This window comes from Mobula birostris, chromosome 17 (assembly GCF_030028105.1).
Source record: "Mobula birostris isolate sMobBir1 chromosome 17, sMobBir1.hap1, whole genome shotgun sequence".
NCBI classification, from domain to species: domain Eukaryota; kingdom Metazoa; phylum Chordata; class Chondrichthyes; order Myliobatiformes; family Myliobatidae; genus Mobula; species Mobula birostris.
In genome coordinates, this window is record NC_092386.1 from 42,675,397 (window position 1) to 43,252,112 (window position 576,716).

Consider the following 576,716-nt stretch of genomic DNA (forward strand, 5'->3'; position numbering starts at 1 on the left):
CCAGGTATTTGTAATCCTCCATCATGTCCACACTAACCCCCTGGATGGAAACAGGGGTCACCGGTACCTTAGTTCTCCTCAGGTCTACCACCAGCTCCTTAGTCTTTTTCACATTAAGCTGCAGATAATTCTGCTCACACCATGTGACAAAGTTTCCTACCGTAGCCCTGTACACAGCCTCATCTCTCTTGCTGATGCATCCAACTATGGCAGAGTCATTCGAAAACTTCTGAAGATGACAAGACTCTGTGCAGTAGTTGAAGTCCGAGGTGTAAATGGCGAAGAGAAAGGGAGACAAGACAGTCCCCTATGGAGCCCCAGAGCTGCTGATCACTCTGTCGGACACACAGTGTTGCAAGCACACGTACTGTGGTCTGCCAGTCAGGTAATCAAAAATCCATGACACCAGGAAAGCATCCACCTGCATCGCTGTCAGCTTCTCGCCCAGCAGAGGAGGGCAGATGGTGCTGAATGCACTGGAGACGTCAAAAAACATGACCCTCACAGTGCACGCTGACTTGTCCAGGTGGGCGTAGACACGGTTCAGCAGATAGACAAAGGCATCCTCAACTCCTAGTCGGGGCTGGTAGGCGAACTGGAGGGGGTCTAAGTGTGACCTGACCATAGGCCGAAGCAACTCCGGAACAAGTCTCTCCAGGGTTTCCATGGCAGTAGTGAGAAGAGGTGGTAGGTGTTCCTGATGATGGATGCTGTCTTTCTGCAGTAATGTTTCATGTAGATGTCAGAAGGGCTTTACCCATGATAGACTGGGTTATATCCATTACATTTTGCAGGATTTTCCATTCAAGGGCATTGGTGTTTGCATTCCAGCCTGTGATGCATTCAATATGCTTTTTATTCCACATAACAGTCTTCCTTGCAAGGGACCATAGGGCAGAACTAGCAAGCATCTTTACCAGGCTTTGCAATAGAGCACGGTGCTACTGGCTGAGCTTGCATCACACTGTGGAGGTCAAATATGTAGCAGTGATATATTGCTGAATGTTCCTGTCATGTTTTTACAACTTATCATGTTGGCCCAGGTAGCAGTAACCACCTGCCTGGTACTCCTTCCCCTCCCCCATCTTGGCCTGACGCATGAGACTGCATATTTCCCTTCACAGTTGCTCTCTGATGTGCCAACTTCCTCCAGCATTTTGTGCATGGTTCTCTAGATTGACATCATCTGCAGAACCTCTTGTGTTGTGGTCCAAGCAGCAGTCATGACGGGCTAATTTTCTGGCAGTTTGCAAGACCACCAAGCACATGTGACCAAACAAAAGGTAGTCACGGGCAACAATGCTGTCCTTTAATAACATAACTCAAATCAAGAACACTTACACACACTTCACAGGTACCTTCAATTCAGATTAAAGTGAAACACTTGTCCATTAAATTAGAAAACAGTAGGAAAAGGCTTTTTTCCTATTAACTGACAGGCTATTGCAATTTCAGAGCACAGATTCCAGCCAGTTAGGACAATAAGGGCAACAGTAGGTTTACACTCAGTGGCCACTTTACTAGGTACACCAGCTCATTAATGCAAATATCTAATCAGACAATCATGTCGCAGCAACTCAATGCATAAAACATGGTCAGGAGGTTTAGTTGTTGTTCAGACCAAGCATACAATGGAGAAGAAATGTGACCGAAGTGAATTTGACTGTGGAATGATGGTGCCAGATAAACTGGTTTGAGTATCTCAGAATCTGCTGATCGCCTGGGATTGTCATGCATAACAGTCGCTAGAGTTGACAGAGAATGGCACAAAAAACAAAACAACATCCAGTGACTGGCAGCGCTACGGGCTGACACACTGTGATGATAAGGAAGACTGGAGGAGAATGGCCAGACAGGTTCAAGCTGACAGGAAGGTGATGATATCTCAAATAACCATTACAACAGTAGTGTGCATTAGAATATTTGTGAGTGCACGGCACATCAAACTTTGAAGTCGATGGGCTACGGCTGAGGAATTATATGCAGAATTAAAAGGGATAAAACCTAACTGACTTATTTGCAGCTTGGCTAATAATATTACAAAGATAACTAATGAACAAAGGAGTGCTTGTGCATGAGGAAGCTGGTCTGTGTAACCACTTATCAAGGATACCTAGCAACAATCAGAGTATGTATGTGATAACAAATGTTTAACAAGCAGCCCCAGACAGTAATTGGTGTTCACTTAATTTGCAGATTTGCTCAGGCTCTGTGAGTGGGGTCCCTGTTTTGTCAACTGAGATGCAAGCTTGTTAATAAACAATATGTAATTTTAAGTAAACTGTGATTGACAATTATTCCCTGGGTCTGAACCTAAGGTCCTCTGGTAGAGAGGCAGATTGATAGAGTAGCAGAAGCCAGGAGGTAACATCTAGTTTCCTCTTATCTCTTTATGAATGCTTGCCACAGTAAAACTGGAAGTAGAGTACTTCTTTGTTGGGAGCCAGTAGATGCCAGTACAAACAATAGAAGGAACACACCACCATGCATACCACATACATCAAGCAACTGCAACTCCACCACCTGCAGATGCTACACAAACCTCCCGAACACCTCAGAGCCCAGAGACCTGGAGTGTCATAATCAACAGGGACTGCTGATTAAAGTCCACATTAACTGCAGTTAATGGGATGACAGGAGGTGGCTCGACGAAGTGACAATTCATAACTATTATCATTGGAGTTTTATGCAAATACACTTTACCCACTAACACTGAGATCAGCACAAGCTGGGAATTTAATTACAAATCATTCCAAAGTAAACAGATGCTGTACTGCTCATCTTCTCTTCAAGATGGTGTTAATAGTAGTTATTGACCACTCTTCATCAGTCAATGAGTTGACGTGGAAGAGGTCACGTGGCATACAGCAATTTGTAGGTTTTACAGCGACAAATTATTTAAGTTGGGTACATAGAAGTAGTACTCCCTCCTAGTGGTGGGAAAATCTTTCTCTTTAGGGGCGAGATGTTCTTGATGTTACTGTATGTGGTCCTATGCCCTGCTTCTGCGCCACAGTTTGTGTCTCTATGGATGCGGTGTACAGGTCTCCAGAGAAAAGGGATGGGGCAACTGAGTGTGCCTCAGGAGTACTTGCTAGTTCAGTAAGCTCTGACCTGAAATGTTAGATCTTGCCCAAACTACCAAGCGTTTCCACCTCTTTCTCCCGTTAGTTGACCTCATTCGGGATTCCGCAGCCACCCGGTCACGGTCGCCACTGGTCGAATGGAGAAGCCCGCAGAGCGACCCACTGGCAGGTCTCCTCTTTGGCTCTCTGCTTCAGGTGGCGGAGCACAAACGCTGACGTCACGGGCAGGGGAGCGGCTGAAATTTCCAGAAGGAGCCGCCCGAGTGCTGGCGAAAATGGCAAACAGGGTCTGGCGAAGCCTTTTGGATTCAACGCGAGGTAGTGTCGAGCACCTGGAACAGGACGTATTTCCAGCTTTTTCGGTTGTCACCATCACCGGGCAGGGGTGGGGAGCAGGAAACTCTGGAAATTAATATTCGGTTGCTGCTCCTGGGATTCAGGAGTGAACTTATGATTTGTTGTGCTGGTTTCTCCCTTGTTTAATCACCCGGACTCACACCGACTGCCTGCTCGAAACGACAGGCCTCGTGGAAACTCTGCATTAAGTTTAATCTCAGGCTGGGCTGTATCTGGAATCTCCTTTGACAAAACCCCTTTAACTAGTGGGCCGGTTACAACTATCAGGCGGTCAGTTACACCAGAGTCACAGTCAATGTCTTGAATCACCCCTGCTCCCATCTGGAACCAAATTGAAATGTCTTCTTTAAAAAAAGGAGTAGCATGGGGGAATAACTGTGCAAACCGAATTATGTAGCAACTCTTCCCACACCCCACCCCCCATTGCCATAGAGTGAAAATAGCTAACAAGGCCTGAAGATGCTAGGTTCCTTGTTTTCCAGTTAAGAAGAATGAGAGAAGAGAGCATTAAAATTTACTGGACTTGGTAAGTTGGATGCACTAGTGATGTTTTGCCTATATTGAGGAGTCTAAATTCAGGGTCAGAGTCTCAGAATTTCTTAGGGTGGGATGAAGAGCCATTTGCTCATGCTTTTCTTTGGAAATAATTATCCAAAATGGAGTCCGATGGAATTTTGGATATCAGAAGAATTGAGGAATCCAGGGATAGGGCAGATAATTGGTGTTGAGGTAGAAGATCAGCCATACACTGGATGAGTGGTGAAGCAGGTTCAAAGAGCCAAATGTTCCACACCTCTTCCTATTTCCTAGATTCTTGTGGCTTATCTGAAATAAAAGGAGAATGCTAGGAATGTTCAAGTCAGGCAGCAGTTGGAAAACAGATTACCAGTGTAGTTCAGGATGCATACACCCACATGTACTTATCATCTCCAGCTTCCAGCTCATCTCCTGGCTTTTCAAGCAAAATCCTCAACTCTTACAGACTACCCAGCCTATATCAGCAGTGCTCGCCAAATATCCTCCCCACATCTTTAAACTTCCTCCCAGTCCTCCCTGGTTCACACACAATTGTGGCCCCTCCCCACTTGTAGTCTTTCATCCACCCTCTTAACATCCTCAAATGAACTTAGCCTTTTGAGGCCATCAATCTATCACACTCAACACTCCTCTCTCTGCCAGATACATAAACTTTGCCTTAACAAATCCCTTCTTCTCCTGTAGTAGTACTGTGGTGGAATTTGAACACTTCTTACTTGGGTGGTCAGTCCAGGTCTCCAGGTTACTAGTTCAGTAATTTATCCACTGTGTCACTGTTCCCTGCTTGAGCCACACTTCCGAATAGGCAGAGGTACACAGGTGTTTCCAAGGAGTGGACAGCCTCTGGCTGCAGGACCGAACGGCATCCCAACATGGGTACTCAGAGTGTGCGTGGCACAACTGGCTGGTGTGTTTGCAGACATTTTTAATCTCCCCCTCTCCCAGTGTGGGGGCCCTCCTGCTTCAAAACATCCACCTTGTCTCAGTACCCAAAAAGACCAAGGTAACATGTCTGAACGACTGGTGTCCTGGCCCGCTCACCTCAATAATAAGCAACACACACAAAATGCTGGTGGAACGCAGCAGGCCGGGCAGCATCTATAGGAAGAAGTACAGTTGCGTTTTGGGCTGAGACCCTTCGCCTACCGACACAACCGATTGGCAGATAATGCAATAGACACAGCTCTACACACCGTCATTACACACCTGGAGAGGAGGGATGCTTATGTGAGAATGCTGTTCTTGGACTACTGTTCAGCATTCAACACCATAATTCTCTCCAGGCTTGACAAGAAGCTCAGACACCTCTGCCTTCACTCTGCCTTGTGCAGCTGGATCCTGGACTTCCTGTCAGATCACCGACAGGTGGTAAATATGGGCACCCTCACATCTGCACCTCTGACCCTCAACACAGGATCCCCCAGGGCTGTGTCCTAAGCCCCGTCTTTTATTCTCTGTACACTCATGTGTAGCTACCCACAGCTCCAATCTGCTGATTAAATTTGCAGATGATACTACATTGATTGGTCTCTTCTCAAATAATAATAAGGCAGCCTACAGAGAAGAAGTCATCACCCTGACACAGTGGTGTCAAGAAAACAACCTCTCCTTCAATGTCGCAAAAACAAAGGAGCTGGTTGTGGACTACAGGAGAAACGGACAGTGGCTCACCCCCATTGAAATCAATGGATCTCGGGTTGAGAGGGTGAACAGCTTTAAGTTCCTCGGCATACACATCACCAAGAACCTCACTTAGTCTGTACATACTGGCTGTGTGGTGAAAAAAAGCACAGCAGTGCCTCTTGCACCCCAGACGGTTGAAATTCAGCATGAGTCCCTGAATCCTAAGGACTTTATACAGGGGCACAATTGAGAGCATCCTGACTGGCTGCATCACTGCCTGCTATGGGAACTGTGCTTCTCTTAATTGCAGGGCTCTGCAGAGAGTGGTGTGGACAGCCCAGCGCATCTGTGGATGTGAACTTCCCACTATTCAGGACATTTCCAGTGACAGTTGTGTAAAAAAAGGCCCGAAAGATCATTGGGACTCCAGTCACCCCAACCACAAACTGTTCCAGCTGTTACCATCTGGGAAACAGTACAGCAGTATTAAAGTCAGGACCAGCAGGGTCCGGGACAGCTTCTTCCACCAGGCCATCAGACTGATTAATTCACACTGACACAATTGTATTTCTAAGTTATATTGACTGTTCTGTTGTATATCTTAATATATTATTAAAAATACTGTTCTATTTGTTATACTATTTATTATAAATTACTAATTTGCACATTGTACATTCAGATGGAGACGTAACAAAGTTTTTTATTCATGTATGTGAAGAATGTAAGAAATAAAGGCAATTCAATTCAGAGGAAAAGTGCTTCTGCTTTAATCTGAATTCAAGGGAGATCATATAAGTATGAGAACATTTGAACTTAATTATTTAGAAAGCTCCGTTACCTTGGTTTAGACAGGTAAAGGCATACAATCCCCATAAAGATGGCATTTCAATCTTTCCTGTACAAAATTTTGTCAAATGAGGGTGTTGTACAAGAGGGAGAAGTTTTGGTGGGTCCAGAAATCTGCTTATTTCTAAATTTTCATTGGTATACCAGGAAACACTTATTCAGAGTACATTATTGAAGCAGAATGAAGAAAAAACTTACTTTCTGCAACAACATCAGAATGGCAATAACATTCGTTTCTACATTTCAAACTTTCAAAACTTGGAACAAAATTGCTGAAGTGGGAACATTTCATTGGTATTGGTCAATTGTCATGTATACTGAGATACAGTTAAAAGCTTTTGTGTGCCATCCAGACACATCATGCCATATATCCTGTAGTTACATCAAGGTTGTAGAAAGTAAACAGAATGCATAACATAGTGTTGCAGTTCTAGAGATAGTGAAAGTGTGTAATGTGCAAGGGCCACAGTGAGATGAATTAGGAGATCGATAATTCAGAATTCAATTTTTTTACCATATGAAAAGTCAGCTCAAGAGTCTGATAACAGTGGAATAGAAACATAGAAACATAGAAAGTAGGTGCAGGAGTAGGCCATTCGGCCCTTCGAGCCTGCACCGCCATTCTGTATGATCATGGCTGATCATCCAACTCAGAACCTGGTACCAGCCTTCCCTCCATACCCTCTGATCCCTTTAGCCACAAGGGCCATATCTAACTCCCTCTTAAATATAGCCAATGAACTGGCCTCAACTGTTTCCTGTGGCAGAGGATTCCACAGATTCACCACTCTCTGTGTGATGAATGTGTACAGAATAGAAGCTATCCTTGACACTGGTGATACATACTCTCAAGCTTTTATTTCTTTTACCAGACAGGAGAGGGGAAAAAGAGAGAATGGCCAGGTTGGGATGCTTTCTATGGTGCATCTATAAAAATCCAAGTCATTGGAGACATACTAAATTTGCTTAGCCTTCTGATGAAGCAGAGGTTTGGTGTATTTTCTTGGCCATAGTGTCAATGTTAAGAAAATTTGCACAAAGAATTTGTTAAATTATTCATTTTCAAATATTATGTAAGAACTATATCACGTTTTATGTCAAAATCTCAAAAAGCAGTATTTTTGTTTCTAATTTGATGTTTATTGTCGGTACTTAAAGTGGTGAGCAGATGAAGGAGGAATTGGTTCCAAAAATGTTGCACAAATCATTTCAGAAAGTTAATGATATAATTTCAAATTTGAAATTGACCTACTTAAATTCTTACAAGTGTTGTTACAGTTAATTTGTATATAGCCTGCAAGTAATGATTTGAAAATATCTTTTTGAATCTTTGTGGAAAATTTATAATAGTTTGAAAAAAACCCACTACAGCTGACTTGAAAGTTGTTAGACTATTTCACTTGAACTTATAGCTTAGCAAAGTTGAAAATAAAAATTGCAACTATTTCTTTTTCTGTTTCAACCAAAATCACTGTAGTGAACTTCTTTTTTTATTTGCATTGAATTACGTTAATAAAACAAATTTTCCTCATTATAGATCAAGAAAGACATGATAGATTCCAGATGACTGATTATTATTTTTCAGGGTTCAATTCCTGAAGGACAGAGTGAACTTAAGCAAACGATTTCTTTTCTTTTTCAAAAGAACTACAGTGAAGATACTTAACTCACATAATTTGCAAATTACAACTGAAGACAAAATCCCAAAACTTGCTGGTAAATGTTGGTATTCTGCAGCAAAGTAAGAATTCAATTGTAATTGGAAGGTGTTCAGTGTTTCTGAATGCAGTTCAGAACTTGCTGACGTATACTTGCTGGAGAATATGCCATAGCATTTTATAAGTGGACATCTATGGAGTCCTGCAGCTGAGCATGTACTTTCTGGAATTGTTTCAGTTTGTATTAGTGTCTTTAATTAAATAAAATGATTTTAGGTTATTTTGTGTATTTTCAATAATTTTTGTACATTTCTGCTTGTCAAATAGTAAAGATGTATATTTGGCTTTGCTGGCAAATGTAGTTTAATCAGATGCATTGTGAGCAAAACACGCCCATTTTATCCATTTTACGTTACACGAGGCACTATTTTTACACAGACCTTGCCTGACAGACCCGGAAGGTATTTGTCCTATGACTTCCTTGAGAATTTGCATGAGAAAAGCGAGCGACAGTTACTTATGCCAGAGACAAGTGCAGGCTGAGGTCAATCCATGATTCATGTTCCCATATTCTGTATCTTGATTAGTAGAGCAAGTACCCTTTATACTTCCTCAAGCACATTAGTCCAGCTCCCTTTAGAGATCCATGTACATGTGATGTATAATCCTATTGATACACTTCTCAGTGTTGTACTATGTATTGTATATTCCTTTGTGCAGTTTCCATGAAATGTATTATCTCCCATATTTTCAGATTGAGTGCTGATCTAACAAGTCATCCTACCATGGAACAGGCCCCCATGATAATATGATAGTACAGTACGATGGACTCCCAAACTAACAATCTATGCTGCTTTGACCTTACACCTTATTGTGTGTCTGCACGTTCTCTGTAACTGTACTGCTTAACACTGCTTCATTTTGTACTACCTCAGTGCATTGTTGTAATGAAATGATCTTTATGGATGGCATGCAAAACAGTTTTTAAACTAGACCTTGGTACCTATGACAATAATAAACCAATTTGATTTAGTAATTTATCTTGTTGCACCCAAGAACTTTCTTCCTCATTATTAACGTTATTGTCAATTTTGGTCTCATTGGCAAACTTCTTAATCATGGTTTTACATTTAAGTCCAAATCATTAGCTCATGTATTAAAAGGTTGGGGACTTTGCATTGAACATTACATATCCTTTTTCAGACAGCCTAAAATACTCATTACTCTTTATCCATTCTTTTCTCTCAATTAGCCAACTTCTAATCCAAATTTTACATTCATTTGGTTCTCACAAGCTATTAATTCCTTGATCTGTCTGACAGAAGGAACTTTGTCAAGCACCTCATTAAGGTCCACGTGAGCTGCATTATGTTGGCTGTTCTCATTGACCTCTTCAAAAAATTCAGTTGAGCTGGTTAGGCACAACTGTCCCATATCCCAGTGATTCCTAACGGGGGCGGTTACATGTCCTAAGGGGGTATTAGGGGAAATAGAAGTCGTGGGAGAGGGGGGGCATTCAAAATTCTTTGGAGGTGCCGGGGCAGTAATTTGCCCCTTAAATTGAGGCATGAGACCTGACCGACAATTAGTAGAGCAGGTACTTCCAAAAAGAAAGATGAGACACTGGAACACAGGAAGAACCAAACTCTGCAGGTGGCGAGCACGCGTCGTCATGATGCGTCTCAAACTTGGTAATAGCAATCAACCTTATCAATCAAACAGACATTATTGGGGATGCATAAATTAGCAACCAGGCTGCTCAACAGTTCCTCTTGACTTGAGGCACAGAACGAGTTCATGCAATTTAACAGTTGGTAGGTCAAGTACACCCTCTCAACTTTCTCTACGGATCTACGGAAAACAGGTTGTGTAATGTTACTGTACTGGCTGGAACCAAGCAGTGAAATGGAGCCAATCAGTGAACCTGACAATCCCGACAATTCCTTGAGGCATTCAAAGTGACCTTGGCATCATAAGTGTGCTCAAGAACCACATGTGGGAATCATGACTAACTAGAATAGTATAAAAGTAGATTGCTGAACACCTGCTCTATCCCGACTAACATTCAGGTTCCTATCTGAATCCTTGTCAATGTAATTTTTGCTGTGTGATCATCTTCATCTTCACCTTGCCATTCCTTTATGTGCTGCCACTATCATTCCATCTATGTCAAATTGCTGCCATCATTAACATCTGATAGGCATTCCCAGTTCATGTTAATTTTTTATTTTAATTTGGCACATTAATGATGGATAAATACATACGGCATGATCTCTATGAGTCTGAAGGTGGTGAAGCCTCTAATCCCATTAAGAAACAGAAACTCCAGGAAGTGTGTCAATACAATGTTACATACCTGGAATATGGATTTATTCCATTCCCATCAGAGCAGCAACTCCCCAGGCATCTTATTTGTAATACTGTATTGTGTAGTGATACCATCAAGATTGCGGGAACATTTCTGTAAGAGACACCCTGAAAAGACAACTTATGGTATTACTCAGTTCCAGGAGATGAAAGAAGCATTTGAAAAGTGCTGCACGCTCGAGTTATTTGCCAAGAAAGCTAAAAATGACCTTGATAGTGGTCTCATTGCTTCTTATAACATTTCCAAAATGATAGCAAAGTGTGGAAAATCTCATACAATCGGTGAAAGATTAATACTGTAATGCTTTTTGTATCAGAAGTGCTCACCACTGTTCTCAAAATGGATACTACTTTTTTAAAAAAACAATTCCTCAGAGTAATAACTCTAGCTCATCTTATTGATGAAATGAGTGAAAACATTGAGTATCAATAGAGCATCTTAAAAAAAAAACAGAATTTGGGATACAGCTGGATGAGTCAACTGTGCATGACAATGAGGCTTTGCTAATGGCATGTATATGGTTCATCAAATATGGAAAAGATTGTAAAAAGTTAAAAACAACTATCAATGGAGAATCAATCTATGATGAGCTCAGTGTATATTGAGGGTAAAAGTATTCTGATTGGGAACATGCTTTCTTGTGCAATAGATGGAGCACCATATATGACAGGTCACTATGCTGGTTTAATGGTATTTACGAAAAAAGAAATTCAAAGTCTGTTTGCAATCTATCGTGTAATTCATCATTAACATCGCACAGCCAAAAATCTCAGCCAGTGACTTTTTTCAAGCATGACTCTTGTAATATTTGCTATCAACAAAATTAAAGCTCATCCATTCAATAGCAGAATTGCCATTGGCCAGTTATGCCAAGATAACAATGAAGAGTTTGAATGCTTGCTTCTTCACACTGAAGTATGTTGGCTGTCAAAAGGCTGCTGCTTAAAATGTTTCTTTCATCTTTTTGACTTTGGTCGAATTTTTGCACAACAAGAGCTTGGGAAACAGATAGAACTTCTACATGGAGATGTAGCATGCCTAGCCAATCTGTATGGCAAAATGAGCATTCTAAATATGAAACCTCAAGGTAAGAATTTAGGAAAATAGTAATAACCCAGGGAAAAAGTGCAGTGTCTACTTTTATCGGAAAATTGGAAATACAGTACGTAAGCAAAACATTGGGAGAAGAATGATTCCCGTGGTTTTTCTGTATTTCATGGCTATCTGGAGTTTGTATTTTACATGCAAATTTTGACAATGAAATGAACTTTTTACCCTTCGTCAGAATTGGATGTGTGGATTAAATTTCTAAGTTGGTTTGTTATATTGCATGTACTGAGATACAGTGAAAACACCTAATCATTTCATCACATCAGTGCATCAAAGTAGTATAAGGGAAATGCACTAACAAACAGCAAAACATAGTGTTGCAATAACAGAAAGTGCAGGCAGACAAAGTGCAAGACCATGAAGTGAGGTCAAGAGTGCATCTTATCATACAACAGGTCCATTCAATATCCTTATAAGCTGTCCTTGAATTTGGTGGTATGTACTATACATGATTTCAGACTTTTATATCTTCATCCTGGGGGGGGGGAAGAAGAAAGAATGTTTAGGTTGAGAGAGGTCTTTGATTATGTTGGCTGCTTTACCAAGGCAGTAGCATGTAAGAGTCCATCTAGCAGTTGCTGGTTTTCATGATGTCCAGAGTGGTGTATACAGCTTTCTGCAGTTTCTTCACGTGTGTTTGAAATTACAGATGGGAAATAGGCAAGAACAACCGAAGTGTCTATTACTGTTTTTGTTACTCTCTAAGAGTGGGAAATGAATGCTTGTTAATTATAATTAGTGTTTCTAGAGTAGTGTAAATAAAGGAAGATGAATGAGGGCAGTTAGAGAATGGAAACCGTCAGTGAAGAGGGAAAAGAGTGTATTAATAGAAATCTGAAGTAAAAGAAACTGCTGCAAAACTCAGCAGACCAGATAATAAATCAAGAGAGAGAAAAACTGAGTTAGTATTGCAGGTAGATGATCTTACTGACATAAGCAGGAAATGCCAGTTATCCGAAACTTCTGAATTCAATATTGTGGCTAAGGGCTGCATAGTGCATACCCTTTCGTTGTATGGCCGTAATGACTTAGCTGTTACTGTGAATACAAACTAACAGCAACATAACTCTTCAGTGCATAGGAATTACAATGAAAGGGCTATTTCCAGTAGATAAATGAGTCTAGGACCGATATGGTTCGGATAACCAAAAAACATAAAAATTTGAATGTTTCTTCTAAGGAAACATTTGCTGTCATGAAATGTCCTGTTATCTTTCTAGTTTAAGCTAGTTTTTAATATAAGACAGTCACATTCATTCTTTGTTCTTACAGCACTTAATAAGCGGCTGTAACTACCAAGTTTTCTTGACTTCCAAAAAAACCATTGGATCACAAAATCACTGGAATCCAATAAACTATTCTACAAAATTGGCAAATTTTGAAAATCCAGTTAGCATCCTCCTTTATGATTTTAAAGAAAATAATGAAAAGAGATCCAGTTTGGACATAAGGAATCCTTTTCATTCATATGATGTGGATGTTACCAGCAATTAATATCCATCTTTTTTTGCTGCTAAACTGAGCAACTAAACAATTATGTTGGAGGATCCAGAGTCACATAAAGGTCAAACTGGTTAAGGATAGCAGATCTCCTTTTCCAAAGGGCATCACTGAAATAGGAAGCTTTTTAGTTTCATGGTCTCAGGAACCAGGTGGCTTGAAATTCTCAAATTCATTGTTGAGTTATGAAGAGTAGTTGGAAGATAACAGGTTAGAATGTGTTTGTATCATTAAGAAGAAACTATGTTGTACATGAAATTCTTAACCTGCATTAGAGCACTTTTGGTCCCATTTCTGTGTGTTTTAGTGCCACATAGGAAACTAAAATTTTGTTTATCTTGGTCCTTTATTCCCCCAGAGTAAAATATTTCAAAGGGCATCAACATGTGATATACAAATTAATGCAATTAATTAATAAAATTATCAGTCCCATTGCTCTGAAATTCAGTAGTTTTAAAATTATACACACAACTAACAGGCTTCAAAGGGGCTGTTCCCTTTTTGTCTCCTTTGTCCACTCTTCAGTCTCTATCATTCTATCATTGTTTCCTTTGTCCACTCTATCATTCTCTTTGAGAAAATTTCCAATGCAACTGCAGAAGATGAAGCATATATACTTTTACTTCTTCCCTTCCCACTATCCAAAGACTCTAAAACAATCTCCCACTCTGTGAAACAGCAATTTATTTATTTATTCATTGAGATATAGCACAGAATATGCCCTTCCGACTCTTTGCGTCATGCCACCCAACAACCATTGATTTAACCCAGTCCTAATCACTGGGCAATTTACAATGACCAATTAACTTAGCAACTGGTACATCCTTTGACTATGTGAGGAAACCGTAGCACATGAAGGAAGCACATGTGGTCACCGAGAAAACGTATAAACTCCTTACAGACAGCGGTGGGAATTGAACCTGGGTCGCTCATACTTTAAAGTGGGTTGCTACCATAGTGGTTTCAACACGAACTTCTCTCAATATATTGCTTTTGGAGTAGGTGCAGACCAGATTTGTTTTCACAAGGGGGAAAGAAATGGTATTCAAAGCTGGAATTCCTTGAATGTTCAAAGATGGACAAGCCAAAAACCAGGAAAACAGGAAAGTAAATTAATTGCTCTAGGATTTCCTTACTGTGATCTAGGAAAATTTTGAACCATAACATTGCTGAATTCCACCAGTGTTTCTTCTTCATTCTTGTGAAGGACTAAAAGGAGCAACATTTGATATCCATGCTTACTTGTTCTTCCAGTAGGCTCTCATGGTTATAGGGTGTTCCTTCCCCTTTTTTGGATCCTCTGGTATATGTGACTTGATATGAAGCACTCATTTTAGGAGGTTCCTTAGTCACGCATAGCCTCTGTGTTTCCTAGGTCTCTACACATGACCTCCAAAAACAATTCTTTGCTCCTTGCAAAAAATAGTGATAGCTTGAGGTGGTTAAGATTCTTGCAGTCTAGAAGTACTCTCACAATCATGTTGGGTAGAAATTTCCAGGGTTTTGAGTTGGAAACAATGAGGAAATAACGGTTAATATTCAAATTGGCATAGTGCACACCTTAGATGGAAACCTGGACATAATGTTATCATATAACTGCTGTCTTTCATTTATCAGCAGGTCTGGATAGTGTGAACAAAGCCTCAGTAATATGTTTTACTGCCTGCAATAGATAACATACACTGAAGCAACAATTTCCCTGGTGGTGATGGTATATTTTTTGGCTAGGGGTTGATATTTTCCGCAGTTTTATTTATGCAGGCAGATGGAAGATTCTTGGTTGGCATGGTAGCTTAGGACTTTGCATAATGTTTTACAGTGCCAGTGATCAGGTTTCAATTCTTGGCACTCTATGTAAGGAGTTTGGATGTTCTCCCTGTGACTAAGTAGGTTTCCTCCAGGCGCTCTGGTTTTTTCCCACCTTTTACAAAAAAAAAATGAATGGGACATAGAGGGACTTAATGCAGAAAGAGATTTCCTGGAGACAGTTGTTTGTGCTGTTTAAATGCCAGAGTTTAAAAGCGAGCAGGGCTCTCAGGACCTTCTATGGAGATTGCAATTGTTTGGGTTAATAGGCATTTGGCAATGGGCCTATTAAAAGAAGTTAGGTTTAAGCAGAGCGGTGATTGTGGGAGCGGCCATTGTTGGAACGGGACAGTGTTAGAGTGGGAACTAGAGACTTTAGCTCAAGGGACCTCAGCAAGGGAGGTAGAGGCTTGGGTGAAGTTTCTGTCAGGTTTCTCTTTCTTTGTCTACTAGTGCACAGGTAGAGTAGTGAGAATGGATCCCAGCTCATCATCAGTGATGCGCTCCTCATGCAAGCTATGGGGAAATCTGGGAAACCTCCAGGTGAGGCTGCCAGATGGTATATTGTCTCCCAGGTGCCAGGGTAGTGTCCTCTCAGATCAGGTCCACAGCATTCTTAAGGGAGGAGGGTGAGCAACAAGAAGGCACAATACATATTCGTATGACGGACATACAGTAGTTAGAAAAGGATGTAGTGGCAAAACGAATCCTAAACCAAAACAATTGCCTCTGCCTGCAACCCTATGGACTTGTTATAGTGGCACAATAATGTCCCCGGCTCCAATGATTGCTCCAAAAGTCAAATATTTTATTCAATTCTCTATTAGCAATTAGCAAACATACAATGCTGAAGCGATGAAACTTGAGCATACCCAAAGTGTAAGCAAAAGATACTACAAACTGTGACGAACAAAGCAAGAACATGTGACTTATTTCCTTCGCTTTTACCACGCCCACACTCATGCGACTAGTTACTATAATAAACATAATGAACATGCAACACAGAATACAATGTAGATGGAGAACAGATGCAAAGCTCCTGTATTCCAGCCCCCTAATTATTATACTAGAATAACTACAACTACAGGAGACATGAAATCTCAACATTTACATAAATGTCCTCTTTTGGTAAGCAGTCTATCCTGGATGGTGATCTTCTGACCAACCAGGTTGTTCCTCTTGACTGTATTCAAGAAAACCTGTCTAATTGCTGCTGCCAAAGTTTGCTTAAGTGCATAACTGAAGCCCCATTAATTGTCAGCTCTGGCGAATGTTGTCTCTTCCACCTCCAAGGTCTCCTTTCTGTAGTCCATGAACAGTCCAGCCTAACATTAACACTGCAAATCATTTGCAATGGCTCTGATGCCTTAAGCGCATTCACCTCTATCAGTAGCTCAGTTTCTGACTTGTCTTTAACACTTTCCTTACCACAACTTCCACATTTTAGGTCAATGAACTTGTATAAATGTTGGCCAAATACTGCAATGTAAAAAGCTGCGGATACTGGAAAATTGAAGCAAAAACAAAGTGCTGGAAAAACCCAGCATTCATTATCTATGGGAAGAAAAACAGTGCCTGTCCTCCAGGTTGGTGAAATTAGAACAGGAGGAACTAGAAGCACAAGCAGACCACTCAGTCCATCAATTCTGCCTTGTCATTCAATATCACCATGGCTGATCTATGCCTGGTCCCCTCTTTGGTATCAGTTCTATGTACCTCAATCTTCCCAAAATTGTATGCAGCTACTCTTTAGACACCTGCAGAGATCTGGTTGCCATAATCCTTTGAAGTAAAGAACTCCAATGCTGCTTCATCCTTGTGAGAAGAAATTCAAAAGCTTTAAATGATTGCCCTCTTATTCTGGTGGCCCAATCAGCAGCAGGAACTGACCACAGCGACGAGGTTTCTCTCACATCGGTGACGCTTGTTTAGAAGTACAGAAGGGACAAGCTGGGCAGCCATTGTCAGGTCAGCCATTGTTGGGAGTAGGCCAGTAGTGAGAGTAGGACTGTCAGGCTTTGGCTCAAAAGAGGTATTGGCTCTGGGTAAGTTTGTGTTAAGATTCCATTTTTTCCCTCTTACTGTATCCAGTGTAGTAAATGGCTGTTGAGTGTTGTTTATGATGGATGTTGGAATCCTGAGAGATCTAGAGTCTCCCAGGGAACTACATCTGTGTGGAGTGCACCCAGCGGCAGCTCCTTGAAGACCATGTTAGGGATCTGGAGCAGCATCTGGATGACCTTCAGCTTGTACGGGAGAGTGAGGAGATTATTGATCGGAGTTACAAGGAAATAGTCACAAAGTTTCAGGAGGCGAGTAGCTGGGTGACTGTCAGGAAAAATGGAAATGTGAATAGGCAGTTAGCGCAGAACACCCCTGGGGCCATTCCTCTCAAAAATGGTATACCACTTTGGAGACCGTTGTGGGGGATGACCCAGGTTACTGACACTTAGAGTAGGTCCATGCAGAAGAAAGGAAAGAGGGAGAAGAAGTGAGCGGTAGTGATACGCGACTCAATAGTCAGTGGACGTCTTGGATTGAGTCCACAACATTTTGGAGTTGGGAGGGTGAGCAGTCAGGTGTCTTGGTACATATTGGTACCAATGACATAGGAAGGAAAAGCAAAGAGGTCCTGAAAAGAGAAGTTAGAGAGCTAGGTAGAAAGCTGAGAAGCAGTACCTCCAGGGCAGTAATTTCTGGATTGTTGCCTGTGCCACATGCCAGTGAGGATAGAAACAGGATGATCTGGCAGATTAATGTGTGGCTGAGAAGCTGGTGCTTGGGGCAGGACTTCAGGTTCTTGGATCATTGGGATCTCTTCAGAGGGAGGTATGACCTGTTCAAAAGTGATGGGTTGCACCTGAACCCAAGGGGGTCCAATGTTCTCGTGGGTAGGTTTGCTAGAGCTGTTGGGGAGGGTTTAAACTAATTTGGCAAGGTGGTGGGAACCAGAGTGAAGGGATTCAGGATGGGATGGATTGTAGAGAAGTAAAGATAGCATGTATCGGACAGCTAGGGAGATAGGCAGAGGGTGTGGCTTGGCTCCGCTGGTAAAGAATACCATCAAATCATTGGAAAGATGTGACATAGGATCAGAAGATGTTGAATCCTTGTGAGTTGAGTTAAGAAACTGGAAGGGTAAAAGGACCCTGATGGCAGTTATATGCAGGCCCTTGAAAATAGCTGAGATGTGGACCACAGATTACAATGGGAAATGGAAAAGGCATATCTAAAGGGCAATGTTATGATAGTAAAGGGAGATTTCAACAGGCAGGTCAATTCAGGAAATCAGGTTGGTAATGGAACTCAAGAGAGTGAGATTGTTGAATACATATGAGATAGTTTTTATTTTTAGAGAAATTTGTCATAAAGCCTACCAGGGGACCAGCTACACTGGATTGGATGATATGTAATGAACTGGAGGTGATTAGGGAGCTTAAGGTAAAAGAATATTTAGGAGGCAGTAATCACAATGTGATTGAATTCAACCTGAAATTTGATAAGGGAGAAAGTAAAATCTGACGTAGCAGTATTTCAGTGAAGTAAAGGAAATTATAGTGGTATGAGAGAGGAGTTGACTAAAATAAATTGGAAGGAGACACTGGCAGGGATGACGGCAGAGATGACAGCAGAGATGCAATGATGAGAGTTTCTGGGAAAAACGAGGAAGGTGCAGGATAGATGTATTCCAAAAAAAGAAATACACAAAAAGCAAAGTTGTACAATGTGGCTGAAAAGGGAAGTCAAAGCTAATGTAAAAACAAAAGAGAAGGCATACAACAATGCAAAAATTAGTGGTAAGACAAGGATTGGGAAGCTTTTTAAACCCTAGAGAGTACAACTAAAAGAATCATTAGCAGCGAAAAGATTAAATACGAAAGCAAGCTAGCAAATAATATCAAAATGGATAGTAAAAGCTTTTTCAAGTATGTAAAAAATAAAAGAGAGATGAGAGTGGATATAGGATCACCAGAAAATGAGGCTGGTGAAATAATAACAGGGGACAAGGGGATGTTAGATGAACAAAATGAGTATTTTGCATCAGTCTTCACCGTGGAAGACACTAGCAGTGTACCAGATCTTGAAGGACGCAAGGGAAGAGAAGTGAGTGCATTTACTATTACAATGGAGAAGCTGCTCAAAAAGCTGGAAGACCTAAGGGTACATAAGTCACCCGGACCAGATAAACTGCACCACAGGGTTCTGAAAGAGGCAGAGGTAAAGATTGTGGAGGCATTAGTAGTAATCTTTCAAGAATCATTGGACTCTGGCATGGTGCCAGAGGACTGGAAAATTGCAAATGTCACTCCACTCTTTAAGAAAGGAGGAAAGCAGCGGAAAGGAAATTATAGACCAGTTAACCTGACCTCAGAGGCTGGGAAGATGTTGGAGTCAATTGTTAAGGATGAGGTTATGGAGCACTTGGTGACACAGGACAAGATAGGACAAAGTCAGCATGGTTTCCTTAAGGGAAAATGTTACCTGACAAACCTTTTGGAATTCTTTGATGAGATTGCAAGTAGGATAGATAAAGGGGATGCAGTTGATGTTGTACATTTGGACTTTCAGAAGGCCTTTGACAAGTTAAGAGCCCATGGTATTATAGGAAGGTTACTGGCATGGTTAGAGTATTGGCTGATTGGTAGGAGGCAGCGAGTGGGAATAAAAGGATCTTTTCTGGTTGCCTACCAGTGACTAGTGGTGTTCCGCAGGGGTCGGTGTTGGGACCGCTTCTTTTTATGCTGTTATCAATGAGTTAGATGAAGGAATGGATGGCTTTCTTGCCAAGTTTGCAGATGAAATGAAGATTGATGGAGGGGCAGGTACTGTTGAGGAAACAGGTAGGATGCAGAAGTTCTTAGACAGATTAGGACGATGGGCAAGAAGGTGGCAAATGAAATACAATGTTGGAAAATGCATGGTCATGCACTTTGGTAGAAGAAATAAAAGTACAGACTATTTTCTAAATGGGGAGAAAATCCAAAAATCTGAGATGCAAGGGGATTTGGGAGTCCTTGTGCAGAACACCCTAAAAGTTAACTTGCAGGTAGAGTCAGTGGTGAGGAAGGCAAATGCAAAGTTTGTGTTCATTTCAAGAGGTCTAGAATACAAAAGCAGGGATCTGATGCTGGGGCTTTATAAGGCACTGGTGATGCCTCACCATGAGTATTGTGAACAGTTTTGGGCCCCTCGTCCAAGAAAAGATGTGCTGACATTAGAGAACGTTCGGAGGAGGTTCACAAGGATGATACCGGGAATGAAGGGGTTATCATACGAAGAATGTTTGATAGCTCTAGATCTGTACTCACTGGAATTTAGAAGGATGAGGGGAGATTTCATTAAAACCTTTTGAATGTGGAAAGGCCTAGACAGAGTAGATGCAAAAAGGATGTTTCCCATGGTGAGGGAGTCTAGGACAAGAAGGCACAGTCTCAAAAGGGTGTCCATTTAAAATAGAGATGTGGAGAAATGTCTTTAGCCAAAGGGTGCTGAAGTTGTGGAATTTATTACCACAGGCAGCTGTGGAGGCCAGGTTGTTGGGTACATTTAATGCAGAGCTTGATAGGTTCTTGATTGGACATGGCATCAAAGGGTGCCTGGAGGAGGTTGGGGAGTGGGGCTGAGGAGGGAAAGGAAAGGATCAGCCTTGATTGAATGGTGGAACAGACTCAATAGGCCACAAGGCCAAATGCTATTCCTATATCTTATGGTCTTGTAATAGTGTCCCTTTCTTCTATACTCTTGTAAAGCTATATTTTAGCTTTACCAGCACTCTGTTTGATAATTCTCCATTATGACACTAATAGCCTAGCAATTAAAGACCAGTATGTCAAATGCCACCTTAATTACTGGCTTGACCTTTATGTAAGCATTTTGTTTTTCACAAAAATTCTTCTATACATCACTCACTTACTGTTATTCCCTAGTTAGATCATGATTTGCCTTTTGATTCTTTCCATTTAAATACATGACATCACCCTTTCCTATATTAAATTCCCTTTGCCGAGTCACTTAACTTGTATATCCTTTTCAAAATCCATTGCAGTATATACTCCTACTTAGTTTCTGCCTCTGAAATTTTTCATAAATATAAATAATTTAGGGCCAAGGACTGATCTTTGGGCACTCTACCATAATCTCATTCCAGTCTGAAAAAGATGCATTTACTCACACCATCCTTTGTGATAATCACAATTAAATCCATGTTAATACACTGCTTATTTTTATGAGCTTCTGTCCAGTGCACTGGAAACAATGATCTTCTATTATCGGCATTGTGAACAGCCAACTAACTAATCTGCCAACTGTGCCACTAAAATACATATCTTTTAACATTCTGAAGGACTTATTCCTTCCACAACTCCCTGGCTCATTATCCCATCTTCACCAACACCCACTCACTTTCTCGCGGCACCTTCCAGTGAAATGAAAGGAGATGTAATGTTTGCCCTTTTATTTCTTTCCTTCCCAGTGTTCAGAGAGCCAAACACTCCTTGCGGGTGAAGCAGACTTCTTCTAATTTAGTGTACTGTATTTGGTCTGCTTGATGTCAGATCCTCTTCATTGAGTGATTGCTTTGCACGACATCTTTCGATGTGAAAGCCTAACTCTGAGCTTTCAATTGCCAATCTTAATTCTCCAACCCTCTCTCAATCTGACAACTTTTTAAGAACTGTTACAATAAAGCTCAAGGCTGGAATTTATCTCCCATCCCTGAACATGATGTCTTGATTGAATATTTTAGAAGACATTCTAGGAATCAATCATATTACTTTGAGTTCCAGAATCACAGGTAGATTTTCTCCCTTGTGAGATATTAGTGCACAAGAAGTGGAATATCAGACCATAGAACTCGTTCTGCCATCCAAAAAGGTTAAAACAGAGCTTTTCTTGGTCTCAATGTCATTTTCTTGCCAGGTTCCCATTGTCCTTAATTCTTAAAATCTGAAAATTCATACATCTTAGCACTAAATATGCTTATTGCTCAGCTTCTGCAGCAATCTGTAGCACTTTATAAAGAATTGCAAAGATTAACAACTCTCTCAGAAAAGTTCTTCCTCTTTTCTGCCTTCAATAGGCAAAGCCCCTATTTTGAGGTTTGTATTAGACATATCTGTCACATGAACAATGCTCTCATTCCTTCAAGCCCCTTTATGATCCTTTTTGTTTCAAGAAAAAGCTCTTATTCTTCTGAACTCCAGAGAGCACAGAGCCAATTTTTACAAATCTTTAAATATCATCATTTAATTGTCCTGCACCATTTAAATAATACTTCACTTTTTCATTCTTCCTTCCAAGTAGATTTTTTTTTAGCAGCTGGAATCAGTCTGGTAATCCTCAGTGTAGTTCCTTCATGGCAAAGTTATAGTTCATTAAGTAAGGAGATCTGAACTGTATACAATTCCCCAAATACTTTGAACTCCAAAGTGCTGTGAAGTTGCAACCAAATTTCCTTATTTTGTACTCCATCTCCCTGACCTAGAGGCTAACATCCTAATTTCTTTCCTAATTATTTCCTGTACTTGCATGCCAACTGTATGTTTCTTGTATTGGAACATTAGATCTTTGGGAACACTGGCACTTATTTGTTTTAGACCATTTAAGCAATATCCTATGTTTTTAGTTTTCCTTCCATGTAGATACTTCTCTGTTATATTCCATCAACTGAAGAATTGACCATTCTATGCCTTTCATATGCCCTTATTGATATCTTATATCCTTCTCATATTCCAGTTTCTTTGTATCTTTGGCAAATTTGATAGAGTGATCTCTTCATCTGTTTCATTAATGTTGATTATAAATAGCTGATTATATACAGCTGAGTGAGTGTTAATCTCCGTGGCACCATAGTATTTACTAGCACCATTTAGGTGCTAGTGAGGAAGATGCTCTGTGTATAGCTAGATAGAAAATGTATCGTAATATTTGGTGGAAAATTGATGTCTAAATACACACTGTACACTGTTTTGGCACCTGGCAGCAAACTATCTGCAGTTCACTGCTGTAAGTGCATATTTTTAGTGTGACTTTAACATATCAGAACAATGAATTGCACGATTGCTTGTGGACATTATGTACATGAAGGAAATATGCAGAATAGGAAACAATTGGAAACATTTTACACAGGTATGCTGAAACCACGTGATAAAGGCCATCATAAGAATGGAGAATTGATGCCAGCCTGGCTGGTTAGAGCACATCCATCCAGCTAAAGCACGGTGTAAAGCATGTATGGAAAATCAGAACATCTAGCAACTGAAACACTTGCTTAAAAAAAACAAGAAAAAATCTGCAGAAGCTGGAAAACTGAAATAAAAATAGAAAATACTGGAGATGTTTTTCAGATTTGGCAGCAACTACAAAGAAACAAACAGAGTTCAGTTTTCAGGTTGCTTGGAAAAGTTAGAAAACAAAGATGATTCAGGTTACATTGGAGTGAATTGGTTTGTTATTGTTACATATTCTGAGGTACGGTGAAAAGCTTGCCTTGCATATGGTTCATACAGATCTATTTATTGCACAGTTCATTGAAGTAAAACAAGGTAAAACAATAAAGGGATGCAGAAAAAAATGTAACAGGTAAAGAAAAAGTAAACTTCAGGTAGACAATAAGATGCAAGATTATAATGAGGGAGATGGTGAGATCTATAGTGCATCTTGTTGTATGAAGGAACCATTCAGCATTCTTATAACAGCAAGGTAGAAGCTGTCCTTAAGCCTAGCAGTCTGTGCTTTCAGGGTTTTGTATTTCCTGCTCAATGAAGAAGGGAGAAGAGACAATGTCTGGGGTAGGTGGGGTCTTTGATTATTCTGGCTGCTTTAGAGATAACAAGAAGTAAAGATAGAGTTCAAGACGAGGAGGCTGGTTTCTGTGACGTGCTGAGCTGTGTTCACAGCTCTCTGGGGGGTTGGGGGGGAGGAGGGAGAGGGGCAGTGGGTGGAGATAACAGAAGGATTGTCTTGTGATAAAGGGAAGAATTTGAACAACTGAATTATGCAAGTGGTAGCATAAGCAGAGAGAGGTGAGTGAAGGGTGTGCTTTGCCACCTGGCCTCATCAGCTGTTGATAAATGACTTGGAACTTCCAACTTTTCAAACAAAAAGTTTGCTTTTGATATTTTGCATTTTTATGAGGTGGAGATGGTCTAGCTTCTGACTTTTTGTGCCATCTACAGTACAGTAACTGTATTCCCTTACAAAAATAACTGCTTACTGTATCGCACGCCATACTAACGGTAGTACATCAAGGGATTATTTCATGGCAGTGGAAAGTACTCAAAGGATAAATAGAAAAGTTCAGGATGAACATGTTGCCGTAAGGGTGAAAGCCAAAGGTAACGTTACAGAAAAAAAAGCATGTTGCGGAATATTGAATGTTGGATAGAGAATATAAAACATTTGGTAGGAAAAAGCAGCTAAAAGTGTGAGAGGCCTGTCAAAAGTATATGAAGGTAGTGATAACTGAAAAAGGAAATTAGGAAGGTGAAGAGGTGTCACGAACAGACAGGACTGAAGTAAATCTAAAGGAGTTTTACAAATATAATAATGGCAAACAGACAAAAGGGACGTCAGTCACCAGAAGGTACAGATGATGTCCTTTAGCATTCACGGAGAAAAGAGATTTTATACTTGGGTATCATAAACAGGGGAAAGTCTGCAGATGCTGGAGATCCAAATCAACACCCAAAAAAATGCTGGAGGAACTCAACAGGCCGGGCAGCATCTAGGAAAATAAATAAACTGTTCATGTTTCTGGCTGAGGCCCTTCTTCAGGGTAGTTGGATATTCAGCAAAGAGGAAGGTGAAATTCTAATGCAAGATTCCATAAGTAAAACAAAAGGAGTTACTTAATGCTTTAGTGGGTTTAAAAGAGGATAAGTCCTTGAGGTCAGATGAAGTTTATGCTGGCTGCCATGGGAGACAAGGGAAGAGAATGCTGGGGCTCTAAAAATTTTAAATCTTCACTTGCCACATGTGAGCTACTAATCGAATGGAGGAAACAAATATCCTTATTTTCAAGCAGGGCAGCTGGGAAAGCCAAGTAAATTTTACAAGAGTGAGCCTGGTATTAGTAGTAATGAAGTTAGATCATAAGACCGTAAGTCACAGGAGTAGAATTAGGCGCCCAGGGGGTGGAGCCTTGGAGATGATGGCACCTAACAGCAACTCCTTTGCTTGCATTTTCGGAAACAGCTCTATTTCTATCTTTGATATCTCTATTTTTCCCTTTCAGGGGTCTTTTTAAGACCCTGGCTTGGAGTTACACACTGACTTTGGTTCTTTGCGGGAATGAGACCCCCTCTCGTGGTCTCAAGACTGACCACTATTCGATATACCGAGGATGTTGCCTAGAAGACTAGCACGCCTTCGGAGTTTCGGGATTTCGTGGCTCTGGAAGCAGGCGGACCCAAGGTCAGTGCCTCCGCATGAATCTGGTGTATTGTCGGAGTACATGGAAGGTAAAAAGCAGCTAGCTGGCTGCTGGCTGTGTGCCCAGAGACCCGAGTTCTTTTGGCACAGAGCTCAGAAAAAGTGACGCAACAGACATTTAACATCGTAAATCAACGAGTTGTTTGTTATGTCTCCCCTCTCGCTGTGAAACAGGGACACCTCCTTTTCCCTTATTAGGGAGAGAGAAAACCTGTGGTATGTCGAATTACCAGGTGAATGAGTAGTCTTTGGAGTACTACAAGTCTGTGTCTTTATTGATGCTTTGGGGCACACTTGAGTGCTCAGCGGGAGGAGCCGATGCTTTTTTTTGCTGGTAGGGGAGGGGGGATTGTTGTTTTGCTGCTGCTTACGCGTGGGAGGGGGAGCTGGGGGGGGTCTTTGGGGTTCTAACGTTTAACTGTCATTCATTCTTTGGGGCACTCCTCTGTTTTCATGGATGGTTGTGAAGAAAAAGAATTTCAGGATGTATATTGTATACATTTCTCTGACATTAAGTGCACCTTTGAAACTGTCAAAGATCTTCTGAAAGTCCAAATATGCAATATCCACGGTATCCTCTTTATCTATCCCACTTGTAATCTCCTCAAAGAATTCCGACGGGTTTGACAGGCAAGATTTTCCCTTAAGGAAACCAGCTGATTTTCTCCTGTCTTGTCCTGTGTCACCGAGTACTCCATAACCTCATTCTTAACAGTTGACTCCAACATCTTCCCAATCACTGAGGTCAGGCTAAGTGGTCTAAAATTCCTTTCTGCTGCTTTCCTCCTTTCTTAAAGAATGGACTGTCATTTGCAATTTTCCAGTCCTCTAGCACCTCTAGTTCAATGATTTTTAAAATGTAATTACTAATGCCTACACAATCTCTACTGCTACCTCTTTCTGAACTCCAGGGTGCAGTTCATCTAGTCCAGGTGACTTATGTACCCTTCCAGCATTTTGAGCACCTTCTTCCTTGTAGTAGTAACTGCACTCAGTTCTCTTCCCTCACACCCTTGAACATTTGGCACACTGCTAGTGTCCTCCACAGTGAAGACTGGTGAAAAATACTCATTTAGTTCATCTGCCATCTCCTTGTCCCCCATTATTATTTCTCCAGCCTCATTTTCTAGCGGTCCTATATCTACTCTCATCTCTCTTTTATTTTTTACATACTTGAAAAAGCTTTTACTATCCATTTTGATATTGTTTGTTAGCTTGCTTTCGTATTTAATCTTTTCCCTCCTAATGATTCTTTTAGTTGCACTCTCTAGGGTTTAAGAAGCTTCCCAATCCTCTGTCTTACCATTAATTTTTGCATTGTTGTATGCCTTTGCTTTTGCTTTTACATTAGCTTTGACTTCTCTTTTCAGCCACGGTTGTACTATTTTGCCATTTGAGTATTTCTTTGTTTTTGGAATACATCTATCCTGCACCACAAGAATATTGAACAGGTCATACCTCCCCCAGAAGAGACTTCAATGATCCAGGAACCTGAAGCACTGCCCCTTGCACCAGCTTCTCAGCCACGCATTAATTTGCCAGATCATCCTGTTTCTACCTTCAGTGGCAGGTGGCACAGGCAGCAATCCAGAAATTACCACCCTGGAGGTCCTGTTTCTCAGCTTTCTACCTAGCTCTCTAAACTCTCCTTTCAGGACCTTTTTGCTTTTCCTTCCTGTGTCATTGGTACCAATATGTACCAAGACAGCTGGCTGCTCTCCCTCCCCCTCCAAGATGTTGTGGATGCGATCCAAGACGTCCCTGACCCTGGTACTAGGCAGGCAACACACCATTTGTGTGTCCAGCTCACAGCCACAGGATGTCCTGTCTGTTCCCCTGACTACTGTGTCCCCCCTTCTTCCTCTTACCCTTCTGCACCACGGACCTATGCTCAGTGCCACTAGCCTGGTCTCCATTGCATTCCCATGGGAAATGTTATTGGAGAATATTCTCAGGAACAGTATTAATAATCACTTGGAATTCTTGAGATGAATATCAATATTTATGCAAATTATTCCACCATGATGAATTCCTTTACAACCTCTCCCCATCTTCCTGATGTTATGGAACTTCTTTATTTATCACTATGAGTCAGTATATAATAATGTTTTTGTGATTAGTCAATTTGTTTTATCAGCTCCACCAGATGTTCTGTTAATGGTGGATTATCATATCTGTATCATTCAACATAATGATGTAATTTAACTCTGTTGTAACTACAGTTACTCAACTCATGTAAATATAGTTTAAAACAAACCTGAGTCCTACGTCTTACAGGTTGAACTAGTGAAAAACAGAAAGTTTGCAATGCAACAGGTCAGGTCAGTTACTTGAAGAAGGAAAACTGAAGGTATTGTGAATTTGATTAAGCACATGGAAACTTGAGCAATTGGTGTTAGAGGTCTTGATTCAGCAAATTCAGACATGCAGAGGAGTCCTGGTGTCAGAGTATGCTGAACTCAAATATGTTGAGCTTTTATACCTTTAAGTACAGAGATAACAGCAGTTGATCAAATGCAATTTTAATAATTACATTGCATTGTTAAGATACATTGTTAGCAATAAATAATTGTTACTGTAGAATTAGAAATTTACTGTGAAAATGTCCTTTAAGTGCAAAAACTATCAAACACCTATGTTGAGATGAGGTAGTTCACATCAATATTGTAAAAGGTTCTGAAGTTAAAATCTAGGCATCCAAAATATCCTTCCTTTATGAGAGTTTTGTGAGAGCTGACTCTGTGCTAAATGGCAAAACAACCAGTCTGGGATTTTCCTTTAACTCTGTCACAACGGTGCAAAATATTTAAGCTCAAGATGTCTGATGCCTGGTTTGTTGTGGTCCAATTATGCAAGGCAGTCTGGCATTTGGCCAACACATATAAGCATGTCTTGTGTTCAAGTCAGTTTTCAAAGCATATCTGTAAAATAGTCTCCTGCTGTAAACCAGTAGCCTTCTGCTTCCCAGAGGCAGTATATATTTATGCAGCTCTCCTTGTGATTTCAAGACCAATTACTGCTTGTAGATCATGTTTGAAAGACGTTTAATGTTTATATTAACCTTTACTGCACTATTCTCTTTGATCATAACTGCTACTCCCTACAGAGGATATTTAAGAGGTGCTTAAAATATTGCAAGATCTAAGCTCCACGGACAGGAAGAATGTATTTTTCTAGACTGAGGTTGATAACTGGAGGATGTTTAAGGTAATTGCTATTTAGGGGAATTGATAGGAAGTATTTTCACCCAGTGAGTACCAGGAGTCAAGAACCTGCTGCTTGAAAGGGTAGTGCAGGCATAAACCCTCAATGGATTTATGTTATCACCTAACGGGGACAGATCAAGAGCCAGGAGTGGGAGTAACCTATATGTGATTCTATTTATTGATCAGTATGGATTCTATCAGGCAAATTTCCTCTTCTGTGCGATACATTTTAGAGATTCTACTTATTGTCAAATATCTGGGATAGAGAAAGTCAAAGTTTTGAAAAACTGTCAGTGTAACCAAAGCCATTAAGGTCCCTCATCACCAATATCCTTGTCATTCTGTCAGACTGTACTAGACTGATCTTAATTTCACTACTTTCTTTGAAACTGCGCTGAACAGCTGACCCCATATTCTATCCAATGCAAATGCTGCCTTTCCTCCCCCATAATATTGTATGTTTCTCTCCATTAGTACATCTATTGTTAAAACCGTCATGCCTATCTTTATCATCTTGGAGTTAATTAAATCAAATTCTTTTTTGGGACTTTCAGGTGGTTCAAGCAGGCATGTATCTGCTTTGTCAAAAGAAAGGTTCATTAAATTCCCCTCATTATTCTTTTCACAGCTGCCTAATTTATTTATTTATTTTGATACAGTGCGGAATTTAAGCTGCACCGCCCAGCAATCCCCTCATATAACTCTAGCCTAACGGCGGGGCAATTTATAATGAACAATTAACCTACCAACTGGTATGTTTTTGGTCTGTGGGAGGTGTTACGTACCCCGTAACTGGGTTGCCAAACCAGCAGAAATGGACCACTTAGTTGGAGTCTGGATTACTGAAACTAAGAAAGTTTTATTAAAGAAGTAAGTAACACCGTACTCTAAACGTAAGGATATAAATGCAACGGGTTAGCAATGATAAAACACACATGTACACAGAACTAGGGTAATAGGAATCAATCAAGCTCTATCGCAGTCTAGGGGTAAAATGATCAGTCTCAAGTGACGCAGAGTTCAGTTCAGCTGAGTACAGTTCGCAGTAATCGCTGTTGTGCCATTGGAGAGAGAGAGAGTGAATATGCAAATTGAGTTCAAACAGACCTTCGTTCTTCGCAGTTAGCTTTCGGGCGAGCCCTTTTACTGTCTTCGGAGGTCACCGACTGTGACCCCTCTGTTCCGGATATGATCGTTCTTCCGCGGTGAACCTGGCACCCAGGCAAGGGCGGACACACGCACCAGGTTCCCGCCGATCGTACCTTTTCACCCTGTGCGTCTATGGTCGGTCCCGCGACTAGACCTCCAAAACTCTCACCAACTTGTGGGGACACACCGCACTTCCAGGATGAATGTAATTCTCTCTTGTGAGAATCTAGAATTAAAATCCATTGCTCAAATCTGTTGAACTTTTACGATAACAGTGAGATAAAATTCATCGCTTGGAGTTTCATAAGACTCCAACAATCTTTTCCTAAAAATACAGTGAAAACAGAATTTTTGAATATGTTTAAGGCAGAGATGCATATGATAAGCAAGGGGTTGAAAGGTTACTAAAGGTAGACCAGACTGCAAAGCTGAGCTTACAATTAGCTCAGTCAATTTTTTTATTAAATCGCAAAGTAGGCTTCAGTGGCCAAGTGACCTATTTTAAATTTCTTTGTAACAATATTCCATGAATCAAAGGTACTTTGATAATAGATTTATTCTGAACTTTGAAGTAGCTTAGACTCTTATACATTGTTCAGATTGGCTGGATAATGCAAATTACGATGGGTATATCTCCCATCGGGTTACTGGTGGCAGCAAGCAATATACTGTGTGATAGGTGAGTACAATTCAGTTGAATAAGATGCTGTCATATTTCGACATTGCAGGTTCAGATTTCTTTGACTTTTCTAGGGCACCAGGCAGATAAACTTCAACCAAGTACAGCCCAATCTGCAATTTCCTGAAACCTGTAGCTCTAGTTTAAATCATTGTCATCTCAAAGCTCTTAGTGCAGGCTGGCCTGGCAGAATTTTAATTGAGAAACAGATCCGGAAATTACTCGCTCAGTTCGTGTTTCTCTTCAGATGTTTAAGTCTGTCCCACATCTGAAAATATCCTGGCACAAAATAAATGGCTTACATTTTCCACTGACTTTAATTTGCTCAATCCAATGGCTTATTAAAACTGAGATATCCTATTAGACCCTTAGTACTTGCAATTGTCACTCCTACCCAATCACCACTTTCTATGCTATGCTAGCTGAACTTGGCTTAAAGTTTTATGCGCTAATTTCATTGATGCATGTGAAACCATTTTTCTGTTTAGGTTTGAGGGTCTAACTTGGTTTTCAGCACCCAGAGAGTGGCATGGCATGGAAACCATACCCCTTGGCCCAACTGGTCCATGTTGAGCAAGATGTCCCAAACAGGCCAGTGTTTGACCCATGGCCTTTTAAACCTTTCCAATCCATGCACCTATTGAACTGTCTTTTACAATTTGTTATTGTACCTGCCTCAGCCACTTTTTCCGGCAGTTCACTCTATCTATGCCCTCCATGATTTTTATATATACCTCTGTTTCCTAGGCTTCAGGAGAGTGTCACAGCTATAACAGCTTTTAGCTCTTGGGTAGAATAATCCACAAAATTCTAGATCATTTAGATCTGAATTGGTCAAATTTGTCAAGGTACATTGAGATATTAGGAAATTCATTGAAATATTTTTCCTGGCAGCAGTGTTTCCATTGTTGTTGAAATAAATAATGAGCTGATTTCAGTCAGTCCTCTAGCCTTTTCCCAAACCTAAGATATGATACCCTGGTCCCTTCTTTGTCACCATGGAGTAACACTCAGATCAATAGCATTACCATTTAGTTACTTTACTTCCAGGTTTTGTTTTCCCCACTTGCTTCCTTTTCCTATTTGTACTCCTCTATAACTCCCATACCAATCATCTGTGCACTTCAACCCTTTCCCAAAGGTTCTTTTTTTCTAGTATTTCAATCCTTCTGATGGAACAATTGCACTCTTTGGGGTGGCAATGTGGTGGTGGTGCAGTAACATCTTTTATGGTGTTATTTGTGGAATTTGACAACTTTCTTCCAGGGAAAGAAAATTTGGTTGATTTTTATAATGACATGCAATCTAACTCGTCTGACTTCCTGATATTTTTTGTGTCTGTTCTCCCTTGGGTCCAGTAAAAATTCTTCTCAGTCATTATTCCTAAGAAATATTGTATTCATCGAGTTTTGTCAAAGAAGCAGGTCCTTTGGCCCAGTCAAGTCCAATGCTGACCAACAATGATCTATTTACACTAATCTTATTTTTTCAATTCTCCCTTCTTTCTTATATCAGCTCCCCCAGATTCTACCATCCATCAACACACTAGAGCTAATTAACCCACCATTCTACATATCTTTGAGCCATGGGAAGAAATCGAAGAAACTGGAAAAACCCACATAGTCACAGAGAAATTGTGAACTCGACGCACACATAACCGGATGGCACGACTGAGCCCCAGCTGTGAGGCTTTCAGGCAGCAGTTTCACCAGTGTGCCATCCCATTTGTGTTCTGCAGTTCATAAAACTTTTATTACTCCACATTAAGGTGGCTTTTGACTCTGTCTTAAGGAACTTGATATTCTGCCCGCTTCTAACAACAGCCCTTCTTTGTCTTTCATATGAATAGCTAGATGACACTATGTGAATCGAGACAGGAGTTACTTTTTTGATTCTGTTCAGGAGTTTCAACTTACAATATAACTTTAAGGTTTTTTCACTATGCATCACCTGACGTCTGTTTATTAAGCTGTCTGTATTTGCCAGCTTATAGACTGCATCCTTCTGGGGTGAAGAGTGAGAAAAGATCTTTTGTGGCACAAATGTTGGGGAAGGCTCCTGGTATCCTACCCTTGCACTCTATTCCAATAATTTCCTTGTAGTGTCTACAGAGGTAAAATAAATCTCTAAGTTACTGATATATAAAGTTTCCCAAATTTCCATTTTTTGATACTTCAGCTTGTTGTTGCAGATTCAAGTATCTGCAGTCTTCTTGTGTCTCCTCATAATATTGCTTGTATAATGGCTTCCATGTATGACTTGATCATGCTTTTGCCTATGCCTCTGTGATGTGATATTAATACAATGTGATTTAATAAAAATTGTGTACAATCTCTTGCTTCATGGAACCTTTATCTTAAGTTGCTTTCATCTGAAAACCACATTCTTCACATTTTTTGCACTTTGTGTTTTGACAGTAAAGTTTAGAAACCTCTTGTCACTTTGCCATAAAATGATGTCTGTTCTCTCATTCAAGCGCTACCTCACTATCGTTAACATTTTCTTCTCATTTCTTTCCCTTCACATGGAAAGTTTCTATTTTGTAATTGTGCTTTGCATTAACCATAATTCTGACTTCTTCAATATTGCTAACCAGTAAATTTGCCTTATGATGAGACAAAATTCTTTTATAATGCTGCATAAGAAATGCTGTTTCCATGACAGCAGGATATTTTGGTAAAAATGCTGTGTTGGTGACTGGTTCGTAAACATTTTTTTGATATGTTCTGCATAGACTGAATCTCTATTGATGATTCATCCACATATGAAGGATCTCACACTACCTGTAATGTTCAGTGGATTTTCTACCGTTATAGGATCTGTCCTAAGAGCCTTTATTTTGTTTGTGGTGAATGATTGATTTGGATTTTATTACCTGTGATACGAGTAGAAGTTTTGTTGCTGTATTAAAAATGTGTGTATTTTTAATAGTTAGGAAATTAGAAATAAAGCGACTTAAATTTAACTTGGCTCAAATATTCCAAAAGTTGAACTATTTTTCTCAAATCTAACCAGTTTTATAGAGCTGCAACATTACTTTGTGGCTCTTGAACTCAATTCCCCAGACTGAAAAAGGCCAGCACATATGCCTTCTTAACCAGCCTATCAACTTGTACAGCAACTTTGAGGGTTCTATGGATGTGGACCCTAAGATCCCTCTGTTCCTCCAAACTGCTAAGAACCCTGCCATTAACCCTGTACTCTACCTTCAGGTTTGAAGTATATTCCTTCACATTTTTCCAGGTTGAACTCCATCTGCCACTTCTCAGTTGAGCTTTGCATCCTAACAATGTTCCATTGTAACCTTCAACAACCCTCTACACTATCCGCAGCACCACCACCCTCCATATCATCTGTAAACTTACTAACCCAACCTTCCATTTCCTCATTCAAGAGATTTATAAAAATCACGAAGAGCAGGCGTCCCAGACCACTTCCTTACGGAGCACCATTGGTCACTGACCTCCAGGCAGAATATTCTCCATCTACTACCACCCTCTGCCTTTTGTGGGCAAGCCAGTTCTGAATCCAGGCATCCAACTTTCCCTGGATCCCATGCTCCTGACCTTCTGAATGAGCCTACCACAGGGGATCTTGTCAAATGCCTTACTAAAATACATACATACCAGGTTCACTGCTCTATCTTTATCGATTTGTTTTGTCATATCCTTGAAGAATTCAGTCAGGCTTATGAGGCACAGCCTTCCTGTTTCAAAGCCAGGCTAACTATCCCTAATCAGACTAAGCTTCTTCAAATGCTCACAAATCCTGTCTCTTAGAATCTCCTCTAATAGTTTACCTACCAACTGATGTAAGTCTCACTGGTCCATAATTCCCAGGAGTATCCTTATTACCTTTCTTGAACAAAGTAATAGCATTTGCCAATCCAGTCTTCCGGTACCACTCCTGTAGCCAATGATGATGGAAAGATCATTGTCAAAGGTGCAGAAATCTCTTCCCTCACTTTCTATAGTAATCTGGGGTATATCCCATCCCAGGTATCAGGGGCAGAGTACTGACATGGATTGAAAATTGGCTGGCTGACAGAAAACAAAGAGTAGCGATTAATGGGTCCCTTTCGGAATGGCAGGCGGTGACCAGTGGGGTACCGCAGGGTTCAGTGCTGGGACCGCAGCTGTTTACAATATATGTTAATGATTTAGATGAGGGAATTAAAAGTAACATTAGCAAATTTGCCGATGATGCAAAGCTGGGTGGCAGTGTGAAATGTGAGGAGGATGTTATGAGAATGCAGGGTAACTTGGACAGACGGGGTGAGTGGGCAGATGCATGGCAGATGCAGTTTAATGTGGATAAATGTAAAGTTATCCACTTTGGTGGTAAGAACGGGAAGGCAGATTATTATCTAAATGGAGTCAAATTAGGAAAAGGGGAAGCACAACGAGATCTAGGTGTTCTTGTACATCAGTCACTGAAAGCAAGCATGCAAATGCAGCAGGCAGTGAAGAAAGTTAATGGCATGCTGGCCTTCATAACAAGGGGAATTGAGTAGAAGAGCAAAGAGGTCCTTCTGCAGCTGTACAGGGCCCTGGTGAGACCACACCTGGAGTACTGTACGCAGTTTTGGTCTCCAAATTTGAGGAAGGACATTCTTGCCATTGAGGGAGTGCAGAGTAGGTTCACAAGGTTAATTCCCGGGATGGCGGGACTGTCATATGTTGAAAGGTTGGAGCAACTGGGCTTGTATACTCTGGAATTTAGAAGGCTGAGAGGGGATCTTATTGAAACATAGATTATTAAGGGATTAGACACGTTGGAGGCAGGAAGCATGTTCCCGCTGATGGGTGAGTCCAGAACCAGAGGCCACAGTTTAAGAATAAGGGGTAGGCCATTTAGAACGGAGCTGAGGAAAAACTTTTTCACCCAGAGAGTGGTGGATATATGGAATGCTCTGCCCCAGAAGGTTGTGGAGGCCAAGTCTCTGGATGCTTTCAAGAAAGAGATGGATAGAGCTCTTAAAGATAGGGGAATCAAAGGTTATGGGGATAAGGCAGGAACTGGATACTGATTGTGGATGATCAGCCATGATCACAGTGAATGGTGGTGCTGGCTCGAAGGGCCAAATGGCCTACTCCTGCACCTATTGTCTATTGTCAGCCCCGGGGACTTATCTATCCCAATGTTTTTCAAAAGTTCCAGCACATCCTCTTTATAAATGTTGGCATGTTCTAGAAAATCAACCTGTTTTAAGCTGCCCTCAGATTTGTCACGGTTGCCCTCACTGGTGAATACTGAAGCAAAGTATTCATTAACGGCTGCCCCTACCTACAATTCCACTTACATATCTCCTCTTTTATACCTGATCAGTTGTATCCTCACACCAGTCATTCTTCTTTTCTTCATGTATATATGTAGAGCGCCTTGAGGTTTTCCTTAATCCCAATTACCAAGGTCTTCTCATGCCCTTTTCTAGCTCTGCTAAATCCATTCTTGAGCTCCTTCCCGGCTACCTTGTAGCTCTCTGGAATCCTGTCATGTCCTTGCTTCCTAAATCTTAAGTATACTTCTTTTTCCCTCTAGACAAAAGAAAGAAAGACATGAAAAAAGGCATCTCTTGATTCTTAGGGAGGTGGATTGGCTAAGACAAGAAAGGGTAGATAGAGCAAAATAGATTTATATCTTGAATGATCACAAGTAAGAGAGGCTGCTGTTAAAGAGAACAGATTAACTTCAAAGAATGAAGGAAAACCTTAAATGATAGTGACAAACTAGGTGGACGCTTTCAGGCAGATGTTATCAGAGTATTCTGGGTGAATAGTGGTGGTGTCTATTGTACATGGTATCCACTTCAGCTAATGTTTGGTGGCTGAGGGAATTAATGCTTATGATGGTTAATGGCCCACTAATCAAGCAAGCTGCTTGGTTCTGGCTATAATCAAGATTTTTAGAGTAACTGTTAGAACATTCTTAGAGACAAGTTTCCTTTTGACATCAAGGTACCATTTAACCAAATGTAGCGCCAAGGCATCTTGGTAAAACTTAACTCCAGTCATATTTCACACAAAGAAAAATGTTATTGTTGTTAGGAGTCATTAATCTCAGCCCTGCAATATCACTGCTGGAGTTTCATATGACAATTTCATTGCTTCATCAATTAGCACTTTTTCATTATAAGGTCAGAAGTAAGGATGTTCACATATAAGGTTCATATCTCTGTCAGTGCAAGAGAAGCCGCTGGAGAGGATTCTTACAGATTAGATTTATGACCGTTTGGAGAATCATGGCCTAATTAGAGACAGTCAGCGTGGCTTTGTGTGGTGTTTACTAACTTGATTTAGTTTTTTGAGGAGCTGATGAAGGTAGTCGAAGATAAATGTGGATGTGGTCTGCGTGGATTTTAGTAGTGCTTGACAGGATCCCTTGTAAGATCATAAAATATAGGAGCAGAATTGGGCTATTTGGTCCATCAAGTCTGCTCCACCATTTCATCATGGCTGAAGAAATATGGGAGGTTCATCTAGAAGATTAAGATGCATGGGATCTATGGAAATTTGACTGTGTGGATTCAAAATTGCCTAACCCATATAAAACTGAATGTAGTGGTCAATGGGACTTACTCTGGCTGGAGCTCTGGGACTTGTGGTATTCTACACTAGGACAGGATACTGTTGCTGAAGACCCTTGGTATGAATATAGAATTCTTCAACTTCTGGTAATTCCCTCCCCCTCCCGTCCCCTATCCCTATTTCACTCTGCCTCCTCCCCCAGCTGCCTATCACCCCCCTCATGGTTCTGCCTCCTTCTACTACCCATTGTGTTTTCCCCTATTCCTTCTTCACCTTTCCTGCCTATCACCTCCCTGCTTCTCCTCCCCCACCCCTTTGTCTTTCCCCTTACTGGTTTTTCACCTGGAACCTACCAGCCTTCTCCCTCCCATCATCCCCCACCTACTTTATAGGGCCTCTGCCCCTTCCCTCTTCAGTCCTGACGAAGGGTTGCGGCCCGAAATGTTGATTGATCGTTTCTACTGATGCTGCCCGACCTGCTGAGTTTCTCCAGTGTTGCTCTAACTAGAGTCTGTTGCGTGTGCTTGTGTGGCACTGTGATTCGAGCAAACATTTTTTAAATACAGTCAGTTTCATGTGTTTGTGTTCGAGTCGCAGTGATTTTTGTCACTGATAGTTGGTGAGAAATAAGCGGTAAGAGAATTTAGAAATGTTTTGCTCGCTACAGTTTCAAGTATTCAGGCTTGGAAATGCCAGAAATGGCCAGGAGGGAAAATCAAACAATTTCACTACTTCACCAAGTTCAACATCCTGGCATACCATTTCAACAGGCGGGCTAGACCGGGTGGCAGGTTCCATACCCTGGTAAGATAGGGACGTGCCTGTCTCACCACGCGAAGTCAGCTGCGGCATACTGGGCAGATGAATGAGATCCAGTGGCCAGGAAGGCAGTTCTGCAATGCTTCATGGAGAACAAAGGGTGTGACGAGGCACAGAAGAAGTCATGGTCATCCACTACAACCACAGAAAACCCAGGTGTGACGACTACTTGCACCACTGGACCTGGACTTCTGATGTTAAGAGAGTTTAACTGCCCTGGTGCAACTGCTTTTCCACTTTAAAAACTCTCCCACACAGGTTTCCTATGATCGTTGGATATGCCGGCCAACCACATTGGTAGTGTTTTGATAGTGTTCTAATTTGTTCCGTATTTCATTTAAGTACATAATTTGTTACTCGGTTAAATGATGGTTTGTCTTTTTTTATATACCTTTTAAACTATTTCATTGAAACTTCAGCTAATTGGGGCAGCTGCTTAACTGGGCCAAAATGTACTGGTCCCAATGTGTCCCAATTAACTGGAATCCACTTTATCTGAGAAGCTAAAATCAACATTGCATAATAATAATGAAATTACTGAAATTAACTTGGATAAGGAAAATATAACTACTTGCTTTTCTCTTGAAAGCCAGGTTCTGCTATTTCAGTGGAGTGATTATGGTGAATTTAACCTGGTTCAGCTCAAGATACAGGTTTCTCAATCTGCGGACTCTGTAACCTGTAGAATCACTATCCAGTTGGCTTCCTTAAGGTGACCTGAATTCCAAAACATTCCGATTCTCTAGAACGCAGCGGCATCTATTCTTGTATTAAAGACCCTCATCCTTCAAATGGTCCACCTCTGCTCCATCCATTCCATCATAATGTGACTAACGGTTAGGGAGATCGGTACCAGTTCTGGATATGATGACTAGTGCTTTTTGTTAAGAGTTTAAACTAGAATGGCAGGGAGATGAGAACCTGAGTAGAGCAGTTAGGGAGACAGGGAAAACAAGTGCAGAAGCAGGAAAATCAAGAATGAAAGGCAGGTAAAGTGAATAAAAATGAAAAAGCCAAGTCTTAAAATTGAGTATATTAATGTGCAAAACATTTGTAACAGGGTAGATAGGCAAGTGGCATAAACTTATTATCTGATAGCCATTGGCAACACATGGTTTAAAATGATCAAATTTTCAGTGTTATTGAACCTTTAGGATAAGCAGGTGGAAAGGAAAAGATGGACTTGGTTTAATCTCAGAAGATGTTGAGGCCATTTTGGTTAAGTTTAAAAAAAAGCAAAGAAAATTGGTAATAGTGTGTAGGTCCCCAAATAATAGTTGAAGAGGGTACTGCGTATGTTAACAAGTGGAGGCATATAAAAAGAGCGGTGAAATAATTATGGGAGACTTTAATCTTTATGTAGATTGAATTGGTAAAATTCAGAGTGGTGGAGCTATGCGAACAAATTCATTCAGCATATTCAGGATAGCTTCCCTGAGTAATGGAATGAACAGAGACCCCTGAGTGGATGAAACTTGGGAAAGTATGAGGAACAATGTAAAGGCAAGAGAATTAAGTGTAGCCCCCCTGACCAGCCTCAGGGTCGCTCGGCTCGCTGTCGTCTAGGGAAACAGCCCTCAGCCCCACCAAACTGGGTAATTAGTTTGTGTGGGTGCTGTGTGATGTACCCCACCCCGCCCAAATAACAGACAATACACCAGATACAATTGACTGATTTACAGTTTATAGATATTACTGGAACTATATAATTAATAGAGAATAAAATATAAAAGGAAAATAAAAGGCGCCACACTTATCACAGTTCAATCTCCTTGTGCACAAACAGTTGGAGTTCAGGACCCTTCTTCTTCACCCTGCGACCTCTCGGACCACCTCGACTGGCCACCTGGGACCAACAATGGTGGTCAACCAGATGCTGCACACGAGCCCGTCTCCGTCTCCTCTCCTTGCCGAACACCCTGCTCGGGGTCCGACCCCGTTAGCGGACTCACGGCACCTGGTCCAGCCTCTGTCTCTCTCTCTCTCCCGCCTTCTGCCCCAAAACCCCGCGCATACAATATCTTGCAGATACACCAAAAACATAACAACTATTGCAATTTGTTCATAACATCTTCTTATCAGTAACGTGATTCAAACAAACTGCTAGGGGGAAGGACTTTCTCAGCAGTTAACATAACAAAGAAGCCCTTTCAATTATAACATAACAAAGAAGCCATTTTAATTAGACTACGCAGTGACATAAAAAAAAGAAACCCTTACATAAGCAAATATTATGAAGAAATACAGCATGCAAACATGATAACCACCAAAACCCTTTTACATCAGTTCTGCACCTATTCCAATTTTATTCGACTAACGCTCCTCTACGTCAATCCTACAGTATACCCCATTTTAATTGCTCCCTTCCCCATCTTCTTCCAGATTCTACCATTCACCTACACACTAAGAACAATTAATATTGACCAATTAATGTATCAAACTATGCAATTTTAGTGACGTGGGAGGATAGCTGCATACCTGGAGGAAACTCATACAGGCCACAGGTAAAACATTCATTCTTCATATAGTCAGCATCAGTGGTTAGGGTTGAACCTGGATCACTGGCAGACTGTGAGACAGTGGCTCTATCTGCCACACCGCTATGCCACCTTAATATGTTTTGCATCAGTCTTTATAGTGAAAAAGTACCACAAATATCCAAAAAACAAGGAGAAATTAAATATGAAAACACTGGAGAAATGATATTAGGCATACTAATGGAGCCTGGTTGATAAATCCCCTCAAGCAGATGGATGTAGGTTAAGATCCTAAAAAAGAGTTGCTGGAATAGTTCTGGAGCAAAAAAAAATCTGCTGGAGGAATCCAATGGGCCAAGCAGAATCTGTGGGTGGTGGTGGTGAGAAGAGGGGAGGAATTGTAGACGTTCTGGCTTGCAACCCTGTATTAAGGCCTGTGTTTAGCTTAAAAAAAAAAGAAATTATATAACGAGTTTCCTCAAAATGGATTGATTAGATTAGCTGCTATCATTAGCAGAAAGAGTGGTCATTTTAGTAATTTCAGTGTTACTATTTCATTCTAATCTCTCACATTAGTATACTCTGCAACCTTATTTACATAGCAGGAGCATATCTCAGTTATATAAAAGATCCAACCTGATACAGTAGGACACATCTCCGTATTCATGGAGTTTGCATGTACTCCCAGTGACCTTATTGATCTTCTCTGAGTGCTCTGGTTTCCTTCCTTATCCCAAAGTCTTGCTGGTAAGTTAGCTAGCTACTGTAAATTATCCCAATTTGTAAACGGTACATGATCCTTTACTGCAAAAGAATTGATAGGCATTTGAGAGAGTGGAGTGTAGCACTACAAGGACATTGGAGGATGGGAATGGGATTGATGTGATTGCTCTGTTCAGAACTGTCATGGCTCTATTGGGCTGGATGGCCTCTCATGTGTAATTTACATCTATTTTGTGTTTTAATGCAAATGAAGTGTAATATGTTCATTCTATCCCCTTTGTTAACTGCTTCCGTAATGTTGGCCCATGCTGTTCTGGATGTTACTAAACTGTTCTGGCCTGAAACAGAAGAAGTCAAGGTAACAATTGAGCAAAATCAAATTGGAAGGAATGCAAGTCTCGTTTTTATTTGCAATGATTTTTGAAGCTGAAATGCAAAAAAATAATCACCAGGATGAAACTTTACTGCAATATGTCATCATTCAACATTTTTCTTGTACCCTTCAGCTCAAATATAGTTTGCATTTTAGTTTGCTGGTTGTGTGAACTGATAATGGAGAGCAAGAGTAATGAGATACATGGCCCTTTGTGCAGGAAAAGGGGCGCTAGATATAGCTCATGACTTTTTATGGCATTTTAAGATTAAGAAAGGTACAACAAAACAATTATGAGGAGAATAAATGTAATCAAGTTTTGCAGAATGAGAGAAAACAATGAGGAAAAGATAGATTGGATAAAGAGATAAAACTGAAACTGAATAGTGAGGTACCTGTAAGTATTTGGTTCCTAATTAACAGTTTGCTCAGTGTTGATAGAGACTCAAAACTTTGATATGTTTTGTATCTGGGCTGACATTACATTAATAGTTACCATGCTATTAAATTGGCACTTGCCTTGTTACTTATGACTTTCTGCACTGAGTTTTAACAGGCATAATGTACAATTCCACAAATAATAGAGAGATTGAAAATGAAAAACCATTTGTCAACAACATATGGCAGAGCAATGTAAATCAGTGTACAAGTTCTGGAGATTCATGTATACTACTTTTCATGCATATTACTTTTTTCCTGTGAATTGGTAGTTGATTTGTGTTAGTAGAGATAGATTATATGATGAACAAACAATCTTTTTCTTGGGGGGGATATGGTTTATACAAATTTTTAACTGTTGTGATGCATAATGGATTGTCTTACATGTGTTTTTTAATCTGTAGTGAAGTAAATAACTTTATAGAGGCTGCCTGCATAGGGGCTGCTGCTTCAATCTTTTTGGTGGCAAACATTGCTGTTCATCTTACTGTGTTTCTGTCACTCCTAGCTTTTGTTGGCACTGCACTTTCTTGGGTAAGAAACATAATGATGAGCCTGACTTCAGTTTTGAAGTAATTTTCATTTTTATTCTTATGCCTTTCTTAAGCTTGTATCTTGAGGTACTGGATTGTTTACATAGAAATGATTAATTACAGAAAAGGTAATGTTGGTTTAGGAGTAAATGAATATGCAAATGTTTAATTAAATGTCACCATTCCAAATATATATGTACTTTAGATATGAACTTCTCATAGAGTCTTCTGATAGACAGATTACCCAAAAATTTAACAGGTATTTAGGTTATTATGGGTTTGAGCATTCTAATCATAAATCTGGAAATTTGCTTTTACAATTTGATTCCATTGATGCCTCTACTTAGCATTACTGACTGAGGATGGATTTCCAACCCCTCATAGAATATACTCCTAAAATAATGCCCTATTTGATTTTCTTCTGGAAAGTACTGCAGTAGTCTGGGATCTGATTGTTAATAAATCTTGATGGTCTATATTTAGTCCCGAATGTGAGGCAAGAATCCTGGATGCAAGCAGGATGTGTGGCCTGAGCTAGTGGTGTAGAGTGTGGTCAGGATGTGTGGCCTGAGCTAGTGGTGTAGAGTGTGGTCAGGATGTGTGGCCTGAGCTAGTGGTGTGGAGTGTGGTCAGGACCGTGGGCCAAGTGTGTGGCTCATGAAGACTCCCTACATCTTATGTAATTTAATTTACAGAGCAGCCTATCATGTGGAATCTTGTCAAAAGGCTTGCTGAAGCCCAAATGTATTACATGTACTGCCTTTCCCCCATTAATTTTAGTTACTTCTCCAAAAAACTCAGTCAAATCGGTGAGGTGATCTCTCATGTAGAAAGCCTTGCTACTCCCGAATCAATCCCTGTGTTTTCAAATGCATGTGTTCCTTATCCCTCAGACTCCCTCAACAAACCTGAGGTTTATTGGTCTGTGGTTTTTCTTGCAACCATTCTTAAATAAGGGCAGAACATTAGCCATCCTCCAGTTTTCTGCTACTTCACCCATTGTTAACAAAGATACAAATATCTCTGCAAGTGACCATGTAATTTCTTCTCTAGCTTCTCAGAAAGTTTTTGGATATACCTGATCAGGCCCTGAAGATTTATCCACCCATTTGCATTTTAAGATTCCAGCACCTCACCCACTGTAATGTAGGCTATTCTCAAGAGATTTCCATTAACTTTTCCAAGTTCTCTAATCTTCAATTACTTATCCACAGTAAAAACAGAGGAAATATTTTCACTGAGGACTTAGCTGATCTCCTACTGATCCACACATAGATTTCCACTTCAGTTCTTGAGGAGCCCTAATCTCTCCCTAGTAACTCACTTTTGCTTAAAATACTTACAAAATTCTCTTTGGATCTTCCTTAATCATCTCTTTCAAAACTATCTTAGTCCCCCTTTTCGCCTGTCTGATTTCCTTAAGTGTACTCCTACATCCCCTGTACTCTTCCAGGGATTCACTTGATCCCAGCTACTTTTACCTCACCTGTACCTCCTATTCCCTAACTTTATTTCCTTGGCTACTGTTGAGGTTTGGAACAACACGGATCAGGAATGTGGGTCGCTTTATGGCTTGAGCTGGGATTTGGGGTACATTAACATTTACTGCTCCTTTAAATTCCCTGAGTTCACTGGAAAATTTATTATACTCTATGTAACATATAGAAGAAGTGCATCTTGGTGTTAATTGGAGGGACATCTTAAGGAGTCCAGAAAATGGGCAAGCCTGGTATTTCCAAGTCCCAAGAATATTGGATTGTCAGAGTTTTACTATGCTACTAAAATGACTAGTTTTGTTAGAGTAGCCATAAAGATGAGGTAGAGGGCCTGTAAAAACAAAAGTAGTTTGCTTTTCAAATACTTAAAGGGGGCTATGTTTTAGCAAAGACCATATTAGAATGGTAATTAAAAGACTGCTGGAAGAGCTCAGCAGGTCAAGCAGCACCTGGAGGCAGAGGGACAGTTGACATTTCCATTCGGGACCCTGCATCAGCACTGAGTATGTAGAGAGAAAATGGCCAGTCTACAGAGTGAAGTTGGTGAAACCAGATGAGAGGAGGATGACGGGTAGATGGGGTCAGGTGAGGGAGGGGTGAGAGTTGAGGCAGGCTCGTTGAGAAAAGTGGAAACAAGTAAGGAAAACAAATAGGCAGATGCAGCCAGGAGGAGAAAGGAAATACAGCAACAGAGAGCTGAGGGTGATAAGACTATAAGACATAGGAACCGAATTAAACCATTTGGCCCTTCGAATCTTCTCTGCCTTTTGATCATGATTTATTTATTTTCCCTCTTGCCCCCATTCAAGGAGGAGGAGGAGAAGATGGCGGCGCGACACAGCACGCGTGGCCTCTCTGGTGAATGATATCTGTAATCTGTCAAGTAGGGACCGTGCACAATTCTGATCTGATGGAGACAGATGTGAGAGTACGGAGGAACATCTGGAGAAACTTCTGAAATGCCCGCTTCGCTGCCGCTGCTACTGTGTGGTAACCGGAATCTCCGGAGCAGAAGGCCCTGAAATCCTCGGCTTTGCTTGTTTCAGCGGCCGGGGCTAGGTCGAAGGCTCTTGGCAGAGGATGGCGCTCGGGATGCTGTATTGAAGGCTCGAAGTTTTACAATAGACAATAGACAATAGGTGCAGGAGTAGGCCATTCAGCCCTTCGAGCCAGCACCGCTATTCGCTGTGATCATGGCTGATCATCCACAATCAGTATCCAGTTCCTGCCTTATCCCCATAACCTTTGATTCCCCTATCTTTAAGAGCTCTATCCATCTCTTTCTTGAAAGCATCCAGAGACTTGGCCTCCACAGCCTTCTGGAGCAGTGTGTTCTATACATCCACCACTCACTGGGTGAAAAAGTTTTTCTTCAACTCCGTTCTAAATGGCCTACCCCTTATTCTTAAACTGAGGCCTCTGGTTCTGGACTCACCCATCAGCGGGAACATGCTTCCTGCCTCCAGCGTGTCCAATCCCTTAATAATCTTATACGTTTCAATAAGATCCCCTCTCAGCCTTCTAAATTCCAGAGTATACAAGCCCAGTTGCTCCAATCTTTCGACATATGACAGTCCCATCATCCCGGGAATTAACCTTGTGAACCTACGCTGCACTCCCTCAATAGCAAGAATGTCCTTCCTCAAATTTGGAGACCAAAACTGCACACAGTACTCCAGGTGTGGTCTCACCAGGGCCCTGTACAGCTGCAGAAGGACCTCTTTTCTCTTATACTCAATTCCCCTTGTTAAGAAGGCCAGCTTGCCATTAGCTTTCTTCACAGCCTGCTGTACTTGCATGCTTGCTTTCAGTGACTGATGTACAAGAACACCTAGATCTTGTTGTACTTCCCCTTTTCCTGACTTGACTCCATTTAGATAATAATCTGCCTTCCTGTTCTTACCACCAAAGTGGATAACCTCACATTTATCCACATTAAACTGCATCTGCCATGCATCTGCCTACTCACCCAGCCTGTCCAATTCACCCTGCATTCTCATAACATCCTCCTCACTTTTCACACTGCCACCCAGCTTTGTGTCATCGGCAAATTTGCTGATGGTACTTTTAATTCCCTCATCTAAATCATTAATATATACTGTAAACAGCTGCAGTCCCAGCACTGAACCCTACGGTACCCCACTGGTCACTGCCTGCCATTCCGAAAGGGACCCATTAATCGCTACTCTTTGTTTTCTGTCAGCCAGCCAATTTTCAGTCCATGTCAGTACTCTGCCCCCAATACCATGTGCCCTAATTTTGGCCACTAATCTCCTATGTGGGACTTTATCAAAGGCTTTCTGAAAGTCCAGGTACACCACGTCCACTGGCTCTCCCTTGTCCATTTTCATAGCTACATCTTCAAAAAATTCTAGAAGATTAGTCAAGCACGATTTCCCCTTCGTAAATCCATGCTGACTCAGACCGATCCTGTTACTGCTATCCAGATGTGTCATAATTTTATCTTTTATAATTGACTCCAGCATCTTTCCCACCACCGACGTCAGGCTAACTGGTCTATAATTCCCTGTTCTCACTCTTCCTCCCTTCTTGAAGAGATGGACGACATTAGCCACCCTCCAATCCACTGGAACTGATCCTGAATCTATAGAACATTGGAAAATGATTACCAATGCATCCATGATTTCTAAAGCCACCTCTTTAAGTACCCTGGGATGCAGACCATCGGGTCCCGGAGACTTATCAGCCTTCAGACCCAACAGTCTATCCAACACCATTTCCTGCCTAATATAAGTTTCCTTCAGTTCATCCATTACCCTAGGTCCTTTGGCCACTATTATATCTGGGAGATTGTTTGTGTCTTCCCTAGTGAAGACAGATCCAAAGTACCTGTTCAACTCGTCTGCCATTTCCTTTTTCCCCATAATAAATTCACCCATTTCTGTCTTCAAGGGCCCAATTTTGGTCTTAACTATTTTTTTCCTTTTCACATACCTAAAGAAGCTTTTACTATTCTCCTTTATATTCTTAGCTAGTTTACCTTTGTACCTCATTTTTTTCTCCGAGTATTGCCTTTTTAGTTGCCTTCTATTGCTCTTTAAAAGCTTCCCAATCCTCCGGCTTCCCACTTGTCTTTGCTATGTTATACTTCTTCTCTTGTATTTTTATACTGTCCATTACTTCCCTTGTCAGACACGGCCTCCCCTTACTCCCCTTAGGATCTTTCTTCCTCTTTGGAAGTTTTCAGATGGACAGACTCGGTGTCAGCTGCTTCCAAGGCATCGGCAGTTGTCAGTGCCTTGGAGGTTTATGGCAAGAAATTTCTCCCCTTTGCTGCCTGCTATCAGGGACTCGGGAGTCGATCGGTACTTGAGAATTTTTTTTGACCGTGCCCATGGTCTGTTCTTTATCAAATTATGGTATTGCTTTGGTACTGCTGTAACTATATGTTATAATTATGTGGTTCTGTCAGCGTTAGTCTTTGGTTTGTCCTGTTTTCTGTGATATCACTCTGGAGGAACATTGTATCATTTCTTAATGCATGTATGCATTTCTAAATGACAACAGAAGAGGACTGAGTGTTCTCATAATCTAAAAAAACTGCCTTTCCCCATAACATTTGACGCCTTTACTAATTAAGAACCTATCAGCCTCTGCTTTAATACACCCAATGATTTGTGGTTGAGTCCACTAGGGGCTCAGCTATTCTGGATTGGGTGTTGTGTAATGAACCTCATTTGATTAGGGAGCTTAAGGTAAAGGAACCCTGAGGAGGCAGTGATCATAATATGATAGAATTCACCTTACAATTTGAGAGGGAGAAGCTAAAGTCAGATGTATCAGTTTCCCAAGCATCTTCTCCCTAGTAGTGGCAACTTCACTCACTTCTGCTCCAACACTCTCAAATTTCAAGCATGCTGCTAGTGTCTTCCACAGTGGAGTAAAGGGAATTACAGAGACATGAGACAGGAGCTAGCCAAAGTTGATTGGAAGGGGACGCTAGTAGGGATGACAGCAGAGCATCAATGGCTGGAGTTTTTGGGAACAATCTGGAAGTCACAGGTTAGATACAACCCAAAGATGAAGAGTATTCTAAAGGCAGGATAAAGCAACTGTGGCTGACAAGAGAAGTCAAAGCCAGCATGAAGCCAAAGAGAGGGCATACAATAGAGCAAAAATTAGTGGGATACTGGTGGATTGGAAAGCTTCTAAAAGCCAACAGAAGGCAACTAAAAATGTCATAGAACCATAGAACATTACAGCACAGAAACAGGCCTTTTGGCCCCTCTTGGCTGTACCGAATCATTTTTCTGCCTAGTCCCACTGACCTGCACCTGGACCATATCCCTCCATACACCTCTCATCTATGTACCTGTCCAAGTTTTTCTTAAATGTTAAAAGTGAACCCGCATTTACCACTTCATCTGGCAGCTCATTCCACACTTCCACCACTCCCTGTATGAAGAAGCCCCCCACCCCCAATGTTCCCTTTAAACTTTTCCCCCTTCACCCTTAACCCATGTCCTCTGTTTTTTTCTCCCCTAGCCTCAATGAAAAAAGCCTGCTTGCATTCACTCTATCTATACCCATCATAATTTTATATACCTCTATCAAATCTCCCCTCATTCTTCTACCTCCAGGGAATAAAGTCCTAACCTGTTCAACCTTTTTCTGTAAATTAGTTTCTCAAATCCCGGCAACATCCTTGTAAACCTTCTCTGCACTCTTTCAACCTTATTAATATCCTTCCTGTAATTTGGTGACCAAAACTGAACACAATACTCCGAATCTGGCCTCACCAATGCCTTATACAACCTCTCCATAACATTCCAACTCTTATACTCAATACTTTGATTTATAAAGGCCAATGTACCAAAAGTTCTCTTTACGACCCTATCTACCTGAGATGCCACTTTCAGGGAATTTTGTATCCGTATTCCCAAATCCCTCTGTTCTACTGCACTCCTCAGTGCCCTACTACTTACCTTGTATATTCTACCTTGGTTAGTCATTCCAAAGTGCAATACCTCACACTTGTCTGTATTAAACTCCATCTGCCATTTTTCAGCCCATTTTTCCAGCTGGTCCAAATCCCCCCGCAAGCTTTGAAAACCTTCCTCACTGTCCACTACACTTCCAATCTTTGTATCATCAGCAAATTTGCTGATCCAATTTACCACATTATCATCCACATTTTTGATATAGATGACAAATAACAATGGACCCAGCACTGATCCCTGTGGCACACCACTAGTCACAGGCCTCCACTCAGAGAAGCAATCCTCCCCTACCACTCTCTGGCTTCTTCCATCGAGCCAATGTCTAATCCAATTTACTACCTCTCCATGTATACCTAGCGACTGAATCTTCTTAACTAACCTCCCATGCAGGACCTTGTCAAAGGCCTTACTGAAGTCCATGTAGACAACATCCACTGCCTTCCCTTCATCCACTTTCCTGGTAACCTCCTCGAAAAACTCTAGCAGATTGGTTAAACATGACCTCCCATGCACAAAGCCATGTTGACTCTCCCTAATAAGTCCCTGTCTATCCAAATACTTGTAGGTCCTATCTCTTAGTACTCCTTCCAATAATTTACCTACTACCGACATCAAACTTACCAGCCTATAACTTCACAGATTACTTTTAGAGCCTTTTTTAAACAACGGAACAACATGAGCTATCCTCCAATCCTCCGGCACCTCACCTGTAGATACCGACATTTTAAATATATCTGCCAGGGCCCCTGCAACTTCAACACTAGTCTCCTTCAAGGTCCGAGGGAATACCCTGTCAGGTCCTGGGGATTTATCTACTCTGATTTGCCTCAAGATAGCAAGCACATCCTCCTCTTCAATCTGTATAGGTTCCATGACCACACTACTTGTTTGCCTTATTTCTGTAGACTCCATGCCAGTTTCCTTAGTAAATACAGACTTAGTAAATACATAATGAAGGGAAAGATGGAATACGAAGGTAAACTAGCCAATAATATTAAAGGTGATACCAAATGTTTCTTCAGATATATGAAGATTTAAAGAGAGGTGAGATAGATATTGGACCACTGGAAATTGATGCTGGAGAGGTAGTAATGAGGGGCAAGGAAATGGTGGAGGAACTGAATAAGTATCTTGCATCAATCTTCACTGTGGAAGACACTGGCAATATGCTTGAAATTTGAGAGTGTCGGTGCAGAAGTGAAATACGTTGCCACTAAAGAAGGAGAAGGTGCTGGGGAAACTGAAAAGGGCTGAAGTTAGGTAAATCACCTGGACCAGATGGCCATAGTAATGATCTTTCAAGAATCAATAGATTCTGGCATGGTTTTTGAAGATGAAAAGTTGCAAATATTACTCCACTCTTCAAGGGAAAGAGGCAGAAGAAAAGATATTATAAGCTAGTTACTCTGACCTCAATGGTTAGGAAGATGCTGGGGTTGATTGTCAAGTGTGTCGTTTTTTTTTAAAGGAAAAATCTTGCCTGACAAATCTGTTGGAATTCTTTGAAGAAATAACAAGCAGAATAGACAAAGGAGAGTCGGTGATTTTCAGCAAACCTTTGACAAGGTGCAACACATGAGGCTGCTTAACAAGTCAAGAACCCAAGGTATTACAGGAAAGATACTAGTATGGATAGAACATTGGCTGATTGCTAGGAAGCAAAGAGCGGGAAAGGGAGCCTTTTCTGGTTGACTGCTGGTGATTAGTGGTGGTGTTCCACAGGGTCTGTGTTGGGACTGCTTCTTTTTGTGTTATACGTCAATGATTTGGATGAAGAAATTGATGGCTCTGTGGCCAAGTTTGTGGACAATATGAGGACAGCTGGAGGGGCAGGTAGTGTTGAGGAAGTAGAGAGGCTGCAGATGGACTTAGACAGATTAGGAGAATGGGCAAAGAAGTGGCAGATAGAAAACATTGTCGGGAAGTGTATGGTCATGCACTTTGGTAGAAGAAATAAAAGTGTAAGCTATTTTCTAAATGGAGGAAAGTTCAAAACTCTGAGGTATTTTCAGCCACAATTCAGTGATGCCCACTGCGTCATACATTTGACAAAATCGAACTGTGCTACAAGTTCATCTGCCTTATTTCACATGCTGTGTGCATTTAAATATAACAGTTTCAGTCCTGTATTCATCACCCCTTACAGTTTTGTTCCCCTTTTACATAGCAACTCATCCCGTTAACTGAAATTTTGCCTTATCATCAGCCAATCCTTGCTAGCAGTCTCACTACACACTGTCTCTGTTTGGAGACCGACTGTCCAATCTTCAGCCCTATCACTCTGGTTCCCATCCCTCTGTTTAATTGTTTTTAACCCTCCCAAACAGCACCAGCAAATCTATCCGCAAGGATATTGCTTCTCCACAGGTTCAGATGTAACTATTCCCTTTTGTACATGTCGTACCTTCCCCAGAAGAGATCTCAATGATCCAGAAATCCGAATTCTTGTCCCCATCACCAGCTTCTCAGCCATGCATTATCTGCCAAATGCTCCTATTCTTACCCTCAGTGGGGTGTGGCACAGGCAGCAAGCCAGAGATTACTACCCTGATGGTCCTGCTTTTCAACTTTCTACTTAACTCCCTAAAATCTCTCTTCAGGACCTCCCCACCTTTCCCACTAACGTCATTGGTGCCAATACGTACCCAGACTTCTGGCTGCTCCCCCACCCCCTTTGGAATGCCATGGACCAGATTTGAGACATCCCTGACCCTAGCATCTGAGGGCAACATATAATATCTGGATGTCTCTTTCACATCCAGATAATCTTGTCTCTATTCCTCTAACTATGGAATCTCCTCTCACTACTTGAGTCCTCATCATCTCTGTCTTTCTGAGCCATAGTGCTAGAGACCTGGTTGCTGTGGCTCCCACCCAGTAGGTCATCCTCTCAACAGTATCCAAAATGATATACGTACTATTGAGGGGAATGGCCATATGGGTAGTCTGTACTGGCTGCTCATTCTCACTGCTCTAAATGTGCCCTAACAGATGAGGAATGAAGAATAAAGATGGAGAAGAAGAAACTTACCAGATATTTACCTCACTGAAGCCCGATGAGCAAAAGCTAAAGCCTCCCCATTCAAACACTGGTCCATTCACACAATGGCCATGCTGCTTGCCCCTGCCTTATTTTTATTTGCCCCTGCTAATGAAGGCTGTTCACCGATTGGGCACAGACCAAACTCCAAAAACTGCCATGAAACACTGCCTTTTTAATCTTCAATTGCGGACTTATGTGAAGTTATCTCTCCTTCTCACGCCTTCTCCATTCTACTTTCCCCATGTACCTCGCCTTCCTATGAACAGTTTATAACGATTAAAGTAACCTTCTGAAAACATTTGGTATAACCACCCCAATCGATATAACTCTGGTGCGAATCACTGCCTGACTCAATATTCACATGAGTGTGATCCCACAGAACTGTAACCTTACCATGGCCATCATTACCTTAAGGGAGTTCAATAATTGGACCTAAAGACTGACCTATGATTATTCTCTTTGGATACTAGATAATGTCACCTTTAGAATTTTATTGCATAGGAACTGTACCTTTCCTGACCATGTTCATCCTCTACATACACCCTGCACTCAGTCTTTCTCTCACAGTCCTGTACTGATGAGGACCCATCTACAAAAATGTTTGAATAGGATTCTTCATTTGTTTGTCTTTGTTTTTGGATATTGCTTTCTGATCTCCTTCCAACTTCTGACTTATTCTTTTGATACAAGTGGTCCCTTGGGATCATTTGCTATCATATCCTGACGCCTATGCATTTCTCCAGTACAATGAATACTATCTGTAAGAAAGGTAGAAACTATAATATCCTTCACAACTACATCCCAACCTGCCGTGCCAAGGCTGACTGACCAAGACATTTTAATATAAGCTAGATACATGTGTGCTTTCATTTGTAATTTACATTACATACTCTATGATTGCAACAAAAGTTATTTTTCCAAAGAAACTCAATCTCAAAATCAATAAGCCAAAAGTCTTGAGCAACCTGTTTTATGTTCTGTAAAAAGAAAGCAGTCTTGTTAGTAAAGGCAACTTTTAGGATTGCTTCCCAAATACTGCAATCTTCCAAAATGTTAATTTCAAATTTCCAATTGTCCACCAGTGAACAGTTTCCCAGAATGCCCGTTTCCCTCTGAAATGTGATATCCAGATGAGAGATGCACAGATTTCCATCTCCTTTACCTATATCCAATATGGCCTGTGTGGCGTCTGAGTCTCTCTCTAAACCCAATTCCACAGAGAGCAGATAAAAAAACAAACTAAAAACAGACAAGACAAACAATAATCCATGCTTGTACTTTTCTTCCTTCAGAGCCTTCGCATGTAACTACAAAACTTAAAATAAATAGTTAAATCCCACTTTGAAACATTTTTCAAAAACAAAGGAAAAAGCAATTCAGCTAGGTGGGGGCCCCAACACATTAACACATTCACACAGCCTCTTAAAAACCAAGAGCTCCTGCAAATTCACTTCAGAGTAGCAAAATATTTCAATTCATCACCTTTTCCCTCTGAAACACAGGATTAATTCAAACTTCCTCTCAATATTGATTGAGCAAACACAGAACAGCCTTTGAGCAACAGACATCAAAGTTGCTGGTGAACGCACCAGGCCAGGTAGCATCTCTAGGAAGAGGTACAGTCAACGTTTCAGGCCGAGACCCTTCGTCAGTCCTGATGAAGGGTCTCAGCCCGAAACATCGACTGTACCTCTTCCTAGAGATGTTGCCTGGCCTGCTGTGTTCACCAGCAACTTTGATGTGTGTTGCTTGAATTTCCAGCATCTGCAGAATTCCTCGTGTTTACAGAACAACCTTTGCTCACACTCTCACATGCACATACACACTCTCGCATGCACATACACACCCTCTCTCAAGTGAACTCACAAGTGGCCGCACTTCACACAATTGAAGCATACAAAGCATTCATGCTTTAAACTATCTCAGAAAACAACTTGCCCTTAAGGGTTAAACCATTCCTAAAATATTAATTTACAAATCAGACAAAATTGAGGAACCAAGTTATTTTAAGATTTTAAAACAAAGTGTAGTTGAAAGTTATTCATCATGCACAAATAAACATTCAGCAAGTTTAAAGCATGACATCCCCAAATCAACCAAAATTCCAACATATTCTGACTGTCTGTAACTCCAATCTCTGATCTATGTTTGGAATTGGATTACATGAACTGTTTGCTTTACAGTCCGGGCACAATGACCCACATTACTGCAGTGGAAACAGCAGATTTGAGCTCTGTACTGAGATGTTCGACCCCCACAACAGCTTCCCGGACTGGGTGAAGGTACACACCAGCGCTGTTACTTCTCTTCTACAATCTCCCTGCTGGTTTTTTCCTGACCTACATTTCTCCACATGATACCCTGTGAGGCTTCTTGAAGGGAAAACAATTTTGTTGCCTCTGAAATATTCCTAAAGTTAAAATCTAACTCCTGCACTTCCTTCTCCCATGCTCTAACCATTTCCTAAGTACCCACGCCTCCGTATGTGCTGGGTCACTGGGATTCCAACAGTTCCAACATCTTTCTAGATTCATCAGTGCCATGAAATAGTACTGTTCTTAATGATCTATTTGTGGGTTCTGGTTCTAAATGGTCTCAAACTAATGTTAATCCATATACCCCTTACGATTATCCATAGTTGGGACGCAAATGCAGTGGGGTGTTCTTCCTTCCTCTGGTAACATTTACTGAACTCATCTATTGGATCACCACTGTTATTACACTTAACAGTCAGTATTGCATTCTTTATCTCCTCATTTGTTACTTCAGCATGTCGCTGTGCTTTTGGCAAAGCTGAGTGTATGTCTGGATGCAAACACATTGTAATCAATTTCCTTTCCTTGGCATCATCTAGACCTTGTTTTGCTCTAGTACCTAATTGCCTGGAACAGCTCCTTAGGATTGTCCCAAGGCATATATGTCCTGATATCCTTAGCAATATCCCTCAGCTGCTCTACTCCAAACAAGGTAGTATATGTTATATTTTGGTTTTGATTTCCTGTCCCGGATCCTCCCTCTCTGATTTAAAGGGAGCTAATCGTGAAGACAGTAGCACCAGCTCCCTTTGGTTGTGTGCTGGTGGGGGATCATGACTATATCTGGTCGCCTTATCTGCCAAATCATTCCAATCCATGTTTCCATGTTCATCCTCCTCCCCTCTTTCACATCCGAAAGCACGTCCTCTCTGTGCAGCAAATTGACCCGGCAGACTTTGTATCTACTTTAAACACTTCATGTGGTCTCCAGCATTGCTTTCTTTTCATGTACCGCACTGATTTCTATATCACATTCATAGCCATCTTTAAATCACTGCACTGTTTCCTCAATCCCTCCACTTCATTCTTTGCTACTTGGGCTTCTTATTGTTTACTCTTTTCTTTAACCAGCTTATCACTGTAACTGAAACTGGTACATATGTGTCAAACCTACGCTTCTCTGCTCCTGAAAATCAGTAATCTTTTTTTAAGGTTTTCTACCTCCTCTTAGAGCCTTTTGTTTTGCTCATCTTATTTTTCCCACTTTAGTTGAACTTTCTGCTGATATTCTAAGTTTACCTTTATTGATCTTTCTTGCGCTATTTTAGCTTTCTGCTGACATTCTATCCAATCCTCAATTAAACAGCCATTTGCTACTATCTTCTGCAATCATTTAAATTTTTTCTCTGACAATTTCCCCTGAGCTGTCTTCCAAAGGGCTTCACTGGCAGTTTTCCCTTCACTGTAGGTGTGTCCAGCATACTCCCCGTAATGTGTCCATTTCTGGAGGAGTCACCTCCAATCAAAACAATGTAAGTCCTCTGGACTCGGAAACGTCCCTGAATTATTCATCCTGCGTTAGTAACTGCTAACTACCCCGTCCTAGATCTCTCTGTACCTCACCCACATGGTCCAACTTGAATCTCCCACTGACTCAACAAAGAGATTTACCACGCGCATCCAACAGGGACACCAATTCTGTTACAAGGATTACCCCTTAGTAATAATGATCAGTTAGGCACAGAGAGAATCTATGTTTACTGACAAGTACCTTTATGGTCTCAGCTAGAAAGCATGTGAATTTACACAGTGGAATGTGCACACCTACTAAGATTCCCTGACCCTCCATGAAAAGTGAAAGAATAGAAAAGGTAATACCCAGGAACAGGGTTTATGCTGGCCAGGTGTCCCGTGTCGTCCTGATCTAATTTCCATGTGCCTGACGAGGAGTTATTTGCTTCAGTGATCTGTGATGGTTCATCTCTGGAGAGTTGTCACTGCCTGTGCTCCCAAAATCTTTTATTTTTTATGTCATCATTTAGCAGATAAATCTGATATTTCAAACACAAGCAAGAGTCCCTGGAAGAGGTTTCAGTTTTGTTGGCACAAGGTCATCTGACTGACTTGTGTCAGTTCTTATTGGATGTAGTGCAGGGTTACAAGCAGTATTGTTTCATGGCCTTCACCTTCAACTTCATGCATTAGGTGACTTCTTTTGTTCTATACAATTCTGACTGGTTCAAAGCAGGTCACCCAGACACTGGGCCTAACAAGATCAAAGATTATTTCTTCGAACCTCTAGTTTTACATAATAAGCAGTTTATCTGAGAGTAGTCTTAGGTTTAACAGGTCATTAGATGAAACTCTTTGTGTCCACGTATAATTGCTCCGTTTAAACTATCCCAGAGCAAGAATCAGTTCATCAAACAGTTCACAAAATGGCGACTGCAAGGACAGTCTCACAAAATCACTCCATTCCTGTTCACTGAGTGTCATTCTTTTTGGCCAACAAATAAATTTATAGCTTATCAAAGATGATCTGTGCTGTTATCAAAACTAATTGAAGACCAGTCTGAATACATTTAAGGATCAAAACAATATTTGTCAGTAAGTAAACATAATAGTTTCTACATGAACAAGATTAATGTAATACTTATAATGCAAAAATTATTTTACACATGTTTATCAAATAAATCAAAGAACTGTCTTTCTCAATATTATACAAGTGTTATTTAATTTAAATTGCACATTACTTAATAAACTACAGATCTTTACTCCCTCAGTAATCAATTACAAAATACATTGAAATGAATGAATGATAGGCCAGGATCTTATATTTTATGGTGGTACCTCTTTATGCTGGAAATGCGTGTGATTAATATGCAGAATAATTGACAACAGTGTTGGCTAAAGTATTTCAATTGCCCACTTCTAAACATAAAGGAATAAACTCAAAATATTTCAACTTTTTAAATATTAAATCTTTTCAATAATTTTCTTTTCTTTTGATAACTCAAATTTAGGTTAGATTAGATTATGAGGACACTCAGTCCTCATTTATTGTCATTTAGAAAAGCATGCATTAAAAAATGATACAATGTTCCTCTAGAATGATATCACAAAAAAAACAGGACAAACCAAGACTAAAACTGACAAAACCACATAATTATAACATATAGTTACAACAATGCAAAGCAATGCCATAATTTGATAAAGAGCAGACTATAGGCATGGTAAAAAAAGGTCTCAAAGTCTTCGATCGACTCATCGTCAAACGCAGGTGGCAGAAGGGAGAAACTCTCCCTGCCATGAACCTCCAAACGCCGACAACTTGCCGATGCGTTGGAAGCACCTGACCGCAGCCGACTCTGAGTCCGTCTGAAAACTTCGGGCCTCTGACCAGCCCCTCTGATACAGCCTCTCCGAACACCATCCTCTGCCGAGCACTTCAACCCCGCCCCAGCCACCGAGCAACAAGCAAAGCCAAGGACTCAGGGCCTTCTCCTCCGGAGCTTCTGGACCACACAGTAGCAGCAGCAGCGAAGCAGGCACAACAGAAGTTTCACCAGATGTTCCTCCATGCTCTCAAGTCCGTCTCTATCAAATCAGGATTGTGCACGGCACACTAGTTGACAAATAACAGACATCAACACCGGAGTGGCCGCTGCGAGCTGCATCACGCCGCCATCTTCTCCTCCCACCTTGACTTCATTTTGCATTCATGTACTCAAAAGAAAAATATTGTCCTTTCACAGGATAATGAAATGATTAGTTTTGTTGGATCCTGGTGTTTTTGTTCCAAGGCTTTTTGTAAGTCAAGAATGAGGCATAAAACTTGTTTGCTTATGATCGTTTATTAAGTGTTATAAGAACAAAGAAGGTGAAGGAAAAGAAGCATGAGGAAAGAGAATGAATGAAGAGAAAGAACTAATGTGCTCCTGATGCAGCCTCCTCTATTTTGGTAAAACCTGACGTAAGCTGGGGGCCTGCTTTGTTGAGCACCTCTGTTCCATCCACTAAAAGTGTAAATTACCAGTGGCCAACCATTTTATTTCTATTCCCATTCTTGTTCTGACATGCCAGCCCATAGCCTCTTCTTCTGTCACAATGAGAGCACTCTGAAGGCTGATTTATACTTGTAAGTTAAATGTACGCCATAGGTACGGCGTAGCTACGAACCCTATGCTGTATCTACGCTGAACCCTACGCCGTAGCCTAACGCGCACCTCTCCCAAAATGTAACTACGCATCACGGCGTCGCAGATGGCAACAACTGTGATTGGTCCGCTTGGTAGCATCGCATTTCCTCCTACGCTGCGATAGCTTCCCATTGGGCGACTGAAGGGCAAGGAAGAAACTCTGGCTGCAATGCTTTCCATAAAGCTTTACAGACCTCCAAAATTATGGAGGACCCTGTGCTTGATGCTAGTTTGTAGCTAGCTGCTACAGCCTGTTGACTTCCACCTGAAGTTAAAAGTCGAATGGTTATTGCCAGTCTCTGAGTATACTGTGCATACACTGACGCGAAATAAATGGTTGGAGACAATGAACCAAATCGTCAAATCTACCTGCCAACATCCGAAAATATTTGAAACACATTTCCTCGTCCATGTCTCTTAGTGGCCGGACAAGCACAGAAAATTCACCCTCCTTCAGATTCAGTCGCCATTGTTTGAAGTTTGAGTTTCTTCGTGTTGAGTTTCAACACGAAAAAGCTCAACATAGTGGCATAGAAACCCCACTGCCAACTAGCCTTTTGGCGGTGAATTGCAAAGCAATGCAGACACACCAACGCACAAGTATAAATGCTCACAACGGCATAGTCCACCGGTGTAGGCTGTGGCATAAGCTAGTACGCACAAGTATAAATCAGCCTTTAGGGTGGAGGAGCAACACCTTATATTCCGTCTAGGTAGTTTCCAACCTGATGGCATGAATATCTATTTCTCCAGCTTCTGGTAATCTTCTCCCCCTCCCTAGTGCACATGCGCGGGTCATGCATGCAGCCTGGTACAGCCGTTCCGATCGGATTCTTACTTTCTTCTTCTTACTTTTAACTTACGTTATTTTTTGTATTTTTTTTTCACGGTAACACATCGAAGCGGCGCTCTCTCTAACATGCTGGTAGAGAGAGTTTTATTTGGTTTTTAGCGCTGGAAATGGTTACATCCCGACACGTGGGACAGAAGCAAGGTTGCATTGTGTATTCCAGGGACCAGCTGTTTGTGCTAATGCCGGCCAGTTTAGCGAGCGGAGCAGCGGACACCCCTGCTGAAATCTGGAGGAAAACACACAGAGGATGCAGAGGGGGATCACAAAGTTGAGGAAAGAGGACCAGGTCGAGACAACAGAGACTTATGGAGAAGAGGAATTCGGTGGGTAACAAAATGGATGAGTTCACGGCGCTAGCCAGGTGTCAGAGAACATTTCCGGAGTGCAGTGTTATGTGCTTCACTGGAACGGGGCTGCACGAGGACATTCCCGATCAAAACTTCTCCATGGACGGCTTCCAGACCGTTCTGGCTGACCGGAAGTGCACTGGGAGCGTAAGCATAAAGGAGTTGGATGCTTACTGTTCTGGCTAACAACAGATGGTGCAACCTGGGTCATATTACGATTGAGGAATGTGTTTGCAGACCGGATATTGAAATTTTTACTGTTGGACTTCGGCCACATTCCACCGAGATACAACACTGGGCGGCACGGGAGGTCGTTCCTGCCTGTGGCCATCGAACGTGCAGCTCCTCCCGTGGAGGGTCAGACACCCTGAGCCAATAGACTGGTCCTGGACTTATTTTCCATCTGGCATAGTTTGCATTTTGTTGTTTGATTGTTTGTGGTTTTTGTATTGCTATATTTACGCTCTATTCTTGGTTGGTGCAGCTGTAACGAAACCCAATTTCCCTTGGGATTAATAAAGTATGTCTATCTATCTATCTATCTCCCCTTTCCCTCTTCTTCTATTCCCCACTCTGGCCTCTTACCTCTTCTCTTCACCTGCCTGTCACCTCACCTTGGTGTGTGCTGCTACTCCTTCTTCCTCTTCTCCCATGGTCCACTCTCCTCTCCCATCAGATCCCTTCTTTTCCAGCTCTTTACCTTTCGCACGCACCTGTCTTCTTCTTCTATTGCTCTTTATTGACAGTTGACAGGCCAACTAAAGAGGTGCATTACTGCCACCTACTGAGATATGTGGAGGATTCATGAGAGTGATCCTAACACTTAACACCACCACTCCCAAGAAGAAATAATGCTAATAATATGGATAATAATAATAAAATAATTAACTAAATAATATAAGCACCCAACGTTATTGACTTAAATCGTATAAAACAAACCAACAAGTTGCAAAAATGTAAGTACTTGCTTATGCTTCTCTTGTGCTTGTTGACCATACTCCAGCACACTATCGAAAGTAACAATATTGCTTCCCTGGGTTTGCTTTCTCTCCCACTTGTATAGATCTATTTCTTCAGAGCAACGACTTCACTTAGCACTAGATATGGACTGATAACTTATCTATGCGTATTGATCTGTTGTCAACGCATGCGTATTGATCTGCTCTCTCTCTCTCTCTCGCTCTCTTTCTTACTCGCTGCAATGTGAATACACCAGTTAAGGTTCATCTCCTGTCTGCATGCTTTTATTTAATTGATACATAGCTGCACAGACACAACAAGTTGGTGACGAGAATGGGATTCTGAATGTCATAGAATATCACCAGCTGCAGGACGATTACAGGATGAGACAGTGAGAGGAAAGGGTTAAACAGTACAGAGAAGGGTGTCACGGATGCTTACAAAGGGACATGTGAATAACTGCATAGTACGAGGTGAAAGATGCATAACTAGTAATGTTAAAGTGAAAATAATGTGGCAATGTCTTTAGTCAGGAAAGTTGCTGAAGTTGATAGTGCTAATGAAGATTGAAAGTAGTATACCAAGAGGGTTGAACTGTATTGTGAGATAAACTACGTGGATGAGGAAAAGAAAGTCTCCACGTTTCTAAGCATAATGGGTACTAGAACGTACAGTCCCTTACACAACTTAGTAACTCCTGAAAAGCCAGCAAGTAAATTTGATGAAATTAGTACAATTTTACAAAATCATTTGAGTTCTAAACCGCTGGTAATAGCTGCGATATTTAGATTTTCCAAATGGAACAGTCAAAGGATGAAAGCATTTCTTTTAGAGCAATGACCACCCCCCCCCCCCCAGCACTACTCATGGTCTGATAACTTACCTATGTGCATTGATCTGTTGTCTATGCATGCGTATCGATCTGCCCTCTCTCTCTCTCTCTTTCTTACTGCAATGTGAGTACACCAGTTAAAGCTCATCTTCCACGTGCATGCTTCTATTTAGTTGATATGTAGATGCACAGACACAACATGATTCATATGCCCTCTGTTCCAATAACATGTGTGAGACTGTCTCTCGAAATTGACACTGTCTAAATTCACCTGAAATATGTTTACCGAGACTAAAGAATGTGGAATTTAAAGCAATATGGCCAAGTCTAAGCCAAGTAATTATAACTTCCTCCCTTTTGGGCCCTCCTATCTTCCGAAGTGAAGTAACCTTTTTCTGAATTCCATATAAATCTCTCTCCTTCAATTGTATGTTCCACAGTCATCGCCAGATTAAGAGAACATAGTCCTTAATTAAAACCTTTGCCTCCCACTTACTTTGCAGAATATCAATATCTATAGCACTGACCTTTGTAGATTGTTTAGTCAACCCCTACATGAGCTGGGTCTACAAAAAACAGGCATGCACTCATAAATACTGCAGTAGTAATAATGTTTGTCTAACTTCTAGTAAAACATCTGGGTGACCAGTGGACACACCCACCTTAAGACTACACAATACAGAGAAGGAATCAGAACAGACAACTCAGTTAGGCTGTACTTCCTTATTCCAATGCAATGCAAGAACAATTGCCACCATTTCAATAAAACTCAAAGTAAGTTTTATTATGGAAGTACATATTTGTCACCATATACAACCCTGAGTTTCATTTTCCTGTGGACATACTCAGCAAATCTATAGAAAGGTAACTGTAACAGGATCAATGAAAGATCAGCCTAGTGCAGAAGACAACAAGCTGCAAATGCAAATATAAATGAGTAACGAGAACATGAGATAAAAAGTCCTTAATTTGAGATCATGGTTGTAGGAACATCTCAATGATGGGGCAAGTGAGTGTAGTTATCCCTTTTATTCAAGAGCCTGATGTTTGAGGGGTAGTAGCCGTTCTTGAACCTCGTGGTGTGAGTCCTGAGGCTCTTGTACCTGCTGCCTGATGGCAGCCGTGAAAAGAGAGCATGGTCTGGGCGGTGAGGGTCCCTGGTGATTCATGCCGCTTTACTATGACATGTGCTTAATGGTTGGGAGGGCTTTACCCATGATATACTGGGCCTAATCCACTACGTTTTATAGGATTTTCTGCTCAAAGGCGTTGGTGTTTGCATACCAGGCCAGCCATGATGCAGCCAGTCAATGCACTCTTCATTACACATCTGTAGAAGTTGGTCAAAGTTTTAAATGTCATGTTGACTGCGAAAGAAGTAGAGGCACTGTCATGCTTTCTTCACAATTGAACTTGTGTGCTGGATCCAGGACATAGTAACATCCAGGGATTTAAAGTTGCTAACCCCGCCTACCTCTGATCCTTTGATCGAGACTGGCTCCTGGACCTTTGGTTTCTCTCTCCTGAAGTCGACAATCAGTTCCTTGGTCTTGCTGACATTGAGTGAGAGGTTGTTATGACACCACTCAGCTAAATTTTCAATCTCTCTCCTGTATGCTGATTTATCACCACCTTTGAATCGGCCCACAGCAGACTTGAATATGTCATTGGAACTATGCTTAGCCACACAGTCATAGCTCTTATTGAGTAGAGCAGGGAGCTGAGCACACAACCCTGTGGTGCACCTGTGCTGATGGAAATTGTGGAGGAGATGTTGTTGCCAATCCAAACTGACTGGGGTCTACAAGTGATGAAATCCAGGACCCAGATGCACAAAAAGGTATCGAGGACAAGAACTTGGAACTTATTAATTAATTTTGAGGGGATGATGGTGTTGAATACTGAGCTGTAGTCGATAAAGAGCATCCTGATGTATGCATCTTTGCTGTCCAGATGTTCCAGGATTGAGTGAAGAGCCAATGAGATGGCATCTGCTTGGACCTGTTGCTCCAGGAGGCAAGTTGGAGCAAATTCAAGTCACCTTTCAGTCAGCAGCTGATATGTTTCATTACCAGCCTCTCAAAACACTTGATCGCTGTGGATGTGAGTGGAACTGGGTGATAGTCTTTGCGGCAGGTCATCATGCTCTTCTTGGGCACTGGTATAATTGAAGCCTGCTTGAAGTAGGTGGGTACTACATACTGCTGAGCAAGAAGTTAAAGATCTCAGTGAACTGTAGTATAAACTGAAAGTTTATTAGATAACATATTTCTAATTGACTCTGCTGCACCGGTGTTATGAGACACTGGATCCATAGAGCCATTTATAAAACTGGAACCATTCCATAATATCAATGATGTTATGGAATGTTATGTTGATATATAATGTCACCACTACCTCTTTAAGCAAAGGAAGTAATCAGGGAGGAATAAACACCCACCTTCTAGCATATCCTCCTTCTTCTCTCCCTATATTTTTATTCTGACATCTTCCCCTTCCTTGCCAGTTCTGAAGGGTCTCGGCACCAAACTTCGACTCTTCACCCTACAGAGTATGCTCTGTCTACAAATAGCAAGGCAATGCAACCATGTTGATCATTATCCCCGTTAGCTTACTCTCCATTATCACAAAAGTGATAAAATGTGTTATTTATCGTACGAGTAAATGGCATTTAACTTCTAATAACGTAATCATTCTAAGATCTCCCAAGACCATTTGCTACCTGCTCTCAATTTGGTTTGAGTTTGTACATAAACAAAAGCTGGTTTCCAGGATTAAAATTGGATGGAGATCTACAATGAGTAGGTTTTGTGCTGTGGCTAATTATCATAGAATCCTTAATGACTATCATCCAGTCACACTCACATCTACAGTGATGAACTGCTTTGAGAGGTTGGTCATGGCTAGAATCACACCTGTCTCAGGAAGAACCTGGACCCATTGCAATCTGATTTATCGCCAAAGTAGGTTGACAGCAGATGCAATCTCAATGGCTCTCCATTCAGCCTTGGATCACCTGGACAATGCAGGATGCTATCTATCGAATACAGCTCAGCATTTAACAACATCATTTCTACAGCCCTGAATGAAAAGCTACAGAACCAGGACTCTGTACCTCCTTCTGCAGCTGGATCCTCGATGTCCTAACCGGAAGACCCGAATCTGTGTGGATTGGAAATAACATTTCCTCCGTGCTGACAATCAGTACAGGTGCACCACAGTGATGTGTGCTTAGTCCACTGCTCTACTCTCTCTACACCAATGACTGTGTGGCTAGGCACAGCTCAAATGCCATCTACAAATTCACTGATAATACAACCATTGTTGGCAGAATTTTGGATGTTGACAAAGGGGCGTACAGGAGCGAGATGTACCAGTTAGTTGAATGGTGTCGCAGCAACAGCCTTGTACTCAACGTCAGCAAGACCAAAGAGCTGATTGTGGATTTCAGAAAAGGGTAAGATGAGGGAACACAAATCAAATCCTCATAGAAGGATCAGAAGTGGAGAGAATGTACAATTACAAGTTCCTGGGTGTCAGTATCTCTGAGGAGCTAACCTGGATGCAACATATTGATGCAGCAATAAAGAAAGCAAGACAGCAGCTATATTAGAAGTTTAATGAGATTTGGTTTGTCAACTAAAACATCTGAAAACATTTGCAATTGTACTGTGGAGAGCACTCTGACGGTTTCATCACCATCTGCTGTGGGGTGGTGGGGGGCAGCTCCTGCACAAAATTGAAGTAAGTTGCAGAAACTTGTAAAATTAGTCAGGTCCATCATGGGTGCTAGCCTCTGTAGTATCCAAGACATCTTCAAGGAGCAGTGCCTTAGGAAGGTGGCGCCCATCATTAAGGATCCCCATCACCCAGAACATGGCCTTTACTCATTGTTACCATCAGGAAGGAGGTACAGAAGCCTGGAGGTACACACTCAGTGATTCAGGAACAGCTTCTTCCCTTCTGCCATCCAATTTCTAAATGGATATTGAACCCATGAACGCTACCTTACTACTTTTTATTTCTGTTCTTGCAGGGCAATCAGAATACCGGGGAATCAATGTAATGGAGTGTTTGTGGAGTTGGACAGGTGGACGAGGATCTAGGCTCATGCTGGTCCAAGGATAAAGTCAAGGGAAGAAGCTATGTTGTATTGTAACAGTCTCCTGAAGAATGAAGTGGATTATGGTTAGCTTAGGTTTTGATAAAGATTTTAAGTACCTGAGTTTGGGGTTTATTTCGGAAAGACCATGGTTAGATTAGATTTCATCCTTATATAGAGGAGACTGAGGGGAGATTTAATTGAAATGTGTTATGAGCTGCCTAGTTAAAGTAAGTGGGATGGCTGCACATGTATTCCCTTACTAGAGGAGTCAAAAATCAGAGGGATTTAATTTTTAATGGATTGTCTAGAAAACAATGATAATTTTCATATCTATAGATTGTTTGGGAAATTGGAAACAAAAACACTAACCAAATTCAAAGTATACTTGGTTGTCTTCTAAAAGAGTTGTAAATTGCCAGAATACAGGTGATGCTGGAGGATGAGATTAGACTTAGTAGCTTCAACTTAACTGGTATAAGACCATATGATATCGGAGCAGAATCGGGCTATTTGGCCCATCAAGGCTGCTCCACCATTTGCCTTCCTCACCACAGACACAACCTTCAAATTAACTTTTAGGGAATCCTGCACAAGGACTCCCAAGTCCCTTTGCACCTCAGTTTTTTGTATTTTCTGTCCATTTAGAAAATAGTCATCCCTTTCATTTCTTCTACCAAAGTGCATTGCCATACACTTCCCATCACTGTATTCCATCTGCCACTTCTTTGCCTATTTTCCTAATCTGTCTCAGTCGTGTAGCCTCTATACTTGCTCAAAACTACCTGCCCCTCCACCTATGTTCATATCATCTGCAAACTTTGCAACAAAGCCATCAATTCCATCATCCAAATCATTGACCTATAACAAAAAGAATTGGTCCCAACACAGACCCATGTAGAACACCGCTAGTCACTGCAGCCTACCAGAAGAAGCTCCCTTTTTTCCCCACTCTTTGCCTCCTGCCAATCAGCCACTGCTTTATCCATGCTAATTCTTTCCTGTAATACCATGGGCTCGCAGTTTGTTAAGCAGCCTCATGTGTGGCATCTAGTCAAAGGCCTTATGAACATCCAAGTACACAAGATCAACCAATTCTCCTTTGTCTATACTGCTTGTTATTTTTTCTAATAATTTTAACTGATTTGTCAGGCAAGATTTTCGCTTGAGGAAACCATGCTGACTACAGTCTATTTTATCATGCGCCTCCAAGTACCCTGAGACCTTATCCCTAATAATCGACTTCAACATCTTCCCAACCCTTGAAGTCAGACTAACTGGCCTATAGTTTCCTTTCTTTTGCCTCTCTCCTTTCTTGAAGAATGGAGTGACATTTGCAATTTTCCAGTCTTCCAGAACCATTCCACAATTTAGTTGTTCTTGAAAGATCATTACTAATGCCTCCACAATCTTTTCAGCCACTCTTTCGGAACCCTGGGTGACTTCACACACTTCATGACCTCTGACATCTGGAACTTCAACCATATCGCTAGTGTCTTCCACAGTGAACGTTGATGCAAATGCTTATTTAGTTCGTCCGTCATAGAGACACAGTGGACTGATAGGTCACCTTTGGTGTTGTGTATCTTTTATGATTCTAAAATGCATTTCTCAGATGCACTTCTTAAAGGCCAGTTATGAAGTTGACTTTATTGTTGCATTTATTGGAAAGCTCTTATAAGACCTTAATTGAGCTGAACACTTCAGAGGGTTCCAGGACAGAGTTATGTGATGATGTCACCAATTTGGTGAAGGATCTTTGTCCTGAGCTCTTTCCCATGAACTCTTTCCTGTTCTACAGATGATGACTGACCTACTGAACATTTTCAGCATTTTCCCATTTTATTGCAGAATTCCAGCATTTTCGGCTTTTGATTTTCTATCTTTGATTATGATTAATCCACTTGGCCCTGGAAGGAAAAAAAAACAATGATTTCCAGAATTGGTAGTAACTACTGATGAATCGTGTGCTTATGACAGGAGGATTGTCCTTGCTTTTAATATTATAATTCACTGCACTAACAACATTAGCCGTTAGTAGCTAAAATTTAAGCATATGTATAGTCACAGTGAGCTAGTAAGGTCTCCTGAATAGAAATTCTGTATTAAGATCATATGAACAAAGATTTTTTAAAAAACCAGAAAATAATTAAGGAATCAATGAACGAAAACATTTTAAAATGAAATGAACAGAAACATTTTAAAACAAGATTTTAAGAAATTGATTGAATTGCAAAATACTTATTGGAAATGACAATACTACAATTACAGGTAACTACTTCTTCCATTCTGGCTTTACAAATTTTGTTTGTTTTCACAACAGCAATAGCTCCATCAAGTTTTCATGACATAGCAGCTGTCAGTATGAGGGCTGTCATTTCCAGGCTTGTTGCCTCCTTCATGACTGCTTGTGTGGCAGGTATGATTATCAAAATGCTATTATCCATAACCTGCTGTAGGAGAGGTAAGATTGACAACCGGTATTGTTTCTACTTACCTTCTCCAGATAATCTTAACAATATTTGTGGCTCGTGTTGCTGAAAGTATGAGCTGATAGTCTTGCAGTGAAGGAATTCAGCTGAGAGCTACTGCCAATCTTCTTCATCAATCAGATAACAATTGGTGGATTCTGCAAGGACTGAGAAGAAAGTATAAATTAAAATGGTGAATTCAAAGCTCAGCCTGATGAAGAAAAAGAAATAAAGTGACTAACAGAAGATTTGAGCAAAGCAAGGACAAAAAAATAAGAAAAAATTTTAAAAAATCAACAATTAAATATTGTAGAGACCAGTTCACAGATATACAGTTGTTCATTTTCAGATGCAAGAAAACAATGTTCAGTTGTAATGTTGAACCAAGGAAGGAGGATCCCTTCCTGTGCTATGGTGGAGTGGCACAGCAATTTTTATATGCTCTCCTCACTCAAAGTGATGGTTGCATTCATGCATAATTTGTCTGGTTATTACTCTAATAGCAAATTACAGACCATTCAAATACATATCTATTATAATTAGTTTAGTTTTATACTATTTTAAAATGATTACCACAAATTCAACTTGTCTGCAATTACTCTTTGGGTTGAGTGATATCAATTGATTCTGTAAGCTTTTTGTCCTTACATTTGCCTGTATTTATTTATTTTGAAGTACTGCACAGTAACAAGCCATTCCAGCCCAATGAGCCTACATCAGCCAGTTATAAACATGACTAATTGACCTACCAACCCATATGTCTTTGGAATGTCGGACGAAGCAGGAAAGTAAAGGACTACGTTAACACATAAAAGAAGAAGAATGTTTAAATCATAATCTTCTTTTTCTTAGAAAGATAAATTATGTATAGACTTGGCAGAATTTAATCTTTAAGAATAATTTCATTTGATAATATTAATTATTCTTAAGTATCTATGTTGAATTTTAGCTATTTGAATTTTAAGGATTATGAAAAATTAGTGGGCTTGGGGGACAAATAATTTATTAGTGATAGTACTAATAAAAGCTTTAATATAACCAGTAAATTTGCAGAGTAACATAAATCTTACCTGCTTAACCATTGACTTCTTTTAGACATACCAATACCCTACTCATTAATGCTGCTGTTTTCCAGGGACAATTCCTGATGTCGTAAACACAAAATATTCTGCAGATGCTGGGGTCAAAGCAACACGCACAAAACGCTGGAGGAACTCAGCAGGCCGGGCAGCATCTATGGAAACGAACAGTCAATGTTTCGGGCCAAGTCCTGACGAAGGGTCTCAGCCTGAAACGTTGACTGTTCATTTCGATGGATGCTGCCTGACCCGCTGAGTTCCTGATGTCATTCCTATCCCCCTTCTGATTGTAGAATCCATGCTGTTTCTCATAGATTTTTACATGCTACCAGCCAGAAGTATAGAATTGGATACTTCCAACAGGTCTGAGGCCACCTAAACCCATAGAATCGAGTACAGCTCAATCTGTCTGTCTGTGAGGATGTCACTGAGCTGTTCTCCTGAAACTATGGATTGGAAATGTAAATCTACCTGGGACCAGGCTAGCCATCTGATCTTGATCAGTTAGTTTGCTGGCATACTCCACCTTCAGGGTTCCTGAATGGTTCTTTAACCATTTCCATCAAGAGATGGACAAGCCCTTAAAGTCCAAAGCTGGTTAAAGTCAAAGCTGAGTTTATTGTCATATGCAGAGGTACGTGTATGCATATACAGTTGCAAAAACTTGCTTAGAGCAGCATCACAGTTATATAGTATTAGAGACTTTGCATTCACAAGAAAAATATAAATTAAAATAAATTACACAAAGTATGCAGAAAATAATTCAATTAGAATAAAAGTACAAGGTCCATTGTAGTGTGAAGTGGTCAGTATGTTGGGGGAACGTCGACTCAGACCATGAGAGGCCTGCATCGGGCATTTTCATGCCTTACAAGGCGCAGATTGGAAGTCTGTGTGGGGCGCCACTCCTCGCACAGACTCTAGAGCCATGTGTGGTTAAGTGCCTTGCACAAGGACACAAACATACTGCCACAGCTGAGGCTTGGACTAGCGACCTTCAGATCACTAGACATACAGCTTAACTTGGCCACGTGTCCAACACATATGTCAGTATGTTGCTATATTGAAATAATGGTTAGGGCTGTGCAAGTTGGTTCAAGAATGGAATGATTAAAGGGACGTAGCTGTTACTGAAACTTATGATGTAGGACTTCAGGCTTCTGTATCTCCTGCCCAATGGTAGCAGTGAGAAGATGACATGGCCTGGATTTACAATAGATGTTGCCTTCTTGAGGCAATGGTGGGGAGGAAAGTGCCTGTCATGTATTGGGTTCAGTCCATTCTTCTCTGCGGCTTCTTACATTCCTGAGCATTTGAATTACCGTACCAGCCCATAATTTATCCAGTTGGGATAATTTCAACAGTCCATCTATGGAGGTTTGGTGACATCCAAGAACTGCTAGATATGTCAAATCTTCCTCGACTGCAATAGCATTGTCTTCAGAAGGTGTAGCTGACTGTAGGACATATGTTAGGGCTTCTGCATTATTGTTAATTATTCATTTATCATATTTGGATATTACAAGTGACGGCAGCATTTATTGCCCATTCCTATCACCTTTGAATAAATGATGGTGAAACACCTTCAATCACTGCATTTTTCTGATGGAAGTGCTCCCACAGTATCGTTTGGCAGGATTTAGAACCAGTAATTTTGAAGGGACAGTGAAATACTGTATTTCTAAGTCAGGCTGGTACAGGACTTGAAGAGGAAGCTTGAGGTGATAGAGTCCAAGTGCACTTGCTGTCTTTATCTTGGTAATAGAGGTTGTGGGTTTGGAAGGTGCTATCAACGAAAATTAGGTGAAAGACTGCATTGTATATTGTAGATGCTAGATTATGTCCTGTTCCGAGTGATGGGAGGAGAATGAACACCATTTTCTAGCTCTTCTGACACTCTTCCAGAAGGTGACATACATCAGGCTGACATGATCCAGGTTGCTTCCTAATACAGGGTTTAAAAGCAAGCAATAAAAGCAAGAAAGATTGGCGTATCATTGGAATAGCATTGTAATTAGATAATCAAGTTGATATCATCTTATCATAACTGGTAAGAAAATAATATATTCTAATTTGCAGATAATGAGGCGGAGGTTGAGATCAAGAGAGATTACATAACACAAGTGGTGAAATCAGCTGAAATACCAGAGTAAAGGCTACAGTGAACAACCAAAGGTATGCCTGAGTGAGATGTGAAAGAAAGGAGTCAAACATATTGAATCATCTGTCAGTGAGTTATGGGGCTGATATGAAATCCTCTATTGGTTGAGGTTGACCATGTTGTGCCCTAGCTGTCTACATGTACGTAAGCCAGAGCAGTGAGATATGGAGAGCAAGCTGTTGCTCATGCAGCAGGCTTCATCTCTCCATGCAACTGACGAATCCAAAGGAATGGCAGAGACCGATACAGTTTGGCACCAGCGGTGCTGCAGGAGTGCCAGTCAGTGTTGCACTCAACATAGGACTGTCTTAGGGACTGCAGCTCTGGACTTCACCCATGGTTTCTTCCCTAAGCCTTCCCCATGCGTGGGTATAGCCGCAAGGCAGCAGAGGTGATATGAGCCTGAAATGGCTGAAATTGCCAAATTTTTGATTCCAGAAGGTACTAAGCTGGATGATGAGGTAACGTTCCTTGAGCTTATGTTGAATTTCATTGGCACAGTGTCGCAGAACAAAGATAGAGAGCAAAAGTGAGATGGAAATTAAAAGTGACAGACATACCCATCTGCTTCCCTGCATTCTTTCCATCCTTTCTCTGCAATTGAAAATTCATTTAATTTCTAACTCCTCCCAATTCTGTTGGAAGGTGAGCATTCAATGTGATGAGAAGGCACAGTGGCACGGCACTTGCCAAAGGTCCTTTGCAGTTCTTCCTCCTCAAGTTCAGCCCTGACCTCCGATGCTGTCTGTGGAATTTGCACTTTCTTTCTATAATTGTGTGCTCTAGCTTTTGCCCATATTCCAAAGATATATTTGTAAGTTAATTTGCTACTGTAATTGGCAATAGCAGTCAATTTTGGAATGCTTTGCCTCACAGAGCTGTGGAGGCCAACTCATTAGAAGTACTTAGTGAGGTAGATAATTGTTTGGAAGACTCAGGCGATTGAGAGCTATGGGAAACTGGCACAGTGTGACAGAGTAGTCGTCGAGGCCTTGTGTAGATCAGTCATGATCATATTGAATGGCAGGCCAGGCTTGAGGGTCCTATTCCTGTTCCTAATTTCTTGTGTTCTTATGTAAATTAACCCTACTGAAAATGAAAGGGAAGTTGACAGGTTTGGAAGGAGAATAAGTTGCAGGTTTTCAGAAGAACAAGAGGGGGAATTAGGCTAATGAAGGCCAGATAAACTCAATGAGCTGAATGGCATTCTACACTTTAATTCTGTTTTTCCACAGGTAGGTTCTATGTTCTCGTGAGTACTTCCAGCACTTCTTATTTATTTTGCAATTTTGAGTGTCGGTAGTATTTGCTTTCTCTTCCTGGTGGCACCAGTCTGTTTTCTGATGGGAGCAATATGTAACTGATTGGCATTTCTTTGGTGCTCAAGGACAGCAGTTAGTCTGGGCAACAGTCCTCTCTTATCATGAATATTACTCTAACTGACTGGTTTATTAAAGCACCCTATCACCTCTTTGCCTTAAGAAAAGAGGTTGGAAAATTCCTCATCTTGTTGAGATCTCTTTAAATAATAATCAATCTCAGAATATTAAATATATTTAAATATTTCTGTGGAAGATGTCAAAAAATTTCAAAGTGTTATACCACCCAGTTTTCAATTAAATGATTACATGTGATTGTAATAACTAAACCTTTCAGTATTTCACATGCTGCCATGTAGTTTTCCAATGACTGGAGAGTCACAGTGGAAATCAATATTAGCCCTCTGAATTTCATGGCCACAATTAGACTATCCCTGCTTAATTTCCAGCCCATGGGCTGAAATTGGAAGTGGTTACCAGTATCAGATGTCAGCTATACCTGTTTCAAATGTGGATTTTTTGTTGAGCGAAACCACAATCATGTTCTTGACCTGCATGATAAAGGTCAAATATCAACAATGCATTTACAGAACGTGATTTCAGTGACCCTCTTCATGTGATTGTTTATAAAACGGAGAGGGCCAACTGCAAACTTGCAACTTTACTGCAGGTGCCTGTAGGAAATTCATAAGCAGAAACTCATCCCGCATTGTCATATCTCTGGATATTAGTTCCAATATTTCTGCACACGAGGGTTTTTTTCTTGCTGCCCTTGATGGTAGATACTAGGGATCTATACACAAAATGAAGGAATTCAATTATTCTTTCAAAGTTCCATGCCCTCATGCTGTGCCCAACTTCAAACTAGCTGCAGGACGAAATCATAGCATTTGTTAGAAAAGTCTATTGACCATTTATTGTGTAGACTCAACCCTCTAAACATGATTGTAGTACTTACTATTTAGGTGCCTGAATAGAGAGAACAATGGCTTTCGCAGCAGAGTAAATTTCTCCTCATCTCTGTTCCAAAAGGACGCCCCATGTAGAGCCCAAACAAGGAAGTTTTAGAACTTAATTTTAGCTTTTATTTGTGTATTGAAAGTAATGTTCTCCTGGATGTTGTGATAAAACTTTTGACCTTTGTTCTGCAGTTCCACTTTACAATGGCATTTTATACTTTTGTTTGAAAACTAATATAAAGATACTTTTTTTTAGGCATCCATTAGTCTCGTGAGACCATGGATTTGCGCCTTGGAAGGTTTCCAGGGTGTAGGCCTGGGCAAGGTTGTATGGAAGGCCGGCAGTTGCCCATGCTGCAAGTCTCCCCTCTCCGCGCCACCGATGTTGTCCGAGGGAAGGGCATTAGGGCCGTTACAACTTGGCACCGGTGTCGTCGCAGAGCAATGTGTGGTTAAGTACCTTGCTCAAGGACACAACAAGATACTACGGATAGTTTATCGTAGATCTCTTGCAAATGAGAGTTTTCCGAATAAAAAGAAGTGGCAAAATTCAAATTTAGAAATTGCATTTTAAGGCTATTTTTTAAAAATACCTGGGTTTTTGTTTGGAATATATTCTGTACCTCAGTATTACTTTGCATTGTATTAAACCACGAGAGTGGAAATTGATTGTGGTTAGCAGTGCACTAGATCTTCCCAGGAGAGCAGAGGTATCTTTAAAATTAATGTGTAGGTCTCGTTAACAAATCACACGATCTACTGAAATAAATATCTGGTCGTTTGTGGACATTTAAAGTCTATTTTAACTTCAACTTCTTAATGAGGCAAGTTGCTTTTTTAGCTTGGAGTGATTGCTGAAGAATTCTAGATGGACTAGGACTTATTGTTGTTCCCCACATTAGACAGGACAAAGAATCTTGGGTCTCGGAGATAAACTATTTCTCTTTTTATAGATGTTGCCTGACCTGCTGAGTATTTCTAGCATTTTTCTTTTCTTTTCAGGCGATATGCCTCCTTAACTGGGTGTAATGCACACAAACTTTTATGTATTATGCCTTGATTAACATTAATATTTATTAATATTATTAATTGTATTTCGTATATTTGTATATAATGCCATAAGATATAGGAGTAGAATTAGGCCATTTGGCCCAGCGAGTCCGCTCCGCCATTTCACCATGGTTGATCCAATTTTCCTCTCAGCCCCAATCTCTGGTCTTCTCTCCATATCCCTTCATGCCCTGACCAGTCAAGAATCTATCAACTAGAAATATCAACTGAAATATACATAAAGACTTGGCCTCCACAGCTGCCTGTGGCAAAGAATTCCATTGATTCACCACTTTCCGGCTAAAGAAATTCATCCCTATCTCTGTCTAAAAGGATACTTCTTTACTCTGAAGCTGTGTCCTCTGGTCTTAGACTCTCCCACCATAGGAAACATCCTCTCCATGAAGGCCTTTCACCATTCAATAGGTTTCATTGAGGTCACCCTTCATTAACCATATAACCACATAACAATTACAACACTGAAACAGGCCATCTCAGCCCTTCTAGTCTGTGCTTACTCTCACCTAGTCCCACCGACCTGCACACAGCCCATAACCCTCCATTCCTTTCCTGTCCATATAGCTATCCAATTTTACTTTAAATGACAATATCGAACCTGGCTCTACCACTTCTGCTGGAAGCTTGTTCCACACAGCTACCACTTTCTGAATAAAGAAGTTCCCCCTCATGTTACCCCCAAACTTTTGCCCTTTAACTCTCAACTCATGTCCTCTTGTTTGAATCTCCCCCACTCTCAATGGAAAAAGCCTATCCACGTCAACTCTATCTATTCCCCTCATAATTTTAAATACCTCTATTAAGTCCCCCCTCAACCTTCTACGCTCCAAAGAATAAAGACTCAACTTGTTCAACCTTTCTCTGTAACTTAGGTGCTGAAATCCAGGTAACGTTCCAGTAAATCTTCTCTGTACTCTCTCTATTTTGTTGACATCTTTCCTATAATTCAGTGACTAAAACTGTACAAAATACTCCAAATTTGGCCTTACCAATGCCTTGTACAATTCTAACAATACTTCCCAACTCCTATACTCAATGCTCTGATTTATAAAGACCAGCATACTAAAAGCTTTCTTCACCACCCTATCCACATGAGATTCCACCTTCAGGGAACTATGTACCATTATTCCTAGATCCCTCTGTTCTGCTGCATTCTTCAATGCCCTACCATTACCATGTATGTCCTATTTTGATTAGTCCTACCAAAATTTAGCACCTCACATTTATCAGCATTATACTCCATCTGCCATCTTTCAGCCAACTCTTCTAACTGGCCTAAATCTCTCTGCAAGCTTTGAAAACCTACTTCGTTATCCACAACGCCACTTATCTTAGTATCATCTGCATACTTACTAATCCAATTTACCACCCCATCATCCAGATCATTAATGTATATGACAAACAACATTGGACCCAGTCAGATCCCTGAGGCACACCACTAGTCTCCGGCCTCCAATCTGACAAACAGTTATCCACCACTACCCTCTGGCGTCTCCCATCCAGCCACTGCTGAATCCATTTTACTACTTCAATATTAATACCTAACGATTGAACCTTCCTAACTAACTTTCCATGTGGAACCTTGTCAAAGGCCTTACTGAAGTCCATATAGACAACATCCACCACTTTACCCCCATCAACTTTCCTAGTAACCTCTTCAAAAAATTTAACAAGATTTGTCAAACATGACCTTCCACACACAAATCCATGTTGACTGTTTCTAATCAAACTCTGTCTATCGAGATGATTATATATACCATCTCTAAGAATACATTCCATCAATTTACCTACCACTGACGTCAAACTCACAGGCCGATATTTGCTAGGTTTACTCTTAGAACCCTTTTTAAACAATGGAACAACATGAGTAATATGCCAATCCTCCGGCACCATCCCCGTTTCTAATGACATTTGAAATATTTCTGTCAGAGTCCCTGTTATTTCTACATTAATTTCCCTCAAGGTCCTAGGGAATATCCTGTCAGGACCCAGAGACTTATCCACTTTTATATTCCTTAAATGCGCCAGTACCTCCTCTTCTTTAATCATCATAGTTTCCATAAATTCCCAACCTGTTTCCCTTACCTTACACAATTCAATATCGTTCTCCTTAGTGAATACCGAAGAAAAGAAATTGTTCAAAATCTCCCCCATCTCTTTTGGTTCCACACATAGCTGTCCATTCTGATTCTCTAAGGGACCAATTTTATCCCTCACTATCCGTTTGCTATTAATATAACTGTAGAAACCCTTTGGATTTATTTTCACCTTACTTGCCAAAGCAACCTCGTATCTTCTTTTAGCTTTTCTAATTTCTTTCTTAAGATTCTTTTTACATTCTTTTTATTCCTTGAGCACCTCATGTACTCCATGCTGCCTATATTTATTGTAGATATCTCTCTTTTTCCAAACCAAGTTTCCAATATCCTTTGAAAACCATTCTTTTGAATTCTAGTGAATACAGGCCCAGAGCCATTAGACACTCTTCATATGACAAGCCATTCAATCCTGGAATAATTTTTGTGACCCTCCTTTGAACCCTCTCCAGTTTCAACATATCTTTTCTAAGATAATGTGCCCAAACCTGCTCACAATACCCCAAGTGAAGCCTCACCAGTGCTTTATAAAGTTTCAACATTACATCCTTATTCTAGTCCTCTTGAAATGAATGCTTACATTCCTCACCTCAGACTCAACCTGCAAAGTAACCTATAGGGAATCCTACACAAAGACTCCCAAGTCCCCCATGCATCTCTGTTTTTTTGTATTTTCTGTCCATTTAGAAAATAGTCAACACTTTCACTTCTACCAAAGTGCATGAACATACACTTTCCGTCACTGTATTCCATTTACCATTTCTTTGCCCATTTTCCTCATCTGGCTAAATCATTCTGTAGCCTCTCTACTTCTAATATTTGTATATCTGTGCATTTGCTACTGTGACACTGTAATTTCCTCTGGGATCAATAAAGTATCTATCTATCTACTTCCTCAAAACTACATGCTACTCCACCTAACTTCATATCGGTAGCAAACTTTACAATGAAACCATCAATTCCATCATCCAAATCATTGATATATAATGTAAAAAGAAACGCTCCCAACACAGATCCTTGTGAAACACCACTAGTCACTGGCAGCCAGCTAGAGAAGGTTCCCTTTACTCCCATTCTTTGTCACCTGGCAATCATCCAGTGCTTTATCCGTGCTAGAGTCTTTACTGTAATACCATGGTCTCCTGTGTGGCACCTTGTCAAAAGCCTTCTGATAACACAACATCAACCAATTCTTCTTTGTCTATCCTGCTTGTTACTTCTTCAAAGAATTCCAAGAGATTTGTCAGGCAAGGTTTTCCCTTGAAGAAACCATGCTGACTACGGCCTATTTTATCATGCGCTTCCAAGTACCATGTGACCTCATCCTTAATAATCAACTCCAACACCTTCCCAATCAGTGATGTTAGGCTAATTGGCCTATAGCTTCCTTTCTTCTGCCTCTTTCTCCCTTGAAGCTTGGAATGACATTTGCAAATTTCCAGTCTTCTGGAACCATTCCAGAATCTAGTGATTCTTGAAAGATCATTACTAATGCCTCCACGATTTCTTCAGCCACCTCTTTCGGTAGTCTGGGGTGTGCACTATCTGGTCCAGGTAACAGACCTTTCAGTTTCCCAAGAACTTTCTCTTAGATAGTCATATATATTATCATACAGATACTGCATATAACAAAATATCAATATAACATTGTATTATTATTTAATAATAATAACATTTTAAAAATATAAAATAATAATTAAAGGACCATGACTTACAAATTTTATTTATTTTAACAGGAATATTATACGATCCTCCTAAAAACCTTTTGTCGGTTTGCCCTGTATTTCTGGAGAATTCTTTCAATACATCAATGCTTCCAATGAAGATGATACTTCTCAAAGAATGCTGCTTGGATCTTTTCCTCAAGTATATGCTGTAAGCGACGTATTTATCGGTTCCTTCAAGCTGAAAGTCTGAATATATATATAAAACAATTTCTAATCAACCAGTTAATTGTGTAAACTTTTTCAGTTAACAACACTGGGAGATAGTTTATGTTTTGGAGAATCAAAATGAGGGAATATCAGTAGAGATACAGGAGGCAGCAAATGCTAGAAGTCTGTAACAACACACAAAAAGCTGGAGGAACTCAGCAGGTCAGGCAGCATCTGTAGACGTGTTGATGAGGGAACATCAGTGCTGGCAGATTCAGGTGCTTTAAAAGCCCTGCTCGGCTGGGTGCATGTATTGAGGAAATCTTAAGCAACAAACTGAGATTGTAGGACTTGGTCTCAAGCATGAGTAGAATGAATTTACAAGACTTCATAATTTTGTTTTTTTTCATGAAATAAGTGGATAAATGTTTGGGGCATCCAAAGTGACAGTCATATGTGTGCATTCAAACAGTCATCAGCAACTTGCATTCTCAGAGTTCTGCTTTAAATACAGTGAATGATGGTATAGCCTTGGCTCTTTATTTCCCTGTTAACACTGTGTTCAGGGTAGTGCAGATGGATGAATGAGGCAGAGAATGATCAACATACTTGTGAAAGTGGGGAGTGGTGTATAACACTTCTGCTGTCTGCCTACTCAGATTCTACTTCAAATCACAATCGTCAAGTGTACTCTTAACAGATATGGGTAGAATATTCTTTGCTGGGGACTCAGGGCTCCAAAAACCAGAAGATGTTGGCCAAGGGCATCTAGGGCGACATAAATCGCAGAACATGAGAACGTATGATATGGGAGAAGCAGTAAGCCATATTGCTCCTTAAACCTCCTATTCATGCTTTTTTTTAATACAAGTACTTCGCTGTGAGTATATATGTCCCTTCTCCATCGGTATCCAATGGTACCCCTGGCACTGCCAGGCATACAGCTATGCCTATCCAGTTGTGTGCTTGCCAAAAAGTATATGCCCCCAACCTCCCCTTATGTCTCAAAAGTGAGTGACCGCAGCTCATGCCCATAACCCACACTATTCAGTATTGTCTAGTAGCTGGCTCCTTTATGCAATAACAAATTACATCTCCCTCTCCAGTTTTCTTTTCTCTGCGATTATCACTGAAACAGATCTAACTAAAGGTGGTGAATTTAAAATTCTCACCCACTTAGCTTGACCAGTCACTTAATGGGCTTTTGCTGGCTTATCCAATTATTGTGGTTGTAGAGCTACTCAAAGTCTGTAGTCATAGATATGACAAGCCTTTATTTAGTCATTCTCAAACAAGCAAGAGAGATCAGGTCATATTTTTGTCACAGATGGAAGTAATGTTGGGATGTTTCTGATAATGAGAGAATCTCGAATGAAGGGCATTAGTTACAGACTAACAGAGCAGTCATTTAAAACTGACATCTTCTTGCAAGAGGGTGGTGAGTCTCTGAAGGGTTGTAAAGGCTCCAGTATCGGTCTTTAAAGAAGAGGGTGATAAACATTTGAACAATCAAGAAATTACATGATATGAGCACTGGCACAAAAGAACACATAGGTCATAGGGGTGCTATATTGTGACAAGACAAATTCTGCAGATGCTGGAAATCCAAAGCAACACATACAAAATGCTGGAGGAACTCAGCAGGCCAGGCAGCATCTATGGAAATGAATAAACATTTGAGGTTTCGGGCTGAGACCCTTCTTCAGGAAAGACATTGTGTTTCAGTGGTGCAAAAAAAAAAACAATTACAGTATATGTATGCAGAAAATACAATCAGTACACATATTTCCACTCACAAAATTTTCCCATATAAATAGATGGTGGTTGCTTCTTCGCTTTACAACATTTTGGCTTACAAGCCATTTCATAGGAACGCTCTACCTTCGGTTGGCGGGGGAAACCTGTATTTTAATTTTCAGAGTGCTAGGCAGCTGCTTAGAGGAGCCCATGGCTGCTGATTGTTGGGACAAGGTTTGAGGAGTCAGGGTATTTATAAAACTTTGAAATTTGCATTGCTTGGCTGTTTCTTTTTATAATCTTCAGAAGATCGAGGGGGGATCTTATTGAAACGTATAAAATTCTAAAGGGATTGGACAGGCTCGATGGAAGAAGATTGTTGCCGATGTTGGGGAAGTCCAGAACAAGGGGTCACAGTTTAAGGATAAAGGGGAAGCCTTTTAGGACCGAGATGAGGAAAAACTTCTTCACACAGAGAGTGGTGAATCTGTTGAATTCTCTGCCACAGGAAACAGTTGAGGCTAGTTCATTGGCTATATTTAAGAGGGAGTTAGATATGGCCCTTGTGACTAAAGAGATCGGGGGTATGGAGAGAAAGCAGGTACAGGGTTCTGAGTTGGATGATCAGCCAAGATCATACTGAATCGCGGTGCCGGCTCGAAGGGCCGAATGGCCTACTCCTGAACCCATTTTCTATGTTTCTATGTTTCTGCTCATTCATTGTAGCTTCAATTCAAAATACAGAGAATTCCTGTTCACTGGCCCACCAGTTAATCAGGGCAGCCGCTTATTTGGGACAACTCTTAAAGAACAAAAACTAATCAAGAAAATAGCTAGGATTCCCTTCATATATTTGTGACAATATGCTGCCTAGTTGGTGCAGGAGAGTGTGGCCAAATAGTACACTGTGCTTAGAACAAACAGTTTTTAAATAGTGTCACGTACCCCATGACGGGGATAAAGAACCAGCAGAAATAGAAACCACTTTGGGGTCTCGTATTGCTATAAACTACTAATATTTATTAGTAACTATGCAATACAGTAATATAAATGTAGATAAATCAAACAGGTTAGCAATGAATATATATATATGTACGTAAATCAGTAAGTGTGGAAATATATGTATGAAAACCAAGCTTCTTTAAGTCTAGGGGTAAAAAGATACAGTCTTACGATGTTGAGTAAAGTTCAGTTCAGTTTAGTTCGTGGTATTTAGTTGAGTAGTGATGGAGAGAGAGAGAGAGTGAGTTGAGTCTTCAGGTGAGCTGATGCTGTCGATCTTCTCATCGTCCTTTGAAATCCTTTACAAGTCAAGTGACTTTAACCAGGGGGACCGGTTTTCCTGTGGCGGAGCTATCACCCTGGCAAGGGTAGACACATAGACAACTCCCCACCATTCAACCCCTTCTTCAGCGGTAGAATGGCAATTTGGATCAATCCTCCAAAACCCACTTTCTCTGCGGGCACAACAATGCTCATTCAGTGTCCCGATCATGTGTCTGAGGACTGTATCATCTGACTTCCCACTTATTTCACCAGGCTGAGCATCACCTGTCATTCAAAGAGTCCCTCCTTCCTTTGTCTGTGAAGAAATGCACAAGCAGGCAACAAGTCCTTGAAAGTAGCATCAATAATGTCCTGTCGGTCACCATAGCAACTTTCAAGCCGCTCGGTGCTGTCTCCAACTCCAAACTCAGTAGAAATCCAAAGTTACTTCCAATGCCTTACAGTCCAACCATTAATCTTCGCCTCTCTCTCTCTTTTTAAAACAAACCATCAATGATAAATAACTCTCTCTCTCTGTCTCTCTTCAAACAGTTAATAGGGGCACTCCTGGATCCCCTCAGAATAATGTCAGTTGTGTGCGCTCGTGTTAAAAAAGCAGTGATTTTTGTCACTGATAGTTGGTGAGAAATAAGCAGTAAGACAACTCAGAACTGTTTTGCTCACTGCAGTTTCAAGCATTCAGGCTTAGAAATACCAGCAATGTCCGGGAGTGAAAATGAAATTATTTCATTACTTCAACAAGTTAGGAACTATGAAGAAATTGAAAGTATTGACAATCATCTTGAATGTTACAATGAAAATGAAGATTTGGAGGATGCAATAGTCGAAAATTGTATGAAGGCAGTCAATTATCTATACTAGGAGTCTGCACCGATCTTGTTCATTTGCAATCAATCGAAATAACATTGCAGTGTAATTCCTCCATTGTTATCTATTGGGTACTAATACACAATTTAAGAGTTCTGTAGTAGTATTGATAGTGTTCTAATTTGTTCTTTACTTCATTTAAATAATTTGTTACTCAGTTAAATAGTAGTTTGTCTCTTTTATGCCTTTTTCATTACTTTCACAAAGATTTGGCTAATTAGGCACCATGGTAGTGTAGTGGTTAGTGCGATGCTGTGACAGCACAAGGTGTCGGAGTTGAGAGCTCTATTCTGGCATCCTCTGTTAGGAGTCTCTGTACGTCCTCCCCAGTGGAATGCGTGGGTTTTCCCTGGTGCTCCAGTTTCCTCCCACAGTCCAAACTCATAGCAGGTCAGTTAATTGGTCTTTGTAAATTGCTGCATGATTAGTTTAAGGTCAAATCAGGGTCGTCGGGGATTGCTGTGGTGGCACAGCTCAAAGGGACGGATGGGCCTACTTCATGCTGTATGCCTAAATAACAATAAGAAAATTATAAATAATTGAGGCAGCTGTTTAATTGGGCCGAAATGTGCAGATCCTGATGTGTCCCAATTAACCAAAGTGCACCGTATTTACTTCCAGTGCAGCAACAGCTTTCATGTTTACTCCTTAAACAGTGTATCTGTGAAGTGTTAGAGAGAGTGTAATGCAGGGCCAATTCCACCAGTGCTAGTGGTGGCAGGACTCTGAACTGTGGCTCTCTCCCACAAAGTCTTTGAGGTGATTATGACAAGATTCAGAGTAACCCTACATTTTGGAATGTGCCAACTGGCAGTGCCTACTTATGGATTCTCCTAACACTGAAAAGCTAACATGTTTCTAGAAAGACGAAAGTCTGTCCCAAGTTGATACCCTCACCGCAGCAGTTGATGTTTGCCTTGGTATGCAGCCTTGGTATCAGAGTTCTGTCTTGTACACCTGCTCATGGAGAGCCTCCACAAAGCTCATTGAACCTTTTTCCAAACATTCTTGGCAAACAGTTGTGACGCCAAACCAAGTTATCAGATGACTGATGCTAATGAGAGAGATAAGGGAGACAATGGAGAAACGTTCAAAATGTTAATGAGAGAGGAGAGAGAGATTAACGAAAAGAGACACAATTCAGAATATTGACAGACCGGTTGCTTTGAACCTGAATTGTTTGAAGTTTGACGGATAGGCGATACCCCAGCAGGGGGATAAAAAGAACAGGTTCGCTAAGGCACGACACACTACGAGATCACGAGATAACGAGACCCCGGAAGAGCGGTGTGCCCCCACAAGTTGGTGGAAGTTTGGAGGTCCGGTTCGCGGGAACCGACCATAGACTCACAGGGTGAAAAGGTATGATTGGTGGGAACCTGGTGTGTGTGTCCGCCCTTGCCTGGGTGCCGGGTTCACCGCGGAAGAACGGTCGTATCTGGAACGGAGGGGTCACAGTCGGTGACCATAGCGGGATAGGAGACATAAAAGGTTCCGCCCAAAAGCGGATAGAAGACATAAAAGGGTCCGCCCGAAAGCCAACTGCGAAGAACATCAAAGGTCTGCTTGAATCAAATTTGCATTCCCCCCCCCTCTCCAACTGCACAACAGCGATTACTGCGAACTGCACTAAGCTGAACTGAACTCTCCGTCACTTAGGACTGATCATTTTACCCCTAGACTGCGACAGAGCTTGGTTGATTCCTATTACCCTAGTTCTGTGTACATATCTGTTTTATCATTGCTAACTTGTTGCATTTATATCCTTACGATTAGAGTACTGTGTTACTTATTTCTTTAATAAAACTTCATTAGTTTCTAGTAATCCAGACTCCAACTAGTGGTCCATTTCTGCTGGTTTGGCAACCCAGTTATGGGATATGTAACACAGTCTACAAGGTTTTTGCTGGGTTGTCTTAACCACACCACAGCAATCATGAATGCAGCTTAGGTGGCAATGTAACTCTGGCTGTGTAGGAAGCATCTGATGAGGAGGCCTCTCTCATTGTCAGCCATGGGAGGTCTTGGGGCTTGTGTTTTGATTTTTAGCAATGAGATGTTCTGCTAAATGACTTTAACAATCTACTCAGGAAACTATCCCTCAGGGTCCACCTTTCCGCATAGCATCCTGGTCACTCAGTGCTGACCATTGTTTGATGGTCCTGTGGTTAAAGGTGTTATCCTGCAGAAATTCATCAATGAAGGATGTTAGTTTACTTGGTAGAACATGAGCTGCTTAATCTCAGGGTTATGCATTGAGCTCAATGTTGAGCACTGAATTCAATGGAATCACATTTTATACCTTTCAATGGTACATTGTCCTTCTTTATCCTGATCTCATCAGTGTCTGTGGCTTGGGATTTTGATGTGTGTCTCACAGAATGCAGCTGAGGCAGCCCTTTATCTCATCAGTTTTGACCGGGCTCACCATGTCTCCAGCCAAAGCAGAATACCTATTTGTCATATTGTATTTGCTCTGTCCTAATGTTGAACAAATGTATTTATATTTGTACATGTTGTGGAACCAATCATCATGTGTAAAAATACATTGGTCATTTCCAAACCATTTGTGTCACACATGCCTTTATTTATTCAAAGATTCAAAGCACATTTATTATCAAAACATGTACAAATTATACACCTTGAGATTTATGTAGCTGCACCTTATGATTTCAAACTTAATTGCTGCTTGTAAGTATCAGCACATCAATGGAAATAGCTTGAAAACTGGGTCTAGCTGATGTCAGTGTTTCCTACGCTAACTGTCTACCCTCAGACTATCTCTTTACTCTTCAAAGGAGACTTGACAGCTTGAAGAATGTTTCCTTTTGTGGGAGAGTCTAGGACAAAAGTGAAAAGCCTCCCAAAAGGGGGCAGCCAATTAAGGGTGGGAAGGTTGCTCTATTCCAAAAGATTATGAGCTTTGGTACAAAATTCTGAAGCATCTTCATAAAGGTTTCAGTATGCACTGGGCATGCCATATGTTATTGTAGCATCATGTCAGGATTTTTGGCTGTGTGCATGTTTAGTACTGAACAGATGTAATTCTGTGCAGGTGAAAATGTACCAGCTGAGTCCAAGATGAGGAGTCGGGGAGAGAAACCTGGTAGTCATTGACCTGATTGGAGCTTAGGCTGGTGTCACTGGATTGGAATTTAGATAATGGGAGTGGGTGGTGCAGTCCAGGTCCCATTCAGAACTTTGGAGAAATCAGTGAATTGAGGGAAAGAAGGGAATTAAGGGTGGGTGGTCAATACCCATGGTGAAGTTTATGTCTGAAGGATAAAGGATGAAGGATTGTTGCTGTTATTTTTGGTAGGGAACGAGTTGGGGATCTTATGTTATTGTTGCTGTGTTTTTTGCAAGGTGAGGATTGAGGGTTTGATGTTACCGTCACTGTGCAAGGGAGGGGCTGGCTGTCTTTTTCTTTTTCATGCTGGAGAGGGGGACTTGATGTCTTTTCTTTCAACAACTCCCATAGTTTTTCTGTATTTCATGGCTATCTTGAGAAGATGAATATCAGTGATATTGTGCATGCATACTTTGACAATAAAATGAACTCTTGGACAGTTGAACCTTTTGAAAAATGTAGGTATAGGATTGACTTCATGGGATCCAGCCCCAGTTGTGAAATGCCCAATGATGATTGGCTTCCTACAGCGTTCCTTAAGGAATTGTTGAAGGAAATGATATAATCTTTTGGGCATCTGATGAGCACTGATCCCAGCAAATAGTGCCTGGTTGGATTTTCATAGTGACACAAGAGAACAGTTGCTCATTTGGAGTCAGTCCACTGTATGTGCATTTTAATCAAATTAACAACATAATGCCATCTAATTGATCCTCTGGTATCAATAAAGTATCTATCTATATAATTTCTAGACCCCAATAGGCAGAAAATGTTTTCACTAACGCAAACAAAATTTGTTGAAAAGAATCAAGGAAGAGATGAGAATTTTTTTACAAAGCAAATTTTATGATTTAAAATGCAGTGCCAGAGGGATGGCAAGAGCAAGATTCCCTGGTAACTTTGAGAAAGTAAAAGGAATAAAGTGGAAATCTAAGAGTAAACTGTGTACATACATCTATTGATGCTTCTGGACACATCTTCAGTGATGTTCCTGGAATCATCGTGTGTTTCGGGTCTTTCAACATCATACAACCTCCTCCAGGTGACCCAGCCGGGGCTGATCAGACCCCAGCTTGTGTCCAGATGGCTAGCTACTTATGACTCCATGGCTCCCCTCTTTTGAGCCACAGCCATCTTGAGGCCCTCTCTGCCACATCGGTGGTACTGCGGATGGCTCTCCTCTTCCTCTCTCCCTCGATGCCGAAAATGCTGAAGGCTCTAACTAAAGAACGGGCTACGAATCCCCTACAACCAACCTCCGCTGGGAGACACCTCGCTCTCTATCCAGCTTGTTGACAGTTGCTGACCAGTACTGCATACTTGGAAAAATAATAGTAAAATCTTTTTTTCATCATTCATTATTCTTTCATCTTTTCTTATTAGCACTGTTGTCCTAAAATTCATAGACTTCGCCTCAGGAGTATAATATAATACCTCATCCCTTGCCAACTGTTGTGAAATAATGAATTTGCCTACCTTCAATTGCCAGATATCTTTTTAATACAAAAAATACTTTCTGAGAGAAAATTAAGCCACCTTTTATTTACAACCGCATTACTAATTTGATTTGATTAATTGCAGTCACCTGAATAATCTGCCTCTAGCCAACTTATTGTCTATTACCATTCACCTACAAGATATACTTTAGGAGAGGCATCACGCCCAAAAGTTTGTTCTATGTATTGAAACGTGCATTTTGTATGCCTTGTGAAAAGCAACAGTGATGTTAATAATCTTGAAAAACAGACAAACACTACATGTAGCATATTTTCCCACATTTTTTAAAGAGATTGTGCCATCTCTTCCAGGTTGAAAATGGAATTGTGCAAAAATGTGTTTAAAATGCTTAACTGGATTTTTCTTTATCATCTTCTGTTCCATGATGTTTTTGATAGAAGCCCTCTTCACATGTGTAAAGGTGCTTTCTGAAGATTTTTTGCTAAAATTATTTTAATCTGAATGGGCAACCTTTTGACCTTTCCATCACGAAGAGCAGGATTAACAATGGGCAATTTTTCAAAAATATAATAAGATTCTGAAGGTATTTTATTAACAATATTCTCACTATTTTTAGCACTACAAACAAAAACCTCTTTTATCAAGTTCGACGCAGCTGTAACCAAAACACTTGAAAGTTCTAATACATTTTCACTTTGGTAGGTTTATGATGAAAGAACTTGAAAATTAGTTGGAACTTAGATGTGGAAGGTGAAATTCAGGTTAAAACACATTTACAGTTTGTTTTGCCCTGCCCATTTTTCACTCTTAGTGGAAAAGAGCATCTGGTAATAACATTAGACAGGCGGCTTATTGGCTTAATGCTGCGTGGCACGACAAAATTGCTATCCACAAAGTCCCTGACCTAAAGTAAGCACACATGCTGGAGGACAGCTGAGTGTGCCAAAACTGTGGTACTTTTGGTGTCATTATATTGCTCCTCATTGACTCCAGAAATTCTATTACGCATACTTCCTGAATCAGTTGTGTTTACAACTCAGAGAGAGTAACTTCAGGGTGATGTAACTCCTGTGTTCCTTCCACATGGAGAATGAAAATTGGATATCCAGGGATTTTTTCTTTTATTTTCTTGCAAAGTGTATCTTTTAGGTCAGCACTCTTGGCATGAAGTACTGAAAATCATAGGATATATGAGATACTTTACAGAGGTAGGTATCTATTCAGCTGCTCCTCCATCCTGCAAACATCCAAGGAAAAAAGTATTCCCAGAAGACAAGGGCCAGAAAAAAAGTCTGACTGTGTGAAAATTAATCAGATCTCCAGACCCTTCTAAAATTTATTTCCTTCTCTCCCAAAGATTCCCCTTTCATGCAAATGCATAAGGCAGATTTTCCATGTCTGCCTCATTCTGAGATATTTTCCAATCATAAATGCACATTGCAGAATTATTGGTTCAGTACCCAATTTTGTTTCAAAATTTTGAGTGTTGTGTAAAGTTTCTTTATGTAGGTGAGGATTCAGAATCCTGTAGTATACACTGATGATAAGAATTTTCAACTCAATTTATTTCAATATTTGATAACACTTTGAGCAATTCTGAATATATATTTATAATATTTTGAAATTTAAAATAGTGGAGAGGATGGTTTACAGAGCTGTACTATCACCTGTGTCCTTTAGTTTTCATATTAATAAGACTTTCTTAATTTATCTGTTCTCACTTATTAGTTGCAATTTAGGGGAAGCACCATATAAACTAGGGAACAATTTTCTAAGCAACAATTATACAGACCAATCAGAATAGGGAACTGTTTTCCTTAACCATTTAAAAACAAAACAAGATAAGGGAGGATGGTGTCCCATATAATGTATCCAGATTTACTGATGATACTAACCTAAGTGGTTGTGAGGACTCTCAGAATGATCTAGGGATACTTAAGACAATTATGAATAAGTAAGATCATGGCAGATGGGATATAATGTTGAAAAATGTGACATCAATAACTAGAAGAAAGATGTAGAGAATTGGTCATTGGTTCACTATGAGCATGGGTTTTGAGATTCATTGAAAATCTGTTTTGCATGCCATCCACACAGGTCACAGCAAAAAGAGATAGCACAAAGGGAAAAGAAGTAACAGAATGCAGAATATAATATCACAATTACAGAGGAAGTACACTACAGGTAGATGATAATAAGGTGCAAGGGGCACGATGTGATGGAATGATCTATGTGGGAGGAGTCTTTGATCATGTTGACTGTTCTTCCAAGCAGCAGGAATTGTAGACTGAGTTGATGAAGGAGATGCTGGTTTTTGTGGTGGACTGAACTGTGTCCACACCCCACTGCAATTTTGTGGTCTTGGGCAAAGCAATTGACATACTGGACAGGCGGTTTTCTATTGTGCATCTATTAAAATTGGTGAAGGTTATAGGAACATGACCAATTTTTTTAGCCTTTGGGACTAGTAGAGTTGCCACTATGCTTTTTTGCCCAAACTGTCTATGTGGTTGGACTAGGAGGTTTATACCTAGAAACTCGGCTATTTCCACTACCATTCATACACACAAGGGGGTGTATGCTCTCCTGTGCTCTGAAGCCAATAACCAGCTCTTTTGTTTTGCTGATATTGAAGGAAAAGCTCTCTATCTCCATCCTGCACTCTGTGTCTTTGTACACTACAGTGGCGTTATCCATACACCTGTGGATGGAGTTAGAGTAGAATTTGGCCAGACAGTCGTGAGTGTATAGAGTGGAAGGTAAGAGGAGGCAGTCTTTCTGGGAACCAGTGTAGAGGATAATTGTGGCAGAGGTGTTGTGGCCTATCTGATTGCAATCTATTGGTCAGGAAGTCAAGGATCCACTTACAGGCAAGATACTGAGTCCTGTGTCGGGGAGTTTGGGGATGAGTTTGTTTGGAATTATGGTATTAGTGTTGGAGCTGTAGTCGATACATAGAAGTCTGACACAGGTATTTTGTTATCCAGGTATTTCAGAGACCAGTGCAGGGCCAGGGAGATGGGGGTTTCCATGGACCTATGTTGGCAGTAGGCAAGTTGCAGTGGGTCAAGGTTGTCTGGGAAGCTGGGACTGATGTGAGTCATTACCAACCTCACAAAGCACTTCAGGAGCCAGCCAGTTTATTGCTCATGGATACATAAGAGAATCAAGACATTTGGCACTGATTCCAGATCTTACTGAATGTTAGAATAGGTGTGAGAGATTGAATGATCTACTTCTTGTTCTTACGTTCTTTTTTTCAGTTGCTATTCATGTGACCACAGCTTGAATTTCGTGAACTTTTAAGTACTTGGAGAATGAGATCGATTGAGTGGTGTCGCAACAATGGCCTCACTCTTAATGTCAGCAAGTAAGGAATTGATTGTGGACTTCAGGAAGGGAAAGTCAGGATCACACACACCAGTCCTGATTGAAGGGTCAACAGTGGCATCTTCAAGTTCCTGTGAGCCAACACCTCAGAGGATCTAACTTGAGCTCAACACGTTGATACGGTCACAAAGAAGGCACACCAGTGGCTTTACTTTATGAGGAGCTTGAGGAGATTTGGTATGTCACAAAAGATGTACTCTAGAGAGAGTTCTGACTGACTGAATCACAGCCTGGTATGGAGCCTCCAATACACACGATCACAAGAGGCTGCAGAGGTTTGTAGACTCAGCGATTCCATCTCAGGCACAACCATCCCTACCATTGAGCACATCTTCAAGAGGCAGTGGGTCTGGAAGGCACCATCCATCATTAAAGGCCCTCACCATCCAACACATGCCCTTTTCACGTTACTCATTGGGGAAGAGGCACAGGAGCCTAAAGACTCAAACTCAACTTCCACCATCAGATTTCTGAATGGTCTGTGGACCCAGGAACACTACATCACTACTCATCTTTTGCACTATTCACTTTGTAACTTATAGTATTTTTTATGTATTGCACTGTTCTGATGCTGCAAAGCAACACATTTTGCAACGTATGTTTCTGATAATATACCTGATTCTGATTCTGACCAGGTTAAAGGCTGATTTATACTTGTGCATAGGGGCTATGCTGTAGGCCTGATTTATACTCTTGCGTAGCCCTACTCCGTAGCGAGCATGCGTAGTTGTGTCTGCATCGCTCTGCAATTCACCGCCAAAACGCTGGTTGGCGGTGGGGTTTCTATGCCACTGTGTTGAGTTTCTTTGCGAGAGATATGGACAAGGAAATGCATTTCAAATAGTGTCGGATGACGGCACGTAGATTTGACAATTTGGTTCATCATCTCCAACCACTTATTTCGCATCAGTGTACAGACATGACGGAGAAAAGCAACCGGAAATGTGTGTGAGGAAATGCGATGCTACCAAGCGGACCAATCACAGTTGTTGCAGTCTGCGTCGCAGCGACGTGTGAGTTACATTTTTGGGGAGGTGCACGTCACCCTACGGCGTAGGGTACAGTGTAGGGTATGCGGTAGCTACGGCGTACATTTGACGCACAAGTATAAATCAGCCTTAACAGTGGAACACCCACTCTCCTCCCTCCCCCACTCCACATGATTCTCTTCTGTTCCTCCCATTTTTCTTCCCTTTCCCTCAAGCATATTGCAGGATTTTGTATCTCCTCTTAACTGCGGAAATGTGTTGATTCAGTTCATTAGCTGCGCAGAAATGTACACTCAGTGGCCACTTTATTTTAGGTGTGTCATGTACCTAATAAAGTGTCCTCTGAGTGTATATTCATGGTCTTCTGCAGCTGTACCCATCCACTTCAAGGTTCGACTGGTGACAGGGATGCTGTACTGCACACCACTGTTGTAATGCATGGTTATTTGAGTTACTGTCGCCTTTCTGTTGCTTGAACTTGTCTGGCCATTCCATTCTCCTTTGCCCACTCATTAACAAGGCGTTTTCACTCACAGAGATGCTGCTCATTGGATTTTCTATTGTTGTTTCTTGCACCATTCTCTGTCGTTCATGAAAACCGCAGGAGATCAGCAGTTTCTGAGATGCACAAAGAGATATTAATAAGGTTGAAAGAGTACAGAAAAAAAATTACAAGGATGTTGCCGGGTCTGGAGGACCTCAGTTATAAGGAAAGTTTGAATGGATTAGAACTTTAGTCCTTGGAAATTAGAAGACAGAGAAGAGAGTTGATAGAGCTATACAAAATTATGAGGGTTATAGATAGGGTAAAAGGTGAAAAGTTTAAGGGAAACATGAGGCTTCTTCACTCAGAGGGTTGTGTGAGTGTGAAGCAACATGCTGGTACAAGTAGTGCATGCAAGCTCAATTTCAACATTTAACAGAAGTTTGGATAGGTAGATGGGTGGTAGGGGTATTGTCCTGGTGCAGGTCGAAGGGAGTAGACAGTTTAAATTGTTTGACATGGACTAGATGGGCTGAAGGGCCTGTTTCTGTTCTATGACTCTATGATTCTGTCTGAGACCAACAATCATTCCACAATAAAGTCATTTAGATCACGTTGCTTCCCCATTCTGGTGTTTGGTCTGAGCAACAACCTAACCTCTTGACTATGTCCGCTTACTTTCATGTATTAAGTTGTTGCCTCGTGATTGGCTGATTAGATATTTGCATTAACAAGCAGGTGTGCAGGCATACCTAATAAACTGGCCACTGAGTGTGAGGTGAGAGGTGCAACATATGTTATAATTTACTTCCATGAAGGATGACTACAACAAAGGCGGCATTTACTAGATAGTCTGGTGACCTCACCATCCTTTCTTCTATTTGTTCTCAACAAATAGAAGAAAACCACATTCCGTTCATATGCTACTGGTCTGTGACAATAGACAGAGGACTGTACAAACTCCTGCTGCTCTGTGTTTTGTGGCACAGTACGCTATTTATCCTACGGCTGGGTGAACGCAGTCTGAAACGGGTACAATGGCTAATTTCCTTCTCCCTGACTTAACAATCAGTTGCATGAAGCAATTCCACAGTAAACCTCACTCTGCAATCCGTCATTCAGTATAGTTCACAGTGACAGTCTAAGAGGAATTCAGTTGCCTGCTAAGAATCAAACCTGTCTTTTTCATATAAAACATGGATGGCTAGTCTCAGATCCAAGTAAATGGGACTGCCTGTCCAATGAAGAAAAGATTAGTACAGCTAAGTTACTATTCATTTTACTTGATTATAATAATTTTATTATTTTCAAGCATTTTAAGTTTTTTAAAAAATATTTTAAATACTTAAATGCAATTGCTTCTAGATGTCTCTTGGCTTTCAGTATTTGGTATCAGTTAGTGTGGGAGTGCAAGTTAAAATGAAAGATTGGGTCCACAGTGATCTTTGTTGGAGGTCAATAAAATTGCCATATTTTGGGGTGACATTTCAAGATGCTTGAAGTATGGGTCTCGGTTTTTAGATTAACCACATGGTTCCCCATTTAGGATTAGTGATGGCAGCTTTTTATTTTAATTAATGACATTTAAATTCTTCATAAGCATGGTGGTATTTGCATGCATATTATTTGTCGAGGCCTCTGGATTTTATACTTCAAAAACGTAGTTAAGCACAAAGTATGGAGCAATGGAGGACCCCACTCTTTAGACATGTCTCCCTGCAATCCTACTCTTTCGCCACCTGGACCCAGATCAAGATCCTCTGGTTTTCCTTTCTATGCTTTAGTGTTAGGGTATGTGGTGGAAAGATATTGGTTTATTATTGTCACATGTACTGAGTTACAGTGAAAAACTTGTCTTCCATACAATGCATTACACAGTGCATTCAGATAGAATACGGTAAAACAATAACAATGCAGAATAACGCTACGGAAACAGTGCAATGGTGGTAAACAATAAAGCGCACTATCATAATGAAGTTATTGGTGAGGCCAAGAGTCTACCTTATTGTACAAGAGGTCGGTTCAAAAGTCTGATAACACAAACTGTCCTTGAGCCTGGTGGGACATGCTTTCAGGCTTTTGTATCTCCTGTGAGACGGTGAAGGAAGAAGAGAGAACGTCTTTGGTGTGGTGGGGTCCTTGATGATGCTGGCTGTTTAACTGAGGCAACAAGAAGTATAAGAAGGGTACACAGAGGGAAAGCTAGTTCCTGTGATGTGCTGGGCTGTGTCCACAACTCTCTGCAGTTTCCTATGGTCATGTGCAGAGTAGTTGCCACACCAAGCCATATCCGGCCAGAATACTTTCAGTCATTGGGGACATTATAATTTCTTTAGCTTCCTGAGGAAGTAGAGGTGTTGGTGAGCTTTCTTGCCCACGACATCAATATGGTTGGTCAGGACAGGCTATTAGTGTTTTCACACATAGGGACTTGAGTTCTCAACCCTTTTAACCTCAACACTATTGATGTAGGCAGGAGCATGTGCACTGCCCTCCTTTCTGAAGTCAACAAGCAGCTCTTTTGTTGACATTGAGGGAAAGGTTGTTGACATAAAACCATGTCACTAAGTTCTCTATCTCCTTTCTGTACTGCGCCTTATCATTATTTGAGACATAGCCCGCTACGACAGGATCATCTGCAATTCGTAGATGAAGTTAGAGCATAATCTGTTCACACAGTCATGAGTGCGCAGAGAGTGAAGTAGGGGTTGAGGACACAGCCTTGTGGAACACCAGTGTTTAGAATAATCGTAGCAGAAATATTGCTGTTTATCCTTACTGAGTTCAGTTTGTTGGTCAAAAAGTCAAGGGCTCTGTTGCAAAGGGATGCATTATCTCCCAGCATCCAGAGTTTGATGATGAGTTTGCTTGGTATAATAGTATTGAAGGCAGAATTATTGTCAATAAACCATAGTCTGATGTAGGTGTCTTTACTGTCCAGATGCTCCAGAGGTGTGTGTAGGGCCAGGGAGATTGCATCTACACAGTCCTCTTTCAACAGTAATCAAATTACATCAGGTTGAGGTTACCTGGAAAGCTGGAGCTGATATGTGCTATGAACAGCCTCTCAAAGAACTTCAAGATGGTAAATGATAGTCAGTGGACAGTAGTCATTAAGGTACATTATCTTGTTTTTCTTGGACGCCGGGATGATAGTGGTCTTTTTAAAGTAGGAAGGAACCACAGCCTGAATCAGAGAGTGATTAAAAATGTCTGCAAATACCTCTGCCAGCTGATCTGCACAGGATCTGACGACGTGGCCAAGAATACCATCTGTACCTGATGCTTCTGTGGATTCACCTACCAGAAGATTGATCTGACATCTAGGTTTCCCAAATTTCTTACTCCCAAATAAGGGACAAAAGTAGCAGTCACATATGGGCACTTGTGTTTACCCTGAGAAAGACTACCATGACCATGAAGCCTTGCGCGGGCACCTGTGTGCGCATGCGTATACGTGCCAATTTTTTTCTACAAATCGGTTTTGGTGATTCTGTTCAGTGAAACTACACTGTACATACATTATTTCTACTTTATATAGGCTGTGTATTTATCATATCGTTCCTGCTTTTACTATATATTAGTGTTATTTTAGGTTTTATGTGTTACTTGGTATGATTTGGTAGGTTATTTTTTGGGTCTGGGAACGCTCAAAAATTTTTCCCATATAAATTAATGGTAATTGCTTCTTGGCTTTACGCCATTTGGGCGCGAAAGGTTTCATCGGAACGCTCTGCCTTAGCGGGGGAAATACGGAACAAGGGCGGTCCCCTATGGGACAAACCAATTTAGCCCAATATACGGGATGTCCCAGCTAATATGGGACAGCTGGCAACCCTACTTACATCCACGACAGTGTCTGTGGATTCAAATGAACATATGAGGCCTACACAGTTTGTGTGAATCATGGTAACATTTTCAACATATTTCCTTGAACAAAACATTCGTAAGTATCATGTGCCATATATTTACCATGATTTTGCTTTTATTTGTAATTTGTAGGTCAAATATTATTTAGTTTTTACCACATACATTTCTTGTTATTTTGTACAATTTTTGCCACCTTGTGTTGCTATGGAGCTGCCTTAGGTTACAAGTTCCAAAGAGAGCCTTGTTTGTTGCAAGCAATTAAAATTAGCATGGTGAATTTTAAAAAAAGACATGAAGACCACGGTCCTCCCAACCCACATAGGCATCCTGCATCACTGGCAATACATATATTGCTTATTAAAATTATTCAAAGAATTCTGACCTGCAAAAAATGGCCAGAATGTGGGTTGAAGTGTGGATTGAAAATAAATTCTGTCTGATCAAATTTACACTGCTATTACAGCCATACAGGGAATCAAATTGTAAAGACAGAATTACTGTGCTTACTGTGTGTTATGACACTCATTTAAAATACCACTGATTCAATAGATGAACATTGCTACCATCAGGCATCGAGTAACATTGCAACAATTTATAATATTCACATTAAAATCCAAAGACTACAGTTTTATTTTAAATTTAAAGTTAATTTTTATGATGCAAAATCTCAAAACAAATGCTTGCTGTTTTGTAATGTCATAGGTATGGTGGTGCAATTCTCTCCAATGACATGGCAGTTCACTTTGTGAAAAAGCAGTATGTCTATATTGCAAGATTGTTTTCATCGTTGGTTTGAGCAGATAATAAAACAAGTACATTACCGGCTTGTAAAAGACCAGAAAATAAAGCTTGTTGTGACATTGGTAGGGTGGAAATACCATGAATTTAATAGTCCCTCATTTTCCTTAAACTAAATACTTTGGCAATAGAAATTGAGCCAGATATATTGTACTTGTCCCTGAGACAGCAGGCACTGACTCGGCCTCTTCCCAAGAACCAGTTCTTGAGATGTAGGACTATCTAAATAAATAAATAGCAGAAAAAGTAAAATTGTTAAAAGGGGTGGAACAATAGTGTAGCCATTAGCGTAACACTATGACAAATGCCAGTGACCTGGTTTCAATTCCCACCGTTATTTGTGAGGGATTTGTACATTCTCCCTGTGACTGTGTGTGTTTTCTCTGGTGCTCTGGATCTCTATCACATTCCAAAGTCATTCAGGTTAGTAGGATATTCGGTCTCATGTGTGTTATTGCACAGCGGGCTCGTGGACTGACTGTTACTCTAAATAAATAAATAAAATCTACAAAGTCTTTTGCAGAGACCTGTCTAAACCCTCTGAACTTCATAAGGATACCTATTCAAAATTCTTTAGTGAACTTCCAGCAGGTCTACCATAAGTATCACAGCCCAAACGCTGCAAATATTATCAATAGATTACTGCAGAGAAATTTACCTATACCTTTACTGGTAAACTAAAGGCTGATTGCTGGGCATTAACAACCATTTTTGTTATGGGCACATCCCAGTCAAATCCAGAGGCTTATCTGAATCAATGTACTGTCTGCCCATTACACACATTGCTTCAGAAGTTCTCACACACTGATGAGAATATGGTGCCTCTAGGATTAGTAAGGCTAATTTTTCTCCAGTCCTGCCAAGGGACCCGAAACATCGACTGCACTTTTTTCCACAGATGCGGCCTGGCCTGCTGAGTTCCTCCAGCATTTTGTGTGTGTTCCTCCAGGATTAGTGTTGTGTTTGACGGTTGTGGTAGGATGAGGTGGAGGCAGCAGAGTAAAAATGTGAGCAACTAAGAGCTCAGTCCAGGCTGAGAAGGGATGTTTGTCAAGGATTGGGGTTGAGGAGGAATTCTGAAGATTTGAAATGGTGCAAGATGACAGATCGAGCTCTAGGATCGGGTTTGTGGACTGCCATTGTGAGATTCTAGGTGATGAGTGTTGGCTGAACCATGGAAGCTTAAGTAAAGCAGTTAAGTTTTAAAAAAACTTTAATGGGAGTATTCTGGGCCATGTTTATAGCAATGGGCTGGGGCCTACACCAAAAGGATGCCTTTAAATAGTGCAACATAGTGTGGTGCAGCTATGAACTTGTAGTTTTTCCAAGACTGTACCTTGGAACTATTTGATCTATTTCCTAGAACACTGTAAAGGAACCTATCAGAGGGAAACATGCGAGTCTGAGGTGGAAATCCTGTTAGATGTGCAATTTGTGGTCAGGAGTGCCAGCTGAATTTCCAGATAATTTCTGCATAATTTAATTCAGAATTTAATCAATTACATCGATGAAATGTGATTGATGAAATTCTGAATCAAATTATTGCACAACTAAGTGATCCTCGGAGGCATTGGTGCTGAAATAAACAGCAGTCGCTGAATAAATATCTGTGCCTACATTTTCTTGTGCATGTGCTTCTGTCTGCATATTGAATAGGCAGCCAACTGTAAACTGTTTTGTTCCTTGTTCCAGTTAATTTTGTAATTCTGTTTGATTTTATGGAACAGGGAGAGAGATGGAAGTATTGGTGCGAGAAATTTAGAAGTAAGAGTTCCTTCCGTCTTCTGGTAGGAGTGACCATCTCCTGGAGACTTTGCTCACAGAGTGGAACTGGCAATCCTGATACCATAGTCTAATTATAGGATCACAGGGAAGAATGTTTGGAAAGAAGGAAATAAACTGCCTGGGAAGCCCAGCTCTTCCAGTAATAGGCAGGACTTTATATGAATGTTTCCTCACTTTCCACTACTTCCTATGGATTTGAAAATTAATTTTCTGCCACTTTCCTCACAGAGGTAGCACCTTCACTGATGTGTTCAGTTGTGATTCCTTTGGCACTAATTAAGTAGTATTTGATTTAATAAGGATAAAAACTGTTAAAATGACACTCTCAGGTATTACTGCAAAAACAAAACAAGCAGCTGTTGGACCTCAATGGCACAGAAAGAACCTGTAGAGGCAAAGGGATGGTCAAAGTTCAGGTCAAGGTACTGTATCAGAAGTGAGAGTAAAGAGGGGGAATAAGCAGTGTAAAGAGGTGACAAGGAGGACATGAAGCCGATGCTGGAAGGCAATACGTGGAAACTGGTGAAGAGTTGGATGATGGACAGAAGGAGACAGGTGGGTGGAGGAGAAGGAGTCGAGTTCAGAGACAGTGGGAGAGAGAATAGAAATAGATAAGAAGAGAAGAAAAAAGGGGTAGATGGAGACAAGACAGCTGGAGGAAGGTGAGAGTGCAGGTGGAAAGAGAGAGAGAGACTTGAAGGTGATGTGGAGACACAGAGGCTGCAGATGCTAGAATCTGATAAGTGAGTGAGGTGATCAGTTAGACTTCAGGAGGTAGAATCTGGAGCAACAAGATGCTAGAGAAGCTCAACAGCCCAAGCAGCAAATGCGGAAGAAAATGGACAATTGACGTTTGGGTCGAGATGTTTAATCTGAAGGTGATTATTGGAACTGGATAAGGGAGGGATGCTGGACAGGGTCACGTGCAGCACCTCCTTTGATTGCAGGAGAAAGTGTGAAGGGGGGAGCTGGGGAGGGATGACTGAACCAGGATGTCTCAGAGAGAGTGGTCTCTATGGAAAATGGAAGGGTTGGAGAGGAGATTGGACTGGTGGTGGGATCATGTTGCAGTTGGTGGAAATGAAGGATGATAGGCTGGGTGTGGTAGCTGTTAGGATGAAAGATAAGATTCACACGCACTTCCTCCGACCTCAATTATTGCATTTGGTGGTCTCAGTGACCTTCTCTACATCAGTGAGACCAAGAGTCGATGAGATGATCTTTAGTGGGTCAGCTGGGTTATGCCTTAGTTGAATGCTACTTCACCTTGCCTTTTCAACCACAAACTTAGAGAGCATTCTGACTGTTTGCATCACAGCCTGGTATGGAGGCTCCAATGCAAGGATTGAAAAGGCTTGTAGAGAGTTGTAAGTTCAGCCAGCTCCATCAAGGACACAACCCTCTCCACCATCAAGGTCATGTTCAAAGTGAGTGCCTCAAGAAGGTGGCATCCATCACTAAAAACCATCACCGTCTGAGACATACCAACTTCGAAGGTTAATTTACTATCAAAGTATGTACCCATGTACAACTCTGAGATTTGTCTTCTCCAGATAGCCATGAAAAAAAGAAAAAACAGAGAACTTGTGCAGCGAGAAACATCAAATCCCTCCTGCACAAAAAAAAACAACATCCCAATTACAACAGCCAAACCCCTCTCCTCTTGCAAAGTGAAATGGAAAGGAACAGGCAAGAAACACAGAATATAAAAACATATCTGAAAAAGTCCACAGTCCATATATAAATGCAATAGTCCAATCCATAAACATAGAACCACAATATCATCCGACGTCACTGAAATTCATTGAAAGAGAGGGTGCCACATGAACAAAGAGAGGCCTACCTGCCTGCCACAGTGATAGGCCGCTCACAGACTCCTTCTCCAGCAGTGATCAAAAGGAAGGCAGTCGACGTTGAACTCTCGCATGCCTTCTGCATTTGCCTCGATGTCTCTATCTTCCTCAATGATTTAATCTGCAATTAGTAGACGCTTTAATTGGTGCAATGGAGTCAAACATCTGCTCACACCCCATCTCCCAAGTTTCTCTGTATCGAGGCTGTTCGAGTACACGCTCACTTCCTGGAGTCTTCTCTGAGACAGTGAAGTGCTGGATCATTCAATCAATCACGAAACTCTGAATCACAGGCTCAAAAAGATCCAGAAACACATCTAAAACGAAAAACAGATGTAAAAGAAGTAAAATAGATATTTTCATGGGCGATCTGGAAGAGGTAGACTGAGGGAGTGTTGTACTCTGGTGCTGATGTCTCATTGTTAGCATCAGGGAGGTAGTACAGTAACCTGAAAATCCACATTCAATGATTCAAAAAAAGCTCTTCCCCTCTGCGTCCTGCTTCTGACCAGTTCATGAATTCACAAACAATACCTCATTATTCCTTTATTTCTGCATTATTTTATTTTGTAATTTATAGTAAATTTATCTATTTGCACTGTACTGTTGCTGCAAAACAACAAATTTCACAACATGTAACACACATAAAAGTTGCTGGTGAACACAGCAGGCCAGGCAGCATCTCTAGGTAGAGGTACAGTTGATGTTTCGGGCCGAGACCCTTCGTCAGGACTAACTGAAAGAAGAGCTAGTAAGAGATTTGAAAGTGGGAGGGGGAGGGGGAGATCCGAACTGATAGGAGAAGACAGGAGGGGGAGGGATGGAGCCAAAAGCTGGACAGTTGATTGGAAAAAGGGATATGAGAGGATCATGGGACAGGAAGCCTAGGGAGAAAGAAAAGGGGGAGGGGGGAAGCCCAGAGGATGGGCAAGGGGTATAGTGAGAGGGACAGAGGGAGAAAAAGGAGAGAGGGAAAAAGAATGTGTGTATATTTTCTCTTCCCTTATATGCTTCTACCTATCACCCACCAGATGTCGTCTCTCCACTCCACCTCACACTGACGTTCCCCACCCACCTGGCTCCTTTTGCCCATTATACTACTCCTCACTTAGTTTCTCCTTTTGCCTCATTACTCCCTCTCACCTCTTTATACTGCTTATCTCCCCTCTACGTTGTAGATCCTGATTCAGGCTCCTGATCTGAAACATCAAGCATCCCTCTGTCTCCACAGATTCTGCCTGATGCACTGAATTCCCCCCGCAGTTTAGTTTTTAATTGCTACAGATTACAACATCTGCAATCTCTTTTATCTCCTTATATGAGATAATCTCCTTATATCTCCTTATTTCCTTATATCTCCTTATCTCCTTATATCTCCTTATCTCCTTATCTCCTTATATCTCCTTATCTCCTTAATGGCTTAACCATTACCATAGTTAAACCCCTAGATGGCAGTCCATTTTGTTAAAATCTGATAAAGATACTGACTCTAAGCACTTAGATTCAAAGTGCAGGACGTCCTATTTTGTAAATGACCATTTTTCAATTGTTAACTAGTTGGAAAAGGTGGTTTATTTTCTCTCAATGTGTTTGGTAGCCAAGGATTCTTTAGGCACAATGCACAAACAGGTATCTAATGTGAAAAGACAATAATACTGAAATAACATAGGAACAAATAGTCTGCTGGAGTGGGTTGAGAAGCATCTGTAGGAGGGAATGAATTGTCAAAAATCTGGACCATCAGGGTTGGGAGTGGCGAGGGACCACAGCCAGTATGAAAAGGAGAGGGGATGCAATGCGACAGGGCCAGATAGGTGCTGGCAGACAGAGGAGGGGTGAAGGATGACAGGCAGGTGGAACTGGATAAGGGAGAAGACGGGGAGTCGGGAGACAGAGGCAGGTGGGTAACAGGCAACCAATTCTCGCACACTCAACACCAATGATGTAACAGCAAGTATAAAACCTTAAGGTCAGCCACTCAGCCTGGTACAGTCCCGAAAGTTACAATATTTCTAACCAAGCTTGCATCATTAGATTTAAGCACAAAGCTGGGGAGTGAGGAAATACATCAGCAAAAGCTGTACAACCTGTGTAAGGAAGAACTCAATATGAAATCCTGTTTTGCGCATGACACCACTGGTTGTACCCTAAGACTTGCTTGCAATGTGTGTAGCTATGAAGCTGGAGCAGTGATAGACTGCGGTATGATTGCTTGTTCATTTCACATGCTGACCGAAAGTAATAGAGCTATACTCAGAACGAGAAGTGGGCAATTATTTTTGGTACAGCTGCTTTCACCAATTCTTGTCAGGAAGATTTGTTTTCTGGGGAATATGGGTTTGCTAGATTATGGAATATGTCCCACTGTAGTTTTTTAGGTAACCCCTCCTTGAGTATTATGGATGACTTTAGTTAATTTTAGGTTGCATGATTTAATGAAGTCCAAGGATGCTGATATGCCTGAGGGTCTGCTGGTTCATCAATATGTTAAGGAAAATCATTGTGGTGTGCTAACCATTTTTACTGATGAATCAAAAGATAATTTCACTGGCAATGCTGGTGTGGCTGTTTTTGGACCACAGATTACAATGGGTAATAGAAAAGACGTATCAAAAGGGCAATGTTATGATAATCATGGAAGATTTTAATACGCAGGTTGATTGGGAAAATTAGGTTTGTAATGGTTCTCAAGAGAGTGAGTTTGTTGAATGCCTACGAGATGGCTTTTTAGAGCAGTTTGTCATTGGGTGTTATGTAATGAACTGGAGGTGATTAGGGAGCTTAAGGTAAAAGAACCCTCAGGAGGCAATGATCACAATATGATTGAGTTCAACTTGAAATATGATAGAGAGAAAGTCTGACATAGCAGTATTTCAGTGGAGTAAATGAAATTACAGTGGTCTGAAAGAGGAGTTAGCCAAAGTAAATTGGAAGGAGTTGCTGGCAAGGATGACAGCAGAGCAGCAATGGCGTGAGCTTCTGGGAAAAATGAGGAACGTGCAGGATAGATGGATTCCAAAAACAAAGAAATACTCAAATGGCAAAATAGTGCAACCATGGCTGACAAGGAAAGTCAAAGCTAATATAAAAGCAAAAGAGAGGGCATGCAACAAAGCAAAAATTAGCAGGAAGATAGAGGATTGAGAAGCTTTTAAAACTACAGAGAGCAATTAAAAGAATCATTAGGAGGGAAAAGTTGAAATATGAAAGCAAGCTAGCAAACAATGTCGAAGTGGATGTAAAAAATAAAAGAGAGATGACAATGTATATAGGACCACTAAAAATGAGGCCGAAGAAATAATAATGGGGAACAAGGAGATGGCAGATAAACTAAATGAGTATTTTGCATCAGTCTTCTCTGTGGAAGACATGAGCAGTGTGGCAGATGTTGAAGGGTGTGAGGGAAGAGAAGTGAGTGCAGTTACTATTACAAGGGAGAAGGTGCTCAAAAAGATGAAAGACCAAAGGATACAATAGTCACCCGGACAAGATGAATTGCACTCTAGGGTTCTGAAAGAGGTAGCAGTAGATGGTGGAGGAACTAGTAATGATCTTACAGAAATCCATGGGCTCTGGCATGGTGCCAGAGGACTGGAAAATTGCAAATGTCACTCCACTCTTTAAGAAAGGAGGAAGGCAGCAGAAAGGAAAGTATAGACCAGTTAGCCTGACCTCAGTGGTTAGGAAAATTTTGGGGTTAATTGTTAAGGATGAGGCTATGGAGTACTTGGTGACACAGGATAAGATATGAAACGTCAGTGTGGTTTCATCTTGCCTGACAATCTTGTTGGAATTCTTTGAGGAGATTACAAGCAGTAGATGTTGTATATTTGGACTTTCAGAAGGCCTTTAACAAGCTGCCACACATGAGGCTGCTTACCAAGTTAAGAGCCCATGGTATTATAGAAAAGTTACTGGCATTGTTAGAAATTCAGCTGATTGGTAGGAGGCAACGGGTGGGAATAAAAGGATCCTTTTCTGGTTGGCAGCCTCAGACTAGTGGAGATCCTTAGTGGTCAGTGTTGGGACCACTCCCCTTTATGCTGAATATTAATGCCAGGTGATGGAATAGATGGCTTTGTTGCCAAGTTTGCAGATGGTATGAAGATTGATGGAGGGGCGGGTTCTGTTGAGGAAACAGGTAGGCTGCAGAAGGACTTAGACAGATTAGGAGAATAGGTAAGAAAGTGGCAAATTAAATACAATGTTGGAAAATGCATTTTGGTAGTAGGAATAAATGTGCAGATTATTTTCTAAACGGGGAGTAAATCCAAAAATCTGAAATGCAAGGGGACTTGGGAGTCCTTGTGCAGAACCCTCTAAAGGTTAGCTTGCAGGTTGAGTCTGTGGTGGGGAAGGCAAATGCAATGTTAGCATTCATTCCAAGAGGTTTAGAATGCAAGAGTTGGGATGTGATGTTGAGACTTTATAAGGCACTGGTGAGGCTTTACCTTGAATATTGTGAACAGTTTTGAGATCCTCATCTAAGAAAAGATGTAGTGGCATTGGAGAGGGTCAGAGGAGGTTCAGAAGGATGATCCGGGAATAAAAGGGTTATCATATGAGGAACGTTTGATGGCTCTGGCTCTGTATACATTGGAATTTAAAAGGATATGAGGGGAGATCTCATTGAAATCTCTCTAATGTTGAAAGGCCTAGATAGCGTAGATGTGGAAAGGATGTTTCACATGGGGGGGCAGTCTAGGACATGAGGGCACAGTCTCATGATAGAGGGTGTCCATTTAAGACAGAGATACAGAGAAATTTCTTCAGCCAGTGAGTGGTGAGTTTGTTGAACTTGTTACCACAGGCAGCTGTGAAGACCAGGTCATTAGTGTACTTAGTGTTACCGATGTTGGGGAAGTCCAGAACGAGGGGTCACAGTTTGAGGATAAAGGGGAAGACTTTTAGGACCAAGATGAGGAAAAACTTCTTCACACAGAGAGTGGTGAATCTGTGGCATTCTCTGCCACAGGAAACAGTTGAGGCCAGTTCACTGGCTATATTTAAGAGGGAGTTAGATATGGCCCTTGTGGCTAAAGGGATCGGGGGTATGGAGAGAAGGCAGGTACAGGGTTCTGAGTTGGATGATCAGCCATGATCGTACTGAATGGCGGTGCAGGCTTGAAGGGCTGAATGGCCTACTCCTGCACCTAATTCCTCTGTTTCTATGTTTAAGGCAGAGATTGATAGGTTCTTGATTGGACATGGCATCAAAGGTTAAAGTTTGAAGGCCATGGAGTGGTCCTGAAGAGTGGGAAAAAGGATCAGCCATGATTGAATGGCAAAGCAGACTAAATGGGCCAAGTGGCCTAATTCTGCTCCTATGTCTATGGTCTTACTAACCATTTATCAGTAGATACAGCAGAATTGGTTGTCATCATTTTGGGCTTACAGTGGGTGGAGGAAATTTGTCTTTGCAAAGTTTGAATTTGTCCTGATTATTTTTTGGTTTTGACTAGCCTTAAAAGAAGTCATTCTCGTAGTAGGTCAGATTTATTGCTGGAAACTCTTCAAACTTTATTTCATATTCAGGTATTGGTTTACATGCCCTTCTCTCATGGGTCCCTGCACATGGAGAAGGAGAAGTATTTTCCTCGGTTATGTTAGCCATTCTGAGATGACAGTCTCCTTTTCACAATAACAATGGTCTTCAAGAATATAAAGGTAGTCCATCTGATTGTCTTAATACACTACAACAATGCAAACAGAGCAGCTAAACTCAATTCTACACTGGATACCTTATGGAGACTACATGGTAAAAGAGTCACAATAAGTGTAGAAAATGTGCAGGCATTTGAGGATTATTCCTCTATCAATGGAAGTTGCAAGAACTGTACAAAAAAAACAATTTTGAGTCAAGTATATGGATACACATTATATGGATGGATTGATTGGGACTTTGATCTGAATGAAGACATGAAGCTGCTTTGTGCTCTGTGAATGGACTCCTTCAAAATTGTGTATAGGGTATTATAAGAAAGCAAAGACCAAACAAGATTTTGGGAATAGCTCCATGCACAACACTTGGGCATGGTGAATATGAAAGTGGTGGATAGACCATTTCTGCTTAGCCTGGCATAGGCAAAGGTATAGAAGACCCTGATAACAGATGTTCAGAATGTTAGTGCAAAACCTAAATCATCAGATTAGGTGAGAAAGTGGCCCACAAGACTACTCCATTCAGATCATATTATGCAACACCTTTTAGCAACAACTGACAGCAGGGAGTTTCTCCTTGAGAAATGGCAGGAAGGAAATCATGTGGATTCATGGACCTCTACAGAATGCATGATAAAGAAGTTAATAGCTATCTTTACCACACTCAGTCTTCTGGAAAAGTTTGACTCAAGTAATGACCCTCAGTATAAATGATTTAGTTTAAACAATTTATGAAGCATACTGCAATAAATCTTTCCCCATCAGCATCAAATGGTACAGTAGAAAGCTCAGATTGCATGGTAAAAAACATTGAAGGAACATGTTGCAAAAGGTTGATTGATCAGCACAATGAAATGAAAACTTACACAGTTTCTTTTATGTTATAGAATCATTCCACAACAGGATATAGTCCTGCAGAAATACAGATATACAGAGGATTTAGGATGTTGTTGAATCTAGTTCAGTCCCATTAGGAACAAAGTTGTGGAAAAGTTGAGCATTCATATAAACCACTTGATCCTCATTCCTAATACCAGGGAGAATGCTAGCAATTGATGTCCCTGATGTGAACCCTTTAATTGTTCATGAAGAATCAAGGCACAATATCTCTGAGAAAATTCACGATGACACACCACCATTGGTATGATGCACCAACTGCATTGGGTGGAACTAGGACTTCAAAACAAGTAATATCAATGCTGCTGAAAATTAGCATCAGTACTATTGCAAAGGTCACAGTGTCCAAAAAAAGCTGACTTAGTTTGAAATGTGATCCTGACGACTTTGACTGTGGAATAATAGTTGGTGCCAGCCTGGGTGGTTTGAGTATATCAGAAACTGCTGATCCCCTGGGATTTTCATGCACAACAGTGCCTAGAGTTAACAGAGAATGGTGCAAGAAACAGAAAACGTCCAGTGAGCGGCAGTCGGGTGGGCAAAAACACCTTGTAAATGAGACGTCAGAAGGAGAATAGCCGTTTTGGTTCAAGCTGACAGAAAGGCAATAGTAACTCAAATAACCACATGTTACAACAATGGTGTGCAGGACAGCATCTCTGAATGCACAAAACAATTTGATCCTTGAAGTGGATGGGCTACAGCAGCAGAAAACCACACCGGTGGCCACTTTAGTAGATACTGTCATGTACCTCATAAAGTGGCCACTGAGTATATGTTAATGCAATTTTACTTTCCTTTTATTTAAAAAGGGTATCCATAGCATATGCAGTATTTACTATGCAAAAGTGTATGTGACATTATGCATTGCTCTGAGGTTATCACACCTTTAAGGATTGTTCATTTGACTAATGGCTTTCCGTCCTCCAACCATAACAATGTGCCTAGAAACTTCCAGAGGTGTTCTGTGGATAAACTACAAATATCTTGTTTGACCTCCTTGTATGTATCAGTCTGTGAATGTTGAAGCCTAAGAAGCTACTGTGCATTACATATGTTACAGGAGCTGTCCAGAAGTTTGGTTATTTCCTGATTGAGTTGATGTCCTAATGTGTAGAAAGAATCATTACCATGTCAGAAGCAGTCAGAGTCAGAATCAGGTTTGAAATCACCCACATATGTTGTGAGATTGTTAACTCTATGGCAGCAGTACAATGCACTACATGATAATAGAGAGGAAAAATCTGTGAATTACAGTAAGTACATATATATAAAATAGTTGAATTAAATAAGTACTGCAAAATATAGAAATAAAAAAGTAGTGAGGTAGTGTTCATGGTTTCAATGTCCATTCAGAAATCAGATGGCAGAGGGGAAGAAGCTGTTTCTGAATTGTTGAGTGTGTGCCTTCAGGCTTCTGTACCTTCTTCCTGGTGGTGGCAATGAGAAGAGGGCATGTCCTGGGTGATGAGGGTCCTTAATGAAGAATGCCGCTTTTTTGAGGCACTGCTCCTTGAAAATGTCCTGGATACTACAGAGGATAGTGCCCATGATGGAGCTGACTAATTTAACAACTCTCTGCAGCATACTTCGATCCTGTGCAGTAGTACCTCCCTCCCCACCTCGCCACCCCATTACCAGACGATGATGTAGCCAGTTAGAATGCTCTCCACAGTACATCTCTAGAAGTTTTGAACATTTCAGTGGACAAACCAAATCTCCTCAAACTCCTAATAAAATATAGCCGCTCTCTTGACTTGTTATGGCTGCATCAAAATGTTGGGTCCAGGTTAGATCTTCAGAGATATTGACACCTAGGAACTTGAAATTGCTCACTCTCTGCACTTTTGATCCCCCTATGAGAATTGGTGTGTATTCTTCGTCTAACTGTTTCTGAAGTCCTCAATCAGTTCTTCGGTCTTACTGACATTGAGTGCAAGGTAGTTGCTGCGACACCACTCAACCAGCTGGTATATCTCACTCCTATATGCCCTCTCAACAAAGCAATCCACATAGCCAGAAAATACAGAGCAGTTGTAACACTTGTGATTTGGGAAGTGAATATGCAATTGATGTGGGAAAAGGTGTGAGGGGGCTGTGGGGAAGAGAATTGGAGCACAACAATGAGAACAGCCCTCCGTGCCCATATCCACTCTTCACTACAATTGGTTTCTGTGTTACAGAATATGGTTCTACAGAGAATATACCATCTCCCTCAATGACATCATCCCACATAACTAATGAAGACCTTTATAAACTTAAAATGAGCAAAAGTCAAAATAGGTTCGGGGAGACAATGAACTAAATGAGCTTAATGAGCTTAATGAGGTCATTTTAGCTTAATGAGCTAAAATCACGTAGGTAATCAGACATCTCTAGTCTCATGGAAGCTGCCATGATAGCAGTATTGCACTTGGGAAAAATTGGCAGTGATGGAGAAAGTATAAATGAATACTGAGGCTTGGGGTCTTGTCTGGAAGCAACAGGGGAATCAAAGCTTGGAGAAAACATAAACACAAGAAGGGTCTGAGCCTGAAATGTTGACTCTTTATTCCTCACCATAGATGCTGCCTGATGTGCTCAATTCATCAAGCATTTTGTGTATACTACTTGAGAAAACAAAACCTATTGTCACAGAGAATAATGTAACTTCCTTTCACATCCTTCATTAAAGCTGTAATCTAAATTAAAGAACTTGAAGCATAATACTAATTGAAGTCCAGATGAAGGGTCTCACCTGTCCACTTTCCTCACGGATGCTGCCTGATCCACTGAGTTCCTCCAACGGCTGGGTTTTGTTTGGCTACGGCTGGAGAATTTTAATTGGGGAGGACAAAACATTTATGTCGATACCATATTCTATGGAACAATGTTTTGCAAAGAAAAAGCATTTCAGGACGTATATTGTATACATCTCTCTGACATTATATAGGACCTTTGAACCTTTGAATTAAGAATGAAAAGTGAAATAAAACTGTAAGAGGCCTAAAGGATGGGCAGAAATGACCTCTGGCTCCTAGTAAAAAAGTCAATAAATTGGGATAATGGATTTCTGGAGCTCACTGCCTGGAAGAATGAACGAGCAAGAACTGTGAAGTGAACTTAGCCTAAAAAGGTCCTCATTGACACCAAGGATGTGATGATTTTGTGACTCACTATTTACACTTCTAGTAATAGTCTACTTTCTATCTCTACTTGAAAAGTTTTTTTAGATCTTGTTTTAGTCATTTTCTGATGAAACAAAGCAATAGTTCTTTGTGGCTTTCTTTGTTTCATTAATCATTTGCTCTTTGTATCCTTTTCTGTCATAAGAAATTTCAAATTAAAGCCCTAGAAACATTATGTATTTATGGACATGCCATTTGTTTCTTAAAAGCCTAGGAGGCTGCCTTCAAGTCCGATGACAGAACAGCTCTCAGAGCAGCTTGGAGAAGCCGCATCTTAGGCATCAAAAGGTCTACGCACAAAAAATCGAGGAACACCTGTCTGAAATGATCCCCGGTATATGTGGCTGGGCATCGAGGGCATTACTGACTACACAAGCAAAAACAGCTCCCTCCTTGATGCTCTAAACAACTTTTATCCACGCCTCAAGGCATGTAACACAACACCAGGCACGGAAGCTAACCCCCTCCCAGGTGAACAGCCACTGTCTGTTGCAGCAACAGACATGAGAAGGACTCTGCAGAGGCTCCATCCCCATCATGCAGCCAGGTCAGATGACATCCCAGGCCAAGTACTCATTGAGTGAGCACACCAGCTCGCTGATGTCTTCACGGACATCTTCAACACTTCACTCATCCAGACTGCTGTCTTCAACTGCTTCATATCAGCCACCAACAACCCTGTACCAGAGAACTCTACACATTCACAACTAAATTACGACTGCCACTGGCACAGATGGCAATCATCTGGAAATGCTTTGAATGGCTGATAATGGTATGAGAGGTAATGGATAAGTTTATGGTCTAAGGTAGAAGGAGTCAATTTTAGAAAACCTAGCACATTTATTTTTCAACATAGTCCCCTCCTACATGTACACAATTAGTCCAGCGGTTGTGGAGCATGCGGATCCCTTCTTTGTAGAAGTGGTCCACAGCGGGGTGATTGATAAGTTCGTGGCCTAACATAGAACAGTACGGCACATTACAGGCCCTTTGGCCCACAATGTTGTGCCGACCCTCAAACCCTGCCTCCCATGTAGCCCCCCACCTTAAATTCCTCCATATACCTGTCTAGTAGTCTCTTAAACTTCACTAGTGTATCTGCCTCCACCACTGACTCAGGCAGTGCATTCCACGCACCAACCACTCTCTGAGTAAAAAACCTTCCTCTAATATCCCCCTTGAACTTCCCACCCCCTTACCTTAAAGCCACATCCTCTTGTATTGAGCAGTGGTGCCCTGGGGAAGAAGTGATGGCTATCCACTCCATCTATTCCTCTTATTATCTTGTACACCTCTATCATGTCTCCTCTCATCCTCGTTCTCTCCAAAGAGCAAAGCCCTAGCTCCCTTAATCTCTGATCATAATGCATACTCTCTAAACCAGGCAGCATCCTGGTAAATCTTCTCTATACCCTTTCCAATGTTTCCACATCCTTCCTATAGTGAGGTGACCAGAACTGGACACAGTACTCCAAGTGTGGCCTAACAAGAGTTTTATAGAGCTGCATCATTACCTCGTGACTCTTAAACTCTATCCCTCGACTTATGAAAGCTGACACCCCATAAGCTTTCTTAACTACCCTATCCACCTGTGAGGCAACTTTCTGGGATCTGTGGACATGTACCCCGAGATCCCTCTGCTCCTCCACACTACCAAGTATCCTGCCATTTACTTTGTACTCTGCCTTGGAGTTTGTCCTTCCAAAGTGTACCACCTCACACTTCTCTGGGTTGAACTCCATCTGCCACTTCTCAGCCCACTTCTGCATCCTATCAATGTCCCTCTGCAATCTTTGACAATCCTCTACACTATCTACAACACCACCAACCTTTGTGTCGTCTGCAAACTTGCCAACCCACCCTTCTACCCCCACATCCAGGTCGTTAATAAAAATCACTAAAAGTTGAGGTCCCAGAACAGATCCTTGTGGGACACCACTAGTCACAATCCTCCTACCTGAATGTACTCCCTCCACCACAACACTCTGCCTTCTGCAGGCAAGCCAATTCTGAATCCACCAGGCCAAACTTCCCTGGATCCCATGCCTTCTGACTTTCTGAATAAGCCTACCATGTGGAACCTTGTCAAATGCCTTACTAAAATCCATATAGATCACATCCACTGCACTACCATCATCTATATGCCTGGTCACCTCCTCAAGGAACTCTATCAGGCTTGTTAAACACGATCTGCCCTTCACAAAGCCATGCTGACTGTCCCTGATCAGACCATGATTCTCTAAATGCCCATAGATCCTATCTCTAAGAATCTTTTCCAACAGCTTTTCCACCACAGACGTAAGGCTCACTGGTCTATAATTACCCGGGCTATCCCTACTACCTTTTTTGAACAAGGGGACAACATTCACCTCCTTTCAATCCTCCAGTACCATTCCCATGGACAACAAGGACGTAAAGATCCTAACCAGAGGCTCAGCAATCTCTTCCCTCACCTCGTGGAGCAGCCTGGGGAATATTCCATCAGGCCCCAGGGACTTATCCATCCTAATGTATTTTGACAACTCCAACACCTCCTCTCCCTTAGTGTCAACATGCTCCAGAACACCAAACTCATTCATATTGTCCTCACCGTCATCAAGTTCCCTCTCACTGGTGAATACCGAAGAGAAGTATTCATGAGGACCTCGCTCACTTCCACAGCCTCCAGACACATCTTCTCACCTTTATCTCTAACCAGTCCTACCTTCACTCCTGTCATCCTTTTGTTCTTCACATAATTGAAGAATGCCTTGGGGTTTTCCTTTACCCGACTCACCAAGGCCTTCTCATGCCCCCTTCTTGCTGTCATCAGCCTCTTCTTAAGGTCCTTTCTTGCTACCCTATATTCCTCAATAGACCCATCTGATCCTTGCTTCCTAAACCTCATGTACACTGCCTTCTTCCACCTGACTAGATTTTCCACCTCACTTGTCACCCATGGTTCCTTCACCCTACCATTCTTTATCTTCCTCACCGGGACAAATTTATCCCTTACATCCCGCAAGAGATCTCTAAACATCAACCACATGTCCATAGTACATTTCCCTGCAAAAACATCATCCCAATTCACACCCGCAAGTTCTAGCCTTATAGCCTCATAATTTGCCCTTCCCCAATCAAAAATTTTCCTGTCCTCTCTGATTCTATCCTTTTCCATGATAATGCTAAAGGCCAGGGAGCGGTGGTCACTGTCCCCCAGATGCTCACCCACTGAGAGATCTGTGACCTGACCCGGTTCATTACGTAGTACTAGATCTAGTATGGCACTCCCCCCAGTCGGCCTGTCCACATACTGTGACAGGAATCCGTCCTGGACACACTTAACAAACTCTGCCCCATCTGAACCCTTGGAACTAATCAGGTGCCAATCAATATTAGGGAAATTACAGTCACCCATGATAACAACCCTATTATTTTTGCACCTTTCCAAAATCTGCCTCCTAATCTGCTCCTCTGTATCCCTGCTGCTACCAGGGGGCCTATAGAATACCCCCAATAGAGTAACTGCCCTCTTCTTGCTCCTGACTTCCACCCATACTGACTCAAAAGAGGATCCTGCTACATTACCCACTCTTTCTGTAGCTGTAATAGTATCCCTGACCAGTAATGCCACCCCTCCTCCCCTTTCCCCCGCTCTCTATCCCTTTTAAAGCACTGAAATCCAGGAATATTGAGAATCCATTCCTGCCCTGGTGCCAGCCAAGTCTCTGTAATGGCCACTACATCATAATTCCATGTATGTATCCAAGCTCTCAGTTCATCATCTTTGTTCCTGATGCTTCTTGCATTGAGGTACACACACTTCAGCCCTTCTGCCTTACTACCTTTACACCCTTTATTCTGCTTTTCTTTCCTCAAAGCCTCTTTATATGTTAGATCTGGCTTTACTCCATGCACTTCTTTCACTGTTCTATCGCTCTGGGTCCCATCCCCCTTGCAAATTATTTTAAACCCTCCCGAACCATGCTAGCAAACCTACCTGCAAGGATATTGCTCCCCCTCGAGTTCAGGTGCAACCCATCCAATCTGTACAGGTCGCACCTTCCCCAGAAGAGATCCCAATGATCCAAAAATCTAAAACCCTGCTCCCTGCACCAACTCCTCAGCCACGCATTCAACTGCCATCTCCTCCAATTCTTACCATCACTGTCACGTAGCACTGGCAGCAATCCTGAGAACACCACCCTTGAGGTCCTGTTCTTCAGCCTTCTGCCTAGTTCCCGAAACTCACACTTCAGGACCTCATCCCTCTTCCTGCCTATGTCATTGGTGCCAACATGTATCACAACTTCTGGTTGCTTTGCCTCTCGTACCAGGATGTCGTGCACCCGGTCAGAGACATCCCGGACCCTGGCACCCGGGAGGCAACAAACCATGCGGTTGTCCTTCTCACGTCCACAAAATATCCTGTCTGCTCCCCTGACTATAGAGTCTCCAATGACAACAGCTCTCCTCTTCTCCGTCCCACCCTTCTGCACCACAGGGTCAGACTCAGTGCCGGAGGCCCTGCCACTGTGGCTCACATCTGGTCGGTCGTCCCCGCCAACAGTATCCAGGACAGTAAACTTATTATTCAGGGGAGTGGCTACAGGGGTGCTCTGCACTACCTGTCTACTCACCTTCACTTTCCCCCCTCTGACTGTCACCCAACGACCTGCTTCCGACAGCCTAGGTGTGACTACCTCCCTGTAGCTCTCATCTATGACTGCCTCATTCTCCCTTATGAGTCGAAGGTCATCCAGCTGCTGCTCCAGAATCCTTACACGGTCTTCCAGATCGCCCAGCCGTATGCACTTCTGGCAGATGTGACTCTAAGGTAGAAGGAGATGAGTTATACCACTCTTGTTACATGCACATGCAGTTCAACTCTTTAAGTGAAAATGCAGAAGGTTTGAAGTTAATAACTCATCTTCTTCTACCTTAGGCTACGAACTTATTAATCATCCCTGTCGTAGACCACTTTCTGGAGGTCCAAGATGCCGACTTCTACAAAGAAGGGATCTGTTGTCACATATTGGATACTCACTAACACGCTTGCTGACAGAACTGCTCTACGATAGATGCTGTATCATCTCTCATGAACCTGGCCTGGACACAACAAGAAAACAAGGACTACTTATGTCTGGATGTTGTTTCTGGATTTCAGTTTGGCATTCAACACCTGTGCTGCAGAACTTGGTGAATAAATGTTTACTCCTTGGTCTAAATAGACCACTGTGCAACAAGGTGTCGGACTTCCTGATGAAAAAACCACAGGCAGTCAGGATGCACATCAGCTCTTCCCTCCTCATCGTCCTCAACACGGGTGCCCCTCCTCACCCCCGGGCTGTGTTCTGAGTAATCACATGGTCAAGTTTGCTGTTGCCATGACAGTGCTGGGGTTCATCACCAACAATAATGAGATGGCCTACAGAGTGGAGGTGCCAGGCAAATAACCTCTTCCTTAATGCCAACAAGGCAAAGGAGATGGTTATCAAATTCAGGAGAACTCACACCATTCACACCTCTCTTTAAATCAGGCACAGAAGTGGAAACCACATGCAGTTTCAAGCTCCTGGGAATGCGCATCACACACAATCTCTCGTGGTCCTGCATGGTCAGGAAAGCTCACTAATTCCTCCACTTTCTGGTGAGACTGAAGAGATCTGGACCTTGCACATCCTTATTCAAGTCATTCTACAGATGTGCTGTAGAGAGCATCCTAATATGCTGCCTCACTGCTTGGTACGGAAACTGCACTACAGCGAACAGGAAGGCTCTACAACAGGTAATCAAAACTGCCCAACACATCACTGGCACCAGCTTACCCACCTTCAAGGACATCTCTACAGAAACGTGCCAAAAATGGCACAGTAACATCATGAAGGATCGCTAATGTCCCTGCTCATGGACTGTTTGTCCTACTACCATCAAGGAGGAGGCTATGTAGTATTCACACCAAGACCACCAGACTGAAAAACAATTACTTTTCTCAAACAATAAGGCTGATCAACACCTCCACCCACTAACTCCTCCATTAATTTATTATTTCCCATCAGTCACCGTATGTACAGCCTAGGGTCACTTTATGGACATATCATCAATCCATGTATTTTTATCTTATGTATTTACATTTAGATGTATCTTATGCATTTATATTTATTGTGGTTATTATGTTCTTTATCTTTTGTGTTCTTTTTGTGCTGCATCAGATCTGGAGTAAAAATTATTTAGTTTTCCTTACACTTGTATAGAGGAAATGACATTAAACAATCTTGAATCTTTGAATCGTGAATCAATGAATCATTGAATCATTGTACCTTAAAAACACAATGATAACTTCAGTTTTATTATTGAACATTTCATTTCTTACAGTATGTATTTTTTCTGTGAGCTCAGTTATATTCCATATCATAATAAAGCTTATCCTGAATATCTCTTTTGGCTCTTCTCACTACCTACAAATCAAATCAGAGGTGTAGCCACAAGCACTCAGATGGGCCCTAGCTATGCCTGTATTTTCATAGGTTATGTGGTTATGTTCCAAACCTTCTCTGGCACCACTCCCCAGATACATTGATAACTGCATTGGTGCTGCTTCCTGCACCTTCGTGGAACTTATCATTTTTATAACCTTGACTTCTACCTTCCGTTCTGCTCTCAAATTCAGGTGGACCATTTCTGATACCTCCCTCCCTTTTCCAGATCCCTGCCTCCATCTCAGAAGGCAAACTATAAACTGATATTTACAGTGAACTCACTGACTCCAGTCCATAGACTACATGTCTTCCCAAACTCTCTCCTGTGAAGATGTCTCCCCTTTCTCTGCAAGAACCATTCCCTTCATTACTTCCTGCTCCATTCATCACTCTCCACCCTCTGCCTCCTGACACTTTTCCCTGCAATTGCAGGAGATGCAACACAGGTTCATATACCTCCTTACAAACCACCATCTAGGGAACTAATCAGCCATTCCAGGCCAGATAATGATTCAGGTGTATCTCCTCCAAGCTTCAGTGTGCTCAATGAGGTTTCCTCTACATCAATGACTAGGTGCAGGGCTCTGCGATTAATTTGTAGAGCACTTTCACTTTGTCCACTATGACCATCCTAACCTTCCAGTTGCATGCTTTTTCAAGTCCCCTTCACATCTCCCACCGACCTCTTCATGCATGGTATTATCCACTGCCAAGACAAAGCAGAAGAACACCTCATATTCTGCCCTGATAGTCAACAGTCCACTGGTATGAACATTGAATTTTTGATTTTCAGGAAACCATCGCATCCTCTGTCAACCTCTCCCCCCCACACTGCTGTTCCCTTTTGTCCCTTTTTCCATTCTCCCCCCTCTAGCCATCCAATTAGCTTTTTTTTATCCCTTTCCCCTCCTGCTTCCATCCACCTGCTACCCACCGGATTCTCACTTCCTCCCTCTCCCCACCTGGTTCTACCTATCCTTTACCTCTTCACTGGTGGTTCCGATTATCACCTTCCTTATTTATCAGACTCCAGCACTGGTTGACCTTATACTCCTGCTTTGCACCCTCCAGGCTGTCTCCACCTTCACACTTCCCTTCCCTACCTGGCTTCATCTGCCCTGCATCCTTCGCTTTGCAATGGTCCACTAGTCTCCTGCTGTTCGAACACCGCCTGCCTTCTCTCTCTACCAGCTGCTTTCCCCTTCCACATTCAGTCCCGATGCGGAGTTTGACCTGAAACATTGACATTTCCTTTCTTACTACAGATGCTACTCAACCCACTGAGTTCTTCAAGCAGGTTGTATATTGTTCCAGAGTCCAACATTTACACTCTCTTCAGTCTCCATAATAAAGCAGCTGTTAGCAGAATATCCAGTATGTGCTGTTAGTGAAAACTGCTGATAATTGTTTCTGCCAGATTTCATTTTTATTTTCCACCATTTTACTGTTTAGATCTTTAAATCTCATACATCTAATAAATTAACTAGAGCGACCATATTAAAATACTCTTTATTTTATTTCTGTCACTTTCCCCCAACTTTCATTTTAGTTTGGATTTACATATTATCTTCTTTTCTTCAAGTCCATTTGGAATGATCTGTTGGTATTTTTTCAGTGTAATGGTAGGGTGTGGTGGGATTGGGGAGGTGGACAGCTTAATTTTCCCTGGAAAATTTTCAGTGATAAAGGTGTCTGAGATGGCTAAGGTGACACTGACAGATTAGTTTGAGTTTAATGCTAGCCTCATTGCAGGTAAAGTGGTGAAGCTTGCATAAACAATGGCCATTCAGTAGATTCAGGACCTTTCCCAATTAAAATTTGCTAACAAGTGATGAATGAGTGAGTGGTGTGTTGTTTAACCTCCTCCCAACAACATCATTCGAGGCTGATCTAATCCTTTAAGAGGATTTTGAGCACTGTGTAACAGTATGTAACTCTTTGCTTTTGACATCCTACTGAAGGTTTGATGGGCATGTTTAAGGTAGCACAATAATGCAGCTAGTAGACTTCCAGACTCACGACTCCAGTGACCTGAGTTCAACTCTGACCTACTCGATGTCCATATGGAGTTTGCAAAATAGAAATTTTCTTAGGCATGCCCTTTACACAAAAGGAACAAGTCCACTGGCAGAACACGTCTGTATGTAAACGGTGTAGAAAGTGGTACCAAGGCTTCCATGAGAACATTTTCAAACCTTGACCTCTGCCATGTTGAAGGGCAGGGTCCCAGGTACACGGGAACTTCCGCCCCTCAGATCACACACCATCCTAATCGGAAACATAGAAACATAGAAAACCTGCAGCACAATTCAGGCCCTCCAGCCCACAAAGCTGTGCCGAACAAGTACTTACTTTAGAAGTAAATACATGTGCCGAACAATTTCTCATTTTTTAAAATTGCTGCTATGTCAAAATCCCAATGCTCCCTCTCTGCGAGCTTATACCAGTCAGATTACAATTTATCAAGAATACACCAAGAATTTCTCAGACGAAATTGACATATCAGATCTGTCTGATGGTGGTTTTCTGCTTGGACTGGGAGCCCAATGTCCGTGTTTGGTTTCTTTTTGACAAAGTTGATTGGTAAGATATCATGCATGAGAGTTCCTTCTCCAGGAGGAACATGTGGAGGCTATTGTATTCTTCAGAAGGATAGGCAATAAATGATGAACTTGCTTGTGATGGCTGCATGCCATTAATGATTAACTACAAAATATCAGCACACCCTGAACATTATCCAATCACAAGTCCTTGCATTTTTTCAAGAAAAGATGAATTGGTCACTACATTCTGAAGCAGGTAGTCCTACTAGAGAAGGTCACTTGACATTCAGCATGAAGTAGTAATTGGATTGGAAATGGGCTTTATGAGAGAAGCCAGAGAGTGTAGTAGATGGTTGCCTGTCTGACTAGTGGTGTGCCACAGGAATCGGTGCTAAATCCAGTGTTGTTTCTCATCTATATCAATGATCTGGATGGTAATGTGCTAACTGGATCAGCAAATTTGCAGATGACACCAAGATTAGTGGCATAGTGGACAGCGAGGAAGGATATCAAAGCTTGCAGCAGGATCTGGACCAGCTGGGAAAACGAGCTGAGAAATGGCAGATGGAATTTAATGCAGACAAGTGTGAGGTGTTGCACTTTGGGGGGTATAAACCAGGGTAGGACTTACATGGTGAGCAGTCGAGCACTGAGGGGTGTGGTCATCATCATAGCTTGTCACACCAGACAGCCAGCCACTCCAGTGTAGTTTGGTTGATGTTGAGCAGGTCAGTGTCAGCTAAATCAGGTGAGAGCGGGCAGTTGCGCAGAATGTGTTCAATGTTCTGCACCCTTTCGCCACACTCACAGGATTTGCTGGTCTTTAAACCCCACTTCACCATATTGTCTCCCGTCCTACAAACTCCCGCTCTCGCTCTGTTGAGAGTGCACCACTTCCGTCTGTCAAGCAGTGCCCCGTCTGGTAACATTTCTGTGGGGTCTTGCACTGTATTGTTTGGTGGGGTTCTGGCTTCTGTTTGTTGCCGGAGGTCAATCCTGTATGTCTGGGGGGGATGTTCCGTGCGGTAGTTCCTCCACTGTAGCAAAGCTTTTCCTCGATTTTAGGTGGTTGGAAACTGGCACGTGGTGATGTAGTGGGTGCCGTGGATCCGAGTTCTGTTTACCTTTTTCAATTTTTGTTGTAGTGTGTCTTCAGATCTCTGGGGGAGCAATGCCAGCAAAATGTTAAAGAATGAAACCACAGTCAAAGTGATAAGAAGCCTCCTAGAAAATCACAGATTTTATGTAGAAATGAATGGAATTAAGAGTAGGTGGATCCACAAAAGAATGGACTACCACAAGGATCAGTCCTGGCACCTCTACTATTTAATGTTTACGCAAATGACCAACCAACCTTTCCTAACACACGCAGGTTTATCTATGCAGACGACCTATGCATAGCAACACAAGTTAACTCCTTCCAAGAAGTTGAAGTACTACTAACAGCAGTCCTCAAAGCAGTGAAGCAGTATTATGAAAAATGTTCTCTGAACCCAAATCCATCAAAAACTCAAGTGTGTGCATTCCACCCAAGGAATCGAGAAGCAGCTCGGAAACTCATGATCTTCTGGTGTGGAAGGAGCTCGAACACCATCCGACTCCAATTTACCTGGGCGTGACACTGGATAGGACACTTTCATTTGCCACCCACATCCCAAAACTTTGAGGGAAAGTTGGCTCTCGCAATTCTCTCTTGAAAAAACTAGCAGGCACGAAACGGGGAGCTAATGCTCGCACACTTAGATCAACTGCCCTAGCACTCTGCTATGCACCTGCAGAATACTGTGCACCTGTGTGGGGCAGATCAGCCTATGCAAAGAAAATAGACCTATTGCTTAACGAAGCCTGCCGAATAATCACGGGCACACTGCGCCCCACACCCACTAAAATCATTTACAGACTTGCAGGAGTGTGGAAGAACAGGGGGATCTGGAAATATAAATCTATAATTCCTTTGAAGTAGCATCACAGGTAGATAGGGTCATAATGGCAGCTTTTGGCACATTGGCCTTCATAAATCAGAGTATTGAGTACAGGACTTGGGATGTTATGTTGAAGTTATGTAAGTGATTGATGAGGCCTAATTTGGAGTATTGCGTGCAGTTTTGGTCATCTTCCTACAAGAAAGATATCAATAAGACTGAAAGAGGCAGAGAAAATTTACAATGATGTTGCCAGGCCTTGAGGACCAGAGTTATAGAGAGAGGTTGAACATGTTAGGACTTTATTCCCTAGAGTGTTTGGATAGAGATATACAAAATTATGAGGAGTATAGAAGGGTAAATGTAAACAGGCTTTTCCCACTGAGTTTGGATGAGACTAGAACTAGAGGTCACGGGTTAAGGGTGAAAGGTGAAATTTTTAAGGGAACTTGAGGGGGAACTTCTTTGCTCAGAGGATGGTGAGAGTGTGGAACAAGCTGCCATTAAGTGATGGATGCAGGTTCAATTTTACCACTTAAGAGGAATTCAGATAGGTACGTGGACTGGAGGTGTATGGAGGGCTATGGTTCAGGTGCAGGTTGATGGGACTAGGCAGATTAATAGGCATGGACTAGATGGGCTGAAGGGCCTGTTTCTGTTCTGCAGTGTTCTGTGACTCTCTGAATACAAGGTAGCTTAATCTGGTTTGAGCATCATGGGATGGTTGTATATATTACATTTAATATAGAGTGTTGCTAAACAGCATTATGATAATACAATGGTTCACATAATCTAATTCTGCTCTGTCTGTATATCAACAATGAACATATATTGCTTGTGCTTATGAGGGGAACATGAGCCTTGGTGACTGGGATCAAAGTAACGTTCGGTTGCTGGGCAGGCCTCGGGCAGTATTAGCTGCATATTTTTAGCCTTCTGTGTTGCAAATGAAAGATTAGCAATGCAACTGATCTGAAAAGAGTTATAACAGGATCTTATTTTGACAGTGGCGTAGAATTGGCAGCTAGTGGTAATCCATCCCTGTGAATCTGCATGTACATGAAGTCAAAAGGTTACATACACCTTAGCCAAATACAATTAAACTCAGTTTTTCGCAATTCCTGACATTTAATCCCAGAAAACATCCCCTGTCTTAGGTCAGTTAGGATCACTACTTTATTTTAAGAATGTGAAATGTCAGAATAATAGTAGAGAGAATGATTTATTTCAGCTTTTATTTCTTTCATCACTTTCCCAGTGGGTCAGAAGTTTACATGCACTTTGTTAGTATTTGGTAGCATTGCCTTTAAATTGTTTAACTTGGGTCAAACGTTTTGGGTATTCTTCCATAAGCTTCTCACAGTAAGTTGCTGGAATTTTGTTCCATTCCTCTGAACAGAACTGGTGCAACTGAGTCAGGTTTGTAGGCCTCCTTGCTCGCACATGCTTTTTCAGTTCTGCCCATAAATCTTCTATTGGATTGAGGTCAGAAAATGATGTCATCTAGTTCATCCTTGGGAGCAATTTCCAAATGCCTGAAGGTACCACGTTCATCTGTACAAACAATTGTACTCAAGTATAAACAACATGGGACCACGCAGCCGTCATACCGCTCAGGAGAGAGACGCATTCTGTCTCCTAGAGATGAATGTACTTTGGCACAAAAAGTGCAAATCAATCCCAGAACAACAACAAAGGACCCTGTGAAGATGCTGGAGGAAACAGGTAGACAAGTATCTATATCCACAGTAGGACGAGTCCTAGATCGACATAACCTGAAAGGCTGCTCAGCAAGGAAGAAGCCACTGCTCCAAAACTGCCATAAAAAAGCCAGACTATAGTTTGCAAGTGCACGTGGGGACAAAGATCTTACTTTTTGGAGAAATGTCCACTGGTCTGATGAAACAAAAATTGAACTGTTTGGCCATAATGACCATCGTTATGTTCGGAGGAAAAAGGGTGAGGCTTGCAAGCCGAAGAACACCATCCCAACCGTGAAGTATGGGGGTGGCAGCATGTATGTATTGACCAAATGACACTAAGAATGCAGAAAGTTTTTGTGTATGTTGATATATATATATACACACACACACACACACACACACACACACATACACACACAACAGATTTCATTTATTTCATTTAATTGGGACACATCAGGACCAGTACATTTTGGCCCAACTAATTGGCTGTTCAATTAGCCATGGTTTCATGGAAATAATTGAAAAGGTATAAAAAAGATAAACTGAGTAACAAGTTCTGTATTTAAATGAAATACAGAACAAATTAGAACACTATCAATGCTACTACAGTACTGTAAAACTGGTATTAGTTCCTCATAGCTATTGACAGAGGATTTCATCCAGTGTATGCTGCTATGAATGGGGTGTCCAGGGAGGGTAGCACCTTAGGTGAAGGGGCTTTTTGTGTCCACTTTGGGGCAGCTTGCTTACTTTTCGTTCCCAGCAGACACTCAGCTGTCACTTGTGGCTCCTAGTAGCTGTTTGCATGCAACAGCAGACACATCCTGGTATGTTGTTTCGACAGGTGGGCCAAACCAGGTGAGGGTAGCTGGTGGGCCTCGTACCTCAGTGAAATAAGGACATGCCTGTCCTAGCATGTGAAGAATCTCTGTCAGATTGGGTGGATGAAATCAACAGTGAGATCCAACGGCCAAGAAAACGCTTCATGGAGAGCGAAGGGCATGATACGGCATAGAAAGAGCCATGTTTATCCACTACAACCAAGGGAGACCCCAGTCCGTGACAACGGCTAATATCACCGGACCCAGACTTCCGTGGTCGAGGGAGTGGAACTGTCCCAGTGCAATGGCTTTTTCATTTTAAAAACTCTCCCGCACAGATTTCATGGTTAATGTCCAATACAATGGACAACCAACACGCTGCTGTCTTCTTTTGATTGACTATAAATTAACAAAATTTGTGCAGACACCTAGAACAGATAATGAACTGCCTTCACATAATGCTTTTGATGATTGCAGCCTCCAAACCTTCATCTTCATTGTAACATTCAAGATGATTGTCGATACCTTCAAATTTTTTGTAGCCCTAACTTATTGAAGTAGTGAAATTATTTCATTTTCACTCCCAATCATTTCTGGCATCTCCAACCCTGAATTCTTGAAATTGCAGTGACCAAAACAATTCTAAATTGTCTTACTGCTTATTTCTCACCAACTACAAGTGAAAAAATTCACTGCTTTTCAAACACAAACACGCACAACTGATGCAATTTAAAAACTATTTGCCTTAAGCACAGTGTAGTATCTAATGATCACACACACGTTCACGCAACTGACACTAATTGGAAACAGTTCAGCAACAGTCTGCGGCCCCAGCTAAGCAGCCTAGTGTCCCAAGTAATTGAAGGGAACCCTGGCTATTTTCTCATTTTATTCTTTAAGAGTTGTCCCAAGTAAGCAGCTTCCCCAATTAACTGATGGACTAATTAACCAGAATCCTTTATATTATAATATATATTTTATATTGTATTATAATATTATATATAATAATAATGCATTATCCAACATTAACAGAAGAACTATAGCAATGGTTACATTTTGCATTCATTGTTGTAAACTGCCCTTTTATTGCAGATGCTAAACACAATTTAATTATTTATGATTATCCTATCAGAGTGTTGTGAAACAGCCTTGTATTTAAAAGATGTAGACAATAGACAATAGGCAATAGACAATAGGTGCAGAAGTAGACCATTCGGCCCTTCGAGCCATTACAAATCACAAATGTACAAAGGTACATTTGTGATATCACAGGCTTATTAAAATTAAGTGGTTTACAGCAAGTATTTAAATACCTTGCCACCCTTTTTGTTTATGAAGACAGATACTCATAGTAGGAGAAACAAATGGGAAATACAGATTTTAGTCTATGAGAAGTGTGGTATAGATCTATTCATATTCATCTTTGATGGAGACAACCAGGAGCCAAGGAGAGGTGATGCCATTATTTCACGACTTAATTATTCATCAGACAAGCTGAAGCTTCATGGTTTAGCTGGAATGTTTTGTGCTTTAGTTCTTAGTAAAGATATTATTGCATGTGTTATGATTTTTGGTTGCTGGATTTCATTTTAATTTATTAATATAAGTAGTGTTGATGAAGAGCGAAAATGTGATATAAAAGAAAATCAGATAAAGCTGAAAATGCCTATCATTGCGTATTAGCATTTGAAAGAAGAAAAGATAAAAAAAAGTATCTCCACAGTGTGTGTTTGTTTTTACGTAATGCAACTGCTAAATAAGATCCAAAGCATAGTTTAGTACATACATGTATAGTACATTTATAATTAAGCTCATGATGGCCACCATACCAGTATGTGCATTGGCATATGCACACCTACCATAATGGGAGTAGGTAGATCACGATGCCAGTAAGTTAGAAATGCTGAATTGACTACAGCATTGTCATAATGGAGTCCAGCTAACATCTCTTGTTCTTGCGCAGCTGAATTCAGCAGCGGGAAGGAATTCAAATAGCTTAAGGACTCATCCTATTTTCTAGGTTAGTTGTTGCTTGATTTTTATGGGTATTGCTTTCCAGGGAGCTTTAAATTTATTTGGCCTTCAGTATTTAATATGTGAGGTGCTGAAGGATGTTGACTCATCTTCAGGACTCCAACACAAACAGCTTGAATGCACATACAAGTGGAATTCAGCAGGACTAAGATGATGAGGAGAGACGACACTGTTTTGGATGAGCTACCAGAGGAAGGGGGAGGATGATATTCTCACTGCAGAGGACCACATATACTCACATTATTCAAGGATTAAGTTTTCTACTTGAGGTCCATGAAGTACTTGCAGCATTTCATTTAAGGATGATGGTGTTCGACTCCTGCTTTGAAAGTTCTGATAAAGGACCTCCAGTCTGAACTGTTAGTTCTTGTTTTTCTTCTCACAAATGCTGCCCGAGCTGATAGCGTTTGCATCATTTTCTGCTTTTCGTTTCAGATGGGGACTTGCTTTGATTAAATCAGATGATTAAAGAGACTGCTGTGTTGTACCTTGAATACCAGACATTGGTTGCGTGTGTACTGGATATAGTCACAAATCAGTCATTGATTGAGACAATGGAATCTCCTTTAGTTACAGTGTACCTGCATGTAGTCAATCATCCTCAATTATAGGTTTTACATATTTTCAGAATAAATAGAGAACTGTAAAGCTAGGTGTAAGTGCTCTGTTTCGTGCTTCTACTGTATCACTCACTGAGGCACCATCTTCTGTTCAAGGAGAAGACATCAGAGCAAATGACATAAGATTGAATAAACAGGCTACTGAGACAATATCTTAGTCTGCATGTCTAATTAAACAGGGCTGTGGAAAATAGCTAAGACATAACAATGGGGAAGTGTCAATTCTTCCAAAGTCACATCTTCACTTTGCTTGCTGCTCTCTGGTAGGGAGAACAAAACGTTGTCGGCTTGCTTTTATCAAGAGCGTTAGCAAACGCACTTTTTGTTAGACAGTCCTGTGGAATGTGTTGATTTTCCTTCACTCTAGACTTGTGGGTTTTAAAGTGACTGCTGTGGCAATTCTATGCAAACTCTTCCATGGAATATACAGAAAATGGTTCTTCGGCAAATGAGTTCAGTTTGTGAGTTGGAGCACTCCTTCAGTCATATGGTTTCTCTGTGATCCCAGAGCAAGACCTTAGGCTTCTCAATGCCATCCTAAATGCAATTTTTTCACTTTGAGTGGGTCATGAGTCAGTTGCCAGAATCAACTGGACTGTTACAGTTCTTCAAAGCACTTTGAGCACATCCTTAAGTCTTTTTCTCTGTCTACTCGGTAAACTTCTCCCACAAAAGAGCTTGAAACAAAGTTTCTGTATTGAAAGTTCAGTGTCAAGCATGCAGATGAAGAAGCTTCCTCAATGGCGCCAACTGTGTGTAACTAGCAACTCAGGGCATGAAGTTTTTAGCCTAGGAGCAGGCAGTGATGTTGACTTGCCTCCAGTGAAGTTGGAAGATTTTGCACGGACAGCTTCGGTCTACTTCTTCAGTGTTTTGAGGTGTTGCTTTAGAAGCATGAAGACTATAAGACTATAAGATATAGGAGCAGAATTAGGCCATTTGGTCCATTGGGTCTGCTCCGCCATTTCATCATGGTTGATCCATTTCCCTCTTAGTCCCAATCTCATGCCTCCTCTCCGTATCCCTTCACGCCCTGATTAATCAAGTATCTATCAACCTCTTCCTTAAATATACCCAATGACTTGGCCTCCACATCTACCTGTGGCAACGAATTCCACAGATTCATCACTTTCTGGCTAAAGAAATTCTCCTCATCTCTGTTCTAAATGGACATCCCTTGATTCTGAGGATGTGTCCTCAGGTCTTAGACTCCCCCACCATAAGAAGCATCCTCTCCATATCCACTCTATTGAGGCCTTCCAACATTCGATAGGTTTCAATGAGATCCCCCCCCCCTCATTCTTTTGAGTTCCAATGAGTACGGACTCAGAGCCATCAGACACTCTTCATATGATAAGCCTTTCAACTCTAGAATCATTTTTGTGAACATGCTTTGGGCTTTCTCCAATTTCAGCACATCCTTTCTTAGATAAGGGACCCAAAACTCCAAGTGAGGCCTCACCAGAGCTTTATAAAGCCTCAGCATTATATCCTTGCTTTTATATTCTAGTCCTCTCAAAATGAATGCTAACATTGCAATTGTCTTCCTTACTACTGATTTAACTTGTAAATTAACATTTAGGGAATCCTGCACAAGGACTCCCAAGACACTTTGCACCTCAGACTTCTGAATTTTCTCTCCATTTAGAAAATAGTCCACACTTCTATTTTTTCTGCCGAAGTGCATGAACATATGCTTCCTGACACTATTCCATCTGCCGCTTCTTTGCCCATCTCCTAATCTGTCTAAGTCCTTCTGTAGCCTCTCTGCTTCCTCAATATTATCTGCCCCTCCATCTATCTTTGTGTTGTCCACAAACTTGGCTACAAAGCCATCAATTCTGCCATTCAAATCATTGACATATAACATGAAAAGGAATTGCGTCAACAGAGACTCCTGTGGAACACCACTAGCCACTGTCAGCGAACCAGAAAAGACTCCCTTTATTCCCATTCTTTGCCTCCTGCCAATCAGCCAATGCTCTATACATGCTAGTATCTTTCCTGTAATACCATGGGCTTCTAACTTGTTAAGCAGTCTCGTGTGTGGCACCTGGTCAAAGTCCTTCAGAAAATCCAAACACAACATCCACTGATTCTCCTTTATATATCCTGCTTCTTATTTTATTCAAAGAATTTGAATAGATTTGTCAGGAAAGATTTTCCCTTGAGAAAAACAGCTGACTTTGACCTAGTTTATCATCTCCCTCCAAATACCCTGAAACCACACCCTTAACAATCAATTCCAACATCTTCCCAACCACTGAGTTCAGACTAACTGTAGCACAGTTATTCTTTTCCTTTTCTTTACTTTCTTCTGCCTTTCTGCCTTCTTGAAGAGTGGAGTGACATTTTCAATCTTCTGGTCCTCCAGAACCATGCCAGGATCTACTTATTCTTGAAAGATTGTTACTAGTTTCTTCACAATCTCCTCAGCCACCTCTTTCAGAACGCTGGGGTATAGACCATCTGATCCGGGTGACTTATCTACCATCTGACCTTTCAATTTCCCAAGCACATTTTTCATAGTAATGACAACTTCACTCACTTCTGACTCTGACACTCTTGAACTTCTGACATACTGCTAGTGTCTTCCACAGCTATTTCTTTGTACCCTATTACTACTTCTCCGGCATCATTTTCCAGTGGACAGGTATCTACTCTAGCCTCCCTTTTACAATTTATTCTGTATATCTGAAGAAATGTTTGGTATCCTCTTTAATATTATTGGCTAGCTTACCTTCAAATTCCATCTGTTCCTTCTTTATCACTTTTTTAGTTGCCTTCTGTTGGTTTTTAAAAGCTTCCCAATGCTCTAACTTCCCTCTAAATTTTGCTCTATTATATTCCCTCTCTGGCTTTTATGTTGGCATTGACTTCTTTTGTCAGCCATGATTGTGTCATCCTGCCTTTAGAATACTTCTTCTTTGGTATGTATCTATCTTGCACCTTCCACATTTCTCCCAGAAACTCCAGCCATTGATGGCTTTTAGAGTAGCTCATGGTTGAGCCCACTAGGGAATCAGCTATTTGTAGCAATGCCTAGGGAATCAGCTATTCTGGATTGGGTGTTGTGCATTGATAAGAGAGCTTAAGGTGCAGAGGTTATTATCCGGAAGGCTGGAGATTTCCCAAAATTCCCACATTTCACACACAGAACAAAACACTGCCCCTGCATTCTCACTGCACTAACGGTGCCCTAAGGCCCCTGAGGAATGAAGGATAAAGAAGAAACTTACCAGATACTTCCCTCACCCAAGACTGATCTTGCTGAAGCCTGATGAGGCAAAGACACTCCAATACTGGCCCACTCACACAATGGCTGCTCTGCTTGCCCCTGCCTTATTTTTATTTACTCTTTCTAATGAACCCTGTTCACTGATTGGGTGCAGTCCAACTTCAAAAGCTGCTGCAAAGTGCTTCCTTTTTTAATCTTCAACCACAAACCTAAGTGAGATCTTTTCACACTCTTGTTCACTGATTGTGTGCCGTCCAACTCCAAAGAAGAGCAGAGGTCATTCTTGTGTAGCAAACATTTTATGTATTGTAAGACCGTAAGACACAGGAGCAGGAGTAGGCCATTCAGCCAGTTGAGTTTGCTGCACCATTCGAATATGGCTGATTTATTTCCCATCTCAATTCCATACACCTGCCTTCTCCCTGTAACCTTTGCTGCCTTTACCCTCACTTTAAATATACTCAAATGACTTGTCCTCCACAGACATCTAAGGCAATGAATTCCTCAGATTCACCACCCTCTGGTCCAAGACTCCACCACTATTGGAAACATCCTCTCAACAATATTAGTGCTGCTGAATCTGAGGCCTTGATCTTCAAGCAGCAATTTTCTCAACTGACCAAAGGTTGTGCTGCTGCATTGAAGATGTCTACCTTAGTCGAGGGATAACTCCTGAGATTTGTCTAAGGTGTCCATATTTTCCTGAGCATTGTCATAAACCTTTATTTCTGCAGGGAACTATTGTTCAGTGGGGCAGGTAAGTGGAGTGCACTTATCTTGTCATGATTGAGTTGCAGATGTTCAGGGATTACATCATGCAGTGAAATCTTGAATACAACCCCGGAGGTCAAACCAAGAGATGCATAAAGCCCTGTGTTGAAAGAAGAACCATGGTGTTGTTGCATTCTGAGAAAACCTCTTAAACTGATGGTACAATAAACGTAGAAAAAGAAGAGTCTCAATTGTACTTATTGTGTATATTATTCATAAAGTATGTTTTTGGGAAAGGATGTTGCAAATCGCTCTGGGTCATTCCTAGAAGCAACTTCAGGGTCAAATTAGCAATGATTTGTATTTATAGAGAGTAAAGAGTGAAACTGATGAAGGGTCTTGGCCTGAAATGTTGACTGTTTATTCCTTTCCCTAGATGCTGCCTGACTGCTGAGTTCCTCCAGCATTTTGTGCGTTGCTCTGAAAATCCAGCATCTGCAGTACCTCTTGTGTTGAAAAGTGAAACTACTTAGCCTTGTGGTGTAACAAGATTAGAGTGAAATAAGAAAGCATTTTTACACACAAAAGCAATGCAAGTCCAGAATTCTGTCCCCCAAAAGCTGATATTGACACCAACCCTACCATTTGGAGCTCCCTTCTCCAGATATCACATTGGCTTAACCTCACAAGGCTAAACAGACATTCAGCAGCAAGAAAGACCACCCACCAGTGTTACTTATATGACTCATCAGCTCTTACAGTTTAGCTGCTGATTGATTTACAATAGCTGTTGCCAGCACCCGGCATGAGTTTTGTGCTTTCTTGAGTTCTGGAAAATTGCTAAGGTCAACTTTATTCTAACCAGGGCAAGCTAATTGTTCATGGCAATACAGCTTGTTTTGGGGAATGAGAAGAGAATGGACAGAGCAGAACAGAGTATAGAATACAACAGGTGGAAGGATGAGGAAAAGAAAAGCTTCCAGCATTAGGCAATATCCAGAGCAACTGCCCACCCTCACCTTAGCAAAGAATGATATGTGAAAGTTCTGACTTCAGGAAGGATATCTTTGCTGCATCTGCCATTGGCTACAACCAAGGTAAAAACTAACTGTCCATTAATTTTTAGGGTCAGTGTGGTGTTTAAGCATGTCCAAACTCCCTCCTGTATGCTGATTCATCACCAAATTTGATACGGCCCACAGCAGTAATGTCACCAGCAAACTTGAATATGGTGTTGGAGCTGTGCTTGGCCATACAGTCATAGGTGTAACGTGAGTAGAGAAGGGAATAAGCACACATTCCTGTGGTGTACCTGTGCTGATGGAGATCGTGGAGGAGATGTTTTTGCCAATGCAAACTGACTGGGATCTACAGGTCATTGTAAACTAGTGCACTAAAATAAGTTATTTGATGGCTTTTATCTCAAAAGGTTAGAATAATAAAATGAGAAAGAGAAGCTTTAAAGGTATATTTCTGAACTCAGACTCATTTGCAGCATTCAGTTTCAGGAACTGGTCCTTGAGGAAAATATATTGGTTTTGGGTCAGTCGTAGACCAGATTCAGAAAAATTATATCAAGATATTAAAGGACCACATTTGGTGAAAACATAAGAGGAATAATTCCTGCAATATTCATCTCCGTGTTTAAGGAAGGAAGTAAATACTTTGGAAGCAGCTCAGATAAGGTTTACTACTCCAACAACTAGAAAGGGTGGGTTGTTTTATGAGTTCCTGGATGTTACTGTTTCAGAGGACCTGTCCCGGACCCAGCATGTAAGTGCAATTGCGAAGAAAGCACGGCAGCACCTCTACTTCCTTAGGAGTCTGCGGAGATTTGGCACAACATCAAAAACTTTGACAAACTTCTATAGATGTGCTTGTTTTTACTGGAGTTTTGAAGAGTGAGAAGGGATTTGATTGAAACATGTATGATCCTGAGGGGTCTTGACAGAACAGATGTGGACAAGATGTGCCCTCTCCTATCAGTCAAAAGATACAAAAGCTTGGAAGTATGTACTATCAGGCTCAAGGACAGCTTCTATCCTTCGGACTCTTGTACAATAAGGTGGATGCGTGATCTCACAATCTACCTCGTTATGATCTTGCACTTTATTGTTTACCTGCACTGCCCTTTCTCTGAAGCTTTTACACACTGTTTTGCATTGTTGATGTTACACCTTGTTCCACTGCAGAACACTATGCAATGACTATATCAGTGTCAACACTATGCAAGACAAGATTTTCACTGTACTTTGGTACATGTGCCAATAATAAACCAAAGCCAACACCGATACTAATACCAATACCAGTAGAAAATTTAGAATTTGTTTAGAAGTAAAAGAGTCATCCATTTAGGACAAGAAGTGAGTGAATACTTTCTCTCAAAAGGCTGTGACTGTTTGGAATTCTCTTTCTCAAAGGGCAATGGAATCAGAGTCCTTGGATATTTTTAAGGCAGAGTTAAATAAATTCTTGATAAACAAAGGTTGGGAAGATTACCAGAAATGCACAATTGAGGTTATAATTAGCTCAGCCATGACCGTATTGAACAGCAGATCGAACTTGAAGTGAAGAGTGATCTACTCCTGCTCCGAATTTGCATGTGTAATTTTAAGTTATGACTACTGATTACATAAATCTCATTTGCATTTCCTTGACTTGACATTTGGCTAAGTGGTGTCATAACAACAACCTCTCTCTCAATGTCAGCAAGACCATGGAACGGATTACATACTTCAGGAGAGGGAATCCAGAGGTACATGAGCTAGTCCTCATCAGAAGATCCGAAATGGAGAGGGTCAGCAACTTTAAGGTCCTGGATGTTACTATTTCAGAGGACCTGTCCTGGACCCAGCATGTAAGGGCAAATGCAAAGAAAGCATGGCAGCATCTCCACTTCCTTAGGAGTCTGCGGAGATCTGGCACAACATCAAAAACTTTGACAAACTTCTATAGATGTGCAGTGAAGAGAGTATTGACTGGCTGTATTATGGCCTGGTATGGAAACACCAATGCCTTTGAATGGAAAATTCAGCAAAAGGTAGTGGTTTTGGCCCAGTACATCATGGGTAAAGCTCTCCCAACCATCAAGCACATCTACATGAAACGTTGTTGCAGGAAATTGGCATCCATAATCAGAGATTATCATTATCCATGCCATGCTCTTTTCACGCTCCCGACATCAGATAGATGGTACAAGAGCCTCAGGACTCACACCACCAGGTTCAAGAAGAGTTACTACCCCTCAACCATCAGGCTCTTGAACTAAAGAGGACAACTACACTCACTTGCCCATCCATTGAGATGTTCCCACAGCCAATGATCTCACCTTAAGCACTCATTATCTTGTTATTTCATGTTCTCTTTATTTATATTTGTATTTGCACAGTTTGTTGTCTTCTACATGCTACTTGTTTATTCATTATCCAGTTATAGTTATAATTCTATAGATTTGCTGAGTATGCCTGCAGGAAAATAAACCTCAGGATTGTGAGTGGTGACATATACGTATTCTGATAATAAAACTTACCTTGAACTTTGAACTTGAACATATGGGTACCTAAATTCCCTTGTTTCTCTCTAATTCCTATTCTTTTATCATTAAGAAAGTATTATTATTTGTCACTTTTGCCTTTTTCTTTACTAAAGTGGTTGACTCTGTTCTCCAACAAAATGGTATGCATTTTTGTGTATTTTGCTTAAGATAATCCTGCTCCTAATTCAACACCACACTGTACCTTCTACTCTTATATCATCTGAAAATTTGCAAAGGCAAATCTCTATCCTTTCAACCAAGCAATTAATAGAGTGAAAATGTAAGGATTCAGGAAAGAACCCTGGCTGCACCATTAGATACTTTCTGCTAATCAGAGAACACTATTCTTTATCCTTATACTCCGTCTCCTTTCCTCCGTCCAATTAATAATGTGCATCATAAGTGTCCATCGAGCTCTGATTGCTTTTGTTCTTCATTTTAAACTCTTATGTGACACACTATCAGCAGCTTTTTGAAGACTAAACAGACGATGTCCATGATGAACAGGTCACCGTCCTAGTGACCTATTCAAGGATTTCAACTTGATTGGACATCCACGCTGATTCCCTTTGATGAGCTCAGAATTGCCCTACTCAGCTGTTCTAGCTCTTTAGATAGATCTCCTGTTTTTCTCCCAGCCAAAGGTAAATTGATAAATGTGTTCGTTCTCACTCTACCCCTTCCTACATAAAGGAGTGATCTATGGAAGTTACAGATCTGAAGGATTAATTTCTAAATTTGGAGAGATTGATAATGTTTTGACAAATAACTTCCCCACTTGGAAATGTAGTAAATAATGATGAAAATAGTGACAGACTGTAAAGGCATGGACTGGCTTAATAGATGGGGAGCTTAAATTCAATTCATAAACGTGTGGTATATATTTTGAAGAAGATTTTAGGAGAATCGCTGGGTGTAGAAATGTGTTCTTATTATAAATGCTGAATGTGTGATATAGTAGCAACCATGAGTTATGTTCATCCGCTGAACTTTGCTTCTATTAAACATAACATACAAGGGTGCCAGCCTAAGCCTGAGAGGGGCTAATTAATCTCCTTCTACATTCAATTACTTAATGATATTTTATGATAATGACAATTCATAATACTTACTGGTATTACTAGTAAAACAAATTGTTTGGAATGGAAAAGTAACAAAAACTCACTAGAAAAAACATGAGGAAGAAAAGTGCTAACACACGTGTATGAATACAATACTTAAACAAAGCAAGAAATAACTGATCCAGAACTATGTCTTTGAAAGTCTGTTTAAATCCACTTTAAATATAAAGATATGATGAAAGGAAACTAAAGATATAGTGAGCATATTTGTTAAGAAGTGATAGAAAGCCCTATCATTTGGCTCTTTGGTTGCTATTCATCCTATGGGCATGAAAAACTGTAAATTTGGATAGGATGGAAAGCTACCCAGGAGGATGTACAACCTGAGTCAAGTCCACTTTATGGGGATACTGTTCATTTGTAATTCTCAAAACCACAAAATCAGGAGTCCTTCCTGGAAGAGTTATAATTCTAAAAATGAAAAAAAGGAGTCAGATCATTTATATTCTGTTCAAATTGCCTACAGTTTTTGCTATCATACAGTTCAAACTCATTTGGTAGTAATTGTTTTGGATAAATATGAAATCAGGAAAGAAGCTACACAAATAGCTTTCCCTGTTTTAATTGGAAATTCTACAAGTTTAGACCCTTACAAGACAAAAGTGAATGATTGCATTCTCAAAAGCAATTGCCTTCTCTTATTCCTTCTAAGGTAAAAACAAAGATTGGGAAAATCAGATTGGTGCTGGATCCCAAGAGAAGGAATTTGTAGAATGCTAGGTTCTGGAAGAAGATTGTACCAGTGAACAATGTGACCAAGGGCAACATCCCCAGATGGTTCACAAAGGACTTCTTTCATGTTTTTCTTTCAAATATGGTTCCCACCACACAAGGCATGCCCTCTTCTCACTGTTACCGTCAGGAAGGAGGTACAGCTGTCTGAAGGAACTTACTCAGCGATTCAGGTACAGCTTCTTCCCCTCTACCATCCAATTTCTAAATGGATATTGAGCCCAGAAACACTATCTCAATACTTTGTTTTATTTCAGTTTTTACACTACTTATTTTAATTTAACTATTTATTACTGTAATTCTTTTTTTCTATATTTATTATGTGTTGCATTGTACTACTGCCACAATGTTAACAAATTTCACACATATGCTGGTGATATTAAACCTGCTTCTGCCACAGTTGGAGCCTGTGATCTACATTTTGGTGGTATGTATTCAGGCCGATTGAGTGATCCAGCACTTTGCTGTCTCCGACTGAATTCGGTGAGGTATCGAGTGAAGTGTGGGGCCCGGAGACAGGGCATGAGCCCATGATTTCTTGCCAATCTCACTAATTAAAGCATTGGGGAAGATTCAAACCAATGAGAATGAGAGCAGAAGGCAGGCAGGTGTTCAGTGCCATCTACCTTTGGGTGACTGGTCTCTCTCTCCTTCGCAATTTAGATCTGGACAAACTGGACCTGCAGATATCGAAGACACAGTGCTGGGTTAGGTTGCCCAGTTTCCAACATCATAATTCCGCTCCGTAGGAGTGAGGCAGTGAGAGAAGGCGGCGCAGGGGTGTACCTTCTCATCCTTGGCCGAGTGCTGAGAGAGAACAAACAGTTACTACACCAATGTCGGACGCATCGACCTCCACAATGAACTGCCAGTTGGTGTCGGGTTGAAGCAGGATGGGGGCAGAGGTGAAACGTTCTTTCAAGTCAGAGACTGCTTTCTCAGCAGCAGGGGACCAGGAGGATCTGACAGCAGATGAGGTAAGAGCAGTGAGTGGTGCAGCCAGTGTACTGTAATTTCTGGTGAAGCGGCGATAGAAGTTAGCGAAGCCCAAGAAGCGTTGCAACTCCCGACGAGTCGAAGGTTGGGGCCATTTGACCACCACCTTGACCTTCTGTTGGTCCATCTGAATGGAACCACCTGAAATTACACTTCCCAGGAATGAGACTGCTTTGTGATGAAACTCATATCTCTCAGCCTTCACAAAGAGCCGGTTCTCCAGAAGGCACTGGAGAACTCTGCGGACATGACCTGTGTGTTCAGCAAGGGACTTAGAAAAAGAAAAATCAAAATGTTGTTGAGATACACTAAAACAAAATTGGTTCAGCATGTCCCTGAGAATGTCATTTACCAGGGCTTGGAAGACGGCGGGAGCATTGGTGAGACCGAATGGTACGACCAGATACTTGTAATGGCCTGAGGTGGTGTTGAAGGCCGTCTTCCACTCATCCCCTTCACAGATGCGGACAAAATGGTAGCCGTTATGGAGATCAAGCTTGGTGAAAACTGAGGCTTCTTGTAGGAGTTCAAATGCCGAGGTCATGAGCAGAAGAGGGTAACGGTTCTTAACAGTGACTTCATTCAGTCCCCAGTAATCAATGCATGGATGCAAGGAGCTGTCCTTCTTTTCAACAAAGAGAAGACTGGCACCAGCAGGGGAGGAAGACGGTCGGACGATACCTGCAGCCAGGGACTCTCGAATGTACTTATTCATGGATTCTGTTTCAGGTACGGACAGGGAATACAGGCAGCCCCTTGGGGGAGATGTGCCAGGCAAGAGGTCAATGGCGCAATCATGTGGACAATGAGGCAGCAGGAAAGTGGCCCGGTACTTGAACACAGCCTTGAGGTCTATGTATTCAGGAGTGGTGGCACTAAGGTCCAGAAATTCCTCGGGGGGGATCTGGGCTTGGAGACAAGGGAATCTGAGCATAGCAGAGGCAGTGGGAGTGACAGAATGGGCTCCAGCCTATAACCTTGCAACTGAGCCAGTCAATGTGGGGGTTGTGTTTAACTAACCAGGGATGGCCCAGGACAATGGGAGCTTGAGGAGAGTCAGTAACAAAGGGTTAACTGTTCGTGATGGTTGCCAGATAAACTGAGACTCACTGGGGCCGTGACGTGGGTGATATTAGCCAGCCTCTGACCGTTCAAGGCATTGGCCATCAATGGAGACTGGAGAGCAGACGTGAGTAATCTCCACTGGGCAGCCAAGCTGGAATCAATAAAACATCCCTCTGCACCAGAATCGACCAAGACGGAGACTGCTTGGCGTTGAATGTCCTACTCCAGAGAAACGGGTATGAAAGTAAGTGGTGTCGAGGAGGGCAGGACAGGGATCACACTCACTAGTACTCCTCATCCTACTGGTGAGCGCTGGCTTTTACTGGGCAGGTGGAGATAAAATGGCCTGGTTGGCTACGGTACAGACAGGAATGGGTGCTGATTCTCCTTTGTCTTTCAGTCATCGTCAGGCGGGTACGGTCAACATGCATAGCCTCAGGCTCTGGAACAAGAATTGTAGATGGAGGCAAACAGCAGCGCAATATAGACTAACAAGGAGCTTGGAACTCACCCAGTGCCCCCAGAACCCTCTGGAACCCCTCCCTCAGCAGTGCTGCTGAAGGTGAACATCAATCCGGACGGCCAAATCCACCAGGGCTTCGAGGGTGGCAGGAAGGTCCTGGGTAACCAGCTCATCTTTGATGTCTTCAGAGAGGCCATTCAGGAAGGTGCCATACTGGGCCTCCGAGTACCAGCCACTGGAGGTGGCTATGGTCTGGAACTCTATGGTGTAATCCGACACAGATCTGTGCCCCTGGTGCTTGTGCAGCATTTCACAGGCAGCCTCTCTCCCATGTTTGGTGCAATCAAACACTTTTCTCACCTCCTCCCAAAATAACTGAAAACTACTGCAGAAAGGCAGCCTGCCTCCCACACGGCTGTTTCCCATTCTCTCGCCCAACCAGACAGTCCGGTGATAGACAATAGGTGCAGGAGTAGGCCATTCAGCCCTTCCAGCCAGCACCACCATTCACTGTGATCATGGCTGATCATCCACTATCAGTATCCAGTTCCTACCTTATCCTCATAACCTATCTTTAAGAGCTCTATCCATGACGTAGACTACCTTAGCTCGATCAGTCAGAGATGCTGTTGGTTGCTCTGGGACAGCTGGAGTGACTGAGTCTAGGCCACAAGATCAGCTACATTGGCAGAAAGCATCTCCACTGCCCTGAGTCCAGCTGGTTCTGATGTCTCTCCAGCATCACTCCTTGTTGTCCCAGGGTAGCTCTCAGACAACCGGGGTCTGGTGGGTCCATTCTGGCCAGATTGTACTGTCAGGACGCTAGAGCAGGGATCCAATCACAGACCCAGTACAGTACACACAGTGATATTAATGGAGTAACAAATCCCAAGGTGCAAACAAAGTCAGCGTCAAAGTTCAGGCAGAGAACAAAGCATCCAGAGAAATCCAAAAACCAGAATCAGGAAACAGGCAGAGTTGATATTCAGACATACAGAGTACAGATACAACTGCTGGAAAGACTCAGGAAAACTCACTGGCACAATCTGGCAACAAACAGGTGAAAACACAGGACTGAAATACACTGAGCAATAAACAGAGAGGCAGATGATAGGTGGAGCACAATGAGACACAGATGGCAGCAATACAGGTAATAATGAGAAACAGGTGAGAGACGGAGTACTCAGTAATACAGGGGCCGGAGTAGAGTAGGAGCGGGGACAGGAGCACATGATAATACAAAACCACAGACTGACAGCTAGGGGGAAAACACACAAAAAGACAGAGTTCAACTGGAGGTGCTGACAGAAGGCAAAGAAGCAAAAGACATGAAATTGTAGGTCAGTTTGCCTGACTTCAGTTGTTGGGAAGAAGTTTGAGTCTATTTGTAAGGATGAGGTTTCGGGTGTTTGGAGGCAGGTGGTAAAATAGGCTGTAATCAGCATGATTTCCTTAATGGGAAATCTTGCCTGAAAAATATATTGAAATTCTTTGAGGAAATAACAGGCAGGATTGACAAAGGAGCATCAATGGATGTTGTTTACTGAATTTTCATAAGGCCTTTGACAAGGTGTCACACATTAAGCTGCCAAACAAAAACCCATAATATTAGAGGAAAGATATTAATATGGATTGAAGATTGGCTGACTGGCAAGAGGCAAAGAGTAGGAATGAAGGGGGCTTTTTCTGATGGATTTCTAGTGACTAGTGGCATTCCACAGGGGTCGGTGTTGGGACTGCTTCTCTTCATGACATATGTCAATAATCTGGACCATGGAATTGATGGCTTTGTGGCCAAATTGGCAGATGATAAAAAGATAGGTGGAGGGGTAGGTGGTGCTGAGGAAGCAGGGAGTCTGCAGAAGGGCTTAGACTGGTTAGGAGAATGGGCAAAGAAGTAGCAAATGGAATGCAGTGTGGCGAAGTGTATAGTCATGCACTTTGGTAGAAGGAATAATGGTGTAGATTATTTTCGAAATCAGGAACAAATTCTGAAAAGAGAGCTGCAAAGGGACTTGAGAGTCCTTGTGCAGGAGTCCCTAAAGGTTAACTTGCAGGTTGAGTTGGTATAAGAAAGACAAATGCAATGTTATCATTCAGTTTGAGAAGCCTAGAATATAAAAGCAAAGACTTAATACTGAGGCGTCTTAAGAAATATGGTGAGGATGTGGTGAGCAGTTTTGGGTCCCTTATCTAAGAAAGGATGTGCTAGCTATTGGAGAGGGTCCAGAGAAGGTTCAGGAGAATGATTCTGGAATTAGAAGATTAATGTATGAGGGGTGTTTGATGAGTCTAGGCATGTACAATTGGAGTTTAGGAGAATGAAGGGGGATTTCTATCAAAAATTGAGAAGTCTAGATAGAATGGATGTGGAGAGGATGTTTCCTATGATGGAGGAGTATAGCACCAGAAGTCACAGCCTCAGAATGCAAGGACATGCCTTTAGAACAGCGATATCAAGAAATCTCTTTCGCCTGGGGTTGGTGAATCTGTGGAATTCCTTGCCATGGACAGCTGTGAATGCCAAGTTATTGGGTATGTTTAAAGTGGAGGTTCATATGTTCTTGATTAGTAGGGTTGTCAAGGGTTAAGGGAAGAAGGTAAGCAAATGTGGCTGAGGGGTATAATAAATCAGCTATGATAAGATGGGGGAACAGACTCGATGGGGCAAATGGCCTAATTCTGCTCATTTGTCTTATGGTCTTTTGGAAGATTTGATCTTGTCCTTCTGTCTAGAGATACAGGATGGGAGTCATCCTGCTTCACCAAAAATTATCAGAATTGAAAAGGCTGCAGGTATTCAGATAGTGCTTTATAAAGATCCTTATTTGTAAATATTATCAAATTGTACATTGTATGATTTTACTGTTGTCTGCGCCTTTATTTGAAATAAGTATTATGTTTCAGACTGACTCATAAAAAGAATACTAAAAAGTTCCAGTTAGCTTACTGGAAGCAATTTGAATATTACTGCATCATGGCGAGAAACTGCAATGCCAACATTAATTTAGATGAATCATAATTTTATTGGGATGTCCTTGTTTTAAGCCTTTGCATCTTTTTAATTTGGTAAGTGTTCTCTTACCTCAGCTATAAGTCAGATTTTTGGCTGTGTTCCATTCTCTCCATTCCCATGAACACAATGAGCCTGAAGTTCAAAACTGTAAGACTGAATATGACAAGCTGTAGATGTGGTAGCAAAATTACTACAGCCTTTTACACTAACATTGCTATTAGTCAGTGAATACTTTCCCTCTCCGGGATTTATTTGCTCGATCTTAACTTGATCAAAACAAATAGACAAATTATTAAAGTAGTGAAACGCACATTCATACCATACAAAGCATAGTTCTGGTGTTTATTTCTAATGGATGGAACTGACAACCAGAAAGGCTATGTTAACCTTGAATATAATCTCAGTTAAATCTGAAAAGGATTAATCTTTGGCAGTAACTGTTGTGTTAGTTTGTAAAGACATCCAAACTTAATAATTAGCATTGTTTTTTTCAGTACTGTGAACAGTTCTGGTCTCCATATTACACAAAAAAACAACTTTATTGGAGAAGGTGAAAATGAAACTGTTTACCAGAACTATACAAGATCAGGAAAGGCTAGCTTTAAGATAAGTAGAGAAGTTAGCTCCACTTCTTGCTTGAGCGTGATTAGTACTGCTATTAAATTTCCCCACTGTCATGTTGTGATTTGAAGCTCTGCCTCTGGATCCATTAACCACCACTAGATAATGTCTTCATATTATGGTAGTCATTAGGAACTTTTTATTTAGGAGTTTGTCTTAAATTTGGTATATGATACCTGTGAGTAACTTCATCACAGAATCCTGACAGTACATGACAACTTTAAGTGGAACAATGAAGTCAGTCCCAAACCCTTGCTCCTCCCCTGGAGCCCCGCAAATTGCTTTCCCACAAATGCCTGTCTAATTCCCATCTGAAAGCCCTGATTTTGTTGTGATTCACTTGCAGGTGATGAGTTCCAGATCTTAATAACTTTCTGACAGTGAAGCATGGCATCACTAAGAGCCTCAGCACCATCTGACTTGTCAAGGACAAAATTACCTGACGGTTAGAGATGCCACAGATATTGTGGTGGGACTGGAGTTGTCCTTCTGTGCTCACCAGTAAGGGTCTGCAGAATCATGGAAATGTCAAGTCTGTACACACTAAGAAGCCAGAAAGGATTGTTGGTGGAAGAGGATTTAGGAGCACTTGACTCTTTTTATGAGAAGAGCATGGAAGTGCAAAAAGAGGAGGAGGAAAAGAGGAAAATAAAGATCTGCATCCATTATTAGAAAAAGCAGCAGCCATTATTGTCAGGATACAAAGATTGTAGCCACTTTGGAAAGATTTTTTTCAGTGCAAAACATACAAATTAAAGTTCTACGGTTGACTCCAATTATCGGAACAACTTCCTTTCCTTTGCTTTGTTTGTTTAACCATTCAGACATTCTTTACATATCCACTCCATGGCTCCTTTGCCAAACTTGCCACAGAACAAGTAAAAGAATCAGTTGGTTTTTTAGGCAGTAATGGGAAAAGAAGCTCTAATGAATAAAATTTTATAAACACATGATATTCTGCATGTGCTGGAAATCCAGAGTAACACACATAAATAATACTGGAGGAACTCAGCAGAACAGGCAGCATCGATGGGGAGGAATAGAGTTATCATTTCAGGCTGACATCCTTCATCAATGAATCTTTAGGTGGCATAGAAATTACTTGGGGCCATAATGTTATTTTAATGAAGAGTGACACCAATAAGTTCTTTGGATGTGTTGCTTCATGTAAATTAGATTAGACTCCCCCACCATAGGAAGCATCCTCTCCACATCCACTCTATCAAAGCCTTTCAACATTCGATAGGTTTCAATGAGGTCAACGCTCCTTCTTCTGAATTCCAGTGAGCAGAAGCCCAGAGCTATCAAATGTTCTTCATATATGACAAGCCTTTGAGTCCCAGAATGATTATCATCAACCTCCTTTGAACCCTCTCCAACATCAGCATGTCCTTTCTTAGATAAGGGGCCCAAAACTGCTCACAATACCCTGTGTACTTTCCTTTGTATACTCTGCTAAAAAAAACATACATTTTCATGTAGTTCTGAGGCCAGTGCTTGAACAGGGTCTTGGGGCCATGGAAGAAAGTGCCTCAGGAGTGGAAGGTGGATTATAGATTAGAACAAAGAAGGTCAGGACAACGGTTGACTGCTGGTTATTGGTAGGAATGGAGTCTATGATATCTGGTGGTTGTGGCTGAGTTGACTTGTCAATGAAGTGCTAATCATTACCTTGATGAAGTGAGTAGAGGGTTCAGATAATCAGCAAGGTCTGATAGTTGAGGCAGCAATAAGTTACTGGGGAATTGTACAGGTTTAGACAATGACTGTATTAGGAATTGACTGAAACAATTGATGCTGAACATGTCAGGTGACCTGAAACTAAACAGGGGAATAGATTGTTTCTCCCAATCTCCCTCTCCATTATCTCTGCCTTGCCCCCTTCCCTGCCCTTCCCCTTTATAATATCTCTCCCCTCTCTCCCTCCCTCACCCTCTCCTTCCTCTCCATTTCCCTTTTCCTCTTCCTTTTCTTCTCTCTCATTCTAACCTCCCCCCACATTGAGTCCACAGCTCTGCCCGGGTTTGAATCTATAGCTGACCATGTGGTTAGTCACATCCTTATCATTCCTCTGGAACCAACCATACTGGCCTTGGACCTAACACCTGGCCCCCAGCTCTCCTTGGACACGCTATTCCTTTCCCCTTGCAATATTTCATCCAAAACAATAATATTCCTGTTGTGTAAACTTAGGAATGCAACCAAGCTGTCACAGCATCACTATTGGTGGGGGCGGGGTGGGGGGAGAGGTGAAAGAAATCGAGGGCATTCATGAAGCAAGAATTAGAAGAATTTAGAGGTATGGGATGAGGTTACAGAAGAAATCTTTATGTTGCTGCTCTGTCTTGCAATAGTGTCAGGTAAACTGCTTAAAATGTCAGATACATGACAGATTAAAAAAAAAAGTTGACAAGAATTGTATTGGCATAAATACAGAGTAGACTCTAAATGGGACTTAGAGAATGTAAAGAATTGTTGCACCATGAAATGTATAGCCCCACTGTTACATTCACTTGGCTTACTTTAACATCAATATCAAAACAGATGTTATCTGCATTATCTTGGTCATTGAAGGTTGTTAATCTAATAAAACGTCTTTTTTTTTACACTCCAAGTTTTTGAAAAGATGGGAAGATTGCATAGCAGCTTTTGTTTCATAAATGAGTGGGATAACAGATATGGGGTAGCATTCTAAGAGAGACTGTGAAATGAAGGAAGGAATTTGTGTTTATAACTGACAATAGCTCACACTTAAACAGTTTCTCAACCAATACTTTCAAGATCTGATTTGGATATATGGTCAATGTATTCAGTGAGTTCAATTAAATTAACCTTCCTTTGTAAGGAAAAGCTGCTATGCCTTCATTATACAAACAAGGTACAGAGTATTGCCCAAACTTTCTCTTTGGTGTTGGTGTATTATCCAATGCAATGCAGTTTTTATTCCTGATAGTATTGTTCACGGAGTATATTGGAATGTCAGTTCTAGAAGTTAAAGCTGTGATAATGGAGCATTTGTCATCACAGTGCAAACGATGTAAGATGAAGAGATAGAAAATGGTAAAGAAGGGACATAAAAACATAGAATTTTTGCAGATGCTTTAATTCTTAAACAAAACTAATAATAGTCTGTCAGCATATGGACCATCCACGGAGATTGGACAGGACCACTTTGATTATAAACTTTTCTCCAAAATTGTGAAACATCTGCAAACTGAAATTACTCATCTGTTCTTCCATTGATTCTTATGATTGTTTCCAGTTTTTACAGTGTTTTTCATTAAAGTTGCTAGAAGATGATAGTGGGTAAACAAGACCTTAGGCTTTAGGTTCTGGAGAATGCCAGCCATTTGGCTAGCCCATTTTTGTAAATGAGGTTGTAAATAGTTAAGCCATGTTTTGAATTGCCTAGAGTGTGAAATGTTTAAACATTTTTCTCTTCTGGCAACCACCAGAAGAACACATCTGGAAATTGCTTCATGGTGAATGTACACATGTAAACATAGCTTAACCTCATCTTGGCAAATTTTCTGAAATGAACAATGAATCTGGTCTTTCTTGCAGCTAATTGCAGTTCATGTTGTTCAGTAGTTCAATTGGTAGCACCTTGCTCAGAAGCCTTTCAGCTCAAAGCACATTACAAAACAAAGAGGCCATGAGAGGGATGCCAAGACACTTAAGAAGATATGGATAGACATAATGAATGGGAAAGGATATGAGGGTAATAATTATATGTGGAAGTACTTGAGGTTATCACCTTGAGGTGGAGTTATTTTTAAATGCTAAGATATTGAACGAAGGACCTGGCTGTCCTTGTACATGAGTCACTGAAAGTTAATGAGCAAACACAGCAAGCAGTTAGAAAGAAATGGTTTGCTAAAATGTTTTGGCTAAGAATTTGAATATAAGAATAGAGTCTTGAATATAAAAGTATAAGACACATTTATATAGGGTTTTGATGAGATTGTGTCTGGAATATTATGTACAGGTCTGGTCATCCTAACCAAAGAAGAATTTACTTGCAATAGAGAGTGTGCAGCAAAGATTCGCCAGTTAATTCCAGGACTGTAGATATTAAACAAGCCTACACTCTTCTGATATTAAAAGAACAAGAGGTAATCTCACTCAAATGAACAAAATTCTTCAGGGGCTTAAGAGGGTGACTGAGGATTTGTGTAGAACCATGGATCACTGTAAGATAATGCAGATAGGGGTACGTCCATTCGGAACAGAAACGGTAAGACATTTCTAAACATAGGAGTTGTGAAGCTCTACAATTCAATTCCTTTGAGGGCAATGGAGGCTCTGATGCTGAGTATTTTTGAGATGTACGGCTATAGAGTTTTAGATGTGAAGAGAAAATTATAATTACAGCAGGAAAGTGTTGTTGAGTAAAAGATAAATTATAACCTTATTGGTTGGTGGGCCATAAGTAAGGGGCTGAAATCCTCTATTTGCTTCTATTTTTTATATACTTGTGTTTTGATAAGAATTACACTGCCATCTCAATGCATTGCTGAGACTTTTGGATGACACATTCAAATGAACGCAGAGTCTAGAGAGGGTGCACACAGACAGATGTGACTTCCCTTATCTGTCTGTAAATATTGAATGTATTAGGCAGAAATATGAAATTATTGCAGTTCAATGGCTTACCGGATTTGGCTCAGGATCTCTGCTACATGGAGCTGCTGTATTTTCTTTGCATGAATCTTTCTGAATTCTTCACTGACTCATTTCTGATAAATTCTGGAACCAAATATGTCTTGTTCCTCATTTCTCTTCTACAACCTGCCTGCTGGTCTCAGCACATAAACTTTATCATGTAATGTTAACCTTTTCCCTTTCACCCTGTCCTCAAGTTTACCTGGTCCATTTCCGACACCTCCCTCCCCTTTCTAGATCTTTCTGTCTCTATCTCCGGAGACAGCTTGTCTACTATCAGCCTTTCACCCTGCCCTCAAGTTTACCTGGTCCATTTCAGACACCTCCCTTCCCTTTCTAGATCTTTCTGTCTCTGTCTCTGGAGACAGCCTATCTATTGATGTCTACTATAAACCTACTGACTCTCACAGCTATCTGGACTTTTCCTCTTCTCACCCTGTCTCTTGCAAAAATGCCATCCCCTTCTCGCAATTCCTCTGTCTCCGCTGCATCTGCTCTCAGGATGAGGCTTTTCATTCCAGGATGAGGGAGATGTCCTCCTTTTTTAAAGAAAGGGGCTTCCCTTCCTCCACTATCAACTCTGCTCTCAAACGCATCTCCCCCATTTCACGTACATCCTCCCGCCACCCCACTAGGAATAGGGTTCCCCTTGTCCTCACCTACTACCCCACCAGCCTCCGGGTCCAACATATTATTCTGCGTAACTTCCACCTCCTCCAACGGGTTCCCACCACTAAGCACATCTTTCCCTTCCCCACTTTCTCTGCTTTCCGCAGGGATCACTCCCTACGCAACTCCCTTGTCCATTTGTAACCCCCATCCCTCCCTACCGATCTCCCTCCTGGCACTTATCCTTGTAAGCGGAACAAGTGCTACACACGCCCTTACACTTCCTCCCTTACCACCATTCAGGGCCCCAAACAGTCCTTCCAGTTGAGGCGACACTTCATCTGTGAGTCGGCTGGGGTGATATACTGCGTCCGCTGCTCCCAATGTGGCCTTCTATATATATGGCGAGACCCGATGCAGGCTGGGAGACCGTTTCACTGAACACTTACGCTCTGTCTGCCAGCGAAAGCAGGATCTCCCAGTGGCCACACATTTTAATTCCACGTCCCATTCCCATTCTGATATGCCTATCCACGGCCTCTTCTACTGTAAAGATGAAGCCACACTCAGGTTGCAGGAACAACCCCTTGTATTCCGTCTGGGTAGCCTCCAACCTGTTGGCATGAACATTGACTTCTCAAACTTCCGCTAATGCCCCACTTCCCCCTCATACCCCACCCGTTATTTATTTATATACACATATTCTTTTTCTCTCTATTCTTTTTCTCCCTCTGTCCATCTCACTATACCCCTTGCCCATCCTCTGGCCTTTCCCCCTCCCCCTTTCTTTCTCCCTGGGCCTCCTGTCCCATGATCCTCTCATATCCCCTTTGCCAATCACCTGTCCAGCTCTTGGCTCCATCCCTCCCCCTCCTGTCTTCTCCTATCTTCTCCTATCATTCTGGATCTCCCCCTCCCCCTCCAACTTTCAAATCCCTTACTCACTCTTCCTTCAGTTAGTCCTGAAGAAGGGTCTTGGCCTAAAACGTCGACTGTACCTCTTCCTAGAGATGCTGCATTCACTAGCAACTTTGATGTGTGTTGCTTGAATTTCCAGCATCTGCAGATTTCCTCGTGTTTGCGTTTTTCCCTTTATATTGTGTCTGGTGATGATTGCTTAGTCTTTGACTGTCGTCCTTCCACTTTCCTTTCTAGGTTTGGCTGAACCAGAACGAGATGCATCTTGTTCATCAGAGTTTCTGCAGGAATGTATCCTGTTGCAGTGTGGCAGTGACCCGTAGCTCAGAAGAAAATCTGCAAGTCAATGTTTGATGGTGAGATCTGATCTGCCTTGCATCCTTTTTTGATTAGCGCCTCATCCACAGATCTCTTAACTTTTCCATTTGAGATGATAAGGAGAGTTGAAGTGTTTTGATACCATTTTACTTTATAAACATTTTACATCAAATTGACGTCAATTGTACACCTGCATCCAATATAATCTTCTCAGGAAGGCGATGTGGATCTAAAACTCTTCTATGATACATTTGGTGATGATATAAGAACTTGTATGCATTTTAAATAACTGACTCCCAACCAAAGTTTTCGATACCTTCTTCCAGAAACCAATGTGGACGTGCGGAATGTGCTATGTAGCTTGTAAGGAAAGCATATGTGAGCCTCAGTTTCATATAAATCCCTCAAGTTCTTCACAATACACAATACCAGTTTATTGGTGTAACACCCTGGTGAAGGTTTTACTGCTAATGCTGTAGGGTATTTCATGTAATGGTTTTTCTGTAGAAGCAGTGTATTTTGCTGCCAGTGTTTGGGTTACCATTAAAAATAAGGAATGCTTAGGAATATGCGTGTCATTCAATCAGGGAGAGGGTTCTTGAGAACGCTGGGACAGCGGATTTTGTGATGGACACTGAGGTGGGTAGAGGTCTTTTTCGGCGGGAGATGAAGAGAGAAGGAACTGGAAAGAACCAGCCATATGATTCGATCCAGAAGGAATGCATGATCTGATAGAGTCCAAGAGGGGAACACTTACTAGCAAGTGGCGAATAGGAGTTGCTGCAATTAGTACATCAGAAACAACGGCTTTTGGAAGATTTGAGCGCCACCTGTGCACATTTGACTGTTAAATTATAATGGGCCCTTTTTGTTTTTTCTCTCTTTTCTTTAATAATTCTTTTGTTAAGTTAACATTCAAAAATATACATTCTTTATAATTGTATGCAGAGTACAATCTGTTATTTCTTGCTGACGTGTTGTTGCAGGGGTCAGTAAATCACACAGCATTCACACAAACTGGGTTTTGGGTGGCAAGACATCCCAACCTCACAGTTTTGGTGGCACCAAAGTCATATACACCCTAGATATACTGAGACTGAGAAAGGTAGTTTCTTCGCCGTGGAGTCCAGTGGCTGTTAGCGAGGGACAAACAAGCTGTACTTCCAGAGGCATTAAGTAAAAAGGGTACCGCCTGCACACCTGCCAATATCCAATCAGTCAACCATAACACAGAAAAGCAAGCTGACATGATCAAGATGTTCATTTTTTGTTCAGACCAAACATCAGAATGGGGAAGAAATGTGATCTGAGTGACTTTGATTGTGTCATGATTGTTAAGGCCAAACGGGGTGGTTTGATTATCTCAGAAACTGCTGATCTCCTGACATTTTCACGCACAACAGTCTCTAGAGTTTACAGAGAATGGTGTGAAAAACAAAAGAAAACAGCCAATAAGTGGCCGTTCTATTGATGAAAATGCCCTGTTAATAAGATGGATTTCAGAGGAGAATGGCCAGACTGGTTCAAGCTGACAGGAAGAGGACAGTAACTCAAATAACTATGCCATACAACAATGGTGTGCAGAAGAGTGTCTCTGAATGCACAACCCATCAAACCTTGAAGTGGCTGGGCTACAGCAGCGGACGACTATGTGCATACACTCAGTGGCCACTTTATTAGGTATAGGAGGTAACTAATTAAGTGGCTATTGAGTGCATACGTGTACATAAATTTAAATTTATTCTTCACTGTGCTATTGAAGGCCAGTGAGAGTGAAGGAGGAGGGTTTCATATTGGCTCTAGTGCCACAAACCAGAAAAGAGATCCCCACCGAAGGTATATTCAAGTCTCTTTTAAATCCATTTTGAGTACGTAAGGTAGTCCTGGGATTGCAGTTTACTTTAATGTGTCCATCTTTCAGATGAGTTGAGACATTAGTCACCAGTTCCTGCAAAATATAGAAGACCCTTATGAATCATCTGATGAAAACAGGAAGGGCTATTTGTTTTCTAGCATAATCGATTAAGCAACTAACATTACTAACATGGATTGCCTAGTTATCTCTTCCTTTGCTCTACACTGATTGGCTGCAGTGTTCATAGAAGCTGCAATAAATTCTTCATCAGCTGGCAGATGAGATGGGATATATAATGCTGTATACTAAATCAGAAAAGTACAAGATAATAGTTGCTTAACCTGGAAGGAGCGCTTTGTCCCTGGATGACAGAAAGGAAGTAAGTAAAAGTGCAGATGTTCCATCCTCATCCGTGAGAATCAGTTCTATCAGAATGTTATCAGACTTTTAGATGGATCTCTTGTATGATAAGATAGACACCTGACAGCACGATTGACTTTGTTATGATATTGCACTCCATTATTCATCTGCACATCACTTTTTTCGGTAGCTTTTACACTTTGTTCTGCATTGTTATCATTTTACACCAATGCACTGTGTAAAGATTTAATCTGTGTGAACAGTATGCAAGACAAGCTTTTCATTGTATTTTGGTACATGTGACAATAATAAACCAAAACCAATACCAATACAGGAATTGAACAGTTCCAAGTAATTTAACCATTCTGGTCTTGTTTATTTTATGTTTTTGTGTTCAGTTTTCTTTTATGCTGTCTTGGTATTTCAGGTTGTATTTGTCTCCTCCTATTTACAGCACTCCATACATTTACTGCCGCACCTCCTATCTCTCTTTGTCTCCATTTTTTCATTGATATATCATTATAACAACAATCTTTCCCTCAATGTCAACAAAACTGGTTATTGATTTCAGGAACGGAGGTCATGCACATGATCCTGTTTACATCAATGGTGCCGAGGTCAAGAGGTTTGGGGCGTCAGGTACCTAGGTGTGAACATCACCATTAGGCCTGTTCTGGTTCACATTGACACCACCGCCAAAAAAAACCCACCGATGCCTCTAATTTCTCAGCAGGCTGAAGATATTTGCATGTCCCTTTTGATCTGGATTAAAACCAGGATATAATTTCAGGTTTAACAAGGAATATAAAAAGGTAAGTCAGGCTCAGAATTGGTGGACCATAGACTGAATCACCACCCCAGAAGGCTACTACATGATACCAAAATGCCAAATTTAGGCAGGGAGAAGTTTCATAAACAGTAGATTGAGTGGAGTTATGAAGATTCACCACATCCAGTCAAGCACGGCACTGAGCAACCAGGCAGACAGCAGGAACAGTCAACACAAAATATTTTGGTTCAGAATCAGACTCAGATTTATCATCACTGACCTAATTGATGTGAAGTTTGTTGTCTTGTAACAGGTCATGTCCTGGATGGTGAAGGTCTGTAGTGATGGATGCTGCCTTCTCGAGGCACCACTTCTTGAAGATGTTCTCGATGCTGGGGAGGGCATTGCCCATGACGGAACTGACAGAGTCTACAAGATGAAACTGGACTGCAAAGACCAGATTTAGTTGGCTTATTGCCTTCAGCTGTGTAGAGGCTGGATGAAAAGTCATCATCAATGTCAAGTGGATGATCTTCTACTCCATCCATGAGTATTTCCCATTTTCCAACACATAACCCAGGATATCCTGCTAAGCTTATGAAATCCTTCCATGGTACTTGATTTGTACTAAATGGGTCAGTAACCAAAGTACATAGCTGCAGCGGCAAGATCAAGAAACAATTATTTGAGGCAATAGTAAGTGCACCCTATTTATGACATAAATTGACACCTAGTTAGCAATTTGACGACACTTAGAAAGTCCACGAAGAGGGCCAGTGTAGGAGAAAGGTTTGCACATGTTGGCAAAAGATGTTCTAAGGACTGAGATGTGTTGTTGAATCAGACAAGAGAAGTGAGACAGACATCTGCACATTTATCACCATTGGTTTTGTGATAAACCAGCACTGGGCATTTGTAGAGTAGGGATGAAGAGAAAAGACTGCTGGAAGTCCAAAATTTGAAATAAAATAGAAACAAAAAACAATTGCAAGAGAACAAAGATTGGTTAATGTTTTACACCACCATCCTTCAATCTACATGCTGATGAGTGTTAGAAACATAGAAAACCTACAGCACAATACAGGCCCTTCAGCCCACAAAGCTGTGCCAAACGTGTCCTTACCTTAGAAACTCCTTAGGGTTACCCATAGCCCTCTATTTTTCTGAGCTCCATGTACCTGTCCAGGACTCTCTTAAAAGACCCTATCATATCTGCCTCCACTATCGTTGCTGGCAACCCATTCCACGCACTCACCATTCACTGCGTAAAAAACTTACCCCTGACATCTCCTCTGTACCTACTTCCAAGCACCTTAAAACTCTGCCCTCTTGTGCTAGCCATTTCATTCCTGGGAAAAAGGTCAATGCTTCTCATCATCTTATACACCTCTATCAGGTCACCTCTCATCCTCCATCACTCCAAGGAAAAAAGGCCAATCTCACTCAACTTATTCTCATAAGGCATGCTCCATAATCCAGGCAACATCCTTGTAAATCTCCTCTGCACCCTTTCTATGGTTTCCACGTTCTTCCTATAGTGAGGCAAACAGAACTGAGCACAGCACTCCAAGCAGGGTCTGACCAGGGTTCTATATAGCTGCAACATTACCTCTCAGCTCCTAAACTCAATCCCACAATTGTTGAAGGCCAATGTAATGTATGCTTTCTTAACCATAGAGTCAACCTGCACAGCAGCTTTGAGTGTCCTATGGACTCAGACCCCAAGATCCCTCTGATCCTCCATACTGCCAAGAGTCTTACAATTAATACTATATTCTGTCATCATATTAGACCTACCAAAATGAATCACCTCACACTTATCTGGGTTGAACCCCATCTGCCACTTCTCAGCCCAGTTTTGCATCCTATCAATGTCCCACTGTAACCTCTGATAGCCCCCCAAACTATCCACAACACCTCCAACCTTTGTGTCATCAGCAAATTTACTAACCCATCCCTCCACTTCTTCATCCAGGTCATTTATAAAAATCACAAAGAGTAAGAGTCCCAGAACAGATCCCTGAGGCACACCACTGGTGACTGACCTCCGTGCAGAATTTGACCTGTCTTCAACCACACTTTGCCTTCTCTAGGCAAGCCAATTCTGGATCCACAAAGCAATGTCCCCTTGTATCCCATGCCTCCTTACTTTCTCAATAAGCCTTGCGTGGTGTACCTTGTTAAATGCCTTGCTGGAATCCATATACACTACATCTACTGCTCTACCTTCATCAATGTGTTTAGTCACATCCTTAAAAAATTCAATCAGGCTTGTAAGGCACGACTTGCCTTTGACAAAGCTATGCTGACTATTCCTAATCATATTATACCTGTCCAAATGTTCATAAATCCTGCCTCTCAGGATCTTCTCCATCAGCATGCAAACCACTGAAGTAAGACTCACTGGTCTATAATTTCCTGGGCTATCTCTACTCCCTTTTTTGAATAAGGGAACAACATCCTCAACCCTCCAATCCCCTGGAACTTCTCCCCTCCTCATTGATGATGCAAAGTTCATCGCCGGAGGCTCAGCAATCTCCTCCCTCCCCTCCCACAGTAGCCTGGGGTACATCTCCTCCAGTCCCGGTGACTTATCCAACTTGATGCTTTCCAAAAGTTATCAAGAGAGTCATCTTATTTCAATAGCTCTGCCGTGTATTTGTAACATTTTCTGTTTTCAAGTGATACTTAATTTTTCTCTCATCCATCCCTTTATTAATAGGAAATAACCAAATCATCTGGCATGCCAAATCCTGACCAAAACAGTAGCATTGTGGTTAGCATGATGCTATTGCAGCCCAGGGCATTCCGAAGTTGGGAGTTCAGTTTTGTCACTGTTCTGTAAGGAGACTCTGTACGTCCCCCCCCCCATGGAATTCATGTGCTTTCTCAGAGCTCTGGTTTCCTCCCACAGTCCAAAGATGTACTGGGTAGGTTAATTCATCATTGTAAATTGTCCCGTGACTAGTGTAGGGTAAAATTGGAGTTGTGGGATTGCTGGGACGGTGTGGCTCCTGGAAGGGACTACACCACACTGCATCACTAAATAAATAAATAAAATTAATTTATATAAGTGTTTTCAAAGATGAGAGAAAAATAGAACTTTTATATCAGATGCTAACAATCTCATCGATCCCTAGGTATTTTAAGCATGTGGTCTCCCTGTTAAACCAGTTCCTTAATGATAATAAACTATTTCCAGTTCTTTCCAGTTCTGTTTCCCTTCATTTTCTCTTTTCCAGTGTCTATCAAAATCACTTCAAACATCATCAGTGGGATGCAAATATCCACTGGGATACATTTGTTGACAAACGAAAGAAAGATGAAACACAGGAACGTGATGTTACTGCAGTCTGGAATGCTCATGATTGACAACATTAACTTCTTGTCATCTCTTTCCTGGTGGCCTGTTTCAGAAGCTCTCATCAGTTGTTTATGTCTTTAGGGCTATCAGGAACAAGGTGAACCAGCTTAAGAAAACAACATGGCAGAAATGGATGAATTATATACGAATTAGGCATGTAACATTTTGACCTTGAAGCATTAGTTTCATTTCATCTCACTTGGCACTATTTCAATGCCAGCTAAAAGTGTGTACTGTAGAGACTGTCTTATCCACCAGTCAAATGCAAATGCTACTTGAAAGGACATTATACCCATACACGAGATTTTCTTTGTTCCATTTACATTGCATTAAATTTTGATCAGGTGCAATCAGGTTTTCCATGGGGTAACTTAATTACTTCCAGCTCAGTGACTTGATATGAATTCTAACATGTCTCTGTTACACCTATTTCCACTAACCACAATCAATGACTCATGGTTATATCAAAATAAAATCCTATTGGCCAAAAGTACATTTACTGCTATGGCACAGTTTCTCAGAGTGAAAAAAGAGACCAGAAGTTCCTAATGTGGCAAAAGTTCTGGGATATTCTTACTGGGAATATTCATTGCTAGTTGTCTCTACCATCCAAGGAAAGTTCTCAAATCAATACTTTCCAGTGAATATCTGAACCACTACGTGTACACTTTGGACACCTATATACTTGCTTTTAACACAAAACAGGACCAATAAAAGATCAAATGACCCATAATTTCTATGGTGGCTCATAGCAAACTTATTTCTCTACTAATTACCAATATATGTTAAAGGACAAGGATACTGCTTCTGCATTTACTATGGAGAGAAGTTCCTGCCAGAAGGCTAATAATTTTGGAATTGAAAAACCTGGATAAAGACCTTTTTTGGGTGGAGAACCCAATCTTCCAGGACTGTGACATTAATTATTGACTCCATCCTGCTCCACCCCCACCCTGGTTCCTCCTATACCTTCCACTCTATTAACTCACACTGCTGTCAAACATAAAAAAAATGACATAACCCCATCTTCTCCCAGCACCAACTTCACCCTCCTCCATTAACTCACACTGCTGTCAAACATTTAAAAGAATGACATAGCACATCTCCTCCCAGTTCAACCTCCACCCTCTGTCCACCGTCAACTCGCACTGCCGTCAAACACGAAAAAATGACATCAGTAGACCTAATGTTGTAGTTGTTCCCAATAGTTCCTCCCTCCCATTAATATCTTCCCCAACCCTTTCATAGAGATAGCAATATAATAATGTATGATCTGAACATCACAGCAAATGATTAAACTACTTAACAAGCTGTATGAAGTTCTAGGTTGTATCCTTTTTAACTTAATGCAATGATTTTGCATTAGGGTTGTAGTATACATAGGTCAGTGTGACATAGATTCATAACAGTTGTGATCATTACTGGGTTATTTTATCTATCTGTGTAGCTTGAGAGAAACCTCAGATGACAGGTGGCACATCTGGAGGAGCCGCTGACTCAGAGCGCCAGAGACCGAGGTTCAAACCTGACCGCCAGCACTGTATATTATCCAGGGGTTCCTCCAGAAGCTCCAGTTTCCTTCCACATCCCAATGACACACTGGTACATTGGTTAAAAGCCCACTGTATGCTAGAAGTTAGGGAGAGTTGATAATAAGATGTGGAGAATAAAAGGTGAAGTCTATATTGGATCATTGTAGGTTGGCTGGTTGACATGGGTGTAATAGAGTGGTGGCTGGGAATGGACCCAAATGCAAGACACAGACACTGAAGTACCAGGGTAGTTCCAAGTCTCAGTTCAGCAAGCAACCTCAGCTAGCTACAGAAACAGCTGGATCCCTACCTAGCTTGGAGTGGCTGACAGCCACTCAGCTGGCCCAGGAAACAGCCAAATCCATACCACAAAGACTACTCCAAGTGTCAACAAGGCTCCATGAAGCAGTAGTCCTCCAACCAGGCCTAGAGATCACAAATGGTTTCATTAGCCTTCCATCAGCCAGTTGCTCCAAGGGGGACTGACAAAACAAACAAACCAGCCACCCACACTTAATCCCAAGGCTACTTATATTGCAAGCCCAAAGATGGGAATCAGGTGCCTATGATTAACTCAAACAAGGGACAGCTGGAAGACACAGAGTCCTGAGTCCATGGACCGGACCGTGAACCGGAATGCAGACTGCACGGACCGGACCATCACAGTGGGTTTGGTTAGTTGTAGGGCCTATTTCCCTGATGCATGTCTCATTGACTCTAACTTATACATAGATTTCAGAGCTCTGTTTTTCTCACAAACTTACCTTACACATTCTGTATGCAACCTAACTGGAGGCAGCGGATTACACACTACCTTGATGACGAGGATGGGAGGGCAGGGAATACAAGCTGTCCAAAGCAATAGTGTCATTGACATTTACAAACAAAGGTAAACCCAAGGTGGTTGGGCGAACCTGAAGCATGTGGTTATACCCAGTAGTTACAATGTGCAGATAGGAAAGGATTGTCATTTGACCTGAACATGGAGAAACTAAAGGCAGTAAGTAATGATTATCAAGTGGAAATTGTGCATTATCAATTGGAAATTTGACTATATTGTGGTGTGAGTGAAAAAATGAGTGAACACGTTATTTTTTATGTAGAATGGATGGAGGTGCTCTTTATTCCAAACAACATGTTGAAATTAAGCAGAAAGGCAGAAGTGTGCCTCCACAATTAAGCCATTTGAGAGCGTAAGAACCCAACATTACCAGAAGACCTAGTTTTAGAGATTTATCAGACCTCCTGGCACTATGCAAGGCAAAGGAAGTTCCTTTCAGAGGCGAGAGAGAGTGTACAATCACTTTCCGCCAGCACATTAACCTGATACTGAGATTTGTCCTTTATGAAGTTTATTTATTGTCTTCAATCTGCTGAGTGTACCTGTCTGCAAATACAGCCTCTGTGCAAATGAACCAAAAATCAAAAGTGACACTAGATAATCCCCAAAAGCACCATTATTGCTGTTAGTGGAGGAGAACGACTGCCAACTTAGATTGAATTTGTTTATCTGGTATTCCACACACATACTTGGCCTACAGCTCTCAACCCAGAAAGGATAAACATTATAGTTCACTATTTTAAGATTAAGATAAGAATTAATGATCAGTAGATAAATATCAGTATTGATATGACTGCTGATGTTTTGATTATGGGCAGAGTTACGCACATTAAGGAGTTCAGTGAAATGCCAATAGCAAAGGGCACAATGAGCCTGATGACATATTCTGGCCAGGCAACAAAAACTCACCAAAGACTCTGACAAATTTCTATAGCTGTACCCTGGGGAGCAATCTGACTGGCTGTGCACCATCTGGTATGGAGGGGCCATTGCACAGGGCCGGAAAAAGCTGCAGAGGGTTGTAAACCCAGCCAGTTCCATCATGGGTACTCGCCTCCCCAGCATCCAGGGCACCTTCAAAAGGAGATGCCTCAATAAGCGGGCATCTGCCATTAAGGACCCTTTCCATCCAGGGCATGCCCTTTTCTCACTGTTAGCATAAGCGAGGAGGTACAGAAGCCTGAAAACACACAGTCAGTATTTTAGGAACAGCTTCTTCCCCTCTGTCATCAGATTTCTAACTGGACAATGAATCTGTGAACACTTCCTCTCCTTTTGATCTCTTTTTGCACTACTTTTTTTAATATTTCTTAATTTTTTGATACATTGTACTGTACTGCTACCACTAATCAACAAATATCATGACATATGTAAATGACAATAGGCCTGATTCCGATTCTAAGTAATACTTGGTTCCTCATAAAGGTCAAGAGGCGAAGCTACCAATGTTAGTAGCTAACCATACTAATATTGAATTTACATATGGGAAGAGTGTCTCAATGAATTAAATGTGGATTGGAAGTCAGAGAATTTCACAATAAATTTCAAGAGCAATGTGCTGACATGATTGAAGATTTGAATGCCAGTATTAAAGATACAAACGCAATATTTGTATTAAGCTGAACAAAGGAGCTCTTACAAGTTTGGAGCAGTGCCATTAAAGCTCAAGGTTCAGGTTGAGCAGGAGATTAGCAAACTGAAACAACATGGGGTATGTTAGACAAAGCCACAAAAAGTGATTGGACGAGTTCACCGTTGCGTTGCTGAAAGCATGTGAGACCTAGACAGACACGGAGAATGCAATGTACAGCAGACAGGCAGACATTAGGGACTATAAGGTAATGCTTGATCAAACCATGGAAAAAGAACAAAATCCACTACCTACAACACAAGATAGGGGCCAAGGTCTTACCAAGTTGTCCCGTGAAGCTTAAATGCACAATTAAATATAACTAAAGAAAGATAGTACTAGCAATTAATAAAGAACATTATTCATATACTAAGCAGCTTTATAGATATGATGTCATCACCCAAAGTACTTCAGGAAATATGAACAAGATGTTAAAGGGAGCCCAACACTCTTACTGTCAAAGTGATAGTATGATCACATCGGCTACAGAGGAAAGAAACTGAACACTTGGGGAGTTGTTCAGGAAGATCCATGAATATAACAATCATATCCAGAAGAGGAAATGTGGTTTTGTGCAGAAACAAGTGATTTATTTTGGGTAAGGGTGGATGCATATGGCCTATACCTCCTAAGAAGACAGGATGTTGGCTGGGGTAGAAAACCTGAGAAAATCACGTAACTTCTATCTTACTGAAGTTAAATTTAAAAATTAGAAGTTTAATCACATCAGTCTTGACTTTAAAAGATGATAAAGGGATGTAGTAAAGGTAACAATATCAATACTATAGAAATTCTATCTGATCCTCAATTACTCTAGGTATCTTATATAACTTTTTAAAAGTTTTTAAAATACCACCTGGCTTGACTAGTTCATGGAAATGTTACTTAGTTTAAAATTTCCCAGTCTTTTGGTTGACTAGGTGAATTATGTGGGTACTATCAGTACAATTTCTGACATTCCAGGGCGTTGTTTCTTTTTCTCTGCTAATTTATATTTTAACCTCAGGGAAATCGGTAAGATTAGGATTGTTTGGCATAAGAATTAGAATGTCTGTGAGGCACCGTCTGGCTGCACTGAGAAATAATAAATTAAACTTCTCAATAAACACTTTGGATTAACCTCACCACAGACATTCTGACCTTTGTACAGACTCTCCACACTAATTGTCATTTCTTAATACTTTCCCACACTGGGATATTTACGTTACCACAGCTACTTAAAACCTTTTTTTTACATAGTGGACTAGGACAATGATAAATAAAGTACCGTCAGCATTATCATGCTTCAGAAGACAAAGCTGAAAAGAACAGAAATAATTAACAATGTGACTGTTCTGTGATGAAAACTTGGGAAAAGGAGGAGTTGAGAAATTATGATCTTGAAATCAAGCTGTAGAATATTGGAATGTGGATGCTTTCTGTAGTTCTCTGAGATTTCTCTCTTCACAGAGGTGTAATCAAAGGTGTTACATTAACAGCCAATTAGTAATCAACAGCATAATTTGAGGCTAAGGGAATTAGCAGATTGATTGCAGGAAAATTAGTTTTTTGACAGGATTACCACAATTATGCCTTTTCCTTGGTGTACGAGTTGCTGACACAACTCATGTGCAGACAGTACAAAATCATTTTCTGATTCTTTTTCTACATTTAGTTATTTTTTCCTGACTAGTTTTCCCATCATTTTATGAAAGTTTTGATCTTTTAAGCGAATCAGTTGTAGGAGAGTCACATACTGATCTGGTTCTTGGCTTAATTTTTAATGAGGAAGGAAAATTAGGTGAATTGGTCTATTTTCCCTCCAGGCTACCTTTAGATTAGTGGGTACCAGGATTCAGGATGTAAGCGGGAGTGGATTTAAATATTCACTGTTTGTTTGGGTTTCCATGTGGCTGAGCCTACTACGTTAGGTAAGTGAATGATCGTTGTAATTAATTCACCCCTAAAAATGCAGATGTTGAATAAAATGACCGGCAGTATTGTGGGTTCCAGATAATCTAAAGTGGGACAAAACTGATAAGTATTCATCATTCTGATCAACAGTTACTGCTATTAATCACGGTAGCGTAGTCGTTAGCAAAACACTTTACAGTACCAACGACCTGGGTTCATTGACTGATGCTGTCTGTAAGGAATTGTATGTTATCGCCGTGACCGTATGGGTTTCCTCTGGGTGCTCTCGTTTCCTCCCACAATCCAAAGACATACCGCCTGGTAGGTTAATTGATCATTGTAAATTGTCCTGTGATAGGCTAGCATTGAACTGATGGGTTGATGTGCGGCAGGGCTCGAAGGGCCAGAAGGGTCCACTCTGTGTTCTATCTCCATAAATAGATAGATAAATAATTGTTTCCTTTTCACCATGTGGGGCTGGACCTGCTGAGTGCAGTTTTTGTTTCAGTATTAGATGTTGCTTTGTGTTTCTAACATTTTGATAATTTCAGGGGTTTAACAGCCTGAAGATTTAAATCTTACAAGAAATCACAACCGTGTATAACATGTTTCAGAACGCTATTTGGGCTGCCATGCCATAAGAGCAAAACCAGATTCTCCAAAACATCTAGTTGGAGAACAGAACTCTGACTTTTGCAAATAGTGGAAATCTGCAATAGTGCTAAGTATGGAAAATGTTTTTTTTTGCTATTAATAAATGGGGAAATTACAAGTCAATCCGTACTAAAACACAGCAATCTGAACTGCATCCTTTCCAATGATGTATGTTGATGTCAGAAGGTGTTCAGGACTAAAGCTGGCGAATCCAGAAGTTGAGGCCTGATATCGATGTGTCTGGAAGTCGGTGGCCCAATATCTGTGGGCCCACGAGTGATGACCAGGGACAACCCCCCCAACCCCAAGGCTGGTGAGTCCTGGGACTGGAAGCCTTTGAGAGTCTGGAGTTCAAAGCTAAACCGTGATTGGCGAGTCCTGTGGTTGATGCTGAAGGTCGAAGCTCAAGGTCAAAGACCAAAGTTAGTGAATCCAAAAGTCGAGGCTCAATGGCTGAGGCCCATGGTTGGGTGGGGTTGGAAACCAAAGGCCCGATGTCTGGAAGTTTGCAATGGAGGTTGGAACCCCAGAGGCAGAGTGTTTTGAGGTTGGAGATCTGTCTATGCATATGTGAGTGGGTGGGTGGATACTTACTTTATTTATTGTCTATTACGCTGATGGTGTTTAGGCCCACACTGAAGGTCCTCCATCTCTGGTGGTGCTCAGGGCTTCCTTCATCATGTCAGTAACTTCCTTCCGGTTTTCACTACTATCAGTTATGCAAGTCCCAGGTAGAGACTCAGGAAAACTGTCACACTCAGATGTAGAAGAATTCTTCATTGCTGCTTCCATAACAATTTTGATTTACCAGTCAGGGTCGTTAACCCTGAGCTGAACCCCTGACCCTAGAGGACCAGTGGACCACGCTTAGTCTGGCCTCTACCCTTTGACCTGTTTAGCATGGGTGACCCCACCAAGAGCCAAAGCATAAAGTCCTGACTCCAGCTAACAATGTCTCCAGGTTGTTGAAGCATGCAAGCCATGACAAGGTTGTGATCCTCTTGGAGCGGGTGGGTGGATGAGAGGGAGAAATGGGGCTTATTTTGCTGTTGTTATTTTGTTTAGTTGCTATTTGTGTACTGCTGTTGTTATTGCTTGCGTTGTCCTTCTGAGCACTGGGGGCATGCTAGATTGATGCCAGAATGTGTGATGATATTTGCAGGCTGCCCCCAGTACATCCTTAGGTTGTGCTGGTTGTTAATTCAAACAATATATTTCACTGTATGCTTCGATGTACATGTGTTAATTAAATTAATCTGAATCTTAGAAATTCTGCCTATTTTTGTCAGTTGCTGTTGTAAGTTGTTTGAATATCACCTCCTTTAGCGAAAATGGTTTAGTCTCCATAAATAAGGAGTTAAATTTGCACGTTCTTCCCCTTTTCAGTTATTCCACATTGTAGTAGGTTATGATGTGGAAAAATAGCAGGTAACAAAAAAGCAATTGTTTAGGTAAAGTCCCAAGACACTTTACAACTGAAGCTGAGCAATTAAGGTTGTAGAAGCTCAAGGAGTTAACCGTCTGTGGGCAGGGTTCGAGGGGGGCATGGGAGAATGGGTAGAGATGACCAAAATAAAGGAAAATTTGTTTTCGCATAGCATCTTGCAATTTTCCAACTTAGGGACACTGTCAAACTCACACAACTGAAACAAGTCAAACAGGACTAAATGAAGCAAAGATTCTGGAGAAGATGACACAATCCAGGATTTTGGAGTGGAAATGAAGTTGGGAGATGTGGCGGGAACTTGAAGGAGAAATGCATCTTCTTTTGAGAAGCAAGGTGTTGGCTATAGATTAAAAGGAGAAGATGCAGTGTTTCTGAAGAAGGAAACCATCAGCTGACATTGGGTCTTTGTCCTTACTTAAGTAATATATTTACTTTCTACCCGTAAAGGTGGAATTATTGTGATCACTTTAACAGACATTTTTCACCAAGCTCCTGTCTAGGCTTTCATCTATCTCCGTTCCCTGCTAAAGGTACATTGCGAGTCAAAATAATTCCTTTCTTCCATGGTGCACTGTCCTCTCCTATTGAATTCCTACTTCTTCAGCCCTTTACCTCTTCTATCTATCACTTCTCAGCTTCTTATTTCATCTTCTCTCTCCCACCCACCTTCCCCCCCTCACCTGGTTTCATCTATCACTTTCCAGCTTGCAGTCCTTCCCTCCCCCTCAACCCGTGCCCCCCCCCACCAACTTTCTTATTCTGGCTTCCTCCCTTTTCCTTTCCAGTCCTGATAAAGTGCCTCGGTCGGAGACGTCAACTATTTATTCCCCTCCACAGATGCTGCCTGACCTGCTGAGTTCTTTCAGAATTTTATGTGTAATGCTCTGCGTTTCCAGCATCTGCATTTGTGTTTAAGTCAGAGTCAACATCTGCCATTGACAAAATGGGCTGTAGCAAAACAATAACTCTTGCTAATTTTCTTCTCCAGTGAAAAATGCAATATTAAATCACTTCATCAAAAGTAAACTTCAAGAGATGTTCTAATATATCTATTTAATTTCATGTCAAATTTGAGTTTGACATTCACTTTGGTGAAGCACATTGGGATATTTCACAGCATTAAAAATATTACAGATTATACATACTAGTGTTTACACTCCATACAAACGTTTGGAGGTGTATAATGTACTGCGTTCACCACACTTCAAATGTCACACTTGACACATTTGCAAATTTATCACATATGCAGCTAACTAGCTCAAATTTGAAATTCTCAAATTTCAAATAGCAAAAATCTCAGTGGAACAGACGGAAATGAATCAGCCAAAAGAAGGCAGGGGAGGAAGTGCAAGGCAGTGCAAGCACATGAAAGCTATTAATTTATAAACAGGATATTGCTAATAATACAACTAGAGTGCAAAAGGGAGAAGCAATGAATTTGGTAACAATATTTATTAAAATATTTAAATCTGAAACTATATTTTCTTGATAAGACCATAAGACATAGGAGCAGAATTAGGCCATTCGGCCCATCAAGTCTGCTCTGCGAAGTCATGTGTATATTTGCAAATAAACAATAAAGTTCTCAAGTCTTGTTTTTCTCCTGTTGAAGGACCCTGAATATTCCTGGAGAAAATAAATGAAAGTTTAAAAAAATTAATCCACAAATACTGTTGCCTTGTTTGTGATGAAAAAATACTATTGAAATTTAATTTGTTGGTTTCTGATAAAAAATGTAATAGAAGTTTTAACTTAGAGAATGTTAAATAAACGAAAACTTGGAACATATTTGTATGATTGTCTTGTCACTATGTAAAAATTCTCCAAAAATGCTTCTTTTGGACCTGCCTCTCTGTGGCGCAGTTGGATCATCAGATCTTTTGTCTTCCGACATCCATCAGACTGTCAAATGGATGAACACACTCAACAAGGAAACGGGCTGCAACTTGCAGAAAGCAGCACAATGCAGAATTGCATAAAACCCTTGCAGACAAATTTTTCTGACTTCAGTCAAACTCTGTCTTCTCTCTAATTTATCAGTTACCTCCACAGTCCTCCACAGAAAACACATAAAACAGCGCCATGTTTTGATGGCTGACGATAACAGCATGTGGCAATGCTGTCTGTACTACATAGCTCCCTTACAATCTTGGCTAGATTTTGTTCCCTTGGTGATGTTGGAAGTCTGTAAAACAGTACCAGTATAGAACAAGAAACCATTACTACCAAGGACTAGTGGTCTTATAGTAAGAATGACTGGGACTTTCTACAGAGTTTCTTTTATTCCAGTGCACTAATTTTAGCAGAAGTTCAGATCAATGGCTACATAGGATTTCCCACAATGTTATATTGGTGCAACAAGAAACCCCTGAGGAAATTCATCCCCTGAGATGTATCTTGGAATAGAGACCTCAACACATGTGATCTTATAAGCATTGTCTGAGGTGACTCTGATAGGAAAAATGAAGTGTTGGCTGTTTTCACTAATGAGGTTCTTGCATAATTTCTCTTTTCTAAGCTGCCCCTTGGGCTTGAGTTTGATATACGTCCATTGCTGTTGTGCGTGTTGTGAGATGGTTCAATGTGGGAACTGCAGTCTCTTCCACAGATAAGTCTGGATGTGGATAATGGGGTGGGTGCAGGGGGCTAGTCCTCTTCTTCTGCTGTTTGCACAGGGCTTCTGTGTGTCGCTATCATTCTCTGTTTTGATCTGACATGGGGTCAGAAGTTCCAAGGATTCTTCAGGGAAGCTTGGAGCACATCCTTGAATCAATTCCACTGCCCACATGGTAAAAAAGAGAGAGCTCAAAACAGAATGTTTCAGAAGTCTGGTATCAGGGATTCAAATAACAGGAACTTCCCTAAGTAGTCGACTGATTTTCACAAAGGCATAACAGGAGGATGAAAAGCACAGTGATGTTGGTTTCCCTCTCTTTCCAGCAAATTTGGAGGATTTTGCAGAGACAGCAGTGGATATATTTTTCCAGTGCTTTGAATTTCCAGCTTTAGGTCTCAGATGCATACAGAAGGCAAGAGATGACTGCTGAGTTTGCCAATCTAAATAATTACTAGGTTGGTAATATATACTTCAAAGATCTGGACTTCCTACCTAATAAGTACTTCGGAAGGCTTTCAAAGGTGACGACAACTAGAGGAGTGAAACTTACCTGCTGTGTGAAGAGGACAGAAGGAATGCTGCCAAAATTGATCAAAGAATTGTAAATAATACTGAAGTTATTATTAATATATTTTGAGCTTTTTTAAATGAATCGGAATCATGGTAAACATGGTGCTTATTACTGTAACAGTGGATTTACTTATTTCATTAGTAGAACTGATATTCAGTAAAACTCTGATAATCCATCATCTAAATGTTCAGAAATCCCGACGGTTTAGTATTTGGCTCAGTGGGTGATGCTTCTTTTGCTGCCTTTAAATTCACATTGGCCCCGATCCCACACTCTGTTTAAGCATCCTACTTTCTGAGATCCCTTTGAATCTATCGGATCACTTTTTCTTAAATACATTGGGATCTGTTTAAACAGACCGAGACCCCATTTCCCACCCTCTCTTTAAGCACCTGGAACTGGAGATCATTTTCTACATTCCCTTTAAACTTAATTTGTTCTCTGGAAATGCTCATGGTCCTATTGTGAATTAAAAGATTGCCAGCATGCTAGATTACCAGAGTTGTAACGCTATTTAAGATTTCCCTCCTTGATTTATAGGACAAAGGTGTAATGGTTCTGCAACACCACCTGTCAACTCCTCCTGTCCTTACAAAACACTGGGACCCACCAATTGCTATAATAGGAAGAGCAGTAGCTGCTCCAATCACGTATTTTAATTACTTGTGATAAACTTTCCCACCTCCCTAGATTACCCAGGTGTCTCCCCGGGATGCAAATTGAATTTCCTGGGCAGTGCTGCAAGCCAACCAAATTTTAAAAGAATGATAGGTAATCTCATTAAATCTTACAGGTTTGGAGGGGGATTAACGGGTTACTGATTCTTTCTGCACTCCCAGTGAAAGGTAGGATATACAGATTCAGAAATGGGAGTTCGTAGAACTATTTGTGGATATTGATTTGTACCTGGTTGAGTACCTATTAATTGTTTTCCCCCTTCTGAAGTTATTTTCCTTGTTGTTTTGTAATTCTCAAACATTCACAGTATGGACAATGTTCCAAATTTAGTCAAATGCATTTCATCAATACTGGTTATGAAGGCAGAGTCAATCACTGTCTGCTTTCCAATCCGAGTGATGGCCATTTTTATCTTAATCTGTGTTATCTATCGGTCAACCAACATGCAATTCATGTTGCCACATTTCCTGTTATGTCTTGATTCAAGTCTTCACCACCAAACACCCTGTGTTCTTCCTTTCTATATCCAGGGGCCAGGTAAACACTCTGACGTGATCCTTGGCCTACGTGTTTCACTATAGAGTTGACACTACAGTATCAGCCAATTTGCAAATAACTTCCATAAATACAATGTGTGCATTTACCAAAATTTACGCTCAATTGTTTACCAAATGAATCCACAGATTAAATAATATTATTATGAATAAAAGTACAAAACCATGCAGTGCTATTCTGTAAAAAAAAACTTAGCCCTGACATCTCCTCTGCACCTTAAAACTGTGCCCTCTCATGTTAGACATTTCGGCCCTGGGAAAAATCCTCTGGGAAAGAACTTAATTTGTAGGAATAAGGAATATTTGACACTTAAACAAAGATCATATTCAGCATCTAGAGTTATGTACTAGTGCCTTGGAAAGAGATATCTTTGTAATTAATGTTCTTCATTGTTTTGGTTAACTCAGGAGAGAGAAAAAAATCAAAAACTGTCTTGTTTCTTTGACAATGCATTTGATCCCTTGCTTTTCTTGATGGCTGGTGATAAGGACTATTTTTGACTGTGCAAAACTTCACCCTAAGGGGATAAAGACATTAACAGATGGCCATGATAGGCAGGAATATCATCTTGTAACCAAAGCAGATGGTAAATAATTAACTAGACAAGAAAGGACCCATTGTAATGTGAGGTGTAAGGTTTCTAAATAAACATTCAAGGAGCCTTGATCAGTCATAAGCCTTGAAGGTAAGAGCTTATTTTGTCATTTTTTTAGACTGGGTAATAATTGCAATATTACCTTGTGCAAACATTACTGTGAGTGTTCCTTTGGTTTGATGCAAGTTGTGGCATTTGGTGTAGTAAATCTAATTTGCGTAAGGGCACAAGGGTTGGGGGTATTTCTTCACAATATCCATAATGTGATAATAAAACATTAATCACCTGTCTCTTGAAATAAGCACCATATAAACTTACTCCATATCAAGCATACAATGAAACTTTTATTTCACTTCCAGCACATTCCCCTGATTTTACCACAAGGTATTTGGCACAATGTCAGAGAAGGCTTTCTTGGGTTACGGAGAGGTTGACTTTGCCCCAAAGCCTGTTTTGGAAGCAGCCTAAGACCTGTAACATACAGCAAACTGTGAGTAACTACTGAGATTAATTTGGAATCATCACCACCATAGATCTTCTGAATTAGGGGCAGGAACAAGCCTCTTGAGTCTGCTCTACCATATAATAAGAGCCTATTGTGACTTCAAATCGGTATTCCCATCTATCGTGATCATCTATCTATTGTGTGGCACGTGGCCAAGTGGTTAAGGCATCAGTCTAGTGATCTGAAGGTCGCTAGTTCAAGCCTCAGCTGAGGCAGCGTGTTGTGTCCTTGAGCAAGGCACTTAACTACACATTGCTCTGCGACGTCACCGGTGCCAAGCTGTATGGGTCCTAATGCCCTTCCCTTGGACAACATCGGTGGCGTGGAGAGGGAGACTTACAGCATGGGCAATTGCTGGTCTTCCATACAACCTTGCCCAGGCCTCAGTCAACATTGAAAATCGATGGACAGCCAAAGAAGAAGATTCCCATCTATCCATGGTAAATTTTTACCTACTTGCTTTTCAAAAATCTATTTCCATCTATTGCCTACTGGGGAAGAGAGTTCCAAAGATTCACAACCTCCTGTCTCCTATTTTTAAGAAAGAACTCCGAGCTCCACAGGGAGTCAATGTCAACTGTGTCAGAACCTCATATGTTTTAAACAAATCCCCTCATATTTTCTAAACACCAGTGGAGACAAACCTGCCCAATCTTTCTTAATAAGAAAATTTGCCCAAACTAGGTTCTGGCTCAGTAATCCTTTCCAAAACCCTTTTTCATGCACTGACATTCTACCCGAAATAAAGAATCCAGAAGTGAAGGAACTATTTCTTGTGTCACTCATTGGATTTGGTTGGAGCATCCCTCATGTGGGGTAACTGGTAGTTCACACAAATGCTGAAACATTGGTATGAAACTTGAGGCAGACAAAGGTGTGTGATGATATCCTGAGTCAAATGTATACTGGGGTGCCAATCCTTATTGATATGAATTCATAGATGGAGCATGTGATGTAGATGGTATGTTATTCAAGGGTAGTGATGGTGAGATATGGCTATTGTAAGTGCTTTCTCTGACTGTACATGCATGTGGAACCATCAGCAGTACAACCATATCCTTGGGACGGACTCCAGCCACTTCAACCAGCTGCTCTAATTTGTGCCCTTACACAAATTAGATTTGCTACACGAAATGCCATAGTTAGCATCAAATTCAAAGCAGCACACAAAGTAACTTTTGCACAAGGTAATATTATGATTATTAACCAATCTAAAAAAAAGACAAAATAACTGTCACTAACTGGAAGTTCCCCTGATCTGCTGTGAATATAGAATACCATTCCTCTCTACCTCCTCTATCAAAGCTCCCCACATGGTCTTAAGTTAACTATAAAGCCCAATTTTCTGTTCTGTGAATTTGGAGACAGTGATCACAACTCCTTGATATTTCTATAGCCTTTGAGATAGATAAAAGCAGATGGCATGGGAAAGTATTTGACTAGGGGAGGGAGAATTATGATGCTGTTAGGCAGGAACGTCTGAGCATAAGTGGTGACCGGGTGCACCCAGGGTAAGGACACAACAGAAATGTGGAGGTTGTTTAGGAAGCACTTGCATGGCATTCTAGATAGTTTTGTCCCACTGAGGAAGGGAAAGAACAGTACGGTGAAAGAACTGTTGACAAGAGATGTGGAACATCTAGTCGAGAGGAAGAGAGAAGCATACTTGAGGTTTAGGAAACAAGGATCAGTCAGGGCTCTAGAGAGTTAGAAGGAAGCCAACAAGGAGCTGAAGAGTGGATGTAGGAGAGCCAGATAGATAGACAGATTGTTTATTAATCCCAAAGGAAATTGTAGAGTCTCAGTAGCATTACAAGTGCACAGATATGAAAATTAGAAGTGAAGTAGAAAGAATAAAAAATAAGTTGCCTCAAATAGTGTAACTTTCCCTGCTATCGGTTGACTCATTATAGAGCCTAACGGCCGAGGGTAAGAATGACCTCTTATAGAACTCTTTGTGGCAGTGCAACTGTATTAGTCTATTACTAAAAGTGCTCCTACGTTCAGCCAAGGTGGCGTGCGGAGGGTGAGAAACATTATCCAGAATTGCCAGGGATTTTCCATAGGGTCCTTTGTTCTGCCACAGCTTCCAGTGTGTCCAGTTTGACTCCTATAACAGAGCTAGAAGGAGGCATGAGAAAGCCTTGGTGAGTAGGATTAATGAAAACCACAAGGCATATGAAAGGAAAAGGAGGATGGCTAGAGTGAGGGCAGGACCGATTGATCTAGAATAGCAGAGGAAACAGGCCTTGAGACAGAAGAGGTCAGGGAAGTCCTCAATGAACACCTTGCTTCAGTATTCAGCACTGTGCAGGACCTTGGTGTTAGTGAGGACAAAGTAAAACAGGCTGATATGCTCAGAACATGTTTACATTAAGAAAGAGGATGTGCTGGAGCTTCTGAAAAAAATTAGGGTAAATAAGTATCTGGACAGGATGTACCTCAGTTTACTACAGGAAGCAAGGAAAGAGGTTTCTGCACCTTTGGCAATCATCTTTGCATCCTCACTGGCCACAGGAATAGTACCTGATGATTGGAAGGTGGTAAATGTTATTTCTTTGTATAAGAAGGGGAGTAGGGATAACCCTGGGAATTATAGACCTGCGAATCTTACTTCAGTGGTGAGCAAGTTATTGGAGAAGATTCTTGGGGACGGGATTTATGTGCATTTGGAAAAACGTAGTCTGATTAGGGATAGCCAGTATGGCTTTGTGAAGGATAAGTCATGCCTCAGGAGCCTGATTAAATTATTAGAGTATGTTACAAAGCGCAGTGATGAAGTAGAGAAGGGGATGTGGTGTATTTGGATTTTAGTAAGATGTTTGATAAGATTCCCCATGCTAGGCTCATTCAGAAGCTTGAGCGAGCTAGGACTTTTCTCTTTGGAGTGGATGAGGATGAGAGGTGACTAGATAGATGTGTACAAGATGATATGGCATAGATTCAGTAGGAGTAGACATCTCACACAACCTCTCACGGTTCCTGAACACATTCTACACAATCAGGAAAGCTCACCAATGCCTCTAACTTCTGAGGAGGCTAACATCATTCTACAGATGCACAGTGGAGAGAATCCTAACATACTGCATCGCTGCATGGTATGGAAACGGCACTACAGCGAACAGGAAGGCTCTACAATGGGTAGTCAAAACGGCCCAACACATCACTGGCACCAGCCTACCTGACATCAAGGACATAGTTACATAAAGGTTCCAGAGAAGGGCCAGTAACATCATGAAGGATCCCACCCACCCTGCTCGTAGACTGTTTGTCCGACTCCCATCAGGGAAGAGGCTACGTAACATCTACGCCAGAACCACCACACTCAAAAACAGTTACTTTCCCGAAGCAGTAAGGCTGATCAACACCTCTATCCACTAACACCGCCCCCCACTACCTTATCATTGCCTGACATCACTTTATGGCGATACAGTTAGTCAATGTATATAATCTATCTTAAATATTTATATTTATTGTTTATTTTGTTATTATGCTCTTTATCATATTGTGTGTTTGTGTTGCATCCGATCCGGAGAGATGATTTTCCGCTTCTCCTTTACACTTGTGTACTGGAAGTGATATTAAACAATCCTGATAGCCAGAGACTTTTTCCCAGGCAGAAATGGCTCATATAAAGTGCCATACTTTGAAGGTGATTAGTGGAAAGTATGGGGGTATATCAGAGATATGATCTTTACACAGAGAGTGGTCGGTGCATGGAACACCCTTCCAGGGATGGTGATGAGTCAGATAAAACAAGGGCATTTCAAAAATTCTTAGATAAGCACCTAGATGATAGAAAAATAGACGGCTAATTTGGAGGGAAGTGTTAGATTGATCTCAGAGTAGGTTAAAAGATCGGCACAACATCATGGGCCAAAGGGCCTGTATGGTGCTGTAATGTTCTATGTTCTAATGAAAGATTTAGACAGTTCCATAATGGTTTCTAAAATCTGCTGCAGCCATAATACAAATTGTCTTTAAAGGGTGTAGGCTGTGTTTAGTACAGTGTTTGAAATGGTCAAAGGGATCCCGCTAACTTTGCTTTGCAAACTCTGTACCCACATGCAAGCGTGTACTCTTGACACCTTTGACATCCCTTTGCTTTGCCACTGTGTCAAAAATACGGACTACTTCAGAAGTACAGTACTGACCTCTTTTTAAACCACAATGCTACATTGCAAGTTTGATTTGATGCTTTTACCATCTGTGTATATCTGAAAGAAAAGAATTTCAACCAATGAAATAACTATTTTTTACAATGAACAAAGAAGATTCTGAGTTCTGGCCAATTCCATACAGTGGATTAAAGTCAGTTATTGACATTACTCATTTTGCAGACTTGGACGAAGCAAATATGTCAATTGGTGTTTACTGCCACTAAGTTGAACTTTTAAATAGTTGTCACTTAACTTCAACTTCAGAGGACTGGAATTAGCTGAATTTGTTAGTATGGTATGGGTCTTTCATGAATAGATCTTACACTTTTATGTAATACAAGCCAATGGACAATTTATATGTGGTAGAGCAATGAAGGGGGTTAGCCAGTTTGCTGTCATGAAAGGAAGACAGGGTTATTCTTGTATTCCAGTAAGATCTTGAAATTGCAAGTAGTTTTGGCAGATGAGAGGAAATCCTGGTAGTACTATATGAGGTTAAAATTTGTTAATTCTATGTGAGGTTTGAGGATCCATTAGTCAGTGTTCTGTGGTCACTGGTCAGTTGTAAGCATTTGGGATGCACAGAGGTCTATGGTAGTCCATCAGGAGTGGTGGCTGGTGGGTGTCTGACCAAATGTACATAGTATGGGTGGTAGATCCTCAATCACAGTGTGAGGCGGTGGGATTTGGTGCAGTAATGGGAGCAGTGAGGAGGTCCAAAGCAGAATTGTAGCCAATGTAGGTTGGGTCCCTGGAACTGAGGTGGGACACATTCAGGAAGACCCATTACTATTGCACATTGGCAGAACTAAGTGCAATGTGAAACCCATCTTTAATTGTGAGTGCCTAGTGACAGAAGAACTTTGGGACAAAATGATCAGATTTCTCCTGGCGACGTTGTAACTGAACTTTGTGCTGGGAATGACATCATCACGTGTGAGTCCAGTGGAGAAAATAAGCAATCTGCATGATTTGAAACAAGAAATATGCATTTAATTTTGTGGAGAAACATTGACAGAAACCAAAATAAACATGTTTCACTCTAGGAAGCTGACTTTCACACAGGTGGCATTAAAAATCTACGAAATAGAGAAAAATTATGAATAATAAGCTGACATCAACCCCAGGTACAAGTTTCAGAAATAAGAAAGGCATTACAAGTTGGAGAGATTTCTAAATTGGAAGAGCCATCCAACAAACTAGTCAACCAACAGCCAAGCAGAGTCATCTATACAGAACCGTACATGAAGTCAACGTCCTGGACTCTTCAATTACTATTCTGCAGAGTGTTATTGTGAGATGAGGACACATCAATGTGCAGCTGAAAGGAAGCAGCTTGTGAAGTTCTCAATACTGACTCCAGTCATTGCAATGTCAAGGAAAAGTCATGGATAAGGAGACCTTCCACCTTCTACATTGATCAGCTGATGAATTAATTCACCTCCATGTGGAATTCTCATGAAAAAAAAGAAGAAAGAGCAGTAAAAAGGCAAAGAATATGCACTGAAAGGGAGACTTCAATGTCCATCACTAAGAGTAGCTCAGTAGGACCCCCACTGACTGAGCTATCTGAGTCCTAAGGGACATGGCTGCCAATTTAGGTCTCCACTGAATGATTAATGGTTCACTAAAGGGAAAATTGCCCCTGGCCAACCTCTTCACACTACCTATTATAAATGCATGAGAGGACTGGTCCATCATTAAACTAGGTAAAGCCTCCATCAAAAATTCAGGTGTGGAGATTATTCCTTATGACCGTTTAATGTTCGGTCCTACTTGTAACTCTTCCAATAATGGAGAAGTACACCCAGACCTGCAATAGGCAGTCACTGTGACTTGTTTCCTTGTTGTTAAAAGCTTTATACCCTGGAATTCCTTGCGGGTCTGTCAGAGATAGTACTTAAGTCAAGGCTTTGAACCTTATTCCTTCTCTCAAGGGACAATTTAATAAGAGAGCTGAAGATGCTTCCTTGCTGGCTTATTTTCATGTTTTCTAGTCTTCAAGTTCCCTGATTCTCATTGTCAAGATTAGCATTCTAAAACATTTCACAAAATATTAATCATTGTTACCAAGGAAATTTGCACCATATTCTTATCTGTTATCTGAAGTTCCTTCACAGTATCAGTCATATGTTCCAGATTTTGCAAATATCTATTTGCAGAGAATAATGAATAATAAATCTTTTTGGGCAAGTTTTCTGTCACTTGCACCCTGATAGTTTAAATACCATCAACTATTAAAATTGTGGCTAATTCACATTTGAACATAAGACATCGGCGCATAATTAGGCCATTTGGCCCATCGAGTCTGCTCCAACATTCCTTCATGACTGCTTTATTACCCCTCTCAACCCCATTCCCCTGCCTTCTTCCCATAACCATTGATGCCCTTACTAATCAAGAACCTATCAGCCTCAGCTTTAAATATACCCAATGACTGGACCTTCCACAGATTCACCAACTTATATAAACAAATGAACAAACAGACAAATAAATAAGCCACTGTGACTAAAGGCAAATATTATATTTTGAGAACTGCCAGCTGGTGAGATTTTGGGGTCTTCTGTAGGCTCTCCCAGATTTTCAGCATAACCAATGTTTACTTATTATTCAAATAAGATATGCCAGTTCAGGATACCTTTCCTTGAGTAAAATATCTGGAAACACCATGCAGGAAGGGTAAGAGTCAAAAATTTGATACTCTCTGGTTAAAAAATATCAGGACAGATGGGCGATGATTTGGTCAATAAATAGGCTTTTAGGAGCATCTTCAAAAGAGTTGGTGAAATAGAGAGGATGAGAGAGGGAATTCCAAATACTCTAATATTGCCAGCTGGTGAGGCATACCCACCAGTGATGAGGCAACTAGAAACAGGATTGTGTAAGAGACCAACCTTCGGAGGAGTATAAAGATATTCAGAGTCTTGCATAGCTAGAAGAAGTTATAGAGATAATGAAGAATACTATGTACCGATGTCCCAACCAACATGAAATTTTTACAATTAAACTGTTGATAAGCCTGGGGACAGACAAAAGAACATAAGTACCAGAACTCGGAGCATGTCACTTGGTCCTCAAGTTTTTTGTCTTACTCAGTTACATTACGCTTAGTGCATTATTAATATTACTCAAACTTGGCTCAATGCCCAAGACCTTTCTTTTAAATCTTTAACATTTTTGCCCTCCCTCAGTTCAAAGCCACCCTTTCCCCCTCACCCCACTCTTATTAGCTTAAAGGACTTGGCTGTCTGATTTGCAAAGTTGCTGGCCTCAACCAGGTATAGCTGGAGACTATTCCAATGAGTGGGTCTCTCTTTCCTAAGTGCTGATGAAAGCATTCCATGAATTGCAAACTTTTTCTCTCATATCATTCTTCAATCCTACATTTAGCAAACGGAACCTAACAAACCAATTTGCATGTGGCTTAGGATCTCAGCATTATTCTTTTTGATGTTCTGTGTTTTAAGTTGTTCCATAACATCTCAATCTTTTAGTACAACTATGTAATCAGTTCCAATTTGGACTTTGACAATTGGATTTTCCCCTAATATGCTTGCTTTCCTGCAGTGACAATTACCCAGTGGTGTGAGGTTGAATAGAATGGACTAGCAAAGAATTCAATATAACGTTCGACTTAAAATTTGTAGTGGATTTCATAAGTTAAACACTGGCATGCTGACTCTTAGAACATAGAATAGTACAGCACAGTACAGGCCCTTTGGCCCACAATGTTGTGCTGACCCTCAAGCCCTGCCTTCCATATAAGCCCCCCACCTTAAATTCCTCCATATACCTGTCTAGTAGTCTCTTAAACTTCACAACTTTGGCTGCAGTTCCGAACCTGGTATCACAGCTTCACATTTCACATGGAGGGTGGTGACCTTTGACATTCTTCTTACTGCAGAGAGCTGTGGGTAGTTAGTTAGTGAAGATATGGGAGCAATCAAATAATAATGAATTTGGGGATTAGACGGGGAGAGTAGTTTGCTTTAAAAACCATCTATTACCTCATTAAAGAATGCACTAGATGCAAAGAGCCATAAAACCTGCTCCCATTCCTATCTCTTGTGTTCATGCTGTATGCTGCCTTAATAAGTTATATTTAATATCTATCTTTGATTCTACACATTTTCTGATATAGTCCCTATATCCAACTGCAGTCTCATGAAAGGCTAATTTTCTTCTGTAGAATTTTGAAGTGTTCTTTTTGCAGATTTAGCATAGCCCTTCTGTTGAAAGACTCTTGTGTTTCAGCCAAGGATCACAATGCACGTAATCACCTTCTAACCATGCTCATTTCCACAGCTAGTTTTAACAGGGTTGCTATTGTGGAAAATAGATCATGTATTGTTTTGGTGCTAATTGATGTCTTGGGCTCACTTTGGTGGCATCATATCTCAACTTCATCTGTTTTTGTTCAGTGTTTATAGAATTTTGATTCTGCAATCCTAACATCAGTTTGGCCAAATCTAGATTTGAAGGTCTTAAAGCATTTCTTATTTGTATCTGTGATTCTTTCATTTGTATTTGGGGTTACATTTATTTCTTCCACCATTTGTAGTAAAATCTTCGTGCAGTATATTTCTAACATTATGTTTAATGGCTATTTTATTGTCTAAATGTGCAATTAATGTTTTACCATTAATTATTCTACATTTTTCATATTTAATTGATGCATGCTTCAAATGGGTTTATAAGTTTCCCCCTTGAACTATTGTCTCAGGAGAACGACAACAGAGGAAAGGGTGGTTGATGCAGAAAGCGCAGAAAGACATGTGCTTTTGCAGACAGTTGCGAGTCGGGGTCCGTGAAGGGTTTATTTTTTTTCTCTCTCAAGTTGCAGTTATTCTGTTATCCGGCAGATGTCAGAGCAGCTCGTGAGACAACACGGACGGCGAAGGATTTATCGGATTGCTGCAAAGTGTGAAATCACTGCGGGAAAATTCGCTGGTAGTTGCGTGGGCAGGGTCGGGGGTGTGTGGCGGGGTGACTGGAGAAGGAAACAAACAGGTATTTGGAGACAGCAAAGGATGACACAGTTCGTGATCGTAAGATTGTCCAGCATTTACTCGTAATAGAAATCGGCGGATTTTGTGCACACAATCATACTGCATTTCCTATTTGGAAAGATCAATATTGTTAAGCTACTGTTGCAAAGGTGTAGTGCAAGGACAGGAACTCTTTGCGAAATACATCTCTGTATTGTCCGCATCTACTTGGAGAAAGAATAGTATGTTTTGCAATAAAGCAAATCTCTCTCAGACACGACCTTTTATTAGAGACCATTTAAAAGCCAATGAGCTAAATGCGGGAATTCGATCACGTCTATGCGAATTCATGGAGCATTTTTGACTGATGCTGTAACTCAATATTTGCGCGTAACATTAGTCGCTTTAGCAATCTGATTGCCGGGTATCTAAAATTGAATATAGCGATGCCCGTGTTAGTCTGAAGTGCTGCAGTACAAATTTTAACACGGATATAAACATTAGTACGCGGCGCATACAAACACTCGCACGAAAGACGCGCACAGACACACATAGACAGACTGTCACACACACACGTGCACGCGCGCACAGGTACACAATACTTATGTATTATAGTATACGCGCACATACACGCATCCGCGCAAATACTTTTAAGGGAAGTGCCGTTCAAATTAGGGGAAACCCAATGGAACCGCGCGTTTCTTCGACCCTCCGACAACTCATTTTTTTATTACCACCCCAGATGGCATCTGTGGATTGATTACAACAGGGACACGGTGATCTATTATCGTGTGAGTGAATTAACATGCTGCCCCTGATTATTTAATAGATGGTGTTTTGATGGAAAGCAATGATTGACAGGCTGAGGTACAGGTAGCTAGGTGTCGTGTGTCGATGCTCCCGTTATTCCAGTATGGACTAGAGCTGGGGGGATTGGCGGATCCTGCAGTAGTCTGGTGGGCGGGACATTTCCAGCCTCATTGCCAACAAGCTCACGTCCCGCACCTTTAACCGCTTCTCCGCGTCTTTACTTTTTTCCCCTCTCTTTTATAGTTTTCATTTTTAGCCGAAAAAACACCCGCTTCATCCCCTTTCGTGCGTCAGCCTCACGTCATGCTCAGCAGCTCTCCGAATTGGACGCTAAAAACCTAATAGTTTGGTGGGAAGGTGGAGGACTTGGGGGGGGGGGGGTTGATGAGAGCTTGAATTAAAGCAGCTCGCCCAGAGCCCACGGCAGCCGGAGGCAGTGAGTTGGTGGTGGCGCTGGGTGAGAGGGAGCGAGAGACCACTCCGCTGCGGCGGGAGCGATGCTCCGGACCCTGGTGACTGCATCTCTCTCCCGGAGCCGCCAGTAGTGGCTGCAGATGCACTGGCAGTGGCATTTACAGCATTTGGACCGCCCCCTCTGGGACTAGATACAAACAGTGAGACAGAGCGAGCTCTTTGACAGGGATTTACAAACTGGAGACATCGCTTCCATTTCGCTTATCTATATATGCGGTGGTTGGCAAAGTAGGCGAGCACAGTTTATAAAAATCTGTTTACGGATTATCCCCTTCTCCCAGAATAACAATAAAAGGAATAACCCGCTGCTATAGGGTCGGGAGAGACACAGATTTGCACCGGCTTTATTTTCCTTTTCATTTTTGTTTGGGAAAACGTTTCCGATCTGGAGTGTGGGGGAGAGGCGAGGCGAGGATGGACTCCTCGTTGACGGGATGTTGGTGTCACGGGCTGAGGGAATCGCTGCTGTGCTTTCTGGGCATCCTGCTGGGATTTGGCAGCTTGGCGCTCGGCTGTCCTTCGTCCTGCAGATGCAGCGTCAGTAGGATCACCTGCACCGAGCCGGGCATCGTGGCTTTTCCAGCCCTGGCGTCCGCAGCAGAGATGGAGAACATCACCGAAATGTGAGTACCGCAGGCGGCAGGCTGCCCCGAGACTACCAGGGCACGGCTGAGGACAATTCACCCACAGATGTGGGTTCATGCAATGTGGACCATTGGGCTGGTTTTACATCGAAAACCATGCATGTTATCACAGTCTTTGCAGTCGGAAACCTCTTTCGACCCAAATATTTCATTAGTTTCTCCGCGTCACGTCCTTAGTCTGAGATATAGCGCAGGCGGAGGGAACCTCCTCCCCTTTAGTAATGTAACCCGCAAACGAATCCACCCACTCCCCCAGTGAGGAGAATACCGTTCACATTTAGATTAAAACAAAAGAAGGGGAAGGGTGTTGAGAAACAAAATAATTTTCCTCTAAGAGTGAAATCTTTGGTGTATCCAGACTATAGGTTTCAACAACGGTAGTTGGGAATCTTTAATTTCGCTAGTTCTTTTCGGCCGGCATGAGTACGATGGACCGAACGGCATGTTTACATCTCTGTTATTGTCTAATTTATACGTTCATCTGGAGGTACAGATGTTCGGATAAATACCGGAGGCTGCGAGCGGAGGTCGTCGTCTCGTAATTTTAGTGTTCACTTTCTCGTTGGACTCGCATTAATACATTCAGTTAAATTTATGAATTATCGACTGTATTTACAGCTCATTAATTCTGACCTCTAAGCCAAGAACATTTAATACCAGAACATTAAAGAGGTACAGTACTCGGCGGGCTAGTACCCCTGTGTGCCTTGCGGTACGTGTATGACCGCGGAGATCACCGGCTGGTGGGTTACTGCACTTTAAGTGGATATAGATTTTCGTATTACTTAGTACTCACTGACTCCAGATTGGACATGGTTCGTGAGTTTCCATATATCTTTCACAGCTCGCGTTAATCCTGCCGAATCCTCCCTTTAATTTGGCCAGTGAATGCTTCTAATTGCTAATCTGCAGGATTGAGATGGCAGTCTGCAAATTGCATTAATTACACATTTTGAGATTTTCTCTTAAATCTTGTTTTACATTGTACGAAAGGGAGAGAAATCGTTTGGACAGCCGAGTTGATTTTTGGATTGCGTTCACAGCGAGTTGAACACTCGGCAGGTTGCTGAGTTTAGAACAACTTGTCTTTCGATGGAGGGGCAGCCTTGTTTATTTATTTTCATTGTTTTTTCTTTATTCTCCTCAGCGAGGCCGCCATTCGTTATATTTTATATTTTTCAAAAATTATCGTCGTTCATTCTAGGTAGATGTGCAACGTGTACAAAGTGTATCAACATCTACGCAAACGACCAAGCCCCCCGTCTCCAAAACGGGAGAGCATTTTGCCTACAACAGAATTGTTAACTGCACGGGAGAAAAGACTGTTGCACCACCTGCGGAAATTGGTCAAGTTAGTCTCTCGCAGAGCAATCAGGCTTATTGTTGTTACCCCACTCCTCCCCCCGCCCCCGGGACAATCGTCCCTATTCCCGCTGTCACTCCCCCCCCTTCCAATGCTGTCTACCCCATCTCCTCCCCAGTCTCTTTCCTTCACACTCTCCATCTACATTTAACCCCTCTCGCATTCTATCGCTTCACCCCGTGTTACCTGTCCTAACCCCTCGCCTTTTCTCTGCCACGCTGGGCTCCCGGTTTTCCCGGTACCCCCCCCCCCCGCTCTATTTTCAATCCGGACATTCTCACTTCTTGGGACCAGTAACATCACAATTAAAGCGGCTCCACAACAATGGAGAGCTAATCGGGTTATTTCCTATTAAGCAAACATTAGCTCAGATGAAGCGCCTCGACCCCAAACGTCTCCATCGATACTGCCTGACTCCCTGTGCTCCTCCGGTGTTTTTCCTCGTTACGCTCTGACATTCTCGACGAGCTGCGGACTCGCGGCGATCGTCAATCGGGCCAATAAACGTGCCTGTGTTAACAATTTTTTTTATCCAGTGTTGGGCGGAGTTAAGGAACTATGGGTGACATTTCGGGGGCTGTTTTATTTGCAGCGCGGAAGAGCGAGGCGGATGCTGTGTTCTTATGGATGTGCTTTACCAGCGGCAGTCATCCTGACTGACCGGGAGCGCCTAGCTCTCATTCAGCGCGGAGCTAGGCGCTGCTACACTGAGCTGCCGCCTGCGAATCCCACTGCATTTCTGCATTCCAACTTGCAGCGTGGGAAGAGCCGAGCTTATTGTTATTAAGTCTTTTCAGGCGAAATACATAACATTGATGTATTATATTTATACGTTAATGCCTCTGTGAGGTGTATAATGCCAGGTTGCAGGTGTAAATCTGAGACTATTAATATTTGGTGACGACAGATCCCAGAAATAGAGAGAAGCCGATGGCTCCTCATAATCATATTTAGCCTAATTTTACCGACTGGACTTCAGCATTCCTAACATTACTCTTCCGTTCCCGCATCTCACTGGTGTCATTGGATCTATACCACAGGGACAGAGCAGATGAACAAACCATAGGCGAATAAATACAGCGAACGGGCACGTCGAATAAAACACCTTGTTCGGAGCTGTCGGCTCGTTCAAAGTCAACCTGTGACGTTAATGAAGTAGACTCCACCCCAAGATCCTTCGCTGAAGTTATTAAACAAAGTTTGACACCGAGTCACATTGGGGACTATCAGAACATACGACCAAATTATTAGTGCTGGAATGTCATGAAGGAGGAAAGAGAGATTGGGAGATGTAGGAGGAAAGAGAGATTGGAAGACTTAAGAAGGGATTTGCCTGAAGCCTAGGCTCTTGCTGGAGAAAGGCATTGATTGATAGTAATAGTGGACTAGTAAACTATAGAGGGTATGAATGGAGGTCTGCACATGAGTTCAGGGGATGGTAGCAATGTTTTGTTTAATCAGGTGAGCAAAGTGAAGTCCAGGGATACAAGTTAGAGCAGCAACTGAAGAAGCTGAATTGATAGAAGGCTGTAATTGGAAGTCAGCTAGAATGCTTTGGAACCATCTCCAGGGAGGAAGGGACTGGGCAAAGTACTCAGTTAGCAAGTTAGGAAGTATTATGCAGTTGGCTGTAGATGATAATTTAAGGATGTGTGTAACTCCAACATAGGATTGAGAACAGTTTGCTTCAGTTTATGACAATTGCCAGGGGAAGGCATGGAGTTAGTAGCTAGTTTCAGAGTTTATGGCCAAAGGCAGTGGTGAGAGTTAGTTCATCTGAAATCCCTGGGCAGCACTTTACATTCCACAAGGAGCAGGTGAAATTAGAATGGAATGCATATCAAAATATTGCCTTCACATCTTAATTTTATGGATAAGCATTTATGCAAGTACTATTAGCAATGAAGGACACTTCTAGAGATTGAGATTACATTTAAAAAGGTTTGCACTTGTACTCTTAGTCTGCAAATAATATTACTGCTCAATTTGGAGTAGGAATTAGTGTCACAGTAATTCAAAATTATACATGGTTCTTCTAAATGAGTGTCAGAGACTGGGAAATCTTTGACCCATGGAGTTTGTTCTCTCTATTGCCTAGTTTTACTACATGCTGAGAGTGAATCTACTTGTCCCATTTAATCTGCAGAGGGAAGGTTAGCACTAACTGATTCCCAAAGGCAATCAAAAGGATTCCAGGATATTTATCCATCCTTAAAGCCTAACTGTTCAATCTTGCTGAACATCCACTAGCCAGCATTCCCTCTTCTCCTCTCTGGCAGTGCACTGATCAATGTACACAGTGGAGAATTTTATCAGTTAAATTACATGCAACTTCCGGTCCTATTCCATTTAGTTCCTCTCTGAAAGAGCAGAATTAAATTGGAAAATCCAATTTTAAGGCCTCAAATCTTCAAGATATCAATGAAAAGTTGTTTAGGACTCTATGAGGTGATGATGTAAATCATGTTTAAGTGAATCAATGTCCCATATTGCTATGTGATATTGAAATGTGGAAGATGGGGGTTTTGAATGTTCCTTATTTGCAAACAATTTTTTTAATGGTGACTTGTTAATAATTTTAAATAATTAAGTTATTAAAACATTGAAAATTAAAACTAAGATTGCATGATGAGCAGCCTACTGTGGGATCCCAAAATATGTTCCATGCCTAAAAAAATGGACCCATGACCAAATTAGAAACAAATTAGACCAATAAAATGTTATTTTCACAGAATTCTCAAGACTGTCCATGCACTTAGGTTTACAAATAAGCCAAACAGATTGTGCATAGCAAACTAAATAGAAATCAATACTATACTGGGTTATGATATCATGTATAAAAATAGCCCATAACTTTGAAAATAATATCATAGTGTACTTAAAGTGCTGTTATAATTAGTATTTGGGAGATGTAAATGCTGCACTGATTGATTGTGTCACATCTCAAGTAGGTGTTGAAACACTTCTGGTGGACCGAGAGTATTCTACTAAAATTACACAGTAATCAATGCTGCATGTGGTGTCCATGGTGAATGTCTCTTCGATGAAAAACAGAGTTTTCTTAGAAAAGGGCTGGCATTTAGCCAGTGGCAGAAAATGGATTGGTATTATTTGAAAGCTGGGTGATGAACAATAGCAATCTTAATTTCTGAACTACTGATAAAATGGCTGAATAATTTCAATATATGTTCATCCAAATATTTAAGTGAATCAATGGCTTTATAACTGAATACATAGTAATTATTTCTCACTTTACTTTTGATTTTCCAGACTTTATTTTTTGTCTGAAGAAAACTGTCAAATATTTGTTTTATGTGTGCAGCATTAGATCAGTGAGAATTGAAGTTAAAATCAGTACTTCTTACATGTTCCAAGCCTGTCAAATTCCAGACTTTTCTACAAATGCCCAGTTTTAACATTGGAAGCATCAAGCAATCAAATAAAAATGTAAGTTTTATGAGGATTTTCCCAAAAAAAATGCAGACCAGAATTTTGTAAAAATGCACCAATTTCTCATGATCTAATTCTATGCTTTTTGGAATCTTAGCGGATGGTTTAAGCAGACAAAAATTCCATGATGCTGCTTTATTTGTTGTTTTAGCTGTTTGTGTGCTTGGGCATCTGGTTTTAAATTATTGAAAAGGTAATGGATGATGTTTTCTGGTTTAGGTTTCCTCAAGTCTCTCTCTAGGGCACAGTGAGCTTATTTAGCCTTTCTCCAGCTCGGCTTTGCAAACTGACCGGGGATAGACTAGCAGGGATAGGACATTTTGAAGGAATGAGTGCACTGTATTGAGAGATTCAAAAACGCTCATGAAAGAATTCAGGAATGCAAAACAAAAGGACTGTATTCTTGTGAGAAATAAATCTGGAGAGATTACATTATTGTGAGAAAATGCTGGGAAAGATAATGACTGAAAAACTCCGCAAAAAGGACAAGTCAAAAATGCAGTTAACAAACCATATTATGGTTTCTAACAGCAGACATAAAAAACAGCATGGAGAATGATAGAAAGCAGAAACTGTGCAGTGCAGGGAGAGACAAAGGAAGAAAAACTAAAGAAAGGAAAAGGCCAGAGACATATTTACATTAATTGAAAGTACATTTATTTTCAAAGAAACATGATATTGAAGATTATGAAATGTATAACATTTAACATAAGAACTAGACCAAGCTTAAATTCTAGAGCAAGCACTTAAGAGATTGCTTCAGAGATGGCTGTTTATTAATAGATTATTCCAATTCAATTAATTTGTCTTCGTTGACAGCTATACATTTACACCGAAGTTGCTTTAGTTGTTGTGGGATGCCCCATGTACAGATTTATGCCCAGCTGACAAGTTTAATTCTTTGCTACAGAGAAAAAGATGGGTAAAGAATAAGAAACACTATTGGAAGGAAGCTGAGTGACTAAGAACTATCTGTTTGGATAGATTCAGATGTAGTAATGAAATTAACGAATTAAGGTAACAAGTCAGAAGTGGAGTAAGACTTCAAAATAATTATTTAAGTAATCTCCATATGGAATGTGAATATCCAGGCAGGATATAATCACGAAAAAAAGCAAAAGTGAGAAAGGGAATTAATGAAGACATCTAAATATTATTACTAGTATTATAAACTAATTGTCCCTAGACTTCCCTCGACTTTCATTAGATAAACAAGAAATACATTTGTAAACAACACACACAAAATGCTGGAGGAACTCAGCAGCCCAGGAAAAGCGTGCAGTCAATGTTTTAGGCTGAGACCCTTCATCAATACTTGGGTAAAATATTGTTTGTCAATACTATGTCTTGCAGCTGCTGTATTTCAAACCTAACACAGTTAAATTATTTTCATGCAATTCTGCTAATACAGCTTAAATTAATAGCAATGACCACAAGGTGCAGAAAAGCTCAGAAAAGATCAAATCTACTTATATTTATTTGTCACCTAAATGGATGAGTTTCTTAAATAACCATAGTCCCTGAGTTTTGACTGATACAATTTCCTATTTCATGGCAATAAGTTATTGAAACATAAAATATTGCACTAATCTTGTTATCTTCTGATTTGAAACATGTGGAAGGAGCTCCCTCTTTAAAACATTTCATGACTAGTAAAATTACAGTGTTCCTAATTACAGGATATTTTATAATTCACTTGAGGCTATTCAAAAATTGACTACTCTAATAGATAATGTTATTAACATTGTTCTAATCTATCACTGTTACAAGTATAATAGGCAGGGACCATATTCAGCCATTTGTCACATTACAATAAATAAAAGCAAAACACACATGCAGCTTATCTGACTGACTGTAGACAGGGATACACTGTTCTTCCTGTGGTGAGACCTCTTAACAAGAGTTTACAATGAAGAACTTAAGGGAGAGTGAAGGAACTAGAAAGAAATTCCTTAAATGCCACTTGGGGATGCTAATTGAATCAAATTTGTGACAGTGTGGAAGTAAAGTATCAGGTGACCTTCTGGAGGTGGAATGGAGGGGGTGGGGGAGTTGAATGGTGTTGCTCGTTTAGGATGGAGGTTATGTGATGAAAATAAGGAAACAGAGTGAGGTGAGAACACAAAAGGTTAGAAATTAACCAGAGCAGAAACATTTCATGCATGGATACAGAATTAAGTCTAATCTGATTGCTCAGAATTTCCATAGTGGAGCTCATTGCTTATGGTCTGCTGCCTCTCTGGTAGACACTAGAGCAGTTCTGACTGCACAAATTTCCTTAGTAAAACCAGCTCTGAGCGGATCAGAATGTGGAGTATAATGTGGGAAAATATGAGGTCAATCACTTGGAAGGAAGAATGTAAAAGTAAATTATTATTTAAAATAGTATGAGACTACAAATGCAAAGAGATCTAGATGCCTTAGTGCATCAAATCCAAAAAGCTAGCATGTTGTCACAGCATGTAATTGAGGAGGCCAATGGAATGTTGGCCTTTACTGCAAGAGGTCTAGAATATAAAGATGTTGATGCACTTTGCAAGGCGTGGAATACTGGGAACAGTTTTGTTCTTTCTATAGTATTTAAGGGAGGATGTGTTGTTCATTGGAGGCAGTGTAGAGAAAGTTCAGTATGTTGAGTACTGAGATGAATAGGTTAGGAAATACTTGGAGTTTAGAAGGGTGAAGCATAATATTATTGAAAGATAATAGATTCTGATGGTGATATGACAGGGTGGGTGCTGAGATTAATGCTTCGCTTTGTGGGGATACCTAGAATTCAGGGACAGAGTGTTGGAATAAGAGATGACCTATTTCAGATGAAGATGAGGAAGAATTTCATCTGTTACTGGGTTGTGTTCCTTTGGAGTCCTGATGCAGGGTCTCGGTGTGCAACGTCGACTGTTTACTCTTTTCCATAGATGCTGCCTGGCCTGCTGAGTTCCTCCAGTAGTTAGGATTTCCAGTATCTGCAGATTTTCTCATGTTTATGAGTCTTTGGAGCTATGGAGGTGGGGTTGTTAAATGTGTTCAAGGTTGAGACTGGCAGACAGTTAAAGAACAAGGGAGTCAGAGGTTAAAGGAGAGAGCAGAAAGTGGTGTTGAGGTCAAGACTCGATTAACTATGATGTTATTGAATAACGGAGTAGGCTCCTGCTCTTGCTTCTTATGTTCCATGTATCAGTAGCACCCAGAGCCACCCAGAGTCATGCTGGTCTATGGCTGCATTGCTTAGAAACACCACAGAGATGTTTCCATAGTCAAGGAAATCTGTTCAAGTTGTTAAAGATTAAAATACTATTGAAATATTTAAAAAGCTACCTTAAAAATTAAAGAACTATTGGTAAAATTAACTCAGTTAAGCCGATTACCTGGCACTCTCTTTTCTCCATTTCAGTTCTTTCTCCCCATTGAAGTGAAAGGTGTCCCTGTCTCTGCATCAGGTCTAACTTGGTATAGGCACAACAGGCATGTTTCTAACATCAGTTCTTGGTCTACGGCTGGACTAATCCAGCATCAGAGTGCAAACAGAATGACAGCAACAATAATCCACAAAGAAGTTTGGAACTTCTCACTTTATGCATTGCCTACACGATAACTCTACACAAATGTGAATGCAAATGAAGGCTTTTCCAAATGGAACTGCTGGCTTTATTGTTGAAGATCCTGGCCAACAGCACTCCTTTGAATCATTAACAGAGATATGGACCTTTTAGGCTGGAAATAATTATATTTTCTTATTTCTTGTAGATAATTTCATTCTGCTAATGATTAAAGCAGCTGTATTGAACACTACACAGATAGAATTATGAAGAAGAATTTTGTTTCTGGATTTTTCTAGTTCCACACCATATTATTATTTTAATTTACATTGCATGATTTTAATGCTGCTTTAAAGTTGATGTTAAATTGCTGTGCACATTTTTGCCATTTCTTTCTTTTGCTTTAAGATTCCTTCCTGCTCTTGTCTTGTAAGGTTGTGAAATCAACAGTCTAACTTAATAGCATTTTGTTATATCAAGGGAAGAAGCACCAAAATAGATAGCGAAGAGAACATTATTTAAATAACTGTTACTTACAGTATATCTTTAAGTGATATAGATAATTAGCATCTGTAACTGTGGTACTAGTTGCTGTCAAGGTGAGGCTGGACTGTACCCATAAAAGATGTAGTCATATTCTTCATCAGAAATCATTGGCACTATATACGACACAGAACTTACTGTAACAGACAATGTGACAAACCTGATGTGTGAGTCAGGGCACAGCTCACCTCACGAATCAGTTGGCAGGTTCTGTTGCTTCTTTGTCATGGTGAGATTAGCTGAACAATGTCACCGAATTCATGGAATTTGCAACATGGATGGGATCCACATAACAGGTTGTATGGGTTCAGTTAATGCAGAATCAGTACTAATGCGTAAGGAGATTAAAAGTAAGTTTATTTCCATTTTACAGACAAGATTAAAAATTAATGGGTGATTGGCTGGAGGACTTAGCTATCAAGTATGATTTATTAGCATACTACATATTTTATTTAAATATCCAGGAATGTGGGAACTGGGCTCATATAAAAAAAACAGTTTATAACATGAAATCAAGATATTTTAGGGGGAGATGAGAAAAATATATCTCAACATGCTGATGGATTTCCGCAGTGTTTCCATTCTTTGAGGAAATGATACATATCAGTCAATATGACATTAACATGGAGAGAATGTGAATCCAGTGGCTTGTTTGATATCATGGTTATCCTGCTTTAACTAACTTGAAAGTTGTGGCATTACTGACATCTGCCATTTGGAAGTTCCTAGGTCCTATAATTTCAGATATGTAAAATGATTGAGAACTGTGACTGCAAAATATTACTCAGAGGATAAATTTTTGGAAATATCCATATTCCAGATTACAACTGTTTTTGGGTGTAAATTATATGATTTAGTGAGTGTCAAAAATTAATTATCTGCAATACAGTCAAAACATTATGATTGAGATTTAATTATTCTGAGTAATAACTTTTAAGCAGAAGTAGTCGTGAAAATCGGAAGTATTATATTTTGATTTTGCTAATTGGCTACATAAGTTCTTGCTAGCTCTAGCAATATAGTTGTTGAAACCTTGACTTGCGAGCTGCCCCAGCACATCCCTAGGCCATGTTGGTTGTTAACAGAAATGGCACATTTCACTGTATGTTTTGATGTACATGTGATAAATAAATCAGGCTGAATCTGCAAATTGAGTTGCAAAGTGGTTAGATTGAGGAATTTGAGCATATATCCAAAAGTTCCGATTACTTCATAAATCAAAGTAGTAACATCTGAGTGAAATATTACATTCATTTGAACTGGGATTGCTGTTTAATCAGTCTCTATTTCCCCTGTTATCTCTCTGAAGGAGTTGATTGAAATGGGTTGCAGTTCTGCCACTCAGCAACAAGTAGACACTTTATATTAATGATCTTCCTTTATGTCTGGAGAAGCAGTGCCCCTCACGTGTTTTATTTCCTTCTCTGGTCTGTTCCAGTCCTATCCTCATTAACCTTCTTGGATTGAGCTGACCCTCCAGCAGTGTCAGCTCAATCCAAGCATTTTCCACACAGCCAGTGCCAAGATACGTACCTCACTGTTTCTCTTCGGCTTGCTGGCTGATAACGGCTTCTGCTGCCCCAGTCTCTTAAATTTAGTTTTCGTTGAACCTCCCGTTGACTTTTGTGACCTTCTCAACCTATAATCTGTGTTTCTCTAATTTTATTATGTTGCATATTCCTTGCATATCCATTCGCCCCCACATCAGCCATGTCATCTCCAGCAATTGTCCACCTTTGGCAGTCATGAGCTGCCCAAGCCTTCTGTGTCTCAGAGAGCCACTGCATTGGAGTTTTTTTTCAGATTCTTCTCTCAGTAAGCTCTGGTTCAATCTTCCCTTTACTTTGCTACAATTCCTATTATCCCTGGTTATACAGCATGTCTTTGGATGCTTTTTTACATGAAATATGCCTTAATGCAAATTGTTATTAGTTGACACTGAACTGTCCCTTTGTCAATGAATTTCTGCAGGAAGCTTCTTTAATTGGAGTGATGGAGGTGGTGTGGGTTGTGGGGAGGATGTGTGGAGTCTGCAAGTTGATATCATCCAGTTGATTTTTCATTCTCGAGTTCAGAGATGGTGAATCCACTTAAGTAGCTTTTACTTCTCTCATTGTTGAGATCTGATAACTCAACATAGATTGTGAATTAAACTAAAAATCTCTCAGTTTATATGGCTAAATGGCAAAGGAGGCAGTGCCTTTGGTTACTCTGAACTTAAAAGCACGAGGAGTTATTTTTGAATGCCATTTCATCTCATATCGTGCAACCTCCCAATGTCACTTAAAAAAATAAATTGAATTTGAGCATTCCTTGCATCTGAATGAATTTACCCGTAAACAGAATTGAAGATTGACTTGGAAATTTAATGGCCTGAACTCAGCTGAAATTTCACAGATTGGGGCTTGAATATTTAAAGTCAAATTATTTGGTAACTTACAGCTGCAAGTTCAAGTTTGTTACTTCAGCTTACTATCTTTTGTACATGAATTTATGTTTTATCATAGCAGATAACTGTCAAAACTAACAACTTGTTCTCATTAACCAAATGACCTGCTGAAATCACAGTATGCACCAATTAGAACAGAGAGCATAGAATACGCAGCACAGTACAGGCCCTTCGGCCCAGAGTGTTGTGCCGACCTTGTAACCTACTATAAGATGATAGAGCGGAGGAAGCGGAAAACAGAAATAAATCTAAGATAGTGAGCAGTAAAGATGTCAGGAAAGACAGGCAGGTGATGGGGCAAATTTGTAGCCATTAGGATGAGTTGCAGTGCAATCAAAGCAATAAGCACCAAATACTGGTCTTAAGGTGTTATACACGCAGCATAAGGAATAGGGTGGATGACCTTGTCACACAGCTACAGATTGGCAGGTATGATATTGTGGCTATCACTGAGACATGGCTAAAGGATGCATGTCTCTGGGAGCTGAACGCCCAAGGATACACGGTGTATCAGAAGGATAGGAAGGTAGGCAGAGGAGGGAGGTGAGGCTTTATTGGTAAGAAATGATATCAAATCATTAGAAAGAGGTGACATAGGATCGGAAGGCGCAGAATCTTTATGGGTTGAGCTAAGAAATCGCAGAGGTAAAAGGACCCTGATGACCTCCAAACAGCTGCAGTGATGTGGACTACAAATTACAACAGGAAATAGAAAAGGCTTGTCAGAAGGGCAGTGTTATGATAATTGTGGGGGATTTTAACATACGAGTGGATTGGAAAAATCAGGTCGGCATTGGATCTCAAGAGAGAGAATTTGTAGAATGTCTGTGAGATGGCTTTTTAGAACAGCTTGTTGTTGAGCCCACGAGGGGATCAGCTGTACTGGATTGGATATTGTGTAATGAACCAGAGGTGATTAGAGAGATTGAGGTGAAGGAACCCTTAGGAGGCAGTGATCATAACATGTTTGAGTTCACTGTGAAATTTGAAAAAGAGAAGCCGAAATCTGATGATCAGTATTTCAGTGGAGTAAAGGAAATTATAGTGGCATGAGAGGAGAACTGGCCAAAATTGACTGGAAAGGGACACAGGCGGGAAAGACAGCAGAGCAGCAGTGGCTGGAGTTTATGCGAGAAGTGAGGAAGGTGCAAGACAGGTATATTTCAACAAAGAAGAAATTTTCGAATGGAAAAAGGCTGCAACTGTGGCTGACAAGAGAAGTTAAAGTCAAAGTTAAAACAAAGGAGAGGGCATACAAGGAAGCAAAAGTTAGTGGGAAGACAGAGGATTGGGAAGTTTTTAAAAGGTTACAAAAGGAAACTAAGAAGGTCATTAAGAGGGAAAAGATGAACTATGAAAGGAAGCTAGCAAATAATATCAAAGAGGATACTAAAAGCTTTTTCAAGTATATAAAGAGTTGTTCGTCCATTGTTGACGTCGATGAGGACCTCGACACCATTATGATGGTGTTGAGACTAGCGCGTGATTTGGATTTAAGTGAGGGAGAGTTGCGCAGCGTCAGCCTCACTGTCTCTTCCCAATTCCCATCTGGATCCAGTGGCAAGACAGAGTCTAGACGGCTGGAGATGGGACTAGGCGCAGTGGATGACCAGGATGTCTTCTGTGTCTTGTCCTGCTCTACACGTTCCACGACGCTTGCAGAGACCGCCTTCGTGACCGTTGGACCTTTCATAGGTCTCGTCCGCTCAGTCCGCCGGAGTCTGTGTTCACATGCTGGGATAGACAACTCCCTATCTCACCGAGGATTTGAGACCCGTCGGCTACCCTCACCTGCTTTAGCCAGCTTGTCGAAGCCATTGCCTGGGGTTTGGCCGCTCTCGCATGCAAACAGCTACGGGGAGCCACAGGTGAGAGCTGAGTGCCAGGTGGGGACCGAAGGTGGACTAACCACCCTGAAAAGGACGCGACATGTTCCCCCACCAGAGGTGCTACCCCTCCCTGACACCCCATACACTACATCCCTAGAGGAGTAGAATATAGGAGCAGGGATGTGATGTTGAGGTTCTATAAGGCGCTCTATAAAGAGTAAAAGACAGGTGAGAGTAGATATAGGACCGATTGAAAATAATGCTGGAGAAATTGTAATGGGAGATAAGGAGATGGCAGAGGAACTGAACGAGTATTTTGCATCAGTCTTCACAAAGGAAGACGTCATCAGTATACCGGACACTCAAGGGTGGCAGGGAAGAGAAGTGTGCACAGTCACAATTACGACAGAGAAAGTACTCAGGATGCTGAATAGTCTAAAGGTAGATAAATCTCCTGGACCAGATGGAATGCATCCTTGTGTTCTGAAGGAAGTAGCTGTGGAGATTGCGGAGGCATTAGCGATGATCTTTCAAAAGTCGATAGATTCCGGCATGGTTCTGGAGGACTGGAAGATTGCAAATGTCACTCTGCTATTTAAGAAGGGGGCAAGGAAGCAAAAAGGAAATTATAGACCTGTTAGCTTGACATCGGTGGTTGGGAAGTTGTTGGAGTCGATTGTCAAGGATGAGGTTACGGAGGACCTGGAGGCATATAACAAGATAGGCAGAACTCAGCATGGTTTCCTTAAAGAAAAATCCTGCCTGACAAACCTATTACAATTCTTTGAGGAAATTACAAGTAGACTAGACAAGGGAGATGCAGTGGATGTTGTATATTTGGATTTTCAGAAGGCCTTTGACAAGGTGCCACACATGAGGCTGCTTAACAAGATAAGAGCCCATGGAATTATGGGAAAGTTACATACGTGGATAGGGCGTTGGCTGATTGGAAGGAAGCAGAGAGCGGGAATAAAGGGATCTTATTCTGGTTGACTGCCGGTTACCAGTGGTGTTCCACAGGGGTCCGTGTTGGGGCCGCTTCTTTTTACGTTATACATCAACGACTTAGATTATGGAATAGATGGCATTCTGGCTAAGTTTGCTGATGATAGGAAGATAGGTGGAGGGGCTGGTAGTGCTGAGGAAAGAGTCTGCAGAGGGACTTGGATAGATTGGAAGAATGGGCAAAGAAGTGGCAAATGAAATACAATGTTGGAAAGTGTATGGTTATGCACTTTGGCAGAAGAAATATACGGGCAAACTATTATTTAAATGGGGAGAGAATTCAAAGTTCTGAGATGCAACGGGACTTGGGAGTCCTCGTGCAGGATACCCTCAAGGTTAATTTCCAGGTTGAGTCAATGGTGAAGAAGGCGAATGCAATGTTGGCATTCATTTCTAGAGGAATAGAGTATAGGAGCAGGGATGTGATGTTGAGGCTCTATAAGGTGCTGGTAAGACCTCACTTGGAGTACTGTGGGCAGTTTTGGTCTTCTTATTTAAGAAGGGATGTGCTGACGTTGGAGAGGGTACAGAGAAGATTCACTAGAATGATTCCGGGAATGAGAGGGGTAACATATGAGGAACGTTTGTCCGCTCTTGGACTGTATTCCTTGGAGTTTAGAAGAATGAGGGGGGACCTCATAGAAACATTTCGAATGTTGAAAGGCATGGATAGAGTGGATGTTGCAAAGTTGTTTCCCATGATGGGGGAGTCCAGTCCGGGAGGACATGACTTAAGGATTGAAGGGCACCATTCAGAACAGAGATGCGAAGAAATTTTTTTAGCCAGAGGGTGGTGAATCTATGGAAATTGTTGCCACGGGTGGCAGTGGAGGCCAAGTCATTGGGTGTATTTAAGGCAGAGATTGATGGGTATCTGAGTAGCCAGGGCATCAAAGGTTATGGTGAGAAGGTGGGGGAGTGGAATTAACTAGGAGAATGGATCAGCTCATGATAAAATGGCGGCGTAGACCCGATGGGCTGGATGGCTGACTTCTGCTCCTTTGTCTTATGGGTATAAGATCAATCTAACGATATGCCTCCCACATAGCCAATCATTTTTTTTTTAATCATCCATGTGTGTATCTAAGAGTTTCTTAAATGTCCCTAATGTATTTGCCTCTACCACCACCCCTGGTAAGGCATTCCATGCACTCATCATTCTCTGTAAAATGCCTGTCTCTGATATCCCCTCTATATTTTCCTCAAACCAACTTAAAATTATGCCCCTCATAATAGCCCTGGGAAGAAGTCTCTGGCTATCCATTCGTTCTATATCCCTTATCATCTTGAACATCTCTATAAAGTTACTTTTTATCCTCCTTTATTCAAAAGAAAAAGAGCCCTGGCTCACTCAATGTATCCTCATAAGACATGCTCTCTAATCCAGTAAGCATCAAGGCAAATCTTCTCTGCTCCGATTAGAAAGTGATGTAAAATAGTATACTCATCAGTCATCCAGTTGTACAGAGGACTGAGGAACTGCTATGTAGATTGTTGTGTATTTAATATTTTAGTAATCTGGTATATATTAGTTGATTATGAATTCTTGTTTGCTTAAATAATTAATTATGGGTTATATGTAAAAATACATTACAGTATTTGCATATAGCATCACGCTGCCACATGATATGTATGTGCCTTGCTAAAGTAAAGACAAAGTCAGTCCTGTATTCCTGGACTCTCACATCTTCCTTTGAATTAGTTTAATGTTTTAAAGTTACATCGCATAACAGAGATGTAGATGTAGATGTACAGTAGATGTACTGATAAATAAATTGGTACCTAAAACCTAATTTACACCGTGCTAACAGAGATGAAGAGCAGGTGTGAATTGACATTGATTGAGGAATGAAGACACTATCATCTAAAACAGATTCATAGGGAATTAAGATGCAAATGATATTGCAACAATTGCATTGCCACCAAGTAATTTAATCATCATGAGGGCCTGATGGATCATAGCAAAGCTGTGTTAAATCCTGGAGAAGTATCAAATCACTTACACCACAAGGAGTGCATATCCACTTGGTGACAGGATTAACGCTGATTTAAATGATGTTCAGGAAGCCCTGCAGATTTGTTTTTGATGTAGACGTATGACACTAGAGTAAGTATGGCACAGCACTATAGGGAATGCAGCTGCAATGTAAATATAGCAACAAAAATTCTAAGCTACATAATATGGCAGATATTACACTCAATCAATTAAACTCCCAAAGCTCCATATTGCATATATACAGTGGATCCCAGTTAATTGGGCCATCAGTTAATCGGGGCAGCTGCTTATTTGGACAAATCTTAAAGAAAAAAAGCAAATTTAGAAAATAGTCAGGACTCCCTTCATTTATTTGGGACACTAGGCCACTTAATTTGACAAGAGACTCTTGCCAAAGTTTCTAACTAGTGTCAGTTACATGCATTTGTGTGACCATTAAACACTACATGAGCAAACGGTTTTTAAATATTCTTTGTTGTTTACATAATGCAATGTGGGTTATATATAAAAGTACATGAATGTCATGCATCCTCGTGCCATCAAATCATACGTGTGCATCTCACTTAAAGTAAAAATGAAATCAGGACGCCCATTCCCTATTCCGTGTTTTTAAAAATTTTGATTAGTTTTCTGCTTTGGAGTTACAAAACATAAGATGGCAACAAGGTATTTTTAAAATGAACCTAAGACACCTAGCTACCTGAAGTGCAGCAAGACATTTGAGTTTTAAAAAAGCACAGTGAGCTGTTTAAGTTAAAACAAAAGCAGTTCAGCACATGTTTCTTCGGAAGGAAGAAAGAGAACAGTCAAGTTAAAAAAACTACAGCAAATGGACAAATTCATGGGTTCATAAAAGTGAGTAATAATAATTATTTAAAATAAAAATGCCGAAATGCTAGCTACATCAGAAAGATGGATGCATTCAATTGCATAAAGGATAACTGGATATTGTATACTGAGCAAATTGAGCAGTGTTTTATATTAAATGGAATAGTCCATGAGAAGCAAGTGCTAGTTTTGCTGAGTGCATTGGATTTAAAGGCATGCAGTTTGCTTTGAGGTTTAACTGCTCCAGCCAAAATGAGCCTTGCTGATATCCTGAAAGTAATGTAGGAACATTTCGAAACAAAACTATTGATGATTGCATAACACTTTAGGTTTCATAAGCGGAATCAAAAGAAAGGAGAGTCCATTTCAGCATATGTGGCTGAACTGAAGGAATTGTCTGAGCATTGTCTCTACAATATTGGGATTAATTATTCACTGAGAGATCTTTAGTCTGTGGAATCTCACAAGGAAGCATTGAAAAACAGCTAACTAAAGCACAACTTACATTTAAAAGAGCAGTTGAAATAGCTATATCAATAGAAACAGCAGACTGAGATGCAATTGAATTGCAATCAGGAATGTAAGTGAGTGTGTTTAGACTACAACATCTAAACAGAAACCAGCCTGGCCAAACAAATTGTGTTCATGTTGCAGCAGAGGCACACACATACACCAGACCAATGCATCTTACAGAAAATGCAACAATATAGGACACATACAAAGGGTATGTCAGGTAGACAAAATAAATGGACTGAATAGGGAAGAGAAAAAGACAAAAAAATCAAGTTACAGTTTCAAAAAAAGATCATTAATCTGCATGCTGTTGATGAGAAATTGGATAAGGATGAGAGTGACACAAGACTGAGTAGCTTTGAGATTTACAATGTGAACGCAAACATGTGACAAGTAGCATGGCTTACACTAGAAGTTAACAACAAATTAATTAAAATGGAATTGGAACTGGCTTGGTTGTTTCAGTCATTCCACAAAATGAGTTTGAATGGCATTTCAAAGATAGTGAACTGAAGCCTGCAGATATCCAACTAAGAGCTTATATTGGAGAAAAGATAACTCCCGTGGTAATGACATTCATAAAAGTGAAATGCAACAACTAACAAGCCACATTTTGCTTCTGTGTGGTATAAACAGGAGGGCCAGCAATATGGGTGCATGATTGGCTGAGTCATTTACAACTTGGTTGGAGATCCATCCACAACTTACATGTCACATCCCCTGTAATAGAGTCATGTGAAAGCAAGTTAAGAAAAGCAGTGGATGATTCCACAGCAGTGTTTAAGGATGGCATGGAAAATCTCACATGTATCAAGGGCAAAGTAGAGTTGAATGAAAATGCTACACTCAAGTTTGACAAAGTCCGTCTGGTTCCTTATACCATCCGTGATAAAACAGCCAGTGAGCTAGATCACATGGAGGCTGAAGGAATTCTTTCCAAGGTTGAGTGGAGCACAAGAAGAATGGGTTCGTCAGGATCTATGGTGATTTTAAGTTTACCATCAACCCAGTACCGAAATTTTGTCAGTACCCTCTTCCCAGGATAGACTTTGCCAACCTTTCTGGGGGAAAACACTTCTACAAAGTGGACTTAGCTGAGGCCTATCTACCAATGAAGATGGAAGAAGAGCCCACAGTGATTCTCACCATAAACACTCATGAAGGGCTTTATCACAAAGTAGACTTATTTTTGGAGTAGCATCTGTACCTGCACTCTAGCAGAAAGCCATGGACCAAGTGTTGGAAGGCTACTCAGGCACTCAGTGTTACCTCGATGACAAGGAACATCTCCAAAATTTCAAGACAGTGTTAAAAAGATTAGAAGATTATGGCTGAGAGCACAACACAACAAATGTGATGCACAAGGATTACACAAATGTGCTGAGAAAATTTAAGCAGTGGTGGTTGTACCAAGGTCAAAGGATGCGTCAGAGTTTTGGTACTTTTTAGGATTTGTCAATTACTATAACAGGTTCCTGCCAAACCTGGCTACTGTGCTTCACCCCTTGAACTCATTACTACAGATCAGGAAGAAATGGCAATGAACAAAGCAGTGTGAGTTGGCTTTCCAAACGGTAAAGGAAATGGTGACGTCAGACACTGTAGTCATACACATAATTGTCCATATTGCCTGGTGAAGCTTGCCTGTGATGCCTCAGCTTATGGTATTGGTGCAGTCGTGTCACATGTTATGAATGGTGAAAGTGATCACCCCATAACCTTTGCATCGCATTCCCTTTCCGCTGCAGAGAAAAAATATGCACAAATTGACAGAGAGGCTTTGGGTGTAAGACGTTTCAGCTGCTACTTGTATGGGAGAGAGTTAATCTTCATTAATGATCAGCAACTACTAGTGTCCATTTGCAATCCAGAGAAGGGTGCTCCACAAACTGCAGCAGCATAAATGCAGAGATGGGCTCGGAATACAATTACACGATGGGATTCAAGAAATGCTGATGGAGCATATTGGAGAAAAGGGAAGAAAGATGTCTAGTGCTATCAGGACCGCTTCCTGCAGGCCCAGAGTCAACTCCTACAACCACCACGGAGGAGGACCCAGAACCTGAGATTGTTTCACAGCCACAAGTCTCACCTGCCAAGCAGAGTGACCCCCACCTTGTCTGGAAAGCCGTTATCCCACAAGAGTAAGAAATCCTCCACGGTGATTAAACCTTTAGGTCTGAATGGGACAATTTAAAAAATTTACTATGCTGTGGATGTCCATAATATACAGTATGTTGTGTATATAGTTGAGATGCACTTTATATTGGGTTGGAGTTTGTAGGTAAGCGTGGAGGAGTGTTGTGTATTTAATATTTCAGTAATATTTGAGTAATCTTGTATATATGTTGGTTGATTAAGCATTCTTTTTACTTTAACTAGTTCATTATCATAATATGTACAAAACACATGAATGACTTATGTCTTCATGCCACCATGTCATGTGCATGTCTCACTTAAAGAAAACACAAAACTAAGACACATTCCTGGCTCTGTTTTTTTTAAATTTTGATGAGTTTTATGCTTTGGAGTTATAAAACGTAACAGAAAACATTATGAAGGCAGTCCATTATCTGCAAAGGTGTCTGTGCTGATTTTTTTTTCATTTACAGCCAATCAAAAAAACATGTCCGAGTACCATTCACAGCATGAATTCCTGTGTTGATAACAATTAGGAACTGGAGCTTTATACTGCTGTAAATAGTACTTTTAGTGTACTAACTTGTTCTGCATTTTGTTTAAATACATAATTTGTTACTCAGTTAAGTGGTAGTTTAAACAACACACACAACATGCTGGTAGAACACAGCAGGCCAGGCAGCATCTCTAGAAAGAGGTACAGTCGACGGTTCGGGCCAAGACCCTTCGTCAGGACTAATTGAAAGAAGAGATAGTAAGAGATTTGAAAGAGGGAGGGTGAGGGGGAGATCTGAAATGATAGGAGAAGACAGGAGGGAGAAGGATGAAGCTAAGAGTGAGGAAGTTGATTGGCTAAAGGGAAACAAAGCTGGAGACACGGGAGAAAGAAAGGGGGAGGGGAGCACCAGAGGAAGATGGAGAGCAGGGAAGGAGTGATTGTGAGAGGGAAAGAGGGAGAGAAAAAAAAGGGGGGGAATAATAAATGAATAAATAAATAAAATAGGGAATGGGTTAAGAAGGGGAGGAGGGGCATTAGTAGAAGTTAGGGAAATCAATGTTCAAGCCATCAGGTTGGAGGCTATCCGGACGGAATATAAGGTGTTGTTCCTCCAACCTGAGTGTGGCCTCATCTCGACAGTAGAGGAGACCATGAATTGACATATCAGAATGGGAATGGGACGTGGAATTAAAACGTGTGGCCACTGGGAGATCCTGCTTCCTCTGGTGGACAGAGCGTAGGTGTTTGGTGAAACGGTCTTCCAGTCTGCATCGGGTCTCACCAATATATAGAAGGCTGCATCGGGAGCACCGGACACAGTATATCACCCCAGCCGACTCACAGGTGAAGTGTTGCCTCACCTGGAAGGACTGTCTGGGGCCCTGAGTGGTAGTGAGGGAGGAAGTGTAAGGGCATGTGTAGCACTTGTTCTGCTTACAAGGTAAGTGCCGGGAGGGAGATCGATGGGGAGGGATGGTGGGGGTGGGGGGGGGTGATGAATGGACAAGGGAGTCACATAGGGAGCGATCCCTGTGGAAAGCGGAGGGTGGGGGGAGAGGGAAAGATGTGCATGGTGGTGGGACACTGTTGGAGATGGCAGTAGTTACGGAGAATTATATGTTGGACCCGGAGGCTGGTGGGGTGGTAGGTGAGGACAAAGGGAACCCTATTCCTAGTGGGGTGGTGGGAAGATGGGGTGAGAGCAGATGTGCATGAAATGGGAGGGATGCATTTGAGGGCAGAGTTGATGGTGGAGGAAGGGACGCCCCTTTCTCAAAAATGGTATTTCTTTAAAATGGTAGTTTGTCTAGTTCATATGCTTTTAACTATTTCCATAAAATTTCAGCTAATTGGGGCAGCCACTTAATTAGGCCAAAATGCACTGGTCCCAATGTGTCCCAACTAACCAGAATCTGCTGTACTGTTTTTTAAGTAAAGCTTTACCTAAAGAGTTAAAATACTAGTATCAAAATGTTGTGAACAGTGATTGGGCTGCTGGAAGAACTGGGCTTAGGCAACGTCTGTCTTCCTGCTTTCTCCCAGCCACCTACCATCTGCAGTGCCAAAGGAAAGTTGAGATAAAAATCCCACTGAGACTCCACACTGCATAGCAAATGAGCCTGATGAGGTTCAAACTACATCAGAGTCAGATGACATGGCACAGGAATGCTATGTTCAACTGTTTGTGAAGTTTTCAGTCATTTGCAGGCAGATGAAAGGTGGACTATTTAAGGGGAATTTGAGGGGGAATTTCTTCACTCAGAGGATGGTGCGGATGTTAATCAGGCTGCCTGTGGAAGTGGGAGACGTGGGCTCAAATTTAACATTTGCAAGAAGTTTGGATCAGTACATGGATATGGGGTATGGAGGGTTATAGTCCAGGTTGAGGCGGATGGGAACCAGGCAGGCACAGACTTTTTGAGCCGAAGGGCCTGTTTCTGTGCTGTAGTATCTATAGCCCCATAACTCTGGATTTCCACTGCAGCATCAAGTAATAGTTTAGTTCCTTTTGGTCATTTTGTAATGAAGTTTATATTTCCATTTAAAAATATATTTGGAATTACGTGAACGTTAGGAAAAATATCTGATGAAAATCATCTTGAGTAGCATCTTCTGTCTAATGCCTTCTATAATGTCATTGATCATTATATTTTAGTATTAACAACACCTAAGTAGTTAAGTTTCAATGTTGTTATAATTCATATGAATTTTTCACAAATATAGAAAGAACTCAGATTCTCATAAGTTGAAAACTGGCAAAAGAAAATGAAGCATAGCTCCCATTAAGTTATATAGCCCAAGAATAATGTATAATAACAGCAATAATAATAGTTAGTATATTGTATGACATATTCAACTGATAGTTCAGTTTCCTGCCACTGTTTAAGGAGCTTGTATGTTTTCCTTGTGACCATGTGATTTTCCTCTGGGTGTTCCGGTTTCCTCCCACACTCCAAAGATGTGGTCACTGTAAACTGTCCCATGATTAGGCTGGGGTTAAACAGGGAGATTACTGGGCAGTGTGGCTCAAAAGGCTGGAATAGTCCATTCCACACTGTATCTCAACAAATAAATAAATAAATAAATCTGCACTGAATCTTTATTTAGTATTAAGGTTCTGTCGAAGGGTTTCGGCCTGAAACGTTGACTGTACCCTTGTTTCCAGAGATGCTGCTGGGCCTGCTGAGTTCCTCCAGCATTTTGTATGTGTTCCTTGGATTTCCAGCACCTCTGCATCTTCTCTTGTCTGCATTAAACCTTAGTGTGTTAGAACTTTGTAGAGTGTATGTCGCGAATGTCTCCATGTTTCTCACCTAGTGTATTTATCCTCTGCCACTTCTTTGGCAATCCACTCAATTTGTTCAAGTGCTTTGGAATTCAATCATTCTAACTTTGTTTGTCGCATGATCAGTAAATGTAATTATAATTAAAAATAATCAATATTTTAAGATGGAAGTTTCTCCACGTAAATGTACCACTCGCTTGAATTTTGAAACAAAATGAACGGTGTTAACACAACAGCGTGAAGTTCCATGCTATATTTGACCTTAAACCAGCTTTGCACTTTTCTGAATAAGATGCAGGTGTCCTAGGTTGCACATTATGCAGTGAGCAAGGTTTCCAGTCACCTCAAGGTTCCTCAGCTCTTCTTGAGTATGTCCAGAATTTCTGGCATGTTTACCACCTGTGTTACAGTGTTTGATCAAGAGGACTCCTGAAAATTTCTGGCAGGGTCATTTTATGTGGAAGTGCGAACTTAATTTGAGTCTTTCAGCAGTGAGCACATCACAGAGCAACTTTGTTCCACAGTTTGGAGTAGCAAGCATGAAATTGATGTTGTTAACCTCCCATCAACTGGGATCCCCATTTTAAGTAACTTTATAATATTAAGTCATACATCTTTCAGAGAGGCACAAGCTATACTGAAATTATATTTAGAAAGTTTCCCTGAATATTGATTTATGTTATAACTCTTAATACATGGAATGCCTGCTGGTCATTTGCAAGATATTGTACACAGTCATCTCATGCTCACACACCCCATTATTTATTTATTATTTATATATTGCTGTCTGTTGTATGAAATAATGCAGGCAGCAGAGGGTGGGGTCTTTAACTTTCTGTTTCCTATTAGTGCTTCAACCTTCTGATTTTGACTTTTGTTCTACAAGACTTTTTTTTGCTACAAAAGCTTGAATTTTGCACAGCAATAATCAAAACAATTTCAACATTCAGTATCATTATGAACAGCAAAACTGATAGCAGGATCAGCTGGATTTCTGGCCTGCCGGAAGTCGGCAACTGCCCATTATGAATTTTGCTGCAATCCAGTGCTAAGCAACGAAATGGAACTGTAGGATTTTGCCCAATACAATTTCAGAATCAGGTTTATTATCACCGGCATGTGTCGTGGAATTTATTAACTTAGCAGCAGCAGTTCAATGCAATACATAATATAGCAAGAATAAATAAATAAATTACTGTAGATATATATATATATAGAATAGTTTAAAATAATGCAAAAACGGAAGTAATATATATTAAATATAAAGTGACATAGTGTTCATGGGTTTAATATCCATTTAGAAATTGTATGGCAGTGGGGAAGGAGCTGTTCCTGTAGTGCTAACTCTGTGCCTTCTATCCACCGTAACAATGAGAAGAGGGCATGCTGTGGGTGATGGGGGTCCTTAATAATGGATGTCACATTTCTGAGGCAACGCTCCTTGAAGTTGTCTTGAGTACTAGGAAGGGTAGTACCCAAGATGGAGCTGACTAATTTTACAACTTTCTGTAGCTTCTTTCGGTCCTTTGCAGTTGCCCCACCCCCACCACCGCCCCCATACAAGGCAGTGATGCAGCCTGTCAGAATGCTCCCTACGGTACCTCTATAGAAGTGTTCATTAGAATGAGGAGGTATTCTTTAGAACGTAGAAGGCTTTACTTCTGGGGAGCCTTGGAAACCGCGATCTTGCACAACACAGCCCGATGGATACGTTTAAATATTCCCGCTTCAGCAAGATACAGCTGAGTATCACAACTACAAGATATGTACTTACTAGAAATTTTTATGCCCAGTTTTAGGAAGCACCATGTGTATTCTGCTTTGACTTGAATGGAATTGCAGAGAGAGATTCAGTAATAATTTTCAATTTTGTAAGATTATTAGATGACGTATTAGTTTAAAATGCTCTTTTAAATCCTGCCATTTTTAATGTATTTCCAATGACTTATTAACTAGCTTCAACATGGACCATGGAACAGTACAGCACAATGTCTTAGCGACCTTTTAACCTACTTCGAGATCAATCTAACAGTTGCCTCAATTTTTCTTTAATCCATGTGCCTATCTAAGGGTCTCTTAAATGTGTCTAATATATCTGCCTCCTGCATGCACCACCACTCTCTGTGTCCAAAAAAAGATACTTCTAGCATCCCCTACAATACTTTATTCCAATCATCTTAAAATTATCCTCTCTCATGTTAGCCATTTCCACCCTGGGGATAAAGGTTCTAGCTGTCCACTCTATCAATGCTTCTTATCATCTTACACCACTATCGTCACCTCTCGAAAAAGTAAAACCCTAGCTCTTTCAAACTTTTCTCTTGAGCCATGCTGTCCAATCCCAGCAGCATCCTGGTAAATCTCCTCTACACCCTCTCTAATTCTTCCTATGAGTTGACCAGAACCGAACATAATACTCCAAGTGTGGTCTAAGCAAGGCTTTATAGAGCTGCAACATGGCTCTTAAACTCAATCCCCCAACAAATGAAGGCCAGGACAGTATACTCCTTCTTAACCCCAAGATCCCTCTGTTCCCTCACACTGCTAAGAATCTTGTACTCTGCTTTCAAGTTTGACTTCCCAAAGTATATTACTTGACACTTTCTGGATTGAACTCCATCCTGTTAATGTCCTGTTGTGACCTACGACAACCTTCTACACTATCCACAACATCAACCTTCATGTCATCTTCAAATTTACTAACTTACCCATCCACTCCTGCATCCAAGTCATTTATAAAAATCCTGAAGAGCAGTGGTCACAGTACAGATCCTTGCAGAATACCACTGGCCATCAGCCTCCAGATAGGAAGTACTCCATATACTACCACCGCTGTCTTCTGTGGGCCAGCCAATTCCGAATCCATGCAGACAATTTTCCCTGTATCCCATGTCCCCTGAATTCCTGTATGGACCTACCATGGGAAACCTTGTCAGACTGAAATCCATGTATACCACATCCACTGCTCTACCTTCTTCAATTTGTTTTGTCACTTGCTCATAGAATTCAGTCAGACTCATGAGGCACGGCCAGCCCCTCACGAAGCCATGCTGACTAACCCCAATCAGCCTGTGCTCCACTAAACACTGCAAGTCTTGTTTCTAAGAATTCTCACTGATAGTTTGGCCACCACTGGTGTAAAACTCGCTGGTCTATAATTTCCAGGAATATTGCTATATTACCTTTCTTGAACAAAGGAACAACATTTGCCACCCTCCAATCTTCTGGTACCCATGGCCCTTGGCCAGTGAGGATGGAAGGGCCATTGCCAAAGGTGAAGCAATCTCTTCTCTCACTTCCCGTAGTAACCTGGGGTATATCCCTTCTGGCCCCGGGAAGTTATCTATCTTAATGTTCTTCAAAAGTTCCAGCACAGTCTCTTTTTTAACATCGATGTGTTCCAGCAGATCAGACTATTGTATGCTTCTACGCTTCATGAGGGTTCTTGGCCCGAAATGTCGACCGTGAGATGCTGACCTGCTGAGTTCCTCCAGCGTTTTGTGCGTGTCACTCTGTATTTCTAGCGGCTGCAGAATCTCTTGTATTTCTAATAAACACGTCAATGTTTGGGCCTCCAAACTGATGTGAAATTCCTCAACATCCAGCAACAAAATTATGTGCTGAATGAGTGAAGCATTTTGACAGAGCTGCTCCTCGAGTGTTGCTATGGCATCATCAAGTGAAAGTGAGGCTTTTTAAAATATTTAACCAGAGCCTTCCACAGGTAGAGTTCTTGTTAAATGTTCTCTGAGTGTTTTATTTACACCCACCATATTTTACACAACAATAATTGTAATAAAAAGCTTATAACTGGATAAGCAAGTTGTTATGCTAGTTATAATGACAATGTGGATGTTGCATGAAATAAATGGTTTGTCTCCCATTCTGCACTTTTTTATGCTATTATTCAGCTTACAGTCAGCAGGAATAAGTTTTACTTACTTTGGCCAGTCGTGTGAGTTAGGTGTATGATTGTGGAAATAAAATCCGGGGAAAGCTATATTAGGCAGCTGAATCAGTATCATACAATTTACACATCCATTCAAATCCAAGGATAGTTTCCCTATTGTCAGACAGCAGAGTGGATCAAGGTTCATTACAAGGTACATTTCTGGCTAAATATAACATATTTGAGATACCAACAACACTTTCCGGTGATCTGATATTGATTTAAGTTCTTGATACGTTATTCCAAATTTCACAGTCGTAAGTCAGCAAAACTTTTAGTGTTTACTGAAGTCACTTCGTAAAGGCATATAATGATTTCCCTATCCACGTTTGTGCAATTTTAAGAGGAAATCCTGAATTTGCAGTTGGTGATACACTTCTCTTCCACTAGGTGCGCTGTTGCAATTTTCATCTTGGCAAATGGACATAATCATTAACTTCTAATATGTCATTCTCTACTGAATATGATAAGTGTTGTTGAATGAGGTGGAGCTGAATTCTTTAAGATATTATGACAATTTTTGCTGACTAATCTTTCTGGCACTGGAACACTAACTAGCTCTGTGTGACACCATTCATGCTATTTCATTTTTAAAGATTCCATAGATTTTGAATTATTTTGTTTGTTTGTTTGTGAAATGTTAATTTCTATCATAATCTGTTATACATGCCTCATATATGATAGATACTTTATGGCTTCTTCTTACCATCAGCAACCTGCTGACTAAGTTAAATAACGTGAGTGTTTAGTATTTCCTATTTCAGTAATTCTACAATTTGATTGGATATTACAAATTCTCAATGCTTGGTGCCCAATTGCAAATCGATAAAGGACACTTTCACAGCGCATACAATGTCAATTGGGAGTGCTGTTCCTTCTTTGCTGACTTAAAATCCAGACACATCGCTGAATCTCCCATCTCTTTAATATCCATATTTTTCAGTTGAATTTTTATTGATAATGCTTCATACTTTGTCAGAATATTTCCAAATAATTTTAGATCTGTAAATTGTATGCAGTGTATGCAGAGATTAAAAGCAGAGAACTTGGTCTATAGCCAGTAAAGACATGTTTCTAATGTTTGAAATGGTATTCTGTAAATATTAACAGTCTGATAAGAAAAATCGGTGGCTGCTATTTTAATAGAAGGAATAATCTGCTTTATTTTTGTTTTGGGGAGGGTAAAGGGGGTGAGTGTGAAAAGGTAATTGAATGCTAATTCTGCCTGAGGACCAAAAGGTTTTCATTTATTTCAGTACTGGCTATTGATAAATATTTATTGCTGTTACTGTTACTGATGACTCATTGCTGTTTCGTGGGGAGCTTCCAGGTGTCATCAGCTTTATAACATTAAATAGAATCTGAGCAGTGTAGGTAGTTTCTATTTTGTGTAAGTTTTCCCCCTGAGGTAAATGGAGCTACAGAAATAATACTGAATTTAGTCCTGATATGTGACACAAATGGGCCTTTTCATTTTTTTTCATTCTATTAATTTATGAACCAGCATGGACTAGCTAATGCCAAAGGTTTTGAATGGAACTGTTGGCATTTAGTTGTCTCAATAACATTAAGCCCAGGGATTCTAGCATGTGCTGATAGATGAGAAGACCCCAGATTTTCTGACACATGTAGAGCACTAAATCTGTCAGTTTGCTTTGTAACATAACTCCAACTTACTCAGCTTCCCCAGTATTCATTAGATCTGATGCAGAATCCTGCAGCTCATCAGTCATAACAGGAATTATATGATTGTGGTTTGGAAAACAAAAATGAAGGCAAATTAAATTGATAAATTGGTTTATTATTGTCACATATACTAAGGTACTGTGAAAAAAGTGTCTTGCATACACCCATACAGTTCAATTCATTAAAGTGATGCATTGAGGTAGGACAAGGCAAAATAATAACAGAATGCAGAATAAAGTGTTATGGTTAGAGAGAAAAGTGCATGCAGGTAGGGAATAAGGTGAAAGGTCACAAGGTAGATTGTGAAGTCAAAGGTCAATCTTATCACACGAGGGAGACATTCACTAGTTATTTAACACCAGGATATCTAACTTCAGTCGTTTGTTTAACAATTGTGCTTTTATTCAATATTTTTAATTTGACTTTTTTAAATTAATAATTTCCATTTTAGTAATTTTAAATTATAAATTTAAATTTTCACATATCAGAGGCATTAAGAAACTCAGAAAAAAATTAGTTTTTGGAAGGCTGACCCCGAGCTTTATTGGTCATCAAATATTTATCCTGTGTCCCTAGGCCCCCTGACTTTGTTTAGAGCACATTGCTATGAGCACAATAAACTTGGCCAGGGAAATTGACCCAATATTGTAGGTATTGGGTCATCAAGTTCTAGTTCAATATAATTTTTCCCTCTTTGCTCCATTTACGTCAAACCATTGTTGGGAGTGGAAGTGGGGTAATATGTGCGGTGAGTGAGGAAGATCAGTGTTGCTTCCTACGGTACATACATTCAGTGGCCACTTTGTTAGGTACACCTGTACACCTCGATAATGCAAGTATCCAGCCAGCCAATCACGAGGCAGCAACTCCCTGCGTAAAAGGATGAAGACATGGTCAGGAGGTTCAGTTATTGCATAGAACAAACATCAGAATGGGGAAGAAATGTGATCCAAGTGACTTTGACTGTGAATGACCGTTGATGGTGTTTCTCTGCTGATCTCCTGGGATTTTCACTCACAATAGTCTCTGGAGTTTACAGAAAACAAAAGAAAAAAAAATCTCGTGAGTGTCAGTTCTGTGGGTGAAAATGCCTAGTTAATGAGAGAGGTCAGAGGAGAATGGCCAGACTGGTTCAAGCTGACAGGAAAGTGACAGTAACTCAATTAACTACACATTACAACAGTAGTGTGCAGAAGAACATCCCTGAATACACAACACGTTGATCCTTGAAGTGGATGGGCTTTAGCAGCAGACCTGAACATGCACTCAGTGGCCACTTTATTGAATTGAATTGACTTTATTACTTACATCCTTCATATACATTACATCTCCGTTTAAATGTACAATGTGCAATTATAGTAATTTATAATAAATAATATGTCTAACAGGATAGTCACTATAACATAGAAATACAGCTGCGTCAGCATGAATTGATCAGTCTGATGGCCTGGTGGAAGAAGCTGTCCTGGAGCCTATTGGTCCTGGCTTTTCTGCTGCGGTACTGTTTCCCGGATGGTAGCAGCTGGAACAGTTTGTGGTTGGGGTGACTTGGTCCCTAATGATCCTTCGGGCCCTTTTTACACACCTGCCTTTGTAAATGTCCTGAATAGTGAGAAGTGCACATCTACAGATGCGCTGGGCTGTCCGCACCACTCTCTGTAGGGTTCTATGACTGAGAGAAGTACAGTTCCCATACCAGGCAGTGATGCAGTCAATCAGAATGGTCTCAATTGTGCCCCTATAGAAAGTTCTTAGAATTTGGGGGGCCATATCAAACTTCTTCAACCATCTGAGGTGAAAGAGGCGCTGTTGTGCTTTTTTCACCACACAGCCGGTATGTACAGACCACGTGAGATCCTCGGTGATGTTTATGCCGAGGAACTTAAAGCTATTCACCTTCTCAACCCCAGATCCATTGATGTCTATAGGGGCTAGCCTGTCTCCATTCTTCCTGTAGTCCACAAACAGCTCCTTTGTTTCTGCGACGTTGAGGGAGAGGTTGTTTTCTTGACACCACTGTGTCAGGGTGATGACTTCCTCTCTGTAGGCTGCCTCATTATTATTTGAGATTAGGCCAATCAGTGTTTTAGTTACAGAAGGTACCTAATAAAGTGGTCACTGAGTGTAAATACTGCACTTAACACTAACTTGCAGGCCACTGATTCATTATTGTTCCTTCAGCCCTTCACAAGTATGTAACTCCCCGTATCCTATAAAGGGCACCTGCTTTACACAATGCTCCACAGTGCTGTCAACCTGAGCACCAAGAATCCAGCAATGCTCTGGCTGCGTGTGAAGAGGCTTCATATCATGGCTGGTGCTAGGGTTGGCCAGAATGAGTGCTGCCGTTGCTTGTGATCGAACAGGGCCTCAGCTGGTCAGCGCAGTGAATGGTATGGACTGGGAGTACCAGCCCTCTGCGCTGATAAGCTGCCAGATCCGACAGTCTTTCTTGCCAGCTACTGATGATGCAATTCAATCCAAGCCACTGTCTCCCCTTCTCAATGGCTACACTGTTCTCCCAGCAAACATCGCTCAGCTTGTCACCATAGGGAATGTTCTGAACTGGGCCGAGTCATGCAGCCAAACAGGAGAGAGGAAGAGCAGCTTTCCTAATGCATCTCCATATGTATGGTGCTATAATGTGCAGATTCCACTTGTGCTCTCTGTCCTGGAAGGCATCCCAAGGGCTAAGCAAGGAGCCAGTGTTTGGCGCCAGGACATGCCCAGCAATACAAGTGATTCCCAGCTGGAAGTATTCAATTAGTTTCTGCATTAAATGTATACTTAGTTAATGTTGAGCAATTTTTAAGGATACTTGCTTTCTTGTTAAAATATCACCTTGTACTATGTTTGTAAAAAGCTTTTTAACCACTGGAAATGTGTCTATGGACCAATTCACTTTAAAACTTGTTTTTTGTTCCTAAACTGTTTAGATTAACATGTCATCAAGTTAAAAAGAAGTCACGTTTCTATCAATCTGATAAGACCCTCCAGTACTTGGTGCAGTAGTTAATCCCAGGTTATTTCTTGTTTAACAGCTACATTGCAAACCAACCAAGCCTGTCGGGCATCAACGATCACGACATGGAACCATACATCGGCCTGAGAAATCTGTGAGTATTTCAACAGTGTTAGATTATTACATTAGAAGTCTATTTATCTAGTGAGGTATTACTGTCATGAAATGTAATCTATGTTCTTTATTTTCCAGAACTTTGGTTAATTGTGGACTGACATTTATTTCACGAGAAGGATTTCTAAATAATCTTCGGCTTCAGTATATGTAAGTCTTTTACATGCAGTATTCTTTTCTGCCAGCTTTCAATCTGTCTTTCCCAATGCCATATCCATGATAATATTCACTCTGCAAATGAGTAGAGTCTCACAACCACCAAATACCCCGTTTTCTTGCCTAATGGAATGTAATTCATGACCCTTCCAAATCTACTTGATGCTCAGCAGTGATTAATAAATGTCGATCAGAGAGTCTCAATCTTGGTGTAATAGCCCTGCAGGTTTTTTTTGCAGATTATCTAAACTACTTCACTAGTATTATTATGAAAATTTTCACAAAATTATTGCAATGCAAGAATGGCTGTGCCTTCTTAATCTCATTTGCAGTTCCAGTCAGTATGTTTGAACTCTCGTGTTTTCTCCTCTATTTGGCTCAGTCATTTGAAAAAGGATTTTTCAACTTCACCATGTCAGTTTGGTAAAGGATTCCATTTCCGCATCAGTCACTCAATAAGTATTAACTCATCACTTCCTATCAGATACTGATTCACTCTCTGCTGTTTTATCAATTTCCAGAAAATACACTTGTTAATAATCCTCAGTTTAAATAGCCTGCTGATTCAATTGATTATGCCAAAGGCATGAGGGAAAATAATGGTTTTCCACCAACACTTCTTGTTCTGCATAAAGCTGGCTGTAGTTTACGATCCGTGCTTTCAAACCGGATGAAAAAAAGTTTTTTTCTGACGCAAGCAACAAACTACAAACTACTGGGGGAACTCAGCAGGTCGAGCAGCATCTATGGGGTGAAAGGAACTGTCAATATTTCAGGCTGCAGCTTCTATGATCTGCAGTCTCTTGTGTCTCCAGGCTTTTTCTGGTCACACGTAATTCTCTAGTGAAAATCACTGTCACAGAAAGAGGCCATTCATTCCGTTTTATCAGTTGGGAAAGAACTTTCCCATAGGTTTCAGATATCGACCATTCTCTAAATGATTATTTTTCTTCTCTCTAATCCATCTACCAATTGCGTTACGTGTGCCCTGGTCCCTGACCCCTCAGCTGAGATAAGTAGATCCTTTCCATTGACACTGCTTGTCCCTAATAATTTTACATGCTTTTCTACCTTCCAATGAGTTTGCTCCAAAGTAAAGAAAGAAATCCTGGCTTATCCAGTCTTTGTTTACATTTCTAATTTTCCAGTGCTGCAAAATCTTCCTAAGTCTGCCCCAACCTTCTATAGGACTATAACGTAGAAAAGTGGAGACCATAGAACTGAAACACACTACTCAGGTTGTGGCCCTGCTACTTTTACAGTTGCAGCATGACCTCAGAGAGAATGCTTAAAATATTCAACAGATCAGGCAGCATCTATGCAAATTAATGTTTCAGGTGAATTTTACACAGAATATATCCAATAATCTGCCCTCATTAAAAATCCTTGTCAGCTGCTCAAAGAATTCAATTAAGTCTGTCAGACATGGTATTCCTTCAGCAAATCTATTCAGGTTGCCTCTGGTTACCCTGTGCCTTTATAAACAAAGGTTTATATTGCTCCTTAGTAGATATTACGGTTATTTATTCACCACTGAAGTTAAACCAATTGGCTTTAAATTATACAGCTTAGTCCCTTTCTGCTTTTTAAAGCAACAGTAAGGAGTTCTCAATCTTAAATTCTGTGGCATCGTTATGTAGCCAGAAAGGACTATAAAATTGTGGTTGGAGAACTAGCAATTTCTCCTCTTGCTGCTTGGGATATATTTCAACTGGTTCTGGTGTTCTATCAATTTTCCAAATGATAATCCTCTTACAACGACTTCTTTAATAATGTTTACCCCATCCAATGTTTTAGACTCATTTGTCGTACAGCATGGAGACAGGCTCTTTGGCTCAACTGGTTCATGCTGACCAAGATTCTTGTCTATGCCAGACCTATTTGCCCATATTTAGCCCATATCCCTTTAACTCTTTCCTATCCATGTACCTGTCCAAGTACCTTGTAAATGTTGTTATTTTATCTGCCTCAACCACTTCCTGTGGCAGCTGATTCCATGTAGTGACCATTCTCAGTTTCCTATTATATCTCCCCCCTCACCTTAAATGTAGGCCCTCTGGTTCTTGATTTCCAAACCCTGAGAAACAGACTGTGTGCATTCATTCTTATTACATCATTTTATATCAAGTTATTTTTCAGAGACAGAGAGAGCTTCGACACATAGTGGTTTTCATAGCCCATAGAGATTTAATAGGTTCCAAATAATCAAAAACTATTGAGTCAGGAGCAGTTGAAATATCCCTCAAAAAGATTACTTGCTCACAAACAAAACAATATTGTGTTATTGAAGTAGTGTGTGTGAACAGACAGCAGGCACCAGAAGGCTTTTAAAGTTTTAATATCGAACTTACAATAGAGCCACAGTGTGCTTCCATTGAAATTTTTAAAATCCTATTTTAATTACTGAAATCATCTTTGACCACCTAAACTTTAATTCAGATTATTACTGTGTGACATGAAAGGTTCAATGTGGGTCACATCTTGACAGAATTACTGTGATGCACGTGGTGGCATTTTCTTTACTGGCTTTAGTGGTTTCATAATTCGGTTTCTTAGGATTCGAAATGTTAAAAGCAGTAATTTTGAAATACCTTTCAGGTAGTCGAAGTCAATTTCCGTAATTACCCAAAGGCATGAATTCCAATATCAGGGGAAGGGAAAGAGAGCTGAAGTCCTGTTTGCTTAGGCCCAGTGGGGTGGGGGAGTGTAAAACTTAGACTGAGAACAAAGAAGAAGCTACGCTTCTCATTCTTATGGCTAGTGAGCTCGCAGCCATACAGTCAGGGATGGTGACCCATTCGGTTACCAGCAGGTTTAATGAGTGCACCACTGAGCGAGGAACTGAGCTTGGGAAAGGATAACCCAGTCACTCACTGGGAGTTGTGCCTCATTTAATCATTAGCGTACTGTCCTCCACAAAATGAGTAAATGTGGGGTTCGGCTCATAGTATAGAGGGATAGGGAGAAAGGGAAAATTATTTCTATGTCAGCTATTATGGTAAAATTGCTCTCAACCTCAAGGGAAGATCAGAAAAAGAAATTCTAATCTCTTATCATTTTTACTAAAAATGCTTTTTTTGGGATTTCTGCGCAGACAATGATAATTCGAGTACTGGCCCGTTGTGAATGTAGGTGGGCAGGGGAAGACACCAATCTAATACGTATGCATGTAGGTAACTTGGCTTCATGCATCTTAAGTTCCTGTCAGTGTAATAAATTATGTGTCACAGACAATACTCTGTGTAATATCCGCTTAAGTGGCTAATTAGATGCATTTGCTCCTCAGCTTATGGAGACTGAGATGCCGTTCTCCTATGCAGGAAACTAACTTTTTTTTTCTGGTTTTAACTGTGCGGAAAGATGAATAGAGTGAGATGAATTAGGTGCAAGGAAGCTTTCATACAAAATGTGTACAGAGCCAGCAGTTTGGAATTCAGTAGCCTGTCCCTCCAATAGAAAAAAATATTTTCAAAGTATCAACGTTTAAGTCAGTATTACTGAAACTAAGCAATTCTGTGATCAGGCATTTCTGAGGAGACATCAATTCTTGCCCAGACTTTCCTGGCAGAAGTCACCCACCTATGTTTGTTGCTAAATACTTGTCAGTTTTGCGGGGATACAGAATTGCAGAGCATTTAGAAGCCATCCAGTACCCAAGACTGGACACAAATCACATCATATGCTGTCAACTAGGAGTTAAGCAATGTATTTGATTATCCTTGACATCTAGAAACATTCAGGACAGTTAAAAAACTGAGTCAACTGTGAAACAGTGAGGAGTTTTGAGGCAGAGCTCAGTTATCGAAATTCCACTGAATAGCAAGTTTGAGATCTGCAACAATCAGGATCACCTGCTGGCCACCTATTTTAATTCCCATTCCCATTCCCATTCCCATTCCCACTCCCACTCCAACATGTTGGTCCATGGCCTCTCCTACTGCCACTCCCAGGTTGGAGGAACAAACACCTCATATTCCGTCTGGGTAGCTTCCAACCTGTTGGCTTGGACATCAATTTCCCCACCTTCTGGTAATTTCTCCCTGCCCCTCCCCTTCTTTCTTCTTCCATTCCCCCTTCTGGCTCCCCTCTCACCTCTTCTCTTCTCCTCATCTGCCCATTAGCTCCCTCTGTTATGTTCCGTAACTCCAGAAACTAGTGGAAAGAAAAATACAGAAATTGGGATAGCTGGTCTACATAGTTTCTGTTTTCCTTTTTTTTTAGTGAGGCACTCACATATGACATGATGCTGTAATGACATATGCCATTCATGTACTTACATATAACTCAATATATAAGTTTGCTGTTGACACAATTGTAGGCCATATCTCGGGTAATGATGAGTTTGAGTACAGAGAGGAAATTAAGAACCTGGTGGCATGGTGCGAAGACAATAACTTATCCCTCAACATCAGCAAGATGAAGAAATTGGTTGTTGACTTCAGAAGGAGTAGCGGACTGCACGACTCAATTTACATCGGTGGTGCGCAAGTGGAACAGGTCAAAAGCTTTAAGTTCCTCGGGGTCAATATCACAAATGACCAACCAAGCAGGTCCAACCAAGCGGAGTCCACTGCCAAGAAGGCCCATCAGCGCCTTTACTTCCTGAGAAAACTAAAGAAATTTGGCCTGTCCCCTAAAACCCTCACTAATTTTTATAGATGCACAGTAGAAAGCATTCTTCTAGGGTGCATCACAACCTGGTATGGAAGTTGTCCTGTCCAAGACCCGAAGAAGCTGCAGAGATCGTGAACACGGCGCAGCACATCACACAAACCAATCTTCCGTTGTTGGACTCACTTTATACTGCATGCTGTCAGAGCAGTGCTGCCAGGATAATCAAGGACACGACCCACCCAGCCAACACACTTTTCGTCCCTCTTCCATCTGGGAGAAGGCTCAGGAGCTTGAAGATTCATACGGCCAGATTCGGGAACAGCTTTTTTCCACCTGTGATAAGACTGCTGAACGGATCCTGACCCGGATCTGGGCCGTGCCCTCCAAATATCCGGACCTGCATCTCTGTTTTTTTTGTACTACCTTACCTTCCATTTTTCTAATTTTTCTATTTATGATTTATAATTTAAATTTTGAATATTTACTATCGATTTGTAATCCAGGCAGCGAGAAGGGCAGAATCAAATATCGCTATGATAATTGTACGTTCTAGTATCAATTGTTTGGCAACAATAAAGTATAAAGTATATAACCCACACTGACATGTAAACAACAAAAAATGCTTAATCAAGCACATACTTATAATATTATTCAAATATTACTGAAATATTAAATACACTGCCTCCTCCTCCTTCCCTTTTTCCCATGGTCCAATTTCTGCTCCTGTCAGATTCCTTGTACCTTAGCCCTTTGCCTTTTCCACCTAGAATTTCCTGCTTCTCACTTCAACCCCTCCACATCCTCCTGTCTTCCTCCTCATATGGCTTCACTTACTGTATCTACCTTCGAGCTTGTACTCCTTCCTGTCTTCTTATTCTGGCTTCTTCGGCTTTCTTTCTAGAACTGATGAAGGGTCTTGGCCCGAAACTTAGACTCATTTTTTTTCCTTTCCGTAGATGCTGTTTGAACTGCTGAGTTCCCCTGGCATGTTGTGCATGTTAGTTTGGGTGCAGATGTCCCAGACATTCTGACAGCTCCATTGGGGTGTTAGTGGTGGGTGGTCCCGCCATCTGTTCCATGCTGATCTCCCAGAATTTGTCTGAGTAATTTGGGCCATTATATTTAAGCAGGTACATAAATGTAATGGTCCAAATTAGTCAGACAAATTCTATCTAATCTCCCAAGCTGAGAAGAGAAGCCTCTGTGTACCCATCTCTCTGGCAAATAGGTATCACTATCTTCAGAAGCAGATAAAGGAGCTGTGACAGGTGGGCATGCAATTCATTGGGTACAGTCTGCTCTGCCTGGTACATATGCATTGACCTTCATATTTACAGTTTATTTAACTTACAAAACTCTGCCTTTGAGGGGATTTGGGTAATCACCCTGTAAAAACAGCAAGCTAAAGTCAAGGCTCACCACTCTCTCAGGAAAGTGCCAGTAACCCCGGCAAAATATAGAAATGTCAATGTCACACGAGCACACATACTAAGACTAGGCCTCTTGGCTCTTTAAGTCTTTCCACCATTCAGAATCAGAATCAGGTTTAACATCACCGACATATGCCGTGAAATTTGTTAACTTAGCGGCAACGTACAATGCAATACATGATAATATAGGAAAATAAATAAATATATAAGTTACAGTAAGATTACATGTCTGTATTAAATAGTTAAATTAAATTAGTGCAAAAATAGAAACAGTAAAAATGAGGTAGTATTCATGGGTTCAATGTCCATTTAGGAGTTGGATGGCATTCAATAACTGTATGGCTCAAAAGACCATAGGATATAGGAGCAGAATTAGGCCATTTCATCATGACTGACTCAATATTCCTCTCAGCCCACATCTCTTGTCTTCCCCCCCATCCCTTCATATCTTGACCAATCAATCATCTTTCAACTTTTGTCTTAAATATACATAAAGACTAGGCTTCCTCAGCTGACTGTGGTAGGAAACATCCTCTCCACATCCACTTTATCAAGGCCTTTCACCATTCAAAAGGTTTCAATGAGGTCAGCCCTCATTCTTCTGAATTCCAGTGAATGCAGGCCCAGAGCCATCACACGCTCTTCATATGACAAGCCATTCAATCCTGGGTTCAGATTCTTGAACCTCTTTTAAACTGTCTCCAGTTTCAGCACATCCTTTCTACGATATAGTGTGACCTCCTGTGTATAGGTGAGACCCGACGTAGATTGGGAGACTGCTTCGCTGAGCACCTATGTTTCATCTGCCAGAAAAAGCAAGATCTCCTAGTGGCCACCCATTTTAATTCCACTTCCCATTTCCATTCCAACATGCCAGTCCATGGCCTCCTCTGCTGTCACGATGAGGCCACTCTCAGGTTGGAGGAGCGACACCTTATATACCATCTAGGTAGCCTTCAACCTGATGGCATGAACATCCATTTCTTGAACTTCCAGTAATGCCCCCCCATCTCTCCTTCACTATTCCCCTTTCCCATTTCCCATTTCTCATTTCTCGCTCACCCTATCTCCTTACCTGCCCATCACCACCTCTCCCTTTTCTTTCCTCCATAGTTTTCTGTCCTCTCCTATCAGATCCCCCTTCTCCAGCCCTGTATCTCTTTCACCAATCAACTTCCCAACTCTCTATTTCACCCCTTACCCCCCGCTCCCAGTTTCACCTATCACCTTGTGTTTCTTCCACCTCTCCCTGGAATTTTCGCTGAAATTCAGACAAAGGAGAGATCTTATAGAAGCATATAAAATTATGAAAGGGATAAGATAGAGGCAGGAAAGTTGTTTCCATTAGTAGGTGAGACTAGAACTAGGGGATATAGCCTCAAGATTCGGGGGGAGTAGATTTAGGATGGAGATGAGGAGGAACTGCTTTTCCCAGAGGGTGGTGAATCTGTGGAATTCTCTGCCCAGTGAAGCAGTGGAGACTACCTCAGTAAACATATTTAACACAAGGTTGGATAGATTTTTGCATAGCAGGGGAATTAAGGGTTATGGGGGAAAAGCAGGTAGGTGGAAATGAGTCCATGTCTAGATCAGCCATGATCTTATTGAATGGCAGAGCAGGCTCGATGGGCCAGATGGCCTACTCCTGCTCCAATTTCCTATGCTCCCCGCCCCCCAACTTCGTACTCTGACTCCTCATCTAACCTTCTCCAGTCCTGATGAAGGTTCTCGGCCCAAAACTCTCTTCCATAGATGCTGCTTGGCCTGTTGAGTTCCTCCAGCATTTTACGTGTGTTGCTTTGATTTCCAGCACCTGCAGATTCTCTCTTGTTTGTGATTGCCTTTCTCAAACACCTTCTTGTTAGCATTAAGCAGTTGTGCCAGTGTCTGGTTAGTGCTGCTATTTGAGCTGCCGTTGTCTATTGATGTCACACTGAGAGCTTTGATTGAGTGTCAGTCTAGTTAGATTTTTCTTAACCATTCATGTCCGAAAAGTGCTGGCTCTCCAGTTTTCAATACATAAGACTCTAACTGTTGTGCTTGGCCTCCATTTGTCACATGTACTTTCAGTTTGCCTTTGGGAGACACTTTTTGACCTGTGTAAGTCTTTAGCATCATTGAGGTCTTCTCTAATGGTATCTTAGAAAGCAGTTTGTTGTAGTCAGCCTCTGGAATTATGGACAAAGTTGACCCTGTATCTAGCTTCATTTTCAGTTTTACACCAGACGCATCTATTGTGATCCAGATAATTTTGTGATCTGCTTCAGTTATACTATGCAGTTCTAGGTATGACAGTTCACCTTTGTCAGACTCTATGTTGTCTGACTCTATTTTACATTCAATAATTTTATGCATTTATTTAGTTTTGTGTTTAAGACTTTTCACTCAGTTGTGCTTTTTGTCTGCCTTGCACATTCTCTCTATGTGACCTTATCTGTGACATCTTTCTGCAGACTCTTTCTTTAGACCAACGGTCATTTGCATCATAGGACGATTTGCCACATCGATAACATCTTTGGCTTTTTGCACCATTCAGGGACACTTTGTGTATTTCACACTTTAACCTCCTCTTCTGTAGTTCTACTGCATCCCTTGCTGCAGTCTGTAATGATATTGCAATGGTAATGCCCATTCTAAGGTTAGTTCTCTTTCAGACAGTAGCCTCTTTTGAGTGCTTTGAGTATGCATGCCACATACAAGCCTGTCCCTTAATGCAGGGGTCCTCAACCTTTTTTGCACCGCGGACCAGTTTAATATTGACAATATTCTTGCAGACTGGCCGACTGGGGAGGGGGTGTTCAAGTAGAGTTAAACTCACCTAAACATGTCTTTTACAGTTAGGGTTGCCAATTTTCTCACTCCCAAATAAGGGACAAAAGTAGCAGTCAAATACGGGACAGTGTTTACTCTGAGAAAGACTACCATGACCATGAAGCTTTGCATGGGCACCTGTGTGCGCATGCGTGACGTACACATATGTGACGTGCGCATGCGCGTACGTGCCGATTTTTTTCCACAGATCGGTTTTGACAATCTTCCCGACTACAATGTACATACATTATTTCTACTTTATATAGGCTGTGTATTTATCATATCATTCCTGCTTTTACTATATGTTAGTGTTATTTTAGATTTTATGTGTTATTTGGTAGGTTATTTTTTGGGTTTGGGAACACTCAAAAAATTTCCCATATAAATTAATGGTAATTGCTTCTTTGCTTTACGCCATTTCGGCACGAAAGGTTTCATAGGAACACTTTACCTTAGCAGGGGAAATACGGGACAAGGGCGGTCCTGTATGGGACAAACCAATTTAGCCCAATATACGGGGTGTCCCGGCAATACGGAACAGTTGGCAACCCTATGTTCAAGTTTAACAGTGCGTGACAGCGAATGAGGAAAGGTGCAGCTGACTCACATCATTTCCTTGCGGCCCGGTAGCACATGCTTTGAAGCCTGGTGGTTGGGGACCGCTGCTTTAATGCATCAGAAAGCCTATTTTTAAAGTCACAGTACTAGGAAAGTTTGAACAGTTCTGCAATGTACTCAGAAATGCTTTCATCTTTTGACTGGTTCCTTTTGTAAAATCTAAATCTCTCAGCTATTATCAGCAGTTTATGGCTCAAGTGATTTTGTAAAATTGTAATAATTTTGTTGAATATGTTGCTTACTGGCTCTTCAGAGGTTAGTAGGTTACACAAGACTCTACATTCTTGGGCCCATTGAAGTGTACTCTAAGAAGTCTAGGAGCTTTCTTCTGCTCCTCCACATTGTTTGCATTACAATACAGTTCAACCCTCTCGATATATGACTCCCAACTTCATTAGCGCTATCAAATTTGTCAACTTTCCCGACTGAAGCCATCACCATGTTATTTTCACTTTAAATTTAGTGTGTCTTTCATTGTTACTCATGGGTTCCTTTGTTAGTGTCCTTGACGGCATTCTTGTGCTGTTTAACTTGTGCTGTTTTGTCCCATAAATGTTGGTATAAATATTGTGATACTTTCTGACATTCGGGTTCGTACTTGTTGCCAATTTGTTGTCAGTGCACAACCACATATCAATTAAATAAAAACATGCAGGCAGGTGATGGCTTTAACTGGTGTACTCATATTGGAGAGAAAGAGAGAGGACAGTGCGCATGCATAGATAACAGCGCATGTGCAGGACACAGATCAATACGTAGTGCTAAGGGGGAGGGAGTCATTTCTCTTAAAAGAAACAATCTATACATTAACAAAACCATGTTGACCATGGTCTATTTTACCATGTGCCTCCAAGTACTTTGAGACCTCTTCCTTAATAATTGACTCATCTGATAGGAGTCTCAAACGTGCATTCCCTCCTACTTAAGTTAAACTTCCACGCTCTTCTTCAGTCTTCAGAATATTCAAAGACTTTCACATCACCTTTGAGGCAGAGAGCTCTCATGGCTCACGATCAATAGACAGAAAAGAGTTTGCTTCGTCTCTTGCTTAAGTGGTTGGACCCTTATTTTTTGACTGTGATCCCAGATTCTAATTTCTCCGACACGTGAGACATCCCTCTCAACCCTATCAACACTTCTTAGGATCTTACATACTTCAGTCAAGTGCTCTCCCATTATTCCAAGCTCAAGTTAATTCAATTTTGCCCATTTTTGCAAAATCTGAGTGTTACCAATGACTGAATTCAAGGACATTCAACTTTATATAACATCTCGCTCATAAGATTACATTGAAGACATCATTCTCATATCATGTCCAATTCCAAGACTTTATCACATACAATTTCAACTTATGTTGTTAATAAAACCACTCAAATGTTCTGCTCTTCACTTCTCACAATTGAAATCATGTATTAACTTACTGGTACAATTTACTTATTAATACCTACACAAGATATATTGTGTTTAATTCCTCTTCTACAATTTCTATTAGCTTGGAAACTTAATTGGCATTATCACTGAACTTATTTTGATCTTTCTTCTGTCCATTATTTTAACAAAACTTGAAAGTTTAAAATAATTTTACATTTTGGATTTTCAGGGACAGCCTATTTAGTCCAAAATAATATCCCTGTGTGCATTCTGTACATAGGCTTCCTTGCACCTAATTCATCTCACACTATCCATCTTTCCACACTGATGAAACTAGAAAATAGTTGGCTTTCTTGCAGAGCTGATGCCTCCTCAGAAATGCCCGATCACAGAATATATTAAACAGCGGTCAAATAAATATCATAAACACATCAAGTATTGGTGTTATATACAAAGATTCAAAGTATATTTATTATCTAAGTACGTATGTAATATACAATCCTGAGAATTGTCTTCCCACAGACAGCCATGAAAGAAAGAAAATCTTGGAACCCATTCATAGAAAAACATCAACCCCCTCCCATGTGCAAATAAAAGCCAAATTGCACAAACGGTGAAGAAGAAAAAAAAGCGAAAAGCACAGAACATAAAACACAAAATCGAAAGGGTCCAGGCATATTCAGTTGTGCTCATTTCTCTTCATTCTAGCTCTGTTATCAGCAATAGTAATTTCTGCCTTACCGTTTCCAATGCACGTATCCATTACAGTTAACTCATATGTTTTTTTTTATTTCAGCAACCTTGCCAACAACAGATTTTCAAGTTTGTCATGGAAACCCTTTCGTTATCTGGAACTAACTCATTTGTAAGTACTGTTGCATAAATATTTAGGAAAAAGTGAGAGCTTCTAAACACCAAAACTTTATCTGGGCTCCAACACTTTGAACTGATTGTGTCATCATATTGGTGACAAAACTGATATTACATTGGAAAATTGAATTTTTGCTACTTTATCCAGTATTTTAATAAGTTTGGTGCTTCAATTCAAATAATGAATAGAAGCAATTTTTCCAAATTATGAGGTGTTTCTGTAGCATTTTAATTTTTGGCCTTTTGCGTTGATGTAGGCATTGTAACTATTGTTTTATGTGTTATATTAGGTGTAGTTTTCATATTTTAATTGGAAATGTTAACATTGAAGATCTGAATTTCTCTGCTCAAGTTTCAACAAAAAAAAGAAATGATTTCTGGGTTAAGCACTCGACTATTCCTAGTTTCCCTATTACTAACCTTTTGTATTATTCCTTTACCTTGGACCCAAAGGCAATTTCAAATCAAATAGACTAGCAATGCGATACTTCCAATGTTAATCCTTTTTATATATTCTCAAATTCCTTTCTAAGTTTGATGCAATTATTTTCTAACTATGTAATTTGTCTTGTATATTGTCAAACCAAAATATGCAGTTGCCAGTTTGAATATGCAAGAATATATATTTAAAATAGTCAGCTTTAGGAAATGAATCACCATTGGAATATCTGATATGGTTGGAAAATATTAATGGATGATGTGACATTAGCTTTATCTGGATGAGCTGTTATGTTTCTGTTTTGCTTAACTAAAATTGATTTAAATTACATTTAAACAGACTTGAAGAAGCTTTTTAATTTGATATCAAAGCACTTATTTATTATAAATTTAAATAAAAGATAATGCATTTGATTAAATTTATTTTTCAAATATTTTAGTCATTTTGTTGCTCAGATCATTTTTACATCATATTCATCTTAGCTGAAATACAACTGTAGCAAATATTTAGTTACAGATCCTATTTAGCACTTTTAAATTTTTGAAGATGCATAGGAGTAATTTAAATGAATGTGGCTAGAAATTTAACTTTTGTTGCTAGCACTATGGTTTGGCTGGTTACTTTAGAGTCATTTTTTTTTCTAATATTTATTTCTCCGAAGACCATTTTCACCCCTATATACCTTTTGGTTGATTTATAAAAGCTATACAGTTAAATACATTATTTCATTCATTCTTCAAATTCCTCCAATCTTTCTTCTTCCATTCTGATTAGACTGTAGAATTTAATTACTCCGTGATGTGTCGAGGTTTATGTGATGTGTAGCCTTTACTCATTTAGTTTAAGTACTAAGAAGAGATGTGCATCCATGCAGCCTCTGCTAGGCCAAAGTAGTTGCAGTAGAGTCCATTAGTGACATTAGATTATGAATTTTTACTATGTGATTTTCTAATCAAAAAGTAGCTTCCATAGTTTTAGTCTTGCTGATTCTATCTGATATGACAAAGGTCTTTGATAATAAATGGAATCATTTGATGTTCCAGCAGAAGCTTTTGTGTTAACCTGTGAAAGATCCCAAGACCGAGTGCAGCTGGACATCCATTGTGGGTTTTACATTGGCTGTTGGGCTAGTTCAAACCCTTTATAATGCCTGCCCATAATCTAATAAAAATATTTGATTTTTCTCTATATGGAACTTAAAAGCTAATCAATTGAACATTTTTACACTCAATCCATTTTTCAAATACACCAAATATTACATGTAATGAAATAGACACCAAGATGAATCAGCATTTGTTTTTAATAAAATGATGTGAATATGCTGGCGACCCAACCTTAAGGGATTTAAGTAGTAATAAAGGGTTGCAGGGTCACTGTAAGGTCAAATTGAAGAGTAGAGCTACTACCTTCATGTTGAATTTTTTTTGTAACTTTCAGGGCCAACTTTTGACCTTAATGTTTGATGAAAATCAAGTTTGGGCTTTAAAAAATGTTGCAATTATCCGAAAGACAGTCACACTTCCTATATGTCAGAGCAAGATCTGATGGAGCAAGATCTGATGATATCCCTGGGGGCTGTCTAATTTTAATCTGAGGTCCATGGAAATAGTATTCCTGCATCATTAAGAAACCTTGGGTTTCCTTGCATTGGGATCTCCATTGCCTGACTATACTGGTTTCTCAGCTCCCTCGTCAATCACTTGTGTAACAGGATATGGCAGACATGTCCTGTGAGCCAGCATTCCACACTGATCCAAGAACAAACAATTACCACTAGGATTCCGAATAGGATTGATTGGGCTGGTCTCAGTGGAAATTAAAGTTAAGTCTTAAAAGTGGATTGTAAGATTTTATATTTTTATTTTTTTTATGTATTTATGTATTTGATAGCTTTCTTTTTGTCTCCTGAGGGCATGTGGGGGAACTGGTCAATAGCCAAATGAGCAAGAACAAAGGCTGAACACAGCATAATTCATCTTTATTTTTCTCTAAGCCTCCTCCAAATTCATATTCTTCAATTTATATTCCCACTTCTATACTTTTTCCAAAGAAAACAACCCAACCTGGACAGCCTTATGTAGCAATAATAATTCTCCAAACCTCCTGGTAACATTCATCAAAATCTCCTCTTTGCCCTCTGGCGATATGGAATTATGCTTGTAGTGTGGTTGTCAAAGCTTTACATTATACCCTGACTGTGACTTAACAAATGTTCTGTACAGTTCCAGCACAACCACCTTGCTTTTGTATTTCCTGCCTCAGCCACTAAAGATGAACTTTCTAGTTTAACTCCCCAAATCCATTGTCTCAGATTTTACAAAATCAAATTTAACTACTATTTTTGTGTCCAATTAACCAGTCCATTGATACCTTTCTCCATCCCAGAAGTTACTTTCTCATTGTTAATTTTGCTATCTTCAACAAATTTCTCAACTATTCTAGTCATTATCTTTGTCCAAAACACTTCTATATACCAAGGCACCCTATCGATGAGCAACCCTAATGCATATGAAAAAGGTTATGCCTACAAGTCATTGAATTTTGACAGGATAAACCATTATCCTCAGTAGTAAATAGGATAATTTAATTGATAGACAGACTAGAGTGGAGTTATAACAAAGATATTTCTCTCGGTGGTGGATGCATGGAACTCATTGCCTGAAAGCAAAATCCCTAACATATCTAAAAGTGCCTGGATGATTACTTGAAGAGCCCTAACCCAGAAGGTTATGAACCAAGAAATTAGAAGTGGGATTCAAGTCAATTTTTATCTGAGTTGGATAGATTTACTGCATGGCCTCATTTATGGCATAAATTTCTATGATACCGATGTAGAATAACTGGGGCTAGGCTAAAGACGCTATTACTTCTTACACTGATGAGTGATCCTGAAGTTGGTGTCAATTTTTTTTTCCTCCTTTAGGATCTTAACTGACAACCCATTTCTGTGCTCCTGTGGGATTGCGTGGATCCAGATATGGCAGCAGAAGAACCTGGCCACACTAGATGGTCAAAATCTGACGTGTCGGGAGGAGAACGATTTGAGGATAACACTGTCACAAATGAAGATCCCAGACTGCGGTACTGGCAATTTCTCAGTAACCCTTCTAACCATTTTACATTGGTTTTCCCTTTACATGTATAACATCTGATAAGAGCTGAAAAAGAAAGGAAGAAAATAGAACAAAGTAGATCCAAGGAATGGGAAGGTTAATAAAACAAAGCTGCTAAAAGAGTTTTATGTATAGACTATAAATCTGACATATCTTGGGAATCATTAGAGATTTTGGCATCTCCTAAAGGTTCTGCTGCCTTGTTAATTATTTGTAATGGCCTCTAGTACTACAGCATTATTGATTGATAACTAGTAATTATGTTTTATATCACTTATTTAAGTGCCACATCAAAGACTTACATTTGTTTACTCTCAGTACTCAAATGCTATGAGATGGATAATTCTTTATTCTTGGGTTCAGGACCGTGTGTTCTCAGAAACAGATCATCTTAGTGATGGTTCCTCACTAAAATGTCACAGACTCCCCACACCCTCCAACCCCAACACATCCAATAACTAGTTTAAACTAGAGTTGCAGGGGGATGGGAAACAAAGTTAGAACAGTTAGTGGAAAGGTTCTGGGGATAGATGTTAAGACCTCAGACAAAGTCAGGAATCAAAAGGTCGAGCATGCAACTAATGTTCTGAGCTGCATAAAAGCCAGTGAAGAAGTATTGCAGGAAAGGCAGATGAGCTCAATTTATAGATCAACACATGGAATTATGATACTGTAGCTATTACTGAGACTTGGTTGCAGGAGGGGTAGGACTGGCAGCTCAGTATTGCAGGGTCGTAAAGAAAGCTTTTGGCGCATTGGCCTTCATAAATCAAAGAATTGAGCACAGAAGAGGGGATGTTATGTTGAAATTGTATAAGCCTCATTTGGAGTATTGTGTGTAGTTTTGGTCACCTACCTACATGAAAGATGTAAATAAGGTTGAGACAGTGTAGAGAAAATTCACAAAGGGTATTGCTGGGACTAGAGCACCTGAGTTATAAGGAAAGATTCAATAGTTTAGGACTTTATTCCTTGGAATTTAGGAGATTTGATAGAAGTATACATAATTATGAGGAGTATAGACAGGGTAAATGCAAGCAGGCTTTTTCCACTGAGGTTGGGTGGGCTATAACTAGAAGTCATGGGTTAAGGGTGAAAGGTGAAAAGTTTTAGGGGGACATGAGGGGAAATTCCTTCACTCAGAGGGTTGTGAAAGTGTGGAACAAGCCACCAGGGCAAGTGGTGAATGTGAGCTCCATTACAACGCTTAAGAGAAGTTTGGATAGGTTCATGGATGGCAGGGTATGGAGGGCTATGGTATGGGTGCAGGTCGATCATTCTAGGCAGATTAAATGGTTTAGCATGGATTGGGTGGGCCGAAAGGCCTCCTTCTGACTGTACTTTTCTCTGACTCTATGCGTCTGTAACTGAACACTCCGACAGTTTCACCAGCATTTGTTTGGCCAGTGTTTAGGTTTGGAAACTGTGCAGCATTCCTTCATACGGGTCAAAAGGCAAATATATAAACCTGGACAGGAAAGAAGTGGTTTTGATGACACCCATTGCGTTACCTGCTCTGCTCCCCCAGCACCTGCTGCCCTTCTGATCAGGGCATTTAAGATCAGAACTTTGCTTACTGAGACCCTGAACCTGACAGTAGGTCAATGTAAAGTCACCCATTAGCTACAAATGTTTGCTGCCTTTCGTGATTTGAACTTAATCAAAGTGTGGCTAGTAAATAAACATAGAGGTTTCTAGTAGTTCGGGAGTTTAAAAATGGTGTGCCTAGTGATGGATGCCAGATGCTCTGGAATGAATTATTTACAGTAAGATCAATTGCACATTAAAAATGGACCAGTGGACTTGTATTTAGTTTAGAGTGCAGAGAATGTAAGTCCTGGCTTCTTGCCTGCTGTCCTTTAAACAGGTATCACAGCATCAGAGCTAACACGCATTTGATGCTCACACATTTCTCTACAGACAATTGCAGGGACAGAAATAAACCACTTACCACACCTTTGTTTTATCATGGTCAACATGAACAATAACTCTATTTGCACAGCCGATCCCTGAAAAATTAACTCAATGAAAACATGCATGAAACTAGATGACATGCATTTGTAGTAAACCCCAGAGTGTTATGGGTTATTTTAATTAATTCCTTTTCTCAAGGAATTATTACTCATTGTATTCCATATTCAATGAAATGCATCTCTGCTACTGGATCTATATGTACATATAGCTTTGTATCTGGATCTATGCCACACTAGGAACTGAAAATAATCACTATAAGGTAAACTAAACTGTTACTGATCCACTCATTTTATCCAGATTCTTTTAATTTCATTATTAGCATGTATTTGAAGGCAAAGCGCAGTCAATGGTTTACCATATTATATACCTCCTGAAGTAGCCACGTAATAATGCTTGCTGTCTTGGCATGAAGGGGTATATATCGATGGCTCTGCAATGCAGCACTCTCCATTGCCCTCATGTTTATGAAGCTCCCTGACACAATACAGAATAACGGCAATCAGAATAGCAACTGTGTTATCACCTCTGATGCCCTGCCCTAGAATAATCTGCAACAGGCCCTAATTTCTTAACGTGTGGAAAATGTTTTTGAGGAAGAAATAGATTTTAAGGAGCATCAGAAAGGATGAGAGGGAGATACAGACTCCCCAGTGGAGACTGTAAGATCACTGGATATTATCCTTGTGTTGAAGTCAGAAAGCCCAGTGGTAGTGGTTAACACATTTTCCGAAACCGCGTAGAACATCAGCAGAAGTAATTGGCTATTTTTCTGCCACTTCCAGGAAGAAATCACGTGCTCTAAGAACTGATTTGATTTATTCATGGAAGGTTCAACATGAACAAATCAGAAACAGAATTCAGGCTAACCTTCACCAGCTAAAATGAAGTTAAGTTGTTGTAAAAAGTTACTTCTGTCTGCCATCCATATCATGATTGTGAGATGCCTTGTTGAGATCTTGTTGACCAACAATGGGGTAGAAATCTTGCAGTTCGATATAGGTAGCAAAGGATGTTTCCTTTCAATGTTGTTAAACTTCAGTTTAAGTGATCAGCAGGAAGGTTGGAGCCATGAAAATTCACATTCTCTTTGTAAGCATTTTTCCGTTTAGATTTAATTATTTTCTTCCCATTCACTAAAAATATAAACTAAAAGTAAATTTTACAGAAGAAAATATTCCTGATATAGCCAGCAGGACATTTTAACAAACACCCACTGTTTATCAGTTATAAAAAATTGCTGTATAAAAATGATAAAATTAGGCTATTGAGAATTGAGCACTGAATACGTTTAAGGCAGTCTCTTGGGTTTGACATTGACTTGTTTCACTTTGATTTTATGAGTTCTGTGGTGACTGATGAAGCCAGTACAGGAACTTCAGACTTTTACATATATGGGCAGGAGGACCCTGAGTGGGCACATGGGTGGATAGCTTGTGAGGTGATTTGCTCCATCAGCTGTTTACATAGGGCTTCTGAGCCCCCCTGATGCAAGGACGCAATATTAGCCCAAATTCTCCCTTAGCACTTTGATCACTCATAAGCTGGAGGTTCCTGAGAATCAATGGGGATGCTGCAATATTTCTAGGAGGCATTAAGCAATCCTTAAATTGCCTGGTTATCTCTTCATGACCGAGTTCGGGATAGTGTATCTGTTTCGACACTGATGTTCATTTGTTTGTTCTTCCCGTGAATTTGGAGGTTTCTATGGGGATAAGCTCAGTGATAAATATAAAACACTTTGAAGTACTGCAGTAGGTAATCGCAGTCTCAAAAGAGTATAGAAGGTTAAGTCCCACTGTTGCCCAGTAGACCATGAGTTTTATGCCGAGTCCAAGGTCTTGATCCTCAGGGTCCTTATCCTCAGCCAGCTTAAGGCTGTGAAGGCACACTGACGGCAGTGAAGAACTTTATCACTGGTGTATACCTTTGCTGAGGGTGTCTCCTGAAATTAGGGAGGTGTTTGCATTTTCCAGGGTCTTAATTGAGCCTTTATGATCAGAGGGCAGTATTGTACAGCAGAGGTACAATGGTAATGGATTTTGTCTTGTGTAATTCCCCCTCTTTGTATGTTGATGTTGGCTCAAGCTCAGGAGCAAATGTCATCTGCATACTGAGGTTAACTACTGAGGCTCTGGAGTGTGGTCATTATAGATAAAGCTGAATTTAATCCTCTTCCTTAGGAAGTGTGTTCGAGGTAGGGTGCAACATTGCAGTGAGAAAAATTAAGTTGCGTTAATGATGCAGCTTTGTTCAATACTCATTTTGAGTGAGATTGCCTTTGTTGTAGACCTGCTGGCTAGCATCAAATCTTGCTTGCCATCAAACATCAAAAAGTAAGTCATACACACAGGAGATTTTACAGATGCTGGAAATATTGAACAACACACACAAAATGCAGGAGGAACTCAGCACGTCAGGCAGCATCTACGGAGGGAATAAACAGTCATGGTTTGGGCCGAGACTCTTCATCAGGACTGGTAAATGTAAGACCTACAACTCTGAGCAGCCAAATTTGCAGGGAATCCATAACACCTTCCAGTTGAAGATGCTGATGGATTTAGTGAAGTCAAAAGATTATGGAAACAAAAGAGAGACTGCAAATGCTGGAAATCTGGAGCAATATACAAAATGTTCAGCAGGTCAGGCAGCATTGATGGAAGGAAGTGAGCGCTCAAAATTTTGGGTCGAGGTTCTTCACCAGGACAAAAAGAGAGGGGGGATAGCCAGTATAAAAAGTCGGGAGGAAGGAGTGGAGGAATACCTGGTGGGTGATGGGTGGATCCTGGTGAAAGAGAGGAGATAGGCGGGTGAGGGAGGGAGAGTGAAAATGATGTGAGAAGCTGGGAGGTGAGAGGTGGCGGTTTCAAAGGCCTGAAGAAGATTGAATAAAATAGGAAATGAAGTGGATTGTAGAACAGAGGGAAGAAGGTAAACAAGACAACCAAAAAGGAGGATTGTGTGGTGATGGACAGAATGAGAGGGAAATATAAAGATGATGGGGCTGGTGAGAAAAGGGAAAAAGCACGGGGATTGGGGAGGGAAACAGAAGGAAGTGGTTGCTGGAAGTGAGAGAAATCATTGTTCAGGCTGTCAGGTTGGAGATGCTGTTCCTCTAAACTGTGTCTGGCCTCAACTTGGCAGTAGAAGAATTGTGAGTCTATTTTTTATAAATTGGGCTGTAGCCTTTTTGACTTCTTGTTGCTCAGCAGCAGCAGCAAGTAGCTCACTGTGGGATGGCATCAAGGGCAGAGTTGTAGCCGAACAGATCTTCAGAAGTTGCTTCCAGTGAGCATTGACTGCCGGTCTGACTGGTGATTTCACCTGCATTCTTGGCTGTCAGTGGGTGGAGCCTTTGAGTGTCTGTGTCATAAATAACATTGACACCACTGTAGAAACCATGCATATTGTGACTGTCATTGAGTTGCAGTGTCCATGTTAATTCCAAGCACATCTGTAGATCTCTTCTTGATGAAATGTATTAGAAGCACATGTGCTTTCCATAGTAGAAGACAAGTCACTATTTTCTAAATAAAAATTTGGCTTATCATCACCTGCTTGAGGATGGGTTTGTGTCAATGGTATAGAAATTTTCTCAGGTCAGAAAATTATCAGCACAGTGCGCACAATTCCCTGTTGTACATTTCTGCTAGCTGCATTCATTTCCACGCCTACAAACATAAGAATTAGGAGTATAAGCAGGCCACCGTACCTCTCCATTCTGTTCCACCATTCAATGCAGTTATGGCTGATCTAGTTGTAACTTCAACAATGGACTTCAGTCTTCCTGTGGTAATATTCCACTCCCCTGCTTATTAAATATCTAGAATATTACCCATTGAACTAAGTTCAAAATTACTGAACATCTCTGAATTCACAAGAGGTGCTGCTGATGACATGCATTCAACCTGGACATGCATCAATATGTGGAACTTTGAATTCAACAGCCACAAGGGCAGAGACTTGTGGTACCTGAAATTATTTCCGATTTGTCCATCTATTGTCAAACCAAATCCAGTTCCCTCAAATTGCTTAATGATAAATGAATAACGAATCAGACTAACCCCCACTATTACTTACTTTGGTTTCAATCTCTCTCAGTTCTTGACTGACACAGATGATTTTTCTGCAAGTAACGTTGCTAAACATGAGGCTGATTTAAGGAGCCCTTTGTTGTAATTCCAGTTTGGAGATATTTAATTAAATTGTGTACCAGAGATGACAAAATAATAGTATGAATTCAGTATATGGTTCCTATATTGGTTGTTTATCATTATACTATTATTTAAGAGACTTTAGTTAGGAAGATGATTGTTACCTAATTCCATTCTTGACAAAAAAAATGTACAGTGCCATAAATCTGGAAAAAAAATGCCTTTTTTTTTGCTTTTCAGAGAGCTGAAAATTGGGGAAAAAGCTGGTTAATGCACAGAATTTCATTATAACTTTATATTTAATTACAGTAATTATGATAGATGTAAAAAGCATCAGCACTTTTCCAGGCAATATCTAGAATAAGTTTATCTTTTATTGAAAAAGGACTAAATGTCTTTTTATGATTGTTACTTTGCACCTAACAACCATATGGCAGCAGTGTGCAATTTTGAAAAGTGCATTTTCATTTAATGCTATCCTATTAATGGGAAAATAAGTAGATTCACTGACCTTGAAAGAACATTAATGTAAGGCAGGATAACTCTTGCAGTCTCCATTCATCACTGTGAAGGAAATAACTAACCAAATGATTAAAAGTAAAGTTCACATGCAATAGTACATGAATAAAGCAAGGAAGAAGGTGAATAAAGCATGGAAGAAGGTGAATAAAGCAAATAGCAGTTTTTCTACATCAGCCTGGTATTATTAAGACAAAGGCACAGAATGGCTTGGTCAATCTACAAAATCCTCCTCACCAAAATCTGCTAACTTGTGTCAGAATTGGGAGAGCTTCCCCAAAGATTGGTAGAGTGAACATTCACCTCCTGTTCCTCTCATGGTCTTTGGACCTAAGATGTGGCTATGGGATTTAACAAGGGCCAAGTCTTTTTGTGGGATACAGGGATCAGTCCTTATTTCAGCCCCACTCAGGTCCTCTTCTTTAAATGTGTTTCCAGTACATCGTGACTATATTGGCACTCATACAAAGAATGAGACTTCATCGCTCTTTCTGCAAGTTCCACCTTGCTCTTTTATTCCTATGTTTCATTCATTACTATATGATATCACTATAATTTCTTTGCTTGAATTGAGCATTTCAGTTATGAGGAGAGATTGGAGAAGCTAGTCTATTCTCCCTGGAGCAGAGCAGGTTTCGAGGGACATGACTGAGATGCATCGAATTATAAGGGGTGTAGATAGTGTAGAATGCAGGAAACTTTTCCCCATTGATAAAACTAGAGGTTATCAATTTAATTAAAGGGAGAAGAGATTTAGAGGCGATATGAAGAAGTCCTTCTTCATCTAGACAGTGGTAAATACTAGAATGCACAGCCTGTGGGAGTGGTTGAAACTGGATCATTGACAGCATTTAAGAAATGTCTAGATGAGCACTTGAATAGTTTAGGCATATAAGGCTATAGGTAGCAAATGAGATTTTTATGGAAGGGTTGCCTACTTATATATCTATTTTCATGCTGTATGATTCTCTGACACAGTTTTACAGCCTACATTGTAAGGGATAGGTTGGTGATCAATATCCGTTTCAAGGCCACTGAGGTCCACAGCTATCCTGATTCCTGTAAGGACTCTATTCCATTTTCAGTGTTCGCAAGCTGTGAGACAACTGCCTCAGTTTTGACACAAGTTCCCAGATGTTAGTGAGTTCTTCAGAAAGACCTGGTTTTATGTTGAAGGCCACTCACTGCGTAGGGCGAGGCTGACACTGTGCTAAATCTCAGGTAGATTTAGAACAGATTTTAAAAACGTAAACACAAGGAAATCTGCAGATGCTGGAATTTCAAGCAACACACACAAAAGTTGCTGGTGAACGCAGCAGGCCAGGCATCATCTCTAGGAAGAGGTATAGTCGACATTTTGGGCCGAGACCCTTCGTCAGGACTAACTGAAAGAAGAGCTAGTAAGAGATTTGAAAGTGGGAGGGAGAGGGGGAGATCCAAAATGATAGGAGAAGACAGGAGGGGGAGGGATGGAGCCAAGCACTGGACAGTTGATTGGCAAAAGGGATATGAGAGGATCATGGGATGGGAGGCCTAGGGAGAAAGAAAGGCGGGGGAAGCCCAGAGGATGGGCAAGGGGTATAGTGAGAGGGACAGAGGGAGAAAAAAGAGAGAGAGAGAAAAAGAAAAAAGAAGAAAAATATACACATTCTTCTTCTCTCTCTCCCTTTTCCTCCTCTGTCCCTCTCACTACTTGCCCATCCTCTGGGTTTTCCCCCCTCCCCCTTTGCTTTCTCCCGAGGCCTCCTGTCTCATGATCCTCCCATATCCCTTTTGCCAATCACCTGTCCAGCTCTTGGCTCCATCCCTCCCCCTCCTGTCTTCTCCTATCATTTTGGATCTCCCCCTTCCCCTCCCACTTTCAAATCTCTTATTAGCTCTTCCTTCAGTTAGTCCTGACGAAGGGTCTCGGCCTGAAACGTCGACTGTACCTCTTCCTAGAGATGCTGCTTGGCCTGCTGCGTTCACCAGCAACTTTGATGTGTGTTCAGAACAGATTCACCACTGGGAATCTTTGAAGGGCTGCGAGCCACCAGCCGTGCCCAGGTTATAGTGCACCAAGTCCTGTCACGTTCTGACCCAGGATCTCGCTCAATTTACCACTGCTGGTTCAGTGTGGAGTGTGGATGATCACGGCAACAGCAGCACCAGAGGCACCGAATAATTAAGTGACATCCTGGCAAATCTACAATTCCGGACCACATAGCCACTAAGTAACAGAAGGAATATGCTTTAGACTGCTAAGTGATACCACAATCAACAGATTGTATTATAGCTCCACTTTCTGGTCAGGAACTGTGGTGTACAATTAATTAAGACGAAGGGGAGGACCTTTTTGAACAAGCTACTCAACATCTGTACTTAAGGAAAGACTGATTGCGTTTGTGCAACACACACAAAATGCTGGAGGAACTCAGCAAGCTAGGCAGCATCTATGGAAGAAAGTACAGTGAACGTTTCCGAGGAAGGGTTTTGGCCCAAAATGTCGACTGTGCTTTTTTCCCATAGATGCTGCCTGGCCTGCTGAGTTCCTCTAGCGTTGTGTGTGTGTTGCTTGGATTTCCAGCACCTGCAAATTTTCTCTTGTTTGTGATTTGATTGTAATTGTCCCATTTTTATTGGACAAGAACATCCAATGTTGTAATTTCTTGTCAGAAGTGTCAAGTGGATGATGTTTGCCTTCTTGCGAGGCTTCCCCTGAAGGAAAATAAGTTTTTGCACAATTGTTTCACCCCAAGTACTGTCAAGGAGCAGATGAGGTGATTAGATACTGCATTGGTAATGGGGTCGCTCAACATTCCAAATGAAGGTTGAAATTATTAGTCGGGGAAGATGCTGTCCAGTACAGCCACATCTCTGGACAAATTATTGCAACATTGATGTTGGTCTTACACAGTACAAAATGATCAGGTACATTATTTTCAGAAGAAATGAAATCAATCAGCTGACCATTCATTGCTTCATTATCAGCAAAGTGATTGACACTCTCCATCACCTCCCTACTGGATTGCCCACTGACAGACTGCCCACTGATGGTTAGTTAGAGTCCACAAGGACCACTCAGCTTCCAAACTCTTTATAGGTTCTGTTGAAAATTAATTGCCGTGGAGAGGTAGGAGACATTATCTTTCCAGAGCATACCTGATGAAGCGTGTTATCAAGGAGCTTGAGTAAAATTAAGATGAATGAGAACTGAGGAGAGAACTCACAAGCAGCTTGATGCTACACCTTGCACAGTGGAAGATGGTGTGGTCCTGGACATCAATCATCTCACTATGGATTTACTCTGTGTCCTAATGCAATCATCTTCACCTAAGTCAGAAGTAAGGATGTTCACTGATTACACAATGTTCATTCCATTCCCATTTCTTCAGAAAATGAAGCAATTCCTTCTTGCATGCAGCAAGACTTGGACCACATTCAGGGATGGACTGATGTGGCAAATACATTGTACCAGCCAATGAGAGTCATCACTGCCATTTCACCTAATATTCTCTTAATTCTTACTTTCCATTGCTGAGTCATCAACAACCTAGAGTGGTCTCCATTGTCTGGAAACACTGCTGGACCAACCACATTAATATTGTGACTATAAGCTCAGAGGCTGGTAATTCTGTGGCATGTGACTCATCATTCTTGTTCTTGAGATATAATTTTATGTTAAATCATAAGATCACAGTTTGAGGCTCCTTGATTATCTTCCAGTTTTTCATAATCTGGTAGTTCACTCCCCATAAACTTGTCTTTCTACGCAGTAAGTTGTCAATGGGGGAAGGTACTTTTGACTTCAGTTTCCTGTAGTTGCTCAAATCCAAGTTCACAGTGAAATTTCTGCCCTGTTTTCAATAAGCTGCTATAAGTGCTCACATATTTCATACATTGTCTCTCCTCCCCCACACTCCCCCTCCCTATTTGGTTCTGGTTTCATCTGCCATTCACCCCTCTCCTACTTGTTCCCATTAGCCTACCTTATCAGATATTGGTTGTCTTTGTGTTCCTGTTTATTACCCAGTCAACTAGTTCCATCTTCACCCTTCCCTCCCCCACCTGACTTCACCTGCGTCTTTTGTTTTTTCTTCATCTGCCTCCCGCCTCCATCTCCTAATTCACCCTCTCCCCTACCTGGTTTTATCTGCCTCTTGATCCTTCCTCAATTCACCAATCACCTCTGGCAACTGTGTTGTCTCTCCCCACTCTCCTCTTTACTCTGGCTATCTCCCAGTCCCAATGCAGCATTTCCAGTTCCTTTTCCATCACAGACGCTGCTTGACCTGCTGAGTTCCTCCAGCAGATTGTTTGTTGGTTTAGGTTCCAGCGTCTGCAGTGTCACCATTTTATGCATTTTTGCCCTGATCAACTCACTGATTTCTAGCGTCTTCCTACTATAACGCTGTATTTGTTTGGTAGCACAGTACAGTAAAAGCTGGTGGCATCAGTTAGATTTGCAGACTGCAGTTTCTGAGGAACTAACCATCTCACTCACACCCATCTTATGCTTGATTCCCCTACAGCATGAAAGCATGGGAACTGGGTTTGTTGTGGTTGCAGGCTATCTGTATACACTGTATATCATACGTTAGGGTGAAAATTGTTGGTTGATTGATTGATTAATGACTGCATTGATTTGCCTTATCTTTGAGCAGCCAGTAATTTATTTATACTTTATCAGCGTCTCTGGTCGCTGGTTGATGATACTTTTTTGTAGAGCTTCAGTTATCTCATGAAATAGCCAATCAGATGACTGGTCTAACCCCTTTTACTGGTGCCACGTGAATGTTATATTTTTAATCTCATTATTTCTGACAATTTAATGTGGATTCCAGGCAGGTCCTGTGGGGCCTTTTCCTTTTAGTCACAGGCACAGCCAGTGAGTGGTGACACCATTACAATGCTGAAAATGGCTGACACAGGTTCAATGTATTAACACTGAAACTGGTCCGTGTCCTAAAATAATCTTTATTCTGCATTAATTAAAACAAACTGTTATTTTTTTTCAAAGTAAAATCTGTTCAGTAGCAAATATCGTAAAAACAAATTGCTCAAGTACTTTTTTCAGACAACCCTGCAAATACAGGTGTCCCCCACATTAGGCAGATTATGTTCCCAGAAATCAGGCCTTAACCTCTATTTTCCAATATGCAAAACCATGTCACTTGTATGTGTGTCCCATGAAATGTGAATTGAAAAAAAAATGTTGAGTTATTTTATTCATATAAATTCTGTGACAGCAAATTTTATTCAGCATCTCAAACCTTTGGGTAGTGATTTGTCAATTCTGTGGGGAGACATTCCCATAACCTAAATGGCCATAATGCAGGGGTCACCTGTACCAGATGTCATCTTTATTCATCAGAAATAATGCAGCAAGGAATTGGATAAATATTTAATGTAGAAGGATTAGCAGGGGAGTGGAACTAATCTCTTTCAAAGAGGCTGAATAGTCTTCTGTGCTTTGTTCTAGGATTCTAATCAAAGCTATTATGTAGACGCTACAGTTTTATTTAAATTCTGCTGAGTTTTGCTCCATTTTTGCTTCACAGAGATGCCTAAAGCTGCTGTGAATGTTACTAATGTAACTGTGAATGAAGGTGGTGAATTTGCAGTTAAATGCAGTGCCACGGGAAGGCCGTCTCCCACGGTGGACTGGCAAAAACATTCCCTCTACTCGTCTTTCCAGGTATGTACCCGACACTGTCGGCGATGTAGTATGTGTCGCATGACTCAGCGTTTTAAACTTTGGCCCAAAATTACTGCACGTTCATTGCAGAACTGCCTCCAAAACTGTAACTCTATGACTATAAACTGTGTGGAGGTCAAGACTATTGTGCAGGTGTTAATGAATGTGAGGTCCTGAGCCCCCAGTGGCTGCCAGTGCTGTACCAAAGCCTAACAGTGGCGCATAGACTTCCACAGTTGCTCAGCGTTTACGCTGGAAAATCTACCTGCTGAACTCACATAAGGTTAGCCTGAGCCCAGGATGTGTGACTCCATTCATTTTAATAGAGAGGAACAAGTACATCTGAAAGGGGGTAAGTTATATTTTTAAAAATTAATTCAGTTAATTTTGGTTTAATTGTTTTAAATCTTCTATTCTTTTAACTCTTAAATCATATTTTTTAAACGAGTAACAGTATGTTTAGTTTTAAATGTCTCAGTTTGATCATAGTGCCTCTGATCAAACCAAGGCCTATTTTCTCGAGGAAATTCTCACTGGGAAATCAGGTTCAGAGGGCAGAAAGTGACGAACATGGGCTGCAAGTCATATCAAGGATATTCTGGGTCTGAATTTTATTTGAGATTTTCCATTGACATATTGATATCCCGCATCTCTCCTACAGGTGGAGCCACTTGCTGGGGTCTAGTCCCCAGGCGTGGGCTTGGAGTGCTACTCAGCTAACTTCCCTTAAAGCCAGTAAAATGTTGATGTTGTGCTGTTTCCTTCTTCGTTGGAAGGTGTTAGCAGTCGGAACGTTGCTCACCAGGTGGAAAGCTACTTGTTAATATGTTAATCATAATTTGGAGAGTAACATTTTGTCAATTTCTTCAGCCTACAGAAGCTTCCAGACCGTTAGTAACATTAAAGCTGAATAACATTTCTCGTGGTGACAATGGACAGCAGCTTATGTGCATAGCTGAGAATATAGTGGGAGAATCGAAGGCTGTTGTCAATCTGACTGTTTTCTGTAAGTATAGACCACTCCTATCTTATCCTATCCTAAACTCATTTAACTTTTTATACAGAATCACATGCTATGAAGTAATTAAAATTTGATACTTTGCAATTTAAAAATCTGGATTTAAGTTTCAAGATGAAATCTAGACCAATTATTTTTGAGTCACCAGTGACTGCGGACGCTGGGATCTGGAGCAACAAACAAGATATTCAAGGAACCTGGTGGGTCTGCTCCAGTTCAAGGTCCTTAACCCAAAATGTTGACTGTCCATTTCCTCCACAAATGCTGCTTTGACTTGCTGAGTACCCCCAGCATCTTCATTCTTGTGGCAATTACTCAAGTAATTTCTATACGGAGAAATTTTATACAGTGTTTATCAAACATTGGGATATATTGCATTAATAATGATACAAGGCAAAGATGATTTTCCTGTCTCAAGTGACTGAAATAGTAAATATCTTCACAGCTACAGAAGTACTCAGAATAAAATCTGAAGTCTTTATGTTACATGTGTCCTTATAATGATCACATGTGATCAACATAACACACACAAAATGTTGGGCCTGAAATGTTGACTGTTTACTCTTTTCCATAGATGAGGCCTGGCCTGCTGAGTCCTCCAGCATTTTGTGTGTGTTGCTTGGATTTTCTCATCTTTGATCACGTGATGTTCTTTACTGATCGAAGGAGATTGAGATACAGTGAAATCCAAAGCAAAGATGATGGCATGAAATATTTAATCTTGCTCAGGCCTGAAGCTCCTTGAGTAGAGTTTGTTGCTGCCAGCTTTGTCATTCTTCAAGACATGCTTATGTTACACTCTGAACTACATGTGTTTAGATCATGTATTCATTTTAAGGAATAGTTTTGCCAAACAATTCTCAGATGAAGGTGGGTAAAAGCATGATATGGGTCATGAAGGGAGAGGTTAGGAGGCATGGTGAAATGTTGATAAGGATTTGAAAGGGATTTTGAAGGTTGATTGAAGATGGGTGATGCAAATATTTAGTGAGCAATTGCCAAATAGCAAGGTAAAAGAGCAGTGGTGAAATGTAGTGACAAGGGCCCCTCACAGTATATTTTTCATTCTCACTTGTGAAGTGAAGTTATAATGTAACCTTCAACACATTCTGTGTATCACCAAGTTTAATTAATATCATTCTTTCTTTTTTTCAACCTATAGTTCCTCCCAAGGTAATATTATTGGGCGAGGCCATCCCAGATCATCGTTGGTGTATTCCTTTCAGTATAACCGGCAATCCTCCACCCCGAATTCAGTGGTACCACAACAATTATCCCCTGAATGAGACCGCTTTTATACTCACTCAGATTCACGAGGACAATATTAGTGAGCAACATGGTTGCCTGCAGCTTGATAATCCAACCCACCTGAACAATGGGAACTACACTCTCTATGTGTTCAATGATTTGGGAGAGGACAAAGGCACAATCTATGCTCATTTCATGCACCATCCTCCTGGTTCAGGTGGGTATTCTGGAATTGTTTGTTGTTGTTGCTGTCTATCTGTGAAGATTCAGTTGTGCAAAGTGTTGTTAACTAGATATTATATCTTCTGAAAACCAAGTAATATCATAGAAAATCAATAGTAGTGATATGAAGGAGGGCCCCACGTCAGAACAAAATCCGTGTCTTAAATACTAATAACCAAGCAATTGGTTGAGAAACTTTATGCATCATGCAAAAGTGATGGGTTTTACTCAGTCTCAGAAAATATGAAGGCATATAAAAATGTATAAATAATGCCAAGTTAACTTGGTGAGTCTGGTGTGTTAAATTATAAAGGTAATGAGGTAAAATATGATAGGATCAGCAATTTCTTTCTTTTTTGGTTGAAGATTGTCATGGAATTTTAATGACTACAGCCTGGATTAGAGAGCATGTCCTGTGAGGAAAGGTTGAGCAAACTGGGGCTTTTCTCTCTGGAGCAAAGGAAGTCGAGAGGTGATTTGATAGGGGTCTGTTTATAAGATGATAAGAGGCATAGATAGAGTGGACAGCCAGTGTCTTTTCCCCAGAGTGGCAATGGCTAATACAAAAGGGAGTAATTTTAAGGTGATTGGAGGAAAATATAGGGCAGGTTTTTATACAGACTGGTAAGTGTGTGGATAGCACTACCAAGGTTGGTGGTGGAGGCAGCTACATTAGGAACATTTAATAGACTCTTGGATAGGCAAATGGACGAATGAAAGATAGAGGGCTCTGTAGGAGGGAAGGGTTAGATTGATCTTGGAATAAGTTAAAAGGTCAACATAACATCACAGGCCGAAGGGCCTGTACTGTCCTACATTGTGCTATCTTCTGTGTTCTCTATAACCAATCTAAACTAACATTTGGAACTTGCCTCAAGAATTAAATATTTCCATTCTTTGGTAAGTGTAGTATTTTAAACAAGCAATTCATTAAAATGATTATATATCAAACTTTACAGTGATAATAGCATGTTTCTCTTGCCGAATGAAACAGATATTTGTGGAATGAGTTAATGCCACACACTTAATACCCTTTAAAACTCTTAGAGGTTTGGCAGTTGTCTAGGCTGAAGTTTGCAATGAGACTAATTCCTGGATCCTACATTTTTTTTACTACTGGAAAGGAGATGCAGCAGATCTCAAAGACAACATCATCCCTTTTCACTGGAAAGAAAATAATTTAGATTGAAAGTTTTTCTTTGCATGTCTCCTTTTTACATAACTTTTGTGCACTTTCCAGAAATGGATTGGCCTTTTCTTGAGGCTTTATTTACTTTGCATTATAGCTCATCAACTTCCTTTATCATCTACTTATTTCATCATCTCATATTGGCCATTATTAATTGAATTAATTTATTTAATTTCATACAAACCTGTTATTCCCTTATTCTCTCATTAACCTTCATCTTCTCTAGTGCTTCGATTCAAACGAGCTACTAATTACATAAATAAGAAGCTGACACAAACATGGGTTGGTTTTATAGCTGAGGGAGATTGTGTGAGTGCGAGTTTATGTGTATGTGTATATAAAAATATGTGTATACATGTAAATGGGCAATACTCCCCAGAATGAATTGAGGCCCAAGGACAATTGCTTTCCCCTGTTCCTTTCCAACATCCCTATCAATGGACTACAAACTGAGCCAATCCCAGATGGGACAATTAGTTTGCAGAATCTCAGACTGGTGTTCCCTCCCAGGTGCAAAATCAAAAATGGTGAATGAGTCTAGGTTCCCATCCCAGAAGACTTGTACATTGGGATTGAATCCCCATCGAGCTTATCGCACTGGACAGGTGACCAGGATTGACCAGCACCTGAATGGCCTCCTGCTGTGTGAAATATGTGCATAGTCCTCTCAATGGTCATCCTGTGGTGTGGAAGAGTGTCATGAGATCGGCACACTTTGCAATTTGTGATGTGATTCCTTATCACTTGAATATTATCCTTTATTTTTACCAGATCTTTCACTTTCTGACAGATAATGACATTTGTACAGCCCTTCCATAATGTTCTGAGTTTGAGTTTTCTCCGCTGGTTATCCTGAGCAACGTTGTGTATATACATGGCACCTAGAACATGACTGAACATCCACAAATGCAGCACTACCATGAAACCTGACTTCAGTTTTAGTGTTGAGTTGTCACATGGGGAAAGCCAGTGAAGAAGTATCGGGCTCAGGCTGCTGAAGCTGCAGCGGCCAATGGTGAAGCAATAGCAGTCGGCATGAATACAAAACCAGAGCTCGAAATGAGGAGATATTTTGATCCTTCAGGGTCTGGAAGAGATTGAAGGAGAGGGAGGAATGAGGTCAAGGAAGGATTTAAACTTTTGCTTCTTAACTGGGAGCAAGTGCAGCTGAGGTATTGCCAAGTGGACTATGCACGCATTTTGCATAGCAGGAGCCCACTCAGGTGCTGGTCAATTCCGGTCCTATAAGATGGGACAATGTAGAAGGAGCTTCATTCCACCTAACCTCCATCACCCTACCCTGGGAGAGCATGGTGGGACACAGGAATGGAGATTTCTTTATTCCTCGCACCAGCATCCTCGCTTTGATCAACAGATACTGCATTGCTTTTGTCGATTGTTAATAAAGCAATGTTTTGATATTTAATTGGACAGCAAAAGTTTAGGACAAACGCAGGCAGATGGGACTAGTTCAGGTAGGCAACTTGGTCAGCATGAACAAGTTAGGTTGAAAGACCTGGTTACATATTGTGTACTATGGCTCATAATATTTGCACCTTAGTTTCTGAGTCCCTTGCTATTGTTCTTTATGGTGTCACATCACCATGATGCTACCATGATATGGCAGTAGCAAATGGAATACTCAGAAACTATATAATCATTCTCCTCATTTAACATGTTTCTTTGTTTTGATCTCATCTCTGAGTCATAATTAATTTTCCCGGCTTGAGCAATGACTTAATGATTATAAGTAATGGATTACTATTTCTTACAAACTATATTATTTTAATATCCAATAAGAAGATATCACTGTTCTGTCAAAATGAATGAGTAATGAAGTTGCAGACTAAGATATTGCATTAGCAATAAGGCATCTTAAGATCTAGAGTGTGTTATATGTTAATTACACTACCTTAAAGCTAAAAAGGGACACCTCAAAGGATAGATTTCATTAGTTGGAAAGCATGTTGCAAAATTAAAGTAAATGCTGCTAAAAGCAGAACAAAGTAAGTTTCACCTTGTACTCTGACTCTGAATTCATTCCCACTAACTGGGAAGACATTTCTAGAAAAAAACAAACAAACAATGGCTGATAATATAAGAGGAAATACAGGACATAAATATTCAGAATTAAAGAGAGGTAGGAGTAATAAGAAATTAAATATAGATATTGCAAAATTTGGTTATGCACATACAGTATTTGTGAGATGAATTGAACTGGGCTCTATTCTATTGAAGATGGAGCATGTGTGGATATGGCATTCAGCTAAAGCATACACCTAGTGGCCACTTCATTAGGTACACCGATACACCTGCTTGTTAATGCAATTATCTAATCAGCCAATCATATGGCAGCAACTCAACGCATAAATACAGGCAGACGTGGTCAAGAGGTTAAGCTGCTGTTCGGACCAAAAATCAAGATGGGGAAGAAGTGTGATCTAAGTGACTTTGACCATGGAATGTTTGTTGGTGCCAGATGGGGTGGTTTGAGTATCTCAGAAATGGCTGATCTCCTGGGATTTTCATGTACAACATTCTCTAGAGTTTACAGAGAATGGTGCAAAAAACAAAGTAGCATCCAGTGGGCACAGACACCTTGATAATGAGAGAGGTCAGGGGACAATGGTCAGACTGGTTCAGGCTGACAGGAAGGTGACGGTAACTCAAATAACCATATGTTACAATAGTGGTGTGCAGAAGAAGCACCTCTGAATGCACAACACGTTGAGCATCCTGTACCCAATAAATTTACCACTGAGTGTATAAAGCAAACAGATTTGGATGGGAATCATGTGGCTTATGCTTTGTGCTACTACTAGACTTGGACTGAACATATTTCCAATAGCTCCCAGTATTCTGACCAGTCTTACGTAAAGGAAATACAACTGACTGCTCTTCACTCCCTCTTCCCGAGGCCGGCAGCTGGAATGGCTTTGCCTGAATTGCTGGTTTCTACTTTGCACAATGCCACTGTCTGCAAACATATCGCATGTCACCTTGGTGATGTATCACAGAGAAATTTCTTTTCCTCAATCTCTAACTAGTGTACATACACAGTGCACCATGCCCAGTCTCCTTGCTACGTGCCTCAGCTTTGCCACTACAGCAGCAAAAATGTGACTGCTGTGCAACAAGGACTCTCTGTTTTCCTTACATGGAGTTTTTGGAGGATGTTACCGGGAAAGTTGATGAAGGCAAGGCAGTGGATGTTGTCTAAGCAAAGGCACTTGGCAAGGTCCCATGTGGGGCGTTGGTCAAGAAGGTTCAGTCGCTTGGCATTCAAGATGAGGTAGTAAATTGGATGAGATATTGGCTTAGCAGGAGAAGCCAGACAAAGGTAGAAGATGATTGCCTCTCTGACTGGAGGCCTGTGACTAATGAGTGATGCAGTGATTGATGCTGTTTGTCATCTATATCAATGATCTGGATGATAATGTGATTAAGTGGATCAGCAAATTTGCTGATGACACCAAGATTGCAGGTGTAATGAATAGCGAGGAAGACTATCAAAGCTTGCAGCAGGAACCAGCTGGAAAAATGGGCTGAAAAATGGCAGATGGAATTTAATGCAGACAGTATGAGGTGTTGTACTTTGGGAGGACTAACCAGGGTAGGTCTTACACAATGAACAGTAGGGCAGTAAGGAGTGTGGTAGAACAAAGGGATCTGGGAATACAGGTCCATAATTCATTGAAAGTGGTGTCACAGGTTGATAACGTGGTAAGGAAAGCCTTTGGCACATTGGCCTTCATAGTTCAAAGTTTTGAGTACAGGAGTTGTGATGTTAAATTGAAGATGTGGCCTAATTTGGAGTATTGTGTACAGTTTTGGTCACCAACCTCCAGAAAAGAGTACAGATTAAATTTACAAGGATGGTGCTGGGACTGGAGGACATGAGTTATAAGAAAAGACTGACTAGGTGAGAACTTTATTCCCTAGAATGTAGAAAATTAAGGGGAGATTTAATTGAAGTATACAAAATTATGAGGGGTATAGATAGGGTAAATGCAAGCAGGCTTTTTCCATTGCGGTTGGGCGAGACTACAACTAGAGGTCATGGGTTAAGGGTGAAACGTGTGAAGTTTAAGGGGAACATGAGCGGAAACTTCTTCACTCAGAGGATGGTGAGAGTGTGGAATGAGGTGCCGGTGCAAGTGGTGGATGTGGGTTCAATTTCAATAGTTAACAGAGGTTTGGTTAGGTACATGGATGGGAGGGGTCTGGAGGGCAATGGCCCAGGTACGGGTTGATGGGACTTGGTAGATTAAATGGTTCAACATGGACTGGATGGGTTGAAGGGTCAGGTTTGGTGCTGTAATTTTCTGTGACTCTATGATTCTAAGAAAATATTGTCGTTGATTCTAGTGGTGATCAGTATTGGCTTCGATTTTGAAATATGCTTCTCCTGTAAGATTGAATTTAGCTTTATTGGCTTTCCAACTAATTCAATTCACTGGACTCATGCTGACTCCCTCTTATTAATGTATAGCCTGGTACCATTCTCTCATTCTCTCATTCATTTTCTTTCTTTCTCTCTCTCTCTCTCTCTCTCTCTCTCTCTCTCCCCCCCCCCCCCCCCCCCATCCATCCATCCATCCACCATTTTCCCTTTAATTGTTTTGCCACGTCCCAACACTGGGAGTAATTTCTACTGGCCAGTAAACATATAGAGCGTGGAAGGAAACTGGATCACTTAGAAGAAACCAGTTTGATCTCAAGGAAGACATGCAAATGCATGATAGACCAGAGCACCAGCATGCTTATGTTATTCTGTAGAGCCCCACACTCTTCTGCGCTCTCATTTGGTGCACACTGCCCAAACTCACCATGGTAAGCATACACTACCTCCCAGCAGCTGCAGAGCAAACAGCAGGTGAATGGAAAGAAGGAAGGAAATGAAAAGGAGGGAATAGTTCCCTTTAAGCCAGAACTTCTTTGCACTATATTTCCAAATGTGAAGCTGGTAAGCACAACCCCAATTTCCTATTCAGCAACTGTCCTGGACCTTGCTTTTTCTCTGATCCTGTTAATAGAAGACAACAGAACATATATAGTCCCAAATATATACATATATAGTCCCAAACATTTATAATAGTGGGTGGAAATTACTGAAGAGGACAATGAGTTAGGAGGATACTGTCATTTTCTATGGCTTCATCCCTGTCAATGACCACGTGTTCAGTAATCGCTGCAGCTGTGATGAGCAGTACATTCATTGTGGTGGTAATGTGGTGTTGTAGCTGTACCTGTTTCACAGTTAATGGCTGCAGTTATTCATTGTATTATTCTGCAGAACGCAGGGAGATAAATGTTCTTGTGGAGGATGAATTTGTCACAGTTGAATAGTTGGTAGTGTATGCAAACTGAGACATGGGTGTGAAGTTTGCTACACTGCTTTCGTGGAGTGCATGAATGTTAGGTACAGGTGCTGATTGATAGAATTTATTGTTAGATGAGGAATGGCACTGCACTTGATTGGGCAACGTCTGAAGCTCGTTTTGCATATACTGTGTTACGGTGTTTGAAGATTGACTTTGATCACTCATGTGACTGTTGAACAATACCCTTACTCAAATGGGAAAATGTCATGGCAGTTCTCAGAGGGGATGTACCGGTGAGCTCGTCAGCTGGATTTAAGTGAGCAAATTTGTGAGAAATAGCAGACAATTACAAGAAATGTAAGGTTGTGCTAATAGGTGATTTTAACTTTTCACATACTGTAAAAGAACTGAACGAGATAGAGTTTGTCATATTTGTTCAGAAAAGTTTCCTTAATCAATATATAGAGGTCCCAACTAGTGAAGGCATGACACTGGATCTCCTGTTAGGGAATGAGACAAGGCAGGTGACAGAAGTATGTGTAGGGGAACATTTTGGATCTAGTAATCATAATTCCATTCCTTTCAAGATAATTAAGAAGAAGGATAGGACTGGTCTTTGAGTTGAAATTCTGAACTGGAGAAAGGCTAATTTTGATGGCATCAGAGGGGATCTGGCAGGAGTGGATTAGTTTGGGCAAGGGATGCTTGGTAGCGGGAGGCCTTGAAAATGAAATATTGAGAAGACAGAGTTTGTTAGAATGAAAGGCAAGGCTAACAGGTTCAGGGAACTTTGACTTTCGAGGGATATTGAGGCCCTGGTTAAGAGAAAGCAGGAGACGCTTATCAGGTATCAAATGAGGCATTGAGGAGTATAAGAAATGCAAAAAAACTTATAAGAGAGAAATCAGGATGGTGAAAAGAGTAGAAGAAGTTGCTCTGGCAGACAAGGGGAAAGAGAATCCCAAGAGTTTCTACAGATATATTAAGTGCAAAAGCAAGGAACAAAATTAGTTATCTCAAAAATCAGTGTGGTTATCTATGCATAGGGTCAAAAAATTTGGGGGAGAATGTGATATTTTTGCATATGTATTTACTTCAAAGACAGACATAGGGCTTACTGAATTGAAGCAAAAGAGTAGTGAGCTTATGGGTTGTATCCGGATTACAGAAGAGGAGGTGCTTGCTGTTTTGAGGCACATTAGGGTGAATAAATTCCCAGGGCCTGACAAGGTGCTCCCTCAAACCTGGTGAAAAGCTACTGTAGAAATTGCAGGGGCCCTTGGCAGAGATATTTTAAAAATTCCTTAGCCACAGGTGAGATATCAGGATAACAAAAGTTGTTTCATTGTTTAAGAAAGGATTTAACAATAAGCTGGGAAATTATAGGCTGGTGAGCCTGATGTCAGTTAAGGGTAAACTCATGGTAGTTATTTTAAGGGACATATAAGTATTTAAACGATATTCTGTGCTGTTGTGCCTGATTAGGGATAGTCAATATGGCTTTGTGCATGCTAGGTCATGTCTTTCCAGATTATAGAGTTGGTTGAGGAGGTTATGAAGAAAGTTGATGAAGGAAAAGTGGTAGATGTTGTCTACATGGATTTTAGCAAGGCCTCCATGGGAGACTGGTCCAGAAGGTTAAGTCGCTTGGCATTCAGAATGAAGTAGTAAACTGTATTCAGCATTGGCTTAGTGGGAGAAGAGGGAGAGTGGTAGTAGTTGGTTGCCTCTCTGACTGGAGACCTGTGACCAATAATATGCCACAAGGATTCATGCTGGTTCTGTTTCTGTAAGTCAATTATATCAATAATCTGAATGATAATGTGGTAAACTGTACCGGCAGCTTTGCAGATAACACCAAGATTGGGGGCACAATGGACAGTGAGGAAGGCTATCCAAGCCTGCAGCATGACCTGGACCATGAGGAAAATGGGCTGAAAAACAGCAGATGGAATTTAATGCAGACAAGTGTGAGGTGTTGCACTTTGGGGTGACAAACCAAGGTAGAAGTTACGTAGCGAATGTTAGGTCATGGAGGTGTGCAGTAGAACAAAGGCATTTGGGAATACAGATGCATGGATCCTCAAAGGTGGTGTCACAGGTAGATAGGGTTGTAAAGAAAGCGTTTGGCGTATTGGCCTTCATAAACCAGAGCATTGTTGACAGGAGATGGGATGCTATGTTGATGATGTATGAGACGTTGTTAAGGCCATATTTAGAGTATTGTGTGCAGTTCTGATCACCTACCTACAGGAAAGATATTAATAAGCTTGAAGGAGTGCAGAGAAAATTTACAAAGATGCTACCAGAACTTGAGGACCTGAGTTGTAAAGGAAGACTAAATAGCACAGGATATTATTCCCTGGATAATAGGAGAATGAGGAGAGATCTTATAAATGCATGCAACATTATGAGGGGTATAGATAAACGAAATAGATGCAGGCATTCCCCCCTGAAGTCCGGTTAAACTGGAACTAGAGGTCACAGGTTTAGGGTGAGATGTGAAATATCTAAGGGGAACCTGAGGAGGAATTCCTTCACTCGAGGTGGTGTGAGTTTAGAATGGACTCTCGGTGGAAGTGGTGTATGCAGGCTCAATTGTAACATTTAAAAGAAGTTTAGATAGGTACGTGGATGAGAGGAATATGAAGGGCTATGGACCGAGTGAGTGTAGATGGGATTAGGGGGAGAAGCAGGTTAAGAACATAAGAACATAAGAAATAGGAGCAGGAGTAGGCTATCTGGCCCATCGAGCCTGCCTCGTCATTCAGTAAGACCATGGCTGATCTGTCCGTAAGCTCAGCTCCATCTTTTCCCCATGCCTTTTCCCCATAACCCTTAATGCCCTTACTATGTAAAAACCTATCTAACTATCTTAAATATATTTAGTGAGGAAGCCTCAACTGCTTCCCTGGGCAGAGAATTCCACAGATTCACCACTCTCTGGGAAGAACAGTTTCTCCTCATCTCTCCCCCTGAATCTTGAGGCATGGACCAGATGGGCCAAAGCACCTAAATTTCTGTGCTGTAGTACTCTATGAACACTAGGTATTTGAACTTGACTCACACATTGTGTTTCAGGAGGGCTTGCTGCCTTCTGCAGATAGATTTCTATGGTGCATCTTCTCTCCGAAGGTCTGTGGTAGAGCATTGGAAAACCACGGTGTCACTCTCTGCTGCCTAATCGCAGTCTAATTTTCCTCCATCACAATCAGTTGTTGAACTCCTAACAACATCTGCTCTAGCTGTAATCCCCTCTTTTAAGAGGAACAGGCTGACTTTTACGTTGTACAGACCAGCTTTGAATGGTGCCAGACACTCAATATTAGGTCCCCTGTTGAGGCTTGCAGCCAATAAATAGTATGGTTAGTGCTGGCTGCATGCAGCAGTTATACAGTCTACTTAAACAACTTCCAAACAGCAGCCTATGTAAATTTGCCTTGCTATGGGCATAGCAATCAACTGACATAGGTTAATCACAAATTGCAATGCCTGCCCTCACTGAGTTTCAAATCAAGGAGGTATTAAGTGTTTTGCCTTGTTTTTGCAAATGGTTCCAGAAGTAGAATGCAGGTGTACCAGAGGAAATAGATATAGTCATAATCATAGTCATACTTTATTGATCCCGGGGGAAATTGGTTTTCGTTACAGTTGCACCATAAATAATAAATAGTAATAAAACCATAAATAGTTAAATAGTAAAATGTAAATTATGCCAGCAAATTATGAAATAAGTCCAGGACCAGCCTATCGGCTCAGGGTGTCTGACCCTCCAAGGGAGGAGTTGTAAAGTTTGATGGCCACAGGCAGGAATGACTTCCTATGACGCTCTGTGCTGCATCTTGGAGGAATGAGTCTCTGGCTGAATGTACTCCTGTGCCCACCCAGTACATTATGTAGTGGATGGGAGACATTGACCAAGATGGCATGAAACTTAGACAGCATCCTCTTTTGAGACACCACCGTGAGAGAGTCCAGTTCCATCCCCACAACATCACTGGCCTTACGAATGAGTTTGTTGATTCTGTTGGTGTCTGCTACCCTCAGCCTGCTGCCCCAGCACACAACAGCAAACATGATAGCACTGGCCACCACAGACTCGTAGAACATCCTCAGCATCGTCCAGCAGATGTTAAAGGACCTCAGTCTCCTCAGGAAATAGAGACAGCTCTGACCCTTCTTGTAGACAGCCTCAGTGTTCTTAGACCAGTCCAGTTTATTGTCAATTTGTATCCCCAGGTATTTGTAATCCTCCACCATGTCCACACTGACCCCCTGGATGGAAACAGGGGTCACCGGTACCTTAGCTCTCCTCAGGCCTACCACCAGCTCCTTTGTCTTTTTCACATTAAGCTGCAGATAATTCTGCTCACACCATGTGACAAAGTTTCCTACCGTAGCCCTGTACTCAAACTCATCTCCCTTGCTGATGCATCCAACTATAGCAGAGTCATCCGAAAACTTCTGAAGATGACAATACTCTGTGCAGTAGTTGAAGTCCGAGGTGTAAATGGTGAAGAGAAAGGGAGACAAGACAGTCCCCTGTAGAGCCCCAGTGCTGCTGATCACTCTGTCGGACACACAGTGTTGCAAGCACACGTACTGTGGTCTGCCAGTCAGGTAATCAAGAATCCATGATACCAGGGAAGCATCCACCTGCATCGCTGTCAGCTTCTCCCCCAGCAGAGCAGGGCGGATGGTGTTGAACGCACTGGAGAAGTCAAAAAACATGACCCTCACAGTGCACGCTGACTTGTCCAGGTGGGCGTAGACACGGTTCAGCAGGTAGACGATGGCATCCTCAACTCCTAGTCAGGGCTGGTAGGTGAACTGGAGGGGATCTAAGTGTGGCCTGACCATAGGCCGGAGCAGCTCCAGAACAAGTCTCTCCAGGGTCTTCATGATGTGGGAGGTCTTTTGGGACAGAAATTTTGGGACAGTTGCTAGACTATAGTTCTCAAGTAAGTTCATTGAAAGCATGCTGTATCAGTCTCCTGGAATTGCTGATGAAGTCCTAATATTTTTAAAAAGTTAGAAAGGGGACTGCAGAGACTCTGACTACAATTTCCAACTTTCATTCAAGATTCATTTTGTGCTGACAAGAAGTTGTAAGCTTTGGAACTAAGAGACACCAGGGAAAAAGATTCCTTTACACAACTGTTGCTGGAGCATTCAATACCTTCTACAGTTTAATTCTATGAGGATTGAATGGCAGTGCATATTAATGCTCCTGAGACAGTGAAGCTGCCCACTTATTTTCATCTCCTTGACTATTGCAGGCACCAGCCAATCCCCTTTCTGGTCAATATATCTGGAAAAGAACAGCAGGAGATTGGAGTGAAAATCACATTAATCTGCAACCAGTGGCAGAAAGACTTCCAATAATCCAAGAAGAGGTTTCCAAAATAATTTGCTGCCCTATGTCGTGACCAAAGTCTGGCATCATGCCCTTCATTATATAGGCGATCTCTAAGCTAACTCCAATGCCAGATTTTGTAGGAATACTGTAGCCCAAGGATATTGGCTGTCAAACCCAAATGAGAATTATGTTATCTCTTTTCAGGCAATTCCAGTGCCTATCACTCAGGCAGGTCCACTTTTGCCTCCATTCCGGGGCATTTCTTTGGAGCCAATGTTGAATTTGATACAAATACTCCAGGCATGAGGCAGAGAAAATTCATTCGATTTTTTTTTGTGGAAAAACTTTGTATTAATTGAAAACGATATACAGTTATGTGTTCTTGAAAAGCATTTAGCTCAATGTGATTTTTCTTTAAATATAGGCAATGAACCTATTACAGACCCTGGATATTATGGTAAGTGGAAGGAAAAGGGTATTATAAGATATAAATTGGTGAATCTTTATGTAATCTTTCTACTTGACAAAATGTTGGCAATGCTCAATGCACAGAATTCAAAGTTACTTTGAATTTGACCACATTAGGAAAATAAATGAGTAAGTTCACCCAAAATTATCAGAGAATGATATCTGTGGAAATCTTTAAAGACTAAAGCAAAGTAAATTTATTTACATCTGACCATGGTCTGGCTGTTCTGGTGCTGACGGTGAACTCCTGTATAAACCATTTTCCTATTCCTCTACAGTAATCATTCTTGTTTGACAACCACTAAAAAATCTGATCAGAACCAGAAACAGCTGTAATATTCTTTGAAGGTGTTCCAGTAGGTGTGTGTAAGTGGTATGTTATATTATTCCAGGCAATATATTCAATACAATTATCATCAAGTTCTCAAGAATTGTTCAGAATTCTCTGGCCAGACTGAAAATCTATAGGATGAAATTCTAACTTCAGTGAGGAACATTGGAAATTTCTTACATGAGATGCACATTTATTGCGGTGGTGATGTCTATGTTCAATTTCTGAAATTTGTCTTTAAAAGTCAGTTTCAGAATGTAGCCAATATATGAATATTTAATGTAAGTCCTCTCCGTTCTCAAGAATGAGCATTTACCCTACTGAAACACCATTAGATCTAATCCTTTTTGTGTGGTGTCTTATACTGGTTTGGAAGATAATGAACTTGTTCATACACATTATGACTGCTGGTGATTGTGAGCATTGTAATAAACAACAGGAAATGGTAGTAAGCAATGCCTTTTGTGAGCTGTTGTGATCTGGGTATTATTAAAGTCCAATTCTTTATTAATGGAGATAATTGAATTGTATGAGTGATGTAAACTTTTTATGATAGATAAAGCAATAATTGCATAAAGGTTTGCTCCTGAAATTGAAATATTTTCTTTTTACTTTCCACTTAAGTAGTTCAATAACCAAGATGCATGATGTCCAATCTAATACTGAAATGCTGAACAATTTTGCTATTAGATTTTCTTCAAGCTTCCAGTTCTATTTATTTCTGTACTATGCCATTAACAGCATTGAAAGCAATTACAGGAACAGAATCTTATCGGGGTTAATTTTGAAGTTAGAAAAGTTTAAAAGAGAGTAGAACAGGAGTTGCTGATGAGTTTAAGGAAGGTGGGAGTGGTGCTTCTTGGAATACATGAACACCTGTGCGGGCTAGTTATGAAAAGCGGTTAGTTCCTACACCGCCCTTTAAAATCCATTGTCTACAGTGCAATATGTGCAGTTAATTTAGGAAATAATGATGTTTCTTTTAACGTTTTACACCTAAGATTGTTCTAAAAACAGCTTGCATGCAGTTATAAGCCAGATTGTGGATAGATCTGGTGGGTATAGCTTCCTGACAATACTCTGGGTAGTACTGTGGGGAGGGAAAGCTACATGCAAGTGATGAAAAGGGTCTATTAGGCTACAATGGACAAGAGAACACTGAATTTTTAAAGGTACCATTAGTGCACCATCAAAGAAGATTAACTTTGGATATTGATCCATATTCTAGAGGTTGCTGTAGCTTTATAATGGTTTTACATATATAGTTATAAGCCTCCTGTTTGTCATTGCTATTATAAGATATGAAATATTTTATATCTCTCACTTATAGATGAATATGACCAGATTATCTTTGGTGTGAACTCAGATAATTCAACTGCAATTGGTCCACCTAATGTTACAGAAAAGACAATGGAAGATGGAATTGCTGTAAGTATCGTTGGAAGAGTTTAGTTAATGACAGAACAGACTTAATCAAGCAGATGTGAAAAATAAGAAAGAGAAAAATATTTGTAGCATCTTTCAAAACCTCAAGGAATTTGACATGAAATAATTACTTTTGAACTGTAGTCTCTTAGAATCATAGCAAGCTTTAGTAACAGTCAGACTACATTTTCTTGTCGGTATTGGTGGTTGAGGGATATATATTTGCCAGGAGAGCAGTGAGAACTCATATGTGATCTACCATGGGATCTTTTGCATCCATTTCAGCAGACAGGCAAGGCCTCTATTTTTTCTTTTATCTGGAAGTATCTCTGAGTGCAGCACTAAGTTATCAGCTTAATGTAAATTTAACTCTCCAAGGTGGGACTTGAACCTTCAATCATCTGACTTCTATGTCTTATGGTCTTATAGGTGTGTAGGGTTGAGTGGAATCTGGGATCAGCCATGATGGAATAGCAGAGCTGACTCAATGGGCTGAATGGCCTTGTTCTGCTCCTATGTGTTATGATCTTATGGACTCAGAGTCAAGTGTCATTAGTGGATGACAAATGGGTATTTAATAACCGTTGAAACAACATCTCCAAATATATTACAGGCAGAGGAAGACCATTAGGGAAGATCTAGCTAAAAATCTGCAGTCTTTATGCAAGCAAAGAAAACCATTGGTAAAGTGACCATTTGCCATAGTGACTCACCACTGGTCAAGTATTAATTATTCAACAGATCATCACCTTCATGATTTAAAGATATTTTATGAAGTTGTGTTAATAACATGATAAGTAGAGTTCTGGGTTTTAGCATGTACATATGCAGTGGATTCTGGTTAATTGGAACACATTGGGATCAGTACACTTTGGCCCAATTAAGTGGCTGCCCCAATTAGCTGAAGCTTCACGGAAATAATTAGAGGTATAGAAAAGATAAAATGAGAGACAAATTATGTATTTAAATGAAATTTAGAACAAATTATAACACCACCAGTGGCACTACAGTATTATAAAACTGTATATTAGTTCCTAATCATTATTAATGGAGGAATTCATCCAGTGCTCACGATGATCAAAATCTGCACAGACACCTAGTGCAGATAATAGACTGCCTTCATAGAGCGTTATCGATGATTGCATACTCCAAATCTTCATTTTCATTGTAACATTCAAGATGATCATTAATACCTTCAAATTCTTCATAGTTCCTAACGTTGAAGTAATGAATTCGTTTCATTTTCACTCCTTGCTGTTTCTGCCATCTCCAAGCCTGAATGCTTGAAACTGCAATGAGTTAAACAGTTTTGAATTCTTACTGTTTATTTCTCATCAACTATCAGTGACAAAAATGACTGCTTTTTGAACACAAACACACACAACTGACCTATTTAAAAACTGTTCGCTCTGAGCACGCTGTAGTGTCTAACAGCTGCACAAGTGTGCTAGTTAGAATTTGTTCGGCAGCAGTCTCCCGCCCTAATTAAGCAGCATGTGTCCCAAATAAATGAAGGGAATCCTGGCAATTTTCTTCATTAGTTTTTGTTCTTCAGAGTTGTCCCAAGTAAGTGGCTGCCCTAATTAATTGGAATGCACTGTACTTAAAATTGAAAATGCATATGTTATTTAATTTCAATTTCCTCAGTGAACTGGGATTATTTTGTTAATATTCCCACTGGAAACATTTTGTAATAAGTAATTGAAATACTTTTATTGAGTACTATGATATCTTTGTGGGTTCTTGGCAATATCCAAAGCATGTTTTCTATCTGGACTGAGTAATAAATAGCCAAATTTGGAAGTTTGCCTTAAAAGTACATTAACAAAAACAACCTGCATCTGTATAACATTTCTAATGTAATTGGATTAGAGTCTCAAGGCTAATAGGAATTAGGAAGATTGCATCTTCTATGTACATGATTAGCAGAAGTAAATGCAAAGTTTGATATGAAGCAATAATTCATCTCCATATTTTCTCTTGGCAACATTGGTGAAAGTGTCAGCATGAGAACTGTCAGTAATACATCTGCTTAGTACAGAGCAGGAATCTAGGAGGTCACCCCAACGTTCCCATTTGAGAAGTTCTTGATTCTGATTGAGCTTTAGAGTTGTACAATATGGAAATAAGCCCTGTGGTCCATTGAGTCCATGCTAACCACCAACAACCCACGTACCAATCCTACATTAATCCTGCATTTTGTCCTCCATGCCTTCAACCTACCTATAATTTACGAACCTGCACATCTTTCAGATGTGGGAGGAAACCAGATCATCCATATGAATATCATGCATTCACAGGGAGAACATGCAGACTCCATTAAGATAGCACCTGAAGTCAGATGCTGTGAGGCAGAGGTTCTGCCAGCTGTTCCACTCTATCAAATCTGGCAATCAGATGTAATTATTGGGTGAATATGTGCTTTAAACTCATGAGGATAGTTGGAAAGACATGTTGCAATAGAATTCTGTGAATTTGCAATGGGATTATAGGTAGACAGTGATTAGATTAGGTTAGATTAGATTCAACTTTATTATCATTGTGCCGGGTACAGATACAAAGCCAATGAAATGCAGTTAGCATCTAACCAGAAATGCAAAGAATGGTGTTATTTACAAAATAACTGCGAATAAAAAGTAAGTTCTACAGCATACAAATATATAAGTACTGAGACAGTCCAATATGGGTGCAATACTGCTTAGCACTGTGATGTGAGGTTCAGCAGGGTCGCAGCCTCAGGGAAGAAGCTCTTCCTGAGCCTGCTGGTGCGGGAGCCGAGGCTCCTGTAACGCCTACCGGATGGGAGGAGAATAAAAAGTCCATGGTTAGGGTGAGATGCATCCCTGATGATGCTTTTCGCCCTGCCTAGGCAGCGTTTATGGTAGATGTTCTCAATGGTGGGCAATTGGGTGTCGATAATCTGCTGGGCAGTTTTCACCACACACTGGAGTGTTTGCGATCCGATACGGGACAATTGCCATACCACACTGAGATGCAGTTGGTGAGTATGCTCTCAGTGGTACAGCAGTAAAAGTCCGTCAGTATCCTGGGACAGGAGTGAGCTTTCTTGATGCTCCGCAGGAAATAAAGGCGCTATTGCACCTTTTTGATCAGGATGGAGGAGTTCAGGGACTAGGTGAGATCATCAGAAAAGTGGACACCAAGGAATTTGAAGCTTGATACACGCTCCAGTACAGCTCCACTGATGTAGATGAGGACATGAGTGTGGCTCCTAGCACGCCTGAAGTCCACAATAATCTCCTTGGTCTTCTGGGTGTTAACGGCCAGGTTGTTATTGGCACACCACGCAGCCAGGTGCTGGACAAAAGACTAGCAAATGGTGTTTAATATGGGAAAGAGTGAGCTCTTATATTTCAATAAGAGAAACAAATGGCAGGTAATTGTCCAACTGGAGATAGGTGCAAGTGAGTAAAGAATGATCTAGGTGTTCTAGTCTATGAATCACAAAAGGCTAGTAGGCAAGTCCAACAAGTTAAAACACAATGGCTTTCAATGTAAAGGGGTTGGAGTTTATAAAAAGGTTTTTGCATTCGGACGAGGAGATGGTGAGTCCACACCAGAATACTGTTTATGGTATTGGTCCCCTTAAAAAAAATTAAATACAAAGATTAGAGGCAATGTAGTGATGAGACTCACCAAGCTGATTCCTTCGATGAGAGTGTTGTCCTAGAAGAGAAGCCCATATTCCTTGTAGTTTACAAGAATGAGCAGTGAGCTTATTCATACATATAAGATCTTAAGGGTGCTTGGCAAGGTAATGTTGGGATTTTTGTTTACTTGTGACAGAATCTTGAACAAAGGGACATAACTACAAGATAAGGGGGCAGTCATTTAAAACTGGGGAGGTAGAACTTTCTTGTCCTAGAGGATTTCTTCTCCTTGAAATTTTCTGGAATTTTCTATCTTAGTTGTATGGAAGTTAGATTATTAGAAGTTCTTAAAGTGGAGGTGGATAAATAATTAAAAGATTGGGGAATAGTGGGGTATAGAGAAATGGCATGCAAGAAGAGTTGATCAGCCATGATTATACTTAGTGGTATGGCAGGCTCGAAGGAACTGATGACATCCTCCTGCTCCTATTTTCTTGTGCTCTGATGGATTTCCTCCTTCATATACTGGGAGGATAAAATTGTATCGTCAACTAGCCTTTGCATCTTTAGTACATACTCCAATCAATCAGAAGCAGATCAGCACTTAATTTGTCACTTGATACCAAGAAGTGTAGAATCCTAGTAAAAGATAGTAAACTTAAAAGATTGAAGCAAAGACCTTACAATAGTTACTTTGTCATCTGCCTCCCAGTTATCACTTACTAAGACACAAAGAAAGTGCAAGGTTATAACGAGGTAGATTCCACGCACTTCCATCTTACGGTGTCCTTGAAGCCTCGTGATAACATGTTTTCAGACTTTTGTATCTTCTGCCTGAGAGGAAGAGGAAGAAGAGGGAATGAATTCATTTCAATGGAGAGCACTGAATACTACTGAGATCTGCAATCTATACTTGCATCTTGCTTCCATTTAATATTTACCATATGTTGTAAAGAAGTTTAGTTCATTACAATTTATTTTGGTTGCAAAGATTTAAATCATTATGTAGTTGCAAAGACTTAAAATGATTAAAAGCTGGTAGTGGGAATAATATTTAAGATTAGGATAATTTTTAAAAAATGGCCTAAGTAAAAGTTTAATGCTTGGAATAGCATAGATAAACAACAATTAATAGTTTTTTTTTATTTTTCCAGTTTAATTACAGCTGCCCAATGTTACCAGCTAGGCTGATGAACCTAATTGTCAGAGCTCAGTTTTACTGAACAGGAAAAGTACTAGTAAGTAAAACAGGTAGAAAATTTGTTGGGTTATCCATGTGCAGTGAGGGATCTCGGAGGTGGTTGAAATAAAAGAGGTAGATGAAAATGGACATGATAATTTAAAGAGGGAAAATTAATAACAAGATGAAAGGGGGGTAGTTATAATCAAGCTGCAGCCCATAAGTGAAAAATAAATTATTTTTAATTATAACTGATTTAATTCTTTTTAATTTTTTAGACAAGTTGGTTTTAGTTGTTTGCTGTTCTGGAGAGTGGAACACTGGGATAACATAGAAACATTAGGAACAGGGAATTGCACGTGGAACCTCTGTTATTTACTGTTATAGGCTTGACAGACATATGACTTCCATCTGTGAAACTAATTTTTATGATAACATTTTCTGTGATTAACCATTCAATTAAATATTAGCTGATTTGCAACACAACTTTATTGGCTGCCTTTGATCATATTCCTTGATGATATCTATCTTAATCTTGAAATGGTCCCAGCATTCACAGGCTTTTGAAGGACTAGGAGTCCTTTCAATATTAAAACATCATAGAAGCTGTATTAAAAATAAGGTTATTATCTAGGAATTCTGGCCACTGAATTAAATCTGACTCAATAAATGGGATCAGGTGGGAATGATATTATGTTGGATCCAGATAACAGACTATATCATTTTATTGTTGAATCAACAACTTGACTGGCCTTAGCAGGAAGCAGAACGATTTATATTATTAATGTCACAATGGAAGTAACATGGGTAAGTGCCATAAGGAGTGTGAGTGGTGGGGTTGGAGGAGTGGACTCAGGAGTCATGAAGGATATGGTCTTCCTGAAACTGAGGGGAGGGGACGATATGTCTACTGGTGGATCCTTGTTGGAGACGTGGTAAAAGCAAAGGAAGTGGATAGCTCTCAGGTCAATCTGATATGGGATTGAAGCATAGAGCGATCGAATGCCCATTGTAAAGATATGATTGTTGGGATCAGAGAATTAGGAATTATTAAAGTGATCAAAGGTATCATGGAAGTGAGTGAGAAAGGATTCCAGTGGTGCAGAAGGAGTTAAGATTGGAAGAAATGAATTTGGTGGAGCAAAAGCAAGCCAAAATAACATGCCTGCCTGGATAGTTTTACTTAAAATTAACACCTTTTTCCCTCTTTCCCAGTCTGATGAAGACTGAAATGTCAGCCTTGTTCCTCTTTCCAAAAGTGCTGCCTGACTAGTATTTTCTGTTGTTTTATTTCTGTTTGATTTCTAGCATCTGCGGTTTTGCTTGTTCCTTTCTCTCTAAGTACTCACAAAATGGAAAAAAAGGTTTCCTTTTTGATCAGCCATGATTATACTTAGTGGTATGGCAGGCTCGAAGGAACTGGTGACATCCTCCTGCTCCTATTTTCTTGTGCTCTCATGGATTTCCTCCTTCATATACTGGGAGGATAAAATTGTATCGTCAACTAGCCTTTGCATCTTTAGTACATACTCCAAACAATCAGAAGCAGATCAGCACTTAATTTGTCACTTGATACCAAGAAATGTAGAATCATTCAATTACAATATTTTGATAATAAATAAAACTGCTTTGGAATTGGTTTGATTGAAACAAAAATCTTCACTATTTATGGTATTGGTTCTGCCAGCTCTGCCCAAGCAGAGATAAAGCTAAAGCTGGACTAGTCCGTCTTTAATATTCTGGTTAGGTTTGATGGCATTCCTATGACAAAGTACCTGAAGTCTTCAGTTTTAAATCTGGGCTGAGCAAGACTAACTGTGGTTTTCCAACCAGGCCAACCTGAGATAGAAAGTAATCAGCTTTAGAGGAGTATTAAACATTTTCTTTCCTCTGTGAATGCTACTTTTCACTCCCTTCATCTCAGCTTAATTCCAAAGAGAACAGATATAATCCAGGAAAACATTACAGCAGAATTGACTGTTTACATTCTTTCTCCCAAGATAGTATAATTTCAGAATATTGTATGAAATATTTTAAACAAAAAACATTTTGTGTCTCCTAATATCAAAGGGTTTTATTTGCTTTAGGTATATGTTGTTGTTGGGATTGCCGCACTGGCATGCACTGGACTGATACTAATGTTAATTATTCTGAAGTTTGGAAAACATTCCAAGTTTGGAATGAAAGGTAAGAAAGTTACAATTTTTTTTCTCCATTCTTCTGAATAAAGCTTTATTCTAACCAGGTGGGTAGAGGGTGGCTGATGGCATTACTTTATCCTGCACTTAATTGATAAAATGGTTAAAATCTGAAAAAAAAATAAGCTGCAAAAATACTGAGTGCTGATTCTCATTGGTGTTTTGAATTTCATGAAATATTAGCTGTGGGCTGAATAGTCTACTTTGATGTCATAAGAAAATATGAGATGTAACCATGGGTGACTTTGCCTGTGTCATTTAATTTAAAGGCAGTGAGTAGAATGGTATGTAATATTTCAAGTGGAGTTTTAGTCAGATATCATAACCCTTTCTCTCCAATTCTAAATTAAGAAATTAAGTTGGGGGCACACACCTGTCAATTTAAAATGACGACTGAATTCAGTTGGACTTTGTAGCATTATCAGATTAATCTAGGATTGTTGTGAGGAACGTTGGCTTATTAAAGTAACAGAATCAATATATTTTCTATTCCGTGTCAGGTAGCACAGACTGTTTTCCTCTGCTCCTGCTCCTAGGACTGTACTTGCCATTTTAATTGTTTTTTTCCCCCACAATATATCAAATCATACTCTTCATTTGTCTTCACAAGTTGCACCATGACATTGCCACAGCCAACTTCTCTTCACAAATTTCAACAATCTCAATCCTGGTGTCTGGATATTCCTTCTTCGAATCTTCGCTCCTTCTGCTCGATTTTTCTTTCTTTTTATTATTACTTTGAAGGAGAACTGCTTTGCAAGAGGAGTATATTCAGTCTAAAATACCCCAGGAGGAAACATGATGTGAGCATTAATTAATATTAGGTAAGCTAGCTTTGTTTCTGAAGACGCCTCACCAGGCTTCCTAGCACCCAACAGCTAGTTCAATTGAGGTACCTTTGAGAGATTCCTCACTCTTCCTAAGGATTTGGCATTCATTCCCATCCTGGATGCCATCCTGAGCAAACAGATGTGTAAACCCAAACATAACCATGACTCACAGGTGAGATGGGATTATAATGAAAGCAATTAGCTCTCACTAAACCTGGTGACTTTTAAATTGTGCATTTAGAGTCAGCTAATTTCCATCTGATTGCTACTTGGGAGATAAGCAATGTGCAAAAGTAGCCAATAATTTAACCGCAACTGTGTGGTGTAGAAATGTAAATTTTCTTTGGTTATTTGTACCCAGTATTCTTTGCCAATGTGATTAAATTGATGTATGACTTGATTTCTGATACAGGTGATTTCTGACACTGTGCAACAGTCTTAGGCACATATATAGTTATGGTGCATATGACCTTTGCACAGTACTGTGGTAATTAATGTATTGCACTGTACTGCTGCTGCACAAGAAAACAAATTTCATGACACACGAGTGATGATAAACATGATTCTGATTCTGATATGGGTCCCTATTGTGGACTGAGAGTGTGAAGGGGGCAGGGAAAGAAGAGTCACAGTTGGGAAAAGGGAAAAGGAGAGGGGAGGGAGCAGGAAGCATCTAGAGACATTCTATAATGATCAGTATACCAAGTGTTTGGAATCTAATGATCTTGCCTGGTGCCTGAGGGCTGTGTGAGTCTGCACCTGCACCACCCTCCCTCCCCCGGCCCTGGCTCTCCTTCTCTTCCACCTGTCCCACATTCCTCCTGCAGTGCTCCATCGTCACTATTCCCAGCATCCTTTGCTTCCACCAGATTTACAAACTCGCTCTCCGGTCCACGTCAACAAATACAGTACTGTGCAAAAGTCTTAGGCACCCTAGCTATGTATATGTGTCCAAGACTTTCTGCAGTTCTGTAGGTCACACGTAGCAATGATTTTGGTAAGTCATACAACACTGCGACTCTCCAAGTTTTAGAATGCTCCAGAGTGGGCATTTGAACTTGGCTCATGCACTTTTTCTTCTCATTCTATAGGCTTAAGTTGGTTGGAATGAGTGCTGATGAAAATGTAGATAAAACTGATTTCATGACAAGTAAATGACAACATAATTAACATACCTCTCAAGCTTACCTCATCTGGGCCATAAATTATGACAGAGAGATCATCATCTTGAATGAAGTCATAATGCCCAATAACGTATACTCCTGGATTGGGGAAGGGTTATCCCCTTTTCATGTTGCTTCCTTCTGCCATGGACATTTCTTTGTGGGTGCACAAGTCGCTTGCAAGTCTTTATCTTAAGAAGTTTAAGATCATAACAAAAGGGTTGGTGTAAATTATTCTATATGGAGGGTAGTCAAGATCTCATAACTAGCAATGTTATAATGAAATGATCTTTCATAACTAGCAATGTTACAATGAGATGATCTTTTATTATGCTATAAAACTGTGTGATTTTGTACTTGTGTTAGTGAAGGTTCTTGGAAAGACAGCAAATGACAATTTTCCATCCAATTTTTACCTCTTCCTCAAGCACCTGAATTAAATTCTGCTTCCTCCAATTGTGGTGCCAATCATCAACTCATCTTCCAATCACTTAGCTTTATACAAGATTCTATCAGCTGCTTAATGCTATTTTTGCATGGCTTCAATTGAGTAACACTTTCTGTGGTAATGGCAGTTCCACTAATACATTAAAGATACTGACTGCATCAGATTTTATTAAATAATGATCTAAGATTGCAGCTCCGTCAACACTGCTGATTTAATCACTACTTTATTGGCAGCGCTATTGAGCATAACCCAAAAAGGAAGGGAGAGACAGTTCTTTTTCTCTTCCTAATATTTTTTGAATCTTCAAAATAACCATGAAAAGTTGATATATTGTGAAAAAATAGAAAGATATTGAGCTAGTCAGTGAGAAATAATGGACTAAAGTACAAATAAATAAGTATGGTTATCAATACAGTTACCTAATTATCAAATCTAACAGTGGCAATGTAATTACCCAATGATTATAAATTATGTTACAAAAGTTCAAGGGCCCTTTGGTTTATTCATTAGAAAAACCTCGATGCTTTGTGAGTGCTGGGTGTTTTATCATTTCAATCCCCATCAGTACAAAACAAGATCGTTCCATCTTTTAAAATGCATTTCTGTGCAGCCTGTGTAAAATATACCATAGGTCGGACTATGTTACTGCTATAAAGAGTAAGATCTATAAAAGTTCATTTGATCTAGCTGGAAACTGTAGAGCTCTAAAAGATGAACGAAAATGCAGATAATCTTGTAGTTTCTTTGGACCACTTTTAAGGCTCTTTTTTTTTCAACTGTTGGCTATTGACAGTGCTAAATATAGGCTTGTAATATGAGATTATTATGTTGCATGGAACTCTATTTTTAAATGACCACCCAGACATAGCAATTGCTTCAGAAGTAAACCACAATCTTATTACACTGAAACTCTTTTTTTTCCATCGTAGCTATATAAAGAAGTCTCAGTGTATTGATTTCAGCAGAAAGCATGTTGCCTTCACCGTGAATGTACAGATGAACTCTTAATAATTTGAAGCAAAAGGACTTGACTTATTGTGTTAGGAATGGGTCAAAAATAAACAATTCAGCAAATAATAACTATTTAATGCTCTTGGAAAAGATAAGCCATCAAATAGCTATTTGAGTGAATGGTTCATGCACTGAAAATGTGAAGGCAATGGCTACCTTCACCATGGTCACTGCATAGCTGACAGCTAGAGGATTGCTGTGGTAATTTGCTGAAATATAGTGCATATAGGTAAGATTATTGCCATGATAGAATCTAGAATGATGCAGTCCAGAAGACCATTCAGCCTGCATTCCAGTCCTGGCCTTTAATGGAGAGTTACCCCTAAGGGCAGTCAATTAAAAAAAATGTCCAAGGACGTTTACTTAATTATTTATGTTTGCTTTCATGATGCTTCTTAAGCTCATCAATGTGAATGGGTTTCTGTGCTGGGAAATGCATTTCGGACACTAACATCAGCATGATGCACTTGGGCTTGGCTACTTTGTTACTCAGTTACGCTATTTTCCGTTTCCTCGAATAATTAGGTAGTGGCTTTATGCATCGAACTAACTTCCTAGTTCACTAATGGTCCAAATACAACAGTGTCCCATCTTTTGTGCGAGTTGCCACAAAATGTATTTGTATTAACTTTGTCCCTTATACTGTATATATTCACTTCTCCCTTACATTATTTTAAAATATGGCTTGAAACAGGAACTAGTTTGGAGAGTTAACTTTTCTTAAGAGGTAAGAAAAATGCTTCTGTTAAACAAAATCATATGAGTGAATGCAGACCTGAGGAAAAGAGAGAGAAGCAATATTTGGCATTTTCACTAAACTATGCTTTTGGTTCTTATTGGAAGATAAGACCTGTGAGTGCAGTTGCTGAATGTGTAGTGTCGTGATAAAGGCTGCAAGTGCCTTCATTAATAATTCAGCATCACTGGTTTCAGTTTTCTCTCTGTCAAGAGGAGTGCCAGATAATCAATAAATCAGCTTCAAGGTCAGAAATGTCTTTGCTTATGTATGTCTGTCCACTTGCATCACGGTAGCAATACAGCATCTTTAGGCTATGCATTTCTTCATTAATTAGTCATAGCAGCTGGAAGAAATTGTACTTATGCACTTTTTTGAGTAACTACCATGTATCACACAGAGATATACAGCTTTTAAGTTAGCTGTTACATCTTTTAGTAATATTTCAATATAATAAATAGAGGCAGGGTCTCCTCATATTCAAGTTGTCTTTGAGCTATACAATAGAATATAAAAAATACTGCTGCAGTTCCAGTTGTTAGGCTCTTCCTATGTGTTCTTTCAGATGGCTCAAGAGATAAAATCACCTTTCGACAATCAAAATCTAATCTTTGGTTCGGGAACATCATATATTCCCACCACCTCGATACCTTGAATTCAGTCTGATCGATGTGGCCCAGTAGTTCTGCCGAATGATCGGGGCACATTGTTCACGTCGTGTGTGGACCCATGGCAGCAAGGCCATGTACCACTCTGTTCAGTGCTCTCTTTCGCAACCACTGGGCAATTATACGATGCCAGAAGAAAATCTGGATCCATATTAATCTTTAAAAGAAATCAGGCACAAAGCAGAGTGTGACTAACAGTACTGCCTGTTTAATTTTATTTATTGTTACTGATTGTTTTGCTTAAATTATGATTAATACCAATGTCATATTTGGGACCATGTGCTTAAACAATTTTTTTGTGATTGACATTGTGAGAGCTGAGACAAGAAATAGTCATTAATCTAATTGGATTTTAGCATTAAGTATGCATATTAATTGTGCTCAAGAGGTTTTCCCAGCTTTACTCCCAAAAGGATGTACAGTACACTCTATGTCCATATACAGTAAATGTTCACCAAACTCTCTGTCCAGGCACCCTGCCTGCAGAGGAGGCAGGATTTAATGGTTGGGTGTCACTGGCATACTGTGCCACCAGACAGTTGTGCACCTGAACAGGACACAGATAGGCACCATAGACGCCACCCGCTGGAGTTCGAGCAGCTCAGTTCGATCTCGTGGGTTTGCATGTGAAATCCAGAACGGTCCTGCAGCTTTTCCAGAACTCGCAAAGAAAGATTAAAGCCGCTGCTTCTGGTCCCCTCTCTTCTTTCTGAACAGAGCATCACAGCGGCTGGGGCGGCCAAAGATGGTGTCCCACTCATTTAGTGATTAAAGTGCGGTGACCATGCATATTATTCATTCATTATGAACAGTTATTAAGGTGGGTCAGAATAAAATGGAGAATGCTGGAAATTCTCAGCAGGTCAGCCATCAGCTGTGGAGAGAGTAACAAACAATATTTCAGGTTGAAATAGGTCACTCTGATTGCAGCATTATGGCGGCAGCTCGCCTCTTTCTGGGGATGGAGATGCCTGTTCTATCTGTTTAACACAGGTTTAAGTACTACTCAAGTTTACTTCCATGTATTAAATTAATAGAACTGTGGTATTAAGTCAGGTGTTAAAGTATTCCATCATAATGGCAGTGCACACTACTTCCTGTGAGTGGCAACACCAGGTCCCAGTTTAGAAGCCTGGCCATCTCTTAAAATAGCCAATGATTTGACTAAAGGAGCACCCTGAGATTGTTAGTGCACCATTGATAGAGGAGAATCCATCAAGAAGCACAGAGCTAAACCTTGGTCTTACAAACAGCCACATTGCAACTGCAGCACATCAGAAAAAATTAACAGACATTCAAGCCCCTGTAACAGTTGACTAATAATGATCAAAACCTGAAATCATATTTGAGAGCTAACTGATTGTGCTAGCCACTTCTCTTCACAAGATCGGCTGTGTGTCAGCAATACCGTTTAAGAGCTAGAGTATTTGTTTCAGTCATATGTTACATTTCTGGGCCAGATGAATGATTTTCATGCATCGCCCAGCTTCATTTGGCACTGCACGAATTCCAACGTTACAAGATTTTGCCCTTCAGTTTATCCTAGGGTGTGAGGACATGGTCCATGCTGAGATTGAGAGGCGAATGAGATGTTAAACCAATGTTCAAATAATACTACGGTATTGTTTATAGGAATGCATGGGAGCCATTTGGAATTTTGATTGACATCTTTACCTTAACCAGTATCAAAGTTGATAGTTATTTAGATCTTGTTGTTTGTGGAGTGTTGTTGGCACAGATTGACCGACACATCTGTCCACATAACAGTCCATACGTTTTAAAATAACACATTGCACACAAATTATTTTGTTATACTTTTAATTTACAAGATTTTAAATCCAGGTAATAATAGTAATCAGTAATGATATCTTAATAAAGAGTAGACGATATCCATGACTGTACAACATATAAACAGGGCAATAGGGTCAAGCAATCACATCTCTTGTGATTGATGGCAGGAGGGAAGTCTGTCTAATTAAAGCGCTACAAATAACAATTTATCCACTAGGTGGAGCATTAATTAGATGGACTTTCTGTTTCATGTATGTAGTTTAATAGCTTGCAGATTACATTTAATATTTTTGATTCAGTGTTCTTTATTTGATTTTGCACTGATGTAAAGATAAGTTCTTGTTTTCTGCGGACTGGGACAGTGCAGTGGTTACTGCGGCTGCCTCAGAGTTCCAATGAGTGGGTTTGACCTTGACCTTCAGTGCTGACTGTTTGGAGTTAGCATGTTCTCTTTAAGATCGTGTAGGTTTCCCTCCACATTCCAAAGATATTTCCAAAGATATGCTCACTAATGAGTTACTGTAAATTGTAGGTGAGTGGCAGGAGAATGAGGGAGATGAGTTGATTGGGATTCCAAAAAGTAAATAGTAGAATCAGGGTAGACTGGTGTTGACGATCTCTGTGAGATGAATTTCTGTGTCCTATAAACTTATGACTTTATAAGATTTTATTTGCTCTAGGGTAGTTTTACTGATAGTGAAGGACTGTATTAGTAGACTGTATTAGCAGTTTTGTTCCTGTTAACTTCATCAGAATAACGGCTAACTACTCAAAGATATATGAGTGAAAAAATCTTAGCTGGAGCATGTACAATATATTTTCATTATAGAAAATGTGATTCATGGACTTAAGCTCAGAAACATTCTGTATTTCAAAACACATTCGAGTTCCATTTCACTTAAGTTTCTGATTGCCGTATCACTTCAAATCAGCTGTGAAACTGTATCACTCATTGACCTCATTGAAATGAGCAGTGATGGTTTTGAGTTTATTTGGCCAAGGGGGAGAGATGTATGAAAACAGATAAAGCTAGCCTATTCCCCATACCTGTGGAGCCCCACCTTATTCTGGTTCAGAAAGTCTTTCTCTTAAGCAGACCCTTGGAATCAATGGTGACTGAGTACTACTCCAGTTCTGTGGGATCCTGGGTAATTGTGAAACTGTAATTGCAATGTGAGACTCACTGACTCTACTTCAGAAGAGGTTGCAGGTGCTTGATGTGGTAGGCAAGTGGGTAGCTTGGAAGGTGGTGCCCTCCTCCATGGAATCCTCAGTGTCATGTTGAATCAGTGCCTTATCCAATTTGAGTGGCTAGGTATCAGTAGGAAGGTTGCACGTTTTTAAAACATTTGAGAACATTCTGAAGCTATCCGGTAAACTCTCTCCATATCAGAGCTTTGAACAGAACATCTGTTTATCAGCATTGGTATTGGATGTGGAAGCAATATGACTTGCCCAATGGAGCTAGCTGAGTACAATTAAGGCTTTGATGTTGGGGGTAAGAGAGGATACTGACATTGATTAACCGATAGTTCAAAAGATCAAAGCAAATTTATTATCAAAGTACATATATGTCCCCATATACAACCCTGAGATTAATTATCTTCCGGGCATACTCAATAAATCCACAATAGAATATCAACCATAGCAGAGTCAATGAAACACTGCACTAACTTGGGCATTCAACTAATGTGCAAAAGACAGCTAACTGCAAATACAAAAAGAAATAAGTAATAATTATCAATAGATAAGCAATAAATATCAAGAACATAAAATGAAGAGTCCTTGAAAGTGATATTAAATTTAGAAGATGGTATAACTTTAGTGTTTTTTGACTGTAGATCGTTCAAGTTTCAGAAGCATATTGATTGTCAGGGATTGTTGTGCCAGGTTTCACATCTTGATTGTCAAACAGTATTCTTCAGATGACCAAGGGTGTGCTGGTGCACTGAACATAATGGAACTTATCATAACCGTTTGCCTTCACTGAAAGGTGGCTCTTGAGATAGAGGGAGAGATCCATCAGTGCAGGGTCTTGTGAAATAATTATTGTTGAAGCACAGTGTTAAGAGAGAACCATTGTTTTACAGAAGATGGGTGTAAAGTTATTGATGACTTAGGACCTAGTCTCAGAATATTTATACATGTTTAATGACTGAAATTGGATAACCATGATCCTGGATCAAGGCACCATATATCAAAGAGGTTCCAATTATCTGTTACATTAGCTCCAATTCAACATGAGCCATGTTAGAGGAGAGGTAATTAATGTGATACAGCCTCCATTGACACCAGAGATAATTCTGGTTGGAACTGTTATGGATCCTCTGGTTAAGGTTATAGTTTGTATGTAATCATGAGACGGGGATGAATTTCAGTTGACAGCCAAATTTGGGGAGGATGTTTCCCCTAAGCAGCCAGTTCTCCAACATCTTCACAAAGTTGTAATTGTTAGTTGCTCCTCTACTTTCTGAGGAAGCTAGAGAGAGCTGGACCATGCGCATCTCTACTCACGTCATTCTATAGATGCACAGTAGAGAACATCCGAACAAGCTACATCACTGCATTGTTTGGACACTCCACTGCAGTGGACAGGAAGCTCTTCAACAGGTAGCTAAAACTGCCCATCGCATCACTGGAACCAGCCTATTACTATCAAGGACATACAGAAAGGTGCCAGAAAAGGGCCAGTACCATCATGAAGGATCCCACCCACCCTGCTCGTGGACTGTTTGTCACTCCCATCAGGGAGGAGGTTAAATAGCATCCATGTCAGGACCACTAGACTGAAAACAGTTGCTTTCCCCAAGCAGTAAGGCTGATTGACACTTCCACCCACTAATTCCACCCCTTCACAACTCCAGCCACTGCTACTTTATCATTTCCTGTTAGTCACTTATGTACAAACACTCCTGTGCCTAGCATCACTTTATGGACATACAATCACTCTGATAATACATAAAAACACAATAAATAGAAATACATAAGATAGCTGATATATTTATTTATTTTTAAAAATATATTATAATTGTGTTGCTTTTGGGCTGTGTCGGATCTGGAGTAACAATTGTTTCATTCTCCTTTACACCTGTGTACTTGAAATGATGTTAAGCACTGTGGTATCTTGATATCAACAACATTGGACTAACATACAGTAGTTGTTCCTGTCTCATTATTTCCATTAATTTTTTTTTATAAATGGAGAGGGTTTGGAGACGGTTGTGATCGACAGTAGACAATGCAATCTAGGACAATCTTGCACTGTATCATAGTAAGGTGATATAGTATTCTGTATTAAGGGTTGGGATCACTGAGTAATCATAAAGAGTTCCATTGAAATTTGGGAAAAGAGTAAATTGGAGCAGGAGACAATCCGTGATGTCCGTATATTGAGGACATTCAGAGAAGGCGTTTAAGAAGACTATATTTGCAGTTTTGAATGCATAACAAAGAAAAGCTCGAAAAAGAAATAACCAGTATTGATAAGTAATCAAAATAATGCAAAACAAATAAGACCACAGAAGAGAAAATAATCTATTTATTGCTGACACTGGGTAGCCAGGTAACACAATTTAGGAAGCTGGATCCTAAGATTCACTGCCCTGGGAGTGCCAGGATATTTCAATTAACAAAGACTGCATCTGTTTTCTTAGAGAACTTTTTTATGCCTAGATATTATTATATCCCATTAATCAGTTTAAAAGCACCATTAACCTGAAGTGATCAGTAAGCTGAAAAAGCTTGTCCCATTTTGGGTCATTTAAGTCCACAGCTTAGAAATTCTAAGCAACACACGCAAAATGCTGGAGGAACTCAGCAGGCCAGGCAACATATATGGGAAAAGAGTAAACAGTTGATGTATTGGGCTGTGGCCCTTCATCAGAACTGGAGAGGAAGGGGAGGAGTCAGAATAAGAAGGTGGGGGGGGAGGGGAGGAAGAAGTACAAGGCGGCAGGTGATAGGTGAAACCAGGAGAGGGGGAGGGGATGAAGTAAAGAGCTGGGAATGTTGATTGGTTAGAAGGATAAAGAGTTGAAGAAGGGGGAATCTGATAGGAGGGAATAGAAGAAGGGGTAGGGTTCCCAAGAAGGATACACGGCTGTGGTAGTGGGTCTGGGAGAGCACATAGTTGAAGAGTTGGAGGGCAGCAGAGATCACAGAGGGGGAGCAATGAGAGAGGTTTTCACTAACTCTGGTCAAAGGGAAGATTGAAACTTCTTCAGTCCCTCGAAGAAACTTTGCAGTGGTAGAAATATCACAAACACAGATGCAACGTACAACGTCCAGAGCAATGTACACAAAATCCTAGAGGAACTCAGCAGGCCAGGCAGCAGCTCTCTGCTGCCCTTCGACTTGTCAACCATGTGCTCACCCAGACCCGCTACCACAACCTCATATCTTTCCTGGGAACTCTCTGGTGCTCCTCCCCATTCACTTTCTCCCATGGCCTTTTGTTCTCCCCTTTCAGATTCTCCCTTCTCCAGCCCTTTGTCTCTTTCACCAATCAAATTCCCACTTCACCCCCTTTGCCTTCCCCTTTCCTGGTTTCCCCTATTGCCTGCCACCTTGTATTTCTTCTCTCCTCCCCCCCCCCCCACCATCTTACTCCGACTTCTCCCCTTCCTTTCCAGTCCTGATGAAGAGTCTTGGCCCAAAATGTTGACTGTTTACTCTTTTCCATAGATGCTGCCTGACCTGCTGAGTTCTTCCAGCATTCTGTTTGTGTGTTGCTTTGGATTTATAGCATCTGCAGATTTTCTCTTGCTTAGACGTCCTACCGTGTAGTACAACATTTATGTTCTCTACAGAATAGAATTGTTTTGGGATCAAATCTCAGGAAAAGGTTATGTGTATGCTCTGTCCTGTGTGAAACTCAGTAAATTATTTCTCGGCCTTAAGTGCATCTGAACTGATCACTTGGCTGCAAAATTTACCCATTAGTGCTTGATGGTGTCAGCCAGTTGTGGAGAACGCACTTCTTAATGGATATGAGATCTGCTTCAGTAAAACCCTGTGCAGGCGTTGGAGTTGTGGATTTTCGCACTATCTGCGGCTAGGTCACCTGCAAACCCGTAGGCTACTTGCCTACCCTCGCTCTGCAGCTCCACTTTGTAACCCTTCCGACCTGTTTGGGCGTCCCCCTGTCATGGGGTCAATATTCCAACACCCCCTGCCAGTGGCCGACTGCAACCCCAGAAACTCGCTGCTGCGACCCAACATTCCGAATCCCGCCCTGCGTCCCCAGCACACCCCCTTCCCACCTCCCCAGCTGAGGCTTCCATGCATCCACTGTGTTAGGCCTCCTTCGTCCCCAACGTATCTCACCATAAACCTTCACGTCCTCAGGCAGCAGAGAGATACCCTGCTGTTGAAGCTCAAGCAATTAGCTCATTTTGGAGTTGACTATTCCTCGTTTCTCGGTAGTACAACAAATTTCATATCCAATTATATTGTTACACTGCCGCGGACTAACCTCAGGTGCAAAGGTTGTGGGATGCGAAATCTGGCTATTTTGCTTTGCCACGTCAAATAAAAACCCGGCAGTATGTGGTAGAAAATGAAGCATTTTGCTGCCTCACTTTTCCAATCGTCAAGCAAATTGCAGCGGTCTTGCAGCTCTGGGCTCCTGCTGAATAGACTACACATCCAGCATAAGTCTTGTTGGGCCAGGTAGTGCTGCACCATCAAGAGTTTGGATATCCACAAGGCGCTCACTTTGCTACCTTCAGGGTTAAAGTTGAAAAGTGAAATGTTTAAGGAGAACATGAGGGGAAATGTCTTCGCTCAGAGGGTGCTACGTGTGTGGAATGAGCTGCCAGCAGAAGAGGTGGATGCAGGTTCAGTTTCAACATCTAAGAAGAATTTCGGCAGGTACATGGATGGAGGGGTGGGGTGGTGTATGGACGGCCATGGTCTGGGTGCAGGTCGATGGGACTAGGCAGATTAATATTTTAGCATGGACTAGATGGGCTGAAGGGCCAGTTTCTCTCCTGTAGTGTTCTATAACTCCAGTTAATCTATGTTCAATGACAGCATTCTTGCTTCAGTCTCAAGAGATATTAAGTTTCATTTTAGGGGTTAGAACTGAAAATCCAGGTGAACTCTTCACTGCAGTGCTCTGAGACATCTGCACTGTTAGAGATCACACTTTTCTTCTCAGCTTTAAATCAGGGCGAAAAAGTGCCTTGGATGACCTGTGTTGGTAAAAGACTGATGCCAATCTTTCTACTTAGTGCTTTTTAAATGTATATAAAATTTGGGAGCAAACTTTAGAGAGTAATTTGATGGATAGTTTACAAAAGAGTTCAAAATTCAATCAATATTACTGTGTTAATCAATTGTTACGGCTAAGTCATGTGGCTATTAAAATTATTGGTGGGTCATTCGGCATTAATCCTTGCTACAAACCTTGTTTCAAAGTGATTAATGATATCATGTTTGGTCTTAAAAATGGCAAAATGGCTAGAATTAAATAAAAGAATATAGAGATTCCAGTTAGCCATGAAGATACAGTGCTGATTCAATCATATTCAAGTTGTTATCCATTTTATTTTGGCTGGTCTTTCACACTAATGAACATTTGTCCACCTATACTTCAGACTGATGCATCTATAGAATATTTCTAGGGATCCACATTTTGATTTCTATTTGTTTTATTTCTGGGAAAGAAATGTGTGTGCTTTTGGAGGGAGGTTACGGGAATAAAAGACTAAACCTTTTCACTAACCCAGTGAATATTAGATGTTTTGCAGCCTACCTTCATTTTTCTTTTATTAAATTTTATAGGAAGACAACGGCATATTGTGGAATGGTGAGACAAGTGGAGAAGGCTGTCATGCAGATTTGATTTTAAGGAAATGTACCAAAAGGGATACTGCCTCTTTAATTGCATGACAAAAGTGAGCTCTAAGTGCTAAAATGAATTACACATTTGACTTCATTATTGCTGCTCCACTGCACTTCCTTTTGATGGGTCAACTCAATCCTACATGAAAGGGTTATAAATAACGTAATGGCCATAAGACTTGCTGGATGTATTTCTTCAATATGTTTCATTCAGAGCAGAGTTCTGGTTGTAAAATAACTTCTAAGCTTCCTGTTCTTAGGTTTTAATTGTTTTTTTTCATTTTCTTATTTTAATTGAAATGCTACCAATAAAACCCGATGGTACCTTTTTTTGTTTTGGTTGTGTTTTATTCTGTTCCATTACTTCCACTTCATGGAATAAGATTATGATTTTATCATTTGACGTTGTTGTATTGTTTTTGTTGTTCATGTGAACTTGTTATTGTTTATGTAATTGGTTTGAATTGCTCTGTTTTAAAAAAAATATTTTTCATTTATGACTTTCAAATATAGAGGGCAACAAAAATAGAAGGAAGTAGATGTTACACCATATTTCCTGTCTACATTTGCAGTTAAATGGGATATCAGACTGCAATCTAATTTTAAAAAAGACTTCAACTCAAGGATCATTTGAATATCAAATAGTACTTAATATCATCAAGCCAAACAGTTGTACTCCAATCCTGTTGCTGGTGTCCTCTTGACAGCAGGACCAACACTGTTGTTGGGAATTTCAAAATGAGGATAACCCTCCTGCTTAACAGTGCAAAGTTAAATCCAGTTTATTAATTGAGGCAGGAATTTGGCATCTGTGACATACACGTTTTACTTTTTAAGAAAAGGCGGGGTTTAACATGCTTTCTATCCTCTTCCTTTCACAATCAATAGCTCTACAGTTACTACCTGTTGTAGAAAGAGCTGGCTACAGAATTTGCTCCTGGAAGCCATGCAAATAGTAATCCTCACTGAGCTGAATGAAATTCTCCTTTTCTTTCTCGTGGCGCATTTCATTAAATGCTATGTCACAGTGCACTCACTTATCCTATGTCAACACTGCACAGGCTACAAAGGGAATTTGACATTCCCAGCAAGGTAATAGGGGAAAGGATGTTGTTTTACAATTATTTTAAAATGTCTGTCCTAGCATGTGCTAAGTCATTTTGCTCCATTCGTTTTTTAAAGTTGCATTCACGTATGCTTATGTATCATATCTTTGTGTACATAGAATTAAACTACCAGATTGTTGGGAACCACTTATTTTTACACATAATAATAATGACAATAACAATAATAATAATAATAATATTCTGGTCATATTTGTTTCTGCTGCAATAAGTTGATTGAAATCAAATGCAACAAAATTATTTTGATTGCCTTTTCAAATTGATAAAGAAATGGCTTCGTAGAAAGGGGATTTTTTAACCTCTGAGAAACCTTATACAGGATGTGTAAAGGAAGAGCAATTGTTTAGTTATCACGGTAAAATAATGGATGTGTTTTATTTGAAACAAAGACAGACATAATTTTTAGGGAAATCTGGAAATTTAACTTGGCATTTCCAGATAAAATTATTTCTATCCCTATGTTTTAGCAGCCTCTTAGCTAAGAAGAAATTGTCAGAATCAATGTTTCCTTCTCATGTTACATTCACTTTTTCTTCTGCTTGAAAATTCACGGATGAAGCATCTGCACAATATCTGTGCCTTGGTGCAGGGGGGCAAATTTTGGGAAAGTGTGAGCTTGAGTCTAGTATTCCCTTTCACTTAGCTTTTTATTTTCCTTGTAATATTCTTGATGGCTTTTTCTTGGGAAAGTAGACAGCCTGACCAATCTTATGTTTCTTTTGGACAGGAATTGAATAGCTATGATGGGGGGGATGGGTAACTGGCTGCTAAAGTGAGAGCGAGAGGCTTGGTGCAGGCACATAATCAGTGAGATTATGAACTAGCCATGGAAAGGACGATTTTTGTAATTAATTTGGGGACTGTCAGCACCAACATTGGTCACCTCTTAAAGTGAAATTAAAGAGTATTAATCCCATTCACTCTTTCTCTTCTGGGAATAGTTCTGAATTAATTTATATTTTGGAATAAAATGTGCTTTAATAGGGAAAATAATCAAGCCAGGAGAAGAGTTTCTTCATATTCTATGTTTGGCTCAAAGCTTTTATTCCTTTCTGGAGATTATGAAGTACAGTGGCATGCAAAAGTTTGGGCACCCCTGGTCAAAATTTTTGTTACTGTGAATAGTTAAGTGAGTAGAAAATGAACTGATCTCCAAAAGTCATAAAGTTAAAGATGAAACATTCTTTTCAACATTTTAAGCAAGATTAGTGTATTATTTTTGTTTTGTACAATTTTAGAGTGAAAAAAAGCAAAGGAGCACCATGCAAAAGTTTGGGCACACCAAGAGATTTGAGCTGTCAGATAATTTTTACCAAGGTCTCAGACCTTAATTAGCTTGTTAGGGCTATGGCTTGTTCACAGTCAGTGTTAGGAAAGGCCAGATGATGCAAATTTCAAAGCTTTATAAATACCCTGACTCCTCAAACCTTGTCCCAACAATCAGCAGCCATGGGCTCTTCTAAGCTGCTGCCTAGCACTCAGAAAATTAAAATAAATGATGCCCACAAAGCAGAAGAGGGCTATAAGAAGATAGCAAAGCATTTTCAGGTAGCCATTTCCTCAGTTCGTAATGTAATTAAGAAATGGCATTTAACAGGAATGGTGGAGGTCAAGTTGAGGTCTGGAGGACCAAGAAAACTTTTTGAGAGAACTGCTCATAGGATTGCTAGAAAGGCAAATCAAAACCCCCGTTTGACTACAAAAGACCTTCAGGAAAATTTAGCAGACTCTGGAGTGGTGGTGCACTGTTCTACTGTGCAGCAACACCTGCACAAATATGACCTTCATGGAAGAGTCATCAGAAGAAAACCTTTCCTGCATCCTCACCACAAAATTCAGTGTCAGAAGTTTGCAAAGGAACATCTAAACAAGCCGGATGCATTTTGGAAACAAGTCCTGTGGACTGATGAAGTTAAAATAGAACATTTTGGCCGCAATGAGCGAAGGTATGTTTGGAGAGAAAAGGGTGCAGAATTTCATGAAAAGAACACTTCTCCAACTGTTAAGCACAGGGGTGGATCGATCATGCTTTGGGCTTGTGTTGCAACCAATGGCACGGGGAACATTTCACTGGTAGAGTGAAGAATGAATTCAATTAAATACCAGCAAATTCTGGAAGCAAACATCACACAGTCTGTAAAAAAAGCTGAAGGTGAAAAGAGGATGGCTTCTACAACACGATAATGATCCTAAGCACACCTCAAAATCCACAATGGTCTACCTCAAAAGGCACAAGCCCTGAAGGTTTTGCCATGGCCCTCACAGTCCCCCAACCTAAACATCATTAAAAATCTGTGGGTAGACCTCAAAAGAGCAGTGCATGCAAGACGGCCCAAGAATCTCACTGAACTAGAAGACTTTTGCAAGGAACAATGGTTGAAAATCTCCCAAACAAGAATTGAAAGACTCTTAGCTGGCTACAGAAAGAATTTACAAGCTGTGATACTTCCCAAAGGGGGTATTACTAAGTACTGACCATGCAGGGTGCCCAAACTCTTGCTTCAGGCCCTTTTCCTTTTTTTGTTATTTTGAAACTGTAAAAGATGAAAATAAAAGAAGTAATCTTGCTTGAAATATTAAAGAAATGTGCCATCTTTAACTTTATAACTTTTGGAAATCAGGTCATCTTTTACTCGTTTAGCTATTCACAGTAACAGAAATTTTGACCAGGGGTGCCCAAACTTTTGCTTGCCACTGTATGCCTGGAAATAATGACTGAATGGGGGAATCTAATCATGCAAAGTCTTTTTTCACCAAGCGCTCCTAAATTAGTTAAGCCTTGCTTTGACTGGCCAGGAAGGTTATTCATGCCATTTGTGCTTAAAAATATGCTTAAAGGGTAGCTGAGAAGGAAGAAAATGAACAGAACTGACAATGGATACTGTCAGTCTGGCATAGTAAAATATTCTGCAAATAATGGGCATACACTAAAGTTACTGTCGCAGGGTGTAGAGGATTTGTGGAGCGGCAGAGGGAGGAAACAGCTTTAAATGAAGTGGTGAAATGTAGCAATGATGGTTTGCATTCTGAGCAATCCATTTTCTTGTGCCTCTTTATTTTTCCTGTCAGGTTTCTAATCCAATGCTGGTTGCATTTCATTTCTCTTTTCTGGAATAAGTGCATTTCCAGTAGGAGAAATGCAGAAAGACTCTCTCAAATCTGCCTAGAAGGCACAAGGGACTCAAACAGAAACTGTGAAGAGACATATTGCAAAAGCAGATCAGTGGGTGCCCAGTAGAAAAGATATTTAATCTGTCTGAAACTATTGTGCAGTCACTGTATATCACCTCCAACATGCTGTACAGTTACTCGCCTAGGCTACCCCCGAGGAGGAGAAAGAATTTTATGTGGATTAGAATTATCTGGTCTACCTGAAAGCCAGAGTGTAATTTTTTTTTGTTGGTATTCATTTTTTTTTGTGGTGATTTGGGTATCATTGACAAAATCAGCATCTGTTGCCTATCCCTAGTTGCTCTTCAGGTGGTGTTAGTGGTCTATTGCCTTCTTTGAACTGCTGCAGTGTTTTCATAGTGCTACTAGGAAGTGAGTTCACCTAGCAATGAGGAAGGAATGGCAGTATACTGTATTTCAAAGTCATCATCATACTAGCATTGGTCCTAGAGGAGGCCTCGAGAATGTTCCCAGGATCGGAAGAGTTACTGTATAAGAAGCATTTGATGGCTCTGGGCCTGTGCTCATTAAGAGTTCAGAAGAAGCAGGAGGAATCTCATTGGAACCTCTCAAATATTAAAAGGCTTAGATAGAGTGGCCATGGAGAGGATATTTCCTATAGTGGAGGTGTCTTGGAATGTTGCTGGATTCACAGTCAGGCTGGTGGAGACAATTCCATCACATTGCTGATTGTGCTTTGTAGATGGTGTAAAAGGTAGATGTGATAGGAGGTAAGATACTCGCTGCAGATTACTCAGTCTCGAAAACCTGAATGCTTATATTGTGGTTGCAAGTCCAGCTGTAAGCTCCCACAAGGCTTAACAAAGAGCCTGAAGCTTGCCTTCTCAATCTGGACGTGGTAGTCAGTTCCATTTCTGGAGCTCGAACATTAATCACTGTCCAGCAGACGATATCTCATTTCCCATTGCAACTCAAATAGAAACCAGCCTTCGACTATTGTCGGATGACATAATGGGTTGGATTATTCAAACAGCTGTCTGCATGTCACCCCATGATAGTTTGCTGCTCACTCTCCACTCTTTAATATACCAAAGCCCTGTTGGACTGGGGATCCAATGAACATTGATCATCCGTGCATGGAACAGGGCACACAGCAGCCTCCGAGCACACCGATGGCCTTCCTAGGAATTTAACAGGGAGAGCCTTGGAGACTCTTTGTGGCTGTGTACTCTAGTCAGGAAGGGAGTGGCCCCCTACCCATTGCCATCCAAACCAGGACATGGTTGAGATTTTCCATTGCTGTCTCCTAGGAGCAAGAACATATTTAAAAATTACCAAAACACAAAGCTTCCAGCTTGCTATATCCTCCTTTAAAATGCATCAATACCCTCTCTACAATCAGACTAAAGTTCAGAACTATATTGAAAACAAAACAAAAGCAACCATAGATAATGTAAATATGAAATGAAACCAAAATGCTGGAAGGGTTTTCTACTTGAAATCATAAAAGTTTCTCCTTTCACAGATGCAGATGATTGGATATTTCTAGAAATTTCCATTTTTATTTCTGACTGCCAGCCTAGCCTCCCCCACATCCATACTGCCTTGAGACATCCAGAGACCCATCTCCCATTCAGGACCACCAGTTCTCCTGGATTTCATCCTGCCCCACACATAATTCAGTGGAGAGGCCTCACAATATTCAGTGATTCTTGATCAATGAAGGGGGAAGACGTATCTGTTACACTGGTCACGAAATATACCATTACAGTGAGGGTCAGGGATCAGATTCAGCGGTAGGCTGAAGATCAGTGGTTTGGCAATCACTGAGATGCTCACGTAAGTGGATCACCTTCCAGTGAGAAGCAAGGTAAGTACTGTCAACTACTGTATGTGCAGTGTACAATCCGACCCCGGTGCCATTCAGTACCAGCACTGAAGACCACACACACACACACACACACACACACACACACACACGCGCGCGCGCGCCACTGCCAGGCCAGAGCGAGGCAATGCAGCCAAGTAATGCTCTCTTTTTAAACATTTCTGCAACTTGCATTTCAATTCAATGACCTTTCATCAGTGAACCGTAGGTACTCAGGGAGCATTGTGCATAGAATCTTCTGGGTTTATTTTTCACACTTATTATCTGCTCACATCTAGTGAAAGCTTTTGATTTATTAGTATAAAGCCCAAAGAAACGCATTGGTAGTGCAGGAAGAAGTGGTTATGCATATGTGTTTGCTAAACAGGCACTTCTACAGCACAAGGACCAAGCTGGAGGTTCAAGTGTTTGTTGGTTAAGTGCTGGGACACTTTCTCTCTCCCACCCTGCCACTAAGTAACATCAGGGTGAGCACCAACTGTGGTTGCCCTTTGTGTATTTCCCAAAGCAAAATGGACCCCTCAGCTCCTCCAAACTACTGAGTGGTCCATCAGTGTTAGAAGCTGTATCAGCTTGCCTCTGCTCAGCTCGACTTGACTTCCACTCCATGCTGTCCCTGACTCCCCGCCACTCACTTTCCTTTGAAATCACTGATTAGGCAGCCAACTGGCACTGATGTGAGGAAGGCACAGAGGTTGTTAGATGCTATTCCTTGACTGGCGTGGTGAAACAAACCTCAAGGATCCAGTGGACAACCTAAGGATTAAGAAACCATGGTTCTTCTCTGGGAATTCTAAATTAAAATTCAAGAACCTTTGAGTGAGATCACAGATCAAATGAACATTGAGTGATTTGGATTTGTTGCAGTTGATGTGTGTGCAAGCACCAGAAAGATACCTCAGAGCAATGGGTGAAGTACATTGCTCCTTAGTTCACGAGGAGCCCCTTCCTCACTCTCTGTAAAAGAGAGGGAGGTGAACTTGTTCTCATCCTGTGGAGAACTTCTACAATATCCCTGACTATTCAGTGCACTGGAAATTGTGTGATATTGCACGTGTCCATTGCCCGAAAGAATCTTGTGACAAAAATAAATGGAATTACCGTGACCTCAACTTCAACTGGCAAGTCAGTTTTAAGTCTGATGTACCGTAAATGCAACACACAACAAATATTTGAGGACATCTCATCAGTAGGACATTATATCCTGGAGCACTAATGCTCAATAAAGTGTATATCAGAATATTAACAATACATCCTCTGTGCTAAATCTCTTCACACCATCCCTCTCTCATCTAGCTGGTTGCTGGCCAAAGTTTTATTGCAGAGATGTCAGAAGTCCCAATGCCTAGTTAAGAGTTAGTTCTAGTTGCATGGTTGACATTATCCACATTGTTCAGACTACAGTAAGCAGTTTTACATTTGTCAGTGACCAAGAGGTACACCTTTCCACAGCCAAAACAACTCTCATTCACTTTCCAGTGAGTTTGCAAAGAATGGACGGGCCTTTCAAATAATGAAAACTGGTGGGAATATTCCCACAGCTCAGTGCCAGGTTTAGCACAATGCTTGATTTTAACTCTTCACTTACTGGATGGATGCAGCTGTATTTGTCAGGGGCTGGCATCAAGGCAGAGGTGAATAAGGTTTGACACAACTGACTGTCCAGACTGCATACTCCAGAAAGCAAAACACAAACCACTATATTATTGAAGTTGTTGGATGTTGCAAAACACATTAAAATAGGTACTAAATGAATCCTGCTGCAGGCTGGATGCATTTCACTTCCAGGAATGTTGAAAAAAAAAGGCTCAATGATGCCCAATTTTTATATCCTGTCTTTATGGCAATTTCTTTTTCAATGTTGAAAAACCAAAGTCAATTTTCATTTCCTGCTACTATTTTTTTTAGACCTAATGTGAAGAATGAGGATGGAATACAGAGACCAGTACAGCACAGAAACAGGCCCTTTGGCCCACAATGTTGTACCGAACCAATTAAATTAGTCATCAAAAGAATATCTGCTATTGTAAGCTGACCTGGAGTTAGTGAGAAAGTTAGCTGTTGTATGAAAATTTATTTACAATGCATTGGCCCAAATTTTAGTTGACTATGGATTAAAAAAAAGTCCGATGTGGTCTTGTACTAGTATGACTATGAACCTACATTCATTGCCAATAAATAGTGGTGAGTCACAGAATGCTTGGCATGGCTTTGCAAGTTGCTAACACAGGTGTTTCTTGCTGACTGCTCTTACTGTTCTTGCCTGAGTTTAATGACAACATGTTACATTTCTTTGAAGAATCTCAAATTGTTGTCCTTTGGGCATCTTCTCCTTCTCCTGTCCACCTTTCTAAGTTGTAGCATCTTCCACAGACAGACATTATGACACTGCTTACTGAGCGAGAGTGACGAACAGCCAGAGAGATACCCAGAGCCATGACAGAGAACTTTGCTGTGCCCCCACTCTCTGGGCAAAAGTAAAAGCTTAAGTTTCTGCAATTAGTGCTAAAGTATTACAAATAAAATTCCCCCTTGCCCCAAACATGCCAGCAGCTTATGAGCCTGTACATTATAATAATTCAAATTGGGCCAAGTAAAACATTTCAAGTTCAAATTAACTTTCAAGTATGTGACGTTAGACTCCATTTTGTCAGATAGTGGAAATAGTTACTTGTCTGTCTGAATCTTTACTCACAGCACAAACCAGGATCACTATTACTTTGGGAACAAAATGACTGAAATTCCGAAAGTATGTTGGCAGTGTTATTTGTCCAATAGTTAGAGGTTAATATGTATAGGCAGGCAGCTAGATGATGATTAACTCATTATGATGTTTTTAAACATTCATTATATTTTGGAACATGCAGAGAAATTAACAAAAGTAAAGAAAATAACACAACCTGAAGCTAGTGATAAAATCAGAGCTGAATAATGTGCAATAATATTTCTTTAAAGAAGTAACAAGGACCCCTGTTTTTATATCTGTTGTTACCAGGAAGTGATAAATTCCTAGAAAGTGGGTCTCACTCTCCTTTACACTGTCACCCAGATTTCAAGCTCTTCCCAAAGAAGTGACTTCATATTAATGGTTGACAACAGTAGCTGGAAGTTTTAACTGCCAGTGCATTTTCCAGGCTCTTTAGTCTTGCTGCCTACTTCTTGAGGTAGGGATCTATAAGAAACGAAGGCCCAACCGTGCCTTCACGAATGTTGTCCTGAACAGCCACTGTTTATGAGTTAACTTATCTACAGGTGGTCTGAGCCTTTTTGATTTTCTCAAAGGAACACATGCTGTTGGTGGTAGTTCCTGGCTTTAATAGGACATTAGTTCTTGTTTAAATTTAGCAGATGTTTAAGTTATTGCTTCTACAGTCTGCAATCAATCAACATTCAGATTACAATAATAATCACGTAACCCTTTGAGTTATGTGATTTACACACACACTTCTAATTCTGCCTCTTGCCTTCGAAATATACAGTATATGTTTGCACCACATCATCTACAACTTCACCATTCCACAGTGAATGTCAGTTTGGGTGGAAGGTGTTAGGACATGAATGCTGACATGTTATTTAGAAAGTTTCTGTCCATCCTTGTGTCCCAATTTATTTCTGTCTCACCTGTTTCTCTTTTATCGACTCCACAAGATTTGGACGAATGAGGCTCAATGGTTTTCTAAGCCTTCAACACTTTATTAACCCAGCATGTGTGTAACTTGTGGAATGTGAGCTTCTGCAGTTTAGCAAAATGTTTTCTAATTGATACCTCAGTGTTAAATTCAAACACCTTCAAAATATGAGTTCCTTCATTACTTCTTCAAGTCATAGAGCAATACAGCACAGATACAGGTCTCAAGAGTCTGCACTACAATGTTGACCACCCAGCTAGACCCAGTTTCTTGTATTGGTCCATATCTCTCCTGGCCCCACACCTCCATCGAGCCATAAAGTGCTACAGCACAGAAATGGGTCCATCGGCCCATCTAGTTCATGCTAAGCTGTTATTCTGCCTAGTCCCGTTGACCTGCACCTGGACTTACCCAAAATTCTTTGACCAAACATCTACCAGTTTTGCTGGCAGCCCTTTCCACACTCTCATCACCTCTGAGTGAAGAAGTACCCTCACCCAGGTTTCCCTTAAATATTTCACCTTTCACCCTTAACCTATGACGTCTAGTGTCACGCACCCTCAGTGGAAAAAGCCTGCTTACTTTTACCCTATCTATACCTCTCATAATTTTAAATACCTCTATCAAAGCTCCTCTCACTCTCCTATGCTTCAGGGGATAAAGTTCTAACCTATTCAACCTTTCTCTAAAACTGAGGTCCTCAAGGCCCAGATACATCGCTGTACCCTTTCAATCTTATTGATATCTTTTCTGTCAGTACGTGACCAAAACTACACACAATACTCCAAATTTGGCCTTACCTATGTCTTATACAAACAACCCAACTTCTATACTCAATACACTCATTTATGATAGGGTCTTTACAACCCTATCTGCCTGTGATGTCACTTTCAAGGAATTATGGATCTTTTCCCCCAGGTCCCTTTGTTCTAATGCATTCTTCAGTGGCTTGCCATTCACTGTGTAAGGCCTACACTGGTTCGTCCTCCCAAAGTGCATCACACTTTTCTGCATTTAATTCCATCTGACATTTTTTTAGCCCATTTTTCCTGTTGATCCAGATCCTGTGCAAGCTTTGATAACCTTCCTCGCTGTCCTACAAAGGGTGAGCAAAACTGTCAACATATTACGCCAGGTGTGGCTTCATCAAATGATCATGCAATAATACGTCCCAAATCTTATAGTTAATGCTCCTTGAGCAACTGGAAACAAACCAGTATTCAACATCTTGTAATGGGTTCCCACAGAACCATCTCATCCTCGATGATATGAAGTAAAGATATTCTTAATGCCATTTAAAACATTCAGAAAGAAATGAATGAAACTGAGAATTATTATCTAAGATTACTTCTTCTGGTAAGTCATGAATGAAGAAATGACAAGTTGTATTGTAGTATAGGAATCAGAGCATATCATGCCATTTTGAGGGATCAATGAGATTCCATTGTCTCACTATAATCAATGTGTACTCTTTGAAAAGGTAGCAGTGACTACTTCCGACTCTATACAGTGTCTTTGTTGGTGCAGTTTTGCAAGTAGACTAATTCTTCAAGATTTTTATTTAATCCTGATCAATAACTAGGACTTTCTGGAAATTAGCTTCTTGATGCTGAAAGCTCAGTGTGGAGTTTTACTAAATTCTGTTTCCTAATACTCTTGAATCAACCACTCTGTCCTCATTTAATGTGATCTTGTTCTATAATTCATGTTGTTAGTTACAGTACAGACTCATCCAGATAGTTGTCTAACTTCATGCCTCCTTTTACATTCTTTATTTGGGAACAAATTTTTGTTATGTTTTCTCTGCTATCTAATATCTCTATATGGGGTACAGTACTGATGTGGATGAGTCTGTCACTGTTTCTGACTGATATGGGGTTGGGCTTGTCGAACTATAACAAGGGGACAGTATTAGTGCGGATGGACCGATCATTAATTCTGGGGACAGTACTAGTGCAGAAGAACCTGTCATTAATACTGGGGACAGTTCTAGTGGTGGCTGTCTCCATTGCTATAATGAGAAAATCAAGCAACACACACAAAAATTGCTGGTGAATGCAGCAGGCCAGGCAGCATCTATAAGAGGAGTTACAGTCGACGTTTTGGGCTGGGACACTTCATCAGGACTCACTTCCTATTGATCTGCCTGGCCTGCTGCGTTCACCAACATTTTTTGTGTGTGTTGCTTGAATTTCCAGCATCTGCAGATTTCCTCATGTCTGCGATGAGAAAATTGTTTTATTTTTATTGGGGATTTTTTGTCTCCCTTAACTATGCCTGAATTTTCACATCTTCTTCCATAATCCATATGCCTTTTCGTTTCCTAGCTCCAATTCTATTTTCCCTCAGTAAATGATGTAAGGGCATCAAACTGTTGTAAGGTTTGGCAAACGTTTAGCATAGTAATGTCAAAGAACATAAATTCTAAAATATTTTCAGATTTCTTTTCCCTCTCTATGGTTTTATCTTTCATTTAAATATTTGCAATCAATTTGAATTTACATTTAAACCAATATAAACTGCTTCTTTCTGTATGAATGGATACTTGATTATTTTGGTCTTTATATTATATTTCTTTTCTAATATTCAGACTTTAGAAAGTGGCTATTGGTATACCACCTTGTAATACCTTGTCCATGGTAGCCTGAAGATCACTGGAGGTGACTTCATGCTAGAAGATATACATCTGCATAAATATAGGCATTTTGTATATTAATTAACAGATATAACTGACTCTTATTTTACCCCTATTTAATTCAGGGTGTGAATATGAAAGGTCTAGTTTGCTGAAAACTTTGATTGCTGTGGAGGAGAGAAAGAGTGATTCAGTTTTACCATGCATCACTGGATGGTCAAACAGCTTTGTCTGTTTTATGTAGTACATCTCCAAACACCTGCATGCCACTGGTGATTTAAATGCTGCAAGAACACAATTTTCCAATGTTCTCACTAGTTTCGGTAGTGAATTGCCTTGCTTTTTTTTAGGTAAAGCTTCTCTTTTGTGAAGGAGTAAGATGACAGTACGTGCATTGGTTACCACCTTGACTTTACACTTGTATGCTGGAGATATGTGACCATTTTCTCTGACCAGAAACCCACTTATCACTTTAAAGAGGCACATGAACAATGGTAGACTTTCAGTACATCTGCAGCACCTCTTCGCGCCAGTGTCACCCTCAGACTTTTGAACGTGGAACATAAAACTGTGTAGCACAGGAACTGGCCTTTTGGCCCACTGGTGAATTAGTAATCAAATAGCTAACTAAACTAATCTCTTCACCACAATGTCCATATCTTTCTATTTTCCTCACATTCTAAATGTCTGTAATGTTTCTGCCTCTACCACCACCCCAGGCAGCGCTTTCTAGTCACCCTTCATTCAGCATAAAAAAGTAGTTGCCCCTCACATCTCCTTTGAAGTTACCCCCTCTCACCTTAAATGCATGCCCTGGGGTATTAGACATTTCCACCCTTGGAAAAAGATATTGTCTGTCTCTCTATGCCTCTCATAATCCCTATCAGAACCCAACCCCCCCCCCCTCCCCAGCCTCCACCGCTCCAGGGAAAACAACTCGAGTTTGTCCTACCTCCTGTTACAGCACATGCCCTCTAATCCAGGCAGCATCCTGGTAAACCTCTTCTGCACCCTCTCCAAAGCCTCGATATCTTTCCTATAATGCAGTGACCAGAACTATGTGCAATACTCCAGATGCAGCCTAACTAGAGTTCCATAACACTACAACATAACTTCCTGATTTTTGAACTCAATACTTTGACTAATAAGGGCAAGCATGCCATATGCTTTCTTAACCACCCTGTCAACCTTTATAGCCACTTTCAGTGAGCTATGAAATTGGATCCCAAGATCCCTCCGCTCATCAAAACTGTAAAGGACCTTGCTCTTAAAAGTATGCTGTCTCTTTGCATTTGATTCAAGATTCAAGTACATTTATTATCATAGAATGTATAAATTATACAACCTTGAGATTTGTTAGCTCACAGGTAGCCACAAAGAAAGAAACCCAAAAGAATTCAATTAAACAAAAATATAAAAGGCCAACACCTGATGCGCAAGGGAAAGAAAAAGAAAACATGCAAACAATTGAGGTGAATAACAGCATTCTGAACCAAAATAGAGTAATTAGATCCAAACCCCAGAGTAGGCCCAAAGCCTCACTTATCAGTTCATCATAATAGCGGATATAGAGCACAGCAGGCAGGACAGTCTTCATAGCCTCAGTGCCTTGGAGAAAGGAGTGACCATTGCGGAAAGTGAGTAAAATCGGATCTTGCCTCTAACTGGGTCGGCATTTAAATTGTCTAACCAGTTTACCTTGCACTAGGATCCAGAGAGTGCTGCAGCAACAGAATCTGGGCCTAGTCCATGCCATCCAGCAACTCGCTCCAGGCCCAGATTTCACTCCCCAGCCCAAAGTCGCTCTCAACTCCTCAAAACAGCTCGGCACCCAGAGCAATCTAACCTCACACCCGGGCCAGTTGAACGGGCACCGAAGTTCCTTTGCCTAGGCCCCAACTTATCCTTCCAGTGCCCAATCTTGCTCCCGGGCCTGTTGTATGGGCATTGGAGCTCCAACTGCGACAATTCTGCAACATTGTCTCAGCTCATCTCCCAAACTCGCCATACCACCGTTCACCCTCTCACTGTTTGCAGTGATAATTTGACACAAATTTCCTCAGAAAGGTATTTTTGTGATGTTTTTAGTCAGATATCTTACCCTTTTAACTACCAGGGAGCTGTCATGCGCATCTGTAGCGTCATCTTAACTAGAAGTCAGATTGACCTAAAAAGAAGCAACACTTCACACGTAGTCATGTTAAGCTCCATCTGCCATTTCTCTGTTCACATTAGCAACTGATCTATTTCCCATTATATTCTTTGCCAGTCTTCTATACTATCTACAACACCACCAATCTGCATAACATCTGCAAATTTACCAACCTACCAATCTACATTCTCATCCAGGTCATTTATATACATGACAAACAGCAAAGTTGCCACACACAGAGCCATGCTAGTACTCCCTAATTAGGCCATTGTCTTCCTAATGCTCAGAAACCCTATCCCTAAGAATTCTCTCCAGTAACTTTTCCACCACTGATGTAAAATTCACTGGTCAATAGTTTCCAGAATTATCCCTGGTTCCTTTCTTGTATAATGGAAGGACATTAGCTACTTGCCTTTTCTCCGGGACTTCTCCTGTGGTTAGTGAGGACACAAGTATATTGGTCAAGGCCACAGCCATCTCTTGTCTTGTCTCTTTCAATAAATTAGGGTATATCCCATCGGGCCCTGGGGACTTAATGCTGTTTAAGAGTCCCAGCACTACCTCCTCCTTTACCTCAAGATATCCTAGCCTATCAATACACTCAGCACTGATCTCCCTGTCCTCCACATGCTTCTCCTTGATAAATATTAATGTAAAGGACATATTAAGAACCATCAAGGACCCACATCCTCTGCATCAAAGCAAATGATCCCCCTTTTATTTTTGTGATCCTATCCTCTCTCTGGTTGTCCTCTTGCTTTTGATATATATAGAATGCCTTGAGATTCTCTTCCATGTAACTTGCCAAGCACTTTTCATGCCCCCTCCTGACGTTCCTAATTCCCTTCTTGAGTTCTTTTCTGGCTTCTTTATAATCCTCAGGGGCTCTGTTTGATTCTAACTTCCTGAGATTTACATACTGTACTTTTCCTTTTGCTTTTTGACACTATTCGTCACCTCTCTTGATATCCCAGGTTCTCTCACCCTGCCATCTTTGTCCTTCCTCTTGACTGGTCCATACCTGTCTTGTACTCTGTCCATTTGGCCTTTAAACACTCTCCACATTTCAGATGTGGAGTTGCCCTAAAACAGCCGAATTGGCTCTCCCTAGTTCTACCGAATGCTATCATACTTTGTCCTGCTCCAATTTAATACTCTCCAGCAAGGTCCATACTTATCCTTATGTTTCGCTATCTTAAAACTTGAGGAGTTTTGGTCATTGTTCCCTAACTATTCACACACTGAAAAGTCAGTCACCTGACCAGGCTCATTATTCAATACCAGGTTCAGTTCAGCCCCTCCTCTTGTTGGACTATCTACATACTGATTTGAAAAACCCTCCTCCTGTGTGCACCTAACAAATACTGCTCTGACTAAAGCACTTGCACTCAGAAGGTCTCAGTTTATATTAGGGAAGTTGAAGTCCCCCATGACTACAACTCTATTGTTTTTACTATTTATCCTTTATTTACTGTTTATCCTTAATCTGCCTGTATAACTGTACCTAGATGTCCAAGTGGGTATTAGAGGTTCTGTTGTACAACCTCATCAGAGTAATTGCACCCTTCCTATTTTTGAGTTCTACCCACTTAGGCACAGTGAGCAAGCCCTCCATTATGCCTTCTCTGAGTGTAGCTGTGATATTGTCCCTGATAAGTGGAGCAGCTCCCCCTCCTCTTTTACCTCCCTCTCTATTTTTTCTAAAACACTAAAACCAGGGGACGTTAAGCACTCATTCCCCTCCCCCTCTCACCCAAGTCTCTGTAATGGCTACATCATAGTTTGATGCATTGATACATCGTCTAAGTTCATCACCCTTATCCGTAATACTCCGAGCACTAAAATACACACACTTCAGACTATCCATCCATCATATTTATTACTTTCCTCCTGCCTGTTTTTATTGGCCCTGTATATACCTTCCCTTCCATCCTTCCACTTTCTGACCTGGTACTCTGGTTCCCATCCCCCTGCCAAACTAGTTTAAACCCTCCTGAGTAACACTCGCAAACTTCCCAGCCAGGATATTGGTTCCCCTCCAGTTTAGGTGTAATGGGTTCCTCTTGTACAATTCACCCGGCCCCTGAAAAGGTTCCAATTATCCAAGCACCTGAAATCCTGCCCCTTGCACCAGCTCCTCAGCCACTCATTCATCTGTACCATCATCCTATTCCTGCCCTGACTGGCACGTGGCACTGGGAGTAATCCAGAGATTACTACCTTGGAGGTCCTGCTCCAGCATCTTTCCTGATTTCATGTACTCACTGCACAGGACCTCTCCTCCCTTTCTACCTATGACATTGGTGCCAATATGCACCATGACCCCTGGCTGCTTGCCCGTCCGCTTGAGAATATTCTACAGCTGCTCTGAGACATCCTGGACCCTAGCAACTGGGAGGCAACTCAACATCGTGGTATTTGTTTTGCAGCCATAGAATCTCCTGACAGTTCACCCAACTATCAAGTCTCCTATCATTATAGCTCTGCCTGACTTTACCCTGCACTGACCACTTACTCCCGCTACTTCTCCTGGTGGTCACCCATCCACTGTCTGAAGCCTGCCCTCTTGGTCTAACCACCTCAGTAAAAATTTCATCTATGAGTTTTCCAGCCTTTTGGACGGTTCTGAGTGCATCCATCTCCAGCTGCAGTTCCTGGATCTTGTCAGTCAGGAGCTGAAGTTGGGTGAACCTGCTGCAGATGTAGTGATCAGGGAGACCATTAAGTTCCATGGAATCCTACATCTCACAAAAGGAGCTTTCCACCGCCTTAACTACCATCCTGCCTACACTTGTTATACCTTTGGCTCTAACTTCTGAAGCTTAAGTTCAACAATCAACTAAATGATTTCAGAAGACTCAGGACCTTTAGCATCCACCTGTTCTCTTTGAAGCCTATTGAGCCAAAGCCACTCACTCCATCCCTGCCCACAACCTCCGCTGACTTGCCGCTGTATCCACTCATGGGGAAGGCTTCAGGAGTGAACTCAGAGGAAAGATCCAGAGCTGGAATCCCAAAGGCAGTCTAACGTTGAGTTCAATGCTGACTGCCAACTCCTGCGACACTGCGAGTACCAAACTACGTTTGTATATTGGTCTCTGTTGTTCCTTAGGATTCATCAGCTGTGTGGAAAAGGGAAGCCAGTTGCATGGGCAACAGCTTGCTCCCCATATCACTCGACTTATGACTTGTGTACTGACATGTGTAGACAGCTAGGATGCATCATCCATAGTCAACCCCAATCAACGGAGGGCCTACTACATTCTAAAACAGTGTTGAGATGGGTCCTTAATGAGACAATATGCTGCTAATAGTCTTGCCTGACTTCTGATTCTTGCTGCCAAACATATAACTCAATTTTGTGGGTTTAGGATTAAAATTTACCTGTTATTTTTATACTACTTTCCCGTACAAAACATCTCTCGCTTTCCATCATGTTAAAATATTAGTTGTATATTTCGGAACCCACTTCAGATAGGATAATGATTTTCCTACCTCATTTTGTACAGACAAATTCTCACCATCAGCATCAACTGTTAGATATTTTCAAAAATTCTGTGGATGAACTGAAAGGCTCATGTGCTGCCCGTACAATCTAGTGTTTCCAATATATCCAGTTGGGGAGTGCACAGGCTCCTCTCCCAATGATACCACAGGCTCTTCCTGACCAGAATTATCCAGTTCCTTTGCATGCTTCCCTAATACAGTGCACATGTACCTGAAATTGATCCACCGGCCACGCCCTTACCTGTGTGGCCTCAATCTTCTCTGTAAGAATTGTGCCAACCCTTGTTTAAACCATTTCCTGTCAATCTACATTATTTCCCAGTCTTATGCAGAGTTATGGTCATTATTCCTTTCTGTGCTAACACTTCCCAGCACTCACTCAAGGTTAGCTGCTTAGCAATGCAGCCAGTGAGTTGAACTGCTTCTGTGTGCACCGATACCTTCTGGTTAAAGGTAGGTTTTCCAGCTTATCCAGGCCTGGTTTTCCTTTCATGCAAAGTCTGTTCCTTGCTTTTTTCTTTGACAATTTGCAATGTGTGTTCAAGTTCTTAATTTCTCTGCACACGGTGCCAGAAGTACAATGAATCACTGAGAGAGATGGAGAGTTGCGAAAACACAAGGAGTTTGTTTATACCACTTTCTCTAACCACACCATTCATGTGAACATTAGTCACATACAGTATAAGGTTACACATTTACATACACTACATTACTTGCCAAAGTTACCCTGAACAGCACCTTCTTAGGCTTGCAACCTTTGCTACCAATCAGGCAAAAGCTAGCATCTCCTGTAAGTTCCCCGCCAGGTCACACATCAGCCTGGTTTGGAAATACTTAGCTATTGTACTGGATTTTAATCCCATCCAGTACTTTGGGAGCATCTTCACCGGGAGGATTGCAGTGGCTCACCACTGCTGTCTCATGGGACTTCTGGAATGTGCATGAAATACCCACTTTGACAGGAGCACTCTGTCCAGCTGCTGTATAAATCCATGCCCGTTTGACATTTAGTCAATTGAAGAGGGGAAGGAGCTTGGTGGGGTGGCATTGAAAGAGGCTGGAGAGCAACATGGGCTTACTGAAACACTCAGGATTAAATGTTTCTGCTACAATAATATGTCTTGAATGATGTTCCAAATGCATTTGACTTGACACAATGGTGAACTAACAATGTCGAGCTGGCAGTGAACCCATTAACCAATTAATTCCTGTGCATACTTATTAAAAAGGAGTTATAGATCACTTAAGATTACAGCATGCGATTAAAGAGCAAGAGAGACTGGCTCTTTCTTAGATGGCTTCTATACAGCCATCTCCTGTGCCAAGTACTAAGACATTTTTGTTTGCACAGTTATTGACAGCTGATAAAATGCAATAGTTTGGAATATAAGTATTGCCGTCAAGTTCTTGCCACCTACGAATTAGTTAGAAAAGTTAGAACGTATTTCGGAGTTCCTTCTTAAGGTACTTAAGTCTTTGGTTTGAAATGACACAGCACTTGCAGTTGCAGTTTGGTACCACCATCATGGTTCAGGCATCGTTGTGGTAGCCTAGCCTGACTACTCTTTAACTTTCACTTTCAATTATTCCTGACAGTTCAGAAACTGCATTACAAACAGGCAGCTGAGGCTCCAAGATGAGCTATCCACCCTTAATATCTCTTGTTCCCATGGGGCCAGTCATTTGGTCCATTTAGTATTTAACTTGATGAAGAGCAATTGACTTGCACATTCTGACTATTTGATTTTGGCTTATTCCCTAACAGCCGTCGCAATGGATTTCTGTATGACTCTTACACTTCATTTTACTGCTGTTAGAGACAATACCATGATTTGCTTTTGGTTTTCAGCTGCAGGTTTCCCTGTTGCTGCTCCAAAATCGGGTGCTTGCATTTACTGTTCAAGTTCTCTGTCCTAGGACTGTTTTATTTTGGTGGGGGGGGGGGGGAATTAAGACTTGGCTTGCTTTAAGAGGGAGTCAACCTTAGATGGGCAAATTGAGTCTTGTAACAAAAGTAGTGCAGCATTATATTTGCAAGGTACCTGTGGTCATATCTGGAGGAGGGCTGGCTAATTGGCAGTCCAGTACTCGAAAACTGAGTCTTTTTTGCAAGACCAGGAGAAGTGTGAATACCTTCTGTTGGGTCTAAAATAAATCATACAACTTTGGGTCCATACTTCACTCCTGCTCACTTCCACTTCTTCCAGGTAATTCTATTTCAACTAAAAGACCCATCATTTCTCCCCATCCACCTTTGGCAACCTGCCTGCTGCATCAGTGAAATGAAAATGAGATGCGCCCATAGTTCCTTGCCCAGCACCCAGCGGAGAAAAGGCTGTTTTAAATGGTGACAGGTCTGAACAACTCTCCTCATCTCAGTGAGGTGTGGTGTGCACTGGAGCAGCAGGCACTGGCAGTTCCCCAATTACAGAAAGCAGCAACCCGGCCCGCGTCACTGTGCAGCCAAGCCAAATGTTCGATGTTAAGTCTTGCATTGAAGGGAAGGGATCAAGGCAACCTGGCAGTGTCTAGTAAGGCTTCAGTGGAGTCAGTAGGACTGAGCTTCTCCTGGCTACACCACTGTGAACATAATTGATTTGCTTTGGACCATAACTAGAAGCAGTAATAGGCCACCTAGGCTTTCGCACCTGCTACAACATCCAGTAATGTTGTGCTGATCTTTTTCCTCTCCATCACTTTTCTACACTAACCTCATTTCCTTTAATATCCAAAGATCTCTCTGTCCTTGTCTTGAATAAACATAGGTACTGTTACTAGATATACTCAGGATGTACTATGGAGTACTTGGACAGGTATATGGATAGGAAAGGTTTAGAGGGATATGGGCCAAGCACAGACAAATAGACTGGCTTAGATGGGAACCTCAGTCAGTGTGAACTAGTTAGGCTGGAATGCCCATTTTTTGTACTGTGTGACTCTATTCAAAGAAATAGTTCCTTCACAGTCCTCTTGGATAGCGATTTCTGAAGGTTCCTTTTCTGAAGGAACAAGCATTTCTTTCTCATTCTATCCTGAATAGCAAATCTGTTACTTTGAAATTGTGGCTTTTAAACTAGACTAGAGGAAACATCATCTCCACATCCACCACTCGAATCTGGTTGGAATTTTACTTATTTAGACCATAAGACATAGGAGCAGAATTAGGCTATTTGGCCCATCGAGTTTGCTCTGCCATTCAATCATGGCTGATCCTTTCTTTCTCCTTCCCAACCCCATTTCCTGGCCCTCTCCCCGTAACCTTCGATGCAGTGTCCAATCAAGAACCTATCAATCCCTGCCTTAAATACACCCAACGACCTGGCCTCCACAGCAAATTCCACAAATTCACCGCTGTCTGGCTAAAGAAATTTCTCTGTATCTCTGCTTTGAATGGACACCTTTCAATCCTGAGGCTGTGCCCTCTTGTCCTGGATTCTCCCACCATGGGAAACATCCTTACCACATCCACTCTGTCTAGGCCTTTCAACAGTCAAAAGCTTTCAATGAGACCCCACCCCCCAATCCTTCTGAATTCCAGCAAGTACAGACCCAGAGCCATCAAATGTTCCTCGTATGTAACACTTTCATTCCTGGAATCATCCTTGTGAACTTCCTCTGGACCCTCCCCAATGCCAGCACATCTCTTCTAAGATGAGGAGCCCAAAACTGTTCACAATAGTCAAGGTGAGGCCCTACCAGTGCCTATAAAGCTTCAGCATCACATTCCTGCTCTTGTATTCTGGACCTCAGGAAATGAATGCTAACATGGCATTTTAAGAAGATCACTTTCATTTTTCTATACACAAGAGAATACCCACCTGGTTATCTCTCCTCATAAGACAATCCTGCCACCCCAGGATTCAATTAGGTGTGACCCTTTTCTATTAAAAGATTGGATTAGCTCAGATGGACATTTGGGTCAGCATGGACGAGTTGGGCTGAAGGTCCTTCTTCCATGTTGAATTACTCTATGACTGTATCTAAGAATATTTTTCCTTGGGGAGGGAGACTAGACCTATGTGTAGTTTCCCAGGTGTTATCTCATTTGGGCAGCAATTGTAGTAAGACATCTGTACTCTTAAATTCAAATCCTTTTCCAATGGAGATCAAATGATCAGTTATTAGTTACCTGATTAACCTCCCTGTAAATTTCCAGTAATTTGTGTACAAGGACACCCAGGTCTCCTCACACACTAACATCCCTAAAGTTCTCACCATTTAAAAATACTTTACCTTTATATTTTCACTGATGATGTCACATTTTCCCCACATATTCTATCCGCTTTGTCCTTGCCCCTTCCCTTAACCTGTCCAAATTCCCCAAAGCCTCTCTGCATCCTCCTTATATCCTGCATGGCCAGGTACTTTAGTCTTATTAGCAAACAGGGCCACATTATACTGTATGCATTTTCCACCTAACCCTCAGTCCAAATCATAGATATAAACTGTGGACAGCTGGGATCCCAGCTCCAAACCCTGTGCCAGCCCACTAATCGCAGTCTCCCCACCTGAAAATAATCCATTTATTCCTACTCTCTGTCCAGTAACCAGTGCTCAGTCCATGCCAGCACGTTACACTCCAGCTGTTTTAAGTATTGTGATAAGGCTGCAGCATCTTTAGTTCTAAGAGCTAGAGCCTCACCTGAAAGCAAGTCATCTAGAGAGTTATCAATGGTAATCAGCTGGTAGGAAGTTGCTGTTGTGGGAATTGCACTGAAATTGCCTGAAACGTTCTTAGGTTCATGGTGAAGGAGATGTTGAAGTTGGGAAGTTTGCAGATAGAGCGTAGAACATTGAACAGTATATCATAATACAGGTCCTTTGGCCCAAGAAGTTGTGCCAGCCTTTTAACCAATTCCAAGATTGATCTAGCCCTTCCTTCTCATATAGCCCTCTATTTTTCTCTTATCCATGTGCCTATCTAAAAGACTATTAAATGTCCCGAGTATACCTACCTCTACCACCACTCCTGGCAGTGTGTTCCATGCACTTACCTCTCTTTATGTAAAAAAAAAACCTACCACTGACATCCCCCCTATACTTTCCTCCAATCACCTTACAGGTATGTCCACTCACTATTGCCACCTGGGAAAAAGCACTGGCTGTCTGATCATCATCTACACTTCTATCAAATTACCTCTCATCCCCTTTCACTCCAGGGAGAAAAGTGCCAGCTTGCTCAACCATTCCTCATAAGACATGTTCTCTAATCCAAGCAGCAGCCTGAAAAGTCTTCTCTGCACCCTCTCTAAAGCTTCCACATTCTTCCTATGAAATGGATCTCAGAAACTTCAAGATCTAGCTGAATTTAATGGCTGGGCCTTGTTTGAATGCTGCAGCCAGTCACTGAAATGAAGGCAGGGAAAGTTTGCCTCTGAGGTTGGACTTTGTGTTGGTGAATTGAGGTGAAGAATGATCCTAGCTGATCCCCCAGCTTTAAAATTATATCACTTTGTGCCCCCATTCATCTCCTAGCTTAAATGCATTTGAAATCTGAGCCACTAACCTCAATAACATCTTTACATTACCGACCACCTCTCCAGAGTGGGTTCTTTGCCTTCACCTTAACCATCAGAACTCACAGTGAGAATTTTAGAATTTTATAACTTAACCTCCACTGACCCTCTTCCAACCAACCAGAGGATTAAATTTCTCCCCTTGCGAGATATTTAATGCATGTGTGAGTTATTAAGCCGTCAGTAATGTCACTGTAGAATCTTTATAAATGTATCCTGACAAACACAAGGAAACCAGCCTCCCCACCCGCCCCACTCCCATAATGGAGAGCGACATGGTTGCAACACATGTACGGCATGTTCATCACAGACAAAGTCTTTTAGTCATTCACTGATAAGAGTAATTTAACAGAATGCACAGGGCTGTAATTAACGTCACCTACTACATTAATTTTAAAACCCCACTGTCCAACAATTCTTATGGATTTTCTCCACCTGATCTTTTGATACTTTATAAGCCTTATTTCTTCAACTAGATAAAATATTCCTCTGGTATCTGATCTCTAGTTTTTCTCCTATCTCCCTCTCTTGCCGTTATTGGCACTGATTCATAAGTATGAATAATTCTCTCCTGCTGAGCCCGCCTTCCATAACTACTTACCCAGTGTTCTGCACGATGGCTCTGCTCTTTGACACCTGAGAACTGGAAGCAAGATCCAAAAGTATGAACTATTGAAGGAAAGTTGGTGGACTGTTTTACAAATTTTATCATTACTGTATTTGCACAGTTTGTCTTCTTTTCTCCATTGGTTGTTGGTTGATTTTCAGTCCTTGCTTGTGTGTAGTTTTTCATTGGATCTATTGTATTTCTTTGTTCTACTATGAAAGCTTGCAAGAAAACGAATCTCAAGGTAGTATATGGTGACATACGAGGGGTGATTGATAAGTTCGTGGTCTAAGGTAGAAGGAGTCAATTTTAGAAAACGTAGCACATGTATTTTTCAACATAGTCCCCTCCTACATGTACACACTTAGTCCAGCGGTCGTGGAGCATACAGATCTCTTCTTTGTAGAAGTGGTCCACAGCAGGGTGATTGATAAGTTCGTGGCCTAGGGTAAAAAGAGATAAGTTATTAACTTCAAACTTTCTGCATTATCACTCAAAAAGCTGAACTGCACGTGCATGTAACGAGAGCGTCTTGGACCTCCAGGTGGTCAACAGCAGGGGTGATTGATAAGTTCGTGGCCTAAGGTAGAAAGAGATGAGACATACAGTTCTCATTACATGCACATACAGTTCAACCCTTTGAGTGACAATGCAGAAAGTTTGAAGTTAATAGCTAATTTCCTTCTACCTTAGGCCACGAACTTATCAATCACCCCTGCTGTTGACCACTTACTGGAGGTCCAAGACGCCGACATCTACAAAGAAGGGGTCCGTATGCTCCACGACCGCTGGGCTAATTGTGTAAATGTAGGAAAAATAAATATTTCTAAAATTGACTCCTTCTACCTTAGGCCACAAACTTATCAATCACCCCTCGTATATATACTTTGATAATAAATTTACTTAAAGATTTAAGATATATAGTGCTGCTTGATTGAAATTCCAGGCCAATTCATTTCTGTCTAAATGTTCTCCATGCCTCGTTTCAACTTCAGTATTCCACTGTAATTTTTCCTTAACAAATTTTCTGTCTGAAATAATTGCGTAAGTATTATCACCGTGATCATTTTTCATATAATTATAGAATATTTTAGGTTAATAAGGAAATCAACATGCTTGCAATAGAAAAATATCCTTTCTCTTCCAGTCTAATATTTCAGTGAAGTGAGGACAGGACAAGGGTTGAGCGCGTATCCTATTGCCTCCTGATTTCACCCAGCAAGTATTCATCTTGTGAGTGGGACAGCAGCTGCCTGTTGATGTGCTGGTCCATTCGCGGACAACTAGTTAGCCAGGTTTCGGCATGTCTGCTGATTAACTCCCAGTCTGTACCATTGTATTTTGAGCATGTGCAACTTTTCCATCTATTATTCTGTGATAACAAATGAGGGTTGTGGGCTTTTAGCACAAATGCCAATCAAACCCTGTCAATTGTCAGTTTTACAGCTTGTACTTACACCTGCCTGTACAGGTTTTCATAAGCTTGAGCATATTTTAAGAGCATTGCACATTAGAATGGAAAGTGGATAATTTTCCTATTTTTGACAGCTTACCCGTTTATACTTTAAAGATCTAGTAGTGTTTTGGTATTTAAATAATTTTAGCAAGAAAATTGCAGATGGATTTGGGCTCAAAGAAATGTCTTTTTTTTAATTACTAAGCTACTTATTTGGATGGTTCATTTCTGAAGTTTCATTCAGATGTGGTTCTGCAGTTCAGTTACAAGGTGAATGAATGTTAATTTTTTTTAGTTAAATCTCACATGATATTTACTCCAGCAAACTAATACGATGTCATCAGTATTATTTGATAGTCCTATTGCGTCGATAATACTGAAACTGTGGGCTGAATTTTATGCGAGTGCACAGTTTTGTGAATGTCGAGCTGGGGCAGTTGTTTAAACATGTTTAAGGTTTCAGTGCTCAGGAGACCAGCTCTATCATGTCCATCTCCACATTTAAGAAATGCATTTCAGGCTGTGCATAATAGACCACCAATCACAGGTGAGTTACTGATTTGAATCTGTTAATTGCTCCAGTACAGTGGTAGTAACATGAACTACTAAGTTTAATTTACACTCATGGGCTCAATGACCTTCCTGGAGATGGCCAGTGAAAGTCAAGCAAGAGCACATCGACAGTGGAAGAGTTGAACAGTTAACAGCATTATCAGTACTGCTTTCTTTGATGCTTTTATGAATGACACCAAGACAGAATTGTGGAAAGAGTCTTTCAGCCCATTAGGTCCATGTCGAGTGCTAGTGTAAGAGCAATCCAGTCGGAAACTCCCTTTTCTTCATCGTTCCTATAAATTCTCCCCTTTGAGATATTTAATTGGCTCATTTTGAATAAAGGAATTTAAACTGCCTCCATTATTACCTGTGACTGAGTATACATCATAACCACTCTGAAAAATATTTCCATCATGTTATTTTTGGTTCTTTCACCGAATACCTTCATTCTAAGTCCTTCATTTCTTTGACCCTTCTGATAATAGGAGAACTTCTCGCTCTCTCTATACCCATGACAGTAAATACTTCTATAAGGTTCCATTGTAACTTCCTCTGTTCTAAGAATAACAACCCAAGCTGCTCCAGTGATTCCACTTACCTAAAGTCCCTCATTCCTAAAATTATTTTAGTTACTTTCAACCACATTCTCTGTAAAGTTTTTACCTCATTTCTAATCGTGTGGCACTATTGGATCAGGCTCTGCAACTGTGCCAAACCAATGTTTGTAAAGGCAACCTGTGACTTCTTTGCTCTTGTACTCTATGTCTTAGAAACAAGAGCAGGGATGTGATGTTGAGGCTCTATAAGGCACTCGTGAGACCACACTTGGAGTATTGTGTGCAGTTTTTTGCTCCGTATTTGAGAAAGGATATACTGACATTGGAGAGGGTTCAGAGAAGATTCACGAGAATGATTCCAGGAATGAAAGGGTTACTGTACGAGGAACGTCTGGCAGCTCTTGGACTGTATTCTCTGGAGTTCAGGAGAACGAGGGGGGATCTCATAGAAACATTCCAAATGTTAAAAGGTCTACAACACACACAAAATGCTGGTGGAACACAGCAAGCCAGGCAGCATCTACAGGAAGAAGTACAGTCGACGTTTCGGGCCGAGACCCTTTGTCAGGACTAAGATGCTGCCTATAGATGCTGCCTGGCCTGCTGCGTTCCACCAGTATTTTGTGTGTGTTGCTTGAATTTCCAGCATCTGCAGATTTCCTCGTGCTTGTGTTAAAAAGCCTGAACAGGTTAGATATGGCAAAGTTATTTCCCATGGTAGGGGAGTCTAGGACAAGAGGGCATGACTTCAGGATAGAAGGACGTCCACTTAGGACAGAGATGCGGAGAAATTACTTTAGTCAGAGGGTGGTAAATCGGTGGAATCTGTTGCCACGAGCAGCTGTGGAGGCCAAGTCACTGGGTGTATTTAAGGCAGAGACAGATAAGTTCTTGATTAGCCAGGGCATCAAAGGTTATGGGGAGAAGGTAGGGGAGTGGGGATGACTGGAAGAATTGATCAGCCCATGATTGAATGGCGGAGCAGACTCAATGGGCTGAATGGCCTACTTCTGCTCCTATATTTTATGGTCTTACGGTCTTTTATTTTAAGGCTATAAGGAGATGGAAATACTGAATATTTTTAAATGGTAAAGGATTGGTAGGTGTTGATGCTCAAAGGGACCTAGGTGTCCTTGTAAACAATTCACTGAAGGCCACTGGTGAGGCAAAGTTGGTATTTATTACAAAAAGAATTGAGTATTGAGATAAAGTTGTCTCATTGCAGTTATGTTTGAGCCTTGGCAAGACCACAATATTGTGTACAATTTTGGCCTTCTTACCTAGGAAATAAAGGATATTTTGCTATTGAGAGCAAGAGATTCGTCTGTCTGGTTCCTGGGATGGCGTGTCTATGATTCATCTGTCTGGTTCCTGGGATGGCGTGTCTATGATTCGTCTGTCTGGTTCCTGGGATGACGTGTCTATGATTCGTCTGTCTAGTTCCTGGGATGGCGTGTCGATGATTCGTCTGTCTGGTTCCTGGGATGGCGTGTCAATGATTTGTCTGTCTGGTTCCTGGGATGGCGTGTCAGTGATTTGTCTGTGTGGTTCCTGGGATGGCGTGTCAATGATTTGTCTGTGTGGTTCCTGGGATGGCGTGTCAATGATTTGTCTGTCTGGTTCCTGGGATGGCGTGTCTATGCGGAGAGGTGTGCTGGGCTTGACCTCTGTCCATCCCATTGAGACTGGCCCTTGTCCAATTGATCTTTTACACCTTGAAATATTTTGTATCTTTTGCCTTTACTAGTCTAGACTTTGGCAAGTTATGTGTGCTGTTTCCTAGCTGTTCACCCACTGATATTTTCATTGTTCACAGATTTTTATTAGGACTTGTAATCTTTAAAGATAAAGAGGTGGAAAGGGCTCTGCTACAATTAAAATAATGGTCCTGCCATGCCAATGGCTGTAATAATCCTTACTATCCTCAACCTTGAGATTCTTCTTGCCATTAATTTTTTTTTTACTTATCAATGTAATTGATGTACTATCAAAGAATGCAAAATAGATAGTGTGGAAACAAATTAATGTGGACTAAGACTAGCACTGAAACTTAATAGTTTATTATTGTGAAAAATGCCCAGGTGCGGTCTTTACACTTACTTCACCTGCTGCTCTTGTTCAGTTTCTTGACTGCAGCAGAGGTGGAGCCGGGTATTGTAGTACTGTTATCTGACTGTATATAATTGAATCAACATACCTCCAGACCACGGTGCACCCACAAAGCATAAATCACACACAGTACATTTGTTATGTTGCTTGGCAATGTTTGAATTCTGGAACCCATGGCATCTCGACTGTGAACTGCTCAATCTGCTCCCATGCGGAGGTATGCTTTGTCAGTTGAACACTGGGCAGAATGTAGGGTATGATTGACAGGAGGGAGCAAAAAATGAGATGGAGAATTACTGTGAGCAGAGCTTAAACTTCCATATCTTCTTTCACATCTTTTATGTAATGAATGCTCACAGTTAGGATTTCACATATTGTGTTTAAAGTAATATTCATAGTGCGAAAACCTGTATAGCAAGCCACTACACTTTTTTTAATGTTCACAAGTGGTGGCCACACTTTCATTAAATGAAGATATTATAAATACCTGCCGCACTAAACCAGTCATACTTGTAACAGAATCCTCTGATCTTTGTACAAGGTTGCCTGGATGCAGGCTGGCACATAGTACATACTTCTCTGTTATACTCGAAAACACGTACACTTACATCTGCATTCATCAAAGGAGAGTTTAGAGAGGGTTTGTACCTCTGAAATAAGTTGACCCCTAGACAGCTCAATAATATTGAAACTGTCTAGATCGTAACAACTTTATACCATGCCTAGATCAAGGTACTGCCAGATGGTACTTGTCCTGAGTTTTTAACATCTGTTATCTGGTAACCTGTTGTCACAAAGTATTGTAAAAGTTTGTGTGTGGTTTACAGCACAATAAAAAGTTGAGCCAGATAGTTATACTCAGAATTGAATCATTTTTCGAGAAAGGTCAAACATCTTTGAGTAACATGGGATCTGTTGTAAAATTTAACTCATCCTTTTTCAACAAAATTTTCTCTCTCACCCTTGCTTTATTTCTAATATAAATTCCTCTGAATGTTATTAATGGGGCAAATTGCTACCTTATTGCTTTGAAATTGGATAGTTTTTATGTAACTATAGCCTTACCTCACTTCCCTTGAAAACATTCTACTTAACACAAGTGTCCAATTCAATTTGACAAAACCAGTTGATCAATTCTTTTAAAGGAGAACCACATTTTGAAAGTTATATACCTGTATATTGTTAATACTTGTACACATTACCACAAAGTAATTTTCCCATTTCGTGTTACTGATCTCTGCACAGTGCAATGTTAAAGCTTACAACCGAATGCTAGCGTAGCTTTACAGGGCCTGCAAATTGGAGTGGTATATTTCTTACTCAATTTGCATTTTTGTAGCTGTTTTTTTTTGCACTAAGTGTTTCTGTAATCATCTCACATTCTTTGTATCAAAGCGGCCTGAAGCTTGTTATTCCAATGTACTGGTCCATCTGTAGGGCAGTGGAAAGGTCACTTTTTTATGACATACCCCAATACATTTTAGAAAGTGCAATATTCAATTCTTTAATGTGAGGTGACAAGTTAATATTTCAATAATATCTGAGAAACATTGTAAATATATTGTTTAATTAAGCATTTTGTTGTTTGCCTAATTCATTACGGATTATATATAAAAGTACGTGAATGGCATACGTCATTACACTACTGCGTCATAAGTGCGTCCCTTACTAAAGTAAAACTGAACTAAGACTCATGTTTCCCTGCTCCGCGTTTTTCTTTTGATTAATTTTATGTTTTGGATTTCCAAAACATAACAGCAAGTAACAGTGAGATCAAATGTTCTTGCACTTTTAGAGGAAAATTGCCCTTGTCACTCAATAAGGCTAAATTAGGATTTCTAATAGAATATTTATTTTATGTTTTTTCTGTCAATTTGAAATTATGAACGTACAAGCTCATTTTGAAATATACAAAGTGCGAAATATTTATATTTCTAGTGGGAAGTGCGGATTTGGCCTGTCCAATACCTTAGCTGTCACATTATTAAAAATATTAAGCTGTGCAGATTGGAGAGGTTTACTGTTGCCTCTCCTGAACATTCCTGGGCTAAAAGCAGAATTGATTTATAGGAGGGCACCAGTTCTTACTGTAGTCAAGTACCATGTTGACATTCCATCAAGCCACGTATCTAATGGAGAACACGGTGTGGAATTTACAAGAAAACTTTTGACCCATAAAACTTTATAGAAGAGGGTAGGGCAAACATCGGACAGAGAGAAACAAGAAAGGGGAAGGAACAAAAGGTAATATTGGAATCTGCTTTTTGGGAAAGAAAATCAATACTGGGTGACAATAAATTACCTCATTACTCATTCTGATCAGAACAAACAATTAAGTGATCCAATTTAATTAGAGCTTACATACTCTTTCAGCAGTTATCACTCAGCTTATTTTAGACAGCTTCTGATAGTCAACCTAATACATTTTGGTAATCTAAATGCATTTTCTGAATTGCTTTTTTGTTAAGGGCCATTAAGGTCTTTGAAATCAGATTTTTGCAAAGCAGCAACTTTTATAACCATCAGAAATTAAAATTGAACCTTGTTTAACTGTTTAAACAATATTTTCCGGGTTAAATGTCTCAGGGCTGCTATACCACTGAGATTCAAAGGTTCAAAATTCAAAGCACATTTATTATCAAAGAATGTATAAATTATACAGCCTTGAGTTTTGCTTGCTCACAGGTAGCCACAAAGCACGAAACCTAAAAGAACCCAATTAAAGAAAATAATAAAAATAAAAATAAAAGACCAACAGCTGATGTGCAAGAGAAAAAAAGCACAAGTCAGGCAAACAATTGAAGCGAACAACATTCCAAACCAAAATTGAGTCCTGAGATCCGAACCCTGAAGCAGCCTGGAGTAGGCCCAAAGCCTCACTTGTCAGTTCATCATATTAGTGGGCACGGAGCACAGAGCCGGGAGAGTCTTCATAGTCTCAGTTCCATAGAGAGAGGAATGACCATCGTGGAGGATGAACGAAATCGGCTTTCACCTCAGATCCCGACCCCCTGTCTTTTCAGTCTGTCTGGTCCAGCATTTAAACTGACCAAACAACAGAACAGCAATAGGCTCCAGCGCCTCAGGAGATGCACATCACACAGTTCATGACAGTTTTCAGTGGCAAACAATGTTGCAAACAACCTTGATTTTAGGCATTTACAAATGGAGGCAACATCACGGTATCTGTATGATTGATTTGGAGTCTGAAAGAATGACAATAGCTGGATCTCTAGGAGTCTTTTGCATTCTATCAGAATACTAGAAAAATAGCCATCCAACATTCCTTCCAAAAATACTTTTTAAAACATGAGTAGATATGGTTCAGTAGATCAGCACACTGACAGAACATAGGATGTGACCTTGAAAGTGAAAGTGAAATACTAAATGTTTTGGAAAACCAGGCGTGACATTTGTGGAGATGCTTGAACCAGTCTCACTGGATTACAGCAAAAACCTACCCTGCTGGGCTAGCATTATCAGAGCAATTGGCTGCCCATTTCCAACTGTTACAGTGACTGCAGGATACAATAGATGGATAAAAAATTAGGAAAAAGAAGCAGTGCTAATATTGCAAGGCTGTTTCTCTAAATTTCCCCAGCCAAACACAGAAGTGAATCGTGTAATCAGTACATCACAGAAGGAGGCCAGGTAATCCTTTTACTCTGTACTGACTTCTTCCAACACAATCCTGGACTTCATTGTGCCACTCTTTGCCCCCTGGAAATACTTAACCTTTATATATGAGATTATAAACACATACAGTGTGATGAACTTCTTTCTTATGTCACTCTTGGTCTTTTGCCAGTCATTTTGGAACACTTTCTCCATCCTTATCCTTTGTTGTTCTTAGTTGTTCATTTCTTGTGCATCACTGGCAAAGCATTTATTTCTCATCCCTCAATGTCCTCAGGAAGGTGATGGTAACCTACGTTCCTGAATCACTGCAGACTTCCTAGTGAATGTGCTCCAGCATCACTGTTTAACAGGGAATAAGAGGTTTCAGATATCCAGTGACAGTGAAGATTTGACAATACATTTTTGATGCAGACAAAGTCTGGAGAACATTTTAGGTGGTTGAGATAGATAGATAGATATATAGATATACTTTATTGATCCCAAGGGAAATCGGGTTTCGTTACAGCCGCACCAACCAAGAATGGAGCATAAATATAGCGATACAAAAACTACAAACAATCAAACAACAAAATGCAAATTATGCCAGATGGAAAATAAGTCCAGGACCAGTCTATTGGCTCAGGGTGTCTGACCCTCCAAGGGAGGAGCTGCAAGTTCGATGGCCACAGGCAGGAATGACCTCCCGTGCCGCCCAGTGTTGTATCTCAGTGGAATGTGGCCGAAGTCCAACAGTAAAAGTTCAATATCCGGTCTACAAACACGTTCCTCGATCGTAATATGACCTGGATTGCACCATCTGTTGTTAACCAGAGCAGTAAGCACCCAACTCCTTTACGCTTACCACTCTCAGTGCACTTCCGGTCAGCCCGAACGGTCTGGAAGCCGTCCATGGAAAAGACTTGATCGGGAATGTCCTCGTGCAGACCCGTTCCAGTAACACACATAACACTGCACTCTCGAAACATTCTCTGACCCCTGGCTAGCGCCGTCAACTCGTCCATTTTATTACCCACCGAACTCCTCTTCTCCATAAGTCTCTGTTGTCTCGACCCGGTCCTCTTTCCTCAACTTTGTGATCCCTCTCTGTATCCTCTGTGTGTTTTCCTCCAGATTTCAGCAGGGGTGTCCGCCGCTCTGCTCGCTAAACCAGCCGGCATTAGCGCAAGCAGCTGGTCCCTGGAATGAACAATGCGACCACGCTTCTGTCCCGCGTGTCGGGATGTAACTATTTCTAGCGCTAAAAACCCAAATAAAACTCTCTCTACCAGCATGTTAGAGAGGGTGCAGCTTCGACGTGTTACCGTGAAAAAAGAATGCAAAAAATAACGTTAGAATCCGATCGGAACGGCTGTAACAGGCTGCATGCACGACCGGCGCATGCGCACTAATGTGTGTTCGTGAGTTCGTGTGCATATGAAGCCTTTCTATTTCTAGTGCCAGGGGATGTTGCCTGGGAGACTTAGGTACATTGTATGTAAAGAAGTTATGTGCATATAACATACTTCAGCCAAACCTGCGCCGGTGTGTAGATAATGAACAACATACCTTTCAGGTGGGCTGTTTGTTAGTGATTGATGCAGAGCTTCTTATTAATTGTTGCCACTGCTCTCATCGAGGCAAGGCAGAAGCATTCCATCATGCTGCTGTTTTATGCCAAGTAAATGATAGAAAACCTTGGAGGTGTTAGGAGGTGAGTCACCCGTTTCAGGGTTCCCAGTCTCTGGGCTCATCTTCTAGCCTGCTTCAATTAATCAGAATTTTGGAACAGTGAACATATATCCTCTCAACCGTCTGTGCTCCAGGAAGACAACTCCAGGTTCTTCAGTTTGAACTCATTCTCTGAGCTCACTCCTCTAAGCATTCTCTGCCTATTTTTTTCCTAACGCACAGTGACCACAATTGTAGCTCAAACAAGCATTTATTGTAGGTTCACCATTTTTTGTTTTTGTTCTTGCATTCTGCTTTGATTTATGAAGCTGTTTGCTTGATTAACTGCTTCTTTAACCTACCTGGCTTTCTGCAAAGATTTTGCACAACCACCAAGATCTCTTTGTTTCTGCATCCATATTTTAGAATTTTACATGGTGTCTGCCCTTGTCAAAATATACTGCTTTCCCCTTCTCTGAATTAAATATCTTTAACTTGAAATTATGAAAATCACATCATAGGCCCATAAAAGCTCTGAGAATGCAATACTGTTCAGTATTGAACCTTTCAGTTGTGGCCTGTCAAACAAGGTATTGTTGACACAAAGCACATTAATTACTGAATTTAACCCTTACATGCTGTTCGGGTCAAATTTGACCTGTCCTGACATTTGACAGCAGTAAAAACACCCTAAATGCAATTTTTTTGAGCTGAAATTTGATGACTTTTCCCAAAGTGACCCAAATTGCGCAAAATGAAAATATTTTAAAATGTTATACTTTTGTACAGGTGCTACAAATTTTTGTACATTGAGACTGTTCCAGGTCAAATTTGACCCGTGTCTATTGAAACGGATTTTACATCTCTGAAACATTAATTAAGGATTAATCACCCATTTATTAATGTCAGATAGACTAATTATACATTCTAAATAGATCTGTGGTTCAAAATTTGGTATAGACACTTGTTATGAGGGGATTCTTGGGCCGGGTCAAAATTGACCCGGACCATAATGTGAAGGTATAGAATACGAACTGTATGTAATGGTTAAGCACATTTACATATGCTGAACAATTTCTAAGCTGGTAAGTATGAACTTTTCAAGTTCATTGAATGTTTAGTACTTAATGTGCACAGTGTATACAGAGCTAGATATACTATAAATATAAAATATGGGGTGGTGTTGATAAATTAGTTTGTCTTTTCCAGCCCATCAATATTCTCTGGTATAATTCTGATGTCATTAAAGACACGTTAAACGTTCTGTGTGTGGTGGGACAAAATGTTTCTCTCAAGGGAACACCCCTTCAGGATTCTACAATGCACATATCCGAAGCAGAGACCCTGAGTGTTTGGTATGCTCAGTTTGTCATCAGGAATAAGGGATTGAGATGGGAATTAGAACAGTTTGATGAATGGATTGTGTAAAGGTCAGTACTTTGAGAGTCACGTTGATTCATTAGGGGTGGGCTGATTGACTGCTGTTAATCTTGGGTGACGTGGTGGAGAAGGTGAGGTTGAGTCTGTGGTGTTAATTGTTGTGAAGCTTAAAGGATAATGACAGCAAGAGGTAACTTTGAAGTTAAAGAAGGTGTGCAGCCATTTCCAGCCTCCCCGCTTTCCATTCACAGGCGGGTGCATTCCTGTTGGCATACTGTTGGTGTGATTTTGCAAGTATGGCCTGCATAAGCAAAACATGCATGAAGGAACATTATGGAAGATACACACCATTAGATATCACTGTACATGCCTGAGTGCCACTGCGAGTTGCACTCCAGACACACAGAGAACTTGAAGCGCTGCTGAAATGTAATCCGGTGGTCTGAAGTCATATTGCAGTAAGCCAAAGAACCTCCATGCATTTATTCATTAAATGAAGATACATCTCACTTTGGATTAAAATTTAGAAGATTTCTTTTAACTTCTAATTCCAGCTAAGGCAATTAATATTATGCCCCTGAACTTCTTTACCAGGAGAGTGAATGGGATTAATAGTTTGCAGAGACTGGAAACAACAAAATAACTCAACTGACCCAGTAAATCCTTGCTTTATAGGCTTTGTATTGGTGAAGGATAAATATATTAAACAATTATCCTCAATATGTAAACTCCCACTCGAGTTTTTCTGTACCGATAAGAAGTTCTGAAATAATATGAAACACAATTCTCTACAGAGTAACATGGGTGTCAAGTTGCAAGTTTGTATATAGCTGATCAAAGGTGAATAGTTTGACTGTAAAGTTAGACCCAAGTTACTTTGGTGTTCTGCTTGATTAGTTTTTGTGAGAGTGAATAATTCTGGCAGAATTGTCATAAAGATTTATCTTTCTTGGTGCTTAATCTGGAATTGATTTCCTTTTTCAAAAGACTGAGGAAAAGAGAATGCTGGAGAGTGGGTGTAGCTGAAAATGGTTTAAGAATCAGGCAAGGCTGAGGATATAAGTGTCTGCTAAATGTAATGGTGGGGTTATGCATATCTTTATTTATTCTAGTTTCTATATCAACAGGCTAGTTTACAGTAGGAACAAAAACCCCATGTTCAGGGGCTACATCTGGCAGCACTTGAAGTTGACCTCTCCCCCCACTCCAAAATTAGGTGGCAGAACCAAGGATCAGAGCTTTTCTTTGAAAGAGAAGTATGCTGTAAGGCAGAGAACAAGAAGCTCTGTCAAGCCATTGGAGCTGTCATGTAATGTGGTAATCTATTACAGCATGCAAGAGAGAGAGAGGCCACGATCAGGTTGTTGGAAGGGAATCAAAAGACTTCTTTGGGACAATGCGTCAGGAACTGTAGAGGAGGCTTGACTGAAAAGCGGAGCAGCGGAGACAATTTAGAAGTTAACAATATTTTACTAGTAACAAGTCACGAGGGGCCACAAGACAAGAGAGAACAGGTCCTTGACACAACAAGGTAAGCAAGTAAGTGAAGGCTAGGAGCACCTGGTTAATGAGTGAACAAGAATTGTGGATGCAAGCTATGTTTAAAGAGGCTGCAGGAGATGAGTTGGAATTGAGTGGCAGCTGTCTTCCGTTAGCTGGGAGGTGCCTGCGTGTTTTCATAATGTTACCCTCAGGTCATCGGTACATATACAAATAAAAATGCAAATTATTTGTTTAATACTTCACATCAAGATATATGTAGAGATCTTTATTAGCCCATTGTTTTTGGAAGAGCCAAATAGTCTCCTTCTCTCTTGTAATTTACATTCGCTGTATGATATGTCCCCACCTAATCCCTTACTCCTGCAATCATTTCTGGATTTGTCCTCACATCTCTAAATGAGTCCCCCGTAGACGTTAGCGTCCAGCATGCACACTGGCACTACTAGATACTGGAAAGTCACAATGGAAGTCAGTGTGCAATGTTCATTTGATGGCAACACTGCCATATTGAAGCTCAAAACTCCAATCATCATATTAAAGACCAGGAGGGACATCCTGTGCATGCTTTTAAAAAGATACCAACCATCTACAAGATGTTGTTTATTTCCAATTTATATTTTTTTCTGTAGCTGTAGTTTAGTCAGGGCCATAGGGAATAGTGTGACAAGTGCTGAAGGCATATTTCTGATTCAGATCTTCTCTATACGCCACTTGCAGCAATGGATGAAAATATTGGCAGATGTTCCCTTGAGACTGGACCCAGAGAATGAATAGAGCAGGGCACAATCCTGGAAGAGAATGGAAGAGCAGTGGGAGAAGTGTCTCAGCAAGAGGCACTCGGTGAACAATTCACATTCCCGAATCTCAGGAAAGCACAGTGTATAGGATGCTTGCAATTTGCACGTTCCCTTCAGAGTACTAATTTTTGCATCGCTACCTGTGCCATGCACCACTGAGGGTAGAAACAGGATGATTTGGCAGGTAAATGTGTGGCTGAGAAAATGGTGCAGGGGGAAGAGCTTCAGGTTCTTGGATCATTGGGATCTCTTCTGGGGGAGGTTTGACCTGTACAAAAGGTATGGGTTGCAGCTTAACCCAGGGGGGAATCAATGTTCTCATGCGTAGGTTTGTTGGAGATGTTGGGGGGGGGGTTTAATCTAATTTGGCAGTGGGGAGGGAAGCGGAATGAAGGGACTCAGGATAGGACAGATAGTAAAAAAGCAAAGATAGCTTGCAGTCAGGCTGTTAGAAAGGGCAGGCAGATGATAGGACAAAATTGCAGCCAGTAGGGTGAGTATCAGTGCATTAGGGATACAGAATCAAAAAGGGTAGCAACCTCAAAGTGTTATATCTCAATGCACAGAGTGTAAGAAATAAGGTGGATGATCTTGATGCATTTTTACGAATTGTTATGTATAATGTTATGGCCATCATTGAATCGTGGCTGAAGGACGGTTGTAGTTGGAGCTGAATGTCCAAGGATACACATTGTATTGGAGGGATAGGAGGGTGGGCAGAAAGGGTAGTGGGGCTCTGCTAGTAAAGAATGGCATCAAGTCATTAGAAAGATGTGACATAGGATCAAGAGATGTTGAATCCTTGTGGATTGAGTTGAGAAACTGCAAGGGTAAAGTGACCCTGATGGCAGTTATACACAGGCTATGTTATGTCAAAAGGGCAATGTTATGATAGTCATGGGAGATTTTAACATGCAGGTTGATTGGCAAAATCAAGTTTGTAATGGATCTCAAGAGAGTGAATTTGTTGAATGCCTACAAGATGGCTTTTTAGAGCAATTTGTCATTGAGCCCACTAGGGGATCAGCTATTCTGGATTGGGTGTTACATAATGAACCGGGGGCAGTTAGGGAGCTTAAAGTAAAGGAACCCTTAGGATGCTGTGATTGCAACATGATTGAGTTCAACTTGAAATTCGATAGGAAGAAAGTAAAGTCTGACATAGCAGTATTTCAGTGGAGTAAAAGAAATTACAGTGGTATGAGAGAGGAGTTGGCCAAAGTCAGTTGGAAGGAGATGCTGGCAGGGATGACAGCAGAGCAGCAATGGGTCGAGTTTCTGGAAAAAAAATGAGGAACGTGCAGGATGGATGTATTCCAAACAAAGAAATACTGAAATGACAAAATAGTGCAACGGTGGCTGACAAGCGAAGTCAAAGCTAATGTATAAGCAAAAGAGAGGTCTTGCAACCAAACAGAAATGAGAGGGAAGATAAAGGATTGAAAAGCTTTTAAAAACCTACAGAAAGCAACTAAAAGAATCGTAAGGAGGAAAAAGATGACATATAAAAGCAAACTAGCAAACAATATCAAGATGGATAGAAAAAGCTTTTTCTAGTACATAAAGAATAAAAGAGAGATGGGAGTGGATATAGGACTGCTAGAAAATGAGGCCGGAGAAATAACAATGGGGGACAAGGAGGTGGCAGATGAACTAAGTGATTATCTTTTATCAGTCTTCATCGTGGAAGACACTTTCAATGTGGCAGATGTTGTAGCGTGTGAGGGAAGAGAAGTGAGTGCAGTTATTATTACAAGGGAGAAGGTGCTCAAAAAGCTGTAGACTTAAAGGTACATAAGTTACCCAGACCAAATGATCTGTACTTTAGGGTTCTGAAAGAGGTATTGGTAGAGATTGTGAAGGCATTTGTAATGGTCTTTCAAGAAGCATTGGACTCTGGCATGGTTCAGTGGGACTGGGAAATTGCAAATGTCATTTCAATCTTTAAGAAATGTGGGAGGCAACAGAAAGGAAATTATAAAACCAATTAGCCTGACCTCAGTGGTTGGGAAGATGTTGGAGTCAATTGTTAAGGATAAGGTTATGGACCAAACTTGGTGACGCAGGACCAAACTCAGCATGGTTTCTTTAAGGGAAACTCTTGCCTGACAAACCTGTTGGAATTCTTTGAGGAGATTACAAGTAGGATAGATAAAGACGATGCAGTGGATTAGGTATATTTGGACTTTCAGAAGGCCTTTGACAAGGAGCCACACATGAGGTTGCTTATCAAGTTTAGCGCCCATGTTTTTTACAAGAAAGTTACTAGCATGGTCAGATCATTGGCTAATTGGTAGTAAGCAGTGGGTTGAAATAAAAGCATCCTTTTTTTGGTTGGCTGCCAGTGACTAATGGTGTTCTGCAGAGATTGGTGTTGGGACTGCTTCTTTTTAAGCTGTATAGCAATGATTTAGATGATGGAATAGATGGTTTTGTTGCCAAGTTTGCAGACGGTACAAAGATTGGTGGAGGGGCAGGTAGTGTTGAGGAAACAGGTAGGCTGCAGAAGGACTTGGACAGATTAGGAGAATGGGCAAGAAATTGGCAAATGAAATATAATGTTGAAAAATGAACGGACATGGACTTTGGTAGAAGAATAAATGTGCAGACTATTTTCTAAATGGGGAGAAAATCCAAAAATCTGAGATGCACAGGGACTTGGGAGTCCTTGTGCAGAATACCCTAGAGGTTAACTTGCAGGTTGGGTCAGTGGTGAGGTAGGGAAATGCAATGTTTGTATTCACTTCAAGAGGTCTAGAATGTAAGAGCAGGGGTATGATGCAGAGGCTTTATAAGGAACTGGTGAACCCTCACCTTGATTATTGTGAACAGTTTTCGGTTCCTTATCTAAGAAAAGATGTGCTGTCATTGGAGAGGGTTCAAAGGTGGTTCACAAGGATGGTTCCAGGAATGAAAGTGTTATTATATGAGGAACATTTGATGGCTCTGGGCCTGTACTCGCTGGAATTTAGAACGATGAAGGGTGTTCTCATTGAAACTTTTTTGAATGTTGAAAGACCTAGACTGAGTAGATGTGGAAAGGATGTTTCCCATGTTGAGGGAGTCTTGGACAAGAGGGCACAGCCTCAGGATAGGGGGGTGTCCATTTAAAACAGAGATGCAGAGAAATTTCTTTAGCCAGAGGGTGTTGAATTTGTGGTAATCATGAGGAATTCTGCAGATGTTCCTCGCCTGCTGCGTTCACCAGCAACTTTGATGTGTGTTGCTTGAATTTGTGGAATTTTTTACGACAGGCAGCTGTGGAGGCCAGGTCGCTGGGTGTTACTTGAGGTTGGGATTGATAGGTTCTTCACTGGGTACAGCATCAAAGGCTGTAGGGAGAAGGCTGGAGATTGGAGATGAGGAGAGAAAAGAAAGGATCCACCATGACTGGTAGGCAGAGAAAATTCAAAGGACCAAATGGCCTAATTCTGCTCCTATGGCTTATGGTCTTATGGTCATATATTCAATGCAAACTGAGATCCGCCTTCTGCAGCAGCCACAAATTTAAAAATAGAGCAGGGAGTAAATTGCAATGGCTATAAAGGTAACTATGGTAACAAACTTTTATTTGCTCTGTCTCCTTCTAGACTGGGACTGAAATGTTTGTTTCTGTTCCACTATTGCATATGAGACATTATTGGAGCTGTACTAAACAAGGCTAACTATGTTTTTTTAAGTACAGTAATATATTTGCAAGGAGAGTGAGGATACTGGAACTTTTATTGTTGCTATACCCGATGTTCTTGATGGTAGAGGTCATGGATTTGTGAAATACTATTGAGCAGCCAAAGTGAGTTACCCCTCAACTATCAGGCTCTTGAACCAGTGGGGATGACTTCATTCAACTTCTCTTGTCCCATCAGTGAACTGTTCCCACAGTCTGTTTACTCACTTCTAAGCACTCTTCATCTCATGTTCTTGATATTTATTGCTTATTTATTTATTTATTGTTATTGTTTCTTTTTTCTTCTTTTGTGTTTGCACAGTTTATTGTCTTTTGGATGTTGGTTGCTTGTCTGTCTTGTCGAGTGCGGTCTTTCATTGATTCTATTATGGTTCTTGGATTTACTAACCATGCCCGCAAGAAAACACATCCCAGGGTTGTATATGGTGACATAAATGTATGTAATTTGATAATATATTTACTATTGCTTTGAAGTTTGAACAGTGCATTGGGTGGATGGAATATTCTGAATGCTTAATTTTTTTTTTTGGTGGCATGGAGAGTGCATTTGCCCGTTGTACCAATTAGATAGGCTGTTTTGTTCTCTATATTGTTAAAGTTCTCAAGTGTCATGGGGGCTGTTCTCATCCAGGGAAATAGAGAGATGAATCCTGGTCGGTCCTGATGAAGGATCTCGGCTCAGAACATTAACTGTTTATTTATTTCCGTATACGCTGCCTAGTCAGCTGATCGGCTGATGTCTGCCAGCATTTTGTGTGAGTTACTCTGGATTTCCAGAATCTGCAGGATCTCTTTGTATTTATTAAATGGGGAGACATTGCTGCACTGTACAAAAGTATTAGTCACATATATATTTGCTAGAGTGCTTAAAGGCTTTGTCAGTATTTGTCAATGTGGAGTGGCGAGCGAGTTTGTAAATCTGGTGGAGCAAAGGATGTTGGGAATGGTGAGGGTGGAGCACGAGAGGAGGGGTGTGGGACGTACGACAGAGAAGGAGTGCCAGGGGAATGGTGGTCGCGCAGGTGCAGACACACCCAGCCCTGCACACTAGGCAAGGTCATTCGAATCCAAACAGTCAATTTATTGTTCATTACAGATTGTCTTTCTCGTGCTTCCTACTCTCTCCCCTCTCCCTTTCCATTTTCCAAACCATGATTCCCTCTCCCTGCCTCCTTCCACTTTCGGTTTAGAATCAGGTTTCTCATCACTTGCGTATGTCATGAAATTTGTTATTTTTTTGCAGCAGTGCAATACATAAAATTACTACCGTACTGTGCAAAATTCTTAGGTACCCAAGCCATATATTATGTACTGTATATATAAATGTGTGTGCCTAAGACTTTTGCATGGTACTGTAGACGGTAGAAAGGCTCTGGGAGGTCAGAGGTTGAATACTTGCTGCAAGATGACCAGTTTCTGACCTTGTGTAGATGACTGATGTAGTTAGATCTTGGTAGTAAAGGGGATTTAGTGATGATTATACCAGCCTCCGTTCGATATTCAGCCCAAGCCTATGTTGTCTAGGTCATGCTAGACATCGATTGATTCAAGCTGATTGAGAAAAGTCAGCAATGGGGATCTTGGATACTTTTCTGGCACAGCCTCAGAATACAAGGATATCCCTTTGGAATAGAGATGAAGGGGAATTTCTTTTGCTGGAGGGTGGTGAGTCTATGGAATTTATTGCCACAGATGGCTGTGGAGACCAAGTCAAGGGATATATTTAAAGCAGAGTTTGATGGGTTCTTGAGTAATTAGGGTGTCAAAGAAGGCAGGAGAATGGGGTTGTGAGGAATAATAAATCAGGCATGATCGAATGCTGGAGCAGATCCAAAGGGCCAAATGCTCTAATTCTTCTCCTGTGTCTTATGGTCTTATGGGATAAAATATGTTCTGAACCTGAGAACGTTCTGGCTTGTATGTGTCATATACAGTTTAAGTAGCCACTTAGCCACCAGCAATTCAATAGGTACATTTAATGTCAGAGAAATGTATGCAATATACATCCCAAAATTCATACCTTGTTATTTAAAAAAGTTATTTATAGCATAAATGAAACAAAACAATTAGTTATAACATTGTACCCTCATCTGATTATAAACTGGATGACATCAATCATTCTACTTTTTGTAATGGAAGTAAAATATAGCAAAAAAAAACTATTAATCAACATTGTCTGTCTGGATGAGTAAGATTCTCTCATTCCTACCTATTATGGCTCTAGGTGAAATCAACCCTTCTATAAACGGCAAATGATATTTGACTAGGAGGTGAAGATATGTGTACAGACTTAAATCAACTACAAATCGGCAGTCATCTCATTTAATGTTGAAGGGTTTCAAGTGACTTGATAGTTAGGCTAAATGGCCAATCTTGTCCCTATCTTCCCAGGTTCCTATGTCCTTCTAATGTACCATTAGTCGTAATGTAACTATATTTTACCCATGCCTGTCTCTTCAGATATAATTAAATCTACTTCAAAGAATCTGTTGCTGCTGTCCTTGTATTCTGAATCCATGTCACGTGTGCCTGTATCTTTGATCAACATAAGCCAATGTTCAAACAGTGTCATTTGTGTTATATGCAACGTACTTAGTTTTCGCAAAAAAAAGATTCTGATATGAAATCCAAAACACGAAATGTAAGTAAATAAAAAATATTATGTTTATTTAACCGGCATAAGACTCTGACCACGTTGATGGGCTTTGCTCAGATCTGTGTTTTGAGTTTCCAATTTTTTGGGTCAGTTGCCATTTCTGCAGAACAGTTTCAGAATTTTTTTAGTTTACACGTATGGGATTTAAGAACATGCTGTAGAAAATTAACAATACGCATGGGAATGCATTTATTACTAATTACACAAAGGATTCTTTCAAGTGTTTTGGTGGGGAAAATGTGCAGTTTAACTTTTAAAACACTCTTGTTATGTTGCTCTTGGAAGTTAATGAATATCTCATAAACTAGTATTTACATTTTAACTAGTAAAGATATCCTCTAAATTAAATCCATAATTTAACTTTCCAAAATTTACAGATCGATGGGTTAATTGATCTATGTTCTTCATATTAATGTGCAGGGAGGGTGTGGTTTTTGAAGAGTTTGCATTATGTATTTAACTCTAATATATGTAAAATATTTTTAGGTCCTTCTTCAGTAATTAGCACTGATGATGATTCAGCTAGTCCTTTGCATCATGTAACTAATGGCAGCAACACTCCGTCCTCTTCAGAAGGCGGACCTGATGCAGTTGTCATTGGAATGACAAAGATCCCTGTGATCGAAAATCCACAGTACTTCAGGAATTCTCACGGTTTACTCAAACCCGATACATGTGAGTACCAACATTCTGCAAAATGAAAATGGATGCATGCGTCTCTGCTGAATGGGAATTTTTGCCAGGCTGTGATGATTTTTTTCAGTGCAATTTACCTGAGATTAGTGAAATATAAGCGAAATAAAGGAAGATTTTTAACTACTATATCCACTAAAGATTCTAGTTTCAAAAGTATACAGTATTTTAGAAATGCGTAACCAATGGTAGGACCTTTAAAAGCATTGGTGTGCAGTGGGATCTTGGAGTCCAAGTCCATATTTTCCTATGCCGGAGATAAGGTGGTAAAGAAGGCATATGGCATGCTTGCCTTCACTGGCCAACCTGTTGAGTATAAGAGGCGGTAAGTCATGTTGCAACTATATAAAATGTTGGTTAGACTGCATCTGGAGTATTGTGTGCTGTTCTGGTCACTCCATTACAGAAGTACTGTGTGCTGTTTGGAAATGGTACAGATTCATGGGGGTACTGCCTAGGTTAGAGGATATGAGCTCCAGGGAGAGGTTGGACAAACTTGGGTTGTTTTCTCTGGAGCATTGGAGGCTGAGGGGAGTTTCTAAAATTATGAATGGCAGAGACAAGGCAGGCAGTCTCTTTCTCTCTGGGTAGCAATGTCAAGTGCTAGAGGACATGCTTTTTAGGTGCATGGGTTAAAGCTTAAAGGAGATATACAAGGCAAGTTTTTTACACAGATTGGTAGGTGCTTGAAATAGACTGCAAGGGCAGTGGTGGAAGCAGATATGATTGTGATGCAAAGAGGCTTTCAGATTGACACAAGAGAATGCATGGAATGGAAAGATATGAATTATGAACAGGCAAAAGATACTTAATTTAGGTTAGTATTGTGCTCGGTGCTGATACAATGAAGTGAAGGACCTGTCCTATATTGTACCACTCTCTTTTGCCTGTTCCAAACTTCTGTTCCGTTCACTAAACTGGCCACTTCCATAATTGAAATAATCACCATTCTGATGTTTCACTAGTTGTACACAATGGTATGTCATCAAGGAGACATTTAAAAACTAACCTAGTATTAGTGCGGAGAACAGCTCCAGCAGGACCGCAGAAATTTTGCTAGGTTGTAGACACACCAGCTTCTGAGCTTTCCTGAGAGTTAATCCATTTCTCATCCTAACCTGAAGGAGATTCTGGAATCTGCTAGTATTTTTACCAGCTAATTTTTGGTATATTGAAAATGGTAAAACAAGACTTGTGGCTCTATAAAACATGAAGTCTGGTAGTAAACATGGTAGTTCACAAATTTGGTACAATATAAAAAGGGCAGGGATAAGTAAATATGGACATTTTAGCATTTTTATTGTGCTGTAACATTCTTTTATTATAAAATGAGCCATGCAATCTAATTTGTCAATTTACTTTAATGCTCTGTTTTGAATACATTCAAATAAGCAAATGTGATACCAGACATGTTAGGAAATTCTGACATTGATGAAAAGACAGTTGTTGTTATCCTCTGATGCGTGCAAAACTCTGTCAGTGAAAGGCCGATTCAGGCTAAATTTTACTTCATGCTGCAGAATCAATCAACATTTATTTTGCTGGTATGTTACCATATATATTGTTATCCTTTTAGGCAACAACTTAATTTTTTTTTGTGTCATACCTATTTCTTTAATTTCTTTTGTTTTACTACTTGAAAGGTTTTCTCCCACAGTGGAATAATTCAAGAAACTGAGCAGGATGTTGTGCAACACCTGGTCTTAATTACCAAGGCAACAAAAGGATAGATTACTCCTTTTTAAAGGGGTAGCAGTATGTTGAATGTGTTTTTTTTTCATTTCTGATACAATGCTATTAAAAATAAACTCAAATATTTAGCATGGACCTAACTACTCTTGAACAGTTCAATAGAAGCTTTAGTAGTTCGACGTGTCCCATTGTTGTTTCTGTGTTTGTATCTGTCTATTCTGTTACACTACTGTTGAGATTAATATTGGGATAACCATGCTAGGGAAAATAAAAATCAGGCCAGAGAACAAGAACAAGAAAAAAATTCTCAGCAGGCTGAGACATCCAGAAATGTGCGTAAAATTTCCTTACTCTGGGAAAATCAATGTCCATTAGTATTTTTTTTCAGAGGTGTGTGAGCAAACACTGGACTACAACCATTAGCATTCCCCATGAACATTTCCTATTCACATGTTTAAACGATGTACTTTCTTGACAACTAGTATCAAGCTAACTGGATCAGAGTTCCCTACGTTTTTCTCCCTCTCCTATTGTGATTTTACATCTACTCTCTGAATTTCTGCCAGAATCTAGGGAACTTTAGAAAGTATCACTAGACATAGACAACATCAGCACTTGATGCAAGCTGAAAGGTCCAGTAGATTAGTCATTTCTAAAATTTTATTCACTACTTCTGTCTTTACTATTATGAATTGCTTTAAGTGCCTTACTGACATTGGCTCTCACTACCTCTGATGTTTATTTTGGCAGATATGAGATATTTGTTAATGACTTAGCTATTCCTATATTCATATTTATAAATTATCCCAGCTCAGCTGCTGATGGACTTACATTGGCTCCTGCTACAGATTTTTTTTTGCACAGCTGAGGAAGCTCTAATGAAAATGTTTTTTTAAGAATATATTTTATGTGGTTTTCTCTGGCTTTCTTTTAGTTTTCTTTATTACTTCGGGTTGGCTTCTAATATTTTACCAATCCTCGGATTTACTTTCTTTCTTCTCTATATTAGTCTCTTATTAACCTACTGTGAATGATATCTTTACCTACTCAAAAATGTATAAATTATGCAATGAAGTTTTTCTTCCTCAACTGAACATGCAATCATTGAAAGTTACACAATATTTCTATAAATGTCTGCTTTTCCTTATTTGTCGGCAAATGCTTCATTCTGATTTTCCACTTTCCACTTTCCATATCTATGTTGGTGGCTTCATTTAAATTGCAAATCAGGTATCTGATTGAATTGAATCTCTCTTGAACACAATGTAAAAATGTAATCATATTGTGATTACTCTTCCCTTTGAACCCAGAAACTTCTAACTCAGAGAAAAGAGTGCAGAATGCCCAGTCACAGTTAAATAAGCGTGCTGAAACATTTTGACCTTTGACCTCTCCAAGTCTCTAAAGCTTTTGTTAACTTTCAACTCCCAACAAGGACATGGCACCTTCTCTGTTCCATTTCAAACAATGATGATTCACTTTCTAACTCTTGCTCTCCAATTCACCTATACTCTGATCAGCATGAGCAGCCCCTCTCAAACTGCCCATGATGCCCACTGTTTGAAATGGTGGGAGATTTCAGACAAAATTCTACTGCAGATGGCAGCTTGAACTCCATATGTTCTTCAATAGGTCAAGCTAAGATCTACCAAAGTTTGTGTTATAGTTTGGATATCCTAGGTATTGTGCATTCATACTTTCTCAATTTATCTTGGATAAGAGTCATCACAAGCTTGTCATCCAGATAATGGATACTTTTGGTTTCATGAACTACAGGAACAAATATCAAACAGTACTTGATTGTTGATTTGAAGCTCTGTGATCACATCAACTTTAATCTCAGCCATAGTTATGACTTGCATTGTATCAGTTAGATGAACTTTGCATTCAATTAGTTTTCTACTGTTATGTCACTCTGTCACTTTAATGTGGCGAGTCTTCGGAGTTTCTGTGAAGAAAGCATTCAAGGCAGCATAGCGGTTACCATGACACCATTACAGCTCAGAGTTTGGAGTTAAATCATGGCATCTTCTGCAAAGAGGTTGGGTGACTTCCCCGTGGAATGCATGGGTTTTCCTGGGTATTCCATTTTCCACCCACAGTCCAAAGAGGCACTGGGTGGGTTAATTGGTCTGTGATTGGGTTAAAGTTAAATCAGGGTTGTCAGGAGTTGTGCCCCGAAAGGCCAGGAAGGCTTATTCCATGCTGTATCTTTAGATAACTAAATTAATACGACATAGCTTCCTATTAGATTTTTTTTTCTAGAAACAACACTTTTTTTGTGGTTTTGCCATGCTAAACAGCACAAAGAGCTTCAAACACTGGTACTTTTGAAGTGTAGTGACCATTATGAGGGTAAACACAATGACTATTTTGCAGCCCCACCACCCACAGCGGCCTACCTCTAAAATTAGAAACATGCTCCAAAGTACTCTTATAAATAAGTAGCTGTAAAAATGAAAAACAAAATAAAGCACAAGGTAATAGGTTGGGCGACTAATATCCTGGTGAGAGAATTTGAATTTTAAGCTGTGTTTCAAAGGAGGAGAAGGAGATGGAGGAATTTAATCAAGTGGCCAGACTTTTGTGAGAAATCGCAGGCAATTCAGGACCAGATACCAGGCAAGTTGTCAGTTAAGACAGAGGCAGTGGACACATTAAGAGTGGAGAAATGGAACTGCAGCTCAGTGAACATCCTGAGGTACATGTCATTTCGGTGGGCAAGATCACAAAGCGGCACGATGTAGATGAGAGGTGAAGAAGTTCAGAGGTGAGCTGAAAAGTACTTTCTGGTCTCTTAAATGGGCTGTGCTGTCAGTGTGGGAGTGGGAGGAGAAATTATTTCTGTAGATGTGGCCTGGGAAGTGTCAAAATGTACTCACTTAACTGCTGACAACTGTGTAACTTGTCAGTTTTCTTCACTGGGGTCCAGCAGGGGAATGTGAACTTGCAGGTTTTCTTCACAACTCACCACAAGAAAACCATAAAAATAATTTGGGTCATATTATTCCTGTTGCAGGAATGTTACCCAATCATTTTCAGTGGAAGAAAACATTTGTTACTTTGATCCATCAAAAAGTGTATTTAAACATGTTTACATTTGCTTTTACAAGTTTTGAGTTTCTTAAAAATGCAATATTTTTCATTCATAATTTAAACTGCCTTTGAATCTTTAAGGTCGGGGTCATTCAGAAACTGTCGCCAGCTAAAATAAGGGCTGTGGTTTTTCTGATTGCTAATTTATTTGCCTGTTCTCACTCCATCCTACCCATTCATCTTCCCAACCCACCCCCTTACTTTTCTATTGTGTCTCAGAGGGATTGGGTAGTTCAGGGCATTGGCAGCTGTTTGAAGAACTCAATTATAGCTAAAAGAGAGATAGAGGAAAGATAATACAGTGTATTCACAGTCACAAGGAACATTGGTGATAAAGTTAATCAGTCATTTAAATGTTGCAAGTGGGATAGTCCTTAACAGGAAATGTTGAGTTGTTTTATTCAAGGCTGAAATTGTTGGAATGTTTCAGTGTTTAAAGCTGAGATGACCAGATTCTTGGATACAAGGAAAATCAGGGAATGGTGGTAGGGGATGAGAATGAATGGGGCAGAAGATTAGTCATGTTCTTACTAAGAGACAGAGTAGCTCACAATGCTGTGTGCATTATGCCTACTTCTTTCTTTCAAGAGTTTGTTAGAAAAAGGCACAGTTTAGAGAGGCAACTGTTGTCAAGTAAACTAAGTCATTGGAGAGAAGTACTGGTAGATCTGAAGTAGTCTCTTCGTTCAACAAAATGAGACACAGTAGGCTTCATGTTGAGACTCTTTTTGGAGGAAATAGGCCTGCCTGACCCAACACTACATAGCACTTTATATTGCTAAAGATGAAAGAAAAATTCAGGACAATTCCATATTTACAATGCTTTCTTTGAGCTACACATCACACCCACATCTTCTCTTTCGCACCCATACTACAGACACCCAAATTCATAAAAAATAACAGATTTCAATCAGAATCATTGGTCTTCCAGTTAACTGTGGTGTCTTCCAATTAACTTTGTTCACAGTTCTTAGGAACCTATTGCTCAGGGTTGTGAGTTAGATTTAGTCCACAGTTCATATTCAAATCTGAAGAGTGGTGGCTGAAGTCAGTTGATGAAGTTATTTGCTATATGTGCTAACCCCAAAAAACACTGTAACAGCAACAACAGATTTAAGGAGTCACAACAAGTAGACGTTTAAGCACAATGAAAGACACACTGCAATGTAAGCTATCCAGGAATAGGAATAAAGCTGTCCCTCTCTCCCCAATTTTGATATTGTTATTCTCCCTTTTATAATCAAAATTCTCAGCAGTTTCTTGCTGAAAATTTCTATTGCTTTTGTAAGCAGTGGTAAGTGTAGTGCCTATCACATGGTTTTGAGACAGTAGAGAGTGTAGAATAGGAAGCTGTTCACTCAACATCACGACCACTCCTGGACTAAGGACAGACCTACCGAAGCAATTGAGGTGCGCTATGCAGATAACACTTTCACGTATATGCAACTGGCAGCCAAGCTCCAAATCTTCATTGACTTGTTCATGGAAGTATTTGAAAATCACTGGACTTCCACTGACCTAGACAATGCATCCTAATATTAAATGTCCACAACGAGACCTTAGAAAAGGAGACTTTCTGGAGTCTCCTCTCTGCCAAGACGGACATCGGTGATGAAATTTACCTTTACCTTTGGAGCTCCAGCATGGCTTTTGCTGCCTGAGGGAAATAATTTTTAAGACTAACACTTCAAACTCTTCACATGGCTCACAGCCTACTGAACAGAAGTGATCCTTACTTCCCTTTACGCTTCTGAAATGCGGACAACCTAAAAAAAGGCATGTGAGCTCTGGTGTCTCCATTAAACCATTCGTGTTCATTGTTAGGGTTGGTGTCCTCTCTTTGGGAAGGATCTCCAGCATTGTGGCTTTAATCACTCTCAATCAGTCTTGTTGAGGAGGCTGGGGCTTTTGCATGCCCGACACTGAAACAGACACTAATCCCGGCAAACTACAACTGTTAGCATAACCCTTTATAGCACCAGTGAATCAGTTCAATTCCAGCCACTATCTGTAAGACATTTGCATGTTCCAATAAAATAATTGTTTTAATTATTGGGACAGAATGGTAGTGCAACGGTTAGTGTTAATGCTATTACAGCATCAGCAATCAGGGTTTGATTCTCACTACTGCCTGCAAGGAGTTTGTACGTTTTCCCCAGGACCATTTGGTTGCCTCCAGTGTCTTCCCACATTCCAACGACTTATGGGCTAGTAGGCTAACTGGTCACATGGGTGTAATTGGGTGGTGTGGGTTTGTTAGGCTGGAAGAGCATGTTACTGTGCCGTGTTTCTAGATCAATGGATAAAACACAAACAAACAAACAAACAAATGAAGGAAACAAATCAAAGATATTCTCAAAGCCACCTGGAAAAAATGTAACATCTTCACTGACTCATGGGAATCACTGATCCCTAACCACTCAAATTAGAGAAAGAGCATTGAGATGACACAGAAGCCCAACTTACATGGTGGAAGGAGAGTACCAGACATATCCTTGCACAACTCTGATTGCTTCAACACAATTATAATGGCAGTGTAAGCTTTCTATGAACACACTGCATCTTCAGACTGTGGCAAGGCTAGGGTAAAAATCTGCATTATCCAGAGTCTGAAGGCTATCTAATTATTCCCTGTTTTAATATGCCAATAAGAGTGAGCTTGGCTTGATAAATTTGTCTGTAAAACATGTGGAGACAGTGGTATATAGAGCTGTTATTGATGATGAGAAGATAAAAGGAATTTCACTAACGTTGTGACTGCACAGCAGAAAGAACCAGTGCAAAGGCAATATTTTACACAAAATCAATTTATTACCTTAGTTCAAAAAAGTCCTCAGTTGCTTTTTAGAATACTCTGTTTTATTACTTTTGCTAGGAAAGTTCCAAATAAACTAAGAACTACTGCAGATTAATGAATTTTGAGAGAATAATGTTGACTGTAGGGAACAGTTTTGATCAATATCACCCTAATGTTCTTTAAACCCATTGTTAACAAATCAAAGGCAAAATATTCAAATTTTAGTTTCCTTCAAGTCATTGACTTATTTCTTATTGATGTACAGTTTTTCATAAACTCAGCTGTATTTCTTTATTTTCCTATAAATGCCTGCAAGAAAATGAATCTCAAGGTGGTATATGGTAACAAATATGCACTTTAATATTAAAGTTATTTTGACTTCGACTTTGAATGCACAACTCAAAAAATAATTGATTAAAAGCAGGCGTCTGTAATCGTTTTCTTGTTATGTGCTGCATTTTATTCTTGCAGCCACAGTTCTCCTGATCAGAAACATATGGTCCTGACTTTACACAGTGCAGAGGTCATGGTATTCACTGCCTCAGTGTGACTTTATTTTGAGGCTTATGATTGTAAGAGAGAGTAAATGCAGAAAGGAACTGTCAGTGATTTGGTACCCACATGAAATTGGACACCACGATTTTTCATCCATTGAAGAGTGAGTGGAGTCACAAAATTGACATTGACCTAGGTTCTATATCAAAGCATATCCACCCTCCCCCCAACGTTATTTCTCAACGGTCCAGCTGCCATTTCTTGTCCTTGAAGGTTGAATTCTTCATGTGTCCTGACTCATGTATTCAATGCTCTTGACTTCAATTTCTCCTCTGACTTTCATTCGATCTGCTCTTTCTCTTCCACATGGTGTTCATCTTCCTAATATCTTTGGACTAGGCATAAAATTGCTCCCTTATCTAGGTGAGCAGCTGCCATTTAGGTGGATTAGTTTGACCTGGATGACATTATCAGTACAAGGAGATGGTGAATGCTTTTCAGTTAAACCTTCTTGACTCTAAAGAACTAGGTGTTGAGTCCATAGGCATATGTTACCTTTCATGTGTCCTGCTTTTGTAACAAAACCCTCTTTGGGTGAGTCCTGCTGACAAGTGCCAACAATTCGAATCAGAGTCACTGGCTTTCACATCTTTAATTAGGACAAAGCTTAGAATTTAGAGATTATGAGGAAGAAGATAAGTTACTTAGCTTTTTAGTTCTTTCTACTGTTAGAACACAGACCAGGTCTGCATATGCAGGCTCTTTAGTCCACTTTCTAATTTATTTATTTAGAAATGCATTGAGAAACAAGATCTTCTAGCCCACTGAGCCACAACACCCAGCAACCCACCTAGTCAACCCTAACCTAATCACAGGGCAATTTAATTGACCAATTAACCTACTATAAGGTACATCTTTGGACTGTAGGAGGAAACCAAGCGCCTGGAGGAAAGCTATGCAGTCATGGGGAGAACGTACAAACTCCTTACAGAAGCACTCCAAGCTGTAATAGGGTCCTGCTGACCACTACGCTACCATGCGCTCCCATGTCCAACATTTCAACCTGCTCCAATATCAGTCTAACCCTTTCCTGCCACTCAGCCCTCCATTTTTCTTTCATCCATGTGCCTATCTAAGAGTCTCCTAAAACGTCCCGAATGTGTCTACCTCTACCACCATCCCCGCCAGTGCATTCCTTGCAAATTTCATTACCTGTGTAATAAACCTACCTCTGATATCCCACCTGTATTTTCCTCCAATCACCTTAAAAGTATGGCCTCTCATAATAGACATTGTTGCCCCAGGGAAAAAAATTTTGGCTGTCCACTGTGTCTATGCCTCTTATCATCTTTGATATCTTTAGCAAGTTGCCTCTTATCCTCCTTTGCTCCATGGAGTAAAGCCCTAGTTTGCTCAACCTTTCCTCATAGACATGATCTTTAATCTGTGCAGCATCCTGGCAAATCTCCTCTGCTCCCTACCTAAAGCCTCCTTTCTATAATGAGGTGACCATAACTGAACACAAATTGCCAAGTATGGTCTAACCAGAGTTGTATAGAGCTGCAACTTTACGTCACCCTTGAACTCAAACCCTCTGCCAATGAAGACCAATACGCTATGTGCCTTATTAACCATCCTATGAACTTGCGTGGCAACTTAGGGTGACTTGTGGATGTGGACCCCAGGATCCCTTTGTTCCTCCACTCTGCAAAGAATCCTGCTATTAACCCCCTATTCTGCCTTTAAATTTAACCATCCAAAATTAATTACTTCACACTTTTCCAGGTTGAGCTCCATCTGCCACTCTCAGCCCAGCTTTGCATCCCATTAACATCACATAGTCCACAACAACCTTCTTCACTATTCACAACACCACCAGCATTTATGTCATCTTCAAACTTATTAACCCACCCTTCTAGTTGCTCATTCACGTGATTTGTTAAAATCACAAAGAGCAGAGGTCCCCAGTCAAATCCCTGTGGAACATCCCTGGTCACTAACCTCCAGGCAGGATGCTCTCCATGTACTACCATCCTCTGCCTTCCATGGGCAAGCCAATACTGTACCCACACAGCCTAGATCCAATGCCTGCCATGAGGAACCTTATCAAATGGCTTACCAAAACCCACATCCGCTATACTACCTTCTTCAATGTGCTTTGTCACATCTTCAAAGAATTCAATCTGGCTCGTGAGGCATGGCCTGCCCCTCACAAAGCTTTAATGACTACCCCTAATCAGACTGGTTCAAATGCTTGTAAATTCTGTTTCTAAGAAGCCTCTCCAATAGTTTTCTCACCATTGAGTAAAGCCTCACTGGTCTATAATTCCTAGGGTTATCCCTTCTACCTTTCCTGAACAAAGGAATAACATTTGCCACCCTCCAATCTTCTGCGACTAGTCCTGTGGTCAGTGAGGACACAAAGATTATTGCCAGCAGCACAGCAACCTCTTCCCTCACTTCCTGTAGTAACCTGTCTGCCCCAGGGACTTATCTATCCCAATATTCTTCAAATGTTCCAACACTGCCTCTTCTTAATCTTGACATTTTCCAGCATGTTATGCTGTTCTACACTGTCCTCCCGTTCATCAAGATCCCTCTCACTAGTGAATACTGAAGCACGGTATTTACTAAGGGCTTCCACTTACTCCTTATTCTCTAGGCACATATTTCTTCTTTTTTCCACGATTGATGCTACCCACACTTTAGTCATCCCCCTATTCTTCACGGATGCGTAGAACACCCTTGGGGTTTTCCCTAATCCAACTCAGCAAGGCTTTCTCATGTCCCCTTCTAGCTCTCCTAGCTCCCTTCTGAAACTCCTTCTGACAGCCATTTAAGTCTCGAGAGCCCTGTCTGATCTTTGCTTCCTTAGCCTTAAAAATGCTTCCTTTTCCCTCGACCAGATGTTTCCTATCTCTTGTCAATCATGGTTCCTTCACCCTTCCATCCTTTCCCTGCCTCAATAGTACAAACCCATCCAGAATCCCATGCAAATTTTCCTGAAACAAACCACATTTAGAAACATAGAAAATAGGTGCAGGAGTAGGCCATTCGGTCCTTCGAGCCTGCACCACCATTCAGTACGATCATGGCTGATCATTCAACTCAGAACCCTGTACCTGCCTTCTCTCCATACCCCCTGATCCCTTTAGCCACGAGGGCCATATCTAACTCGCTCTTAAATATGGCCAATGAACTGGCCTCAACTGTTTCCTGTGGCAGAGAATTCCACAGATTAGCCACTCTCTGTGTGAAGAAGTTTTTCCTCATCTCGGTCCTAAAAGGCTTCTCCTTTATCTTTAAACTGTGACCTCTCATTCTGGAGGGTATTTCCCTGAAAACACCTGTTCCAAATTTACGCTCCCAAGTTCCAGCTTAATAGCATCATAATTATTCCTCCCACAATTAAATGCTTTTCTATCCTTGTCCAAGGCTATGCTAGGAGCAGGGAGTTGTAGTCACAGTCTTCGAAATTCTCACCCACCATGAGATCTGACACCTGACTTGGTTCATTGTCTAGTACTAGATCCAGCATGGCCCCTCCTCTCGACAGCTTATCCACATATCATGTTAGGAATCCTTCCTGTACACACCTACAAATTCTGCCCAACTAAACCTCTTGCACTAAGGGGGTGCCAATTAATTTGAGGGAATTTGCAGACAATGACAACAACACTTGATTTTGCACCTTTCTAAAATCTGCCCGCTGATCTGTTCCTCAGGGTCTGTATTGCTATTGAGGGGCCTGTAGAATACTGCCAGAAGAGTTTGAATTACAATTGCCTCAGGGTCTCAGGGTCTTTATTGTTATTTGGAGATCTGTAGAATACTGCCAGGAGAGTCTGTATTACTGTTGCCTCAGGGTCTCAGGGTCTGTATTGCTATTGAGTGGCCTGTGGAATACTGCCAATGGAATTATTGCTCCCTTCCTGTTTCTGACTTCCACCCACACTGACTCAATCGATGATTCCGACACAACGCTCTTCCTTTCTGTAACTGTGATGCTATTCCCGATTAGCAATGCCATTTCCCCACCTCTCCTTTAGCCTTTCTCCTTATCCCCTTTGAAACATCAAAATCCTGGAACGTCCAACATCTATTCTTGCCCTTGTTCCAGACAATTCTCCGTAATGGCCACAACATCATAGTTCCAGGTACTGATCTATGCACTGTTCATCACTCTTGTTTCTGATACTTCTTGCATTAAAATAAACACATCTCAACCTTTCTAACTGACTGCTTTTATGCCTTGTCTACTGCCTATCTTTCCTTACAGTCTCGGCACAAATTGAATCTTTACACCAACTGCTCCATCATCTGACCTATCACTCTGGTCCCCATTTCCCTCCCAACCTTGACAAACCCGACCCAACAGCTGTAGCAAACCTGCCCACAAAGACATTGGCCCCTCTTGAGTTCAGGAATAAACTTTCCCTTTTGTACAGGTCGTACCTTTCCCAGAAGATGTCGCAGTGATGCACATATCTGGAACTCTGCCCCTTGGACCAGTTTGTAACCACACAATCATCTACCACACCATTCACATTCTTACTTCCACTGGTGTGTGGCACAGGCAGCAATCCAGAGATTACCACCCTGGAGGTCCTGCTTTTTAGCTTCCCTTTATGTTTGATCTTCAGGACCTCATCCCCTTTCCTAGCAATAGTGCTGGTACCGATATATACCATGACTTCTGACTTCTCTCCCTCCTCTTCAGAATGCTGTGGATGTATCTGGGGTTTATTTATTTAGAGATACGGTGTGGAGCTAAATGGTCCACACTGCCCAGAGACCTACCTTTTTAACCCTAGATGAATCACAGGACGATTTACAATGACCAATTAACCGACTAACCGGAACATCTTTGGAATGTGGGAGGAAACCGGAGCACCCGGGGAAATCCATGCACTCACGGGAAGGACGTACAAACTTCTTACAATGGACGCTGGAACTGAACTCCAAACTCCAATGTCCTATGCTGCGGTAGCGTCATGCTAACCACTATGCTCCCATTGCACCCCATGATGTCCCTGAGCCTGGCACCTGGGAGGCCACATACCATCCAGGAGTCTCTTTCATGCCCATGTGATCTCCTGTCTGTTCCCCTAACTGTTGAATCTCCTAGCAACACCACTTTTCTTCCCCTTCTGCTTCTGAGCCACAGTGTCAGTGACCTGGTTGTTGGTAGGTCATTTCTCCCTACTCCTGCCAACAGCATCCAAAGTGCTATACTCGGTTTTGAGGGGGACAACCACAAGGATACTGTGCACTTTCTGCTTATTTCCTTTCTCTCCCCTGACAGTCACCCAGCTACCTGTCACCTGCAACTTAGGTGTGACTACCACTTTGTAGCTCCTACCTATCAACTTCTCATCCTTCCAGGTGATCTGTAGCTCATCCAGCTCCAGTCTAGTTCCCTAATATTGTCAGTGAGGAGCTGAAGGCAGTTGCATTTCTCATTGGTACAGTTATCAATGACACTAGAGATCACCCTGACTTTCCACATCATGCAAGAGGAGCACACCACTGCCTGGGGTTCCATTCTCGCGACTCCTCCTGCAGATCTTGCTATTTAATTAACTTTAGTTTTCAATATATTTATTTTGCTTGTCAATTAAATCCATCGTAGGTTTTTAAGTGGCCCCATACAGAAGAGATACGTTAAAGCTAAAAAAAAAGTCTTCCAGGTCCTGATAAAAGACAAAGCTCTACCACTGGTCTTGCGTCCCCCAAAAACCTACCAAACTGTTCGGGGAGAAGGGGGACAGAGCTTTAGAACTGACCCACTCAAGGTGCATTCGTTGCTGAAGCTTTGGTCTGCTTTGCTACCTATCCCTTGGTACATAGGTTATAGAATCATATAGGTATAGAGTCATAAAGGAAAAAGAAACAGACCTTTGTGTCTCTGCCAACCTTCAACATTAATCTCTATTACAAACACTGATCCATAATTTTCAATGCCTTGGTGATTCAAGCCCTCATGCAGATGCTTCTTAAAAGGCTGTGAGGTTGACTTTCTGTATACACTTCAGCTGATTGCTGAATGATGACTTGGGGCAGTAAGCTGGGTCCAGCCAGATGGAGACACAAGAGATAGCAGATGCTGGAAATTGGAGCAACACACAAGGAATTGGAGGAACTCAGGCAGTATCTATTGAGTGAGATGGACGGTTGATGTTTTGGATTAAGATCCTGCTTCTGGACTGTCCCTCCCCGTCCAAAGATGCTGCTGGGTCCGTTGAGTTCTTCCAGCTGTCTAGGTGTTGAGTAACGCAGGATTTGGATTAATAATGTTGATAGCATTCAGCTTTCCAATTCTCTGAAATATTGATGCTAGCAGAACTCAGTATCAATGTTGTGTTTCGATCTAGGAAGGAAGTGCTTGTGTATTAATATTACCAGACAGTTGTGACGTAATCATAGAACATAAGAATATAAATAGATGCAATCGTAGATAACTCAGCTCTTCATGCCTAATCCATTAGTTCAAAGATCTTTTAACTCAGCATCACTTTCCTGCACTGGCCCAATAAATTCTTAATAGATAAACACCTATCAATCTCTGTCTTGAATACACTTTAGTGCATGAACATCCATGAATCTCTTCTATAGCGTATTCCAAAAAATTACCATGCTCTTTTTGCCTCTGTCCTGAATGGGTAACCTTTATTCTGAGATTGTCACCTTCTGATTCTGTATCACCAGCTTGACAAACGTCAACATTTTACGCCTCTTATTAATTCTGTGTCACACCTTAATTCACTAAACTCAAGAGAGTGTAGGCACAGCCAACTTAATTTCTTCCTGAAGATTTACCAGGTGAAACTTTGTTGCACTTCCTTAATTGGAAGTAAATCCTTTCCTTTGTAAGGAGACCAGACTTATAAACAATATGGCAGATATGGTCTTACATTGGCTGTGCATAATTGGTCCAAAGCAATGCTACTCTTATTCTTAAATCATCTTTCAATAAAGACATTATACCATTTTCTTTTCTAATTATTAGCTGCAGCTGCATACTAAACTTGCAGGATTCATGAACAAGGATTTGCAGATCCCACTGAACACTAACCTTTTTCAATTTCCTATCATTCAACTTTCTACTTTCTCAATCAAAGTGGATGACCTTACATTTTTCCGTGCTGTATTCAGACTACCACTCACTTAGCTGGTCCACAACCCTCTGAGGCCTCTCAGCATCTTCCCCACATCTCACACTGTCATCTGGCCTTGTAATGGGATCTGAACCCATAGTCATCCGAGAGAAGTCATACCAATGGAACAACTCAGAAAGGTATATTTTAAGAGATAGATGGTTGAGCATCATTGATCATAAATTTCAAGAAGTTTGCTAATATGTTTAAGATATACTTGCATGTCATTATTCAATATGACTAATTATACAGATGCGGACACGATGGCCCAAAGCAGTAAGTTCTTTAAAACCATATCAAATGGTTCAGCTTTATACATGCTGCTACTTGCTTCCTCCAAAAACTCTGACAGATTTGATTTCCCTTTCATACATCACGTTGATTCTGCCTGACCTTATCATTATTTCCCAAGTGCCTTGCTACCACTTCCTCTCTAATAGATTCCAGCATTTCCCCTTCTAGTGACATCAGGCTAACTGCGTACAGTTATCTGTTCCCTCTGTCCTTTTTTAAATTATAGGCTTATTTTGCTGCCTTTATTCCTTGGGAACTGTTCCAGAATAACGCATCCACTTCTATATAAACTCCTCCTTTCCCTCGGATGAAGATTCTCAGGTTGTGGGAATTTATTAACCCAGTATGCCCATTAAATCTTCCCATACTAGTTTTTCACAAATATTAATTTCTTCAAGCTCCTCAATTAGTCTGATCTGGTAGATCTTCACTATTTCCAGGGATTTTCTGTGACTTCATCTGCGAATGCAGACATTCAGTAAAATGTTATTTCAATTGGTTCTGCTATGGAAACATGGAAAGGAAATTGCCTTTTAAACGCACGAGAGCGCATAGGCCATCAACTTTTTGTTGTTGATGTTTCTGTAGCTGGCAATTTCCTCTTTACGAGGTCGAGTTGCTAGCTCGATGCTCAACCCAGCACGGATGGAAAGCGTGCCAGGGGAGCCGGCTGGATTCGAACTTGGGAGCCTTTGCACGAAAGTCCGGCACTGATGCCACTAGGCCACCAGCTGGCTTATGGAAACATGTATCCAAGGTTTTAAAGCAGCCCGGCGGAGGCTAATATAGTATTGTGTTCTTATAACAGTAAGTCATTTATATCGTCACTGAAGATGGTTCGCAAAGGATGATTTCTAGAGAAGCTCTTGCAGTAATGTCCCAAGATACAACAGGTCTCCAGTAAACACTTCCAGATTCCTAATTCCAGTCAGTGATAGGTTGTTCATTTGACTTTCATTGACTGAAGTTCTGATTGCGTTCCTTAATATCACTGTGTTGAATGGTACTTTGATGTCAAGGGCACTTGCAATCAATCTGGCATTTACTGGCATTGTCTCAGTGAGACAATTTATTACAAGGACATCTGTATTGAATCAGCTAGTCTGATGGGATGGTGATACCAGTAATATTTAAAGTACTATTTTCCTTGGAATATAATCCTACCCTTCCATCTTTGTTTTAAATTCTGTAAGTGGAAACCTTTTTTTTGGTACAAAAGGAAACCTCTTTTTTTCTAAGAACCAACAAAAATCAAGGGTAGATGCTTATTCTAAAATACGTAACAAAAATAAAAATGAAAAGATCAACTTGAAAACCAAACCTCAAGCATACTTTTAGCAAATAGGAAACATTGTGTGTGTGTGTGTGTGTGTGTGTGTGTGTGTGTGTGTTGAGGAGGGAGAACTCCTCTGGTGTATGTTTAAGCCTATTCAATATCTGGACACATGAAAGGAAATATGATAAACTGCCCTTGGTAATGGGTGAGGCAGTGTCTACAGCTCATTACCCAACAGGAAGTTGGAGCAGAATCTCGGTGATGTGGGCTCACTTTTGTTCTTTGTGGTAACTACACCACCCTTGATTCACCTTATCTGAACTGCTTGCCTGTGGACAAGTTTTCTAAGTCATCAGTGGGAATGCTGAATTCCTTGCTAACCCTAATGCTACATGAGAATTTTGTCCTTCTCGAATTGTGTTTATGACACATGAATTCCAATTTCCAAAGGTGGAGTCTCTGCCCATTCTCATATCAAATACCCCTATCAAAGTGAAACAATCTGTTGATTTGAGGTAGCATTGTCTTAGGCTTCATTATTGACATATAGTTTAAAGAGAAAAATATGTTTGTTTTTTGAGAAGACCCTTTAAATTCTCAAAAGCTAGGCAAATTATTTCATTTTTATGTTGAGACTTGCTGGTATGTCACTCCACTTTGAAATTCAAAATTAAAAATGTTGAGAAAAATATTTACTAGTAATGGTGGGAATATTCAGACTGAAAATATCAAACAAGTTTTCATTGAAAGTTGTTCACATTTTTTTCCAGTCTTTCCTAAAAATGTAATTAGGAAGTTGATATTTTTATTCAAGAGTAACCTATCTTCTTCAACCTGTAGGACAGCTGAGGGGAAAGGCCAGTTGCTGAACAGGTTAAAAATCAAATGCTGCAAATAAAAAAAGTTGGTAGAGTTAGTCTGCATTCCATTCTTGCTCATACAGGTAGTGAAATGATTAGTATAATAGAATATGTATCCATTAACTAGGACATTCTTGAATCTCCTGGCACTTATATTTAAAAAGAAAATATAATCTATAATCAGATTGTTCCATAATAGCTGCCTTTATAATTCTGCATAACATGCACTGATCTACTTACTGGGACTTTCATGCTAATTCTGGGCCATCCCATTCCTCTATGGTCTAAATGGTTGTGGCGATGGCAATGTCATTATTTCTGAGGTCTTCCACTTGGTCTTAATTGGAACAGCACAATGATAATGAACTGCCTCGGAAACATAACTAATTGATTCAGTATGAGAGGGTTAAATTAAAGTTGTTCAATCAGTTTATTATTGTCACATGTATCAAAGTACAGTGAAATATTCTTTATACGAGCCATCCATATAAATCATTTCATTCTAATAGTGCATTGAGGTAATAAAAGGGAAAGCAATAACAGAATGCAGAATATAGTGTACAGACAAGGTGTAATAGGTGAACAGTAAGGTGCAAGGCCATTTTAGAGACATAGAATTTGGATTTAAAAGAGTAGAACGATTATCATTGAAGTAATGAGGAGATCTCCAGAGAGCAGCTCGCTACAAGTCGCCATGTTCCAGCACAATTAATCCCCTGTTAATGTTAATTAACATTACAGAAAGCAAACCATTTGTCACCACTTTGACTGGGGTTTGCTGTTTTCGATGCAGCAGCTGTGGTTGTCATAAAGCTGAGGTATCATGTGAGAAGTGCATCCAGCTCTGACCTCAGATCGTCACTGAATCAGAATCAGAATCAGGTATTTTACCACAGAGATATTTCATGAAATTTGTTGTTTTGTGGCAGCATTACAGCCTAATACATAAAGTAACTAATAGTGCAAAAGGGGAATAGCAAGGTAATGTTCATGGGTTCATGGACCATTCAGAAATCTGATGACAGAAGGGAAGAAGCTGTTTCTAAAATGGGCTTCTTGACTCAAGACACCACCAGCTAGCCATTAGCATGATCTTTTTTATTTTCTATAGTATCTCTCAATCATGGAAGGAAGAACATGGTTCCTTCTGATTTTTGCAGCTAAATCCTCCTATTTAAAAAAAAAGTAATGATACATATTATAGTAACATTTAATATGTATACATTTTCCATTATATCTTGTCTTCCCATTTTAATACACATTTTGAATTTTGAAGCAATAAGCTATAAACTATTTCATAACCAACCTAGCTAAGAATATAATAAACATAAAATGTTATTTAAAAAAAATTTGCTGGACTGAAATGACATATCACAGTGAATGAAAGATCTAGCTAGTAATCCCAGCATGGAAAAGGCCATAGCTGTGGCTGATTTAGTAACTTGTCAGGTATTTTTATCACGTTTTGTGATGTCTATTAAAACATTTTCAGTCACTTTAAAATGAAGATTTTATTCATTTGGACCCCGCAATTTCAGAGCTGCAGAACAGATCACCACTCAGTGTAACACTTTGGTCAAGATTTGAGCTGTAGTCTACCCTGTTTTCTGCTGGTCCTTGGCTCTCATTAAGAATAGCAGGTCAGGGCCGGGGAGGAATGTACTTGCTGCTTCAACTGCTTGTTGACATATTTTTACTGCCTGTTTATAGACTATGTAAATATGAAATATTGAAGACCCTGAACCCTGCAGTGCTCAATTAATGCTATAATTATGAAATTGCTTAGGTCTTTAGGGAAGGAGAAATGCATAATATTGATGGAAACATACTCCAGCTTCATCAGAGCTGCAGACTAGCTATCTGAGCTATTTGCTTCTACTTTGTAAGATTGAAGCTTGAGGCCTGATTCTGGGATTGTGAGGACTGCAAATGGACCATACAAATCTCTCAGCCACAGAACTTAGGCTAAGGTTAGAACTGAGGTTTCAAACAAACAAGAGTAAATTGTTGTTTAACTTACTTATAAAAACATTGAAAGAAACCATTGTTTGATTCGTATTGTCTCTAAAGAGTAATTTATAGAAGCCGAATAACCAACTAAAATGTAGCAGGATATCTAAAGTTAAGGTGAAATCTAGATATTCATCTTTCCTACAAATTATTTTAGTAAATATTCTGGTGAATCTATTGTAAGTATAATATTTTAGTAATATTCTGGTGAATCTAAAACTAAAGGGAGTAATTAATGATTCAATCAATTATTTTTCCTCATCTTTCCTTTTTTGCTAGGAAACTGTGACTTCTTGGCTGTCTGCTGTATTAGTAGCAAATTGCCAAAGTGGTTATGTTACATTAAAATATCTCCAGATGCTGGAAATATCTTTTTAAAAAAGTTAGAAAGCTTTAAAGATATTCAGCAGTTCATGCAGCATCTGTGGAAAGTGTCACACGGTTGATATTGCAAGTCGGTAACCCTTCATTAGAACTGGCCGTGCTTCATGTTTGGTTCACAAACAAATCCAGTCCTCTCATATGTTAAACATACATGCATAACTTCCAGAAGGCATCTGTGGGCAGTGGTCAAGGCAGAATCCAGACTTAATATTCTTGCTTTTGTATAACACAGACATATAAAGATTTTTCCTGTTATTTTTACTGAAATCAAGAAATTTGGCAATGTTAGCTGATTGAAGCTGGGACTAAGTAATTTGATCTCATTTTGTGCTGACTGAGCTGATCTGTAATTGTTGACTGTATCGGTGAGTTAGAATTCCTGGCTCTAATTACTAATTGCTTGTCTTTGCTGGAAAGGTACATTTATGATGTTGCTGGAGTGCAGAATTAGGCTCAGTTGTGACGTGTCTGCAGTCAAACAGCTTGCTGACTTTCTCGAGGCTCACTAATGAGCAATGGGCTTTGGGCAAAGCCCGGAAGAGTGCTTAGTACCTTGCATTTGCATGAAAAAAAGTGATTAAAGCCTTTAGGAATGGAGAGAATGGGGAAAAAAATAAGAAATAGGAGAAGTCGATGTATCATTTTTCAATGCTAGGATGGGCATTAAATCAACTTTCCAATAGTAAGTAACTCTCAAAATGTTGATTACCCATCTGTGCTTAATTAACCTCCTTAAACTTGGCAATAGTTTGGGGAAAACACAGAGAGGTGTACAGATCCCCAGTGAAATTCTTACCAAAGGAAGTGTCTCATGAAGTTTGAGTAGTCATGTTGATTCTCAAAACAGCATTCACACAGTTCTGGTATAATGACTTTGAAAAAGACGAACAATTTTGAAGGCAAAGTTGAGGCTATAAGGTAGAGGATAAATGTGAGTGGAACTCTTTCGTGGCATGTCAACATCACTGGCAAGATCAGCATTTAATGTCTGTTCCTGATTTCCCTTGAGAAAGTGGCAGTGAGCTCTCATCTTGAGCCTCTGCTACGTATCTGGTGAAACTACTCCCCCAGTTCTGTTGGGAAGGATTCTCCAAGACTTTGACCCACCAATGATAAAGAAATGGATAAATATTAGTGTGGTTCTGTTGAAGACGTATGAGGAAGGCGGCACCTACTTTAGCAGGTGCAGTGATTGTGTAGGAAGTAAATATTTCTGCTAATTGCTGGGATGAAGGTTGCTTTGCTCTGGAAGGTACTGAGCTTTTTATTTGTTGCTGGGGCTGAATTCATCTTGGCGTGAGACCATTGAACATAGAACACTTACCACTTTATGTGTAAAAAAAAAATTGCCCTGCACATTTTTAAACTTTTTCTTTTCATTTTAAATATATGTCCTCCTGTACTTGACATTTCTTCTATGCTGGGAAAAAAGATTCTGACATTCTATCCTATCTATGCCTCTCATAATTTTAAAACTACCTACCTAAGGCCCTCTCAGCCTTCAACACTCCAGGATAATCCACCCTTCCCTTATACTCCTTGTCTTTTAATGGCAAATCTCTTCTGTACCCTTTCCAAGTCCTCCACATCCTTCCTTTAATGGAGTGACCAGAAGGGAAAACAATACTCAAAGTGTAGCCTAACCAAAGTTAGATTTTGAGAGACTCGTGCCTTTTAGATGATGGAAAAGGTTTTGGAAAGTGTGCTGCTTGCCACAGAATATCTAGTCTCTGAGCAGACCTTATTACCTGTGGTAAACCATGTATATAGGTTGTAACTGGGTTACCTGTCTGGACACGCCCCTCTGCTGACTGCACCTGTGGCTCCTCCCCCAGACCCCTGAATAAAGGCGATTGTGCCACTGCTCCTCCCTCAGTCCAGGACAGACACAGCATGGACGAGGACCCATTTTACTGTTAATAAAAGCCTTTCAGTACTTACTCTACTTCCAGTCTTTTGGAGTAATTGATAGTGCATCATTACCATTGTACCTATGTGGTTAATTCCAATAGATTTCTGATCAATGAAAACACCTGGGTCAATGATGGTGAATGAATTTGACTAAGATGATGTTTTTGAATGTCAAGAGGAAGTAATCAAATTATCTCTTGTTGAATATGATCTATATGGAAGCCAACTTTACTCACACTGAACCCCAGCACTAGTTCACCAGCATCAGTGAAGGAACCAGCTTCAAGCTTGCTAGTACAAGTATCTAGCTTCGTTGTACCTGGCTCTATCTCATTCAGAACCATGTCTCCCTTCTTGGCTGAGTAATTTCCCCATTCATTGTGTTGGATCCAGCCTAGAAGCAGCTCCGGTCCCCAATTTTCCATCCCAGTATTAATGGTTACAATTCTTGACCTCAGCAGCACCAATTTTGGCCATTGTTCTACATCCTGTGTGACAGAAAAAACACTGTAGCCAGAACAAATCTCTACTTTCTTTTTCTATATATTCTTTTTGTTAAAGGTCTAGGTACTTTCCTCCTTCTTTCTCTCTTTCTTCCTTTCTCACACAGCCTTTTTTTCTTGCTTTCATATTCTCTGTCTGTTTGCATCTCTCTCTGTGTCTCTGTCTGCCTGTCTGTCTTTTTATTTCTTGATTGTACCCCTTCCTGAATAATTATGGATGGATGAGATGTGGTTACAGGGGCTAACATCTGTAGCTGTCAATGGATATAACTCTTGACTCTGCCTCCGGTTGTCTGTGAGTGATGAGTGGAAAAGGAGAGAAACGAGAGACATGAGTAAATAAATAACGGAGATATTTGGAGATGTAAAAAGTGGGACTGATTTAAACAATGGTCCTATTGATTTGGGAACGAGCAAAGAAAAAGGTGAATACTGTGGGACCAAAGTAACAACAAGATATAATAGCAATCAAGATCCATGAAAAAGAGATAGACACCACGGAAAGAGGAGACAGAAAAGGGAAAAAACGGAAAACCAGAGATTGTGAAAGAAACAAATGAACAGCTATGGAAAGAGTACAACAATTTCAAAGGAACATTTTCTGAGTAATGCTGCAGGTGGTTAATTAGTTGGTTTGCAAGAAATTATTTGGTGGAGACTATTTATAAACTAAATTGTAACCTTGTCTGAATGGCATGGAAACCATTGTTGTAGGACAGATACTTGTGTTTTACATGTTGGTTTCCTTAGCAACATAAAGAATATTTTGGAGGTATTCACAGGCGAAAGACTTGGTGCTGCAGAATGTGTTGTTGCTGTTATTCAGGAAAGGATTCGCGTCTTTGTGTATAGTGTTAGATATACCTGATTGAGTTAACGGACTATTTAAAGAGCTATATCAAATTTTGTCAAGATTGCAAAGAGTGATAGGATGCCATTGTGTGGTTGGTTGATAACCAGACCAATAGGGCTATTCTCAAACTGTGAGTGATGCAATCCTTTGTGGCTCTTTAGTATGCGAGAGACAATGACTGCGCAGCATGCTGGAATAATACAATCATTCTTCAGCTGTAGATGTAGTGCCTTTTAAAGGTCCGGGGCTTTTCTCTTATTTTAGCTCAATGCATTAACATTTTTCTAATCTTAGTTTTGTAAAAGAGACAAACAAGCCTTAAAATAAAATTGTCTTTATGAAGCATGACCATGGGTTTACTGGACACAATTAAAACAACCTACGATCCTGTCTGACTGAGGTGTCTTCATTACTGCTATGAGATAGCATGTGAGCATATTGCAGATGATGGAAACCTGGTGGAAAACTACTAGGCATGAGCCTGCAGCAGACCTAACAATTTTTTTAAGCTGATGGGAATGTGTGTGTGTGTGTGTGTGAGAGAGTGAGAGTGAGGAGAGAGAGTGAGAGAGAGGGTAGTTGAGGGAGGGGTGGGGGTGGTGTGGAGGGGGAAGAAAAAACCCAAGAAAGTTTGTGATAGGAAAATATTTAATGACAAAAGGGATAAGAGTACAAGTGAAAGAGGATGTGAGAGAGATTTTTGAGAGAAAAGATTGCTCCAGAGGAGGTGTGATCAAAGAAATTTACTCAGCCAGTTCACATGATTATTGTTGTAGAAACCAGAAAAATTTTAGGAAAATTTCTCAGAACATGGATTTGGTGTACATGGTTGGGCTGATGATCTTGTACTTAACCATTCAAAGATCCACTGTAATACCGTTCACCTTTCCACTCCAAGACATTTGAGATGTCCACCTTTTTCAGAAAATAGATACCCTATCACCAAACTGCAATTGTTGCAGCCCTCACCTGCATCTCTCCTATTTACCATACCCCTGGCTCCCCACATCCCCCACCCACCTCCCAGGCACTGCAGGGGTCAAGTTCCCCTTGTCCTCACCCACCACCCCACTAGCCCACAAATCTGATATAACATTCACCACAATTTCTGCCACCTCAGATGGAATCCCATCACCAGGTACATCTTCCCCCACCCTCTCTGCTTTCCACAGGAATCGCTCCATCTATGACACCCTTATGCACTTGTCCCTCCCCACCCATTCCCCCCTCCAGGCAATTATTGCTACAGCCACGTGTTACACCTGCTCCTACACTTCCTCCCTCAGCACAATTCAAAGCCTTCCATGTGAGCCAGTCCTTCATATATGAAGCTGTTGATGTTAATTATTGCATCTGGTGTTCACAATACAGAGACCAGAACCAGACTACGTTGTACACTTTCACTCTAGCCAGGATCCTTCAGGGGAAGCCATTTTAACATCACTTCCCATTCCCACACTAACATGAGTGTCCAAGACATCCACTACTACCAAGTTGAGGTTAAACACAGATTAGAGGAACAGCATCTCAAATTCTGCCTAGGTCACCTCCAACGTGACATATTTAAATACAGGCATCCGTTAGTTTTGTGAGACCATGGATTTGCGCCTTGGAAGGTTTCCAGGGCACAGGCCTGAACAAGGTTGTATGGAAGACTGGCAATTGCCCATGCTGCAAATCTCCCCTTTCCATGCCACCGATGTTGTCCAAGGGAAGGGCATTATGACCCATACAGCTTGGCACCGGTGTCATCGCAGAGCAATGTGTGGTTAAGTGCCTTGCTCAAGGACACAACACGCTGCCTCAGCCAAGGCTCGAACTAGCGACCTTCAGATCACTAGACGAACGCCTTAACCACTTGGCCACGCGCCAACAACCTGACACATTGCTCTGACTTATACCATAAGACCATAAGACATAGAAGCAGAATTACATCATTTGGCCCATCAAGCTTGATCTGCTTTTTCATCATGGTCAATCCATTTCCCTCTCAACCCCATTCTCCTGCCTTCTCCCCATAATGTTCCACGCCCTGACTTAACAAGAACCTATCAACTTCAAATGAACCCAATGACCTGGCCTCCATAGCCACCTGTGGCAACGAATTACACAGATTCACCACCCTCTGGCTAAAGGAATTCTTCCTCATCTCCATTCTAAATGGATGTCCCTCTATTCTGAGGATGTCTTAGAACCCCACCCCCCCACCCTCCACTCTAGGAAACGTCCTCTCCACATCCACTGTATCTGGGGTTTTCAACTTTTAATAGTTTTCAATGAGATACCCCCTCATTCTTCTAAATTCCAGGGAGTACAGGCCCTAAAGCCATCAAACACTCCTTATACGATAAGCCTTTCCTTCCCGGAATAATTTTTGTGAACCTCCTTTAGACTGTCTCCTATGTCAGCACATCCTTTCTTAGAATAGATGTCAAAACTGCTCACAATTCTTCAAGCGAGACCTGATAATGCCTTATAAATCGTCAGCAGTACATCCTTGTTTTTTTCTATTCTGGTCCTCTTGAAATGTATGCTAACATTTCATTTGCCTTCCTCACCATCAATTCAACCTGCAAGTTAACCTTTAGAGAATCCTCCACTAATTCCCTTGAATTTTGAATTTTTTCCCCATTTTAAAAAAGTCTACAGATCTATTCCTTCTTCCAAAGTGCATGACTATACACTTCCCAACACTGTATTCCATCTGCCACTTCTTTGCCCATTCTCTTAATCTGTCTAAATTATTCTGCAGCCTTCCTGCTTCCTTAACGCTACCTGCCCCTCCACCTATTTTCATATTTTCTGCAAACTTGGCCACAAATCCATCAATTTCATCATCCAAAATTACTGATATACAACATGAAAAGAAGTGGTCCCAACACCGACCCTGCAGAACACCACTAGTCACTGGCAAACAATCAAAAAAGGCGCCCTTTATTTTCACTCTTTGCCTCCTGCCAATCAGCCAATGTTCTGTCCATGTTAGTAATTTCCCTGTAATACTATTGGCTTTTATCTCGCTAAGCTGCCTCATTTCTGGCATCTTGTCAAAGACCTTCTGATAATCCAAGTACACAATATCCTTTGTCTATCCTGCTTGTTATAAAAGAATTCTAACAGATATGTCAGGTAAGGTTTTCCCTTGAAAAAACCATGCTGATTTTGGCCTATTTCACCATGTGTCTCCCAGTACTCTGAAACCTCATCCTTAACAATTGACTCCAACATCTTCCTAACCACTGAAGTTAGGCTAACTGGCCTATAATTTCCTTTCTTCTGCCTCCCACCCTTCATGAATAGTGGAGTAGCATTTGCAATTTTCCAGTCCTCTGGAACCATGCCAGAATCTAGTAATACTTGAAAGATAATTACAATCTTTTCAGTCACCTCTTTCAAAACCTTGGGGTATAGTCCATCTAGTCCAGGGGACTTATCTACCTTCAAACATTTCATCTTCCCATGCACTTAATCCATAGTAATAGTGACTGCACTCACTTCTGCTGCATGCTACTCATGAACTTACAGCATACTGCTAGTGTCTTCCACAGTAAAGACTGATGCAAAATGTTTATTACGTTCATCTGCCATTTCTTTGTCTCCCATTACTACCTCTCCAGTGTTATTTCCCAGTGGTCCAATATCTGCTCTCGCCTCTCTTTTACTCTTCATATATCTGAATATACCTTTGGTATCTTCTTTGATATTATTGGCTAATTGATATTTCATCTTTTCTGTCCTAATGGATTTTTTACTTGCTTTCCGTTGGTTTTCAAAAGCTTCCCAATCCTCCAACTTCTCACCAATTTCTGCTCTATTGTATGCCCTTTCTTTTGCTTTTGAATTCCCTTGTCAGTCACAGTTGTGTCATCCTGCCTTTAAAATACAACTTCACTTTTGGGATATATCTATCATGTGCGTTCCAAATTGCTCCTAGAATCTCCAGCCATTCTTGTCCTGCCGTCATCCCTGTCAGTGACACCGTTACAATCAACTTTGGCTCCTCTCCAGCTCCTCTCTCAATTTACACTACTCCAGTATAATACTGATACATTTGCCTTTAGGTTCTCCCTCTCAAATTGCAGGGTGAATTCTGTCATTTTTTATGATCGCCAACTCCTTTGGGTTCCTTTACCTTAAGCTCCCTAATCAAATCTGGTTTGTTACACAACACCCAATCCAGAATTGCCTTTCTTCTCATGGGCTCAGCCACAAGCTGCTCTAAAAAAAAGCCATCTCATAGGCATTCTACAATTTCTCTCCCTTTGAATCCAAAATCAGCATCAACCTAATTTTTCCAATCTATCTGCATATTGAAATCCACCATGACTATTGTAACATTGCCCTTTTGACATGCATTTTCTACCTCTCGTGTAATTTTAAGCACACATCCTAGCTGCTGTTCGGAGGCCTGTATATAACTCCCATTAGGGTCTTTTTACCCTTGTATTTCCTTAATTCTACCCACAATGATTCTTCATCTTCTGATCCTATGTCACTTCTCTCTAAGGATTCGATTTCAATTTTGCCAACAGAGCCACACTACCCCCTCTGCCTCCCTGCCTGCCCTTTTGCTATAATGTGTATCTTTCAATGTTGTTCCAATAAATAACTATAATCTATTTTCAGCCATGACTAGGAGATGCCCACACTATCATACCTGCCAATCTCTAACTGCCTTACAGGATCATCTACCTTATTCTGTATACTCTGTGTACATTCAAATATAACATTTTCTGTCCCGGTATTCATCTCCCATTTTGATTTTGTCCCCTTTACACTGCAACTCATCACACTGACTGTAGTTTTACCCTATAATCTGCTGTCCTTCCTGACAGTCTCAGGACACATTCCCTCTGCTTGTACACCAATTCCCCCATCCTCAGCCCTATCACTCTGCTTGCTGACCCTGCCAAATTAATTTAAAACCACTAGAACAGTTCTAGCGAACCTGCCCACAAGGATATTGGTTTCCCTCGAGTTTAAGTGTAACCCATCCCTTTTGTACAGGTTTTATTTTTTCCAGAAGAAATCCCAGTGATCCACAAATTTGAACCCCTGCCCTCTGCACCTGTTCCTCAGCCACACATTCACCTACCAGATCATTCTATTCTTACCCTCACTGGCATGCAGCACAGGCAGAGACTGTAACTCTGGAGGTCCTGCTTCTCAACATTCTAACTAGCTCCCTAAATCCTCTCTTCAGGACCTCCTCCCTTTCCCTACCGATGTCATAGGTGTCCATATCTACCAAGACTTCTGACTGCTCACCCTTCTCTTTTAGAATGCTGTGGATACGATCCGAGATGTCCCTGATCCTGGCGCCTGGGAGGCAACATACAATCCGAGTGTCTCTATCATGCCCACATAATCTCCTGTCTGATAACTAATTCATCTGTCCCTTTCTTTCCTTATCCCACCTGCCCCATTATCCCACTGACCCCATTACCCCATCTCTTTACACTCTTGATCTGCTCATCACCCACGTATTTTTCCTTCCAGTTCCCCTCCTCACTTCATTCCCTTTATTCCTCAGTCCTCTGTCCTCCCTAGTCAGATTCCAACTTCAGCCTGTTGTCATTTTTTACTTGTTCCTTCTTAGCTTCTTCTATTACTCCCAATCTCCTCCTCTTTCACCTGCCTATCTACCTGCTCTGAATTGCATTCACATATCAACTGCCAGCCCCTGTTCCATCCACCTTCACCACCTTTTTATACTGGCTATCTCTTCTCTTCCTTTTCCTGCCCTGATGAAGGGTCTTACCCAAAACATAGATGCTGCCTGACCCACTGATTTCCTCCAGCTTTTTGTGTGTTGCTCCAGACGTCCAATATCTGCAGCCTCCTATTGTTCCCACCAAGTATAAACGAGGGAGGTGGGTTGTTCAAGCAGAACTGCATATGAAGATTGCACATGCCAGTGATACAATTTGTCTTGGATCTCTCTCCATATAATCCACAGGAATATGCAGTCAGTAGTATAACTCTTCTCTGCTGTCACACTCCACAGATGCTGCAGTATGATTATATTTTGAAATTTGTAAAGCTGTAATTTTCAGAATGGAAGCAATTTACTGCATGATTACATATGTATGAATCCACCTGGCAATGTTATGTATGTTAAATGGATATTCCTTTTGTGTCACACATAAGCAGCTCAGGTTTAGTATTAAATCTGATAACTCTTTCACTTCTCATTTCAAGCACTGGGTTCACAACTAAACTGCAGCTTGCAAATCTACAATTGATCAGAAATCAAGAGTTGGTGACAGAAAGTAGGGGAGGAAACTGTAATTACGGGCTTGAAATTGAAGCTGTATAATTATATGTGGTACATAATTATTATTACTTAGAAAAGTGTGGTTGAAATTGTGATCTGGATCAAGTAATATATTGTGATCTCAAAATGGAATAAGGTGATAAACTGACAGACCATTAATTGACTTCGAGAATCAGAAAGAAGATATTGAATCTCTAATATCTATGGACTAATTTACCAACACCAAATTGAATTATCAATCTTTATTTATGATGTTCTTGTTTTAATATTTTAGTTGTGTTGTCCCTATTTGTACCTGAAGATAATTGAAATGCTTTGTGATTCCAGTATTAACAGATACATTAAACTGACTGATGAATGTTTTTATGATACACTAACCTAATGAACTTGTAACCAGTACATTGATGCATTTTGAAATTCCTGCAGTTTTTAATATATGGAGACTGATACTGATGATTTTGCATCACCAAGTTCAAGAATAGTTACTACCCCACAACCATCAGGCTTTTGAACCAAAGGGTTAACTAGACTCACTTGCCCATCCATTGAGATGTTCCCACAACTAATGATCTCACTTTAAAGACTCTTTATCTTGTTACTTATGTTCTTGTTATTTGTTGCTATTTATTTATATTTGTATTTGCACAGTTTGTTGTTCTATGCACTGTTTCATCTTTCATTGATCCTGTTATAACAGATTAGCTGAGTGTGCTTGCAGGGAAATGAATCTCAGGGTTGTACAGTATATGGTGACGTATGTGTGCTTTGATAATAACATTTACTTTGAACTTTGAGGAGGTCTTCAGAGAGGTCACGGAAATAGGGGATTACTGAGTTGAAATGGTACATCAGATGGTCAGCTCTGAGCACGAGTCTGTGTTGTGGAAAAAAAAGGAGGAATCAAATCTCCAAGCCAGTTGGCTTCTCATGAAGATAGAACTGACAGAGATAGGGGCATATTCCTTCTGTACCTTTGTGGATTTTGTTTGCTGTTCACTGGTTCCTCTAGATGTGGGTGGATCACTCTGACTTAGGTGAAAAGCAAGAATGAGTACAGAGAGTGGAAAAAGTGCAAATTGATTACATACTGTATGTAGCAAGATTAAGCCAAGGGTTCTTATTATAATTAAAATGTATTAATTACTTTATGGGTATAATATAATTACATTTTACCATCAGTATTTGCAGAGATAACATTTGAGAGAACTCTTCCAGAAGATAATGGTTGCTGATTTATCTCACTGAAAGTCAGCTTCCATGTACATTTAATCAGATATTTTGATGGAATATGTCAGATTAATACAAGGTAAACCATAATGGCATTCTGCACCTCTTATAATATTGCATAGAAATTTCAAGATTGAAAAATGAATGGAGAAGAGATCACAGATTGAACAGCAGTATTGTCAGTGACATTGTGTAATCTGTATGTCAAGTTTTAGTTTGGGATGAATCAGTTCAGCTGAAAAGAATATTATATAAACGTTGTAGAAATGTAATTTAATTCATGCCACCTTAGGACCTTCGGAAGATTCTTATTTATCAGCCCAAGGGTAATTGTATCTTTTTGACTGAATTGATTGAAGCAGCAGGGGAACAAATGGCAGTTCCCTTCCATACAATACCGCTGCTTGGTAACCGATTCTGAGCTTCAAAGCTCACACACTTACGCATGTAGTATGTGTATGTGCATATGCACAACCCCCACATATATGATTGTGTGTATGTGTGTGCAAGACTGACATAGATGGAGAGAGAGAAAGAGAGAAAGAAAGAGAGGGAGTGTGTGACAGAGAGGTGCCTGAGAGAGAGAGAGAGTTGCCAATTAGAACCTGAAAGGAAATCTGAGATGAATGGATTATATTTATTGGAATTAAATGCAGTCATTTTAATCTACTAATTTGTTCATCTTCTTCCAGTATCTGTCAGCAGCTGCTTCACTCAATTGGATGCACATGGAAACAAATTACTTTTGAAATTGGTCCTTAAGGTCATTCTCAATAATAAACTGGGTTATATTTATTTAGGAAGAATGAGAATCCACTTATTTATTCAGCTGGGACTAAATGGGGATTTAATAACATAACCAAAATATTGAAGCAAGTTCTCATTACAAATAGGGAGTCAAACAGTAACTGCCTTGAAATGATGTAGGTTAAAACTAAATATAATCCCAGAAAATAAATAAAAACACATTGTGTGTATTTTAAAGCCCCATTAAACAGTATTTATTTATTGTGCTGCATAAACTGAAGAGGTTTCTTTTTTATGGAGATTTTGTTTCAGATCATTCCAGCTATACTAGATAACACAGCAAACATTGAGCTGGATTCTGTGGTCACCAACAAAGTTTGCCAGGGTCACAGACCTGGATGAAGGCTAATCATATTTTGTGACAACTGTGGCTGTTCAAGAGATTCCCTTGCACACAGCAATAGAAATCTCACTGAACTGTCTGAGAAGCCAATCCCGTTGGCTCACATTTTCCTTAAAATGCCAGCTGTTCCTCGTGGAATTGTTAGTATATCACTATAAATCTGTCAGAAGTTTTGGAATAACCATACAGACTTGTACAAAAGTGGAAAACCCAAACTTTGTGAGAGGTCTCTACCACAATCATTCCAATTGTAATTCCACCTATAGAGTTCAACAGTGAGAAGCCAATCTCTTGCCAGTTCTCAGCAGTTAGGCCATAAAGTCTGTATTGGGTTAAGTTTATCACAAGTCAGAGACTCCACTCATTTCCCAGGACATGGCATTGAGGGCAAGAGCTATATTTTACTTGGCATTCTTTTAGTACATGTACTTAATGGTTTAAAGTCCTTTCTAACATGGGTATGTGTTTTAATGATATGGAACAATATGATCAATTTTTTATTGAATTTGGAAGCTTGTGTATGTCAGCCGCTCACAAGTATTCAAAGGCTTTGACAGTTTACAGTTGGGAAATCTGAGGCATAACCAAGCTGTCAACACATTCCTGAGGGTGTGGCTTGCTAATTATAGCCAGAAAGGCTTGGAGATGAGGCTGAATCCAATTATGTTGACAAAATTGCAGCTAAAAGATCTGGTTCAGGTAACTTCAGCTTCCTTCCACAGAATTACTTTCATTCAAGAATTTCCATGGACAGCAAACCAAGACAGAATTGTTCGCTGATATTTTAAACATTTTAAGTGTGAAGAAGGGTTGAAACATGAGAACAAGGAAGAAGTAGAAACATTAAAAATCAACAGTTAAAAATTTAAAAAAAAACAATTATAATCTCCTGACAGAGAAGTTATCATTGGCCACCATTTCTAAACATGCATGAATGATCAGTTAATCTCACTTCCACATATTGGCGCAATTTCAGTCAGAGGAAGTAATTGTCCAAATGAGTGGAAAACTAGCAGCAGATACTGTAATTGTACATATGTTTAGTGCCAGATGAATTTAATCCTTACTAAAATTGAAAGTATTTATCTGAATAGGAACCTACATGTGAAAGCAGTGTCCAGGGCAAGATAAGGTGTTAAGTAGTGAATATGGCTTTTTATACCATTAAAATCTTACTTATATTACATGCGGAGAAAGCTAAATATTTTCAGAATATTTTGCAGCAAGATCAGTTCATGGAAAGCTGCAATGGTTGACAATTCACTGATCGCTTTTGATTACTGTGGGAACTTTGGGGAAGGCACGATGAATCACTGGCAGCAATTAATGGAATTCCCAATTAAAGCTGGGAATTAAAGTCTGGAGTCCAAAGTTGCTACAAACTTCACCTTGTAGTCATAGCAAATAGCGATCATTTCCCCAACATCACAAGCATAAAACTTTTGCCTTTTGGTATAAAGGTAAATGCGTAATATTGCTTCACTGCCTCATTGATTCAATTTCCCCTGTGTGTGCACTCAGCGCATTAACAGGAGGGGTGGAGGAGAAAACCTTTATTTTAATTCATTTAGTTTCAAAGTGATGGGGAAATGATGAGACACAAGGACTAAAATTTTGTGAAATTTGTAGCTAATTTTAAAAGAAAGTAGGTAACTTTGCACAAGGTATTTCATGACACAAATGAGCCCTAAGAAATGAAGAAATGCATTGGGTATAAAATTATAACATTGACATAGAAGTACAACATCGTTTGGAAGCAGAAAGAGGGAATACTGAAAATGGAACAGGATGAAATTTCTGTTGGGACACTTGTATATTAAAATACTTAATCTATTCCACAAAGTGACAGTCAAATGACTCCAGTGGTCTGTGTTATATGTAGATTTATCTAATTTCCTTACGTTATAACACCTCTCTTTGTTCTATACCCTCCAATTAAGATACTGGAATCAACAACTTGTCTATACCTGACTATATTAGAAGACATTTTCCAAGGAATTCAAATTGATTATAGCAATATTAATAGTAATTTTCTTATTTTAACAGTTGTTCGAAATATCAAACGGCACAATATTGTACTGAAGAGGGAGCTGGGTGAAGGCGCCTTTGGGAAAGTTTTTCTAGCTGAATGTTATAACCTTTGCCCAGAAGAAGATAAGACCCTGGTGGCAGTGAAGGTATATCACTATAGAATTTCAATTATTAATTTATGTTTTAGTCTGCAGCTCCTAGTGATAAATGATTGTCTATCTTTCGGCCTTAGTTGTCTTGTAGGTTAGTCTGTATAGGACTAATGCAATGTCAAAAGATCACGATACATGATCTCGCCCTTGGTTTAAAAGTATGGCCTGGTTTCATAATAGCTCTGCAAAACCAACCAGAGACAATATAGGAATCTGATAATAGAGTGATGGAAGTGTGGTCAATTCTATTGAGTTGACTACTTCTTATGTGAAGATTTATCTATAGAATGGAAATTGAAAACCTGCCCACTTACTTGCTATATTTCTGCTCATTTTTTTGTATACAGTACTAAATTAATAATTCACCACCAAAGCATCAATTTTAATTTGACATACAATTTTAATGTCTTTGGTTGTTTCCAACACAAATTACTTGTCCTAAGGCACTTCTGACTTCATACCAAGGTACATCTGAATTGCTTTAGGAACCCTTGTTATAAAGATACCTTATAATATTTTATGTAAATTTCTGTGTGATATGCAAATACATTTTTGCAGCAAACTAAATTATTGATAGAACCGGAATCTCTTGTGGTGTACCATATGGTGACAATATAATGTTGGAGATGTACTGCAGACTGTCAACAGTATTCCTCACTGAAACAAAGAGAGGCACTAGGGATTATCTTGATGTAGAGACTTATGCTGTGTGATCTATGCATTTGTGATACCGCTGTTGTAGCCAAGTTTTAAAAACTGATGCTTTAAAAATAAGGCAATAGGATGTCTGGTGTAAACAAAACGTACTGTATATTGGCACTATAATAAGCTATGAAACAAACCAGATGTGGATCGATAATTACTCCTGAAAAATTTTATGACTCCATTGGCAGAAACCTTGTCAGAGTCAGAAAGTTGTACATTTGGGCTTCATGCTTTGATTTGAGCACATGCTCTAGGCTGCTGGAAGAGTTGCTCATCATATGAAGTGTTATATCGGCATTCTGTAAGCCCAAACCAGGGTTGGACTTCCCCAAAAGTTAAACATGCCATAGTAATATCTGAAGGAAAACAAGGAGTTCTGCCCACTCTTATTAACTCAACAGTTATCATTCATTAATTGGTTCTACATCCCATTAATGCTTAAGGAAAATTGTTTGCAAGTCAACCAACAGACTGATAAGTGGCCAGTTGTTGGTGAAATGTTTCTGAAGTTTGTGGTATTGCTTATCTCTAATCATCCATTTCAATGTTCTCTGGTACTTATCTTGTATATTGTTTGTGGCTGATGTTTAGAGATATACTGTGCTTCAAGAATTAATTTTAAGATACCCACACGTCAAGGCAGTAGTCATTAAAGATAAGTTCGCTCATTGCTTTCAAAGTGCTGACAGTCAGCTATTATAATATTCCTGCACAATAATGATGTGTTTTATTCTTGTGTTAAATATAATTGAGTTCATTTGTATTGACTAGTTCTCAGTCCTGATAGTCATCAGTGGCATGCACCAAACCAGACAATTCCTTTTTATCATTTTCCTGTTATGACGAACTTAATAAACATCAAAGAGAAGGTAAATGAAACCATGTATTCTCTCAAGTGGAATGAGATCTGTAGCACTCAAAGAACCACTAGAGCTATCGTGTATACCCAGAGCTAAGATATTTCTGACCTCCCAGTTAAAGCTGTAAAACAAAGTTGACAAATGTTTCTGTATGTCAAGCAGCTATTAGTGCTGAATTCAAAAGAATGCATCTTTCATTTGGTTGACTTCAGCTGCATCCTGTCAGTATGTTACTTTAAATACAAAAGCAGATTGCAAAGCTCATTGTAGTAAATCCTACCATTATTTCAAATAACACAGACCTTGAAAGAAGCCAGTGACAATGCACGAAAGGACTTCCATCGTGAAGCAGAACTCTTGACCAACTTGCAGCATGAGCATATCGTGACATTCTATGGCGTATGTGTGGAGGGTGACCCACTCATTATGGTATTCGAGTACATGAAGCACGGGGACCTCAACAAATTTCTCAGGTTGGTTTGGAACACTGCAAGACTTCTTGCACTGTTATTGCCGTATTAACATTTTACGGATCTAAAATTAATCCCATTAGGTTTAGCAGTACACTAGATACAAGCATACAAATAAGCAGCTGGGTAAGGCCAGTCAGTCCCTCAAGCCTGTTTTCCATTAATAAGATAATGGCCGAGCTGAGATTCAAGATCTATTCTCCAGTCCCACAAATTGGCAAAATATTTCTTCCCTTTGCTTATAAATCTCAAAACCACTCCTTCCACAGTTGTAAGAAAGAAAAGAGTTCCAAAGGTTCATGACTTTCTTTCAGAGAGACAATAACATGTCTTATCTTTGTCTTCAATTGGCACTCAGTTTTAGTGATGTGCTTGAAAAAGCTTGTGGGATTATTGCATAACAATGTGTAATTCCAGCCAAGATAATATTTACAAGGAAGGTTAATTCAAATATTTTTCATGTTTCCTTTTGGCATAAAAAGATTCCATTTGGCCCACTAAGTCTATATCAGTTGCTTTCCTTGCTTATTGTTCTGTATGTAACCTGTGTCCCTCCCATGCCAAATTTCACTATTAAATTCTACTTATTCTGATAACTAATATGAAACATAAAAAGTAAAATTGGTCTTTAGTGATAGTGAATCGATGTCCTATTGGATTTAATAACTAGTTCTCATTTCTACTGAAGAATGGGAAGGCAGGTTGCTAATTCATCACTGTCCATTTTTGAGTAATTATCAGAAAATAAAATTATTCCTTTGGTTTCTATCATCATAATCAATACACTGATATCTAATTCTTGTTGGTGTAAAAAGTGCTATTTGTGGGAGTTTGATTAAAAGCTAGATTGTTAAAACTGTTCTTACAGAAGGGACTATTCTATTTCTTAACTCAGATAATTTTCACCAAAAAATAGTTGGGGGTGGCCCAAAGGAATGTCTCAGAATTTAAAATGTATCAGCACTGGAGAGACGATGTTCCCATGGACTGAGGGATTAGGGGAACACTCTTGATCCTTCTTTTGAAAAAAAATGCTATTGAAAAATCATTATGTTTTTTGCAATGGTTGAAGAATTCTAATGAGCAGGCCCAGTTTGTTTCTGTCTAGTTTCTGCGAGGGGGCACGAACCAGGAACAAGAACACACTAAAGGGCAAAATATCAAACCAGACATCTCGCAGACATATTTAATGCTCCGATTATTGATTGTCTGTATCAAGTGTTTTGCACTTGTTTTACACCTGTAAATAGGAACAATCAAATCTGATCTCTAACCCAGCAAATAACTATTTTAATTATACTAATCAAAGTAATTTCAATGAAATAGACAAAAGTATCACATTACTTTTAATCTGCATCTTGAGATTTTTCAGAAACAATGCCTTATACTTTCTCATAAAACAAAGCAGCCACTTGCTCTTATAATTAGTAGAATGTATTGCAATCCTAGTTGTGAGTCTACAAATGAAAAAAATGTATTTAATACAAGCTAATAATTTCAATGTATCAAAATGTTTTTTAAAAACAATGCATCAATTTGTCACTGAATGTGTACATTCAGTTAGAAAGTTCTAAAAGACCACCATTATGTAGTGTTTAAAAACCAAAGTTAAATTATGATTGGATTCCAGGGACCTACAGGTCTTGGTCTGAAACTACATCAGCCACTGTCCACACTTGTATTGTGTGTGGTACAAAATTTGTTAAGCATTTTCTGTTCCTATGCTGAATAAAGTGTTGCATCATCGTTTTAAAATCCAGTTAATTGAAAATATAACCCAAGCCAATTGGTGTCTTGAAATAATATTTAACTTAAACTTTGGTAAGTTTTAATAAGTTTGAGCGCAGTTTCTTAAAACTTAAAAAAATGTAAATCTAAAGAGTTTAAAATCTAGACCAGCACACACAGATTTCTGGAGGAATTCAGCACCTCAGGAGAGGAAAAAAATCTATCAGACCAAGTCCCTTCATCGGGACTGGAAAGGAAGGGGGAAGAAGACAGAATAGGAAGGAGTACTATTGTCCAGTAGCACTTAATGTGATGAATTGCTTTGAGAGGTTGGTGATTCAACATATCAACTCCTGCCTAAGAAGCAACTGGGATCCACTCCAATTTGCCTCCTGTCACAACAGGTCAAAAGCAGCCATTTTATTGGCTCTTCACTCAACCCTGGGCTATCTAGACAGTGAAGATACATACATCAGGATGCTCTTAATCGACTACAGCTAGGCATTCAGTACTATCATTTACTCAAAACTAATCAATAAGCTTCAAAACCTAGGCTTCAAAAACTCCTTCTGCAACTGGATCCTCAATTTCCTCACTTGCAGACCCAGTCAGTTCAGATTGGCAAAAACATCTCCTCCACAATCACCATCAGCACAGGTGCGCGCTTAGCCCTCTGCTTTATACTTATGACTGTGAGGCTAGGCACAGCTCCAATGCAATATTTAAGTTTACTGATGACACCCGCTGCCATTGGCCAAAACAAAGGTGATGACACAACAGCATATAGGAGGAAGATTGACCTCAGTGGCTGGGAAGATGTTGGAGTCAATTTTCCTTAAGGGAAAATCTTACCTGATGAACCTGTCGTAATTCTTTGAGGAGATTACACATAGGATATTTAAAGGGGATGCAGTGGATGTTGTATATTTGGATTTTCAGAAGACCTTTGACAAGGTGCCACACATGAGGCTGCTTACCAAGTTAAGACCCCATGGTATTATAGAAAGTTACTGGCATGGTTAGAGCTTTGGCTGATATGTAGGAAGCAGCGAGTGGGAATAAAAGGAACTTTTCTGGTTGGCTATCAGTGACTAGTGGTGTTCTGCTGAGTCGGTGTTGGGACTGCTTCTATTTATGCTGTATATCAATGATTTACATGATGGAATCGATGGTTTTGTTGCCAAGTTTGCATATAATACGGAAATACAATGTTGAGGAAACAAGTAGGCTGCAGAGGGATTTAGACATATTAGGAGAATGGGCAAGAGAGTAGCAAATGAAATACAATGTTGGAAAATGCATGGTCATGCACTTTGGTAGTAGAAATAAATGTGCAGACTATTTTCTAAATGGGGAGAAAATCCAAAACTCTGAGAAGCAAAGGGACTTGGAAGTCCTTGTGCAGAACATCCTAAAGGTCAACTTGCAGGTAGAGTTGGTGGTGAGGAAGGCAAATGCAATGTTAGCATTCATTTCATGAGATCTAGAATACAAGAGCACAGATGAGATGCTGAGGCTTTATAAGGCACTGGTGAGGCCTCATCTTGAGTATCGTGAACAGTTTTAGGCTCCTCATCTCAGAAAAGATGTGCTGGCATTGGAGAGAGTTCAGAGGAGGTTCACAAGGATGATTCTGGGAATGAAAGGGCTATTATATAAGGAATATTTGATGGCTCTGGGTCTATATTTGTTGGAATTTAGAAGGATGAAGGATGTTCTCATTGAAACCTTTCGAATGTTGAAAGGCCTAGACAGAGTGGATGTGGAAAGGGTATTTCCCATTGTGGGGAGTTTAGGACAAGAGGGCACAGCCTCGGGATAGAGTGGTGTCCATTTAAAACAGAGAAATGGAGAAATTTCTTTAGCCGGGGGGATGAATTTGTGGAGTGTTTTACCACAGACAGCTCTGGAGTCCAGGTTGTTGGGTGTATTTAAGGCAGAGCTTGATAGGTTCTTGATTAGATACAGCATCAAAGGTTATGGGAGAAGGTCGGGGATTGGGGCTGAGGCGGGGGGAAAGGATCAGCCATGATTGAATGGCAGAGCAGACTCGATGGGCCAAATGGCCTAATTCTACTCCCATGTCTTATGGTCTTATGATTGAAAATCTGGCTGAATGGTGTCACAACAACAACCTCTCACTCAGTGTAAGCAAAACCAAAGGGCTGATTATTGACTTCAGAAAGAGGAAACTCAAGGTCCATGAGGCAGTTCTCATCAGTGGATCAGAGGTGGAGAGGGTCAGCAACTTGAAATACCTCGGTTATCATTTCAGAGGATCTGTCCTGAGCCCAGCAGGTAAATGCTAATATGAAGAAAACATGGCAATGCCTCTACTTTTTAGAAGTTTGCGAAGATTCAGTATGTCATCTAGAACTTTGACAAACGTCTATAGATGTATAGTGGAATGTTTATTGACTGGCTGCATCACAGTTTAGAATGGAAACACTAATGCTCTTGAACAGAAAAGCCCACGCTAAGATGTGGATATGGGCCAATCCATCATGAACAAAGCGCTCCCCACCATTGAGCATATCTATATGAAGCATTGTCGCAGAAAAGTACCATCCAAACCATGCTTTCTTCTTGCCGCTGCCATCAGGAAGAAAGTGCAGGAGCCTCAGGACCCACATCACCAGGTTCAGGAACAGTTATAACCTTTCAACCAATAGGCTGTTGAAGTAGAGGTGATGGACTCACTTTCAAGGATTCTTCCTTTCATGTTCTTGTTATCTATCTATCTATTATTTCTTTTTTTCTGGTGAAAAGCTGGGAGGTGTAGTGGAAGAGGCAAAGAGCTGAAGAAGAAGGAATCTGATCAGAGGGGACAGTGGACCATGGGGTAAAGGGAAGGAGGAGGCACACTAGAGAGAGGTGATAGGCCAATGAGTAAAAGGAAAGGGGTAAGAGGGGAGCCAGAATGGGGAATGAAAAAAGGGAGAAGGGAGGGGAGGAAAAAGTTATAGAAATTTGGATAAATTGATGGTCATACTATCAGGTTGGAGCCCACACAGACCAAATACAAGATGTTGCTCCTCCAGCCTGTGAGAGGCTGTGGAGGAACCCATGGACTGTCATGTTGAAACAAAAATAAGGTGTAGAATTGAAATAGATGGCCTCCAGGAAAACCTGCCTTTTGTGGCGGATGGAGCAAACGTGCTTGATGAAGTGGTCTCCATTCTTAATTGGGTCTCCTCGATGTAGAGGAGGCCATAAGGGGAGCAATGGATACAATAGATGACCCCGATAGACTTACTGTTAATGTTACAATGCTTTGGGTATCCTTAGAATTTGAATGTTATTATGTAAATACAAAGGGAACCAGATGAGATTTAAAATAAGCACTGGTAATGAGAGGAGAAACCATTGAGGGAAGACTGCAGTGAGGTTATTTCTTTTGAATCAAAAACCTGAATCAAGATTTGATTAAAGTATAGAAAACTATAAATAGTCTAGAGCCAATAAACAGAATTATATATTTCCCTTAACAGAATTAAAGTAACCAATGGATATAGATTTAAAGAAAAACTGCAAATTCTGGAAATCTGAAATCAAAAAAAAAAGAAATTGAGGAAGCATCTGTGGAAAAAGAAACAGTAACATTTATTGCTTTCCTTTATACGTATGCTTTTTGACTACAGAGTGTATTCTGGGTTTTCTGATTTTATTATGGGACTTGATCTTGGTAGAAGAATTAGTGGAGAGTTGAGCTGAGAGTTGTTTCATTCCATAAAACAAGTGGGAAGGATTGGAAATTTATTGCCTGACAGCATTGTGGAAGCAGAGATCCTCATCATATTTATGAAGACCTGGACAACTATAGCCTCTGTGCAACACACACAGAATGCTGGAGGAACTCAGCAGGCCAGGCAGCTTCTATGGAAAGAAGTACAGTCGATGTTTTGGGCCGAAACCCTTCGGCAGGACTGATAGCCTCCGTGGCCATGAACAAAGAGCTAGGAGGTTGGATTTGGTGGGCATAGGTGCTCTCAATGGATTGAATGACTTTTTTCTTTTTCAATTTTTAAAAATTTTTATATCTATGGTATCGATCACTTTTACCAAGCTCCTTCACATCCTCAGCCACTGAAACGTAAAATGGGAAGACCATTTTTATTAGGCTTCATTCAAACCATGAAAAAAATTGTTTCCTTGGAATATTCCACATATCATGTCTCTGAGGGCTTCTGTCGGTCAGAATTGGCCACGGATATTGTGTCCTACCTATCTACATAGATATGCAAGCTTGGGCAGTACAATTTGGAGAGCAAGCTGTTGTCCATGTAGCAAGCTCCCCCTCTCCATGCATCTGATGAACCCAAAGGAATGGCAGAGACTGATTAACTTGGTACCAGCAGCATTGCTGGAGTTGCCAGTCAGCATTGAACTCGATGTGGGGACTCACTGAGGGACTCCAGCTCTGTATTTTTCCCTTGGGGTTTACTCCTGAGGCCTTCCCCATGAGCGGGTTTAGTCACAAGGCAGTGGAGATTTGAGATCAGAGTTTTCCTTCTCTTAGATAAGCTGCCAACCATGGCTGACAAACCCCATCTGCCCCATCATGTCTCTAATTCATAGGAAAATGTTGGATGCTATTTTCAACAGATGTTGCTCATCAATATTAAGACATGTTTCTTGACAATGACATAATGTGAGCCAGTAGTTTCCAAAGAACCAGCTTACTCTTCATCTGTTCTGAGTCAATCAGGGGCAAAAGAGTTGACCAGCACAAAAGGATTGCACAGATTCTTGAAGGCTCAAACCTTTAGATTAAGAGAGAGGCTAGGTTTGCGATGCATTGTATTTAACATTCAAGGATTTTGACATTGCTTTTTTGTCGCTAGACCAATCAGTGGGTTTTAGTTTGAGCTGTGGGTGGGCTGTTGAGGCAATAAGAGGAGACATGAAATATTTCTTCATCAACTAGTGGAAGCACAGAATTCAGATCTGCTGAAAGCAACTGACAATTGTAAATATGAGATTAACTACCAAAGATCTATTATTGTCATAAGAGATATCCTTATGAAGATATGGATGGAGGAAATTAAATGGGAGAATGAGCATCATGGAAGCAGCAGCCTTTGCAATAGTCAGTTCACTAGTTCAGTCTCCTGAAGTTTCCAGGCAACCACCAGGATGGGAGCACATCAGTAACGAGACTGATAGGTTAAGGCATATATTAGGGTCAAAACAGCAAAAGGCAGTGAAAATTAGCATGTCAAAATTAGTTTGAAATTGATGAGGATAACACAGTGGAGGAGTGCAGATATTTTGAAGAGTCATCAATTTATGGTCTATGGAGTAATAAACAATCAAGATTGACGAATAACTTGAAAACAAAAATAATGCAAAAAGAACTGAGTATTGGGACTCAGTATAAGAGAGTAAGCAGAGATAATCAGTTAATTGTAAAATGTGCACAGCAGAACGATGAATGATAAAATTTCTGATATAGAGCAAACAGCTCAACCAAGAGTAAATTGAAATCATCATGTCTTGGAGTAACAAAATTTACTAGTACATGTACTAAAGCTGGGATACAGTCAGAGTTGGACACACGTGATTTGGGGCTCACAACTCGTCTTGATTAAAACACAAGTTTAGCTTCCTACAGCTGTCTTGGAGAGCAATGGATCCAATGGTTGGTGAATATATTTGTTCAGTGGTTTGAGATGATGATTATTGCTTTCTCGGTGTTTAGTTAGAAGGAAATTTCTTCCTGCAGTACTGGACATCAGGCAAACTCTCCATCAATTTATAAACAATGGAAGGGTCAGGAAAAGAGCTGAGAAGTGAAGAAACTGTAATTTTAATATATATTCAGTAACAGAGCAGGTTCAATGGACTTACTGTTATGCAGTTGTGTAACATTAACAGTGACTGTCATAACTTTAGGTTGAGTATTTTATAAAATACTGGACTCAGTGGATATAGAAATAATATTTTGTCCTTGATAATAGCCATGAAGCTGGAATTGAACCGGGGTGAGAGGATCCAGGATATTGGATGCTCTGGTTTCCTGGTAAACCTTGCAGATATCAGAGAGGGTTGGATAAATGGAGGTATGGAGAATGTTGGACACTGGAAACTATTTAAAATAGGTTCTGGATTCAGGAGAGGACAATTTTTGAGAAAAGTTCTACTGAAGGGATAAGATCAAACATTGTGGAATGATTCAACGTTTCGAGGGAGTATGTCATTTTGAGGGGCTTATCAGGAGGACAGTAGACAGAATAATAAGGGTGGATATCAGGATGCAAATAGATTACAGGGCATGTTCTATTCCAGGAGAGTATAGGATATTGCGAAAGAATGGACATTGGAGAGAAGAACGAGAAGTGGATGCAAAAACTCCGATATTGTAGATTTTTTATTGTAGAATGATGAATTGCTCAGTCTGATTGTGAGGTAGTTTGAAGGTAAAGCTCAAGGGACATGGAGTGTTGAGATGGGAAATTCTGAAGAGCTCCCACTCCTTCTGGCATTCAAACTGTACTGGTAAAAGATCTTCCATTTATCTCTCCTTCCTCTGAGCAACTTCCTAGTTTGCTGAGACCCAAACAGCCAGGCAGGCTAATAATTTATGTTGAGACAAAATATGGTTTTTGACTCCAGGACTCTAAGAAATTGAAAAAATAATATTGTTCTTTGTTGCCTAGTGACATCTTGTTTATAAAGTCAAAAGAATACTGAAGCAAAGTATTCATTAAGGACCTCCCTTAGCTGGAGTCAGAGGAGGTGGGGAAAATCCGCAATAGTCCTTCAGTATTCACCAGAGAGTGGGACCTTGACGAATATGAGGACAGCGTCAACCAGGCTGGGATGCTGGAACATATCAACAATAAGAAAATGGATGTACTAGAACTCTTGAAAAACATTGGGATAGATAAGTCCCAGGGCTGGACAGGATATATCCCTGGTTACTATGGGAGTCAAAGGAAGAGATTGTTGTGCCTTTGGTGATGATCTTCATGTCCTCACTGGGGACAGGAGTTTGACCAGATGTTCAAGGGTGACAAATGTAATTCCTTTGTTCAAGAAAGGTAATTGGGATAACCCTGGGAATTACAGACCAGTGTGTATCAGGTCAAAGTTTTAAGGTGATAGGAGGAAAGTATAGGGGCAATATCAGAGGTAATTTTTTTTACACGGAGACTAGCAGGTGCCCGGAATGTGGTAGTAGACACAGATAATCAGGGACATTCATGCGACTCTTAGGTAGGCAGGTGGACAAAAGGAACATGGATGGTTATGTGGGAGGGAAGGGTTAGATTGATCCTGAAGTAGATTAGAAGGCTGGCACAACATCATGGAACAAAGGACCTGTACTGTGCTGACTTTTCTATGTTGTATGTTTATTTTCTGAGTTACAGCACAGAGTAGACCTTTCCAGTTCTACCACCCAGCAGTCCCCGACTTAATCCCAGCCTAATCACATGCTCTAAGTCTAAAGGTTAGGTAGCAAAGATGCCATTTGACTAGCTTTACTGTTGTTTGCTGATAGGATGTAATTAATAGAGCTTTTTTGACTTAGTAGCTTACACCAAGGTATTCTGCATGTGAATGGCCAGAACGATCCTGAGCGTGATGCTGCCTGTGGTACTAGCACAATCTCTAGCACCAATGCTGATGCTGAAACTGGCACTGGAACTGGAGGTGTCATCCACATTGATATTGACTCAGGCTTTTAGAAATGTGCAGGCCATTAGACACAATTTGCTGCAGGGAGGATGAAATATAAGAAAGCAAGTCAGAAAATTAGCTTTATCAACCAAGTCGACCCAGTAAAGCTGTACAGCACTATACATTGTATACATTTATACTATAAGCTGAAGATTGCCTTCATGGAAATCAATTATTCCCAACATTTATTTGTTTGCTTGGTTTACTGTGAAACTGGTACCAAGCTATGATTCAGTTGTGTTTCCAGAGAACTGAAGAAAAATACAAGACGAAAGAATGGATCACCTGAGAATGTTACCTCATACAGTAGATAAAGGGCAATTTGTGTCGACACCAAAAAAGTAAGATGCACAGAGTGGTCAGGAGAATGACTGACTTCACAGAAGTAGAACATGTAACAGAGGGTTTTACTATTTCATCTTTTTCCTTTGTTGCTTATTCTTTTGTTTGTTACTCTTTAGCTACACCATAGTCTATGGGGATCAGTACACCCTAGCCAAATTTGGATCGATTCCCAAATGAAGTAGAAGAAGCAACTCTTTGAGGCAGCGGTTAACTCTGTATACCTGACGCTTCTTTACAAGGCTTTCCCTTATCTTGGTTGCAGTTTCTCCTCAAAGGGAAATTGAGTTAATTTCACTGATGCTCGTTGAAGAAATATTTAACAAGTGTGGTAGTTTCTTGTCAATGTTACTTTTTAATTCATCTGATATCAATTTGTATTGCAGTTTCCAGTACAATGAATTGCGTTTAGATGTTAGTCATGGTTGCAAACACAGCTGATAGTTTGTGCATGGCTAAATCTCACTCAAGTCATCAAATTAATCTAAAAAATATTGGTTAAAGATAATTATTAGACAAGATATTAGGATAACTTCCATGCCCTTCTTTGAATAGTGCCCCCAAAATTTATTGACCAATTGAAGGACATATAGAGCTTCAGGTTAGAATTCCCCCCCCCCAAAAAAAACCTCTCATTTAGCACTTTGATTTTGCTTAGAGTTGTTTACTTCTAGCTATCAGACTTTATACTTATCCTCAAGTTGATGGTAAAAGATCTGTTCTGCATCATGGAACTGGTGCAAGAAACAAAAGAATTCTAAGTAATTTTCCCGTGAGCATAGATACGAAGAACCTACTTGGTGAGTCAAAGAAACCTTATGTGTGATTCTTTTCCTCACTTAAGAAAGAAAAAGATTGGCTAGAAATCATTAATGCTAAGTAAAATATGCAAAATATGGTACAGGGCAGGTATTTCCAAAATAACTGCTCATCCTCTTTGTTTCATTCTTCTATAATTTGAAATTTCATACTATCTACTGAGCTATGTACAAAAAACTTGATGCTTACTTCTTGGCATCATCCAGTTTGTAGATAAGATAGTACTCATCTACATATTTACATTTCATTCTCAAAGTGAACTTGACGAGTTCTTCAATCATATGCAATCACAAATTTTCAAATCAGGAATTCTTGTGTCAGCGCATCACGGAGCTGGGTTTCAAATTGTCAGGATTACATAGGAAATTTTAATTATTATATTGTAATTACAATTAATTTCAATTACTGTATTTCCAAAAAGACAGTATTTTCTATGACTTTAACCATACTGTAGGGTTAATTCTTGTCTTGAAGAATCAACAGAAAGAAGTTACATAGATATGAGGTAAGGTGGTATATTGTTGAGCAAAAGAATATAGGTTAACAATTTTGTTTAAAAGTTACCATCCATCCTACATGTTATTTCATAAATACTAATTTAGCTTTCTTGGACCTCTAGGTCCCATGGACCTGATGCTGTGTTCCTTAGTGATGGCCAGTGCAACAGAATGGCAGAGTTGACCCAGTCACGGATGCTACATATTGCCATGCAGATAGCTGCAGGGATGGTGTACCTCGCATCGCAACACTTTGTTCACCGTGACTTGGCGACTAGGAATTGCCTGGTGGGGGAAAACTTGCTGGTGAAAATCGGAGATTTTGGCATGTCTCGGGACGTGTACAGCACAGACTACTATAGGGTAAGTGAAAATTGTTTTACATCTACAATAGTTTAATTATTCTTTAATCTGTGAAATTATATCAACAATATAAATAAATTATTTAATAGGAGATATTCCAGCGCAGTGAATCACTACTGTAGTTCATATAAACTCTTCTCGGACTTCCAGCCGGGTACATGTGTTGGATTTAAACAATGAATTATAATTACAACAGTAATTCATTAGCATCATTCTCACTGTAGTAAGAACAATGTATGTGATATGCTGTGAAGACCAGAATATGGAGGTAGGTTGCCAAGCTAGCGTAGTGGTTAACGTGATGCTGTTACAGTTCTTGGCATTCCGGAATTCAGAGTTCAATTCCGGCGCCATTCTGTAAGGAATCTCTGTACATCCTCCCCATGGAATGCATAGATTTTCCTTGGGTGCTCCAGATTCCTCCCACAGTCCAAAGATGTACTGAGTAGGTTAATTGGTCATTGTAAGTTGCCCCGTGATTAGGTTAGGATTAATCAGGTTTGTCAGGGGTTGCTGGGGCAATGTCACTCGAAGGGCTTCAAGGGCCTACTCAACGCTGTATCGCTAAATAAATGAATAATTTAAATCTAGTGCCAGGCCATTCAGAGCCATTGGGAAGCTCTACTATACACAAAGGGTTGTGGAAATCTGGAATTCTCAATACATTTTTGATGAAAGCTTAACAGAAATAAATGTCCAAGTATTGCAGAACCAGACAGGAGACAGCTATGATACATTTCAGTTTGATTTTCTCTTGTCTGTTCATATAGCAGAACATTCATTATAACTAACTTACCATGCTGGAGCTTGTTATACAAGTCAAAGGTGAATGCCGCGTGAATGGCTATGGTAGCTTGTGTGACTTCCCCACACCTGGCCTGAAATAACTGATAGGTCATCTACAAATTAATTTCTTCTTGTAATTCCTCTAGATCAGTGACAGATAACCAATCTGACTTTTTTGGATGGAAATTCAGACCTGTGTTACTAGATCATAGCTACTATAAAGTTTTTAAAAAAATATATCTATTAATCTGGATATATATTGTTTAATGTAGAGTGCACTGAAATACTCAAGCTGAATCCTTAATGTTCACCTGAGATATTTTCAAATTCCAAGTTCAAAGTTCAAAATAAAATTTATTATCAGAGTACATACATGTCACCAATACAACTCTGAGATTCTTTTTCCTGCTCGCATTCTTAGCAAATCTACAGAACAGTAACTGTAAACAGGATCTATGGAAAACAAATTGTGTAAATGTAGATATAAATAAATAGCATTAAATAACAAAAGCATGAAATAAAAGTCCTTAAAGTGAGACCATCGGTTATGGGAACTCCAGAAATAGAATGAGTGTAGCTAACCCCTTTTGTTTAAGAGCCTGATGGTTGAGGGATAGTAACAGTTCTTGAAGCTGGTGGTGTGAGTCCTGAAGCACTTGTTCCTTCTACCTGATGGCAGTAGCGAGAAAAGAACATGGCCTAGGTGGTGAGGATCTTTGATGATGGATGCTGCGTTTCTATGGCAACATTTCACAGTGGATGTGCTCAATGGTTGGGATGGCTTTATCTGTGATATACTGGGCTGAATGCACTACCTTTTGTAGAATTTTCTGCTCAAAGAACTTGATATTCCCATATCAGGCCATAATGCAGCCACAGCACACTTTCCACTACATATTTATAAAGGTTTGTCAAGGTTTTTGATGTCATGCCAAATCTCCACAGACTGAGGAAGATGAGGTGCTGTTGTGCTTTTTTTGCAATTACATTCTTATGATGTGTCCAGGACAGGTCCTCTGAGACCGTGACACCCAGGAATTTAAAGTTACTGACCCTCTCCACCTCTGATGATCACTGGCTCATGGACCTCTGGTTACCCTCTCTTGAAGTCTATCATCAGCTCCTTGGCCTTGTTGACATTGAATGAGAGGTTGTTGTTATGACACCACTCAGCTAAATTTTCAATCTCCCTCTTTGATATGGCCCACAAAGTGGCTGCTGCATTCAATTCCTCATTATTCTAGTTTAGTGGGATATAGTTTTTCTAGTTTAGTAGGAGTCTTCCCATACAGAACAAAAAATACAAATATTCTTCTCTCTTTACCCAAATGATGACTGTGGGATTCCTGTTTCTGGGAGTTAATTTCTGCACTTTGCTGGTCGTGTGAGATGGCCAAACCTAGCATTGCAAATAAAAAATGCCGCCAGTGCTGGAAATCTGAACTGGAAACAAAAGTGCTGGATAAACCCAAGAGATTCTGCAGAAGCTGGAAATTCAGAGCAACACACAAAAAAGCGCAGGAGGAGCTCAGCAAGTCGGGCAGCATCTATAGAGCAGAATAAAGAGTTGATGTTTCAGTCTGAGACCCTTCATCATCCGGACTGGAAAGGAAGGGGGAAGAAGCCAGATAAGAAGGTGTAGTGAGGGGATAGAGTACAAGCTGGCAGGTGATAGGTGAAACCAGGTGAAGGGGAAGGTAGGTGGGTGGAGGAGGGGGAGTGAATTGAAAAGATAGAAGTAATAAGTGGAAGAGGTAAAGGAGTGAAGAAGAAGGAATCTGATAGGGAAGTATAGAGGACCATGGGAAAAAGGGAAGGAGAGAAGGAACCAGACAGATTTGGTAGGCAGATCAGGAGAAAAGAAATGGCAAGAGTGGGGAATGGATAAAGAGAGAAGGAGGAGGGGGAGAAATGATCAGAAATTAGAGGAATCAATGTTCATGCCATCAAGTTGAAGGCTACCCAGATGGAACATGCGGTACTGCTTCTTCAATCTGATGGTCGCCTCATCATGGTCACAGATGAGGCCATGGACCGACATGTCAGAATAGGAATGGTAAGCAGAATTAGAATGGTTGAAATCCCTTCTTTTGCAGTGGATGGAGCGAAGGTGTTTAATGAAGTGGTCCACCCAGTATACGCTCTGTCTCCCCAATCCAGAGGAGGCCACACCAGGAGCACTGGATAAAGTAGATTGTCACAACAGAAAAGTGCTGGAAATAGGTGGTATCTGGGCAGAGAGAACAAGAGTTGACACTTCAACTTGACGTTCAACCAGTTTCAACATTTCTCACTTCAATTAATGCATGAAAAATCATTAAACAGATTGAAAAGAAAGATAAAAATTGAAAACAGAATGAAATTGCCAGGTATAAACAGTATCAGAATAGAAATCAGCAAGATTAATATTTTGGAATAAATCCATAATCATAACACAATCATCAATCAGAGTTGGCCACATCCTTGTCTTCTATGTATCCAGTAAGATCCATAAAAATCATAAACAAAATGTGGTAGATGCTAGAAATTGGAAATTAAAAAGGGAATGTTCTCCTGCCTCAGCAAGGGCCTGAACCCACTCCAATTTGCCTATCGCCACAATAGGTCAACGGCAGACACAATCTCAATGGCTCTTCACACGGCCTTAGACCAGCTGGACAATACAAACACCTATGTCAGGATGCTGTTCACCAACTATAGCACCATCATTCCCACAATCTTGATTGATAAGTTACAGAACCTGGGCCTCTGTACCTTCCTCCGCAATTGGATCCCTGACTTCCTAATCGAAAGACCTCAATCTGTGCGGATTGAGATAATATCTCCTCCTTACCGACGATCAACACTGGTGCACCTCAGGGGTGTGTGTTTAGCCCACTGTTCTACTCTCTCTATACCCATGACTGTGTAGCTAGGCATAGCTCAAACACCATCTATAAATTTGCTGATGATACAACCATTGTTGGTAGAACCTAGGAGGTCAGTGATTCAGGAGCAGCTTCTTCCCTTCTGCCATCCGATTCCTAAATGGACATTGAACTCATGAATGCTACCTCACTTTTTAATATATATTATTTCTTTTTTTGCATGATTTTAATCTATTCAATATACATACGCTGTAATTGATTGACTTATTTATTTATTTTTCTTTGCTTCTATATTATGCATTGCATTGAACTGTTGCTAAGTAAAGTTAACAAATTTCAGGACACATGCCGGTGATAATGAACCTGATTCTGATTCCAAGAAGTATGTCGGAGCTGGAGATCTTTGTGATGGCAATGTAAGAGTAAAAAGTCAAGGCTTCACCTAACCAGAAGGGAGATTGTCAATGGAGGTGAAACAAAATCAGTGAGGTGTGAGACTGGAGAGGGGAAGGATGATGGGAGTCAGATAAATACTTAGCTTCCTCTATTTTTTATTTAAGATGTACAATAAGTTTCATCAATAACCAAGACTGACTAAGCCAAAGTGTAAACTTTAAAGAGGAAAGATCCCATAGCTAAAGCGAAATTTTTTGTGCCTCACCATGGATCATGTAGCTTCTCCTCTAGTAAAAGCTGTGTTGAATACATCTTCATAGCCGTGATTGTCATCTACTTGAAGAACATGTCACATAGTTCTTGTTTCCTTTTTTCTTGCAAATAGAACTGTACATTTACAAAAGAGCCAATGCGTCCCAAACTTGAATGTTGATGGAGTCTGCCTGTGTTTATTAATTCCTGTATAGTGTAGATTCTAAGAGCAGGGGTCTTGTGGTATTGATTGTTTCAGAATACTTTCACCAAGAAAATGCAGATGAAGTATTGGTCTTTGACCTTCTGTATGCAACAGATAGAACTCAAGCATCAGGATAGAGTATTATTATTTTGTGGGATATATTAGGTCTTGATTTTTAGATTCCCTAAACGCTCAGAATTCCTGGAGCACATTCTACTTCTGAAACATGGTAAACTGACAATACATAGACATAGTAGCTCACTTGATAGGCACCCCATCTGCCAGTTACTCATTTGCTGCACCATGGAAGCAGCAGTTTGTACCATTTATTGCAAAAATTGGGCAAGATTCTTTAGACAGCACCTTGCAGATCCATGATTTCTACTAGCTAAAAGGACAACAGCTGCAAAAGTAAGGGAACATAATGACCTGAAAGTTGCCCCCAAACCACACATCATTCTAAATTGGAAATACATCATAAGAACATAAGAAATAAGCAGGAATAGGTCATCTGGCCCATCAAGCCTACTCTGCCATTCAATAAGATCTTGGCCATAGACTCAGCTCCACCTACCTGCTTTTCCCCATAACCTTTAATTCCCCTATGATACAAATATCTTTCTAGCAATGCCTTAAATATATTTAATGAAGTATCCTTTACCACCTCCCTAGGCAGATAATTCCACAGATTCACTACCCTCGAGAGAGAACAGTTCTTCCTAATCTCTGCCTAAATCCACTCCCCTGAATCTTGAGGTTATGGACAATAGACAATAGACAATAAGTGCAGGAGTAGGCCATTCAGACCTTCGAGCCAGCACCGCCATTCACTGTGATCATGGCTGATCATCCACAATCCATACCCTTTTCCAGCCTTTTCCACATATCCCTTCACTCTGCTATCTTTAAGAGCTCTATCTAACTCTTTCTTGAAAGAATCCAGAGAATTGGCCGCCACTGCCTTCTGAGGCAGAGCATTCCACAGAACCACAACCCTCTGTGTGAAAAAGTTTTTTCTCAACTCTGTTGTAAATGGTCTACACCTTATTCTTAAACTATGGCCTCTGGTTCTGGATTCCCCAACATTGGGAACATGTTTCCTGCCTCTAGACCCCTACTTCTAGTCTCACCAACCAGTGGAAAAAACTTCCCTGCCTCTAGCTTATCTGTCCCTTTAATAACCTTATATGTTTGTATAAGATCCCCTATCATTCTTTTAAATTCCTGTCAGTCTAGTCCCAGGTGACTCAATCTCTCCTCATAAGCTAATCCCCTTATCCTCAGAATCAGCCTGGCAAAAATTGTTGCTGGGTCAAAGTTCTGGAACTCCCTCCATTTGGGGATTATATGTGTTCACAAACCTCATGAACTACAGCAGTTCACAAAGGCAGTTCACCACCATCTTCTCAAAGGAAAGTAGGGATGGGCTTTGTGCAAAATAATCAATTTCTTGGATTCAATTCCAAATCTCTGGGTCAAATGGTATTTATGATGGGATTAGCAAGACATGAATTTTAGTGCAACGGTAACTGACTCACTGTTCCAGTTGAGGTAGGACGATAAGATAATTTCCTTTGGAGAATAGTATTTTATATGATGGTGGAAAATTTAATTTTGTTGGTAAAATTTGGGGATTTTCTAATCCATTACTGACACCTGCAAGACTGGGGCAGAAACAGAAACTACTACAGCTTCTTCTGACGAATATTGTGGTTAGAAAGGGAAATTGAATTGTTGAAAGAACCTCATGTGGTAGACTTCTACTGCCATACCACTTTTATGTAGAGTGTCTCCTGTTCATTTGCCTCAGCAGAAGAACCGGATAAACACTGGAAATTTAACTGAAATTGGAAAATGATGTATCATTACAAAATCCAGAATCTTTCATAAAAGTACCTCAACAATTTTGCTTTAATGGCGATGTTTTTAGAGACTGCTTGTCTCTAAAACTAGCAGTTTACCACCACTGCTATTTAAGACTGCGTGTCCAATGTCTAAGACCAAAGGGCACAGCCTCAGAATACAAGGGTGTCCCTTTAGAACAGAGATAAGGAGGAATTTCTTTCACCAGAGGATGATGAATCTGTGGAATTCATTGCCACAGATGGCTATGGGGGCCAAGTCTTTGGGTATACTTAAAGCAGAGATTGATAGGTTCTTGATTAGTAAGGGCACTAAAGCTTGTTGGGAGAAGGCAGGTTGAGAGGGATAATAAATCAGCCATGGTGGAATGAGAGAACAGATTTCATGTGCCAAATGGCCTAATTGTCCACTCCTGTCTTATGGTAGCCTTTAATATTAGAATGACTATAAGTCATTTTTCTCTGTAAATGTTGACATGTAACACAGTTTGTAAGTGAAAAGAGGTAAGGTGATGCAGTCCATAACTAGATACTAGAAGTGTCATAGCTTTCATTACCATGAATTTCATCAATGCAGAGATTTGTACCTGTGCTTTTCCTAATATTACCAACATGGAAGAAATTATGATCTTTTCAGCTACGATGGCATCATTAACATTATCTACTTGACTGTAAAGACGAATACATCAAAGTTAAAAGTTCAAAGTAAATTTATTATCGAAGTGCACTTATGTCACCATATACAACCCTGAGAATCATTTTCTTGCAGACATACTCAATAAGTTCATAATAGAATAATAACCATAATAAAATCAGTTAAAGACTGCACTACCTTAACCATTAAACCAGTGTGCAAAAGACAACAAACTTCGCAAATACAAAAAGAAAGAAATAATAATAAATAAATAAATAAGCAAGCAACAAATATCAAAAACATGAGATGCAGAGTCCTTGAAAGTGAGTCCATAGGTTCTGAGATATTTCAATGAGAGGACAAGTGAAGTTCAAGAGCCTGACGGTTGAGGGGTAATAACTGTTTCTGAACCTGGTGGTGTGAATCCTGAGGCTCCAGGACCATCTTCCTGACGGCAGCAGTGAGAAGAGAGTACGTCCTGGGTGGTGGGATCCATGATAATGGATGTTGCTTTCCTATGACATTGTGTAGATGTACTCAATGGTGGAGAGGGCTTGATAGATATGGCCATGATGGATTGGGCCATATCCGATACTTTTTGTAGGATTTCTGTTCAAAGACACTGGTGTTTCCATACCAGGCTGTGATGCAACCAGTCAATATATCCTCCACCACACATCTAAAGAATTTTGTCAAAGTTTTAAATGTCATGTCTAATCTTCGCAAACCTCTAAGGAAGTAGAGGCACTGCAATGCTCTCTTCCTAATTGCACTTACCTGCTGGACCCAGGACAGGGTCTTCAAAATGATAACACCGAAGAATTTAAAGTTGCTGACCCTCTCCACCTCCGATCCTTTGATGAGGACTGGCTCATGGACCTCTGGTTTCCTCCTCTTGAAGTTAATAATGAGCTCCTTGGTCGTGGTGACATTGAGTAAGAAGTTATTGTTGTGGCACCACTCACCCAGATTTTCAATCTCCCTCTTATTTGCTGATTCGTCACCACCTTTGACTCGGCCTACATCAGCAAACTTGAATTTGGCATTAGAGCCACACAGTCATAAGTGTAAAGTGAGTAGAGCAGAGGGCTAAGCACACAGTTTTATGGTGCACCTGTACTGATGGAGATTGTGAAAGAGATGTCATTACCAATCTGAACTGACTGGTAGGCCAGTATGCTGAAATGCCAAAATTACTGGAGCAATTTCAACTTAGATACCTGGTCTTGCATGGCAGGCTGGCTCAGAAGGTTAAATCACATGGAATCTAAGATGAACTAATTGACTGGATCCAAAATTGACTTGGTGATGGGAGGGAGAGAGTAATTGTAGAACGATGTTTCTCTGATTGGAAGTCTGTGACTAGTGAATTACTGTGAGAATTGCTGCTGGGACCTATGTTGTTTGTAATATATATTAACAACTTGGATGTGAATATAGGGAGGTATAAATAGTATGTTTGCAGATGACATGAAAATTGGTGGTGTTGTGGATAATGGGGAAGGTTGTCCACCACTACAGCAGGGTATTGATCAGATGGAAGGTTGGGCAGAACATTGACAGATAGAATTTAATCTACAAGGTGATGCATTTTGGGAGGATGGGTAGGAGGAGGACATACCCAGTAAATAGCAGGGCACTAAGGAATGCTGATAAACAGAAAGCCCAAGGGGTACAAATCCTTATTTCTATTAAAGTAGCCACGCTGGTCTATAGTATGGTGAAGAAGGCACATGGTATGCCTGCTTCATAGGTTGGTATATAGAATATAAGAGTTAGGATATTAAGTTGCAGTTTTATAAAACGTTTCACTTGAAGTATTATGTGCAGTTCTGATCGCCACGTTGTAGAAAATATGTGATTGCACTGGAGAGAGTGCTGAGGAGATTCATAGGTATGTTGCCTGGATTTGAGATATTGGATAGAATGGGCTTGTTTTTCCTGGAGCCAAGGGGGCTGAGAGTGACTTGACAGAAGTAGTTAAGAATATGAAAGGCATAGGTAGGGTAGATAGTCAAGCAGGAGGGCATAGTTGTAAGGTGAAAGGAAGGTGTTTTAAGGGGTAAAAGTTTTACACTAAGATTGGTTGATATCTGGAGCACACTGCCAGAGAAGGCAATGCAGTCTGATACAATTGGTGCATTTAAGAGGTACTCAGAGACTTACATAGGCAAGGCATAGAAGTATCCAGTTGTAATAGGGGCATTTGGAATTAAAGTAGATAGGCAAGAAGTTCAACATGGATGCGATGAGCCAAGGGGCTTATTTCTATGCTGTACACTCTATGATTGTACATACAGTACATGCAGTAGATATCGATCAGACAGTGGTCAATCGTTCGCCACCTGATGGTGTTTATTGTAGATATTGTATGAGTCATAAGTTTAAAAAGAATGGGACTAAACATCGTCCACCTTACTTTACCAGCAGAAGCTGGGTGAAGTGAGCTCTGCTCATGTGGGCTCTTGGCCAAAGAAGGAAATAATTTGTCAAACTTATGATTAAGTCTACAAAACTAATAACAAATTTTATTATTCCACAAGAGCTTCCATGCATTTATGAAATGTTGATGTTATGTTGTCCATCTCCCTAATCCATGCCTTCAGAAATCAGTTGAGCCTCTAATTAACGGTCTTTAGAAGATCTGTAATTTATTTGTTCAGTCAGAGGTTTCATACCAAGACAATTACAAAATAACAGATGTTTTTAATATACTACTTGATTTTTTTCCCCTAATGCAAGCTTATTGTCTTGATTTCCTCATCAAACTCATAAGGTTTTTGTCAAGGACACAATGTGGTTTGTAGTTCCCATGCTCCTTGAATTTTGTTTTATCGGCAGAATAGATCCTGGAGATTCCGGAGACAAGATTAAGGTCATGGTGATTTGTACTTTAGTTTAAAAAAACATGCACACTTGCAAGTGGTTCTGAAGCAGCTGAGCATGGGCGTACAGTTTATTAGATATAGCTTGAGAGAAAATTAAACAGAAGTTTGAAATGACAGTAAAGCGAGGGAGAAGGGATTTTAGTAAACCTGAAATGTAGGGATCTGATTGGTCTAGTGGGTAGAATATACAGGATAATGTACATTGTGACACAAAACAAATGTAGCAAAAAATGGGAAATAAATATCAGAAATGAAAGCTGAATTGTTGAAGTAAACACAGAACAGAAGAGAGGTATGAGAATAATGGCAAACAACAAATGAAAAGAAATAGCACATTAAATATTGTTTTTCCTGTACTCACACTTTGAAATTCTCAGGTAGCTGGCAGAAAATTCTTGATGTATTAAGTAGTTTAATAACATATTTGTAGCCATAAATTTGAATTTGGCATGATGGGTTTCGATGCAATTTTGTTCATGCACCGTCTCCCTTCACCCCACAGTCCATCAGGTGGCAACTGGTTCCAATTGTGTTTTATAAATTGCAATGTGTTTCCCCCATACATCCACCTTATCAGATAAGAATATTATTGGCAAAGGTAGGGAGTGAAAACATGGTATTTGGAACAGAAAATTAAGCATGTAGAAGTCTAGAAAAGGACCAAAATCATACAGTTCTTATGAAAGAATTCAACAATTTCTCCCATTAAATCTCAAAGTACAAAGTCTTAAAAAGTTCATGAACTCAGATAATGATCAAAAATATAGTTTGGCAATTTATTTAAAGGAATTGTGCATAGAGTACTTACATGTGATGTACAGTAATGTTTTCAAGTACTTTCCATCCCCAGGATACTGGGTAACTGAGACTATACTGTACATGGTGTAGCAACAAAACAAAAGACCAACGTACTTGAGAAGAACAACTTTCATTTGTTTCATACCTTCACATAAGTTACAAATCTGAAGACTCACTGGAATACTTACAAAATTTAACTTTAAAATGTGTAATTTTATGTAATGCCTTAAATGAGAAGACAAGATAGAAAAGCAAAGAGGTTCAGGTTGTGAATTCCTGAACTAGGCCTAGGTAAGTAAAGACATGGTTGCTAATGGCAAAGTGTCTGAACTAGGAAGAGTAAAGAAGTAGAAGATTGCAGAGATCTCAGAGGGTTGTGGGGTCAGGGAAGATGAACAGAGATTTTGAAGGATGAGGCATGGAGTGATTCAAAAGTGAGAGTTTTGAAAATAAGGTATTTCCAGAGTGAAAGTCATTGTTGATCAGCGAGCACAGGTACTGTAGGTTGGCCAGTTGGGATTTCGTGCAAGCTAGCATATGAATAGTAATGCTTTGAGGTGGTTTATATACCTGTACACTGGAATGCAGGGGAGCAGGTTGTTGGAATATTCAATGCAGGTCTTGTGTAACAAATCCTAATTAAGGAGGAATTACACACAAAATGCTGGAGGAACTCAGCAGGTCAGGCAGCATCAATGGAAACGAATAAACAGTTGATATTTTGGGCGAAACATTTTGTGTGTATTGCTTTGGATTTCCAGGATCTGCAGATTTTGTCCTGTGTGTAAGGAGGAATTTTTAAAAATTTATCTTTAGTTAGAGATAAAGCATGGAACAGGCTCTGCTGGCCTAATTATGTGATCTCAACATCACTTAGGGATCAAATGTACCAACAAAAGTCATCAACAGTTTGGTTTAGCCTCGGGCAGCTGACCGAGCAGTGGAATTGAGACTTATGAAAGGAGTTGGCAACAGGTATAGATAATAATAGCTTTGACTTCCCTAAAATTTTCTTAGAGGAGATATCAGCTCATCCAGTTCAGAATGACAGTCAAACATTGTGACAGGTTGGAGATAAAGTGAAAATTAATAAACGTCTTGATGAAATAGACCTCAGTGCCCATCAATGTGTGTTTAGAACTTGGCGTTTTACTTTTGCAAGATTTTGATGAGGAAGAGCAGGCAAAGAAAGATTGTTGGGAGCTTCAACGGTAACAAAGCAGAGTGAGAAGGGTAAAGCGATCCTTCGGCTGTGGTAAAAATAGAGGACCAGACTAAAGACAGTAGGCTGATAAAGAAGAATCAGGAGTGAGAGCTTATCATGGTCATTACCATACATACCTTCATGATAAGCACAGTGCCTGTACTTGGTAAGTACAGACATCTGCAGAGGCTCCACCAAGAAGTAGTGGCAGAGACTTGAGGGGCATCACTGGAGCACAGATTTAGGGGGTGAAAATGAATTGGTATAAGGCACTCGTACAGTCACAGCTGGAGTAAATTTCACAACTCTGTTGTTCAACGGCAGAAGATAAGAAGAGAAGCAGGTGGTTTAAAAAGGACAACTATATGACTGATGCAATATGAGCTGGCACTTATCAGGTGCTAATATTCCTTACAGGGGACCTGGGGAATTTACTGTTGGCTATGTGGAAGGGTATCAGCGTGGTTAGAGTCATTGTGTTCGCCAAATCTAGACTGCCGTACTTAGAACCTGTGTTGCTCTGTGAGATCTCACGGCCAACAGCCTCAACTTACTGTAGAAGGAAGGCTTTCACTTCTTGAGCTTACATAATACAAGGCCCCACATATTAATGTGAAATTAACCGCAATTGCTGTGAAGCTCTTAGAATTTTCATAAGAGTCTTCCTGAGAAGATGAGCAACATCTTGTTTTATTGTGCATCTCTCCAGCTGAAGCCTCAGTCTGCAGCCTTCTCTCTCAAAATCGCAAGTCTACCCACAGAGCCTACCCTGTTAGGGATTCCTTTGGTTATGTCCCTTAAGTATGATGACCCGGATGTTTGAACACCGTAGTTTTTGTTCCTAGTGAAACATAATTACAATTGTCAGAGTGTCACGGCAGCAGAGTGGATAGCGCAATGCTTTGCAGTACGGGTGACCAGGGTTCAATTCCCGCCACTGCCTGTAAGGACTTTGTACATTCTCCATGCGTGGGTTTCCTCCGGGTGCTCCGGTTTCCTCCCACTGTCCAAAGACGTACCAGCTGGTAAGTTAGTTGGCCATTGTAAATCGGTTGGTAGGTTAGTTGGCCATTGTAAATCACTTGGTAAGTTAGTTGGCCGTTGTAAATCGGTTGATAGGTTAGTTGGCCATTGCAAATCGGTTAGTAGGTTAGTTGTCCGTTGTAAATCGGTTAGTAGGTTAGTTGGCCATTGTAAATTGTCCCGTGATTGGGCTCTGTTTAAATTGATAGATTGCTGGCTGGTGTGGCTTGAAGGGCCAGAAGGGCTATTCCACACTGTATCTCAATAAATTAAAACAACCACTTCTGCCACTCTAGAATTTCAACCAGGAATCTCTCTTGCACCAGTGTGCATGAAATGTGCATGAAATGACAAAGTTGTTTCACTGCCCAGAAAATTAGGTTACGTAGTTCCATTATGCATCAGTTATTGGGCACTCTGTTTGCATTTGTTAATGAATACATATTTTAATAGCACAAATGCTGGAAAACAAAATGAGGTAGTTTTTCTGACTCGCCTCCTCTCCTGCGTAAGGACCTTTCAGTTGTGCCAGTGCTTTGGGCAACAGGTGATGCTGAATTTTCCCAAAATAGCGGTAGGAGTGCCAGTTAACTCCCCTTTTGTGTGCCTCCCCCGGTGTCAATGATAATGAAACTGAGATAAAATATCAGATCCAGTGCTGTGCTGAGGAAATCACAGTGGCTTGAAGTTTCTGCAATGACAGTGGCAGGTCTGTAGGAGTTTCTCATATTTTACCTTCATTACTCCAAAGTTCAGAACTCGTACAGAGTAGATAGACAGATACTTTATTGATCCCAAAGGAAATTACAGTGTCACGGTAGCATTACAAGAGCACAGATATAAATATTAGAAGAGAAGTAGAAAGAATAAAAAATAAGTTATCACAAACAGTCTAACAGGAGGGGGTATCACTTCCCCGGCTATAGATTGGCTCATTATAGAGCCTAATGGCCAAGGGTAAGAATGACCTCGTATAGCATTCTTTAAAGCAGCACAGTTGTCTTAGTCTATTACTAAAAGTGCTCCTCTGTTCAGCCAAGGTGGCATGGTGCAGGTGAGAAACTTTGTCCAGAATTGCCAGGATTTTCCATGCGGTCCTTTTCCATAGAGAGCACAATTCCCAAACTTCTTTACAGCTGATTGTCCCTTTCATTCTGACTGTGTTCCAGTGTTGGACTCCTCATAGTTTGGTATGAGCTTCCTGAAGCTTTCCATCCATTATGCACCCAGCATCTACATCCATTTCAATGGGGAGGAACTTTAGCAAGGCAGAGAGACAAGTGCCTGGTTGTTTCTGACTTGGCTTAATTGAGTTAGGTTAAATATTTTTAAAAAGTTATTATTGTGTTTAGTTTTTAGTCAGTTTTGAATATCTTGTTTGCTTGTGAATGATATTTGACAGCTATGACAGTTGGTGCTGCCTGGGTTACCAGCTGCTTAACCATGTTAGCTGGATTTACAAATGGAGGGTCCTGAAACTTCTAAAGTGTTTCACCGATCCTGCTTTAGGGACTAAGGTAATGGGTAACTGCAGAATAAACTGCTCAGGTAAGAGTGGGTTTAGCAGATAGGAAATGACGAATATGGATGGTTCACTGCTCCAAGCGAACAGGTTAATTTCTCAAATACCAACAATTGCTGAATATCATGTTTCACTATTATAACCAAAACTCGGTAATGGTTCGAAGTTTATGTATGAAAGCTATGCGAGTATTAGTTATCAGCAGGGTTAATTTTGAATTGTTAGTTTTTTTTGGATAAATGTTAACTAAATATTGCTTCATGAATTATTGCAAAATATTACTCATTCAGCATATTAAATAGTTTTCTACTTCTCTGCATATTTTATGAACTAATTCTTGTCATAATGGTGAGTGTGAAGCTGGTACTGCAGTAATCCTGTTCAGTATACAAACAAGCAGAGCATGATATGTGCATTTTAAACCTGCCTCATCTAAAGTAACCAAGTGGTGTTATTTGTAGCATCATTAATCTTAATTAGAGACAAATTCAATTCTTGTTGTTGTGTTATTGGCTGTTTTATCTTAAAATAGCAGCACTGTCAGACCAAAGCCAACCATTTTCTTTGAAACTCACTTGTGGAACATGATGGAGATGCTAATATCAGGCTTTACGCATTTAGAGACCTTGTTTCCATGGTAGCGACCCTCAGCAGCGAGAAGGATATATGAATGAATTCAGAGAAAAGTTGTTCTGTCTTTTCTACTAGTACGCAGTGCCACTGATCCTATTTAGCATCACCTATCAGATTTATCTGCATGTATTCTGAATAGTGCACAGATACATCTAGATTTATTTTTATTCTCTTAACTAGTATATATAATTCTAGACCAGAAAACATAAGGCACAGACAACACAACCATTTTGTGAAGCACCAGTGCTCCATCCACCATGGCCATCTGGAGCTCCCAGTTGCAAGCCTTTTTAATTCACCTCTCCATACCCACACTGATCTGCATGTCCCCAGCCTCCTCCATGGCCAGGCTAATGCCAAATGCAAATTACAGGAGCAGCATGTCATATTTCGCCTGTTTGGTCTACAACCTGATGGCACGAACAATTTCAGGTAGCCTACTGCTCCGCTCTCCCTTGCTGTCTCCTCTTGACCTAACCACTTCCTCCTACACACATACAACCACCTCTCCCTCCCCCTTACATATCACCCAGTTTCTTTCCCTTCCTCCACCCATTCCATCTGCCCATAATCCACACACTCCTCCCACTAGGTCCTCTCCCCCCCGTGTCCCCTTTTGCCCACTCTACCCTGCTCCACCTTCTTTTCCTATCAGGTTCCACTATCTGTAGCATTTTACTGTCTCCACCTATCACCGCCCAGCTTCCATCACTATTTCCACCCTTCCTTTCTGTAGCTGCCATTCACACCTCCTGACCTGATATTGCTTGCCATCTTTTCCCTTCACTTCTTTATACTGGCTATTTCTTTCAGTCTTGAGGAAGGGTCTCAACACAAAATGTCAGCTGTCTGTTTCCCCTACAGATGCTGTTTGATCCACTGAGTTCCTCTAGTAGTGTTTTTATCTAGCATTTGCAGGCTTTCGTGTCTCCCACTAGACCAGGGGTGGCCAACCTTTTACATTCCATGCGTCAATTTTTTCACTCACAAGTTCAGATACACCATACAACTCTTGTACCCCCATTCAATTCTTGTTAAGATATGTTAATATACAACTTGTACGTGAAAAAATTGCACCTGACCTCATGCGTGAAAAAATTGACGCACGTAATGTAAAAGGTTGGCCACCCCTGCTCTAGGCCATGGTTGGTTTTAAGGAAAACAAATCTAGTTTCAGAAAGCACTTCGCATTTTGATTTTTGCCAATGTTATCTTTCATGGGGAAATATTTCTGCATTTTCTGTATTTGAATTAGGATTACTACCTTCCAGAGGGTGCATTATTTCTTGAAGCTTCTCTTGTCTAGTGTTATTCTAAGCTATAGATGGACTTTTGTTCACACCGATGACCTCGAGTACATTCAGAGACATTAACACACATACATGCCCCATTGAAAGTTAGTTTCTAATTATATGAAATAAAAAGTGAAAATTCAGGAAATTTCTGTAGGCAGCATCTATGGAAAGAGAAACTGTTTACATTTCAAGTCCCTGGTCTTTCTTCAGAACTTAGAGTCATTGAACACCACACACAGAAACACGCCCTTTGGCCCATCTAGTCCGTGCCAAAGTATTGATCTGCCTATCCCATTGATCTGCACCCACATCATAGCCCTCCATACCCCTCCCATTCATGTACTTATCCAAATTTCCCTTAAATGTTGAAATTCACCCCGCATCCGCCACTTCTGCTGGCAGCTTGCTCCACACTTTCATCACCCTCAGAGTTCTCCCTCATGTTTTCCTTAAATATTTCACTTTTCACTTTTGACCTATGTCTTCTAGTTCTAATCTCACCCAATCTCAGTGGAAAAAGCCTGCTTGTATTTACCCTTTCTATACCCCTCATAATTTTTGTATGCCTCGATTACGTATCTCCTCATTCTCCTTTGCTCTAGGGAATAAAGACCTAACCTATTCAATCTTTCCCTATAACTGGCATTATCCTTGTAAATTTTCTCTGCACTCTTTGAATCTTTTGATATCTTTCTTGTAGTTAGGTGCACAAAATACTCCAAATTAGGCCTCACCAATGTCTTATATAACTTCAACATAACACCTCAACTCCTGTACTCTATAATTTGATTTATGATTTTATGATAGCCAAAGTGTCAAAAGCTTTCTTTACAATCCCGTCTAACTTTAGACAACACTTTCAAGGACTTTTAGATATGTGTTCCCAGATCCCTGTGTTATACCACACTCCTCAGTGCTCTGTTGCTTACTGTGTAGGTCCTGTTCTGGTTTTTCCTCCCAAAGTGCAACACCGCACATTTGTCTGCATTAAATTTCACTTACCATTTTTCAGCCCAATTTTCCACCTGGTCCAGTTCCTGCTGCAAGATTTGGTAGGCTTCCTCACCATCCACTACACACTCAATCTTGGTGTCATCCACAAATTTGCTGATCCAGTTAACCACATTATCATTCAGATCATTGATATAGATGACAAACAACAATGGACCCAGCACCAATCCCTGCAGCACTCCACTAGTCACAGGCCTCCAGTCAGAGAGACAACCATCTACCACCATGCTCTGGCTTCTTCCACAAAGCCATCATCTTAAACGATTTACTGCCTCATCTTGAATGCGGAACAACTGAACCTTTTTGACCCGCCTCCCCTGGAGGACCTTGTCAAAGGCCTTGCTGAAGTCCATGTAGACAACATCCACTGCTTTGCCTTCATCACCTTTCCTGGTAACTTCCTTGAAAAACTCTTTAAGAGTTTTCTGTGAAACTTTCTCTATAACTTTCCACAGAACTGGACTGGGTACATTTGGAAAGTCAGAAGAAGATTGCAAGAATGATCCCAAGAATGAAAGGGTTAATATATGAGGAGTATTTGATGGCTCTGGGCCTGTAGTTGCTGGAATTTAGAAGAGTGAAGGGAAATGTAATTGAAACCTACCAAATATTAAAAGGCTTAGACAGAGTGGATATGGAAAGGATGTTTTCAATAGTCTGAGAGTCTAGGACCAGGGGGCACAGTCTCAGAATAGAAGGACATCCCATTAGAACAGTGATGTGGAGGAATTTCTTTAGCCAGAGTCATTAGCAGGAATTCATTGCCACACATAGCTGTGAAGGCTATGTCATTGGGTATATTTAAAGCAGAGGTTGATAGGCTCGTGATTAGCAAGGGTGTCAAAGGTTACAGGAGAAGACAGGAGAATGGGATAGAGAGGGAAAATAAATCAGCAACAATCAAATGGCGGAGCAGACTCAATGGTCCAAATGGATTAATTCTGCTCCTATATCTTATGGTCTTAAATAAAGCAACTTTTAACAAATTTCAGAGAAAGCGACCTTTAGAGAAAACTATAGGATTTGTGATACAGCACAACCAGGAGAAATTGAATGAATTCAGCTAAATGAGGGTGATACATGATTGTGTGTAAGACAGGTAATGCCATTGTGATACAGCACAACCAGGAGAAATTGAATGAATTCAGCTAAATGAGGGTGATACATGATTGTGTGTAAGACAGGTAATGCCATTGGAAGGTATAAATAAGGGGAGATGAGTGAAATTTGATACACCAGAAGCAAAGACAGTAGAAGGCAAACTGAATGTAGAATTATGAGAAACAAAGTTGGCTGATTATCTAAAAGCAACACACTTCAAAGTTGCTGGTGAACGCAGCAGGCCAGGCAGCATCTCTAGGAAGAGGTACGGTCGACGTTTCGGGCCGAGACCCTTCGTCAGGACTAACTGAAGGAAGGGTTAGTAAGAGATTTGAAAGTGGGAGGGGGAGGGGGAGATCCAAAATGATTGGAGAAGACAGGAGGGGGAGGGATGGAGCCAAGAGCTGGACAGGTGATTGGCAAAAGGGATATGAGAGGATCATGAGACAGGAGGCCCAGGGAGAAGGAAAAGGGGGAGGGGGGGAGAAAAAAACCCAGAGGATGGGCAAGAGGTATAGTCCCTCTGTCTCTCTGACTTACCCCTTGCCCATCCTCTGGGTTCCCCCCCCCCTTTTCCTTCTCCCTGGGCCTCCTGTCCCATGATCCTCTCATATCCCTTTTGCCAATCACCTGTCCAGCTCTTGGCTCCATCCCTCCCCCTCCTGTCTTCTCCTATCATTTTAGATCTCCCCCTCCTCCTCCCACTTTCAAATTTCTTACTAGCTCCTCCTTCAGTTAGTCCTGACGAAGGGTCTCGGCTCGAAACGTCGACCGTACCTCTTCCTAGAGATGCTGCCTGGCCTGCTGCGTTCACCAGCAACTTCGATGTGTGTTGCTTGAATTTCCAGCATCTGCAGAATTCCTCGTGTTTATGCTTCTCTAAAACATTGAACTCAAGAGCATAATGTATATATTTAGACGATGAAGTGTTGTTGCTCAAACAGACATTGGTCTTTCTTGGCCAAAAAGGCCAAAGGAGGAGAGATAAATTGGCCGTGGTACAGATAATAAACCTATTTACGTGATTGCTCCAAGCTGTTTTGCTACTTTCTTACCTGATTATTGAAAAATCAGGAGGAATCCTATCCACTTACTGCAAGAAAATCAGAAAATGTAACCAGTTAATTAAAGCGTCTTGAGGAAAGAGTATGTGCCCATAATATATATTGAACTGCACTTCTTTAATGAAAAATTAAGCAATGTAACAAAATTTCCAAGGTGATGAAATATAGAGAGAGCACAGGGAAGGGAGCAAAGTCAGCAGCAAGATAATGGCCATTTGTCATACCTCCCTCCTGAATGTCCTCTCCACTAAGGTCAATGGTAGGAACTTGGGCAGGGTGAATATAGCATACCACCTGTTGCCTGGTCCTCTGAAGTTGAACATCATATTTTTAATGTCAAATTCATTCTTAAATACAAGGGAAGAATAGTTTCATCAAACAGCTGCTAACTCTCAAAGCAGCAGTTTAACTAACTCAATTATGTTTGATATTATCGACGTAGTTCTGAGGTGTTTTTTGCCTATAATTTCACTGCTTTGCAATGGTGTAGATAGTTCATTTTCTCCTTTTGAAAAATGAGTAAAGTTACTGCATATATGCATATTTATATGCATATAACTTGTACCATGGAAATGCCTTGGAACTAACTAATGAAATTCTGTATATGGTAGCAAAATAAGATTGCTTTTATATATTCTGGCTGAAAATGTATGCATACCTATGGTCTCCAACAATCTCATAAAATTTGCAGGGGCTTTTCGCAGACCATTGAAAGCTCAGTTGATAAGGCAGCCTCATAGAAAGCCCAGTATGGCTAACAATGCAGTAACTACCTCTGAGAAATGATTGCTTACCAGTTGATACCCTCAGGGTCTCCCCTTGTAGAGACTCACTACAGCTTTGTTTGAACACGTTTTCAATCATTATTATTCAGGTCTAGTTTTGCATTCTTGTTAAGCTTTAACCACTTGGTAGGCCTTATTCTGTTTGCTAATCAGCATGTAACTCCTGGCTTCATTGAACTGATCTCAGCTGAACTCTCCCTGGGTCCTTCTCAGGACCAAGAAAGAGAATTGGATATTTAAGTGGGCCAACTATTGAAATATGGACATAATGGACTAGCTTTTAAACATATGCACTTTTAAAATCTAGATGTAAATGGTGAAAGAATTAAATAAGTCATAGGACTCAAAACTTCTCTATGGCTCTTTTGGAGTTATGAGAGCATTGCCCTAAGGTTGGTTATGAAGGTTTCTAAATGATCAATAACTTCAGTTGTGAGGTTCACAGCAAACACTACTGGGTACCCTGGTTGTAATGCCATGTTGAAACTGACATCGTTGGTTTCAGCGTGATGCTCCCTATTGCAGTTTTCAAGATACTTCACAGCAAAAGTGATCTTTGCAGTGTACCTCCTTAATAGGACATACCACAATACAAACAACACTCTTCCCTCAGCTAGAAATTGTTACTACAGAATGAACAAGTGTTAAAGAGAGCTCCAAGGGTCAATAAAGTACACTGCCTCCAGGAGGTATGTTCTGAGTACAAACAAACCAAGAGATCTTGAGAAGTACAGCAAAGTTCTGCTTTCAGAGAGTTACCATGGAGGTTTCTGTAAAGTTATGAATACATTTCTTGTGTGCATACATTCAGATGTCTTTTCCAACTAATTCTGCTCAAGTGGCAGTCACTTCTCTTTTGATTTGGATTTAGGGTGATTTCACTAATTCTGCTTTAATTATCAAACAGCCTAAAATGATTCTCAATCTAGGAGACTGAGAGGAATCGTGACCCTAATTGTCATAGACAAAGCAATTAAGAGGAGGTAGGAAATCATAGATCTTAGCAAGAACAAACAGTTTATGTTTTGGCTTTTTAAATTAGCGCAATGTCAGGGGATGTTGAGTTAGTAAAACCTAGTTGATCTGTGTGTGAATGACAGCAGTCATTTTTCAGACCCGTGGCATTGATAGTCATTGTAAACATGAACTTTACAATGCTCATTCGTCAGTGGAGTTTTATGCTAGAAAATGTGTGGAGAGAATAGAAATCCTAGCAAAATAATGAGCAGACGATTTCCCAATTGGCACTAAGATTCACAGCAATACACAAAGTTGCTGCACTCTGGATTAAGCCACTTTTCAATAATGTTCTTTTTCTAAGGTGTATAAAGGAGTTATTGGTGTGAATCAATATCAGAGAAATGTGGAAGATATGAATGTGTACTGAATCAGACCAAATATGAAGTGTAGTAAAATATTCGACCAGGCAATAGCACAAATAAAGAAACAGGCATTAAAACATGACAGATGCAAAAGATAATGTAGTTTGATGGAAAGAAGGGTTGAATAAGAGAAAATTGAATTCAGTTATTTAATTATAGCTTATAGACTTTGATTGTTGTCTGTAGATAAGCCTAAAGAGAAATGTTATTTAACAATAAACACAAACTAAAGTTACATAATTTACATTAAAACAGGGGTAGTCATGGGACTATTTGAAGACTATGAAAGGCTGGCAAACGAAAATGGATTCAGCAAAGAAGTAAAGGAGCCAGCCAAATTCCCAGGCTAGCAAAATGAACAAGAAGATTTCATTCTTGTGAAATCCCTGAGTGGTTTCTAGGCCCACTTGTGTTTGGTCTTTTGCATAATGCGGAATCTGTCCTTCATTGTCACTTACTTTTAATTCTTGGGAAACTTGTAATTAGTTTCTTTACTGAACAGCAAATGACAGAGGCATAATTAAATTGGAAGCTCCACAAAACTGAAATAAAGAACAAAAAAAAACTCAAAATGAAAGGGAAAAGCTCTCTGATGTTCAAACATTTTTACGATTCGGTAAATTTGGTACAAAAGTCACAATGCAAACAAGAAAAGAATACAAAAGATGGTTTAAATATATAATAAAATGCAGGAACAGGCTATTTCATCATTTAGATCAGAAAAAAATAATAATTGGTAAAACAATCTTTCTCCTTTAAAATTTTCTTAGTTGTGTAATTCTAAGCCCAATAACCCCATACATTTAGAAATTAAACTAAGAACTAAAGATGCTGGAAACCTGAAGCAATTTTGGTGTAAGGGAGCAGTGGTGGAGGGAGGGGAATGGGTTTTGAGGTTGTTACAATTGAGGTATTGAGGCAGAAGAGGGGAGGGCATTATTAGGGAGAGTCTGAGGCAATGTGGTAATGTGGAGGGCTAAAGGTGGCCATAGGATTCTCAGGAGATAAACCTTTTTGAAAATGCTGCATTTGAAAATCAAAGCGAAATAAATCCTGACAATTCTTTGAACGGGATACAGATCAAAGCACTAATCTACTGTGGATCCTAAGTATGGAACTCAATAAAGTTATTTTATGGAATTTGTTATTTAAATTACATCAGTTTGTTAATTGAGAAAGTAGTAGGGAAGTTTAAAATTCGGCTAAATTAAACTTTTGCTAAAATTGGATAGAGCATTAATTATACCTTTGCTTTGTACATGTTTCTAACAAACAAAATGCAGGAAATTTGTGATGGTGCAGGAGACTTAGTCGATATCACAAGGCAAAGGGAATTATTGATATATGAAATAACTGGCTTGGCTAGGATTGTCTTCCTTCAAACAAAAGAGACTGAGGGGAGATTTAATTGTGGGTATAAAATAATGAGTACTAGATGGAGTGAAAGGGAAGGACTTACTTTGCCTGCCAGACGGATCAATAATCAGGGGACTTTAGCCTAAGTGAATTGTTGAAAGGAATAGAGTGGTGTTAAAGAAAAAAAAATGTACCAGTAGTGTGGACTTGGAACTCAAAAAGATAATGGAGTAGGCTTACTCCCACCGTCACATTTAAACTAAGTCTGGATGAGCATGCAAGTGTTGTGGCTTAGCTAGACAGGAAAGCAATGGCTCAAATAGCAGCATCTTTGTCAATATGGAAATGATATGATGAATGGCCTCTTGCTCTTCCATAAGTTTCTATGATCTTAGCATCTCTGCTAATAGGTTTTCTTCATTGGCAGCAAAGAGCATATTACATGTCCAAGTATCAGTCTTAACTCTTTAGATTTCTATTTCCTTTAAATCTGCAACATGTCATAAGGAGGATTTTTCCCATCCAGGCCATCATACTCAAAACAAAATATTTTGTTGCAGAAGCTTGCTTTTAATTGGTAGATCAATAAACTAAATGATTTGCTTGAGGCTATTTTGGTTTGCTAGAGCCAAAATACCTACTCCCCCCTTGAAACAATCTTATTTATTGAGCATTATCATAGGTGAAAATCTGTTGAGATTTTTACTTAGCAATTTATAGGGACTGATTGTGGGTTACAAAAGAAATTACTAAACTTATTTCTGTTAAGATAACATGCAATGATAATAGTTTTTGAAGCATTAAGCATTTTTTTTCTAAAGCATAACTCACATGAGGTACTTCTAATGAATATTCTTTATTCACCCAGTTCTGAGGCAGAAGAGTTAATTATACTGTGCTAAGCCATTGTAGTCAAAGTCAATCTTCTGTCATTTGCTTCAGCTGCTTGCCTTAAGGAGGCAAATGATTCTGATCCCAGAAAACAGGAATTTTCTGGGGCTTCAGCTACATGAAATGTAATACTCAAGTTCTTCCAAAGGTATTCCCGGTTTCTATTACTCCCAAGTGCCCTTCAGTGTACTGTACCTACTGTTTTAAACAAAAAGCTGTTTATACATCTTAGTCTAGAGTTAGATTTTGAAAGGCTTCACTCCTCACTACATTTCTTTTTAGGGTAGAGTTAAACTCAATCCTCTTCTCTCATGCGATGCCTTGTCAATGTTGTTGAAGGAGCATGGATCATCATTCGGGAGAATCTTAGAGTTTCAGCATAGAAATCGGAGATCAGAAATCCTGGACCACAATGTGGCTCATTTCCTGCTCCATTCAGTAATCTATCATATGTTCAGTTCTGGTTATAGGAAGCATGTGGAAGCTTAAGAGAAATTGCAGAGATGCGCCTGGATTAGAGAAAATACTTTATGAGGAAATATTGTGTGAACTAGGCCTTTCGTTGTTGGAGCAACGGAGTATGAGAGGCAACATGATAGACAATAGACAATAGGTGCAGGAGTAGGCCATTTGGCCCTTCAAACCAGCACCGCCATTCACTGTGATCATGGCTGATCATCCACAATCAGTATCCAATTCCTGCCTTATCCCCATAACCTTTGATTCCAATATCTTTAAGAGCTCTATCCATCTCTTTCTTGAAAGCATCCAGAGACCTGGCCTCCACAGCCTTCTGGGGCAGAGCATTCCATACATCCACCACTCTCTGGGTGAAAAAGTTTTTCCTCAGAGGGGTGTAAGATTATAATAGAGCTGTTCAGGAAGCAAAGTAACAAGAAGGCTGTTGACCTTAGCTCTGTTCTCCCCTGCCATCCTTAAACACTGCGCCGGCCAATTGTCTGCTGCCTTTACAGACATTTTCTATCAGTCTTGTAATCTATGCACTGTTCCAGCATTGTTCAAGAAATCTGTTATTATTCCAGTCCTCAACAAGCCAAAGGTAACAGAACTCAGTGACTACAGGCCCAGTTGCCCTTACATCAGTTATAATGATGACTTTTCAGAAGCTGGTCATGTTATTTCTGAAATCCATAACTCTAAATTTTCTAGATCCAGTGCAGTTCACTTACAGAGCGGACACACCTATAGATGATACAGTTAACATTGGTCTGGACTTCATGCTGCTGCACCTTGACTCCTCTGGATTCGTTGTTGATTTAGTTCCGCCTTCAATACCATCATCCCTGAGCTTCTGCAAGAGAAATTCTCCAACCTTAATGTACCAAGTCCCATTTGCAGGTGGATTACAACTTCCTGTCTAGCAGGAAGTATTATGTGAGACTAGGCAAGCACATCTTCATATCCCACTCAGTCAGCACTGGTGCAGCACAGGGGCGTGTTGTCACCCTTCTCTTAATTTCTCTAAACACCAATGACTCCGTCTCCAGTGATCGATTAGTCAAACTGATAAAGGTTTGCAGATGACACCACTGTCATTGGACTAACCACCGGTGGCGATAAATCCAAGTACCATCAAGAAGTAAGTGAACTGGTGTCCAGGTGCAATCACAACTTGGAGCTGGATGCTCAAAACCATGGAGATGCATATCAACCTCACATCAACCTCAGGAGAAACGTGCCTCCTTTCCAGCCACTCATTATCAACAACTCTACAGTTAGCACTGCTTCAACATTATGGTTCCTGGGCATCACTGTTTTGCAGGACCACATGTGGAAAAACCATATCTCCTCCATTAACAAAAAGGCTCGGCAGAGGATGTACTTCTTGTGGCAGTTGGTGAAATTCCATCTTCCCCAGAACATACTGGTGCGGTTCTACACTAAGATCACAGAGAACTCATGCACGACACTCACTACTGTCTGGTTTGGTGCAGCATCCTCTCACAATATACAAAACCTACAGTGAACTGTCCGGTCAGCAGAAAAGGCCATTGGCTGTGGTCTACCATCACTGCAGGACTTGTATGTGTCTAGGACAAAGAAGTGGGTAGGAAGAATCGGTGTACACACGACCCACCCAGCAAACTGCATTTTCCAAAACAACACATGCAAAATGCTGGAGGAACTCAGCAGGTCAGGCAGCAACTATGGAAATGAATAACCAGTCAACGTTTCGGTCCTAGACCCTTCTTCAGGACTGGAAAGGAAGGGGGAAGACAGCAGAATGAAAAGGTGGAGGGAGAGGAAGGAGGATAGCTAGAAAGTGATAGATGAAGCCAGGTGGGTAGGAAAGGTAAAGGGTTGGGGAGGAAGGAACCTGATAACAGCCAAGTTCCCAGGAAGGATACATGGCTGTGGAAGTGCGTCCAGGTGAGTACATGCTTGAAGAGTTGGAGGACAACAGAAATCACAAAGAGGAGTCAGTGAGAAGGGGTCTCACTGAACTCCTGTCGAAGGGAAGATTTAAACTTCTTCAGGGTAGGCATTCCTCAAAGAGAGTTTGCAGTGGAGTAGAAAATGATAAACATGAGAAAGTCTGCAGATGCTGGAAATACAAAGCAACACACACAAAATGCTGGAGGAAATTAACAGCACGCTCCCTTCTGGAAAGCACTTAAGAGTTTTAGAACAGAAACCTCACACCATCTTGAAAGTTTCTTCCACCAGGCAGTTAATCTGTGCAACCATTTCAGTTAGCCCCCTCGCCCCCCCCCTCACCCCACCCCCCACCCAACCCCCTCCATCTATTACCTCAGTCACTCAGTCTCTGCACAGTAAGCACTTTAAACCATTTTTTATAATACTGTTTATATTGCAAATACATGCTGGTATTTATGTATTTATGCACATTTTATTCCATACTTTAACCAACTTTATTTTTAATATTTCATTCTTTTTATTGCTGAATGTTGTTTTCTTTGTTGCATGTCATGCCAACACACCACAGCAAATGCCCAATACATGCAAAGATACTGTACTGTGCAAAAGTCTTAGGCACATTGAGTATATATAGCTAGGGTGTGCAAGACTTTTGCACTGTACTGTATTTGGTAACATGGATCAGAGAGCAAGATTGTAAATCTGGCGTAAGGACGTTGGGAAGTAGCAAGAGTGGAGCATCGTGGGATGGATGTGGAAGAGAAGGGGTGCCAAAGGGAGGGGGGAGTGGTGCAGGTGCTGACAACACCAGCTCTGAGACACCAGGCGAGGCTATTTCAATTCCAAACAAATGGTTTATTGATCATTGCAGAATACCTCTCCGGTGCTTCAGTTCCCTCCCCTCTCCCTTCCCCTTGTCCATGAATCCCCTCTCCCTTCCCCTTCTCCATGAATCCCCTCTCCCTTCCCCTTCTCCATGAATCCCCTCTCCCTTCCCCTTCTCCATGAATCCTTTCACCCGGTCCCTTTCTCCATGAATCCCCTCTCCCTTCCCCTTCTCCATGAATCCCCTCTCCCTTCCCCTTCTCCATGAATCCCTTCACCCTGCCCCCTTCTCCATGAATCCCTTCACCCTGCCCCCTTCTCCATGAATCCCTTCACCCTGCCCCCTTCTCCATGAATCCCCTCTCCCTTCCCCTTCTCCATGAATTCCCTCTCCCTTCCCCTTCTCCATGAATCCTTTCACCCTGTCCCCTTCTCCATGAATCCCCTCTCCCTTCCCCTTCTCATGAATCCCTTCACCCTGCCCCCATCTCCATGAATCCCCTCTCCCTTCCCCTTCTCCATGAATCCCTTCACCCTGCCCCCTTCTCCATGAATCCCCTCTCCCTTCCCCTTCTCCATGAATCCCCTCTCCCTTCCCCTTCTCCATGAATCCCTTCACCCTGCCCCCTTCTCCATGAATCCCCTCTCCCTTCCCCTTCTCCATGAATCCCTTCACCCTGCCCCCTTCTCCATGAATCCCTTCACCCTTCCCCTTCTCCATGAATCCCCTCTCCCTTCCCCTTCTCCATGAATCCCCTCTCCCTGCCCCCTTCTCCATGAATCCACTCTCCCTTCCCCTTCTCCATGAATCCCTTCACCCTGCCCCCTTCTCTATGAATCCCCTCTCCCTTCCCCTTCTCCATGAATTCCCTCTCCCTTCCCCTTCTCCATGAATCCCTTCACCCTTCCCCTTCTCCATGAATCCCCTCTCCCTTCCCCTTCTCCATGAATCCCTTCACCCTTCCCCTTCTCCATGAATCCCCTCTCCCTTCCCCTTCTCCATGAATCCCTTCACCCTTCCCCTTCTCCATGAATCCCCTCTCCCTTCCCCTTCTCCATGAATCCCCTCTCCCTGCCCCCTTCTCCATGAATCCACTCTCCCTTCCCCTTCTCCATGAATCCGTTCACCCTGCCCTCTTCTCCATGAATCCCCTCTCCCTTCCCCTTCTCCATGAATCCCCTCTCCCTTCCCCTTCTCCATGAATCCCTTCACCCTGCCCCCTTCTCCATGAATCCCCTCTCCCTTCCCCTTCTCCATGAATTTCCTCTCCCTTCCCCTTCTCCATGAATCCTTTCACCCTGTCCCCTTCTCCATGAATCCCCTCTCCCTTCCCCTTCTCCATGAATCCCTTCACCCTGCCCCCATCTCCATGAATCCCCTCTCCCTTCCCCTTCTCCATGAATCCCTTCACCCTGCCCCCTTCTCCATGAATCCCTTCACCCTGCCCCTTCTCCATGAATTCCCTCTCCCTTCCCCTTCTCCATGAATCCCCTCTCCCTTCCCCTTCTCCATTAATCCCTTCACCCTGCCCCCTTCTCCATGAATCCCTTCACCCTGCCCCCTTCTCCATGAATCCCCTCTCCCTTCCCCTTCTCCATTAATCCCTTCACCCTGCCCCCTTCTTCATGAATCCCCTCTCTCTTCCCCTTCTCCATTAATCCCTTCACCCTGCCCCCTTCTTCATGAATCCCCTCTCCCTTCTCCTTCTCCATGAATCCCTTCACCCTTCCCCTTCTCCATGAATCCCTTCACCCTGCCCCCTTCTCCATGAATCCCCTCTCCCTTCCCCTTCTCTATGAATTCCCTCTCCCTTCCCCTTCTCCATGAATCCCTTCACCCTGCCCCCTTCTCCATGAATCCTCTCTCCCTTCCCCTTCTCCATGAATCCCCTCTCCCTTCCCCTTCTCCATGAATCCCCTCTCCCTTCCCCTTCTCCATTAATCCCTTCACCCTGCCCCCTTCTCCATGAATCCCCCCTCCCTTCCCCTTCTCCATGAATCCCCTCTCCCTTCCCCTTCTCCATGAATCCCTTCTCCCTTCCCCTTCTCCATGAATTGCTTCACCCTGCCCCCTTCTCCATGAATCCCTTCACCCTGCCCCCATTTCCATGAATCCCCCCTCCCTTCCCCTTCTCCATGAATCCCCTCTCCCTTCCCCTTCTACATGAATTCCCTCTCCCTTCCCCTTCTCCATGAATCCCTTCACCCTGCCCCCTCCATGAATCCCCTCTCCCTGCCCCCTTCTCCATGAATCCCCTCCCCTTCCCCTTCTCCATGAATCCCCTCTCCCTTCCCCTTCTCCATGAGTCCCCTCTCCCTTCCCCTTCTCCATGAATCCCTTCACCCTGCCCCCTTCTCCATGAATCCCCTCTCCCTTCCCCTTCTCCATGAATCCCCTCTCCCTTCCCCTTCTCCATGAATCCCCTCTCCCTTCCCCTTCTCCATGAATCCCTTCACCCTGCCCCCTTCTCCATGAATCCCATCTCCCTTTCCCTTCTCCATGAATCCCCTCTCCCTTCCCCTTCTCCATGAATCCCCTCTCCCTGCCCCCTTCTCCATGAATCCCCTCTCCCTTCCCCTTCTCCATGAATCCCCTCTCCCTGCCCCCTTCTCCATGAATCCCCTCTCCCTTCCCCTTCTCCATGAATCCCTTCACCCTGCCCCCTTCTCCATGAATCCCCTCTCCCTGCTCCCTTCTCCATGAATCCCTTCACCCTGCCCCCTTCTCCATGAATCCCCTCTCCCTTCCCCTTCTCCATGAATCCCCTCTCCCTTCCCCTTCTCCATGAATCCCTTCACCCTGCCCCCTTCTCCATGAATCCCATCTCCCTTTCCCTTCTCCATGAATCCCCTCTCCCTTCCCCTTCTCCATGAATCCCCTCTCCCTGCCCCCTTCTCCATGAATCCCCTCTCCCTTCCCCTTCTCCATGAATCCCCTCTCCCTGCCCCCTTCTCCATGAATCCGCTCTCCCTGCCCCCTTCTCCATGAATCCCTTCACCCTGCCCCCTTCTCCATGAATCCCCTCTCCCTTCCCCTTCTCCATGAATCCCTTCTCCCTTCCCCTTCTCCATGAATCCCCTCTCCCTTCCCCTTCTCCATGAATCCCCTCTCCCTGCCCCCTTCTCCATGAATCCCCTCCCCTTCCCCTTCTCCATGAATCCCCTCTCCCTTCCCCTTCTCCATGAGTCCCCTCTCCCTTCCCCTTCTCCATGAATCCCTTCACCCTGCCCCCTTCTCCATGAATCCCCTCTCCCTTCCCCTTCTCCATGAATCCCCTCTCCCTTCCCCTTCTCCATGAATCCCTTCACCCTGCCCCCTTCTCCATGAATCCCATCTCCCTTCCCCTTCTCCATGAATCCCCTCTCCCTTCCCCTTCTCCATGAATCCCCTCTCCCTGCCCCCTTCTCCATGAATCCCCTCTCCCTTCCCCTTCTCCATGAATCCCCTCTCCCTGCCCCCTTCTCCATGAATCCCCTCTCCCTTCCACTTCTCCATGAATCCCTTCACCCTGCCCCCTTCTCCATGAATCCCCTCTCCCTTCCCCTTCTCCATGAATCCCCTCTCCCTTCCCCTTCTCCATGAATCCCTTCACCCTGCCCCCTTCTTCATGAATCCCCTCTCCCTTCCCCTTCTCCATGAATCCCTTCACCCTGCCCCCTTCTCCATGAATCCCTTCACCCTGCCCCCTTCTCCATGAATCCCCTCTCCCTTTCCCTTCTCTATGAATCCCCTCACTCTGCCCCCTTCTCCATGAATCCCTTCACCCTGCCCCCTTCTCTCTCTCAGTCCACTATAGAGTCCCATATCAGAATCAGGTTTATCATCATTCACATATGTCAGGATTTTTTTTTCATGGCAGCAGTACAGTACAATATATAAAATTACTACAGTACAGTGCAAACATGTTAGGCACCCTTCTTATATATACGTGCCTAAGAGTTTTGCACAGTACTGTATATGGCAAATAAAGTTTATCCTTGATTTTATTTTTGGAGCTGTTGGCGACTTCTTTCCATTTCACATCTCGAAATAACAGCAATATTACTTAAAAGAAATTACAAGTGTTGATGTATTACATGGCTATAGTCTTGCAATTTGCAATCGTTTTTGCTAATTAACTTATTAAGTACTGTTAACTGATTACCTATATGCTAGTTTACATACTTAAATTATTTGTGTTCGGGTTTATAACTCTCTGGAAATTCATTCTTATTCAGCAGTACTAAGTACACTGCATAAAAGCTACTATTTATCACATTTACCATCACCGACCAGGGAGAAATTTTCAGGCAAACATGTGCTCAAGTCCATCAATTTAAAAACTGAAGTCTGAATTGAAGTGTCTGGATTGTAAGATATTGCAGCTGAGTAATGAAAAGAGAAACCTGCAATATTTGTGCTTATGATGCAGTGTTATTGACTTTCCAATTCAGATGCCATTAGAATTTCCTCAGATTTAATTCCAGTTATCCTATGTATGTAGATTGTGCAGAGCTTTTTAAGGAGCAGAATCCTTCTGGCAGCTTCATAAATCACACCTTCCTGATAGCTTAATGTTGAGGTGACATTGCCTCTTTAAGACTAAATCATGCTGAGACTCATAAAGCAGAGAAGAAGGGAAATGCAGAACACAAACATTTCTTGTAAAATGTATCTTACATTGAGTTTTATGGCTAATTGTTTTTACCGGCAAGGTGTGGAAATACTACCTCCATGTGGGTTGACTGGACATATATTATTGGGAGAAATAAGTTTGTTTTAAAAAAACAGACGCTCTAACTAATGATTTCAGCACAAAATGGTTTTCAGCCCGTAAATGCTAACTGACACTGCAGCAGTTAGGCAGACTATTCTTTCCATTCCTGAGCTCCTCAGTTTTCATAATGTGTATTAAATACAGGCCAAGTATATTATTGATAAATTAAGAGTAATTTTCCATGGATCTTACAGATGTGCCATTTGCAAAAAAAGTCAGGCCAAAAGGTCAATTAATGTCTGGAGAACAGGGACTTGTCAAATTTTTTTCAATATTCTTTGAGGTTAATTCTGATCAGAAGTGGGACAGCATGTCATTAATTAATTCTGTGATTAGTAAAAAGAAAACAAAAAGGATCATTTATAAAGGCAAATTAATACATATATATTATTTCCTATCATATTATTAGGAATTAAATTCAATAGATTCAATTTCATTGAAAAACAGAAGACTTAATTGTGATAATTCAAAATTGCCAAGTAAGATACAAATGATAAGCTAACTAAGTAATTGATTGCTGGGAGAAGGATTTGCACTGTAAGGAAAGATTGAGTAGAATGCCCAGTACTGAAGTTTAGATCTTTTGAGGCAGTTTCTCTTGGCCGGAGATTCCAGAATTATGTAGCAAAATCTCTTCATTATTTGAAAGATCTACAATCAGCAAACAGAAGAAACCTTTTCCCATCTCAGTCTTATGTAGCCATATAGGACAGTGACGAGGAGAAATTTCTTCTGTTTGTCAATTGAGGATATTTCAGATACAGTGGATTCCAGTTAACTGAGCCATCAGTTAATCGGGGCAGCTGCTTATTTGGGACAACTCTTAAAGAGCAAAAACTAATCAATAAAATAACTGTGCTTCCTTCCATTTATTTGGGATACAATGTCACTTAACTGGGATAAGAGACTGTTGCCGAACAGATATAACATTTGTCGCATGCACCTGTATGGCCATTAGACACTACACCATGCTTAGAGTGAACAGTTTTTAAATAGCATCAGTTGCGTGTGCTTGTGTTCAAAAAGCAATGATTTTCGTTACTAGTAGTTGGGAAGAAATAAGATGTAAGACAATTCAGAAATAGTTTGCTCATCATGGATTCAAACACTCAGGCTTAGGGATGCCAGAAACAGCCGGGAGTGAAAATGAAACGATTTCACTACTTCACCAAGTTAGGAACGACAAAGAATTTGAAGGTACGGACAATCATCTTGAATGTTACAATGAAAATGAAGATTTAGAGGATGCATTGTATGAAGGCAGTCCATTATCTACAGTATGTGTCTGCACTGATTCTGTTCATTTGTCATCAATCAAAAGAACACAGGAACCTACACTGGATGAATGCCTCCATTGATAAATATCAGGAACTAATACACAGTTTTATAGTACTGTAGTGGTATTGGTGGTGTTCTAATTTTTCTGTATTTAATTAAAAAATATTTATTACTCAGTTATAAACAGTAGCTTTTTAAATATTTTTTTTAATAATTTCCATGAAATTGGCTAATTGAGGCAGCCGCTTAATTGAGCCAAAATGTACTATGTTCCATTTAAACGGAGTCCACTGTATTGTATTCAAGAAGGGTATAGGTGATCACTAGTTGTTAATATTCAAACCAAAAATCAATAGACCTTTGGAATGAATCAAAGGATTTGTAGATGAAACATGAGAGCGCTCGCCTCTTATCGAGTGGTGGAACCAGTATGACGGATGATGTGCAGTTAGATGTGTGGAAATATATGCCATCTCCTGTTGCACAGGCAGCCTCATCCCACTTGCACTGCAGTACTTCTGAACTGAAGAAAATCACTGAGCGCGCTGGAGATTCACAAGTGCACTTCCACAACAAACAAAGCTAAGGCAGCAATGACGTTGTGCCTGCTTTGTACTGCATTCGTATTAGGACCGATATCAAGCCAAATTACAAATATAAACAGATTAAAATTCATATACTTCTTGGCTTGTTAATTGTTTGAATGTATGAACTGTTTGAATTTAGATATGTTCACCTCCTTAGAAAATGTGCCACTCATTTCCAGAAAGACACCTGTGGTATCTTCACTGCATTATCGTCAACATAGTCAAGGGACAAATTATATTTTTGTGGAAGCAATTAGAACAATGGGCTAGAAATCTCCCTAAAATTAGGGAGCAATGACTATCTGTCATTTGTCACAAGAACCAGAAGACTTATCCTTTTCATTTCCAAGTATTTAATTAATACAATGACTTCGAGGACTGTATTAGATGGGCAGTCATCATGATCTTTACATATGTCACACCTCCCTCATGTTGCAGATGGGTATACCTAGTCTCTGTCGTCATTGTGATACAGATGAATTTGTATGCTCGAATACATGAATTTGCTATTTTGCTGTCATTATCCTTTGCATATTACTACTTTTGCTCATCCAACAGAATAAGATAAGAGAACAAACAGTTGAATGAATGAACTTTCCTGATCCACTATAGCTCACTAATGGTGAAGGAAGGGGTGTTTGCAAATTTGCTTTGATTAGAAGGCCTCTGTATTGCTGGAATTAGTATTTGCTTTTCCAAATGTCCAGATCTTGTAATCTTCGTGCCGAGCATTCGCCTCTTTTTTCAAAGTTGAATGTCACTTTTCATTACTGAGTGTCAAAATATAATCTCTCTGAGAAATTCTCATCCTGATGATGCGATCCTGAAACGCGTTTCCTCTCGGGCCAGAATTGCCATACTGTTGAAGCCAGAATAGGAACTGTGTGCGATTTGGAACCGATACTGTAGCTTATTCCCAAGGCACTACATTAGTAACCTGACATTGAGCTGATTCGAACAATAAAGTATTTAAACACCCACATCATCACCATCTGACACTCATTCTGAATGGCACCAGAGTAATTTTCAACATTTGCAGTCATTACGAGTATAGCCAGTTACTGGTAACAGAGAGAAATTAGACTGGAAATGCTACATTTCCTTAACTGTAAATTAATTTTCCCAACTCAATTAAATTGCTGCAAATAAGAAATTTGGTGATTTCCTGATACTGTTTACAATGATACTTAGTACATAACATGTGCTTCACTTCCATTAAAACAGTGATTTATTTGATGTTATCAGTAAAGATGTGGTCACTCAGCAGCAGGCAAACTCAGATATGCTTGATAAAAGTCAGATTGCTTCCTGGCACTGATTCAAAGTGTAACTGCGGTCATTTACTGCTGAACAATCAAAAGTCCAATCTACTTCCAGTTTTGGATGGCAGAAAAGAGCAAAAGAAAAACACGGAGTGGCTGAGTAAAACCTAATAAATCCATGATTTCTACAAACCTTAATAAAACCAATGATTCTCCCTGGGCTGAAAACTTCATCTCCAAGACAGGAAGAGGAAGAGGAAAAGCAGCAATTTTTGGTCAACTGAGAAAACAGCACTGGGGCAAAGATAGTTTAGATGATGGAAGTTAGGTTGGTAGTCAGAAGATGGTGTGGCAATGAAGATAATTGATACACTGATATCAAAAGAGCAGCTTTCATGGGATTTAAGGACAGACATTAATATTTAAGCAACAAAAACTGCTGGTTTATGAATAACAAACAGTGCTGAGACAAGACTTTAATTTTTAATGAATCTTGAGCCATTTAACAATTAATCACTCTCTGAAGGCTTAAGGGTCCTGTATAGATACGAGTTCTTGTTGTATTTACATATAGATACATTCAACAGGATAAAAGACAATGCTGTTAGTTAGCTTAGTGACTATCAATAAGAATCAATTTTGATTGTCATGAAATAACTGAGTTTAAATGATGATTTCTGTTTAGCTGGAATGAAGTGCCATTTACTTGCTTGCATAATGTTGGAATTATTAAGGGTTAAGGGGCTAGCCCCTGAAGATTGGCTTGGAGATGGTGATGTGTGATTAATCTCTGTTGTTGAATGGAATATGAATGGCATGCTAACTTTATGCTGCCTACTAATTATACTGGTTTCTGCATGTAGCTTGCATACCTATGCTGTTTATTGGCTCAGTGCATCAGCAGGACGCCAATGCTATTAGCAACTCACATGGTTAAAGCTACTTAAAACTACGTTGCACCTCTTGAAGGGGGAATGCATTAAAGATGGAGCAGGTACTGCTAAATCTCTGGAGGCAGTGGAAAGGAAGTGCAATGTCCTCACTTACAGCTCTCCAGATGTACAATGAGAAGGCAGAAGGAACAGTTTGACTTACAGACTTACTATTCTTGCAGAAAGATGTAGTAGAGAATCAACTAGGACCCGATGAAGGGTCTTGGCCCGAAGTATAGACTTCTTACTCTTTTCCACAGGTGCTACCTGAGCTGCTCAGTTCCTCCAACATTTTGTGTGTGTTGCTTGGATATCCAGCATTTGCAGATTCTCTTGTATTCAGGGCATAAGTGATTTACAGACAGGGGAAGAGGAAACAACCAGCCAGTTCTACACCCCAGATAACTTGCTTAAGAATTATGTGTCTTATCTAAGTCATCTGGAGTAGAACGAGCTGGTTCTGTGATCAAGTGATTAAAAAAGATTCCTAGCCTCCTTTTATGGTCAGTCTCTGAGAGTAAGTTCACATAAGGATCAAAGGAGCAAGGAAGAAGGTGGTTCTGATATGGTGGGGTTTATGCAGAGCTTAGTATCTATGGAACAAAATGCAACATTTAATGTTTGATGTCCCTCTTCCAACGTAGCAACGGCCCCTCAACATCCGAATGCAGAAATGAAAGCTCAACCTGTTGCTTTGATCATTCTGACAACTGATTTTCAAAGGATTACGTGGATTGTTGGGTTAATGACCCAGTAGAGGGCCAATGGTTATCCATTCTCTGAGTGACGCTGTTCACTCTCCCACTATCGCCATTACATCAATGTCCTTCCCATTGTTGGACAAAAAAATCAGTCCAGTTGCAAACTGAAAGTCAGCAGCCCACTGGCAGCCAAGTCAGAGCCATACTGACTTTGGGTAGCAATTGTTTAGTACAATGTAAGAAACAGCCATAGATGGATGACTGACATTATTAATTATAATCGTTAACTTTTTTGTGCTTTAGGGCAAGATTTAATTTAAGAATTTTCCCCACTGATCAGTGTTGATGAGATAAATATTCACAGAACACAAAGCTGAAAAAATTTGTCCACCTACATTTCATTACAACACGTTAATTAAAGGAGAAGCACTTCAATATTTCTCCTTGATTCTGGTTGGTAATGAATTACACTTTGGAGTGCAGTTTCTCAACGTTATCTCATTTATATTTTGTAATCACTTGTCAATGAAGTTATCCTCGCATTTAATTAACTACAATCTATTGGCAAAGTATTTCTGCGGACAGCCGAACATTGCATTTGTGGCCACAGAGATTGTTTCTTGTGTTTAGAACCAATGGTGAGATTCATTTGGGAAGGCTTATGTCAAATGGCAATGCTGTTGTGTATCTAAATTTCACCACTGATTTAATTGAATGTTCTAAATTCATGACACTTCAAACATAATGTTTTGAATACCAAAAGAGAAGCTTAGTCAAAATCTGAGTTCTAACTGTTCATTTATTAAATGGGAAGACAGACTAAATTTTCCTCCTCATCACCCCATCCTCTCAATGCTTAAGAAGTAGCAGCAGCTATGACTACATTGAGGGCAGAAGGCCAATAATTCACAGCTGACAATGGAAGCAGCACTATGAGTAATAGAAGTGAGGAAATACCTGTATGGAAAACTATAAAAAGCAAGTATCTGCAATATATGTATACATGGTCACTAATGCATAAAAATGATTGTTTATTTATTTACAACCATATCTAAGCAAGCTGAATGATCGCTATCTTCTCCACATTTTGCAAGTTCTGCTTTCAATAAAATGCTATTATTGTAACCCGTCTATTGAACAAGACAGGACCGGTATGTGCAGAGCAATGTTCTGATACTAATCCAAGTTTGTCATATGGTCATTATACTCAGAGCAATGACAAATATATTTGTCTCAGATAATGGGAGAGATACATAAAAATCCATCATTTTTGAAGTATTTCACTTGCCTCGGTAAAGAAAGTGGTCAGTCTAGCTATCCCTATTTTTCTATAAATGGCAAATCTGAATTTACTGTGATATTGTTTCACTGTTTGGACTTCAACCCATTTCTTTGCCGTTGTATTGAGAATTTAGTACTTCCAGCCATGTGTAAGCTTTATCCTGCTGCATAAAGAGTAAAATGTTAATAAAATAGTTGCCCTCCAGTTAGTAACCTTTTGGAACTGTTATACTCAGAACTATTAGAATTAGAAGAAGTTTCAGTCATGAGATTTGTAAAATTGAGGAAGGTCAGAAAACCCATTTAACCATCATCAATGGGCACAGAGGAAGAGTTGAGCCCAGAGGCAGCCGTGATCACGTTGAATAGTGGGGCAGCTTTGAGAGGCTAAGTGGCCTATCCCAGCTGCTATTTTTTATTATCTGAATGGTGTCCGATTAGGAAAAGGGGAGGTGCAATGAGACCTGGGTGTCATTATACACCAGTCATTGAAAGTGGGCATGCAGGTACAGCAGGCAGTGAAAAAGGCGAATGGTATGCTGGCATTTATAGCGAGAGGATTCGAGTACAGCAGCAGGGAGGTACTACTGCAGTTGTACAAGGCCTTGGTGAGACCACACCTGGAGTATTGTGTGCAGTTTTGGTCCCCTAATCTGAGGAAAGACATCCTTGCCATAGAGGGAGTACAAAGAAAGTTCACCAGATTGATTCCTGGGATGGCAGGACTTTCATATGGAGAAAGACTGGATGAACTGGGCTTGTACTCGTTGGAATTTAGAAGATTGAGGGGGGATCTGATTGAAACGTATAAAATCCTAAAGGGATTGGACAGGCTAGATGCAGGAAGATTGTTCCCGATGTTGGGGAAGTCCAGAACGAGGGGTCACAGTTTGAGGATAAAGGCAAAGCCTTTTAGGACTGAGATTAGGAAAAACTTATTCACACAGAGAGTGGTGAATCTGTGGAATTCTCTGCCACAGGAAACGGTTGAGGCCAGTTCATTGGCTATATTTAAGAGGGAGTTAGATATGGCCCTTGTGGCTACGGGGATCAGGGGGTACGGAGGGAAGGCTGGGGCAGGGTTCTGAGTTGGATGATCAGCCATGATCATAATAAATGGTGGTGCAGGCTCGAAGGGCCGAATGGCCTACTCCTGCACCTATTTTCTATGTTTCTATGTTTCTTTGTTCTTATGTTAAGGTGCTGTATATCAGTACAGGCCATTTTTTTTTAAACTATAGCCCAAAACTACCAAAAATAGTCCCAATTAAGTATAAATTTCAGTTGTAGTTCAATTCTAAATGAACACTCCCATATTTCTAAGCCTTTGTTTTGGATGCACTGATTTCTGTGTTATTCATTCATTCAAGCATGTTGACATTTAATTTCCCTCCTCTTCAGGTTGGTGGCCACACAATGCTCCCGATTCGTTGGATGCCTCCTGAAAGCATTATGTACAGGAAATTCACCACTGAGAGTGACGTGTGGAGTTTGGGTGTGGTGTTATGGGAGATCTTTACCTATGGAAAACAACCCTGGTACCAGCTGTCAAATAATGAGGTTTGTGCAAAGCTACAGTCAAAAGTAGCTGTTGTCATCTAATTTAACTTTCCAATGCAGCACAGTAGTTTCTACCATAGCATTTCTGCTAACTTATATACCTGAAACATGCTGGATTTCATTGCTTGTGGCATATGATCTAGAATATTTACTTCTGGTTTAGAATCTACCTGCAATTTGCCCTTTGGACAACGGTGAACTATGTAAATCAGGAAAGCTATGTCATAGTCTTATTCGGACTATAAAATGTACAGAAGAAATAGAAGTAGAAATAGGGCATTAGCTTCCTCAGCTCACCCACTCCCAATAATCTGGTGCCACCTCCCTGCATTAATCTCACATCCTTTCTTTCCTTTTAATATCTAAAGATCTATTAATCTCTTTCTTGAATATACCGAGCAACCAAGCTTCCAAATCATTCTAGGGTAGAAAGTACCAAAGATTTACCACCTACCAATTGAAGAAATTACTTCCCATATCTGCCCAAATGGCAGACTTTTTTTTCCCCAGATGGTAATTTATGATTCCAGACACAATAGCAAGTGGAAATATAAACTTTACATCTACCCTGCAAAGTGAAAGCTGCTGCTTATACTAATGTTCTCTGATGCTGCCAACAGGTTATCGAATGTATCACACAAGGCCGCGTCCTGCAGCGCCCTCGGACCTGCCCGAAAGAGGTGTACGACCTGATGCTTGGATGCTGGCAGCGTGAACCACACATGAGGCTCAACATCAAGGAAATTCACAGTCTCCTCCAGACTTTGACAAAGGCCTCTCCAGTATATCTGGATATTCTTGGTTAAGCCTCACTTTGACAATTGTAGGCGTGCTTGTGTGTGTGCGAAATTGTTGCTGCATTTCGAAGAAACGTGCTCTGATCCCTGACAGTATTAATAGAAGAAGAAGTTTTAAAGAGCAAAATGTCAAAACTTCTCCCTTTGTAGTCAAACTATTGACTTTGACTTTTATCATATTCTCTCTCAAATTGATCTGGCTTTTGCTCATTTATAACTCTGCCTAGATGCAGGCCTTAATCTAACCGATTATTTTGCTGAAGACAGTCAAAATTCCTCACTGCAATTAACAATGACTCCTAATGATTTGCCTTTGATTCGGATGAAAAAAAGGGAAGAAAAGATGACTATGAATCATAAACTTTCAGCTGCAAAACAAAGAAAGGAAATGTTCATTCAACTACATCAATGCTGCAGTCCATGAGTAAATATTATCTGAAATAGAGGAAGTATAGAGGTTTATGAGAAACATTTTTAATTCAGAAAAGGAAGGCATAATATCATGTTTTACTGCATACTGGTAATGTAATAGACTTCAACTTTACCAATGTACTTCTTAAACCTGTCCTTGAAACATGGCGATATCTAGCCACCCCATTATACAGAATACCTTTCCTGGCTCTTTGCTTTCTTTGTTCTTTTATTTGCATTGGATGACATGTCTCGCAAAGAAGCAAGTGCAATACAACAGTTTGCTCTGAACTGGGCGTTTAGAACAATGTGTGACTATAATTATGTGATAGCTTTATGAGTTTCAGGCTGGAGCTCACTGTAATATTAATTTCAAGGTCAAATACTAAAAGGTGATTGACTTTAATAATACAGCACTTGTAGTTGTCTAGGCAAAACATCAGAAAATATACTTATCCTAAAACATTTTGAGCGAAATATAATTGTGCATGATGCGAATATCATACTGTATGTACAAATGATCGCTCATATCTTGTACACATTTTAGATGTAGGATGTTATCCATAATGGTGTTACATATATTTAATTATAAACCCTGTTGGAGGTCATTAGCTGCTGGACATGGCCTTATGCTTTTGCAGTATGGTGAGATGTTAGAAATGCAGAAAAATTGAGAAACTTATAAAGGTCATATAATCCGAAAGGAAACAGTGAAATTAAGACCTTAAGGTAGACAGAAGAGAAACTCTAATTAACAAATGATAGCCGCCACATAAAACCTAATACTAGATTCATTGTGTTGTTGCTATGGCATTTCCATTCTCAGCATTCGTTGCTTGCTTCATTTTTGTTTGCTCTGACAATATTCTGACAGGAGTGCACTATAATCTTGGGTGCATTACAGTCAAGATGCATGGTTGATGGCTCATGCCTAGCTTGTTGGCATATAAATCTCAGTTATCAGATGATGTTGGGGAACCATGGGGTAGATTTCATATCTGTTTGACAAGTTCATGCTAAAGTAAGCACCTGATCTGTCAAAACCTAATGTTTTCTCCTTTTTAAAACATACTCCCTCCGTGAGGGATCATGGTTGTAACTTGTAACTGCATTTGGCAACAAAGCACGGACTGCTCTTAAGAGATGTATGTTCTCCTGTTTTCTCTAAACTTGAGGAGATCAGTACAGCATACTATTAATGTTTTTATTTAATAATTTTATGGCCAAATATTTAATAATTTAATGCTTTTTGCTTCATTTTATATATTTTATTTTTCTAAATAATTTAATTACATCATCATATTATTTTGCTATTTGCTTCATTACATGTAATCACCAAAAGTATTTTGTTGTATATTTTGTGCCCTAAATTGAATTCTTATCTGCCAGAGTTACAGTACTTCAGAAAGATATAAATATGATTTAAACAGCACTTGGATGTGAAGAGTAACTTAATAGAAAATGTTGCAGATGTTATTGAGATGATCCAATGAATGATGGGACATCTGCGTACTTTCATTAGCAAAGGCATTAAAGGAAATGGGACAAAAGAGGACAAAGAGAATTGAGAGAAAGATAGACCATTGGATGATGGAACAGTTTGAGGGATTAAATGGACTATTCTTGCTTCTATATTCCAATATTCCTTTGTTTCTATGATCTGGAGGATGAACCTTTCATGGACTTTTAGATTTATTGACAGTTATACTATTTAGTACAGATGAACCAAGAACTCAGTGAGTTTTGTTGTGAGTTTCAGCTGAATGTATTATAATCTTGAATACAGCAAGAAGGATTCTTTTTAAGAAGGTCAAAACTGGCTATTTGAAGTGTTGATGCCAATCAAGTCTATATTAGCTGTTAAGCTGATAAAATTCCAACTTTTTCTTATACAATGCTGAATGTTACTTTTAGATATTTTTCTCTTAAGTAATAATCCATGTGAACATGAACGACAGATGGAAAGTCCTTAATGCAAATATTTACTATTGAAGTCTCAAAATACTTGTGGGCATAAGCTCTGACATACGTTTGTTATGCCACTTAAATGAATGAAGTAGATAATTTCAATGAATCATTTCTCTGAATTCCATAATTAAAGAAGTGTAAGATGATGTAGCACTGCTATAGATTCATTACTGGCAGGTGCCATGCTTTACAGTAAATGTTTTAAGCATTTTAGAAAGGTTAATATACTGGGTAGCAAGAGTAGGACCAAGGTAACAATAGAAGGTGTTTTTCTTTGAATGGCCATTAGTTCCACCAGCGAGCATGGAAAAACTTAAGCAATGATCACAATCCTTATCTTGTGATCTTACGTTTTGCTTTGCATATTGAATTGGATTTGGGAGGGGGAAAAAAGATCTCACTTATGTTAAAGTGAGGGGCATGGCTTTTGTTCACACCAAATAGAGGCCCAGTGTGAATCAGCTTTGTCTTTCTTTAACATGATTTTCCAAAACTGATGGTCAGTGGATATTGCAAATTGACTCTGTGGCGGTAAAGCATCTCTTACAGGTGGTGACAAATCCACCCTTCGTTTTAAATTACTTGTCATTTCAATAACATTCAGAAGTTAGAGATTTTTGTCCCCATCTAGTTTACAAAGACAACATGTACCTATCTCCTATTCCTAGAAATGAAACTGTGACCTTACGCTTCTTGATTTAAATTCAGCTTGATCTTCAATATTTTTTCCTCCTTTCAGTTTGGTCCATATACCTTTTTTTCAATTTCTCCTTTAAAAAATATCTCTGATGACATTCTTGTCATCTATATCTTTCCAAAAATTGCACAGACGTTGGGATTCAGAAACTGGGGTAGGAATGAGAGGCTGGGAGTTGGTAGTGGACAGTCCATTCCCATGGTACAGAAGCTGGGCAGTGCCTAGCCAGTGGAATAGCTCTGAGGATCATCCACTTCTTACATTCAGCCTCGTTATTGTTGGTAAGGATTGGAAATTCAGCATAATGTGAGCTAGTACATTATGTTAATGGGCAAGGTGATTCCACAAGAATTATGCAGCAACATTTGGAACTCTGTGGAGCTGGGAACGTCACTCATTCCACAGAAATCACCCTATAAGGTGAACATGTCTGGTTCTAAACAGCCTGTTACACAAACAGACCCATGGCATCTATTGCTGGAGCCTTAGCTTTTACTTTCTGTTGCAGTCTGTTGTACACTTTTATTTCTTGAATGGTCTGTGTAGCACTTGGCTGATTTTTAGATGATGCCTAAGTACCTGTGTTATATATTTGTATGTTGAAATGTGACCAGTTTCTCAAATTGAAATGGAAAGTTACTTGTGATACAACAAATTCAATGGAAAAATTCTGTCTTACAATAAACATTGTCATCAGAAAAGTATTGTATTTGATGATTTGTTAATAATAAGTTTAGTTCAGATCTTAACTTGGTTACGTGGTTGACACCCGGTGGCCAGTATTTGTTTGCTACAGCTACAAATTGATCAAACTAGCATTGTATGTGAGCGACCATGTCTTGCATGCTACTGGTTTTGTTTGAACTCCAGGATCACTTTGAAAATGGTGGATTGAAAGCTGAGTGCCCTAAGTACATCCGCTGTGTCACAGCTTTCGAAGTTGTTATCACACAAAGTATGCCTTAGAGTAGTACGCTCAAGTATGCCAAGGCATCAGACTGAAAGGTTAATCAGAGGCTCTTCCAACTGTTGGATCAAATAATCTGCAAAACCTCTGTTCACATGACTCAGGCGAGATTTCTGCTCAAGCCACAAGGCTAATGAGGAAATTCTAGAAAGTGAAAGTAATTGGGTTCAACAAATCAATTATCTATTATCAATACAATGCTGTGTAAGAATCAACAATGTCAAATGTAGAATATAGTTACTGCCTCAATCACCATCCCCGGCAACGCATTCCAGGCATCCACTATTCTCTAGGTGCCACCGACCCCTCTGAGCTTTTCCCCTCTCGCCTTAAATATATGCCCCCTTATATTAGACATTTCAGCCCTGAGGTAAAAATAGCAGTTGTCCATGCCCCTCATAATTTTATAAAGTTCTGCGATACCTCCCCCTACCCTCTGCCGCTCAAGTGAAAGCAACCATAGCTTATCCAACCTTTCCTTGTACCACCTGCCTTCTAATCCAGGAAGTGCCCCGGCAAACCATTTCTGCACCCTCTTCAAAACATCCATATCTTTCTGATGATGGGGTGACCAGAACTTAATATAATAATTCAGAGTTTTACACAGCTGAAAAATAACCTCATGATTTTTGAACCCAGTGCCTTTACTAATAAAGACAAGCAGGCTAAACACCGTTTTTTAACCTCCCTATCAAATTGTGTGGCTGTTACCAGGCAGCTATGGACTTGGAACACAAGGTTCCTCGGTACATCAATGCTATTAACACTCCTGCCATTGTGTGCTTTCCCTTTACATTTGATGTCTGAAGTGCAATCCCTCAAACTTGCCTGGATTAAAGAAACGCCCTGCCGTGTGGCAGCAGTATTTCATTTGAGTCAGATGTACTCCAGAACCTGAGGCGAGAGTTTACACTGATACCAAAATGCACCATGGACAGAAAGCTGCATTCTGGTATCAAAGTTATTCCTCTTTTGAGTTCAGCTGGGGCTGACCCGCCTGTTCTTCAGTTCATTTCAGGGATATATGCGCACCAGCATTTATTTTGCATCTTTAATTGCCAATAAACTGGGGAGGCAGTAGCAAATTGCCCACAATACAAGCAAGTAACAGATGTGTCATATCTTGATTTTCAAAAGGCATTTGATGAGGTTTAAAACAATATATTGCTTACATTAAAAATTGATTGGTTTGGGGCCAATATAGAGGGCAAATATAAGCTGGCAGGCTGTTATTAGCAGTTCACTGATTATGCTGTGGTAGGTTAGGTAGAGGGTAACAGGCTGCTGGGATTTCCTTTTCCCTTTTCTATAAGGCTTAGAGAAAATGGCCAGTAGAGTTTGAGGAATAAACATTTATAGCTCTTCCAGAAAGAGGCAAAAGAGCATGGGAGTTTTATGTGACATGCAAAGATATAAATGCAATCTGATGTGTGCAATCGACTGTGTACAGATATAAAATCCCAAGAAAAAGTCCACTCTGGCCTGGCCAGCAAGACAAGAGGAAGCATCTGCACCTAAACCAGATTCGAAATTATAGGTCTTTATATACCTAAGTAATTAGGCTTGATAAACATACACCAGCTGCTGCAAGTAATAGCTCCACGAAAAATATCTGTGGGAATAACTTTGAGGTAACATACAGTTCAATGGGAAATTGCTGCACAATGATTAATTTCACCTGGCTATTTGAGTGGTTTGTTCAGCCACATTATTTGCCTCCTTTGTGGCTACCTTCTTTGCTAGGTAAGTCTGAGGCCTACTGCTGCTGGTGGGTAGCTGAATGATTTGAAGGTGTCAACAACACAGAGAACAATATCTTGATTTGAGTAGTTTCATTCTTGAATAAAGTTTGTTGTGTGTTGTGGCCTAAATGGGTTACTTTACAGGTAAGTTAAAATAACCAAAATAGACCACAAGCCCATAAGGTATAGGAACAGAATTAGGCCCATAGTCTACTCCACTATTTCATTATGGCTGATCCACTTTTTCTTCCAGTCCCAATCTCCTGCTTTCTTCCTGTATCCATTCATCCCCTGACTAATCAAGAACCTATCAACCCCTGCCTTAAATATACCCGATGACTTGGCTTCCACAGCCACCTGTGGCATCGAATTCCACAGATTCACCACTCTCTGGCTAAAGAAATTCCTCCTCATATCCATTCTAAAAAGACACCCCTCTATTCAGAGGCTATATCCTGTGGTCTTCGATTCCCCAATCATACGAAACATCCACTCCACTTTCCCTCTATCAAGGCCTTTCAACATTCGACAGGTTTCAATGTGGTCACCCCTTACCTTCTGAATTCAAGTGAATATAGGCCCAGGCCATCGAACTCTCTTCAATTACAGGTCTTTTCAATCCCAGAATCATTTTTATGAGCCTCCTTTGAACCCTTTCCAATGTCAGCACATCCTTTCTTAGATAAGGGGTACAAACCTGCTCACAATACTCCAACTGAGGCCTTATCATTATTACATTCTAGCTTTTATATTCTAGTCCTCTTGAAATGAATGCTGCCATTACGTTTGCCTCCCTCACCACTGACACAACCTGCAAATTAACACTTAGGGAATCCTGCAAAAGGACTCTGAAATCCCTTTGCACCTCATAGTTTTGAATGTTCTCTCCATTTAGAAAATATTCTACCCTTTTATTTCTTCTACCAAAATGCATGACAACACACTTCCTGAAACAGTATTCCATCTGTCACTTCTTTGCCTATTCTCCAAATCAGTCCTTCTGTAGCCTCTCTACTTCCTCAAAACTACCTGCCCCTCCACCTATCTTCATACTGTCTGAAAGTTTTGCCACAAAGCTATCAAAGCTATCAATGGAGAAGGAGAAGATGGCGGCGCGATGCAGTGCACGCGGCTGCTCTGAAATGATATTGTATTTGTTAAGTAGGGGCCGTGCACAATCCTGATTTGATGGAGACAGACGTGAGGAGCACAGAGGAACATCTGGAGAAACTTCTGAAATGCCTGCTTCGCTGCCACTGCTACTGTGCAATCGAGAATCTCCGGAGGGGAAGGCCCCAAATCCTCGGCTTTTCCTATTGCCTGTTTCCGGGGCCGGGGTCGAAGCGCTCGGCAGAGATGGTGCTCATTGCTCAGTGTTGCAGGGCTGGTCGGAGCCTCGAAGTTTTCGGACGGACTCAAGGGTCGGACTGTGGTCGGGTTCTTCCAGGGTGCTCCATCGGCAAGTTTGCGGCGCTAGAAGCTCATGGCAGGGAGAGTTTCTCTTCCTTCTACCATCTGTGTGAGATGATGGGACTTTTGAGAGACTTTGAGACTTTTTTTTACCGTGCCCATGGTCTATTCTTTATCAAATTACGGTATTGCTTTGCACTGTTGTAACTATGTGTTATAATTATGTGTTTTTTGTCATTTTGTTTTAGTCTTGGTTTGTCTTGTGTTTCTGTGATATTATTTTGGGGGAACAATGTATCATTTCTTAACGCATGCATTACTAAATGACAATAGAAGAGGACTGCGTGTCCTCATAATCTAATTCCATCATACAATTCATTGACATATAATGTAAAAGAAGAAGTTCCAATGCAGACCCTTGTGGTGCACCACTAGTCACTGGCAGCCATCCAGAAAAGGCTCCCTTTATTCCCACTCTTTGCCTTCTGCCAACTAACCACTGCTTTATTCATTCAAGTGTCTTTCCTGTAATACGATGGGCTCTTAACTTGTTAAGCAGCCTCATGTGTGGCATCTTGTCAAAGGCCACCTGAAAATCCAAATACAAAACATATACTGATTCTCCTTTGTCTATCCTGCTTGTTCTTTCTTCAAAGAATTTCAGCAGATTTGTCAGGCAAGATTTTCCCTTGAGAAAACCATGCTGACTATGGCCTATTTTGTCATGTGCCCCCAAGAATCCCCAAATCACATCCTTAACAAATCAACTCTAACATCTTCCTAACGTCTGAAGTCAGACTAATAGGCCCATAATTTAATTTCTTTAGCCTCTCTCCCTTTTTTGAAGAGTGGAGTGACATTTGTAATTTTCCATTCCTCCAGGACGATGTCATAAGCAATTGATTCTTGAAAGATCATCACTATTGCCTCCACATTCTCTTCAGCAACCTCTTTCAGAACCCTGGGGTGTAGACCATCTGGTCCAGGTGACATATCTACCTTCAGACCTTTCAGTGTCCTAAGAACCTTCTCCCTAGTAATGTCAACTTCACACACTTCTGTCCCCTGACAATATCGAACATCTGGCACACCGCTAGTGTCTTCCACAGTGAAGAATGATGCAAAATATTTATTCAGTTCATCTGCCATTTCCTTCTCCCGCATTATTACCTCTCCAGCATAATTTTTCAGGGGGTCCGATATCCACTTATGCCTCTCCTTCGCACTTCATGTATCTGAAGAAACTTTTACTATCCTCTTTAATATTATTGACGAGCTTACTTTTGCTTTCCATCTTTATCTTAACGACTTTTTTTTAGTTGCCCTCTGTTGGTTTTTAAAAGCTTCCTAATCCTCAAACTTTCCATTAATTTTTGCTTTATCATATGTCCTCTCTTTGGCTTTTATGTTGGCTTTGATTTCTCTTGTTAGCCATGGTTGTGTTATCTTGCCTTTAGAACACTTCTTCCTCTTTGGGATGTATATATCCTGTGCCTTCCGAATTGCTTCCAGAAATTCCAGCCATTGTTTCTCTGCCATCATCCCTGCCAGTGTTCTTTTCCAATCAATTTTGGCCAGCTCCTCTCTCATGCCTCTGTAATTCCCTTTACTCCACTATAATACTGATACATCTGACTTTAGCTTCTCCTTCTCAAATTGTAGGGTGAATTCTATTATGATCATTTGTCCCTAAGTGACCCTTTACTTTAAGCTCTCTAATCAATTCTGGTTCATTGCACAACACCCAATCCAGAATAGCTCATCCCCTAATGGGCTCAACCACAAGCTTCTGTAAAAAGCTATCTCATAGACATGCTAGAAATCCCTCTTGGAATCTACCCCAACTTGATTTTCTCAATCTACTTATGTACTGAAATCCTCGATGACTATTGTAACATCGCCCTTTTCGCGTGAGTTTTCTAGCTCCCATTGTAATTTGGAGATCATGTCATTACTACTGTTTGGGATCTGTAAATAAGGTGTTGATAAATGGTGCTGTGGTATGTTGCTGCATGGAGAGAAATGATTAGATTAGATTAGATTAGATTATGAAGACACACAGTCCTCTTTTATTGTCATTTAGTAATGCATGCATTAAGAAATGATACAATGTTCCTCCAGAATGATATCACAGAAACACAAGACAAATCAAGACTGAAAAACTGACAAAAAACACATAATTATAACATATAGTTACAACGGTGCAAAGCAGTACCGTAATTTGATAAAGAACAGACCATGAGCATGGTAAAAAAAAAAGTCTCAAAGTCCCTCGAAAGTCCCATCATCTCACGCAGACAGTAGAAGGAAGAGAAACTCTCTTCCTGTCATGAACCTCCAGCGCTGCAAACTTGCCGATGCAGCACCCTGGAAGCACCGACCACAGCCGACTCTTGAGTCCGTCCGAAAACTTCGAGCCTCCGACCAGCCCTCCGACACCAAGCACCGAGCACCATCTCTGCCGAGTGCTTCGACACCAGCCCTGGCAACAGGCAATAGGCAAAGCCGGAGATTTGGGGCCTTCCTCTCTGGAGATTCTCGATTGCACAGTTGCAGCGGCAGCAAAGCGGGCATTTCAGAAGTTTCTCCAGATGTTCCTCCATGCTTCTCACGTCTGTCTCCATCAAATCAGGATTGTGCACGGCCCCTACTTAACAAATACGATATCATTTCGGAGTGGCTGCGTGCTGCATCGCACTGCTATCTTCTCCTCCCCTCCTATGATGTGGCTCCTTCTGTTTATAATGGAATTATTAACAAATCATTTATTAACAAATTATTATTAACAGATTAATTAGTAACAAAGCAACAATTTACAAATCATTTGTTAGCCTTTGACTAGAAAGATTATTAACAGGTTTTTTTTAATATGTTAGGTGGTAATGCTCAGCAGGCCAAGCAGCATCAGTGGAGAGAGAAACAATTAACACTTTGGTTGATAAGTTTGATCAAAAGTTTCTGCCTCACTAACTATTCCACACTATTTCTGTGTTTATTCCAGTTTTCCAGAAGCAGCAATATTTTAGCATTAACAGAGATATTGGCTGCATGAGAAATTTGCTAAGCTCTGTTAAAATATTCACATTCTATCAATATAGCACGCTGTGTATTTGTACCAACTGGGACAACCCTTGCTCGAAATCAGACCATCAATGAGGGAGTCACTTGGCAGGAATGTTAACTGACTGCTGCCAAGGATCTTCGTGATCACCTTCAATAAATGTAGAACTTCTTGTGCGTTGTTAAATGCAGCTATAAGATTAAAGGTTCTTTCTGTCAATAGGATGAAGTGAAAGTTACATAAATGATCAACCTTTCTAAACTCGGGCAGCCACATCTGGACTTGATGCTGGACAGTACCACACCAGAATGTACACTGCCAGAAGCAATGTGAGTTACTTCCCAATCAGCAGTACCGAGTCAAGAAACTGCATCTATAATTATCCATAGAACCTAAATGAGAAAATGCAGCAATTAAGCAAATGGTCCTTTCTGCTATGGTTCATGTGGTTTTGCAAACCTTTTCCTCAATTTATGAGGTTTTCGATTAGAATCCAGAATAACTGCAAAGCTGTTCCAACATTTATTTTATTTAAGCCTTCAGGCATAATTGCAAGGAATAGGACTGGACGTTCAGACACTTGTGCCCATTCTATCATTTAATTAAATCACAGTTTACTTTTTACTTCATTAACTCCACATTCCTTAATTCCCTTAATATCTAAATGTTCGTGAGCTTCATTTTTCACAGGACATCAACATCATTGTCAATGCCAGCATTTATTGGCCATCCCCAAATGCTGCAAATTGCAGTTAGGAGTTAACCACTCAAGGTCAACTGGGAGTGGACAAAAAATGTTAGGGAACATAATCTGTTTTAACGGCAATTGTGTAGTTTCATGGTTACTATTCCTGAAGTTCTGTAATTATTCCAGTTATATTGAATGAGTTGATATTAGTTTCTTCAACCACAGTGATGGGATTTAAACTTAAATCTTGAAAGTTAACTTCCTGTTGCACAGTTTAAAACACATCCACATCATATAATCTTCATGTAGAACTTTGCAAAATGTGTCCAAGAAACAACACGAATACTGATTCTCTATTGTTTAATAAAATCATGGAATTATCAAATGACAGACTATAAGAAAACTGAACACTAACAGTAGGCATTTTCTACAGCTGTGCAAATAATACTGCTCCTCTGTTTGCTCCATAAAGCTGTTAAGACTTTTCCTTTTAACAATCCATCTCTCTTTTTCAACCTGGCTATGGAATTTGTTTCACCCATCAAAAAAACAACATGCGAAAGAGGACAAATGTGTAAGCAAATACATAAATTAATTATACCAAGAACATGAGTTGGAGAGCCCTTGAAAGTGGATAGGTTCAGATTTGAAGTTGTCAATCTAGGTTCAACCTTGCAACTCAGGATGTTGTAACAAACATTAATTAAATATTTTATATATTTTTACATCTCGTATTATCCCTAACAACAAGAGAGTTGATTGATTAATCTAATGGTGTAAAGAAGCAAGATTACGTGTATAGAGACCAATTTACCATCATGCCACCTTGCTTTATTTTATCCTGAAACAAAAATTAGTACAGAAAAACCTGATATACAAATATGTTGCTCTTCATGATCATCCAATTCCATTTTGAGGAGGCCAATTATAACTGTTTGAGACTTTTGTAAGACCCATAATGATCTCATAGTTTTATTCAGAACCTCTAACTATTTTGCATGAAACTCAAATACTTCCATATTAACAGATGTATGAATCGCCATTGTTAAAGAAAACTATGCCAAAGAGTATCCCTGTTCACAGTATAACAATAACATTAGTCTGACGCAGGTTTGTGGTTTAAATCAGGGGTCCCCAACCTTTTTTGCACTGCGGACCGGTTTATTATTGACAATATTCTTGTGGACCGGCCGACCCTGGGGGTGGGGGGGTAGGGTTGCCAACGGACAAGAGTAGCAGTCAAATACGTTGTGTTTACCCCGAGAAAGACTGCTATGACCGCGAAGCCTTGCGCGGGCACCAGTGTGCCAATTTTTTTCTACAAATTGTTTTTGGCGATTCTGTTTGGGGGTGGGGGAGGTGGTGTTAATCACGACCGGAATATAGGTGATAAGTGGCTAATACACTCAATTTCGTTTCTAAAGGGGTTTATCTAATAAATTTAACATTAAACACACAGCGCATATTTTCCTCGCATGAATATAGTGATAAGTCAATTATCAGGGGAGGACAGGGGAGCTTGAAGTAAGTGTTGAATGAACTTCCAGTAGAAGTGGTAGAAGCAGGTTCAATATTATCATTAGAAGAAAAATTGGATAGGTATATAGACAGGAAAGGAATGGAGGGTTATGGGCTGAGTGCAGGTCGGTGGGACTAGGTGAGAGTAGCGTTCAGCACGGACTAGAAGGGCAGGGACGGCCTGTTTCCGTTCTGTAATTGTTATAAGGTTATATATGTCACTTATAAGTCAATAGCATCGTAACATTTTAAGTAACATAGAAACATAGAAACATAGAAAATAGGTGCGGGAGTAGGCCATTTGGCCCTTCGAGCCTGCACCGCTCTTCAGTATGATTGTGGCTGATCATCCAACTCAGAACCCTGAACTAGCCTTCCCTCCATACTCCCTGATCCCTTTAGCCACAAGGGCCATAGCTAACTCCCTCTTAAACATAGCCAATGACATGGCCTCAACTGTTTCCTGTGGCAGAGAATTCCACAGATTCACCACTCTCTGTGGTGAATCTCGGTCCTTTATCCTCAAACTGTGACCCCTTGTTCTGGACTTCCCCAACATCGGGAACAATCTTCCTGCATCTAGCCTGTCCAATCCCTTTAGGATTTTATATGTTTCAATAAGATCCCCCCTCAATCTTCTAAATTACAACGAGTATAAGCCTAGTCGATCCAGTCTTTCATCATATGAAAGTCCTGCCATCCCAGGAATCAATCTGGTGAACCTTCTTTGTACTCCTTCTATGGCAAGGATGTCTTTCCTCAGATTAGGGGACCAAAACTGCACACAATACTCCAGGTGTGGTCTCACCAAGGCCTTGTACAACTGCAGTAGTACTCCCCTGCTCCTGTACTCGAATCCTCTTGCTATGAATGCCAGCATACCATTTGCCTTTTTCACCGCCTGCTGTACCTGCATGCCCACTTTCAAAGACTGGTGTATAATGACACCCAGGTCTCATTGCACCTCCCCTTTTCCTAATCGGCCACTGTTCAGATAATAATCTGTTTTCCTGTTCTTGCCACCAAAATGGATAACCTCACACTTATCCACATTAAGTTGCATCTGCCATGAATTTGCCCACTTACCTAACCTATCCAAGTCACCCTGCATCCTCTTAGCATCCTCCTCACAGCTAACACTGCCGCCCAGCTTCGTGTCATCCGCAAACTTGGAGATGCTGCATTTAATTCTCTCATCTAAGTCATCAATATATATTGTAAACAACTGGGGTCCCAGCACTGAGCCTTGCGGTACCCCACTAGTCACTGCCTGCCATTCTGAAATGGTCGCGTTTATTCCCACTCTTTGCTTTCTGTCTGCCAACCAATTCTCAATCCACATCAATACCTTACCCCCAATACCGTGTGCTTTAAGTTTGCACACTAATCTCCTGTGTGGGACTTTGTCAAAAGCCTTTTGAAAATCCAAATATACCACATCCACTGGTTCTCCTCTATCCACTCTACTAGTTACATCCTCAAAAAATTCTGTGAGATTCATCAGACATGATTTTCCTTTCACAAATCCATGCTGACTTTGTCCAATGATTTCACTGCTTTTCAAATGTGCTGTTATCACATATTTGATAACTGACTCTAGCATTTTCCCCACCACCGATGTTAGGCTAACCGATCTATAATTCCCCGGTTTCTCTCTCCATCCTTTTTTAAAAAGTGGGGTTACATTAGCCACCCTCCAATCCTCAGGAACTAGTCCAGAATCTAAAGAGTTTTGAAAAATTATCACTAATTCATCCACTATTTCTTGGGCTACTTCCTTAAACACTCTGGGATGCAGACCATCTGGCCCTGGGGATTTATCTACCTTTAATCCCTTCAATTTACCTAACGCCACTTCCCTACTAACATGTATTTCCCTCAGTTCCTCCATCTCACTGGACCCTCTGTCCCCTACTATTTCCAGAAGATTATTTATGTCCTCCTTAGTGAAGACAGAACCAAAGTAGTTATTCAATTGGTCTGCCATGTCCTTGCTCCCCATAATCAATTCACCTGTTTCTGTCTGTAGGGGACATTTGGATATTAAATACACAGCACATATTTTCCCCATATGAACATATAAAATCATTGTAACACCAATATCGCTGAATCTGTGGGAGACCTGGGCTTGTTTCCCTGCAACAAGACGGCGCCATTGAGGGGTGATGGGAGACAGCGATTCTCGAAGGGGGTTCCTTATGTTCAGTCTATTCCGTAATTTAGTTCTCGTTGCATTCTTTTCAGAGATATATTGGAAATAGAAGCAACGTTTTCAGTGCTTTCTTGGATATCTCAGGATATTTAGCCTTGACTTTGATCCAGAATGCCAGCAGAGAAGTTATGTCAAACATACCTTTCAGCCCGTCGTCACTTGCAAGCTCGAGGAGTTGATCTTCTTCCCGTGCTGACATGGATGACGCATGCGTAATGACCTCGCGTGCGTTCAAGCTCAACAGTGTGCGTGACAGGGAATGCAGAAAGGTGCAGCTGATTCATATCGCCAAATTGAATCATTTCCTCGTAGCCCGGTAGCACATGCTTTGCGGCCCGGTGGTTGGGGACCACTGGTTTAAATAGTTAACCATGTGAGTTTTTGAAAGTAAAACAAATTGAAGTATTTTATATTTAAGAAAAGCCATAACATATTTTATTGAACTCCAAAATCTGAACACAAGTAGAGTTTAAAACCCTTTACATAATTATGTTACCACATCAGATCAGCTTCTTAAAGTGAAACCCAACTCAATGTTGTGGTTGTGAATTATGTACATTTCCACCGATTACATTGCCCTACATGTAATATAGGAACTTCTGATACATTTAAGGGGCATTTAAGAGACTCTTAGATAGGGACATGGATGATAGAAAATGGAGGACTATGAGGTGGGGGAGAGAGGGGTGATGGGAAGGGTTAGATTGGATTAGAATAGATTAAAAGGTCGGCACATCATTATGGTCCAAAGTTCTTGTACTATGCTCTAATGTTCTATGTTCTATGTTTTATGTTCTATGATCTTAACTCCTCCTTCATCAGGCAGAATAAGCGGGCTCTCTTTCTTGCACTCTAGTGTTATATTTGAACAGCATGTGCTCTTTTTTTTGCATTTGACAATTATACTCTAATGGCATATTGTCCTACATTCTCAATAGAAAGGAAGCCCACTGAATGTAATTTCTTAGATGAAATGACCATTATTACTGAGACAAAATTGCTTAGATTCATTTGGAATAAGTAAACATAACAATTGCAATACTGCTGTGTAGTTTAGCTGACAGCACGGTTATTTACTGGCATGTTGCAAAATTTCAGTAAAGTTGGTACAGGTATAACCAAAAGTTTCAGCAGCAAAATTTGCCTTTTCTTTTTAAAAATGATTCCATAATGTTTGCAATAATCTCACTTTCAGCACAATAGCCACAAATAGGTCGGATAGTTTGGAGTGTGTGTACTTTAGTCCTCTGAGTACTATGGGTAAAGGTGATGAACTTAGAGCATGGATCAGTACAGAGAACTACGATGTTGTGGCCATTACAGAATCTTGGTTGAGAGAAGGGTCCAAATGGGTGATTAATGTACAAGGTTTTCGAAGTTTTAGAAATGATAGAAAAGGAGGTAAAAGTGATAGGGTGTGGAGGGCTGCACATATCAGAGACAACATCGCAGCTTCACTCAGGGGAGACAAAACAGAGAGATCAGACACTGAGTACATTTGGGTAGAACTGAGGAACAGGAGGGTGCAATCACATTAATGGGATTGTGCTACAGAGCCCCTGCTAGCCACTGGGACATTGAGGAACGAATATGTAAACAGATTAAGGAAATGTGTAAAAACAATAGGGTTGTTGTCATGGGGGATTTTTTCTTCCTTATTATAAACTGGGACTTTCTTAGTGCAAATTATGTGGATGGGGCAGAATTTGTTAGGTGCATTCTGGAGGGTTTCTTAAATCAATACATAGATGGTCTTTTAAGAGACTCATAGATAGGTACAGGGAGCTTAGAAAAATAGAGGGCTATGTGGTAGGGAAATTCTAGGCAGCTTCTAGAGTAGGTTATATGGTCAGCACAACATTGTGGGCCAAAGGGCCTGTAATGTGCTGTAGATTTTCTATGTGCTATGGTCCATTGAGAGGAGAGCCCATACAAGACCTGGTGTCGGGTGAGGAGCCTGACCAGGTGACTGATCTTTCAGTGAGTGAGCAATTAGGGAACAGTAACCACAAGTCCTTAACTTTCAGGACAGCTATAGATAAGTCTAGATATGGTCTTTGCGGGAGTGTTTAAAATTGGAGTAAGGCAAATTATGACGGCACTAAGAAGAGTTAATTGGGAGCATCATTTTTTTTCTGGTAAGTCCATGCCAGACACATGGAGGGGGTTTAAAGATCAATTGCACAGAGTACAGGGAAAAGTATGTTCCTATTCGAAGAAGGACAGGGATGGAAAGAGAAGAGAACCTTGGATGCCCAGAGAGATGATGAATTTAGTCAAGAAGGAAAAGGAAAAGTATGCAAAGCTTCAAGAATTAGGATCAAGCAAAGCATGTGAGCAGTATGAAAAGAACTAAAGGAGGGAATTAGGAAAGCCAGGAGGGGCCAAGAAAAGTCTTTGGCAAATAGGATTAAGGTGAATCCCAAGGCATTCTACACGTACATTAAGAGCAAGAAGGAGAGGGTGGGACCACTCAAGGATAAAGGGGGGAAACATCTGCTTGGATGCAGAGAATGTGAGTGAGGTATTTAATGAGTACTTTGCTTCAGTATTTACCAAGGAAAAGGATATGGAGGACCAAGAGATCAGTAGTTAAGTGCATAAATACATTAAGGGATTTAGAGGTCAAGGAGGGGGAAGTGTTGGGTCTCCTAATGAGTATTATGGTGGATACGTCCCCGGGGTCTGATGGAATTTACCCCAGGTTATTGAAAGAGGCAAGAGACGAGATTGCTGGGGCCTTGACTAGTATCTTTGTGTCCACTCCAAGCATAGGTGAGGTCCCAGAGGACTGAAGAGTGGCTAATATTTTACCTCTATTTAAGAAGAAAACAAGGGGAAAATCCTGGGAACTATTGACCAGTGAGTCTCAAGTTGGTTGTAGGGAAATTGCTGGAGAAAAGTCTTATTGATAGGATATATGAGCATTTGGAAACCCTGGCCTGATTAGGGAGAGCCAACATGGCTTTGTACAGGGGACATCATGTCTTACCAACATGATTGAGTTTTTAGCCAAGATGACAAGACAGATTGATGAAGTTAGAGCAGTGGATGTTGTCTACATAGATTTTAATAAGGCATTTGACAAAGTGCCTTGTGGGAGGCTAATCCAGGAGATTAGGATGCATGGGGTCTGCTGCAAATTGGCTGTTTAGATTCAGAACTGGCTTGCGCATAGAAGACAGAGGGTAATAGTTGAAGTAACTTATTCGAGTTGTAGGTCTGTATTTAGTCTGTTCTACAGGGATCTGTGCTGGGACCTCTGTTGTTTGTAATGTATACAGTATAAATGACCCGGATGAAAATGTAGTTGGGTAGGTCAGTAAGTTTGAGGATGATACCAAGATCGGTGGAGTTGATGACTGGCAAAGAATACAGCACAATATAGATCAGTTGCAGATATGGGCTGAGAAATGGCAGATGGAGTTTAACCCAGCTAAATGTGAGGTGTTGCACCTTGGTAGTGCAAATGCAAGGAGACAGTAAACCATTAAGGGCATGATCCTTAATAATGTTGCTGAGCGGAGAGATCTCGGGGTCCAAGTTCATAGCTCCATGAAAGTGCCTCCACAAGTCAGTAGGGGGGTCAAGAAGGCCTAAGGGATAGTTGCTTTTATTAGTCAAGGCATTGACTTCAAAAGTCAAGTGGTTATGTTGCAACTTTATAAAAAAAACTGTTTAGGCCACATCTTCAGTTCTGGTCCCTCCACTATAGGAAGGATGCTGAGGCTTTGGAGAGGGTGCGTAAGAGATTTACCAGGAGGCTGCCTGGTTTAGAGGTCATGTGCTAGCTTGAGTGGCTGAACAAACTTGGAGCAGCGGAGGCAAAGGGGAGATCTGATAGAGGTTTTTAAGATTAAAAGAGGCTCAGATAGAGTAGACAGGGAGTATCTTTTTCCCAGGGTAAAAATGTTTAATACCACAGGGTGAGATGGGTAGGTTTTTTTTTACTCAGAAAGTCATGGATGCTTGGAATGCATTGTCTAGTATGGTGGTAGAGACAAATACATTAGAGGCCTTTAAGAAATGTTTAGATGGGCACATGGATGTGAGGAAGATGGAGGGATATAGATATTGTGTAGGTAGGAGAAATTAGTTTTTTGTGGTTTTTTGATTTACTTTTTTAGCTGGTTCTGGACAACATTATGGGCCAAAGGGCCCATACCTGTGCTGGACTGTTCTATGCTCGTTGTTTTTAAAAAGGCTTTTAATACCAATGGAACTGTAAATTCTGTCTGTCCCTTCACACTTGCATTTTTGCAATATAAATCTTTAAATTTCTTACATTAAAAATGCAACACTATTTCAAACTGATAAAAAAAAAGTCTCATATTTAAAAAGACAAAGAACAAGATATTGTTCATGTTTTGTACTTGGAGCAAAAGACTTCAGATACTGGTAATCTGAAGCAAAAACAAATCTTGTGGGAAGCATTCAGCACTTCAAGCAGGCTGGGGAGGGCAGAGAAAAGTAGAGTTGATGTTTCACTGAAGGAGTCTTCATCAGAACTGAAAAGGGGAGAAAGCAAGATTCCCATGGAGAGGAAAGAGAGAAGGAGGAGAGGAAAGCAGGAATAACTGTTTGTGTTTAAAGGTATATCAGAAAATACTGTTTTTAGGTTCTTTATGCGAAGAATTACAAAAATAATCCAGAGTTATGTGTCAGGCATGGTTGTAGTACACTGCATAATTCTTTCCTTTTCTTATGTTTCAACTTATCAGCACATAGACCAAAAGAATAAATTAGAATACAGATTCTTGGTAGAAAGTTGATACTGAAATAGCATGTTTTTTACTTGGCATCTATGGCTGAACTGAATTGCTATCATCAAAGCAAATGATTCAAGATCAAGATTCATGATTCAAGATTCTTTAATGTCATTTCCAGTACACAAGGCAGAATCAGAATCAAGCTTAATACTATTAGCATATGTCATGAAATTTGAAGATTTGCAGCAGCAGAACATTGCAATGCATAATGATAACAAAAACAACTAAAAATACAATAAATATATATAACTAAATTACAATAAGTGGTGCAAAAAGAGAGAAAAAATGAGGCAGTGTTCATGAGTTTATTGTCTATTCAGAAATATGATGGCAGAGGAAAACAGGCTGTTCCTGAAATGCTCAGGCTTCTATAATTCCTCCTTGATAAGAAGAGGAAATGTCCTAGAGGATGGGAGTCCTTAATGATGGATGCTATCATTCTGAGACATTGCTTTCTGAAGATTCAAGTTCAAGTTTAATTATTATTCAACCGTACATGAATATAGCCAAATGAAAGGGTGTTCCCCCAGGGCCAAGGTGCAAAACACATTGCCAGCAGCACACAGCACACTGCACATGGCACAAATATCACATATGGTTAGAATTTCAGAAAACATACAGTCACAAAGAGAAAAAAAAATATATATAGCCCCAGTCCCAGTATGGCATGACTAGACTGATGGTAAATTGTCCTGATCTAGCTTGTTCTTCCACCGAGTGAACACTGTGCCCTGGATGCTGGGGAGGGTAGTGCCCATGATGGAGCTGGCTGCGTTTACAACTTTCTGTGGCTTCTTCTGATCCTATGCTGTGACAGTGATGCAACCAGTTCGAAGGCTGTCCGGGATATATATGTAGAAATTTGAGAGAGTCTTTGATGACGTGCGTACCAAGTCTCCTCAGATTCCTAAGGAAATATAGTCACTGTCATGTCTTCTTTGTAATTGCATCAATATGTTGGACCCAGGGTAGATCTTCAAAGATGTTGACAACCAGGAACTTGAAACTACTCACCTTTTCCACTGCTGATCCCTTGATGAGGATGGGTGTGTGTTCCCTCAGCTTCACTTCCTGACGTCCACAATCAATTCCTTGATCTCACTGACACTGAGTGCAAGACTTTTGTCATGAAACCACTCAACCAACTGATCAATCTCGCTCCTGTACGCCTCCCCGTCACCATCTGATAATTCTGCCAACAATAGTTGACTTATAGATGGCGATTGAACTGTGCCTAGCCACATAATTGTGGGTGCAGAGGGAGTAGAGCAGTGGGCTAAGCATGCATCCTTGAGGTGTGCCAGCGTTGTCATCAAGGAGGAGATGTTATTTCCGAGTGTAAAGGAAAGCAAAATGATAGTTACTCTGAATCTGATGCAGCACAAAAACAAACACAGTGAGATAAAGAACACAATAATAAAAAAACACAATAAACATAAATACATAAAATAGCTTATATACATCAATGGACTGTATGTCCATAAAGTGATGGACTGTACATAAGGTGATTGGCAGGAAGTGACAAAGTAGTGGTGATTGGGGTTGAGGAGGAGTGGGTTTGTTTTGATGATCCATTAAACTTCCTGCATATTTTTTTTAGGATGGATTGTACTGAAAGATGTGTGGGGTCACAGGCAATAAAGTGTTCATTATCTCAGTGTTTTGCAGCCAATGAAGTAAATACAAAGTGCAGTCACTGTTGTAATGCATGAAATATAACACAGCTAAGCCATTGTATCATGTGATTTCTGCCAACAGAACATAATCTGCTACAATTCTTAAAATGACAAACAAAAGAAAATCTGTAGTCGCTGGAAATCCGAGCAACATACACAAAATGCTGGAAGAACTCAGCAGGCCCAGCAGCAACTATAGAAAAAAGTACAGTGTACGTTTTGGGCTAAGACCTTTCAGCAGGATCATTCTTAAATAATCCAGATAGCTCTCAATTTTGAGACTGAGATGCAAAAAAGTTGGAACCTGGAGCAAAACAAAGTGGAAGGAATTCAACAGGCTATGTGGGATGAAAGAAAATTTTGACATTTCGGGTCACAAAGACTGGAGGAATAGCACTTATATTCCGCCCAGGTATTCTGCAAAGCAATGGCATGAATACTGAGATTTCTAATCTTAGGTAACCTCTCCCTGTTTTCCTATTTTGCTTACCACTCTCCCCCCTAACTCCCTCTCTTTTTAATACATGTTCTCTTATTTTTGCCCACTTTCCCATCCTCCCCCCCACCCCCCACCGATCTTCCTCTTCCCCTTCCTGGTGCCAACCACCCACTTCACTACCGGTTTTTTTCTACTTCCCCCCATCTGCTTCCAACTGTTGTTCACCTCTCCCAGTCTCACATTCTTTATTTATCTGAATCCAGCACTGGTAGCCTTTTGTGTTCCTGCTTATCTCCTACTATCGCACTCTGCTCTCCCCACATTCTTCATCAGTGTGTTCTCTCCCCCCCTCTCTCTCTCCCCCCTTTTCTCCCTCCAGCTATCAATCACCTGTCAAAGTTGTCTAACTCCAGCCCCTTTCACTTTCCCTGCCTGGCACTACCTGGCTGTCACCTCACACCTCTCCTCAGTCAGCAAATTGCCACCAAATCATTTTTTGCCACTCCCTCCCCTTCTCATCTTTATGCAACCCATCTTGCTTCTCCACTCTTAGTCCTGAAGCAAGGTTTTGACCCGAAATGTCAACATTTTTTTTTCTTCCCACAGATGCACATTGTTGGTGCCTGGCAAGTACACAGTAATTAATCTTTGACTGGCTTTAGGATGATTGGTATCTTGCAGACACTTGAATTCATGAAAAAGGATGACACATTATTTTCAAAGATTTTCTCAGGAACTCCAAAAATGGGAATTTAGACGGAGATTAAAGTCTCTTTGGTGGCACACAAAGTGCAATTGGAAGTAAGAATCTGATCTCATTCATGCATGAGCAAGAATTGACCACAGGAGATCAAAGCACAGTGTTGTGCCCAAAGGCAGATGCAAGTTAAAAGGAAACATTACAGAGCAGATGACAAACAGTCAATTACAGCATCAAATCATTTCCCATTCCGCGGGTAGATAATTACTTAAATTGCTATTTAATTTACTGAGCCTTCAATGGAGTGGTGTCAGATTTTTCTGAACACTTTATTCTCGTAAAATGTTTAAAGAGTTATTGCATTGAGGAATACTAAGACAGCTGGAGCTGGAGCTAAAAATATCGAGTAACAAATTCAAAACAGGAACATCATGCAAAATTTCTAAATAAATGAAAAATACTTGGCAACATAGCTGCAGACTTTTGGGTTAGTTGGATGCCATGACATAGGAATTAATTGACTAGATTGCAACAGTGGTTTGGAGTTGAATCACCCACCCTTTAGCCATTTAAACAGCAGAGGACTCTCAAATGTCAGACTTCCGAACGTATTGATATACTAAGAAGACCAAATCTTTCAGCTTACTGTCTTGGTGAGCTTTGTCGAGATTACTTAGATTGAAGAACAATGTAATTTATCCATCTCTTTGGTTTTGTAAATGAGCCATGAGGAGGACGCAAGGAACCTGTAAAAGAAACCAGACGTGTTAAAAGAATGGGCATTGGAAAACAACACTTATTTTGTAGAGATCTGAGTGCTAGTTCAGTGTTGCAGGAAGAAAGTCACAAATTGTATGCTCACCTTTATTAGCAGAGTTTTAGAGTAGCAAAGCCTTATTGCATTTCTATGCAACTTTAGTGAAACCACAGCACAAGTACTCTACCTAGTTTAGATCACAGGGTAAAAGGAAGAATCACATTGCTCTGAGCTGGTTCAGTATATATTCACTAACTAGATTCCGTGACTGGGAGGACCGTACTAGAACAGTGAAGCCAGAGGACATTGAATAGAATGTAAGATAACGAGAAATGATCTCATCGAAATGTATAAGAATCTGAGAGATACTTGCAGAGGAGCCATTAAAAAGCTGTTATTGCTATACTCAAGAGGCTTGACACCATTTAGGACAAAGCAGCTCACTTATATGACAGCAGCAAAAACATTTACTTGCAAGCCATGCTGTATCTATATAACGTGCTTTTATAAAATGCATACAAGACAATAAAGACCACAAAATATAGGAGCAGAATTAGGCCATCTGGCCCATCGTGCTTACTCTGCCATTTCATCATGGCTGATCCGCTTTCCCTTTCAACCTCATACCCCTGCCTTTTCCCTGTAACCTTTTATGCCCTGACTAATCCAGAATCTATCAACTTACGCCTTAAATACACCCAATGACTTGGCTTCCGCAACCATCTGTGGCAATGAATTTCACAGATTCACCACACTCTGGGTAAAGAAATTTCTCATTTTTGTTCTGAATGGGCATCCCTCCATTCTGATGCTATGCCCTCTGGTCCTAGACTCCCCCACTATAGGAAACATCCTCTCCACATCCACTCTATTTAGACATTTCAATATTTGATAGATTTCAATGAGATTTCATCACTCCCCCCCATTCTTCTAAATTGCAATGAGTACGGACCAAGAGCCATAAAACACTCCTCCTATGATAACCTTCATTCCCAGAATCATCTGCATGAACTTCCTCTGAAGCCTTTCCAATGTCAGCACATCCTTTCTTAGATATGGAGCCCAAAACTGCTCACAATACTCCAAGTGAGGCCACATCAGTGCCTTATAAAGCTACAGCATTACATCCTTGTTTTTTTTTATTCTAGTCCTCTTGAAATGAATGCAAACATTGCATTTGCCTTCCTCACCACCTGCTCAACCTTCAAGTTAAACTTTAGGAAATCCTGCACAGACTCCCAAGTCTCTTTTCACTTTGGATTTTTTGAATTTTTCTCTCCTTTTAGAAAATAGACTATGTTTTTGTTTCTTCTACCTAAGTGCATGACCATACACTTCCTTACACTATATTCTATCTGCCATTTCTTTGTCCGTTCTCCTCAACTGCCTACGATCTTTTGCAGCCACCCTGCTTCCTCAATTCTGCCTGCCTCTCCACCCATCCTCGTATCATCCACAACCATGGCCATAAAGCCATCAATTCCAACATCCAAATCATTAACATATAATGTAAAAAGAAGCGGTCCCAACATCAAACCCTGTACAACACTATTAGTCACCAGCTGCCAACCAGAAAAAGCTCCCTTTACTCCCAATCTTTGCCTCCTGCCAATCAGCCAATCCTCTATCACACAGCAGAAACTCACCAAGGCTTCTTCAACAGGATCACCTAAAACCACAGCCACTGCTGCCTAACAGGATCACCTGCAGGTGTCTCCCGAAGTCATCTTGACTTGGAAGTAGATGACTGCTCCTTTTTCATTGTTGGGTCAAAATCCTGAAACTCTTTATTCAACAGGGGAAAAGATACAATTGAAAAGAAAGAAATGTATAATATTTTTGATGCAAAGGGAGGAGGTGATGACATGGAAATGCTGATGGAGTGATGTAGAATGGAGCTATGGTGCCTGCTGGAATGCCCATACATTCCTGTGCAAAGTGGAGAGGAAACAGAGAATGAACAAGTGATAAAGGAATAATGGTAATAGAAGCATCATGAAATTTATTATGAGTGGAAGGAAGATCTGTTCTCAAAAGGTAGATCAAGGTAATGCAGTTCTTAGGTAATTTAGACTATTGTTCTGAATAACATCTTCATGGAGAGCAGGAAATGTGGAAAATCTAAACAAGAGCAACTGCGGAAAATTCTTCTGTTGCAAAGCACAGTCAGAGATCAAGAGAGGCAAAGGTTTTGTGAGGGATAGGATATTGCAAAGAAAAGACCTCATTCAAGATTCTTTAACATCATTCCAGAACACAAGTGTAAAGGGGAGCAAAATAATTGTTACTCTGAAACCGATGCACCATGATGATGTAAGTAAAGGTAGTAACATAAAGAGGAGGGTGGGAAAGCACATCTTCCAACCGGAAGCAATACCTCACCCAAAGTGGTCTTTATCTATTGATTTGACAGTCGTTTAGATTACGTACGTACATATATCAAAGATAAAGTAGCAAAACACTTCATTGTAGATCTATACATTAACCTATCTGCACCAATGATTTCTAGATAAGATAGCATATCAAACTTACTCATTGCTTGCAGTCAGCTTGCCTAGTAAATCAGTGCTTGACCCATGAATCTAATTGCATTTCATCTTGTGCCTTTTCTTGGACATGTGATATATACTGTGTATATATATATATATAAGTATCCGGTAAAAGGACTGGTTGCTGTAGCATTTCAGTAGAATCAGAAAAGGAACAAGTTAACTAAAAGTACATCAATGTCAACATAATAAAGTAGAATGAAATATGTGCTTTATTTACAGCATAATAACATTGAATCCATTTTGTGGTATTTGTTAAGGGCACAGCTGACATTTTGTCATTAAATTATATAGAAAACTATGTTTTAGATTATAAAGATAGAGCTCTGCATCTCAACTAGCATTGAAAACTAATCAGAAACAAATGACTGGTTATTCTTCATGTCATTTGAAAGCCTATTTGTTTTCTGAATCAGTACAAAATACACGATAGAAAAGATGCTTTAGGAATTGCCTATGAATGGATTGAAAATGTACAATTTATCATCCTTTGAAGATCAAGATTTGGTTTCCATAGCACCAAGAAATCTTTCCAACATCAGTATGAGATATTAGCACTTCTGAGATATTGAAAGGACTAGAATTGTTTTGTTTTATTATTTCAGACATGAAACAATTAAAAATTCAGTTCCATGTTAAAGAAATTATTTTTACTGGTCTGAAATTATTTAACATATACCCCAAATGGAAAACACATCTTACTCATATGTCTACAGTATGTAGTGATAGTTTAACACACTAAACTTGCGAAAGATGCTGAAAGAAAATCAGAACCTTACCTTTGCAAGGCTGTTTTGTTAAATGAAATAATGTTTTTAAAAGCACTGAAGGAAAATGATTTAGTGTTGAACATTCTTATTCCGAAACTAATAAATGTCTTACTGTAGCTAATCTGATACCATAAAACAATTTTGTTCTCACTGGATTCTCTATGCTTGGTAACTACATTCTCGATAAATAAGGAATAAAAGCAATAAATCTAAGCTTCTTCTAATCCAGGTATTAGCACACTGTTGACATCTTTTATCTTTCTCACCGGACCCTCTGAATGCAGCATATGCCACCAATATCCTTTCATCTCCTCTCTACAAGAGATGGTAATATACCCACACTTCTTCAGATTAATATTTCATTTTGTTGACCCGTCAAGGTATATCCTCTTCTTTATTGGAAAGAACTAAATTAGATTATGGAATGGCTTTTATGGACCATTTCCATTGGGTCTACAACCACAGTGCTGAACTTCCAATCACCTCAATGTTCTCTCCTTCTCTACCACTAACCTGATTGCCCTCAGACTCAATTACTGTTTTAAAACTCACAACTAATCTCATTTTGTTTAGTTAAACACTTCTCAGCAAAACTCCATTGAATTCAAAAGTTTTAAGCCCTAGTCAATATTCCGGATGGTAACGATATTCAATGATTCTGCTACTGGCACTTACACGTCTACTAGAGTCTACACTTGCTTACAAAGGTACAACTTAGGAGTAGGAGTAGACCACATGGTTCTTCAAGACCCCTCCACTATTTAATAAGATCAAGTCTGTAATGACTAACCTCACATCCACGTTCCCAACTGTCTGTGGAAACTTTCCAACACTTTGCTTGTCAAGAATCCGTCCATTGCTGCCTTAAATATATTCATTGACTGCTCCACCCTCCTTTTGTAGAAGGGAGTTCTAAAATTACTTGATCCTCAGAGAAAACAAAATATATCTCAACTTTGTGTTACATAGGTTATCCTGTATTTTTAAACAGCGACTCCTTCACTTTTCGATTCTCTCGCGAGGAAACGTCCCTTTCGCACTACACCCTGTAAAGATCCCTTAAGACCATTTCTGTTTTAATCATGCTCCCTCTCACTCGTCTAAACTCCTATCCTTGTGAGGCAACTCACCCATTCCAGGCAAACCTTCTCTGAGCTCCTCCCCAAGCATTGCAATATTTCCTCCGACAACAAGAAAAACACTCTGCTCTTTATTTCGGACGTGCTCTCCCACAATGTCTGTATAACCTCACTACTTTTATACTCAATAACCATAGCAATAAAAGTGAATGTAACAAGAGAACCTGCATGCTGGCTGTTTGCAAATATACACTAGGACACATAAATCCTTTTGCATCTACTCCTTTGTAGCTTGATCCATTATAACCCATTTTTGCATCAGGCCATTATTATTGAATCATTTCTTCTTGTTTTTTCTCTTCCAGCCTCTGCAAGTTTTATTTTCCTTGTTACACCTCCCATCCTTCCCTATCCTTATTTAAAACTCATCAGGACGTATACCAGCACAATCAGGATCTCAGAGACTCACTTTGCAGGAATGAACTCAAAGCCAACTGGACAGATACAGAGACTCTAACTCTTTCATCACCTTTCTCTTTCAGCAGCCCACCTTACTCCAAATGCTGAATCTCTGATCATTCTCCCCGCAATACTGGATTCTAGGGAAGAAACCTGTCCATTGAACACATATCCAGCAGCAAGAGGTTGAAGAAAGAGTTTCACATCACCAACGTCAGAATCGAGCAATCTGAAAGAGCACCAGAATGCAACAAAATCACATCAATTAGTAATCGATCTGATGGTGATTGAAGTAATCTGATTAGTGAATATCAATGGAAGAGGCTGCTTCTTAATTAAATAGCTAGCCATGTGTACCAGCCAGCACCCTCTCGTTGATGCTGGCTGGAATATTGAGCTCTGAGATGGCAGCACTGGTGTCAAATCAGTACTGCACGTCATTAATGTCAACATCTACTTACTTTGCAATCTTCCCGAGGGATTATCTGTGCAACACATCAATATGGCTTCAAACTCACAAGTGTGCAAGCAAATACTGTTCACAATTTTGACACTGAAATAGCAAACATCAACACAAATGAGTGGTGCTGCCTGTCTGAGTTTTGCGTCTTTGATATCACAGAGTAGTTGAGAGCAACTGCAGGAACATTTACTGAAACTGTTTTCACGTGGAATATACAGAGTAACAACACGAATGATTGAGAAGTACAGAGGAAGCAGCCGGGTCCAGCATTATGCCAACAGATTAGAGTTTCCTTCTTTCTCTCTCTTCCTTCCTTAAGCACCAATCCATGGGAACAATTCCAGCAAACATAGAATACTGGGAAATAAGAACCTAAGCATTCACTACCTCATCTTTCTAAACTCTGAGATGTAGGTCATCAGATCTATAGTACTTACCAGCATTTAGCCTCACCAATTTTTCGAGTGTTTTTTTTTATATTAATACTTACCTCCCTCAACTACTAATTCTCACTGAATCATTAATTTTCTGGCATACTTGACAGGTGTTAAGAGTTTTTTTTTAAACCACAAAGATAAACATAGTGTCTGTGCATCAAATGTAGTAAACCAATCTGCCAAGAAGGAAAGGAATGGTAACGAATGGCAAGTGTTTTAAATTGCATGTTGGCCTCATTGGTCTCATTCAATGTAATCTTGAATGTGCTCCCCAGCGCCACATCTGATCCTGAGCTTTTGGGTGAGCTGATCAGATAAACAGCAGTATTGATTGAAAAATTCTGTTTTTGATGTTCAAATTATTTATGGATTTCACTTCATTAACTCAGTATTCTTCTCAGTCCCAAAAAACATCTGAAATCTCTGCACATCTCCATGGTGTCATCACTGAGAGAAAGATGTCTCTCATCGCTCTACCATTGGCAGATGTGATAATAGGCTGGTACAGGTCAGTACTGGTAAAAATAACGTGATTCTGGGAGTTAACAGATGTGTTTATTTTAACTGTATCACTTGTTCCACCCATTGGAAATGGGGACCGGTGGTCTTTTAAGTGATTCAGGTCTATTTCACATTCTGAGACCATATTGTCCTGCTCAGCAACATTTTGGTTCTACTGACTTTGATGCAGGAAAGTGTGTGTCTGCCGATCACAGAGAAACCCCACCCAAAAATAAACCTCTTTCAAATACCAGGAAGAAATCTGTGGCATAGCCAAGAGGCAAATGTTAAATTTAAAAATAATTCTTTGGTGATAGTTTTATGGACTAAAAAACGTAGGTGTGTTCTTCCAAATTGTGATTCTCCTTCTCACAAACCAGCATCAACTGTGAAATCTCTCCTATTGTGTTCTTACCTTTAAGCTGGTACCACTCCCTAGCATCCCTGCTGGTATTTCAGTCATTCTTTCACTTCTGGTGCCACTCTTAACAGCTCCTATGAGTGCATTCTTTTATAAACTAAGTGAGGTTTGACCAATAAAACCACTTGGACTTCGCTTTCTTCACTGCTTCTGTGAATGCACTTGGTTTTGGAACCACCAACCACTGGGTCTCCTCCGAGTTAAACTCACATCTAGATGGTTGTGTTCTCAGGTGATTACAGCCTCTGTGTTCCTCAGTGATCTCGAGATTGCTGATATTGAACAGTATAGTTGCCAGTAAACTCTCAATGAATTTCCATACTACCTGCTAATTGCCACTTCAAAAGATATTTAACAAGTAGTTGAAGTTTCTCCCAACATACAAGGGTTATTTTAACAAAATTTACTTTTATTTTCTTCCCAGGTTTGACAAAAAATAAACTCTAAACAGCCTCAATACCGAATAGGTACTTTTATCTCGTTAACTGTGAAATGGAACAAATTTGGGTTGATACTGTGGTAACTACTTGATGTAACAGTGAAGTAAAAGCTTACAAGACTTTAGTGCTTGATGTTAAAAGTAAACCTGGCTTCATAGTTTCTATCACTTAAATCACATGAAGACATATCTACACTTTGCTCAGATTGGGTGAAACCTGCAATACAATATTTTTATTTGTGTACCATTTTTGGGAAGTAGCTGGAATCTAAATGACTGGAATTATTAGGAAATTCCATTGCTGAAGTAAATGTTTCCCTTGGCTGTTAATGGGCTGACCCACAATTTAAAATCCTAGAATGCTCGTTTTTTTTTTCACCGTCCTATTTTACATCCTACTCCAAAAGTCTTAAAGTCTGCAGTGTATCTTCACTAATAATTAGTTTTAAAATTTTGCAGCATTACTGCCATCTTCTGATTTTCCTGATTCATTTAGATTCCTATAAAATGGAGGAGATGAGTTAGGAATGATTCTATATATCTCAGGTAAAACTGAATAAGTAGCAAGGAAAATGATTCTGCTGTTAAACCAAATAAAATGTTTTAATTGTTGCTTATTTTTATAACTGTTATAATGGTATCAAATGCTAATTTTACTGGATCCTGAATTATTTTACTTTAAATAGCAGGGTGGATGTTCATAGCATATATTTACATTATGATTTAATAAATTAAAATGCTAAACTACAGATAAATTAAATACTAGAAACCAAGTCCTAGTAATTCTATCAACCAATTCTACATACTTTAGAATTTTGTTAGTAATCTAACCAGTACTCATTGTGTGGTTCCTCACCTATGCCAGATTAATTCTGTCCCTTCTATACATCAGATGTGTCATAGAGTCATAGACTTATGCAACAGAAGCAGGCCCTTCAGCCGAAGTGGTCAATGCTGCCCAAGGTTCCCCTTCCAAGCTAATCCCATTTGCCCGCATTTAGCCCACAACATTCTAAACTTTATACCAATCCATGTACCTGTCCAAATGCATTTTAAAAGCTGTTATTTTACCCATCTCAAACTTTTCCTCTGGCAGTTGATTCCACATAGTTACCACCCTTTATGTAAAAACATTGGCCCTTATGTCCCTCTTAAATCATTCCCCTCTCAGCTTAAACCTATGCCCTCTAGTTCTTGATATTCTGACCCTAAGAGTACATTCAACCTAACTTTGCCCCTTATGATCTTATACAGCTCTATAAGATCACATCTTAGTCTCCTGCACTCTACGGGATAAAGCCCTAACCTGTCCAATCTTTCCCTACAACTCAGCCTCTCGAATCTTTGCAGCATCTTTGTAAATCTTTTCTGCACTCTTTCCAGTTTAATAATATCTTTCCTACAGCAGGGTGACCAAAACTGAAACTAATACTCCAAGTGGGACCTCACCAGTGCCCTGTGCAATTGAACTATGACCTCCTAACTTTACTACTCAAAGCCCTGACTTATGAAGACCAATGAGACAGAACCTTTCTTCACCAACTTGTTTGTCTGTGACTCCACTTTCAGTGAACAATGTACGTGTACTCCAAGGACACTCTGTTCTACAACATTCCCCAGAGATTTGTCAATCACTATGAAAGTCCTACCTGGATGTGACTTTCCAAAATGCAACACCTCATAAGGATCTGAATTAAATTCCATTGCTATTCCTTGGCCCACTTACTCAGCCGATCAAGATCCTCCTGTACTTTCTGACAGCCTTCTGCACTGCACACTTTACCACCTACTTTAGTGCTATCTGCAAATTTAGTAACCATGCCTTATATCTTCTTACCCAATTCGTTGGTATATACAACAAACAACAATGGGCCCAGCACTGACCCCTGAGGCACATCACGAGTATGGGCCTCCAGTCCAAGAAACAACCATTTACTGTCACCTCTGCTTTCTACCATCAAGTCATTTGTATCCAGTTAGCCAGCACTCCCTGGGTTCCATGTAAGCTAACCTTCCAGAGCAGTGATCATGGAGAACTTTATCAAAGTCCTTATTGAAGTCTGTATAAACCACATTTAACCCCCTGCCCTCAACAGTTTTATAGGTTACTCCAATTAAAACCTAAATCAAATTTGTAAGCCACGCTGACTACCTCTAACTAATCTCTGCCTTTCCAGATATACAGTATACACTCAGGCTACGTCCACACTACACCAAATAACTTTGAAAATGAAGCTTTTTCTCTTCGTTTTCACCCTCCATCCACACTGAAACGGCGTTTTCATCCCACGAAAACGGAGATTTTCGAAAACACTCTCCAGAGTGTGTAAATTTGAAAACGATTGTTTAGCGTTGTAGTGTGGACGGGGTAAATGGAGAGATTTTAAAATGTTCTCATGACAACACCACAACAACAAAGCTTTCTCTGCTTCTGCTTGGTATTGCGCAAGCGCTGCCAGACGACGGTTATAACGCGCAGTCGGTGTGAGCAGCGTGAGAGTTAAATTGTAAAGTAAGCTTTTTTGACTAGATCCCCTAAATTGATTTGATTGAGTCTATCTTTAAAAATATTAATGTCAGAAATACTGTGCAGGTCTGGCGGCAGAAGATTCCACTCTTTTGTTGATCTTGGGTAGAGGACGGCTTCATGCGTGTGTTGTTTACTTTATTGTCTACGTTAATATTTTATTTGGAATTAAACATCTCTCTCCACGTTCTCCACTGCTTTGCAGACTTTTGTAACTCATAGTCATTTGTAACTCGCAGAAACAGCTCAACTTCATTGTTTGTCTAAACAAAGAAGTCCAGTCTGATTTTTCCAGCGGAGGTTTTCTTTGTATTCCTCGAAGACATTGTTGAAAACGTTCTTTCCCTGTTGTTGTTGGCACTCTAGTTTTATTCTATGGAAATAGCACAACGCTGCCACGGAAACGTAAATATTATACTGTTTCCTCTTCGCTTGTTTTCTGTAGATGTGTCTGCACATGCCCAGTAGGAGTAGATTTGCCCAAATATCCATTTTGGTGTGGACAAAGATATTTTGAAAAATGCGTAGTGTGGACACCTGTTGTTTTTACTCGAAAATGGCGTTTTTAAAATAATCCGGTCTAGTGTGGAAGTAGCCTCAGTTGCCACTTTGTTAGGTATCTCTGAACATACTGAGTGTTTGTTCATGATCTTCTGCTGCTGTAGCCCAACCACTTCAAGGTTTAACATGTGAGTTCAGAGATGCTGTTGCATTCCTATCAGCTTGAACGAGTCTGGTCTTTCTCCTTTGATGTCTCTCATTAGCACAACATTCGCACCCACAGAAATGCCACTCACTATATGGTTTTTTTTTGTTTTTTGCACCATTCTCTGTAAACTCTACAGATTGTTGTGCATGTAAATCCCAGGAGGTCAGCAGTTTCTGAGATACTCAAACTACCTGTATGGCACCAACAATCATTCCACGGTCAAAGTCACTTAGATCCTATTTTTTCCCCATTCTGATATTTGATCTGAACAATAACTGAACCCCTTGACCATCTCTGCCAGCTTATATGCATTGAGTTGCTGCCACATGATTGGCTAATTAGATACTTGTATTAATGAGCAGGTGTACAGGTGTACCTAATAAAGTGGCCACTACGAGTATATCTTTTCTGTCAGGGTTCTTTCCAGTAACTTACCTAGCACAAGTGTTAGACTTGCTTATCAATAGATGCCAGCTGTCTCCTGCCACAGTTCTTAAGTAAAGTGTACAGTCTACTGGCATGGCACCCATGGTTAATGATGATGCAAATACCTCATCCAGAGCTCACACAATTTCTTCTCTCACCTTCCACATTGTTTTTGGTAATACCTGGTCTGGTCCTGGTGATCTGTCTACCCTTGTAGCTTTTAATACGTCCCAAAACCCCCTTTACAGTAATGCCGGCTATCCCCAAAACATATACATTTACTTTTCCTAGTTCCAAAGACTCCATGTCTGCCTCTATGGTAAAAGCAAAAGAGAAATGTTCATTAAGGATTTTCCCATCTCCTGCAGCTCCACACAAAGATGTCCCCTTTAGTCTTTGAAGGGCCCTATTTTCTTTTTAGTTAACCCTTTTCCCTTTAGATATGTAAAATCTCTTTGGATTCCCCTTAATCCTCTCTGCCAATGTTTTTCATGCCCACTTTATTTCCTCCTGTGTACACTCTGCATCCCTTGTACTCCTCCAGGGATTCATTTGATCCCAGCTCTCTGTCCCTGACCCATGCTTCCCTTATTTACTTGGTCACTGGTTCCAAAATGCTGCCCCACTGTTACTTCAGTCATTTGTCCCACCCTATTACCCAAGAGTAGGTCAAAAGACTGTTTTTCTCCTCCCTAGTAGGCCCTCTATATATTGCTCAAGGAAACTTCCCGGAATGTATTTAATGAAATCCATCCTATCTAAGCCATATGGCAGTCCTAGTCTATATCAGGAAAATTAAAATCCCAACTATGACAACCCTATTATTCTTACAGCTCTGCACTATCTCCTTGCATAACTGTTCTTCTAATTTCTCTTCACTGTTTGGGACCTGGAGAACAATCCCAACAACGTGAACCACCTATAAAGCTTCACTGGACGATCCTTCAATAATTTCTCTCTAACTACTGCTGCTCCATTCCCCTTAATCAAAAATTCAACTCTCCCTTCCTTTCTTTCTAGCCCATGCCAGTCTTGTCCCTCCATTAGTCACGCTTCTGTAACGGCTATGATATCCCAGTCCCATATAGCTACCCAAACTCCAAGTTTGTTTCTCTGCTGCTTAGAATCTCACCACTCCCTGTCAATCTTGTTTAAATCCATCCGAGTAGCACAAGCAAATTTGCTTGCAAGGATATCAGTCGTATTCCAATGCAAGAGTATACCACCTTTGTACAGGTCACCTCTGCCCCAGAAGGGATCATAATGGTCCAAAATTCCAAATCGCTGCTCGCTGCACCAATATTTCTGCCACGAGTCATTTGCCATAGCCTCTTACTTTTACTCTCATTAACACATGGAACTGGAAGCAATCCAAATGTTACTGCCCTTGAGGTCCTGTTTTTATCCTCTTCTCTGTCTCTCTACATTCACTCCTCAGAACCTCATCCCTTTCTCTCCCTTTGTCGTTTGTGTCGACAAATACAATGACTTCTGCCTGTTCAGCCTACTTCCTGAGGTTGTTCTGTTGCCACTCTGTGACGTTCTGGACTTGGTACTAGGAAGCAACACACCATTCCTTGCACAGCATCTGGTTACGGCTAATAATTTCAGCACGTTCACTGCACATTTGGACTTTGCACTTGACATATCTCCTGTACATGTGGGTCTCATGCAGGAGAAGGTCTTCATAATGAATGTACGATCTTTAGCAGTATTAGTTAAAGGGGAACTGTCTAACCCAAATCCATCAGCTAGATGAAGGATGCTGGATCTCCTTAATAGTCCTGTCTAAAAATGTTGTTTTCCCATCCACACTGACTCCACCTCCATTAGCATGACTTTCTTTCAGAACCCTCATTGCCTGACCCAGGACTGTTTATATTCATTTTTTCCCCCACTATATCCCACCAACTATCAGCAGCCTAGACCTGAATCCTCATCCCAATTGATCTCTATCCATCCCGTAGCTCCCTTACTCAAGGTCCTTTTTGTTCACAACATAGTGAAGGATTGGCTCGCTGTCTCCATAACCAATCTTTTGGAGCTGTTTAACTCAAAACAACTGCAATTATAATGACCTAAGAACACAAGGGATCTGTGTATTTTATTGTCCATTAAAGTAATTGGAGAACAAAAACAACATTGTCCATCCTTCAGTTTCATTATTCTCAACTATTTTATTATTCTCAACAATATCATTATAAAAGACCATGTACTTAAAATGTCTCTTTAATATGTTTTGACATTGATTGAGGTGCTTGCTAAGGGTAGGTGACTGAACCTCTTATTATAGCCATGACAATTTGTGTTCTGCCATATTGTCTTACCCTCACTTTCTGAAAATCAGACTGTAAGTCTAAAATCCTAAAGCAAAAATGTGCAAATTTTGAAAATCTGCATTAAAAGCAAAAATAAGGAGAGAGTCAGATCAGTTGGCACCTGTGATGGTCGATTACTCTTCATCACAACTGTGAACAGTAGAATACACATGCTTTAAGCTGCACAGAAGCCAAAGGCTGGAGGAAACAAAGGTAACCTCTATGTTGAAGTGGAGACCAAGAGACTGAATAACACATATTTTGACAATACTCGCTGAGAGAGGCTGGAAAGGCTTCTTAGTCACAGCTACCTGTCTGGAGAAGGTTAAAATAAAGCTGGGGATGAATAATAATAGATGAGAAAAAATTAGCAAAACCAATGTTAGAACTATGAGATAATAGAATATAACAGCTGCTGGAAATCCAAAGTAAAAGACAAAGCTGGAAGCACACAATTTTAAAATCTTGTCCTTTGCATCAAAGGTCACAAGTGACATAGACGATAAACAGATTAAAATCTGCACCATCCATCTTGTACAATTGTATCAATTGCTTCTTTGTGGTTTCTTAAGAAAGGCTTCTCCCTCTGAGTTGTTATTGCAAGCAAAACAACTCTCCAATCTGTTGCCTTAGATCTGCAGGCTGCTGATATATTCCTTTTTTTCCTGGTTTGAGTAACACTTGGACTCTAAAATAATTACATAAGAAGTGGCAAGCATTACTATAATAACACAGATTCCCTCGTAGCCATTAGATGTTGCTGGACCAAATCGTTGCCTGTTGTCTTTTACTGAAGGGTACTATTACATTTTGTCTGGCAAACAATTGAATTCTTTGGCAGTTTTGACTGGCACTACCATTGAAGTTGCCAGCCTACATGCCAAATCAAATGTAAGGTCCTTCATGCTTAACAGCTCATCATGGTTCTTTTGCTTTTTACGGCACACAAAATTCTGCTTCTCAGTGCATGGCTAAGTACAATAAACCCTCAATAATCCACGTCACAATGCACAGAAATTCCAAGGGGTTGAATGCTGGCTCACCTGTTTCTGTTTCCCTCGCTCTCTTTAAGCACACTGGGACCCTGTACTAATCTCACTTTACTCTCCTGACATTCCTGTCAATTCATCCATGATTCTATCACACACCTACCCGCATCGAACAAATTATCATGGCCAACTAACCAACTGACTCATGGGAGTATGGGAGGAGCCCAGATCACTTGGAGGAATCACACATGATCACACTGATACATGCAGACTCTGAATCAATACTAGAGATGAGAATTGAACCCACATTACTGGAGCTGCAAGACAGATCTACCAACTTCACCACTAAGCTAAAGTCTGAGAACTTCCACTGAAACTAATGTTCAATGGTTTAAACTGTCATCATAATTGCATTATGTTCAGATTATGACAACAACACCTCCTCATCTGTCAAGTAGTCACAGCAGCGTCTCCACTTTGAGGCGTGCAAGGCTTCCCACTCCCATTCCAACAACTTTTTTACAGGACCACCAACAAGCGTGTCCTGTGTGGCCACATCCTTGTGTGGTTCAGAAGCTGCAAGAAATCGGGCTGCAAGACCCTACAGAGGATGGCAAAAAGTGCCAAGGGAATCACAGGGATCTCCCTTCCCTCTATTTGTGACATCTACTGGGAGTGCTGCATATGAAGGGCCCAAAGCATTGTTGAGGATCTTACCACCCATCCCACAATCTCTTTAACCCTCTACCATCAGGACAGAGGTACGGGATCATCAGGACTAGGTAGCAGCTTCTTTCTCAGCTCTGAGATGAATGAATACCCCGCCATCACCAATGTCCCATCACTAGGAGAACAGGGAGTTTACTGTTTAATGTTTACTTGCACTGTGCACTTCACATGCATTTTGAATTATGTTTTATTATTGTATTTTGTTTTATGTGCTGTGTGTGATTTATGTATTGTGGGTGCACCGTGGGTCTGGAGTAAAATTGTTTCATTTGGTTGTATATGTGTACATTCAGATGACAAAATACTTGAACTTGATTACAAAGTAATTAATTCCTTTCTATTCCATCTCTTTGTTTAAGCATCTAAAGAGGAAATATACATACCAGGTGAAAATTGGAGAGATACTCTTCTAATTTATCAGTTTCCTGCGTCAACAAGACCAACTATTCTCCAAAATTTGTTACAAATGTTACAAATGAATTACAAATGTGATACACCTTCCCTAGAGGAATTTCTCCTACCCAGTGACAAGCAGGAGACCGTAAGGGGGTTTCCAGCATCTGCAGATTTTCTCTTGTTTGTGACTGGAAAGTACCAGTGCAGGTAAATTAGAGTTGGTGTTGGTGATTAAGTTGAATCTGGCTCATCCATTTCACATTGCACATCCAGTATAACTATCATGTCTGCTTTAAATAAACAAGTTTATTTTGAAAGATTATTTTTGTGTCTGTGCACAACTATGTATCAATTACATAAAAGAACACACAAAAGAGATGGCTTTACCTGATGTGTTCACATTGCAAAGAGAGAGAGAACAATGCACATTCATAGACAATAGTGCACGTGCAGACAATAGGTCAATATGTAGTGCTAAGGTGGGGGGGGTGGGGAGATGTCACTGCTCTAAAAGAAATAGATCCATTCATTACACTTCCTCCCCCTTTAGATTAATACAAAATTAAAACTGTACATGTACATAACATTCAATTTCTCTTTCATAAACTCACATTCTAAATAAACATGCTTTCACAAAAACAGCCCGTAACTAACTTCACACTTCTAAAGATTCAGTCTTTTGGGTGACGCTCTGTTTCTTTCAGGATGGCGCCTCTGGACCTGTGGAGTGGCTCTAGGTTTGGCAAGTGGCTTGTCAAAGGCAACGTTCTCGGTTGCTGGTGTCACATTGCTGTTAGTGACATGACCATCACTGAGAAGCAAATAATGAGTCCGTCTTATTGGATGCAGTCGACACAGGAGTGTTCTTCGGTTGAGCATTCAGTATCCGGTCTACATGACGTCTCCATGTCTGACCTCCAACATCTACTGGGTACATCAGTGGTCCAGTTTTTGTAGTTATCTTACCGGGTGTCCACTTGTCTTCTGGGTAATCATGTACTAGGACTTCCTGTCCAATCTCGAAGCTCCTTGCTACTTCACTTGGCAACTGGCTGAACTGTTTATTCTGCACTTTCCTTCATAGATCTGGTTTCAGGAGATCTATGCGAGATCCCAGATTCCTGTTCATGAACAGCATTGTAGAATGGGCTCCTAGAAACAGTGTAGTAACCGGCTAGAGGACATCACTGGAATTCCCTTCCTGGGATTGCAAATTGACACAAGGTGCTGGTGATTTGTCACTAGCATAAACTTTTGCCTGTAGAGGTATTGATGGAACTTCTTTGTACCCCATACTAGACTAAGAGCCTCTCGGTCGATCTGTGTGTAGTTGTGTTCTGCGCTTGTCAGTGATCTTGAAGCAAACACAATTGGGCATATTCAGATCCACCTTTCATAAATCAATCTTTGAAAACCTCACCCCACCTGCCAAAGATGCAAAAATGTCTTCTATTCACAGCAGGGTTTACTGCACTGTACGCAGCACTGGGTTGATGCTCACTTTGAAGTCCCCACATATGTGAACAGCTCTGGCCTTCCCTTTCTTGATCACTGGGACAATGGGCATGACCTAATCACTCCACTCAGCCTTGGAGAGAATTCCATATGCCTCAAAACTCCACAGTTCAGCATCCACTTTAGGACATAGTGCGTAAGGCACTGAACATGCCTTATGGAATTTTCTTGTTGCTGTTTCATCCAGTTCAATTCTGGCCTTTGTTCATTTAGTTTTCCAATCTCTTTCTCAAACACGTTCTCATTAACATTAAGCAGCTGTGTCAGTCTCTGGTTAATGCTACCATTTGGGCTGCTGTTGTCTGTTGATGTCACGCTGAGAGCTTTGATTGAGTGCCAGTCTAGTTGGATTTTTCTCAACCATTCACATCCGAAAAGTGCCAGCCAGCCCTCCACATTTCAATACATGAAGTTCTAACTGTTGTCTTTGACCTCCATATCAGAATCAGAATCAGAATCAGAACCTTTTATTATCGCCAAGTATGTGGACACATACAGGGAATTTGATGCCAATTTCCCTGTGCTCTCGCTGTACAGAATTCAAAAAGCAAACAAAACAATAATGCAAATAATCGTGAACTATATACAATGAGGTATACCTGTGTATTTACAGGTGGACTTGGTTTATAATAGACTAAAATTCAAGTTTTCATAAGACTGATGGCATATAGAAAGAAACTGTTCTTGTACCTATTTGTCCTGGCATACAGTGATCTAAAGCACCTACCAGAAGGAAGGAGTTGGAACAGGCGATGTCCAGGGTGTGATGGGTCTACAATGATGCTGCTTGCTCGCTTCCTGACTCTAGATGCATATAAGTCCTGGATCGAGGGCAGCTTCACACCAATAATCCTTTCCGCAGCCCTGACGGTTCTTTGGAGTCTATTCTTGTTTTGTTTGGTAGCTGATCCAAACCAGACAGTGATGGACGAACATAGAACAGACTGGATTATTCCTGAATAGAATAAATATGTCATATTTACTTTAAGTTTGCCTTTGGGAGACACTTTTTCACCTGTGTAAGTCTTTAGCGTCACTTAGCTCTTTTCTAACGATAATTTAGGAAACAGTCTGTTGTAGTCAGCCTTTGGAATTATGGCCAAAGCTGAATCTGTGTCCAGTTGCATTTTCAGTTTTACACCAGACACATCTATTGTAATCCAAATGATTTTGTGATCAACTTCAATTATACAATGCAGTTCTAGGCATGACAGTTCACTTTTGTCAGATTCTATGTTGTCTAATTCTGTTTTACATTTGAGTAACTTTATGGATTTGCTTAGCTTTGTGTTTGAGACTTTTCATTCAGTTTGCATATTGTCTCTGTGTGACCTTGTCTGTGACACTTTTTCACAGACTTTTTCTCAGCATCAACAGTTATTTGCATCATGGGAAGATTTGCCACATCGATAACATTTTTGGCTTTTTGCATCATTCAGGGACATTTTCTGCATTCCACTTTTAACCTCCTTTTCTGAAGTTCTGCTGCATCCTTTGCAGGAGTTTCTAACTGGCAATGGTCAATGTCTATTCTAAGATCAGGTCTCTTTTGGATAATAGCCTCTTTTGAGTGCTTTGACTATGCATGCCTCTTACAAGCCTGTCCCTTCATGCATCAGAAAGTCTAGCTCTAAAGTCTGGAAAAGTTTGGGAAAGATTGCATGGTTCTGTAATTTACTCAGAAAGGCTTTCATCATTTGACTGGTTCCTTTTGTAAAATCTAAACCTCTTAGCTATTGCTAGCCAGCTAGGGCTCAAGTGATTTTATAAAATTGTAACAATTTCATTGAATGTCTTGCTTGCTGGTTTTTCAGGAGTTTTTACATTGCGTAAGAGACTGTATGTCCTTGCACCCATAAAGCTAAGAAGTCTGAGGGCTTTCTTTTGCACCTCCGTGTTGTTCACGTTACAATACAACTCAACTCTCTCAATATACAACTTCCAGCCTTCATTAACATTATCAAATTCGTCAAAATTCACGACTGAAACCATCGCCAAGCTGTTTTCACTTTAAATTCAGAGCCTCCTTTCATTTTGCTCATGCGTCCATCGGCTTTCTCGTGTGCTTAGCTCTCATTGTTTCATCCCATAAGTATCAGTGCAGTTTGTGATATTCACTGACGTTCAAGTTCGTACTCATCGCCAATTTGTTGTATCTGTACACAGCTACATATTGATTAAATAAAAGTACGCATGCGAGTGATGGCTTTAACTGGTGTATTCACACTGCAGCGAAAGAGAGAGAACAATGCGCATGTGTAGACAACAATGCATGCTTAGATGACAGATCAATATGTAGTGCTAAGGGGGAAGGGTGTCATTGCTTTAAAAGAAATAGATCTATACAGTACAATTATTCCTTTCTAATTACAAACGTACATATATGCTGTAGCATTTTGTGCATTAGTTAAAGCAGTATTATTTCCCAAATTTAGTAGAGCATGCAGCTCTTTGAAATTCCTTTCCTATTTCAAACCTATTTTTCATGCTACATGTCAATAGGCTATAGACAACTCCAGTGTGTTAACAGGATTATCTAACTATTGGAATCCAAAGCACTGTTTAACTTATTAATGGGGTTTTCCTCCCTCCACTATTGATGCTGCCCTCACCTGCATCCCCTCCATTTCCCAAACATCTGCACTCACCCCATCTTCCCAACACCTTAACAGTGATAAAAGTTCCTCTTGTCCTTACCTACCACCCCATCAGCCTCCTCATCAAACACATCATCCTCCTCAACTTCCACCATCTCCAAAGAAATCCTGCCACTAAACATATGTATCTTTACCTCTCTGCTTTCCACAGGGATCACTCCCTCTGCAATTCCCTGGTCCATTCGTCCTTCTCCACTAATCTCCGTCCCGTCACTTATCCCTGCAAGCAGCCTAAGTGTTACACCTGCCCATAGACCTCCTCCCTCACCTCCAAGCAGGGCCCCAGAGCGTCCTTCCAGGTGACACACTTCACCTGTGAATCTGCTGCGATTGTCTATTAAGTCCAGTGCTCTTAATGCAGCCTTCTCTACATTTGTCAGACCCGTCGTAATTTGGGGGATCAATTAATTATACGTTTCTGCTCCATCCATCACAAGCGGAACTTCCTGGTGGCCAAGCATTTTAATTCCCATTCCTATTCTGGTATGTCAATCTAAGGCTTCCACGTGTCCACGCTTGGGGTGGAGGAGCAACACCTTATATTCCGTCTGGGTAGCTTCAAGCCTGATGGCATGAATACCAATTTCTCCTCACAGTAAAAAAGTTTCCCACCCCTCTCTTCCTCTATTCCCCACTCTGACCATTTACCTCTTCTCGCCTTCCTATCACTTCTCCCTGGATTGCCTCCTCCTCCCCTTTCTCTTTTTGGTCACTCTCCTCTCCTATCAGATTCCTACTTCTCCAGCCCTTGAGCTTCCCCAGCCACCTGGCTTCACCTATCACCTTCCAGCTAGCTTCCTTCCCCTCCCTCCTCATCTTTTTATCCTGGCATCTTCCCACTTCATTCTCAGTCTCGAAGAGTCTCAGCCCGAAACGTCGACTGTACTTTTTCCATAGATACTGCCTGGACTGCTGAGTTCCTCCAGCATTTTGTGTGCATTGCTTGGATTTACAGCTTCTGCAGATTTTCTCTTGTTTGTGATTAAATTATGCTTGTTGAGTTTTGCCATGTGTGGATATGTGGGTAGTCTTAAATTGCACAAAATCTAGGTAATCTACAATGGAAATAAATCAGCCTCATGTTTTATGTTCAACTCTGGTATGATTTGGAATAACTTGTGATACACAGCTGGAGGTAATTGCATTTATGTTACATTTTAAACCACTTACAAGAAGAAAATATGCTAAAAGGAACTTCTCCATATAACAAACAATGTCAGTCTCTGATCAGTCATTATTCTGTATTATAATAAAAGATTCAGCACTGCATCATTGCTTATTGTTGATAGTCATTCAAATATTATTTTCATAAGCTGAAGTGGTTGGTTGGCATCCTGTTGTCCCAAAGGACAATGGGTGATGATGATCGTCACAAGCCTGGGTGGAAGGTATGGAGATCTTGAGATGCCCAGTCATCAAGATCTCCCTCTTGGCCTCACCAGTGTAGTCGAAAGGAAAGCTAATGAAGCGATATGTTTGGCACCAGTTTGGCTGCAGGAGCTGCTGGAAGAGTGTTCAATGATGTCCAGCCACGTTAGGGGCTCCACTCTGGATCTGCTGTCTGGGTTTACTCCTGTAGCCTTCATCTCTTCCAATGCTGCCCACAAGGCAGAGGGGCTATTTATCCATAACTGGGGATCTGGTTCATGAGCACCAGGACATGTCCATGTGCTGGTGGGCCTGCATACTACGTGTGCAGGGGCCAGACCTCCTCCCTGTCCTCAGCAATACAGTCTGAGTCCGAAAGGAGTTCAGTTTCCGTGAGTCGCCAGCAAGGAGGGATTACATGAGGCTTGCTGTTGGAGAGGCTATGCGCTAGCAGGAAGCGGCTTACACATTCAGCTCTCCTCTTCGCAAGACTATTAATCAATGGTGGAAGCTGAAAGTGAGAGTGACAAGCACTACCCACTGCACTACCACACTAGAAAGGTCTCAAAGACCATTTTGACACCAAGCTAAAGTACTTCATAGATATAATGGTAATTTAACACAATGTCAAGATTGAAAACATTTAAACTGATTTCTTAGGAACAAAAATTATATTGTAGAATTGGAAATTGCTTAAGTTTTGTTTTTAATTTAACTGCATTAAATAAGCAACAATTATTTAATTAAATGCTCATATAAATCAACAGGAAATGCCACTTTAGCTATCCACTTTTATTCAATATTGCATACTTTGCAAATAAAAATACAAAAGTGCACTAAAAACATTTTGAACTGAAGAAAATAGATATTACCATAGAACTTAGATCAAGCAAAGTTAAAAGCATGACAAAATGGACAATAATATTGCAAGATATGTAGATGAAGGTAGATATCTACTTTGACTATAAACAAATACACAGATACACAATAATAACACAGTCACATAATCAAAAGAGTTCAGGTAGCATGATAATCTGTAAAAACAATGTTTCAACAGAATGCATTGCCTCATACTTGTCTGGATTAAGTTCTATCTGCCATCAGTCCATCTAATTTTCCAGCTGATCTATGTCTCACTGTTTCCAAGACAAACTTCTTTGTAATTTACATTTCTACCTGTTTTTGTTATCTGCATGCTTACTAATTTGATCACTTATATCCAGGTGATTTAAATATATCCCAAAACAACATAGGTCCCAGCACCAGGCCCTGTGGTACATTACTTGTTACAGACTTCCAGACAGATAATTATTGATCCAGCACCATCTTCAGCTTCCTCCCTCCAAGACAATTTTGGATCTAGTTTACCAATACATCTCTGATCCCTTGTTCCTTAATCTTCTGGAGCAGCCAACCAAACAGGACTTTGTCAAAACCCTCATTTTTCTGGTTCCATTTCCCCACCATGCCTCTGGTTCCATTTCCCCATCAGGCCTCTGGATCCATTTCCCCATCAGGCCTCTGGATCCATTTCCCCACCATGCCTCTGGTTCCATTTCCCCATCATGCCTTCCTTTATCACCTATCAGCCTCTCCCCTAAATCTCCCCCCACCTACTCCCCTTCCCACACCAGTCTCCAACCTGCCCATCAGCCCCTACCTCACCTGGTTCCACTTATCGTCTACCTGGTCCTGTCTCATCCCTTTAACCCTACAGTTCTCTCATTATTGACACTAGCCTTCTTCCTTCCACACTCTCTGGTCTGAAGTAGTGTCATGACTGAAACATTGATTATCTCTTTGCGTCCATAGATGCTACTTCACATGAGGTTCCTCCAGCAACTTGCTTCCTGCTTCAGGTCCCAGCTCTTGCAGTCTCTTCTGTCACCACAGAAGCTGTTGTCTTTAAACAAAAATATTGCATTGCGGTATGTAAAATGTGTTCAAAACTATGGAGAACAAAGTAAATCAAAAATGGGCTGCACCTAGCTGCTCATCAAACTTCTGAGAAGTTACTGATGCACAGCAGGAGAGGCACTAGGGAGATTTCAGAATGTTTAATTTCCTCCTTTTCAACTTCTCTGGAAATAAATTAGTCTTCTTGCAAAGGCAGGGTTGAGCCATCTTACTAAACATCCCTGAGAGAACCAAACTAACTGTGAACGTGGATTTTATGGTTGATATGGTGAATCATATAAGAATGAACAGATTCTAATCCTTGGATAAGAAGGTCTCTATGGATTTATAACAAATAGAACAAGGACCACCAGAAAGAACAGCAGGCAATAAAATTTATTTATATTTATGGGCAATCCTGAAAGCAAACTTTCAACTTTTTTTTTAAGTTTAGAAGAATATTTTACAGTATGCTTACATCATCATTATAAATAAATACACTTTTATTATAAATAAATATGCCACATTTGTTGGATTCTATTCTTGAATAATGACCAGAATCTAACTGTGTTTAGCTCATTTACATATATTAACCATTTGAAAACTGTTGTATATGTGGCCTGGTTACACAACAATGCTATTAATAAAAACACTGGAGATGGGAGCTAAGTTTCCATGGTTCTTTACTGGTAGAGTCCGAACTTTAACACACATGTACAGATCAATACGCGCCTAATAGTGCATGCTCAATATGTGCCTAATAGCGCATTCAAAGATGTGTTACTAAACATAAAGTAGTCCCTCATGTAGGCTATACGGTACACAAGCAAATATTATTCAATTTAGAAGTTTAAGATTTAGTATATGCAGTACATGACACCTAAAAATTTTAACTCTCTCTTCCTGGAGAGATTTTGGGCTGAAATGGAATGAAAATTAACTCTGTGTTTTTTATTTTTCTGATATTGTCCCAATCAGTGGCAGGAGCAGTACAGGGAGGAGGTTTCTCACAGGTTGGCAGCTCTCGTTTAAAAGGAGAGCTTCGCGAGTGTTTGGTGTCATTCCAGCATCTCAATCAGCAGTGGGAGCAGTGCACAGAGGAAGTTTCTCACAGGTTGACAGTGCTCATTTAAAAGGAGAGCTTCACGGGCAATTGGTATCATTCCAGTGGCCCAATCAGAGGCAGGAGCAGCGAAGAGAAGAGTAAATAAAAGTACAGCGAGGACAGGCAGAGCGGCCATTGTTGGGAGTGGGTCAGTGGTGAGAGTGGGAGTGTCAGGTTTTGGCTCAAAGGAGGCTTTGGCTTGGAAGAGGCACAGGCTCTGAGTAAGTTTCTGTTAAGTTTCCCTTTTCTCATACTGTGTCAGGGGTACTTAGTGTAGTTTAAATGGCCATGTGTGCTCTTCATGCCGGATGTTAAAGTCCTGGGAGACCCAGAGTCTCCTAGGGAACTACATCTGTGTGAAGTACATCCGCCTGCAGCTCCTTGAAAACCATTTTAGGGATCTAGAGCAGCAGATGGATGACCTTCGGCTTGTACGGGAGAGTGAGGAGATCATCGATCAGAGTTACAGGGACGTAGTCACGCCAAAGTTACAGGATGTGAGTAGCTGGATGACTGTCAGGAGAAGGAATGGAAATGTGAATAGGCAGTTAGTGCAGAACAACCCTATGGCGATTCCCCTCAATAATAAATATACCATTTTGGATACTGTTGTGGGGCTTGACCTCCCAGGGGAATGCCACAGAGACCAGGTTTCTGGCACTGAGCATGGATCCATGGTGCAAAAGGAAAAGAGCTAGAAGAGGGCCATGGTAGTGATAGGGGACTCAATAGTCAGACAGGAGATTCTGTGGGCATGAACAGGGCACTTGGATGGTATATTTCCTCCCAGATGCCAGGATCAGGGACGCCTCGGATTGCGTCACAGCATTTTGGAGAGGGAGGGAGATGAGCCAGATGTCTTGGTGCATATTGGTACTAATGACAGAGGAAGGAGAAGCAAAGAGGTCAGGAAAAGAGAATGTAGAAAGCTAGGCAGAAAGCTGAGAAGCAGGTCCTCAAGGGTAGTCATTTCTGGATTGCTACCTGATTCATGCACCAGTGAGGGTAGAAACAGGATGAATTGGCAGATAAATGTGTGGCTGAGAAGCTGGTGCAGGGGGCAGGGCTTCTGGTTCTTGGATAACTGGGATCTCTTCTGGGGAGATATGACCTGTACAAAAGGGATGGGTTGCACCTGAACCTGAGGGAGATCAAGATTCTCACAGGTAGGTTGGTTAGAGCTGTTAGAGAGGGTTTAAACTAATTTGGCAGGGGTATGGGAACCGGAGTGAAGGGACTCAGAATAGGACAGATGGTAAAAAAGCAAAGATAGTGTTCTGTTAGACTGTTAGGAAGGGCAGGCAGGTGATAGGAGAAAATTGCAGCCAGCAAGATAAGTATCAGTGCATTAGGGATGTAGAATCAAAAAGAGAAGAAAATACAGTACTCAAAGTGTTATATCTCAATGCTCAGAGTATAAGAAATAAGGTGGATGATCTTGTTGCTCTTTTACGGGTATGATGTTGTGGCCATCACTAAATCGTGGCTGAAGGATGGTTATAGTTGGGAGCTGAATGTCCAAGGTTACCCATTGTATTGAAAAGATAGGAAGGTAGTCAGAAGGGGTGGTATGGCTCTGCTGGTAAAGAATGGCATCAAATCATGAGAAAGATGTGACATAGGATCGGAAGATGTTGAGTCCTTATAGGTTGAGTTAAGAAACTGCAAGGGTGAAAGGAACCTGATGGCAATTATATACAGGCCTCCCAACAACAGCTGAAATGTAGACCACAGATTACAATGGGAAATAGAAAAGGCGTATCAAAGCGGTAATGTTATGATAGTTATGGGAGCTTTCAACATGCAGGTAGATTGGGAAAATCAGGTTGGTATTGAATCTCAAGAGAGTACATTTGTTGAACGCCAATGGGATGGCTTTTTAGAGCAGCTTGTCATTGAGGGGATCAGCTATACTGAATTGGGTGTTAAATAATGAGCCGGAAGTGATTAGGGAGCTTAAGGTAAAGGAGCCTTAGGAGACAGTAATTGCAATATGATTGTGTTCAACTTGAAATTTGATAGGGAGAAAATAAAGTCTGACATAGCAATATTTCAATGGAGTAAGGAAATTGCAGTGGTATGAGAGAGGAGTGGTGGTGTCGGCTGGTGGCGCAGTAAGATCAGCGCCGGGTTCAAGAACGGAGGATCCCGAGTTCGATCCAGTGACAGACCGCCCCCGTGTGTGCTCTCCATCCGCGTCGGGTTGATATCAAGCTCGCAACTCGGTCTCGTAAAATAATACTGTAAAATAACTGTGCGAGGAGTGGCGCCCCACACAGCCTTTCGAACTGTGCCTTGTAAGGTATGAAAATGCCCAACACTGGCCTCTCAGGTCTGAGTCGACGTCATCATCATCAGAGAGGAGTTGGCCAAAGTAAATTGGGAGTAGATGCTGGCAGGGATCACAGAAAGCAAGTAAAAGAAGCATTAGGAGAAAGAAGATGAAATATGAAAGCATGCTAGCAAACAATATCAAGGTGGATAGAAAAAGCTTTTCAAGTTTAAAAAGTAAATGAGAAATAAGAGTGTATATAAGATTGCTAGAAAATGAGGCTGGAGAAATAATAACGGGGAACAAGGAGACGGCAAATGAACTAAATGAGTATTTTGCATCAGTGCTCATTGTGGAAGACACTAGTAGTGTGCCAGATTTGGAAGGGTGTGAGGGAAGAGAAGTGAGTGCAGTTACTATTATAAGGGAGAAGGTGCTCCAAAAGCTGAAAGACCTAAGGGTACAAGTCACCTGGACCGGATATACTAAACCCTAGGACTCAGAAAGAGGTAGCAGCAGAGATTGCAGAGGATTGTAGAGATTGTAGAGGCAATGATCTTTCAAGAATCATTGGACTCTGGCATGATTCTGGAGGACTGGAAAATTGCAAATGTCACTCCACCCTGTAAGAAAGGAGGGAGATAAGACCATAAAACCATAAGATACAAGAGGAGAAATAGGCCATTCAGCCCATCGTGTCTGCTCTGCCATTCCTTCATGGCAGATCCAAGATTCCAGTCTACCCCATACACTTGCCTTTTCACCATAACATTTGATGGCCCGACCAATCAGGAAACTAACAATTTTCACTTTAAATATATCCATGGTCATGGCCTCCGCTGCAGTCTGTGGCAGAACACTTCACAGATTCACTACTCTCTGGCTAAAAACTTCCTCTTTACCTCTGTTCTAAAGGGTCGCCCCTCAATTTTGAGGCTATACCCTCTAGTTGTGGACACCACCGTCGGAAACATCCTCTCCACATCTACCTTTGGTAGGTTTCAATGAGATCCCCACACAGTCCTCTAAATTCCAGACAGTACAGACCCAAAGCTGCCAACGCTCCTCATATGTTAACCCCTTCATTCCCAGAATTATTCTCATAAATCCCCATTGTACTGAAGTCCCCTATTACAATTGTGACATTACCCTTATTACATGCCTTTTCCAGCTCTCTTTGCAATCACAATCCCACATCTAGACTACTATTTGGAGGCCTGTATATGATTCAGATAATGTTATCTTTACGCTTGCAGTTTCATAACTCCACCCACAAAGAAAAACAGGAGGCAACAGATAGGAAGTTATAGACCAGTTAGCCTGACCTCAGCAGTTGGGAAGATGTTGGAATCAATTGTTGAGGATAAGGTTATGGAGTACTTGGATAAAGTCAGCAGAGTTTCCTTAACGGAAAATCTTGCCTGACGAACCTGTTGGAATTCTTTGAGGAGAGTAGGAATGCGATGAGGTAGAGGATAAATGCGTGGCTGAGGGATTGGAGCAGGGGGCAGGGATTCAAGTTTTTGGATCATTGGGACCTCTTTTGGCGCAGGCGTGACCTGTACAAAAAGGACGAGTTGCACTTGAATCCTAGGGGGACCAATATCCTGGCAGGGAGATTAGCGGGGGCTACTGAGGTGACTTTAAACTAGAATGGTTGGGGGGTGGGAATCAAATTAAAGAGGCTAGGCGTGAGGAGGTTAGTTCACTACAGGGGGATGGGAACCAGTGCAGAGAGGCAGAGGGGTGTAAAGTGAGGGTAGAAACAAAAAGTACTATGGAGAAAAGTAAAAGTGGCAGGCCGACAAATCCAGGGCAAGCATTAAAAAGGGCCACTTTTCAGCATAATTGTATAAGGGCTAAGAGAGTTGTAAAAGAGCGCCTGAAGGCTTTGTGTGTCAATGCAAGGAGCATTCGTAATAAGGTGGATGAATTGAAAGTGCAGATTGTTATTAATGATTATGATATAGTTGGGATCACAGAGACATGGCTCCAGGGTGACCAGGGATGGGAGCTCAACGTTCAGGGATATTCAATATTCAGGAGGGATAGCCATGAAGGGAGGGGAGGTGGGGTGGCGTTGCTGGTTAAAGAAGAGATTAACGCAATAGAAAGGAAGGACATAAGCCGGGAAGATGTGGAATCGATATGGGTAGAGCTGCGTAACACTAAGGGGCAGAAGACACTGGTGGGAGTTGTGTACAGGCCACCTAACAGTAGTAGTGAGGTCGGAGATGGTATTAAACAGGAAATTAGAAATGTGTGCAATAAAGGAACAGCAGTTATAATGGGTGACTTCAATCTACATGTAGATTGGGTGAACCAAATTGGTAAAGGTGCTGAGGAAGAGGATTTCTTGGAATGTATGCGGGATGGTTTTTTGAACCAACATGTCGAGGAACCGACTAGAGAGCAGGCTATTCTGGACTGGGTTTTGAGCAATGAGGAAGGGTTAATTAGCAATCTTGTCGTGAGAGGCCCCTTGGGTAAGAGTGACCATAATATGGTGGAATTCTTCATTAAGATGAAGAGTGACATAGTTAATTCAGAAACAAAGGTTCTGAACTTAAAGAGGGGTAACTTTGAAGGTATGAGACGTGAATTAGCTAAGATAGACTGGCAAATGACACTTAAAGGATTGACGGTGGATATGCAATGGCAAGCATTTAAAGGTTGCATGGATGAACTGCAACAAATGTTCATCCCAGTTTGGCAAAAGAATAAATCAAGGAAGGTAGTGCACCCATGGCTGACAAGAGAAATTAGGGATAGTATCAATTCCAAAGAAGCAGCATACAAATTAGCCAGAGAAAGTGGCTCACCTGAGGACTGGGAGAAATTCAGAGTTCAGCAGAGGAGGACAAAGGGCTTAATTAGGAAGGGGAAAAAAGATTATGAGAGAAAACTGGCAGGCAACATAAAAACAGACTGTAAAAGCTTTTATAGATATGTAAAAACGAAAAGACTGGTAAAGACAAATGTAGGTCCCCTGCAGGCAGAAACAGGTGAGTTGATTATGGGGAGCAAGGACATGGCAGACCAATTGAATAATTACTTTTGTTCTGTCTTCACTAAGAAGGACATAAATAATCTTCCAGAAATAGTAGGGGACAGAGGGTCCAGTGAGATGGAGGAACTGAGCGAAATACATGTTAGTAGGGAAGGGGTGTTAGGTAAATTGAAGGGATTGAAGGCAGATAAATCCCCAGGGCCAGATGGTCTGCATCCCAGGGTGCCTAAGGGAGTAGCCCAAGAAATAGTGGATGCATTAGTGATAATTTTTCAAAACTCGTTAGATTCTGGACTAGTTCCTGAGGATTGGAGGGTGTCTAATGTAACTCCACTTTTTAAAAAAGGAGGGAGAGAGAAACCAGGGAATTATAGACCGGTTAGCCTAACGTCGGTGGTGGGGAAACTGCTGGAGTCAGTTATCAAGGATGTGATAACAGCACATTTGGAAAGTGGTGAAATGATCGAACAAAGTCAGCATGGATTTGTGAAAGGAAAATCATGTCTGACGAATCTCATAGAACTTTTTGAGGATGTAACTAGTAGAGTGGATAGGGGAGAACCAGTGGATGTGGTATATTTGGATTTTCAGAAGGCTTTTGACAAGGTCCCACACAGGAGATTAGTGTGCAAACTTAAAGCACACGGTATTGGGGGTAAGGTATTGGTGTGGGTGGAGAGTTGTTTAGCAGACAGGAAGCAAAGAGTGGGAATAAACGGGACCTTTTCAGAATGGCAGGCGGTGACTAGTGGGGTACCGCAAGGCTCAGTGCTGGGACCCCAGTTGTTTACAATATATATTAATGACTTGGATGAAGGAATTAAATGCAGCACCTCCAAATTTGCGGATGACACGAAGCTGGGTGGCAGTGGTAGCTGTGAGGAGGATGCTAAGAGGATGCAGGGTGACTTGGATAGGTTGGGTGAGTGGGCAAATTCATGGCAGATGCAATTTAATGTGGATAAATGTGAAGTTATCCACTTTGGTGGCAAAAATAGGAAAACAGATTATTATCTGAATGGTGGCCGATTAGGAAAAGGGGAGGTGCAACGTGACCTGGGTGTCATTATACACCAGTCATTGAAAGTGGGCATGCAGGTACAGCAGGCGGTGAAAAAGGCGAATGGTATGCTGGCATTTATAGCGAGAGGATTTGAGTACAGGAGCAGGGAGGTACTACTGCAGTTGTACAAGGCCTTGGTGAGACCGCACCTGGAGTATTGTGTGCAGTTTTGGTCCCCTAATCTGAGGAAAGACATCCTTGCCATAGAAGGAGTACAGAGAAGGTTCACCAGATTGATTCCTGGGATGGCAGGACTTTCATATGAAGAAAGAATGGATGAACTGGGCATGTACTCGTTGGAATTTAGAAGATTGAGGGGGGATCTGATTGAAACGTATAAGATCCTAAAGGGATTGGACAGGCTAGATGCAGGAAGATTGTTCCCGATGTTGGGGAAGTCCAGAACGAGGGGTCACAGTTTGAGGATAGAGGGGAAGCCTTTTAGGACCGAGATTAGGAAAAACTTCTTCACACGGCGAGTGGTGAATCTGTGGAATTCTCTGCCACAGGAAACAGTTGAGGCCAGTTCATTGGCTATATTTAAGAGGGAGTTAGATATGGCCCTTGTGGCTACGGGGTCAGGGGGTATGGAGGGAAGGCTGGGGCGGTGTTCTGAGTTGGATGATCAGCCATGATCATAATAAATGGCAGTGCAGGCTCGAAGGGCCGAATGGCCTACTCCTGCACCTATTTTCTATGTTTCTATGTTTCTAAATTACAAGTCAGATAGATCAAAGGGATGTAGTGGATGTTATATTTTTGGATTTTCAGAAGGCCTTTGACAAGGTGCTACACATGACGCTACTTACCAAGTTAAAAGCCCATGGTATTACAGGAAAATTACTAGCATGGTTAGAGCATTGGCTAATTTGTGGAAGAGAGCAAGTAGGAATAAAAGAATCCTTCTCTGTCTGGCTGCCAGTGACTAGCGGCGTTCCGCAGGGGTCGGTGTTGGGACTGCTTCTTTTTATGCTGAGTATTGATCCGGCTGGTGGCGTAGTGGCATCAGCATCAGACTTCGGGATGAAAGGTCCCGGGTTCGAATCCAGCCGGCCGACTCCCCGCGATTCCCCACTACGTCAGAGAGGCGTAGAGTGAAATCATCCGCTAACCGGAGAAACTCCGGATGTGACGTACCTTTCCTTTATCAATGAATAGATGACTTTGTTGCCAAGTTTGCAAATGATACAAAAATATTTGGAGGGGCAGGTAGCATTGAGGAAACAGGTAGGCTGCAGAAGATTAGGAGAATGGGCAAGAAATTGGTAAATGAAATACACTGTTGGAAAATGCATGGTCATACACTTTGGTGGAAGAAATAAACGTGCAGACTATTTTCTAAATGGGGAGAAAATCCAAAAATCAGAAACGCAAAGGGACTTGGAAGTCCTTGTGCAGAACACTCTAAAGGCTAACTTGCAGGTTGAGTTGGTGGTGAGAAAGGTAAATGCCATGTTAGCATTCATTTCAACAGGTCTAGAGTCCAAGCGCAGGGATGTGCTGCTGAGGCTTTATAAGCCACTGGTGAGGCCTCTCCTCAGAAAAGATGTGCTGGCATTGGAGAGTGTTCAAAGGAGCTTCATAAGGATGATTCTGGGAATGAAAGGGTTATCATTTGAGGAACATTTGATGACTCTGGGCCTGTACTTGCTGGAATTTAGAAGGATGAGGGGGAATCTCATTGGAACCTTTCAAATGTTGAAAGGCCTAAACAGAGTAGATGTGGAAAAGATGTTTCGCATGGTGGGGGGAGTCCAGGACAAGAGGGCACAGCCTCAGGATAGAGGGGCGTCCATTTAAAACAGAGGTGTGGAGAAATTTCTTTAGCCAGAGGGTGGTGAATTTATAGAATTTATTACCACATGCAGCTGTGGAGACCAGGTCATTGGATGTATTTAAGGCAGAGACTGATAGGTTTTTGATTGGGCACGGCATCAAAGGTTATTGGGAGAAGGCCATGGAATGGGCTGAGGAGGGGAAGAAGGGTCAGCCATGATTGAATGGCAGAATAGACTTGATGGGCCAAATGGCCTAATTCTGCTCCTATGTCTTATGGTCTTATAATGATAACAGGGATGTTCACTGTGAGTTTGAGTTAGGATTTGACTTTGTTTGCCATCCCAGTGCTGGGTGCTCTCTGAATCTTATTGCACTTTGCTGTGGTACCAAATAAAATGTCTGAACATGCAGTGATATCACCAAAAGGGTCAGAACTTACTTGCTGGGCAGCTACCTTGAGGTTGGGTAGTTGACATTTGGGAGAGTTGGAGGAGGTGATTTCAATTATGCTTGGGAACCTAATTCACCCATCAATAACTTCAACACAGACTCTTTATTACCATTTTATTCACACATACAAACATTTGTAATTTTGAACCCCAATATTTATATGGGTGCTCCAAAATTGGAAGTTTATTGAGTTTGCAGACAAATTCACAGGCTTTCACTGGCTTCCACTGACCTGGATTTGTTCCTATGGTCCACAGAAATGTTGATGCTCAGGTAGTTGTGAGGATGGATCCTATAATTAGCTCTTCAAAATAACATTATTGCCAGCAATCTATTCGAATTCTAACTCCCCCCCCCCCATCTTTTACACCTATGATTGTGTGGCTACGCATAGTTCCTACACCATATGCAAGTTTGCTAATGACACCACTGCTGTTGGCCATATCAAAGGTGGTGATGAATCAGCATACAGGAGGGAGATTGAAAATTTGGCTGAGTGGTGTAACAACAACAACCTCTCATCCAATGTCAATAAGACCAAGGAACTGATAATAGACTTCAGGAGAGGGAAACCAGAGGTTCATGAGCCCATAATCATTGAGAATTAGAGATGGAGAGGGTCAATAACTTTAAGTTCCTGAGTGTCACTATCTCAGAGACCCTGTCCTGGATCCATCATATAAATATCATTGCAAAGAAAGCACAACAGCACCTCTACTTCCTCAGGAGTCTGCGGAGATTCTGCATGTTATCAAAAACCTTGGCAAACTTCTATAGATGTGTGGTGGAAAGTCTGCAGACTGGCTGCGTTATGGCCTGGTATGGGGACACCAATGCCTTTGAGAAGAAAATCCTACAAAAGGTACTGGATTCGGCCTTGTACCTCACAGGTAAGACCCTCCCAACCAGTGAGCACATCTATATGAAACATTACCGTAGAAAAGCAGCATCTATTATCAGTGATCCTCACCACCCAGGCCATACCCTTTTCTTGCTGCTCCCATCAGATAGAAGGTACAGAAGCCTCAGGACTTGCACCACCAAGTTCAAGAACTGTTACTACTCCTCAACCACCAGGCTCATGAACAAAAGGGGATAACTACAGTCAATAAAAGACTCTTTTACCTTGTTATTTTATGCTCATTATTTATTGCTATTTATTCATTATTTGCAACTGCAGTTTGTTTACAGTTTACAGTTCTTGATGTTTACAGTTTACAGAGCCTGTAGTTATTGTTCTATAGATTTGCCAAGTATATCCACAGAAAAATAATCTCAGGGTTGCATGTATGTATTCTGATAATAAATTTTACTTTGAACTTTGAAGTTTTCCTCATTGGAATCATTTGAGCAGGGCCTATACTTCACCTGTTGTTACTATTCTGATTCCAAAATCTTGTCACAGTTTTTCTGCAGATTCCGGCCACTATAATATTCAAATCCATTAAGATACCCAAAGTAGGACTTTAGTACATGAATATCTGGTGCTCAGGCACCATTCGATTCATTGCTTCTAGGCCTCATTCCTCTGGTTTGTGGGGAATGTCATTGGAAATTTTAAATAAAAATTCCTTGTCTTTGAGCAGCTGGACAAGAACCCCGCTGGTTGCACAGACTTTGAAGAGAATTTACTGCTCTTAGCAGTCTCCAGGCATCATACTGACTCTTCCAGAAAAAGATATTTTCTGATTGTAGGCCCTGCAACCCTACCTTATCTCTCACCATGCAAACGCTCTTCTGTTCCTTCTGCCTCATGTCCGAATGTGACTTCTCTTTTGAGCATCTGTGACACTTGTCACCGTCAATCCATGTGGAAGCAAATGTTAAATTTACAAAAGGGATACTTAAAGTTAGAGGCAGCAGTTACGAAGGCAGACAGTAAGTAGCATTCCAAAATTGTACATAACTTTGGCTCGACCTCCATACTTAAAGAAAAATATAGTTGACTTGAGCTCAGTGCAGCACATTTCATGCAATTAATTCCTACAAAGAGAAATTGAGGAATATCACTCGAATTTAAACGATCTCTGAGCGATTTTATTAAACCATTTAAGATTCTGAGAGGGATTGAGAAGGTAAAGGCTGAGAGGCTATTTCCTCTATCTGGAGTATCTGGAACGGGGGGTGAGGGCAGAGCATTGTCTGCAGATTAAATATTGCTTATGTTGAACTGATATAGAAAGAAATATATTTAGAAGAGCATTAAGAACGTTTGGAATCTCTATCACAGAGGTTTGATCAATCAATGATTGAGACCGATAGATCTTTGGCCACATGGGAATCAGGCAATATGGGACTTAGGTGAGGAAGTGAACAAGCCATAGCTTTTTATAGTGAGCAGGCAGAGATATTTAGTCAGCCAGTATAGTCAATAGGAACTATCGATAATAAGCAAGCTACAAACTTTGACCAGTTTAGACTGCATCTATATTGATACAGTGTCCTCAATCTTCTATTGGTATTATGAGCAGTAATCAATTATTGAAATCACAAGGCACCAATATTGATTAGAATGATTGATGTCCAATACTTACACAAGCAATGGCTTCTTGTCATAATTGGTTTTTCAAACTAACCACTGTTTATACAGTCCCTGATTAACATTACACCAAAAGAAATTTTGACCTTTGATATATGTAATAAATAGATAGGATAAGTAGATAGATAGATAGATAGATAGATAGAAAGATAGATAGATAGTTGGATGGATAGATAAATAGGTAGATAGATATATAGATAGATATTGGGACAGACAACAAATGTAGCATAACCAAGATGCATTTTGAGATACTTGAGCAAATATATAATCTATATATCCCTGTGGCCTCCTCTGGATTGCCCCCTGTCTAAAGACAAGACGAAATAATTCCACACCTTGCATGAAAAGAAGGTGGATGCCACTGGATGGATGTGAGCACATCACCAAAGGGAACTACACTTGGCTCCATGATCTAATAATTTAAATTGGAAAGGAAAGTACACAAATCCTGCAGTTCTAAAATGCCTGCAGGAACCAAACACAAAACACTGAACAGTCCACAGACGTATGGGTTAGCAGATTCATTGATCACATGGGTACCATTGGGCAGCTTGGGCTCATTGGGCTGGAAGGGCCTGTTACCATTTGGTATCTCTAAATTAATTTAAAATTAAATTAAAATTTGAGACACATTTGGTGAGGCATCATAGCATGGTATTTTCATTATCCTGTGGTGAACTGCATTGTTGTTGGAATGGACTGACTTTCTCTAACAAGTTGTCTATATGAGAATGCTAGGTGATTCATGGTTATAGTGATGTGTGGCTATGTTGTGTTGGCTTTTATTTAGACATAGGGTTACTTCCTAACAGTGTTACGTGTAAGATTCCATATTTTAGAAGGAGATTGTGATCATCAATGATGAAAGGATTCAGAGGTCAAAGTGCCATTCTATCTAGTCACAGACAGACTAACGACAATGCTCAGTGTCAGCAGCACTGGCAGTTACTATCACTTGCAAAATCTGAGCACTATTCCAACCCTGGGTGACAGTGACATTGAATCCTCCTTTGAGATTCAACTCAGTTCTGCATTATCTCTTTAAATGCGATTCCTGTTTTTAATCATGTTGTTACCTGGGAAGAATCACAAAGAATACAGTCAAAAGTATGTGACAAACTGCACATTGATAGCATGAAAATACTCTCCACTGATACTTGCTGGTACTCATATTTATAATAGATACTAATTCAACTGAAATTGTGTACTCCTGCTTAAAATGGTTTGTGGCAGACACTACAGTTCTTTAATTTTGAAAATTTATTCTCCATTGAGTTGTCACTAAATCAATGCTTCTCCACAGAAAGTAGACTCAGCTTTTTAAGCCTTTTTAGGTAACTACATTCTTTAAGTTAGGAGTCAAACTTGCTGCACTCCTTTGAGCCTATTTCCAAGGCACATGACCACAACAGTGTGACACCATTGCAGCACGGGGCATTGGAATCCGGAGTTCAATTCCGGTGTCCTCTGTAAGGAGTTTGTACGCCCTCCCCGTGAATGCGCGAGTTTCCTCTCTGGGTGCTCTGGTTTCCTCCTACAGTCTAAAGTTGTACAGGTTAGTAGGTTAATCTGTCTTTGTAAATGGTGCTGTGATTAATTAATATTAATATTAATGGCTCTGTCTGTCTAAGTAGACAATGGATGCGCCCGGTTTAGGACTCAATTGTGTGTGGAACAGCGTCGGCTGTGGCTGAATAAGCCGATTCCTGAGCTGCAGTCCTCGGTACAGCTGCTGCGCATGAAGGCTGATGGCTGCGGCTGGGTCGTCACTGTCGCAGCTCCCCTTCTCTCTCTTCTGTCTGACCACCGTCGAGTTCATTTTCCCTCTGCATTGGTAATGCCTGTACATACAGCCTGTCGCCAGGGGCGGCGATTTGCAGCTGTCTCTTCCCAAGTGTCCACCCTGATATCAGCAGACTTCAGGTCACGTTTACAAACGTCCCTGTAACGCAGCAGTGGGCGTCCTACAGGCCGGGATCCTGCGGCGAGTTCTCCGTATAGGATCTCCTTGGGAAGGCAGCCATCCTGTATGCGGCAGATGTGGCCAAGCCAGCGCAGTCGTTGCTGTGTGAGAAGGACATACATGCTTGGCATGCTGGCCTGGTCCAGGACGTCCTTGTTTGGCATGCACTCTTCTCAGGATTAGGCTAGGGTTAAATAGGTGGGTTGCTGGACAGGGCAGCTCATTTGGCTTGTTCCGCACTGTAGCTCTAAATAAGTACATAAACATTTGAAGGGACCATTGCAGAGTAGCCAATGATAGATATAATGACAGATCGGAAATTAATGCAACCTAATGCTTTACTGCTGATCCTCTGTACAAGACATGGAGATGTCTGAGCCATGTTTTTTGCTGGATAGCACCATCTGGTTTGCTATGGGAGTTTCAATATACAGTATTCGGTCTAGTAGACTATCATACACCTCTAACAATACAGCACATACCTATCAGCTTGAAGCAGTCTGGCCATTTTTCTCTGACTTCTCTCATGAGCAAGGCATTTTTGCCACAGAACTGCCACTTACTGGATGTTTTTAGTTTTTCTCATCATTCTCTGTAAATTCTAGAGACCTGTTGTCCCTGAAAAATCCCAGGAGATCAGCAGTTTCTAAGATACTCAAACCACCCCGTCTGGCACTAACAATTATTTCATGATCAGAATCACTTAGATCATATTTCTTCCTCATTCTGATGTTTGGTCTGAACCAGAAATGACCCTCTTGACCACGCCTGCATGCTTGTATGCATTGAGCTGCTCCCACATGATTGGCTGATTAGATACTTGCATTAACAAGCAGATGTATAGGTGAAAGAAATAAAGTAGCCACTAAGTGTATATTATTATGCACAGTTCAGAGAACTGGGCCAAGCAAATTAATAATATAATTTTGGAGAACAATTTGAGCACCTTTTTTCATCATACTGGTTCACAATCAAATGACTGCCCTGTTCACAATTATTAACACCTTTTGTCGGTAATATTCCCCTAAAGTTGAATATTGATTCAAGAGATAGATATTTATTAAAATGGACAAATTTAGCAAGGATAAAACTTTCTGTTCAGATGAATTGCAGCCTCACTGTTGCAAAGCTCAAAAGAGACAGCAGAGGAATTAATCTGTAAAAAATAGTGACTAGAAAAGAAACAGTGCCTGAAAATAGGTTGACAGCTAATCTTATTTCAATATTTTAAAGGCTTTAAACAAGTAATAACTATAGATGCGTTATTGGCAGTTTTGATTGAAAACACTGTGAATTACCTAGAAAAAGAAAGCATAACAAACATAAGAATTAATGAATATTAAAGGAAAGATTATACTAGACTAGGCTGTTGAGAGGAGATCCTGTCAGGCCAGCACATGCAGGCACATCCCAGCCCCCAGCCAGCTAACAGGAGTCTCTTACCACTTACTTCCAAATCAGCACCAGTAGCCCATTTCAATCCAGCTCTCATCCAGAATCCTTGTTCACTCATATTAACCAGCCAGGCTCAAGAAGTTTCTATGGGCCTTCAGTTACCTTGTTACGTTAACTATCTATTCTCTCTTGCTTTAAGGCACCTCATGTTGTTTTAGAGTTTATTAATAAAGTTGTTGCTCACCGTTTAATCTCCCCACTGCTCTTCATTTGGTTCAAGCCTCCTCGACCGGGAAGTTCCTGTCATCGGGACAAAGATGCAGGCAAATTAAGGAAAAGTTTAAAAAACAACAGGGTTGTTATCATGGGGAACTTCAAATTCCCCCGTATAAACTGGTAAGTGCTTTAGATGGGGCAGAATTTGTTTGGTGCATCCAGGAGGGTTTCTTAAATCAATATGTAGGTAGTCCAACAGGAGGAGGGGCTGTACTGGGCAGCTGACTGACCTTTCAGTGGGTGAACAGTTAGCAAACAGTGGAACAACCCCTTAAGTTTTAAAATAGCTGTCGATGAGAATAAGTATGGACCTTGCAGGAGGATATTAAATTGGAGCAGGGCAAATTCCGAGAGCATTTGGCAGGAACTAGGAAGAGTTAATTGGAAACAGCTGTTTTTGGGCAAATCCACATTTGACACGGTGGAGGATGTTTAAAGACCAAATGCACAGAGTGCAGGACAGGTTTGGACCAGTCAGAATGAAGGAGAAGGATGAATGAAGAGAACCTTGAATGTCGAAAGAGGTGATGAATTTAGTCAAAAAGGAAAAGTATGTAAAGCTTAGGAAGCTAGAATCAAATAGAACCCCTGAGGATTATAAAGAAGTCAGAAAAGAACTCAAGAAGGGAATTAGGAAAGCCAGGAAGGGCCATGAAAAGTCCTTGACAAGTTGGATTGAAGAGAATCTCAAAGCATGGTAATATATCAAGAGCAATAGGGCGCTAAGGAGAGGGTAGAATCATTCAAGGATAAAGGGAGGAACATTTGCTTGGATGCGGAGGATGTGGGTGAGGTTCTTAACGAATAGCTTACATCAATAATTACCAAGAGGAAGGACATGGAGGCCAGGGAGATCAGCGCTGAGCATATTGATATGCGAGGGCATTTCAAGATAGAGTTAGTGCTGGGTCCCTAAAAGAACATTAAAAAGTCCCCAGGGCCTGATGGGATATACACCAGGTTATTGAGAGAGGCGAGAGAAGAGATTGCCAGGGTGTTGACCAATATCTTCATGTCTTCTCTAGCCACAGGCAAGGTCCCGGAGGAAATGCAAGTAGCTAATGTTGTTTTGTTATTCAAGAAGGGAACCAGGGATAATCCTGGAAACCATAGACCGGTGAGTCTGACATCAGTGGTAGAGATGTTATTGGAGAGCATTCTTTGGGATAGGATGTCTGAGCATTTGGAAAGCCATGGCCTAATTAGGGAGATCCAGCATAGCTTTGTGCAGAGCAAGTCATTCCTTACTAACCTGATTGAGCTTTTTGACAAGGTGATGAGGGTGATTGATGAAGGTAGAGTTGTGGATGTTGTGTACATAGATTTTAGAAAGACGTTTGGCAAGGACTTTTGGAATCAGAACTGGCCTTCCCATAGAAGACAGAGGGTAGTGGTCTAAAGGACTTATTCTTTCTGGAGACCTGTGATTAGTGGTAGTCCGCAGGGATTTGTAATGGGACCTTTGCTGTTTGTCATGTATATAAATATCTTGGATGAAAATGTAGAGGGGTGGGTTAGTAAGTTTGAAGATGATATGAAGATTAGTGGTGTTGTGGATAGTGTAGATAACTGGCAAAGAATACAATGGGATATAGATCTATGGCAGATTTGGGCGGAGAAATAGCAGATGGAGCTTAACCCAGACAAATGTGAAGTGTTGCAACTTGCTAGGTAGCTGCAAAGAGACACCGTGCTGCTAAAGGTAATATACTTAACAGTGTCGATGAATAGAGGGATCGTGAGGTCCAAGTTCATAACTCTCTGTAAGTGGCTACACAGGTTGATATGGTAGTAAAGAAGGCATATGGCACATTTGCCTTTATTAGTTGAGGCACTGAGTTCAAAAGTCAGGAGGTTATGTTGCAGCTTTATAAAACACTAGTTAGGCTGCATCTGGAGTATTGCATACAGCTCTGGTTGCTCCATTATAAGAAGGATGTCAAGACTTTGGAGAGGGCGCAGAAGAGGTTTACCAGGATGCTGCCTGGATTAGAGGGCATGTGCTATAATGAGAGTTTGGATGAGCCTGGGTTGTGTTCTTTGGAATGCCAGAGCCTGATGGGAGATCTGATAAAGTGTTATAAGATTATGAGAGATACAGATAGAGTAGCTGACAGTATCTTTCTCCCAGTGTTGATATAGTTTATACCAGAGAGCGTGCATTTAAGGTGAGAGGAGGTAACTTCAAAGGAGATGTGAGGGTCAAGTTTTTTTACACAGAGTCTGGTGGATGCTTGGAATGCACTGCCTGGGGTGGTGGTAGAGGCAGAAACATTAGAGACTTTTAAGAGACATTTAAATATGCACATGAATGTTGCACCTATCTCCTCCAGTTTGTTTTAATAAACCAAGTGGTTTCAAAAATTAATGTAGACTAAAATATACTTTAGCTCCACACAGTCAGGTCTCTCTATTTGAATGAGCGGCAATGTCTGTCATATATTAGACTTACCTGACATAAGTTGTTCAAGCAGCTGTGATGAGGAGTTTCCACAGCTTCATTCCTCCCTGTTGGACTACCTTTGGAAAATCCGCGATTCATTCCAAAAGTTCTGGAGCGTTGGCTTTGCATGTGCATGCACAGGAATCTTAACTTGTAAACACTTTTGTGGCAAGTTAGACCATATGACCATAGGACATAGAAGCACAAGTAGGCCATTCGGCCCATCGAGCCTGATCCATCATGGCTGATTTATTATCCCTCTCAAACCATTCTTCTGCTTCTCCCTGTAACTTTTGATGCCCTGACTAACCAAGAACTTGTCGACTTCTGCTTTAAATATACTCAGTGACTTGGCCCCCACAACCATACGAGGCAATGAATTCCACAGATTCATCACCATTTAGCTAAATAAATTCCTTCCCATCTCTGTTCTAAATAGATGTCCCTCTATACTGAGGCAGTGCCCTCTGGTCCTAGACTCACTCACAATAGAAAACACCCTCTCCTTTCCACTCTACCTAGGCCTTTCAATTATTGATAGGTTTCAATAAAATCCTCCCTCATTCTTCCAAACTCCGGGAAGTACAGGTCCAGAGCCATCAAACATACCCCATATGTTAACTCTTTCATTCCCAGAATCATTCTAGTGACCACTCCAATGCCAGCACATCTTTTCTTAGATAAGAGGCCCAGAACTGCTTACATACTCCAAATGCAGTCTGACCAATGCCTTATAAATCCTCAGCACTATAATCCTTGCTTTTGTATCCTAGTCCTCTCGAAATGAATGCTAACATTGTACTTGGCTTTCTTACCACCAACTCAACCTGCAAGTTAACCTTTAGGGTATCCTGCACAAGGATTCCCAAATCCCTTTGCACCTCTGATTTTTGAATTTGCTCCCCATTTAGAAAATAGTCTGCACCTCTATTCCTTCTGTTAAGGAGCTTGACCATTCACTTCCCTACACTATATTCCATCTGCCATTTTATTGCCCATTCTCAGAATCTGACTAAGTCCTTTTGCAGACTCCCTACTTCCTCAACACTACCTGCCATTTATCTTTGTATCATCTTCAACTTGGCTACAAAGCCATCAATTCTGTCATTCAAATCATTGACATGTAACGTTAAAAAAAAGCAGTCCCAATCCTGAACCCTGTGGAACCCTACTAGTCACTGCCAGTCAACCAGAAAAGAACCCCTTTATTCCAACTCTTTGCTTTTGCAAGTCAGCCAATCTTCTATCCATGCTAGTATCTTTCCTGTAATATCAAGGGTTCCTATCTTGTTAAGCAGCCTCGTGTGTGACAGCTTGTCAAAGACCTTCTGGAAATTTATGTAAACAACATCTACTGAATCTCTGTTGTCTATCCTGCCTGTTAATTCTGACAGATTGGTCAAGCAAGATTTCCCCTTAAGGAAACCATGCTGACTTTGGTCTATTTTATCATGTGCCTCCAAGTACCCCGAAACCTCATCCTTAATAATGGAGTCCAACATCTTCCTGACCACTGAAGCCAGGCTAACTGACCTGAAATTTTCTTTCCCATTCAGCTATGTCCATACATGGCCTCCTCTACTGCCATGATGAGGCTAAACTCAGGTTGGAGGAGCAACACCTCATATACTATCTAGGTAGTCTCCAGCCCCTTGGTATGAACATAGAATTCTCCAACTTCCGGTAATTCCCTCCCCCTCCCTTCCTCAATCTCTATTTTATATCACCTCCCTCATAGTTCCACCTCCTTCTACTACTTCGCATTGTTCTCCTGCCAATCACCTCCCTGCTTCCCCTCCCCCACCCCTTTGTCTTTAAAATTACTGTTTTTTTCAACTACCAGCATTCTTCAAACCCTCCCCAAAGTTCTTCCTTCAGTCCTGATGAAGAGTTTCGGCCCGAAACGTCGACTAATCTTTTCAACTGATGCTGACTGACCTGCTGAGTTCCTCCGACGCATTGTGAGTGTTCCTTTGACAGCAGCATCTGCAGATTATTTTGTGTTTATGATTTGCTACTCCGCTGCGAAGTCTCTTCAAGGTAGGATCCAGCTCCTACGGAGGTCCCGAAACTCTCCAAACCAGAACCGCTCTTACTGCCGCTGGGTCCCACTGTCTATCCTATTTCCCCACTACTCTCTTTCCTCCCAAACATCCCTCTACCCCTCATCATCCATCCATTCTTCTGATTCCTCATCCTCCCCTAACCCCGCTCTCCCTGAACACCCCAACTCCCCCTTTCCCTCCTGAGACCTCCCACTATTCACCCTCCTCCAACCCCAGCCCCAACAATTGCCATGTCTTCACCATCCCCTCTGACCTTCCCCTCTCTGAGGCAGAACGGTCTGTCATTAGCAAGGGTCTCACTTTTGTCCCCCTCCGTCCACACCTCAGTGAGTTCCGTGCCCGCCATGACGTTGAACTCTTCTTCCGTCGCCTATGTCTCCGAGCCTACTTCTTTGGCAAGGATTCCCCTCCCCCTACTGATGACCCCTTCTCCTGTCTTCAACCGTCCTCCTCCTCCTGGACACCCCGCCCAGGCCTTCTACCTGCACTCGATCTCTTCATCTCCAACTGTCGCCGAGACATCAACCATCTCAACTTCACCACTCCTCTCTCCTGTTCCAACCTTACTCCCTCTGAACGCACTGCCCTCCGCTCTCTCCGCACTAATCCCAACCTCACCATCAAACCTGTTGACAAAGGTGGTGCCGTAGTATTCTGGCGGACGGACCTCTACCTCACTGAGCCCAAACGGCAGCTCTCTGACACCTCCTCTTACTTACCCCTGGAACAGGACCCCACCAAAAAACATCAAACCATTGTCTCCCGCACAATCACCGCCCTCATCAAATCCGGAGACCTTACATCCTCAGCCGCTAAACTCATTATTCCCACACCCCGTACCGCTCGGTTTTACCTCCTCCCAGAGATACACAAGCCTGACTGTCCCGGTAGACCCATAGTTTCTGCCTGCTCCTGTCCCACCGAACTTGTATCTGCCTACCTGGACTCCATTTTGTCACCCATAGTTCAGTCCTTCCCCACCTACATCCACGATACATCCCATGCCCTCCACCTCTTCAATAACTTCCAGTTCGCTGGTCCCAGCTGCTTCATTTTTACTATGGATGTCCAATCCTTATACACCTCCATTCCCCATTAAGAAGGCCTCAAAGCCCTCCGCTACTTCCTGGATAATAGACCTCACCAGTTCCCCACCACCACTACCCTCCTCCGGTTGGCAGAACCGGTTCTCACACTTAATAACTTCTCTTTTGGCTCTTCCCACTTTCTTCAGACTAAGGATGTAGCTATGGGAACTCGCATGGGACCCAGATATGCCTGCCTCTTCATTGGTTATGTGGAACACTCTGTGCTCCAAACCTATTCTGGTACTGCTCCCCAACTTTTCCTTCGATACGTTGACGACTACATTGGTGCTGCTTCCTGCACCCATGCTGAGCTCGTCAATTTCATCGACTTTACTTCAAACTTCCACCCAGCCCTCAGATTCACTTGGTCTATCTCTGACACTTCTCTCCCCTTTCTCAATGTCTCGGTCTCCATCTCTGGAGACAGACTGTCCACTGACATCTTCTACAAGCCCACTGACTCTCATAACTACCTCGACTATACCCCTTCCCACCCTGCCACATGCAAAAATGCCATTCCCTATTCCCAGTTCCTCCGTCTCCGCCGCATCTGCTCCCAAGATGAGGCTTTCCGTTCCAGGACATCTCAAATGTCCTCTTTCTTTAAAGATCATGGTTTCCCTTCTACGGTGATCAATGATGCCCTCACCCGCATTTCTTCCATTTCCCGCACTTCGGTCCTCACCCCATCTTCCCGCCACCACAACAGGGACAGAGTTCCCCTTGTCCTCACCTACCACCCCACCAGCCTCTGGATCCAGCACATTATCCTCCGCAACTTCCGCCACCTTCAACAGGACCCCACCACTAAGCACGTCTTTCCCTCTCCACCCCTCTCCGCTTTCCGCAGGGATCAATCCCTCCGTGACTCACTTATCCGTACATCCATCCCCACAGATCTCCCACCTGGCACTTATCCCTGTAAGCATAAGTGCTACACCTGTCCCTACACCTCCTCTCTTGCCACCGTTCAGGGCCCCAAACAGTCCTTCCAGCTGAGGCAACACTTCACTTGCGAATCTGTTGGGGTCATCTATTGCATCCAGTGCTCCCGGTGTGGCCTGCTCTACATCGGTGAAACCCAACGCAGATTGGGGGACCACTTCGTCGAGCACCTCCACTCCATCCGCCACAACTGACAGGATCTCCCGGTAGCCACCCACTTCAACTCTGCTTCCCATTCTCATTCAGATATGTTCATGCATGGCCTCCTCTACTGCCATGATGAGGCTAAACTCAGGTTGGAGGAGCAACACCTCATATACTGTCTAGGTAGTCTCCAGCCCCTTGGTATGAATATAGAATTCTCTAACTTCTGGTAATTCCCTCCCCCTCCCTTCCTCTATCTCTATTTCACATCACCTCCCTCATAGTTCCGCCTCCTTCTACTACTTCGCATTGTTCTTCTGCCAATCATCTCCCTGCTTCCCCTCCCCCACCTCTTTGTCTTTCAAATTACTGTTTTTTTCAACTACCAGCATTTTTCAAACCCTCCCCAAAGTTCTTCCTTCAATCCTGACGAAGGGTTTCGGCCTGAAACGTCGACTAATCTTTTCAACTGATGCTGACTGACCTGCTGAGTTCCTCCGGCGCATTGTGAGTGTTCCTTTGACAACAGCATCTGCAGATTATTTTGTGTCTAAAATTTTCTTTCTTCTGCCTTCCTCCCTTGTTAAAGAGTGGAGTGACATTTGCAATTTTCAGTCCTCTGAAACTATTCAACAAAGATATCTTCAGCTACCTTCTTCAGAATCCTGGGATGCAGTCCATCCGATCCAGGAGACTTGTCTACCTTCAGACTTTTCAGCCTCCCAAGCACCATCTCCTCAGTAATAGTAACTATACTAACTTCTGCCCGCTGACACACTCAAATTTCTAGTATACTGCTAGTGGCTTCCACTGTGAAGACTGACAGAAATTACTTATTAAGTACGTCCACTATTTCTTTGTATTCCATTACTACTTCTCCAGCATCATTTCCCAATGGTCCAGTATCTATTTTCATCTCTATTTCACTCTTTCTATATCTGAAAACACTTTTGGTATCCACTTTGATATTATTGGCTGGTTTACCTTCATATTTCATTTTTTCTCCTTCTGGCTCTTTTTGTTGTCTTCTTTTGGTCTTTAAAAACTTCCCAATCGTCTAACATCCTGCAACGTATGGATCTATTTCTTTTAGCACAATGGCTCCCCTTAGTGCTAATTATTGACTGTTAACTTAAGCATGCACATTTGTTGCTCTCTCTGTAAAGTGAATATTAACTTCTTCTCCAAATGCATGCCATTATTTATCTGATATGTAGTTGAACAGACACAATAAATAGGTGACAAGTACAAACCTGAATGTCAGCGAATATCACTAACTGCACCGACAGAAATCGGAGGAAGGAAGAGAGACGGTGAGAGGAAAGAGTAAACCAGTATGGAGAAGGTAATCACAGATGATTGAAAAAGGCATGTGAGTAACGGTGCATGGTGCACAGAGAGAGACGCACAACTAGCAAAATCACTTGAGCCCAAAACTGCTAGTAATAACTGAGAATTTAGACTTCACAAAAGGAACCAGTCAAAGGATGAAAGCATTTCTGAATACATTGCAGAACGTTCCATAATACTGTGACTTTAGAGATGGACTTTCTGATGCATTAAAGGACAGGCTTGTATGTGGCATGCATAGTCAAAGCACTCAAAAGAAGCTGCTATCAGAAAGAGACCTAACCATAGAATGGACATTGACCATTGCAATATTATTGGAAGCTGCAGCAAACGTTAAGTCAGAACTACAGAAAGAGCCTAGAATGTGAAGTGCACAAAATATCCCTGAATGGTGCTAAAATCCAAAAATGTTATGGATGTGGTAAATCCTCCCATAATGCAAATGACCGTTGGTTCAAAGAAAAAGTGTGCAGAAAGTATCACAGACAAGACCATGTCGAGAGAGTGTGCAAGTGAGACAAAAAAACACAACCAAAGGGAAAAAAAACCACATAAGGTGAAAAGTTTCAAACACAAAACTAAACAAATGCATAGGGTGACTGAATGTGAAACTGAATCAGACAACATAGAGTCTGCTAGAGGTGAGCTGTCATGCCTAGAGCTATACAGCATTACTGAAGGAGATCACAAAATCATATGGAACATAAGAGATGTGTCTGGTGTAAAAGTGAAAATGGAGCTGGATACAGGGTCAGCTTTGTCCGTAATTTCAGAGGCTGACTACAACAGACTGTTTTCTAAGCTACCTTTAGGAAAGACCTTGGGGATACTAAAGACCTACACAGGCGAAAAAGTGTCTCCCAAAGGCAAACTGAAAGTGAATGTGATGTACAGAGGCCAAGCACAGCAGTTAGGGCTTTATGGGTTGAAAAGTGAAGGGCCGGCACTTATTGGGTGTGAATGGTTGAGAAAAATCCATCTAGACTGGCACAAAATCAAAACTCTCAATGTGGCATCACCAGGCAGCTGCAGCTCAAATGATAGCACTAACCGAGAACGTCACAGCTACTTAATGCTAATGAGAAGGTGTTTGAGAAGGGTGTTGGTAAGCTCAAAGGCACGAAGGCCGGAATTGAACTGGATGAAGCAGCAACAACAAGATTCCATAAAGCATGTCCAGTACTTTACGCACTATGTCCTAAAGTGGATGCTGAACTGCAGAGCTTGGAGGCATCTAGAATTCTCTCCAAGGTTGAGTGGAGTGATTGGGCCACATCTATTGTCCCAGTGATCAAGAAAGGGAAGGCTAGAGCTGTTCGCATATGCAGGGACTTCAAAGTGAGCATCAACCCTGTGCTGTGCACAGTGCCGCAGGCACCCAAATCAGAAAATGTGTTACAATTCAGGTCATACTTGGGCCTTGTAAACTACTACCATTGGTTTTTCCCAAGCATTGGTACGGTGCTGCAAACATTGAACCCACTGTTGTAAACAGGGGCAAAGTGGGAATGATCAGAAAGATGTGAAGGGCTATTTTTGAACTCCATGTTTCTGATTGCTGTGAATGCTCATTTGGTGGCCCGAGGTCATATCAATGAAGTCAAGCACATTGGAAAAGACTGTTCCCTCTCTGAAGATTATCTCCTTCAGAAATAGCTTACCAGAACTAATTGTGGGTGACAACAGACAACAATACACATCAGAAGAATTCAAATTATTCATGAATTAAAATGGCATCAAACATTTCATGAAACTTCCTCACCACCCAGCAACGAATCCGTTAGCTGAAAGGTTTATCCAAACCTTCAAGAATTCCTTTAAAGCTATGGACAAGGAAAACATTTCTCTCCAGCACGAGGTGGACAATTTCATTTTTGTGTATTGGAACTCTGTTCATGCAATGACAAATCAAAGACCTGCAATGCTGCTTATGAGCAGGAATCGGAGATCTCACATAGACCTCCTGAAACCAGATCTATGGAGGGAAGTGCAGAAAAAAGCAGTTCAATGAGTTGCCTAGTAAATCAGCAAGGAGCTTCAAGATTGGACAGGAAATCCTAGCCCATGATTACCGAGATGACAAGTGGACACCCAGTAGGATAGCTACAAGAACTGGACCACTGATGCACACAGTGGATGTTGAAGATCAGACGTGGAGACATCATGTGGACCAGGTACTGCATGCTCAGCCAAAGAAAACACCTGAGTCGACTGCATCCAATAAGGTGGACACGTTACAGCCACTGGAGCTACCTCTCAGTGATGATCATGTCACCAACAGTAACATGACACCTGCAACAGAGAAAGTTGTCTTTGACAAGACACCGGCCAAACCTGATGCCACTCAGCAGGGCCAGAGGCGCTATCCTTAAAGAAGCACAGTGACACCCAAGAGGCTGGATCTTTAGTATAGCACTGTACACAGCACAGGGTTGATGCTCACTTATGAAGCCTTAGCAGATGAGCTCTCCAGTCTGACTATACTAAGCACTGCCATGTCATTTTCTCTGACTAATAATGCCATGACTCCGCGCCACTCTCTGCATGGAGTGAAAATACAAAAATGTGAGGCGCAAGGGGACTTGGGAGTCCTTGTGCAGGATCCCCTAAAGGTTAATTTGCAGGTTGAGTCTGTGGTGAGGAAGGCAAATGCAATATTAGCATTCATTTCAAGAGGATTAGAATATAAAAGACAGGATGTAATGCTGAGACTTTATAAAGCACAGATGAGGGCTCACTTGGAGTATTCTGAGCAGTTTTGTGCCTCTGATCTTAGAAAGGATGTGCTGAAACCAGAGAGGATTCAAAGGACGTTCTTGAAAATGATTCCAGGATTGAATGGCTTGTCATATGAAGAGTGTTTGACGTCTCTGGGCTTGTATTCACTAGAATTCAGAACAATGAGGTGCGACCTCATTGAAACCTATTGAATGGTGAAAGGACTTGATAGAATGGATGTGGAGAGGATGTTTCCTGTGGTGGGAGAGTCTAAGACCAGAGGACACAGTCTCAGAATACAGAGGCATCCTTTCAGAACGGAGATGACAAGAAATTTCTTTAGCCAGAGAATGGAGAATCTGTGGAATTCTTTGCCACAGGCAGCGGTGGAGGCCAAGTCTGTATGTATATTTAAGGCAAAGGTTGATAGATTCTCGATTGATCAGGGTATGAAGGAATATGGGGAGAAGGCAGGATATTGGGGCTGAGAGGAAAATTGGATCAGCCATGATGAAATGGCAGAGCAGGTTCAATGGGCCACATGGCCTAATTCTGTTCCTTGATCTTATGGTCTAAGCTCATTCACCTTTCCGACAATACTTGCATTGAGATACATTTATGCAGCTCAGAGCATCGATCCCATCATGCTCAACCTTTTGATTACTTTCCTTGTATGTAGGCTCAACAACAGCTTTCTCCACACCATTGCACTATCTGCTCCAGCACTCTGGTTCCCATATCCCCGCAACTCTGCACCTCAGCACAACCCTGGAGGGTCTTGTCCTTTAACTTAGCACCTCACTCCCTGAACTCACTCTGCAGCACCTCACCAGCCATCCCACCCATTTCATCGGTACCGACGAGGACCACAGCCTCCTGGCTGCTCACCCCCTCACTTAAGAATGTTGTGGACTCAATCTGTGATGCAACAAACCATCCGAGAGTCTCTTCTCGTCTGTAGAACCTCCTGTCTGTTCTCCTAACCCACGAATCCCCTATCACTACAGCTCAGCTCTTCTGTTCTGAGCCACAGAGCCAGACTCAGTGCCAGAGTCCTGCTTGCTGTGGCTTCTCCCTGGATGTTCAGTCCACTCCCCTGACGGTATCCAAAGCAGTATCCTTATTACTGAGGGGAAACAGCCACAGGAGTGCTCTGCACTGGCTGCCTATTCCTTTTCCCTCTCCTGAAAGTCACCTGGTACCTGCCTCCTGCAACTTAGGGGTGACTTCCTCCCTGTGGCTCCTATCTATCACCTCCTCATTCTCCCTGTGAGCCGAAGATCATCCAGCTGCAGCTCCAGTTCTTTTACACAGCCTCGTAAGGAGCTGCAGTGAAATGCACTTCATACAGATGTAGTTATCAGGGCGCCTGGAGGTCTCCCAAGTTTCTCATATTGCACACAAGGGACATAATACTAACTCTGGATCATTTGTCAGTGCACTAACTAAATATTAACAGGAAAAAAAACGTACTGGAAACTTATTTAGAGCCTGTCTCTCTTCTTGCCCAAGCAAGCCTATTGATCCAAAGCTGGACCTGTCGGCCACTGTCCACTCCAACAATGTAATTTATGCCCCTGTAATTCCCTTTACTCCACTGTAGTACTGATACATCTGACTTTAGGTCCTCCTTCTCAAGCTGCACGGTGAATTCTATCATATATCATATCCTCAAGCTGCTCTTAAAAGCAATCTACAAATTCCCTCACTTGGGATCCAGCTCCAACTTGATTTTCCCAATCTACCTGCATATTGAAATCGCCCATGACTATGGCAATATTGCCCTTATTACATACCTTTTATATTTTTCCTATTGTAATTCATATCCCACATGCTGGTTACTGTCCAGGGACCTGTAACAGGGTCGTTTTACCCTTGAAGTTTCTTAATCCTACAAAAAAGGACTCCACATCTTCCAAACCTATGTCACCTCTTTCTAAGGATTTGATTTAATATTTTAACAACAGAGCCACACAACCCCCTCTGCCTACCTACCAGTCCTTTCAATACAATGTGTATCCTTGGACGTTAAGCTCCCAGCTATGATCTTCATTCTGCCACAACTCAGTGATGCCTACAACGTTATACCTGCTAATCTCTAACTGTGCTACAAGAACATTTACTTTATTCCATATACTGTTTGCATTCAAATATTACACCTTAAGTCCTGTATTCATCACCCTTTTCAATTTTGCCCTCATGTCACAGTTCAATTCGTCTCACTGACTGCAATTTCATCCTATCATCTGCCTGTCCTTCCTTGTAGTTTCACTGCATCTACTTGTTAACCAGATGTCCTATCCTCAGCTCTATCACTCTGGTTCCCACCACCCTGTCAACTAAACTTAAACCCTCCTCAACAACTCTGGGAAAGTTATGTGCAGAACTACCAGTATTTCTCTACAACATATGAGCCAACATCCATATTTGCAGAACACACCAAATTGAAAGGTAAGTGCATATAATATTACTAAACAACATAAAAGAAAATATCACCAAAATTGTACAATTTTGTGCAATAACATATTTATACCAATGAAAATATGCAAAGTAATCCCTTCTTGGCGCAAGAATCACAAATTATCTTTAGTTTGAGGAATTACCCTCTACGGAGGATTGAGGCATAAAGCTACAGAGTGTGAAAATTCAAAGATCAGCAAGTGCATAGGTGCATGTTAAGAAGGCCACAAAATGTACAACCAAAATGTTAGTGTTCATTTCTATAATAATTAATTTCAATGCAGATAAGTTGCGTCTTAAAATTATATTTGACGTTAGCTGGACAATGTTCCAGTCATTGCGCATAATTGTGATCCCATTGTACAAAGAAATTACATGAAGCACTAGTAAAAATGCAAAATAAGGTTTCAAGAATTGTAACAGAACTGAAAGGTATAATTGTCAGGACAGGATTGATGTATAACATTGTTGTGTTTAAGGTCAAGCATCGAATTAAATAAACTAGGAAGAGTATTGACAAACTGGGCTGTTCTTTATGTTCATTCTATTTTAAACAAGAGTTTGTCTAGACTCTAGAAGGAGACATAAAAGGTTGATGGAATATTAGTTGAGGATGTGAGAACAATGATTGAAAATGAATCACAGGAATGTGAAGAAAGGAAATAAATTATGCAGATAACCCCTGTTGAGGAAACAGAAATTTGTCTTTATGGTATTCACAACTCACTGCCCAAAATTTTCAGAGAATTAAACTTGCTCTCACAAAATATATCTGAAAAAAGTAAATGAGTGAACAAAGCATTTATTTTTTTCAACTTGCATCTATTGATACATGCAAAGATGATGCAGCTTTGTACTATAGAAAACTGTGATGCAGACCATTTTGTAAGAACACAGTCTGTGTGAACCCCAGGCCCAATGATGCAGAGAAATTTGAAATATTTTATTCATATTCAGAGAGGAAATCTATGTGGACTATAAAGGAGCAGCACTGTCCAAATGGACTGTTGTAGGTTCAAGATCTACCAGATATATTTATGGTGTATATTTGGTAGATCTTGAACCTGTGAGATATTTTATCTCCATGAAAGTAAAACAAGGTGAGATGTAAAAATTACTGCCTATTCCCTGCCACTTGACTTACAATATGGCATAACATTCATCCAACCTGTAGGGCTTTTCTTACACCTACCTGTGATAGTTTCCCAGAGGGTACTCCACCTGACTCTAACTTGCTTGGAATGCAGAATTAAGCTATTTTCAATAGTTTATCAACTTTCCAAACATTACACTCATTTACATCCAGATCCAAAATAAAATCAGGTCATTCAGGAACGTTCAGCAGGTCAAGTAGCATTTGTGCAAGAAAAGTAAAGTCTATGAATATCTATCAGAACATCATTTTTCTTGCTTTCATCCATCTGTAATTTTGTATAATTTAATTGGAATCCTTTCTTCATACTTTATGATTTATAGCTTTTACTTGTTTCTTGCTCCATGGTCCACAAGAATTAATTTATAAAATGTGTTGCATTTATTAAAAAACATAAACAATTTTACTCAAGGAGTTATAGGTCTTTGCTATGCCTATCAATCATCTAAATTCGGTGGCACATGGTGAACTGAGTCTGCTAATTCTGGATATAATTTTTCCTCAGCATTCTATTAATTTAGTTGGTTATTTGGTGACAACCTTTGTCCCACAGCTTCCCAAGATTGCTCCCATGCTGATCCATCTAATCCTGTGGTTTGTGTTTAACAATTATCTTGCCAGTTAATCTGTGCCCAGAGTTTATCAAATGGGTTTTGTGCTATTTGTTCTGGTTTGGTGGTTTCTCACGAATAATAACTTGTGGGTTGCGCATTATTGTGATTTCCCTTTTTCTGTGATTGAGTGCTCACACTGTAATCCATGACATAAGAATAATTATTCCTAGTTCTGATGAAGCTTGAAATACTAACATTGTTACTCTCTCTACCTCACCCATTGAGTATATACAACATTTCTATTTCTATTTTAGATTTCAGTTATATGCAGTTTTCTTTAGCTTACCAATTAGAAGTGAAAAAAGTGGGGCAGGATCAATCATTTTATCATTCAAGTTCAGCTTTTTTTGTCATTTAACCGTACATACGTAAACTGCCAAATGAAATAATGTTCCTCCGGTCCAAGGTGAACAACACAGAACATATAACTCACACACAACACATAAAGTAATATTACCACAAATAAATAAACAAATAAAACGGTGCATTTATGACACAACTTAAAAATAAGTACTGGCACTTCATATGTGATGAGACCTGGATGGTAGCAGGGAGTTGAGTAGTCTTATGGCCTGGGGGAAGAAGCTGTTTCCCATCCTAACACTCCTTACCCTGTTGCAATGGTTCCTTTCGTCTGATGGCAGGCATTCAAAGAGGTTGTTGGATGGATGGGAGGGATCATTGTTAATGCCAAGGGCCCTGCGTACACAGCGCTCCAGAAAAGTACCTCTGACGGTTGGAAGAAAGACCCCAGTGATCCTAGCAGCATTCCTTGTAATCCTTTTGAAGGGCTTGCAGTCAGATGCCTTGCAATTCCCATACCAGACAGTGATACAGCTGGTCAGAACACTCTCTCTGGTTCTCCTGTAAAAATTGGTTAGAATGGGGGTGGAGGGAGCCTCGCTCAGGTCAATCTCTTCAGGAAGTGGAGATGCTGCTGTGCTTTCTTGACCAAAGAGGTGGTGTTGAGGGACCACATGGGGTTGTCTATTATGTGCACTCCTAGAAATTTAGTTCTCCTAACTCTTTTCACAGAGGATCCATTTATGTGCAATGAGGCATGATTAGCCTACACTTTCCTGAAGTTCACAATTATTTCATTGGTCTTGTATATGTAGAGACCCAAACTGAGCTCACATCATCCTACCAGCTGTTCTACCTCCTCTCGGTACACCAACTTTTCGTCGTTGTTGATGAGGCCAAGCGCTGTTGTGTCATCAGTGAACCTGATTATTCGGTTTCAATTGGATCATGCATCAGCAGGCAGAACAGCAGTGGGCTGAGCACACAGCCCTGTGGGCTACATCAAGATTGGAGAGAAAGTGGAAAAAAATAACCCTCTGCATTATTCCTAGTCACAACAGATTTAATATACAGACTTAAGTTTGCTTTTTTAAAGTCACTTGTTTGCTATTCCTCATTGCCTTCAGTTGTGTCAATGGTGCTGAGGCAGAGATGGTTGAAAGGTTCAAGTTCCTAGTTGTAAGTGTCATCAACTATTTGCCTTGGTCTGGCTACATTGACCAAGAAAGCACACCAATGCCTCTAATTCCTCTAAAGCCTAAAGAAATTTGACATCTTCCTGATGATTCTTATCAATTTTTATACATGCACCACAGAACACTTCCTCCCCAGAAGCATCTAAGCTTGGTGTGGCACCTGCTCTGCCCAAGCCTGCAAGAAATTGCAGCAAATTGTGAATGTAACCCAGTACATCACTCAAATCAGCCTATCCTCCATTGACTCCATCTACACTCCCGCTGCTTCAGGAAAGCAGCTAACATAATCAAGGACTGCTCCCACCCCAGTCATTCATTCCTTTTCCCATCCTATAAGGCAGAAAATACAAAACTATGTACTATCAGTCTGAAGGATAACTCCTATCCTGATGATAGCAGACCATTGAATGGACCTCTTATATAAGATGAATTCTTAGTCTCCTAATCTACCTCATCATGCTCCTCCGTGGATTGTCACCTTGTCGCGGTGGAGAAGCTTGTGTGGTCCTGAGATCCCAAGAGCGATGCCGTCTGGAGCTATGCTCCTGGTAGGGTCACCCATGGCGGTAAGGTCGAGGGTGAGGTCCCTGACAAAGAACAATCCAACCAAGACCTCAACGGTGGAACAGTCGGACAAAGTTACTTCAAACTCAACGGCTGTGAAGGCGGATGAAGGCTGCAACAAATCCATCAGCTCCAATTGTCATGGTTACCATGCCATTGGAATCAATTGGGTGATTTGTGAAGTATCGTGTGCTTCTTGGAGTGCAGCATCAAGTACACGTTAAACAAATACACACTCTGTGGATCACTTCTTCAGAACGAAGACCATCATTCTTGACCTCGAGGGATAGCCAACACGCACACAGCTCAGCATGGTCCTTGTACTTTATATTGTATGCTTGCACTGCACCTTCTCTGCAGCTGCTACACTACACTCTGTATTCTGCTTTCTTTTCCTGTCTCAGTGTACTTAATATATGGTCTCATCTGCCTGAATGGCATGCAAACAAAAGTTTTCACCATATCTCAGTACATGTGATGATAACAGACTGATTCGATTCAATACCAACTTAATCCAGATCATACTGGAGCAATTAATGGTGATATTGTGTACGAATAGTTTCACTATTAGATCATGTTACAGGGCCACATAATTCATTTAAGTTTTTTTTTAGCTGAATAACTCCATAGTCTGTTTGGGTTACAGATTGTAGATAATGTACATGAATGGAAAATATAGGAGGGCATTAGTTACTCTCTAAAGTTTACCCATTCAGTACACTAACCCAAATCATGAATTCAGTCTGTGTCACTACTTCAGGGAAAGGGAATATCTATGTAAATCTTAAATGATATTGAGTGGTAAGACTGCGTGCACCTGAAACAAATGTCATTTAAACATTATAACGATTTCCACGTCCACTTCATTGTTATAGCTACTTATTTTCATTTCAATTTAAACAGGAACAATTTCTGTTTTATACCCCTTAATCGGTATATTGTCACCTGTCCAACGCACTTTTTGATTATGATCTGCCTTTAGTTATCTGCACATAACCGATGCAACGGTGTCTGATATATGTTACATGTGCTAACCTAATGTTATCTGTCTAACCCACTGTCAAATTGGAGCATTGACCAGGAGCATTATTCTGATTGAAAGTATAGATTCAATATGGAGTCATTACATGGGTCAAGGAGCCATTTTTCGACAGCTCTGATATTATTCTAATGATTTATACATTTTTGTAATTCCTAGCCCCCCTATCAAATAATAAAGCATCTCATTTAAGGATAGATGGCAGTACTTGAAGTACAAGTCAAATATGCTTTTAAAACATTAATTATTAATTAAAGATTGAACCATTAAATATATATTGGTAGCCTAGGATTCTGTCGTAAATGATTAATAAATTGCAGAAATGTACTCGCAACTAGTTTAGTGAATAAGAGGAAAGATATAAAAACTCTTCAGCTTTTGTGTTAACCAGATTGTAAACCAAACCTCAGCACTTTCATTTAATTGTCATAGTTATGCTACAACATTTTATAGGAATTGCATAAGCATACTGCAATCTTATGATTTATGTTGAAAAAACTTTACTTACATGCAGGGTTTTGTTTTGTCTGGAACATAATCCAGTGCAGCTATAACTAAAACACTTGACACTGGAGAAGAAAGCAGGCCATTTCTACTTGCTCCTTCTAAGCCTGGCTGATATGAGAGGGCTATTAGACCATATGACCATAAGATATAGGAGCAGAATTGGGCCATTTGGCCCATCAAACCTGCACCACCCTTTCATCAAGGCTGATTCAAATTTCCTCTCAGCCCCAATCTCCTGCCACATATACCTTCATGCCCTGACCAATCAAGAATCTATCAACCTTTGCCTTAAATATACATAAAGACTTGGCCTCCACTGCTGCCTGTGGGAAAGAATTGCACAGATTCCTCACTCTCTGGCTATACAAATTCCTCCTCATCTCCGTTCTGAAAGAATGCCCCAGTATTCTGAGGCTGTGTCCTCTGGTCTTAGACTCTCCTACCATAGGAAACATCCTCTCCACATCCACTTGATCCTTTCGATAGGTTTCAACTAGGTCACCCCTCATTCATCTGAATTCTAGTAAATACAGGCCCAGAGCCATTCATATGACAAGCCATTCAATCCTGGAATCATTTTCGTCAACCTCCTTTGAACTCCCTCCAGTTTCAGCACATCCTTTCTGAGATAAGGGGCCCAAACCTGCTCACAATACTCCAGGTGGGGCCTCACCAGTGCTGTATAAAATTTCAACATTACATTCTTGCTTTTATATTCTGGTCCTCTTGAAATGGATGCTAACTTTGCATTTGCCTTCCTCACTACAGACTCAACCTGCAAATTAACCTTTAGGAAAACCTGCACAAGGACTCCCAAGTTCCTTTGTACCTCAGATTTTTGTATTTTCTCTCCATTTGGAAAATAGTCAACCTTTTCATTTTCTTTCTGCCAAAGTGTATGACCATATATTTCCATCTTCCATTTCTTTGCCCATTCTCCTTAAACTACCTTCCCCTCTGCCTATCTTCATATTGTCTGCAAACTTTGCAACAAAGCCATCATCCAAATCATTGACATATAACGTAAAAAGAATTGGTATTTCAGCAAATAAGAAACTCCCATTTAAGATAAACATATGGAGTTACATGCTTCAGTTACTCTGTTGATAAAATTTACAGCCCATACAAATTAGAATGTTTCAGGCCATTCTGGAGTAGCAAGAGTGAGATCTATTTGAGAGCAGGAACCATTGAACAGAGCAAGTCTCATTTTATGTGAATTTCACTCGGGCCAATAAAAAGAAGTGAAGTTTAAGTGGAGCGGCCATTATATGAGTGGCCACTGCGTGAGTGGGGCAGAGTTAGAGTGGAGATCTGAGGGTTTGGCTCGAGAAGAGGCAGAGGCCAAGGTTATGGAGGCCATTTTGGAGCATTGTGTAAAAGGTCTGAGGTTTTGGTAAGGAGGCACAGGTGAGTACGAGGTGAGATCACATATGGATTTTTTTAATATATAGTAATTAACTCAAATGATACCAATTTGTTATTATGGATAGTGTGAGGATACTGGATCAGGCAATATGCTGTAAGTACAGGAATTTGGAGTAGGAGGGGAAAAAACTAGTTGTCATGGTCCATGTGGAATGTGTAAGACAGGTGAGTCTGAATTCATGGGCATTGGCACCAGAATTGGGGAAGGAAGGAGTTATCCATTGAGACGAGCTCCAGGGTCATGATCCTGATGAATCACATAACTAGGGTTGTGGATAGGGCTTTTAACTAAATAGAGGAGGTGGGAACAACAGCATGGAAAAGTATGTTTAAAGTAAAAGGGAAGGAGAGTGCAGGAGAGCTTAGTAAAGTCCCCAGAATAACGAATAAGATAAAAGGTTTAGAAAGGGATACGAATTTAACCTCAGGCAACAAAAGTTAAAACAATGTGGTGAATACGGGACTGTAGGTGTTATATTTGAAGGCAAGCAGTATATGAAAAAGGTAGATGATCGTGCAGTGCAGTTAGAAATTCACAGCTATGATGTTGTGGGCATCACTGAGTCATGGTGGAAAGAAGATCATGGAGGACATCTGAAATAGCCTCCTTTTTCAGGAAATGTTGCTTCTTTCTACTGCAGTTGTTAGCACACTCCCTCATTTTTCCTCCATTTCTCAGACTTCAGTTCTCATCCCCCTCCTTCCAAATAAAACAGCCATGGGTTCCCTTGGCCCTTACTTTTCACCTTACCAACCTCTACGTCCAGCACAGAGTCTTCATCATTTGTACCAGATGCAATATGATCTCATCACCAGTTGAGTGTTCTCCTCTCCACTTCTTTCTGCTTTCCATTCTCTCTATGACTCCCTGGTGCGGTCATACCTCCCCACTCATCTATCCCAGACTCTGACCCTCTCCCTTGTAACCATAAGAGGTGCAATATTTGTTCCCATGCCTCCTCCTTATCACATTCCATGGACTTAAGTAGCCCTGCCAGGTGAGGCAAAGTTTCACGGGCACCTTTTCCAACATTGTCTGCTGCATATGGTGCTCTCAATGTGATTTCTACATTACTAAGACCGTGCAGACAGACTGACCATTTGGCAAGTACCTTTCCTCTATCTACATTGGCAGTGTTAAGCTCTAGGTTGAATGCCATTTCAAATCTCCTTCCATTTCCCACACAGTCCTTGGCCTTCTCTATTGCCAAGGAGAGGGCAAACACAAATGCATAGGTAGTCTACAACCCAACAGCATGAGCAATGAACTTTCTAACTTCAAGTAACCCTTAGACATTATCTCTTCCTATCCTTCCAATCCACTTAGGTCTTCACAACTTCTTTTTTTGCAATCCATCTCCATTAGCCTATTATCCAACTGGCACCATCCACGTATCAGCCTCTCACTTTTCCCACAATATCTCCTATCCTCTTCCCCACAATATCCCCTATCCTCTTCCCCATCTATGTAGTTTCAGCCCTCTCCTATCTGGTTCCACTTATCTCCTTCCTACTAATCAGAGTCCAGCATTTGCATCTCTTGTGCCTCCACTTTTCACCACCCAGCCCTTGTTGCTACCTTCATCGTGCCCTTCCTCCACCTTACTCTTTTCCTTGTCTGTTTCAACCTATCACCCCAACTCTCTCTCCCCCTCCACCCTCACTCTACTGCTCCATATGCCCATTGTTCCTCACTCTGTCTAGATCCACCTATCACCTGCTTCACCCGCACTCTCACCACTTTACATTAGCTATCTCCCCGCTGGTCTTTCAGTGTAAATGAAGGGTTTCGACCTGAAATGGCAACAGTTCTGGCTGTAGGTCTGTGCCTAAGGGACCTACACTGGGACCTCTGCTGTTTGTGATGCATCTGAAAGACCAGGATGAAAATGTAGATGCAAGGATTGGTAAGTTTGCAGATGATACAAAGATTGATGGTGTTATGGATAGTGTAGATAACTGGCAAAGAGTACAATGGGATATAGATCAGTTGCAGATATGGGTGAAAAAATTGTAGCTGGAGTTTAAACCAGCCAAGTGTGAAGTTTGCACCTTGGTAGGTCCAATGTAAAGAGAGTACACTGTCACTGGCAAGACCCTTGACAGTGTTGATGAGGAGAGGGATTTTGGGATCCAACCTCATAGCTGCCTGTAAGTAACTACACAGGCTGACAGGGTGATTAAGACAGCATCTGGCATGTTTGCCCTTACTAGTCGAGGCATTGATTTCAAAAGTCAGGAAGTTATGTTGCAGCTTTATAGAACTCTCGTTAGACCACATTTGGTTATTGCACACAGCTCTGGTCGTCCCACTACAGGAAGGGTGTTAAGGCTTTGGAGAGAGTATAGAGGAGATTTACCAGGATGTTGCCTGGATTAGAGGGCATGTGCTATAACAAGTGTTTGGACAAATTTGGGGTTGTTTTTTCTGGAGCGGCGGAGGCTGAGGGAAGATCTGACAGAGGTTTATAAGAGTATGAGAGGCATAAAGAGAGTAGACAGACAGCACCTTTCTCCCAGGGTTGAAACGTATAATACCAGACGGATGTATTTAAGGTGAGAGGGGGTAATTTTAAAGGAGATGTCAGAGGTTTTTTTTTTACACAGAGACTAGCGGGTGCCTAGAATACGCTGCCTGGGGTGGTGTTAGGGGCAGATGCATTAGGGACTTTTGAGAGGCATTTAGACAGGCATGTGAATGTGAGGAAAATAGAGGCACCTGGACATCATGTAGGCATGTATGATTAGTTTAGTTGGCCATTAGATTACTAACTTATTTGGTTCAGTACAGCACTGTAGACCAAACAGCCTGTTCCTGTCCTATGCTGTCCTGTTCTGTGTTCTATGTAGTTAATTTTGCTCCACAGATGTGGCCTGACCCATTCCCTCTGGCAGTTTGTTTTATACTCAAATGCAGGGCCATTGCTAGCATTTTAGAAACTAAAACAATAAACAAAGAACCAATTGCCCCTTGCGTCCTAAATTCAGATATTCAGATATGCATGCAAACTGATAATTATTTTACACACTGAAATGATTTAACACCTATGATTGAGATGAATATTCAACCAAGATGTTCATCTGCATAGTCGAAGGGAGACTACTGCTGATGATGCAGGTAAACTTTCTGCTCTTTTTTTTGAAAACAGATAAAGCACTTTAGAAGTTCACGTGGGGCTTCAGTTTAACATCTCCTTTAAAGAAACTCTCAATATTATGCTGGACTGTTTGTCTTAGTTATGTACTGGGCATAGTTGATTACTGGATTAGCAACCCTAAAACCTGAATTATTGATCTAGAGACATTGATTTCAAACCCAAATATGCAATATGCTGAATTTAAATTAAAATAGATCTGGAATCTAAACAGCAGATCTTAGCAACATTGAACATGCAGGTATTGCTTTATTATAACATTCCATTTGGATCATTACATCCTTCAGGAAAGAAAATGCACTGTCCTTATCTGGACTGACTATGCCTTCAGACCTTTAATTGCCCTCCGAAATATCCTAATACAGGACTGAAGATGTTATATTTAAATGCACACAGTATGTGGAACGAGGTAGAAGATCTTTTAGCGCAGTTAGAGTTTGGCAGGTATGATGGTGTGAGCATCACTAAGTTGTGACAGAAAGAAGATTATAGTTGGGAGCTTAACATCCAAGGATTCATATTGTATTAAAAGAACAGGCAGGTAGCCAGAGAGAGTCCAGCTGCTTTGTCAGTGACAAAACACAATCAAATTCTTAGAAAGAGGTGACATAGGATCAGAAGACGTGGAATCTTTGTGGATAGAGTTAAGAAACTGCAAGGGTAAAATGACCCTGATGGGAGTTATATACAGGCCACCAAAAGGTAGCCAGGATATTGGTTACAAATTACAACGGCAGATAGAAAAAGCATGTAAAAATGCAATGTTACGATAGTCATGGGGAATTTCAATACACAGGTTTATTAGGAAAATCAAGTTGGTGCTGGATCCCAAGAGAATTTATTTGCAGAACACCTACAAAATGACTTTTAGAGCAGCTTCTGGTTAAGCCCACTTGAGGAACAGTAATTCTGGATTGGGTGATGTGTAATGAACCTGATTTGATTAGGGAGCTTAAGGTAAAGGAACCCTTAGGATACAGTGATCATAATATGATAGAACTCACCATGCAGAGGAGTAAAGGGAATTACAGAGGTATGAGAGATGAGCTCGCCAAAGTTGATTGGAAGGGGACACTAGCAGGGATGATGTCAGAATAACAATGGCTGGAGTTTCTGGGAGCAATTCAGGAGGCACAGGACAGTTACACCCCAAAGATGAAGAAGTATTCTAAAAATGCAAACAACCTCCAACCTGATGGCATGAACATCGATGTCTCTAACTTCCGCTAATGCCCCACCTCCCCCTCGTACCCCATCTGTTACTTATTTTTATACACACATTCTTTCTCTCACTCTCCTTTTTCTCCCTCTGTCCCTCTGAATATACCCCTTGCCCATCCTCTGGGTTCCCCCCCCTTGTCTTTCTTCCCAGACCTCCTGTCCCGTGATCCTCTCGTATCTCTTTTGCCTATCACCTGTCCAGCTCTTGGCTCCATCCCTCCCCCTCCTGTCTTCTCCTATCATTTTGGATCTCCCCCTCCCCCTCCAACTTTCAAATCCCTTACTCACTCTTCCTTCAGTTAGCTCTGACGAAGGGTCTCGGCCTGAAACGTCGACTGCACCTCTTCCTAGAGATGCTGCCTGGCCTGCTGCGTTCACCAGCAACTTTTATGTGTGTTGCTGCAAGTATTCTAAAGGGAGGATAAGGCAACCATGGCTGACAAGGGAAGTCAAAGACAGCATAAAAGGAAAAGAGAGGGCATATAATATAGCAAAAATTAGTGGGAAATTGGAGGATTGGGAACTTTCAGACTTGCCTGACAAATCTGTTGGAATTCTTTGAAGAAATAACAAGCAGGATAGACAAAGGAGAGTCAGTGGATATTTACTTGGATTTTCAGAAGACATTTGCCAGAGTGCTGTACCTAAGGCTGCTTAACAAGCTAAGAGGCCATAGTATTACAGGAAAGATACTAACATGGATAGAAGATTGACTGACTGGCAGAAGGCAAAGAATGGGAATAAAGAGTGCCTTTTCTAGTTGTCTGCCCTAGTGACTAGTGATGTTCTGGAGAAGTTGGTGTTGGGGCTGCTTCTTTTCATATTATATGTCAGTGATTTGGATGGTGGAATTGATGATTTCATGGCCAAGTTTGCAGATGAAAGGTGAAGAGGCAGTATTGTTGAGGAAACAGGGAGTCCGCAGAAGGACATAGACATATTGGGAGAATGGACAAAGAAGTGGAATATAGTGCAGGGAAGTGTATGATCACACACTTTGCTAGAAGGAAGAAAGGCATAGACTATTTCCTAAACAGGAAGAAGATACAGAAATCGGTGGTGCAAAGGCACTTGGGTGTTCTCGTGCATGGTTCCCTAAAGGTTAACTCTCAGCTGTGCCAGTGGTAAGGAAGTCAAAGGCAATGTTCACCTTCATTTCGAGAGGACTAGAATATAAAATCAAATATGTAATGCTGAAGCTTTTTAAGCCATTTGTCAGGCTGCACTTGGGCTCTTTATGTAAGAGAAGATGTCCTGACATTGGAGAGGGTCCAGAGGAAGTTCATGAGAGTGATTTCAGGAATGAAAGGGTTAATATATGAGGAGCATTTGATGGCTCTGGGCCTGTACTAACTGGAGTTTAGTGAAATGAGAGGGGATCTCATGGAAACCTATTGAATATTGAAAGACATAGGTAAAGTGGATGTGAAGAGGATATTTGCAATAGTGAGGTAGTCTAGGAACAGAGAGCACAGCCTCAGAATAGAGGGATGTGCATTTAGAACAGAGATGAGGAGGAATTTCTTCAGCCAGATGGTAGTGAATCTCTGGAATTCATTGCTGTGAAGCCCAAGTCAGTGGGCATATTTAAAGCGGTTCTTGATTTGTCAGGATGTCAACGGTTATGGAGAGTAGGCAGGTGAATGGGTTTGAGAGGGATAATAAATCAGCATGGTGGAATGGCAGAGCAGGCTCGATTGGCCAGAAAGCCTAATTCTGCTCCTACATCTTATTGTCTTGTGGTGTAATGGTGGGGGGGGGGGGAGTGCAGTACATGTCACCTACAGCCCCACCAGCTGCCACACCCAAGGCTATGCACGGCTGTACATAAGGAGTGCTTCAGAAACCGATGAGATGAGTGGGATGGATTTTCCACTACAGGGCTGCAGGCATCTTCTGCCATGTGGGAGCGGGGCATTTTCTGCATACCTTCTTGTTCCACCCTCCCACCTCTGTGCTGCATCAATCTGGGGTTGGTCAGATCAAACGGAGCTGAGACCTCGGAGCAGACTCACTCCCTGACCCTCTCTCTGAATCAATCGGGCTGCTGAGTGCCACTCCCCCTGAGCCTAATCACTCTCCCATCACAACTCTTTCTGTCATCTCCTCCCACAAACTATCTTTGTTCATTTCTGACTTACGAATGGCTCAGCTTACACATTTCTCGGGAATGGAACTTTATCATAATCTGGGGACTTCTTGCAATTTGTATGATTATATTTAGTGCAAAACAGCTCATTTGTGCCCAACAAGCTCTGAGGAGCAGCAATTGGAGCCCACTGAAATTTTCCAAATCCACGAGAGGCACAATAAAAATGTTTCCTGAGACTACACAAATGCATGATTATGTTACACGCAATTCCCATGGCTGTGAGCCTCAGATCACAACGAGTTATTTGCTTCCCAATTGAACTCTATCAGTGTATTCCAATGATGCTATTTAAGGGATTGAATGCTGCCCAAGTCCTCACAATGCTTCACTGGAGATCTCTGAACTCAGTCTTCAAGAATGGGACATGAATTCACAATCTGCAGACTCTGAAGCAAGATTGGTATCAACTAATCCAAAGATGATGATACTAATAATGGTGTGGAATTATGAGGAAAGGATGATGCAAATGGTGAAATAGTAAATATGATAATATAGCTAGAAATTATGGTATTGGACTAGTAAAGTTTTACTGATCATGACAAAAATTAATTAACATTTTAAAACCACAATTGACCTACTTAAGTTCAATGTATAATAGTTCATGTAAGTAAGATAGGTTGCAGGCTAGCAAATTGTTAGTCAGGGTACTCAGCAGGTCAGGCAGCATCTATGGAGAAGAATAAACAGTAAATGTTTTGAGCATGTTGAAGGATCCGATGAAGGGTCTCAGCCCAAAACATTGATTATTTATTCCTCTCCATCAATGCTGTCTGACCTGTTGAGTTCCTCCAGCATTTTGTGTTTTGTCCAGCATTACTCTGGACTTCCAGCATCTGCAGAATCTCCTGTGTTTCTGTTAGTCAGAGGAGATCTTCAGAGTCCTGGAAAAATGTGAACACGCATTCCAATCTTTTTCTTTCAATGTAAGAAATTAGCTAGACTAGACTATATATAACATTTCTTGTCAGCATTTGATCTGAATTAAAAGAAATTCAGCAGGAATTTTCATGAGCAATGTATTGTTAAGCTAGATAAAATTAAACCATTGCCGAACATAACAAAACTGTGCTACTTTGGTTTGGAAAAGTTTGAATCTCTGAGGAAATGGTTATTGAAAGTTAAGCCAAAGAAAAAACTCAGTGAAAAAATAAAATATTTTTAGACGATTTGAAGCATTGGAATATAAAACTACTGCTATAAGAAGTAATTTAATAAGGTTTATCTTACTTTTAATGACATGGCTAAATAAGAAAATAAAGCCTAGAAAGTACAGCTTGTGACATTACCATCAAAGGCTTAACATTATCAGAAGGAATCACTTATTTTTCAGAATAACAATAAGCATGTCATTGTAAATTAACGAACAGTAGTAGGCAGCCGTCGATCCCAGGGGATCATGGGTTTGCGCCTCTGGTGGACTGTATCCTCTCCAGGGTGCAAGCCTGGGCGGGAAGATTTGAAGAACCGGCTGTTGCCCCTGCAGTGGGTCCCATCTCTCCACGTCACTGATGTAGTCCAAGGGAAAGGCAAGCACCGATACAGATTGGCACCAGTGTTGTCGCAGAGGTTGCCAGAGTGAGGTTAATAACAATATCAAACTGCCCTAGGGGCCCCTGCTCCGGATTTCTTCCTTGGGTGTACTCCCGAAACCTTTCCCATGAGTGGGTATAGCCGTAAGGCTGTAGAGGTTTAAAATCAGAGTCTTCCTTCTCCCAGGCACGCTGTCATCCAAGGCTGACAAGATCCACCTCCCCGAAGCAACTGGTCTTGAGGCACCAGTGGTCCGCCTTTGCCCCTTCTCTTGTCAGCAGAAACAGTTCCGCTGGGCCTAGTAGCTAAGCCACACGTGAAGGCCAAGAGTTGGACTTGGTTGTCAGAGGCCGTTAGAGACGCATGCCATTCGGAGCACTTTATAGGTAGTGGGAGCTTATCTCCACTACCACCCTCGGCTAAAACAACCTTAGGAACAATGAATAACTGCATTATTAAAATGATAAAGATGCATAAAACAAATGGATTTGTTACTAACATAGCTATTAATTACTCTTCAGCTTTGAAGAAATCACAATTCATCTGCCAAAAGGATGATTGAAATGAACGGCCACCCACTGATATTCCAGACCCAACTAGACATTCTCACACCTCACATTCCCATGACACCCAAACTCGTGACCCGGATGCAGACTTCAGATTACTAAGTTTCCTTTGTGCATGCCATGATGTTGAAGCACATGAATGAAAATATTTTCAGTATGTAAATCTGTGTTTTGGGTTTTAGGGCTGCTAACTGATGCTGAATGAAGGCCCCAGTTAAGTTAATCATTTTTTCTGCCAGACAGCACTCCACTAATTGAACTCTAAAGGCCGGCAAACAGCTAGCTCCATCATAGGGAATAGCCTCCCCAGCACAGAGGACATCTTCAAAAGCTGGGAGCCTGAGGACACACACTCAATGTTTTAGGAACAGCTTCTTCCCCTCTGCATTCAGTTTTCTGAACGGGCGATGAACCAACCCATGAACACAACCTCACCATTTTCGCTTCTTTTTGCTCTACCTATTTAATTTTCTTTTTATACATACTTCTTAATGTAATTTGTAGTTTTTTTTATGTATTGCATTGTAATACACAAAACAACAAACTTCGCAACATGTTAATGCTATTAAACCAGATTCTGTTTCTGATTCTATTGAATTCCTGGGCCAGATATTCTCTGTGCTGGATGTGGTAGTAGAATGAAACTGGAATAAGGAAGTGTAAATCTTTCCTACTGGATGGATCACAGGCCATTAATATTGCAAATGATTCAGTGAATGACAAAAATAACTCCAGGACTTAAGGTTCCCTGTTGGGAAGGGGGATTGACAGAAACCAATCCTTATACCTTGAGAGAGAAAATAATCTATTCTACAAACTGCCACTATAAATGACACAATTGTGTCTAACTAGATTTCAGACTGGAAGAAATTTATTTCTAAACTAGGATTACATATAAAATTGAAAGAACAAGAACTAATGCAAAGACCTAATAAAAAGCTATATGGATATTGGATTTTGAAGAAGATTAAAAATTATGTAATAAATACATCAAAATCTGGTAAAAGGCAGCTTGAAGCTGAGAGCCTGAAAATCTCAAGCTATGACAGGAGCTGATCAAGAAAGGGTGATGCAAAACCTAAGGTTAGAACGTTTCTGCATTAATCATGAAGGGACAATGAGAACCTTTGCACAATCTTTATTTAGAAAATTCAGTGGGTTGGCAAAGTATACAGTCTGTTTAACAAAAGGATTTTGGTTGCTAAATGGTGCTCTCTGTTGATATTTTTTGTGCTCTTATAAGTAAGTCTCAGTGTTCTGGAACAGCAATTCAATGGGTTCTGTTTGCAGATTTAAGTATGGAAATTGGGATGTTTAAAAGGAGCATGAAAAGTAATAAGGAGGCAGATTCACATAACACATTAAGCCCTTTCATCCTTGCTCAACAGGGATGAGAATGACCAAACGTGTGCACACTGACCCATTTATAGGTGGTTCCACCAAACTAGCAGTAACAAGAATTTGCCACCTCGATGGAAACAGCTTAACCAACATGACGGCTGATTTTTTCTTCATCCTAATCGATAAAGTGCAGGCGCAGGTCTGGGAAATAACTTTGAGAACAAATAAACCTTATCCTGTACAGTTCCCGTCTTATTTAATAGTAGCGCGTGGTAGATCCCTCCTTTCTCAGCCTTCCTTTCAGAGGCCGTAAGCACCTAGAACCAAAAGAAGCCCACAAAAGTATTGAACAAATATCATCATTGTGTATTGAGCAATAAAGGTTGAGGTATCATTCACAGGGGTTTGAACAACAGCACTGAACAATCATAGCCCTAGTACTTGTTCTGGAGCCTAGCCACAACAGATCTCTTAGAGCCTCACACATCAAAGTTTCTGGTGAACGCAGCAGGCCAGGCAGCATCTCTAGGAAGAGGTGCAGTCGACGTTTCAGGCCGAGACCCTTCATCAGGACTAACTGAAGGAAGAGTGAGTAAGAGTTAGTCCTGACGAAGGGTCTCGGCCTGAAACGTTGACTGTACCTCTTCCTAGAGATGTTGCCTGGCCTGCTGCGTTCACCAGCAACCTTGATGCGTGTTGCTTGAATTTCCAGCATCTGCAGAATTCCTGTTGTTTGCGTCTCTTAGAGCCTCATTAGCCGCTAACCCACTTATGCCTGGAGTGTACTTGTTTTAAAATGGTTTATAATCTTCCAAACACTAAAATTGGTCCAATAAATCTTTTAAAATCTCAGCATGATAAAATGAGCAAAATCATCCATTTACCACAGAAACAAAATAGGTACTTTTAAATGACAAAACAGCATTTTTCAATACAATCCGAAAGTGTGAAAATTTAGTAAGATTAAAAGTAAACTGATAATTGATTGTAGCATTACTACAGCAAATAATGCATTGCAAGTGCTGATTATTAGTAATCGATTATCAAATTAACCTCTTTACTAGCTTGCGGTTTAATGAGAAAACTAAAGAAATTTGGTCTGTCCCCTAAAACCCTCACTAATTTTTATAGATGCACCGTAGAAAGCATTCTTCTAGGGTGCATCACAACCTGGTATGGAAGTTGTCCTGTCCAAGACCGGAAGAAGCCGCAGCACGGCGCAGCACATCACACAAACCAATCTTCCATCCATGGACTCACTTTACACCGCACGCTGTCGGAGCAGTTCTGCCAGGATAATCAAGGACACGACCCACCCAGCCAACTCACTTTTCGTCCCTCTTCCCTCCGGGAGAAGGCTCAGGAGCTTGAAGACTCGTACGGCCAGATTTGGGAACAGCTTCTTTCCAATTGTGATAAGACTGCTGAACAGATCCTGACCCGGATCTGGGTCGTACCCTCCAAGTATCCGGACATGCCTCTCGGTTTTTTGTTTTGCACTACCTTACTTTCCATTTTTCTATTTTCTATTTATGATTATAATTTAAATTTTTAATATTTACTAATTTTAACTATTTTTAATATTTAATATTTGTAATCCAGGGAGTGAGAAGCGCAGAATCAAATATCGCTGTGATGTTTGTATGTTCTAGTACCAATTGTTTGGCCACAATAAAGTATAAAAGTATAATGTAAGTGGTCATTTTTTGGTTTAACCTGCAGGTACTATCTGCAGGCTCGACCAGCAATAAAGAAAGAGGAAGCATTGAAGTGCTAGAGCTTCCTTCTGCTGGTTTATAGTAATAAGACCTCGCAAACAGACAAGGAGCAAAATAGATTTCATTATCATAACTCTTAGATACACCTGCTTTCCTCTATCGTATCACATGTGCTATAAGTAATAAACAACGACTGATTTAAATATAATAATCCAAGCAGCAGTATCTTGATAGCCTGTAATCTGGCCTCCATATCACCTCCTGCCTTCTCACTGACTATTAGGTCAATTTTACTGTGAACAAATTTTACACCCAGGCATCAGAATTTAACCGTTTGCCATTCCTACCAATATCAAAGACAGAGGCACTATTTAAATGATATGCAAATCTCCTATGATTGCTAGCAGGCTCACTTGTTCATGAAGAGTTAGCCTGGTTATATTGCAATTACCTTAGCTAATTAATCCTACCATTTAGGTGCTAGCATTGCGACTGCATTAGCAACCTCGGTTGGAAGCAGAAGATGGATGAAATTAACTCACTGAAGAGGTAACCTGAGCCATTGGGGATGAGTGAGCTTTATTCACATTCACCTACAAGGGCAGACTTCCAATACAGAAGCAAACTTGGACCCTGCTAAAGAAGGTGGAAAAAATTAACAGGCTAAAATGGAATGAATGCCAATTAAGAATTCCAATACTGCGCCTGTTCCGTATAACAGAGATGACATAGACATCGCAGTCAAGTCATTTAATCCTTCATGAGAGATGGTGAAAATATGGAAACAGGCCAACTGGGGAAAGAAATCTAGAAAGTGGACATGTTGGACCATTGTGGTGTGAAGAGCGAAGTTCTATTACATCCTAATACATTGCAAAGCCATTGATTTATGACCATTGTAACAAGGGTGCCTTTCAAAAGGGGAGGAGAAGATGGTGGCACGACGCAGCGCACGCGGCAGTTCCGAATGAATATCAATATGTGTAACTAGGGGCCGTGCATCAATCCGAATTTGATGGGGACAGCCGTGAAGTGCAGAGGAACATCTGGAGAAACTTCTGAAATGCCTGCTTCGCTGCCGCTGCTGCTGTGCAATCGAGAATCTCCGGAGAAGAAGGCCCCAAATCCTTGGCTTTGCTAATCGCCTGTTGCCAGGGCCAGGGTCGAAACGTTCGGCAGAGATGGTGCTCGGTGCATCAGTGCATCGGTGTCGGAGAGCTGGTCAGAGGCTTGGAGTTTTTTGGACGGACTCGGAGTCGGACTGTGGTCGGATGCTGCATCGGCAAGTTGGCGGTGCTGAAGGTTTACCGTCTGCATGAGATGATGGGACCTTCGAGAGACTCTGAGATTTTTACTGTGCCATGATCTGTTCTTATCAAATTACGGTATTGCTTTGCATTGTTGTAACTATATGTTATAATTATGTGGTTTTTGTTAGTTTTTAAGTCGGTTTGTCATGTGTTTTCATGATATCATTCTGGAAAAACATTTTTATCATTTCCTAATGCATGCATTACTAAATGAAAATAAAAGGGGACTGCGTGTCCTCATAATCATAATCAAAATCATGTGTTATGATTTTGCTTTCTGGTGACTTGATGGCACTTTAAATGGTTGAAAAGCACTATGATAATATTGAGCAGGAATTTCTTTAATCAGAGGGTGGTGAATCTGCGAAATTCTTCACCACAGGCCACTGTAGAGGCCAAGTCCTTAATATATTTAAGGTAGGGGTTGATAGATTCTTGATTGTTTAGGGTATGAAGGGATACGGGGAGAAGGCAGGAGACTGGAGCTGAGAGGAAAATTGAATCAGCCATGATGAAATGGCAGAACAGACTTGATGGGCCAAATGGCCTAATTCTGTTCCTATATCTTATGGTCTTAAGGTCATCTTCTGTTAATCTGTCACACTCAGAATTTGTTGGTGCTGAACTAGCAGATTTACAGGATTATTGGATGATTTTCTTATCAATACTCCTACATCCCAGTAATTTGCCTTTTTCAGAATTACAGAGTAGTAAAATACATTTTCCACTGAGCTCCTTGCATGTTTCAGAGGAGTGTGGTAAGCAGAGCCAGCAGAGTTTCTAAGGAGCTTGAGGAACAGAACTCATAGAGTTCCAAGGAAGTGCAGAAACGACAACTGGGGGAGATTCAAGGGAGTGAGAGAAACAAAAGTATGTTTGTTTAAAGGAAGACCGGGAACTGAGGCCAGCTGAGTTTAAAGAGAGTACAGGGACCTAGGTCACAGCAAGTGAAAAGGAGTGTAGGAATCAGGACCTGATGTGTTGAATGGTGCGTGGGCAGTGGTGCCTTCATTTGTGAAAGGGAATATAATTCAGGGCCCCGGTATGCTATGGGAAATACAGAAAATGGGCCCCAGACTGTTAAAGAGAGCGTGGGCAGCTGATGAACCCTGGTGAGCCAGATGCCAAACCATCGGAATTCACAGAACAGGTTATTGGAGCTTTATTGTACTTGTTCTTCTCATAACTATATTGATAGAAATATCCCTGTTGTAGGCAGTGTGGACTGCATCTGTTTCTCTGAAATAGATTTCAGAAAACCATAACATGATTTTAGCAACTGATTCTGAGCTGCTGCATCTGTCTCAGCTGGATCATAAATATGATCCCCATGGAATATGTTTAATTCCATTGGCAGGTTTTCTACACTTAATGTCATAGTGTGTGTGTTAGCTACATTTCTCAGGGCAATAAGTGCCACAGGAGATTGGCTATGAAAACACTAAATGGTAATCATACCAAGAACAAGAGCCAATGAAAAATATTAAATGTCTTTTTTTTCTCTGTTTCAGAGTAGATTATCTGTAATTTTGATGACTCAATGGGAAAATGTTGACAGGCACTGAAGTAACTGTTCATGTGTGAAACAACGCACTGAGTAGAAGTTTAATAAAATCAGATGGAAAAATTTATTCATGCTATTATGCAACACAATACAATTGCAACCTTGTAATGCGTAATTAAATAATAGTTTTTGGCAACAAGATCTATATCAGTGTGGTGGATATGTTGCTGGACTGGCAGTTGGAATTCTGGAACATTAAGTCAAAGATATGACTTCAAATCTTACTGTAACAACTGGGGTATTTGAATTCTAGTAATTAAATAAGACAAATAAATTTTGAATTTAAAATAGCTAATCACAGTTAACTATGAAACTACTAGAATTTTGTTGAAATCCTTTTGGTTCACAGATGTCTTTCTGTGAAAGAAACCTATCCCTACCTGATCTGGCTGTAACTCCAGACCCTCCAATATGGTTGGCTCTTAACGGTCTCCTCAGTTCGATTGGGGACAGACACTACTGCTGGAAGCTCCACATCTGGAGAACAAATAGAAACATTTCACCATTTCCTTGAGTGTGCCTGTGTTGATTTTTAGCAAGGAGGAGCTTATAAATCCAAGGTGACTCTGTCTAATCCATTTATACTTTTCTAAGTACTGTACATTCCTAGCACATCCTTAATAGATCCCAACATTTTCCTAAGAAGGAACCTATCAGGAAATTTTATTTTCTTAAAGGAAGCTTACTTATTTCCTGAAAGAAGTAACCTCTTATGTTCCTTTGAAACAGCAGGCTTAGATAAGGTGGACGGTAACGGAGTAGGAAAGCCCAGAACTAGAGGACATAGATTTAAGGTGAACGGAGAAAAGAGATGAGCCACAGATCACTAGGAGCCATTGGGCTGTGCGTAATGAGGGTGACATTTGAAGACAAGCAAGCGGGGGCAGTTGGGACATTCTGCATACCACAGATTGCGGGATAATTAGGCACTTTGTAAAGGCCAATGAAAAGAGGTTAGGCTTAAACAGAGCAGCAGTTGTGAGAGTGGCTATTGTGTGAGGGAGCCAGTGTTAGAGTGGGGGGGAGGTTGAGAGTTAAGCTCATAGAGCTTCAGTGAGGAGAAGCAAGGGCTGTAAGTAGATTTCGGGTAACTTCCCTTCATTGTCTCATTCTTATTCCATTGTTAGAGCAGTGGAAATGCCAGGATAGTGGAATGTTCCTCTTGTGGTATATGGCAAGTCAGTGACACTGACGTCTGTACTTGCAAGATGTGCACCCAACAGCAGACCACGTTAAGGAGTTGGAAATGAAGCTGGATGAGTTCCCAGATCATTTGGGAGTCTGAGGAGTTGATTTACAGGCAATGTAGGGAGGTAGTCACACCTAACAAGCAGGACACAGCTAACTGGGTGACCATTAGGAAGAAGAAAAGTGATAGTCAGCCTGTGCAGGGTACTCCTCTAGCCTTTGTCCTCAATAATAGGTAAACTTTGGATAATGTTGAGGTGGTGGATCTGGGGAATAACCTAGCAATGGAAACCAACAGCATTCAAGTCTCTGGCACTGAAGGGAAAGGGATGAGTTGTAGTGAAAGGGGATCCATTGGTTAGGGCAACAGATGGGAAGTTCTGTGGATGAGAATGAGTTTCCCAGATGGTATGTTACCTCCCAGGTGCCAGGATCAGGGACACGGTGGATCGAGTCCATAGCATTCTTATGTGGGAGGGAGAGCGGGCTGAGGCTGGGGTCCACATCGCTATGATGGTTGTTGTGTAATGAACCGGATTTGATAAGGGAACTCAACGTAAAGGAGCCATTAGGAGGTAGTGACCATAATATGATAAGTTTTAATCTACAATTTGAGAGGGAGAAGGGAAAATTGAAAGTGTCAGTATTACAGTTGAACAAAGGGGACTATGGAGCCATAAGGGAGGAGCTGCCAAAGTTGACTGGAAAGATACCCTAGCAGGGATGACAGTGGAGCAACAATGGCAGGTATTTCTGGGAATAATACAGAAGGTGCAGGATCAGTTCATTCCAAAGAGGAATAAAGATTCTAAGGGGAGTAAGGGGTGACCATGGCTGACAAGAGAAGCCAAGGACAGTATAAAAATAAAAGAGAAGCATAACATAGCAGAGCGGGAAGCCAGAGGATTGGGAAACTTTTAAAGAGCAACAGAAGATAACTAAAAAGGCAATATGGGGAGAAAAGATGAGGTACGAAGGTAAGCTAGCCAAGAGTATAAAGGAGGATAGTAAAAGCTTCTTTAGGTATGTGAAGAGGAAAAAATTAATTAAGACCAAAGTTAGGCCCTTGAAGACAGAAACAGGTGAATTTATTATGGGGAACAAAGAAATGGCAGATGAGTTGAACAGGTATTTTGGATTTGTCTTCACTAAGGAAGACACAAACAATCTCCCAGATGTAATAGTGGCCGGAGGACCTAGGGTAATGGAGGAACTGAAGAAAATTCACATTAGGCAGAAAATGGTGTTGGATAGATTGATGGGACTGAAGGCTGATAAATCCCAAGGGCCTGATGGTCTGCATCCCAGGGTACTTAAGGAGGCGGCTCTAGAAATCGTGGACGCATTGGTAATAATTTTCTAATGTTCTATAGATTCAGGATCAGTTCCTGTGGATTGGAGAGTAGCTAATGTTATTCCACTTTTTAACAAAGGAGGGAGAGAGAAAACAGGGAATTATAGACTAGTTAGCCTGACATCAGTGGTGGCAAAGATGCTGGAGTCAATCATAAAAGATGAAATAGCAGCACATTTGTATAGCAGTAACAGGATTGGTCCGAGTCAGCATGGATTTATGAAGGGGGAAATCATGCTTGACTAATCTTCTGGAATGTTTTGAGGATGTAACTATGAAAATGGACAAGGGAGAGCCAGTGGATGTAGTGTACCTGGACTTTCAGAAACTCTTTGATAGGATCCCACATAGGAGATTAGTGTGCAAAATTGGAGCACATGGTATTGGGGGTAGAGTACTGACATGGATAGAAAATTGTCTGGCAGACAGAAAAAAAAAAGTAGGGATTATCTGGTCCCTTTCTGAATGGTAGGCAGTGACTAGTGGGGTACCGCATGGCTCAGTGCTGGGACCGCAGCTATTTACATTATACATTAATGATTTAGATGAAGGGATTAAAAGTAACATTAGCAAATTTTCAGATGACACAAAGCTGGGTGGCAGTGTGAAATGTGAGGAGGATGTTATGAAAATGCAGGGTGACTTAGACAGGTTGGGTGAGTGGGCAGATGCATGGCAGATGCAGGTTAATATGGATAAGTGTGAGGTTATTCACTTTGGTGACAAGAACAGAAAGGCAGATTACTATCTGAATGGTGTCAAGTTAGGAAAAAGGGAATTACAACGAGATCTAGGTGTCCTTGTTCATCCGTCACTGAAAGTAAGCATGCAGGTACAGCAGGCAGTGAAGAAAGCTAATGGCATGTTGGCCTTCATAACAAGAGAAGTTGAGTATAGGAGCAAAGAGGTCCTTCTGCAGTTGTACAGGGACCCGGTGAAACCACACCTGGAGTATTGTGTGCAGATTTGGTCTCCAAATATGAGGAAGGACATTCTTGATGTTGGGGGAGTGCAGCGTAGATTCACGAGGTTAATTCCCAGGATGGCGGGAATGTCATATGTTGAAAGATTGGAGTGACTGGGCTTGTATACACTGGAATTTAGAAGGATGAGAGGGGGTCTGATTGAAACATATAAGATTATTAAGGGATTGGACATGCTAGAGGCAGGAAACATATTCCTGATGTTGGGGGAGTCCAGAACCAGAGGCCACAGTTTAAGAATAAGGGGTAGGCCATTTAGAACAGAGTTGAGGAAAAATTTTTTCACCCAGAGAGTTGTGGATCTGTGGAGTGCTCTGCCTCAGAAGGCAGTGGAGGTCAATTCTCTGGATGCTTTCAAGAAAGAGTTAGATAGAGCTCTTAAAGATAGTGGAGTCAAGGGATACGGGGAGAAGGCAGGAACGGGGTACTGATTGTGGATGATTAGCAATGATCACAGTGAATGGCGGTGCTGGCTCGAAGGGCCGAATGGCCTACTCCTGCATCTATTGTCTATTGTCTATTGAATGATGTGGGTAGGAAGGACGATGAGGTTGTGCAAAGTGAATTGAGGGAGCTAGGCATGAAGTTAAAGGACAGGACATTCAGGGTTGTAATCTCAGTTCTATTACCCATACCATGTTCCAGTGAGGCCAGAAAAAGGAAGATATGGCAGTTTAACAGGTGGCTAAGGAGATGGTGTAGGAAGGAGGGCTTCAGATTTTTGGATCATTGGGCTCTCTTCCAGGGAAAGTAGGACCTGTACAGATGGAGAGGTTTGCAGCTCAAAGGGCCGGGGACTAATATCCTTGTGAGAAGGTTTTCTAGTGCTGCACCAGGAGTTTAAGCCATAGTTGCAGGAGGATGGGAACCACCGTCCCAGAACAGTGAAGTGGTTGTGGAACTAAATGTTGTTAAACCTATATTACAAAGACTGGAATCAAAAGCTTGAGTATGATGTGAACAATGTTCTGATTGCATCTATTTCAAATCAAGGAGTATTGCAGGTTAGATGTTACTGTACAGTACTGTACTGGGTCCAATGTTGTTTGTAATATATATTAATGATCTGGATGATGGGGTGGTAAATTGGATGAGTAAGTATGCAGATGATACTAAGATAGGTGGTGTTGTGGATGATGAGGTAGGTTTTCAAAACTTGCAGAGAGATTTAGCACAGTTAGAAGAGTGGGCTGAAAGATGGCAGATGGAGTTTAATGCTGAAAAATGTGAGGTGCTACATTTTGGCAGAACTAATCAAAATAGGACATACATGGTAAATGGTAGGGCATTAAAGAATGCTTTAGAACAGAGGGATCTAGGAATAATGGTGCATAGTTCCCTGAAGATGGAATGTCATGTGGATAGGGTGGTGAAGAAAGCTTTTGGTTTACTGGCCTTTATTAATCAGAGCATTGAGTATAGGAGTTGGGATGTAATGTTGAATTTGTATAAGGCATTGGTAAGGCCAAATTTGGAGTATTGTGTACAGTTCTGGTCACCGAATTATAGGAAGGATGTCAATAAAATTGAGAGAGTACAGAGGAGGTTTACTGAAATGTTGCCTGGGTTTCATCTCCTAAGTTACAGAGAAAGGTTGAAAAAGTTAGGTTTTTATTCTTTGGAGCATAGAAGGTTGAGGGGAGACTTGATAGAGGTGTTTAAAATTATGAGGGGGATTGATAGAGTTGACGTGGTTAGACTTTCTCCATTGGGAGTGGGGAAGATTCAAACAAGAGGGCATGGGTTGAGAATTAGAGGACGAAAGTTTAGGAGTAACATGAGGGGGAACTTCTTTACTCAGAGAGTGGTAGCTGTGTGGAATGAGCTTCCAGCAGAAGTGGTTGAGGCAGGTTCTATGTTGTTTAAAGTTAAATTGGATAGATATATGGACAGGAAAGGAACAGAGGGTGATGGGCTGAGTGCAGGTCGGTGGGAATAGGATAGGGTAAGAGTTCGGCACGGACTAGGAGGGCCGAGATGGCCTGTTTCCGTGCTGTAATTGTTATATGGTTATATGATGGATGAGCTTAGAGCATGGATCAGCACATAAAATTTTAACATTGTAGCCTTGAGTAAGGCCTGATTGCAAGAGGGGCAGGAATATTAGCTCAGTGTTCTGGGGTTCTGTTGTTTTAGGTATGATAGAGCAGGAGAGGTTAAAGGTGGAGGGGTGGCATTACTAGTCAGGGAAAATATCACGGGAACACCAAGACAGGACTAACTGGAGAACTCATCTACTGAGGCTATATGGGTGGAACAGGGGAATAAGAAAGGGATAACCAGTCCAGGGAGTTATATTATAGACCTATAGTCAACAGGATTTAGAGGAGCGAATTTGTTGAGAGATCGCAGACTGTTTCAAGAAACATAAAATTGTGAGAGCAGGTGTTTTAAATTTTTCATAGAATGGCTGACTCCAATATGGTAAGAGGGCTGGATAGGATGGAGTTTGTCAAATGTGTTCAGGAAAGTTTCCTTAAAAAATAAGTAGAGGTCCCAATGAGAGAGAATGCAATCCAAGATCTCCTATTGGGGAATGAGACAGAGCAGGTGACAGAAGTGTGTGTAGGGGAATATTTTGGATCTAGTGATCATAATGCCATCAGATTCAAGATAATTATGGAGAAGGATAGGTCTAGTACTTGGACTGAGATTCTGAATTGAAGAAAGGCTTAATTTTATGGTACGGGAAAGTCTGTAATTGTGGATTGTGACAGGTTGTCTTCGGGCAAAGGATACATGGGAAGCATTCAAAAGTGAAATTTTGAGAGAACAAAGTTTGTGTGTTCCAGAATAAAAGGTAAGAATAAGAGATTTAGTGAACCTTGGCTTTCCAGAGGTATTTAGGCCCTTGTTAAAAAAAGGAGGTGCATAGCAGGTACAGGCAGGCAGGAAAAAAATTGATACTTGAGTAGTAAAAGAAGTGTAAGAGAATACTTAAGAAGGAAATCAGGAGGGTACCTAATAAAGCGTTCTCAGAAGTCGAATCTTCAGTTCATGTAGCCGGTCCACTTCAAGGTTCAACATGTTGTACATTCAGAGAAACTCTTCTGCACACTACTGTTGTTACGTGTGTTTTTTTGAGTTAAAGTTGCCTTCTGGTCAGATTAAAGCAGTCTGGCCTTTCTCCTCTGACCTCTCTCATTAATACGGCATTTTTACCCACAGAACTGCCACTCACTGGACATTTTTTTTGTTTTTCACACCAATTTCTATAAGCTCTAGAGATTATTGTGCATGAAAATCCCAGGGGATCAGCAGCTTATGAGATACTCAAGCCACCATGTCGAAAAGCAAAAATCATTCCATGGTTAAGGTCACATTTCTTCCCCATCCCCATTCTAATGTTTGCCGATGTAGCGAAGGAAAAGTGGGGGACGGATACCAGTATAGGCTTGGAACAGTATAGGATTCTTTCAGTTAGTCCTGACGAAGGGTTTCGGCCCGAAACATCGACTGTACCTCTTCCTAGAGATGCTGCCTGGCCTGCCGCATTCACCAGCAATTTTTATGTATGTTGTTTGAAATTCCAGCATCTGCAGATTTCCTCGTGTTTGCCACATAATAGTTCAGCATGGACTGGATGGGCTGAAGACTCCGTTTCTGTGCTGTAGTGTTGTAAGACTCTTTGACTATTTATAAGGGACCCAGGGAGTAAGATTTTCACACAGAGGGCGGTGAGAATATAGAATAAGCTGCCAGAATTGTTCAAAACAGCTGAGATAGTATTATTTAAGGAACCCTTGGACAGGACAGTGGAGAGTTCGAGCTTAGAGGGTTCTGGGTTGAAGACAGCAAATTGGGGCTAGCTGGGTGGGCATCATGATCAGCACAAACTGGGTGGGCCGAGGGGTCTGTATCTGTGCTCTATTGCTCTCCAACTTTATTATTCTAAATTATGTCAGGTTAATTGTTCTGTGTATCCCTATATTCTCTCCATCTCTTCTCTTGAATAGGGTTGTTATATTTGCTACTGTTCAGCCTGAAGTGGCTTATACAGTCAGCATACACAGGTACATGTTATCCTCTGGTAATATTTCCTAAGATAAGTGTCAAAGGTAATTCCCAACTGAGATTCAGGAGAAGAAGGAATTCACAGCTAAGGCCTACAACCTTATAATTAATGGTCTTGATGAGTTGTAAATGCTGCAAATGAGTTACTAATAATTCTGATTTGAAAGTAAAAGAACTGAGTTTTTAAGCAACCTTTATACTCATTATGGATTTGAGTGCTGCTGACTACAATACTCTTTCCATTTTGTTACGGTTGATTGGAATCATTCTCTCAACAGGTTCAAAGTTTCATTGTTAAACTGTAGCATAGATGTCTTTTCATTCCATTCTACTCCGAATATTTATTGCTGGCACTTCTACTCTAATCTCCCTACACTCATGATTGTGTGTCTTGGCACAGCTCAAATGCCATTTATAAATTTATCGATGCTGTTGTTGTTTTGTTGTTGACAGGATCTCAGGTGACAACAAGGAGACGTATAGGAGTGGGATTTTCAGCTAATTGAGTTATTCACAACAAGAACCTTGCACTCAATGTCAGCACGACCAAACAATTGATTGTGGACTTCATGTAGGGGAAGTCGTGATACATGCACACTGTGTCCTCATTGAGGGGTTCAAGGTGGAAAGGATGAGCAGATTCAAGTTCCTGGGCTTCTACATCTCGGACGATCCAACCTGTGCCCAACACGTGATGCAATCGTGAAGAAGGCATGCCAGCGGCTCTACTTCAAGAGGAATTTAGGGAGATTTGATATGTCACCAAAGGCACTAGCAAATGTATAGTGGAGAGCATTCTGTCCGGTTGCATCACCACCTGGTGTGGAGGCTCCAGTGCACAGGATCAAACAGTACTGAAGAGGATTTTAGACTCAACCAGCTCCATAACAGGCACAAGCCTCCTCACCACCAAGCATGACTTTAAGAGGCAGTATCTCATGTTGGCAGCATCCATCATCAGGGATCCTCACATCTGTAACATGTGCCTTTCTCATTACTACTACTGATCATGGAGGAGGTACAGGAGCCACAAGACCCCACACACACCATTTTAGAAACAGCTCCATCCCATCTGTCATCTGATTTCTGAATAGTCCACTTTTACTTAATTTTGTAACTTAATCTCTATGTCTTGCACTTCACTACTGAAAATCAACAAATATTATGATACATAGAGTAAACCTGATTCTGAAATACACTCTCAACTTCTTTCTTCAACTTTCCTTTTGACTTTGCTGAATAGAAGTGTCAAATGTTGCTAAATGCTGTGCATATTTTCTATTTAACTTCTCTGGCATCATATTTGGTGTTAATATGAATATTTATTCTTCATTCGCATGGCATTATTTAAAAACATTTCCCGATTTGCATCAACTCACTTATGTTATCTAAGGAAGAAATTTAACATTTTTGCTTCAAAATAATGTTTGCAAGCAGGAGAACATTAGGACTGCTGTATTTTTATTTGAAATCTGTGAGTCTATGTAACAATGTGTCACTATTTGTGTGCTTTCTCCTGATGCCTCTCTGTGGTTTCTGCCTTTCAAATCTAATCATATCCAACCTCTGATAGTTCTTAAGTGACAATGAATCTTGGGGTATTGCCTACTTGAGTCAGATAAACCCTCATCATAGAGTTTCTCAGATTCAGATTTATTTATCACATGTACATGGAAAAATACAGAGAATTGTCATTTGCATTAACAACCAACCTAAGGATGTGCAGGGAACAGCCCACAGGTGTCGGCACACATTCCAATGCCAACACAGCATGCCCACAAGTCTCAGGAGAACAATACAGAACACAACAAAGCAGATCGCATCAAGCAACAAAACAACAGCAGCAAAAAATGCCTCTTTTCTCCCTCCCATCCACCCACACACACGGCCGGTCCTCTAAATCGAGAACAGGCCTCCAATCTCCAGTCTCCAGGCTTTGACTTCTGGATTTGTGAGCAAGCTTCAGACTTTGATCTTCAGTATTGAATGACCCAGCCAATGATGGAACCCCAATCTTCAGGCTTGAACTCTCAGCTCACCGACTGACCAGACCTCACGCCTCCTGGTGGCTCCTGCTTGTACGGACATCCGATCCCATTGACATTAGACAGCCCAATGTCTGCGGATATCCTTCCCCACCTGTCCATGTCGTTAGCCTTCCAATGAGGAGCGGAGACACAGGCTCAGGATATTCTAAATCCCCATGTCTATGTCATCAGACATCAAGCCAGAGCAAAGGCCTACACTTTGGATGTCCATCATCCCATGTCCACATTGCTGGAGCACCGAGCAGAGGCCTAAGTTTTAACTCCTCCACATCCCTGTCCTTAAACCCTAACCTGACCCCTGACTCCCCTCTATGTCCCCAAAATTGTCCCTATGAACTTAAAAACACAACCAAATCTGAGCCATGATATCAACAGAGACCTCGGCTCAGGGCCATTCTATGACCTGAGATGAACCTGCATCATTGTTCTGTAAATACTAACGTAAGAACGGCTTGGTGTATGTCTGTTCTGCAGATTATATTGGTAAAACCCTGCAGATGTTAGAAGACATCAAGATTGTACACAATCGCAATATTATGTTGGATAATGCAATTAGTATCAGTGAAGATGGTAGAAAGTCTCAATTGCTTGGAGATCCACAACGGATAAATAGAAGAGACTAAAATGGTTACATAAATATATAACTGATCGCATGAGATTCTGCTGTGAAATTTCAAATTGCTTCTTATGGATGCTTGATTAAGCATAAATAGTATTTACAAAATTTGTGTTTATAAGATGGTGATTCTATAAGGTGCATTGATCATTTTGCAGTTTTGTGTTGCATTGACCTTCCATGCTATGTGTAATATAGTCAATTTGCTCAGGTGTATGTAAAACCATTGCCTGAAGAAATGAGAGACAGAGCTCCTTGACCAGCTAACGTCAGCAAAAAGGTAAGTAGTAGCCATTTATTTTTCAATAAATATTTATGAGATTAGGTATTTAACCTTGGCTTAATGTTAAAAAATATCTACAGTAAAAACAACTGCCAATATACAAAAAACTTCTTTTCTGCTGTAATTACTTTATTTAACAGTTGGGGATCTCTGATACAACTATTATACAGAGTGAGTTGTAGTATTTAGCAATAGAATATTCTTGAAATAAATGCAATGCATTAACAAGGAATCTCTGGAGAATTATATCATTATAAATACATAAATGTGTGTGTGTGTGTGTGTGTGTGTGTGTGTGTGTGTGTGTGTGTGTATGTGTGTGTGTGTTAACTTACTACAATCTCCCCACAGTCTTCGACTCCCTTATAGTTTAAATGTGTATCACCTCTACCTTCAGTATATTCAATAACTTTGCCTCCACAACATCCGAGATAGAAAATTTCATGATTCACAACCCTCGCAGAGAAGCAAAATATATTCAATATATAAAAAAAAACATAAGACACTGGGAATACTCAGCAGATCAGGCAGCATGCCTGTAGGAAGAAAAACAGGGCTAGTGGTCCAGTTAGAGGACCATTTGTCAGAATTGGGAAGGAGACAAAAGGAAATTGTTAGGCTGCAGGGAAGGCAGTGCCTACTCCAGCAGAACAGGGATATACAATATATGAATGACCTTTCAGCTACATGACCTCATTCTCCTCTCCGGATTTTAAAATGAGATTAAATTCCATTCCCGTGCTATTGTCAGCTGAAACTTGCAGGGCTCTGCTTGATAGATTTGATTATTGGCAAACATGGCTATATTAACCACTCTTTGAACCATGATATTGCCACCCTGTGATAGCAAAGTCCATTAAGCTATTCAATTTTATTCTGACTGCCCCATTCCTAGTATGCTCATCTAGCAAAAACTGAATTGGATTGTGCTTGGTTACAGTGGCTAGCAGATTAAGTCCTACAATAGAAGTGAATGGTTAACTACCCAAAAGAGCGCCATTGGATGTCATTCACGTGTTGTATATCCCTGTTCTACTGGAGTAAGCATTCAAGATGAAACCATGATACTGTGGCAGCAACCTTCAAAGAAAATGGCTGAAGAGGGGCAGTTTAGCCACTACATCCACATATTGCTTATCAATTTCTCATCTCCCAGGAGTTATAACAACTCTCAGGTAACTGACCCACGGTTCTGGGATCTAAACCTCTTAAGGGTTAACTTTCAAACCCAGCCTCTAACAGTTGCAGCAGCCCTTTAAACCATTGGTAGGCTGCTCCAGGATCTCTGCTGGTAACACCGTATCCTCTACGTATTGAATTAGGCACTGGGGAACTGAAAATGAATTTGGCTCCTTTGCCAGCCATTGATGGTAAACGGGAGGCAGGTTATAAAACTGTTGCGACAAAACCTTCCATGTATACTGTTGTCCCTTCCGAGTGAAAGCAAATTTGTTTTGAAAGGACCCTCCCTTTCCAGAGGAACAGACTAAATTTCATTGTTTATGCCCACAGTGAATCACTTTGATTCACTAGAAGGGTCTCGGCCCGAAACATTGACAGTTTGTTCATTTCCATGGCTACTGCCTGGCCAGCTGAGTTCCTCCAGAATTTTGAGTATGTTGCATCTGCAGAATTTCTTGTGCTTATGAAGGATCTTGACCTGAAATGCTGACTGTTTGTTAATTTCCATGGATGTTGCCTGACCTGCTGAGTTTTATTTAATTCACTTATTTAGTTATTTATTGAGAAACAGCACCAATTACACCTTCCCAGCCCTTCAAGACACGTGTCCTAGCAACCTACAATTTAACCCCAACCTAATCATGGGACAATTTACAATAACCAATAAGCCTACCAACCAGTACATCTGGAGCACCCGGAGGAAACCCACACAGTCACGGGGAGAACGTACAAACTCCTTATAATCAGCAGTAAAGTGACACTCTTAAAATCCTCCAGCACGTCTTACATATAACAAGTTTTTATATGTAACTAATGTGTTCCATCAACCACTACTTCTGGCTGCTTATTCCAAGTATGCATCATTCTTTGCGTAAAGAAGTTGCCTCTGAAGTCCCTTTTAAATCTCTTGCCTCTGATCTTAAACTTATTGTCTCCATGGGAAAAAGGTTATGTGCTTCACCTAGCTATACACTTACGATCTTGTATACCTCCATAAGGCATCCTTCAATCTGCTATGTTCTGGAAAATAAAGTCCTAGTCTATGCAGACTCTCCTTGTTACTCAGTCTTGAATTTTCATCAGGATTCTGGACTGGCCGTATTGATGAATTATCCATAGATGTCACATACGTTTCACAGAAATTTTCCCGTGCTAACAGGTGCCGATCAACTCTCCCAAAAACAAACACAAGAAAATCTGCAGATGCTGGAAATCCAAAGCAACACACCCAAAATGCTGGAGGAACTCAGCAGGTCGGGCAGCATCTACAAAGAAGAGTAAACTGTTGGTGTTTCAGACTGAGACCCTTCTTCAGACCTGAGAGGGAAGGGATGCCTGAATTAAAGGTTGGGGAGAGGGGAAAGAGGCTGGCTGGAAAGTTATAGGTGAAGCCAGGTGGGTGGGAAAGGACAAGGGCTAGAGAAGAAAGAATCTGATCGGAGACCAGAGGAGACAAAAGGAGAAAGAGAAAGAGGAGGGGACCCGGGGGATATAATAGGCAGGTGAGAGGTCAAAGTGGAGAATATAGGAGGAGGGGGGAATTTTGTTCAGCAAAAGGAGAAATCGATATTTATACCATCAGATTGGAGGCTACCCAGACGGAATATAAGGTGTTGCTCCTCCACCCTGAGGGTGGCCTCATCGTGGCACAAGAAGAGGTCAGGGATCAAAATGTCAGAATGGGAATGGGGTAGAATTAAAATGTTTGGCTACCAGGAATTTCCGCCTATAGCGGATGGTGTGGAGGTGTTCGACAAAATGATTCCCCTATTTATGACGGGTCTCACCAATGTAGAGGAGGCCACATCAGGAGCACCAAACACAGTAGACAATCAGAGCAGATACACAGGTGAAGTGTTGCCTCACCGGGAAGGACTGTTTGGGGCCATGAATGGAGGTGAGGGAGGAGGTGTATGGGCAGCTGTGGCACGTTGGTGGTTGCAGGGAGGGAGATTAGTGGGAGGAAGTGAATGCACAAGGGAATCGCGGAGGGAGCGATTCCTGTGGCAAGCGGAGTGGGGAGACAGATAAAGGTGTGTTTAGTGGTAGGATCCCTTTGGAGATGGCGGACATTGTGAAAGATAATATGTTGGATGCTGAGGCTGATGGGGTGGTAGGTAAGGACAAGAGGGACTCTATCACTATTAAGACGGTGGGAAGATGGGGTGAGTGAAGACGTATGGGAAATGGAGGAGATGCAGATGAGGGCAGCATCATTAATATCAGAATCTGAATCTGAATCAGATTTAATAACACCAGCACATGTCGTGAAATTTGTTAACTTTATGGCAGCAGTACAATGGAACATATGATAAATAAATATGGAGAAAAAAACTGAGTTACATTAAGTATATAAAAATGTCTATTAAATAGTTAAGTTAAAATAAGCAGTGCAAGAAAAACAGAAATAAAGAAGTAGAGAGGTAGTGTCCATGGCTTAATGCCTATTTAGGAATCATATGGCAGAGGGGAAGAAGCTGCTCCTGAATCGCTGAGTGTGCGCCTTCAGGCTTCTGTACCTCCTAAATGATGGTAACAATAAGAAAAGGGCATGTCATGGGTGACAGGTGTCCTTAATGATGAACTCTGCCTTTCTGAGGCACTGCTCCTTGAAGATGTCTTGGATACTAGGGAGGCTGACACCCAAAATGGAGCTGACTAAATTTACAACCCTCTGCAGCTTCTTTCAGTCCTGTGCGGTTCCCCCTTCCCCCCCCCACCCCCCACACACACTAGACGGTGATGCAGCCTGTCAGAATGCTCTCCACAGTACATCTGTAGAAGCTTTTGAGTGTTTTAGTTGAAACTACTCATTCTCTCCACTTCTGGACCGCTGGACAGCCCCAACTCTTACGTCAGAATGCTGTTCATTGACCTTAGTTTGGCATTCAATACTGTGATCCCCTCCAAGCTGATCGTCAAACTTCGCCAGCTTGGTATCAGCTCATCCCTCTGCAATTGGACCTTGGACTTTCTGACTAACAGACCCCAATCAGTTAAGTTAGACAACCTCTCCTCCTCCACTCTCACCCTGAACACCGGCGTGCCTCAAGGCTGTCTGCTGAGCCCTCTTCTGTACTCCCTTTTCACCTAAGACTGCATTCCTGTACATGGTTCTAACTCCATAATCAATTTCGCAGACAAAAACCACGGTGGTTGGCCTGATCAGAGGGGTTGACGAGACGCCCTACAGGGATGAGGTCCAGCACCTGGCCACGTGGTGTACTGACAGCAACCTGGCCCTTAACACCCAGAAGACCAAGGAGATCATTGTGGACTTCAGGCATGCTAGGAGCCACACTCACGTCCCCATCTACATCAATGGAGCTGTAGTGGAGCACGTATCAAGCTTCAAATTCCTTGGTGTCCACATTTCCGAGGATCTCACTTGGTCCCTGAACTCCTCCATCCTGATCAAAAAGGCACAACAGCGTCTTTATTTCCTGCGGAGCATCAAGAAAGATCACCTCTGTCCCAGGATACTGACGGACTTTTACCGCTGTACCATTGAGAGCATACTCACAAACTGCATCTCAGTATGGTATGGCAATTGTCCCATATCGGACAGCAAAGCACTCCAGCATGTGATGAAAACTGCCCAGCGGATTATCGGCACCCAATTGCCCACCATTGAGAACATCTACCATAAATGCTGCCTGGGCAGGACGAAAAGCATTATCAAGGATGCATCTCACCCTAACCATCGACTTTTTACTCTCCTCCCATCTGGTAGGCACTACAGGAGCCTCCGCTCCCGCACCAGCAGGCACAGGAAGAGCTTCTTCCCTGAGGCTGTGACCTGCTGAACCTCACATCACAGCACTAAGTAGTATTGCATCCGTATCATATTGTCTCAGTACTTTTATATTTGTGTGCTGTAGCACTTACTTTTTATTCGCAGTTATTTTGTAAATACTATTCTTTGCATTTCTGGTCAGATGTTAATTGCATTTCATTGGCTTTGTATCTGTACTCGGCACAATGACAATAAAGTTGAATCTAATCTAACCTAATCTAATCTTCTGATCCCTCTATGAGGATTGGTTTGTTTTCTCTTGTCTTCCCCTTTCTGAAGTTCACAATCGGCTCTTTGGTCCTACTGACATTGTGTGCAAGGTTGTTGCTGCGACACCACTCCATTAGTTGGTGTATCTGTCTCCTGTACGACCTTTTGTCACAATCTGAAATTCTGCCAACAGTGGTTGTACCATCAGCGAATTTACAAATGCTATTTGAGCTATGCCTAGCCACATTGTCATGGATATAGGGAGAGTAGAGCAGTGGGCTAAGCACATACCCCTGAGGTGCACCAGTGTTGATCGGCAACAAGGTAGAGATGTTATTTCTAATCCGCACAGATTGTGGTCTTATGGTTAGGAAGTCGAGGATCCAGTTGCAGATGGAGGTACAGAGGTCTAGGTTCTATAGCTTTTCAATCAGGACTGTAGGAATGATGATGTTAAATGCTGAGCTATAGTCAATAAACGATTTCCTGACATAAGTACTTGCATTGTCCAGGTGATCCAAGGCTGCATGGAGAGCCATTGAGATAGTTTCTGCTGTAGACCTACTGCTGTAGTGGGAGGGAAACCCCATTCTTTAAAGAAGGAGGACAGGAAAGCTGCATCCTGAGAACAGATGCAGTGGAGGTGAAGAAACTGAGAAAAGGGAATATCATTTTTACTGGAGATAGGGTGGGAAAAGGTATAGTCGAAATAACTATGGGAATCAAAGGTTTCAAAAGTTCAACAATACATTTAATGTCAGAGAAATGTTTACAATATACATCCTGAAATTCTTTTTCTTTGCAAACATCCACAAAAATAGAGGAGTGTCCCAAAGAATGAATGACAGTGAAATGTTAGAACCCCAAAGCTCCCCCCCAGCTCCCCCCTCCCACGCACAAGCAACAGCAAAGCAAGGAACCCCCTCCCCCACCAGCAAAAGAAGTATCAGTGCCACCCCACCAAGCATCAGTAGGTTTTTAAAAAATGTTGATTGACAGTTTGTCTCCAGAGCTGGAGTCAGGGAGATCAGGAGAGGGGTGGGAGGTGTCAGAGATAACCCAAGTCATCTTAAGGGCAGGGGAAAGTTAGAGACAAAATTGATTAAATTGACGAGCTCAGCACCAATGCAGTCATCAATGTAGCAGAGGAAGAGTAGGGGAGTATAACTGGGGAAGGCTTCGAACATAGACTGTTCTACATAGCTGACGAAGATGCAAGCATAGCTTGGCCCATACAAATGCCCATGGCTACCCCTCTGGTTTGGAGAAAGTTGTAGAAGCCAAAGGAAAATTTGTTCCGGGTGAGGGCCAATTCCGCTGGATGGAGCAGGGTGGTGGTGGAGGGGGATTGGTTGGTTCTTCTGTCAAGAAAGAAGCAGAGGGCTTCTTTCTCTATATCTGCCTCTATCTTTTTTCGGAAATCCTTAATGCCCCTGTAATTTCAGATCGGGGTTCTGCACGTACCATACACCTCTTCTAGCATTCTGCCACTGTCACTTTATGCTTATCAAATACTTCCTGGCAATCTGAAATAATTGATCTAGTCCATGAGAACTCTATCATGTCCTCTGCCTTCTCCACATCTCTGCAACCATACATAACCTCTCCTCATGTTATCTTACCGGAATGTCTGTGGATAATCGCACTCCATTTATATTGCTATATCATGCAATTAAACAGATCTAAGCTCAAGCCCATTTTCCTAATGAACTTCCTCATATATGTTCTTGAATGACTGGTCGGTTGAATCGCATACCTGAGTGGGGTTCATGCTCTAACTGTATATTCAGTGATGTGGTTAACTTCCCTAAGAGTGAATGTCTGGTAAATCCAGTTAATAAAATTGTATCTTTTATTTCCTAACTCAGTACTTAAATATGGATGTGTTTAGGGTGGTTCGAGCGCCTCCTGCATCCTAAAGAAATCTTATAGGACGGCTTCCCACTCTATCTCCAACAAGGATCTACTTTTACCATCTCAGCTGTTGTTAAATGCCAACCATTCTGAACCTGTCTGAGTTGTGAGCAAGCCTTTGCAAAATGACTTTCACTTCTACAATGAAGACATTCACTGGAGGGAAATTATAGGCATTCTGATTGCACCTTTAACTGTCCCCTCTAAGGGGCTCTGCTGGCAAACATAGGCATCCCATCTCCTTTCATCCTGTCTTGTTCTCTTGAAGGAACCATTTTAGATATTTATTTTCCTTTCTCCCATATTCAGATCATTCTTCTGAGGATCTATGATTCAGTGTGTGTAGGATCTGTGGGATCAAACATGTCATATGCTTACTGTGGGACATCAGGGTCCTAAGCCAATTGTTGGGTCAAATTCCACCTATCCAACATAGGACCATAAACACTCAAGAAAACCAGGCACAATCTCATCACAAATGCAGAGGGCTTCTCTCTTTCTGCTGAAAAACACTTATTCAGACCTTCCACCAGGACACTCTGAATAATCTGTGCAACTTCTAATATACCCTCTTGTAAATCACCCGGAGACCCCTATCCTTCTACCAGCCCCTCAGGTAGGGCTGAGCACAGAATGAAATTAGACTCGGAAAGTTTAAGAGGTGCCGCTCGGGTCGTGGTGGCTGAAGGCCTATCCCCTCAGAGGGAACTGGGCCATTTCCCCAATCATCCACCCAGTGCTGCATCTCTTTTTAATGAGTGCCAACTTCTGCACTACCTTCAAGACAGTCCAAAAGCCCTGACACTGCCTTTTCTATTTCTTTCCTTCCATAATCTGTTTTACACACTCCTCTTCTCCTTTCTCCTTCTCTCTTGTCACATGTTCATGATGAATCTGAAATTGACTCATGTGCGGCTAGTATGTCTGCCCTGCTCCTGGGGCATTTTGGCTTCTTTCCTCCTACTCCTTCCTGGTTTTGTGAAACTCCTTCCTGCAGTCACATTTTCTTTGTATATGACTGTATATGTAATTTCTCATTTTGATACCCTAACCTACGGGAAGGATCAACTGGAAACTGGGTCCTGAACCCTCTTCTTTCGAGCTCATCCAAGAGCTGACAAATATGTTGACCCTTACCCAGGCCAACTAACGAAGGTCATGACTACACAAATCCTAATTAATTCAAACTTGCAACTTCATGCTAACAACTTCATTGTATCAATGCAAATATCCATATGTTATATTGACACTCGGCCAACATCATAGCCATCCCTTGGTAAAAAGAAGACTTTGCACTTCAGTAATAAATTATGTGCCACCTCATCATAGGATCATCAACGTTCCTGTCTACCTCACTTAGGAAACAGATGTTGGCAAAGAAATTTCTTTCCAATAGTAGAGCCATTTTTGTACATTGTATCTAAAATAGTTTTTTGTGTACTCCTGATCCTCCATGTCTATGATCAGATGAAGGCTGCTGAGCATGTGTAGTGAGGTCAACCAGTGAGAAATGCACTTGCCTTTCAATATATATTTACTTACATAGTGGATTTAAATTCTGCAGCTGCTGGGTTGAGATAACAGCTCATGCCCCTGGGTTGTTAGGCCTACTTCCTGAGCTGTGAGTCAAGCAATGGAACAATCATGCCGCAATACAATGCTCAAAATGATTTCCATCTTATCCCATACAATAAACTGCAGAAGTTCCTGAGTGAGCTTTCTGCTGTGCTTAGTGGACAGTACAGAAAGTGCACACAGAAATAGGCCATCCCATCACCTTCATCTTCCTCTAACAGCAAACTCTTTTCTCATATCATTTGCTCATCATCGAGGGCATGGAGCATAAGAAAGTAAGATAATAGGAAGAAGAGTAGGCCACCTTGCCATCAAGCCTGCCCTACCATTCAATATGATTATTGATTAATAGACCCCAGATGTCAGCTTTTCTTCAGGGCCAACTTCCCAAAACCCTTAATTCCCCAATCTTTCAAAAATGTATTTGCTTTCACTTTAAATATTTTGAATGATCAAGTCCTCACAAGCCTCTGGTATGGAGAATTACAGAGATTCACTACCCCACTACAAAAAGAAATTTCTACGCTCCTTGATTTTAAATAACTTTCCCCTTTTCTTGTATGTACTGTACACCCCATTATTTGATAAATCTCAACACTCGACCAATCATGCCACCTTAGGATTTTATATATACATCAATAAGATCACCCATCATTCCTTATTAAGTGCCTTGGGGTGTATAAGACATGATCAACATAATTTCAATTTAATTCAACGTCATGGAATGAATAATTATCAATAAGACAGACTACTGCTTCAAAATGGACTGTACGCATTTTAGATTTCTAGTCAGGATTTCTCATTCTCTTCTGGTTTATATACTTCCACACTACATTTTGTTTCTGAATTAGTAAAGCTTAAACAGTATCTAACACTTAAGAACTAAAAACTTTGGGCTCTTGAGCTGGTCTACCATCTCAGAAGATGCTGTCTGATCCTGTGGGATAGAGAATTCCAATGACTTACTACCCACAAAGTAAAGTAACTTCTCCCCAGCATAGACCTGAATATCCAGCCACCTATCCAACCATTAGATTCAGCTTGCAGAAATGGCCATTTAACATGAATTCTTTCAAACCCTTTCAGACCCTTTTAATGGAATTAACTCTCCCAGAATTCAGTAAGTATAAAATTAACCTTTCTTCATATGAGAATACCCTAACTTTTGACATTAACTACTGAATGTACAGTACACTGTTTCCAAGGCAAATATATCTCCCCTTTGGTATAGAGTCCAAAATTGCACATTACATTCCAGGAACGGTCTCGGCAAATTTATGAATGTTTCTCTAGAATTTCTTTACATTCCAACCTCCTCGCAATAAAGTCCAAAATTGTTATTTTCCTTTATAACTGGTTCTCAAACCTGCTTGTTGACTTTTTTTTATATACTGTGCTCAATTCTGGTCACACTGTGCTCAGTTCTGGTCACCTCACTACAGGAGGGACGTGGAATCCATAGAAAGGGTGCAGAGGAGATTTGCAAGGATGATGCATAGATTAGGGGGCATGCCTTACGAGGATAGGTTGAGTAAACTCGGCCTTTTCTCCTTCGTGCGACAGAGGATGAGAGGTGACCTAATAGAGGTGTACAAGACAATGAGAAGCATTGATCATGTGGATAGTCAGAGGCTTTTTTCCCAGGGCTGAAATGGCTAGCACGAGAGGGCATAGTTTTAAGGTGCTTGGAAGTAGGTATAAAGGAGATGTCAGGGGTAAGTTTTTTACGCCAAGAGTGCTGAGTGTGTGGAAAGGGCTGCCGACGGCGGTAGAGGGTCTTTTAAGAGACTCCTGGAGGATACATGGAGCTTAGGTAAATAGAGGGCTATGGGTAAAGCCTAGGTAGTTTAAAGGTAGGAATATGTTCGACACAGCTTTGTGGGCCGAATAGCCTGTATTGTGCGGTATGTTTTCTATGTTTCTATGTTTCCATCTACTGTCACATTGGGATCATCTGTACACCAACTGTTTCAATGAAAATAAAAGATATGCTGGAAATAATCAGCAAGTCAGCCAGCATTTCTGTTTTTATTCCAGATTTCCGGCATCATGAGATCTTCAGTGCTCTTGTCCAACATTTAGTGGATTTTTGATTGTTTAAAATATATTCTGTTATCTTTTATTCCTTTGTCATATTTTATCATGTTAAAGTCTATCATCTTATGGTCACTCACATGATAACCTCCTTACTTCTTTATATCTCTCTTTCTCCCACCAGAAAACTTGGATATGATACTTTACTTCTTTTCATTTAAGTCAGAATATAGATTACAAAATAGCTAAAAGCCCAACATTAATGCAGTGGTGCCTCATAAGCAAAAATCCACAGACTAGAGAAAAAGGTTCATTCCTGCAGCATTGTCTATCCTTCAAACAATCTTTTATTCATGTTAATATGTGATTTTCCCATTACGTGACAACCTATTCTGTGGTGCGTTTTGAAAGTCCAGTATTGCCTCATCATCTGCTTCCTGTTACTCTAAACTCAAATACAGTACGTTCACTTATTCTCTCCTTGTCTATTCTGCTGTTACAGCCCAATTAAAAAAAGCTGTTGGCTTTTGTCAAACATGATTTTGCTCTTAAAAAAAATCATGTTGACTTTCTCTAATCCTGTTACAGCCTTCTATGTGCCCCAGTAGCATATCCTTAATAGATTTTAACATTTTCCTGATAAGTAATGTCAGGCTAATTGCTATGTACTTTCCTATTTTCTCCTCACCTCCTTTCTTGAATGGGGGTGTTAAATTTGCTTCTAGCCAATCTGATGGGGCTGTTCTAGCCAGCACACAGAGGCATATGTTATTCGTTGATAATATTTTGTTAGCTTTTTCATTAGGCAAGTGTCAGAGGTAATTCCCAGCTGTAAACGGTATGCTTCAGTATGCGGGAAGTGTATGGTGAATCAGAGGAAGCAATTCACAGACAAGCCTCACAAATATACATTAATGGTCTTGCTGTAAATATGCCTTCTGTGGTAGAATTAATAATAATTGCAAGAATTGAGTTTTCAAGCTATTTTTATGCTCAGCAAGCATTTGAGTGCTGCTAAGTGCAGCTCTCTTTCCATTTTTGTACCTGTTATTTTGAATCATTCAATGGCTTTAATGTTTAATTATTAAACTGTAATATAGATGGATGCTCATCCTAATTAGAATATCTGTTGCTATGCCCATTTCACTCATCATATATGCTTCTGACTTTGGTGAGTGGTATAGCCAACTGTTGCCAAATATTTGGCAAATTTTCTCTGTGGGATTAAAATTGAAATCTGCCTGGAGTCTGTCCAAATGACAGCCGTTTGAAAAGCAACTAGGAATATCCACAGTTCCAGTTTCGACTTCACTCAAGCATTGGTTGGGGAAAGAAAAGAACACTGTATAGTAACAAAGAATGAAATCATAAAGGCAATTGATATTACAGCAGAATGTTCATTTAAAATCTAAATTCAGATCATTACAACTCTAAGTTATACTCCAGTTGAGAGCTGAGTATTGGCCAAGCCAATGTCACTAAAACAATTGTCTGCATCAATATAAGGACAGCAAAGTCGTACAGCAGAGCAGGTCAGTCCTGCTGCTCCCTCAAGTGTGACTTCAGTAGCAATCTGTGTGAAATTTGCCCACTCTCCCTCTGGCCACCTGAGTTTGCTGTTGTGTTTTATAAAATCAAAACATTAAACTAATTCAAGGTAGACACGGGAGTCTGAAATGTGAGTCTTTCTTTGTGCTTACTTGTGCGCACATATCGCATATAACCCACGATAAATTATTTAAATGAAAAAGAATGCCTAATCAACCTATATATATACTTACATACATACGCACGATTATTGAAATATGACTGAAATATTAAATACACAATATTTACGCCTGATGCTCTGGTTTTCTCTCCCAAAAGAGGTGTTGGCAGGTTAATCGGCTACCATAAGTTATTCCTTCATGTGAATGAATGGCAATCAATAGCCTGTAACAGAGTAGTGCTTTTGAAACGTCCATATGACCCGGCATTTTTGCGGTCTTCTGGTGGACACGGTAACCTGGAGCTTGAAGGTGCAGTGTGGTGGCGCAGCTGGTACGGGCCGAACTGAGGCGGTGCTGCCCAGGTCTGAGAGAGAGGAACAAGCCAATGTTTGGTCGTTGCTGGAGCTTGCATGAGGCCGAATTAAAGCAGCAGGGCCCGGACCCGAGAGCAAAGAATGAGACAATGACTGGCTGATTTGAGCGCAGGTACTGAGGAAAGGACAGGCTGCTGGGGCCGGAGACGAGGGATGGGCCGGTGTTCAGCTCGCTGCTCTGCAAGGTTTACTTGTCTGTGCTGAACTGGGGCTGTGGCCTGCGACTAACAGGCTCCTGGACCGGCTGCAGTGAGGACCTGGCTTTGTGGCTGTGGGCTCACTTTCGCGAACTTTAGTTCCGAGTGTTATTTATTTACTTTAAGACATCCTGAGGTGATGGGCTTTCTGTCTATGATACCTACATTAAAGAACACCATTTTTAACTCGAAACATTGAGATCTTTAATTGTTAACTTGTTTCTGATTAAACTCGTCAGTTGTAGTTAATTTCATATATACTCTCAGAAGGAAAAGCTTGCAGCAGTTTTAATCGATGGGCATTATTAATGCCTGCCTCCAATCAATTCTTGTACTGAAAAGGCTAAACATGGATGCAAGCATCCTCTTTATCTCACTAATACTGTGGTAAGTATGGGAGACACCATGACCTCCTAATGATTTTAAGGCACAGAAGGGAGCTAAGTCTCAGACAACAGAGGAAAGGAGACTTTCTTCGGTGTTCCAGTCTATTTCACTAAGCCATCCGCAAGGATAGCCCCAACAGCTCCCCCTAAAGGTGATAGCTATAAATTGCAGAGGGCACCAAGATGTAAATCCTGTGGTTTGTTCCATTTACATTAAAATAGAAGCAATATGTTGGTGAGAAATATAATGTATTATATCTGCAAGAACTATGCATTTTTGCTGTATAGAACAAATGGTACATTTGTGCCCATAGCAATTTAAATCCCTATTCATTCTTGCAACTGTATAGCCTTTTCTCTTTAAAAATAAATTCTATTTTACTAAAACATTTAAGTGGAATAATTTAATTTAAAACTTGAGTTCTATTACTAATTACGATTCTGGTCATTGTTTGCAATATTGCTAAATGCCAAGATCTTGCGGCCACATTTCATGAATAGAAAGCAGTCGTCACCCCGTGCTCAGACGATGTATTGGTGATGTGGGGTGTTGCACTCATGACAGATCTGTGGATTACTAGCAACAAGATGTGTTTGTGAAGTGGTGTGCTGCACTGGTGACATGGTGTGTTATGCTGATGGAGTGGTGGGCTGTACTGGTACAATGGTGTGCCGTATGGCTGATATGATGTGTCATACTGGAGATGTGATGTGCTGTGCTGGTGATGTGGTACATTTGTTGTAAAATTTCTCTCAATGTTGCTGGTAATTCTGCTGATATTATTGGGGCAGTGGCTAATATTCTACCATTTTGTTTCTCCTATCAGTCTTAAGCCCCATAGCCCAGAGCAACAATAAAGCAAGTCTGGGGTCTTACTTTATTTCTTCACATTTGGTAAGGGTCATTTTCATTATTTGGACATTATGAAATTGCATCTTCCTGGAATGGGTTCCCAACAGCAAAAGCTCTACTCTGCAAACATCCAGTATTTTCTAAAAGTGAATTAGTTGCCAAACTCAAGAATCCCTTGCTCAGCATATGACTCAGGCTGCCATTGTAATTGTTGTGACCCTCAGGATTTTCATCCTTCTGATGAATGGAAACTTAGAGGTCATTATGCCTCAACTATGATGTTTCACTCTTGGTTTGCATGAACCAATCAGCTTCCTTGGTATGTGATGCCTGGGTCTTATTTCAGCAACCATCATCTCTTCTGGCACATACACATTGACATAATTCTCTCCATCTATTTGTAGATGTCACTCCTGGTCCCTGTTCATCTAAATCTTAGTTGTCATTTATCCTGTGGATGATTTTCCGAGTATCTTCTTTTGCCTCTGATCCTTTTGGATCCAGTCTGCAGAAAACTATCTTCTAAAGGATGTTACACATAAAATGCTGGAGCAACTCAGTGGGTCAGGCAGCATCAATGGATGTTTCAGGTCAAGACACTGCTTTAGCACTGAACAGCAAGTATAAAAGGGTTGTGGGACAGGATGAAGTGAGAACTTGCAGGTGATAGGTGGATTCATGTATTAGAGGGGTGATGGGGAGCTGAGGGAGGGAGGAGTGAGACACAAGAAGCTGGGTAGTGATAGGTAGAAGTTACAAAGGGCTGAAGAAGATGGAACCTGGTAGAAGAGGACAGTGAACCATAGAATAAAGGGTAGGAAGTGAGGAGGAGAACCAGAAGGCAGAATATGTGGGTGATTGGAAGATCGTAAGGGCAGTGGAGGAAAAAGAGAAGGGGTATTAGAGCCAGTGGGAGAAGAGAAACAAGCTGCTACCATCCGGGAAATGGTACCGCAGCATAAAAGCCAGGACCAACAGGCTCCGGGACAGCTTCTTCCACCAGGCCATCAGACTGATTAATTCACGCTGATACAATTGTATTTCTCTGCTATATTGACAGTCCTGTTGTACACACTATTTATTACAAATTGCTATAAATTACACATTGCACATTTAGACAGAGACGTAACGTAAAGATTTTTACTCCTTACGTATGTGAAGGATGTAAGTAATAAAGTCAATTCAATTCATAAGGGGATAAGGGGGAGGAAATAGGGGAGTGTGGTTACCAGCAACGAGAAAAGTTGATGTTCATGCCATCAGATTAGAGACCTATCAAGGCAGAATATGAAGTGCTGTTCTCTGATCTGCATCTGGGATCAACCTGGTAGTAAAGGAGGCCGTGGACAGACATGTCAGTGTGGCAATAGAAAGTGGCTGGCCACCAGGAGATCCTGGCTGTACAATGTGGACAGGACAAAGCAATGCCCCAATCTATGTAAGGTCTCACCAATGTAGGAGAGGCCACCCCAGAAGTATCAGATGTAGTAAATGACACCAGTGGATTCATAAGCCCCGAATGCATCCTTTGCAATCGATAATGCTTACCAATGCTTCTTCCCTCTGAAGAGGCTGAAGAGGCTGGAGAGTTGGTCTGTACACACCAATGCTCACGACCCTCTATAAATATGTAATGGAGAGCATCCTAACATGCTGTATCTCTGTTTAGTATGGAAACGGCACTGTAGCAGACAGGAGGGCTGTACAACAAGTAGTTAAAGCCATCCAATGCATCTCAGGCACCAGTATACCCATCATTAAAGGACGTACATACAGAAAGTCGCAAGTAAAAGGCCAGCAATATCATGAAGGATCCCACCCACTCTGCTTATCGACTGTTTGTCCCACTCCCATCAGGGAGAAGGCATCCATGCCAGGACCACCAGACTCAGATGCAGTTACTTCCTAAAAGCAGTCAGGCTGATCAACACCTTCACCCAAGAACCCACCCACCAAACTACATGCACATCACATCACCTGGCATATTTATGTACATACAATCAACCTACGTACATAACAGTCACTTGTACATTATGTTTTATAGGGATTGTTTTTGCCTTTTTTTAATGTGTTCTTAATGCCTACTGTGTCTTTCCACGCTGCATTAGGTCTGGAAACTCAATTATTTCATTCTCCTTTACACTTAATGTGCTGAAGAATGACAGCAAACAATCTTGAACCTTGAAAGAGTTCGTATTAAACTGATTAAATTTCCCCTTTGGTCTACTTATCCTAATCAAGTACAGAAGGGGAGACTGCTCCATAGTTCTGACCTGCTCATGTATACTCTGGTGTTACTGGCTTCAGCATTGCTGAGCAGTGTTGAGCATGGTTCTCACAGCGACGGGACATGGCAAAGGTTCATAAACACTTCACTTGCTCCATCAAACAGAAATGTGTTGGCTTCGTGTCAGGTGGAGCACCACGCTTCTCTTACAACCCCTTTCCCACAACCCCTATCCCCCATAGAAAACTGGTATGTTCACTGGAGAAACATTAACAGAAGATTGCAACATAATGGGGTGTGAACTGCTCTCTAATTTCTACTCATGCTGATTGATAATCTTATTGAGTTATAAGGCACTGGGGTGCAATTCACAATTATGGTAATAGTAGGTAGTTTTGATATTTGGCCTCTATCAACAACTGCACAAATTTTTATGTGAGCGATTTAACGATTTAAATTATGGGGAGTATTTCAAAACAGATTGCTAGGTTTACTCTAGACAAAAGAAGGGAAACCGGAAAACGACATAGTGATGTTTCCAATAGCAACGGTGAGGCAGATCTGGACAAACTGTTTTGGCAGAATAACAACTCCTTCAATCTGTTGGTTACAATGTTCTGTGGTTCTCAGGCACAGCAAGTTCTTCACAAGCTGGCATTGTCCTCCGACACTTCGACAGAACGGCCTCCTTAATGATGGCTTTTTCACATCTCTGCAGGTTCATTAGATGGACAAGATCAAAGGAAGGAAACGCTGCCATGGTCTAACTCACCCATCATTTATAATAAGTGCGCTTACTGTGGCCAATAACAACGAGAGTCATTACACCAGCACAGTTATAAAGAAGTGCACAGCCTGGCTCGTATTCTCTTGAAAGAAATTGCATGAGTATGAAGGAATATGAAGTGCACTATAGGCATTAGCATTTTCCAAACTGAGCACATGACTTGGAGTAAAAATTGTCTTGGATAGCAGGATGAATGAGTGTGAAGCCATTGGCCACCCATCTGCCTTATTATCAAAATAGTTTTCTTCTTGTTATCAGTTAATTTGCCAAAAACCCTGTGACAACATACATACCTTCTGAATCAGACTTCTGTCTCCCTGACACTCTCACTTCTCTGTTACTGTCAGTCCTAAACATAAGCCAGACCACCAGCTACTTCAACCTGATGCAAAGAAATGGATGGAGTTATTAAACAAAAACAGGAAGTGCTGGAAACGCTCAGCTGGTCAGGCAGCACTTAGGTGAGAGAAAACAACTCAACATTTCAGGTCAATGATCCTTTGTCAGAACTAGAAGCTGGATGAACCAAGTGTGTCCTAAATTGAGTGGAGGTGGCAGGGTTTGGTGGGTAGGAGGAGGGGTTAGGAAGATTATTTTAGGAGGAGAGATCTAACCAAGGGTATCCAGAAGACATGTCTTGGTGTTGTCTAATTTATGGATGCAAAAGTTTAGTTAAATTTACCTGCTGGAATTGTGAGATTATTATTTAATTATTTATGGAGATACTGTGTGGAATACGCCCTTCTGGCCCCATGCGTCACGCTGCCCAGCAACCCCCAATTTAACCATAGCCTAATCATGGAAAAATTTACAACGACCATTAACCTACTAATCGGACTGTCTCGGCACTGTGGGAGGAAACTGGAGCATCTGGAGGAACTACACGCAACCACGGGAAGAACGTACAGTCTCCTTACAGGCAGTGGTGGGAATTGAACCAGGTCACCAGTACTGTAATGCACTATGCCACCAAGAACAGCAGCTGCTAGAAATCTGAAGCAAAAAAAAAATCCTGGAAACACGCAACAGACACAACAGATCAGGCAACGAGTGTGGAGAAAAAAAAAACTGAGTTACATGTGAATAATTTCACATGCGAAATGACCAGTCCTGACAAAATCAGGATATCCTAATTGTATGACAAGTGTTGAATTCATTACTGAGTCCTGAACGAAATCAGAGAATAAGGTATTGTTTCAGGGTGAAGATAGATAGATAGATAGATAGATATACTTTATTGATCCCGAGGGAAATTGGGTTTCGTTACAGCCACACCAACCAAGAATAGAGCATAAATATAGCAATACAAAAACCACAAAGAATCAAACAACAAATTGCAACTATGCCAGATGGAAAATAAGTCCAGGACCAGTCTATTGGCTCTACACGGGAGGAGCTGCAAGTTCGATGGCCACAGGCAGGAACGACCTCCCGTGCCGCCCAGTGTTGTATCTCAGTGGAATATGGCCAAAGTCCAACAGTAAGAAGTTCAATATCCGGTCTACAAACACATTCCTCGATCGTAATATGATCCGGATTGCACCATCTATTGTTAACCAGAACAGTAAGCACTCAACTCCTTTACGCTTACCGCCCTCAGTGCACTTCCGGTCAGCCCGAATGGCCTGGAAGCCATCCATGGAAAAGCTTTGATCGGGTATGTCCTCATGCAACACCGTTCCAGTGAAATACATAACATTGCACTCCCGAAATGTTCTCTGAACGTGGGGCTTTGTTGGAATAATGGAGGAAGACAAGAGCAGAGATGTCAACATAGTGATGGGATGGAGAATTAGAGAGGCAGGCGAATGATACTCTGAGGACATCCTTACAGTCTGAACACAAATGCTCCACAAGGTGGTCACCCAATATGCATATGGTTTCCCCATTCTAGAGCTGACCACGTCATGGGCAATGAGTCGAAGACACTGGATTGGAAAGAGGGAAGGGAAATTGCTGCTTCACAGTGAAGGAGTGGTTGACACCCTGGAAGCGGAAAAGGGTGGGAGTTGCATTTCGAGCATGAGAAGGAGAACATTTGGTGCTGGTGGAAGAATAGACCAAGCATCCTAGCAGAAAACAAGATATGGCAAGTAATTCGGTGAGTAGTTGAATGTTCATGTCTATCGCTATAGTCTCTGTACACAAAACTAGGGAGGTTATGATTCAACGATACAGGACATAGGTGAGACCACCCTGGAATTCTATGCATAATATTGTTCACTAACTAATGAAAGAAGTCAATGTTTTGAAAGCAGTTTGGAGAAAGCTTACTGAATGATTTGTTACTTAAATGAGGAATGGAAGTCACTAGAATTTAATAGAGGAGCCTTGATTGAAAGATATGGCATCCTTGGGGATCTCAACGGTGTAGGTGTAGAGAGGATATTTCATCCTTAGAGAGAATCTGGAATGAGTGTTACTATATAAGAATAAGGAATTGTTCCTTTAAGACAAAGATGAGATGGGTTTTTTTTTTCTCTCAGAATGTTGTGAATTTTTGAAAGTCTCTTTCCAAAATGCTGCTGGGAAAAGAGTCTGATTATTTTTAAGGCAGAGATTGATTAATACTGCTCAAGCAAGGAGTAAAAGGCGACTGCAAACAGATGGGAATGCTGGTTACAGTCAGCTCAGCCTTGATCATATTAAACAGCAGAGTCAATTTGAGGGGCAGGTTAACCTGCTCCTAATCCATGTGATCATGTGTTTTGTTTAGTGAAGTAGATATCAGTCAATAAGGCAGCAAAAGGATGTGTGACAGAGGGATACAAGTCTGGAAGAACACTACATGGGTTTCCTCTGATTGACAGGTTGTTGGTGGAGGAGAATTTCTTGCTGTCTATATGACTCTAGTACTATCTTCCTGAGTTTACAGGTTTAAAATGGTGGAGCTGCTGTGGATGAAAAGAAGGGAAAATAGATGCTCATAATAGATTAATAGCAGTTTATTGAAGGAGCATAAACATAGTGAGTTCCCAAACTTCTCACACGTAGTAGCAAGCAGAACATTGTGCTTGTCTGTTGCCTCACAACAAGGGAGACTTTCCCTCAATTTCTTGACACCAATACGATGCACTTTAACTGTAGCATTGACCAAAGAGTTGCATAACCCTTTTTCCAGAGGTGAAAGTGGATTAATTGGAGATGCCTGATTGGCAGCCTGCCTGTAGAAAATATTGTACTCCAATTTACTCTGAAGGAAACAGGGCTGGAACTTGAGGGATATATGTATAAATGTTCGGGTACTGCTAAAATGAATGGAAAGATCTTTTAGAGCTGTGCATGTAAATAATTTTTGCACAATAGATGATCAACCACAATACGAGAGGTTTTATGTAGCCCATCAATGGAAAGTGAAGGGTTAACCGAGCAAATTCTGCTTCAAGAGAATGAGGAATCTTTTGGTTACCAGGGAGAGGAAGGAAGAAAATGGAAAGGCATGCAGCATGTTATTTAACTGAGCTAACTTATCCAGCTTATCCAGATCTGTAATGCTGGGGCTCAGAGAATTGTTATTCGCTGTCAGTACCCTAGTGACTTGGTAGCCATCCCCTAAACCTACTGGAATTTTTGTTTAAAGAACTTGTGGTTGTTTGATGGAAACCTTAGACCCTGACTGTCACACGAGATGAACTCCATTACAATAACTGAAGACAAAGCCAGGCTTACTTACTTTTTAAAAGCATGTCAACATCAATAAAATGACTTATAATGATATTATATACTTATTAAAATATTTTGACTTTTATCTTAGCTATTATTTAATGTACCAGAAGTCCTCTCTGCACTGACTTACTGATAAAAATTTATACTCCCTTGTGCAATATTTACAAGTCTATCAAAAATGACAGAATAGTGCTTCTGTGAGTACTGTGCAAACATTAACTATTTTTTCAGCTTCTTCCTAGACACAGCTGGGTAATTGGAATGGAGACGGGTCTTCATTTCTGTTCTTAAGTTGAACCAGCAATGCAGGATGACAAAAATCAGAGTTCAGCATGTAACTGTTATGCTCATCTAAAGTATGGCTGCTGCTTCTCACTGGCAGCTCCAAGGACTCACCGAAACAGGTGATTACCCAACAGCCAATGTAAACTACATCCAGTCTTGCAACTAATGCAAAATTGTTCCTGCAATCAGTGAGAACTACCAGCTACAAACAGTACTCATAAAATTACCTAACTGCTGGTGTGCAAAAGAAACCGAAAAGGTAGGTTTCTCGAACAATGCTGTACAGTTTTAACTGTTCCACAGCTCTACCTACCTCCATCTGTTCTACTTTCACCAGGATCTGAGTTGGAGGAATATATCCTGAGCCCCTCTCAGTCCACTGACCTGTGTCCATACGTGCAGCACCTCCAATGCCACCTTAATAAGTTTGTAGCATAAAATTCAATAGAGCTGGAAAACTGTGCGTCAGTCATGCTTGTCCGATTCCCACCAACTGAAACAAAAGCCATTTGTACGTTCTACACTTGGAACAAGCAACCCAATGGATATGATAGCAATCTGGTGAAAGGAATTGAATAAAATAAAGTATTAGCTATGTGAAATGGTTCTACTCGGTTTAATTGTATTGTAGAAAACATCCAGTAGAACTGTTACAGCCTTTGTTGCTGCAAACCTGGCATGTCACTGTGAAAGCATTCTGTAAATCCATAGCACTGAGGGTGAAATAGCTCTGCCTAGAAGACTTTACTAGCAGGAAAGACAAAATGTATCATGAGTTAGAGCTTATTGGCTTAAATATTTCCTCACTGTATGATGATACTGGAATGATAAATAAGCATACTGATAAAAAATGAAATCGTTTTTATATTTATGGATGAAAGAAAAATGGAAGGTTATGGGCTGAGCAAGAGGGAGGGGTTAAATTGATTGTGGAGAAGGTTAAAAGGTTGGCGCAAGATAGAGGACCGAAGAGTCCATACTGTGCCTTACCATTCTATATCATGGGCAGTACAATTGTACAGGAAAAATCGGTACTGTAAAGTTAGCTTTAATCCTCAAGGAGCAACAAGATGAAAACTGCTCCTTTGTGATAGAATTGTTAGAGCTCAATCATCATTCCTTTCAACCTAACACCATGGAAGCCACAGACTATTACAGAATCATGGTTGCCTACAGAACTCTTGGCTTAAACTAGTTTGGCAGAGGGATGGAAACCAGGGCATCCCATCAGAAAGTGGAGGGACAGAGGGGAGGATAGATGTGAGGGCCAGTAAAGACAGGCAGAAGCAAAGTTATAGATGTGGTGGGACTGATAGTTTGAAGTGTGTGTATCTTAATGCTAGGAGTATTATAAGTAACGGTGACAAACTTAGAGCATGGATCAGAACATGCAACTATGATATTGTGGTCATTACAGAGGCTTGGTTGAGAGAGAGAGATGGGAATGAGTACTTAGTTTCCCAAGGTTTAGATGTTTTAAAAAAGATAGAGAGGTAGGTAAAAGAGGTAGGGGAATTGCACTACTAATCAGGGAAAATATCACAGCTGCGCTCAAAGGGACTGAGTCTGTATGGGTAGAATTCAAAACTAGGAAGGGCGCAATCACTCTGACGGAATTTTACTATGAAGCACCCCCGCAACAGTCACTGGATGTCAGGTCTGTATAGGGTGGCACCTTCCAGTCCCACCCGGCTAGCAGGAGTACTTATTTCCAAATCATCATCTGCAGCCCTTTTAAACCCACCTTTCATCCACAGTCCATGTTCCTTCGTATGAAGCAGCCAGCCTCAACCATTTGCTCCTGGCCTTCAGTTGTCTTGTTGCTTTGTTGTGTTAAGTACCCATTCCCTCTTGCTTTAAGGCCCCTCGTGGCTTGTTATTATGCAGTTTACTATTACAGCACACTGCTTAATCATCTCTGCTGCTCTGCATTTGGGTCAAGCCTACGTTTCCTGACAGGATGAGTGAGCCAATGACTGACCCAGCAGAGTATTCTCCCCTGATGTAGGTTGTCTGTCAACAAGAGCACATGATCCCAAAGCAGCAGGAAACCATTGAGCATCTACTCGCCACTCTCAACCCACTCTGTGTCTCTCGCCACTCTCAACCGCGAAGAGATGAGGAACTTCTTGGCCTCATCAAACTCCCACAGGAGTACCACGACTTAGCCATCACCTTCAGCAAAATAGAAGCCAGCAAGCCGCCACCTCACAGACCACACGACTGCGCAACTGACCTCCTCCAAGGCACCACCCCTCCCCAAGGTCATCTGTTCTCCCTCTCCCTTCCTGAGACCTAAACCGTGAATGACTATTAGATTAGAGTAGGTTATGAAGACACGCAGTCCTCTTTTATTGTCATTTAGTAATGCATGCATTAAGAAATGATACAATATTGTATATAGTCCAACAAGAGGAGGGGCTGTACTGGGCAAGTGACCAACCTCTCAGTGGGTGTGCAGTGAGCAAACAGTAACCGCAGCTCCTTAAGTTTTAAGATGGCTATACTGTAGACAGGATAAGTATGGACCTTGTGGGAGAGTTTTAAATTGGAGCAGAGCAAATTACCAGAGTATTAAGCAGTAGAGAGTAGGGAGAGTTAATTGGAAGCAGCTGTTTTTCGGCAATTCCACGTCTGACGTGGAGGGTGTTTAAACTGCAACTGTACAAAGTACAGGACAAGCACAGTATGTTCCAGTCAGGAGGAAGGACAAGGATGGCAAGGTAAGAGAGCCTTCGATGTCGAGAGAGCTGATGAATTTAGTCTAGAAGAAAAAGGAAAAGTATGTAGAGATTCAGAAGCTACAATCGAACAGAGTGCTTGAGAATTATAAAGAAGCCAGGAAAGAACTCAAGAGGGAATTAGGAATGCCAGAAGGGGGCATGAAAAGTCCTTGGCAAGTAGGATTAAAGAACATCCCAAGGCATTCTATACATACATCAAGAGCAAGAGGATAAAAGGGGCGAGGATAGAACTATTCAAGGATAAAAAGACAGAACATCTACTTGGATGTGGAGGATGTGGAGAATTAGGCCATTTGACCCATTGGGTCTGTTCCACCATTTTATCATGGTTGATACAATTTTCCTCTCAGCCCCAATCTCCTGCCTTTTCCCCATTTCCCTTCATGCCTTGACCAATGAAGAATCTACCAACTTCTGCCTTAAATACACATAAAGACTGGGCCTCCACAGCTGCCTGTGGCAAAGAGTTCCACAGATCCACCACTTAATGGGTAAAGAAATTCCTCCTCATCTCCATTCTAAAAGGATGCTCATATCTTCTGAGGCTGTGTCCTCTGGTCTTAAACAATCCCACCGTAGGGAACATCCTCTCCACATTCACTCTTTCAAGTCCTTTCACCATTCAACAGGTTTCAATGTGGTCACCCCTCCATCTTCTGATTTCTGGTGCATATAGGCCCAGAGCCATCAAACACTCTTTGTATGACATGTCATTTAATACTGGAATTATTTTAATGAGCCTCTGTTGAACCCTCTCTCAGTTTCAGCACATTCTTTCTAAGATAACAGGACCAAAACTGCTCACAATACTCCAAGTGAGACCTTACCAGTGTTTTATAAAGTCTCAACATTACATCCTTGCTTTTATATTCTAGTCCTCCTGAAATTAATGCGAATATTACATTTGCCTTTCTCACTACAGACTCAATCTGAAAATTAATCTCAAGGACTCCCAAGACCCTTTGCACTTCAGATTTTTGAATTTTCTCTCCATTCAGATAATAGTCTACCCTTTCATTTCTTCTACCAAAGACCATGATCATACATTTCCTGACATTGTATTCCATCTGCAATTCATTTGTCCATTCTCCTAATCTGTAGCCTCCCTACTTCCTCAAAACTACCTGCCCTCCACCAATCTTCATATCACCTACAAGCTTTACAACAAAGCTGTCTGTTCCATCGTCCAAATCATTGACATATAATGTAATAGGAATCGGTCCCAAAACAGACCCCTGTGGAACACCACTGGTAGCCAACCAGAGAAGGCTTCCTTTACTCCCACTCTTTACCTCCTGCCAATCACCCACTGCTTTATCCTTGCAAGAATCTTTCCTGTAATACCACAGGCTCATAGCTTGCTAAGCAGCCTCAAGTGCAGCAATTTGTCAAAGGTCTTCTGAAAATCCAAGTACACAACATTAATTGATTCTCCTTTGTCTATCCTGCTTGTTATTTCTTCAAATAATTCAAACAGATTTATCAAGCAAGATTTTCCTTTCAGGAAATCATGCCAACTATGGCCAATTTTATTATGTGCCTTCAAGTACCCTCAGACCTCATCCTTAATAATTGACTCCAACATCTTCCTAACCACTGAGGTTAAACTAATTAGCCTATAGTTTCCTTTCTTCTGCCTCACTCCCTGTTTGAAGAGTGGAGCGGCATTTGCAATTTTTCAGTCTTCTGGAACCATTCCAGAATCCAGTGATTCTTGAAAGATCATTACTAATGCCTCCACAATCTCTTCAACCACTACTTTCAGAACCCTGGAGTGTACACAATCTGGTCCAGATTTCTTATTTCAGAACTTTCAGTTTTCCAAGAACCTTCTCTCTAGTCATGGTGACTTCACACTCTTCATGACCCCTGGAACTTCCACCATCCTGCTAGTGTCTTCCACAGTGAAGACTGATGCAAAATATTTATTCATTTCATCTGCCATTTCCTTCTCCCACATTACTACCTCTCCAGAATCATTTTCCAGTAATTCAATATCCAGTCTTGCCTCTCTTTTACACTTTATGTATCTGAAGAAATTTTTGGTTTCCTCTTTAATATTATTGCCTAGCTTACTCTTGTATTCCATCTTTACCTTCTGAATGACTTTTTTTTAGTTGCCTTCTTTTGGTTTTTAAAAGCTTCCCAGTCCTCTAACCTCCCACTAATTTTTACTCTGTGGCTTTGTTTCCCTCGTTAGCCACAGTTGTATAATCTTGCTTTTAGAATACTTCTTCCTCTTTGGGATGTATATATCCTGTGCCTTCCAAATTGCTTCCAGAAATTCCAGCTGTTGCTGCTCTGCTGTCATCTGTGCCAGTGTTATTTTTGAAACAATTCTGGCCAGCTCCTCTCTCATGCCTCTGTAATTCCCTTTACTCCACTGTAATACTGATACATCTGACTTTAGCTCCTACTCAAATTTCAGGGTGAATTCGATCATACTATGATCACTTGCTCCTGTGCGTTCTTTTACCTTCTCTAATTAATTCCGGTTCATTGCACAACACCCAATCCAGAATTGCTGATCCCCTAGTGGGCTCAACCATGAGCTGCTCTAAAAGGCCATCACGTAGCCATACTAGAAATTGCTTTAGAATCCAGCACCATCTTGATTTTTCCCAATCTACCTGCATATTAAAGTCCCCCATGACTATTGTATCATTGTCCTTCTGGTACGCATTTTCTATCTACCGTTGTAATTTGTAGACCACATCCTTACTACTGTTTGGGAGTCTGTATACAGTTCCCATCAAGGTCTTTTTACCCTTGCTGTTCCTTTGCTCTATCCACACTGATTCAACATCTTCTAACCCTATGTCACCTCTTTCTAATGATTTGATTTCATTTTTTACCAACAGATCAATGCCGCCCCCTTTGCCTTCCTTCCTGTTCTTTCAATACAATGCATATCCTTGTACATTAAGCTCCCAGCTATAACCTTCTCTCAGCCATGTTTCAGTGATGCCTACAACATTATACATGCCAATTTGTAACTATGCCACGAGTTCATCTACCTTAATCCATATACTGCACAGATTCAAATATAACTCCTTCAGTCCTGTATTCACCCTTCTTGATTTTGACCGCCTTTTATGTTGTAGCTCATCCTGTTGATTGCAATTTTGCCCTATCAAAAGCCTCTCCTCATTATACATTGCCTCTGATTATAAACCAGCTACCTCTTCCTCAGTCCCATCACTCTGGTTCCCATCTTCCTGCCAAATTAGTTTAAACTCTCCCGAACAAATCGAGCCGACTTGTCCACAAGAATATTGGATCCTCTCAGGTTCAGGTGTAACACGTCCCTTTTGTATTGGTTATACCTTGCCCAGTAGAGTTGTGGATGTTGTCTACATGGATTTTAGTGAGGCGTTTGACAAGGTCCGTCATTGGGGGGCTCATCCAGAAGATTAAGTTACATGGTAAACTAGCTATTTGGATTCAGAATTGAAATGGTGTGTCTTTCACCTCTGGCCCCAACACCCTAAACTTTTCAATCTGGACCGGCACTGAAATCATCCAAACCTCAAGCCGTTCCTCATTCTCAGACCCCGGGCCTGCTGCTTCAATACACTCTTGGGCCCGGGCCTGACCTTTCCAATTCAGCCCAGGCGTAAATCGATGAAACCTCATGTCTTTCTTCACTCTCGGCCCAGGCGTAAATCGATGAAACCTCATGTCTTTCTTTGCTCTCGGCCCAGGCCCAGAGACCGCTGCCTTGATTCTGCACACCAAATCGCCTCCATGTCCACTCCAGCAATGGCCAAACATTGGCTCATTTCCCGCTCTCATGCCTGGGCCAAGCTGCCTTGATTTGGCCCATACTCGCCATGACGCAACTATCTTACACATTCAAGAGGGAGCAAAGTAGGGGACCAGATTTCTGAATGGTCCGTGAACTCGTGTACAATACCTCAATATCCCTCTTTGAAACTATGCATTTAATTTATTTTTTTATTGCAACTGTTCACGATATATATTAACGATGTGGAAGAGGGGATGGAGTGTTGTGTATCAAAGCTTGCTGATGATACTAAATTGAGTGGAAAAGCAAATTGTGCAGAAGATACATAGAGTCTGCAGAGAGATATAGATAAGTTCAGTGAGTGGGCAACAGTCTGGCAGATGGAGTACAATGTCGGTAAATGTGAGGTCATCCACTTTGGAAGAAAAATGAAAGAGCAGGTTATTATTTAAATGGTAAAAAAATTGCAGCGTGCTGCTGTGCAGAGGGACTTGGGAGTGCTTGTGCATGAATCACAAAAGTTTGGTTTGCAGGTGTAGCAGTCTATCTAGAAGGCAAATGGAATGTTGGCCTTCGTTGCCAGAGGGATTCAATTTAAGAGCAAGGAGGTTATGCTGCAACTGTATAGATGAGGCTGCATCTGGAATACCATGTGCAGTTCTGATCTCCTTACTTGAGGAAGGATATACTGGCTTTGGAGGCAGTGCAGAGGAGGTTCACCAGGTTGATTCCAGAGATGAGGGGATTAGACAATGGGGAGAGATTGAGTTTCCTGGGACTGTACTCACTGGAATTCAGAAGGATAAGAGGAAATCTTATACAAACATATAACATTATGAAAGGGCTAGATAAGATAGAGGCAGGAAAGTTGTTTCCACTAGTAGATGAGACTAGAACTAGGGGACATAGCCTCAAAATTCGGAGAACGGAGATGAGGAGGAAATGCTCTTCCCAAAGAGTGGTGAATCTGTGAAATTCTCTGCCCAGTGAAGCAGTGGAAGCTACCTCAGTAGATGTATTTAAGACAAGGTTAAATAGATTTTTGCATAGTAGAGGAATTAAGGATTATGGGGAAAAGGCAGGTAGGTGGAGATGAGTCCATGGCCAGAGCAGCCATGATCTTATTGAATGGCGGAGCAGACTCAATAAATATTCTTATGTTAAAGTAATTCTTTAATGTTTTGTGCTCTACTACTGCCATAGAACAACATATTCCACAACACACTGTAGTCAATGATAATAACCCATATTCTGAGATTGTAGATAGACTCACAGGAAGGTAGGTGTAGCTGTAGCCCCAATGTATTAGGCAGATACTGCTAAAGTTGCATCATGATGCATCAGAGAAGGCACAGTCTGATCATAATCCTCTGGCAGGACTTGTGGGGGCCAAGAATGGGAAAAGACATAGAGAAAATCTGGGAATGTGGGGAACCAGCCCCATGAGTTAAAAGGAGCACAGGAAATGGGGTCCCAGTAAGTTTAAAGGGAACACAGGAAAGGTAACATTGTGTTTAAAGTGAGCACAGGAAGCGGGGTCCTGATAAGTCCAAAGGCAGCACAGGAAACAGGGACCCAGTGTGTTTAAAGGGAATTCAGGAAACATAGCCTGATGTGAGAAGCAAAGCCCTGGTGAGTTTGAAGGGAGTGTGGGAACCAAATCCAGGTGAGTTAAGGTACCTCGGGAAATGGGACTGCAGTGAGTTTAAAGGAGATGTGGGTAGAAATCACCAACAGGTACTAAAACTTCACTTGGCTGGCAGTGAGAGGGTCGTCCCCATTTGATCCTTTCTAGTCACAGGCTCACCCCAGATGCTAACTATTCTGTTAGAGGATTCTAAGGTGGCTGCAAAGACCAATCTGGGATCTGGGCAAGCGTAAGTGGTGGCTATAGTTCGTGGTAGGGTCTATCACTGGTGCAGTGTTTCCTTTCAAAGCAGAGGTTGTTCTCCTACAGCACAGCTCCTTCTTGAATAGATTTTCTCCAGGTACGTCTACTGAGTGCAATGTCTTCCCAGTTTTTAGATGTACTGTTGAATTTCTTCAGGCCAATTTTGATGTTATCTTTGAAGTTTTCCCTTTGCCCTCCAGGGGCTCACTGACCTTCCTTCAACTGGGAGTAAAGGATCTGTTTGGAGAGACGCAAGTTAGGCATCCGATGACATGCCTTACACGTTATAGTTGGGGTTGCTTTATCATGGTGGAAATGCTGTTCATGCTGCCCTCCTCCAGTACACCGGAGTGCAGCGTTTGTACTTCTTGTGTATTTTTTTGAATGAAGTTCAGTATTGAAATAAATAAAACATCATTCAACATGTCAGCTGCCAAAACATTACAATTTCTGGGTAATGGATTATTAGCATTTTACTGTTTAACTGCTAAAAATCATTTAATATATAGAATAAATAACATTTTCCCAGATGTTTGTTTAATCTTCCACCCTATCTAAATCATAGCTATTGATTGATATTGCATTTAATTAATTTCCAATGAAGGTTATCAGAAACCTGTGAGCTAACAAAGCTTGGAGGGGTGATTGATCAGTTTGTGGCCTAAGGCAGAAAGAAACAATTCTAGAAAACCTAGCACATTTACTTTTCAACATAGTCCCTTTCAACATGGCCTAAGGTAGAAGGAGGTGAATTATTAACTTCAAACTTTCTGCAGAATCACTCAAGGAGTTGAACTGCACGTGTATGTAACAAGGGCTGTATAACTCATGTCCTTCTACCTTAGGCCACGAACTTATCAATCACCCCTGCTGTGGACACTTTCTGGAGATCCAAGACGCCGACTTCTACAAAGAAGGGATCCGTATGCTCCACGACCGCTGGGCTAATTGTGTAAATGTAGGAGGGGACTATGCTGAAAAATAAATGTGCTAGGTTTTCTACAATTGACTCCTTCTACCCTAGGCCACAAACTTATCAATCACCCCTGGTATAAATGCTTTTCATTATTTCACACTCAGGTGTATGTTAACAATCTAAAATGCTCAAAAATGATGTCCTTGGCACTATAAATGACCAAGAATTTCTCCCTGCCAATAGAAGATTCCCGAATAACCAAAAATTAAGTGTGAGGTTTAAGTGATAAAATGAGAGAGGACAGGATGTTCATAGTGTACAGAAGTTGGAGAAAGTGCTCAGAGTCCTCATCATTCTTAACTTCATAAGGAAATTGGTGGTGGTGCTTCAACTGTGTATATGGGCTAGGTTTTGTTGGACCGCGTGATGCATCATAACCAGCACTAACCTGTTGTCATCATGCAGCTCCCAACCATCTCAAGGCTACACTGCCGCAGCCATTCTGATTACAAGATGAGTATTGAGTAGCAACTAGATGTAAGGTTGCACTAGCTGATACCTTCTCCATATCTGCCATCACGCCTCACATTGTCAGAGGGCGCTTTCACTGATGGCAAACTTCAGACACAACTGAACAAAAATCCTTCCTTATTGAAGTAGAAATTATTAATATTGGAAGATTTAAATAATAATAAATTCACTGAAAGCCAACTTTTTTGAACATTAATTAAGAAACCAAACAATCACTTTCAGTGAAGTTAATCATCTCCATTTCATCGAATAGGGTGGTAATGGATTATTGAGGTAAGGCTAAGTTATTGGACATGAAGTGTACTTGCAGCTCAGTGGCAAGATCAGGGATAGAACACAAAGTAAGATGTGTCTACATTTGGCCTGCAGCAAGTTCTGTATTTCCACAGCAATGTCCGGGTTGCACTGACATGCACACTGCTGCTTAACAACAGTTACCTACGGGCCCATTGGCTTGATGACAACATGTTCCAATTGGAAGTCAAGTGTGCCTGCTCTTTGATTCTATTAATGTTCAACCAAGGGTGGTATAATTCATCAAAAAATAAAATTAAAAGTTTCAGAAATCTGAAACAAAAACAAGATGCAGAACGAATCTGATGAAAAGTTGTTGACTCAACACATAATGAACTCTATTTCTCTCTCCTCAGATGCTGCCTTTGCATATTGATAACATTTTCTGTTTTTATATCTGAACTAATGCAGCTTAAAAAGTTTTTGAGTCATAGAGTCATAGAACACCACAGCACAGAAACAGGTCCATTGTAAGTATTTCTGCTGGGGTCCCTGCAATTTGTGCACTTGCCTCCCACAAGGTCCGAGGGAACACCTTGTCAGGCCCCGGGGTTTTATCCACCTTAATTAGCACCTTCTCCTCTGTATTCTGTATACGGTCCATGACCTCACTGCTGTGTTGCCTCACTTCTATAGAGGCTGTATCCACCTCCTGAGTAAATACAGAAGCAAAAAATCCATTTAACATATCCCCCATCTTTTTGGCTGAGTGCATAGACCACCACTCTCATCTTCAAGAGGACCAATTTTGCCCCTTGCTGTGCTTTTGCTCTTAATATATCTGTAGAAGCCCTTGGGATTCCCCTTCACTTTGTCTGCTAGAGCAACCTCATGCATTCTTTTAGCCCTCCTGATTTCTTTCTTGTGCTCTGGTGCATTTTGTATGCTCCTCAAGTACCTCACTTGTCCCTTCTTACCTGCACCTGCTCTGCACCTCTTTCTTCTTTTTAACCAGGGCCCCAATATCTCTTGAAAACCAATATTCCTAAAACTTGTTATCCCTGCCTTTTATTCTGACAGGTAGATCCAAACTCTGTATTCTCAAAAATTTACTTTTGAAGGTCCCCCATTTACCAAGAACATTTTTGCCAGTAAGCAACCTGTCCAAATGCACACTTGCCAGATCTTTTCTGACACCATCAAAACTGGCCATTCTCCAACTTAGAATCTCTGCTTGAGAACCAGAACCGTCTTCCATAATTATCTTGAAACTAATCAAAGTTCAACGTACACCATGCACTACTCCAAGATTCACTTTCTAGCAGACATTCAGAGTAAATACAAAGAAACTTGACACAAATTAATCAAAAAACACACACACAACGAGGTGAAAAAACAACCAATGAGCAAGAGACAACAAACTGTGCAAAAAGATAAAAACAAAATAATACTAATAATAAATTAATAAGCAATAAATATCAAGAGCATGAGAAGAAGAGTCCTTGAAATGGGCTGGATGGTGGAGGTTCTTGATGGATGCTGCTTTCCTGTGACAGCACTCCTTGTAGATGTACTCAATGGCAGGGAGAGCGTTATCCATGATGGACTGGACTGTATCCACTACATTTTTCGGAGGCTTTTCCTTTCAAAAGCATTGGTGTTTCCATACCAGGCCATGGTGCAACCGGTGAGTATACTCTCCACCACACATAGAAGTTTGTCTGAGTTTTAGGTGACATGCTGACTCTTTGCAAACTTCTAAGGAAGTAGAGGTGCTGCCATGCCTTCTTTGTGATGGCACTTATGTGCTGGTCCCAGGGCAGATCCTCTGAAGTGGTAATGCCGGGGAATTAAAAGTTACTGACCCCTTCCACCTCTGATTCCCTGATGAGGATTGACTCATGGACCTCTGGCTTCCACCTCCTATAGTCAATAATCAGCTCCTTGGTCTTGCTGACATTGTGAGAAAGGTTGTTGTTGTAGCACCACTCAGCCAGATTTTCAGTCTCCCTCTTATATACTGATTCGTCATCACCTTTGATTTGGCCAATGACAGTGGTGTTCTCACTCATTTAAATATGGCTTCAGAGCTGACCTTGGCCTCTCAGTTATAAGTAACAAAACGAGTAGAGCGGGGGACCAAGTACGCAGCCTTGTGGTGCACCGGTGCTTATGGTGAAATTAGACGAGATGTTATTGCCAATCTGAACTGTCTTGGAACTTAAGGCTTAGATTGTGGAGATTAATGGCATTTTGCTGGTGTATATTGCAATTCCTGGTTATGCAACCACTGATATCAGGAAGACAATCTCTGAAGTGTACTGATAATGGCTGGAGACACCAGTCTCATTAAAACACTGACCAGAAAAAGGCAATGGCAAACCACTTCTATAGAAAAAATTTCCAAGAACAATCATGGTCATGGAACAAATGATTAGCTCAGGAGTTGGACACAGTCTATAGAACTGAGCCAAGACAGCAGTGATGTCGTGCATAGAAGAGGAGCTGCTTTCCATCTTAAGGCAAACAAGGGGGGGGATAAGATCCCAGGACTTGACAAGTTATCCCTTTAGGACCTGACAAGTTATCCCTTTGGACCTTGTGGGATGCTAGTGTAGAAATTGCAGCGGCCCTGGTGGAGGTATTTAAAACTGCCTTAACCACCTTATAACTGCCAAAAGACTAGAGGATAGCTAATATTATTCCATTGTTCAAGAAAGGCTCTAAAAATTATGTGGGAAAATTATAGGCCAGAAGTAAAATATCAGTAGTGGGTAAGATATTGGTGAGGAACAGGATATATAAGTATTGAGATAGACAGGGTCTGGTTGGGGATAGTCAAAATAGTTTTGCACATGGTAGGTTGTGTCTAACCAATCTATTAGAATTTTTCCAGGAGGCTACTAGGAAAGTTGATGAAATCAAGGCAGAGGACATTGACTACATAGCCTTTAGCAAGGCCTTTGACATGGTCTCACATGGGAGGTTGGTCAAAAAGGTTAAGTCGCTTGGCATTCAGGATGAAACAGCAAATGGGATTCAACATTGGCTTGGCGAGAGAAGCCAAGGAGTGGTAGTAGATAGTTGCCTCTCTGACTGGAGGCACATGTCTAGTGGTGTGCCGCAGGGATCAATGCTGTATCCGTTGCTGTTTGTCATCTATATCAAAGACCTTGATGATAATATGGTAAACTGGATCAGCAAATTTATGGAAGATGCCAAGATTGGGGGTGAAGTGGACAGTGGGGAGGGCTATAAAAGCTTGCAGGGGGATCTGGATTCGCTGGAAAAATGAGCTAAAAAAATGGCAGATGGAATTTAAGGCAGACAAGCATGAAGTGATGCACTTTGGGAGGACAAACCAGAGTAAAGTTTATGCAATGAATGGTAGAGCACTGAGGATTGTGGTAGAATGGCTTTTATAAGTCAGAGAATTTAGCATTGGAGTTGGATGTTAGGCTGAAGTCATATCAGACTTTAGTGAGGCTAAATTTGGTGAATTGTGAGCAGTTCTGGTCACCTATCTACAGGAAAGATATCACTAAGATTGAAAGAGTAAAGAGAAATTTACAAGGATGTTACAGGACTTGAAGACCTGAGTTATGGGGAGAGGGTGAATAGTTTAGGAACATTTTTCCCTGGAGATTAGGAAAACAAGAAGAGATTTGATAAACATATACAAAATTATTAGGTTTATAAGATAAGATCATAAGATATAGGAGCAGAATTAGGCTGTTTGGCCCATGGAGTCTGCTCCAATATTTCATCATGGCTGATCCATTATTCCTCTCAACCCCAGTCTCCTGCCTTCTCCCTGTATTCCTTCATGCCTTGACCAGTCAAGAAACTAGCAACCTCTGACTTAAATATCTGTAAAAACTTGGCCTCCATAGCTGTCTGTGGCAACAAATTCCATAACTTCACCATCCCCTGACTAAAGAAATTCCTCCTCATCTCCGATCTTAAAGGACACTCTATTCTGAGGTTCTGTCTTCTGGTCCTAGACTTTCCCACCATAGGAAACATCCTCTCCAAAGCCCTGTATCAAGACCTTTCAGCATTCGATAAGTTTCAATTAGGTCACCTCTCAATTTAGTGAATACGTCCAGAACCATCAAACGCTCTTCATATGACAAGCAGTTCAACCCTGGAATCATTTTTGAACCTCTTTTGAACCCTCTCAGTGTCAGCTCAAAAAAGGGGCCAAAACTGCTCACAATACTCCAAGTGAGGCCTCACCAGTGCTTTGGAAAGCCTCAACATTACATCCTTGCTTTTATATTCTAGTCCTCTTGAAATGAATGCTAACATCACATCTGGCTTCCCCACCACAGAGAAAAGGTAAATGTCAACAGGCTTTTTCCATTAAGGTTGGGTGAGACTAGAACTAGAATTCATAGCTTAAGGGTGAAAGGTGAAACATTTAAGGGAAACTGAGTGGATTAGGGTTAACCTCAACAAGGGGAAACGCCTTCACTCAGAAGGTGGCACAGTTGGTGGAAGTGATGGACGCGGGTTTGATTGCAACATTCAAGAGAAGTACGTGGATGGGAGGGGTACGGGGAGCTACGGTCCAGATGCTGGTCAATGGGAGTAGGCAGAATAACAGTTTGACATGGACCAGGTGGTTCAATGGGCCTGCTTCTGTGCTGTAATGCTGTACGATAGGCTCTTGATAAACGCTCAGTGGTGCTCCGATGTGGCAGTTTTGTTGAACTCATGTAACCGTGAACACCTGACAGTCAAATGCCACCCGCTTTATTTACCTGGGGAGTTCTCCTCCATATTCCTGACTGCAATATACATCCCAGCAGCGGCCGACTATAAGCAAGTGCTTGAGATACTGAACGATGCCATCTCTAAACAAGAAACAGTCTGTCCCAATGCATTTCAAATCATAGTCAGGGACTTCAGCCAGGCTCTTTCAAAGAAAACCCTCTCCGATTACCATCAGTATATAACCTGTAGCATCAGCCCTACACATTAGACCACTGCTATACTAAGATAAGGAATGCCATCTGTTCCATGTCTAGACCACATTGCTGGAAATCCGAAGACTTGGCTGTCTTTCTTCTACCTGCATACAGAGAGAAGCTAAAGAGCAAAGCTCCAGTGATTTTGACAACAAAGAGGTGGTCGTGGAAGGCAGTGGAGCGGCTAAGGATTGCTTCAATGCAGGGGACTGGACCGTGCTCTGGGACTCATCTGCGGATCTGAATGAATGCACCATGGTTGTCACAAACTTTATTAAAACAGTTGTAAATGAGTGTGTTCCCACAAATCATTCAGAACCTTCCCCAACCAGAAGCCCTGGATGAAACATGAGATCCACAAGCTGCTGAGGGCCAGATCAGAGGCATTCAAGTCTGGTGACCAAGAAATTTACAAGAAGTTCAGGTATGCTCTCCAGAAAACCATCTCACAGGTGAAGTGGCAATTCTGGACTAAACTTGAATCAATGAAGGATGTTGTGGTAGTGCTTGAATACTATCTTAGGCAGCAACAGTGCTTTGCTTCCAAATGAGTTTAATACCTTTTATGCTCGCTTTGACTATCAAAACATGGAGGAACCGTCACCAACCTCCACAGCCCCGATGACCATGTGACTTCAGTCTCTTAGGCCAAGACGTGAACAATCTTCAGGAGGGTACACCCACAAAAGGTATCTGGCCTTCGACAGTCGAGTGATCGAGTTCAAGATCCGTGAGCTATGAGGTAGTGCTACAACTCTGTAAAACTCTGGTTAGTACATTGTGTTCAGTTCTTGTTGCCTCATTATAGGAAAGATGTGGAAGTTTTAGAGAGGGCATAGCGGAGATTTACCAGGAAGCTACCTAGATTAGAGAGCATGTCTTATGAGGATAGCTTGAGCAAGCTGGGGCTTTTCTCTTCTGAATGTAGGAGGGTGACAGATGACCTGATAGAGGTGTATCAGATGATAAGAGGCATAGATATAGTGGACAGCCAGGGACCTTTTCTCAGGGCGGAAAGGGCTAATATGAGAGGGCATAATTGAAGGCAATTGCAGGAAAGTATACCTGCTACAGGTGGTAGTAGAGGGAAATACATTAAGGACATTTAAGAGACTCTTAGACAGGCTCATAGATGAATGAAGATGGAGGGCTATGTGGGAGGGAAAGGTTAGATTGATCTTAGAGCAGGTTAAAAGGTTAAAGAGCTTGTACTGTGCTGCTCTGTTCTACGTTCTCCTCTGGCCCCTGACAACCCAGGGAGAAAAGCCAACAGCTCTTGTTTGCTGCCATGCTCAATGAATGTGCCACTTCTCAGTTCTTTACACCAGATACAAGCTATCTACAGGTGAAAAATAGAGCTCATGCATACTAGCTTTTCATCAGCAACATATGATTAATTGTGGAGTGGGTTAATTGTACAAGTGAATACGTCACCTGGGGATTGGGAATGAAAAGTCTGTAATTGTAAAGGTTATTCGGATGACCTGTAACAGTGAAATCACATCTGTACATCTGGAGCTGGTGGACACTCACTCACCCATTTTAGTTTCTGTATAAAATAAGTAACCTACATAAGATGCACTGTGTGTAATTTGTACAAGTAGCTCCGAGTCACAAGGTCAGTTTTCTAACAATTTAAAAGAGCAAGAGTTAAAAATTCAATAAAGGGGAAGGATGCTATATTAGACCAATCGGGTTGATTTAAAATGATGATGGGTTACATTATCCCTATCAATAATAGTGCATGGGGAGAAGTGATCGAATGGTATGAGCAATGCAACAGCCAGTTCACGATTTGTTTCTGGCAATAATTAATTTCATGGGCTTGAGATTTCCTAAGTGTCCCAGTCGGGATTACTACTGCCCCTTTAAAAGCTGCATCTCTTCAAAATCTATTAAGCTGTGGGACCTTGTTTAAAAGTAAATTGATAAAACCTCAGGGTCATTTCATACCTCACTTATGGTCTGCAGAATGCATTATGAGGCTTGCCACTTATGTCAGGAAGGCCAAATGAACAGTCTGGGGATGAGGTGGTTATTTTATTGACAGGTTGGGTTCCTTAGAGATGCCACAAAATATGGCTTTGTCCAGGCCCTATGATTTGTTTGCAATTAAATTTAGTGGGAGTGAAAAAAAAAATCAATAGCAAGGAAGGGAAGCATTAGGAATAACTAATTGTAAGCTGCCGTGGGAAAATGGACTGAGTACCTTGCCCTCCAATTTTTCAGATATTCCCGAAACACTCTTCTGTTCAGTGGCAACATCAATGTCAGTATGTGAAGTGTTGAAATGATTATGGGCAAAGGTGAGCAATTCAGGCCTCATGTACAATCCTTGGAAATTTATTTCCACATCACACGTGTTGCTTCTAATGGGTAATTAGAGTGCGTGTTATGTTGCACACATTGCCAGTGAGTGGATTATCTCGTTTTTAAAAGAAAGGGAAACTAACAAATGGAGCCAACCATTCTGCTCCTTTAGGCCCCTCTCCTTTCTCTTAGATAATGACTGATATTTCATTCTGTCTGCGGTCCGGAATGATCACAATGAAAATGCTGCGGGATGCTGCTGTAAAAGCCATTACACTTCATGAAGACCGAATTTCAGAAGCAGAGTAAAACAAAGAACCGTTTCTATATTGCACATCACGTGACACCAACTAAAAGCAACTTTCTAACCCCTCGGTTTCCAGTGAGTAAAGAAAAATGGAAAGGTGCTTGATTAAGCTCATTGCTGGTTAGAGAGGAGATTAACGCAATAGAAAGGAAGGACATTAGCCAGGAGGATGTGGAATCGATATAGGTAGAGCTGCATAACACTAAGGGGCAGAAAATGCTGGTGGGAGTTGTGTACAGGCCACCTAACAGTAGTAGTGAGGTTGGGAATGGCATTAAACAGGAAATTAGAAATGCGTGCAATAAAGGAACAGCAGTTATAATGGGTGACTTCAATCTACATATAGATTGGTAAGGGTGCTGAGGAAGAGGATTTCTTGGAATGTATGCGGGATGGTTTTTTGAACCAACATGTCAAGGAACCAAGTAGAGAGCAGGCCATTAGAGACTGGGTATTAAGCAATGAGGAAGGGTTAATTAGCAATCTTGTATTGAGAGGCCCCTTGGGTAAGAGTGACCATAATATGGTGGAATTCTTCATTAAGATGGAGAGTGACAGAGTTAATTCAGAAACAAAAGTTCTGAACTTAAAGAAGGGTAACTTTGAAGGTATGAGACGTGAATTAGCTAAGATAGACTGGCAAATGATAATTAAAGTGTTGACGGTGGATATGCAATGGCAAGCATTTAAAGATTGCATGGATGAACTACAATAATTGTTCATCCCAGTTTGGTAAAAGAATAAATCAGGGAAGGTAGTGCACCCGTGGCTGACAAGGGAAATTAGGGATAGTATCAATTCCAAAGAAGAAACATACAAATTAGCCAGAAAAAGTGGCTCACCTGAGGACTGGGAGAAATTCAGAGTCCAGCAAAAGAGGACAAAGGGCTTAAATAGGAAAGGGAAAAAGATTATGAGAGAAGACTGGCAGGGAACATAAAAACTGACTGTAAAAGCTTTTATAGAAAATGATAACAGATAAAAGATAAAATGATAAATATGTGAAAAGAAAAAGATTGGTTAAGACAAATGTAGGTCCCTTACAGACAGAAACAGGTGAATTGATTATGGGGAACAAGGACATGGCAGGCCAATTGAATAACTACTTTGGTTCTGTCTTCACTAAGGAGGACATAAGTAATCTTCTGGAAATGGTAGGGGACAGAGGGTCTAGAGAGATGGAGGAACTGAAGGAAATACATGTTAGTAGGGAAGTGATGTTAGGTAAATTGAAGGGATTAAAGGCAGATAAATCCCCAGGGCTAGATGGTCTGCATCCCAGAGTGCTTAAGGAAGTAGCCCAAGAAATAGTGGATGCATTAGCGATAATTTTTCAAAACTCTTTAGATTCTGGACTAGTTCCTGAGGATTGGAGGGTGGCTAATGTAACCCCGCTTCTTAAAAAAGGAGGGAGAGAGAAACCAGGGAATTATAGACCAGTTCCCCTAACATCGGTGGTGGGGAAACTGCTAGAGTCAGTTATCGAAGATGTGATAACAGCACATTTGGAAAGCGGTGAAATCATCGGACAAAGTCAGCATGGATTTGTGAAAGGAAAATCATGTCTGATGAATCTCATAGAATTTTTTGAGGATGTGACTAGTAGAGTGGATAGGGGAGAACCAGTGGATGTGGTATATTTGGATTTTCAAAAGACTTTTGACAAGGTCCCACATAGGAGATTAGTGTGAAAACTTAAAGCACACGGTATTGGGGGTATGGTATTGATGTGGATAGAGAATTGGTTGGCAGACAGGAAGCAAAGAGTGGGAATAAACGGGACCTGTCAGTACAGCAGGCAGTGACTAGTGGGTACCGCAAGGCTCAGTGCTGGGACCCCAGTTGTTTACAATATATATTAATGACTTAGATGAGGGAATTAAATGCAGCATCTCCAAGTTTGCAGATGACAGGAAGCTGGGTGGCAGTGTTAGCTGTGAGGAGGATGCTAAGAGGATGCAGGGTGACTTTGATAGGTTAGGTGAGTGGGCAAATTCATGGCAGATGCAATTTAATGTGGATAAATGTGAAGTTATCCACTTTGGTGGCAAAAACAGGAAAACAGATTATTATCTGAATGGTGGCCGATTAGGAAAAGGGGAGGTGCAACGAGACCTGGGTGTCATTATACACCAGTCATTGAAAGTGGGCATGCAGGTAAAGCAGGCGGTGAAAAAGGCGAATGGTATGCTGGCATTCATAGCAAGAGGATTCGAGTACCAGAGCAGGGAAGTACTACTGCAGTTGTACAAGGCCTTGGTGAGACCACACCTGGAGTATTGTGTGCAGTTTTGGTCCCCTAATCTGAGGAAAGACATTCTTGCCATAGAGGGAGTACAAAGAAGGTTCACCAGATTGATTACTGAGATGGCAGGATTTTCATATGATGAAAGACTGGATCGACTAGGCTTATACTCGTTGGAATTTAGAAGATTGAGGGGGGATCTTACTGAAACATATAAAATTCTAAAGGGATTGGACAGGCTAGATACAGGAAGATTGTTCCCAATGTTGGGGAAGTCCAGAACGAGGGGTCACAGTTTGAGGATAAAGAGGAAGCCTTTTAGGACCGAGATTAGGAAAAACTTCTTCACACAGAGAGTGGTGAACTTGTGGAATTCTCTGCCACAGGAAACAGTTGAGGCCAGTTCATTGGCTATATTTAAGAGGGAGTTAGATATGGTCCTTGTGGCTAAAGGGATCAGGGGGTATGGAGAGAAGGCTGGTGCAGGGTTCTGAGTTGGATGATCAGCCATGATCGTACTGAATGGCGGTGCAGGCTCGAAGGGCCGAATGGCCTACTCCTGCACCTATTTTCTATGTTTCTATGTTTCTAAAACTTTCGATCTCTCTTTGGAATGGCCAAAGATTAGCAAATTTATAGGAATTGATGGTAAAACAAAAGCAAAAAAAACTGTAGTTGCTTGAAGCTAAAATAAAAGAAAATTCTGGAAGTCCTTGGCACCTTTCAGTCAGAATTAGGTTCATTATCACTGACATATATCATGAAATTTGTTTTGTGGTGGCAGTGCAGTTCAACACATTCAAAATTTAATGTAAGTTACAATAATTTAAAAAATAAATAAGTAGCGCAGGAAGATGGCAAATAATGAGGTAGTTGGAGTTGGCTGAGTTTACAACACTGTAGCTTTTTCCAATCCTGTACATTGGCGCCTCCATGGCAGAAGGGGATCCAAACAGTTAGAACACTCTCCACAGTAGTTCTGTAGAAGTTTCGTAAAGTCTTTGGAGAAAAACCAAATCTCCTCAAACTCCGAATGAAATTTAACTGCTGTTGAGCCTTCTTTGTAATTGCATCAATATGTTGAGCCCAGGATATATCTTCAGAAGTGTTGACACCCAAGAACTTGAAGCTCTTCACCTTTCCACTGCTGATGACACTTGATGAGGACTGGTGTGTGTTCCCTCGACTTCTTCTTCCTGAAATCTACAACCAACCCTTTGGTCTTACTGAAGTTGAGTGCACGTTGTTGTCGTGACACCGTTCAACCACCTGAGTATCATACGGTGAAAGAGCTCTTAGTCCAATTGTAAATTGAGGTCTTCCCAGGTTCCGATGAGGTTTCATTCGTGGGAAATATTTGTAAACTGCATTATTCATAAGTCAGAAATTAGCAAAACCAGTGTGCAGCAGAGGATCACAAAACAGCTACAACAAGAGCTCAAGCAGGTGCAGGTAGAACTGCCACTGGCTGGCCTCACTAACTCCATGAGTGATTGTACGCAACACTGCCTAGCCTACTCTGCTCTGCTCCACACAGCCCCGATTGTCATGATTCAGAATGCATGGAGGGGAAGTTACAGCATGCCGCAGAGTTATACAACAATACAACCAGTCCATACCGACCATGGTGCCCACCCAGCAAGTCCCAATCTCCTTCTTTCAGCCATATCCTTCCAAGACCCACCCCTCCATGTACCAACACAAGTGCCTCAAATGATACTATTGTACCTGTCTCAACCATTCCCTCTGGCAGATCATTCCACATATGCACCACCCCTTGCGTTAACTGTGTTATTATGTCTGTACATAATAGAGGACTTCAGTTCCCAGTGTGCATTGCAGGTGGTTCACCCAGAACTGGAAGTGACGTTGGTGAATGGGACACACATGCTCTTGGCAGGTAGGAAGGTCCCAAGCTGAAACTGTGACTGAAGCTATTCAGCAAAAAAAATAGTTCTAGCATTTTTATCCATGTAAGTTTGTCTTTTTTCAAGAACAAACATAACATGGTGTCAGAAGTTGGCATGAGGTCCAAATATGAAGTGTAAATGAATACAGCATTTGACAAAGACAGCTAGGTTCCAATGGAGAGAACCAGCTGGCAAAAGAACAAGCTATCTTGAAGTTCATCAAGAAATAGAGATGACAGGAGCCCGAAAAATCCTGTTATGCAATTTGCCGGGAATTGGAAACACTTCAAACAGCAATTCAGTATATATTTAGCAATGAGCAGAGTTGGCGGAGCGGAAGAAAGATTGAAGGCATCTATCTTTCTACATGTAATTGGCAAAGATGATTTAGACATCTACAACACCTTTCAAATTGATAAGTTAGACTTTAAATTGGACACTCTGATTGCAAAATTCAAGGAGTATTTTGTCCAAAGTAAAAACATCATGTTTGAGAGATACAAGGTCTTCTGTGACCAGAAACAAAGTGTCAACATTGACCAATATTTAGCAGAGCTTCACACACTGAGTAAGCCCTATGAGTCTGGACATTTGAGAGAGTCACTAGTCAGAGACAAAATAGCCCCAGAGAAAATGTTCCCAAAGAAAGATTGCTCTTTGAAAAAGATTTAATGCCAGAAAAGGCTCTGTATATGTGTAGGGCGGCGGAAACCACCTGAGCATAAGCTAACGAGCTGCACAGAGCAGAAACAAGTTGTATGCTGTGAAAACAGAGGGGCAGAGCACAAGGTGTTTCACAAAGCAACCACAAACTAAAGAGATAGGCTCAAACTGTAGATGAAGGTAGGAACATCTCAAAGAAGTGTCCTGCTTATGGAAAGTCCTGCAATGATTGCGGGAAGAGGAATCATTTCGCAAAGTGCTGCAAGGCTACCGAGAAGAAGTTGGTGAGGAATTTCTGATGATGAGGAAATTAAGGAAGATTTTGCAGATTCTCTGTAGGCTGCTGGTGCTGATAAACCAGAATGGATTGTTCCAATGACTGTGAATGAGACAGCAATTCCATTCAAACCTGACACCGAAGCCCAGGTGAATCTGCTATCTGTGGATTATTACAAGTCTCTCAAAGTAAAGAGAAAAATTTATCCAGTGAAATTAAAAGTGACAGGCTATACAGGAGAGAACGTTCCAGTAAAAGCGGGCTGTATAGTGACCGTCAATCACAAGGGACAGACCCTAAAGGCACAGCTACAGATTGTTGAAAAGCAAGTATAGATAATATTTGATCTGACTGTGTGCAAAAAGCTCAACCCGGTGGAAGGAGTTTTCATAGTGGCTTCACAGCCAAAGGAAACCAGGTAGCACTCAAAGAGTTTGCAGATGTCTTTGAGGGGCTCGGATATTTACCTTCGAGAAACTCGTAACAGTATCTATGAGGGCTCCAGAGAGATTTTGAAAGAGAAGCACAAGAACTCCACCTTCCATAGATATCTGTACCAGCTGCACCGGCATGACAGTCAGGCTGCCAGTGCTAAACAGAGTGATCATGATGAAGACGTCACCGGTCTTGCTTCCACATCATGCAACTGTGGTTCAAAATCAGTCTTCCAATAATGTACAGTTAAAGACTGGAAATCAAAAATATCTCCACAATCCTCTCTGAAGTTGAAGAGGAAAAATAGAAAAGAAGATGGGGATAACACACAGACCCAAAGGTCAGAACAACAGCAACAGTTCAACACAGACTAACAGGAGGAGCTGCTATCAATATACACAGCCAACAGGAGTTCTGTGAATTGAGACAGACTCAGTTAGAACTTGTGCAAAGACTCACTGATCACATGGACATAGTTCAGGGCTCCCCATTATGAGACATATGGAGCAAATTATGGTCACACATTAAGAACAAGTACCGAGACAAACAGATAGGATATTGAAAGAATGCTGTGAAAGCAATAAACACGTAGATCAGCATTCTCAAAATGACACTGGTATTAATGCAGCAAGTGGAAGCAAGATATCTGTGGAAATAAATAGCAACCAAAAAGGATCAGTAAGCCACCACAGAGATGGATTGAGAGTGGATAAGTGAATGGGGGATTGTATTTGCTTATTATAATTGAAGTTAATGCAAATAATGCATTGTGCTGTAAATTTTCTTTGTTTCTATGTTTCTAAATATCTTTGTTGGAAAGCGTTATTGTGTTTTGCGGATTTATGAGGTCATACTATTATGCTTGTTTTCTTTAAAATGAAAGATATGTCTGTGCATAATAGGAGGAGGAGAAGATGGCGACGTGATGCAGTGCACGTGGCCTCTCCGGTGAATGATATCTGTAATCTGTCAAGTAGGGGACAGTGCACAATTCTGATTTGATGGAGACAGATGTGAGAGTACGGAGGAAAATCTGGAAAAAACTTCTGAAATGCCTGTTTCGCTGCCTCTGCTACTGTGTGGTAACTGGAATCTCTGGAGCAGAAGGCCACGAATCCTCAGCTTTGCTTGTTTCGGCGGCCGGGGCTAAGTCGAAGGCACTCGGCAGAGAATGGCGCTTGGGAGGCTGTATCAGAGGGGCTGGTCGGAGGCTCGAAGTTTTCGGATGGACGGACTCGGTGTCGGCTGCTTCCGAGGCACCGGCAGTTGTCAGTGCCTTGGAGGTTTATGGCAGGGAGTTTCTCCCTTTTGCCGCCTGCTATCGGGGACTCAGGAGTTGATCGGGACTTGAGACGTTTTTTACCGTGCCCATGGTCTGTTCTTTATCAAATTATGGTATTGTCTTGCACTGCTGTAACTATATGTTATAATTATGTGGTTCTGTCAGTGTTAGTCTTTATTTTGTCCTGTTTTCTGTGATATCACTCTGGAGGAACATTGTATCATTTCTTAATGCATGTATGCATTTCTAAATGACAATAAAAGAGGACTGAGTGTTCTCATAATCTAAACTAATCTAACTTCAGTTCCCAGTGTGCAATGCGGTGGTTCACCCAGAACTGGAAATGATGTTGGTGAATGGGACACACATGCATTTGGTGGGCAGGAAGGTCCCGAGTAAAGCGTGGCTGAGCTGAAGCCATGACTGAACCCATTCTGTAAATAAAATAGTTCAAGCCTTTTTAGCCACGTAAGTATGTCTCTTCTCAAGAACAAACATGACATTAACAACTTGCCCCTTCAGGTCCTTTTCATATCTTTCCCCTTTCACCTTAAACCTATGTCTATTAGCTTTAGAGACTATGACTCTGGGGAGTCATGGTACCACACACCTTATATCTGTTTCTCACAATTTTATACACTTCTATAAGTTTGCCTCTCATGTTCCATGGAAAAGTACCTAGGCTGACCAATCTCTCCCTATAACTCAGGCCCTCTGGTCGTAGCAACATCCTTGTAAATCTTTTCTGCACACTTCCCAGTTTAACCACATCTTTCCTATAACAGGATGATCAAAACTGTAAGTGTGCCCTCACCACTGACAGACAACTACAATATAATGTCAATAGTCATCACTGGACATTATCACCCATACCTGAACCAATTGGATACAAGCAGTATGCTTGACTGATACAAATGAAGAAGCTTATGTGACAAAATATTTGAAAGTAAAGTATCTGCAGGAAAGGGAACAGGTGTGGACTGAAGAGAAACCATGACTGTACAATTTTCCATCAGAAGATATAGGAAAATTAGTATCATGTAGAAAAATCACCGCATTAGTTGCTTGCAGCTGGAAGGATGATTATGGTTTGGAATTCTAAGCACAGCAGTACAATCATTGCTTCATTAAATCTAAGCTCTGGCCTGGTTGATAAAACCCTTTCCTCATTGGGTTCAATCAGAAAGCAGAGACCTGAGCTTGCAAGTCCAGCCAGCATCGCACTCTAGTCCTAAGACAGTGTTGCACTATCAAGATGCTAAATGAGTCATTAAAAGAAGACCTTGTTTGCCTTCTCATGTAGTTGCAAAAGATCCCACATCAACCTATTGGACAAGGGTAGGGTGTCCTGCATTTGTTATGCAATATCACATAAGCATACTTGTAAAGTTCAGCGTTCAAAGTAAATTTATTATCACAGTTCATGTATGTCACCATATACAACCCTGGGATTCATTTTATTGTGGTATACTCAGTAAATCCAAGAAACACAATAGAATCAGTGAAAGACCGCACTTCACAGGACAACCAAACAACCAATGTGCAAAAGACTCCGCAAATTCAAAAGTAAGAAAATAATAATAATAAATAAATAAGCAAAAAATAAAGAACATGAGATGAAGAGATCTTGAAAATGAGTCCATAGTAGTGGGAATAGTTCAGTGATGGGGGTGAGTGAAGTTGAGTGAAGTTATCCCCTCTGGTTCAGGAACCTGATGATTGATGGGTAATAACTGTTCCTGAACCTGTTGGTATGGGTCCTAAGGTTCCTGTACCTTCTTCTGAATGGCATCATAGAAACATAGAAACCTACAGCACATTACAGTCCCTTTGGCCCACAATGTTATGCTGACCATATAACCTACACTAGAAACTGCCTAAAATTTCCCTGCGGCATAGCCCTCTGTTTTCCTATCAGTGAGGTGAGCAAGGCCTGGTGGTGGGGAACCTTGAAGATGGATGCTGCTTTCCTGCAACAGCGCTCCAGGTAGGTGTGCTCAGTGGTGGTGAGGGCTTTACCTGTGGTGGACTAGTCCATTACTTTTTGTAGGATTTTCCATTTAAGGGCATTGGTGTTCCGATACCAGGCCATGATGCAACCAGTCAATATCACTGCCATTTATAGGCACTTACTGTTTATATTTTGCTTCCTGCACGTCTTAAATTGCAACAGGGATAATTCAAAAATATTTCATCAGCTGCAAAGTGCATGGTCTGAGACCATGAAAACTGCAATGAATGTGCAAGACTGTATTTCATCTGCCACAAGTGCAACTGAAGGCCAAATTGTCACTGGCAATCGATGGGCTCACTGAATGCTTTGTTCACAGAGAATCTTCTACTTTTGTCCACAGTGACTTGCATATTGCTGGCAGATTATGAAGACCATGTTTTCCTTCTGTTTTGAATTTTGTGCAAAACACTTCGATCCAAATGAATATTAAAGGTCATAGATACAGTATTTTGTTTGAATTAAATCACAGATATAGCTAATGAATGGCATTACTACAAGTATCTACTGAAGGGAAATCCAGATATACACTGTGCTTGATTACATCTGATCTCACTTGGAGCATGGGATTGAGTGGACTGAGTTAGAACATAGAACATAGAATAGTACAGCACAGTACAGGCACTTCGGCCCACATTGTCATGCCGACCCTCAAACTCTACCTCCCATGTAACCCCCCACCTTAAATTCTTCCATATACCTGTCTAATAGTCTCTTAAATTTCACTAGTGTACCTGCTTCCACCACTGACTCAGGCAGTGCATTCCACACACCAACCACTCTCTGAGTAAAAAACCTTCCTCTAATATCCCCCTTGAACCTCCCACCCCTTACCTTAAAGCCATGTCCTCTTGTATTGAGCAGTGGTGCCCTGGGGAAGAGACACTGGCTATCCACTCTATCTATTCCTCTTAATATCTTATATACCTCTATCATGTCTCCTCTCATCCTCCTTCTCTCCAAAGAGTAAAGCCTTAGCTCCCTTAATCTCTGATCATAATGCATACTCTCTGAACCAGGCAGCATCTTGGTAAATCTCCTCTGTACCCTTTCCAATGCTTCCACATCCTTCCTATAGTGAGGCAACCAGAACTAGACACAGTACTCCAAGTGTGGCCTAACCAGAGTTTTATAGAGCTGCATCATTACCTCACGACTCTTAAACTCTGTCCCTCGACTTATGAAAGCTAACACCCCATAAGCTTTCTTAACTCTCTTCTTATTGTGCCTACATCTTTCTTAACCACAAGAGTGCACTCATTCATGTACTTTTAGCACATTGAACACTATCATTACTTACTCATTAGCCAAGCAATTAGTTGCTTCTCTACTGCCCGTTACGTCTCTGGCACTCAGGCAGCAATGAAGGTCCTTCTCAGCCGGTGTTGAGGACTTCATTCATCGTGTCAGTAGCTCGGTTTTCACTACTGTCAGTCATACAAGTCCCGGATGGAGACTCAGGAATATCGTCGCACTCAGATGTAGAAGGATTCTACATTGTTGTTTTCCATTACAATCTTGTTTTACCAGTCATGGTTGTTAGCCCTGAGCTGAACCCCCAAACCTGGAGGACCGGTGGACCACTCTTAGTCTGGCCTCTACCCTTGGACTTGCTTGCTCACGGATAACCCTACCAAGAGCCAAAGCATAAAGCCTTGACTCCAGCCAACATAGCTCTCTGGGTCATTTCAGCATGAAGCCTGCAAACGCAACGACAAGTCATGGTCATCTGGGAGGATTCTATTGCTTATAGTACTTGAATGGCCAGTTCAGTCATTTCCATTCCATTCCTGAAGACAGCGCTGGCATGCAGTACATTCAATATTAAATAATATTCAGATATTAGCCTGCATATATGAATTACAGTGAACAAAATTAAGCACACTTTAATATATTTAATTGCAAGCTTTCTGGTGAGACTGAGTTCATTTAGCCAGTGACCCCTGTGAGGACAATATTTGTTGTAGCATCACATCAGATTGTTACTATGTGCTTCCAACACACTCTGCATGAACATTCTGGTCACTGTTAAAACCTTGCTTTCCTATGGAATAATTAGGAATAACTCCTGAACTTGTGCTGATGGCATGTATCCCCACCAGATAATTTACTTCTGTTCAGCTTTTAGGGTAAGATATGAAGACTTATCTGTCCCTGTGTAACTGAACTCCCAGTTTTCCTGCATAGTGATGTTAATGCTTATGGCTGAAATAAAGTACTTAATGAGGGATTACTTTTGCAAGCACTCAAAAATGGAAAAAAATGCCTGTCAGTTTTGTATAATTATGTTAATTTGTCTGTGTATTAGTCCATCTTTGCTAAACATTAAAGAAGAGAAAACTATGGCATATATTGAGGGGGAAACAAAAAAAACACAATGTGTATTTATAGGACTGGATCTCCTGTTGAATGTTCTGTACTCATAATTATCATGAATAATAAAAGAGAGCCCATATCTCCTTTTAAAATTCTTTTTCGACTCTCAAGGAAGCTGCTAATAAGAGATTATGTAAACACAACCGTAAGGCTCACTATTTTTCTTTCTCTTTTCTTTCTCTTCTCTTTGCCCCTCATATCTCTTTATTTATTTTATTTCTTTTGACAGTTGTACTGATTCTGGAATTGCCTCAACTCAATAACAAGATACTGAACTTGACGACTTGAGGTTATGCTGAAAATTGTAGATGAAATGTTAGTCATTTTTAACTTAAATATTTTCAATCCTCAATCATACAAAGTTCGTGATTGTAAATGAAACACAATGCTATAATGAAAGTGTATTTTGAAAGCTTGAGTTCTGACCTTTTCACCCAGCTCTCAAATGTTCGACTTGTGACATTGCGTTCAGGCAGAGGTGAAATCATTTTTGAAAGTTGTGGCTATTACATTGATTTAATTTTTAAAAATAGAAATAATATAAAATTTAGTGTCATTCTATCCTATACTGCATGATAAACAAGGTACATCTCTGCCACATCATTGTTGACTGTACACTGAAATAACCTGGGTTTGAGAACGTAGAATTTCACCTTGAAAGATCAGCCAGTAAAGTTGAATCAAGCTAGGTTCAAGATATGTTAAATATTTGTGAAACCATGTAAGAAATTAAGGTTTTCCAGTATTCAGCCAAAATACTATTGTTTTATTGTGTTTGTTGTTCAATGAACAACAGAAGAGATATTTTGATGTGCTGGAATTTCAAGTCAGTTAATTACTTTCACTCTCCACAAACATTGTCTGATAAGCTGAGTGCTTCCTGCATTTTATAGCACTATGTGTCACATTTTAATTTATTGCACCATACAGACTATCACGTATAGTAAAGCCTCCCTTGCTACCTCACTGTAAATCTAGGTAACAATCACACTGTCAAAACATTGGATTGACTTTGACGGCATAAAACTGCCGTGCGGCAACAATGACTTTTGCGACTGCCTGGTGAAGAAAGCCATTGAAATAAAACTAAAGGAAAAGAATTTTAACAACGATGAATGTCTCGCTCTAAGTAACAACTGGAATTTGACTGTAAACCAGGTGGGACAGCAGAGAGCTGATTGGATGAGGAGGGATGGACGATGGGGGTATGAATACTACCAGATGAGACATACTCAGGCATCATGCCTGATGAAGATGGCAGAGTTTGTCACTGAAGCGTCAGTTATAATCGATACTCATACCCGGCTGGAAGCCCAAGTAGAGCTTATTCGTCATAGCCAGGAAAACACTAGATCCTTTTGCAGTCACTTTGTTGCTTCCACTGACTTTGTGCATGATGGGTCTCTGTTTTAGTTAATGGGCTGGAACTTCTGTCCTTCTGATCAGCAGCCACTCTTTAAACAACAGACCTTCTTTCAGGCTTGAAAATAGTTGGGCTGGTGAACCCTTTGCCAGGTCTGAGTTGATGCCCTCTTGGCTATCCATGTGCAGCCAATATGGGTGCTTAGCTGGGAGTGAAGAACCTCCATGCACTTACGATGATGGGCAACATCTATTGACAGTGATCCAGGTGCGAACTTAAGCAGTACTTAGGCTTTAAAAAAGGAAGGATGTGCTCTAATGTACAGGCTAGTTTACTTGTATCAGAGCATATTCTTATTGAATTCCTACAATTTTCTTGTACTTCCCTGAAACTCACTCTGGGGAAAGTTGCATGAATGTTCCTGGCCACTGGACAGAGAAAAAGATTCAAGAATGTGCTCAAAGCAACTGTGAAGAAATGCAACAACCCCTTGAATCCAGTGAACCTCTGGCCTGTGACCAAAGTGGAGAAGCAGCATTCGGGATGAAACTGATAGCCAACATCCTACTTACAAATAGGAAACCGACTGACACACCACTACCACACATGAGTACCATGAACCCTTGGAATTTTATCACACTCAACACCTAGTGCACCTTTGCTCACTGTCCTCAGATTGGAATGCCACCACAGTAGGGGAAATATAAGGTCTCTATTATATGCAAGAGTGCACTAGTGCAGCAGAACTGAACTCAACCTTATTATGTCTACATCCCTGCTTTGTTTGAACCACAACAGTAACATTTCCTTTGTTAGCAACAATAATACTGCACCTTGACAGAACTCTTAAAAAAAACTTAACTTAGAAAATGGATCAACTTTTATAAATACACATTGAGCTGAGAGGTATTTATCTGGTGATGAATGTACATATATTTACAAAATGATAAAATTAAAAATATTACAAAATCTCAAGATCAAATAGGTGACAAAAGGTCTCCTCACCAGCTTTCTTTGCACTAAGTTATGTACTTCTCAGTTCTCTTATGCTTCTTTAAGGTTATGCAATAACAGACTTCATTATAAAGCATCCTATTGCTTTTCATATTTAATAGATCAATAAATGGTCATAAAGCAATAGTAAATAAGAAAAATTATAATCTTTCCTTGGCTTTCAAGGTGCAATCCATCACTTATGACAACTTCTATAATTATTTTTTTCTTTGATCTCCCAACAATGTATTGCTGTTTATAATCAGTTAAACAGCTATTTTTGAATTATTTCTCCTGTTTGTCTCTAGGCATGCAGATTGCCAAGCCAAAAAAACTCTGGAGTATTTATTTTCCAAGATTTCTTTTGGATTAACTCCAACTGAATTCATATCCTCAATGTTAAGTCACATGGTGTAACCTGGCAACCAACTTTTATGCAAGATTGAATCACTTTCTTAAATGAATTGCCAATATTTAAACCAGATCTTTATCAAAATATAGAAATAAAACAACTTCTTGGTTGTCTAGTTGAATTGACAATCTATGTTAGTTATTATTACGATATAATAAACTCCAACTTTTGGATTGGTAATAATTTTAATTCGTATTGGACTCATTTTTAAATTTAGAAGTCTTCAATTCCCCCAACAAAGTGAAACATTATTTATTTCACTTATAGAGAATGAGTAACAATTTCATCCAAGCAATCAATCTTTCAAAGTCGTCATAACTAATAAATTGTTGTGTTATTCAAACTTTGTAACATGATCGTTAACTATAACCAGAAACAAAAGAAGACGAGACTTAGCTTCTCAAAGTGCATGACCCAGAATCATTGCCTAATTTGCAACAGCAACCTTTAGATTCCTGGTCATATAAAAACACAGGTGGGTTGGATACCATTAACTCCCGAGCTAATTTCCATGAGTGGCACTAGTTTCCATTCAGATCCTATCTAGTAAAGATTAAGCAACTCTTAGTTAAGCTGAACACTGTTTGGAAATACTTAATTAAAGAAAACCAAACACAAATGTAAACTATAAACTTGATTGAAAGAGGCCTCAGTTGCAAAGGTTGATAATTTCCAAAATATAAAGAAAAATGTTCTAAGGTACAGTATTTGTTTTCAACCTGAGTGTTTTAGATTAGGACTTGGGTTCAGTTACTTTGGCTAGCAGTCTGTGTACCTTAGTTTCAGCAAACTGTTGTTATCCTTGTTTTGTTAGAATGAAACAATGGAACAAATCTGTGAACACAAGAGCAGGGGTCGGCCGGTCTGCCCCTTAGCATGCTCACTCACTCAATAATATCACAGCCGTATCAGTCCTGCTCTCGCCACCATTTCCCTGCTCCCTTGCCATATGCCATGATTTTCTTGCCATCTGTCAGGCTACACTTTGAATACATTTAGTGAGTCCACACTCACAGCTCTCTGGGGTACAGAATTCCAAAGATTGACAACACCAAGAGAAGAAACTCCACCTTATTCCCAACCCCTTATTCCAAAATTATGTGTATTAGCTGTAGAAAACCCATCTAGAGAAATATCTTCTCAGCATCCATTCTGTCAATTCCCCTGAGAAAGATGAAGTAAAAACATAAGTGTTGGAAACACTCAGGAAGTCAGGCAGCATCTGCAGAAAGAGAAACAATTTGTTCTTTCTAATTCTGTTATTCATAATAGTCTAAAAAAATTTTTCAGTCTTAATTCTGTCATTCTCATTTCATACAACCTCGACAGCTTTTTTGGCAGGCTTGTGTTCCACCCTTTAGAAGAGCTTTTTGAGATCTGCTCTGAGAAGCCCAACTCTTACCGCTTTGTTTTATAGTCTTGCCCCATAGTGAACAATCTCTCTCTATTTTCACTCTGTTAATCTTCTCAAAGGAACAGACTTGTATCGTCACAATGTAATTGCATAGTTTATGCACTCAATACTTTTGCAATTTTCTGCTGGACTCAGTGGTCAGATTTTTCATTGTTTGATATCCAACTTGCCTTTAGCATATTTCGGCATATTTTAATGCACAGGCATAGAAATAAGAGAGAGGGTGTTAAGAAAGAGGGGAGTCATTGATGCTTTCCTACAGAACCTGGACCTGGATGAGGAATTGGAGGGATGGGTTAGTAAATTTGTTGATGATACGAAGGTTGGGGGTGTTGTGGATAGTGTGGAGGGCTGTCAGAGGTTACAACGGGACATTGATAGGATGCAAAACTGGGCTGAGAAGTGGCAGATGGAGTTCAACCCAGATAAGTGGGAGGTGGTTCATTTTGGTAGGTCGAATATGATGGCAGAATATAGCATTAATGGTAAGACTCTTGGCAGTGTGGAGGATCAGAGGGATCTTGGGGTCCAAGTCCATAGGACACTCAAAGCTGCTACGCAGGTTGACTTTGTGGTTAAGAAGGCATACGGTGCATTAGCCTTCATCAATCGTGGGATTGAGTTTAAGAGCCAAGAAGTAATGTTGCAGCTATATCAGACCCTGGTCAAACCCCACTTGGAGTACTGTGCTCAATTCTGGTCGCCTCACTATAGGAAGGATGTGGAAACCACAGAAAGGGTGCAGAGGAGATTTACAAGGATGTTGCCTGGATTGGGGAGCATGCCTTATGAGAATAGGTTGAGTGAATTCGGCCTTTTCTCCTTGGAGCAATGGAGGATGAGAGGTGACCTGATAGAGGTGTACGACATAATGAGAGGTATTGATCGTGTGGATAGTCAGAGGCTCCTCCCCAGGGCTGAAATGGCTAGCACAAGAGGGCATAGTTTTAAGGTGCTTGGAAGTAGGTACAGAGAGGACGTCAGGGGTGAGTTTTTTTTATGCAGAGAGCGGTGAGTGCATTGAATAGGCTGCTGGTGGAAACAATGGGGTCTTTTAAGAGATTCCTGGATGGCTACATGGAGCTTAGAAAAATAGAGGGCTATGGGTAAAGCCTAGGTAGTTCTAAGGTAAGGACATGTTCGGCACAGCTTTGTGGGCCGAAGGGCCTGTATTGTGCTGTATGTTTTCTATGTTTCTAGAACCATGTATTGTGATTTGGCCCTTCATAGTTTTGTATGATTAATGGCAAGAATTTTAAAATCTCCCAAATGCAATCATTCTTCTCTTCTCTGTACCTGGCTTGCCAATGAATCCAATCAGCTGATTGCCTGCATAGGCCCAGGAGGTGCTGCCATTAAATGAGCTGGTAGCAAATGCCCATTGAGAGTCTGTAGACAAATAAAAGTCTTCTTGCTCAAAGTAAAATTTCTCCAAATGCACATTTGTCATTACCAAACATAGCAAACTGACATATTTTTGACTTTCCTGATATCTGGCTTTTTCCCCCCAGGGTTAGTTTAAATTACAGACAATATAATCTTTTATTCAAACAAATTTTCCAGGTTACTGGTCATTGAAGCATAAATTATCTTGAGAGGAAAAATAAATCAATGAATTCTGTGAGTGATTAGAAACAAGTCATAGATGGTATCTTGAGGTATTTAAAGGTATTGAAAAGTATTTAATGTAAAGGCATCTGTTTTCGAGGATTGGAAGAAGACCACACACCAGAAAAGAGAATGAAATTTGAGGTTTGCTATTATAATGAGGAGGAACCAGTTTATGACAGAATTAATCTAAAGGTTTTATTTCTAGATACTGTGGAGTCACAAGCTCAAGCATAGGACTTAACTTAATCACAAAATAATCTGCAGATGCTGGGGTCAAAGCAATACTCACAGCACGATGGAGGAACTCAGCAGGTCGGGCAGCATCTGTGGAAATGATGAGTTGACGTTTCAGGCCGGAACCCTTCGTCAGGACTTAACTTAATAGCATCTATCAATAAAACTTCATTCTTTCTTAAGACCATAAGACATAGGAGCAGAATTAGACCCATCGAGTCTGCTCCACTATTCAATCATGACTGATCCTTTTTTTTCCATCTCCTCCTCAACCTCAGTTCCCGACCTTCTCCTCATAACCTTTGATGCCATGTCCAATCAAGAACCTATCAATCTCTGCCTTAAGTACACCCAACAACCTGGCCTCCACAGCTGCAGACATCCCACCCTGCAAAAACTCATTTCAGGGAGGTAGCACCCCTGCCCCCCGCAACTCCATATCCCTCCGCACCCCCCCCTCCCCCACTGTCGACCTCCAAGGGTGTATGTAATACTTTGTTTAGTGATTTTGTCTAATCTGTAAACCAAGTTGGGTATATGCAGCAAATGTGACATTAAAATATGTACTTATATTATCATGTTTATTCTATTACAACTTTAAGCAAGTCTACAGGGAGTTTGGCCTCATCACGTAGGACATCAATAGTGTAGCTCCTTAGCAGCTAGCCAGCTAGTTTAAACAACGTTAGCTATGCTGTAATGACACCTGTTAAACTCACCTCAACATGTCTTTTACATTTTAACCCACCATGGGCAATAGAAAAGTCACTGTTGCAAACAGTGCAGCGAGCAACACTATCACTATTTTTGAGGTCAACTGTAAAGCCTGCCCACAGAGAAAACTGATAGGTCTACTTAGCAGGGGTCCCCAACATTTTTTGCACCGCAGACCAGTTTAATATTGACAATATTCTTGCGGACTGGCCGACGGGGGGGTTGTTAGTCACGACCGGAATATAGGTGATGTCAATAGCATCATAACATTTTAAGTAACATTTGGATATTAAACACACAGCGCATATTTTCCCCATATGAACATATAAAATCATTGCAACACGTCAATATCGCTGAATCAGTGCGAGCCCTGGGCTTGTTTTCCTGCAACAACACGGTCCTATTGAGGGGTGATGGAAGACATCGATACTCGAAGGGGGTTCCTTATGTCCAGTCTATTCCGCAATTTAGTTTTCGTTGCATTCATTGCAGAAAATTCCGCTTCGCAGCGATATGATGTTGGAAATGGAAGCAATGTTTTCAGCGCTTTCGTGGCTATCTCAGAATATTTAGCCTTGACTTTGATCCAGAATGCCGGCAGAGATGTTATGTCAAACAAACTTTTCAGCCCGCCGTCATTTACAAACTCGAGGAGTTGATCTTCTTCCCACGCTGACATGGATGACGCGTGCGTAATGACCTTGCGTGCGTTCAAGTTCAACAGTGCATGACAGGGAATGAGGAAAGGTGCAAATGACTCATATCATTTCATATCGCCAAATCATATTGTTTCCTCACGGCCCGGTGGTTGGGGACCACTCTTAGCACGAAGAGAGACCAATCAGGATGCTCGCTCTCCCTCTCCCTCTCAAAAAAATCTATTTCCGGGATATTGTATATAATTTCCGGGTGTCAGGGAACCGCTATCGATATGCGGGAGACTCCTGGATCTTCCGGGAGAGGTGGGATGTCTGCAGCTGCATGTGGCAACAAATTCCACAAATTCACCACCCTTTGGCTAAAGATATTTCTCCACATCTCTGTTTTGAAAGGGTGTCCCTCTGTCCTGAGGCTGTGCCCTCTTGTCCTAGACTCCCCACCATGGGAAACATCCTTTCCACATCTACCCTGCCTAGGCGTTTCAACATTGGAAAGGTTTCAATGAGATCCCGCTTCACCCTTCTGAATTCCAGCGAGAAGAGACCCAGAGCCATCAAACATTCCTTGTATGATAACCTTTTCATTTCTGGTATCATCTTTGTGAACCTCTTCTGGACCCTCTCCAATGCCAGCACATCTTTTCTAAGAAGAGGGGCCCAAAACTGTTCACAATACTCAAGGTGAGGCCTCACCAGTCGCTTATAAAGCCTCAGCATCACATCCATGTTCTTGTATTCTAAAGCTCTTGAAATGAATGCTAACATGGCATTTGCCTTCCTCACCACTGTCTCAACCTGCAAGTTAACCTTCAGGGTGTTCTACACAAAGACTCCCAAGTCTCTCTGCATCTCAGATTCCTGGATTTTCTCCCCGTTTAGAAAATATTCCGTACATTTATTTCTACTACTAAAGTGCATGACCATGCATTTTCCAACATTATATTTCATTTGCCACTTTCTTGCCCAGACTCCTAATCTATCTAAATCCTTCTGCACCCTACCTGTTTCCTCAACATTACCTGCCCCTCCACCAATCTCCATATCAACAAAGCCATCTATTCCATCATCTAAATCATTAATATACTGCATGACTCAGTCACTTAAATCAACATCTCTTTGGTCAAGATCAAATTATCATACTTTAAATCAGCTGTAGCTGTCCGGACACACGCTGATAACCTTTAATGCTAAACCCTGGTCTCAGTAGGAATATAATCCGTATGCAGGACTCAGGAAGGTGCTCAGCTATGTGCATGTTTGTCAACAACTCTGCTTCACTTTGAGGTGACAAGAAAGAAAATGCCAGAGATTGTCACAGAGGAGCAATCATCCTCAGTACTTTTTCTTAGAGAGTCAAAATACAGTCTAAACACTTGTTCAGTGGTGTAAAACTAGTTTGAACTCACAGTGCATTGTTTGGAGGATTGGTAAAAATTAGTCCCGTTAGTACTATAAAAGGCAATGATCTAAGAGAACTCTGGATATTAGAAGTTCCTGTTACTACCCTGCTCTTGTTTTTGTCAATGACCTCTCTAAGGCCACGTGAAGACTCTGCCCCTTTAAGATTATGAACATCCAAGAGTTACACTGAAACCTGATGAATCTGAATCCCAGCCATTTTGCTAAACAGCACCTGGTGTAACAACAAACATATGCAAGAAGTCTGAGAACTTTTGGCTGCAACAATACCAGAAATATGTAGCAGTCAATCAGCAATAGAGAAAGATATGTTCAGTGTAGCTGCAGGCTCTACATGGCCCTAAAGATAGACACAGACAATAACCAGCATTTTCACTTTTTCAACTCGAACATCTACTATTTCACTTCAGATTGCAGCTTTTGCACTTTATTTTAACTTCTTAATTTTACTCTTGTTAGGAGATGTCAAGACTGCTTTTGATATAGCATTATTATTTGAGAAACGCTGGCAAATCATTTCTATGGAATATACAGAGTGTTTGCAACATATCCTTCTGGGCACAATGACCTATAATGAAATACACTTGTTGGCCACTTTATTAGGTACAGGAGGTCTTCTGGTCTTTTGCTGCTGTAGCCCATCCACTTCAAGGTTCAATGTGTTGTGCATTCAAAGATGCTCTTCTGTGCACCTCTGGCCATTCTCCTCTGATCAGTCTCATTAAAAGAGGGTTTTTGCCCGCCCACTGGATTTTTGTTTGTTTTTCGCATCATTCACTGTAAACTCTAGAGGCTGTTGTGTGTAAAAATCCCAGGAAATTAGCAGTTTCTGAGATACCCAAACCACACCGTCTGTCACCAACAATCATTCCGTGGTCAAAGTCACTTAGATCACATTATTTCCCCATTCTGATGTTTGATCTGAACACAACCAAATTTCTTGATCATGTCTAGCTACTTTTTGCATGGAGTTCCTGTCACATGATTGGCTGATTTGATACTTGCGTTAACGAGGAGGTATAAAGTGTACCTTATAAAGTGGCCCTATATATGATGCATGCTGTCCTCTAATAACAATTAGGAAATAATAAGTAGTCTTATAGTACGGCAGAGGTATTGGTTGTGTTCTAAATTGTTCTGTATTTCATTAAAATACATAAACTGCTACTCAGTTAAACAGTAGTCTGTCTTTTTTATACTTTTAAACTATTTCCATGAAATTTTGGTTAATTGGGACAGCCGCTTAATTGGACCAAAATGTACTTGTCCTGATGTGTCCCAATTAACTGGAATCCACTATGGAGAGCCAAAAAAAACTTACTGCTTTTCATTTATTAACCAATTAGTAATTTGAACAGTCACTCTGGCATTAGGTTATGAGGACACTGTCTTAAGTATTAAATTTCTTGTTACAGGATAAAGGCAGTTCATGATGCAGGTATTTGTTAATAATTAGAAAGAAAAGTAGGCTGGTGAAAAAGGAAGAGTGACAAGCCCATTATTCTCATGTGTTGGACTTCACACTAAAATCAGTTATGATTAATCTGTGTAACAAATTTGATCAAAATATACCAGAATAAGCACTATTGAGAAGCAGTCAAATACAGTGGGTTATGGTTAATTGTAATACATCGGAACCGGTACACTTTGACCTAATTAAGTGGCTGCCCCAGTTAGCGGAAGTTTCATGGAAATAATTAAAAGATTTAAAAAAGACAAACTACCGTTTAACTGAGTAACAATTTATGTATTTAAATGAAATACAAAACAAATTAGACCTCTGCCAATATCTCTATGGTACTATAAAATTGTCTATTTGTTCCTAATAGTTATTGATGGAAGAATTCATCTGATATTCGCAATGAACAAAATAAATGTAGACACCTAGTGCAGATAATGAGTTGTCTTTCTACAATGCTATTGATGTTTGCATCCTCCACATCTCCATTGTCATTGTAACATTCAAGATGATCGTTAATACCTTCAACCTTTTTTGTAGTTCCTAATTTGCTGAAGCCTTCAAATTACTTAATTTTCACTCCTAATGATTTCTGGCATCTTCAAGCCTGTATGCTTGAAACCACAATGAACAAAACAGTCCTGAATTGTCTTACTGCTTATTTTTCCCTAACTATCAGTGATAAAAATCAAGCAACACACATCAAAGTTACTGGTGAACGCAGCAGGCCAGGCAGCATCTCTAGGAAGAGGTACAGTCAACGTTTCAGGCCGAGACCCTTCGTCAGGAAGGGTCTAGGCCTGAAACGTCGACTGTACCTCTTCCTAGAGATGCTGCCTGGCCTGCTGCGTTCACCAGCAACTTTGATGTGTGTTGCTTGAATTTCCAGCATCTGCAGAATTCCTGTTGTTTGCAGTGATAAAAATCACTTCTTTTTGAACACAAGCACATGCAACTGGCGCTATTTAAAAATTGATCGTTGTAAGCACGGTGTAGTGTCTAAAGGCCACTGGTTAAAAACTGTTTGGCAACAGTCTTCTGTCCCAATTAAATGGAAAAGCATTGCAAATAAGCTAAGGAGATCCCAGCTATTTTCTTGATTTAGTTTTTCTTCTTTAAGAGTTGTCCCAAATAAGCAGCTGCCCTGGTAACAGAAGGCCCAATTAACCAGAATACACTGAGTGGATAGGTACAAGTTAATGGTGACATTTTGTCCATCAGTCAGCCTGTAACAGGAAGCATACTGGCTATGTAAATAGTTAATAAAGTGCATTCATCTCTAATTAATGCATACTTTTGAATAATCTACTGCTTGATCAAAGACCGAGCTCTGGAATGTAAATTTAAGTAATTTTCTGTCTCTAGTCTTATTCAGAAAATTCTCCTTCTAGTACTCTCTTTGTTTTCAGCTGTTTTTCTGCACAAACCTGGTTCAACTAATCCTAGAATTCTTTTAGATTTGTTCTTAAAGCTTCAGTTTTATGTTTGGCAAATAGTCTGTGTTAAAAGGATAGGAACATGAAGGGATCTAAATTGAGTTTCCATCAGATCCACAGAAGCAGATCTTAGTCAGAAATCCAAAAGTGAACTCAGATTCATTTAAAATTCAACATATTATGTCTTAGGAAATAGTATTCAAATAGTAATTTGTAGCTTTAGCAAAATACCTTAATAATTTTATCAGATTGAGGGAACAGTACTTTAAAGTTCAGAA

General features: G+C 40.9%; 1 protein-coding gene across 1 annotated transcript; it reads left to right on the plus strand.

The window, feature by feature from the left end:
* Positions 1–178,028: 178,028 nt before the first annotated feature.
* ntrk2a (neurotrophic tyrosine kinase, receptor, type 2a) lies at positions 178,029–409,491 on the plus strand. The gene is made up of 17 exons (XM_072281087.1): positions 178,029–178,724; positions 210,360–210,434; positions 210,533–210,604; positions 222,251–222,319; positions 225,687–225,844; positions 238,061–238,197; positions 239,068–239,203; positions 240,378–240,680; positions 252,982–253,014; positions 254,687–254,784; positions 261,660–261,759; positions 319,927–320,115; positions 354,162–354,292; positions 356,164–356,336; positions 367,525–367,765; positions 407,145–407,303; positions 407,924–409,491. The coding sequence occupies exons 1-17, from the start codon at positions 178,516–178,518 to the stop codon at positions 408,107–408,109; spliced, it is 2,469 nt and encodes an 822-aa protein (XP_072137188.1). The 5' UTR covers positions 178,029–178,515; the 3' UTR covers positions 408,110–409,491.
* The last annotated feature ends 167,225 nt before the right edge of the window (positions 409,492–576,716 follow it).

Excerpts from the sequence above, each read along its gene's own strand:
- ntrk2a (XM_072281087.1), top strand. The coding sequence starts at position 178,516 with ATGGACTCCTCGTTGACGGGATGTTGGTGTCACGGGCTGAGGGAATCG. Across the intron at positions 254,785-261,659 it reads CAATGGAAGATGGAATTGCT|GTATATGTTGTTGTTGGGAT; the intron begins GTAAGTATCGTT and ends TATTTGCTTTAG. Across the intron at positions 354,293-356,163 it reads AGACCCTGGTGGCAGTGAAG|ACCTTGAAAGAAGCCAGTGA; the intron begins GTATATCACTAT and ends CAAATAACACAG.